The sequence below is a fragment of the Phascolarctos cinereus genome, unplaced genomic scaffold, assembly GCF_003287225.1.
Source record: "Phascolarctos cinereus isolate Bilbo 61053 unplaced genomic scaffold, phaCin_HiC Scaffold_2;HRSCAF=192, whole genome shotgun sequence".
In the NCBI taxonomy this organism is placed as follows: domain Eukaryota; kingdom Metazoa; phylum Chordata; class Mammalia; order Diprotodontia; family Phascolarctidae; genus Phascolarctos; species Phascolarctos cinereus.
Genome location: NW_027555625.1, coordinates 402,404,826 through 402,908,747, shown reverse-complemented (window position 1 = coordinate 402,908,747; position 503,922 = coordinate 402,404,826). Strand labels below are relative to the sequence as shown.

The window sequence follows — 503,922 nt, the reverse complement described above, 5'->3', positions numbered from 1 at the left end:
TCTATATTTTGCTTGTATATGGGGAAGGAACCAAGCATTTATTAAGCATCAGCTATGTTCCAGGCACTGTGTAAGCACTTTATCTCATCAGATCTTCACCACCCTGGGAGGTAGATGCTATTATTTCCACTTCAGAATTGAAACAACTGAGGCAGACAGAGGTTAAGTGACTTGCACACAACTGGTCACACAACTAGTAAGTCTTTGAGACCAGATTTGAACTCGGGGTTTTTCTCATTTCAGACTCAGTACTCTATCTGCTACCTAGCTGCCTCAGGTATCTGTAAATATATAAACTATGCTTGTGACATGGTTGTATGTTGTCTCTCTCCCATTGGAACATGAGATCTTTGAGAGCAGGGACTGTCTTTTGCTTTTCTTGTTATCCCCAATGATAGCACGTGTCTAGTGCGTAGGTGCTTACCAAATGCATATTGATTTGACCAAGGATTCTAAGAGGTGGAGACAAGGATAGAGTGTATTCTGGCCATGAGGGGACAGATAAAAGGGATGGGAGGTAGAGTGGTGTTGTATGTGAGTGACAGCAAGAAGTTCAGTTTGGTTTGACATTAGAGTGAGTGAGATGGAGTAGTGTAAAATGTACCCAGAAAGGTAGGTTATACAGGGGTAGTTCTAATGCGATAGCCAAATGTTAACCTTCCTTTAGGTGCTCATGCCATTTGTTTCAAAGATGTCTACTTCTGAATCATGGGATGGAGGTGGGAGGGAGAAACAGAGGAGCAAGAATTGACTCATTATCACTCTTCTCCCTATTTCCCCTGGTACCATTCCTTAGCTCCCCACCTCCCTCACTACAAAGCAGTCCTGTGTTATCAAAAGCAAGGAACAGCATGAGGTAATGAAACAGATGACTGGCTGGCTGCTGCCCTGTGAACCCACAAGATGGCTGTGTGAATCATCGCTAGGTATTCCGTGAACCTGCACACCACTGTTACAGGCATATATGAAAGAGATCAAAGGTAAAACTGGCCAGCCCACATGGTATGCAGCATTGGACATCATTCCACAGGTGATTGAGCTGAAGGAATCTGGACAGGAGCAGAGACCTGGTGGCCCCTCCCCTCCTTCCTCCTCGGCATGTTAGGTCCACCTGCCTTCCCTCTGAGTTGGTGGAGAAATTGAACAAGTCAGCATTTGAAATAAGCAACAGTCCTGCCCTTTGCCTTTTGTTCACAGGGTAATTAATAAAGAAAGGTGGATGTCTTGAATCAATTGGCCACTATACAGCAATAATAATACCAATCTCTGGCAATGATGGAATACTTATCATTATGAAATACTTCACATAAGACTAGCTCATTTGCTTTTAACAAAATCCGCTGAGGTAGTGTAAGTTTTCAGGAACCCATTTCACAGATGAGGAAACTGAACATCAAAGGAGGGAAATGACTTATCCAAGGACTGCACAAATGGTATAAGACTGACATGGAACTCAGGCCTAAGTGCAGTGGAAAGAGTTGTTGAATTTGTACCAAGAAGCTCTGAGCTCAAATCTTGTCTTCTCTGTCTTTTTTAACCTATATGACCTTGGGAAACACACATAAGCTCTCTGGGTCTCACTTTCCTTATCTGTAAAACAAAGAGGTTGGACTAAAGCAGACTGTAAGGTCCTTTCTCAGTCCAGCACACTATCCACTACACTGCCCTCTATGTCCAAGGTTCTTTCTACACTGTCTCCACCTACAGTCTGGCACCTTTAAAAGGTATTCCTGTTTAAGTCTGTACTTGAAATCTGGTCTTCAGTAGAGAAGAGGCCATGTCACATTTAAACATTTCATCAGGATCCTGGGGGGGGATAGCACATTTTGTGGAGAAAGAGAAGAGAAGAGAGAAAGCTTAAATAATGGAATATATCTGTCAATATTTCCTGTTAATATCTGCATTCCTCAAGAAAGCAGAAGCTGAAGTAATCTCTGCTAGGGAGTTTTCTCCTCTCCCCTCCTACTCAGTGTCTGTTCCTCCCTGGCTCATAATGTCTCTTGTGCATTTCCAATAACACCCATATAGTTAGCTTCCCATGTTTGAACCAATAAGTTGCTTTTTCCTTTCCACTAATCATGTATGACTAGAGGCTGAGCTGCTTCCTGATTCTTTTATGAAGAGAAAATATGCAAGTCATAAAGAGAAACCTTATGGACCATATAGTCCAATCTCTTCAGGGACAATAAATGACTTTTCTAAGATGACGTAACTAGTTAGTGACAGAACTGGCATGAGAACCCAGGCTATTTGACCAACAGTCCTGTGAGCTATTATTCTTTGCATTTTTCAGATGACAGAACTGATTGGTGTGGTTAATGAAGGTTCACAAGTAGATTCACCCAGCTAATAAGTCTGAGGTAGGATTTGAACCCAGTTCTTTCTGATTCCAATTCCAGGAATCAGGATCTGACAAAAGATCATAGATCATCTAGTCTTATCCTTTCATCTTACAGAGGAGAAAATCACACCCCAGAGAAGTGAAATAACTTATCCAAGGTCACATAGTTATTAATCAGCACAGGCCATATTTGAATCCTATATTTTGACTAGATGTCCAGTGTTCTTTCCATTGCACCATACAACAGAACTCTAATTTGCTTCTGTACGTGATTATAGGTGTTCTTGGTTTATGCAATAGATGTGTTCTTGTGCAAATACATGTAAATAGATTTGGGGAGGAAATATAACGATCTTGTAAATGCACTAGGGGTGCTTACTATTTATGGGAGATCCAGTGGTTTCTTCTGGAAAGTGAAAAAAGTCTTTATCATCTCATTTTTTCTGTTAGATAGTAAACACAATGAGGGCTTCTGTCTCTCTGAGACTAATCTCCCTTCCTTCTTCGTTTTTCAATAATAGGTACTTAAATTACTCTAATCAAATTTTATCTATGTTACCCTTGAACAGCTAGGTAATACAATGGATGCAGCCAGGCCTGGAGTTAGGAAGACTTATCTTCTGAGTTCAAATGTGGCCTCAGACACTTACTAGCTGTGTGACCCTGGGCAAGTCACTCAACCCTGTTTACCTCAGTTTCCTCCTCTATAAAATGAGCTGGAGAAGGAAATGGCAAACCACTCCAGCATCTTTGCCAAGAAAACCCCAAATGGGGTCCTGAAGAGTCAGACACAACCACTGAATGTTACCCGCAGGTCATTTCTTGGTGCCAGCTGAAGAAAGGCTACCTTTAGGTGCATAGAGAAGGCTATTAAGTTCACTTCTTTACTCACTTGAGGTCCTTGCTTCCAACTGCCTTCAGTTGGGTACCCTACCTTCCTCCAAAATACGCAATCCTGGAAAATCTCCCTCATTTGTCATGCACCAAGGACGTGCTTCCACCAGTCAATACTCCTCTCTCCTTCAAGAGCCTCCAGATTCCCTCCTTAGACTCTGGCTCATATATGCTGATTATAGCTGGAGCTTGGAATTTCTGTTCTTTTGAGGGAGGATGATGCTGGCTTCTTCTGCACTCTTGTCTGTGCTCCAAGTCACCTCTGCCCTTCTGTTCATTTACACCTGCAGGAATGATGCTGATCTCAGTAGAAACAGGACCAAGTGCATTCTTCACACGTCGGGCAAATAGGAAGTTACTTGCAACTTCCCCTCAGCAAGCTCAGAGCCCATCACAGCTGGGCTTTTGCTTTCTTGGTCAGGGGGAGAGGCAGAGTATTGTGAGTGGAAGGAGGGAGATAGAGGAAGTTTGGGGAGGGTATCTGCCTTTTGCTAGGATGAAAGGACCTTTGAATCCCTCTTAAGGTACTCAGTAGGTTAGAGCAGGGCCCAGCTTTATTCTTCATGATCTCCTACTCATCTCCTTTCCATTAAGGCAGTATGATATAGTGGCTAGGGTGCTAAACTGAGAATCAAGTAGATCTGGGTTTGAATCCTGCATCTGAGGCTCACTAGTTGTGGAATCCTTTGCCTTTTATTGTTCAGCTGTTTTTCAGTCATGTCCCACTCTTTATGACCCCATTAGGGGTTTTCTTGGCAAAGATACAAGAATGGTTTGCCATTATCTTCTCCAGCTCATTTTACAGATGAGAAACTGAAGCCAGCAGGGTTAAGTAACTTGCTCAGGGTCACATAGCTAGTAAGTGTCTGACTCTTCCTGACTCCAGGCCTAGCACTCTATCCACTTAAAGACCTAGCTGCCCTTGACTTTTGCCAGCCTCATTTATAAAGCAGATGTAGTGGACTGAGCAACCCTGAGAGAAGGGTTGGGAGGCTTGGTTTCCCCACATTTGCCTGTCATATTTGCTGGATAAGTAAGTCATGCTATATTTTCTGGATAAGACTCATCCTGCTTTGGGATCAAAGAAAGTGGCATTTGAGGTCCAGTCCCGACCTATGGTGTCCTATTTGGCCAGGATGGGGGGTTTAATCTTGCCTTTCATCAGCTATGGTTAGTTAAGTTGGGGGTGGGGTGGAAGGTTTGGAAAAAGAAAGAAAAAAAAGAAAAGGGGGAAGTTTTTGCAAAACAGCTCTTTCTGCTCTAGTCTCCTCCATCCTGCACAAGCCAAGATTTGATGGAAGAAGGGGGTGGGGTAGTTAGCAAAGTAACCAGCAGACCAGCTGTAATGAAGCCATCTCTCTGGTATTTATAGAGTTCTCATTGCCATGGTACCCAAGTGCTTAAATTAAGCTCCAGCATAGAGATGTATCAGCATGGACAGTCTTTACCTGGCCCCTCACAACTGCTAAAGTCCCCTCATTCAACAGTTGGGGAAGCTGAGGAAGCCCTGAGAGATGAAATGATTGGCTTAAGGCTACCCAGCAGTCCATGCAAAGGTGAGACTGGAACTCCAGCTTCCTGAATCCTGGCCTCTTCCCTCTAGCCAAGGCTGAAAAACTAGCCTAATGTTGTCTCTGGCAAAGACTATTAAGCAAAGAGAGTGACTCAGAAGCGTGTCTAAAGTATACTGATCTTGAACTCATATATACACAGTCACTTGAACAGAGCCCTCCCTAGAGGCTTTGTGGTGGTGCAAAGGAAGTACATCAATATGATTATATTATATATTATATTATGGATAGAACCCTGGGCCTGGAGTCAGGAAGATTCTGAATTCAAACCTGGTCTCAGATGCTTACTAGCTATGTGACCCTGGGTAAGTCACTTAACCTCTGCTTGCCACAGTTTCTTTCCTGGTAAAATGGGGGGGTCATAATAGCACCTATCTTCTGGGTTGTTGTGAGATAATATTTGTAAAGTGCTTAAAACAGTACCTGGTATGTTGTAGGTACTTAATAAATGCTTGTTTCCTTCCATCACCCCAACCTGGGTCAATACAAAGAGATTTGAATTAAGCTCCTTGAGAGCCAAAGACTGGTTTTACTTTGGTCTCTGTATCCCAAGCACCTAGTACAGTGCATGGCACACAGTAGGCGCTTAATAAATGCTTATCAAAGGGAATCGACTCTCTACTGTCCAGCAGGGTAGGTACTGAAAGTCACCCTGAATTGGTAAAGTATCACAATACAAAGATGAACCTCTCATCTTTCTTCTCTTTTTTTCTTCCACTTAATAGTATTTTTTTCCAATTACATGTAAAGATAGTTCTCAACATTTACTTTTATAAGATTTTGAGTTCCAAATTTTTTTCTCCCTCCCTCCCATTTCCCCTCCCCAAGACAGCATGCAGTCTGATATAGGCTATACATGTAGTCATATTAAACATATGTCCACATTAGTCATGTTGTGAAAGAACAAAAGGGAAAAACACAAGAAAGGAAGAAAAAAAGAGAAAATAGTATGCTTCGATCTGCATTCAGACTCCATAGTTCTTTCTCTGAATGTCGATAGCATTTTTCATCATGAGTCTTTTGGAATTGTCTTAAATTACTGTATTGCTGAGAAGAGCTAAGTCTATCAAAGTTAGTCATCACACAATGTTGCTGTTACTATATACAATGTTCTCTTGGTTCTGCTCACTTCACTCAGCATCAGTTCATGTCTTTCCAGGTTTTTCTGAAATCTGCCTGCTCATCATTTCTTTTTTAAAAAATTTTATTAATTTATTTTGATTTATCAACAATCACTTCCATATGCTTTTGAGTTGAAAATTCTTCTCCCCCTTCCTCTCCCCCCAAGACAGTGCACAATCTGATGTAGGCTTTACGTTTACATACCCATTAAACATATTTTCACCTTAGCGAAGTTGTAAGTAAAAATTAAAACCAATAGGAGGAACCATCAGAAAGATGAAACAAAACTCAACAGAAGGTAAAGATAAGTGATAGCGATTCGACTTCTATAGTTCTTTCTTTGGATGTGGACAGCATTTTCCATCCCGAGGCCTCTGGAGATGTCTTAGATCCTTGTAATGCTGAGAAGGGTTCAGTTTAACAATATTAGTCATCGCATAATGTAGCTGTTATTGTGTACAAAGTCCTCTTGGTTCTGCTCACTTCACTCAGCATCAGACCATATAAGTCTTTCCAGGTTTTTCTGAAGTCCGCCTGCTCACCACTTCTTATAGCACAATAGTATTCCATTACATTCATGTACCACAACTTGTTCAGCCATTCCCCAATTGAGTGGGCATCCTCTCAATTTCCAATTCTTTGCCACCACAAAAAGAGTTGCTATGAATATTTTTTGTACATATGAGTCCTTTTCCATTTTTATGATCTCTTTGGGATACAGACCTAGTTGTAGTATTCCTAGATAAAAGAGTAGGCACAATTTTATAGCTCTTTGGGCATAATTCCAAATTGTTCTCCAGATTGGTTGGATCAGTTCACAACTCCACCAAAAATGCATTAATGTTCCAATTTTCCCACATCTTCTCCAACATTTATTATTTTCCTTTTTTGTCATATTAGCCAATCTGATAGGTGTGAGGTGGTACCTCAGAGTTGTTTTAATTTGAATTTCTCATCTTTATTTTCAACATCACCACCCCCTTCAGCACCCCCCTTCCTAATTCTTTTCCTTCTCCAATCCATGCTACAATTCTGCCAGGGTCAGGGAATCAGGTTGAAACCCAGCCAGAGCACTGAATTCAGAGTAAAATGACCCAAGTTTAAATCCTGTCTCTGCCACTTACTGTGACCTTGGCCAAATCACTTAATTTCTCTTGGCCTCAGTTTCCTCATCTGTAAAATGAAAGGGTTGGACTAGATGCTATCTGAGGTCCCTTCCAACTCCAGAGCCATGATTCTATGGTCCCCTGCTCAAAAGTCTTGAATGGCTCCCCAGTACTATCAAAGAATTAAGCCAGAACCTTTTAGCTGGCATTTAAGGCTTTTTATAACCAGGTCCCAATTTACCTCATCTCTTACAATTTCTCAGTATGAACCTTCCTTGATTCTGGCTTGGCTGTTCCTGGCATATTCCTGACTGAGTATAGGGGGTGGCTAGAGGAGATTGCCTGACTGCCTTTGCAAAACTAGAGTTGTATCTGGAAATGGCCACCCTGGACAGAAAAGTCAACTTTATTTCTCCCAGCACCCCATTTCAGAGGTTTAACCCCCTTCCTTGCTCCCTACAATGATGTCCCACGCATACAAAGGCTGGGTGACCTCAAAATATGTTTCTTTGAGCCATAAAAGAAGCAAACAGCATTCTTTGAAAATTTTTCATTTTATTCTGAACTTAATGAAATAAGCATTTCTATAATAGAATAGAAAAAATATGATTGCACATGAAACTGCAAATCTATTGTGTACACCGTGCTATTCCTTTTGAACATATAATAAAGTTATCAAGTGACTTTCTTTTTTTCCTTTTTTCCTCCCCCCCTTCCCCATTCTCACCTGCATAAAGGTCACTTCTCCCATGGGTCTCCCCGTTTAGCCCTAGATACTTTCACATTAACCCACCTAGGATAGGGAGTGTAAAGGATTCCATCACCTAAGGACTCCAGGCCCTATGTATCCCCACCCAACCACCCCCTGGAGACAGAAGAGAGCCTGAACTATCATTAGAACTGTAATTAACAAATTAACAAGTAACACGAGGCCCCTGAGGTACAAGGTTCAACAAAATCCTATCAATGAATGCTGAGAAAAGGCTGAGGGATGCTTGGGTGAGATGGGAGTAGGGGGTGGGCAAACTTTCCTTACACTCAGAATGAACCTGCACAGACTTTCCATTCCCTGGAGTTTGAACTGAAAAAGTCCTCGTGCTGGTAGCACAGCCTGGGAACTCCCACCGGTCCTCCCTCCAGGTGGTGTGGAAGCTCCTCCATCTGTGCTGCATCCTCTGGTGAATAATGGAGGAGGCATGACCAATTTAACAATCTGTGCTTCAGAGCTCTCTGGGAGAGAAGCAAAATGAGAGCAGACTAGAGGCCATCTCTTGTGCATGCATGCCTGGAATGCACTGCCTCGGAATCGTCATCTCTTAGGATCCCTGGCTTCCTTCAAGGCTCAGCTCAGACACCAGCTCCTAAGTGAGGCGTTTTCTTATCCCCCATTCCCCTGTAAATCACCACATTTTTACTTTGTATATATTTTATATCATTTTTGCATATTCATACATGTTTCCCCTAATAGAATGTAAGTTCCCTGAAGGCAAGGAATGCTTTGGGTATGCCTTTGTATCCTCAGAGTCTAGCACGGTGTCTGTCCCGTAGTTAAGTGCTTAATAAAAGCTTATTGATTGAAGTAAGCCTCTGTTGCATCCTTGACTGAATGGTCCCGGCACAAACATTTCTAAGAATTAGTGTGCCCACGGGATCCATTCCTTCTGCCTGGGGCACAAAGGACAGTCTAACTGTGGGTGAAGTTATATCGGTGGAGGAAATGGCCAGTATTCCAGAGATGCTGACCCACAAGGGTTGTAGAGAGGACCAGACTACAGGAGAGGAGTGCCATAGTGATAGGACCATGGAAGCCTGGGGTCGGTTTTGTGCGGCTTGGTTAGTGGAGGACTGGGAAGAAAGGTGTAGGGATTGGAGCAGGGAGTAGTATCCCTTCCTTCCCCCCCTCCCCATATATTGGTGCTGTGGGACAAAGCTCTATTGGCCTTGGCCTAATTATGGCTCTGGGCCCAGGCAATGAACTCCTCACTTCAGGATTATATGACTTCCTTTCCAAGGCTCCTGACCATGATGTTCAAGTAGGATATGGAGACTAGCAGAAGCATGGAGACTGGATTGAAAAGTCAGAAGGCATAAACATCCCACAGAATCCAAGGGCCAAGTTCTATTGCTCAGAATGGAGACAAGAAGTAGACTCAGGCTCCCTGGGTTTGACTCTCCTGTTCTCCAATCCCAATGTCACGTTAGAGAAGGAGCAAGAATCGCTTCTTGCCATGTGGTTGGCCTTGAAGGCCTCCTGCCTTAGACGCCATCCCTGCCCAGAGGCTAGAATGCTGGGTCAGTGTATATGTGCGATAATGCTCTGTGCCCATCAGGTGTGAGTGTGTGTGCCTACATCAACAGAGCAGGTGGCTGCTGCCCCAGAGTGCTTAGTGTTGCCAAATTCAACAAGCAGGTGACGTTCCTTTGTCTGGTTCTCCTTGCCATGTCCTTCAAGGGGAGAACCAACGTGGGAAATAAATCCACAAGCTGTTCGTTGTGCTTCCCTACATCCCCACTGTGTGATATAGCTCTCTTCTTTGCGTGCACACACACGCGCACACACACACCCCAAAAAGCCACTGATTGTTATACTTTCCTCTAATATACCGCATTACCTCCCCACAAATTCTGCTGTGCATTATACTTTTCTCTTTCCACATATTCACACACATGTTATACACATACAAACACACACACAATTAACCACATTTTTCACTCAGACACACACAGTGTTAAATCTCCTCCCAACACACTGCATTTTATAAACTCTCTCTCTGTCCCCCCCAACCCGCCCCGCCCTGCCCTGGCCTCCCCTTTTATCTTTACAAACACATACACACTCAGAGTGCTTACCTCCACATACACAAATATACATTATGTTATGCCTCCAGGGACACACATAGTATACTGAATCCCCTGTAGTCATACATAATGCCTATGTCATACCTGGCTGTCCCTCCAACCCTCTCTATGCTCCTCACATTTTATGCATTTGATATATACACACACATTATGGGAATTCTCTCCCCATAAACATACATAATATCTTCCCCCTATACATTGTAATATCTACCCTTCCACATTCCTTCAGTTCTACCACTATAACCCTTCCCCTGCGCATGCATGCACACGCGCGCACACACACGCACACGCGCGCACATACACACACACACACGCGCGCACACACACACACACACGCGCGCGCACACACACACACGCACACACACACACACACACACACACACACACCACACACACACACACACACACAGTGTTTTCCCACCCCAGAGCCCGATCTGTCAGCGGATATGCCTCCTTGACTACATGAGGGGACGCAGGCACAGTTTCCTCTTCTCAATCACTCATTTACCAACAAGAAGCCCTTTGACCAGTGGGGCTGCTGTGCCTGGTCTCAGATGCTGTGTACCACCTGTGGCCCATTTACAAAATGCTTGGAAGGTGAGCAGGGCCAAGAAGCACACGCAGCTGTGGGGCCGACCAAGGAAGCCAAAGGTAAGGTAGAACTTTGTGGGGGCCATGAGGTCAGAAAAATGGTAACCTGCTTGTGGGAGCCAGGACCTTTTCTTCCCAGGGTTGCTTTAGAAGACAGTGAAAGCAAGTAGTTTGCCACAGTGGGGCTTCCTCTCCAGAGCCCTGAAGGCCCTCTGTGGAGTCATTGATCTATGGCAGATGTTTTGTCACGAGTGAAAAGCTTGGGCGAACCTTTCTGCTGCCTCAGCACCACGAACAATGGGGAGCTGAACCTTTGGCCTTCCACCTTGCCTGCCCCTGGAGATTTAATGGAGGGGCTGAAGGAAGATCTTGGGAGGAAGAAGGTGCAGAAAAGGTACACTTATGCTGATTTAACTGTATTCCTTATGTCTCCATCCCTCCCCCTAAAATGGGTCTCTTTCCCAGTAGAAAATAAGCTTCTTGAGGGCAGGGATTGTTGACTCTTTGTCCTTGTATCTCTAGTACCTAGCACTATGGCTGGTATATAGTAGGCACTTAATAAATACATGTTCATCCATTAAATACCTTAATGGAAACAAAGTGGGGGTGGGGGAAAGGGAGACGCTCCTTGGATGAAGGCTGGCATGGGTCTGATAGATGAACTGGCAAAACTACCCATGAAAGGACACAGCCAAAGGGAAAGTGGCATTAGCTGCACTGAGAGCCATGGGGAGCTTGGCAAGCACTCTGGAATAGCCTCTGGGGTTGAGTAGTCTGTATGATAGACAGAAATTAATTGGCAGCCATATGCCTAAGGTTCTAACTAATGAATGGGACCAGGCACTCCTATGACCAGGAGGTCATAACTCGTCCTTTGGCATTACATATGGAAATGTGAAGGGCAAACAATGAGATTTGATTCCATGGAAGGACTCTCTCTTCCATCACAAGAAGACTTAGGAACCTCACCAGGAGGTGCAAATAAATTAATGTGTGACCTAGGTGTGCCTTTAGGTGTGCCAAGTATGCCCAGGCACACTTGATTTGCCACCAGCCTCTGTGGCTTGCTTCTCTTGGGACAGGAAGCCCATTTTGGGGTAGGGGTGACTTTCCTGGGCTCAGAAGACCCCTGGCTATTGTAGTAGCCCTACTTCTTTCCTCTGTTCCCCACTCATTCACTTTTCCAGTCTTTCTTCGAGGCTCTGGTATGAGAGGAAGAATGAGATAAATCTAGTGCCAAGTCTGGAATCTCTCTACGACCACCTTCCATGGTCTCGCCACAGCGTCTTGTGCTGCTTCTGCTTCAAGTAGCCGAGCTACCAATTGGGGTAGGCAGCCTGTCTCCTTCCCCCCACCCCCCATCCCCTCCTGACTTATGGCTGGGGACTAGCTGACTGCAGCTGGGTCAAGGAAAAATCGGCTGGGCATTTCCTCCCCCTTCACTCCTCTGGCTACTTTGTTTTCTGTGACTCAGACAGTTGTTTGCAGCCCTGGGACTCTGGTTAGTAAGGCAGAAAAGACAAAAAGGTTAAAATTTCAAAAGTTAAAGGAATGTGTCAGTCCTTGGACTCCTGGCCCTTCAAGACAAAGTATGGGGCTAGGGGAGCAGGAGCCAATTGGAAAGATGTCGTTTGGAGTCAAAAAGATAAGGTTCAAAAGTTGATTCTGTATTTGAGGGTAAAAGTTGGATTATTAGGAATCCTTTGCAAAGTTTGTATTTCAAAGTAAAGTTTGGTGAATTGAAAAAGTTAGTTAAGTTTTAGTTTCTTCAGGATTAATAAGCATTCAATAGGTTTGGGGGAGTCTATTTTCAACAGACTTTTGGAATGTCTTCAACAGATGCTTGTCATTAAAAAAATGTGATTTCCTGGGGGTACCTCCTAATGAAACAGTAAATGCCTCCATAAAGTGTCTAGTGACATGGATTCCTGACAATCGCTCTCATATTCTTTGTCAGAGGACTTTGTTTCAGAGCCTGCCTAGCCCAGAAAACGTCTTGTAGCACAAGTAATCATCATAATATTGTCTTGCAGATGGTAAAATGATCCCCCATGACAGGGGTATAGGAAGGTATTTGTATCCCATTGACTAGCACGGCGTCTGGCGCGTAACTGGCACTTTAGAAATAATTGTTGATTGATCGTAGAGGGGATAAGCCCTTGAACCTCTCTGACCACTACCCTACGGATGGCATATGAGAGGATCCCACCGCACCACTCATCTTTTTCGTTTAGAAATTGCTTTGACACTCATCCATTTAGCCCACTTAAGAGACCGATCTCCGATTCAGAGCCCATAGGTATCCCTCTCTGCAGGTGACTCCTCAGTGTCACCCTTTCCCTTGGAGCTTCCCTGGCTTATGCTGGGATGGAGGAGGAAGAGGAATGCTATTTTTTTTTCCACAAAATTATGTGGTAGGGGGAAAGGAGTGTGGTGTGGACAGGTGGGAAAAAGGGTTCTTCCTAGCAAACCAGGATGATGGCTCTCCGCTCCAGAGCCTTTGCAGGCAGGAGAGAGCCCTGGGAGGTAGGGATCAAGGCTTAAACTGAGGGGTGATAAGGTTTTATCTATTTGGAATGATGAATGGGACCATTGATTTAGATCTGGAAGAGACCTAGTACAACCCCTTCATGTTATAGAAGGGACTGAGGGTCAGAGAAAGGTGAAGTGGCTGGCTTAGTTAGGGTCCTCATCCTCATCACTTGCTTCAGAGGCAGAATTTGAATCCCCACATGTCTCCTCCTGTCTCCCCCTCCCCCTCCTTCCCTCCCCTCAGCTCTGTACTTTTGTAATGACCATCTCCCATGGCTGAAATGCCCTCCCTCCTTAGTAGTTCTCTTCCTGCAAGATGCAGCTCAGGTGTCATCTTTTTTGTGAAGCCTTTCCTGATCTCTCTAGATTCTATCGCTCCCTCCCCACCCCACCCCCACCTTGCCCGACTACTTTGTATTTAACTACTTGGTACATATTTGTATTTATTATCTTCATATTTATGTTGTGTATGTTCTTATACGTACTTGATGTCTTCCCATTAGAGCAGGGATCATTTCAATCATTATACTTCTATTCCCCAGTGTCTAGAACATCATTTGGTAATAGTAGGCTTGCCACCAAATGCTTGTGGAATGATTGGAACACCCAACAGGTAGCCCCAGACTTGAGAATATCAGCCAGAAGTGCAAGATGGCACAAAGGGGTATGAGTGTGAAGGGAAGTAGGAGCTTCGAGTGGGGGGGGGAGTGTGTTGGCATCTGTAGTGACAGAAGTCTGTGGCTTTTCCAAGGCAGAGTGGAATCCATTTTATTTGTTTTATTTTTGGGGTTTTTTTTGGAATCCATTTTAACAAACCCTCAGATGGGTTGCCATAGGTTGGGCAGGAACTCTTTACACATAACAAGGCTTATTCCTGGGAGACAGGTTCTGTTCTGGATCCCTAAAGGGTATGGCTGGCCTTGGGGAACAAATTGCATATAATTTGGCTCACTGGTTTTCCATAATGGTTGTTGTTCTAAAATAAAGCCTGCATGTTGTCAGCAAGGAAGATAGAAGGACAAGAGGAAAGATGTGCACATCAAAAGCCCAGGTGGAGAAGTTATAGGGTAATAAATTGGAGGAAGAAGGAGGGCGTGTGAGAAATGTTTCCTTAACACTGATTTCCCAAGTCATCTTCATTTCCTGGATTTAGGTGATTCAAATAGGAGAAGGGAATTTAGGCTTGAGAAAATGGGCTATATTTAAACCAGGAAGCACATGGGAGAATTTACTTTTTTTTTTTTCCTGACAGTTTTTGTTTAGTAAGAGGAGCAGGATTGGATTGTGGGGTACATGTTGGAAGACCTATCCCTGGGAAGGATGGGGAATGTCAATATATCTGTGGAAGGCAGCTTGACACTATTGGAATCACCCCCACCCCAAAATTCCAAAGGTCAGAGGTGAGGTCTAATATTTTTCTCATTCATGTACATACATGAACCCTGACTCTTACGCTGATAGAATTAGAGCAAGAGCTGCCATTTATAAAGCCCACTAAGATTTACATGAAGCTTTATAGAGATTCTCATTTGAGATTCAAAGCTACCCTGTGAGATAGATGTTATTATCTTCCTTTTACAGCTAGGGAAATTGAGGCACAGACAAGGTGTGCCTCACTTATGGCCCTTGTCAGAGATCAGGATGCTGATCCTGCCTCCAGGCCTATGACTCTTTACTGTGTCACACTACCTCTTAATAGCAAAGTCTCACTTACACTATCTCCCCAGCTTAGCCATGATCTCTACTTTCTGATTTGGGCTTCCTAAGGAAGGCAAGGTATCTGCTGCTGAGCCCTCTCTGAGACTCCTTTCTCTGGGCGAGTCCATGAATCTGCTCCTCTCTGCCCCACGAGTACAGGGCCGCAGGTTCTGTAGCAGGCTCATACCATTCGTAGGAGACCAGGGCACTGCTGATGGTGTCTCAGGTCACTGAGTTTCCTTCCCAGCTCCTTAGAAAGGAAACAATGATCAGATTGAGGCTGGATTCTGCAATTCCCCTGCTCTTCGCTCACCATCTTTTAGGGTCTCCGAAACATGTCTGAATGTCCTCTGGGAGTGTACCTGCTTCCTTCTTTATTAGAGGAGAGAATAAAAAGTTCTCAGAACCCCCTTTTCTCCTATTCTGGTCCATTCTTCAGGGCACGGCAGTTCTGTTAGAGCTCTTAAGTGTTCCATCTGAGGTCATCCATGTCAGGTGGTATAGGAGAGAGGGGAGAGAATGCAGAACCTAGAACATGGGTGGGGAATCTGTGGCCTTGAGGCCATATGTGGTCCTCTAGGTCCTCAATTGTGGCCCTTTGACTGAATCCAAACTTCATAGTTGCTTGTGTCAGGTGTCTCATTTCTGCAGTGTCCCACTTTCTAGAACATCCCTTAAGTTGGTATTTCTTTTTGTAGTACTTGAATGAATGAATGCAGGAGGTGCTTAATAAATGCTTGTTGATTAAATGGGAAATACCTTCCCAGCAAACTGGGCTGGGGAACTGGGCATTGGAGAAGATTTCCTGGTGAAGGCTGCCACCGTGTGGTTGGAGAGCAAATTCAAGTTTTCCCTGGGAGGAGGTGGCCTCCCAGGCAGGAGGCAGGTTTCAGGGCTGGTGGAGTTGCTTCAAGGTGGTTTGGGACAGGTGTCTTTCCATATGCCTATAGAAGCCCAGTCCACTGGTGCAGAGGGTCTCTGGTAGGAAAGGTTGTTCAGATTATATCAGGGAAGCCCTTGAGATTTGGGATCCTCTCAAGAGGGTATGTAGAAGAGAAGGTTCAAGAGGTATGTTGGTGAGATGGGAGGATGGAAGGCAGGGAGTGGGGTCAGGGCGGGGGCTGACCCTGCCAGGCTTCCTCTGAGCAGAGGCCTCCATAAGATATTCGGCAAGAATCTGCCCATTTGGGCCTCCCAGCCCAAATCAGATGGATTTCTTGTCATGCCCACCAGAAAGATACTTTGCAACCAAAGCAACAGAGTAGACTCAGTGGGACCTTGACTTTCCCCATCTTCAACCATTCCCACTGTGTCTGACACTCCCTCAACTCCCTACACATTATCCCCAACCTGAGAAGCCCTTTTAGTCATAACATGGTAGTCATAACTGAGATTTGCCTACCCATAGTCTTAGGTGCCCCCAGGGCATGAGGGGGAGAGCAGAGAGGCAAAGCTGGCAGAACTGATAGAAATGATCTGCCAGTATCCGAGATTTGAAGGATGCTGAGAAGTTTTCATTGACTTTCCCATATGGCTAGATACTATCTGTGGGATACTGAGCAAATCACTTACCCTCTGTTTGCCTCAATTCCCTCAACTGTAAAATGGAAGTAATAATAGCACCTACTTCAAAGGGTTTATTTTGAGCATCGAATGAGATATTTGTAGAAAGCACTTAGCATAGTACCTGGTGCTATATAAATGCTTATTTCATCCCCTCCCTTCATAATTTTTTTTGGGGGGAGGTAAGGATTTCCCTCTTTCAATTCACTTGCCAATAACATCTTAATGTGACTTACTTTTTGTTGGGTTGCTTTCTTCTAGGCAGATGAACTGAGGAGGGAAGCAGAGGAAAAAGGGAGCTGTAAAAAGGCAGGTTCCCTTCAACTCTGCCCTTCTTGCCATCACCAAGTATGGAGTAATAATTCTCTCTGCCAAATGCAAATGTCCAGGCTCAAAACCATGGTTTACATTCAAGAAAAACTCTGTTGATTTTACAACTTTGTCTAGGATTGACCCTGAAAGGAAGGAGAAGGAGAGCTTTAATTCACCTTCCCAGTTTAGATGAGGGCTGTCTCCTTCCTTGATACTCTTAGAACTATTGACTGTAAAAGCATCTTTGGAATTTGGGAGGGGAGGTCATGAAGTGTTCCCTTCGCCCTCATTCTTCTGCTTTGCTGTTGATAGAGATGTCAGGGAGGACCCTCTTCCCTCCTTCCCTTCATTTCCCCCCTGCCAAAAAAAAAAAAAAAGGACATGGATTTCAGATTCTGTAGAAAGTATAGTCAGTTGGCGGCTTTCTGTGAGTCCTCTCTGTAGTTCCATCCACGGTGACCTTTATTTGTGGCTTTCTGAGAGCCTGTTCCATTTATCCTCTGTGAGGCGTGCCCAGCACAGCAGCCATCCATCTTGTGGGGTAGTTGGCATGAGGCTACTACTATCCAGAAACATTGGCTCCAGTTTCCCAAGAGAGTGTCAACTGCTTGATTTTACATTTGACTTTGGCTCCCCAGGGCCCGGCACAAAAATGGCGCTCAATAAATGCTTGTTGGTTTGGTTGAATTTGGCTTTAGCGAGGTCTGGAGGCCTCTTGCTGAGGCCTTTCTACTCTATTAAGCATTTGCTCTGTGCCAGGCCCCGTGCTACGTTCTGGGGACACAGAGAAAGGCTGAACATGGTCCCTCATGTTCAAATGGGGGAGACAGCATGTGAATCAATATGTATATACAAAGTAGAGACAGTCTTGATGGAAGGTAATTTCAGAAGGAAGGCTCTAGTGAGAGGGAAGGGGAAGGGGAAAGGGGCCAGGAAAAGCCTCCTGCAGAAGATGAGATATGAACTGAGTGTTGCAGGAAGCCAAAAGATGCAGCTTTCTCTACTGATGCGCTATCAGGCTGAGTCTGTATGATGGGTAAATAGTTCCAAAGTGAATTTGAATTACTTGCTGAGTGAAGCCTTTCCTTTTTCATAACAACTTGTGTCCAGTGTGGTCCCCCTCATTCCGTGTGTGTGTGTGTGTGTGTGTGTGTGTGTGTGTGTGTGTGTGTGTGTTCCAATTGCTGAATAATATCTAACTGCTCTAGCCATCTAGGGCAGACTGACCAATTACGTCACTAGGTCACTGTGGATACAGTTGCTTTTCCCTGTATATTAAAAAAACCCCAACACAACGCACATAACCTAGTTTTACTGGTGCTTATCTTTCCCCTCATCATTAACTTTCACTTATTCCTTCTCACCTCTTAAGAAAACCCCAACTTCCTTATAAAATAAGCAGGCTTAACCCAGGTGTTCTCTCTTGTCTCTTTTCCCTCTCCTTTTGAAAAACAGCCTCCCCAATACACGATTGCTCCTACAAGTCTGAAAGGGAATTAATTGCTCCACAGTTACTGTTGGATTTACTAAAAACTGTTACCCTAGCTGTACAGACCACGGCCAGACTAGGGCCTGGATGGAGCTTTCAAAGCGCGCCTGGGGACCTGTTACGTTAAGGCAGAAAAGAGTCGCGCCCTCTGGATCTGGCAGCTCTTCGCTGGGCTGGACGACGAGTCGGTTGCTGTGGTACAGAGCATGGGAGAGTCTGAGGGGTCCTGATGGGCGGTTCCCCCAGAAAAGATAACATGCTGACCCCAGACGAGGCCCAGCTGAAAACGTATCCAAACTATAACCCTCTCTTCCTCCCCTCAGAAATCATTACTTCAAATACAACTACCCCTGGTGGTCTCGAGGCAGTTTAGCAGAGTGAGGAGAGTGATGGGCCCTGGGGTCAAGACCTTCTCTGACATTTACTAGCTCTCTGTCTTGGGCAAGTCAGTTCCTCTCTCTCTGCCTCAGTTTTGCTAAATGGTGATGATGATATTGGTAGAACCTACCTCCTGGGGTTGTGAGATTCAAATGAGAGGCAGTGTGTGGGCTTAGAACAGGAGGACCCGTTTTCCCATCCTGGCTGTGCCATTTTGCTGTGTAAGCACAGGCAAGTCCTTTGGCCCGCCTAGGCCCCTGTTTCCTCATCTGTGAAACGAGGGGGTTGAACTAGGGGGCCTCTAAGGTCCCTCTTAGCTCTCACACTATGATCTTATGATAAAGAACTACGGAAATGTCAATGATTGTTATCAGGCAACTTAACTCATTCCAGAAGAACACACACCAATAAAGGATCCTGTCTAACGATGGCGATAGCATCCCTTGAAACCTACCAGTGTTAGAAGGAACTAGAGACCGAAATGAAGAGACCCATCTGAGGAGCCGGTATGGTGGGAATTAGCAGAAGCACAGTACTGGCTGGAGGGCTCACGACCCTACAACTTTCTCTCTCTCCTTTCTTGTATTTCCCAGCAAGCTCTGCAGAGAACGGAGCACCTAACAGCCTCTGGCAAAAGCACCCCAGGTACAGCTGATCTTTCCCCATAATCCCCTCCCTTTATGTTTTGGTCGTATGGAGTAGTGTGCGTGTCATCTGCCCTGTTAGACAGTAGGCTCTTTGATGGCAGTGGCTGTTTTTGCCTTTCGCTCTATGAATCCTTAGTGCTTAGCACAATCCCTGGCACACACTAGGTGCTTAATGAATATTTATTGATTGGCCGTGAATATCTGTGAAATCCCAGTTCATTCTCTTGGAAGGGTCCTTCTCTTTCTGTCCTGTGCTCCTGTCAAAATACTTCCACAGAAGACCAGTATCCACAGGAGTTTTAGAGACTTTATTTATGTATAAACAATTTAAACACTTTGCCATAAATTATCTTTACCTGTCTCTAGTCTTTGCTTAGCAGCAAATTAAAATTAATATAAAAACTCAATGAACAATTCATACATGTATATTACAAAAAAAGTTCTTGTACCAAAGTTCTTATTAGACTTATTTTTTTTTCTTTCCTTGTGGTGACTTGTCATGTGATTGTCTCAGTTTCTGGACCAAACAAACACACTAATAATTTTAAATCTGAAACAGTGATTGTGCCTTGCGGCTCATGTATGTACAGGGTGATCTGAAGTGGTGCCCATTAGCAAAAGAGTGATACAATGCCCACACTGCTACTGGAACTGATACCCACAAACTACAGCATCTAAACGGACTACACCCTGTCACTGTGCATTACTGTCCACAATGAAATCTTCAAAGACAAACAGAGTATGAAATTTATCTGTAGTGATTATAGCCACCATTTTGAATTGAACTTTACACTCTGCCCTCCTCGAATAAATCGACTCAGGTTGGACTTAGGTAGGATCTAAGTACAAGTGCAGGACGTTATTACTTCTCTCTTTGATTCTTGATGTTAATTTCTTTTTTTTTCTTTTTTTTTCTTAAAGAGTAATTCCAGTGCTCACTCTTTCACCTCTTTTTGTCCCCCCACCCCAGTTGCTACACACAAATCACCCCAAAAGTCATGTTTTAAATGCACCTGTATTTTGCTTAAACGAAAACTTCTGGAGTTTGTTTGCTTTTATCAAACAGTCTGAATTGTTTTCCTCAGCTGGTCTGGTGAAGCTGGCCCTCATGGATGTTTCAAAGTTGCTCACGTGTGAATGGAGTGAGGTAATAGAGTATGAGGCCTTCTCTTATTCATTTGTTTTTTTTTTTTGTTTGTTTTTTATTTTGTTTTTGTTTTCCTTGTGAAATTTGTGTTTCTTTTCTTTAGACCCAGAACAAGTGGGTAATATCTTAGGGGAACTTGGAACGTTTTTCTTCCCGGTGAGTTTTCAGTTAGGCTTTTAGTCCACTCGAGGATGTGGAACATCTCACTTGGACAGTAGCATCTGAACTCAAAAAATGAGCCTTTTTTTTCCCTTGTTGCCACTTATTATCCCAAAGCAGCTCAGCCTCGTGCCCCTGGTTAGGTCTTCATCTCCTTAGGAGAGGAGATAACAGTTACGCCTACTGAGCCATCCAGACAAGGAATGGCAGCAAGCAGATCATTTTGTTACCTCTTTCCCATCTCATTCTGTCTTAAAAACTGGATGTTGCTGCTACTGTCCGCAAGCTCTGGGTACTGCTCCACGGGAAGGACGTAGTATCCCTCGTAACCCTGCACCCTTCCTGTGCTCAGGAGCTGCTGCTTCTCACCATCAGTCCACAATCGGCTGCCCTCCCTCCCTTCCCGGGCTTTCTGCTGCTCCTTGGCCCACGCCGCCCCCAGGGCCCTCTGCCTCGCCTGGTCCAGGACTCGGGCTTTCTCCTCGTCAAGCGTGTCGGGGGTGAGGCCGTAGCGGATGTTGAGCAGGAGCGTTCGGTACTGGAACTCAATGTTTGTGAACCTTCGAGTCCTCCCGTTGACCAGCAAGGTAGGCTGCGACATGGTCACATTCACCCCACTGTCCAGCACCTTCCGCCCACTCGTCATGGCAAGGGTGACCAGGTCACTGTCAGAGGAGCCAATTTTCACGAAGTAGTGCGTATCCTTCCCTTCTATGCTGTAGTGCATCTTGTCCAGGTAATAGGCATTGTTCAGCACGGAGGCCACCTTCCGACTGTCTTCGCTGGCGATGCTGGACACTCCCGTCACCACGCGCCCTTCTTTGATGGCAAACATGATCCCTTTCCCAATGATGGGTGTGGTAGTGGCAAACCAGTGGCCAGCTTTCTCTCGGATGCTGGCGTGGAGCCGTTTGGAGATGACCTGCCCCTCCAGGGCCATGAATGCCTGATTATGCCTCTCTGTCGTCTGCTGGACTCCCGTAATGAGCTGGAGGCAAAAGAAAACCCAGAAGGATGAGAAGGTTGGCCTTAGCTCATTAAAAGACAACAAAAGGTATGCATTTGCTCCTCTCAATGCTACCCTTCCCCTTCCCTGCTGACAGAGGACTAGCATAACACTGCGAGGCGAACATCTCCAAAAGTGAGGCTGGGCCACCGAGGGGCTTGCTGTGCGTTCAAGGTCATGGACTCGATGCTGGCGAGGCAGGTAGTCCAGATTACTATGTGACTAATTAAGAAGCAAAGCGAGGAAGGTGTGCCACCTTTTGAAAGCTCTGCACATCAGCAGATGACCCTAAGACTCTTCTCCGAGGCTGGGGAAAGGATAGCTATTCATTAGTGGTTTCTTTGGCAGTTGTCTTGCACAGCTTAGACAAAAAGCATCCTGACCTGAGGGGTGGGTTTATCTGGATTCAGTGGTTCCGGCTGTGGGCCCTATTGACTTCCAAGCAGGTGAACTAGGGCCGGTCCCTGGACAATGTCCAAAACTGCACCATTTTTTAATAAATTATGATGTACTGAAGAAGAAATTAATGCTCACTTTGCTCATGTGGGCCATGAGGCTAAGGAGAAAGAGCTCTTAGCTGGGAGTTAGGAGATGAGTTCTACTCCTCATCTTTTTTTTTTTTTTTTTGGCTAGGCAATGGGGTTAAGTGACTTGCCCAGGGTCACACAGTTGGTAAGTGTCAAGTGTCTGAGGTCAGATTTGAACTCAGGTCCTCCTAACTCCAGGGCTGGTGCTCTATCCACTGCGCCACCTAGCTGCCCCGAGTCCTCATCTTTACCATTGAGTTTTACGTGGCATGTTATCTTTCATACTTCAGTTTCCCTATCTGCAAAATATAGTCTACCTAAGTTGCTGTGACACAGACTAGGATAATGGGAAATGAATAAGTTTTGAAACACACAGTGCTTATACAAATGCAAAAAAGTCTTATTAATTCAAAGAATGGTTCCTCACATGGTGAGAATCATCACGGGGATGTCTTGTCCTGGGTGACCAGGAGACTCTAGGTTATCTCTTTGCAGTGACCTCGATTTGAATGATTTATTGAAGCAGCTATAACATTTCATATTTTTGTATGCTGAGTTGTTTTTGCTGAATCGTTTCAGTCATGTCTGACTCTTTGTGACCCCATTTGGGGTTTTCTTGGCAAAGATACTGAGTGGTTTGCCATTTCCTTCTCTAGCTCATGTTTCAGATGAGAAAACTAAGGCAAACAGGGTTAAGTGACTTGCCCAGGGTCACACAGCTAGTAAGTATTGGAGGCTGGATTTGAACCCAGGAAGATGAGTCTTTCTGACTCCAGGCCTGGTGCTCTATCCATGGCACCACCAAATGTCTCATAATGTTAAGTACTGATTGTCAGATCAGTAGAGAGGAGGGAACTTGACGCAAGGAAGAGTTTCCTAGTAATTAGAACCAAGTGAAATGTGTTGTCTTGGAAGGTATTAGGTTCCCCCTATATTGGAGTTCTTTGGGTAGAGTAGTAGATGGCCACTTGTCAGATTTAGGACCACAGCTCTAGGGCTGGAAGAGATCTTGGAGGTTATCTAGTGTAACCCGCTCATTTTACAGAAGAGAAAACTGAGGCTTAGAGAGGTAGTAACTTTTTCCAAGATCATGTAGGTGAATATCAGAACCAGGATTTGAACTCCGGTCCTCTAATTCCAGTCGGTAGGTTTTTCCTTAAGACAATTCATGTTCAGATATAGGTTAAAGTGGCTGTTCTTTGAGGTCCCTTCCAATTCTAAGATTCTCTGTGCACTACCCTTGTGAATAGTGATAGAGTCCCACCCACTTCAGTGAACTCCAGGCCACTTAACTTCCAAATCAAAACTGACAACTCTCTGGCCCTCACTGCATGAACCAACCACAAATGATCTTAAAAAACTCAATCTGTATAAAATTTTAATCATAAAACATTGAGGTTTTATGTGGGGCATAAAAATGTTCCTTTAATGGGACAGAAACTGCAAACCACGGTTTTATTACTCCCCATAAAAGCCAAAAGGGTTATGATCTTATAGGAAGAACAGATGGTAAGTTACCTCCAGATTTCCCTGTGCCACTGTTAATCAAGTAACAACTCAAGGGTACAGACAGAACAGGTAACGCTACCGCAGTTAAGGTAATAATTGAGGTTGGGAAGAAAGGTGGTTTGTACCCAACAGGTGACGATGTTGACATTTGTTTCCCTGGGAATCCAGCGCTGTTTAGCGGCCCATTTCTATCCCGCTATGATGTTACACTCCTCCGTGGATGTGCACTCATCCCCTCGTAATTCTGTTTACGATACAGAATGCCAGTAATGATTCGGATGCTTAGCTGGGATGTCAGCTTACCTGTCCAGTTTCACTAGCTTGACTTTCTGACAGTTCATAAGGTGGAGGCACAAAGTACATCTTAGCTCTTGGGAAACCAGGAATGATGTTGCTGAGCTGAAACCCAAACATCACAAGCCAGCTTTTCACATCTGCAATGAAAAATAAAGGAGGGCTAAGAAAATAGGTCACTTGGGCACTAGCAGCAGAGCTTGGCGAGACACCACTCGTGATATGACAGGGAGGCTATACCACAGGTCCGAAGTGGAAACAATGCTGGCACACGTCAAGTTCTATCAACCCAAGGCATTTTTTTACACAGGTGCTGAGACGTAATATGTTTGTATCTTTGACAAATGTGTCAGGAGGTATACACATTATTAGTAGGGTCTCATCTTTCTGACAGCTTAAGAAAAATCTGATTGCCTTTGAAACTTTCTGTCTAAAGAGATCTCTTCCTCCCTGTTTCTCTTTCTCTTAAAGCCATAACTAGGAAGTTTTGAATCTGGGGCAAAGCATCATCGTCAAGCAACCAGCTAACATTTATTAACTGCCCACCATGTTCCAGGCACTGTGCCAGGCGATGGCCATACATAGCACAAAAATATTAGACAGTCCTGCCCTCAAGGGGCTTCCATTCTATTACAGGGCAAAGAGCATAAAGTGCAGTGTCATTGGTAGTGATGGCAGAGGAGAGTGCGTAACACTATCTCCCTCTCTCTCTCTCTCTCTTTTTTTTTGTAGGCTGTACCACTATGCCTTGAGGGGTATACAGAATCCAAGATACTGGCACTGCGCCACTTTGTGGTTACAGGATAGAGGATAGCGGTGGAGGTGCAGCATGGTGGGCAGAGAATGAGCTCACTGAACCTTGTCTGCTATCTAGCAGTCTCCCATTTCTACCAATTATCCATCTTAACTAGGTGTTAAGCTCTGATGTTTCTATGCTCCTTACCTGTAGTCGACACCCTCTAAATTCATGCCTAGAGCAAAGCCCTGATCACTCCATCCTAGTTACAGCCACCCCTCCCCCACTCTCCTTCACCCTCCCACCTGAAATTGACTTGTTAATAATGCTAAATGTGATTTCCCTTCTGAAGAGAGGGCGGTTCAGTGGCTGCTAACTCTGCCGGTGACAGCTCATGTCATTGACCTTATTTTTCCTAAGCAGTCAGTGTGGTTGGGTTTTGAGTATTTCCAGATCACAGATATTTATTGGAGTCGCCATCTCCTTGTCCGTTTTGCAGAAGGCGCCTCTTCAGCAGTGCACTGACAACATGGCTCCTTTCCTCATTTTGAATGTAATTGGTGTTACACTGTAACAGTCTCCCTAAACAATCTGTCCAGGAGGGAGTCATTTAGGTCTGAGCAAGCGAGTGCAGCTCATTCTAATAGTTCATTATATTCCCCTTTTCTAATGTTCTTCACAGCATGTGATCACGCAGCTCGAGAAGTTAGCTTTCCCTCAGAAAATGCTGTCAACAAAGCATCCTCAGGTGTTAAGTGTAAATATGAGAAGGAGATAATGTGAGAAGAAGGTTATGCCTTTCTTCTCACTTATGAAAATTAAACTCTACAAAATCGAACTCTGCTCCCCTCCCCCCCCCTTAAATGGAAGCATTCTTGGGATTTGTAAGCTTGAAGAACCACCATGAGGCCACTGAGAGGGAGATGCCATGAGTCCCAGGTACTGGGGACTCATTACTGCTTTCAACTACTTTCAAGTGGGTCTCATGAGCAGTTTCGTTAACTAGGGTTTCATTTGTGAATTGGCATTTGCAAAAATAGCATCATTTAGCCCGACACAATACAATCTATTAGGCTGAGGTATTACCCAGTAAGCATCAGAAACCTGGAATAGGGTCTGGGGACACCCATGAATTCTAAAATCAGTGGCTTCCCCAAGGCTCAGGACCCCCAGTCATATTCACTTTCATCTTCCTTCCCTCAACTGGCAGCTGCCTCCTGGTGGGCCTAGAGGGAGAGGGCGGAGCCAGCTTGTAGTGCCTTCTTTAGAGAAACAAGCCCTTTCCTCACTTAGGACCTGCCACTCAAGAAGACAGCTCTGTTCTTAAATTGTAAGGGTTCCTTTAATTATGGGAGATAGTGGGTTCTGTTATTAGAGTTTCTCCTGACTGCATCTTAATTACCTCTTCTTTGTAAATTGTTAGCAACAAGTTCAACTACTTTGCTACCCTCCTAAGTGGTAAATTAGCACTAATTGATATGAGGGTAAAAGTTTTACCAAAACACAATACGTACACATTGATTTAGTGTTCTCTCCCCTCCTTTTCTGCAGGTGTTCTCCTCATTCTAACGTGATTTTGGACATTAAACATTTTTTATGCTACTGGTTCGGGCATCAGGTCCCTCTTCCCTCGCTCAACAAACAACAGGCTTCTTCCTGAATAATATTCTTTAGAAGCTAATGATTATGGAATGTGGTTGAATCTGGTTCGGTATACTCGCTTTCCCCTTGACTGAGGTGCTTGCTGTAAGAGCAGTGGAATGAGGTGCTAACATGTTGTTTTCAGAAAAGTTCATGTTTATGACACTTCCAAGAGCCAGCAAGAAAACAGAGGGCCCGGTCAGGTTTACTGCACTGGCTGCATGGGTTTATTTGGGACTTGGCATCAGCAGGTGTCTATTCACTTTCATCCGGCACAGACTATGGAAACACTCTTTGTCTAGCTTTGGCTCATTCATTCCCAAGTATCCAGAGCCAAACCTGATTCTGTGGTTCTGAGAACCCACTGGTGGCCAATGATAAGCACTGTCTGTTTTCTATTTCATTTTCTGTGAAAACTTGGAGCCCTTCCACCCTGAAGTGCCTTTTCCTCTATTGTCTTACTTGTCAATGGGAAATACACCAAAACTGATGTCAACAGTGCTATCCGTGTTCTTCCTGGCATATATGGAAAGGGATATTATTTAGAAAGGTCTCCTTATGATGGGAAACCTCACTCAAACTCTCCTAGGACAACAGTTCCCTGATTAAGGCAGAGGGGCTCTCACCTGTCACATAGTTTTTCAAGTCCAGCTCGTTGCTGAGAGGGTTGTTGCTTTTGAACATATACAGGTTGAAGGGGGCTGGCTCCTTGCCAATGTTTCTCCACATGGTGTAATCAGGGGAGGTCCAACGTCCTGCCAGTACATCATAGTCTCTCTGAGTGAAGTGGACCAACTTGGTTAGGGGATCATAGAGTCCCCCGTGGAAGCCAATGACTAACTGAAAGTCAGGGTTAGAGTCATAGTAAATCTCCCCATATGCTGTATACTGCAGCTGTTTGACCATAAGACCATTTATGCTGAAAACTGCCAGGGGGGTTCCAGTGTTGTCTGACGCTACATAGTACTCCTCTCCACTGCTGCTCTCCATGGCAAAGAGATGGCCCTGGAGGTCATAGTAAAGGGAAGTGATCTCCGAGTTGGAATGGTTGTAGACATGAGTCATCCGGGTTGGGTTGTGGAGGTCAGAATAGAAATATTGCAAATGGTGCCCAAGGTTGGTCTTGCAGGAGGCTCGCCGCCCCACTCCGTCATACCTGTACTGAACACTCCACCCGCTGGCCTTGTTGTAGGCTCTTGTCAGGAGACCCTTAGAGTTGTACTCGAAGATATCCGAACCTCTCTGGCAGAGGTAGCCATCGTCATCTATCTTATATTGTATGTCACCTAGACGTGTGATCCTATCCCGGAGGTCAAAGCGTAAGGGTATGATCCGGACACTGTTGCCGGGATTCAACAGGTGAAGATTTCCATTGAGGTCATAGCTGTAGCGCCAGGTCGGTCTGTCGTTGACTGCCACACTCTGGAGCTGCCCGTCCCCATCGTAGTCATAGGTATATTTGGTAGTATTGGCATAAGGCCCCAGTTTCAGTTCCCTCTTGGTCACTCTTCCCATGCTGTCGTATTGGACTGTCATCCAGTACATGAGGGACCTGAACATTTCATACTGGACTTCCTTAATCCTCCCATGGGTATCAAAATGTTTGCTCAGCGTCATGACTGCGGTTGTGATGATTTGATTGATGTCATAGTAGATGACTCCGAATTTGCCAAAGTGTTCTACTTTGCCAGAGATCTCATCATAGCGGTAGAGGTCCACTGGGAGAGGAGTCTCACTTATGACGGGCTTGATGCTTGCGATCCGAAAACTGTTGTCGTGGTAGGTGTAGTCAAACCTTGCATTGACCATGCCTTCCTCTGAGAACCTGTAAATCTGTTTGTCAACAAGGGGGCCGATTTTCCGGTATCGAATAGTGCAGGAGAACCCACCACTCTGGAGGTTCACCATCTTCAAAACACCGGTTGTCTCATCGTAACCAAAAGTGACCGCTGTGCTGTCATAGACTATTTCGGACAGCTTGGAGAGCTTCCCGTATTTGTAGAACACTTGTCGCCCAGTCCCCAGAAAGGATGTCTTTAGAATGCGGCCATCATCACTGTAATCAAAGATGACTGAAGCATTGCTCTCTGGAGGATTATAAATGTTCCTGATGTAGCCAATGGAGGTGTGAGTGGACATGCTGTGCCGGGCAACACTGGGCATGGTGACAGCATGGAGACGGTCAGAGGCATCGTATTCAAATATGTACTGCCTCTGGCTCTGCAGCAGGAGCACCATGGACTGGAGGAAAAGCAAGGGAGGGAAAAGAAGGAGGCACTGGAGTCAGACAGGAAAGTGGAAAGGAAACAATGTAGAATTTTTAGCAAAACTCATGGAAAATACAGACACTCCCCAATGGACAATCTCCTTCTCCCTGCCTCAGGGATAAGTACAGAGCCTTAGTCACCTACATTCCAAATCAATGGGACAATGAAAAGAGCACCAGGTTTGGGATCAAAGGACCTGGGTTCAAATCTAAACTGTTACCACTTGGACCTTAGACAAGTCACTTAATTTCCCTGGGCTCCAATTTTCTCACGTATAAGATGAAAGGGTTGGACTAGATCAGTGGTGCCAAACTCCAGCTGGGCTGCAAAACTCCTGAATGAAGCCGAAATGAACATATAATTGGGAAAGGTTTAACAAAACAAATAAAAATACGACACAACATAGATAATGTTAATTTATAGTTCTCGTTCTCTCTCTCTCTCTCTCGCTCTTTTTTTTTAGGCAATTGGGGTTAAGTGACTTGCCCAGGGTCACACAGCTAGTAAGTGTCAAGTGTTTGGTCTGAGGCTGGATTTGAACTTAGGTCCTGTTGACTTCAGGGCTGGTGCTCTATCCACTGCGCCACCTAGCTGCCCCTAATTTATAGTTTTCTACGTCAACATGCAGCCCACGGGGATATCCATTTCTATTTGAATTCGACACCACTAGACCTCTAAGTACTCTCGCAGCTTTAAAACAATGAGTCCTACGTCACAGATGGATTTTCAGCAGAGAGGAATCCTTCTAAAAATATTCCACTCACAAAGGCCCACAAATTCCCACTGAGGAATAGCAAAGCTTAAATGTAACACTACTGGCTAGCATTTATATAGCATATCCAAGTTTACAAATAGTTTTTTGTTATCTTATTTAATCCTCATAACCCCCTTGTGAGGCAGGTACTGTTATTATCCCCCATTTTCACACTGCAGGAAACTGAGTCTGAGAAAGGTTAAGTGACTTGCCCAGGGTCACATAGCCAGTATCTGAGACAGGATTTGAATTTAGATCTTCCTGACTCCAAGCCCAACGCTCTAGCCACTGTACTGCTGCAGCTGCCTCTACAGTTTCTGTTGTACTCTTCACTAATAGCAGTTTGATCCTCAGCTCTCTCCTCTTTGACCCCTCACAGGATGCTGTTTGAAGCTATTAACCACTCATCAGGTAATGTGGTGGTTGGTGCATTTATTGCATGCCTCTCCTAGACTGTAAGCTCCATGAGGGCAGACACCTTGTCTTATCTAAACCGCATGTCCCCAAGTGCCAAGTGCTGAGCATGGCACACAGCAGAAATATAATGAATATCTGTTGAACCAAATTGGGAAGTCTAGGTATTTCAGGCCCACAGATTCTGGAAAGGACTTTCACAAGTAATAAAGGAAAATTCTTTTCCTTAAGATATTTTCTAGGGCCTTTCTAGGGTCTAAGACTCCAGTTTCCCTTAGTCTCGATTTCATTGTAGCATTATCTCTATCACCATTCGTGGAGGCCATAGCTCTAGGACTGTATCAGTGATGGCATCTCCTTCTCCTGCAGAGTAGGAGCTTCAGCAACTTTTAAGACAGAAAGAGAGAGAGAGAGAGAGAGAGAGAGAGAGAGAGAGAGAGAGAGAGAGAGACAGACAGAGACAGAGAGACAGACAGAGACAGAGAGAGAGAGAGACAGAGAGAGACAGAGAGAGAGAGACAGAGAGAGAGAGACAGAGAGAGAGACAGAGATCAAGGGAAGAACAGCCAAAGGCGGGAAGGGAAGGAATCGATGTGATGCTGTAACTTGGACTATAGGTCAATGGAAATCCGAAAACAACTAACATAGTCTTCAACAGCCTCAATATGTGATCTAAGGTGGGTATCCTCTCCCCACTGTTCTGAAGTGAACTTCTCCCCTAGTGAGAGAAGTGTCTCACTCTACTTAAACCAGGAAAGTTGGACACTTGCATGGAGAGAGCCCAGAGGCAGCTAAAGACAGCAACCAAAGAGGAAATGTGCAGCAGCTGGGGCTTGAGTTTTAGACAAACTTTTCTATTCTGATAGCTTAATTTAGGACCAGGCAGACATGAATCACTGCATATCCATTCATAAGTAATGATTAGATGAGAGCTCTCTTGCCAGTGGGGTGATTCGGCCCGATTTTTGCAGCACATTTTTTTAGAATAAAATCAGACGATCCGTCCTTCCTGCCATCACTGAGACGCCTAATGCTTTTTTTATGGAAATAGTGCCGAGCCACGAATAACACATTCCTTTAAATTTGCTGCCCGAGGGGAGGGTGGAGAACCTTCATCTATTTGGTGCAAAGAGTTTTGAGTGTCTGAAGGCAAAAGTTTTTTTTTCTTCCCAGAAAGCCCAGAATGAATATCTAATGCCACTATTTCACCAAGCCCCCCATCATCTCATAGACAGGCAGAGAAAGTTCACCTACTTTGTCAAGGTAGGAGTAGCTCCACACTTTGCCATCAGAAAACATTCGAGAGATGATCCGGCCCTGTTTGTCTATGTCTGTCCTTTCACTCATGGCCCCACGCTGGAGGCCTGCCAGCCTACCGTTGAAGAAGTAGGAGACGTTGACTGCAGCTAGCCCACTGCTGGGCAGCCAGAGAAAGGGGCGTCCCACTTGGTCATAAATGATCCTCAGGGTAAACTTTCGATGATCATCATAGATCTTCTCTGTTCGGATGTTCCTGTCATAGTCAATAGACAGGAGGTTTCTCCCATGGACCTATAAAAACACAAGAGACCTGTTTAGCATGCCAGGAAGAAAAAAATACCCAGTTATGTTAACGTGAGGCTATGCCAAGTATATGGCTGGTGTGGCCATGGGAGACAGAGTAATTGTGTGCTGACTTCAAATCTAATGCTCTTTGCATTTCACAGGTGATACTAGGTCGCTTATAAAGCAACAATGAAAGACTCACTGGAAGAGGTATGACTTGGGCAAGGCCTTAAATAATGAGTAGAATGTGGATAGGCATTGAGGAGGGCAAGGATAGTGGGCCAAATGTGTATAAAAGAAATAAGCATGGTACGTTCTCAGTTTGGCTGAAGTTCAGTATCTGTACTGGAGAGTGTGCAATTAAGAAGGTCCCAACTGATAAAAGTTGTTGTTTTTCAGTCGTTTCAGTCATGTCTGACTCTTCATGATCCTGTTTGGGGTTTTCTTGGTAGAGATAGTGGAGTGGTTTCTCATTTTCTTCTTCAGCTCATTTTACAGATGAAGAAATTGAGGCAAAAACAGGGTTAAGTGACTTGCCCAGAGTCGCACAGCTAGTAAGTGTCTGAGGCTAGACTTGAACTCAGGAAGATGAGATTTCCTGACTCCAGGCCTGTCCTCTATCAACTGATAAAGTAACAGGTATAAAAGATGGGTGAGCAAAGGACTTTAGAGGGGTTTGTCTTATAGTTAATTTTAGGGGTTTCTGAGGATTTTGGAATCCAATAACATAAATAAGGCAATTTATATACATACATGTATCCAAATTGAGACTACCATTTCCAGAGCTGATAACAAGTTGGGGTTATTAGAAAGGCTATTTCTTCTTAAAAGTGTAACTTGGTGAGAACTGTTTCTCTTTTGTTCTAAAAGAGTATGGAAAGTTTAGGAAGACCCTTCAATATGCTGGCTCATTTGTTCCAGTATTCTGGGTTATGACCACTTGGGTGTCCAGCAGGGATTTCATGAATGTTGCCAAAGGCAGATGACAATTGGTGTTGTCACCTAGCAGCCACTGAGCACTGAACTGCCCTATCACCTTTTCTTTCCTTCTCCAATTCTCCTTCCCCCTTCTTGTATCTTCTCCAGGAAAATTAGGGGCCCAGCTAGATAATCCTCAAAGTCCCTTCTACTTTCAATATTCTATGAGTCTACTCTTCATTCTTTTCTTTCTCCCTCTCTTACTTTTCTTTCTCTCCCAGCCCCTCCAGTGGCATCCACAGAAAGTGTTTCTAACCCTACTGAGGTCATATGAGGCTGAAAAGACCCCTTGACCCCACATGTACTCACACCAGAGAATGAGTATGAACAGTTACAGCTAGTGAATTTTAGATTTATGATTTTCAAAACCAAAATTGGTCATCAGGAATGGCATTTCCTTTGAGCCGTGGTACTTTCTAATTTGGTTTTTAATTGTGAATTTTCAGTGAAGAATGCCCAGTGCTTCTGATAATAATGGAATAAGATAAATTCAGTGGTAGATGAGCCAAGGAGTCTGGGCCAGGGCTGTAATCTAATAAAGCCTCTTAAGTAATTTAATTGTGAGTGTGCCATTAATAAAGTGGAAGTCTTTAAGTTAGATAGCCTTTGATGGCAGTGACGACCAAAAGGAGTGTTCAGCAGTTCCTGGGAATGTGTTCTTCAAACTTATAGTTTGCAGGAGCTTTGATTTAGCAACATTTTCTCTTATCTCGATTTAAATTGCCCATCAAACAATATTTAAATTAACCTTGAGGCTTCCTGGAGAACATAAAAGTTATTTTGAATTATTCTCACTGCCATGATCAGCACAATTCCCACCCTATCTTGCTCCATAGGAATCCAGTGGTAGAGAAACCAATTTTTAAATTAATACAATTTTGTGTTTGTAAGGAAGTCATTATTTTTAATTATCGGGTATTTTCCTCATCCTGGCTTCCCCAGTTAATAAAACTCAGCTGTTTAGCACTGTTTTTATTTCTGCAGTGGGCTAACTTTGGGAAACAGCTCCCCCTGTGGAATTTCCCCCAGAACGTTTTTCTCTAGCAGAGGTTGTTGCTGGTGCCTGAAGTGCTCATAAAGAACCTAAGGAAAGGAAACGTGGCACTTTGGAATGGTCCTCTTGGGCTCATAGCTGGTGGCTCTGATTCTGCTCTGAGGGGTAATGACTAGGGCTGATGAGTTGAGGCAGCTCAAAAGAAAAAAAATGAACAACGTATTTTTATAAAGAATGGGGAAAGAGGAGAGAATTAGAGTAGCAGCAGGAGAGAATTCAGTTAGACTCGAAGAGGAAATCCCTTGGCTATCAGGCTGATTAAAAGCAGGAACATTTTACAACAGTGAGGTTAGACTCAATGATCCTCACAAATAAGAAAATCATTTGTGTTTCTTTCTTAGTCTAAACATTCACTTTACATGAGAAATAAAATGGACAACATGGACTTTTCTGTTTCCTTCTGGCTCCAGGATTCTTTTTAAAAAATGGCTATCCCACTAGCACCTACCCAACATGGTTAAAAATCACGTTGTGACCAGCATTTGTTCAAACAAAACTCACTACAGAATTTATATCTAGCTTAGAATAGACCTCCAAGGGTCAGTTTGTTTATCCCCTTGTCACTAGGCAAGAGAACGTCTATTCCAGAGCAGACAGGTGGGCATCCATACTCTTTTCTGAGTCGTCCTGCTATTTATAAACTATTAGAGCCAGGAAGGACTTTGTCTTGTGCAAACCCTGAACCCAGTGTGGCAGGTAAGGATTTGAGAAGTTTTACACATTCCCTGTGTATGACAAAAAGCTGGCTTAGTCCGACAGCTCCACAGGAGATCAAATGTGTTTGTATGTACGTGAGTACACCTACCACACACACACAAAACTCAGACTAGGAAATGTCCTGTCTGGTTCCTATGATCCTGTGATTTGCAAAGTAAGTAAAAGTAACACTCCAGAGTATAATTGCAGTGTCATATTAATTATATGGAAACCAAAACAAAATTACTAACTCCCACTTCTCCTTGGAATACTAATAACACTAATACCAATATCATGACGGAAGATTATCTTGGAAGCAATTTTTCTTTTGTTCTGCTACCTACACATGTATCTGTTTCTTACCTCTGCAGTCTTTATGTAAATTACAATCAGGAAGACAGCTCCAGGAGGCTGGTTATCTGCTTTCTTTCAGAGAAAATCAGACTTCTCACAACACATTTTTTTTTTCAGAAAAAAGGCAGATGTTTTAAACTTCAGTAGAAAGGGTCTGTGTTAATTCCTGCTTCCAAAACATTTGAAAAAAGCCCTTCTGACCAAAAATCCTTGACCAGGCCCTCAGAACAGGTGCATAGCATAGTGGTTATACACTCAAAGGATGGTTAGCTTAAGTTTCATGACAATGTGTCTTTGAAACCAAACTGGCTAGTATTTCTCAAGTACCACTGACCAAAAAATCCACAGTGCTTGGACAACAGCCTCATGATGTACAGATGTAGATTTAGCTTCTGCAATGCTGTGTGTGTGTGTGTGTGTGTGTGTGTGTGTGTGTGTGTGTGTGTGTTGAAAAGCTAGGGGGTGGTGATGAAGGCGGGTGATAGGAGGTAGGAAAAGAGGTGGAGAATAATTTTTCCAAATGAAATTATTTGAGAAATTTTCAGGAAGTGAAATGTAATTACACACATTGGGAATGGGTGGGGATGTTGAAACTAACATCCTAATTTTAAAAAAAACCGAATCATTGAATATTGAATTATCTGTCAGGGTCATGGCCCTTTCATCTAACATATCTGTTAGCCATCCTAAGTGGCCAATACCTTTCTCAGTTAAAAGGATGTGGCTGAGGGGAATGAATGAAAAATCGCTTATCAAGCACCTGCTATGTTCCGGGTGCTGTGTTCAGTGCAGAGAATTGTTTAGTTGTGTCTGATTTTTCATGACCCCTTTGAGGGTTTTCTTGGCAAAGATCCTGGAGTGATTTGCCATTTCCTTCTCCAGCTCATTTTACAGATGAGGAAACTGAGCCGACTAGGGTGAAGTGACTTGCCCAGGGTCACCCAGCTAGTAAGTGTCTGAGGCCAGATTTGAACTCGGGTCTTCCTCTCTCCAGGATCAGGACTCTAACCACTGAGCTACCTAGCTGCCACCTAGGGAAGAGCAGAATCTGTCAGTTTGCTTGATTCTCATCTAGTGAAAACTACTATTACTTTGTCTTCTCTTGCATGGGCCTGATCAAAAGCTTAATATTCCTTTTTGACCTGTTGGAGCTGTCAAGAGTTCAAGGGTCTTGAGGAAGGTGGGAAGGTCAGGCAAGATAGTTGGATGCGTCTTTTACAGTTACTGCTAGGTTGGTATAGTAGAAAGATGCCTGGTTTTAGAATCAGGAGACCTCTTACAAGTCCCAGTTTTTATAATAACTTTGTGGCCCTGAACAAGCTATTTAACTTTGTCTGCGTGACAATTTCCTCATATGTAAAAATGGGAACGATGAAACTTGCTATATCTCCTTCACTCACTGCTGAAAATACTTTATAAACTCGAAGTAATATAGAAATGAATTTTGTTATTACTACTGGCAAGAGGCATCGGTTAGGGGCCAGAAGCCCTGATCCAACAGATAGTACTCTCATTTGTTATCACTGTTTTTCTTCAGCTTTCCTGCTATCCTCCAGGGTATCCGGAGGAGGAATTTATTAATTGCTGATTACCTGGTTCCATTTTTCTCTTTTTCTCTTTTTATCCCCCTGCCCTAAGAAGAAAGTTGATAATGTACTAAATCTCTTTACGTGTCTCAAGAAACCTTCAGCTAGAAGTGCTTCTTGGTACCATCTCCCCCACACACATACCAGGTATGGGCACAAAGACAAGTGCGCACACACTTGGACCCAAGCGCATCCTCAGCATGTTTTCCTACCAGATTAGGAGCAAGACAGACAAGAATGATACAGGCTAATTTTTACATTGGTCACCTAGAACCTAGTCTTTTCGGCTGGAATTTCTGCACCCCTCAGTTGGAGCATAAGAAGTGATTGTGTGGGGAGGGGAGGTGATGAGGAATGGCCAAGAACCAAAGTTCCAGTTGAGACCCCAACCGCCCTGGACGTCAGACTTGTTTCCTCTAGGTGAATCTGGACGCCTGTGACGCTGTTCCTCCTCAGACTTCTGATTTCATTGGTGTAGGGAATGGTCAGTGTAGAAACCCCCTTCAGTGGTGAAGAGTGGCAACTAATTTGTAACTTACAGTCAAAAGGAGCTGCCTGAAGCAATGAGAAGTTAAGTAACTCGTTCGCAATCTGCTAGTCAGAATCCATCAGAGGTAGATCCTGAACACAAGTCTTCCTGACTGACCCTCTATCCCCTGTGCCAACTGCCTGCCTCTGTGACACACAATCAGCATATTCTCTCCAACTCAGGAGCTGCAAGCCATTGCATCGTGTCCTCTTGAAGTTCTGGAAAGAAAAAGGCTCCCAGTCCCATCATCGATGTTACACTCTCCATCCTTGGTCCCCTCCCAACCTCTTTTTTTTTTGTTGCTCCCTAGCAGTTTCTAGGAGTTGCTTTTATTCCATTCACTAAAGAGTTTACAAAGCTGAATTAAAATAAATGAGATGCAAATAAATTCCATGCTTTCTCCCTCATTTTCAAATTACATTTTCAGTCCACTCAACCTGTTATAATCTCATAGTGATTTTCATTTAAGAGAGCTAAATGGATATGTGATTATTGTTACAGGAACTAACACCAGACAATTAAATGTTGAGGTGTTGATAGATAAAGCTGTGTTTTGATTTGCATAAACATGATGCCAGCAAATCTAACCCTGGCAGGAATTCAGTTATAAGACTTGTGCGTCTAACTTCAGCTAATTACCACAAGTACCACTATTAAGTTTCTAATATTCAGAATTGGGATTATAGCCATTTTATTTTAGGGCCACATTTATCTTTATTTTGAAAACTCAGTCAAAATGCATAGCTGATTTATCAGAGAAAAGAAGTGATTACTCCTTATAATCAACTTCTACAGTGCAGCGTATCAAAAATCAATTACACAGCCCTGAAATCCAGTCATTAAGGATTTAGCTGCTAATCTCATTCCATTTTTGTCTTTCGTGAGATACGGCAGCTTGCAACTCTGCAGATACCAGTGGAGGAAGGAAAACATGGGAGTCTGCTGATAACCTAATGTTGAGAATTAGACATCCACTAGACAAAAGGAGAATCTTAATATGGAGCAGCCTGACTCCTCTCGTGGTCACGATAGCTAGGAAATGTTATTCCAAATGAAATGGCAAGAGGGAAAATCTGTTTGTGGTGACATTGCTGTAATGCTGCTACTTGCAAGGATCTCAAAGCACCCAGGTAAGACCTGCTACGGGTTACCCCAGAATAAAGCAGCTGCTACTTGCATGGTCCCTTTTGGAGGAAGATAACCTAGCTTCCTGACATTTAGTTCAGGCACGATCTCCCTGTTTCAGCCAAACTGGCCTGCTTTCTGCTCTCCATATGAGGCAGCTGTGTAGTCCCCCATGCCTAGAAAGCACTTGCTCGTTTTGGCCTCTTGGAATCAGTGGTTCCATTCGAGGCTCAGCTCAAAGGTCAACTCTTATGAAAACCTTTCCGAATCAGCTTGGTCGTCAGCGCTTTCCATCTCTGCCCCCAGATCACTTCATATTATTTAGTACATATCATGTACTTTCTCATCTATATACCTTTCCTCCTGTAGAAAGTAAGCTTATTAAAGGCAGGAACTGTTCCCTTTTTGTATCTTTGTATTCCCAGTGCTGAGCATAATGCCCGGTATATAGCAGGCATATAATAAATATATATTGAGTTGAATTGGACAAATATATATTCAGGTGATACAGAAGGCTGAGCCCCAACCTGGGGAAGTCTAGGTTAGCAAAATACTATCATCCCACCTGGGATTGGCCAGACAAATATGGGGCTTGGGGTGAAAAGATAAGATGTTAAATGTGAAAAGGGGCCTGGGATTTGGGGATCCAGCACAGACGTGTTATCCTACGTCAGCCCAAGGCTAGGCGTTTCCACGTCACATGCTTCCTCATGAACAGAAAAGACACTTTTATAGTCTGGGAGAGCTGAGAATTTTCTCTGAAGGATGGGATTCCTACAATGATAACAACAGTATTTAGAAAAGCATTTTACGTTTGCAAAGCTTTTTACAGACATGAGCCCTTTTGAGCCTCACAACAACCCAGGAAGGTAGGCATGACAAACATCGTGCTGTCCACTTACAGACGAGGAAACTGAAACCCACAAAGGCACCGGACTTGCCTCTGGTCCCACAGAGATGGAATCTGAACTTTCTGTGGCCCAACTTCCAGTCTAGCCATGATGTACCATACTGTCTCATAAAGCTGTGTGGTCTGAGGCCTGTGGAGTCCCGAGCTTGTGGAGTGCTGTGTGGTGTCATTTTGGGCTGGACGTTCCCCTGGCTGGCTACAGGAGAAGGGTGTCCCTATCTCCTCCTAGAAATCCAGGGATTGTGGACTCTATAGTGCAATGTTATGGTTAAGAACCACTTACCCGAAGTTTCCTCCCAAAGACAGTAACTTTGCCTTTAATCTGCTCTTTTCTTAGGCGCCACTCAATGGAGTTTAAGCCATTCTCCATGGGCAGCGAAATGTTGCAACGCCCAATTGTGGGTGTGATGGTGCCAGCCAGGACATGGGGCTCGCTATGGAAGCTGACCGCCATTCCGTTGGCATACATCACTCTCAGGGTGCCATTGTTGCAGAGCTGGTAGCTGTTCCGAACTTGATCTGGAAAAATGCAATTGGGAATGAGGGGAATGAAGAGATAAATTATCTGCTCTATTAGTCATAAGGAGAACAAATCACCTATTTTTATAGGTTTCCATGGTACTTTGCAGCTGTCAGATGAAGACTGCCTGCAATTAGCACTCATACAGTGTTAAGGTGAACAGAAGAGATGCTACTGATCTGTGTAAAGAACAACACTATTAATGTGGTGCTCCCAAAATAATTATGCCATGATGTTTTCCTTTCACTGGTTGAAAGCTATTAATAGAAAATTTAAATATATAATGATATCTTTTACCCACACAATTTATGTCAATCAGACTCCTAATTTTAAAAAAAATTTAGCTAAAGAGGGAAAATGAAGGGAAACTACTTTCCCCTTTATCCTTTCATTACCCTTTCTTGTACTCTTCACCTGGGAAGCTGTTAGGTAGACCACAAAGCAAATACACTCTAGGCAGTGAGCCCTCAGGAATAGGGAGGATTCTCTTCTGAAAGATGACAGAAAGTAAGCTTCCCTCCTTTCCTTAAGCCTCTGCTTTCTAGTGAGTATTCTATGAAGGAGGCTTGAATTCTGAACCAAGAAGAAGGAAAGAGAAGATAGGTACCAGTGGGGGCTGGTAAGGCCTGATTCATTTTCCTGAATGGAATGTGTACTGGTCAATCAGATTTCTGACCTTTTCCTTGATGGATAGGTTACAAGACTAAAAGTCAGGTCAGAAACTCCTTTTACGGGTAAGGTGCTCTGTAATTATCCAAGAAAAAAGCCCAGCGAGGACAGCCAATGAGAAGTCAGTTTTCCAGGCACCCGGTAGCATGCAGCTTGTCACTCCTGCATCTATAGTCATCACGCAGAAGGACAGAATCTACACCATTAATCATTTGGGGGAGCAGAAATAAAGTCATTGGAACAGGATGTGTCGTGGGATAATAGTCTATAAATGTCACCATTTATCTATCGGGAGGACACTTTCATCCTCTGACAACGTGCTAGCCCACTGACATTATCTCTTAATTAAAAGAAAAATTAATCTGCACAATTCCTTTTCTCTGTAGCCCCTGCACTTGTCGTATGCTGTGTCTAACAACAACAATAACCACAATATGGTCTGTGGACAGTTAATAGGCTTGGTCTGTGGTGGGAGACTGCTATAGGTCTCAGATCCCAAGGCAATCATGCTAGCAAGGAATCACCCACAAAAGGACATCAGAAGAAGCTTGAAAGAAATTAGTCAGTGGGCCTAAAAGAACAAATAACCTTCATCTCCTTCCTTTCTGTGGTCATTGTGGGACACAATGTGGTGATGGAGAGGAGACAGGGTATGGGTACAGGTGAAAGCAAAAGGTTTCAGTTTATTATGCTGATATTTCCAAACATTCAGATATTGTGTATAATGCATGTAGAATATCCAAACAGTGGAATGATTTTTTTTTGTCTATCATTTAGGGGGCTGGCATTTAGTTGACAAAGACTCAATATGTGTCCTGTGGAGATTCAAAGAACAATAGAACACGCAGGGTATTCTAGATCTTGGGTACCTTTTCTATGTCTGATAGCTCCTCTCACTTCCTTATCTTCTGGGTCTTTCTAGAGAGGCTGAGCTGTAGGAGGTGAGCATCCTATGGGGCTCCTACCTTGAACCACAGTGTATGAGGCTTCCACAGAGGACAGGTTGGTGATGACGGTCACATCATCATCACGGTTGGAGTTCTCAATATCTATCGTGATTGATTTCTCCATTTCCCTGTGTAGGCTGGTCACTACTCCGGTTGGGCGTGTCACGTTGTCAGGCGGCCTTCATGGTCATAGCTGGTAGACAAAAGAAAAGCCACACTCATTGAAAGAAGTCACCAAGGGCTGAAAGCATCTGTCCTTTCAGCATTTTACAACACAATGAAACCAGGGACAACAGAGTGTTAAAAGTGGGAGACCAAGTAAGGGGAGAGACAGAGATGGGAAGGGCTCAGATGAAGGTCTTGGAAGATAGTTCTTGATTTCTAAACAGATTCAGTTCATATTCCTAAACTTGGTTGATCTTACTACAAACATCAACGAAGGATAATTGCTTTATGGGGCAAGAAGACCATGGCTCATAACCCTGATGAGAGCATCAGTCTCTCAATCTCTGAAGAAGCCTGTAGCTGGCTTATGAACACAACTAGCACATGCTTCTGGGCTGGTGTTCTCAAAATGGCCCTTATACTGCCTTACCTTGGCATTTCTGTAAGCTCCGTACTGTCCTATCACATACTTGCTTAAAACGCTGTCTTGCTTCACCTATATGTCGCCTTTCTACCACTAAATTATAAATTCCTAGAGAGAGGGAACTGTATGTACCTTTTGAAGCTTTCATATCCCTTTAACATGTATGTTATAATATATGTGCTAGAGGTAGAGATTTTTTTTAGTCACAACTCTGCCATTGACTCTGTAACCTTGCATAAACCACATCACCTGAGTCTGTTTCCTCATCTGTGAAGAGGGTGGGTTAGATTAAATGATCTTTGATGTTTCTTCTAGCTTGAAAATTTTATGGTCCTGTAGATTGATGCCTGATAGGTACTTCATACATATTTACTGAGTTAATGAATTATTATAGAACTAGATTAAAGCTGGGGCAAGAATAAAGCTGTTGGCGGCAAAGGTCAGGTCAGAGATCAGAGTTTCAAAAAGGATGGACAGATGTAGAATGAAGGATATCAGGGGGATTGGCCTGTGTTTTGGGGAGCCTCCTATGAACAGGAGGTTGAGAAGTAACTTGGGAAGGAAGCTAGTAGAGGCAGCTCTCCCAGGTAGTTTAAAAAAAAAAAAGGACCCGTATTTCATATAGATACAATTATGTATCAATGCATAGATAGCTTCCTTCCCCTATCACCACAGAAAGAGCATATAGGACAATTCATCCCTTTTTCAAGATGCTCCCCTCAAAATGCATGCTTTGTGATTTCTGCCCCCCCACCCCTTTCTAGACTGTCCTTGATGTTAATTTTTAACCTGATTTCAACTGCGTCTGTGTGTGTGTGTGTGTGTGTGTGTGTGTGTGTGTGTTGGAGGTGGGTAGGTAGGCTAGGGATTAAGGTAGAAGGAAGGGGAATAAGGGAGTTAGGGAAAGAGAACGTAGCTGACCCTAGGTCTTGAATCCCCTAGGATGGATGTGGTTGGAGAAAAGAACGGCTAGTTGACAAAGTGATCTCAAGCTTGCCTTTTTACTTCTTTCCAGTTCTCCTTCCCCCCCGACCCCCACCTCCCCACACCAATCTCAACCTCTCACATCGATGGAAGGAACTCTCTTGATGCTTGAAAGCTCAGGGCACGGCACTGAGGAATAAAGAACCTTCTTAGCCTGTAGGATCTCTGCCATCCAGCCTGGCTTCTCCAGGGTGCCATATGCTGCCCTACTGAGTTGGTTTGCTGGATATTAGGGAAGCTAGGAGTCTGATTTTCAGCCAGGTCAATTCACCGTGCCTTCTTCCATCTCCTCCTCCTCCCTCTCCCCGCCTTAAAGAGTTTAGTGGTCAGTAGTGAGGAACGCTTTAAATTCTTATGAAATACCTGGCTTAAAAAAAAAACTACCCCAAATGTGGACTGAGATGAGGACATTAGCTGGGGTCTGAAGCAAAATTTTGAAAAGGACTTCTTTTGCTTTTCATTTGTTGCTAATTGATAATAGCTGACATTCAAGTGGCACATCAAAGTGTGTAAAGTGCTTTCCATATATTATCTCATCTGATCCTCACAATAATCCCATGATGTAGGTGATGTTGTTGTGCCCATTTTACAGAGGAGAAAACTGAGTCTTAGAGAAGTTGAATGACATGCACAGGTACACACACAGCACTAATAGTAAGCATCTGAAGCCGTATTTGAACTTGGGTCTTGGTGGAAAAGGCTCTCTTTCTGGAGATCCCTTCTGAAATTCAGAAGCTGCCTGAATGGGAGTCATATTTCTGGAACTCAGGCAAAATATTCCATTCAAATGAAAATTTGTGAAGCAACTATTATGTGTGAGGTGCAGTGCAGATAAATCTCTTTATCAAAAGAGATAAGAGGCACATTCCCTGCCCTCCTTAATTACAGGACCAAAGATTTAGACCTGGAAGGAACCTTAGGACTCATGTGATCAAACTCCCTTATTTTTTAGGTCAGTAAAGCCTAGGGTGATAAAATGACTTGGCCAAGGTGACACATAAACAGTCAGAGCTCGAATTCAAAACCAGCGTCTTCAACTCAACTTATTACTCTTTCCGTTGTGCAATCTTATTGTGAAATAGGGATTTGGAGATAGATTCTCAGGCACTGCCGTGCTCCTGAGACCAGCAGAAGAAACAGGGGAAACAATCCCAGGGGAAAGGAAATGAAATGGTTTCAACTACCTGCAGCCCTCAGGACAGTTTTGTAGTACAAACGGAGGATTCTCAATATCCCCCTCCTTTTATTGTTTTCTTTCTGTCAAACAGGATTATATATATAAGTATACACAGGTCCGTGAAATGGAATCACACCATCAGATGAGAGGGACCAAGCAGGCAGTCTACTCCTCGAGAGTCCATTAGGTACAGACTTTGTCTTTGGTCCTTCACAGCCACATGTGACCTTTCCCCTCCTCAGGTGTGCTGCTCTTGGTGGCAGGGCTTCTAAAAAGCAACACCTGCCCTCGCCCAAGAAGGCAGATGTTTTTGCCTCATTCCTGTCTCTTCTTCCTCAGCATCCTGGCAACACAAACTGAATCTTTTGTTGTATCATCACCTAATTTCTTTTTCCCTGCTCTCTGTCCTGGGCCCCTTTCTCTCTAAATACACTCTTTTTCTTGGGGAGCTCATCCACTCCCATGGATACCAGTATCATCTCTCTCTCTCTTTTTTTTTTTTTTGGCTAGGCAATGGGGTTAAGTGACTTGCCCAGGGTCACACAGCTAAGTAAGTGTTATGTGTCTGAGGCTGGATTTGAACTCAGGTCCTTCTGAATCCAGGGCCAGTGCTCTATCCACTGTGCTACCTAGCTGCCCCATAGGATAGTTCAGCTTAAGGATTTTTTTTTCCAGGCAATTGGGGTTAAGTGACTTGCCCAGGGTCACACAGCTAGAAAGTGTCAAGTGTTTGGTCTGAGGCCGGATTTGAACTCAGGTCCTCCTGACTTCAGGGCCAGTGCTCTATCCACTGTACCACCCAACTGCCCCCAGTATCATCTCTACAGAGGTGATTCCTGAAGTGACCTAGTCTCTTTTCTTAAACTCCAATCCCACATTGTCAGATGTTCGATGAACCTCTGGCCATCTCACTTGCATCTCAAATTCAGCACATCCAAAATTTCTTCCCAATATGTAAACTCCTGGAAGGCAGATACTGTCTCACACTTGTATTTGTAGCCCCAGAACACAGCACAGCGCCTGAAGACAGCACTTGAAAAGTTCTTGTGAATTGACTGCTGAAGCCTTCACCTCCTCCCAACTTCCCAGTTTTTGTTGAGGGTACCACTATTGGCCAAATTGGGAAGCTAGGTGGTATAATGGATAATGGAGTCAGGAAGCCTGAGTTCAAATTTTGCCTCAAATACTTAATAGCTGTGTGACCCTGGGCAAGTCACTTAACCTCTGTTTTCCTCAGTTTCCCCAACTGTAAAAATGGAGATAATATTAGCCCCTACCTCACAGAGTTATTGTGAGGATCAAATGAGGTGATATCTGTGAAGTGCTTAGCACAGTGCCTGGCACACAGTGAGTGCTATATAAATGTCAGCTCTCGTCATCATCATCACGATAGGCATTACCATCATTGTTATTATACGAAGCAGTATTCATAAAGCTCTTTGCACAGGGCCTGGCAAATAGCAGGTGTTTAATAAATGCTTGTTTTCCTTCTTTCTTCCCAAGTTGCCCAAGTCCATAACCTTATAATCATCCTTAACTCTTCCATCCTCCTCACCTCCCACATCTAATCAGTTTCCACATTTTGTAGCATCTATCTCCATGACCTCTTGTGTTACTGTCTCCTTTCCATTCACCCAGCTACCAGCCTATTCACCCTAGTTTTGACCCTCATCCCCCCTATCCTAGTAAATAGCCTCTTAACTGATATCCCAGCTTCCAGTTTTTCCCTTCTCCAATCCATATTATTCTTAGTTGCCTGAATAAGACAGGTCTGATCACAGAATAAAATAGAAAAGTATTTATCAAATATTTACTACGTGCCAACCACCGTGCTGAACGCTGGGGATACAAACAGAAGAAAGCAAGACAGCTTCTGCTTTCAAAGAGCTCACATTCTATTTGGAGGAAATAACATACATAGCAGCAGAGTAGATGAAAATTCAAACACCTCACTTTAAAGATGAGGAACTACTGATCCAGAGGTTATTTGCCCAACGTCATATATCTAGTTACAAGCAGAGCCAAGACTAGAACCCAGGTTTTCTGACAATCTAGTCAGTGTCCATTCTACCACATCACCCTACCTCCTAAGCATGAGGAAGATTGAACTTTGTCCTGCCAAGTGTAGGTATAAAGTATAGTTTAACGGAATTGTTATTTTCATGACCACTTATATAACAACTAATCTAGCTCTTTGGAAGGCATAGAAAAATGTAAGTTTGGACTGTCCTTGACTTGGACTAGTTATGAAAAAAATTAGTTAAGTAATTGATAGTACAGACAAGTGCCTGGGTGCCTAAATTGTGCCTCTGGTGCATGGACCACCTGAGATTTTTATCCCAAAAATTGTTTTTTTTACCTAATTAGTATATATGTACCAGTAGGTCAGTAGGACTTACCTCCCTGGCCACCAGAACATGACTGCTTCCAGACATAGCAGGAGGTTTAGATCAATTAGGAACTATAGTTAGAAAAAAAATCAGGCGGTTTACATACCTACAGATTACCAATCATATGGTCCAAGAAAACTTGGACATCTCTGATATAGGAAGTCCATTTAACTTAAGAGACTTCATGAGACAGCATGGTATAATGGACAGATCTTTAGAACTGGAATCAGAAGAGATGAAATTGACTTCCTACTCTGCCAATGACCAGTTGTGTGACACTGGTTGTCTCTTTCTTTTGGTCTTAGTTTCTTCCTTTGTAAAATCAGGGGCTTTTAACCTGGGGTACAGGGACAAGTTGTCCATAGATGGATTTTAGGGGATCTGTGAACTGGGATGGGGGAACATTTATTTCAACATAGTTGGTTTCCCTGGTAAGCTATGTGTTTTACTTTATGCATTTTAAAACCTGATTCTGAGATGATTCTGAGAATGGTCTGTAGACTTCACCTTCAGACTATTAAATGGGTCTATTACACAAAAAATGTTAAGAACTACTCCAAGCTCCCTTCTAACTCTAACTTTCTATAAATAAACCATTTTCAAGTCTTCTAAAAGCACTAATTTTTCCATAAACAATAAATGCGCTAACTAGGAAGCATTATTATTCAGCAATCAAACAAGTCCCTCAGAAGATCCCTCCCTCACCCCTGGAAGCAACTTGGGTCATATTTTGTTAGCAAAATACATGTTTGCACATGTAATGAAAAGTAATAAAACTACAATTCCTTAAAAATAGTCTATGAGTCAGACTGTTAAAAAATTCAAGCCACCCTCCTCCAGAACCCAGGAGCTTTTAACTGCATCAGGTAGGTCTACTAATTCTCTGTGAAATTCATTGGCTTTAGGTAGAAGCTTCCAGGAAAGCATGGTGAGAGATGCTAGGAGAGGGGCTAAAATCGACATTCACAAATGGTGTCAGGACAAGGCATCTCAGTGACAGAGTCACAGGCATGGAAAGTGTGTTAGATTCACACTTCTCTGAAGGATGCCATGATGCTAATGATGCCGACATGCTGAGCTTTGCAGAGAGAATAGTGGGGCCTGTAAACCTGCCAAGTGAACGATGAGCTGGGGGGAACACATGTCTGCGAAACAGAAATCCACCGGCAGATGGTGCTAGCCTCCTTCTTCACATTCCAAGCCTTTCTGCGTAAAGTATCTTGCTAGGCAATGGAGCTATATCAGTAATGAGTGTTTCTAATGTTGGGTTCTTTTCATCATGTTTCCCTTTGCCTCTGTTTCCCTCTTTCTTCTAACTTAGTAAAATCTTGGAAACCTATACGGAAACTCTCCTATGCCTTTGTTGTTAATCTTAACACTCACCATCACAATAACGTATGATGCTGTGGGGCCAACTGCAGGACTGGGTAGTTTTAAATTTTACTCCAATTCTAGGAGGTCATTGGGAATCACACCATGAAAGATTTCAGCTATCCAGGACTGAACTAGTTAATACCTGTAGGATGCACTTCAATAGATAGCTCCAGGAGCTAAGGAAAGCAGCTCTTTGGCAAAACAAACAGTAAGACTATTAAGTATGAGATAATTGTTAGGGGAAATATGACTGACTCTCGCATCTTTTAATATACCTAGCACTTTATCTGTATTGATCTGCTTCTGCTAAAGAGGAAATTCAGAGTTTATCTACCTGCTTGTGCAATCAAGTGTGGTTCTGGACTATTGGCAAATTACAGGAGCCCCACTGGGGTCTTGCCTTTTAGGTTCTAATTTCCGCACCCATCACAAACATGCATAATCAGCTGAGTTAATCAACACTTTATCTCCCATGTGCAGTGTATGTCCAATATCCTGAATTTTGAACGGAAAGGCTTGCAATGGGAATTTCAGTAGAAAACTGTGATACTGAGATTCACTCCATACGAGAGACCCAGTTGGATAATTCAATAACTTTTTGCACAGCATCCAGGTTAGAGGAGGAAACTGCATCTTTTGAAGCTTCAAGTTGAAACTCTAATGTGAGGAAGATACACGATAGGGCAACTGGAACTTCCTAAGCTACTTGAAAGAATGAAGGATTTGATGTATCAGCGTCTTGAAACACGCTCTTACTTAGAAAGGGTGCTATGTAAGATATTTTGAAGACACTTACTCATAGAAGGTTGTCCACCCAGTTTCATCACTCTTGGTGGCTAGGAGGCCTGTGCTTCCATCATAGGTCATGAGTCCAAGCTCTAGGTTTTGGGTAGACACAACTTTCAGGCCACCATTGCTGCCCACAGTGAGAGTGATGATCTGATTGTCAGGCATCAGCAGGTGGCGGGCCATACCATTGCTGTCCCTGCGGATCTTCAAGGAGTTACCATTGTTGTCAACCAACTCAGTGACCTCGTTGTCAGCGCTGTAAGTGAAGTTGTATAAGTATTCTCCTGTCACCAGACTTTGGGTGTACTGGTGAATGCCATCTGCATTGAAGACATACAACTCTTGTTCTCCTGGGGATGCTGCCTCATACTGGTTGAAAGCATTTAGGACAGGCTTATTCTTGCTTACTGCCCTAATCCGAATGTTTCCTAGGTCAGCAATATAGATGGTTCCATCTGGGGCTACAGCTAGGGAAGATGGTGAATTCAATATGGCGTCAGTAGCATAGGCTTCATCCCCAGAATAGCAGTTGCAGTTGACATCATTTTTGCAATCACAGTCTGAGGCAGCACCAGCTAAGAGGCAGATTTCCCCATTGGTGGTCACCTGGCGCAGTCGGTTGATTTTTTTCTCGTCTGTCTCAGTGATATAGAGGATACCGGTATGGGAGATGGCGATGGCACTAGCCGATTCCAGGGCAGAGTGAATGGCCAGTTTGCTGAGGGAGTAATCGATGCCTGGGACCTGGCAGTGCATGGGGCGGCCGGCAATGATGCTCACTTGATGGTTCTCGGTGATCCGCAGGATGACATTGTTCTCCAGTACATAGAGGGAGTTGTCCATGGGATTGACAGCGAGATCAGTTGGCCATTCCAATCGAACCTGGAAAGTCGTATCAAACACTGGGTTTTAGAACGGCTTGTTGAATCGACTGACATTTCCCTACAGAAGATGCGCAAAGAAGTGTGTGTGTGTGTGTGTGTGTGTGTGAGTGTGTGTGTGTGTGTGTGAGTGTGTGTCTGCCTATGGGCTATAGGAAAGACAAGAATGAGTTAGTCAAAGGTATTACTCTAGAGCTCTGTGGTTTTATTATCTGCACAAACTAATGGTATATACAATGAGACGAAATCATTTCAGATTAATAGGGAAATGTTGATTGACATATCACACTTGCACTGCTATATTCTCAAACCTGCAGTGATGATGGAGAAGAGAGGGTAATTACACAGTACCTTTTCTATCCTATAATCTGTTAATGGTTACAATATGTCAGATGTGCTTCAGTGCAGAATTGGGTCTTGCTTTCTGCAACATTCCCTCTAGCCTGCCATTCTGCACTCAGTCATGCTACTTCTTCCCTCCTTGGCTTCATCTAGATTCCTTAGAAGGGTGAGGCAGGAACCCAAGGCCAAGAGCATTCTGCTGCATGGCTCCGGAAATGAGGAAGGAACCCTACCTGGGCCACGTCCATGCTGGAATCGCAGCTCAGAGGACGGACAGCAGTCAGATCATTGGAGCCCAACAGTGTGGAGATGATTCCATTTTGGTCCACCTTCCGGATCATGGTAGCATCCACAAAGTACATGAGGCCATTCTTGTCCACTGCAATACCTGGGCAGGAGGAGAATGATGTCATGCCATGTCTATTTCTGATAGAAGATTTATAGTACAAGATTTGGGAGCGGGAGAGTGCTCTATGAATGATTCTCTGATTGTCCAACAGCTCCAGTGGAGTGGACTAGGACGTCATTAAGTGAATAAACCTCTCACAAACTGTTCAACACACCTCCCTCCAGGATGAGTCCCACCTAACTTTGTTCAGTCCTTCATTCTACGTAGAGCCCTCACACAGGAAGCTAGGTGGCACGGGAGGCAGAATACTGGATTTTGAGTCAGGAAGACCATTCAAATCTTGCCTTAGACCATGACTGTGTAAGTGAGTCACTTAACCTCTCCCAGACTCAGTTTCTTGACTTATAAAATAGGGAAAATAATAGCCCTTGCCTGAGAGGGTTGTTGTGACAATCAAGAGAGATATGACATGTAAAGCAATTTCTAAATCTTAAAAGTGCTATATAAATGTTAGCTATGATTATTATATACAGTTGTTTGCACAATGTTAGTCAAGAGGCATAACATATTATGAACTGCTTTTTAAACCTTAAAATGCTACTATTATTACTACTAATTTGTATTTAGCGTTGTAAGTGGTGTGTGTGTGTGTGTGTGTGTGTGTGTGTGTGTGTGTGTGTGTGTGGTCTCTTTAGCTAGAATGTGGCCAGGGGCTGTGTCTTCTGTATCTTTTGCTCCCCCCACCATACGACTTAGGCCCAGTATTTGTTTGTTTGTTTGTTTGTTTGTTTGTTTTTGCTTTTTAGTGAGGCAACTGGGGTTAAGTGACTTGCCCAGGGTCATACAGCTAGTAAGTGTCACGTGTCTGAGGCTGGATTTGAACTCAGGTCCTCCTGACTCCAAGGCCAGAGCTCTATCCACTGCGCCACCTCGCTGCCCCATAGGCCCAGTATTTTGAATGCAGTGGCTGATGACTACCTAAGCAATACTTCAAAAACTGAAACAGAATTTCTCATGTCAGAATTTCTCTAGTACTTTTCGCTCAATGACCTCAGGGCTCTTCACAAGTACCAGTCTCATACCATTGTCACCATATCTTGTGGGCAGCTATGTGGTGCTGTGAACAGATTGCTGGGCTTGGAATCAGGAAGACCTAAGTTCAAATCCAGCCTCAGACACTTAAGAGCTATGTGACCCTGGGCAAGTCGCTTAACGCCTGTCTGCCTCAGTTTCCCCAACTGTAACATCGTAGTAATAACACCTAACTTCATAGGATTGTTATGAAGATCAAATGAGAATATTTGTAAAGTGCATAAATCAATACTTGGCACATAGCAGGTGCCATCTAAATGTTAGCACTGGGGGATAGAGGATCTCTTGGGTGACCAAGTCTATACCACAAACCCAGGATAGTATCATTTCTTCTGATTTTCTACCCTCCACAAAAGTGAAGAATATCCATCCAAAATAAGATTTTCTTTCCATTTGTACCACAAATGGATAAAGTTTATTTTAAATAGGTGGTTAAAAAAAACCTCATCCATTTATACACAAAGCAATTAATATAAGTTAAATTATACCAGGGAAAGCAGTGATTTGACTACTGGATTTAATTTTATTCAATCTAGATAATGAAGAAACTAAACTCATGTCTTGCATGACTTTTCTTGAAATCTCTTTTTCTTTCTCTTTCTTCCTTCCTTTCTTTCTCCCCCCCTTCTCTTTTTCTTTTCTTCTTTACCTCGAGGGCTCATCAGTGTCGCATCCACAGCCTTTCCCCCATCTCCACAGCGGGCCTCATCAAAGGGTAAGCACTGCTCTCCAGTCCCTGCTACGACTTCTGAGTTCCCAGCTAGGTCCTTGGCTCCCATCAGAGACTTGACGCGGTAAATCCTCCGACTGTTGGTATCTGACACATAGAGTGAGCCAGAAACAGGGTCCACTGCTAGGTAATACTTGTGGGCAGGGTTGTTGCTTTAATGGGATAAACACAAAGAGAAAGAAGAAGAGAACATGGAGCTGGCTAACCAGAAGGAAAACAAAGAAAAACACTCTATGGGTGGTTTTACCATCTAGTATCTTTCCACTTTAATGAACTGGAAAGAAACTAATGCAATAACTTAGTGTTTTAACATAGCACGGCTCTTCGTCATTTCCAGTCGGACTTGTACTCCTCAATTTATCTTAGAACTCATCATTTCCCACCGTGCTAATGTGCTGTTGCTTGATTTAATAGGCATGGAAAGTATCAATGAGATAAAAAAAAAAAGATTTGCTTATACAATAGTAACTCCACATCTATCAGCTACTCATTATCTGTCCTACATCAACCTTAGCATGACTTAAATTTCGATAAACATTTCAGTGTGACAATATTCTCTCTCTCTTTCTTTCCCCCACCCCCAACTCATGAATGTCAGTACCTACCTGCTCTACAACTTTATAGTGTTATGTTGCTCCTTGGCAGTACTGATAGCTTTAAGTGTCCTGCTCAGAGTTAAAAAGCCAGTCTGGGTCTGAGGTGCATCTCAACCAAAGTCTTCCTGGTTTGGAGGCCAATTTCTTATTCACTAAACCATGGCTGCTTCTCATGGCAGTGCTCACTAACATTGTAAAATGTATGATTCCTCAAAGCCTAGAGGTCAGCAGTGCTATTAGAAAAATGAGGCCAAGCTGCTACTCCCCGAACTGTAACGTGAAACACTTTACAATCATTCCCTTGACTTGTCCTCAGACTTTTCTGTGGTCTTAAAATGATGACCAATCCCTTGGTATGGATGGGAATAATACTGATATTCAGGGTGAGGAATGTGGATATAATGATGAGATTGTGCAGTTTTTGGTTCTTTGTTCTTGGAGGTAGAATGCAGGCCTCCTTCACTCATAGAAGGTATAGTCTAAACCTTTACAAAGCCAAACTGAATGAGTGACTGGAGAAAACATGAGTGTACTGGAGGCTGATTGTTAAATTTTCAATGTGACCATTTTTGCTATAATTCAGGGTTGGATTTATGTTGATTGATTGCTCCAGACATAAGAAAGTGTCAGTAATGTAAATTAAATTTAAATGTATTGTAGGTACACTCTCCTCCCCCCTCCCCAGGAGTGCAATGTTAACATTTACCAGTATGCCCCTAGATGTAGAGGCTCTCCCTTTACCACGACTCTGACGTGTCCAGGTAACCAAAATTGGAGCATGGTCACACTTGTCATTTGATGATCTAAGGAGTCCCTTCAGATGCTAATAATGCCTTTCCCTCTTGGATTATTTTCATCTCTTCTGTACATGTCTCACATATACCTTCTTATTTATACTTTGTCTCCCTCATTAGTACACAGGCTTCTTGAGATTGGGACTGTTTTTGCCTTTCTTTTTTATACCTAGAGCTTGGCACAATCCCTGGCACACAGCAGTTACTTAATAAATACTTATTAACTGACTATTCTATCACTAACTAGTTGATAAGCCCTGGGAAACTCAATGAGCTTCTTTGGGTCCTCTTTTCCTCGAATGGAAAGTGAAAGTATTGTATCTAAGGCTTCCTTAGCTCTAGAATGACACGATGTTACAATTTCCTGTACTATAAAAGATAAGAAAGTCTGCCTGATGTGGGTATTGTTCTCACTTTGGCTATTATAAGGACCCTTCCTCAGGATCCAATGAGCAAGTTCATTGTTATGAATTCTTCTGCCAATATTCTGGAATAAGTTTTGGTTTTGTGCAGATGAAAGCATCATAAAGATGAAATTGCTTCACATCATGTCAGATTCCTTCAATTACATAAGGTTTGGGATTTTTTTTTTTTGCAGGAGAGGAAGAACATTTTAGAGAAAGAAGAGAAAATGGAGGATCGTACCACTAGGGCTCCCTAGTCAGTAAGTTGGTAAAACTCCAATTAAAAACAACACTGTTTGGATCCTTTACTGATTTAAAAAACAACAACAACAACTCTAAAACAAATCTTGAAGACTATTTTAAGGAACAGTCTGTGAATTGAGAATGTCTTCAATCATAGCCTCTCCTCAGGTTGCTACTAAGACATATAATTGAACTGGAAACCAAGGTCTTTAGGAAACCCTTGCCTAGATAACTAGTTGGAAAGGCTAGGGGTACTTCTGTTCATTTTTTTTTTGTAAAGTCACTGGAGAATTTAAATGTGTAGAAAACAAATTAGGAAAGAAAACGGGGGAAAAAGTCCACGATATTTCTTAATTAGACTGTGCACTCTTGCTGAAGGAACAGTAACTAGAGTGATCAGCAGAAAGATCATGGCACAGATGCAGCTGCGCCTGTCTGGAAGGTGGATAATTGATTCTGGACTTTCTAAGGAGCCTAATTCTACAAAGTTGCAAAAAACCCCCCACCAAAACCAAACCAAACCCAAAAACCTCCTAATATGGAATGCAGGGAGGAGAGGACACAAATTTTATTCATGACCAGGGCAGTGTTCCTTCTTAGCTCAATAGCATTGGACTCCCAGCCTACCCTACCTCTCCAGCCCCCAAGAGTGTATTTCCTCCTCTATTCACTTAAGGTTCAGCTCAAGTATTCTGCACGAAGTCTCTTCAGGTCCTTCCAGCTGCTACTTTCCTCCCTCCCAAAATGACTGTGTACTTAATTTTGTGTATACTCAAAGAGATACTTCTTGTCTTCCCCTTATAACTGTAAGCTCTTTGAGGGCAGGGGCTATTTATTTTTGTCTTTGTAACCCCAAGACTTAGCACGATACCTGGCACATAAGAGGAGTTTAACAAGTACTTGCTAATAGATTGATATCCAATTATTTTAGGAAAGGTTGTTGGTGTTCAACCAATTCAATCGAATATCAGTCAATTATCCATTACTTGGAAATTAGATGCAAAAAAGAGGACTGGTCTCCTTAAAACATCTGTGTCCCTTATGTTCTTGTCCTTTGCCCTGCTGGCCCCAAATTCTTCACTGAGGTGAGCCAACAGCCCTATAGGAGATTTGTAAAGGTGGTGCCTTCGGGAGATGCATTAAGTTAGAAGGGATATAGTTGGGCCTAATGGTTTTATGTAGAACTTTTCCCTATTTTAAAAACCTCAGGATAGGATCAGGAAGGACTGTGGACATACCAGCCAAAGGAGAATGTTGGGTGGGGAGGGAGAATTTCTTATGAGTGTTATCTTTTGCTCTCTCAAACTCCAGACCTTTTCAGCTTCAGTTGCAGGAACTAATTTTGGGGCCTATCCGAGAAGGCCTTTCACATGTGTTTGATCTCCATTGTGTGTGATGGGTTTAAGTGGGATTTAATCTTCTTGATCCCCAGACATCACTGTCTCTGCCACTCCCACTCAAAGGAACAAATAGATTATTTCCTCAAATCCATTGTCATGCATTTCTACTTGAGGAAAAAGTTTACTTACAAGTACTGATGGAAGTTATTTTGGTCAATTTCTACCCACCTCCCAATTAAAAAAAGAAAAAGCCCGTTTCCTTTCCTTCCAGCAAGACGATGCTCTACATCAGTGTTGCCTATTGTATACCATATGCGCAGTTTTGAATCATGCCTTTAGATCTATATGCCATGACCTATTTAGGCAAAAGAGGTTAGGCTATCCTCACCTCTTGCTCAAAATGGATTCTGAGATCTATGTACATTACTAGTCCATCCAGCAGTTGGATCCATTCTGACTAGCAGATTGACAATTAACTTAGTTTAAAAAAAGATCATAAAGACAGAAAAGAATTAGTAATGAGTTGAAAATGAGTTTTTGACCCATTTCCAGTTCATTAAAGCTTTTGTGAACCCTGTCCAGCATTTACGAAAGACAGAAGTTTGCCTCAACTGTTTAGCCCAATTACGGGCCGCATCCAGCAGCGCCCACATAGGAGTTCACTGAGGGTTCATTACCTTATTATTATTATTATTATTAATTACTGTCAGCTTATTTGGCTGCTTTTCATAATTGCTAAAGCTTATCATATCCACAACACACAATTAGCACATAAAGAGAACTGTATTTTATACATAAAAATATACATTCCACAGAGAAGCACAACACAAAAAGCAAACACAATGAAGCAAACAAACCAGATTAAATTAAATATGGGAAAGAGTTCTTGGTCTTACCTATGTTTAAACTCTTTATTTCTTTATAGAAAGAAAACAGAAGGAAAAAAGAACAAACAGTTAGCTGAGGAATTGATGGTAAAGCAAATATAACATTTTAGTTTCTTTTACAAAGGGGCCCAAAAGAAGCGTCATTCCCTCCCCCGCCCAACTGCAGCTCCAGTTTTAATTTGGGGAGTTGTTTCATCTGATACTGAACTCTTCGGGAAGCTTGGACAGCTGCTTTGCAAAACTCCTCAGGGTCTTAGCCAGAATACCCTGGCTGCTGTAGAACACAGGCAGCATCAGATGAAAATGTTATTTTGGCTTTGAGGTAGGGTCACCACCATTTTTTAAGGAAAATTTTTTTTTGGTGAGGCAATCGGGGTTAAGTGACTTGCCCAGGGTCACACAGCTAGTAAGTGTCAACACACCGGGTCACTATCATTTTATAGAAGACTTCTGCTCACACACCAACTCAGAGATAACAAATATTCTATAGAACACTGTGGGAATAGCCCTATTTTTCCTCTTGTTCCCTCTGACCCTATACCTGTCCATATTCTTTCTCTCTTTCTCTCTCGAGCACGCGTGCTCACTCTCCTTCTCCCTCCTTCTCTCCTCTCTAATGGTAACCTCTCAATAGTTTGTTCTAATAAGGAGTTGAGAAAGCATGGAAAAATTTTAGGACTCTCTCAGTGAATGGTAAATTTTAAATAGTCCTCTCTGTCACAACCAAATGGCTTCACCCTTCTCTCTCAACAAATCTCTTTGCATAATTACTAGAAAAGTAGCAAAGGCATCTGCTTTTCTCCTCTCTCTGTCCAAGTCAGTATTTTGGCAGATTTAGGGCTGAAAGGCAGGCAGGTGAAGAAGCGTGGGGCCTCTACATCCCAGATGGGGTCTTCAAGCCCCTAGGTGACAGAATAGGCTATGTCTGAGATACCTCCTTTATAGGAAAGAGGTAGCAAGAATCTCTTCCCCACTGTTTCCTTCTCCTGGGAGAGTAAAGAGAACTCTTGGGGGCAGGGTTGCTGTGATTCCTGCCTGGGGTGCTATTCAGGCCCCAGCCTAGGGCCGTCATTAATGGTAGGTTTGCACAGGGATTACATTTTTACTGTTTTATTCCAAAGTGTTAGTTTTTTAAAAAAGTTAATTAAATGATGCCAGTAACTCCTGAGCTCTGACTGACATAGCACAATTTAAGATTCATTCTGCAAACCGTGCTGTGTCACAGTGGCAGCTGGGAATTCTCATGTCTATTTTATATTGCTTAATGAAAGTGAAATGTTATCTGCCACCAGTGCAGTAATATTTGGCTCTTAATTATTGCAATATCAATTCTACTCTTTAGTCAAGATTTTGTGCAAGACTTGAAGGGATTTGGGTTTGCAGTCTTGACCTACTTCTTTCCCGAGAATGTTGGCTCCAAGTTGATTAATATAATTTCTATGATGGGGGAAGAAAGAGTTTCTGATGGGGTCAAGGGCAGATTAAGGGAGAGGGCTTATGCTAGCCACACCCAGGGAAGAAATACTCCTCCCCTTAAATCATCAGGCAGAAGTGGTTATTTTTTAGAATTGCTCATCTCAGACGGGAGGAAAACAAGATTTAAGTGGAAAGAAAGAATAATAGACATTAAAAATTCCTCTTATCCTTGTCTTCTGCCAGAACACCTCTGTAGATTTTCTAGACTTTAAAAGTAACTAGCTGTATGATCATGGGTGATTTTCTTCTCTCTGAACATCAGTTTCTTCATCTATAAAAAGGTGGACAATACTAATTGCATTACCTCCTTCCCAGAGTTACATCAAGGAAGGTGCTTTGTCATCCTTAACATCCTATCTAAATGTGAGCTATTGGTATCTGTTTTTGAGGTAGTATATATAATAGAAACAATGCTAAGAGGTGAGTTTGAATTCTGGCCCTTCTTTTTTGTACTCTCTACCCTTGCAACTTTGGGCAGTAATAGCTAACATTACAAAGTACTTTCCATACATTATTTCAATTAATCTCTGAAATAGTTCTCAGAAGCAGGAGCTATTTATTCTTCCCATATTGCAGATGAGGAATGTGAATTGCCCAGGGTCACACAGTCAGTAAGTGTCTGAGTTGGGATTTGAAGTCAAATCTTTCTTCCCAAATCTAAGGTTTTGTTTCTTTTTTTTTTTTAGGCAACTGGGGTTAAGTGACTTGCCTAGGGTCACACAGCTAGTAAGTGTCAAGTGTTTAGTCTGAGGCTGGATTTGAACTCAGGTCCTCTATCCACTGCATTACTTAGTTGCCCCCCAAATCTAAGTTTTGCACTCTCTGCACTAACACTTGCTGTTGTTCCAGGGTGCTCCCCCCATGGGGCCCAAGCTCTTCATTTGTAAAATGAAGGGAGAGGCTTAGATGACCTTAAAGGTGCCTTCCAGGTCTCAACTCTATGGTCCTATGAAGCCATGAAGATTCAAACATACTGTGTCAGCAATGGGTCTTCTGCTGGGTTAAGTTATGGTAAAATTGTGAAAGTGGCAAATTTTGGATTTGCTGCCTGTATTTTCCCTGGAACCTTTTTCTTTCTCTACTTCTATTACTTTCTTCCTACCTGACACTCAGTGCTCTCAAGCCGACTCATCCTCCTGTCACTCATAGAAGAGAGTGATAAATTTTTCCACACTTCAGCTGACTTTACCTTTTCCAGTAGCATTTGCATTGTAAAAGAAGAGGCCTAGGTCAGTGAATTATCTCCAAAGAATGAATTGCCAATGGTTGAATATCAAGAAGCAGAGAAAGACATATTTTGGTCAGAAGGTCCGAGAACCATACATTTAGAGTTGGAAGGGCCTTAGTAGTCATCAAGTCCAACTTTCTCATTTTCTACATGAGGAAACTGAGGACCAAAGAGGTTAAGTGACTTGTAGATTACAGGATCCAGAGACCTTGAGCTGGAAGGGACCTTAGAGGTCATTGAGTCCAACACCCTCATTTACAGATGAGGAGACTGAGGTCTGAGGAGGTGAAATGATTTGCCCAAGGCAATACAGGTGGTTTGTAGCAGCACCAGCATTCAACTTCACACTCCATGATTCTTTTTTGTATCTCCAGAGCTTAGTACCTGACACATAGTAGGTGCTTAATAAATGGTGATTAGATGATTGATTTCCTCTGTACCATGACCCAAAGTCACACGCATAGTAAATAGCAGAGGTGAGATTCACACTCGGGTCTTTTGACTCTAAAACCAACATTCTTTCTCCTTTGCTACACTACTTCTTTGCTTCCTGGTGGCTCTCAAATCACACCACCAGGCCTATTCTACCCCTCCCTTTATCTGATGTTCCATATTAGTATATAGGATAACCGAGGCCCTCAATCATCTCTCTGTGCTGCCCTTTCCAGAGTCCTAAATTTCAGCCTCTGCCAGCACCAGCAGCAACCCTGTAGCCAGGAGAGGCACATCTCCCATTTTACTTCATTATTGCCACCTTCATTTACAATAATGATTACAGCGATAATAATGCTTAGCATTTACACAGCAGTTTCTATTTTCAGAGCCTCTTAAAACCATTCCAAGACTCTCATCAGTCAGGAAGCTTAGATCGAGTACCTCTCCTGTCCCATCATCCCAGGCTGACCCAAACCTACTCTTATTCCCAATTCCCACCTTGCAGAGAAGAATAAAGCTCTAGGTACCTTTTTAGGATATAAGCTCCCTTGAGAGGAGTGCTGAGGTCAGTTCTATTTCTGTGCAGTGCCACGCACACAGTGGGAGCTTAATGAATATTAAAACTAAAGCAAGCACAGTCAGGAGGCTATATTGGCTAGGTGAGTATTGCCGACCCCAGAGGAAAAGGTACTGAAATCTCTTTCTTACGGCCTTAGCAATCCACATCACTCACACAAACCTTCCAGCCCCCTCCCCTACTCCACTGAGAAAAAAAAAAGTAGAGTTTCTTTTAGTCTAAATGACCTAGATGGATAAGCTATTTCACTGGCTAACTGCCAATACTGTTTTACTTTGTGCTGTGTAGACCAGGCATAGGGCCCAAACATTCCCTATGTGTCCTGCTCACAATCACATGGCTGACTTAGCTCAGCTTCTCAAAATCTGAGCCAGTGAGCTCTCGGATAGCATCCTGGGTCATCCCTCCATCTATCTTTCTACTTCTCCCTCTCCTTCCCTCCCTCCCCATCCATTCCCAAAGCACTTGTATCCTTGTACTGAAGGAATTTACTCGTCCTTAGTTTTCACTTTGGCATCAGGCAGAGCCAATCCTATTTAAAGTTGTGAAAGAGAAGTTTGTCTTTGCTATCCCTTTTTCCTCATCCTTTCCCCTCTACTTTAAGAGGTCCTCATGCTCCCTTTCTCTTATTTCTTCATCCTCCAACCACCCATTACTCTTAGGCTGGTCCCTGGCCTCTGAATTTGGCAAATTAATTCACTCTACAGTGTTAGTGACTTAATATGCAATCCTTCCCCAGAGAAAACCGTGCTCTGCTTCAAAGAAAGTCTTCAGGAGAGGACAATGAAGGACAAAAAGGCATTTCAGGTACTAGGGATGTATACAGGTGATTTTTTTTTCTCCCTCCTACAGGACTACTTCCTGTTTTCCCTCCATACTATATAAACTGATCTATATGTTAGGTCATCCCTGGTAGCAGGAGGTATTTGATCTGTGATAATTCTTACCCTGTCTTTGCCTGTGTATATGTGGAGGGGCAGGGAGAAAGGACAGGAAGTATCATTTAAATACAACCCCAAACCAGGGCCTAGCTCATTCAATTCTGGGATGGGCAAGGGGGGTGGGGAGAGAAGCTAACTCTCTCTGGAAATTCTTCAGCTGCCAACTTACAACCCAGCAAAGAAATCAGCAAGCCATGCGTCTCCCTCCCTCCCTCCCTCCTTCACTGTTTTCTGTTTTTAAAGAGATGGGATTGACAGCCCTTTGTTTCCAGGCATGTAGTGGGAAGAAAAGAAGAATCAAACCGCTGTTCTTATACAAGCTTAACTCCTAATCGGCTCCGGGTACCTGGCTGCTGAAAACAGGAACAAACCCAAGGACTGTTTAAAAAAAATGATACAGCTGTCGAAAGAAATCAGGACTCAAGCCCCCTTTCCCCCACCCTCATCACGCAGCGCTCGGCGTGTTCAAGAGAGGCGTCTCACTCTAAATCCGGAGAGCCCTGTCAGCTGTGGAGGTGGTGGCTGACATCATTCCTCAAAATCTGGGCACTCGAATCTCTTGGGCTTTGAAAATGATTGGCAGGAGTGAGTCTTGAGGGGACCAGGAAAGGAAGGAGTCTTTCTAGGGCAGTTCAGTTCATCTGTGGGACACTGGCAAGAACACTGGCTCTGAAGTCAGAGGACCTGGGTTCAAATCTCCCATCTGTTGCTTACTACCTGTGCGACTAACCTTGGGAAAGTCACTGGCCTTCGGCTTCCTCATTTGAAAAAGGGAAGGATTGCATGAGAGGGCCTCTGAGGTGCCTTTCCAGATTTCGGTCTGTGACTGCATGATCGATGCACCATCTGAGCTACAGTAAATGTCTTATACGTGGGGAAAGAAGGGGTGGCCTTCGCAGGATTAAAAAAAAAAAAAGCAGCAAAACTCCCAACACTAACAACCCAATGAAGAGGCTGAGATGGTAAAGGAAAAGATTTATAGAGGATGTTGAAGAGTTAACTCTTAAAGTCTCAAGGCTTAAGTTTCCAGTTTCAGGAAAATTCAAGACTCTTCTTTGTCCTTTCCTTTTCCTTCACTGTCAACTGTAAGCCCCTTGAGGTCAGGAGTTATGGGATTCTCTTCCATCATCCTTTTCCTTCTCACACAGTGTGCCTAGTACAGAACTGCACTCGGGAGGCACTCATATACTGTCAGACTATTAGATCATTGGTGAAGAAAAGCAACACTTCCCCCCAGCTGTCTGCCTGACTGTAAACAGCTTGGGTACAAGCTTCGGTGAAGGAGCAGGGGGAAGCTATGAAGGAGAGTAACACTTTCCCATTCTCTGTGGTTTCCTTTTATCCATGCTGTCAATATCTGTAACTGAGACCTGGTAGACCCAGAGCTTCTTCATGGCTCTATCTATTGTTGTTCCAGAGATAAACCTCTTTGGATGGGAGACAGACACCACAGACCTCACCTCCAGGGCTGGAGAGCCTGATCACCTGCCTTGGGAAACTCAATTTTATAAGCGCATGAGTTTGAGCCGACCATGTGTCGGTCACCGTCTGCCCAGAGTGACTTGGGATGCAAGTGGAAGGGCCAGCAACGTGCAGATGAAATGCTACTGTGGAGTGCCTGCCACAGGCTGGGGCCTGGGGACTTACCCTTAAAGGTCAGGCTTGTGCAGCCAGGCTAATCCACTTTCCAAAGAAATCTGGAAAGATCCAGAGAGTTTTGGAGAGCTTCTGCTCAGAGATTCAATAGATCAATTACTTGTCTCCACTTTGCTTTTATGGCAAGAGTTCTTGGCATGGGGTTACAGCCTTAGTCCTTCTCTTAAATACTGTTGCTCTCTTCAATAGACTACTCTGGTGAGCCCCAAAAGCTAGCAGCTGCTTGTGGTACCACTTCTCTTGTTGGACATGAAAGACTCAAGCTCTCTACAAGCCAAGTTCCCCTGCTGGGACCCAACACTAACCTTTTCCCAACCTGTTTCTCGTCTATGTGAGGGGCTCCCCAGGGGAGGAGGAGGTGGAGACAGAGGATAGATCTTCCAGAAGGGAGAGATGAAGCAAGAGGAGCTGGCTGCATGAGGATGCTTACCGTAATTCGAGGATGCTGGTCACGTTCCGAGAAGGGAAAATGCGCCGGATGTAATTAAAATCCCCGACATAAAGACTCCCATCGATCCCCACAGCCAGAGCCACAGGAGCCAGAAGCTTGTTCCCTTCGGCGAGACCATTGCAGCTGGGACAGGAGATGCTCCTCCTCCGCCCATTTCCCATGATGCTGGTGATGATGGCAGGCTGCTGGGTCAGGAACTGGTTCTCCCCAGTACCCTTATGGAGGATTCCTAGGGAAGAAGAAGTGGGAACGATGAACAGAAATCCACAGAGAAGAGTTTCTGTTGGCCCCATGGTGAATGGATCAGGGATGATGGGTGGGCGAGAAGAAGGGAAAAGAGAAAAATCAGGTAACGATCACCTTGAGGGAAGCAGGAGTGCATTTTATCTCCCCAAAACTGCTTGGGAATAAACAGTATGGCCCATGTGTATTACAGACCAATGGCTGTACCTGTGATTTCATGGGTATAGGGAGCTCCCAGATGAAGAGACCCCCTTTACCAATACAGGTTGGCACTTTCTTTGCAACTCACAATCTTAAGGAGCTGCCTAAAGTACTGAAAGGTTGGTTGACTTGTTCAGGGCCACACAGCCAGTATGTATCAGAGTTGGAACTTGAACCTGGGTCTTCCTGGCTTTGAAGCCAGCTTTTTATCTAATTCTGCTGCTCATATAATAAACCTTCATTAACTGGGACTCTTCTTAAATTGTCATGGTACTCCAGTGTTAGGAGAAAAAAGAGCCTCTAATAATTAGCATTTACATAGTGCTTTAAATTTTGCAAATCACTTTACATATGTTTTCTCATTTGGTAACAACTCTGAGGTAGGTGCTATTGTTATCCCCATTTTTCAGATGAGGAAACTGAGGCTTATTGAGATCAAGTGAGTTGTCCTTGGTCACATGACTGGTAAGTTTCTGAGTCAAAATTTGATGCCAAGTCTAGCGCTCTATCCCTTGTGCCATAGTCAATATGATGGATTTATTTAAGGATAGGAGTTTCCAGGTTCCATCCTGAGGTCAGTACCACAGCTAGTTCAACTTCAGTACTTTCTATGTCTTTGGTCATCCATGGAGGTGTGAGAGGCAAGGGCTAGGTAAGTATTTTTGTCTCCAATCTGGAAGCCTCTGCCATATTCTGTCACCCCTGCGGGCTGTGCGGAGGGGGCTGGGCTCAAACATCTACAACTACCCCATGAGTGTTCCAGTCATAACCCTAGAGAGGGGCTTGAACTAGATCCTCTGTATCTGTGTGTGACATGGGTGTATGAAAGCAAAGTTATTATGCCTGTTTTACTCCCCACCCTGCGTGTCCACTCTGTTCATCTTATTCCCTGTATCTCCAATCTATGCTCTCATTCTGCCTCCTAACTTTAAGGCTTCCTGTATCTCTATTATTCGTGTCAGCCACTTCCAGGTATAAACCTGTCATCTGTGATAAACCCCACCTCTACCTGAACCCTGGGCAGTTAAATGGTATAGTGGATAGAGTGCCTGCGTGGAGTCAGGAAGACTCATCTTACTGAGTTCAGATCTAGCCTCAGACACTTACTACCTATGTGACCCTGGGCAAGTCACTTGACCCTATTTACTTCAGTTTCCTCACTTATAAAATGAGCTTGAAACCACTCCAGTATCTTTGCCAAGAAAATGCCAAATGGGGTCATGAGTCAGACATGACTGAAACAACTCAACAGCTACCTGAGCCACATGCACCCATTCCCCTTCTCTTTCCTGGTTTTCTTTTGTAGAGTCCCTTTCTTTCTTTTTTTATTTTTTTTATTATTAATTTATGTATAGTCCCTTTCTGCTGTGCATTGGGGAACCCCTAATTCAAGTGTGAGTAATCTTTCTTTCATTCTAGATTATTTTCTTGCCTTTTTCCTACCATTGCTCAAGAGAATGTCAAGCAACTTCTCTATTGATATGACTTCCCAGACCACAACACCCTTCTCTGGTTACTAACTGCTATATTTATTATCTCTCCTTATTAGAATTTAAGCACCTTGGGGCAGCTAGGTGGCTCAGTGGATAGAGCACTGGCCCTGGATTCAGGAGGACCCGAGTTCAAATCTGGCCTCAGACACATAACACTTACTAGCTGTATGACCCTGGGCAAGTCACTTAACCCCATTGCCTAGCCAAAAACAAAACCAAAAAAACCACAAGAATTTAAGCACCTTGGGGGGGGGTGGACTACTTCACTTTTATATTTGTATCCCCCAAACAGCACAGAGCCTGATACATTATAAATTCTTAATAAATACTTTTTCTTCCATTCATTCATTCATTTGTGGAAACTTGGCTCTTGCTTGAAGATATCACATTACCCACAGTCCTCTCCCATTACCACTGCCATCTACTACCTTCAGGACCCATCTTTAGCTCCCTAAATAACTCCTACCCTTGGTTCAGATTCTTCCTTTGAACACTGACCACTATCATTGGCCTAATGATGAGACTAACAGTGACATGGCCAAGCTATGTTTGAAAATTTCTACCTCTATTCCTAGGAGTAACAAAACTCAGGTATACCAGAGAGAGACTAGTATCATCAAGGTCAAATTCTGCCTAAATAGCCCCACCTCTACTATATGAGAAAAGTATACTTTCTCTCCCCTCATTCTCTTCTTACCCCTTACAATCTGGCTTCCAACTTTCTCATTCCACTGAAACTGTTCTCTCCAAAGTTACCAATGATCTCTTAGCTGCCAAATCCAATGGCCTTTTTCCAATCCCCATTCTCCTTGACCACTCTCTGCTGCTGATCACCTCCTCCTTGATGCTTATGGAGGTTTTCAGTAAACTCTTCTCTTCTGGTTCTTCTCATACCTCTACCTGCTCCTTCTCACCCCAGGTCTCCCTCTGAGTGCTGGGCCCTTTTTTCTTCTCCCTCTCCACTACTTCACTCAGTGATCTCAGCAATTCCCATGGATTTCATTGCCATCTCTATGTGCTCATGATTCTCAAATCTAGCTATTTTGCCCCAACGCCTCTGTTGACCTCTAACCTTGAAGTAGATGTCCACTAGACATCTTAAACTCAACATGTCCAAAACTGATCTCATTATCTTCCCCCCCCCCCCGTATCCTCCCTTCCCTATTATACTAGAGGGTAACACCATCCTCTCAGTCCCTCAGGCTCACAACCTAGGAGTCATCCTAGACTCCTCATATCCAATCTGTCGTGGAGGCCTCTTGATTTCACCTTTGCAACATCTCTTGAATATGCCCCCTTTGACATTGCCACTGTTTACCTCCTGGCTGGACTACTGCCATAGCCAGCTGGTGGGTCTGCCTGGCTCCAGCCTCTTCCCACTCCAACCCATCCAGCTACCAAAGTGATTTCCCTAAAGTAAAGGTCCGATTATGTCAGCCCCCTCAAGCCCTCCCCCATTTCCTACTCAATAAACTCCAGTGGCTCCTTATTGCTTCCAGGACGAAATACAAAAGCCTCTGTTTGGCATTCATAACCTAGCCCCCTCCTGTCCTTCCAGTCCGACACCTTACTCTCTACCTCCTACTCTCTGATCCAGTGACACTCTTTGCTGACTCATGAACAAGACACTCCATCTCCTGGCTCTTGGGCATTTTCTCTGACTGTCCCCCATGCCTGGAATGCTCTCCCTGTAAAATTCCCTGGCTTCCTTTAAACCCCAACTAAAATCTCATCTTTAGAGGAAGCCTTTCCCAACCCCTCTGAATTCTAGTGCCTTCCCTCGGTTAATTATTTCCAGTATCTATTTCTCCTGTATATAACCTGCTTGTACATATTATTTGCATGTTGTCTTTTCCATTAGATTATAATCTCCTTGAGGGAAAGGACTGTCCTTTGCCTCTGTTTGTATCCTCAGTGCTTAGCACACTGCTTGGCACAAAGTAGGTACTTAATACATATTTACTGATGGATTGCCTCAGATACAACAGAGAACTGTTGATGGCTAAGTTAGGCCCTGGAAGCAGCATGTATTTCCATGACTCATCTGTATTTGAAAATCCCCATCTTTCTCTTTCTTGGTGCCTTGAAGTAGGAGCACCAAACTCTAGATCCAGCGAGGCATTATTCACAGTCTCTGCTCCTGAGGGGAACATACCTCAGGCATGCCAGAGGACGAGATTAGTGGTGGCAAGGCCATGACCTCTGTGGAAAATCTTTTCTCTCCTTTGAGATAAATGAGCACTATGGAACCAGACTATTGATTCACACCAATGTGTGTGCCACTACTTCTCCATTAGAGTGTTCTCTCCTTTGGGGCAGTTATTTTTGTATCTCTAGCACATACAGTGCTTGGTACATAGAAGGCATCAAATTGAATCCCTGACTGGAAGTGCCCTACAAAAATGTGAATGATTAATCCTCTACTATGGTCACTGGTCTGTGTAATGGTGATTCAACATTATTCTTCACAGAATCACAGACTCCGAATGAGATGGTACCTCAAGGGCAACTTAGGTCATACAGGTCCCATACCTGAAGGGGAATCTGCTTATACTATCCCAGGAAAGTAGGCATCTAGTCTCTACTTGAATTCTTCCACTGAGGGGAGACCCACGATCTTTTAATCATCAAAGAAATATCTCTAAGTTTACTACAGCATTCTGCACTTCCTTCTTGCTTCAACACTTCAAAAGATCCATGATTAGACTGTAAGTACATTTACTAAGGCAGAGAAACACAACAATTTTTTTAGAAAAAGAAATATAGCAGCAATGCTCAAAACAACAAAAAGCAATTTCTGCTTAACTCTTAATTAAATTGACACACTTGAAGCATTCCTCTAGCACACCAGTGAATCAAATTTTTTGCTTTGCAGAGAGTGTCCCAAAAGTATTAGTGCCCATTTAAGTTATTAAGGCTTATATTTAAAAAAATATTTTATATGTATAAGCTGTATTAAGGGAAGGGGAAGGAAAGGAAAAGCTCAACACAAGTTACACATGTCAATCCTGTGGAAGCCTTTCCTCATGACTTTTTATACTAGGATCTGGCCCTCAGTAGAATTTTGGGGTTGAATCCAACATTTGGGGGAATAGACTAACCTGATATAAAATATTCCCTTTATTATTATTATTATTAGCTATATTTGAACCTGAGGCCTCTGGACTCCATAGCTAGTACTCTTTCCACTCTACTATCACAGAACGAATGAACATACCACTTTTGACATTGAGTATGTGATGCTTGTCCAGAGACCAACCCCCCAGATTGGAAGGGTCCAGCTCAAATCCTTGAAGCAACGCCGTCCTTTTCTCCCACAGAATCAGGCTAGGGCAGGTCTCATATTCAAACCCAACTGAGACTGAAAAAGAGAAGAAGAAAAAAGAGACAGAACACATCTTGATTACTCCTTAACTGTCTGACAAGAATGAGTGGACTGCATTCTCTGTCATAAAGACTCGGCCCCAAAAACTCGCTCAAGGAGGGGGGCTGATTGCCCTTTTCTTTGATTCCGCAATGTTAAATTCAGATTTCCAGGCTGGACTCAACCTGGTAACTTTACACAGCAGTGCTCTGTGGGGACGTGAAGACCTTTCACGTGAACACCTGGTTTCACAAAATGACCCCACTGACGTGGAGGGAGTAGACGAATCATTTAAAAACCTAGTAACACTCCTCTTTACGGTAGGACAGAAGACCGCGTCCCTCACCCTGCTGTTCCCTGCATGTGTTTATTATATTTTGTGTTACTTATTCTCACTCACCAGGAGAAAAGCCCTTGGAAACATAGCAGCTCATTTACAAGGAGATTGTGGGGGCAACAGCTTATGTTAGTTAATACACTTTATCCATTCACTCAGGATCCCACAGAGTGGCAAGAGAGGCAGGCATTGGGGCACAGGCCTTCAAATCAGTGAAAATTCAGGGAAGAACAAAAGGGGATTTAAAAAAGAATGGGGTTGAGGGGCAGCTAGGTGGCGCAGTGGATAGAGCACTGGCCCTGAAGTCAGGAGGACCTGAGTTCAAATCTGGCCTCAGACCAAACACTTGACACTTACTAGCTGTGTGATCCTGGGTAAGTCACTTAACCCCCAGCTGCCTAAAACAACAAACAAAAACAAAGAAAAAAAGTGTGGGGCTGGTTTGGGGAAACCCCAATTTGCAAGAGTAGGACACCTCCTAAGACTTGTGTAACATAGCAATGAAGTAGAGGACACGCCCAGCTCCATAGGAGGTGCTCCAGGGTAAGCAAATCAGGACTGACTCCTTTATCTGTATAGATTAGTGAAAGAACCATGGACTGGGAGAAAGAAGAACTGAGTACTAGTCCTGGGTATGTTACTGGCTTATTATTGTTTCTGGACCACATTTTCTCTACTTATTTTTGTATTTCTTTGAGGCAATCAAGGTCGAGTGACTTACCTGGGGTCACACACTAGTAAGTATCTGAGGTCACATTTGAACTCAGGTCCCCCTGAGTCCAGGGCCAGTGGTCTATCCACTGTGCCACCTATCTGCCCCTTTCTCTATTCATAAAAGGGGAGAATAAGCTCCTCCCTACCTTTATGGAATGAGGAGAGAATGAATCATATAAATAATGTTAAAGATTTAAAAATTCTTAATTAGAAACGTACCGTAGAGCTACAAGGCACTGTTATTATCACAAGGCAATGTGGTCCAGTAGAGAGAATGCTAGATTTAGAGTCAGGAGACCTGGTTGAAATCCCAGCTCTGACACTTATTAGATGTGTAATCAGGAAGAAGTCACTGAAACTCTACGGGCCCGTTTCTTCATCCATAAAAATGGGGATAATAATGTTTGCTGTATTTACATCAAAAGGTTGCTGGGAGGAAATGTGCTTTGTAAGATTTATGATGCTATTGAAATGGGAGTTATTTTTTAATATTGCAAAAAGCTCAATTATATCTAGATGAATTAGCCTCTTTGAAGATTATCTGAATAATATCCTTAATCCTAAAACAACTTTTGCTCGTCCATCAGCATTTCTCTCCTCGTCTTCATTTGGAGAATGTTTGGCCAATAAAAGGCCATTTTACTACTGAGCTAGGATAGCGGCCATACTTGAGACTTCACTGATGTAAAGTATTGCCAGGTGAGGAATTAACTCTACCAATGTGCACTGGCATCTTCTCTATAATTTATAATATTGGAGAATTGTCTAGAGCATTTAAGATGTTAAGCAACTTGTCCAGGGTCATAGCCAGTAGGTATCACAGAAGGGACTTGAACCTCGAACTTTCTGGTTTCTATGCCGACTCTCTACCCTACGCTGATATACTGACTTGAACAAAACAGATCACTGCTGCTTTAAAAATTGTGTGATCTAGCTGTGTGACCCTGGGTAAGTCACTTAACCCCAACTGCCTCACCAAAATGCAAAAATTTAAAAAAAAATTGTGATAGCCTTTAAAACTAAACATAATTTTTTCTGGAGGTATTGTGTATTATTTGGACTATGGCACACCTTCACGGAGAATGGAACAAGTCTTACTCGTTGTGATAAAAAATTTTCAACATTCTCAGAGATATCAAGGCTTTTGATGAAGTTATGATAGTTTTCTGGAGTCTGCCTGATCCTAATGGAGCTTTCAGAAGGAGGAAAATAAATCAGACAAGCTTATTTGAATCCTCATGGTACCTTCCCTAAAGTCCAGTTATTATAAGGTACTCCATCTAATGCTTAGGGGATGTGAGTGAAGAGGAAGGGCCAGCAAATTATTTCAAAGTCATAGAAAGCCTAACTGGGCTCACTCCCTTGGGGGACTACAATGTGGCCTTGAGGTTCACACTATACTGTCCTCCTTGGGTTCATCCTCATACCCCCTTGTGTTTTTGAAAGTGTTACCCTGGGAAAGGAAGAACATACCCACAGCATCTGAAAGCCCATACACCCTTTGTCCATAAGCATCCGTCTTATCCCAGATAAATGTATAGGCCAAATTGGGGGAAGCCTGGAATGATTTCTGAAATAGATGCCCTTCTACTGCTACCATCAGGTGAACTTTAATTAGATTCAGAGGCACGGTGGACTGAGTCATGGTGATCTTCAGCAGGGATTTATACCCAGCGGTCCTCGAGCTCAGATAGCACAGCCTCACAGTGGAGCCGGGGATCTCGATTTCTTCATGGAGGACCTGGTGGGGAACATAGTGCAGACATTCTTTATCAAAGGTGCCTGGCTGGTAAGCTTTTCTCACTGTGTTCATCCTGATCACTAGCTCATTCAGATGACAGACCTTGTATTGTTGGTATTACAACTTTCTGTGGCTGGAAAAGAAAAAATAATTCTATATCCCACGCTGCTGAGTGATGGGGCTGAGGTTACAATTTTTGAATTAATAATGATTCTTGGTCACTGTTGTGTTTCTTTTTAAAAAATCACACTGTTGGCAAAAGATGTAAATATGAATAGCAGGCTTTATTGCTAGCTGTATGCAAGGAGGCCGCAAGAGACTGTAATTATATGAACCTGTAACTTCCATTGACAATCGGTATAAAGCAACAGGGATGTAATCATGTAATATACCCTCGACAGTATTACCCAGGTAGATCATTAAGGAGCCTCTTACCATGTATCTCTGTGACTAGCAGGAATAAAAAGCAATTTGCAGGTGAGCTGCATACATGTATGATATTTTTAGTCTATTAAAAAGCACAGAAACCGCCAATGACTCAAAGGGTATCTGGGGACTCCAAAAGGGGACAGGAATCAAGGCTCGGTCTCCAGCAGATAGACACTCATCCCAACTCCTGGGTTTGAGCCTCCTCAGTGGGCTGTGTCTCCTAGTCCCTTCGCCCTGGCAATTTGGCAATCATTGCTAGGAAGGAGGAGAGATGTAGTAAAGGGGCATCAGCTTTGGCCTGGAACATGGTTGGTAGGAGGGCTGTGAAGGACGAGCTGGTTATTTGCTGTCCCTACCTGCGTCTCAGGCACGATGGGGTTCCGCCCAGGGGTAGCACTGAAGAATGTGGACAAAGGGGAGGAAATGATGATGGGATCAGGCCGGACAAAGCCACTGAGGTCACAACTAGGGATGGAGTTCTCTTCTGTTTTCATCACAAGTGTATCCATAGCATAGAAGCTGTTCCACGGAAGCCAGACAGTCCTCTCCTGGCTTATAAAAGGAGCTCGCTCAAAATGCAGGGTCAGGGATGCACCTCCATTGGCAATAAGGTCGAACCTAGGGAGAGGCAGAATTCACTCAGGAAGGATCAGCACTTCTTTGCAGATTGAAATTCATCATCACCTTTACATAGGGTTATCCGTTCTGCCTACAGTAGGCTAAATTTTCATGAGACCAGGTTAAAGGGTGGCAGTCATTGTCACTTTCTTCTAATTATTCCTTAGTCTCTTTCCAATTTAAGCCAATTAAAATCAATTCAGCAAACATTTATTTAGCTCCTACTATATGCAAGGCACATTCACCCTTTGGGTACCTAGGAGACAGGGTTACGAAACTATTAAGAAGGTCAGTACTATGTTTAGGCTAGGGGACCGCTGGCAGGGACTGGGACAGGATAGCATAGGAGAAAACCCTAATTCTGAGTCCAGTAGACCTCAGACATGTACACAAATGCCCTCTTGTGTGGTTCTACATATGCAGGCTTCTTATAGTACCCAACCCAAAGATGCTGGCCCTTCAGGGATTTTAGGCCTTAGGCATTATCAATTATTTTAGATTTTTTGTTTTTGAAAAGTTTTAGTGATTTTGTTTTACATTATATTAATTTCTGATTATAGTCCTCCCACCATACCATTAGGCCTCCACTAGTAACAAAGATTTAAAAAGAAAACAGAAAACATAGTTCAGCAAAACCAACCAAGACATTAACTGAGATTCAATAGTATATACGATATTCCACACCCTGGGTTCCCCATTTCTGCACTGAAGGAAGGGAGACATTGTTTCTCAACTCTTTTCTGGGGGGGTAGGCCTGGTAATTTTAATTACATGGAATTGTCCAATCCACAATCCACATGGCTCGCAAAGTAACATTCCTAAAGCACAGGTCTGACTCAATAAATTCCAGTATTCCCTACTATCTCTGGCTTTTAAAACTCTCAATATCTTACTTTCCAGACCTACATTTTCCCTCTTCCCATAATCTGCAGTTAAACCAAACTAGCCTATTGTTCACACGTGGCACTCCTCCCATCTTTGCGCCTTTGCATAGGCCATCCCTCATGTCAGCAATGCCCTCCCTTCTCACCTTTCCCTCTCAGAATCTCTAGTACAATTCAAGTGCCATCTTCTACATGAGGCTTTTCCTGATCCTTCTAGCTGCCAATGCTTTCCCCTAAATACATTATTTTGTTTTTATTTTGTATATCATGTTTGTATATTGTATATGTATAATGTGCGTGTGTATACACACACACACACACACACACACACACACACACTCTCACACACTCTCACACACGTTATTTTCCCCTAATATAATGCAAGGTTCTTGATGGCAGGCACCTAGTATGACACTAGCACACAGCTGGCCCTTCATAAACACCTGCTGATTGATTGAACTCTATGTTACAATTCTTTCCATTTATATTATTTAGCTAATTGTTCTGCCAACTTAATTTTGTATCAGTTCATATACAGCTTCTGACATTTCTCTGAATTCTTCCAATTCGTAACTTCTTGTGACTCTACCATATTCTATTACATTCATATTTCATCATTTGTTTAGATATTCGTAGGCTTAGAGCTGGAAGTGAAGTCAGTGGCTAGTCCTGGAAAACAGTACGCTCTCCTATGTATCTTCATAAGTGCTCTATGTAATGCAACCCCTTTATTTTACAGATGAGAAAAATGAGATCCATTCTCCAAACGATGTGTACCTGTTTTGTTTCCGGGTCTTTGTTACCATAAGAAAGCACTGCAATGAATATTTTAGACCTTTCTTTCTGTCTTTGACCTTCTTGGGGCATATGCCTAGCAGTGCGATCCGAGGTCAAAAGGTAACTCTCAGACATTATTAGTGAAAAGCTAGAGTACTTATGAAAATGACAATCTAAACCCATGATTGCTTTGCCTGAAGAAAGATTGAGCTTGGCCTCAAAAAGTCAGATTTATAGGTTATAATAAAGTGAGAACTTGAATGAAAACTGAGAATTTCAAGCAGATCTACACAATTCTCCTTTTTGCCATCAGATGTAGGAAACTCTGAGCACCGGTTGGTGAAAGAAAGGCTTCTGGGGGTTGGTAGTTTTTGAAATTACTTGCAAGATTTGCCAAGTGTTGGCAAGAATCTTCTTTCTAAAGCCAATGAAAAGTCTGAAACAAGTACACCTAGATCTCACGATAGGTTGATTTCTTAGGCTCCGCTCTCATGGGAATGATGACGTGCCTGGTCTTTGACATCCCTCTCCTCATCACGACTATCATGCTTGCCCCTTGAGCAATCTCAATTGAATCTGGCAGCACATCTTTGTCCAAGGCTGAATAACTTTTTACATTTCCTTTTTCAAGGATATTTTATTACGGCTCCGTGTCCAATGGATTAAAGAAACCACAGTACTCTCATTTTGGTCTGGGCTGAACTGGTAAGCATTCCAAATCAGACGATAATAGGGAAAGGTTCCTTTCTTCACTCAGCAGGAAGGCTTCTAAGTGTATTTAATTAGACACCTCTGATTACATTCTACCCCCCAAAGAAATAGGAGAGATAGCACATCATCAAAAGCCTCAGATGGAGGGAGAGAAGCTCTCAACAGGATGCACGCTATCATGTGGATTCATTCATTCCTTACCTTGCCACCCCATGCTGCCTTTCATTTTAAGACATGGGTGGAGTTGGTTTCCAAGGGACTATATCACAGTTTCTCTCCTTTCCCCTCCCATGCCCCACTCTCATGGGATGCTTTTGACATGACACGGGGGAGAAAGGGGTGGCAGCTTTCTGCAGCCTTGCCAAAGGTTGGCCTTTTTTTTTTCTTTGTGCTCTTAGCACTCAACATGTGAAGCAAAAAATAGCTTTTTTGGAGCCTCACTGGTGGCTTGGCCCGGCTGGGCCTCCAGTCCGTGTGGGGGTACCACATGGTTCCAGTAGATAGTACCATCTGTTCCCCGGCACGGGCATCCCATCCTAAGCAGGCCTCGAGCTCCGCAGAGCCACTTACGTGCCATCCTGGCGGGTGATGGTGTAGCCGTACTTTGGATATTTGACAAACGACACGTTGACACCGACAAGGGGAGTTCCATCTGTAGTCACCACTTGGCCTCGGATGAGAGATACCAGGCTGGGAGAAAGGAACACAAGGAAGCTTTAGCTACATGTGGGATCCCAAAGCAGTGCTGTTTGTCCTGGTGTGTGCCTACCTATTGTCCCCAACCCTGAGTACCTTCGGGTCACAGGGTGAGAATTTCAACACTGATTTCCCACCTCAAACCAAACTGCCAGCATGAGGATGCAAGCACAGGGAGAGGGAGATTTTGCTGCTTTCCCTGACTAGAAGAACAGTCGGGGGTTTTTTGGCTTTTATGACCAGGATCTCCTGGGTTTCAGCATCTCTGCACCATTCAGCCTAGAAGTGAGACCCCGTTTCTCTTTGCCCTTGACACTCTGTCTGGGCATGACTTGACTTTTGCTTGGCCTGTGTTTCAGTCTTCTTGCACTCACTCACACCCCTGCTGCAGCCAGGCACAGGGAGAGCAGCAAGGCAGCATTATACATGGGTGAGAGCCTCCCCATCTGGTTTCTCATTTGTTTTCCATATTTGTGTTTTTGGCTCCAGAAGAAGGTAGCATTGGGAGCAACAGTTATTCTTATCCTTGAGGCTGAAGTGAGAGGAGGGGTTTGGGAAAAGCACATGGACTTTTTTGATGGGGTAGAGCATGTGTGTGCATGTGATTTCTCTCTGCCTCCTCCAAGGTTTTTCTACTGGCATGGAAATGGAATGGTTTCTGGGTTACCTCTGGTTATGTATCTCCTTTCAAGGTCTTTCCCTTTCTCTTTTTCCTTTAAATCACCTGACTACTATACAAAACACAGAGAGAGAGAGCCTTGGAAATCCCACCCAGATTTTTTTCCCCAAGGTCAGGGGAAAGAATCCCTAAGAGACAGTCTCTAAGTAAATGGAATGTCTGGACTGTCATCCATTGTCATTAGCCTCCAACTTAGTGACGGCAATACTACAAAATCCCATGAACCTGGGGAGAGGCTTCAATGTCCCTCTCAAAGTCTACAGTGGGGAAAGGTAGCTTTCTTCTCCCACATAAGTTTTTTTGACTTCATAGAGAAGTAGGATAATAAAGAACCCTCCTTTCTGAACTGACCCTAGAATATTAGACAGGTCTGCAGCTGTCTCCTTGGCTTTCATAGGCGCTGGGCAATTTGGCAAAGGCAGAGAGATTCTTGACCCTCAAGGTTCCTGGATGGGATCCCAATTTCTGGACTGGGGAATCGAGCCGACTCATTCTTTGCCAAAACTATGTCAAAGTCTGCATGAATTTTGGAATCTGTTCATTCCTGCAATTCCCGGTGCCCCAGAAAGCTGAAGGGATGCTGTCTGGGAGCCCCTCTCTCTGTATTAGCAACACCCCCACTGTTGTTTTACAGACCCTTTTAGTAGCTCAGGAATGTTTCGAATGCTTCCATTGACAGTTCTAAATTGTCTGCTACTGGCTGAATAACAAATGAATTCCCATTTTTAGCTTGTTCCAACTGCATTGGTAGAGTCTCCTGGTAGTAGAAAACTAATTTGTGAAAATAATCCTGTTGTGCAATCTAGCTTTCTTGTCTTTGGTAGATCAAGATTCCTTCTAGGTCTGACCAGATACTATTTTAAAAATCAGCAATGTGTGCTAATGACCCTATGATAAATAGTAGGCACAGTGGGATACCAAAATCCATAGGCATTCACATTTCATATGTATCTTCTTTTTTAATAGGTCTTCTCCAAATAGGTTTTGGTACCATACACTTTCATAAAAGCCACAGAAATAAAACAGGCTGAGTTTCATGTGATTTCTAAGCCATGTTTTTCTAACTCTTCATTATTTCTGGCTTTCTCTCTTTTTTCTGAGCAGCCAATTTACAGAATAAGATTCAGCAAGACATCCCAACAGTTCATGTCTATTTATGATTATTGATGTGTAACAATTATCACATTATCTAGATAGTGAGATCTGCTATATAAATTATAGGGCTATATTCAAGGCATTTTAGTTATTTTTATACTGCATTATCTAGGGGAACGCCTTCTTAGAATTCTTGAAATAATTCCTTTTTTACTCCTGGCATTGTCCTTCATTACTCGTCAGATAATAATGCACTGAAATTCACAGTTGTCCTGAACTTCAACCTATGTCTAGAAGCAGCAGAACTAAAACATACCAAGGATACTACGGAAGGGCATTACATTTCAAGTCGGAGTGGGACTAAGTAACCTCTAAGGTCTCTTTTGACTCTACGATTGTGTGATTTTGTATTGCTGCCCAAACGCTGCCTACCCCGCCCCAAAGCATCATTGCAATTTTGGCAGTTCTATGTATTGCTATTTCCGTTCTAGACACAGTCATCTATTTCTCGAAAGCAACATTAGTTTGTTCTGGGGATGAGGGACCCCTGGTAGCCCAGTCAAGACTTTGGGGGTGCCTTTTCTGCCACCTGAAGCATCCTCCTAGCTCACTATGCCTTTTTCATGAGCTGCTGAAGATAAAAGCTTATCTCAATCATAAATGTTAAGAAAAAAATTGAAATGAAGGTGAAGCCAAAGGGGAGGGAATAATGAAAGTTGTTTAGGATAGCTAGGTGGTGCAGTAGATAGAGCGCCAGGTCTGAAGTCAGGAAGACTCATCTTCCTCAGTTCAAATCTGGCCTCAGACACTTACTAGCTGTGTGACCCTGGGCAAGTTACTTAACCTTGTTTGCCTCAGTTTCTTCATCTGTAAAAAATGAGCTGGAGAAGGAAATGGCAAACCACTCCAGTATCTTTGCCAAGAAAACCCAAAACGGGATCATAAAGAATCCAATTTGACTGAACAAAAACAACAAATGAAAGTTGCCTAAGAAGTGATTCATTGTTGCCAGAACTATCTCTAAGTACGGACTAGATGGGTGCATACATATTATAGGCACACTGTATGCAAGTCACATGGAAAGTCATGTGGCTCAGGAAAGGTCCCAGTGATCCTCACCCTTACAATCTACCTCCAATTATCCTTCCTCACTGGTTAGGAATAGTTGCTGAATCCCTTTCCCAAGATTAGGATTTAACAAAGAAAAGAAACAATTATTTGACTAAGGCATTTATCCTCATAGGTCTGAGGTTTCAAATGCAAACTTCTTGGTGTGGTGACCATTGTAGAAACACAACTGAAAAAAATATTGAAATTCTTACTACGACGATTTTTAGGACATCAAATGCTTTTGGAAAACAAGAGTCTGATGATTATATCTACATGTAGATCCAAAACCATATGGACCTTACTTCAGTCCGAAAAGGTAAATATCAGAATAAGGCAAATACCAGGGAGAAAATATATTTCATAATGTTTTGACCTCAGAGGGCTTGGACTTCACTTTAATTTGTTCAAACTTAAACAATAAGAATGGATTTGGAGTTGAGAGCTTGGGATCCTATGCCAGCTCAAAGTATTTGACTTGCTCAGCATCACAGAGGTGGATGGAAATGGAATTTAAAGCAAGGACCTCTCAGACCAAATCCATCACCGTTTGCACCACACCATGCTACCATCCAAAGTCAAATGACACTGAAAGAAACAAAGTAGAAACTTACTGGATGAGTAGAAGGAATGGATTTAGAGAACAGACAAGGAAGAAGTTTGTTTTGTTTTTTGGAAGGAGCTCAATACCATGGAGTAAATAAAAACTGAACAAATCCTATTGATAACTTACATTTTGATATCTTTCTTCTGAATAACCTTAAGATTTCAAAAAATGAGATAACATATGCAAAGTTCTTAGCAAACCTTAAAGTAGACAGACCACTGGACTTGGAGTCATAAAGATCTGAGTTCAAATCTATTCTCAGAGACTTGTTAGCTATGTGACCCTGCACAAGTCGCTTAACCTCTGCCTCAGTTTACTCATCTGAAAAATGGGGATGATAATGGCACCTACCTTTCAGGGCTGCTGGAAGGATAAAATGAGATAATGTTTGTAAAGAGCTTTGCTAACTGTAAATTATTATATACATGATATTATTATTATTGTTAATTGATTATCTCATTTATATTAAAAACCTCTACGTAAGAAAGGAAGAAGGAAGAATTCTCCCCATTTTACAGATAGGGTTGAGGTGACTTGTCCAAGATTATACTGCTAGTCAGTGATACAGATAAGACAAGAATCCTGAGTCCTGAGTTCTAGCTCAGCAGTTTCATTACTGGGCTTGTGGAATCTTGAAATTAATCCTGAATCTGCTTTTATAATATTCATAAATTTTAAATTAGCAAAAGAGAATAAGCTAGAGAGGAAAAAAAGAACCTGACTTTACAGCATTATGTCAGAAGTGAAATGGAGTAGAACAATGAATAAATAAGAAAATAAAATTCCAAACAATGATGGTGACAATAGCTCCCATGCTTCCAAGACAAATAGGTAAATAAAAAGCAGCTGACCATTTTGAAAGGTTAAGTGTCTGATTTCTTGTAGCTTTCTTGAAAATGACCAGGAAACCTACGTGCGGGCTAGTTTCCCCAGTTTCCACTGCTTCTCATTCCAGACATCTGCCCTTCTTGAGTTGAAGGCCAAATGGTTATGTAGAGAGCAGGGCTCCACCCTGGGGATAATCTGCCCTGCCTAAATACAAGTAATGAAGACAGTCTTAATGGGCCACGACAGGGGGTCCTCAGTGGGGCTGCCTCTGTGCCAAGAGAGAGTATGGAGTAATTGAAAACAATGTTTCCTGTTTAAAGATGAATGGAATCATAATGACAAGTGTCCAACCTTGCTGTCATGACAGGCTCAAGGGCAGGGGGCGGGGAACAAAGCAGTGATGCTATATATCGGGAGGCTACCTGCTGTTGAAGGGGTTGTCTCCGGGAATGATGTGGGTGCTGTCCTTCCCCACTAACAGTTTGATACGGTCATAGAAAGACTTCACGGCTGGCAAGCCCGTCTGACCCTGCTGAATGATGTCGAGAGGGTCTCGGGATCCTCGGCAGAGCAAGCTGTTGTGACAGGTCGCCTGGAGGCAGCAGTCAGGGTCCAAGCAGTCCACCAGGCCATCTGGAATGACAGAGGTGAAACCACAGCCAGTTAATTTCACTACCCAAGGCCACTCGATGACCTTGTCATTAAAGAGACTTCATTCAGCCTTCATTATTGTTGTGACACTGCCTGAAAACAAACCAAAAACCCCAACAAACTACCTATGCAGTGGTCTCAAACGCAAATAATGGAACTCCACAGGATTCCTCAAACTTCACAGTAACTAAGTGCTTCCCCATTTCCCTCCAAGCACTTATCAAGTTGCTAATAAGTTGTAAAATTGAGTGATATGTGTGAACGGCAAACCCATTCTACAGGCAAAATCCTGGGGAGTGGTGAAATCCTGGGACTGGGCAGTTAGCTGGCAGACTCTCTGAATTATCAAGATGTGGTTATTCTACCCCTCACGTACCTCCAATGGGTGTGGTTCTTTTAACAATGACATTAAATTTTAACTTTTGTTGCTAACCATTTGGATTTTATATTACTTTCCTGTTTTCGCCTTTTTGGGGGTCTTTCTTTGTATCCTTAGCATGGTGTTTGGCACATAGCAAGCACTTAATAAATGCTTGTTGATTGGCTATTTGAAATATATCCCTCATCTCTTAGAGAGCCATTCCTTATGACAAAGAATAAAAAAAGAAAGAGGTGAACAAAAATAGGTTCAGTGAGACTAACCAACATAGCAGATGAGTCTGACTGGAGATGCGATACTTCATATCTATAGTACCTCACTTCTGCACGGAAGGGAAGGAGATGTATTTTCTTATTTCTTTTTTTGGGGGGTTTCCTAAGGATGCATTCCCCCTCACCCCTTTAAGATCTAATGGCTCTGTTAAGGGCGTTGGGAAGTGGAGTAGCCCAGGTTGGGGTTGTTCCTAGAGCTCTTCCTTTAAAATTGCCTCATTACACACTAAGAGAGGATTGGTCAAATACAGCTTTGCTGAGCCGCTGGGCTCAGACAGCAAGCCACTTGTTATCTAGCAAATTTAATACTAAGGCATTTTTGGCCTAATTAGCATTGTAGGAACTTGCACTAGAACCTTGAGTAGCAGTGAATTGACAAACATGTGCATTAGTCTGTTGAATCACAGACCAGGCTTTGCGTTTGAAATGGATTCTAACATAATTCTTTGGCACTACCCTTTTCATTTGGGTTCACTAATGAAATTGAAATATGTAATTCCACTGAAGTTCCACTGTAATTTAGCAATTAATGTACAATTATTTTAAAACATTACCTTCTTTTTAGCAAACAAACAAATTAGGAGGTTGCATGTTTTGACTAGTTTTAAATGATTAAAACTAGCCCCTCATTTTCCACATGGCCAAATGTTTTTTACGTGTCTTGGAACACATTTAGATTTGTAAAATTTCCGAGGTGGGAGGAGGGAAGGAGGAAGAGCAGCACGCATGATCGCATCAGCTTAGAGACTTTTCAAATCAAATATCTGAACATCTCAGCCAGGAGCATGGGTGGAACCTGCCAAATCTCTGGAGCCCAGCAGCATCCGAACACAGGAGATAACAATGGAGAGCTGTTGCCTTACAGCTGATAACACAGAGATACTTTATTTCTGATCCCTGGTTAGATAGATAAATAGATTGATAGTGCTTGGAGGAGAGAGAAGCAGAAGAGGAGAAGGAAGTAAAGTAAGAAGAAGAGGAGGAGGAAGAAAAGAAAGCAGAGAAAGAGATAGAGGGGACAGAGATGGAGGTGGAATAAGGAGAAGAGGAAGAAAAGGAAGAGGAGAAGGAGGCAGAGGAGATAGAGATGGAAGATGAATAAGGGGAAGGAGGAGGAATAAGGAAAGAAGGAGAGAAGAGTATGAAGAATGATAGAGGAGGATGAGGAAGAAAAAATAGAAAGAAAACCTATAGAATTTTGCATCTAACATTAGCTCCTGGGGATTGTCCTTAGCTAGACAGAAGGAACCTACAATTGAAATGACTGCTTCTGATTTAAAAATAACCTGCTGAGATATGTTGGCACTGTTTCATTCAGCATCCACAGAAACTTCTCAAGTTAGAAGAACTCTACTGTTGTTAAGAGTTATAGATTTCTTTCAGGTCAGCGGCCTATTCCCATTAGGAACTCCATCCATCTTAGATGCCCTTTCCATCCTGAAGCTGGGAATTTTTTTTCCTCTAGTCCGTTTACCACCCATTCCATATAATCAACGCAAGGACATCACCGAGCTCAGATAATAACTCAAGACAGTTTTCCTATTAAGCTCTGAACCCTCCCCCTACCCACGGTGTCCTCCTCTTTCTGGGTGTGTGACACCTTCAAAACTGTGAACTCCAAATTGCCCCACCGCTTAGTTTGTTCAATGCTTTTATTCAGGGGACTGTCAGTCAAGAGAAGTCCTATCAACATAGCAGAAGCAAAAAACAGGATATAAATTACTCCCTTCTACAGATTTACATTTACCTGCTCAAGATAGTGAACATTTTTGGCTACGTCTGTTATTATGTGTGAGCATATGTTATGTCTGTAATGACCTCATCATGCAGCATGATTATGGGCTGCTGTCACCGAACACTTTCTGACGACACTGTGAACTTTAAATTGGCACACCAATCTCCCAGTGGCCTGTCAGTCATGAGAATCGCATCTTTATGCCAGCAAGCCCCCTTGGATGCAGTCTGACATCGCAATCTTCAGTAAATTACCCTGTCACTGCCAATCTTGCAGTTATCTCGCAAACAATCAAGAAGGCAATCAAGCTGTTCTGAATTGCCAGTTCAGGACCTGAGAGGCTGGAAACGTCTCCATTCAAGAGCAGCAAGAAAGCTGCACGGCGCTCCTTTGACATTGGATGATTTATTTATTTTTTTTTCTTTCTTTTTCTTTGGTACGCATGCGTGTAATGGCGTTTGGGGGAGGGGCTGTTTACATTCCCAAGTTCCCACAAAGGACAAAACTTCAAGTTCACAGAAGGAATCCTCTACCACCCATCTTTCTATCCACCTAAGGTAATCATACAGAGACTTATGATCTTCCTTTTTACTTCATCCTACAAAAAGCTGTGAGAAGAAATATCAAGGTACTTTTTATGAGAACAGGAGCTAAATCACAGGGCTGGCTGGGATATGTCTGGTAAACAGCATGTGCTAATTGTAATGGCAATTTCAGAGAAATATGGAGTGGAAAAACTTACTAGGGATTAATTGAGAACATTCCTTTTTATTACATTTCAGAGAAAAATGAGAATATTTTAAAAACCGGTTTTTAGGGACTCAGAACTGAAATACAAAGATCAAACTGAATCACATGGAAACTCCAGTTCAGCACCTAGGACAGTGCTCTGCATGTGGCAGATGGCTAACCAATGTTTGTTGATGGATTCCTGGGTGACATGCTTCTTGTGTTTAGGCTACTTATTTCCACTCATGTCATATTCTTTTCCATTTCATAAAGCTGGAACAGCCTTCAGAAGTCATTTATCCTCTTCCCTTCCTTCCCCTTCCCTTTCTTTCTCTCTCCCTTTCTCCCTTCCCTTCCTGATGGATATCTGCCTTACCTTCAGATATCCCGTAACCTCTCTCATGCACTACATGGACTATAGTGCCGGATGCAATCAGCAAGCCACCTTGGGATATTTTTTCGATTAGGTCTATTATCCTGAACTCAGTTCTAGATATCTCATAGCTCCACCTTTCTACCTTAAATATTTACTTTAAGAGGTTTTTTTTTTTGTTTTCTTTTCAGTTTTGTGAGGTAAGATGGACAACTCTGTAGTAAAGACCTGGCCCTGCCATGTAACATACCACTCTACCTTACCCCAAGTTGTTGTTGTTGTTTTACTATGAGCTTATCAATCACACTGTCCAGGTTGAATGCCTCCAGAATGCTAGTCATAAACCTAGGGTCAAGCTTCTATGGAGAACAACGGAAGGAAGTTTCTTCTTGCCCTATCAGGACTGTACCTGCACAGTAGGAGAAGAGGGAACAAAAGGGGTATAGCCCCTCTGGAAACTCTACTGAGATGTATTACATCCTGAGGATTCACCTAGCCTGCTTTAAATCAGCTTTGCATCAGAAGCAAGAGCAATGCAACAGCCAATCTTGACTCCTGAGGGTGAATAAGGAAACCTACCTCTTTCTTTTCAGTAGAAGGGTGGCACACTATGGGTATGGAATGAGGCATGAGCTGTCACACATGTTTAATGTGTTTGCTTAGTTATACTTTGTTCCAAGGAGGGATTCTTATGGGGGGGGTGTGAAGGAGTGATGGGAGATGAGAGCAATATTAAAAAGGATTATAAAGAGAAGAGGAATCGGGGATCAGAACTATTATTCAGAACGATAATTTTTACTCCCACCTCCAGTTAGTAGTTGAAAAAACTAAAAAAATGTGTAGCAGTATGTTTGCCAAACCACTAGTCAACCAAACGATTACCAGGTACAGAGAATGGGAAAGGACATTTATTAATGGCCCTGTAGTAATAAATATGTGCTGACTTGATTTTTTTTGCTCTGATTTTGAAGAGGCAGGAAGCTAGGAGGGAGAGAGCAAGTTGGAAAATCATAGGATCACAGCTCCAGAGCTGGACTAAACCTCAGAAATCATCTAGTCCATTCCCCCCCATTTTACAGGTGAAGAAATAGAAGCTGAGAGAGGTTAAGTGACTTGCTTAAGGTCTCAGATGGTGTCAGAAGCAAGATCTGAGCTCAAGTGCTCTGTTTGCAAATCCACTACTTTTTCCATTGTTAACACATAATGATTATGACAAGTAGCTCCTCACATTTCCATACACTTTTAGAACTAGGTTCTGGGTTTCCTGAATATTAAAGATTATCTTTTCACGTTTATAAGTACCAAAATGCAAAACAGCACAAATTGGCAAAAACCAATTCATTTCAGGTGGAATGGGAAGCTCTGCTGGTATTTGCTTCCAAACACTGATATTTCGGGGGCAGTTGGCCATACACTCAAGGAACAGTTTTACAATCAGCCCTTGGCTGCAAGAACATGCTTCCGAGTTGGGAACTACCCAGATGCAAGGATGCTTCCCCCTATATGGCAGAATCACACTTTTTACATTTGACTTAACCTTCCATGCCTTCCGCCTTCCTTCTTTCAGCCTCTTCTGGATATTCTCCAGAAGTTGTTTTTTTTTTTTCCCCAGCTGGCCTGGGAACAAGATGAGAGCTTTCATATTTGTTGCTGTTGACTCAAATTAATGGAAGCATCTGCAAAAGTGGAATCCCAAACACCCAGAGGATAAATTTGTTGTTCTTGTGAAAATTTTCAAGTCCAGTTAACAAGGAGAACAGGCAGGATCAGAGACAGGAGGATGGAGGAGGAAGGGATGAGGAATAAGGACAGGAGGGATATGAACACAGCACTGGCTGTCATTTGTGGGATAAGGATGAAAAAGAACAAGGGACCAGAGAACCAATCTGGTCAAAGTACAAAAATGTAGTCTATAGGAGGAAGCCTGAGTAAGAATGTCCAAAGGTAATTTCTGAAATTCAATTAGTGACCTTGATAGGTTCCTGGGTGAAAGGAAAACTAGAAACCATTGCAGACAGATGGCACTAATGTTCACAGTGGAAGGATCTAGTTTTAAGGAAGAGATCTATGCCCAAGTAGCAAAATTATAAGCAAGGCCATCGTACCCAGGGATATTCATGATACCCAAGGCTTTCTTACAACTTAGACGTTAGGCCAGGATAATTGAAAGTATTCTGACTTGATGTAACCAAGAAGTGAAAGGAACAGGCAATTCTGACTTGATTTAACCTGGCAATATGAGATTAGCTCTTCATTGCTTCTGTGGGTCTCCTGTAGTGCCAGCCCTTCAAAGCAATAGATTAGCTGACAAGGTGCTCATTTTGAAGGTTTCACCCAATATACCAGCTACCTGATAGGTTCTTACTTGTCCCTCTTTCTCTCTCCCTCTTGTCTTGCCTCTCTCTCCCTCCTTCCTTTTCCTCCCTCTGTCCTTCCCTCCCCCTTCCCTTTTCCCTGCTGCCTACCTCTGCTCCCCCTTCCCAAGGGATCAACATTATTTTTACTTTTAAATATTACAGAAAGTGTACTTGCATTTGTGTGACTCCTGGAATGCTTTTTAGAAGTTATTATCTTCTATTTTTCTAATTCTTTTGTCAGTCTCTGAATTTCAGAGCCAGAGTTCCTAGCTCCATACCCCCTGCAGACTTTCTCATGACCTAGCCGAGAGAGAGCTCATTCAAGTCCAACAAGAGGTTCGATAGATATTGGCCCCACTAAAAAGCTTCTCTGTTGGTCTTCCTGTTACCCCACATTGTGCTTGGGGAAGAAAGCAAGGAATGACTAGAAAAAAATTCTTTCTGGACAAGGGACAGTCCCTGAATAGAAAGATCATTCAGGTAAGATCTCCATTTGTCACACGTAAGAAGAAAAGGAGAGAAAGTCACTTGACATCCTGAAATACCAATACAGAAATTGGAGGGGTATTTTTTAAAAAATCTTTATATGACATAGTTTGATTTTGGCTTTGCCTTGCCTCCTGAAGGTTAAAATGTTTGGAATTTTTTTTACTCAATGGAAGTTGATAGATTGGAGCTCCTTAGTATAAAAGAAGTAAAATAGTTTGTCACCTAATATACTGTGCTTTTGGTTTCATTATTACATTTGTTGTTTGCTGGACATGACTTTAGAAGAACGTTGAAGGTGAATACAAAATTTTTTGCCCCTAGCATGTGATTTTCATGAACTACTTTTCACTTACTTTGTGAGTTTCAGAATAAAAAATTCAATTAGGAATGTAATTTGTTTTAATATTTTATTTTGAAGACCAAAGACATTATCAGAAATTATTGAGTTATTATTGTATTCTGCATATGTGTCTATATGTGTGTGTGTGTGTGTGTGTGTGTGTGTGTGTGTGTGTGTCTCATTATCCCCTCCTTTAGAAAGGAAGCTTCTTATACAGCAGGGTGATTTCATTCACTGTTTTGTACCCTCAGGGCCTCGCACGATGTCTAGCAAATAGGTACTTAATAAAAGCTTGTTTATTGATAGGTTGAGATTCTCTTGTAAATCTGTCATGGCTCAGATTTTCAAATACTGAACCTTTTAAAAATTCTTTCTTAAAAAAATCTCTTAATCTACTGAAAACGTCTCTTGACTGTGTTACGGTATGCATGATTGTGAGTTAGCTCACAGTATTAACTGGTTAGGGGAAGAGGAGAAGGAGACAAACATTTGTGCCTACTATGTGCCCAAACTGTGTTAAATGCCTTAAAATATTACCTCATTTGAGACACTAATAAGGCAAAGGCTGGCGATCCGGTTCTGAGAGGGGACAGGTTGCTTTAGACTGTTCCAAGACCAGATTTCACCCCTGACTTTGGGCACCTTTCTGACAAAAACCATGTGTTGCCCAGGCTTACCAAACACTCATTCCTAAGCCTGAGAAATTAACTCAAAGTAGATGTTCTTTTGATAAGATATTTATGGCATTGTCTACATTCACAAAGAACAGTATGGAGAGGGGCCCTGGGTTTGCTGACTTTGAAGATCCTCACAGAGGGTGAGAATGAGAATAAGGAGTGAATGAGTAGAAGACAAGCAACCAGAAGGTTATTCTCGGTGCTATGGAATAACTGCATTATCTAAGCTTTCCATGGCCTCCACCCAGAGCGCCACCCACAGGGTGTTTAGGCTAAGAGCCCGCCTGCTATTAAAGTGCAATAATGATGAGAGGCTGCTGTGACCGAGTGGGTAGGCTAAGGTTCGGGGGTTTTTAGCCCTTTTTATCTCATGGACCTCTCTGGCTGTCTGGCTAAGTCCATGAACCCCTACTCAGAATAATGTTTTTAACTGTACAAAGTACATAGCATCACAAAGGAAATCAATTGTATGTAAACCTAATTATCAACATATTAAAAGTTCCAGTTTCATAGACCTCCTTTCTCTGAAATCTATGGGCCACAGTTGAAGACACCCTAAGATAGCAGTGACCTTGGAGCTCAAAGACTTGGATTCTATTCCTGCTTCTAACCCACACTATCTGTGAGATCCCTGGACAAGTCATCCTAATCTCTCAGTGCCCTTGTTATATAATACCAAAATGAATGCTAAATACTTAATTAATTAATAATTAATACTAAAAGTTGCAGAATAGGTGTCAATGTATATGTGTGGAGGGAGTTTCCTCACAGGGAGTTCTCTATAGGAACAAAATCATGGATCTGGAACAAGAATAAATGTTGATAATAGTAATAATTGCAAAAGCAAATAATTTTTTAGAAAATTAAGATGTAATTTTCAGCAGAGTGAGGCCAACAAATTACATCTCCTCCTTAGAATTAGATCCTTGGCTCCTAACTTAACAAGCACACCTACTTCTTAGGAAGGAAGGCAGCATCATATCCATCGTGTTTAGACCTCAAACAGACCTCAGAGGCCATCTGCTCTTAGATTTAGGCCTGGAAGGGACTTTAAAGGCCATCTAATCCAACCCCTTAATTTTTGGCAAATGGAGAACAAAGACCTTTAGAGGTTCAAAGACTTGCCCAAGAACACACACTAAGTTGCAGGATCGAGATTCAAACTCAGGTCCTTTTACTCCAAATTCAACTCTTTTTCCAGCCTCCCATGTTAATTATAGTTAACCATATATAGAATCACCAGGGACATGTATTCATGCCAGTCTCTTTATCTCCCTTTCAGCAGAACTATTTTTACTTTCAAACATTTTTGTTTGTTTGTTTCTACTCTATTTCTTCCTTCCCATCCCAGGCAGGGACCTTGGGAATAACTTCATCTGACATGCAATCTCTCTACTCCAAGAAGGGCCCTGGCGGCTGTCTCTGGTTCATCTCCCCCATGTTATCCCTGGGGTGTACTGTTCCTTAGCCACTGCTACAGGCTGGTGATTTCTATCCTGGTGTTGCTGTCACACCATTTCCTGCTAGGACCACTGCCCCAGTAGCCAGAGCAAATGGAAGTTTCTATTTCAGAGCATTGCCTGCCTTCTTACTGATTATATATATTTAAAAAAAGACAACAAGCAGAAGCCTCTGTCCTGTGTGAGCACATTGTGTAATTGATGGCACAGCAGCGAGCTATGACAGTGACCCATTCAACAACTTGGAAAAAGAATTGAGAGCTCACATAGAAACTATCACTGCTAATTGTGGTAGGGACACCTGAAAGCAACAGGCCAGAACGGCCTCTTTACGCTCTAGGGAAAGGCCATAGCTACCAAGAAGGGGGTGGGGTAGGAAGACTAGCCTTGTAAGAGAGAAAAGAGGTTCATTACATTTTCTAACTAGAATGGAGACTCAAAGAGAGAAGGGTAGGTTCTTTCTACGACCACTGAACAAAGTCTGAGGCAGACACAGAAACCAGTTAGTGGAGAAAAGGATGAATTCAGTTTTAGCCTTGGCTTTCTGCTGACACTTAGGTGCTTACCAGGACTGGGTGGCATTATCTCTGATAGCTCTCAAACATTTATTAAGCTCCTACTATGTTCCAGGCACTGTCCTAAGTGCTGGAGGTGCAAAGGAAGACAGAAACAGTCTCTGATCTCAAAGTGCTCACATTCCAGTTGGGGGGTTGGGGATATTGTGTCAGCCCCTTGTCACACACACAGTGTGATCTATAGGAAGGAAAAGCCTGAAATTTCAGGTATCATGGAAGAGCTGGGCAGGTTCTTCTGGAGGGATGTTTCTGGAAGGAAATTTCCCAGAGCTGCTCAGATCATATCATCTGGTTATGGTTTTGGGTACTATTGAAGGATGAGACTAGGGGAAAACCAGTGTTCTATTTGTCCTTTTAAATGGAACTTTTTCACTTTTACTGATAACCTTTGTTTTTCATCATCTGTATTTCTGATTGTATCATTCACTTCCCTCTCTGTGAATCACCCTTTGCAATCCGAAAGAAAAATCAGTTCAGAAGAACTAACCAATACCTCAAATGAGGTGACATACAATGTTCCATACTTGTCATCTCCCATCTCTGCAAAGAAGGGAGGGAGTTCATTTTTATTTGGGGCCAAGCTTGGTCAAAATAATTACACAGAAATATGTTTCATTTTTTTTGTTCTTTTCATTTATATTGTTAAAGTTGTTGTATACATTGTTTTAGTAGTTCCGTTACTTTACTTTGGCTAGGTTAATATGGAATTAATTATGTAATGTATAATTAACCTTTCCAGGTTTCTCTGAATTCTTCATATCCATCACTAGAGTAATATTTCATCATATCTGTAAACCATCATTGTTTATCCATTCCCCAGCCACTGGGCATCTGCTTTGTTCCCAGTTCTTTGCTATCACAAAGAAAGTGCTACTATGAATATATTGTTATACTTATTGTCTTTGACTTCCTTGGCAATGTGATCTCTGGGCCAAATGGTACGATAGTTTAGTCATTTTTTAAGCATAATTTTATACTGAAGTAGCACTTTAAAAAAAGGATCTAGTCCTACTGGGCACATATCTAAGGAGGTCAATTACAGAAAGGCCCCATATAATCTCCATACCATGCCATCTGTTTGCTCTCCAGCCATAATCTTTATCACCCTCCAAGCAGAATCTTGGACTTCAATGCTCAGTCCCCTGACTCTGATAAGTAAGCTTTTGTATCTTATTCTTTGAGTCACTTTCCAGCCATCTCCATGTTATACTGCTCAGGTATATCTCTCCTTTGTTCTACCTTTCCATCATCCCTTTATGTGCTATCTTTTTCCTTTAGAATATAAGCTTCCTGAAGGCAGAAACTGTCTTATTTGTTTATATTTGTATCTCTAGCACTTAGCATAATGTCTGGCACATAGTATAATGTCTGCACATAGTAAGTGCAGAATAAATGCTCGCTCCATCCATCCATCCATCCATCCATCCATCCATGTGTTCATCCATCTTGTCTATCTACCAAATTATTCATTGCACTGTTTGGAAGAGTAAACATTGGAAACAAAGCGGGTGCCCATTTTTTGGGAAACAACTATCAAGGTGTGGTAATGTAAATGAATATGCTATGCCATAAAAAACAACAAAAATGAGGAATCTGGAGAAACTTAGGAAGACTTACTTGTTTGAACTGCTGCAGAGTAAAGTAAGCAGAACCAAGAGAACAATATAGATAGGGATTCTAATGATGTCATATAAAGAATTAAAGCACTAAATGAACACCAAATTCTGAGTAACTGCAATGACCAGCCTCAGCCCCAGAAAACATCGCATATTTTAGATAATATACCTCCCTCCTTTCCTTACAGAGGTATAAAACTATTCTGTCTAACTATTCTACATATGCATGCTGCATACGTTCTCAGATGTGGTCACTGTGTTACCAGTTTTGCTTAACTGTGGTTTTTGTTTTTTTTTGGTTACACAGCAAGGCTCAGTACAGGGAGTTAGGGTGGGTTATATGGAAATAATTGTGATGTACAAACAAAAGGCCTCAATAAAATCTATTTTTTTTCTCTATAAAAGAGAACACCATGGTGAATCTGCTATCTACCAAAGTTGAAGGGGGCTTGGCATATCACTTATTCTCTCAACATATACATATTATTTACTCTGAGCCCCTTACAGGGAGCCCAAGTCATCAGAATCTTAAAACTCACAGGCCAAGACTCTGTGGCAAAGAGATTTCCCAAGACACAGAGATATCCCTGACAAGTCGTACCAATCAAACCACAACTGCTTCTTGATCTGCTTGTCACCTCTGGAAGGCAGAGCGTCTTTCCTTGTCTCTGGCCATCAGGCAGCGGGGTATTGTCACTCTTTTTCTACATCTGTCAGGCTCAAAGACATAAAGGCCTGGTTCTCTGGAGTCCTCTCTAGTCAAGTTCTCTATTTAGACCAAGTCCCTGATTAATAATAATAACAACTAACATTTATATAGCTATTATAGACTCATTATATATTTTATGTAATATAAAGTATTGTATATTACAATAGATCTATCATATAACTATAGAATACATAGTGCTTATCATATGACAGGCACTGTGCCGAGTGGTAAAGTAATAATTGTTCAATTGGTTCAGTCGTGTCTGACTCTTAGTGACCCCATTTGGGGTTTTCTTGGCAAAGATACTAGAATGGTTTGCCATTTTCTTCTCCAGCTCATTTTATAGATGAGGAAACTGAGGCAAACAGAGTTAAGTGACTTGCCCAGGGTGACACGGCTAGGAAGTGTCTGAGGCTTGATTTGAACTCATGAGGATGAGTCTTCTTGACTTCAGATCCAGCATTCTATCCACTGCACCACCTAGCTGCCCCCAATAATAATGATAGCTACTTTACATAGTACTTGCTACATGCTGAACATTGTGCTAAGCACTTTAACATTGTTATCTTATTTGATGCTCACAACTACCCTTGAAGGTAGGGGCTATTATCATCCTCATTTTCCAGATAAGGAATCTGAGGCAAACAGATAGTAAGTGATGTGCTCAGAATCATACAGCTTGAAAGTATCGGATACTGAATTTGAACTCAGCTCCTCCTCACTCCAGGCTGGTATTCTATATACCGGACCACCTAGCTGCCCCTATTTATACATGATTGTTAGCAGCCACTGATACCATGGCAGTGGGGCCTGACTTCTGTAACTATAATAGCTCACATTTATATAGCACTTTAAGGCTTGCAAAGTGCTTTACAAATAATATGTCAGTGAATCCCCAAAACAACTCTGTGAAGTAGGGTCTATTTTTTAATCCCCATTTTACAGATAAGGAAACCAGGGCGGAGAAAAGTGAAATGACTTGCTCAGTCACACAATTAGTAAGTGTTGGGGCTACATTTGAACTCAGGTCTTCCTAACACCAAGTTTAGTACTCTCTTCCAGACCACCTAGCTGTCTTTATGAACCCTTGATCACTGGAGGAGGTTCAAGGGAGCCACGGGACTGTAAATAACCAGGAGGCTTCCTTTCTGGCAGATGATTGTTCTGAAGTAGTTCCCCTGCCCCAGCCACTCCCCAGTCTGATTAGTTTTAGTATTGCTAAGGTACCCTATAGTGCACTGCATGGTGCTGAGTGTGGGTTACTGTGTGCAGTGTTCCATTCCCCCCACCCTCCCTGCCATGTTCACCTTCCCATCAGTGCAACAGAAAAGAGCCGAGGGCTTCTTTGCTGAATACTTAGATCGCATGAGTAGTACCTAGAGCAGCAGACCACAGAGAAATTTTTCATTTGTTGGCGAGTCTGTGACACAATTTATGTTTCTGGTTTGCCTTTCCCTGGGGGGGATTATGAAGTAGCCGTAGAAGATCCTCCTCTCCTCCCACCTCCCTTCCCAAAACCCAACAGCTTGGTACAGGGCTCAGCATCCTGGAGATCTTCTTGAGGTTACTTGGGAAAGGGTGTCCCAACTAAATGGTACTTGTGTCAAAATAACTAGCTTGGGGTCTCTAGGGTTTACTTTGTATTTATTTGTGTATGTATGTATATGGGGAGGCAGCTAGGTGGTACAATGGGTATAGCGCTGGGCCTGGAGTCAGGAAGACCTCAGTTCAAACCCAGCTCAGACATTTATTAGCTGTGTGACCCTGGGCAAGTCACTTTGCCCATTTTGCCTCAGTTTCCTCATCTATAGAATGAACTGGAGAAGGAAATGGCAAACCACTCCAGTATCTTTGCCAAGAAAATCTCAAATGACGTTATGAAGTTAGACAAGACGGAAACAACCAAACAGCATGTATATGCATGCACATATCGCCCCCACACACATACACACATATATATGTATATATAAAAAGGGTTTATGGGGTGCTGAGGAGCCTCTGGTATGAAGGCTTGCTGAGCCCTTTTCAGGGCTGCTCATCCACCTTTGATGTCCACCTACCAGCCAACTCTCACCCGTGGCTCCAAGAAGCTGTAGCATGCACGGCAGCCACACACCAACAAACCGTCTTGTCAGACAGGAGAACTCAGGTTAGGGTAACCAATAGGCCTCAAAGTGTGGGTGAGTCAGGGGGACGTCCATCCCAATCGCGTGAAGACTTCCTCCAGTACAATGGGCGGATGAGAACAATTTGTTCCAACAGCATGAAGGCAGCTGAAGCAGGTGCTGTGGAGTGCTTAGAGCTTGGTCAGACATTGAAGACGCCACGGTCAACCACTGCTTCCTGGGCTATCACCAGTTGTCCTAACTTTTGACCTTCCATTGGACTTCAATGACTCAGGAAGAAAGAGTATGGCTAATGACTTTGTGCAACTCTGCCTCTCTTAAATCCAACCCTGTGATGTCACCGGACCCCTTTGATAAAAGGACGGACAACAGTACACACATACATACATATACGTATATGTGGGAAGGGAATAAGCATTTGCTGAGTCCCTACTATGTGCCAGGCTCACACAGCTAGAAAGCATCAGGTCTTCCTGACTCCACCTAGCATGCGTGTATATGCGTGTATATATATGTCTATGTCTATCCCTCTGCTCATCTATCTATCTTCCTTGATAGAACGTGAGGTCCTCAACAGCAGGGACGGTTTCTTTTTTGCCTGTGTATCCCCAATACTTAGTACGATACCTGGCATATGGTCTGTACTTAATAAATACTTGTTGATCAATTAATTGGTAGCTAGATGCACTGCTCAAACAAAATGGGGCCTGAAAGCATAACGGTGTTAAGTGAAGACTGAGAGGAAGCACAGATAATTAAAGCTTCAGCCCTGCAGACTACTCTGACCTTCCCTTTACTTAGACCTTGGCACATGGACTCCTACTGGTACATCCTCAGTCGCATCCCTGGGGGCTCTTGGTTTTATAAACTGAAAGGCAAGGAAATATAGTACTACTCATGCCATGCTATGGTGAATACTGGGTTATTTAAAGTCTAGTTTCTTTAGATAAGCTCCCCTGCACTGAATGACCCATAAACACCTTCTGGTACAAATGTACTTGAAATCCCAAAGTGGAGTTCTCCCTGCCCTGCATCTTCTCCCTCCCATGCTATTCTGTAAGACAAAACACCTCTAGCTTGTAGCGGATGGAAAGCAGGGTTGCTGTATGATCTTGTGAGCATGGCCTCCATAAACTAACCTGTTATGTATTCAGAATAACGTCTGATCATCTTACCCACCCCCAACTCCAATAAATTTCTGTGGCTCCCTATTAGAATTAAATTTAATTTTCTCTGTTAAGCATCTGAAGCTCTTCACAACCGACCTCCCTCTTATGTTTCCAATTTTCTTACCATGTCCTCCTCTCCACATACTATTCAGTCTAACCTGAAGTTCTCCTTCTTACCTGCAGTTCTCCACACATGAAGCTCCATCTACAGGCCTTTGCACTATCTCTCTCTCTCATGCCCAGAATGCTCTCCATCCTAACCCCTGCCTCTTAGAATCCCTGGCTGGTTTTCAGATTCAATTCCAGTGCTATTTCCTGCAGAAGGCCTTTCCCATCCCCCTCTACTGCTCATGCCCTCTCTTAGAAGGTTGTTGTCTATCATCTACTGTGTATGTTTTGTAGGTACTGATTTATTCTTCTACATTAAAATGTTAGCTCCTTGAGGTCAGGGATAAAATTTTTTTTTTTATATCCCAGCCCTTAGGACAATGCCTGGAACATTGTAAATAAGTTCTTAAATGTTGATTGATCATGCTAATGATAATAGCTAACCTTTACCTAGCCTGTTTACAATTGCAAAGCTCTTTACATGCATTATCTCATTGGAAGTAAGGACATGCAGAGCATAGTGGAAATATTTAGATTTTGGTCACACAGGGCAGGTGGAAACACACATGGGCTTTCCATGTTGCTGGCACTAGATGGTGATTTCAACCTGTAGTATACGCTATCTTGATGAAACTGGCATAGTGTTAAATGAATCCACCTGGCCACATGAATTGGCCCAGGATCAGACACATGTAGGACTGGAACTCTTAGAGGTCTTTTGGTCCATCTCCATCCCTCTGGGTGGATTTCAATGGAACCCATGCCATATTGGTGCCTACCTGGTTTTTAAAGACAGTTGGCTTCTCAGTGGATATTGTCTACTGGATTCCTAGGATACATAGAGACATGTCCCTGGGAGACACAGAAGCTGAACTGAGGGAAGTTATTTGAATGGGCTCAGAAGGCAGCTGGCAATAATAATGGTCATATCTAGCATTTAGACAGCACTTTAAGGTTTGTAAAACACTCGGCATGTTATCTCACTTGATTCCCACAACAGCCCGTGAGGGAGGTACTATTATTATCTTTATCTTATAGATGAGGAAACCGGGGCAACTTGATGAGAATCCCATCTCTAGCAAGTGTGTGACGTGGGATTTGACAGGTCTTCCTATCCCCAAGTCCAGCATTCTATCCCCTGTGCTACGTAGCACAATCCATGGACTCTCTTATGAGATTGAATTCAAGAATTAACCCCATCTTGCTTTCGGGTTAGAAACCTTGGAAAGGCATCATGCTGCTCTCTGGGCAAAGATACTGGCCAAGCCATGTAACAAAAGGAGTGGAAATTAATTTTTAAAATGTTACCTTTCTGCCACCTGTCAAATCTGTGTTTCTAATCCTTTAATTCCCTAAAATAAGTCCACAGTGATTTAAATTATTATACAATTCCTTTTTTGGGATTATACATTTTAATCACAATTATATGATGAATATTTGATTTCTCACCTAATCAGGAAAAAAAATAATTCCCCAAGAGATGCTTAATAACCATTTAAACTACTAAGGGCCTGACTAGAAAAGGGGATAAGACTGAAGGTGCTACACTGAGTAAACTTGGACTCCAAGCACCTTTTAACAAGTAAGTTCAATGGTAGAGAAATGAGCTACAGAGGATTTTCTGTAGAAGAATCTTCTCATTTAGGGAGGCTTTTCTAGGCTTCTTTCTCGGAAACAGCTTTGAAACAACACTGATCCTGTGTTCTTTTTTATCTTCTTCATAAACTTTCCCCAAATCCTGCCATGTCTTAGAAAGGAGCTAAATACAGCTGCTTCCTAGAGGGGAATCTGCTCATAGATATGCATAACCATTGGATGAAAAGTTCCAGAAAGGGTGTCCCTCTTCTCTGAATACTTTATTTTATAATTAACCAAGAGCAAGGGGGCCCTTTAAGGCATTTGTCCCTGAGGGAGTAAGATGAAGAATTTTGCTGTGTGCCATTTATTATGTTTCTCTCCATCCTTCATATTTTAAGATGATAGTACTGAAGACATGTGTGAGGGATGCTGCAGAGAAATGATGAGATTTAGCAAATGACTGCATATTTGAGCAGAGGGAGAGTGAAGGGTGAGGACGGCATTGGAATTGGGAACCTGGGTGATCAGAAGAAGAGTGGTGCTCTCAACACTCATATGGAGATCCAGGAGAAGTGGGACTTAGGTGGGAAAGATAATGAGTTCTGTTTTGGATGTGTTGCATTTGACATGTCTACAGGAATCCACTTTGGAAGTCTAACAATTAGTTGGTAATGTGGGATCGGAGTTCAGGGGAGAGAAGAGGGCTGGATAGATATATCTGGGAGTCATTGCCATTGAGATGATAATTGAACCTGTTGGTGCTGTTGAGATCACCAAGTGAGAGTACAGGGAGAAGTGAAAAGGCATACCTTTAAATGATACTCACAATTACAGTCAACAAACATTTATTAAACGCCTTTTCTGTGCCAAGCACTGCACTTAGCACTGGGTATACAAAAAAAAGAAAAACAAAATAAAAAGACAAGCCTTCAAGGAACTCACAGTCTAATGGGGGATGCAAAAAGCAAACAAATATATATATATATATATATATATAAACTCTCTCTCTCTCTCTCTCTCTCTCTCTCTCTCTCTCTCTATATATATATATATATATATATATATAAACTCTATATTTATATATATATGTATATATGTATGTGTATATATTATATATGTACATGTGTATAGGTATGTATATATACATACACACATATTTATATATACATATAATATATAATACTCACATATACATTTATGTACATAATATATACAATATAATATATACATATATTTTATACACACACACACACACACACACATATATATATATATCAGATAAATATAAAATAATTAATCAAGAGAAGACATTAGAATTCAGAGAGGTTGGGAAAGGCTTCCTGTAGAAGATGGGATTTTAGTTGGGACTTAAAGTGTTAAACTATTATTTTCCCCATTCATGAGAGTTATAAGGAAGATGGGCCTGTGATTTAGGAAAATCGCTTTAGTGGCTGAATGGGGGATGGACTGGAATAGAGAGACACTTGAGGAAGGCAGAACCACCACCAGGCTATTGCAATAATCCCAGGGTAGGGTGATAAGGGCCTGTACTGGGGTGGTGGCAGGGTCAGAGGAGAGAAGAGGATGCTTTTGAGAAATCTTGCAAAGGCAAAATCCATAGGCTTCAGCAGTAGACTGGGAGTATATATGTGTGTGGGGGGGGAGTGAGAGATAGTGGAGTTGAGGTTGTGAGCCTGAGGCACTGTCACTGGGAGTGTCACAGATGAAGATAAAATAAAAAAGACTAAGAAGAAGTGGTCAGATAGGTAGAAGGAAAATCAAGAGTAAGCAGTCATGAAAACCAAGAGAATAAGGAGTATCCAGGGAGAGAATGTGGTCAATAATATCAAATATATCCATTAAGTCAAATCGTTCATTTGTTTTCCAGTAATGTCTGACTCTTTGTGACACCATTTGGGGCTATCTTGGCAAAGATACTGGAGTGGTTTGCCATTTCCTTCAGCTCATGCTACAGATGAGGAAACTGAGGCAAACAGGGTTAAGTGACTTGCCCAGGGTCACATAACTAGGAAGTGTCCATTTTGAACTCAGGAAGATGAGTCTTCCTGACTTCAAGCCTGGCACCCTATCCACTGTACCACCTTGCTGCTCTATTAAGTTATCTCAAAAAAGAACAATCCAGATACTTGTAACCATGTTGTTCCCATGGGATTTCAGCTTTGAAGATATTCTTCCAAAGACCAGAGAATTAACATATACCACAGCCTAGTGGTAGACTCATGGTATATTTTTCTTATTAAATCTCAAATATGTTATTTTTCTCTATGAAATTTAAATTCTGCTCCTACCTCCAACTAGAGTTGCCACAATGCCTTTCACCTGAACAGAAAAACCTAGTCCAATTCAATTCATATAGCTACACTGCATTTTGTAGGAATTTCCTCCCTCTGCCCTAGAAATCAACCTTTTTTTTCAAACATTAATCAAGAATGTTTCACAACTGATTCACTAAGCCAGTAGGGTTTTCTCCCTCTATTTTATTGCATAAAGAAACTAAGTTATATATAATTTGAACAGCTTTCCAGTGGTCAGGTAACTCTAGAAACATGGCTCTCTCATGGGCCCCTGAAGCCTCTGCTTTCTCATTAGCCAAAGAAAGTTATTAATTAACAAGTGTGAAAAATGCCAGAATAGCATCCCTGGATCACGTCAAACCAATTTGGACAGTTTGAAGACGGGAAAGTGGAGAGGAGAAGATCAGTAGGGGGACAATTATATCTAGGCCAAGTCCCTTGGACTTACTCCAATATTACTTCCCCTCACTTAGACCTAGCTTGACTGTCTCAGATAGGGTACTGAGAGCCCAGACAAAGACTCTCATCATCCCTGACCTACGGGAGTCTCTTACTAAACTGATCATCAGAACTGAAGGGATGAAAACATAAAGGTGAATGGTAAACACTGGGGCAAGGGACTGCTCTGACACCTACTAAGTTTTGAAAGATCGTACAGCATCACAGGCATTAGCTTGTGGGAGGACAAATGAAGAAAATGATCAACACTATACTAGTTAGGGGGCAGCCAGGTGTATGGATAGAGTGCCTGGCCTGGAATCAGGAAGACTCATCTTTTGGAGTTCAAATTTGGCCTCGGACACTTCCTAGTTGTGCGACCCTGGGCAAGTCACTTAACCTTGTTGGCCTCAGTTTCCTCATCTGTGAAATGAGCTGGAGAAGGAAATGGGAAACCACTACAGTATTTTTGCCCACAAAACCTCAAGCTGGTCATGAAGAGTCAGTCATGACTGAAATAACCGAACAACTGCGCTCTTCTGGCAGATAAAGGTTCTGCTGGGTGACGGGCACATCATTACCTTTCAAACAACAAACAGGGTCTTTCTGGGGGTCTCACGTTAGTCCTTGCTTCGTGCTTATCTTACAGCAACAGTGGACATTATGATCATTGGGTACTATTGCAGCCCCAAAACAAAAAAATGATTAATAATGTCAAATGTATCCATGAAATTAAAAATCTTATCTCAAAAAGGGCAATCCAGATACTTATAACCGTGTTGTTCCCATGGGATTTCACCATTGGGGATATTCTGCATTCCTTCCAAAGACAAGAGAACTAACAGATACCATGGCCTGGTGGTAGACTCATGGCATACTTTTCTTGTTAAGCATCAGATACATTATTTTTCCTGCTGGGACTTAATTTTAGCTTCTACATCCAACTAAAGTTGCCACAAGGTCTTTGAACTGAATAGAAAAACCTAGTCCAATTCAATTAATATAGCTCTACTGAATTTTGTGGGAATTTTTCTGGGGCCCTGAAGCCGCCTCTGCTCCAGGCTGCCAGGTTGGGCAATGGAGAGCCAGGGTGAAGCATTTGCAGTCGTCCTAACGGGAAGTCTGGGCACTGTTGCCTTTGTAGAACATGACTAAGCTATCTATCTACTTAGAACTTACAGATGCAAAAATGAAAATTATTTTCCCATGACTAATTTCATATGCAAAGAGAGCCCCTTGGCATCTTTTCATAGCTGTTATTATTTATATTTGAAAAAAAATCTAAATACAAAACAATAGAGGAATGGATAAATACTGTGTTAAGCATAGTGGATAGAGTGTTAGATTTAGAATCAAGAAGACCTGAGTTCCAATCCTGCCCAACACTTTCCAGCTGTGTAACCTGGGGCAAATCACCTTATTTTTCTCAGCCCCCATTTTTGTCATCTGTAAAATGGGTATAATAATAGTAATGACCTTTTAGGGTTGTTGTGAGGATCAAATGAAATAACATATTTAAAGTGCTTATACCACTTTAAGGTTATACTAATGCCATTGAAATGTGATCAGAAATTATAAAACAATTAAGATGGACAAGTATATGAATTACAAAGTAATCTGGAAAACAGCTTTTTGGCATCATAAAAAGCCCTCAAAAAGCAAAAACAAAAGAATGGAGTACACAATAATTAGAGTCATATAAGGAAAAATGAGTAAGAATGAATAGACTGATGTGGCCCTAGATAGACTGACAAAGTGGGAGATGGCACAGTAACATTTATAGCTCTTTTATCAGGCTGGGCTGGCCAAATCTGATGGAAACTGACCATTTCTAATTTTAAAAAAAAGTCCTTGGGCTTCAACTCAATGCTGTTATATCTAGAGAAATATTTATTTAGAATGCTGGGAAGTGAAAGAAAGAGGAAGAGGAGAAGTGGGAAAAATGAGAGGCCTTCATAACAGGGAGCAAAGTCCTAAGACTTTTAAGTCCTAAGCCTGGGAGATGTTTGTAAAGGAAACAGGGAAGAAAAATGTCTTCTATTAGCTCTCCTCCTTATTCAGGCAATGTAAGACATGATTTAATGACTATTAGTAGTTATTTTTTTCTAGAACTGCACTTTCCCTGGCATAGGCAATTTCCATTGTGGAATTTTCTCCACTGATGCATATCAAACACTCATCTGCAATATATCAACAAACCAATCAACTAATTAATCAATCAATAAGCATTTATTAAGAGCCTAATATGTGCCAGGCACAATGCTAGGCACTAGGATTATGAACACAAAGAATGTAACAATCCCTACTAGGAACTTTACATCCTAAATCTGATAGCCTTATAATATCAGAGCTGTTTTTCTGTTTCTCGTATAAGACATATCATCTCCCTTCTCTATTGTCTTTCCGCTGGCTGTCCCCTGTGCCTGGAATACACTCCTTCCTCACTTCAACCTCAGAGAGTCTCTTTCTTTTAAGTGATCTGCCCATGGTCAGTAATATATGTAAAAGACAAGACTTGAACACAGATTTTCCTGACACCAAGGTCAACAACCCTAGATCTATTATACCATGCTGTGTCCAATAATAATTCATTAACAGAGTCAATTTGGAGAAAAGGTTCCCACCAATGCTCCCTCAAATCACAGGTTATCCTAAGATACAATGGTTACTTTAACAATGTCACATTGGCCCTAAGGATGGATGGATGGATTATGTGTGTGTGTGTGTGTGTGTGTGTGTGTGTGTGTGTGTGTATCTCAGATAAGGTCTCCTGACAGACAGAAGGCCACTACCTTGGAAAGCCTGGAAACAGAGTGTTACAAGAGCAAAGAATACAGAAAGATTCTGGAGGAGTGGTATTTAAAGGCCAGATGGTCTATCCACATTTATTACACCTTCCAGTCGCCACTTTTAGAAGGAATGTGCACCCCTTTTCTTCCCCCCTTCCCCCAGCTGTGATGAACTACAACTCGCGCCTCTGACTTGGTGGTGATAATTAAATATTATCTGCCTGTCACTTGGCACACATGTTGTGTGTGTTCTCAGACTTTAATGAGCTGGTATTTGTCTCCTGTAAGCAAAAATATTTCTTTGAGCCTCTTGTTTTTCAAATTGGGGTGAGCAGTTCAAGTGAAGATTTCATGCTATTTTTTTTTAAAGTCTGTTTGCTAGCAAGTCTTGTCTAAAGAAAACTGGCTTCTATTAAGGGTCCATGGAGAGCAAAGAGATTTTCATGAAGACCAGTTCCATAGGTTCACAGATTTAGAGCCCGAAGCACCTTAGATGTTATCTTGTCCAAATTTCTCATTTTCTAGATGAAGGCACTGTTGTCCTGGAGAGGTTGAATCGCTTCATCAAAATCAGACAACTAGCAGAATTAGGATTTGAACCTGGGTCTTCTGGCTTCAAATGCAGCCCTCTTTCTCCTGCACCCCTTTTCAGATATTATGGTCAGCATTCAGAGCCCAGTACCATTTATGTAAATGGTAGGTGCTTAATATATGCCTGTCAAATGAATGTGGAACGAAAGGCATTTCTTTCATGTTTATTGTTGAGATTCAAAGGATTGAGAGCAGTGGGGCAAAAGCAGTGGAAGGGACTAAAACAACGACAGAGGGCAGTATTTTTCTGTTGTTCAGACGATTGTAAAGGTCTCCTTTCTCTCCCTTTCCCTACTTAAAAAATTAAACTTTTACACAGAGAACTAGTTAAAAATATCGATACTACAAAGCAATGTTAGATAGAAAAGCAGTTTGCCTTTTTTTACTCTCTTCTTGAAGTGTACTCTGTAATTTTCCCCATTCATGAGATTTATAACTAATGCATTCTTTGCAGCTGTTCCTGGAGCTGCATTCAGGTTCGGCATGGGCACTCTCAGTCACACAGCCAGGTTTATACACCAATACAGTTTTTCATGAATAGCTCCTAAATCAGAATTGGGGCTACTGCAGAGTTTCCCAAAAAAGATATAATTAGGGTGCAACAGGACTGGGTCCAGACTGGACGACAAGCAGTTTTAATATTTATCAATAAATGGCAAAGTGCTTAGCACCCCACCTAAGGATGTAATTAACCACAGAACAGAGAATCTGAGCCCTGGATTTGCCTTATAAAGAAGGCACTCAGTTTAATTGAGGATTGCTTATGTCAGGTGAGAGAGAGTCTGTGTCTACCTCTCTCACCTGACATAACAATTAACTGGGGGTTTTCTTTTTATAAACATTGTGTGGCTCCTTTTTCTACGTGGTTAATTACTTCCTTGGGAGGTTTCCTTTAATACTTCCCATAACAAGGCCATTATTGTCTTTAGCATAATCACTGGCTCATTTGCTTTGGTGCCCTTCCTTTGCCTTGCTCTCATTTTGACTCAGCCTCTGGAAACCAAGACCAGCTGCCCTATGTAGTCTTTCCTTCCACCTTCCCTTCCCCCCCACACTGCTAGTGCTTAGGGCTGGAGACCGGTGCCATCCAGCTTAGAGAGGCTTCCCACCTTCCCTCCCTTCCTCTCCTTCCTTCCATGAAACATGGAGGACAAGAGATGTGTTAGTCATGTAGGTTACATATTAGTATGGAACAGTGGACAGAGTATTGGACTAAGACTCAGGAAGACCTGGGTTTAAGTATCACCGTGGACACCATTTACAATGCGTGACCTTGAGCTGGGTAAGCCACTTTACCTCGTTGGTTCTCAGTTCTTCCATCTGTAAAATGGATTTAAATTTGATGGCTTCAAAGATTCCTTCTAGTTCTAAATCTAGAATCTTTTTCTGTGTTTTTTTTTCTTTTTAAGGCAATTAGGGTTAAGTGACTTGCCCAGGGTCACACATCTAGGAAGTGTCAAGTGTTTGGTCTGAGGCCGGATTTGAACGCATGACTTCAGGGCCGGTGCTCTATCCACTGTGCCACCAGCTGCCCCCCCTAAACCTAGACTCTTAAGAAACTGACAGTTTTAGAGTCTCCACTGTGAAACATAACATTCTGTTCTTCTCCTCTCTCACCTACCCTACTCCTTTCCTCACCCCCGACCCTCCCCCTCCGCCCCAAGGTCTTCCAATGCTACTGTAGATGCCCAGGGTGGGGAAGGGAACCCACCCAACACCTACAATGTTGTCAGTAAGCAATTGTTGTAGTTTGTGAAACAAACAGGGGCGAGAAAATAAATAAAACACACACACACACACACACACACACACACACACAGAGCCATGACTCCTGAGTAGGAAAATGCCAGGATTTTGACTCTACTTCAGTAAAGAGAAAATACTGCAACACTGTGAGTGTGAGTACTGACCATGGCACTTTGGAATCCTGTGAAAACCCAAAGCAAAAATAAAAAAAAATAAAAGATTGCCATTAGTGGGGCCTGGACACAATTCAATTCGTGATTAATGGACATTACATAGAACTAGAAGATTAGGAGAATTCACTTACATTAAACAACACCCCAGTCTTCTCTGGGTAGCAGGAAGAAAAACTTTGAGCAAACTCCATAGTGCCCTAATACCCTGCTGAGGATCAGATTATCTGGGCCAGATAACCTTCTTTTTGGTAGCTGTGAATATTCCTGCCTTCCCTTTGACTCTGTCAACATGGGATTGGGGGGGGTTGGCAAGTTCAGGACTAAGACCAATCCTGACCTCTCATCTGAAATGCCCAGCACCAGAAGGCCTGTCAGAATCAGCCATTCTGTAGACAACGTCAGGGACTCTTTTGTGACAGTGGGTGCTTGAATACCTGAAGGCAGCACGAAGCCCTCTGTCACCCCAAGCTGTCTTCGACGAGAGCCCACGTCGGTACAAGGATGCCATATTCCCCATCTCATTTGTTTCAAAAGAAATGTTACAACAACGTCTGACAATAGTATGGGAGAGGTCTTTCAGTAGTAAAATGACTCATGACTAAAGTACATACAACCCTCTGTTCTTGAGGGACTGGGAATTGGAAGACTTTTTGCTCACCTCCCTCATTATCCTTGTTATCAGCACAGGAGGTTTCCATGGCAACGTTGCATCCGGGCCCTCTCCAGCCGGTCTGGCAGACACACTGCCAGCTGTTCTGACCGAGTGTGCATCTCCCATTGCCACTGCACAAATCGGGGCAGCCATCTGGTTGAAGAAATGAAGAAGATAAGTACGAGGGACACAGATCCACGCCACAGATTTGAGGGCCATGCAAAGGGAGGACGAAGTCACTGTACATTCACAGGGCCATCCTTGGAGGTAGAGGGTGGGGAGGAGATAATGGCCATCTTAGAAACAGAGTTTGGGGAAGCGGGTTACACATGCAGTAGGGAGTACATGAAAGAAAGGGGGATACGCACCATTGAGATGTGCTGCCACTGCCCTATAGGATTGGTTCTGTCTGAACTTTCCGAACAGATGGAGTTCGGCAGTTCATCTCAGAAAACAGAAATCAGTTTTGAGTTGATCGTTTACCTAGTTGAGGATTTATTTAGGACCAGTGTCTTGGTTTGGACACGGTCTTGATTTCTTTTTTTGTTTTGCTTTATTAGAAGTGCCCTCTGCAGAAGGAGAAAAAATATTCCTTTCAACTAAGGATGGCAAAGTGCCTTCTCCATCTTTCAGAATTCTAAAGATATATTTACATATAATTATCACAGGCTTCTCATGACTGAGAACCGGATTAGTCTGCTGAGCTATTTTCACATTCTGTCTCTTTTAATATTAAGTTTTAATGGGTACTTTAAAAAGTTGGCTACTTATTACTCAACCTATTTATGGCAGGGTTTAAAATACTGAATTACATGAAAGCTGAGGCCTGAGAAATTTTCCAAGTGCATAAATGTTGAATGAATGAGGTGAATGGTTTTTTTTTTGTTTTGTTTTGTTTTGTTTCTGGGTTTTTTTGGGAAGGTTTGTTTGTTTGTTTTTGGCAGGGTTAGATCAACATTCTGCCTCCTTTCCCTCATACACTTGCAAAATGTGCATCGAATGTCACTGAAATGACTGAACCTGTCCCTCTACTGAGCTGAGATACAGCCTGGGTCCCAGGGTGGAGACAAAGTGAGGGATGGCCCCAGGCACTGAAGCGGAGTGGAAGAGTTCTCATGGGCAAAGGGGTAATCCCCTTCTGACCCAGAGAGATAAGCAGGAGAGTTGGTATCACAGATTCATACCCAAAACATCCTGATTGCTAACAAGAAGTTCTTCATGTGTTCCTCCTCAGCGTGACTGTATACTAATGGTCATTGACTGGGCTGTCATTGAAAAAGCAAATTCCCTTGAAATGATTTTATATAACACCAAAGAGAAGAATGAATTGGGCAATGGAGAAGAAATGGAGAGTTTTGCATAGAGGATTGAGTCAAGATGGCTCACCTGAAACAGGCCTACATCAATTGCTCTTGCTGTTATAACTTTCCTCACCAGCGCTAAGGATGGGTTTGCTGAGCAGCTCTCCTCTCCTGTCTTAGGTGCCAGAGAAGCAACAGAATCAATACACAACTCTACAGCCCAGATTCAAAGGGCTCTTTCCAAATGGCCTGGGACTCCAGCGTCCTTTTTCTTCCTATTTAATTCTTGCTCTGTACAAAGACTCTCCTGGCTCTATGCAGCTGGTGGTAGGGGTGAGAATACTCAGCGGTAGCCACTCCCAATAGAGTATATGACAAACAACAGATGAGGGAAAAGTTCACTGGGTGTGGCAGAGGGAGGGCACTTGGGGAGGCCCGAGGAAGGAAAGAGAGGCACTACAGGCACAGCTAAGAATGCACAGGCATGCACTGACACTCCCTAAAGAGTCTTCCTCCTTCCTAGGTTCCCAAGCCATTATGACTTTTCCTACTAATGGTGAAACTAAGGCAGAGAGAAGCTAAGCAACTTCTTTGGATTATATATGATGAAAGAAATGGGGGACAGCAGCTTCAGAAAAAAGAATTGCAGATATTTCTGCAGGTGTAAGAAGGATCTCATTAAGTGAAAATAAAGGATTTTCACTATTCTAAGATGGAGGAAAAAAAAGGCATCTAACCAAGGCATATAATTTATCTCCGGGTTCAAAAGGTATGGTTACTAGTACACAAAAAACACCCTAACTTGAATGGTCTTCCAACATGTTGAACACCTTGGTAACTACTGTGGATGTGAATTATTTTGCCCCTTTGAGGTGTCATGTTTTCTGAATTAAAACAGGAATAAAAGTGTCAGAGAAGGGCTCATTGTAGAGGAAGCCCAAGTTTGTAATGTAAAATTTAAATTCACAATCAATGCTAGCCTGTCTGCCAGAGATATGCACTCAAAATGTGTGTATGCCTGGGTTGGGTAGCTTTCCCCCTCCTTTTCCATTTTTTTTCCCTTTGACCAACCAAAGTGAGATAAACAGATCACAGTAGCAGGTTTTCTCCACATCATATGAGCAAGATGAAAACATGAACAGTGGGAAGCTGGCAAATCTCTGAAAAGTATCAGGGCAGCTGGGAATTAATGGACATGACTTTGCTTTTAGCTTGAAGACTGAAGAAAGCAGCCCCAGTAGGTGCGTGGAGTTGCTAGGCAACCCCACGCTACCTCTGGCACAAGTTCATTCTGTTGGTGGCCTTCAGAAGAGACGATGTGTTGTGTTTGTAAAATGCAAAGCCAGCTTCCTCTTAAGGAAAAACAAAATGTAAGAAGTAATTAGTCTACAGGGCAAGTGGGCAACTGGGCTGTTATTCCCTCTGGAGAGGATTTGAAAGTCAGAATTGGACTCGGGTTTCTAGGATGTGAACTTAGAGGGTCAGAACCATTGGCTGGGTAAACTAGCAAGCCTACAGGGTGGAGTCCTCTGGGACAGGGTTGTTGACCACATAGACCACAGAGTATTTTTCAAAGTCAATCCCGTGTTTGATGCCAGCTCTGTGTCTAAAGCACATGGAGCCTTCTGGGAGGCTCCAAACACTGGTTCAGACATGGAGCAGGTGGCATGGGACTGATGACACATAGCTACTCTGCCTGGCCTCTGCTTAGACTAGAAAGAAGATAGTGGGACCTCCCCATAGAGTCCATCCCCCTACAGCAATGATGCTGGGGGTAAAGCCAACTCCACATTCTCTGACAGCCTACCAATCCATAGGGGATTCAATACTAGGCTATGGTGACCAAGGAAGTAAGAGGTTGTATGTCAAACACCTTCTACCTTCTGTATCCTTGTTAACAGTAAAAAGCAATCCCAATCCCCTGCTCCTCTCCCCCTCCCCCTGATCCACCCCTGGTAACACAGCAGGGCTAGATGAATCACTACCAAATTCTAGTCACTTAAAAAACCCTGTTTGTCAACAATTTTCAAGTAGGAAGGCTTTTTGCTTTAAAAAAAAAAGTCAGGCTAAAACAAAATAACGTCTATGGTGACGTGAAAGGGGAGCACACATGCACTTGAAGAAAGCTATAATTACCATAAAAGGTTCTTCTAAAAAGGAATGTTCTACCATGTTCAGCAATTTAGAGGTAGAAATAAATGGCTAATATTGCATAAGGGATGTGAAGAGAGAAAGGGTTTTAACATTCAGAATCAAATGCAACTGGGAAAAGCTTGGGAGATAATACCTACTTCAAACAGAAAAAGCAAGGAAGTAGATGAAGGGGAAAAATACAAAACAAACTGAAAATAAACACAAACAGACTGAATGAACAAGCTGTTGGAGTAATGAGAAATACCTACTTGGTGCTAGAGGCCATCATAAAAATCTAATATAATACCCCAGATCAATGCTTTGAATAAGAGGCTGTTCTGAGTTAGGAGAAACCAACTTGCCTTGACATTTTATCAATTCTTTCTGGTCTATAGCATGGCCTTGTTCAAGGGCTATTCCAACCAGTTCAGGTGTATCTCTGCCCTCCCTTCAGCTAGAGCAGGCAAGAAGGAAAGTCCTAGCTTGTTTGGAACCCCCAAATCTGGATACAGAGATCTCCCCAGCATTTGGACAGCAGGGAATCTCACGAAAACTTCTCCCCTTCTCCCTTTAGCCTCTTTAGTCTACCACCCAGGAAGGTCCCAGCACCAATGCTGATTGTTCACTCTTCCTAATGAGAGTCTGCTAAGCATTTCCTAATACAATTAGAAGACCATCCACCAACGCAGGAAATGTAGAGAAAGCATAAGAAAAATGCTGTTATGGGATCATGGGAAAGGTATCACCCTTCCTCAAAGGCCTAGTCTTTTTAATCTTATGTTAAAGAGGGGTCACTGTTCCCCTTCTATTCCTCTCTTCTAAATGTCACTTTCTAAAAAAAAAATTTTGAAGCTATGGCAGTTGCAACATTGCCAGACATTACTAGAATTAGGAGGTGTAATCATTAGTAACACTTAGGAGACAGCCTTTGCTTTCCAGAAATGTTTATGGTTAAAAATAGCTGAGACACTGGGGAGAGATGCTCACTGAGGGTCTGGAGGCCATTTAAACTAAACAGCAGTGGCAAAGGTCCAGAAAATTAATCTGATGTTTTGAGATACTCTGGGGAAAACCTTCAACTAATTTTAAATGACTGCCAAAGAAGCATTTCTGTCTCTGGGAGACCAGGGGCCTACTCCTCTCACTCATCCATGTGTACAAGAAGGAAGCATTCAGGAGCTAAGTTTTTGGGCAGTAAAGTGGCACTGGCAGCCAGCTATGGGCACACACTATGTATACCCACACCTGAACAGCTGCCCCGACCCTTAGCTGCAGTTCCTGCTAACATGAGCAAGAAAGAAGGTACAAAAGTTAGAATCAGAGATTTCTCTTTTTCAATAACTTATTTTTTCAAAAAATATTTTATTTTTTCCCCAATTAATGTGAAAACCATTTTCAACTTTTTTTTTTAAGGTTCTGAGTTCCAAATTCTATCCCTTCCTCCCTCCGTCACTCCCCTTCCCCTCCCTGAGATGGCCAACAAGCCAGTATAGATTATACATGTGCAGTCACGCAAAATGTTTCCGGTGCTCTGGAGATTAGTAAGGACAGCTTTGGAAAACTTAGCCTGCCTCCTGTGAGTGATCATGATATTCCAGAGACAGAAATGATCTTTCAGCAGTCAGTGCTATCTTAAACTGCAGATGCGAGAAGGGCGAGAGGAAAGGACTAGGGAAGTCGGGAAGGAGAATGGTCTTTCTATGGTCCCACTGCCCAACTTTTGCTAACAAGGTAAAAATCACTTTTGACAGCAGCAGGACTGCTGTGAAGTGACACCATGCAGATCCAGCTGTCTATGCTGCAAGTTTTCTGCCTGCACCTGGATTCTTACTGATCAGCATCATTTTAAATCCTAATACACAGTGTGGGAAAAGGAAGATAGTAATACCAGCCTCAAAGAACACTGAAAGGTTTGTTATGCCTGACTCTTAAAAGAGAAGGACCCTCCCTGAATTCTAATAAAAAAAGAGAATTTGTCTGCCTTTTCTGTCTTTCATGTTCCAAGTTTTCACTAATAAGTGTTTTTTATTGTCCGTATGATTATGAGATGAGGACAAGAGCTTTGGGAATAGTAGGAGGAGACAGTTCTGTGGGGAAGGAGACCTATGAGATGAGAAAAGCCTGCTGAGTTTTGTTTCCTCCAAACTTAGCCACGCTCACAATTCTACTCCTCTTCCATCCAGACTAAGACTGTAGGGTACCTTCTACATTTTTTAAACTAGCATATTTTGCTCAGACAGGGACGTAAACAGGGAGAAGACGAGAGAAAGGAGGCAAAGTTGTCACCCTAAGGGTGGCATGGGGGTAGGAGGGGTTTAAGTGAAACCAATTTTATTGCCCCGGGATCTGGCCCCTTTCTGCCACTTTCCCCACTGGATAAGGTAGTGGCATCAGCATGTGTATTTAACATCACTAAAATACGATACAGACAATTATGCTCCTGTTCAGAGTCATTGCTCATTGTTTAGAGCCATCCCAGAAGGCAAAAGCTACTAGAAAGGCAGCATGGGCTAACCGGCAGGGTGCTAGAATGAGACTCAGGAAAACACCTCCAACACTCAGTAGCTGTGTGACCATGGGCAAAATGCTTAGTCCTCTCTGAAACTCTATTTCCTCATCTGTAAACTGGGGGTGACAGAGTAGTACCGACCCCAGAGGGTTTTCACGAGGCTCAAATGCTCTGCAAACCTTAAAACACTTTATCAGTCATCATTTCTCTTAGACATAGAGGCAGCTGGTGGCGTGTGTAGAGTGCTGGATCTGGAGTCGGGTAGACCTGAATTCAAATCCACCCTCAGACTACCACCTGTGTGACCCTGGCCAAGTCACTTAGCCTCTTTGTGCCTCAGTTTCCTCGACTGTAAAATGGGGACAATAATAACCTTTGCAGGTGAAGATTGAATAAGATATGTAAAAATGCTTGGCGCAGTACATAGTAGGTGTAGGTGCATAGTATATAGTAGGGGCTGCATAAATGCTTATTCTCTACTTTCCTGTAGACATTCAGATGAGTCCCTAGACCGATGGAACTTCATTGAGCAAAAGAGGCATTTGATACAACATTGGAAATTTAAAAAAAAATGGCGAGCAGAAACTAGGACTGCATGTGTATGTGGGTGTGTGTGTGGTGTGTGTGTGTGTGTGTGTGTGTGTGTGTGTGTACTGGGCAGTGTCATTCTGTATTTAGGGAAGCTGAGACCTACCGGATAAAAGAGACAACAGATATCTCAAAGAGAAAGAATAGAAGGTGTGTCTGTAGATTAAGAGAGTGATAAGAGTTACGCAAAGGCAGGCATGACAATAATAAGAAAGCCCAGTGGTTTAATTTGGTTCTTGGAGGACAATTAAGTTTTTGTACCTTGCATTGCTTATTCCCACGGCTGTCCAGCAAATAATGAATGAGGTGCCTGTGAGTATGGAAATAAGGACAAAGGCTTGACTTTGATTTCTTATTTGTTATTTTTAACCATCCAATTTCTACACCCACTGAGCATCGTTAGAGCCACAGGAGGGTCATAAAAATACAAATGACACCTACGAGGCCTGTGGGCACGGACTCGTTACTTACCGTAGGGCTGACGTTTCTCTTTTAACTAGAGTAAAATCAGGCCAACGATAAATTGCCATCTTATTTCTTTCCCCCCAGCACAACTTTAGAAAATGTAAGGAAATCACTAAATATTCCTCTCTCACGGATGTTAAAGTGAATGGGGGTAGATGGAAGTGTACGTAGGCTGAACTCTTGCAGGCAGGCATGCTTTTATTGGGAGAAAAAAGCACTGGTTGGGCTTTTTATTTCTCCCCCCAGTAGCTCTCATATAGGCAGAAGGTAGGGGTAGAGGCAACGGCTCACAAGGGGGGAAGGAGGAGACCCCAAAAAGCCAAGACACAGACTCTTCTCTATCAGAGTTAATGAGTCCAGCTGGGCTTTAGCCAGGGCAAGGAATGGGACTCACCCAGAGGCCAGAGTGGTCAAATAACTCATTTATTATCTTAAACTTATCCTCTAAGGACAGAACAAAAAGAAATAGATTTAGATTGTAGCAAAAGAGGTTCTATTTAGATAGGTGAAAAGAATTTCCTGACATTCAGGACTGATCAGCCCTATTGCTAACTAGTAGCTAAGGTTGTCATTTTCAGGAACTCTTAAAACAGGATAGATAGATAATCTTTAGTCTGAGCTGGATTAGACAAAAAGACAGAAAGAATAGCCACAATGATTTTGGAAGGGACTGGCAGGCCATGAGACTATGATCTTCTATAATTGTGAAGATTTCCTAATGTAGTCTTCGTGAGAAATACTTTTTTTCTAGAAACAAAGAAATCAAGAAGGACTTAAAAAAGAAAATCAAACCCAAACCGGACATTTTATTGTTGCAAGAAAAAAAAATTAAATCCCTCAGATGAGAAGCAGGTAACAAATAAGGTTTAGCAAATGAGATTTGGTTTTTGATCCGCACTCATCTTTAAGCTGCTTTTCCATATTAGGTACATAAAGTGGTGAAAAGATATGGCATCCTAAAAGAGTATAAATTGTATAAAATACAAGAATTAGAGATAGAAAAAAATATTAGGTCAGTGAGTCCTTTTCTGTGGCATGGGTTTATTTTCTATAGGGCATTCCCAGATATATTTAAATGTGAAGAATTTCCAGCAATAGGACTCCCATGACTTCCCCACAGGGATGACTCCATCCTGATGGAATACTTTTTCTTTGGTCAATTTTCTTGGGTCTGCTTTGTCCTATTATTCCTGGTTAGACTTTCTTGCTAGGCCACTCAGAAGAATTCTATGATATCAGTGGTTATGGTTTCTAATCCCCTTGCATGGTCTCCAATTTTTTATTCTTATAACATGGCAAGAAAGTAACACTGTTGATATCTATTGAACTTCCTCTCCAACCACATACCTACTGCCCAAGAGATACAGTCTAGAAACACTGCTCGCCAGCTAACCTCAACAATTGGCGACCATTTTATTCACTTTGGTTCTGTTATCTTTGTCTTGCAGAAACAATAAAATCCTCTCTTCTCACCGCCTCCACTCATGCATGTAATTTAACAACTAGTGCTTTGTACAGAACTCGGCACACAGTAGGCACTTAATAAATGCTTTTTGGTTGCCTTATCTGTTATTTATTTATTAACCTATCTGCATCCATGGGACTCAGGTAAATTCAGTGAATTCATGAATTAAGCTTTGCAAGTTCATTTGCATATGGTATGTGTATGCTTCTCTTGATATGCATTTTCTGGTCTATGAAGCATTTAGAGATAGCTTCCCCAAATGTGCACTGGCTAAGCAGAGAGGCTGCATTTTTTGAAGACCAGCTGAAGATAGGATATGGTTGTACACTAGTCATTCAGAATCTTAATCTACACGCTTACTGGGGACTAGATTAAGGATGAATTGACATGTAGAACAATACAAAGCCTGAAAAGATTTGTTTTTTGAAAGTCTGCAGAATGGCTATCAAAATTCCAACAATCTGCATGACGCCAATGTCAGGAGTTATGCTCCAGTTGTGCATAATAATCATGCCCTTAGGAAGAAGTGAGCCGCTTCTTCTAAATCTTCCTATATATAGGGAAACAAAATTCCTCCTTTACAGCACATTCCACAGATGCAAAACACCAGGTTGTTTCTGCTAAGTCACATCTTGGCTAAATGGGTAATTGAATAGTGAATGGGAATGTCTATTCAGCTACTAACCTGCGAATTCAGAAAAAAAAAAGGAATCACAGCATAGCAATCCCCAGGAGGCAGAAAACATGACCGATTTTTCCAATAAGACTGAAAAAATCAATAATCCTTATAGACAGAGCTCTCACATCTTTAGCAGTCACGAAGCCTTTCATGTCTGTGTTCCCCCTTCCAAAAGAAGGTTTCTGTCTTTAGCTTGGCATATGCTACCACTTCCATAATCACCATCCAGAAAGATTTAGCCTGACTTCCATTCTTGTTCTGCTGAGCGCACCTTTTAGAAGGGACCCACAATGAGTCTTGACTCCGAGCTGCTTGCTTTCTGTGTAGCTCTGTGAAATGCTACTTTGCTGTTGTGTGGTGCTAATAAGTCACGATGCATTGCCATGCATGCCTGCATGATGAATGGGATATGCGGGGGAGTTGGGAGCTTTCAGAGGTTATCCACTATACATTGAATAATAAAACTCATATTTAAAATAGCCTTGGATGGGATTCTTGGCACCACCACAATTCAAAGAGAATAGCCTACCTTACTAGATATTCTTAGTGGTAGAGAGACTTGGTTCTACTCCCATTTCATGCTTCTAAGAAAAACTATCTTCCCAAAACTGACATCTTCAAGGTAATGGGGCTTAGATTTTTTTTTCTTGGCTGCTATTTCCGTAAAGGGCCACAGGACCCAGCATAAATAAGAGTCCCAAGAAAAGATGAATACTATTAGATCAATCTCGGATAGGACGTCTAAGTCAAGGACAAGCAGACTAAAGGGGTGTGTGTGTGTGTGTGTGTGTGTGTGTGTGTGTGTGTGTGTGTGTATGTGTGTACACTTTTGGTTTCACTGATTTAGGAAACTTCCAATGAAAAACAGCTATTCTTCAATTTATAGTTTAAGAGAGCTGCTTGGGAAGGGAAAAAGAAGGGAATAAGTATTTACATGTCAGCACTGTGCTAAGCACTTGACGAATATTATTTCATTTGATCCTCACAATAACTCTGTGAGGTAAATGCCAATATTGTCCTTTAACAGCTGAGGAAACTGAGGCAGAGGTTAAGTGATTTGCCCGGAGGCACACAGCTAGTGAGCATCTGAAGTTGGGTCTTGAACTCAGGTTCTGCTAGGGTCTGAGGGCAGCTTTCTAGCCACTATGCCACAGCTGTCTCTTATACATGGCTAGACTACAGTGAAAAGCAAATAAAAGTCTAAGCAAAATATGCTGTATGATGTTAGGGTTGAGAATTTAAATGTATAAAAGTCAAGAGATTCAAAAGGGTGGTTCCCACAGCAACCATAACTCAGTTCGCTGGTGAATACAAAATTAACTTTATTTCAAAACATGCCATTTAATTTACGCCTTAATATAGTCATGGCAGAGTTACGGTTGCTGGGAGAACGCTAACTCTGAATTGTTTTGAATAATTAATTGAAAGAAAAGTTGGTAAAAATGTGAACTCTAATAAAAAGTCAACTCAAATTTGGGAAAGTTCACCAATCAACCTTTATGTCAGGGGCTGCCCCCCAATGTATTGGTCACGTTCTGGTATGGAAATCATAATGCTAGGGGCATAGTTTTCCACATCTGAATATATTGCTCCTGGTGGTTTGAGGCAACCCAACTATACTGTTTGCATTCCTGCACTGCAGTGGCTTATCCTGGGAGTGGCTATATGACCTTAAAATGATTGATTCAGGTAGTTGTCAAACAACCAATTGAATGGTTAGAAACAACTCCACCTCCCTATTATTAAAACAGCGGTTTCCATTAAATGATTGTTTCAGTCAGAGTAACTCTGTGAGGTAACCAGCAGGGAGTCAGAAGAAAAGGATGGAAAAAAGAGGTGAAGGAATATGTTCCTGAAAAGCAGATGATATATCCAAGTGTCCCATCTCTGTTACTAAGATCATGAGGAAAGCAGAGCTATCTTCTTTAACTCCTAATTCAATACACTACTACTACTACTATTACTACTACTACTACTACTACTGCTACTACTGCTACTACTACTACTACTACTACTACTGCTACTACTGCTACTACTGCTACTACTACTACTACTGCTACTACTACTACTACTGCTACTACTGCTACTACTACTACTACTGCTACTACTGCTACTACTGCTACTACTCCTACTACTATTCCTCCTCCTCCTACTACAGAGATCAGGTTTTCCTCAGGGGCTGACACCTGAAGAAAGCTAAGGATTCTTTTTTAAAAAAAATTTATTTATTTTTGGTTTTCAACAATCACTTCCATAAGCTTTTGGTTTTAAAATTTCTCCCCTTCCCCTCCCACCTCCCACCCCAAGGAGGCACGCAATCTGATATAGGCTCTACATATACATTCCTATTAAACATGTTTTCACATTACTCATGTTGTAAAGAAGAATTAGAACCAACAGGAGGAACCACAAGAAAGAAGAAACAAAACAGAAGAAAAAAAGAGCAAATAGTATGCTTCAATCTGCATTCAAACTGCATAGTTCCTTCTCATTCTAAAAGGCAGAAGTGGAGAGTGAAGGCATGCTAAGCCTGAAGGGTCAGGAGATGGAGTGCCACGTTTGGGGAATAGTTAGTTGGCCAATTTGGCTGAAATGCACAGTGTAAAGGAGAGTAACCTAGAAAGGCAGGCTGGACCCAGAGTGTGAAAGGCTTTAAACTCCACGGTGAAGAGTTTGCATTTGATCCTTGAGGTGATAGGGAGCCACTGAAGTTCCTTGAGCAAGGGAGTAAATGAATCACCTTTGTCTTTTAGAAAGATAATTGTGGCAGTTGTGTAGGGGATGGATTGGAGAAAGTAGAGACTAGAAGCTGGAAGTTCAATTAGAAATCGACTGCAGTAGTCCAGGTGGGAGATGATGACGGCCTGAATAAGAGTGGTATGTATCTAAGGGAGTAAAGAGAAGGGGATTGATGTGAGAAATGTTGCTGGGGTAGAATCAACAAGACTCAGCATCTGCTTAGATGTGGGAGGTGGGAAGGAGAGAGCTGAGTTGAGGATGGCTCTGGGTGACTTGTGGCACTCTTGGTAGACACAGAGAAGTTTAGTGGGGAAAATAATGAGCTCTGATTTGCACCTGGTCAGTTTGAGATGCCCATGGGACACCCAGTGGAGTCTACAGCTCTCACCTTATCTTTAAGCAAAACTCCCTATATTAATATATGAGGAAGCAAGGTGGCAAAGTGTATTGGGCTTAGAATAAGGCAGACCTGTGTTTGTATTCTGCCTCAGACATTTATTAGTTGTGTGACTGTGGACATCATCCTGCCCTCAGTTTCTTTATCTGTAAAATAGAGACAACAACAGTACCTCCCTCACAGGGTTGCTGCATGAATCAAATGAGATAATAATTGTAAAGAGCTGAGCATGTTTTCAGTCATGTCCAACTCTTCCTGACCTCATTTGGGCTTTGCTTCGCAAAGATGCCAGAGTGGTTTGCCATTCCCTTCTCCAGCTCACTTTACAGATGAGGAAACCGAGGCAGAGGTAAGTGACTTGCTCAGGGTCACACAGCCAATGAGTCTGAGACGAGATTTGAACTCCAGTAGAAGAGTCTTCCTGACTCCAGGGCACACTCTCCACTCTCTCCACCTAACTGTTCCATATAAACGTTAGCTATTATTATTATCAAATGAGATAACATATATAAAGCATTTTGAAAGCATTAAAGCTCTACCCAAATGCCAGATGTTATCATGTTACTATATGGTTCTCTTTGCTGTCACTTTACTGATTCCTAGCCATGCAACAATTCACAATAATCTGTCTGGTGGGTTGTCCTTCATCACCGCCTCTTCAAGCCCCCTCCTTACTCTGACTACTCCTATTCTGAACCACAGTGTGGATTTTCCTTCCTTTCCCTTTAAATGACTTCTGCAGCCCTACATCAGCAGGTAACAGTCTTTCAATGACTCAGGAGCCCTTTTATCAGAAGACTTAGGCTCTTTCTGTCTGGGATGGCTTCGGGCAGCTTTTCTTGCTGGATGTCAGCAGATGACAATTCAAAGGGAACTGGCAAAAAAAAAATGCTCGCCTGCCCTATAGGCCATCTTCCTGGATGATGTTTCTCAGGGAAGCAGAGTGCCACTCCTCAAATGGAAAGGCAGAACCTGAGAGGGAACGGGAAGTGAGGAGGCAAGTCTTTAACCTGCATTTTTTCCCCTATGGCTGAAGCCAGTGGAAGCTCAGTTTTCATGATGCTCCTTAAGCATATCTCTTCCATTTGCTAGACTTCTGTCTCATTTGTGAACAAGTCTTAGGCCGGTGCCTTTTTCTTCTTTGCTATCAGTATTAGTAGCATTTTCATGCCTCCTAAAAGAGACAATTTTATAACTCTGCAATCACTTGATTTTACTGCTCAGAAGATATTTTAAAGGCATATCACTAAGTATCACTTGATCTTGCTGGCGGGATAGGTGGAGATTTAGATGTCTGGCTAAAATAGGTGCGGCACTCAGATCAGATAAATAGACAGACATTCAGTGGCAGTTTGGTACCGGTAGATCTTACCTAAACCTAAAACTTTACAGCTAAAACTTATTTGGGGCTAGACTCGTTGTATTTCAGCTTTCATTATCTCCCCATAAGCACATTTTGGCCTGGTTTCTATATTTCACTCATTCATTCACTCAACAAAAATTGAGCACTTACCATGGGCAAGATCTTGGGCTAAGCGATCTAAAGAATAAGATTTGGCCTCATCCTTTAATGTGCTTATCATCCAGAGGGCAGATATGACACATATATAAATAACTACAATGTAGAACTTGATAAAAGGTACAAAATGTTGTGAGCCTTCAGAAGAGGAGATAATTAAAGAAGTCAGAGAGCGCTTCATGGAACTGGGCCTTGAACAAGAAAGATAATTTGAATAGGCAGATGGGGGAGAGGGAGAGGAAGACATTGCAGGCCCGTAAAATAGAACAAAATTCAGGTTGCAAGGGGCTGAGGAAGTGTAGTTAGTGAGTACAGAGCACTGGGGTAAAATGGCTTCCACTTGTAGGGGTAGAGTCATATTGCCGAAGGGAGGTCTTTATTGTTTGAAATAAGGATGGCCATAGGTTATCTTAAGGCATCAACAGAGAGGAAGAAATCGAAGATGAAAGTAGAGAGGCAGTGACTAGAAGAATAAAGTCCAAGAGGAGAAAGGAGGGATTATTGTTGGACCTTTTTTTTTTTTGGTTAGGCAATGGGGTTAAGTGACTTGCCCAGGGTCACACAGATAGTAAGTGTCAACTGTTTGGTCTGAGGACATATTTGAACTCAGGTCCTCCTGACTCCAGGGCTGGTGCTTTATCCACTGCACCACCTAGCTGCCCCTCTTATTGGAAATAAAGATGAACAACTCTTTCTTTGAGACAAAAGAGAAGGTGGAGCCATTGTGGATGACCACACAGGGAAAAGGTTCACAGAATGCAACTGGATAATCTCCACAGTCAAGGTGTCAAGGTGATTTGTAGAGTGAAGGGGTGCGTACTTGAGTGTGGAAAGGATTTGGAACAGTCATTGTGGGAAATAGGATTTGAAGTGCATAAGAAATTAAAGAGAAGGATGGCCAAGCACCAGTGCTTGGGTATGTATTTGTAGTGGAGATCTACTCAATTTAGGTCAGTGACCTTTTACAGCAATACCTAGCAGGGCAGGAGAGGGAAGAGACAATGGCGGAGGTCACCCCCTATGAAAAAAGGGCAAAGTCCAGGACATAAGGTGGTATAGTGTACTATTGAGAAGCCTTGCTAAAATGACTAAACATGGGTCTCAGCAAAGGGAAACTGTCTCCGGAAAAGAAATTAAAGTGGGCTGTAGCCCTGGAAGAACAGAGAGAGGGTGACAGGAGGCCCCAATGAGGCTAAAGCATAAGGTTAGTCCAATGGAAGAACTGGGATAAGAGCAAAGGTAGGAGTGTGTGGGAACAAGGAAGAATTTCAATGTTGAAGATATTGGAGGTTAAGCTGCCAGTGATGATGAGTTCCAAGATGTGACTATGCAGGTAGAGTGAATGAGTCTTGCTGAGTCTGAATGACTTGTATGAAGAGTTAAATTAGTCTTGAGGCTGATGAGACATGTTTTACCCCAAAGACATATATAACACAAAGCTCTACCCACTAACTGGTATAGCTTTGAGATTTATATACCAGAAATGTAATCATGTTCATTTATAACTTTTAAGTTTGGTTACATTAAATGTCTTAGAACTAGAAATATAGAAGAGGTAAGAAGGAAGGATCATGAGGTCTCTTTTTCTCATGGTAACCTAATTAATGCATCAGGTAGCCAGCTGATGAAGGGGGTAGAAATCTGGACATGGAGCCATGAGGACCTGAGTTCAAATCTGGACTCAAACATTTATGAGCTAGGTGACTATGTGCAAGTCATTTAACATCGGTTTGCCTCAGTTTCCTTATCTTTAAAATAAAGCTACCTCCAAGGGATAGGGAGAGGACAAAGTGAAACGATATTTGTAAAGTACTTTGCAAACCTTAAAGTGCAAAAGATATATACATATATATATATATATATATATATATATATATATATTATATATATATATATAATATATATATATATAGTCATCCAGTCATTTCAGTCATGTCTGATTCTTTATGACCCCATTTGGGGTTTTCTTGGCAGAAATATTGGAATGGTTTGCCATTCCTTCTCCAGCTCATTTTACAGATGAGGAAACCGAGGCAGACAGGTTTAAGTGACTTGCTCAGGGTCACACAGCTAGTAAGTGTCTGAATCTAGATTTGAATTCAGGTCTTTGTGACTTCAGGCCTGGTACTCTATCCACTGTGCCACATAGCTGCCACAATATTAAATGCTGGCTATTATTATCATTATTTCATGTCAGAAATGGCTATTCTTGTAGCCCTTCAGGTATTTCTGAAGTTTTAGAATGCTACTCACAGGATTCTGTAACAAGGACTCCCCTTGTCACCCCCAACCATTCCCCTTCTGCGCCAATGCCTAATATGCTCACAGATGTGTGATAAAAATACAAATTGTAATTGATCTATGAAATGCTATTTCAGAAGCAACTGATAAGGCACTATGTAGGAAAGATAGAGAAGATTGTGGGCTGACCTTTTTGAATACAAAAGACTTCTAAACTGAACATCCAGATGATAAGCAAAAGCTGATTTCTCCAAGATAGCAAAAGAACACCTCTTCTTGATATAAAACAAAACAAAACAAAACAAAACAAAACAAAACAAAACACACCAACCCTACAATATTGATTTCCATCTGCTGGGGAGAGCTAAAACAGCATGCTTAATATTAAATGGTTAGTCAATTCCTGGTTCTAACTAGAACAAGGAGGGATTTTCAAAGCTTTTCTGCTAGATCTTTAAAGTGCTTGCCACCAGAAGATACATAACTTCCCTTGACTCCAAAGAACAGGCTTCCTGATTTGCTGGATCAAATGCTAAGCCAGTGGATAGATCAGCCTTTGTGTTTCCATCCACAGTGTTTCTACTCATCTTCCCTGCCACAGTCACTGAAAATGGCCAGGTGTTTACCATTGGGGATTACTTTATAGTTTTGCATCTGCACTTGGAAGAATTTTTACAGCATGCTAGCATGCGTAGGATGTGAGTAATTATAATAGGATGGCACGCTGGGAACTGTTCCCAGGAATCAGTGGCACAATCTGGAGACTATTTGGAGGGGATAGCAAAGCCATCTAGAAAACACTGGCTATTTCTGCTGCGATAGGTGCATGATCAACAGGTTCCAAAGGTCACTTGTTCCAGGGTAGTAACTGATGCTTTCTTCTAGGTTACTTCTACCAAGTCTCAAAACCGGAGCTTCCTAATTAATTTGACAAAGAATGGAAATGAATAGAAGTTGAAACTGAGTGAATGTGCTCAAGAGACAGAGGGGGAAAGAATGCTAAGGAGACCATAGAGGAAAGTCAGAAAATACAGATCTAAATAGGAATAAATGGTACCCATGAAATAGTTTCATTATCACAGATCAGTCTTTCCTTTTGAATTCTGGGGCAGAAATGTGCAGAAAGACCCTCAATACCCCACTCTATCCCCTCCGCATTTAGGCTTCTGGGCATGAGTATTCCTAAGGATCTACACTAGTTTGCTTGACACAGGGCATACTTATATGGCAGCTCCATTACCATATCCTTTCTCCTCAACTATAAGTCTAATGGCTTAAGGAAACAACATTACTACAAATGTGCAGAAAGAGCAAGAACCATGATTAGGTAGTGTTGGTAAAATACTCTGGGAAACCAGGGGTCCTGAAACCTAACTCCTACTACTTTGATATCCAGGTCTTGCAAATTGGCAAAAACAGACCCTGTGTTCTAGGACATGGCATTAAACCAGTGGCCAACCCATTAAGGTACTGTTAACAAGTGAGAATGCACAATGCTGTGTCTGCTAGTAAGTCAGATAGGGGTACACACACATACAAGCACACACACACACACACACACACACACACACACACATATAGACATGCCCACACCCACACCCACACACCCACAACAGGACTTTATGTCTTATTTCATTCTGGTGTAAAGTTTAGTGGTCTGCTGTCAGCCACAATGTCAGCTAGAACAGCTAGAAGGGAAATAAGAGACAAAAAGGGGATGTTAAGTGAAGCTGGAGTCTGTATTGCCAATCACGCTTCAGAGTTTTATTTAGACCAATGAATCAGAGATGAATGAACTGTCTCATATTAAAAAGTTGTGTTTTTTTTTTTGCTGGTGTTTAATGAAAACATCTACCTGTCTACCTCAGAGGATTATCATGAGGATAACTGAGGTAACACAAAGTCCTTTGAGCTCCTTGGAGAAAAGACACTATGTAAGTGCACAGTATCACCATTGCACTGCTGGTAATGAGTGTGGCTAAACAGGGAGCCTCCCAGTCACCAAAGTAGACTGAAGCATTAGGAACAAGAGGAAGCCAAACTTCTCCCCATCCCAGGCCAGGCCAATGCTGTTTTCTGATGCGTCACTTAGACTTTCTCTTAGAGCTAAGAGGCAAAGTCCCTCCTTTCCTTCTTCCCTTTACCACATTCCCCTGCTCAGGCAGAGCCTGGGTTCAGAGTGGCCCTCAGTCACCAACCTCGAATCAGTTTCTCCTGTACTAGGAGCGCCTGACCAACTCAACTTGGGGAAGAATGAGAAGAGAATGTGCTTTCCCACGCCACCCCTCCCCTTCCCCCAACCCGCCTGCTGCCAGTAAAGCCTCTTTAAAAGCTTCAGTTTTTCCTGCTTAGAGATGTCCAAGCAGTAATCCATCTAAATTAGATTATAAGCATCTGAAGGTTTTCATAATAAATAAAATATAGATACAACTAAGAAAGATGAGCTTTAATTAGTGAATGTTAGTTAAGGGAATGTGTTGTGAGAATATGGAGGATTAAGAAATGAGAAATGATAGGGGGAGGAGAAGATCAAGTTTTAATGAGCTGCCATTTTCATTTGATTTAACTAAATTTCCTCTGTTGTGGAAAATATTAACAATTACGAGGGAGTCATTTGAGTGAATCCACACAGTTTGGTACCTGGCTGCTTATCTTTAATGTGATTAAATTGTGCTGTAAATGGATATAAACTAGTGCGTGAAGTAAGAGGCTTCAGCTCTATCACTGATCTCCTTGGGAAAAAAAAGTTAGCAAGGGACATTGATGGAAAAACAACAGAAAAGGGCTCTGGAACTCAGAAATGAGCACCCGGTTTGGAAGGGAACATTGCTCCAAGGACAGTGCCTCAGCAGAGCCTGTGCTACTTACAGAGAAGGGTCCTCACTAAGTTGGATTTACTAACAGCTTGAAAAAGAGTGATCCATAAGTATTGGGAATGGGTCTGTTTTCAAATTCACATTTCTGGGGGATATTGGGAGAATTTTGAAATTTTTACTTATTACATTTAGATATTCCAACTTTGCTCACTCAAAACAGGCTCCCCTTCAATCATCACAAGCTAAAATGCTACATAGCAGGGCCTTTGATCAGGCAAATATCTTCCTAAAGTGTAGGTCTCAACATGACACCCTCCTACTCAACAAATTCCAAAGGCTCCCTATTACTTCCAGGATCAATCAATCAAAAGACAGTTATTGAGGGTCTGCAATGTTCCAGGTACCATGCCGAGCACTGGAGATACAAAAATAAGCAAAAGACAGTCCCTGTCCTCAAGGAGCTTACAATCTAAAGGGGGACACAACATGCAAATAGATATATACAAATAGATACGGGATAAATAGGAAAGAAATTAACAAAGGGAAGTTACTAGAATTAAGAGAAGTTGGGGAAGGCTTCCTGTAGAAGGTGGGATTTTAGCTGGGGCTTAAAGAAACCAGAAAGGTCAGTCTACTTTGGAAATTAAGGCTTTTTTTTTTGGTCACATTTGAATTCAGGTCCTCCTGAATCCAGGGCTGGTGCTCTATCCACTGCACCACCTAACTGCCCCCAATGAGGAGACATACAGTGCCCTAAGGGTTAAGAGAATATTAACGTTGCTTTTCTAGTATTTTGTGAAACCCCAGCTTATTCTGTAACCTGAAAGGCATCCTAAAGTCCTTTCGCCCTTATCTTGAACCTGTACCAAAAGAATTGCTTTTGCGTCCCTTATCCTATGTTCCTTTGTCCTTTAATTTTTAACTGGTGCCCTCATGCCCTGTCCTTAAATCCTTAAACCATAAAGAATTCCCTTGTCTTCTTCATCCTATGTCATAAAATCCTCCCTTGACCTATCTCTAATCTTTAACCCCCATAAAAACTTCTAAAACCACCTTGTAAGCAACCGTCTTCCTCATCCTGACCTTATAAAACAAGCCTCAGTCCGTCTTTAAGTTGCTAGTCCTCTTTCCAGGGCTGGTCCGCTGTTTGTGCGTCAGTAAAGCTCCCAATGGTTACAGAGAAGGTCCAAGTGAATTCTTTCCCACTCTCCCAACTCTAAACCTCAACAATTACCTTCAATCTATTCTGTATGTGTGTATTTATTTTTATAATTAATTAATTTATTTTTAGTTTTCAAAGTTCACTTCCATAAGACTTTGAGTTTTAAATTTTCACCCAGTCCCACTTCCTCCCCTTCCCCAAGATGTCCTACAATTTGATAAAGGCTCTACAACTACATTCACGTTAAACATATTTTCCCATTAGTTACGTTGGTAAAGAACAATTAGAACTAAGGAGAGGAGTCACGAGAATGAAGCAATAAAACAAAACAACAAAGGAAACATTGTGTGTATATCTTGAATGTTATCCTGTTAGTCTCATGTTGTCTCTGTCATTAGAATGAGAATTCCTTTGTCTTTTTTTTGTATCCCTAGTACTTAGCACACAGTAGGTGCTTAAACAAATGCTATCATTTGGCTTCAGGGGTGGGGAACCTGTAGCCTTGAGGCCACATGTGGCCTTCTAGGTCCTCAAGTGTGGCCCTTTGACTGAATCCAAACTTCACAAAATGAATCCCCTTCATAAAAGGATTTCTTCTGTAAAACTTGGACTCCGTTAAAAAGCCACACCAAAGGGCCACATGTGGCCTTGAGGCCACAGGCTCCCCACCCCAGACTTAGGCTATTCTGTATGGTCATTTTTAAAAAAAATTTATTTATTTTTTTAATATAAATTTATTTATTTTTAGTTTTCAACATTCACTTCCACAAGTTTGAGTTCCAAATTTTCGCCCCATCTCACCCCTCCCTCCACCCCAAGATGGCATGCATTCTGAATATCCCTTCACCTAGTCTGTCCTCTCTTCTGTCTCTCCCCCCTTCTCTTATCCCCTTCCCCTTCTATTTTCCTGTAGGGCAGGATAGACTTCTATACCCCATTTCCTGTATTTCTTATTTCCTAGCAGCATGTGAAAACATTTTTTTAAACATATGTTTTTAAAACTTTAGGTTTCAAATTTTGTCTCTTCCTCCCTCCCCATCCACCCTCATTGAAAAGGCAAACAACTCAATATAGGTTATACATGTGCAGTTATGCAAAACACTTCCATAGTAGACATGTTGCGAAAAACAAACTCTATTTCCCTTCATCCTATCCTGCCCTCCCATTTATTCTATTCTTTCTTTTGACCCTGTCCCTCCTCAGAAGTATTTCCTTCTGATTACCCCCTTTCCCAATCTGTCAACTGTATGGTTATTTTTGCAGTGTATGGGAAACAGCCTTCTATTAGAAATAATCAAAGTGGGAGGACAAGAACAATCCCCCCCCCCCAAAAAAAAACCCCTTCCCTTTATCTGTTTAGACCACTAGCACTTCTTCCTGAGTTTCCAAAACCCTTAAATTTGTGATTTTGAGTAGTTTACTACATCTAGCCATTTAATTGTTCATTATCTGATACTTCAGAAACTATGGAAAATATCAGTTAATGCAGTGACTAAGAAGCCAGCTCTTCCCCACTCCCCTTAGAATGAATGACACCAACAATAATTCAAAACTATTAACAGAATGTGTTAATAGTACATACAGCACTGAGGTATGTAATCTAGAAGTCACAGGCAGGTGACCTTGGGGGATGCTAGAAGTTGGGGGTGGGGTAGGTGAGGATGTATGAGTTTCCAAACTATTTAATTCTGGGCACGGTGTTTTCTGTGCTAGGGCTCTAGATGATATAATAATAATTCCCGTATTAGACCCCCAGGGAACAGGTTGGTGAGCGAATGGATACCGGTCTTACTTGGCCCCATTAAATGGAAATAAAAAAGTTAAATCAGTTCATATTCAAAACATGGAGAGAAGTTGATAGCAACTTGATTAAGGGACACAACTCCACTTTCTTTTATTCCCCTGCTTAATACAAAAAGCTGGTTCCTCTCACCTACCCCATCATCTCTCTATTTTTAAGGGAATTGCAGTCATCGGTGACATTTAGGCTTCGAACATTTCTGCATACTGACTGTACAGAAATAGCTGCACTCCCAGCCAGATAGGGCTCTCTCTGAGAAGCAGAAACTGTCCCTTCTGACTCTGGAGTCACTGGAGATGGTGGAGCTTTGATTCCACAGCACGATTTGGGAGAATCAACCTCACTAGCATGTCAGAACAAAATTAAATACAAATGTTACTTCTGGGCTGGTAAAAGAGTTATTTCATAATCAGCAGGGCTTATCCCCCCGGCATTGTTTCTAGACAACCAGACAAGACTGCCTAACAATATCTGTTGGGGCTAAAGGATATTTAAAAAAAAAATTAAACACAAGTCACACTTTTTCAGAGCCCATCAGCATTCTTAGAAAGAAGACTGATCTGGGGCAAAAGTCGACCATTTGCCTATCTGACCTAATGCCACAGCTGCTGCAGTCGGGGCTCAGCCTCTTAGGATTCTGTCATTGCCTGGCTCAAGTCTTTCATTCTTCCCTGATGCTTATTTTGTAGAACTTGAGAGCCGGGAGACAGATTTTACCACAGAATGTTTATTAGTCTTCTCCCTTTTCCTGGGCTTGGCTGGAATATAGCATTTTGCACGCATGGTGTGTTTTGAACTGGCCACATAAGGCTTGGTACTATACCAGCATCAGCCTGATCTGAAGGAGACAACGGTCTTAAAGATTAATGAAATGAAGATATCTTGGAAAGAATGTGGCTTTCTGGCATTGGTGTGGGATGGATAGGGAATAATGCTGAGGAGGGGAAGATCTGTTTTCTCATCTCCCATAGCTCCCTAGGTTAGTTATTGCAAAGACAGAACTATTCTCCCAAATAGGAGGTCAGAATTTTTCATTTTACTCTTGGCTGAGATGTGTCCTGAAATGGAACTGCCCCTGGACTTAGAGAAAAAGAGGGAGGATGCTAAAGAGGGAGAAAGAGAAATCTGACAAAGGGGCTGTTAATCAGGGATGGTATTAAACAGAGATGGTTTTTGCCCAGTGGGCTCTTTTTCGGTCTCTTGGGTGTTATTTTTTTTTCTTTCTGTCTCCCAATGTCAATTATTCCCTCTTTTCATCCTTCTTCCAGTTATCTGGAAGGGCAAATTAGACCAGAAATGACTTTCCTTCCTTGGTGTCATGTGACAGCCAAAATACCCACCCAGGATGTTAATGAATTAGGCCTTGCAGCACAACAATAAACCACAGGAGGAGGCTGACAAACACTTAAAGGAAAGCAAGATCTAGATATCTGGGATATAGAATAACTTTAAAGATGTACTGTTTCCCTAGTGCCCAGAATGCACTCTCAAAATCCTTGCCCTTTTAAATCCTTTGTTTTCTCCAAAACTCTGCCAAAGCTCCATAAGCACCATATTCTACAGGAAGCCATCCCTGCCTCTTCATCCTCCCCAACTACGAGACCTCTTCCCATTTACCTTGCATTTATTTTGTATATGTTACTTATACTTATTTACATATATATGTTGTTGCCCCAGGGAGACCGGAAAGCCCCTGAGGGCAGGGATATTTTTGTTTTTGTCTTTCTATCTATCTCTAGAGCCTAGCACAATTCTTGGCACATAGTAAGAGCTTAATAAATGCTTGTTAATCGATTGAGTGATCGATGGGGCTGGGCCTTAATAAAGTTACACTGGCAGGTAACCTTTATCTGGGATACGATATGCCAGTCTCTGAGAATCAAAAAGTAGGGATATCTATATGGATAGAACAGTACTTTCCTTTAATGATTATTTTTTAAAATATATATGTATTTTAAAAACATATACTTTACTTAAAACTAGAGATGGCTTTTTAATATATAAAAAGATTAGTGAAATACATAATTTTCTGTAATTCAATCCAGTCTAATCATCCTGAGAATGCTTATGAAGAAGGCCTTAAATCTCTCCTAGTAGCTCTTTTGCATGGTATCTTACTTCACTGTATATAAAAATTGAGATTTGGATGACTGCTGATGAAGCGGCCTGACAATGGACTGGAAAAGACTGTGCATAGAAACTGAGGTTACAACGGCATGAGGAGGCAAGTAATAAGCTCCTGATATTGACTGGCAGTTTTTCAAAATGATGGTTCTGAATTTACAGAAGGCAGTAAACTCGGAGCCTTTTAATATGTACTGTGTAATGGAATACAATAAGGGAAGCGGATTTGTGCAGGATTTAGACACATTAGGCAGAAAACATTGCTGAAAAAATGCAGAATCTGTCTCTTATTGGAACATCTGGGATGCACTGCGTGGCTCCAGATACTCCACAAGACAGAGGCAAAGAATCCCCAGATGTTAAACATAGGTCATGCTCCATAGAACCAACTGTCTAGAGTGTAGTAGAAATAAAAGTAATTTTAGAGTTTATTGGGCTGACTTGGGGCAGAGTCAGTAATAACCCAAATCTTGTATTATATATATGATCTTCTCCATCAATCCTGAGTTGGGATTTTTCTTGGATCACCCCTTGAACATGAAGTACCCAGTGGGGATGTGGGCTGGCAACCTATGGAGCCATAAGTAATAATAAAGAAGATGACAAAAGGGAAATAGCCTTTTGGTAGCCACCGCCACCAAGCATGCTGAGATAGATTCTGGCTAAAGCCCCAAACTTCTACATTACTATGCCCACAACATAATTAACATCTATTAGCTTATCCTAATAGTTGCTTCTACCTGGGCTAATACAGTAAGAATACAACTTCAGCTGTGAGAGAGATGGCAACCTATGTTTCTGTGTCAGAACCAGGTTCATAAATATAATTAGGAAGCAAAAAGCCAGCCAGGTTTGAGGCGGCTAAACATAGTAAAGAAGGTCTGGTTCTCAGAAATGGAAAACTGTTAGGCTATCTGTAAGCACTGAGCTTCTAGCAGTATGACAGAAGGGAGGCAGTTAGTTATATGCAGAAAACAAGTCAAAAAAATTAAACAAACAAACAAAAAACCAATAAGTCAGGTCAGAAACATTTCCATGTGATTCAGCTTAGATACCACCTACATGAAGTCTTTCCTCATCCTCCAGCTCCTGGTTTCTTTATCTTACCTCCAAATTACCCTGCATTTAATCAGTCAAAAAGCATTTATTAAGCATCTACTACATGCCAGGCACTGTGTTAAGTGTTGGGGATACAAAGAAAGACAAAATACAGTCTCTGCTTTCAGGGAGCTCACAGCCTAATGGGTGAGACAATATGAAAACAACTCTGTACAAGCAAGACATATACAAAATGAATTGGAGATAATTGACAGAGAGAAGGCATTAGCCTTTTCCCTAGTAGAGCTGGAGCTAAAGGAAGCCAGGAGGCAAAGGTAAGGAGGGAGAGCGTTCCAGGCGTGAGGAGATGGATTATCTTGTGCAAGGAATACAGCAAGCAGCCCAAAGTCACTGAGTGGCTGGCGAGGAAGGCACACGAAGACAGGAAAGGTTAGGAGAGGGCCAGCTTGTGAAGGGCTTTGAATGACAAACACAGGACTTTACATTTGATCCTAGAGGAAGTGATTTTTAAAAACAATTTATTTTGTATATATGTATATGCTGTGTCTTGTTCCCAATAGGGTCCTAACTGCTAAAATAGTACCTGGTATGTAGTCAGTGCTTAAATCCTTGATTGACTGAGTGACAGCTTCTAATTCAAGCAAGGATCTCCTGTCATCTCAGCCTATATTTTCTGTATTGACTATTTAACACAATTTAGATCTGTAGGAAAGGAGGTGAAAAGGGGTATGCTCTAATTTAAGAAAACCTACAAAAGAGAACTTCAAACTTGGTTCTAACTTGGTTCAGAAATGGTTATTCACCCTGCAAAATAATTCTTCATGTAACAAAAGGGCTTGCTGGGGCAACCTTTAAATAAATAAGAACTTCTCTCTTCTACTTAAATGTCTGTTTACAATTCAGTAACTACTTGAGGAAGACACTGCTGTGGCAAGTAATTTTTTTGTTTTGGCTTTTTGGTGAGACAATAGGGGTTAAATGACTTGCCCAGGGTCACACAGCTAGTAAGTGTCAAGTGTCTGAGGCCAGATTTGAACTCAGGTCCTCCTGATTCCAAGGCCAGTGCTCCCTCCACTGCACCATCTAGTTGCCCCTGGCCAATGATTCTTAAAGGTAAAGCAGCAAGATTTGCACCCACAGAGCATCTTTGAAATTATAAAGTCAAGTCTGTGGGGAAATAAGATCTGATTAGCAAAAAATGATTTTAAATGCAACTTCTCAGACGCGCATAGCTAGCATGTAAAATCAATTACGCTTCTTCCGAATATTCTCTCTGAGTGCTTAAGAAGCCAGGTAATTCCAAGATTTGAAGATTCTACCATCCTCACCTCACTACACACCTAGGATGTCTTACTCGATGTAGTTGCCGGACATCTAACTGTTCTTGAGGCTTTGCTATTGAGAAATCATTAACAGAAGTCCAGCTTTTCACTTGTTCCAACATAGTCCTAACAGCAATGCAGTGGTTTGAGGCTCTAAGAGCCTCTTAATTGGCTGGGATGGTGTTGGGAACACCCCAATCACAGCTCACCTTATTCTGGTCCCCTAAGTCTCAGATCTGCGGCTCTACAGTCAACCCAATCAAGGTATGTGTTCTGCCTCTTTCCTCACCCTTTCTTGGTGAGGGCTTGTGATGTGTCCAGAAATCAATATATAACTCAGACATCCCATGGACAGGAAAAGTCATGTTCAAATCATCGAATCACTAAATCTTAGACCTGAAGGAGCCTTTGGAGGAAAGCCAATTCAACCCCTCATCATGAGAACCCCCTTCCCAGGATCCCAGTGAGGTGGCTAGGTGACCAGCTGACAAACCCTTCTATTCAAAGGGGGCTCACGAATCACAAAGCTAGCAGCCTTTATTCTCCTCTAGTCTTGGGCAGCTTTGATTGTTAGAGAGTTTATTATCCTTCTACAAATTGCCTTCTTTGTAACTTCTACTCATTGGGTCTTAGTTTTCAGATTGGATTAGGAAATTTTGCAGAGCTAGACCAGCTGTGGTCCACAGCTTAGGGGAACATTCTGCACAGGTATGGAACAAGTTTTGGCTGTATGTTACAAACAAAAAAAAAGTCTAATGGGAGGAAAAACACCTTGGCACACTGCCAACACTCTTCTTTCTACTCTCTCTCCCATCTTCATACCTTCTCCCCCCATGTCTGGAGGGCATTGCCTCCTCACTTCCACCTCTTAAAAGCTCTGGTTTCTTTCAAAGCTTGGCCCAAACACCACCTCCTACATGAAGCCTTCCATTCCTGGTCCGCCGCCCCCCCAGCTGAGTACAAAATCATACAAAAATGATTTTATGCTTGTTTTGTTCATACTTAAATGAGTAAGGCTGTCTCCTCTGACAGACTATCACCTTCTTAAAGGCAGGGACTATTTTATTTAATTGTTTCTTTGGATCCTCAGCATTTACTGCTGTGCCCTGCACATAAGAGATCCTTAATAAATAATTGCTCACTTGATTAATTAAATCAAGACCATAATCTCAAAAAAAAGTCATTTTAAAAGGGTCTCATTCGAAAGAGTAGAAGGCCTCTATGATAAAAGGGCATAAAGTTTTTGCTTTAAAATTAAAAAAATGTATCCTATTCATTTGATGGCTTAAAGTTTCAGTTGCTGCTGAGTCCCATTAGGGCAGGTCTGGAAGAAGCAGATACATCATAATTGTTAAACTGGAGATTTTGCTTCTTTCTCTGGCTTTTGATACTAGAGACAACTCTACCCATGATATCTGCCCAACTTGCTCTATTTGGCAAGGTCATCAAGGCCTGAATATTCAAAGACAGCAGCTACGGTGGGGAAAAAAAGCCTCTAACATTCAGAAATGGAACTGGCATGAGATGAAATAACAGCTGTACTCAGCCTGTGGTTAGTTAATTTTTACAGTAGCTTTTTCTGAACCAGTTCCCCGAAGCCCCCAAGACTTCTCCCTCTTGGACTGTGACACTGTCTACTCCTGATTACAATCACTTAATCAGCTCATCAGATTGTCGCACGGCTGGTTTTACCTTGGGTAAAAGATTAATTTTCCTTATTAACAGCATAGGAATCTATTTCCCTCCCTAACCAATTAAAGGTGAAAAACTGAAGGGCTCCAGTGTGGTGGAGAGAAAACTGTTATGATGCATAGCATATGAGCTGGTCACTCAGCCCTACCCTTTCTCAGCAATAAAATCTGTATGGCCCTGCCTGCAGTTGGGACCTCACAGCTGAGGCAGAGGTTGGGAAAATGATCACATAAATTAAGAACTATTCAGACAGCTAACAGTTTATTCAGTGCAAAAGTATCTTGTCTTGTACATGTCTGAGTGTGTGTGTGTGAGAGTGAGTGTGTGTGAGTGAGTGAGTGTGTGTGTGTGTGTGTGTGTGTGTGTGTGTGTATGTTTGCTAGGATGAATTTTCAAGAGCAACTGTCTGAATGAATGGTCCCACAATCTCTGGATAATTGCAATACTCTTCACATCACATTTTAGCTTCAGTGAGCACATGCAGTCAAGGTGAAAGTTGGTTCATACCTTTTGTTTTGCTCTACTACTCTCTCTTGAAAACAGTGTTGAATGCTAAACTCTGGCACTTATTATAGCTGCTTCACTGTAATAAACCGCACAGTTGTCTTAGAGTTTAATATGGTTCACAGTGATTGTGACTTAATAAAAAAAAATCAACCATATTCTTCCTTTCACTACCTGGTGTGTTACAGCCCTTGGTTTTGCTTTTCAGGTTAAACTAATCCCTACAAAGGGGAGAATTATGAGAGACAATCTACCTCTGAGATTCACTGTGAAGAATAAAATACTCTTCTGTTTCAGTAAAAAACAAATAGTATCCTAAAGGTATTTGGGGATCCCATTTGATTTGGATTCCAGGAATATTTTGTGGAAATGTGATGCTGGTAATCTTGAATGTGTTTTCAATTTTTTTTTTTGTTAAAAAGAAGTAATGGAAGAAACAAAACTTTGTATGAATTTAGGAGTATAAATTAGCTGTCATAACCTCCACGTAACTGTTACAGTGAATGTTTAATGTACACAAGAACCTCTACTAACCATGGAGCAATATATTAATTTGGTATAAAATTATAGGACTACATGAACACACACTTCAAATAACTAAAAGTAAGAGAACTCGAAATTCAAACAATTCTGAAGTTTTACTCCCACGTGCAATTTAAGAATGATGAAAAAAAGGTGGGAATGATCAGTTTTGGAAGGGCTATGAGAAGACAGACACGCTAAGAGAGTGTTGATGGAGCCATGGAGTGGTCCAGTCATTCTGGATTTCAACTTGGAATTATGTATGGGAAAAGACTAAACCTGTTATAGCCTTTGATCCAGCAATCTGACTAATGGGCATACAACCCAAGGAAGTCAAAGATAGCAACAAATATCCTAGATACATATAATATTCATAGTAGAACTCTTTGAGCTTCCAAACAAGAGTATGCAGGAAAGAATTAAAGACAAAGTAGTTGCCCACTGATTGGGAGAACAGCTGAAAAAAACAACTATGGCATATGAATATGAAATATTACTATGCATTAAGAAATGACAAGTATGAGGAATTCAGAAAAACATGGGAGGATTTTATGAACTGATACAGAGCAAAATAAGTAGGATTAAGAGAATACCATGCACAATTACTACAGCAATGTAAATGAAGAGACTGAAAGGAAGAACTGTGAGTAATGGAAAAAACAATGAAGGTTCTGGAGAAACAATAACAATATACCTCCTCCCTCACAGCAGAAAGGTGAAAGACCATTAGGGTAGAATATTGTATACATTGTTATATAAGATTTCTGTATGAAACATTTTTACTTAATTCTTTTTCTTTGTTAACAGGGATGGTTCAAACTAGAATTAGATGGGTGAGAAATGATGATTATAACAGTTATAATAGAACAGAAAGTATCAATAAAATATTTTTTAAAATGAAAATTATAGGACTTACATATTGACCAAATGTACAAATAAGTTGCTTCATCTACCTGCCCCAATATTGTGAGCCTAGCCCTTTTTAGGACAGAGATGTCATTTTGTGACCTTAAAACCTGACTATTTTTTTATTTCATATTTTTTATTTCTGATACACACTTGTAAAATAGAGGCAAGTCACATGTGTTGCTGTCCACTGTATAGATGTCTACCTGCAATTCCCTGAAGAGGGATAGAACTCTACAAATCTCTGCGGAAAAAAACCAAACAAACAACCACCTTTCACAAGACAAACTCAAATACCAGACAATAACCCACCTACTTTTTTGCCCTATCTCCAATCCTCAAATGAATTTGTTATATGGTAAATGACATTTTGGTTCTATTTGTTTTCAATGTTCAAAATATAGTATTTGGACTGTGATATAGCAAAGGACTCAACACCCACCCTCCCCTTTATAACCTGGTGTCTCAGAGGGGGAAGTCTGGCTCTGTGCCTATAAATTGTGGCCTTTATTTAAAATGAATTTACAGGACTTCATCCTTAAGCAAAACAGTTCCAGGGCTAAAGGTTTCAGATTAAAAAGCAATTATGCTGGTATGAACTTCACTTCTGCTCTAAAATGGTAAATCTCACTAGCCAGTGTCTTATGTTTTGCTCTTTAGACAGTCCCTCATGGACTACCCAGATACATGTTCGCAGAAGATATTCATCTCATAAAAGAGCAGAATCCAAATTCCTTAGTATTCATTGCCTCGTTGAGAAAGATCTTGGTAGCTCACACTGAATATATTCACAGATCCCTGAGAAATCACAGTTTTGAACCAAAGACCTTCTTGGGAGGGGTTGGTGCCCTCTTTGTTCTGGGGCCTGACCTAACTGGTAATTCTCTGCATTTTCCTTATGTCTCTCTAAGCATCGTTAGAGATGCTGGTGCATGGAAAAGTGAAATCCAAAGCTAACACCTAGCCTATAAGGAACCCCTCAATCATCTTCTGCAGAATGAATGCACCTTTTCCCTGTGGTGACACAGAATCACAGAATGGAAGACACCTCGGAAACCACCTATGTAGGCTAACTCACACCTGAACAGGAACACCTTCAACACCATACATGACAAATGATCCCGTAATCTCTCTTGGAAGATCTTTGGGGACAGAGAACCTATTATCTCCCAAGGCAGTCCATTATACTTCTGGACAACTTTGTCTGTTAGGAAACCTTTTCTTTCATGAAGCCTAAATTTTAAAAATCTCTCCTTCCTTGCCTGTTCACTTTCACTACAAACTACCTTAAAAGTTTCCATCTTCTCATTTTGCCCTTAAAGGGCCCCCTCCCCCCACACCCAAATACACATACTCCGCCATTCCTTGTCCTACTACACATCACCCTTCCTCTTTCTCCTGGCCTCCAAGCCAGACTTTATTCTTTTTTCCTACATATTATCTTAAAGCAAGCATACAACATGCCAAACTGGGTTCCTTTCCAACTCTCTAACAAGAAACTTTTGAGACACAGCTCTTTGGGGCCTGCCTGGTCCTCATATTCACATAGGCTGCTTTTCTGTGCAATATTTCCAGAAGTTCTTCCCTACCCAAACATGTTATAATTTGAGGCATGGTGGTATAGCAGACAGCACTCTGAACTTTGAAACTGGAAAGCTCAAATCCTGCCTCTTCCCCTTCCTAGCTGTGTGATCCTGAGAAACCTCAGATTGCTCACCTACAAAAGGTGGATAAGAATGGCACCTATTTCAGAATTATTGTGAGAAGCAAATGACAGAATGTAGATAAAGAGCTTTGTGATTCTTGAAGCGCTATATAAATGTGTAAGTTATTATTATAACTACTCATACTATTACTATCTCATTCTTCTGATCTTTTCTGATGGTGTTCAGATAGAAGCAGTCTTGTGACAAGGAATTTTCCTGCTATTAGTCTTTTACGTTTAATGTTCTGTGGACTATTATTACAAAGGTGGATAACTGCTTTGTGTAATTGAATCTAAGTACTGGGTTATAAGCTCATCTTCTGTCAGATCATTGAAAGCATTCTCAGAACAACTCTAGTAGCAGATAGGATGATGGAGATCATCATCATTATTATTATTGTTATTGTTATTAATATTATTAGACATGGCGTGATTTTCCATAGGGAGCCTAGCCCATTGAAAGCAAGAATGAGGTAAAGGGGGAATTAGATTCTGTGAGTTAAGGAAAAACAGGTTTTTCTCTCTGCATTTAGCTAGAAAAGACTTTTAGGGGCAAGGTTTTGATTTAAATCATGTAGTGGGAGGAAAATGAGGCACAAAAACTTCAAAGGGAAATGCCCCTGAGGATTTGAAGCTATTTTTAAGAACTGATTTTAAAAAAAAAGAATATTAAGCACTTGTTGGTAATTGAGCTGTGCATAATCCCTTGAAAGGCTCATGAATCCCCAAGACTTGACAGGGAGCTGAACATTAAAGCAATTCCAAGGGCAGCAAGATCTTAAGTGTCATTGAGAAATGGAAAGAACCATTCACTGCCAACAGACTGTCCCATTAGGGTCCCAAATGCCACAGCCATGACCCCGATTTGCATGCTGCCTCTCTGTTGGCCAATCCGATTGTGTCACTTTGGGTGAATGTAATGAGCAGTCTTCATTTCTGGCCACCCTGTCAAATGAACAGCATGGGAAACTGAGCCTCACTTTCTGAGTTCCCTCCCCCATCTTTTCTTTCGGTCTCTCTCTCTCTCTCTCTCTCTCTCTCTCTCTCTCTCTCTCTCTCTCTCTCTCTTGGATAATTATTGGGCCTCGAGTGAGTAGAGCACCTTCCTCACAGTTACAGGTTTAACGTCAACACGATCACACAAGTCAGTGACCTACATGCAATTTCCCCAGTTTTCCATTCTGTGGACAGCTAAAAGATGGAGGAAAGGGGTGGTTTTATAAAAGGAATAAATTTAAAAAACAGAAGATAAAAATTCTCTTTTGGCTTAAGTTTTTCTGGATTTAAACTTGGCCATGGAGGTTCTCCTAATCAATAAGCATTTTCTCCTATCTCCACAATACGTAGAATAGTTATTAACTGTAAGAAAAACAAAAGTGAAAATGAAAACCATTCAAGCAAACAAACTTGAAAAATGAGTTTTCTCTTTTAAAAAAAAGAACGAAAGAAAGCAAGCTTTTAAAAAGCATCCCAGGCTAGTAACATTCCAGAGAGAGGCTGCTTGAGTCAGTGGGGACCATGTGAGGAAATACAGGGGGGTGGCATATTAATCTGCTGTGCCGGTGGTCAGACCCCCCCCTGTGACTGATGAGACACACAAATGCTACAAGCCAAGGGCTGTTCAGGGAGCTATTTCAATAGCCCCAGGAGCCCCGCTCTCATCTAATCTGACCTCAAGTGTGTTAGTGGGTGGATAGTGATGCACGGTGTCAGGCAAGCAGTAAGCCATCCATCCAGGAATTTTATCTTTTTTTTTTTTTTAGCTATAACAAAAAAGGTGTCACCTGAATACCAATGTGCCTTGACGAGCATGGAACCCCTCAGCTCGGACCATTTCCCATGCATGTGCATTTCTCTCTTCCTGTGCATAGGACCACTGATTAGCTCTCTTATTTAGGTCCATTTCCCGCCAACACTGTACAACCTGGATTTTAGTGAAGAAAGGGAAATTGTTGCAAACTGGGGACGCTGTGACTCCCCACCCTCCCCCTTTGGAGATTTGGAGAGGCAGCGCAGATGTCTGGGAGCACTTGTGTCCCTGAAGGAACAGCCCATCGCAGTGCACAACAGTCACTACATTTCTACAATTTATGAAAATAAAGCAATATGTGCCTGTTTCGGTGCCTGCCGTTTGCCTACCAATGGTGCAGTGTTCCCCATTCCAGCCCTCTCGGCATTCACATTTCCCATCTTTACAGGTCCCATGCTCAGTGCAGCGAGGGTGGCACACGCGTTGGTCACAAGCCACCCCTGTCCATCCCTCTTCACAGCGACACGTTCCCCCGATGCAGACGCCGTGAGTGCCACAGTCTACTGAGCACACTTCTGGAAGAAAAACAATGATTACAGCTCAACACTATGGCTGGGGAAACCCTCTACTGGTGGCTGTACCAAAAAAGTGGCCAGGACCACAAGAGCAGCTCCCGATGAGGAGCTGGAAACCATGCAGGCTTCTGAAACTGGTCTCCCTGCTCAATGGGCCTTTTTCTTTTTCTCCTTTCTTTCTTTCTTTCTTTCTTTCTTTCTTTCTTTCTTTCTTTCTTTCTTTCTTTCTTTCTTTCTTTCTTTCTTTCTTTCTCTCTCTCTCTCTCTCCTCTCTCTCTCTCTCTCTCTCTCTCTCTCTCTCTCTCTCTCTCTCTCTCTTTTTCTTTCTTTCTTCCTTTCACTCATTCACAGCTGGCTGAGACGGCTAGTTGCTCCCCATCTGCCAGAGGCGGAAGCTAGTTAATGCTGGGATGGAGGCACCCAGTAGAGAGGGCACAGTGTGGCTTCCCTTTATTGCTGGAAACTGGGACTATCCCCACTCAAGTTCTTGGATTTGGCCAATCTGACCACAGATCTCACAGGTAGATCTGTCACACCGATAGCATGTCTCCACGGTTACACCAAGAATGCCAGCCACCCTGCTCTGCACCATCAGTGGTATTAACAATCATACGCTGCATTTACATAGCATCTTTCTCAGAGGAGCTCAAAGGCTTTTGTGGTTGAAAAGGAGACAGACAGACAGATATTCACTCCGTACCTTTCCAGACCTCTCACTCTAGGACAAGCACTTTTCCAAACATTCATCCTTACAGCAGCCCAGTGAGGGAGGCAGGGATCATGATTCCTATGGAGGGAAGCCCTAGACCAGAAAAGTTAAGTGACTGGATTGAAGTCACACAGCGAGGCGGTGGCAGAGTAGGGACCAGGGCCCAGGTTACCTGCCTCCCAGACCAATGCTTTCTCCACTAGACTTGAAAAGCTTCAGAGCTGAAACTCAAGTGAAGTGGGATTGAGAAGACACCCGGAGACAGCACATTTTAAATTGGCTTTTTTTTTCCCCCTCTTGGAATGAAATATTCATTTCTTTCCAGTTCTAGGCAAAGCTTCACAAACATTCCTATCATGATTGCCATGGCAATCTGACAGCTATCTCACCACCCAGATACAGGGGGCGGAGCGATGCTCACTTGCCTGGATAGTCACTGTCAGTGTGAACATAACCATTCTTGGGATGGTTGGAACTGGTTTGAACTGTTGAACTACAAACATACTTTTAATTTTAGGAAAATAAAGTGTATTGTGCAACTTCATTATTTTCCTGTCACTGCAGTACTGCAGAGCTTCATAACATGTACATACGGCCCCCTCAGGGAGCCTCTTTCTGTTTTAGAGGATGCTCTGTTCAGTTTGTCTGGGGCAGAATTGCTCTACTTTCTTTCTGAGTCCCTTTAGGGAGTGTACATAAGAAACCCTATAATGCACATGGCGGTACACTTCAGGGCATCATATCAATTTGCAGTTATGGAATGAACAAAGCACAAAAACAGAGAATTCCTGTGGAAAACACAAAGCCTGTTCCCCAAGCAACAGCAGCAAGGACATCACTGCGTACTTCATAAAAGTTCCCTTGACTTCCAAGCTGAAGGCGAGTTTAGCTTATCAGCCACCTGGGCTTATGGAAGGAAGACAAGGTGGGGATATTAGGGGGAAAATAAGAGAAAACCTCTTGGCTTACCAACAGAACAGTCGGGACCCATCCAGTTGGGATCACAGCTGCAAAGTCCAGTGTCACTGAGGTATGTGCCATGCCCACTGCACTGATCTGGGCACTGGGCTCTTGGAAGCTCACAGTTTATCCCTCCCCAGCCAGGGCCACAGATGCATGCTCCATTCACGCAGACTCCATGGGTGGAGCAGGTTGGATCTAAGCAATCAACTAAAAAAAAAAAAAAGACGGAAGAAAAATGCATTATATATCCAAGTGATGTACAGCGTTGTGCCTGCTTTACAACAAATGGACCAGCGTTCCTCAAAGTCCCACACAGTTGCGAGAAAGCCTAGTAGACCAGGAAGTACTTGTAGTATCTTAGAACACTTGTGAGGAGTAAAGTACATTCAGTCTGCCAAGACTTTTTAAAAATATCAACCTTAGAGATGACAAGAGAGAAACTGGGAAGGTCAGGAATGATGTTACACAAAAGCTTATCAGGAAATCTTTGGGACTCAGTGATTACAAACATTAGGAACCCAAATAAGGTACATCAGAGCCCTCCAGGGAACACAAATAATATTGGCAATGTCTGTACTGACTGGATCAACCAAAACACAGTTTGCTCTCGATAATCTTTACTAATGGAAAGGAACGTTGGAGGATATAGTTCTAAAGTCATTAGTATTTGCCTCCAGAATACAAAACACAATTAAAAAAATTCTACACATATAATTTTCACCTTCCTAAGTAAGCCCTTCTTAGAGTGATATTAAAATGAGTTTTCATTCTCTGAACATACCCTGATAGTAGCTACTAAAGGGGATATATGGCAATGAAGGCGTCAGTCTGAGAAAAAACATTTTTGGGGTATAGTCTCAAGTGCATAATCTACATACAGATAGCCTAGCTGACCATTTGACTAATTATGTTTTTATTTATTTTGGCCAAAGTAGTTCCTTCAAAGGAATCAATAATCAATTATAGGATTTAGAGCCAAGACCCCAAAGGTAGCACGCAGCAGAGCCAAGATTCAGATCCCAGTTCACAGCTTTCAACTACAGGGCTCCTTCCCCTTTACCATTCAGATTCAATAATCAAAGTGACTAGAGGAACAAGACCAATTGTTTTGTGTTCTGGTTATTACAGTTTTTCTAAGAACCAAACGGGAAACACGGTTCGGTCACTGTTCCAGCAAACCCAGTCCTAGACAAGTAAATGGAAGAAGAGAATGCAACTTCTTGACTCCATAAAGTATGATTTCTGTGCAGGGGGGATGATCTCAAAGCTTGGATATTTCATTTAATTCTCTGGAAAATATTCTCTTTAGAGGGAAAACAGCCCTACTCTGTAATACTGGTAATAAAAATGTGGCACATTGGAGAGGAGAATTCTAAAAGCGACAAGATTTGAATATAGAATAACCCTCCAGAGATGTCAGATTTCACTTTGTGGACCAAAGGGGTGTAGTTTCCACAATTACTCAAATTCCCTAGCTCACGAAACATTTGGCACTGGGGAACTTCTGACCTGAAGAATTTAGACTAACTAGAAATCGCTCTTCCATGGGGCTTAGAGATTGAGCCCACAAAGGACTCTCTCCTCTGTGTCTGAAAGAAGCTCTTTCTAGGTTATAATGTTTCTCAGGGACTTGGAGGAGACTCTCTACCCCCAACTCTTCATTTTCTTCTTATTACTGGCATTCCTCTTAGCATCATCCAAAAGGCCTAACATGTAAAAATCAGGTCCTGAGTTGAAAACCTAAGGAGCAATGTAGGAATTGTTGGCACCGTCTATGACTCACCAAAATCTAGGAATTAATTCTTGAAGGTCAGTTTTCTTATGTGAATAAGTTCTCGTTAGATGGATGAGAACGATTATACTCACTGATTTGGTTAGAACCCCATTGATATTCACTTAATTATTTGGGCAATATGATTGCAATTACTATTGGGGAAGTGAATCCTTTCCAGTACCTGAAGACTAAATTTCATCTTAACATCCTCAAGCTCAAATTAGACATCGACTGATTTTGAGGTGAGACTGAAAGGCTCAGGTACTTTCTCATCTTTTTTTCATTTGGGCAATTTTTACCGGGCACATGAGCTGTTTTCTATGTCTGCCACCTCTTCGTAAGCATTCAATACATACTTGCTGAAAGACTGATGTGAAGCTATTCAAATTGAAAATTGAATTTAAAAATCTCAGAGGTGGAAAGATTTCTTTGATAAAACAAAGAATGGATAAAATTCAAGACTTGTAAGATATCAGTTGGTTCGTCCAGACTTAATACAGGGGGCCTACTGGAAAAAAATACTGGATTTAGAGCATGGAAGACTTGAATTCAAATTTTGCCTCAGACACTTATGAGTTGTGTGACCCTGGGCAAATCACTTAACTTCTCTCAGACACAGCTTCCTCATCTATAAAATGGGGGATGATAGCAGCACATAAACCACAGGGCTGTTGTGAGGATCATATGAGATAACACACATAAAGTGCTTTTCAGACCTCCAAGTGCTATATAAATGCTAGCTATTGTCATTATTGGGTAAGCTAGGTGGTACAATGGATAGAGTGTCAGGCCTGAAGTCAGAAAGACTCATCTTCTTGAGTTCAAATCTGGCCTCAGACACTTCCTATCTGTGTGACCCTGGCCAAGTCACCTAACCTCAGTTCCTCATCTATAAAATGAGCTGGAGAAGGAAATGACAAATCACTTCAGTATCTTTGCCAAGAACACCCCAAATGGGGTCATGAAGAGTTGGACACAACTGAAAGACAAATGTTGTCGTTGTTAATGATTAGGTTCATATTCTTCTAATAAAGAGAAACTTAGAGAGGTATGTCTGTTTCCTATCATCAGTCTCTTTCCTTGCCTCAGACGTTAAAAATCATTGGGCCATAGATTTAGAGCAGGAAGAGACCTCAGAGGCCATCATATTAAACCTCCCTATTTTACAGAGGAATAAAATGGGGCACAAAGAACTCAAGGGTTCCAGGGTCACACAGCTAGTAAGTGTCTGAGGTGGAATTGGAACCGAGCCCTATTTACCTTGCCAAGCTATGGCACAGTGCTGAATCCAGAAGCTCCCGGGAACATATGATAATCTTTTCTTTTCTTTTTTTTTTCAGGAACCAGTAATAAAAGTAATATACAAAAAATAAAAAAGCATCTCTCTTCCAGATAAATTAACTATCTCTACCCTGTTAAGAATTATGGTAGCCAGGCAGGAGAGAATCCAGAAAGATTTATTACCCCACAACTAGAATGTCATCGAATAAACCACTTACTCTACCGAGAAATATGAGCTAAGTGTTCCTGGCCATTGTTACAGGGAAATACTACCTTAGTGCTCTTTAATTAGAGCGGGTAACTGAAAAACAAAATTCAGATTTGAGGAAGAACACTTTCAGTAATTTTTATTTCAAATTTTTCGTTTGGTTCCAGCCTCCTGTGATACTGGTGGGGCTGCCACTGAGTCTTTAGCAGGGAGGAGCAAACATGGTATTTTACGAAGCTTTATAAATGGAAACAGCGCTGTGCTTAAAAAGGGGACAATGGCCTTTACCTACTAAGTACCGGGTGCCTAGGAACTCCAACCCCCTGGCAGCTGAAATCATCAGAACTCATTTAGTCTCAGGTCCTCTGCAGATTTGACAAAAAAGGGTAGTGAATGCATTTTAGATCCCTAAGGATGGAAAAGGAGGTCAAGGAGTTTCACAAACAATATGTACTAGAAACCCCTGAAGAACCATGAATTACACTTATGAAGTTAAATGTCATTGAAAAATGACTCAACCATGAAACTGACATGAAAAACATGGCTGACTTAAACTAATTTGTCAAGCCCTCTTGCATCACTTTTCCACTCCCCCAAACATCATGGAGTGAAACCTGACAAATACGTTGTTTAGTTTTCATGTGCAAATTCGTTAATAGAGCAGCAATGTTTATGCAGCAAAAATTGCGGATCACAATTATCGATTTTCATGCCATTGCCATTTCAGGTAAATTGTTTGAACGATATGACTATGATGAATATCAGATATAAAAAGCTAACTGGAAGAAAAAAAATGCTGACCCAGACTTTCTAATTCCATTTCCTATTTTGAAAACAGCATATGAATCACTCTAGCCCATTCTTTTGGGGCAGCACAAATCAATAGAGGAGATTTCATCCTTTAATAAAGCTCCACGTGGTTTCCTTGTTTTGTTGGGGAGGTTAATTTATTCCAAAAATTTAAATAAGACTGGTTGGGTTCGCAAAAGAGTTGAGAAACCCCTCGAAATTAATTCTCCTCATTTCTTGGGATTTAATACTTGTGTGAACAATATTTACTGAAGGGAGAGATGTTTAAAACAGTAATGTCATTGCTCTGGCACTATCCTTTTGCCAAATGATGTATGCAAAAGGTCGTTTTAACCTTCCTTGTCATAGTATTGGCCTCTTCCATGTTTTCAGTGAATGCAGCTTTGCCTTCTGAAATCCATTTATCTTTAAGAACCTTAACCTTTCAAGCACTGTTATTAAATCAGTACTTCCTCCATCTAAACTCACAATTTGGTTTTATGATGCAGACCTGGGGGCTACCCTTTATTACAGCAAAGACTTATGGAGTTGAATGAGGACACATTGGGGGGAGGATGGCCAGGGAGTCTGGGTTTCACTAAAGACATTATTACTGATATACTTCAGTATATCAGTAGTAGACTTCATGAAAATGATTTATTGTTATCTAAATGTTCCTTTGTTTTTATCACCTGTGAAATGGGTGTCAGGATTCTAACCATTTTTATAAAGAAAATGTTTTGTAGTCTTTGGGTAGAAGAGAAACCATAGGATTATGGACTTAGAGCTGGAAGGCCATCAGGTCCAAACCCTCTCATTTTACAACGGTTAAAACTGAGGCCCAGTGAAGTTAAGTGACTTGTTCAAGGTCACACAGGTAGTAAGTAGAAGGGGGATTGGAAACCAGGTCCGATGATTCCAACTCTTGTCCTCTTTCCACAGTATCACATTGGGTTTGTGTACATGTATATGTGTGTATATGCCTTCAGCATCATTAAATTTAATTTCAATGAAAGGGATATTGCAAGTTGTACAGAATGCCTAGAGAGATGGGAAATAGTACAACTTGATGAGATGGAAAATGGTGTCTGCTTCCTCTTAAGAATGTCTTCCCAATACCCTCTACATTCAGAATACTCACTTTAATTTTTCATCACATTTCATCGGTAAAAACAAAGAACATTCCCAACCCAGTACGTCAGCATCTCCTACTTTTATAAATTGAATGGCTGGTGCTCTCTTCTTCTCCGTCCCTCCATTTCTTCTCTCACCGCCCCCCCGCTTTTCCCCCCTTCTCTCTTTCTCTCCCTTCCTCCCTTCTCCTCCCCCCATTTCTCTTTTCCTCCCTTCCCCCCTTCTCTCTCTCCTGAGCAAGAACTCTGACCATATTTAGTAGGGTTTGATTCAGTTTGTTAAATTCCCTAATTTCTACCCACACATGCCTGAGGCTACTTAAATGTGTGATACAATGAGCTTTTTAGTATTCATCAAATCACTTTTCTCTTGCTGTACATCCACTTTCCTCTAATTCTATGTGATTGTATGTAACCAGAATAATTTGCCCTACATGATGTCTCTAAATGACATGGATACCTGTAGTCTTTCAAGCCTGACTGCTCTGTATTGATATTAATTTTTTGATGAAATATTTGCACAAACTTACATGGGTTTCAGATTATGGGGAAGGATAACAATGCCACTGGGGAGGGGGCAGTCTTGTTTTTGCTTTCTGAATATATTTTTAAAATCCTCCATTTGGAGAATTTGAAAGAAAGGAAGGGGCAAAGAAGGAAAGAGAGACGAAGTGAGAGACAGAAAAATGGAAGTGGAGAGAGGGAAAAGGACACAAGGAGAGGAAAAGAGACACAAAGACGAATTAAAAAGCAGATACTAGAAGGGAAATAAAGGATAAAAGGAGAATGATCCACTCTCAATGATGAATGAGAATGATGACTATGATAATGATAAAGCGCACACACACACACACACACACACACACACACACACACACACACACACACACCCCTGAAATATCCCTAGTAGCTTTCTTTCCATTCTCCTACTTGTGAGTAACACTCTTGAGTATCATGGATAATCTACCCAATAGGACACAACTATGGAACCCTGGGTCTAGAATTAGCAATGGACAGTTATGTTGTAGCCTCAAGCCTTCCCCCCACCTTCTGAAGTTTCCAAAGAGAGGGTAAGACCACAGGCAGAGAGCACATGCCAGTATTTACCTTCCTCACAGTTCCCTCCTTTGTAGCCAACAGAGCAAACACAGTTCCCTTCAATGCAAGAGCCGTGACCTCCACATGAAGGATCGATACACTGACTCAGGGGTACATCACATTCCGCGCCTTTCCAGCCGCTGTAGCACTGGCACGTTCCTTTTGAATACTGTCCATTTCCGCTACACAGGACAGGGCAGGCAGCTATGAAAAGAAGGATGACAGAGTAATAGGTCACACAGTGAGCAAGCACTAGAGAGTCCGTGTCAGAAATCAAGGGGGAAAAGCCATTTTCTGCACTGAACTTGGCAGTCCAAAGACCTGGATTCTGACTTTGATGCTTAATGGCTGTGTGATTAGAGACATGCTACCTAACCTTCTTTAGTCTCAGTTGTATTATCTGTAAAATGGAGATAATAATACTATTTCCACCTATCACACAATTTTGCCACTAAGAAAGAGCTTTATGATCATAAAGTGTTAGCCTAAATAAGCTATTGCTATGGTCATTAAACATATACACATTAAGTCTGCTTGAGGCAGCTGGTGGTGCAATAGAGTGCTGGAACTCCAGTCAGGAAGACTTGAGTTCAAATGTGGTCTCAGGCACTTAAGGGCTATATAACCCTAAGCAAGTCACTTCTGCTTGCCTCAGTTTCCCCAACTAATGGGACTAATAGTAATACCTACCTCGAAGGGTTGTTGTAAAGATCAAATAAAATAACATTTGGAAAAAAAGCCCTTAGCACAGTGCCTGGCACCTAGTGGACACAATGTAAATGCTCACTCTCTGCTCTTCCCCATTCATCATAGCATCTTCAGGATTTTTTGATAGCAGTAGAAGAATACAGTTAGGTAGGAATACTAGTGCAGTGGAGGTGACATGTATATGTGATCATCTCTATCTTCTTGATTTACATATGTCCATGAGAGGAAGAGAAAGGGAAGGATAAGGTCATGACCCTGTTTCTAACGGTTTAGTTTATTATTTGGGAAGGGCTCTTGTAAATATTAATGGGATGGATGTTGAAGTTAATGGTGACCCTAGAACTGGGAATTGTCTCTGGCTTCCATACATCCATGCTCTGCTCTTCCATTCCTCCCTCTCGCCCCTCCCCCAACTCTTCTTTTCTCCTTTCAGAAATCACTGAATTGTAGTTTAGTTGAAACCACCAGCAGACTTAAATGACAACATGATACCTTTTAGCACCAACCATTTAAAGCCATCTCAAAATTATTTTGGTGCTTGAAACTTGGGTAAGACTGGGTAGTGCCTCTAACATTCAAAGATCTTAAGGAGTAATTAAGGTAGATTCATTATCTATCCCCAGTAGCAACAGTTTGTATTATTTTTTTATTTTGGAATACAGGGTAGGCACACATGATTGTGTTTTGTAGTGTCATATATATTTTATTGATGTGGACATATATATGCACATATATGTATCTACACAATACAACTCTGTAATATCTGCATTTTTTTAAAAAAAAGCTTAGCCCTGGGTAATCTCTCCCTCCTTACCCTCTTTATTGCCTGTATACCTCATCCAGCATATATTGCTTTGGGACACCTCTTGTTTTCTTGCTCTATATGGTTATCTAATCCCAGTATTAATGGGATTAGATGTGAATACAATAGTCATCTCTAGAAAAGCATGGAAAGGATCACAGATTTCGAGCTGAAAAGCGGCCTGAGAGATCATTTACAGAAAAGGAAGCTGAAGCACAGAGAGAGGAAGGGACTGTAGTAAGCAGCAGAGGCAGTCTTCAAACCTACGTATGTTGTCTAACTCCACAGCTGATGCTTGTTGCATTACCCTAGGTTGTCTGCTTAATTTGTATAATAGCTGGTCAAATAAGCTGGGACCAGCCCTTGAAAAATGTTGAAGATGGAAGCCTATTTTCAAATGGTATCTGGTCAGCTATTTGCAAAAACAATTTGGGCAAAATGCCCAATAAATTCCATAGCCTCATCTTGCCATCAGAGGAGAAGGGTGAGCTAAGAATAGAGAATATCCTATGCCATATACTGACATTACAGGGTAAGCTCTCCAAAGCCAGGATACTTGGCTTTCTGTTTCTTGGGTCTTCTAATACTGGGATCTATTCACAGTGGGTACAACTACTGGCTGACAAGACAGTTGCTTCACACCCAAGGTAACCTTGTGAACACTTAGGTAAAGAGAGAAGAGGAAGGCATTAAACAATTTGCTGGGAAAAACTGTTTGGTCAACTTTTTTGTTTTTGTTTTTCTGAGAGAGAATTGATTTACTGTCATGTTCTTGGAGCTGGGGAAGGGTTTGAAAATTTCCTCATAAAACTCAGGCTAAAAAACTGGGTAAAAATAGAGATGCCTCTTGGTTAAGACAATAACAATGATAATTTTTTTCTGCTGAATATGGATACTCTACCCATGAATACTGAAGTATCAAGAACACAGTAAAGAACTTTAACTGGCCAACACATTGGTAAAATGTTTCCAAGTTATAGACTTTAATTTTGAATCTGACAGCTTGGTGTAAGAACTTTGAAACTGATGACCTGGGAACGTGACATGGGAGAGGACTCCCTGGCACAGGACCGCCCAAGCAGAGCGTGGCCACATCAGAGAAGGTGCTGTGCTCTATGAACAAGGCAGAACTGAAGTAGCTCAAAAGAAACGAGAGCTGCACAGATTTAGAGAATTCACCCCAAATGTTCCCACGGACTATTTGTGCCCGACCTGTGGCAGAGCATTCCGAGCTCACGTTGGCCTGATCAGCCACAGTCGGACACACTGTCACTAGACTCTAGAGTGATGTCATTTGGGTCCTCTTTGAGAACAAAGGGCAGCAGCCAACCAACCAAGGTGACCTACAGATGGCGGGCAAAGTTTGACTTGCAGGAACATAATAGAACTGGGCTCCTGTTCTAAAAAACGTCAGCATCTCCGTGAACCAAAGTGGACACAAAATGGGTACTTTCATTAACAGCAAAAGAGTTTAAAATGGTTTCTCTTTGTTCATAATACAATCTTTCTGCCTTCCTTTCTTCTTTTTTCTTCCAGAAGTTTGAAATCACAGGTGGGAGTAGAAGTGGGGCCAGGGCTGGGGGGACAGGAGTTGAAATTCCCTAATTGGTTAAGAATGGCTTTAATTTCAAATTCAATGTCTGGAAAATCAAATTAATAATGCAGTTTACCTAAGTTATCCTAGAAAAATTGAAATTAGGACAGATATTTCTTCTGTTTTGCCCCTTTGGGTTGCCAGCAACACATGGGATGATGGAGAAGGATGCCTGCTGGTCAAGACAGAAATCTTTGCAGCATTGACTCGTTGACCTGCAAGTGTTCCAATGGTGGATTGACTGGGGCCAGATTTGATTGACGAGCTGGTCCCTTCACATACTAAAGGAGGAAGTAAGCCACAGAAGAGGAAAGTATATGCTGGGGGATAAGTATACCAGCCCGACAGCAGGGAAGTAGGTAGTCAGTGGAGGGGTCACTGCCATGACTGGCAGCTGTGCTGGGAACTAAAAGGTGGGGCACTCCAGGCAAACACGGAAGGATGTCAGCCAGGAGGTCCTCAGCACTAGACTACTCGGACAAGATCTATGTGATCAAACTGTGCATGAGGGACACAGAGCAGACGCTGGGTTCGCAGGAGCTGTTCAGACAGCTGAGATCAGAGTTGGGGAAGCCTCCTTCGTCTCTTCTCCATTTCCCCTTCTTTTCCCTTTCCTGGGAGACATGTGTGCCTATTCTCTGAACCTCTATTTCTTAAGAATCTGTTTTCCATTTCCTTTTGTCTTTTATGTCAGCGAGTCAATGAACAAGCATTTATTTAGTATTTATTAAATGCTAGGCAATGTATTAAGTGCTAGAGAAAGACATGATCACTGCCCTTAAGAGACTCACACTCTGACGGCAAATAATATGCAAATAATTACGCACATGTGAAACATGAACAAAAAGGAAGGTGATTTTGAAGGAAAGGGACTAGCAGAGAGTGTGTGTGTATGTGTATGTGGGGGAGACCAGGAAAGGCTTTCTGTAGAAGGTGAGATTTGAGCTGAATCTTGAAGAAAAGAGTCAGAAGTAAAGAGGAAGAGCATTCTAGACATAAGAATCAACCAGTGCAAATGAAAAATCAGAGTATCTGATGCCGCCTGTGAGGAACAGCAATCTGGTGTAGCTGGACTGAAAAGTTCATGGATGGAAGTGAAGTATAAGAAGATCCCAAGAAGACAGTACGGGGCCAGGTTCTTCATGGTTCTAAATGCCAAACAACTTAACATTTGGTTAAACGGAGGTAACGGGGAGCCCCTGGAGTTTAATGATAGCAAGGAGGGGGAGGAATGGGGTAAGACCTTCATGTTGGGAATCACTTTGTCACCAGGAGGATGGACTGAATTCGAGAGACCTGAGGCAATTAGAAAGCTACTGAAATAGTTCAGAGAAGAGGTGACAAGAGCTTTTTAAGTAGAGAAAAAAGGGAAGTATATGAGAAATGTTGTTACGGTAGAAGACAAGATCTGACAACAGACTGGATACATGGGGTAAGTGTGATTGAGGGGTGCAGAATGACACCATGGTTGTAAGCCTGAGTGGCTGGTAGGATGGTGTGCCCTCAACAACAACAGGAAAGTTGGGAAGATAAGTTCTGTTTCAGATAGGTCAGGCTGGAGGTGCTTACCAGACATCCAATATGAGATGTCCAAGAGGCAGCTGGTAACGTGGGGCTGGAACCAAGAGGAGAACTTAGAGATGGATACATAGCTTTGAGAATAATATACATGGAAATAAAAACTGAACACTGGGCAGCTGATGAGATCACCAAGCAATATTGAATAGCAGGCCCAGGGTAAAAGCCTCCCATTTTAGTACTAGCCCATGTGTGTCCTTGCCTTAGTATGAGACAGAGAGAAAGAGACAATAGTGGAGGCCTAGGAACACTTAGCAGGACAAAGAAATAGATTTTTACAACTGTTAAAACAGTGGCATATTTTACCAAAATACTTCCTGCCTTGGGGACTCAGGGCAAACAAAAGAAAATGATCAATTTTTATTTTTATAACTTCTCAGGGTGGAGAGAGAAAATTGGACTTGGATCTTTCTGGACAAACAATTCAGCAGCTTTGGCTGGCAGAGACTGTGATAAATTGGCACTAGATGGAAAGGTGTGGCACTGCCCATTTATTTTCCCTTTCAATTGTTTTCTCAGGACTGAACTCCTCTGGATTTGACTACCATGCACCAGGAAACTCATTATCCTGTAAAATCACTTCAGTCTTCAAACTCACACCTTATCAGTACCCCTTGCCCCAGGAACCCTTCCTTTGGATTCAAGAGGGAGTTGGAGAGCTTTTCCCAGAGCTGCCATTTAAGGAGAAGGTCCAGGCTAGCCATCTTTTCATTTCCCACCTCGATGCAATCTTCTAGACCTTTGTGTCATCCCCTTTTCTGCTTCCTTCTGTGTATTATCTTCCCCCATTAGATTGTAAGCACCTTGAGGGCAGGGACTCGTTTCCTTTTTCCTTTGGTGTTCCCAGTGCTTAGCAATATACCTGGTATATAGTAAGCACTTAATAAATGTTTATTGATTTATCTTTTAGTTTTCGAAAAGAAAATCACTTTGCCAGGGGGATGGAACAGAGGGAAGAAGCTGGAAAAAAAAATGTCATCCTCAAGAAGGGCCAAGAGAGCGAGAGAAAAGGAAGGAGTCCTCCTGCCCCTACGACGGTGAGGCCAATTAAGACAGAGTGATAACCTTGCTCACCCAGCACCGCTCAAAGCCACACCACCAAGCTCCTGCTAAATGTCCAATGCGAAATATCTATTCTGCCTAAGTCTCTGCCTAAGAAGCAACTACAAACTCAACCCGAGTGCAGTCAAAAATGCATAACTTCTTTATGCTTTTTGGCTATCAGGACACTGCCTGGGCTCTGCTGGTGGTACTTAAAAACGCACAAGGATAGGCTGATTAGAAGAGTGAAGTTCTCTAGTAATCCATTTGCTACGAGGGCAAACTGAGGGCAGATAAATGCCAAGTGAACTCCTCACCAATGCTCCTAGGGCTGCCCTACACCTGAGAACAGCTTCTCGAGGGGATAATTGATTCAGTCTCTGACATAACTCAAACCAGAGCATTGCAGCAGCTGAGTCCATGGTTTTCCTGCGGGGAAAATGCTACATACAAGCCAGATGACTAGGATAGTTAAAATCTTTATTACATCATATTTTTATAATTATTAAAATGTGGCTATCCCTTATTTTCTGTATTAAATATTTTATGAAAAATAACACTGGGCATCAAATATCTGCTTTTTTTCAATAGATACTGAATTGAAGCCAGCAGACTTGTTTCTCATGCAGGTGTTTCAAGATCAACTTGGAAACAACAATTCTATGGAGTTAAAATAAAGGAAAATCTATTACATACCAGAGGAAAACATCATTAAGAGATATTCATCAGAACGTTGGTCCCTTTCTCTTTTCTATGTTTTGTCCAGTGAAAGGCAGATAACAAGGCAGAGAGAAGTCCAGACCTACATGAGTTACCTGTATGGAAGCACATTAACCCTCCCCCACTTTAGAAATATTTTAATATTTTCTCAGAGTTTTGGCCTAAAGTCCTTGATCTCATCTACATAGAAAAGTTACTTGTACTTAATCAACGTGAGGAGACAGTGTCCTAGCACAAAGTTCTCTAGCATCATTCTTGTCAAAGTCCTAACCGCTTTCAAAAGGGAGAAGCCTCATCAGCCTCACCTGAAAACTGATTAATCAAAACTGAGAGCACTTTGATTAATTCAATTAAGACAAGTAGCACTTGAGTTCACCTTCAACCAGGGAAAAAAGGAAAATCCTTAGGGGGAGGGGTTAAAAAGGGATTGAATTATTTTAGGAAAAGATTCTCCGGGGGTGTGGAAAGTTAAGTGGCTCAACTTTCTACTTGATGAATCAAAACTGTTTATCTGAACTTCGTAACTATGTTGTACCTTAATGTGGAATTTCTACTTTTCTTTTGATGTGGGTCAGAGGGACTTTCAAAGGCAAGATGGATGTTTTTCTCTTTGGATTTTTTCTTTCCCTAAGAAAGGATGCTTAGAATTATTTAATTAACAACTTTGTCTCTGGCAGATTTGTGCCTAAAACAGAGAATACAGTTTTTCTTCAACAAACACAAAAGCATTTCTTGTTCCTACTCTTTTTTATTTTCTTTCTGTCATCTAGGGGAATACGACAGTATGTATGTGGGTTTCTATTAAAAATCAATTAAAACATTGGTAAAAAGTTATCATCTGTGTTTTACTACATCCTATAAATAGCAGTTCTTAAGAGTTATGCAGAAGAAAAGTCAGTGTTGCCAGTAACACCTGACAAGTTAACAGGCCGATGCCAAAAAAAGAGACAGGATTTAGACTAACCTAAAGAGTCTGATGCTTATCTTAATGATCGAGATGGAAGGCTTTTTGTTTTCTAAAATTCCTTTCTCACTAACGGGGACTTTTCTGTGATGAGATGAATGAATCATCATTGTTATTTGCACCATGGGAGGCAAGAGAAGAAATCACCTGTATTCTCAGTCTTAACGAAAATGAGCTCTCCACTTGAAGCACGAAGCAGATGGGGCATCTTAAAAGGGGTCTAAAGTTTCTAAAGTTGGTTAGCACTAAAGAGCATCGTTAAAAAGCCCAGCACTCTGCAGTTCCTGCATAGATGTCCTCATGTATAGATAGAAATCACAAATAAAGATGTTTTCAAATGAAAGTGGTAGCATCTGTACTAGCTTCCCTTTGGAAAACAGACTCTTCCACACTGCTGAAATCCAGCGTTCCAAAGGCAATGTAAAGGCAGCAGGGGACCGTTTGGTTTCCTTCAATCACTAAGGGGGATATCTAAACACATATAAAAGAACAGATTCTTCAAACAGGGAAAAACAGACAATGAACATATAGGAGAAATGCAGCGTGACACTTTGTCAAGGTGCTGTTAGAAGAGACAGAGATAGACTTTAGGGCTCTGTTGCTCACAAGAAGCCACTTGATTTCCCAGCATCTCAGTTTTCACATCCAGTCAATGGGCAGAGCACCGACTGCTGACCTTGTAGGCTAAAGCTCGGTCAAGGATCAATTACAAAGTACAAATACAAAGTGCCAGGGAGATTTCGACTAAGGCTAACAGAGCTCTATCTGAAGCAAAGGCTATTACTTCCTTCCCTGATAGTGCAGCTGGTCTCTGTGCAGCAAGAGCCAGACTGGACTCAACCAGTAGAGGGAGCAAGGGGACTCTACCTGACAGCCAGGGTCAGAGTCACTGCCTCAGAGGGCCAAAGGGCAGATCCACCCAATTCCTCATTCGGATTCTGTCAAATAGCACATTAATAAGCAAGAAAGGGATTCAGGGAAGAATTTCCAGAAGGACAAAAAACTCATCAGGTGTGTCAAATCTCTGACATTCAGAAACCATGTGGGGAAAGCAGCACACGCTGACTTAAGCACTAAAGTATGGATGCTTTAATTAATCCGGGGTGAATTTAATTGCTTTAGTTAAGTGGAAATCGGGTTAAAAATGATGCAGAGCATGCTGGGGTGTGTTAAAAACATGACATATGAGTTGGATGAATCGATAAATTAAAAGTGCACAGATGTTTTAATTAAACCCAGGGAAGTTAACGAAGATCGCTAGAGACTTTTAAGCCTATGATTAATTCAATTCATTTAAAATACCTGTAGAGATATGGGGATGCTTCCATTTTGAGAGTTATAAAAGTTCTCAATCGATAAGTACTTAAGCTGTTCTTCAAAAAAAAAAGTGTAAGTTGTGTTTTTTTAAATGACTGAGCAGCATTAATTACATAATGAATATTTAAATTCTTTCAAGTACTCAGCAAGCTTTTTTTCTTAGCTCCAGCCCAAACTGAGAAGGCTGTGGATTTTTCATTATTACTGGTTATGTGACCCAAGGTATCAGCATGGGCTTCTGTTCACCTTCCTGCCTGCTGCCATCTGTTGCCCCATTATCTTATAGCTCCTACCTCTGGTGACTTTGTTAAGAGATCCTGCCCTGTAGAGCACCCCCTGCCCACTGGCCCTGACCTACCTGCTCTCAAAAGATTGGTTTATTTCCTAATAAAGAGAGGTTTTGCTAAGCACAGCACTTCACAAAACCTGTACAGATCAAATTTATAACATATCAAGTTTCTCTGGGGTTGGGCAGTCTGCCTTCCAAGACTGCTGTGCGACTCTGCTGGTGGGCTTAAAACAAGGGTTTTCGGCTTCAGTATCAATTTAATCTTGGGAGCTGGCTCCTTTAAGCCCTTAAAAAGTTATTTATATTTTGTAATATACCATAAAAGCATCCTTGGTTGCCAAGTTTTCAGGGCTCAGGGCATAGACTATCACTTCATCACCAAGCAATAAATTAAGTTAATATGTACTATGCCTCTGAAACCAGGGAGGCAGGGCTTTCTCCACCTCTGTAGTGGGATTCTGGGAGACAGACTGAATGGAGGCTGGAAGTGCCACCCCTGAGTTCTGCTTCCTTTTGTATTTCTCATCAGAGGCAAGAGGGGCAGTACTGCATGCACCTGCTGTGAACGTGCCATCCAAGACTTCGTATTAGCCAGAGGAATCTCTCTGAGTTGTACTGAGGCCAGCCATGTGCGTGTTGGGGGTTGGGGGTGGGCTAAATTCAGATGTCATGTTGAAATAAGGAGATGAAATGATGCTGTAGGCAGACACCCAAGGCCTTTTGGTTGGAGACAACTTCATCTTAATTAGCAGGGAGTAGGGGGCTAGTTGCAAAAGAGGCAATAGGATAGAAAGAGAGGAATAGGGAGAGGAATAGGATAGAAAGAGGGAAGGTTAAGAGTAAAAATGTGGATGTCTCCATGAATGTTCCAGTCCACATGGTCACTGGGGGAGGAGGAGGGGAAGGGAGGAACAGATGGGATTTCAGCCTTTTTCTTTGGAGAGCAGAGAGGCCAGCTGTTAAACATAAAACCTGCTTCCCTGCCAAGTGAGCCTAGGATGCTTCAAACTTCCAGAAGGAGCCTGTCATCAAGAGGTACTCCTGGAGCGGTGAGGTAGGAGCCCACCCCACATAAAACTCACCCCACCGTTCTGGAGGGAGGCATCTGACAAGCTCTTATCTAGATCAAATGGAAGGAATTGCTATGCATGATCATCTGTCCCAAGGAGCAGAGCAGAAAAAACACAGAGAAGGCTCCGAAGGCATTTTGGCAGCATGGAAACCCTGACTAATGAAGAGTAGATCAAATGACTGATCTCCTAGTAGAGTGGCCGGGAAGCCTCAGACAGTCCCAACTGCCTATGTTGCTGCTGAAGTGTCTAGCTACGCATTGTAGTGCTGTCCATCTTGCTAGTATTTCATGTCAAAGAGGCAGTGGCAGCTCAGTGGGTAGAAGTGCTGGGCCTGGAATCAGGAAGACCTGAGTTTGAATCTAGAGTAGACTGAGGCTAAGTGACTTGTCCAGGATCATATAACTAGTATGATCCTGGGCAAGTCACTTAGCCTCTGTTTGTCTATTTTTCCTCAACTGCAAAACATAATAGCACCTACCTCCCAGGGTTGTTAAGGATTAAATGAAATAGAATTTATTTAAAAACAAAACAAAACACTCAGCACAGTTCCTGGCACATAGTAGGTGCTATATAAATGCTTATTCCCTTCCTTCAAAGATCAGGCTCACGAGATCTTCCCAGAAAAGGCTGGGAGTCAAGGAGCAACTCTCTTCTTTTGGAAACACTGCATTTTTAATTTTCCAAATTAAATTAAATTCAACAAACAGTGATTAAGTTCCCATTACAGGTAGAACACTGTGCCAGGTTTTGGGAGAGAGAGACAAAAATCTTAATTCAGACATAGTCCTTGCCCCCAAGGAGCTTCCACTGAGGTAGCAACTCATTTCCCCATCACTTATTTTAGCACCAACTCTATCTACATGTATGTGTATATTTTATATATATGTGTGTGTGTCTACATATGTGTGTATATATGTGATTTGGTATTACGCATAGTGTCATACATACATATATATATATATATATAAAACATTATTTTGTATTTATTGTTTATCTGTTCCATGTATAGTAGTTTTATCTTCCCAATAGAACTATGAACTCCTTGAGCACTCAGGACCATATCTTACACTTCTTTTGTATTCCTTACAGAGTATATACAGTACGGTGCAAGTTCATAACAGTTGCTGATAAATACTTGTTGAACTGAATAGACTGGATTGTAGCCTAGCATGTAATCTGGAAACATCAGGCATTAATTAATATCTTCTATTTTTTCCCAGGTATAAAGCTTGCCACCAAGAACAGGATGTAGAACTGCAAACAGTTACTTGCTCATGAATTCATCACATGGGGCTCTGGAAATAGATGGAAACCTTCATTTTCATGGTGCAAGAAAAAGAGCGAAGCTGACTTCTGACCAAAAAATAAAGGAACCTGCTTATTTAGAGCAATTTTAGTGACTGAGCATCTTTATCATTCTGAGACTGTAACTAGAGAGTAAAGAAATTCTGAGTTCTTATGTTCCTTCTGATAGCGAAGGATCTCAGAATGCCTCCCATGGAAGTATTAATTTGGGAGACAGAAACAAATGGAGGTTGGAAGTGCCACCCTTGAGCTCTGCTTTTTTTTGTAATTCTCATCAGGAACAAGAATGGCAATACTATGTGGACCTGCTGTGAATGTGCCATCCAAGACCTTCACGGCAGAGGAATCTCTCTAAATTGTAGCTAGGTGAGCAACATGGGTGGGTGGGGGTAGGCTAAATTCAGATGTCATCTTGAATTAAGGAGATGTATATATATCACACTGCATATATGCAAAAGCCTGAGATAGAAGGAGTTTCTGTGACTTGTCCAGTAAGACAGAAATGGACCTCAGATCTCTACTACGGGTCTTGGCTCCTTGTCGTTGCACTCTTAGCAATGAAGGGCAAAGAGACGGCCACTGTATATGGCAGGAGAGGGTACCATCTTTATTGCACTATTTAAAGCAGGAATTCTTTACCTTTTTGTGTAACGTGGACTGCTTTGGCAGTCTTGTGGACCCCTTTTCAGAAGAATGTTTTTCACATGCATAAGATTAGGATTATAATAGATAACAAAGGAAGCTGAAAACTGGTGAAGATAGAGGTGTGATTTTTTTCCCTATTCAAGAACACAAAACCTTCCCTGAGACCTCTCCATGGACCTTTCAACAAGGGACTCCTGATTTGATGAGAGGAAGGGCCTGGAAAGGATGAGGATAGGAAGGATGTCAACGATTCAGAAGCCTGAAACTTCTCTTTGTTGTTTGTAATTTGTGGGAAGTCCCTCTCCCAACCCTCAGCTTTGATTTCAATGAAAGTCTACACCCCACCAGGGATGAAGAATAATAAATGTGCCATGTAATGGTAGGACAGCAATGTGCAAAGAGGAAGATCCCTGCTGATTTTCCCTGTTTTTAGACAAGCTTGCTAAGAAGCTGAAACCAACTTCTCAAGATGATATTTTATGTTCTGTAGCAATGGCACTTGTGGTTCTCCAGTGACAGCTGTAGAGCAGCAGGAGTTGTCATTTCCAATACTTACTAACTACTTATTACCCAATGACATAGGTTCGGGTTTGTTAAGTTTGTACTGCAGGGTCGGGGCACAAACAAGACAAAAAAAATAAGCAAACACAACAGCCAGTATCAAAACGGACAATCAGAAACCCTGGGCAGATGCAGCGCTTCTGTTTTATAATGCAAGCAGGATGTGTATTTCAAATGTTTGGAGAAGTCTATTAAATATACAAAGGGACTCAAAATGAAAAAAAAAAGAATAAAGAAAAAACTTTGCCCTCAAGCTTAGACTTGCGCAAAGGGTGATGGTGATATACTTTGTCAAGACACCAAAAGCAGAGAGAAGGAATGTAAAGTAATGAAAAAGCCACACAAGAGGAATAGACAAACTTAGAATAAACAGCAATTTGAATAATGAGTGCAATTATGGCCGGACAGGAGAAGCATCTGATAGAATATGAAACCCATCACTAAAGAAAAAAAGGCCATCTTTACTTAAGGTATGAATCTGAACAGACTGCACATTGTACCATGTGGCCAATTCAATGTATGTACATAAAACGTAGATACAACTGTCCTCAGTTCTTTGCATGCTTCCTCTTAGTTTTTCTTCTCATTCCCATACCTGGTCTTCAGCTCTCTGCAGGAGATAGACCATAGCTTTTCCCATATATCTTTACCATCTTATTATCCTTCTATCTGAGTGACTACAACATTTATAATGTGCTTGTTTTTTGGGAGGAGGGAAGGGAGGGAAGTCTTGATGCGTGCTGTTATACTTCCTCATTAGGTTGCTGTGAGGAAAAGAACTCTGTAAATCCTAGAATACTGTGTATGTGAGTTGTTAGAGGTAGCACAGTGGGTACAACACCAGATCTGGAGTCAGGAAGACCAGAGTTCAAATATTACTTCAACACCTATTGGTTATGTGACCTGGGCAAGTCACTTGACTTCTGCTTGCCTCAGTTTCTTCAGGTGTAAAATGATCAAATGCATCAAATAGGTCTGAGAGGCCTAGGGTCAAATCCCTGTATTTTTCGGAGGCTGGATTTGAACCCCAATGCCAAGGTTGGCTCTGTCTACTATACCATGCTGCCTATTTACTCACAGAGGTTTAAGAAAGGCAGGGTGGTATGATAGCCAAGACAGCCTTACAGTCAGCAAAGTCTTTAATTAAGTCCCACTTCTGACACACTATGGCTGTGTGACCCTGGATAAGTCACACACACATGTGTGTGTATATGTATGTGTGTGTGTATATGTATATATATTATATGTGTGTATACACACATACACACACACACACACACACACACACACACACACACACATATATATATATATATCTCATCTTTGGCTGTCATTGGTTCAGATGTTTCAGATCTGTTTCCCTACCTGTGCTAAGCCGATGAGCCTTTTTGAATCAGGTACTGTGATATCTCATGTGGCTCATCACTCACGCCTCTCCAATGTCCTGTTTCACTTGTGGTTATCTGTGTTTGTATCATAGCTCCCTATTTGACTGTAAGAGCCACAGAAATAAGTACCACACTTATCTAAATTTTATCTCTCCCAACCCCCAGCACAGTGCTCTGCATACAGTAGGTACTTAACAAATGTTTAGTTTATTTTCTTCACATTTCATTATCTCAGACACTACTGAGAAGAGGCTGGAACATGTAGGAGGATCATCATTAGAGCTGGGAAGAATGGACCTCAAAACTCATCTTGTCCAACCCCATCATCTTAAAGATGTGAAAATGACTCACTGGGTTTATTGGACTCACTCTGGGTCACAGAGGTAATTAGTAGTAGATCTGGGGCTTGAACCCAGGTCCTCTGATTCCAAATATCATGCTCTTTCCATTGTACCATACTGCCTCACAATAAATACTTAAAAACTCAATAGCTTTCAGCATTCACTGCAAGAATGCCTTTGGAAGCTCCATCCAGGCAGGCATTTTTATAACAGGAGAAGAGGCAGTGATAAAGCCTCAGATGTATCTGAGGAGATGGGAGCCTCAGCAAGGGGTCAAGAAAGCAAACATGTACTTCTGTCATTTGGAAACATGTTCAGTTGCTTTGCCAAAATGGGATCTCTATCATAAACATGGCCAAGTCTCTACCTGGCAAGGAGAACCAAGGCTGCCTGCTGCCTGCCATGCAGAAAGCTGGCAGATCCAGAAGCATCCTGGGTGCAGGCTTCAACAAAGGCATAAAGGTGAGTCTGAATCTGTCACTGGGGAGATCAGGGGCTTGGTGCCTCCTGAGGGTTTTCATCATTAAAAGAAGGCCAGTCAGAACAGAGGGCAGGGTGGAGATTCAATGTCTTGTTGTAGGCTGCAGGAAACCTGGAAGCAGCTGTCTCTTCTTTCCTTCTTGCTGACCCTATTACTCCATCCACTCACAGGTTACTTACTGGTAACACTTCGGGAGATGCTTCGGTGCATGTGTTGTTTCAACAGTGTGGTTTGCTTTAATACTACTAGCTATCCTGACAAAATAACGTAAAACTGCAGAGAGACACCCTCCCAGCTCACTTGACTTATGCTCCCTCTGAATGAAAAGCTCTGTTCTTTCTGGCTTAAAATCTCAGGAAAGAGCTTTACATATGATAAGTGAAATCAGCAGTTGCCCATCCGAGCCGCATACTCCAGGCTAGAACAGAGTCACATCAGCCTGCCAATTGCCGCCTGACTCACCTCATTATTTAGTTCCCAAGTGTTGCTGGGGTTCAGGTATCTTCAGGGTCAGACACACTTGAGATGCAGTTTTGAACCCTTGAGTCGTTCTCAGAACATGGGGCTCTCTGGAAAGTGGTCTTAGCCTAATATGAAGATCCCTAACTTAGAACCACTAGGAGGATACTACTTATCTAAAGTTCTTTGAACAGTCATCACCAGGATGGGGGCATCCACATGGCTTCAGCAGCAGCATCCTTTGAAGTGGACGTTCTCATTGATCACACAGTGGCTCAATGGATCAATCAACAAACATTTATTATTAGATGCTTATGGTAAGCCCCACTGTGTGTTAGGCACACAAAGACTAACTGAGGCAGTCTGTGCCTTCGAGGGGTTTACAATTCATTTGGGGAAAACAATACATAAATATAGAGGTAGATACAAAAGGTATAGGAAATAGAAACAAGGTGTTTTGGGGGAAAAAGCACTAGCGGCTGCAGGGGTTGGAGGGGAGGAGACCAGGGGAGGTCTCATGGAAAGGGTGGCACTGGATCTAGTCTTGGTCTTGAAGTAAATGAGGGATTTAGAGAGTACATCCACATAAAAAGGATGTGCATTCTGGGCACAGAAGACAGCCAATGAAAAGGCACAGAAATGTGAAGTGGGCTTTTGTACTTGGAGGAACAGGAGGAAGGCCAGTTTGACTAGATTGTAGAGCTAGTGAAGGGGACTGATGCATAATAAGGGTGTAAAGATAGTCTGGGGACATGTTGTGAAGTGTTTTAAATGCCAAATGGAGGAGTTCATATTTGCTCCTAAAGGTAAGAGTGAGCCACAATATTTTATTGAATAGAAGAGTAACACGGTCAGACCTTGTTTTCTTGTCTGAGCTCAGGGCTTTGGAGTTTAACAAGATGTAACCATAGGGCCCGCTTATTTACAGATTTGAAGAGATATTACCTTGCTTCTGAGGTACTTATTTAAATTTTACTTATAGTAGACTTAACATTGCATGTGGGAAGGAGGGGGGAATTTTTTTTTTCTTTTAAATACCCCCCAAAGGCTTGATTCTCTGTAAGGATTAACAATTCAATAAAAATACACAAAGCCATTATTAGAGTTTAGTAATAGCTCTTAGGGATGTGGAGTAACTTCTTTAACAACTACTCAATCATCTGGGCCACAAGGATCAATTATAAATCACTGCTAAAACACATTCATTGTATACCCAATCCCACCACAGTGCATGCTAAGAATGCATAACACCACACAAAAAGATACTTTTAAATATCCCAGTGCACATCACATTACGGATCCATAACACAGAAGGCATGCTAGTGCAAAAATCAATTTAAAATAAAAAGTTATTTAAGTGGCCAGAGTACTTAGGTTTAAAAGTCTAAGAGCTAGGCATGCAGTCATGAAAGATATGGTTTTAAAGATTAATAATATGTAGACGTTTTCCAGTGCTAAAATACATTTATAACTTACATGCTATTATTCAGTCAGTCATTCTTTCAACAAACATTTATTAAGCACCTACTGTGTGCAGAGCACCTACTGTGTGCAGTACTAGGCGCTGGGAAAAATACAAAGTTTAGATAAGACATGGCCCCTGCCCTCATGGAACTTGATAACTTGTGTGGGGGGGGGTAATACAAATAAATAACTATGATACAAGTTATTACATCATTAAAAGCATTAGAGGACTAAGTGTATTCAAGATCTGAGATGGAAAGGCTTCAAGAGATCAGGGAAGAAGTGACAGTAGATTGGTTTTTGATACAAATATGAATTCATCAGGTAAACTGGGGGAGGAAGGATATAACTGGCCTAAGAAAATAGAATGAGCCAAGGCACGGAGGCTAGAGAGCCTAGGGAGTGTTCGTGTGGTCTGGGCTTAATCTGACTGAATTGTAGAGTTCCCAGAGGGAGAAGTATAAGATAAAAAACGAAAAGAATGGTGGTTTCAGATTGCACTGGGCCTTGAATGCTAGGCAAAGGAGAGGAGGAGGAGGAGGAGGAGGAGTAGCAGCAGTAGCAGTAGCGGCAGCAGCTAGCTTTAAGGTTGGCAAAGCACTTTACAAGTTTTATTTCATTTTATCCTCATAAGAACTCTGGGAGGTAGGAGCTATTATTATCCCCATTTTACAGAGGAGGAAACTGAGGCAGACAGATTTTAAGTGATGTGCTCAGGGTCACATGGCTAAGAAATGTTTGAGGCTGAATTTAAACATGGGTCTTCTGAACTCTGGGCCCAACACTCAATTCATATCAATCATAAAAGCTCCTTGATCATCAATAGGTTCAACATTCCATTAGCTGAGGGATGATGTAACTTGTAGGTAAGAAAGGTTATTCTGATATGAGGGCTAGATTTGGAGGTGAAGAGACAGTCCAAACCATTTCTTACATTGTAAAAATGGGAAATTTTGTCCTTTTTTAAAAAATTCTCTCATTTCAGTAAAATTAGATAACAAAATAAAATCCTCTAGCTAACAGTACGAGTTCTGCTTTGAAGCCTCCAGTGCCCATGGCCTTCAGAATGGACATGCCGTCTGACAACCACCATACTGACCAGGGAAACGTAGGGATCTCAGTCACATCACAGCTTTTGTAACATTTTTTGCCTTCCTCTTTTTTTTTTTTTTTTGCATATGTGCACCAGCTTTTGGACAGGATATAGGTTCAGTGGTGATGTAATATGTAAGAGAATGATGCCTTCTTTCCCTGTTTTCAGTATCTCTGAATTTTGTGAATTTCCTTAAGCTCTTCCTAGATTGTTACCTGTAGGAAGTATACTTAGGCCATATTATTTCTAAATCAGTGACCTCTATTTGTATCAAACGTGGGCAATAAAGTACAAAGCATCCCCTGTATCTTATTTGTATTTGTAATTTGTCAATAATTTTCTCAGCTCTGTTAGTAATACTTAAAAAAAAACCCCCAACAACTTGGCCTGGTATTATCTAGTATTCACAGAGTAGTTCCTATTATTTAGTGACTCCTTCTTAGAGCATCCAGGAGGATGTGCTGAATGAATGGATAGTAGGATCATGAGAGTTCAGACCCAGAGAAGGGATCTAAGCTCAGGTACTTTGGTGCTAAAGCCAGTGATTTTTCCATTGAATCCTCCCCCTACAGAAGAGCGGAAGAACCTAGAACATGGACATGTTGGGTGATTTGCAAAAGTTCCACAGAAGAACTTGGAGAATGGTTCTTAAATGCCTTGATCCTATTCTTGTCACAACTACTAGCCTATGCTTCTTCCAAAGATTCAAGGGCCCAAGTCATTCTTGGGTATGGGGAGGGTGCAGGTGAATTAATAATAACACAATTGAGGAGTAATCCTACTAAGGTAAATCATATTTCCTAGATTAAGAACATGGACAGGTAGAATGAATGAAATTTACTAACACAGAGATGCTTAATCTTCCATTACATGGAAGTTAATGATTATTACAAAGGAGCGATGGTAATTCACTCCCTGCTTTTACAGGAAACATAGCCATCTCGTTTTTTCTTTTTAAGCAAATTCTTCTTCTCTATACACCTTGGTATCAAGGATAATGGCCCTGCTTCTGTGGGTTACACTGGCCAATTCTAATATATTAAACCAGACTTTTAGCCAAAAGGAAAAGATCCTCAAATTCACACAATATATCAGGAGCCATAGAATCTTGGAGCTGGAAGCTGCCTTGGAGATCATTTAGTCAAAGGATCCTTGATTAGAAATTTAGAGCTAAAAGGAACCTGAGATGTCATCTTTTATAGAAGAGGCATCTGAGATACAGAGAGGTTAAGTGATTTGCCCAGAATCACACAGCTAGTAAGCAGGATTTGAACCAAGGTCCTCTTGACTCTATCCACTGCTCTATGAAGTCTCTCAATATATACCTAAGCAGCGATCTTATCTACAACCTCCCTGACAAGCAGTCCCTGTGTTACCTGCTGATAGACTTTCAGCAATAGGAACTCATTTCCTAAACCAGTCCACTACAATTTTGGATACTTTTTTGTTTGCTCAGAACTTTTTCCTTTTAAAAGGCATTCATCTGACTCTCTACCCCCTCTACCCCCTACTCCTCATTCTGCTAAGTGAGGGCCAAGAAAAAGAAGTCTAATCCTTCTTCTGTGACCCTTCTATCCCCTCAGACCTCTCCACTAGGACATAAAGAACCCACTAGACAGCTTGGAATCCTGCTTTTAAGCCTCGTGACAAATACCTTTAGCGCAGTCTGCTCCATGGAATCCGGGGAAACAATGACACACTCCAGACACACACTCGCCATTGCCATGACAATTACGTGGACAATCCTGCACCGAATCTGAAAGGAAGAAAACTTCGATGATTTCCTTCTCCTGTGGGACTTGGATGAAATCTGATGGTCACCAGTGGGATCTCAGTGGGATCACTCACCTTTTTTTTTTTAAAAGATCTGTTGGAGATATCAGTGCCAAATCCCAATGTCATTAGTTTTGGTTTGCTGGCAGTTAAGGTTTTAAGAAATGCCAGGATTTGAAACTCCAAACCTAGCTCAGGCCCTGGCACTGAGCTGAAGTTTAATAAGTACTTGTTCAGTGACTACCCAATTCAATTAAGCAAATATTTATTAATTGCTTATTAGGTCCAAGTCACCAATAAGAGAATGGCAATACAAAGATAATAGCTAGCATTTAAATAGAGTTTAATTTGTAAAATGCTTTACAAATATCATTTCGTTTTATCCTCACAGTAATCTGGGAAAGTAGGTGCTAGTATTATCCCAACTTTATAGACAAGGAAACTGAGGCAGGCAGAGGCGAAATGACTTGTCCAGATCACACAACTAATAAATGTCTGAGATGAGATCTGAACTCAGATTTTCCTGACAGTGCTCTAAACACAGCCCTGACTTTGTAAAAGAATAAGAGATCACTTTGCTGTCTACATAAATACGTATGAGTATCTAGGAGGCACAGTGAATAGAGCACCGGCCCTGAAGTTATGAGGTCCTGAGTTCAAATCCAGCCTCAGGGACAGCTACGTGGTGCAGTGGATAGAGCACCGGCCCTGAAGTCAGGAGGAACTCAGTTCAAATCCGGCCTCAGACCAAACACTTGACACTTACTAGCTGTGTGACCCTGGGCAAGTCACTTAACCCCAATTGCCTAAAACAAAACAAAACAAAATTTTGCCTCAGACACTAGCTGTGTCACTTAACCCTGTTTGCCTCAGGTTCCTCATCCATAAAATGGGCTGGGGAAGGAATGGCAAAGCACTCCAGTATCTCTGCCCAAGAAAACCCCAAATGGGGTCCCAGTCAGACACTATTGAAACAATTTAGCAGCAACAACAATAAATACATATAAGCCATGGCATAAAGGGAGAAGATCAAAGGAATAATCCAAAGTTCTATGAGAAATTCGAAAAAGCAAAGAACATTTCCAACTATGGGGATCGTGAATGGCTTTCTAAAGGAGATAATGTCCGAGTTAGATGGAAATACCAATGGGACGGGATTGGGTGGGTTCACTTCATTTATACAGGACAGTGAGGGCAAGAAAAGCAGGAGGTTCGTAAGTACAATCTGACTGGAACCCAGGCTAGGAACTTAAAACATTTTTGGTAGGCAATGGCAAGGCACTATGGATATTGAAGTAGAACAGTGGTTTATTTTGGCATTGTCTTAGTTGGTAGCTATATGACAGCCTAGGGAAGGAAAAGGTTAGATTCTGAAACACTGGTTAGTCAAAATAGTTTCAAGGAGGTGCGCAAGAGTATAGAGTCTGAACCAGAATGATGACAGGATAGATACTGCAGGGGTGCTGTTGACAGCGCATTGCAATTAACTGGATATGGGGGTGACAATATGAAGGAGCAGTCAGTGATGGCATCAAGGTTTCAAGTTGGGGTGACTAGGAAGTTGGTGCTAATGCCAAGAGAGATAGAGAAGTTAGAAAAAGGGGGAAATTTTTGGGAGTAAAGATACTAAGTTTGGTTTTTGATGTACTGAGTACTGGGATACGTATGATGCCCAGCAGGCAGTTGGAAATACAGGATCGAATCTTGGGAAAGGCAGCGTCTAGAGATAGAAATTTGGGAATCACCTGTCAAGAGGAGAAAATTGAAGCCACAGGAGTAGATGAAGTCACCAAGAAAAATAACTCACACTTGAAGGATAACAAAATGTTTTCTTCACCACAGTCCTCAGAGGCATTGCAAACAACATTTACAGATAAGGAAAATAAGGTTCAGAGAGGTAAGTGACTTTCCCACAGTCATATGGCTAGTCTATATCCAAGTCAAAATTTAAACCAGGTCTTATGACTCTAAGTTCAGCACTTTTCCTATTAAAACACACTACTTCTCAAAGAAGAAGGTGCAGAAAAGAAATAAAATCAAATGACAAGGATTTATCACTGACCCAGTATGTGCTTGATGAGGCAACTAGGTGTCACAATGGATAGGGTGTCAGAAAGACTCATTTTCCTTAATTCAAATATGATCTCAGACACTTACTATTTGTATGACCCTGGGCAAGTCACTTAACCCTGTTTGCCTCAATTTTCTCATCTGTAAAATGAGCTTAAGAAGGAAATGGCAAACCGTTCTAGTATCTTTGCCACAAAAACCCCAATAGGGTCATGACGAGTCAGACAGACTGAAACGACTGGACAATAATAACAAAAACCCTCAAGGAGTTTACATTCTATCGGGAAAAGACGAGAAGTGCACATAGAAGGATGCGTAATATCCACAAAATAATGCAGCGTAATTTTAGAGAGGCAGCGTGATGAAGTCGATAAAAATCTAGGTGTTTTGTTTAGGAAGTTCCGGGTTCAAGTTCTATCTCAAACTCATACCGTATTGACTACATGACCCTGGCAAGGCACTTAACCTTTCACTGTTCCAGGCAACCCTCTAAGACCATACGTTGCAAAGAAAGTGACGATCTTCTTTGCTATAGGGAGCTGTGTCCTTGTTGGGAGCTTCTCATATCAATAAAATCATAGGTCTAGCCCCAAAAGCAACAACTGGGGGAGGTGTGGGGTTCAGGGTTCAGGAAAAGGCAAAAGAGGGCCAAGCTCAGAACTTCTCAAGGAATGCTTCCATGCAGAGTGCTCAGGAGGGATGAAAAGCCGGCGATGGAGACAGCGGAGGAAGAATAAGAGAGGCAGAAAGAGAACCAGGAGCTATAGAGTCACTGAAGCCCGGGGAAAAGAGCACGTCAAGAAGGAAGGGGCTAGTCATTTGTCAAATGCTACAAAGAGGTCAAGGAGGATGAGTAATTACTTAAAAATAAAAGCTTCACTTATGGGTTCTTTTTATAACAAGTTGCATATATTAATCTTCCATCTCTGGAATCTCTGATTTCACTGATATAATAGAAGTTATAATGGTCACAATAAAAAGTCATAATAGAGGGCTGAGATTGTTTCTGCCTTTTCTTTGCTTAGCACAGTGCCTGGCACATAGGAAGTGCTTAATAAATGTGTGTTGTTTGACTGATCGCTATGGACACTCCCCCCAACAGTAGAAACTGCAACAATTCGTGCTTTTTCATTCCAATGACTCATGCCCACATTCTCCCATAAATCCTCTCTAAGGGACCTACCCATTGCATTGGCTAGGTGGCACAGTGGATAGACAGCTTGGGCTGGGGTCAGGAAGACCTGAATTAGAATCCAGCCTTAGATGTTTACTGGCTGTAAGGCCTTGGGCAAGTCACTTAACTACTGATTGCCTCAGTTTCCTCATCTGTAAAATGAGGATAATAATAGCACCTACCTCATACAGTTGCTGTAAAGCTCAAATGAGATCATATTTGAAAACATTTAGCAGAGTATCTAACACAGAGTAGGCACTATATAAATATTAGTCGTGATTATTGCTATTTTATCATTCCATGGGTACCAATGTGGCCCTCAGGCTGTCCATCTGCTATCCCTTACACAACTGATGTTCCTTCTTTCTGGAAGACATATTTTATATCATTTGTTTTATCTAGATCATCACTGTTAAAATACTACAACCTGCTTAGGCCCACTACACATCTCTTCATTGAATTCTGAGCACAGATACAGAGTTGGGAATCACCTGCAGAGAGATAGCTGATTCTCTGAAGAGTGTGCTGTTCTACGACCTGCAACCAAATAGCATCACGGGGAAATTAACTGGTGTTAAAGTGATTTTGTGTGTGAGTGTGTGTGTATGTGTGTGTGTGTGTATCTTAGGGAAAAGCTTAGGATCAAAGAAAGCTCATAATTTCCTAAGTGCCACCCAGTTTGCTCTTTTTTTTTCATATTCAAGCATGGGGCTAAGTACACTGTTCATCTGCAGGTTCTATCCAAGACCTGCACTGATGAGCTCATTCACCAGGCTGCTTAGCTTAGCCAACTGCAGACCATGGTCTGAACAGTATGTATTCTTCATCTATTCTATTTTTACTATGTGGATTGTTGGGTCTACCACTTTTGAAGTGATGATGGAGTTCCCCAAGAGGCCTCAGGATGACCCAAGGTGTTTTTCACTATCTTGGAGGAATTTAGATGGAAGAGAGACTCCCTGGCTATATATCCTCCGTTTGTCGATGACAAGGTGCTGACTGCACCAAGCCCTAGAAATTACAGGGCTTCTTCAGTAAGGCCCACAGTTCCTTTAAATTATGATTCAATTTATACAGAGTTTCTTAAGAATATGTCAATTATAGGGAGCAACGCTTACCTACCTCAGACTATAATTTAGAGGCAGCTGGTAATGTAGTAGATAGAGCACTGAGCCTGGAGTCAGGAAGTCCTGAATTCAAATCCTGCCCCAAATAATGACTGCATACCCCTGTGAAAGTCACTTAATCTCTGTCTGCCTCAGTTTCCTCAACTGTAAAATGGGGATAGTAATAGCACCTACTTCCCAGTGTTGTTGTGAGGATCAAACATAATGATAATATTTTTGTAAAATGCACTTAGGATAGCGCCTGGTACATGGTAGGCACTATTTAAATGCTTACTCCTTTTTTACGAAAACTTCACCTAGGATCCAGTCTGTATGGCTATTTTATTTTAACACACTTTCCAACTCTGACAAAATCTCAAAAATTAACAGAATGGCATTTTTTTTCATATCATTTTAAATCTGTAGGAGACTAGGAATTTTACTTTAAAGCCTCTCTCTTTTTGCCTGGAGTTAGGATGCAGGCTACCAGTTTTCAATCCTTAAGTTAAAAAAAGTGTGGATTTTTAGGTTTCATATTACAAAGAAAATGAAAAGAAACTACTAGCTGCCATGTCTTCGATGTGACATTAGCTGCCTCCTAGGGAGTCAGGTACATTGGCTTTGCTATGTTGTATGAAAAACTATAAAGTCTAATTTATCCTAACGGAGTCACCTGAGAGTATTAAAAGAGATTTTTCTTTTAAACCTAATTTCCCATTTACTCCTACCTTGGACTGTAAAACCAAAGCAAGCAATATCACTCTTTTCATACGGCACCTCGCTTGTGAATTCTCCTCCAACTGCACAAGGTTATAGTTTGTTGCTGGCACCTTAATGATCACCTGATGAATAGATTTATTCTTTTAAAAATTAGGCACACAATTCGAGGATTTGTAAAACCAGCCTTCCTCCAGGTAAATTTCACACAGAAATTCCTTGGTGGCAGCTCTGGCAGGCAGCTTACTGGTGACGTGTTTCCTGTTTCCCTTCCAGAGTTAAGCACCATGTCTGGTTTACAGTAGGTGCTTAATACATGCATGCTCACTTGTTGATTTTCCTAACACCATCTGAAAGCTTAGAGAGGGTGACAGAGGAGCTACATGCCTGAAGCCCAAGCTGTCCCCAGCCTCTCTGGGGTCAGCGATAAAGCAAGGAGGACCCTATGCTTTGTGCCCTAGTTCTGCCTAAAGAAACTGGTGGCAGCAACATGCCTTACGTGGAAATGTATTTTGCATGGCTCTACATGTATAACCTATATCAAACTGCTTGCCTTCTCAGTAGGGGAAAAGGGAAGAAGAGAATTCGGAACTCAAAATCTGAAAAAAGAAAGTTAAAATTGTTTTTACATGTACTTGGGGAAAAAAATAAAATATTTTTTAAATCTTTAAAAGAAACTGGTGGTAGAGAGGCAGGGTACCTCCCCAAACCTAAATACTTCGACAGTATGTTTGGAATGTGATTCCCTTTAACCTTTTGAAGAAAGATATTTTTAAAAGACATTTCTGAGGTCATTGCAGTTCATAAATGAAAGGCCAATCCTAGTGAATTCTAATTACTTGGTAAGATTAAAAGGAACTTTCTCCACTCTGCTTATATCTTGTTTCCATCCTCCCTTCCCCATTTACACAGGACAATTCTGTCTGGAGAGTTTAGCCATACTTCACATAATGCCCCTTCTGGACCAGAGATCATGCTCTGTCACACTTAACCATTTCAACTCTGTAATTCCCACTCTGGAGGCTGTGCTGTCCTGATGGTCAGCATGCATCATCACATGGTCCATAATATCAAGCAAGAAGGAACTGCACTTTCTATTCTACCCTGGCCACCTTCTTACCCTCTACCCTGATGCCATCCATGTATAAAACCTCATGTGTTCCCATCTTTTCTTCAGTTTTGGAATGTTGATCAAACCAGCACTCCCACTGCTACTACACAGGGCATGTCAATTTACTTCCTTGTGGCTCCCATCATTCCTGTGACTTTTCAAATCAAAATCCCTCTACTCCCTGGCTGTGATTCCCTTCTATGTGTTATCTCTATACACTGAATGGAAGCTCTTTTTCATTTTCAAATTTGCATCTCTAGGGCTTATCACTGGGCTTGGCACTCAGTAAGAGTTTAATAAATGCTTTTCATTAATTCATTTGTGAAAACATGTGCCCACTTATCCAGAATAGTTTTCTATGTTGTCTACTATGGTCAAGTCTTTAGAAAGAGGAGCATCATATGAACAGGAGCTGAGATGAGTGCAATGTCAGGCAAATCTAGCCAACTCTGCAATGACAGAACCAAATATGGTGGAACCCATGAAGATCACGGCTAGTTTCTTATCTCATGACAATGAGTAGCTTTGTGGCACTGGGCAAGTCACCACATTAGTCTGAGTCTCAGTTTTCTCATCGGTAAAATGGGGATAGTAATAGTACCTGCCTCACTGGGCTTCCCTTTGTATTCATAGGATCACTGACTTAGAGCACCTCTGAGGTCAACTTGTACAACCTCCTTTTATGTCCCCTCTTGATTTTACATGTGAGGAAAGTGAGGCTCAGAAAGGTGAAAAGCCTTGCCCAAGGCCACACAGGTAATAAATAAGTAGTAGGTCAAGGATGTGAATCTTTAGGGGTCCCAAGATAATGTCAAGGGCGTCCCCAAAGTCTCAGTGCAATTTTAAGCTATTAGAGCTTAGAGCTGCACTTAAGCTAAAACCACACTAAATCTTAACAGCTGAAAACAGTGCTAAGATTTTTGGGACACCCGAGACATAAAATGCTTTGTCAAGTTTAAAGCCCATAGAAATAGAAATTAACAGTATTGAGATGGACACCGTGGCATTGTAGAGAGGAAGTCTTGAGTTAGCAAGACAAGGATCAGGTCTCACCTCTGACACACACTGACTGGGTGACCCTGGCAAACCACTTAACCTCTCCTGGCCTCAGGCATCTCTCTACCATTCTAATGCACAGAGCGGGCACAGATCTGCACTGGTTGAGCAGGTCTCCTCAAGAGTGACCTTTCTCAAAAGAAGCTAAGTCACAGGATGATCTAAAATATAAAATGAAAAAAATACTCCATTTCTCTGAAGATGCAGTCTGTCTTTGGAATGAGTCTATTCCTCTTTGGAGCACATACAGGAAATAAAATTCCATGAATTCAAAGGCATATTTAACGTGATTAGTAGTTAACACTCATCTAACATCATTTCCTCTGTTTCATATCACACCTTCAGTTCCCTGTTCCCTCTTGATGGAGAAAGTTCTAATAATAATACTTGTGAGAGAGAACCTTGGAATGGAATTAACCACCATTCTTTCCTCCTTATTTTTGCCAATTACTATCATTTCTCTATCTACCCAACTATTAGACCTGTTACCTTGGACTTTCCTTATAAGATAGCACAGACATGGGAAATTCTCCTGGGATCTTGTAAAGATAACGGACTAAGGAAGGAAGGAAGGAAAATATTTATTAAGCATCTACTATGTGCCAAGCATTGAGTGAAGTGCTTTACAAATGTTACCTCCTTGGATCCTCACTCACAATGCTGTGAGGTTGATGCTATTATTATCTCTATTTTAGAATTGAGGAAGCTGAGGCAAACAGAAGTTGAATGACTTGCCCAGGGTCACACGACTAATAGGTGTTTGAGGGCAAATTTGAACTCAAGTCTTTCTGAATGCAGGCCCAGCACTCTTTCCACTGTGCCACTTTTACTAAGGGAAGAAAAATACAACATGTGCCCATAAGAGCAAAACGAATGAGGAGATGAAAGAATGACTGAGATAATTGAGGTCCTAATCAATCTTCTATTAAGGTGATTAAAAAACCCCCACAATCCAGATAGAATTATAACTGTCCAAATTCACCAGAAAAAGTGCTAGGACTCTTACACTTGCAAACCCAAGTATAAGAAGATCACTGTGTTTGAAACAAACGAGCCCATGGAGAGGCTTCCTCTTCAGAGGACAACAGAGTGACATTGACGAGCATGTACCATCCTTGTTTCTGCTGCTAAGGAGTTTGTTGACCATGGGCTTACTTACTAATAACTTGTCTAGATTTGTTTCAAATCCTACTCATCAGCACTGGTGTGTACGCTATATGCTTTCTTGGTATAAACCCTGGATTACCAAAGGGAAATCATTTTACATCACACTCTTTGCATATATAAGGACCCTTAACCCAAAGCAAATTTGTTTTATTTCAGGTGTTTCTATCAGTTTTTAGTTTTAAATTGGTCCTATATCAATTCCTTTGGTGGAGTTCTTATCTCTTTACATGTAATGCGACCTTGCAAGTTTTCCCTTTCTGTGGAATATTTTTTTGTCAGTCACTTAACGGAAGAAATTGAAGTTCCTAACTGGTTTGAAAAATTCCAGAAAGGAGGGGAAACATTTCTACCACCTAGGTACTGGGGATTTTCCTCTAATAGAAGAGACAGGGGCTGACTTCAAGGCTCAGTCACATATGCAATATTAAATGTGTCTGGTTGTGAAACATTCTGAGATTGTGGCCATTAGCAAGAAATGCTTCCTGAATTCGGAGTCATCTTATGTTGTTCAGGAAGCAGATGGTGCTTCGGGAGCCCTGGGAGCGGAAGACCAGGTCTTAACCATGGAATGAATTACAAAGCATTTGTGAGAAATGGCTGAAAAGGCTTCTCGTCTGAGTTTGGACATCTGCAGATGGTAAAAGTCCTGAAAAAGGAGGTATTTCTTGGTTCAATGAAAGGAGGATAAAACAAAGAACATGAAATTTACAAAATTCATATACGTTAAAGGATTACATTAAAATGCTTGGGATTGGTGCTAACACAGAACCCTAAGAAATCTGTTTGGTCTCTTGCCCCTATTTCATGCATTCAATAAAGGGCTCTTAAAATAAGGTGTTATTCCTCTACTCTCTCTTCCTTCCTTGAGAGAATGTCAGTCAGTCAGTCAGTCAATACGCATTTATTAAGCATCTACTATATGCCAGGCACTGTGCTAAACACTGGGGATATAAAGGCAAAAGATAGTCTCTGACCTCAAGGATCTTCTAATCTAATGAGGGAGACAGCAAGCAAACAAAAGTGTATCAGCGAGGCACCTACAGGATAAATAGGAGGGACTGGGAAGGGCTTCCTGTAGAAGATGGGATTTTAGATGGGATTTGAATAAAAGGCAGGAGGGAAGGCATAAGGAAGGAAAGAATTCCAGGCATGGGGGACAGCCAGGGAAAATGCCCAGAGCCAAGAGATGGAGTATCTTGTTTGTGGAGCGGTAAGGAGGCCAGTGTCACTAGATTGAAAAGTACTTGGGGAGGGGGGAATGGTAAGGTATAAGAGGAATGGAAAGGTACATGTGTGTGGGTGGGGATGGGGTAGGTTATGAAGGGCCTTGGATACCAATAAGAACATTTTGTATTAGGTCTTGGAGGTCACAGGTAACCGATGGAGTTTATTGAGTGTGTACATGCACGCATCAGTGTGTGTGTGTGTGTGTATAAGACATGGTGAGACCAGTATTTTAGGAAAAAAAAACACTTTGGAAGTTGAATGGAATTCTCAGAATAATTATTTTGAGGTTTTACCCCCAAGTATTTTAAGGCTAACGACAGCTCATTAGTTAACTAATCATTTATACTTTGACTTAGATGTGGTTTATAGATTTCAGCTTCTTGTAATATGCAAAATAGTAACTATTTTGGGAATATATTTTGTGTCAAGTGGATGGGGACATTAACACCAGTACCCAAGGAGTAAGATTACCAAATCAACTCTTACACGTACCTAAGACAACTGTGTTGAAGGAAACCATTTCTTTGTCTTTGCCATCATTGTAAAAGGCCAGATGCCATAGACCTACATCCAAATATTGTACAAACACAGCTTCATTCTGGACCAGTGTCTGGATGCTCCGGCGTTCCCGGGGAGACTCTACCACGCTCCATTTCTCTTTGCCATCCAGGCGCTCCATGAAGTCATACTGTTAGAAGAGAAGGAAATTGCATGTGAAATAGACAGATCCCACACAATCAATGCCTCTTTCTTCCCCCGTCTCTGACAATCAATCAAATACATTTGAATACCTACTATATATCCAACACTGTGGAGCTACCAAAGAGATTTGATGTTACTGATGATGCTAATACTACCTGACATTTGTATAGAATTTTAAGGTTTGCAAAGTACTTACATTTGAACAGAGTACTATCCTCAAGGAGGAATTTACAACCTCGTAGAAGATACAAAATGCTTAACTATGTGTTACTAACAACAAAGTCCAATAGTTTAGTGCATGGAGAGATCTACATAGGTTGGAACAGCAGGAGAAAGCTTAATGAGGAACTAGGATTTGACTTAAGCTTTGAAAATTGGATAGATTTATGATGGATGGAGGGAGGGAATAAGAGCATTCCAAATGGGATGAAGACTATTCCAAGCGGAAGAAAGAATGTGAGCAAAGGTAGGAATGGAGAAATAAGTTTGGTATGTACAGGAAACACATAGGAGGCCACAGCAAGGAGAGGACATTGCATGCTGGGGAGCAGCTGGACTTGCTGTGGAAGTCAACGGGGAGTCACTGGGGATTCTTGACCAGCTGAATGAGATGATGAAAGGAGTGTTTTAGGAAGATGATTTTGATAATGCCAGGTAGAATAGATTAGTGAGAAAGAAGATCGTTCAGAAAAATCACTGCGGTAGCTAGGGCACGACTGGAGAAAGACGCAGCGGACACTCTCCTCTGTCTGAGACAAATTTCATCACAGGCAATCAGCTACTTTTCAGGCAGGACAAAATGGCAACTCTTAAAGAAAAACTGATTGTGCCAGTTGCAGAAGAGGGGGCAGCAGCCCCAAACAATAAGATCACTGTCGTGGGCATTGGACAAGTTGGTATGGCCTGTGCTATCCGCATACTTGCAAAGAGGCTTGCTGATGAACTTGCCCCTGTTGATGTTTTCGAAGACAAACTCAAAGGAGATATGATGAATCTGCAGCATAGGAGCTTATTTCTTCAAACTCCTAAGATTGTGGCTGATAAAGATTATTCCGTCACTGCTGGTTCCAAGACTGTTGTAGTCACTGCAGGAGTCCACCAGCAAGAGGGAGAGAGTCGCCTCAATCTGGTACAGAGGCATGTGAATGTCTTCAAATTCATTATTCCCCAGATTGTAAAGTACAGCCCAGACTGTATCATAACTGTGGTTTCCAACCCAGTGGATATCTTGACCTATGTCACCTGGAAACTGAGTGGCCTGCCAAAGCACTGGGTGATTGGTAGTGGATGCAATTTGGATTCTGCCAGATGCCGCTATCTTATGTCTGAAAAACTTGGCATCCATCCAAGCAGCTGCCATGGCTGGATCCTTGGAGAACATGGGGACTCAAGTGTGGCTGTGTGGAGTGGAGTGAACGTGGCAGGTGTTTCTCTCCAAGAGCTGAATCCAGAAATGGGAACTGACAATGACAGTGAGAACTGGAAGGAAGTTCATAAGCTGGTGATCGAAAGTGCCTATGAAGTGATCAAACTTAAAGGATAAGCCAACTAGGCTATTGGATTAAGTGTTGCCGATCTAATTGAGACCATGTTAAAAAAATCTATCCAGGATTCATCCTGTGTCCACTACGTGTTGCCGATCTAATTGAGACCATGTTAAAAAATCTATCTAGGATTCATCCTGTGTCCACTATGGTAAAGGGGATGTATGGTATTGAGAATGAAGTATTCCTCAGCCTTCCATGCATTCTGAATGTCCGAGGACTGACCGGCGTTATCAACCAGAAGCTGAAAGATGAGGAGGTAGCTCAACTCAAGAAGAGTGCCGATACCTTGTGGGACATCGAAAAAGACCTGAAAGACCTGTAACATTCACAATAAGATTCTGTAGAACCCAATCAACATGATATAAATCTCTTTGCCCACTTAGTAATTAGCCATCTTGGTGGATAGAATTTTTCTCTTGAACTCAACTCTGGCTATAGAATTAAAGCATATGATTAAAAGGCTTGCTATATGAACCTATGAACCAATAAATAAACTACTGAAGTGTGCTTTCTTCCCCAAGATGCATTCTTTTAATATTTCCAGTTATATAAATAGCTTTTTTCTTTTTAATGTAATAGTATGATTAAAAAAAAATACAGCTTTAAAAAAAAAAAGAAAAATCATTGCAGTGATAGAGAGGTGAAATGATGAGGGTTTGAAGTAGGCAACAACATTGGGAATATAGATGGAGGACATAAAAATTTGAGAGAAATTTACTAGGGAAAGAAGCCGTAGGACTTGTGACACATTTTATAAATGGGATTCAGGAGAAGGAGGATCAAAGATACTGGTTTCTAGCTGGGGAGATAGGAAATAAGTGCCACAGGCTGTACTAGGGCAGTCTCCTGACCACCATGTTCTATCATTTTACATCAAAGACACGTTGGAGCATTTAAGGGAACATTTTAAGAATTCCAATTTTTGATTTTTTTAATTAATGCAAATTCCCACTATGGGATTAATTAACTTCCTTCCCTACTCCCTTTGTTCCCAAAAGTGAGTATTAGTCCAGGGGTGTTCATGGAGTTCATCTTTTTGGAAACTTCGTAGACAAGGTAAATAAAGTAAGAATGAGGTTGGCTCTCTCGTTGCAGTGAGCCCAACTAGTAACAGCTGTGCCGCAGGAAGGGACGTTTTATCTACAAAGAGTGAAAGTTATATATGTATTTAATTTCTTTCTACCTAATTTATTGTTAGTCATGACTGAAAGTGGGAGGCTGGACTTTAAAGACTGAGATAAGTGACTTAATAATAATGGTAATAACAATGTTAATGATGATGATGATGGCATTTATATGGCACCTACTGTGTGCCACATACTGTGCCATGCACTTTACAAATATCTCACTTGATCCTTACAACAGCCCTGGAAGGTTGGTGCTACTTTTATCCCCATTTCACAGATGAATATTCTGCTGCTTTCTCAGACTAGAAAGACATTCATTTTCTAAATCAACTTCTTAAGACTCTAACCAAAGAAATTACATTTTCATGAATTACTTTTAGCTAGAAGAATGAACACCACTTCATTGCTGCCAAAGTAGGAAAGGACTTCTTCATTTTTTGGGGGGGGTCTCATATCACCCCCATGAGGGAAACTGTCGAGAATGAGATTACTTGCCTGTTGCACTAGGAGTGAGCTGACCAGCCAAGGACCATGAAAATGACTTTAGAATTAGGGGATACCTAGTCCTTGACTAATCAAGTCATCACTTTGGTGGGAAAAAAACCTCAAGACATTTTGCTAAGGACGTTGGAAATACACACGCACACACACACCTACATATATATGTATACACATATATAATAGATAGATATAGATACAGATATTCCATTTGGCTTCTCAATGTCCTTCCCTTTGTTGAGTAAGAAGAAACAGTTTCAGATTACCTGAAAGATTTTTTTCTGAAGCAAACATGATTCCCTCACTGTCATTTCACAGTGGGATTACTAACAAAAGTATATCTGCTTCATATGACTCAACTCAGGGGATCCTTTAATCTTGTCCTTTTTCACGTCTCCCCAGAATTCATACTCTTATGGTTTGTTTTTCTTTCTAGAGCACATACCTATAACATGATGCCTTCTCAGAATGTTTTACAACATCAACAGTTGTTTTTCACTAAGGACATGGATATACACATTTCCCCCCTCAAATTCCAATTTATCCCAGAGGTGATTGTGGAAAGTCCACAGTGCAATGAGGCACAGCACAAATAATCTCACTTAGGTTTTAGGGAAGGGATGGGAACTCCTGAAGATCGAATGAGTCAACCCAGAGAGCCATCAAGTTTGCATTCCAGGACTGGAAGCAGTCGGTTTGTTTGGGAACCATCTGGTTCAAGAGATGCTGTGCACTCTAGAATTGTTAAGTCTCAGCCTGACCATCTGGCTTAGCAGACTGGCTAACTTTAGAAGGAGGCCACATTCCAGTGACCCGTTCTTTGCTAGTGTTGCTTCTTTATGTAATGGTATCATAAAGGGACAGTTCATAGATGGAAAACAAAAAGTTAGCTGTGCTGCTCCTGGACCCAACTTAAGGAAACTCAGGGTATAGAACAAAGGCAAGGGAAACTATGCTGTACTTGGCTTAATAAGTTTACTCTACTTTATCTCCATACTGTCTAATAACAAAAGCAGCTTATAACCTATACAGTCCCTTTCCTAAAGAGGAGAGGGTATATTATGGCTGGCTTCACAGCTGCGTGGGGCAGCCTGCAATTCTCTTTGCTTCAATACACAGAATAAGTAGGGAAAGTGGTAATAACATGAAATAAACAACTAAAAAAGCCCCCACCCTTTTCCCTTTGGTTTCTTCACTCTTTGAAAAACAACAACGTTAGCATGTTATGTGAGGTCCAGGCCTCAGAATCATCAGTCATTCACAAAGTGGCATTAAATGCAACTTTTACAGGAGCTCAAGAGGCAAAGAAACAAACCACAGAAAATATTTGCCTGATCCAATTATAAATCCCTCTTCCTCTTGGCAGAGACCATGAAGGAGTTGTAATGACGAAAACTTAGTGGTTTGGGGAATAAGTTAAACTATAGCAGACACACAATGTCACTCATTTTTTTTCCTGGAAGGTAAGTTGTCAGTCGTTTTTAGCATATCGTATTCTTGCATCAGGGATGCTTTCTGGAACCTACACAAACACACACCTGCCAAGGAGGGCAGGGTTAAAGACAGACTCATTACCCTTTGGGAAGATGTTGTTATTGGGTCCAAGACCCTTAGAGAAAGGGGGAAAATAACTTTATTGCTGCTTGGAACGTCTGTTCACCAAGGGTTGACATGGAAAAGGAAAGCAATAAAAGCTGACATTTCTCTCTGACGGCATGCTGTTCTCCTCTCCTGGTGCTGGCAGCCTCCTCTGCCTCCTCTATGTCTGATGTTGCTTCTACCTCAGATGGCAGGGCAAACTCAGCAGTTGGTAGGATTGAAGGGAAACAGCATGCACAAGTGAGGGTTGCTTGAAGCCACATTAGCCACAGGGTCTCTGGTCTCATCCAGTGATCGTGGGAGTGACTTAGCAAGAGCAGGTCACTCAAAGGGGCCTGTACATATCTTTCTGCTTCCAGCAATGCCCATGGCAAAGTGCACCAGGAATCCTCCTCATTAAAGCTAAGCACAATTTCTTTTCTCTCTTTCAAAGAGAGGAAGTACTAGTCCAAGGTACAGGAAAGGCAACCTCTTCAGTACCACGGCCAGCTCCTCAGCAGGCATTCTGCCCTTCTATCACTGTGGCCTCCTATGACAGTTGCAAGACTTCACATCCTGACCAGTCTTCAATCTCCATATTTCCCTGCGAGATGCCAATTGGGCACAGCTGCACAGGATTGTTCTGGGTACTCGCCCTCCAGGTTCGAGAGGGAGATCATAAACTTGTGTCAAGGAGAATCCACCTTTATGTTTCTTAGTCATAACAACTCACTTGTCACTCATTGTGCCAGTCCCATAGAGGAACACAAAACAGACTAAAGAAAGACAGGAACAGAAACCGACACCTTTTCAAAAAAGCACTGGCTTGTACTCCAACATTTGCACCATTTCTCCCCCTCTTTGGGTGTGACTACACTGGCAGAATTCTTTGCTGTATTCTTTCATTATGTCCCCTTTTGTAGGAGCAAAGAGCAATATCCTCAGCCTTGCAGAGAACAGCTGCCAATTTACCTGTGTGGTTGGCCTGATTTAGTTCTAAAATCCATTGAAAATGCCACTTTCTAGAAAGGAGACAAAAAGCCACTAGGCACATGTTCAAAATGAGAGCAGCTCAAAACATCTCGATGCTTGGCTACATTTCCTTTCCATTTAATAATGTGCCTTTGTGTCGGGTTTGCAGACAAGGTCATGAAAGTGGGACAAATGAACACAGGATTGTGTATACCAGCACTTCCAGAGGCCTTCACCTAAAACCATCTGGCATTACTCAGTCCTTGCCTGAATAAGTCAATCCTAAGAGATAGAGCTTTGCCCTCGATTTTAAGCAACAGCCAAAGACAGGCATAGCTTTAAGTTAGAGCACGGCAGCTCTATGACAGAATTACAGTGCCTCAGAGTCAGGAAGGCGACATAGACATCACAAAGTAGACATGTGCCATGCTTAACAGTAGGGAATTCTCTTATTCACATTTCAGTCCTCCCCACAAGGTCACTAGGTAATTGTGTTGTCCATCTGAATAAACCCAGAGAAATGCTGGAAGAGATTTCTCTGAAGACCAGATAAGTCACCTGACTATGGCATACCCGGTGTGGGTCAGTGAAGCTAATAACAGTCTCAAGGCCATCCCAAAATGTAGATCTGTTCTACCGCAAGGCCAGCTAAATCAATACTTTACCTCTTGTTGCTTTGCCTATGTGATTCTTTATTTACTGCACGTTCTCATCTAATTGTCTTTATCCAATGGTTTATCAAAAATGTCACATCTGGCTCCATGCCATTCCAGAATCAATAGGAGTGTCTCGTGTGGGCTAGATGTAAAAATAAATCAAATGCATCCCTGAGAATAGGGGAACAAACCGTGAAGGCTTCCAGCCACAGAATGGATGCCTGGGTGCACAGAAGAATAGAACTATTGCGGGTAGTGACTCTGCTCGCAGAGTGTGACCTGGACTTTCTCCCTGCATTTGAAAAGTTTCAATAGTTTCTCAAGTTCTGTCTGTCTTTTGTTTTTATGCTCTGGTTTCCTGCGCATAACCATTTTAGGAACTTTGCACCTTCATAGATCTTAATAGATTGAAATTCCAGCATGGATTCACTCAGAGAAATGCTAATGACTCTTGTATAGCTTGGCAGTTTAGTCAAGAAAATATAAATCAGATTTACCATTCTACACTGACCTTACACATACAGAGCTCTTCCATATTTTCCAGCTTGCTATCACTTAAGATTCAAAGGACAAGAACGTCTACCTTCTAGAGATTTGATTCAAGTTTCCTCCTTAAGAGGCAGTGTGGTGCATTGAGAAGCTGGAATCACTGGATTGTAGACCAAGAGCTGGAGGGGACCTCAAAGGCCATAGAACCCAGCCTCCTCATTTTACTGTCAGAGAAACTGAGTCATAGGGAGGATAAGCATCATGCCGGTAGTGTGAGTCACAGGAGGTAGATTCCAGTCCCTGCTCTACTCTTACTACCAACGCGACCTTGTTTGACTTCTCTAGGCCTCATTTTCCTCCTCTGGACCATGAAGGGGTTCGATTACAAAAGCTCACTTTTCGTTGTTCTTCTAGGATCCCTTGCTCTCCTCCTCAATAAACCTGAGCATGGTTCTTTTAAGAGAAAACACGAGAAGTACCCTTCTGCCTATCTTCCATCTTGCTGCTGGATAACTAGACGTGTGGGCACACGCTAATTTGCACAGGCTGTTGTGGGGTGCCCTTAGACACCAGCACCAGATTCAAAGGGCCTTTGGACGGATGTCTGCTTTTCATGGTACCTTATATCTACTTCTGTGGAAATTGAGGCTTTTACAGATTTCACCAAATCTCCTTAGCCTAACCGATGTTAGGTCCCAGAGTGTCAATAAAGACTTGAGATTGTGTTTGTAAAACTATCCTCCTTAAAAAATGAGATTAAATATCTCATTAGTGAATTCTGTGAATTAGTATTTGATGTGATATGCAAACTGACAGCAGAACAGACACATGTATTTCCTCCCCATTTCATCTTGCTAAGGACCAAACTGAAGGGTAAGGAGGTTGGGGAGGGCAGGGAAAGGAGAGAGAGAACATAGCTTCTGACTTAATCATTACCCAAGTCAGACTCCAGGAAGGCAGGGACAGCAGCAGTAGCAGCAGCAGCCCAGCACTAAGGTATCAGGGATATTCAAGAATCAAATGAGCATCCAGGTTGCTGGGTAATTCAAATTATTTCCACTTAGAATTGAAAACATGAGCAGATTGACTTACTCAGGCAAAGAAGGGAAAGAAGGAGGGAGGAAAGGAGGGATGAAGAAAGGAAGGAAGGAGAAAGAGACACACCACTTTCAAATAAAGCCTTGAATTGGAAAGAGATAAATCAGAGTCAGCAAAAGCCAACATTACTAATGGCGGTCTATACTTTTAACAAATGTCAGGAAAAATTCACTGATGGGCACCGATCAAAATGTATGCTCAATTCACTGTATCTTTATTCTATACATTCTTTGTGCCATGTTTTTTACTTATCCATTATGAATATGATAAAATTGGTGGTCCCTTAATATTTTCCTTTTTAGTTTTAAAAGCCTGCTTTTAACAGATTGAACTATTCTGCTACACAGCCTAGAAGCACATCTTGGCTTAAAAGCACTCAGGAATGGTGGTTTCTTTTCCTTGTTCACCTACTATTCAAATTTACATTGCTGTCTCAGCGCTCCCAGTTTTGAGATGCACGCCCACTAAAAAGACTGCAAGGTTACCTCTGGAAGGTATAGGACTCAACCGATACATCAGACTGAGTGACTAAACTAGGCATTTTTTAATATTTGCTAAACAGTCATCCTGAGAAGGTGAAGTCCCAGCAGGGTTCCCAGGCGATAGCTGCCTCTTGTTGTCTCCGGTTAATCATGTACCTAATTTGCTGATTATTGACTTGTTCTCACAAAGGATTTTACCCAGCCTGACATATCAGTAGTGATCAGTGATGAACTGTCAAGTGAATTCACTCATTGTTTTAACCACCTAAGTTCTTAACTTACAGTAACAGCTTATGGGTTTTCTATCGAGGTCCAGCATAGTAGCCAGGTCATACTGTTTCTCCTAATATGAACTGTTCTGTTACTTGAGCCTGGGCTGAGAATCTTTGAGAGCTCTGTCTGTAATTCACTTAGAAACATGAAGCACTAGGCAGCTCCCATTCAGGAGTTAAGGGGTTGGTTAGGCAGGTACTACTTTAGGTCTGGAGACAGGGAACATGGGTTTGAATCTTAGCTCTGTAACTTACAACTTAGGTTGTAATTCACTTAACCTCTCTTGGCCTCAATTTCCTCATTTGTAAAATAAAGGAATTAGACCTCTGAGGTTCTTTCTAGATCTAAATATGTGATTCTATGATCCTATCCATTCCTCAAGTATTTGCCCAAATGCTGCCTCCTCCATGAAACTTTCCCCAATTACCCCCAAGTTGGAAATGAATTTTCCTTCCTAGATTTTATATTACACCTCTCACATGCTCTTAGACACTTTTCTTTCAGCATTATAGTTCATAGATTGTTATGGTATAACGTACATCTTATACCAGATAACAGAGTACAAACTGCATGAGGGTAGGGGATTATATCTTCATTACCCTCCCAGGCCCTTATTCAGGTCCTTCAGGTTGTTCGATGAATGATTAGCTCATATCAGGTGTCTTAAGAAGGTTCATCTTTTGAGAGTGATGATTTTTATCTAAATGTAATTGAGAAAATACTATGTCAATTTATATTATCTTCTAAGTGCCTGGCTACATACAACATGTGGTAAGGAAAGCCAGTAGTTCAAAGGCCCTGATGAGATGCACATTAATGAAAACATGGTTCCTAAATTTTGGGGTTAGAACTACAGACCATTTGAAGCAGGGAAGTATGTCAGAGACTTCCTAGTCCAGAGCCCTCCTATAACAGAGGAGAAAACTAAGGCTTAGAAAGAGTGACTTGTTCAACATCACAAAGTGAGGCAGAGACACAGTCACAATTTATAACCCGTCTCCAAATTCAGTCATAGGCACGTATGTATACAGTATATACCAGATGTGACCCAGCACAGCCTAACATTCCAGGAGCCCTCTGACAGTGGGAAAGGATCCCAGGATCTGGAACATGTTGGGATAAGGGCCAGCTTTTCCACTTTCTGGGGACCCCCAGTTGCCAGAGCTATCAGTTATCACTGCTCTGCTTTCTTTTTCCACTTCCCACTCAATCTTCATCATCTACTTCTACACGTCTCTGGTGCTGGAAAAAGGAGATGAGTAGAGTGATTTGGTCTCCGAAGTAGTCCAGGGTCCTGCTATGCCCCTCTTCTGGACTCTCTCCATTGGTGCTGGCTTCTCTGCCGCAGGGCAGCTTCTTCTTGGCAGATCCCAGTTTCTATCATGGTCTGTGGCTTTTTGTCTTCCTTCTTATCGCCCCCGGAACCTCTCTTCTGTCAGGACTGAAGCTGTCCACAATTCAGTAAAGGAAAAATCAACTTGATTTTCCCCTCCTTTCACACCTCTGGTCACTTCATTTTCTGTGGTTCAGGCATCGGTACATTACTTCGCTTAATTCAGGCAGGAAAGAAAAACAGTTAAATGTAAAAATTTTTGACCACTATTCTGACCACCAGTTTTCATTGCCTTAGCTTTACAGTACAGCGGAATGCTAAGGAAGTAAGGACCAGCTGGGAAGATCCTTTTTTAGCTAAGAATATAAAGGTTGTCTAGTTTAGGGTAAAAGAGAAAGGTTTGATTAAAAAAGAGCCAGTGCTTTGCAAGGTTATGTGTTTTTAAAATAAAGTTTATTAATTAGAAAAAAACCAAGCGTACCTAAGTTAACAGTTTTTTTTACTTTGCTTGATGAACAAAAATAATGTCCTTTATGAACTGAGTATTCAATAAACATTCACCTGAAAGTGAAACAATGCCCCTCCCCCTGAATATTCCATGGATGCAGGTCCTAATGACATGTGAGCCACATGCTTAGGTTGCTAGGCCTTTGTTTTTCCCATTATCCCACTATTCATATCCTATACCAGAGAATCTGAAGGTTGAGAGATTTAAGGTAAGAAAAGAAACTCTTCACTACTGAGAATCCTTGTTTAAGGATATTTAATAGTATAAACAAAGCAATTCACACCACCTAGCCACAAGAAGTCTCCCCCCCACCTCCTTCCCCATCTTTCCCTCTCTCCTTCCCTCCATGTCCTTCTCTTTGTCTCTCTCCGTCTCTCTTTCTCTCTGTCTCTGTCTCTCCCTCTCTTCTTCTCTCCCTCTCTCTGTCTTTCCCTCCCTCCCTGTCCTTCTCTTTCTCTCTCTCCATCTCTCTTTCTCTGTGTCTCTGTCTCTTCCTCTCCTCTTCTCTCCCTCTCTCTGTCTTTCCCTCCCTCCCTGTCCTTCCCTCTCTTCCTCTCTCTCTTTTTCTCTGTGTCTGTCTGTGTCTCTCACACACACATACAAAGGGCTACTTTAAATGAGTCACCTTGGATAGAATGCTAATCTTAAAGTGTTTACAGACTCTGACAGAATATGCCAATCACAATGAGAAATCCTATAATGCACTGCTCCAGACATGAATGACTTACCTATCCCTGCAAAGGACTACTTACTGTAGGATATGCAACACCTACCTCGAAAGCTTGTTATGAGGATCCACTGGGAGAGTCATTGTAATGCACTTACCATAGTGCCTGGCACACAGTAGGTGCTATATTAACGTTAGTCATAACCACCATCATCATCATTATCATTAGGAGGAGTAGTAGTAGGTCAATGAACGAATGTTGGAGGACTTTTATTTATTTACTTGTAATTCTTTTATTTGTTCATTCTTTCATGGTCCTTTGTTTATTTTTACAAAACTATCCCTTGTGCTTAACATCTTAAATGTTTTTGAGCATCACAGTCCAATGCTTGGCTGATTTCAACCAATCAAAAGTCAATTTATTATTCTGCATGCCTTTATGAAGCATCCACAATATAAGGCACTGTGCTCGAACCCATATTATCAGTTAATCACTTTAGATACTCTATCCCAAACTGGCAGCCACACCTAAACCCACCCCAGTGTTAGTATTCACTGAACAATGCTTACTGAGTATACTCTTACGTAGAAGGTGGTGTGGAAGGCACCGTACATATCCAGCTTCACTATATGCAGCTATTTCTACTTAAAACATGTTTGAAGCTGTCCCTAGAAGAGAGTTATTTGAGAAAGATCCCTGGAATAATGTTCTCCAAGGCATCCTGTATTTCTCTTATATACATCCTGTAAATACTTAAAAATGGTTATGTTATCTCCTCTGATAGAATGTCAGCTGTTTGAAGGCAAGGGCTGGTGCGTTTTTTGTCTCTGTTTCGCCAGCACCTTCAAGAGTGCCTATTGGTATATAATAAATGCTTAAGTATTGACCGACTGATTGATAGCAAGAAAATGAAAAAAGACTGGCACTGACTCTAGATAGTGAGGATCAAGACTGCTCAGAAACTGGGTAGGCCACAACTCCATATATTTCTAAGTATGCCAGACTTCCAGTGGGTGCATGTAGACAAGAAGGAAACAAGCATTTATTAAGCACCAACTATTTTCCAGGTACTGTGCTAAGAGCTTCACAAATATCATCTCATTTTATCCACAAAACAACAGCGGGAGGTAGGTGCTATTTTACAGTTTTACATTTTACAGTTGAGGAAAGTGAGGAAGATAGCAGTTAAGTGCCTTGCCAAGACCCACACAGTTCATGGTATCTATGGCAAGATTCAAACTCAGATCCTCAACCCCAGGCCCAGCACTTTTATCTACTGAGGCACTTGAGATCAGCTTTTCAGCACCAAGCAGTAGTCAAGATTCTTCAAAAGAGCCCAGAGAAGCATCACAGGGAATGCTGGCTAGGGGAACACCCTGTGGCTATAACAGCCTGGGGGAAGAAATCGCTTCTCCACCCAAACTCCTTTCATCCACTAGGCTTGAAGGAACAAAGGACTCAAGTCTCAGTGCTGGCCTTCCTTTAGCCTTCCACAAGGCCCCAGAGGCAGATCTACACCTCCATGACTAGCACAACAAGAGTATTTCACTAGTGAAAAACTCCAGTGTGTTTCTGGGAACTAATTGGAACCCAAAAGTGTAAGAAACATCCCCCCAACGGAATGGCTTTGCAGAGAGCCCTTTCCAAACAAACAAACAAACAAACAAACAAAACCCCTCCAAACCCTTCCATTCCTAAGCAGTGACTGCATTTACTTAATGCTCTCAAGTTTACAAAATGCTTTCCTCACAACAATCCCACGAAGTACCCATGCCTAAGGGATATCTCACAGATGTGCCTCTCTCCTTAGCCTCTCTCTCCATAGGGCAGATGAGATTGTGCGGAATGAGTTAGACTCAGTGATTCCACCTTATTTATCTCTGCCTACAGCAAATGCTGTTCAAGGTAATATAAAATCTATGCATTCCCATCTGTTCGAAAATAAAATGTAGTCCTTGCATTGATCATTCCAGCCTCCAAAACTCTGAATTCCTTTAATGTGGTTTACTAAATGTACACTTTTCTGGCAGGTTTTGAAATCTTCTTTTGACTTGATCACAATGGGTTGATAAGATGGATTTTTTCCCCTTTCTAAATGTATGTGTTTTCTAAATCCTCTTTATTTTGTGCCCACTGGCTTCGAGAGTTAGCGTGGAAAGGAAACACCATATGTTTTTTTCTTAGATTCAGTACATTTCTTCTCGTAAGCATAGTTCAGTAGGTGCTAATATGCCTCCAAGATAAAGCCACTGGAAGATGTTCCTTCCCCTCCTCCACCCACATGGAATTAAAGGAAAAATGAAAGACACATACAAACCCAACCCAATCCCTAACACTTCATCCCTAATACTCTGGATGGAGTCCATCTCCAACAGAAATGATCTCAAAAAACAATACAAGAGGGAGGAAAAAGCAAGTAGAAGAGAAGCACCCAGAAATGCAAGGGCTACATTTTGCCTGATGTCATCCCGACAATTTAATCTGCAACAGACTATATGTGACATTTGAAAGATGGAACCTGATAGCCCAAGGGATAACCCACAGGCCTAGAAGAGCTGACTCTGTTAACAAGGACGTTAACGTTTTTTATCCCTTTCGAGCATTTCCATACCTGGGCATGAGATGGTGGAAGTCCTCTTCTTATATACACGCCAAAAAGAGCATCCTTCCCGAGGGAAATGTTGAACTTTAAGAACTGAGGCTGAGTGATGTGAATCTGAGATCTCCAGAACACCCCTGGAGGTACTTCCTGGGTGACCCGTCTTCCTACCTCAGCTTCCCCGCTATCTATGCTGCTGTTTTTTGGAGTCCAGGGCCCTGGAAAACCAGAAAAGGCATCAAGTGGGTGACATTTTAATACATAAGTTGGGTCTGAATTTCTGTTTAATTACATGTCAAAATTTTTTTCTTAATACTCAAGATTAAACTCACGGAAACTTTCCCCTTTAAATCAAAGCTTAAAATGGTTAGTTTTCTTTTTTTTTTTAAATAAAGCTATAAACTCATACTCTAGGGCATCTAGAATCTTGGCACACTGCTTTTTTTTTATTCTGTGATTGCTCTTTGCTGATCAAATATAATAAGAGCAGAGAGTCAGATAAGTACATGTAAAGCTGCTTGTGCGCCTTCCAGCCACCCTGAATGTGACTGGGATGTAAAAATTATCAGCAGGGAAGGGGTAATATTAATGTGGCATTGAATTTAATTCTTCTAGACTTTAATTATTCCTCTTACACACCAAAATCAAGTGCAATACACTCTCTGGCATTTCGCTAAATAAAATAACAACCCCACCAAACTAAAATATGTGCAAAAAGAAAACACCTCAGTGGATAACGCAATGCTTTCAATATATGGCTGGTCTCCTATTTCACCGATCTTTGAAAGAGGGCACAGAGACCTGGAAGGATTTACAAGTTCTCTCTCATTTGCACTGATATCTTTACCTGGCACGTAGTAAGTGCTATATCAATGTCAGTTGTTGTCATGTCGTCATCGTCATCATCATCATCATCATCATCATCGTCACCACAACATCATCAACATGACAGATGTTGGTGAGGACAATGCTGTAACACCACCCACCTGCCACCACTCAACAACCAGCAGGGGATTCCTTTTGTGTGATTTCCATTCCTTCCCAAAATGCTACCAATAGGAAGTTCAGAAGCAGAAAATCCTGGAGAGGATTTCTTAGTAGCCAGGAACAATCACATCCTTACCCCAAACTCACATAACCCATATGTTCTCAGTGACTGACATCCTTTGGAACTTGAACTCTGAGGGAAAAGTAGAGACCTGTAGGTAATTCCCAGCCTTAATTCAGGGATAAAAGTGTTACCTAAAATTCATGTATGATGCCTGCATTAGGAATTATGTGCTTGGAAAAGGTATCAATAAGCAATCCCTTCTATTACCTTCATTAGAGAACATGCTAAAACATCCTGAAAATATGAGAGAGCCATTTAGGTGGTGTGCTGGCTAGGAGTGCTGAGCCCAAGAAGTCAGGAAGACTCATCTTCTTGAGTTCAAATCTGGCCTCAGACACTTACCAGCTGTGTGACCCTGGGCAAGTCACTTAACCCTATTTGCCTCAGTTTCCTCATCTGTAAAATGAGCTGGAGAAGGAAATGGCAAACCACTCCAATATCTTTGCCAAAAAACCCCCAAATGGCGTCATGAAGAGTAAGATGCCTTAAAAAAAAGATTTTGCTTTTTTTAAAAAAAAGTCTGAGGCAGCTGCAGATTATCCTTGGAACTGATAACCTGGTTATCTTTATGATAAGGAAAAATACTCTAGTAGAATCAAGCTAGTAAGAAGTGTGTCCTCTATTACTGAGATAGTTGCATCCCTATCAGGGAATTATGTCCAGTTTGGGTCACCACTCACTCACGCCTCTGATTCAGGCCTTCCAGTCATTTGGATAGCAATCCAGTTCAGGCCATCATTACCTCTTGCCTAGATAATTGTGGTAGTTACCTAACTGGTCTCCCTACTTATGGTTTCTTTCCCCATTCCGATTCATCTTCCACACAATTGCCGAATAATTTTCTTAGAAGACAGAACAGGCCACTCACCTGCTCAAAAACCCTCAGTGAATCTCTACTGCCTCTAGGATTAAATGCAAACTGCTGAGCTTGACAGTACAAGCCTTGCACAACCTTGCACCAGTCTACCTCTCCAGGATTATGTCATGGATACTATCTTCCCGCCCCAATGTCCCTACTTGTTGCTTTCTAAATTTGATATTCCATCTTCCATTTTTGTGTCTTGCCTGGATTGCATTCCCTCCTTGTTTCTGCTGCTTAGATATGTAAGTTATTGTTATTATTACCATTAATAATAATAGCTAGCATTTATGTAGAGTTTTAAGGTTTGTAAAGTACTTTGCAAATATTACCTCATTTGAGCCTCACAGCAATGCTTTGAGGGAAAGTGCTATTATCTCCATTTTACAGATGGGGAAACTGAGGCACTACATGGTTAAAAGACTTGCTCAGAGTTACACAGCTGGTAAGTGTCAGAAGCCAGATTTGAATTCTTTCTTTGTGACTCAAGGTTCAGCACTCTATCTACTCTGCCGCCAAGCTGCCCCCTCCATGGTCATAGGATTGTGGACAATGAGCTGGAATGGACCTGAGAGGTCATCCATAGGTGAACCTTCTTATTTTACAGATGAGGATTCTTAGGTTCCTTCAAAGGTCAGCAGAGGTACAGCCTTCCATGGTGAGTCTTCCCTAATTCCAGGGGTTGTTAGTGTCCTTATCTGTTTATAAGTTACATCTCCAAGTAGAAGAGAAGCTTCTTGAAGGCAAGGATTGTTTTTCTTTTATGTTCTTTGAATCCTCAGGGACTAGATCACAATAGGCACTTGATAAATATCTACTGCATCAATCAGATACTATATAATCTTCAAAGAAAAGCAACACATTCAGTTAACACATGTGTTCTTAAGCCAGGGTCCACAGCAAATTTCAGGGAATTTGTGAACTTAGATAGGAAAAGATGACATCTCTATTTTCACCAACTTCTAAGTGAAATTTAGCATTTCCTTCAATCATAAATGTATACAACAGAGATTTTTTGGAGAAGAGGTTTAGGGCAGCTGACTGATTAAGAACCCCTAGATTAATGGGTCAGCCTTGGGTCTAAAGAAGGCAAAGAATGACATGATTACTTTGTTCAAGTATGCAAAGGGCATTTAGAAGGGAAATGGATCATTTTTTTACTCATAGCCCACAAAAAGGCCCAAATAAAGACAGAGGGAATTAAAATCAAGCAGAGGGACGATATCAGAATGTTTTTGAAGTGAGACTTGAGCCCAGGTTTTCCTGGATTTGAGGCCCCCATAGCACACTGTCTCTTCATGTGGAAAAAAAAAACTTTATTAAAATTATAGCTGTTGTGCTTGGCCCTTCTTATTCCCAGAGAATATAAGCCCTTTGAGAGGAGTGCCCTTTTTGTCTTGGTATCTAGCACTGTGCCTGGCACATAGCATGGGCTTCGTGAATACTTATGGATTGAAAAGTGTTTCGTCTTCACATTTCATAAAAATGGGCCTTCCCCTCATTTCTGATGGGCTTTCAGGTGTTTCTAGGTTAATGCCAGGATGTTAAAAAAAAAAAAAGGGGAGAGAGAGAGAGAAGCAAGAAAATGAGATCAAACAAGTCGAGCTACAAGAGAAATATACTGGATTATGATAATGTCAAGCCAAATGCCGGTGCTGTGGGCTGTGAGAGAAAGAGCCAACCTCCCTAGGAGCTGCTGCTTAGGCAAAAAATCAGATGAATCCCCAGTGTCAAAACATTGCTTACTGTTTAGACAGTAATGTTATCCCATCCTATTTTAATTTACTTCAACTTTGGAAAAGTAGCCCCAGGAAACAATCTGCCATTACCAGGGTGTAAATCTTTACCTTTTCAATAACCACATCTGCTTCACAGAGACTCACAGATTTTCCCTATGATCAGGCTCTTTTCTACCTAATACAGCTATTTCTTACTTGGTTTCTCTGTGATATTATATATGTATGCGTTGATCAAGATCTAGAGAGAAAGATATAATCATCACATTACCTAGAAACATCTGTGTGACCCTGGCTAGGTCACTGAAATTCTCAGGGCCCCAAGCAACCCGAACACTAGAATTTATTGCCTAAAAAGTAAGCAGTATTTCACTTACTCCAACAATCAACATTTATTAAGCACCTGCTACGTGCCAGGTACTGTGTTAAGTACTGGGGATACAAAAACAGGCAAAAGTTAGTCCCTGCCCTCAAGGAGCTTCCAATCGAAAGGTCTGACATTATCATAGTCCTATATATTTCTCTTTTACTTCCATTTGTTGTTGGTGCAGAGAATTCCTCTAGAGAAAACTCCTTTTTCCAAAGCAGATGAGCTGCCTGGGGCACTGAGAGGTTAAGTAATAATAATAATAATAATAAATCACTAACCTGTATATAATGCTTACTATGTGATAGGCACTATACTAAGAGATTTGCAATTATTATCTCATTTAATCCTTACAATAACTCAGCAAGATAGGTACTAGTATTTATCTTCATTTTAGAGATGAGGAAACTGAAGTGAACAAGGTCAAGTGACTTGCCTAGGGTCACACAGCTAGCAAGTGTCTAAGGCTGGATTTGAACTCAAGTCTTCCTGGTGACGTGACTTGGCCAGGGTCACACCATGTATACGTGTCAGGTGATAGAATCTGAATCCAGGTCTTCTTGATTCTAAGGCCTGCTTCCTATCCACAACACCACTCTACCTCTTTAAATAATAATTAATAATAATAATGATAATGTCATTTCTATAGCACTTTAAAATTTTCAAAGCACTTTATATACATAATCACATCAATTCTCATGACAAATTTGAGAGTTAGATACTATAGGATTTAAATTCATTTTACTAGATGAATAAGCTGACATTCAGGATAGTTATGATAGTTGTCCTGATGGTCACATGGTCTATAAACATCTGAGGAAGAATTTGAAACTAGGTCTTTCTGATGCCACGTCCAGAACTGTTACTACTATGGTATGCTCCCTCTCTGTGACAGGACTTCCTAGGTTACAGGGACGCCTGGTTTTTTAGTTTCCCTAGTTAATCAGTTAATCAAAAGGGATTTATTAAGTACCCACGATGTGCCAGGCAGTGCGTTAAACAAGGGGGATGCAAACGTACACAAAGACAGGCAAAACCCAGTTCTGGCCAGCTTCACATTCCAATGGCAAAGGCGAGTGTACAAAACACGCAAGATATGTACAGAGTCACTGGAAAGTAATTTTAGAGGGGAAAGCTTGGAGAACTGGGGGCGGGAAGTGGAAGGGCCTTCTGCGGGTGGTGGTTTTGAAGCTGAGGTTTGAAGAAGGTCATGTAGATGAAGAGGGGGAGGTGAAAGAAAAGAATGGTTACGGGCATAGGGGATAGTCAGTTTAAAAGTAAGGAGACAGCAGACAGAACACAATGTTAATGATAACGATAATAATACTAACAAAGCACTTCACAAATATTATCTCATCTTATCCTCTGGGATAAAACTCTGTAACGTAGGCAATATTATTATTCCCATTTTACAGCTGACGAAACTGAGGCATAGAATTTAAGTCACTTTCCCACAATTACAAAGCTAGTGAGTGCCTGATGCTGGATATGAACCAGATCTTCCTGACTGCAGGTTTAGTGCTTTATCTATTTCACCATATAATGGCAAACAGACCTATAGAAGGGATATTGTGAAGAATGATGCGGTTGAAAGATCTGCGGACATTTAAGTTGGAGAAGAGAAGGCTAAGGGAGGCTGTCTTCAAGGACTTTTCATAGAGAAGAGGGATTATACTTGTTCTGTGTGGCCCCAACGGGCTAAATGAGAATAAGTGGGTTGAAGTTACAAGGAGGCAAATTTAACCTCGAATCCTAACAATCAGAGCTGTCCCAGAGAAGAACAGGCTGCCTTAGAGGACTATGGTCTCCTCCTGAATGAAGATCTCCGAGCAAAGGCTACAGAACCGCCTTTGTACATTGGAGCTTCCATCCCCTTCTTGAATTCCAGTTCCACATCACCAGTTGTCTTACTGGACACATCAAACTGGATGACCCAGAAACCTTCAATTCAATATGTCAAAAGCAGAACTCATTGTCATTTGCACAAAACTCACCTTTCTTCCAAATTTTCCTATTTCTTTTGAAGGTACCGTTCTTCCTCTAGTCTCCCTGATCAGTAAGCTCAGAGTCATCCACGATGCCTCACTCTCTCTCCTGCCACATATCTGTAAGTAACTGTCAAATCTCACCATTTGTATCTCTGCAAAATGCCTTATATCCAACCCCTTCTCTCAACTCACAGAGCTAGAACCTCAGCATGCAGGTGCTCATCACCTGTCTGGTGGGGCTGATCAGCCATAGCTGGATACATTGTAACCTGACTCTAGCGCAATGACGTCATTTGGTCCTCTGGGAGACAAAGGACAATGACCAATCACCACCTGTTGCCTACACAATTGCAGGAGCCTTCTGACTGGTCTCCCTGCCTCAAGTCTGTCCTCTACCTAGATGACAAAGTTGTTTTCCTTAAGTTCAGCTATGACTATGGCTTTCTCTTACTCGATAAATAAACACTCAATAAATAAGTAGTCACCTATTGCTGCTAAGAGAAATACAAACTACTCGGGCTTTTAAAGTCCTTCACAGCCTCTCCCCAACTTACCTTTCTAGCTTCATTATATCTCTCCCCTTACCGTCCAGCTCAGATGGCCTTCTCTCTGTTGCTTACACGTGGCATTCAGCCTCCTCACTTCGTGCCTCAGTTCATACTTGGAATGCACTGCCTCCTCACTTCTACCTCACAAAATCTCTCATTTCCTTTAAGATACAACTCAAGTATTACATTTTACATTAATCTTTTCCTGCTCCCCCTGCTTCTAGGGCTCTTCCTCCCTTACCACCTTATGTTTGTTTTGTACTTTAATATGCACATGTTACTTTCCCCAATAACACATACGCTTCTTGAGCATAGGAATTATTTTATTTTACTGTATCTGTATCCCCAAGGTCTACTCAGTACATAGCACAGTGCCCGGCACATAGTAAGTGCTTAATAAATGCTTATTGATAATTGACTGTCACAGTGCCTGGTTCATAGTAGGTACTTAATAAATAAATCCTTGCTGCTTGATTTAGAAAGGGAATTTTTTTTAACTGAATAAAGGTTTGATTAGAAGGTCTGCTGAAGTCAATCAATCAACAATTTATTAAGCACTTATTTCATGTCAGGTACTGTGCTAGGCATTAGTGATGTGAAGACAAAAAGGAAGCTTCTTGACTTTCAGCTCCCAGATTACGTGATTGGATTCTTGCTTCTGCCGTAACTAGCTATGTGAAACAAACAACACTTCTGGACCTGTTTCATCATCAGTAAAATGAGGAGGTTAAACCAAATGTTTCAGGGCCTGTGACGCTCCTAAATCACTGGCTAACCTAGATGGGTTAGTAAGCATCATCTTTGAGCATGTGTGTATCAGTATGTGCATGAGTATGAATGAAATAATTAGGAAAAGTCATGCTTTTTCCTTTTTAGTGACAGATCAAAGTATATTACTATGAAATAAATTCATTCTATATCAGAATTTGCTTTTGCTCAGTTGTGTCTGACCCTTCATGACCCTGTTTGGGGTTTACTTGGCAAAGATAATGGAGTGATTTGCCTTTTGCTTCTCCAGCTCATTGTACAGATGAGGAACTGAGGCAAACAGGCTTAAGTGACTTGTCCAGGGTCACATAGCTAGTAAGTGTAAGAGAGCAGGACGAACTCAAGAAGATGAGTCTTCCTGACTTCAGGTCAGGCACTCTATCTACTGTGTCCCCTAGCTGCCCCATATTAGAGTTAGCGTAGTCAAAAACAGATGTGGCAATTTTTGGACTGAAGTGACTATTTAACTGACTTTGATAACAGGATAGTGTACTAGTCAGCAGGATTGAACTTTACTCATAATCTCTAGATCTCATCTTCTAGGACTCTGGACACTACACAATCCACTCTTCTCTGTCTTGTTATTATAACTAGAAGTAGTTCAGAGAACATTTGGAAGACAACAATCACTTCACCCTTAGAAGATGCTTAAGGAATGATGGTCCTGGCTGGTTCATCATTGGCTTGAAGATTAGATGTGCAGGTTTTTTAAAGGCAACACTAATGATCAATTTTCCAGAGCAGTCCAACTCTATAACTCCACGGAAGATTGCTCATGTAAATTTGGAGATATTGCCTATTTCAGAAACATGTACCTAAAACTTCAACCAGTTAAGTAAGACTGATGATGAGCAAAATGACAGCCTTCCATATCCACATTAGGAACTAATCATTTCAGAAAATGTTGCCATAATTCATTTACAGAAACAGTGAAAATATCTCCTAAACAAGTGATAAGGAAAGGGAGCCATATTCATGACATGAAAATGAAGCCTTATATTAATACTTTTTAAACTTAACAGAACTCAGAGGGCTCTTCAGTATAAATCTGCTACACAGATTATTCCACCTCACATATTTTTATCTACTGCAAATAAAGTTGAATTCAGAATATTGCTTCAGTCATTATACCTCGTTTCCATTTATTTGGAAATCAGGACAGTCATCTGTGAGTTCAGTTTAACCAGGAGATGACTGTAGAGAACCTCTAGAGGCCCAGTGCTTCACTGCCCAGGGACCCAGCTCATAGAAAGACAGCCAAAACAACATGGAATCCAGGTTTCCTAAAGACTCATGGCTCAATTGGTCACCAGGAGCTTTATGAATAGACTTCATTATCCCTGTGATCATTATTATTCTTGTGTGTTGGCATTCAGGTCATGTATGAAGGGTGATCTGATCTTGCCAGCTTTCTGATTTTCAAATTAGTGATTGAATTTAGTCTCCGATCCCTTTTTAAAAATCCCACTTTGTACCCTTGGGCAAAAATGGTAAACTCTTCTGCTTATGAATTATGAACAAACATTTACACTTCTCATGGTCCAGGGAGTACTGGTTTTATTCATTCAGAGGATCCAAGTTGAATCAGAGATGAGACGTGGTGTAGTCAGGATCTTCACACATGCCATCTAGCCTCCACTGGGAGGAAAAGAGAAGGAGGAGGGCAAAATCACCCTGGGGCGTAGCCAAGTATTATAGAAAAATAGAACTAATAACACTGATAACACCAACATCAGAGACAGGCAGCATGGCACAATAGATAGAGACCTGGCTTCAGAATCAGGAAGGCAGGGGCTCAAATTCTGCTGCTGACCAATATTGTCTGTGACACTGGCCAAGTCACTAAACTCAGTGGGCCTGGGAAACTCTCTAAGATTACAAACTGCACAGCAAATGCCATTCTGCATTAAAAGAGGGAGTTTCTCACCTGTGAAGCCACAGGTCCAGTCCCAAAAAATTAAGCAACCACCGTCACAACAAAGTGCAGGGACGTTCACTGCTTAGGAGACCTTTCAAACTCCAAAAAATGGTCCCTAAGGGGGCAATATGAAACCCGAGATTCACCACAGCATCTCTCTAATGGCAATCTCCTTGACTATGAATGGTAAGACAACAAAATTCCAATGAAATTGAGGAGGTGGAAAAGAGTTTGTCTTGACTCTGTAGACCAGTAAGCTACCGACCTCAAAGAGGTCACAGTGTGTGTTGTATGACAGCGGTCTTAGGGGCAGAGACCCCTGACTCTTTCTGGAATGCTGGCTATATTAGAACATGGTGGGGGGTGGGGTATGACGGTTCTGAGTGCCTGCCCTGTGTTCATCTGGAGGCAACTAGGAAGGATCCAGAGGAGCCATGACAAACCACCCTGCTAGTCTGGCTCCTAATACTGTACACTATGCCAAACTAGTAAAAATCATTATGAAGTTTTTGCTGAAAGGGCAAGTGTAGAAAAACATGTTTCTAAACAGAATAACAGTCTTTGCCATTTTTTCCTTCCAACTTGCATACCATCTGGAAATTCTGATTTTTTTTCAAAGGGTAGGAAAGAAATGTGCTCCAGGCACAAATAAATGTTTACAGCTGAGGTATAAACCGAGAAAGTAGGGGGCTTAAAACAGACAAGCTGGCATTGAGGGAGCCCAAGCTAGAGCAGGATAAAGAATGGGGTGGGGGACACTCAAGTTTGTTCAGCAACACAAGACCTTTGGAAGTGGACATCCCAACTTCCTGCTGACCTCCTCAAATAAATGCTTGGGAGAAGCCTTTGTATCTGCTTATTTTAGTCTTCATGAAGCAAAAAAAAAGAAAGACTAAGGCATAATTATCACTGTCTAACTCCAAAGGTAGTTTTTGGAAAACATTTCAAATTTTTAAAAGTAATTTTTCATGAGAATATTTAAGTGACTTTTGCCATAATTAAAAAAGACCACATCACAAAAATCTTTCCATGATAAATTGTGGAAGATATTTTATTGCTAATTCAGTCACTCGGGGGAACTGAGGCAAAGGGAAGGTGTTGTTCTTTCTAACATTATGTTTATTGTGATTCTGGGACTCAAAAAAAGCATCTATTTAGGTGAAAGAGGGCAAGGTGAATTTTAAAAGAGTTATAGATCTTGAGATATATCTATCTTAAGCCCAAGGAATTCTAATTTACAACGCCATTTTGCTTTATACTTTGTTTACTTCAAACCTTCTCTAAGTCTTCTACAATTTGCGTCTCTCTTTTCTCTTCACAGGCCTTCTCTCTGCAATCTCTCCATCCTCTTCCCTTATAAAAAACTGTACCTTCCTGTGTTACCCCGCCAGCCCAGGAAGCCCTCCTGGACACTGCATCTGAAGGCTCCCATAGTCTTGGATCCTTTGCAATAAAGATGTATGAATTCATTTCATTTTATCCAGAAAGAGTCATAATGGCCAGCAATTCTAATAGCATGTGCTTTTCCTTCTGAGATTCAACACAACAACTAACCATGTTAAGAGTTAACTGGAGAGGGAAAACACGCAAAACAATAACGACAAAACAAAACAAAAAGGAAAAGGGAATGAAGAGAGGAGAGAAAAAGAAAGCCCAAAGAACATCTTCCCTTTCAAGTAATTAATCAAGTGCTTTGTTTCCACTAACACATCAGGGTGTGTGGGTTGCTCTGTCTATTAGATTCGTTTCCAAACCTGAAGAGTGTAAACATTCCTAAAGACCAGGTAATGAAATCTCTATCGATGTGCCATCTTACATGGGGCTCACATGGCAGTATTTTGCTTACATTTTAATTTGCTTCTGCAGGATACTTATTCAGTAATTGCTTAATAAGATTAACCTCTCTGGCAATACTGGTGTAGCTTGATTAAAACATTATGGGAGTGAAGGATTATTGTATATCACATAAAATGGAGGGGGGAGTTAGTTAATTAACTTATTGCCAATATATCTTGATTGCCTCTTTGAAACACTAGATAAGTAATCAATAGGAATTGATTCAGGTTATCTAAACATATAGAATTGGGAGGGGTCAGCAGGTAAACCAATTCACCTAGAGTCTTTTCTTGAAGGCTTAGTGGAAATGCCAAAGCTATTCCAGGGACTTTAGATTTTAAACTTTGATACTTAAAAAAGGGTCCTGCACCACTTAGTCTCTGGCATGATTCTATTTGCAGATTCAGAATGAAGTTTTTATTATGTTGGACTAGGATGTGTTCAATTTATTTTAATTTAATTTAATGTGTTTAAATGCCAACCTATTTTCTTTTTGAAGTCAGTTAAGGTTAAGTGACTTGCTCAAGGTCACACAGATAGGAAGTGTCTGAGAGCAGATTTGAACTCAGGAAGATGAGTCTTGCTGACTCCAGACCTGGTGCTCTAACCATTGTGCCCCCTAGCTGCCCCAGGCCAAGCTACTGTCCTTGCCATCATATGAATGCCCTTGTTGTCAAGGTTATATGGATAAGGTTGGGAAGAACTGGGGGAGGAAACTTCCTCTCTCAATGGAAACTGACATCTTCTCTGAATCTAATAATTTTATTTTTTATTTTTATATTTTGTTTTTACAAGGCAATTAGGGTTAAGTGACTTGCTTAGGGTCACACAGCTAGTAAGTGTCAAGTGTCTGGTTTGAGGCTAGATTTGAACTCAGGTCCTCCTGACCCCAGGGCCTGTGCTCTATCCACTGCACCACCTAGCTGCCCCCGTTTAATAATTTTAAATAGTCATCTAGAGCAGAAGTGTCAAACTTGGGACCTGCAGCCAGCAAAACTCCTGCTAGATTAAATTGCAATTAGGAAATGTTTTACAAAATCAACAAAAGTACAATACGACACAGATAATGGTAATTTGTGGTTTTCTAAGTCAACATGTGGCCTTCCTGAGTTTGACCCAACTGGAAAGCACTATGAGGTTAAGTGACTTGTCCAGGGGCACACATGAGCATATCTCAAAGGAAAGGTTTGACCTCAGCTCTTCCTAGCTTTGAGACTAGCTCTCTATATACCACAAGCTGCTTTGGGTATGTAGGTAAGTAAAAAATGTATAAATCTTACTTTTCATCTTGAAAACATTAATTCTAGCAATGTATTGGGCTTACTTAACATTTCCTTAAGCATGCCATATTCCTATATGAAAACAAACACACAAATGAGGCTTTTCCAATAGAAAGAGTCCCTTTGTTAACACAAACATCTGACAGGCCCTTTTGGTGGAGATGTGATTTCAGAAGAGGTTTTGACTACCTTCTGCCTCGGTGGAAACAGGACCTATGGGAGGTAGACGATGATGGGAGTAGTATGAAATCCTCACGTGCTAAAAGCAAAGCCTTTCAGGGAGTCCATATTTTTAGCGGCCACTATTTTAAGGTATATTCTTTGCATTATTTAAAGGAATGCCGGGCAATCCCTCCTTGTTTCCATATCCTGACTTCCTTTGAATTCTATTAAAACCTCACCTCCTACAGGAAACCTTTCCTGTTCCTCCTTAATTCTAGTGCCTTCCCTCTCTTGGTCTTTTCCCATTTACTCTGTATATAACTTGTTTGTGCACAGCTGTTCTCTTTTTCTCTCCTCCATTAGATTGTGAGCTCCTTGAGATCAGGGACCATTTTTTGCCCTTATTTGTATCCTTGATACTTAGCACAATGCCTGGCACGTGCTGACTTGACTATATAAGTTTATGCACACCTTCAAATACTTAAAAAGACACAAACTCATCAACACCATATTTCCTCCAAAACTACACACTGCAACTCATATGTACACACATGTAACACATAAGATATATGACTTATATTCCCACAAACTTTCCAAAGAATTTGAAGTGGCTTAAAACACAGCATTAGAAAAAGTATTTAAGGAAACCAGCTGAAAAAATCAGAAGTAGTAAATAACTTTAATTACTCAAGTTAAACAGAATTTAGATCAAATTTTTTAAGCAGCTCATGAAAAATGGATTGGGGTATATTGTTTTATCACTGCCAATAGAAAACATAAATGTAGCTGCCAGTACACATTTTTAAAGGTATGATAATGGGTTTTATGAGAGAGGCAGTCAGACAGAGAAGTTCTTGGAGAATCAATGAAAAGGTCTACATCTGTGCTAATTTTATAACTTTTGAACATATTTCCCCCCCATCTTTTTCATTTTTCCTTATAGTTTTTCATATGGTCCAGTGCTTAGTGAAATGTTCAGTCCTTTTAGTTGTGTCTGACTCTTTGTAATCCCATTTGGGCTTTTCTTGGCAAAGATACTGGAATGGCTTGCCATTTCCTTCCCCATCTCATTTTACAGATGAGGAAGCTGAGGCAAACGGTTACATGACATGCCCCGGGTGACACAGCTAGTAAATGTCTGAGGCCAGATTTGAACTCAGGGAGATGAGTCTTTCTGACTTCAGGCTTAGCACTCTATCCACTGTGCCACCGAGCTGCCCACTTAGCACACACTAGGCACTTAATAAATATTTGTTAATGGACTAACTTATTTTTAATCTTCCAAAATGAAAGAAGTGTACGTTTTTCAGTTTTTCCTTATATTGCAGATTTACATTTGAATGCACAGAAGTGTTTAGTGTCATCTGAAAACTTAAAGATTTCATGCTGTAATTTACTTTCCAAGTCATTTATGAAAATGTTAAATAAAACTGGCAGTGGAGGATACCTATTGTTAACTCTAAGATTAAAAGGAAAAAAAAGGAATGAAAATACACAAAAAGGCTTCTTTTCTTTACCAAAAGTCTTAGCATTTTTACAACAATGAGAAGAGAAATTTAAGCAATATTAGCTAGTAAGTCTTGGAAGACCAACGGAAAACTCTATGGTAGAAAACCATGAAATCATTTTTGAGCACCTTTTAAACTATTTGTCTTACCTGGCCTAAAGTAATGGGAGTAAAGCATATGACACGTTCCAGTCTTAGGATTCTAATAAAACAGCTGGAATATATTAACACACACACACACACACACACATATACACACATATACATACACATATATGCATATATGTGTGTATACACATACACACACACACATATATACATACATACACAGACACACAGACGCACATACTCCAAAATGTCATCCAAAGACCAACGGATAAAGTAATATTATTTTCTTATGAATAATATGGGCTTAAAAGAAAATTTTTCTATATTCATTCTTTAGGCAACAGCTATCTTTAAGTCCTACTTATAGTGAATGACAGAAGGTATGTGGTTAATTAGATTAATTAATTTCCATGATGCCATGGAAAGAACATCTAACTTGAGTAAGGCAGAGATCTGGGTTTAAATCCCAGCTCTGATACTTATTATGTGAACCTGGGCAAATTTCTGAAGACCTCTGAGGCCCCAGTTTCCTCACCTGTAAAATAGAGATAACAATACCTATAGCGTCTACCTCCCGAGGCTGATGAAAATCAAATGGGCTAAAGTATTTGCAAATCTTAAAATGCTATGTAAACATGGTTTGGGGCATGAGTGCGTGCGTGTGTGTGTGTGTGTGTGTGTGTGTGTGTGTGTGTGTGTGTGTGTATACATGTGAGTTTGTACATGGCATGTATACATATATCACAGAATTACAGAACTCAAAGAGACCTCCGATGTTAGCTAGTCTAATGTACAGCTGAAAAGAATTCCTACTATAAGAGAGCTGACAAGTCTCTGAAGACCTCCAGTGGGGAGAAACTTATCACCTTATCACCTTTCAAAACAGTCCATTGCAATTTTGGACAGCTCTAATTGTTAGAAGTTCTGCAAGCGCTCCCCCCCCCCCCTTCACTGCATGTCCCCAGACTCATCAAATCTAAATTTAGTTCTTTCCAACTTCCACCCAGTGTTCCTGAGTCTGCCCTCTGGGGCCTAGAACAACTCTTTCCCCAACTTCTTCCAAGTGACATCCTTTCAAATACTTCAAGATAGCCACCATACGCTCTGCTGAATTTTCTTTCCTCTAGGCTGAATATCCATATATTGTAATCAATTCTCACATGACATGGACTCAAAATCCTTTACTACCCTGGTTGCTACCCACTTGCACACTTGCTAGCTTGTCAAATGCTCTTCCTAGACTCTGGCTCCTAAAACTTAACACAATACTCCAGATGTTATGCGTCTCATCAGCCTGACATCACACTAGTTTCTCGGGCTGCCACATCACACTGATGCCTCCTATTGAGCCTGCGTTCCACTGACCCCACCCAGGTTTCTCTTCCTGGCCAACTTCTGTCAAATCATGCCTCCCCTCCATTCTGTACTTATGAAATTGATTTTTTGGACCCAAATGTAAGACTTTACATTTATGCTCACTTAAGTTCATCTTATTGAAGTCTAGCCAACCTCTCTCTGGATCCCAAATCTGTAGTCCACTGAGCCAGTCATCCCTTTCTCTTTTGTCTCATCTGCAAATGTGATAAGCATTTCAGCTTCCTCTTTACAAAGAACTGATGAAAATGTGAACCAGCATGGGGTCCAGCATGGATCCTAGGGGTGCTATATTAGAGATCTCCTGTTAAAATGACATTGAGCGATTAATAAGTACAATTTGCACCCAGCCCTTTAAAGCAGCCCAGAGTCTAATTACATTATCCTCTAATTCCATCACTTCATCCTTCCCACAGGACAAGTATGTGATACTTTTATCAAATGCTTTGCTAAACTGTAGGCAAAATGTATATAGAATTCCTTTGGTCTACTTGACTGGTATTTATATCAAAAAAGGAAATACAGTAGGTTTGATACACTTGTTCTCAATAAAGCCACAATGACTCTTTTGTGTGTGTGTGTGTATACATACATATATGTATGTGTGTATATACATATATACACATATATGTATATGTGTATATATGTATGTATAGATACACGTATGCATACACATACACACATATATATTTATATTTTGTCTGACTCTGAGATTTCATAAGTATGGGGAGCTCCAGGAAGGAGACTTTCCCTGCAAATGCAGATCAGAAGTTCTTCCATAATTTATAATCTTAGACAGCTGCCTGGGACATTGATAGGGTAGGTGACTTGTCCAGGGTCACAAAGCCAGAATGTGCCTGAGGTAGGATTTAAACCCATGGTCTCGTGAACTCTAAGGCCAGTTCTCTATTCACTGCTGCCTCATATCAATTATTATATAAGTAGCTATTATTAGTATTATCTGTTTATGCCAAGGGGCAGAGTGTAAATTTTGTAGCTAGAGAAACTCCTAACAGCAACATTACATATTTATTATTTTGATCCTGAATTAAATGTGCAATGTGCCAGCTGGTTAAATGTGGCATTTTCTGTTGTTTTCTTTTAATTATTTCATGTCTCCATTCCTTACAATCTTCCCTCTTCACTACCACCCCCCTTCTCTTTTTGCTTTTCTTCTCCCCTTTTAGCACCTTGTTAGCACCTCTTTTCTCTCTAGAAGAATATGGTGCCTGATTGCTTCAATAAACATTTCTTTTGTCCCCTTGCTGTTATAATAAGGGAAGCTTTGTTAGCTAGTTGTCAAAACTCCTTGCTATTTTCTCTGAAGACTGAACAGCTACTACTTTTCCTCCTTTGTGCCAAGCCAGGCTTTGCCTTGTCCCCAGAGATACTGAATCTCTCCTAGTGGGAGAGGTCTCTACCACAACAACATGCAAGTGTTTGCTGCTCTCTCCTCCGATAAGAGTGTCCTTTCCCTGCTAGCACTACTGCTGCTGCTGCTGCTGCTCAGGCCTCTGCTGCTGTTGCTGTTGCTGCGGTTGCTGCTACTTCGTCCTTTTGATTCCTTCAAGTAGCTGAAGGGCTGTGCCAATCAATGTAGATAGTGGAGGTGTGCACATTGCTGTATGTGGGCAAAGAGCCAGCACAGACTTAATGCAGCCAAACATAGCAAACAAACAGGAACAGCAAACAGCATTTAATGTGGGCACTTACAAAAAACCATAAAATGCGTTTTTTTGCATACCTTCCAAAATTTGGATTAAAAACTGAATGGCTGGCAAGAGCTCGGAATTCCTGTGACCTTAAGAGGGCAAGCAGCAGCTGTAACCTCACCTTTGCCTCCAGATGGCAATGTTACCACATCATCGTTTCCTGGTAATCCGGTCCTTATCCCATTGTTAAAGGTGTGTCCATCTGCCGGCTGTAGTTGCCAATTGAGTCCGAGCAGATGCATTGCTGCAGGAGAGACAAAGTAATGAAAAATAAATATATAATTCAGAACTAGAAATGTCACGAGGGGAGCGCCAGGAGCCTTTCTCAGGTACATCCATTGCAGGGATCAGACAGCCAAAGCAGCGTGCCACAGAGACGAGCAGAGTGCAGCTTCTTTTAGCTAGCTGCTTCACATCTTCCTACACAACCACTTGCCGTCTCAAAGTGAAAGGCCTAAAAGAGATACCTGGGAGAAAAAAGACAAGGAGCCCAAGATTTCCTAAATAATTCCAGAGAAGGAAGATCAAAGATGCTTCATGGGGCAGGCTACTCCTGTTTGTTCCCACAGGGAATATGGTGCAAAAAAAAAAAAAGGATGCCATTGTCTTAAAGTTAATTTGTAAGGCTTTCTCCCAAAGTTAGGGCAAAGGGCCCTGCTCAGATTCTACAGTGCCAGATCTCTACAGAGGGCCCTATTTCTTCTTTGACATCAGCCCTGGAAGCTTGATTGTCCCACACTGGAAATGTCAATACACTCACATCCTCTGTGGGGGAGAGACAGGAACGGGAAAGCAAAGCCACAGTTGCACCAGTGGTTTCATCAGCCCATTTCAAACTCTGTCTTCCTGCTGATTTCCATCTGCTGACATTTTAAATGTCCACCACTGTCCCCTCCCCTCCTTTATCTCCTTTTCCTTTTTTATTAAATGTACCGCCTTTCAGCAGACTGTGAATAAGCCTTTTCTTTCAATATTTCTGCTCTTTTCAAAGTGCCAAGTGCCTTCAGCCTCCTTGAAACTACCACCTCTACAGCATGCATAGGCGTGCATGTACGTGTGCTCAGGCGTGCGTGCACACGCACACACACTTTTTCTTACCTCACTAAAGGATAAAGCCAGAGAACAGAACCGTCTCACCGGCTCTCCTTTGCTAAGGAAACAAGACGGCCTTGAGAGCACTGGCTTTTCTTCACTCTATGAGTATTAACCTTCTAGGCTTGACACAGGGGCCTACCTGATCCTCCTGGTTACTCTGTAGGAACTCTCCAATTATTTTAACAAGAACATATCTATCTGAAGTGATTGTTAGTTGGTTGCTGTTGTTAAATTTATCCTTTTGACAAGGTTGAAGATAATACCCCTCCCTGCCCCCCTATAACACCCCCCCAAAATCCTTTTCTCTCAAATTCCTTGCCTCACAGATTTCTGATCCAACTCCCTCCTTCCTTTTTTAAAGGGATTTTACAACTGTACCGAATATTTCCTATCAAACAATAGCCACACTAAAACTGTATTACATTTTATCTGGACACAGGTTAACACCATTGCTACATTCCCAGCCCTGTCATGGAGAAAGGTCTGTTGACAGAGACAGGTTCTGATTTTGATGCAGGGACTGGGAGAAACAATTAACCGCAGGAGATGCAATTAACAATGCTTAGGAAATTGCTCTCATAGCAATTAATTCTGCATGCCTACTACCATGTAAAGTCATACTGCATTCTATTAAGGTTAAAAATCTATCTTCAAACAATATAGCTTCAAGTTTCATGGAGGGATTTAAACCAGCTGAGTTTTTATGGTTAAATACCTGTCTTTTATCTCAGACACTTTCCAATCTATACATTACTCTGAAGTGCTGGGCTCAAGTGTTAAAAATGATAAATACTAATAAGAATAAGTGACATTTACAGTACATTTTCTGTCAAGGTAACACCTAATTTTCTCGTGCAGTTTATACCTTATATATAGGTCACTTACTTGAAGCGACCAAATTCTAAGGCTTCAGATAATGACATATTTTCACAGCACAGAGGTCAGGAAATGAAAACTAAGAGGGGCTGCTTCGAGATAACGATAGCTTCTGATTTGTAATTACCAGGTGAAGGTAGGCAAGGAATTAGCTATTTTTAAATGATTTTTTAAAAATGATATTACTGTGTTATCAGGTTTTACCCGGAGCCATCTGCTTAACCCACGAGGGATGCAATACAGTTGTTTTGGTGAACATTTCTCTCTGTCCTGAGTTAGACCCAGGTGTGCCAGGTATAGTTAAAGCTCTAGTCCAACAGCCTTGATTTTTCATATCTAGTTTCAAGGAGGAAGTTGGGGATCCATGTGGCAAAGTGGAAGGATGCCAAGCCTCCTAATGTTCTATCGATAGTAATATTATTAATAATGTTGCTAACATCTATGCACCTAATTATTTACATATTGTCTCCCCATTAGAATGTGAGCTTCTCAAGGGCAGGAACTGTGGATTTGGGTGGTTTTTTTTTTTCTTTTTGCACGTCTTTGTATCTTCAGCACTCAGCACAGTGCTTAACAAATGCTGTTGGCTGAGTTATACAGTGTGTTAAGTATTGCAAGGGGTAGCTAGGTGTTGAAGTGGACAGATCCAGGGCCTGGAGTCAGATGACTCATTTTCCTGAATTCAAATCTGGCTTCAGATACTTCCTAGCTATGTGACCCTGGGCAAGTCACTTAATCCTGGTTGCCTCAGTTTCTTCATCTGTAAAATGAGCTGCACAAGGAAATGCTAAACCTACTCCAGTATCTTTGCCAAGAAAACCCCAAATAGGGTCACAAAGAGTCAGACACAACTGAAAATGACTGAACAAAATTAAGTATTACAAAGCCCTTTCCAAAGATTATTTCATTTGATCCTCACAATAACCCTATGAGAAAGGTATTGTTTTTTATTAGTGAGGAAACTGAGCTGAAAGAGGTCAAATGATTTGCCCAGGGTTACATAGAGAGTATCTGTGGTAAGATTTGAACATGAGTCTTCTTCTAGGTAAGTCATTGTGCCCTAATCAGATTCTGTCTTCAATCTGAATGCTCTAGTGAAGGACTGTGTGGGGGGGGGGAGGAAGAGTGGAAGACAATTCTGAAGGATTTAAGATGAAAAACGCTATCCACCTCCAGAGAAAGAAATAATGGAATCTGAATGTAGATTGAAGCATACTTCTTTTTACTTTCTTTATTTTGTCTTTTTTTGGGGGGGAGGGGCGATCTGTTTTTTCTTTCAAAACATGGCTAATATAGAAATATGTTTTACGTAACTGCATGTGTATAATCTATATCAAATTGCTTGCCTTCTCAAGGAGAAAGGAGGAAAGAGAGGGAGAAAGAGAATTTAGAACTCAAAATTTTTAAAAAATGAATGCTAAAAATTATTTTTATATGTAATTAAAAAAATATAAAAATTTAATTTAAAAAAAAGAAAGGGGTGGGGTGGGTGGAGAACCTTCCTCTTACAGAGTTTTACCTCATCATTTAAAGACATGCCGACTTTGGGGAAGGGGAGAGAAGCAAGCCAATTCTTCAATCTTTCATGACCAAACTAATGAAAGCATTTATGAACCACAGAGTTTTGCTTGGCTTGAGATGTTGCATTTTCCACTACTCCCAGACCTTTTCCACCAGTTGTCCTGGGTTCTCTTGCAGAATCCCTTTGCAAAAAAAAAAAAAGTCTACTGAAAACAAGAGAACTGTAGCTGAGGTGAGAAGGGCTGGGGTCACAGCATGTCGGCAACTTCTCTGACAGCTCTCAGAAGTGTTAAGAAAAACAAGAAAATGAGAGGGAGATGGGGAAGAAGGGAAAGAGTCAACTCCGCCACGCACAAGATCTGTCCTCCCTGTGGAAGCAATACAACAGAAAGGAAACTCAAGTTTGGGCATATTTCTGTTGTTGAATTGGACAATAAGTAAATAAGAGAGAATTATTTCAGGGTATGGACCTTCATGTGTGTGTGTGTGTGTGTGTGTGTGTGTATGTTTAATGTCAGAAAAAGGCTTTTGTTTGCCCTTTTTTCTTGATCTTTTATTCCTTCTCTTGTTCACGAAAGAAAATGCCAGCTGCATGAAGCTTGTGGAAATGGAGAGAACTGTCCTCAGGATTGAGATACAAAGTGGTCTGGAGAGAAGGACCTACTTCTGACTCTCTGGCTCCAAGTTCTCATTACACTGCTGAATGGATATGTACCTGAGAGCAAAAATCATTCTTTTCCTAGATTTTTCAGTTTTCTTCCCTGAATAATGGGGATAGTTCTAGTTGGGGCTATACTTCAGGCCTGGAGGCAGAATGGAGAGGGATGGGTTAAAATGACAATGGCAAAAACCTAAAAGTGTGAGGAGAGGGCTTGGAGACTTGGTCCAGACTCCTTTTTCAGGTGGTCTTAACACTCAAGGTCTACGTTGGCCCCACCCCATACTTGTCACCCTCTTGTTTATAGTTCAAAGAATTGGGAATGAGATAGTCATAATAGTGTTCTGCTTTCCTGAGGTGGGAGGCATAGTGATTCTCACTCAAACACGTCTCTATGGAAACTCTAGATAGCCTGATGTATTATGGGAGCCAAAAAGCTCCTTTCATAGGGGAGGGATCTCAGGGCAGTTTACAGAGCAACATCCTTCCTGGACTCCAATCAGCATGAAATCATACACCTATTCAAATGTCAGCAAATACATCTGACTTGAGTCACAGCATTACCATGCCTCCAGTTGTTACTGGCTGGGAGGGTAGGAAGTATGAATGCAGGCATGCATGTGTGCATGAGTGAATAAATGAATCAATGAATGAAAAAAGCACTCTTAATCACTACGTACAAAGTATTGTGACTGGAAGTCTTGTTATAAATGTTTATTCTTGATCACTTCATAATTTAAGGTGAAGATTAGCCTCACTGAACTCACATTTCTGAGAAGAATACCTTTGGGGGAGTTAGGATGTCTTGAGGCTTAATATTCTAAAAGCTCGTCCATGGATGTCCAAGTTCAGACCATCTTTGGGTCACAAAGGAATGAGTTTAGGAGACCTACTCTAATGGTTACTTACCCCCACCTAAAACCAAAACGTACAATTTATCATGACTTGACAGACTGCTCTATAGGGACTCAGGGCTGGAAAAGCAGGGCCCTTCAGGTCAGTAAGGACAGGATGGAGAAAGGACCATGGGACAGAAGCTTGTTAATTCCAGGCAGTAGCTTCGGAAATTGGCCTTTTGAAACACAGTAAGTGGCCAAACGCTCGACCTGCTCTTCAAGTAACTGCATAGTACTTTTAGGGAGCCTTGAAAAAGCCCTGTTGCCAGGCAGACAGACCACACACAAGCCCAGGATTTCAGCCAGAGGAGCACAGGAACTCCATAAGGGAAAAAAACTGGAGTCAGGGTAATATTTTCTTATAGGATCCACTGTGTTATCAGGCCAGGCGGGCTCTGAAATAGACACTAACAAACTCCAAACCAAGAAGAAAATAGAGTTATATCAGTTATAGTTAAATGGGGCATCTCCTCCCAAATCATAAGGCCTGGGAGCCTACATGTCCTAGCAAATTATCAGCTAGAGAGGGGGATTGTCTGAAATAGAAAGTAGGGTTCATGGGAGCACTGCTGGGTGCCACTTCAAACTATCTGTGCTCATTGGCTGACGGAGGATCAACCTGACAAGAAGCCAATCAATATGTCAGAAACTCTTCTGAGAGAATTGTTCATCCCCTGTCAGAGAATGTGAGCATGGGGGCCAAGGCTCCTTTGTGTTTGTAGAGACGGCACCTAAGAGCAGAGGGTATCTTGAAAGATCAGGCTTGTCAATACATGACCGGAGGAAGAGATCTAGCTTTCCTTTGAAAATGGAAGACTACATGCAGCCCAGTAAGTGGCAGGGGAGGATGAAGGAGGATAGGGGGAGAATACAATGCCAAGCCACAGAACTCAATATGTGGTTGGGGTCATAAAGGTTCTAGAGCTGACCATGGAGAAGCCCATTCAGGCAACAGCAACATGGAAGAGGATTAGGATTAGGATCAAGACTGCGTCGCTTTCCCCTCCCCCACCAACTTCAGTCAATAATGCTGATGTCCCCAGAATGGAACTTAGCTTGTGCCAAATTCCAGATCTGACATGGCACCGGGAGAGAAATGCAGCTAACTGCCCTTGTGCATGCAAAATGAGGGGACAAGGTTGAGCCAAGACCAATCTGCATGGGTAACCAACCCTGACACTTGCAGGGATCACATAACAAATGAGCACTGATATTAAACAACCACGATGACAACAACAACCTGGAGCTATCTTACTACACCTTCCACTGTTTCTCAGCACATACTATAGACTTGTAGTGTGAGATTCTTAAATCTACTACCATTTAATGGAGAATTAACAAGGCAGTCAAACTAAATAATTACTTATTAAATGTTGTTAAGGTTTATCAACTAATAGATACCTCCTTTCTCCTACCCCTCTTTAACTAGTCATTAGTCCCCAATAAATGTCCTTTACTGGTAAGCTCTTTAACTTAGAGGAATCACCTTAGTAAAGAACAAATTTGTGTGTGTTTGAAGCAATGCCAGGTACATTTAACATACTTATCAGACTTGTTCTCTTGGTAGTTTGTGTATTACTATTTAGGGGAACACAATGGGTATTGTGTTTCTTCTTTAAAAAAAAAAAGAGCTCTTTAGAAATGCATTAATTGTTGTTGCTTCTTAGAGATTTACCAGTATCCACAGGATTAAGAAGAAGGAATACAAAGGTCCAAATATGGCAAGAGAAACAGTAAAAAAAAAATTATTTAAGTCTTAAAGCAGTTCTTAAAAATTCCCTTTCAAACTGCCTCAGTGACGCAATTTCTCTTCCTCTCTTGGACTGTATTGCAATAAACTGAATGGAATGCATTTTCAAAGCACTGTATGGAAGATACGCCCACAAATCCCATTACTAGTAATGGGATTTGTGTACCTATCTCCATGGATGTGCTGCAAACTTACTCCTCTCTGTCCACCCTCACTCTGGCTACCTTGAAAATGCATGCAAAGCGGACACAGCCCAGTTATTATGCTGAAGCGGGGGGGGGGGGGGGGGGGGGGGGGGGGATGAGGTATAGCCCTGGCTCTAGGACCCCTAAAGAACACTGCTGCTTTATAATCACTATAGGCTTTCTCTGTACTATCCCTCCAATCACCGAGATGTTCCATCAGCAGGAATTTTGTCACTTGCTGTCTTTCTGGCCCCCTCACAAAGGCAGCGCCACTTCTTCCTTTAGCATACCTGTCACAAGAGTAAGGGGCTAACTCTGGCCATAGGTATGTTTGGGATTTGAGAAAACGCTTTGGGGGTTTGACAAGAGTCGGCAGCACCATGGAGTCCAGCATTAATCCATTCTCATGACAGCTTCAGTATTGGGTGGGGAGTGGGAAACGGTATAAGATCAATCAATTCTGTGTTTGGAAAAAGTGGACTCGCTTGTAGTGCAGAATTTAGATACACCGCGGCAACCTTCTCTAGCCTCCCACTCCTGCTGAGTGAGGTGAAATTTAGAGAGCGAGTAATATTTTTGTGGGTGCATGTCACATTAGGTATGTAAAAAGTTACAAAGCCTGTGGCAGGGGGCACTGTGTTTCTAATACTGCCAGAATGAACAAAACAAAGGTCACATTCTCAGATACTTTTGTTTCCTTGAACCTGGATCCTAGGAAGGAATATGGCTGATGATCAGGGATGGCCAGCCCACTGTTTACTGAACAGAGTCCTCCACATGCAGATAAATACAGCAGTGGAGCTCTTAGCTTCACAGGGTATCATTTCCAACCTCAGAATATCCCATCCTCACTATTATTTTTTCCTGTGAAAGAAAAAAAAATAAAAGCTTTTCTTTATATAAGAAAGGACCCATGTGACCAAGACCTCTTTAGAGAATGATAATATCAGTAGGTTTTATTCACCAACAATCATGGATGGGGATTTTAAGAGCTGTTGTGATACCAGAACAAGACAAAACCAAACCCCTCCAACAGCCCAGACCCTAAGCATTTCTTTTTCTTGAACTTGCTTAGCGTTGACAACCCAAACAACATTTACCCTTAAAAATACACCCCCCCCAAAATGAAACAACCAAAACAGCCACACCCACTACTGAAGAAGGAAGGACTGACCACCAAGGCCAGCAACGACAATGGAAAAGCTGAGGATTGCATTCAGCATTCCGCTACTTGAATCCTAGGAAGGCAGACATTATGAATGTTTTAGGTGAGTAGATGGTACATTGATGGGCAACGTGAAAAGTGACCCTCTAGAGGAGAGAGCGGTAATTGCATCAGGTGGGTGGTAATTATTATGTGTCTACCATATCCTTCTACCCAATTTCTAAGGCAAAACATTTCCATTCGGCTACAGAAATGATGTGTTTGTCTTGTTGCATAAAAGGTAGTCTTGGATCTATTTCATGCCACCATGATGTGCTAGCTCATGGCTTATATAACAAGTCTGAAAAAATCTGTGGGGAAATGCCTCAGGGGAGTTGATACAGTTGGGGGAAGGATAGATATCTTGGTGCTGGTTCTTGTGTGTCATGGTTCATCACAATAGTACAATAACATACAAACACAACTCCCCAAACAAGATAACATCTAGGTGACATACAGTACAGTGTGCATTGAGATAAGATTCCTTCTTGAACGTGCTTCCACTGTATTCCGATGGTGCAATAAAATACTCTACCTTGAGAGCTGGAAGGAAGCTCAGAGATCAGTCTGTATCTGTCATTTCACAGACAAAGTAACTGAAGACCAGGAAGAAGAAATTACTTTCCCGGGTACACATAGCTAGTGATGGGGAGCGGGCCAAGTCTCCAAGTCTCCTGGTTCCTAACTGAATTCTTCTATTCTATTACCTTGCCTTCCTCGCAAACCATACTGAATCAGGGTGTTGGAGCCTATGGCTATGGATGCGACCAAGAAATACATTTCTGTGAGAGAAATGTAACCCTGGTTTGTAGGAGAGAGCGAAAGGCATCTCTGCTCTTTCCTTGGTCAAGCATGCTTTTTTTTTTAGACCAGACAAAAATAAATTCACAGGATCATCAGCATTTCTGTCCATTACTAACAAAAATTAAGAGGAAATGACAGAGAAATTCGAGGAAAGTTACTACAAAATAATAAGATATCAGTTAATTTACCAAAACATAATTATATAAATATGTCTGTAAAGGGGCATTGGGCTTGCGATCAGGGAGCCCTGGGTTCAAATCCTGCACCTGATATTTACTAGCTCTGTGACACTGTCAAGTCTGCCTCAGTTTCCTCACCTTTAAATGAGAGAGTCAGACTTAATAGACTCTAAGGGTCCTTTCAGCTTTAAATCTAAGATCCTATTATCCTATGAAATAATGGGAAGACCTAAATAATTGGAGTGAGATTTGATATTCAATGGGCCATGCCAATACAATAAAAAGATTGTAACCCCTATAGATTAATTTGCATACTGCAATCAAGTTACCAAGCTACCATCCCTATACAAACAATAACTAAATTCATGTGAAGGAACATTCCACGAGAAATGATGAAAAAATTAGAATGAATAGGGCTTCATGTTACCAGATCCAAGAATAAAATTATTATAGCAGTAGTCATTAAAACCTTTTGGCACTGGCTAAAAAGTATTAAAAAAAATGCACTACTGGAACAGATCATATAAGCAAGATTTGGAAGCAAATTATATATGTATATTTATGTAGGTATACACAAATACATAGCAACTCAGTCTTTTATAAACCCAAGAATATAATCTACTAGAAGTAGGATTACTTATTTGAGGACTGCTAGCAAGAATAGAAACCAGAGTTCAGCAGAAAATAGGTTTATAATAGTAACTTACACCACATACCAAAATAAGCTCCGATTGGATAAGTGATTTAAAAATATAAGGTTACACTATTAAAAAAATTAGAGGAGAAATAAAGTCTGTAGCTTTGAAGTTATGACTCATGAGAGAATTCATAACCAGATGAGATATAGGAGATTACAAAAGAAAAAACAGACAATTTTAATTATACATTTTTTAAGCTTTTGTACAAAGTCAATACCACTAAAATATGAGAAGCTATGGACTGGGGGGAAAATCTACGTACCAGCACACCTCTGACATTAAAAATCTATAAGGAATTGGCTCACATCTATAGGATGAAAAGTCATTTTCCAATAAGTAAGTACTTGAAGGAGATGAATAATCAGAAGAACCAAACTAGCAATAATAATAATCTAAATTATTAATAATGCAAGGAATATAAATTATAGAAACTCTGAGTTATCACTCATACCCATCATGTTGGATAAAGATGGCAATAGGTATAAATAATCAATACTGGATAAGCTATGAGTCCTAGGATGCCAAGATAAACACACTAATACATCAGCTACGAACTGGTCCAATGTTCTGGATAACAAATTATAATCACATAAAAAATAGTTACCAAACTTAATACCCTTTTGACCCAGCAATCCTCTAGACTGGGCCTCAAGGAGGTGAGTAGCAGAATAAAAGGTCTAGTTTATAGCAAAATCTTCATAGCAGCACTTTTAAACATAAAAATCTGGAAACAAAGTGTATGTCTGGTGATTAAGGAATGGACAAGTCATGGTTTATGAAGAATGTTATAGAGAATGATGAACACGAAGAATTCAGAGGGAACAAAGAACTGTACGTATATATGATATCCACAGGAAGAAAACAGTACAAATGAAGGCATTAAGAAAACTGGATTCTTCTCCTCTGATGCAACAAACAACGTCTGTTCCAGGTAACTGAGGTCGGCATCTGCTTCCTCTCTTTTGAGAGATAGCGGATCACGGCTATAGGATGTTATGTGGCATGTTAATCAGTTTCAACCGCCGTATCAGATGGTTTTGTTCAATCATCTTATTTCAAATCTGGCCTCGGACATTTACTAGCTTGAGACCCTGGGCAAGGTACTGGCTTTTTCCATGCCTCACTTTTCCTCATGTGTAAAAATGGAATAATAATAAAACCTACTTAAGAATAGTAATTGGCATTTATGTGGTGCTTGAAGGCTTGCAATGTGCTTTATGAATATCATTTTATCCTCACAACCAAGGCAGGTGGTGGCTTAATGGCTAGAACACTGGGCCTAGTGTCATGAAGACCTGAGTTCAAATCCAGCCTCAGATGCTTCCTAGCTGTGTAAACTTGGGAAAGTCACTTAACTCCTGCCTAAAACTGGAGAAGGAAATGTCAAATTACTCTAGTGTCTTTGCCAAGAAAACCCCATGAGCAGTAGGGTCCACTGGGTCACAGAGAGTCAGACTCAACTGAACAACAGCAGTGATCTTCACAGTCACCTTGAGAGGTGGGTGTTACTGTTACTGTCATTTTTCAAATAACAAAATGGAGACAGAAAGAGGTTAGGTGACCTGCCCAGGGTTAATACAACTAGTGTCTGTGGTAGGATCTGAACCCAGGTCTTATTGACTCCAAGTCCAGCACTCTATCCACTGTGCCACCTAGCTGCCTCTCAGGGTTGTTGTGAGAACAAAATGAGATGACATTTCTAAAGAGATTTGCAAATCCTGAAGGGCCATATTAATGTGAGGCATTTTATTATTATTGTTATTATTATTTTTGTAAAGAAAGACACTAAAGGTATGGTTATTAGCAACTGGTAACTGTATAAAACATAACATTGATGAAAAAATAAAATTACAAATTGACAATATGCATATACTTATGAATTTCCACTAAAGGGATCCCACCCACAATTACATGATTAGAAATAATACATTTCTTTTAGACTTCAGGTTGATTAAATTGAGTTACTATAAACTATAACAGAGGCAACACATCGCAGAATGCAGAAAACTGGACTAGCTATCAGAGAATCTGGGTTCTAATCCTGATTCTTCTACTTACTACCCAGGCAACCTTAGGCAAGGCAGCTAGCCTCTCTCAGGGTCAGTGTCTTCATCTGTAAAACAGAGGTATTAACATCTTCCCTGCCTAAGCCATAGAATTTTTGTGACAATCAAATTGCATACAAATAAGAAAGTCCTCTGAAACCATTAAAGTGTTATATGAATGAGTCATTATTTTTGTTGTTCAATTGTGTTTGACTCTTTGTGACCCCATTTGAGATTTTCTTGGCAAAGATACTGGAGTGGCTTGCCATTTCCTTCTCTAGCTCATTTTACAGATGGGGAAACTGAGACAAACAGAGTTAACTGACTTGCCCAGGGTCACAAAGATATTACGTGTCTGAAGTCAGAATCTGAACTCAGAAGATGTGTCTTCCTGACTCCAGGCCAGGGGCTCTATCTACTGAACCATGGTCATCACATCCCTGAAACAGGCACAAAATAAAAACAACTTGTCCCACTTTTCAATTTATACTCTGGCTCATAACATTTCAGAGTTGATGTATAAATTCCATGCTGCACATGTGCTCGGCATAGATATAATTTTTTCAGTAGTAAGCAATGAGTTAAAGAAATAAGGATATTAAACAAATCCTGAAAATAATTCCCTTCTCAATTTTGCCATTTGTTCAGCAGAGCCAAAATTAGGCGCATTGGGAGGTTGACAGTGTCCTCTTAAATTTTTAATTTTTGACATAGTTAGCAGGAGGATTCTTAACACTAAAATGCAAATTCTTTATCAGGGACTTCAGCTTGATCTTTGTCTTACATGGTTTTTGGCAAAGTGGATTTCACAGGGCAAACCTGAAACGTTTTAAATTTAATTCTGGTGGAAAACCTAAGTGCTAAAGAAATTAGTTTTCTCACCTGGGGCAAGACCATTTAACAGAATGAAAAACCAGGAAGTGTGGTAGTTGCCCTCAACAAAGCCTACATCAGGATGGCTTAGGGGCAGTGGAAAACACATACAATCCTATTTGGAAGCAGAAGAGGAGGTTTGAATTCTGGCTCTGTTCTCTGCCGCCTGTGTGTCCTTGCTCCTGTCACAACCTCTCTGGGCCTCTATTTTCTCATCTATAAAATGAAGGGGTTAGAAATGGATGACCTCTTAGGCCTCTTTCAGCTCCAAATCCTATGATCTTCTGGTCAACTTCTCAGTTAAAAAGAGTTAGGGTGGGGAGATAGGAAGATGGGATTGGAGAAGGTTAACCTTTTTTAATTAACAGTCTGCCCATCCCTATAAAGAGATATTATTGGTGTGTTTTCATCTGCAATTAGATAAATGATAGAATTAAGCCTTTATGTTGATTGTGTGACAATTTACTTGATAAAGGTAATTTCAGGGTTTTTAATGTAGTATTCAAGTCATGATTATTTCTCCATGGCCAAAACACCCTTAAGTTTTCTTCAAAAGGTACCTGCCTGAATTACAGACTGCATAAACTATAATAAGGCTTCTAGTTTATAAAATGTGTGGAAATACAACAAATCCTCATTATAATACAAGTAAAATGATATCTCCTGAAATGGAATGCCCACATGACATCAACCCTTGATATGACACAATTAGGTGTTCTGCCCTGCAACAGTGGCCTTGCGTGACCAAAGTGGAATGAATATTGTGTAACAAATCTCTACCTTGTTCTCTCATTTACTTAGCAATTTAAGGGCTAATTTTCTATATTTGATCTCTACAAAGACTGATTAAAAATAAACTTCCTTTTTTTTCCTCTTATAATTTTTTTCTTTATAGTTCCAAATTCTCTCCCTACCTCCACATCTCCCCTACTAATTGAGAAGGCAAGAAATATGATACCCATTATACAAATAAAATTATGCAAAACATATTTCTACATGAGTCATATTGTGGGGGGTGGGGAGGAAGAAAAATAAAGAAAAGTGGGGGAAAAAATTCTCCAATCTACTCAGAGTGCATCAGTTCTCTCTCTAGAGGTGGATAGCATCTTTCATCAAGAGTCCTTAATAAGAAAATTCTTAAAGAATTTTAATTAGAATTGTAGGATGCAAGAGCTGGAAGGGCTCTTTCAGATTCACCCCATTCAAGGCTCATTTTACAGATGAGGCCCAGAGAGGTTGGGTAATTTGTCCTTGGTCAAGCATCTAGTTAACGGCTAACCCATGATTAGAACCCAAAGTCCCCTGACACCTAGCTTGTATTCTTTCCACTTTGTCAACTAGATCTCAATGCATTTGTTTTTGAATTGTTTCCCACAGCGCCTGGTACATATTATTATTTTTGTCTTAACACTGCAACATGGCAAAGACTCTTCATTTTCTCTTTTACTTAAATATGCATTCATTGAGGAAGGAGATACGTAGTGGAGAAAAATGGACACTACTTTTTGGTTGCCGTGTGAGACACACTTGTGTCCTCATTTTTCTGTGAGGGTGACGAAGTAACGATAACAGCCAGCATTGAAGTGCTTTACAAACCTCTTTTCTCCTCACAAAAACGCTAGGTTCAGTTTTTCAGTCATGTCTGACTCTTTGTGATTTCATTTGGGGATTTCTTGGCAGAGATAAATGGAGTGGTTTGCCTTTTCTTTCTCCAAGCCCATGTTACAGATGAGGAAATTAAAGCAAACAGGATTAGGTGACTCACCCAGGTCATACAGCTAGTAAGTGTCTGAGGTCAGATTTGAACTCAGGAAGATGAGTCTTCTTGACTCTAGGCCTGGTGCTCTATCTACTGCACCACCTATAATTATTCCTATTTAACAGATAAAGAAACTTAGGTTGGCGGTGGTGAAGTGACTTGTCCGGGGTCATAACCATAGTAAGTACCTAAGGCTACATCTGAACTTAAGTGTTCTTGATTCCTGGTTGTGTGCTCTATCTGCTTTGCCACTTAGCTTAACTATTATCTTGCTAAATGGAACATCACAGAGAGACAAATAGGAATCTGTGTGAATGACAAAGGCAATTATAAACTCTAATTTTCTATTTCTAGGTACACAGAAGGAAGGAGATAATCCAAAAACCTCTCTAGTATTCTACCGGTTGGGTACTGCTAGGCATGAAGTCTGTTCTTGATTGGATAAAAGAATGACTAGGAAGCCAGAAGAAGCCCAATGGTTGCAACTGGAAAAAAAGCGAAATTCATCTGAGAATGAAAAGATGACAGGACTGTTACCGTTAGGGCCAGCCCAAGGCAAACTTTTCTTTTTTTTCCAGTATTCCACCCTATCACATACTCTGTGCTTACCCATCCTCTCTTCTCACTATCTTCTAAACTTCCTGCAATTTGGCTTCCAATCTCATCGTTCAACTGAAACTGTTCTCTCCAAAGTTACTAATGATCTCTTAATTGCTAAATCTAATGGCTTTTTCTCCAACCGCATCCTTCACCTCTCTGAAGCATATGACACAGTCAGTCACCTTCCCACACTAAACACTCTCTTCTCTCTGGGTTTTTAGGACACTGCTTTCCCCTGGTTCTCCTCCTGTTTATCTGGCTTCTCCTCAGGATGGCTTGCTCCATCTTCATCCTTACCACCAGTGAATGAATCCCAAAGCTTTGTCTTGAACCAGCTTCTCTTTTCTCTTTATATTGCCTCCCTTAGTAAACTCATCAGCTGTCAAGGGTTCAATTGTTATCTCTATGCAGATGATCCCAGACATATAATTAATCTCCCGTCTCTTTTCTGGACTCTGATGCTGTATCTCCAACTGCCTACTAGATATTCCATTGTCACCTTAAACTCAACATGTCCAAAATAGGACTTACTAACATTTCCCCTAAATCCTCCCCTCTTCTAAGCTTCCTTTTTTAAAAGTTTTATTTTTAAAAATAAATGTTATTTGTTTAATTAACAGAAACTATTTTCTCTCCCTTCTATTTCACACTCCATTGGAGAAAAAAGCCTTACAACAAATATGAATAATTTAGCAAAAACATTTCCTAATTTGCCCTGTCATATGTATGTATATATGTGTATGTGTGCTCCTAATATGTGTATGTATGTCTCATTCTACATCTGAAGTCCATCACCTATCTGTCAAGAGGTAGATAGCATGCTTTATCATCAGTCTTCCATACTGTACTGTATTGATCAGAATTTTTTTACAGCTTTTAAAGGTATTTTTACAGTGTTGCTATTGTATAAAGTATTTTCTTCCTCATTTCACTCTTCATCAATTTATGCATCAATCAATCAACATTTACTAAGTACCTACGATGAGGCACCATGTTAAGTGCTGGGAATACAAAAAGAGGCCAAACAGCCTTTGGCCTCAGAGCTTACAATCTAATGGGGAGGACAACAAACAAACATATACGAACAAGCCATAGATGGGATATAATTAGCAGAGGGAAGGCACTAGAATTAAGAGGGGTTGGGAAGGGCTTCCTGTAAAAGAAAGGATTTTAGTTGAGATTTAAAGAAATCCAGAGTCTTCAAACTTGTTCATTTTTTATCATACTTATGTTTCAGTACAAATTATTCTTCTGGTTCACTTCACTTCACTCTGTATCAATTCATAAAGTATTTCCATACCTCTTTTCCACAACTCTCTTTCCTCATTTCTGATAGTACAACAATATTCTATTACATTCACATATCACAAATTGTTCAGCCATTCTCCAACTGATGTACGTCCCCTTAGTTTCCAGTTTTGTTTTGATTTTTCTTTTAGTAGAAAAAGAGTTGCTCTAAATATATTTGTATATATGGGACCTTTTCCTCTTTCTCTGATCTTTTCACTGCCTAGGCCTAGGAGTCACAACCTTAACATTCTCCTTGACTTCTTAGTTCTATTTACCACTGATATTCAATCTGTTGCCAATTCTTCCTGTTTCTAGCTTTACAACATTTCTCATGTATGTCTCTTTTTCTCCGCATATGTGGGCACCATTTTAGTTCAGGCTCTCATCATCTTTAACATAGACTATTACATTGGCCTTCTCTTTGGTCTCCCCGACTCAAGTCTCCCACTTCAAATCATCCTCTACACAGCTCCCAAAATGATTTTCCTAAACTCTAGGTTTGACTATGTAAGCCCCCTAACTCAAGAGACTCCAGTGACTCCTGACTACCTCCAACTCAAATGTAAATTCTTCTGGTTGGTTTTTAAGACATTACACAATTTGGACTCTTCCTACCTTTCCAGTCTTATCACCTTTACTACCTTCTACACAGTCTATGTGGTAATAATAAATGGCCCACTTGCTGTTCCTTACCCACAATACTCCATCTACTTTCTCTGTGTCTTTGTACTGGCCATCCCTCATGCCTAGAATGCTCTCCCTGCCTGCTTTTGCCTCTCCACACATCCCTGGCTTTTTCACTGTTGTGGTGTTGTTATTCAGTCATTTTCAATTGTGTCTGCCTCTTTGTGACCACATTTGGGGTTTTCTTGGCAAAGATACCGGAGTGGTTTGTCATTTCCTTCTCCAGCTCAGTTTACAGATGAGGAAACTGAGGTAAACCGGGTTAAATGACTTGGCTAGGATCACAAAGCTAGTAAGTGTCTGAGACCAGATTCGACCTCATGGAGATCAATCTTCCTGATTCCAGGCCTGGCGTTCTATCCAGTTACTCTTAGCTGTCCTTGCTTTTTCACTACTCAGCCCAAATGTCACCTTCCTTAAGAGACCTTCCTGGTCTCTCAGTCATTTGAGATTTCTCCTCTAACATTAACTTTTTTTTCTACTGTGTGTATATATTGTATATGTGTCTATTTATTTATGTTTTGTCTCCTCCATTGATAACGTAAGCTCTCTGAGGACAAGTACTGTTTTTGTAGTTTTAAGTTTCCTTATTTCCGTAGCACTTAACATGTAATAAGTGCTTAATAAATGATTACCAATCCCTTTTGCTGCCTTTATCCCACCAGGTATCCTATGTTCTCATGCTGACCCCTACTAGCATAGGTCCCTTCCCCAATTCAGGTCTCATCCAGGCCTACCCTGTATGGGTAGTAAGTATACCATGTGTTGGTCCCTCCTCCTCCTAACAAGATGGATTTCTACCAAAATTGGTTTCCTTAGGGCCATGCTTTCCCAAATTTAAGCTACCAATCTGAAAAACTAATCTGCATTAATTGTCTAAATGGTTCCAAACAGTATCCTTCCAAAGTAAATATCTCGTGTTTACACTTTGAAAAGGACTTTAAAGAGACAATACCTCCAGCCTCAAATACCTAGCAGATACTTAAAAAAGGTTTCCTAACGGAATTATTAGTAATAATTGATATGATTACATAGCACCTTAAAGTTTACAAAATATTTTTCATACGTGGTCACACTAGATTCATATGTGTTGCCCTCCCTATTAGAATGTGAGTTCCTTCGGGAGCAAAGACTCTCTTACTCTTCTATTTATAACCCCAGCACTTAGTATAGTGCTTTGCACAAAATAAGCACTTAAATGTTTCATTCATTCATTCATTCATTCATTCATTCATTCATTCATTCATTCATTCATCACAACTCCATGAAGTAGGTACCAAAAATATATTATCCCCATTTTATAGTTGAGGAATTATAGGCTCAAGAAGTGGAGTTGCCTATAATCATACAGTGTCAGTGATTAGGTCTCCCCAGACTCCAGGTTCAGCTACCCTTTCCACTATAGCATGCAGTCTCAGTACTAAATGAAGACAGAACTAAACTAAGCCCGTTAGGATTAGATCCCTAGGGTGTACTTACTGCCAGCATAAGGAGGAGCTGGAGAGTAGAGCTGGAAGGGAGGCTTCACTTATGTGATATCTCAGAGCTCCAGGACCAGGCCTGAGGACTTGAGGGAAACACCTCTCTCCCTTCCCATATTGTACTTCTGAGGAACTTAATCTTCTAGCTTGCTTTCTTTTGGTTATGATTGTCTTACCACCCCAAAATTCTATTCTGATGCCCCAATCTGGCATAAAGGTGACTGTCTTTTCTGGAAGGCTGGGCCAGCAGGTTCTGGAAAAACTTTGGAGATGGACCTAGCATAATATGCATCTTCTACATGGGGAGTAGTCTAACAAAAGTGTGGGCAAGCTCATGGTCAGTAGGCTGGCTCCCAGATGATCCATTCTTTGGCCTGGCAACTTGTGAAAGAGCTACACGTTTTCTTAAATGGCCCCCTGTCCTTTCCAGCTCCCCTCTGCTTCTGCAACGACACTGACGGTGTGGTGGGGAGAGGAGAAGGACATAATGAGACACCCCATTTTAGACCTGAACATTAAACATTAAACCTAAACACGCTGGTACTCGACTGAAGTAAGTGAACCATGTCAGTAAGGAATTCTTACTATGAATAAGACCAGGAGACATAAAGAAGTTAACAGCTAAGGGGAAAGAACAGCTAACACGTTGTTCTCAATGAGATGAATGCTGGCTTCACCATATTCTGGAAGGCTACACACAAGAAACATCGTTTCATGGGACACTTGGTCATTTCTCCTTGCAGTGCCATGATGAGTGAAAGTAAATTGACTCAAACGGTAAACCCAGCTGCTAATGTACCAACATCTGTTCTAAAGAATAAAGTAGAGAAGTTCTTCTCTGTGAAGGCAAGAGCCTCCAAGTCAAGTCAACCTGACAATCAAGATGCTTGACAATTGAAATGTAAAGGTGAGCATATGGGAAGGTCTGGACATGAAAGAAGTCAAAGACTAGATGACTGCACAATAGTCTCACACTTATATACTCTGAATAGTTTCTTCAAGAAAGAGCTGGAGGGTACCAAATGAAGTGAGCCCCAAACCATCATGGAAAAACAAAAGTTAAATTGATTATATCTTAAACAGAGAGGCAGCTGGAGTATCTCTATCTCCTGATAGAGAATTTCCCTTCCAGATAGGAAGGTCTGGGTTCAAGTCCTGCTTCCAACACGTCACTGCTCTAGGCAACACTCTAAGACTATGTGATACAGAGAAGGTGCTGACCTGTATTGGTAGATAGAGTTACCTCATTAGGAAGATCCCTATTTCAATAAAATCACAAGCTCGATCCCTATCCCTATTTTAACGGACAGGAAATGATTGATCACTGATGCAGAAGCCATTTCAGAACTGGTTGTCTGTGTACAATCAGATAATTGAGAAATTAGAGAAAATACAAAAAACACCAAATAAGAAGAAATTAGAATACAGATGAGATGTTTCAATAACCAGCATAAAGTAGCTGTCACAACAAAAAGGCCCAAAGAGGCCAGAAACATCACACTCAGCAAAAGTCTGATCTACATGCCAGCAGGAAAGATGTCAAGGGCAACATGATTTTACAGCACAAACTCCCTTTCAAAACAATAAGGACGGGGCAGTTAGATGGCCTAGTGGATAGAGCACCAGCCCTGGAAGCAGGAGGACCTGAATTCAAATCTGGCCTCAGACACTTACTAGCTGTGTGACCCTAGGCAAGTAAGTCACTTAACCCCAACTGCCCAAAAGAAAAAAAAAAAGGGAAATCAAAACACTATGGAGGAGGAGAAGGAGGCTATCGTTGAAAGAAGTATAAGAAATAAGAAATAGGTTTTAGTAGATAGCTTTATACAGTAGACATTGGTAGTCACCAAACTGAATGAGAAGCATAAAGAATATAAGATTTCACTTTGTCTTTACCTCTTTGATTACTCCCTGCCCCTTACAAAAAAAAAAGATTTGATTTGGTGGATTAAAGTAGCTTTAGAAGCTCTCCTATAAGAAGGTGTGTTTCATGCATACACTGAAATCATGCAAGGTTCCTTGATAGCTTTTTTTAAAAAAAGATATTTTACATATCAATAATTAGTGAGGCATAAAAGAAGAGTTATGATTCTAAAGATGTTTGCCTTTCATGACAGATATCTGACTGTTTCCAAATAGAGCAGGGGCTGAAGATAGTTAAGTTCTCCAGACATGGATGTTATTGTGCTGATTGCATTAAGCCCCAGCATACTACAGTGACCCCCTCAATGGGCTCTACAGCTACTTAAAGGAGATCACCTTAGCAATCTGCACAAGAAAAATGAAATAGAGGAAGGTCTTCCTGATATCATGACATATAGTTGGATGAGCAGCTCACTGAATTAACATCTCTGTACAAATGGACAGGAAGTACAGACAGACTGAATGAGACTCAGAAATAAATAGAAGAGTGAGCATGATTGCAATTGAGGAATTTTGCAATGCCTTTAACAACTACATTAATGAAACAGAACTCATCTTTTTTTTTTTTTTAGGCAATTGGGGTTAAGTGACTTGCCCAGGGTCACACAGCTAGTAAGTGTCAAGTGTTTGGTCTGCAGCTGAATTTGAACTCAGGTCCTCCTGACTTCAGGGCTGTTGCTCTAAGCACTGTGCCACCCAGCTGTCCCTAGAACTCAACTTTTCAACACTCATAATACTATATGGCTGACAGTTACAAAATACCACTACCTCTGAAGAATCAGAATTGCAGGTAACCCACATGACAAAGGAGAGATACAGGTTGGATATAATTAGGCTACATCATGTTATATGTACTAATAACTTATATTCATATGTCTTTAAGGTTCACAAAGTGCTTATATGAAGTATCATTTGAGTCTCACATCTATTTTCTCAGGCAATTACCAGAGTTATTATTACTCTCATTTTACAGATGAGAAAACTGAGGCTGAGAATGATTAAATGGCTTACCCATCAGTTGCACAGCTGGTGTGGCAGGATTTGAATCCAGTTCTTTTTCATTCCAAGTTCAGCATCCTATTTACTACTGCCTGAATTATTCCCACAAGATCTTGATCTATCTAATTTGTCAAATTATTACAGTTAACTCTATAAAGATTTAAGGAATTAGTGGGGGTGGGGGTGAGAATTGAGTTTTTGTAAGAGGCTTTAAGATTTAAGTGTCCTCAAAATCCAAACTTTATTGAGAAGATATTTTGGCACAGAGCGATTTCCTAAGGACCTTGAAGTCACAATTATCTTTTTAACTGGTACCATTTCAGCTCAACGATGCCAATGCATGGTGAGCTAGCAGGCAACACAGTTGTGATGCCTAAAAAAAAAAAAAGGTCACCTCTTCACAGTATCAAGAACTGGAAGGAACCATGGATCATTTGATACAACCTCTTTTGCAGACGAGGCAAACGGAGACCAAGAAAAGTTAAGCGATTTGCTTAAGGTTCCACACGCAGCAGAGCGGGGATCTGAACCTAGATTCCACGACCCTAATTCCAGTATTCTCTCCTGACTTTCTCCAAACCCCTTCTTCAAAAGGCCATGAAAACCTGACAACCCAGGCTTCCTCCTTCCATTTGCGTTTCAGTTTGATGATTTTAAATAGGGGAAATCTAGTGTTCTGTCATATCTTATGATCTGTTCATCATGACCTCTTCAAGTAGAGGGCTCACTGTGCAACCTTTAAAAATAATCTTCAAGAAAAACTGCATTGCATTTGTAACAGAAAAGACAATATGAAACTGATTTTCCCTGTTTATTTATTTATTTCCCTGTAATTATTTTCTGAACTTTTAAAGGATTCTTCTCTTTTAAACAAGCCAGGCCAGTAAAATGGGTGCTGTATAAGGCAGAAACAGATCTTATATCTATTTGGCTTTTTCAAATCATTTCAGAAACTTGATTGTATCAAAGATTTTGCCTTGTATGCAGAACAGAAATTCTCAATACACATTTTTTTTTGAAGAATATGTGGTTTTATATTTGAAAGCAAGTGATAAATTGACAGTTAGTATGCAGGATTAACTCATTTCCAAGACTGCACTGAGTTTCAAAAGCCCAAACTTTCACAAGGCGGAGGTCACGAGAGTCCAACCACAAGCGGACTTTTTCAGGGCAGTGGGACACTGGAGCACAACACAGAGAAGACAGCCATCAAGCTTGTTTCTACCAGTGATGTTTGGTTAAGTTCAAAGACGAGAACGCACTTTCTTGTGGCTATGAAGTGGCGTGGCTTCTCCTGCAACTCAAACGTGCATCTAAAAACGTCTTCCAAATTGCTCTTTCCCAGTCTGGCGAGTGGGATCCAGCAGCGTCACTTATTCACTGTCAGTGAACAATATTAAGGCTTGAGAGAGCCATGCATGATCACACTTACTGTAGCATCAACTATTTTTTTCTTAATTGTCCTGAGAGCCTAGAAAGGAAACAAGCGTCTGTGCTGACAGAGGAGCTCAGCATGGACTCTCATTTTTCACATGGAGCTAATTAAAAACTGAAATTAGTTAAATATGGAAATGACACTTGCAAGCACTTTAGTAGAATTCTGGCAAAATCCCACTAGAGTGCTCTGACATTACCTGCTGCTTCGAAACTCCCCAACTGAATTTCACAGTTAAAAGGCTGAGCAAAGGGAAAGTTATTATTGAGATTTCCGATTCAAAATGTGTCTGTAAAACTCCAAATTAAATTTCATGGCTGGTCCTTGTGTTATTGGGGCTACGACACGCAGACCAATGGAATGGGAATCCGACAATGTCCCAGTACACGCTCATATTCCCTGAATTTTAGGTATGATGAAGCAGGATGTCTCGTGTTTGATGGCTGGAAGGTTAACAGCTTCCTTCTCCAGAGATCAGGCAGTGTGACGACCGGGCATGCGCAGACACACATGCACACACATACAAAGAGATTCATCTGGAGAAACAGCATGAGAATAGGAGGGGGGCACCCAATTGAGGAAGCTGTCTAAGTTACAGCCAGTCCTCTTTTAGTACTTGCTTTATGTGTATGTATGTGCACGTGTATATGTGTGTGTATGTATAGATGTGTGTATGCATACATACATACATACATACAATTTTAAACTGGTGTGTGGGTACACACACACACACCAGTTTAAAATTGTAATTAGGATGCACTTGTCATGCCTGATGCCTGTCCAGCTGAGAGGCCAAAGTATTTTGGCCAAGTGGCAGAAGCAGTGTTGAACAGTCTTCTCTTGAACCCACTGGTAGAATTGTTTTTACCAAGTGGACAGTGACGGATGGTACTTTGCTAGGTATGGCATTGAATGAGTGCCATCTGGGATCACACGTTCTGCTTTACGGGCAAAAGCAGGAGTGTTTGCTCAAGGGCAAATTATGATGTTTGTCTGCATCTGCATACAATTTAATTAAACCCGCCTACATATCTGATAGCTCTGGATCTGTGTCAATGCATTCTGGAGGGCCAGCCACTTTCCAAACAACTGGAGTGTTGTGATTTTATTGTTTTTTCGACACCTCATCCATTTGCCCTTGAGGCAATCCCTTCCCCCGGACTCTGGCCATAATTGCAGCTCGCACCAAGTCTCCGCCTAGGCGGGCCAGAAAGTGTAGCCACTTAGTGCCAAAGCCAGCCTCGCTCTGTAAGTCAGCTTGGCAGGGTTGATTCAGCAGGCTTGGTTGCCAGAAAGACTTCTCTGGCAGCTATCGCTATAATCTTCACATCACACCCTGGCTTTGCTAATCCAGGGCCTTGAAATCATCTCGGCTTACCCAGCTGGATGGGTGGAATGCTGCAGCTGTACCATCAGGCTGGCTTATTTTATTGAATTCTGAATATCCAATTTCAAAGCAATTCAAATGAATTTGCCCAAGGCCTCGGATCCGTGTGACTCCCAACACTCTCCTCAATAGGGTTTCGAAGTTCATATTTCTAAACAAAGGCAAGATTACAGGAGCTTTCCTTGTCAAGACCAGCACCTCTAAAGAGCCCACTCTACTAACTCTATTAAGCCATAGGCTGACAGCGACTAAAGATGCTGTGTTAATCCACAGCCCATACCACCAGAGCTGTGGTGGGTAGAGGAAACTGGGAAAGTTGGGGGATTCAAAGGCGAAAGTGATGGCTGGCAGGCTAGTAAGGATGTGACATTCACAGATACCTGTCAAATGCAGGGCAAGAATCCTGCGCCAGGTGTTTATTTAAAAAAGCAGGTAACCAAAACTAAATGTAAGGCTTTGGAAGAAGATGAGTTGAGGGATACTAGCCTTTTTTAATTCGATTCAGGCCCAAGGCACTGTGGTAGGGTCTAGGTCTAGGGACACAAAGACCAAAAAACCACCTATCAAACATTTATTAAGTGTCCACTATAGTCAAGTACCTGTGGCTACAAAGAGAAAACAGTATCTGCCCTTGAGTTTACATGTTATTGGGCGTTCTAAAATTACCGGACAAGAGAGAAGACATCTTGCTGTCAGAAGTGGCAAGGTAATCAACACACAGGAGGTTCTCCTTTGTTTTATTAGGCTTTTGGAGTAATTCACTGCATGCATATCATCAAAAAAAAATCATCTAAGTCCTTCAGAGTTAAAACCAACTTGATAAGTCCTTGATACTCAAATTCTTGCAGAGGGCTCTTTGCATGAGTCAGGAAAGCTCAAGGCAAACAAAGACCTCTGGATCACCCTTCCATTTTATTGCATCTGGGAAACTTTCCTCTAAGAGGTCCATTCACCCTTTGATTTTTTTTATTATTACTGTTCTCTTTGTAGTGCCCACCCATAGGCTGACTGACTCTGAAAGTGGAAAAAAAATTCTAAGCAGGTAGGAAGCTCTTTGAAGTTGGAAAAAATCTATAGTTTCCCCCAAGTAAGTACATCACAAGACCACAATGCTTACAACCTGGGTGCCTGACTTAAGTGTCTCACGCATACATCATTATATGCCAGTGCCCAAATTCCCCTCTATAGGAGATTTCTATAGTTCCAGAGATGTCACACAGACAGAAAGACAGTGACAAAGAACTCCAGAGTCAGGAGTGAAAAGGGGCTGCCTGTTCTATGGGTCAGATGGCTGGAGCAGCCTTGGCGAATTCAATGGGCAGGGGCCAGACAAGAGTCTCTCTAACCTACCACCCATATTCAGACCACAGAGTTGGTTTGTTAAGCCAGAGGCAAGTACGAATGTCCAAGGTTTGCCCCGTTTATTTTGAAGCAAAACCAATTTTAAATTGTCTCCCCCCCTCCTTTTATACGCAGTGCTCCTGGTTAGGTAGCTAGTAGTTGTTTTTAATTATAAGCCAAAGAGTCTTTTTGTAGCCCTGAAACCGGCACTCTCATTGCAAAGATGCCTTTTTAATATTTATACATCTAAAGAGGGTTTGCCCTTCCAGACATAGAAAATCATTAGAAAGCCTTCTCAAGAGGATATAACTGTGGTCAAGGTCATACACAAATCTAAACTCCAAATTTAGCCGTGACTTACCAGTAGGTGCCACTTTTGTACCATAAACAATTTGTAGACCTCTGCAATCTTTATTTCTAGGTTATCAATTTTTAAATAGAGGGGAAAATGCTTGTGAGACAATTCTGAGCACATAAAAGTTGTAGAAACTTTCCTTTTTTGCTTCTTACTTGGCACATTTATTTACTAGGGCTTTTTGATTTTATTTTTTTCCCCTAGTATATAGTAGATGAATGAAACAACACTAAAGAAACTGCACTCCAGGAAATGTTTTGTAACAATTCTAGCTTCCGTTTGGCATATAACCTACCTAACTACATTTGTAAGAGGAAATATTCCGAATTGCTATGATAGTGGGGGAAAAATGGTCTGGAGAACCTCCAAAGATACCCGGTATCTTAGCAACGACCAAGGCTCTTAAAATCCAACATCTCAGTTTGTATAGCTGACTGGAGTTAGTTCTACTATGCCCATCCACACACAGATCTTAAATCACACCCCAACTTGGCTGAGAGACGCATTTCTATGAATCTTGCACCTAAGTCATATGAAAACAGGTCGCTGTCAAAGAGCTGGCAACTCTTTCCCAGAAAAACATATGCACAAGTGAGAATGAGTTGGGGGTCAAATGTTTGCAGCTGCCTACCATGGCTGAAAATGCTCTTGCTATCAAATACCGTAAGCCAGGAAGGAAGGGAAAAGAAGAGGAAAATGGGAAATGCAGCACCTTTGTGACACTGCCCTGAGGAGGAGGGCTAGGGGAACTTTGGTGAAAGAGCTGAGGTTACTTCCCCGCATGACTTCAGGGATTTGGGTGAACTCAAGAGGGATCCCAGGTGTCAGTGACTCCAAAGACTGGCCAATCAGGTCAGTGGGATGAATCCTTAGGCTTCTCTCTGCTCATGCATCTAGGTTTGGCACATGGAATAGCCTGTCCTCTGATTTTTCTTTTAGAAGTCTGAATTCTCTAGCTAAAAACATTATTTCTGGGTAGGGAGTAAAGGAATTTTATTGGCCTTTCTAACATCTGTTTTCCTTAATCTATCATTGAGTGACACAAAACTCTTGCTTTTCAATTAAAAGATGAAATCTTATTAGCATATTTTACTTTATTGCCTCCAGTTTTATATCTTCACTAAATATGTTCAGATAACTTAGAAAGGCCAATCTATGTCAAACATCTGGACAATAAACTCCTTGACATTGCCCCTTCCCGTCCACCTGACATTAAGTGAGATGATAGCTGGCCACAGTCTAACAGCAAACCTTAAGACTCGGGAATGAATCAGTGGCCAACAGAAATTACCCTCACTCCATTATTTCTAGGGGCCAGCCTAGGGCTCACTTCCTCCATAGACTGTTATGGTAAGGTAGGAGCGATATGAGTTTATTCCAGCACACACAGAACTGTCGACAAAAGCCAAAATCAAAACCAAATCAACAAAAAACATTCTCGGGATTACTCCAGAGGAAAAACCGAGTCTTAAGACCCTCCCTGGAAAAACAAACAGACAAACAAACCAAGAACTTCCTCACACTGGGGTTCCCAAGACTCTCACTAAAGAAAGCCTTGGGTTTTAAAATAGGAGATTTAATTTTCTTGCAAATTGCCTCAACCCCTGAACTGCAGGGGGGACCAGCACTGCCAGAAGAAGCCCCAAAGGGGCTGATAGAAGTTTTTCCTCCCTTTATATACCTTTTGGATATTCTTAGGGGGAGCAAATGAGAATCTGTCTAGCCTCCTCCCCACCCCAAACTCTGGGGGATTCAGTCAGTATATAGCCTGGGTAATCTAGTCAAGAATGCTTAATAAAATGGGCTCTAGACCAGGAGTGCTCCAGTCTTATCTTTTCCTAGAATCCATGTCCTTCTAAACTCTTATTTCCCTATGGGGTGGCGGAAATAAGAATATGTTAAAGCAATTGCTTAGAAAATATTTTTGAAACATTTGGAAATAATTTCTATTCACAAATTATCCCCATTCACAAAGTGAAAAGGCAAATTACACGAGCTGAGATAAATTCAGAAGGAAAAGAAATCAGAATTAATGTTAAGAGGAAAGAAAGAAAAATGGGAAACAGGGAGAGAGGGAGAAGGGGAAATAATTACTCCCCTTTTAACAAAAGAGGAAACTAAGGCACAAACTGGTTCCCTGACTTGCCTAAGGTCACCCTTCTAGTTCAGGGGAGAGTTCAGACTAGAACCCAGTTCTCCTGCCTCCAAAATTGTGTATCTTTCTGATAGACAGAGAGGGAAATGCCGCAAAGGAAACAATGGAGGAAAAAAAAGAACAAAGATTAGGAAGGAGAAAGATAAGGTATAATGAAAGAGACTGGCAGGAGGAGAGGGCTTGCAGATTCTGTAAATGTAAATAAGATGCAGCAAAGAACTTTCAACCCTCCCTCTGTTCTGTATTCTTACATACGACACGCCTGTCACAAACATTGTCAAAAACTGTAATTGAAAAGATATCGGAACAATTATCAGGCAGACAGAGCCCTTTATTCTCAGTGGAATGATGGCACTGAGACACCACGGCGCGCTGGGATGGAGTGGAATGAAACAGGCTTCTCAGCACCAGGATTAAACATATCACTCTCTTAGTAATTTTCCTTTCTCACTTCAATGAAAATTAAATATCGGAGATTGTTATTAAAGAGCAATTTGCTATGCTGGCACAGTAAAACAACCCTCACCACAACCACACAGATATGGATAATAAACAGGGCTAAAATGGGACGATCAAAGCACATTCAGAGAATTCAGAGCACCCCCAAACAGACGTGAAGATGAGCATAGTGTTTCATGCATGGCACCCACTGGAAATCAAGGAGTGGATTGAAAAGTTTAGCATGCTTTGCCGCTCCTTCTTATTCCCTCTCTAATGCGATGAGAGTCCCTGTTAAAGAGTTCTAGGTTCATCTTCTACAGTCAAGAAGGAATTGCCTGCTTTGTTACTAGATGCAGCTGAATCTCTGGGTGATAGGGGAGGAGGCTGCTGGCAAGGGAGAACAAGAAAGGCAGGAATTAAGAAACTCAAGCAGGAAGGAAGTCTCTTGACAGAAGCGGAAGGTCCCTGTTAGTTCAGTTGATATCCTTAGATCTGGGTTGTTTGGGGGAGATCCTAAAGCTGGAGAGGCATAAGCCTTCACTGGGTCTGTTGCTAGTCTGGAATACTTCAGGGAGAGCACTCCCCTCCACATTCTTCCCTGCCCCCATTTTAAAAGATCCTATTCAACATAAAAAGCACAAATCAGTAGAGGAAGTGGCTCCCTCTATACTTTGGGAGAGAGAGGGAGAGAACAGAAAGGGAAAGACAGGGGGAGAGGAAGAGGGTAAGGAAGAAAGGAGGAGACAAAGGAGGAGAGGAAGGAAGAAGAAAAAAGAGAGGGAGGGAGAGAGAGAAGAAAGAGAAGAGAGACAAGGTGACCTGGCAGATTCTGCCCTTGAAAAGTAAGATCACTCTTTGTAAGGCTGTAGCCATCAATAAAGTCATTTGCCAGTTTGGGAGCTGAATGAATTTGTCAATATGTCTTCTAAGGAACAATGGTGGAGACAAAGGGAAGGACACTTTCCCTTCAGGACAATTCCCTGACTCTGACAGGTGGGGAAATACCAAGCAGGGCAAAGAGGGAACAAAATCGGTGAATTAAAGAAAAATTGCTCAGAGGAAGAACTTAAAGGAAGCCTTCTCTCCCTGCCCCCCCCCCCCGCAACTGTACAGCTACTCCTTGGAGGTAAAGCTTCCTGAATAACTACCTTACACCATTTACACTGATGTGTTACCTTTTCTGTTGCTCCATGCACCAAGCTGCCAAGTCAGAATCACAGACTTTAAGAGTAGGAGGGGACCAAAGACATTTTCTATTCCAGTGATTCTCAGACTGTGGTCTGAGGACCCCTAGTGGTCATTGAGACTTTCAGGGGGGGTTTTGAGGCCAAAACTATTTTCATAATAATATTGACGTTTTAATTCCTAATATGGCCAATAACGAGAGATATAACCCACATAAACAAAAGTTCTGTGGGGTGTTCAATAACTTTCAAGAGTGTAAAAAGACCAAAAATTTTGAGAATTACTAGTCTAGTGCATACCACAAAAAGATAATAGAATCAAAGATTGAAAGCTGGATGGGAGTTCTGGACCACTTATTTGAGCTCCTCCCCCCCATTTTACAGATGAGGAATCTGAGGCTCAGGGGGCTTAAGTGACTTGCCCAACGTCACCCAAAATAGTCATCAGGGGTAGTATTTGAATATAGGCTTTTTGACCACAGAATCTTCCCTCTGACTGCTCTTTCCACTGTAAAATGCTGTCACCCGAATATCCTCCATAGCATTCACATCAACTGGGCATCCAGCCTCTGAATGAAAAACTCAAGTAAGAGAGGAGTCCTCTACATGCCCATTCTATTTTTGAGCAGCTCTCACTAGTAGGAATTTGTTACTTAGACTGATCTGAAATATGTCTCTTTGCAATATCTCTTCCAGTTTTGCATCTTGGGGCCAAACAGAGTAAATGTAATGTCTCTTCCACATTACAGCCCTTCACATACTTGAAAACAGGGACCACACAAACCTCTTGAACTACTGGCTAAATACTTCCAATTCCTTAAATCAACCCTCATATGGTATAGTCTCCTGCCACCTTATGTGCCCTCGATTTACATTCCAATTTAGAGAGGAGGAAGGGGGAAAAAAATTTATCAAGTGCCTATTATGTACCAACCAGTAAGTGCTTTATAAATATTATCTCATTTGATCAATGTCCTTCCCAAAATGAGACCATCAGAATTGAACAAAACAGTCCAGATGTGTTCTGATCAAAGCAGAGAAGATTAGGACTATTATCTTTCAAACACTATTAATGCAATCTAAGACTAAGCTATTTTTAAAGTTGATGGCTTCCATGTTACACTGCTGATTCATACTGAGTTTGTAGTCATTTAAATCAGATCTTTTTCATGTGAACTTTTATCTAGCTATGCCTTCCCAATCTTGTGCTAATGCAGTTTTGTTTTGTTTTTGGTCTCAAGTATAGGACTTCATAGCATGATAGGGATGTTTTCACATGCTTTTGCTCTCTTTTTCTAGGTCTCTATATTTTGAGAACTTTTCATTCCACATAATTTGCATAAGTATTCATTATGGTGACATCTATTAAATACTTTGTTGAAATATTTCTAGAATAGTAACTCTTTTATCCAACGTATTAGCTATTCTACCCAGATTCATGTTACCTACAAATTTCACAAGCATGCATTCTATGCCTTCATCAATAATAGTGTTGAACAGTATGGACCCAAGACTAGGGCCCTGGGGCACTCCAATAGAGACCTCCCTCCAGGCTGACAGCAATCATTTGACCAGTTCCAAATCCTTTTTTTTTTTGTTTGTTTGTTTTTTGGCTAGGCAATGGGGTTAAGTGACTTGCCCAGGGTCACATAGCTAGTAAGTGTTATGTGTCTGAGGCCGGATTTGAACTCAGGTCCTCCTGAATCCAGGGCCAGTGCTCTATCCACTGTGCCACCTAGCTGCCCCCAAATCCTTCTTGCTATAATATGGTCTATTTTGCGTCTCTCCATCTTGTGCACAAGAATAGCATTAGAGGTTTTGACAAGACAACTACTATAAATCTGAGGCATGTAGTGATTTGCTTATCATTGTAATTTACTGAGTTACCTATCCAGCTAGACCCTCAACTAGGAGAAGGAAAGACATTAAGGCAAGGACTCTTATGAAAGACGGAATTCCCATACAAATCTCTACCACTCCTTTATCCCAATGATGTAAACTTTCTTTTCTCCTTCTGAATTTCACTCAGAACATGGGTAATGCAGAACATTAGGTAACTTGTAAAAGATCCAGCAGGCTGTTCCAGAGTGGAAGAGCTGAGTTCCAGGAGCTATTTAGCTAAAGCAGCTGCTACAAGGCAGGTACCACTCATAGAACAGACATAATGTTGTCAGAGCTCCAGAGGGCTTCTAATAAGCACTTAAAGTACAGAATTTAAGTTTAACTTCAGCCAGGTTTAAGCTAACTCACCTTCTAATTTCTCAAGTTTATCTTATTCCTCAGGTGAAATTTTTTTCCCCTTGAGCTTGTCAGAAGTACATGGGAATGGGAAGACTTGTATGGAGTGATGCAGAGTAATGAAAGCAGAATCAACAGAACAATATAAATTGATAAGAAAGCGAAAAACAGTTGAACCCTGGTGATTTCTTTGTAATGAAATCTCAGTCTTGGAGAATTGATAGTGAAACATACCTCCTTTCTCCCACTAGAGATATGGGCACTGCAATTGAATGGCTAAGTATGATTGATGGGTAAGTTGGCCTTGTTTTAATGTGCTGGCTTTGTTTTTGATGTGTCCTTTGTTAGAAGGAGGTGTGTGTGTGTGTGTGTGTGTGTGTGTGTGTGTGTGTGTGTGTGTGTGTAGGGTGCATTTAAAGGGGAAATAATGTGGTATTCAAAAACAAAAGGCAACAATAAAGCAAAAAAAAAATAGATGAAAAACAGGTCCCCAAAGTGACTCACAAGGCTCTTGGAGCTGGGGAAGTAGAGTCTAGATTGAGAGTTTTGTTCAAAGGACCCCTGAATTATGGGGGAATTATTTCTCTCGATTTGTCTTTATCTACTATGACATATTCCCTAGTTGTGTACCTACATGATTAATTGGCTTTAATGTTTTAATCATTCCACTAAAATCCAAATGTACTTTTCAGTGAACTTCAAACTAAGTTAAAATGAAATGTTTTTTGTTTTTTATTTGCTGGTGGCTATGTGTCTGAATAACCACACAAGCAAAAGTCACAATTGATACTAGTGTGGAATGAAGTGCTTTATTTGTGTTTCTAAGTCAGCAAATCACTTAGAATATAATTACTATTTATCTAATAATTGTTGTCACCTCACCCATGCTCAACTAGTTTATCGAGCATTCACCAAGAATACTTAGAAGCAATATTATAAGTGATCTAGACATGCAGCCAAAGCAGATTAAAAAAAAAAAAAGCTTTCTCCAGAGTATTTCAAGGGAGCCTACTAAGGATGCAGAGATATCCTTATAGGCAAGGATCTCAGATTTATGAGTTGTTTTTTAATTCTGCTTAATAAAATAAAGGCATGACTCTCAGGTACAAAGTCCTTTTGCTCCTCTCCACCTAAATAATCTGAAGACTCAGGACACTAAACTGCAGGAGGAAAACTTCATTGTTCAGCTATGAAATCTCCTTCATGTTGCTTCCACCATCCTTCTATTCAGTTGCTACTCACTCTCATCCGCTGATATCTACATTTACACTGAGCAGAGTGTACTGAAGATTCTGTCCACGTCAAGACATGATTCAAGTTTCCACTGATGGAAATATCAAGATATAATAATCAAGATCTTTGGAAAACTGAGGTCATTTCCTGTCCTTTTTGGAACGTGTCAGCTTTTCCTTGGAAGCTCTCACATAGAAGATTTTTGATGTTCTGGAAAGGGAAAAATGTAACAGAATCTTTCCCCAAAGTTATTCCAACATTATTTAAATATGTTGTAGAAAAAAAAAGAGTCAAGTATGGTCTTCTGAAACAAGATGGGGTGATATCTGGAACAAGGATACTTTCATTATACCTCGTTAACGGAATCTTTTAAAAAATTATTGCGTTTTCAAAGATGATTAGGTATAACCATATGAGTTATATTGTCACATTTAGTCTTAGTGGGGCTGACAGCACTAAAAACACAAAAAAAGTAGCAGTACGTATGATAGATGCAGAGCTGAAGGGCACGTGAGACTGTGCTTTTTTCACTGAGCTAGGCTCTTCTGCTGATCTGTTCTCTCTGCTAGGCTACTCTCCGCTGGTACCTCAGCAGGGCTGTTTTCTGCTGCTCTCTACTGGGTTACAGCAAGCCAGCACGAGGGGTTTCAGTTCCTCCAGCTCATAGTCTGGGCTGGGGGCAGGGGCTATTACAGTTCTCTTGTGATTTCACACTTTAGCCAACCAGCTAGCTGGAGAGATCCTTAGACATTTAAATCTGTGCTCTGAACATCCTTTCCTCTACTTCCATTGCTCTGAGGTTTGAACTCTTATTTGAGTTATGGTCAGAAAAGGATCTTCAGGCCTTATCTCGTTTTTCTGCACTGAAATGCAGTGCCTCACCATGATATGTAGATGATCCTAGTTTCTCGGGGCTTATGCCAGTGGAATACAGGCTCTAACAGGCCCTACTGAGCTGGGAAGTGTTGGAGTATGGACTTGATTAAAACTATATGCTTGTCATATCTTAGGACAATCTGGCTGAGTTCATGGAAGCTCATCATGAGGTCTGCTACAGGGTGATGAATTCTTTGGTCATGGCAGCTCTCAAAGCCTAAATACTAAGCTTTAGAGGGACTGCAGTTGGAAGTGGTGGAGGGTATATGCTCACCAATGACATTATGGATTCCTGAAGGATTAAAGTGGTTGAAATATATGAAGTATAATGGTCTACTAACTAGAACGGGGAAAAAACCCCCAAGACATTCTGCTCAGAGGACAAAAAAGAAGAAATAATAAAAATAAATTTGAAGTGTATTACACTAGTGAGTTACAAACCACTAGTATATAAGATTGAAACAGAAAGGAATGGCTAGGGAGGGTTCTGGTATTCGGCGTAGAATCTGCCTTATCCCTAGGTAGTTAGAGTCATGATTACAAAGTAAGGTAGAGAATAACAGACGAGACAAAGAATTTTCTCATTCAACCTTAGGCCTTTATCACTTCATTAATGAACAGAATATAAGACCACCAGTTCTTACTCCACCTGGACTACAGAATGCTGAGTGATAACAATTTTGGCCAATTTTACCAATCTGTACCAAGGGGCTCTTTAAATCAAGTCAGCTTAATGGGCAAAATCTTTGATATACTGTAAAAAGACCTAGAGGGTTGTAATCCATTCCTCTTACACAATGCTATATTTATAGCCAAAAAAAAAAGAGGACACTAGGAGACAGCTTATGAAAAGGAAATGGGAACCCAGAAGAAAGACTCTTTTCCTATTTTCTAATAATCTCCCCCACCAACTCAATATTGAAAGACTTATTCAAATTACATGGAATATATTTTCTATGAAGCTTTACTTATTTGGTTTATATCTCTCTATCAATTATCTGTCTGTCTACTACCTGTCGATCTACCTATTCATCTATCTGTCATCTATAAACTCTATCAACTCACTCTCTCTCTCTCTCTCCATCTATCATCTACCCTCTGTCCCTGCCTTATATTTCTTCTCCCTCCCCTCCCCCAGTACCTAGCAGAGCTCATGGCACAGAGCAATTACTTAACAATTATTTATTACATGAATTAATTTTGCAGACTAGCTTGTGAACTAACAATGTTTGTATACACAATTATTATTCAACATAACTGGGGTCCCTCTCACATTGTGTGAAAACTACCCCACGTTTGAAGCATATTATGGGTCAGGCTTCACTCAGAACCATAGCTCATGAGCTACCATGGACATGTTTCTTTTATAAGCCAACCATGAGACATGTTAATTTAGAGCAGATGTCATTTGTGTGAATAGCATAGCAAAAAAAAAAAAGTGATGCAAAAGATTTCTGCGCCCCCTCCCCCCATGACTGGAGGCATATTCTTCCACAAGTTACTGTACCAGTGGAATAGGGGGCACATACAGGAAACACGTATGGCCAGGGAATGCATTTGGAGAAAATGAGTCACTGGGGAAATTCACTCTCCTAAAGCTTATCCCCACTGGAATGCCTTTCTGTCTCTAATGCTGCTGCTGCTCCCTTGCAGAGTTGCTGATCATAGTCCTGTAAGATTTCTGTCCTGTGGGACTGTAGTCTTTAGGCTACCAACTGCTTTTTTCACCGAGCTAGGCTCTTCTGCTGATCTGTTCTCTCTGCTAGGCTACTCTCCGCTGGTACCTCAGCAGGGCTGTTTTCTGCTGCTCTCTACTGGGTTACAGCAAGCCAGCATGAGGGGTGTCAGTTCCTCCAGCTCATAGTCTGGGCTGGGGGTGGGGACCATTACAGCTCTCTTGTGCCAACCAGCTAGCTGGAGAGATCCTTAGACATTTAAATCTGTGCTTTGAACTTTTCTTCTGCTTCCACTTGGGCTGAGGTTTGAACTCTTATGTTGAGTTATGGTCAGAAAGTTTCTTTTCACTCCTTTCACATCACTGGTCTCTAATGTAAACCTCTGAAAATCATTCCAGTAGCTCCAGTGAGTAAAACTTCCCCAGAATTCGGTGGTGGTGGTGTTCAGCTGTTTCAGCTGAATCTGACTCTTTGTGACCCTATTTGGGATTTTCTTGTCAAAGACACTGGAATGGTTTGCCATTTCCTTGTCCAGCTCATTTTACAGATGAGAAAACTGAGGCCAACCAGGTTAAGCGACTTGCCCAGGGTCACATAGCTAGGAAGTGTCTGAGGCCAGATTGGTACTCTAGAAGATGAATCTTCCTGGCACCAGGCATTCTGTGCACTACGGCACCAGCTAGCTGGGTAGAGCTATGGTAAGGAGACTTCTTTAGAGACCTCCAACATGGTAAACCTTGCAAGTAAGACTGGAAGGGGTTAGTGGTGCTGAGAGGGCTAGTCACCTCTCTGTTACTTATCCCCAGCAACCAGTCTGCTGTACTTACTCCCTGAAAAATTATTTAGTGAGTACCTATGTTTAAGGCACTGTGCTATAGATGTTATGGAGGATACAGAAAAGACATATGCTGAAATTAGACTCTGACTTGCTATAAAACTGATCCACAGGCATCCCACTAACATTTGTGATAAGTTCCATAGTTAATTCCATTCTGTTAAATTCCATTCAATAAGCATTTGAGCCCCTACTATTGTCAAGAACTGTGCAGAAGCTGGTTACACAAAGACAAACACGCAAGTCCCTGTTCTCATGGAGCTCACGTTCTATTGAGGAATCATATCGTTATGATCCCTAACTTTTTATTATACTAGACTGCAGAAATTTTGTGTCACCTTCAGTGTGGTAACCTGCACTGCAGGTTGAGTGGATCTTAAATGCCGCCTTAGAAATGTTAGCTTAATCTCCTAAATGTAGCCACTACACATGAACTTGCACAATTCATCTTCACATTTACTTGTTCAGGCTTAGCTAGAACAAGAACTACCTGACAGGTCACAGATGGGCTGTGATCTGTGTTGGTAGAAGGAGTCTCCAAACCAGGAGTTTTCCACATGGGTGAAATCATCGTTCTTTCACGTAATTGTTAATTGTTCTCAATGTCTTTCATTGCATTCTTTCCTCCACCCTCACCCCAGGAACTCATTCCTACCACATCACTTTTTACCTTTAAAAAAAAAAGCAAATAAAAAGCTTGTTATAAGTGGGAACCAGGTTTTAAGGCTCCACTTGAAGCTGTCCCATGGTCCTCTTGGGGAGTTCTGTCCCAGATCGTGCAACACTGAACCAGGCCACACTATGGAATTCACCACGAAGCAATAACGTATTCAAAGCTACAGAGGCTCTATGCCTGAAAAAATATTCATCTGCACCATTTCATTACCCACTTGAGAAATGACAAGCTGGCTCATAAGAACAGTGTTAAGCTGTTCTGTTACAATTTTACCCATGGTAAGAGTCTGCTCGCTATCTTCCAAACTCCACTTGAAACTTCTCTTGGACGTCATACAACTCTCATCATATCTTGGACTCCCTAGAACAGGCTCCTGAAGGAGGGATATTTATACTTCAACGAGGTTTTCAGCGTGTTGTCAGATATGGAAAAGTTATTCTAAGATGACACCGTAGCGATCCAGTGATTCTTCTGAGTGGACTAATCATATGACTGAATGTACATGTCATTAAAATAGTAAGAGCTGCACAACTGATGGCTGGGCTATGGATGTATCTGTAACAAACACTACAATCATCACATAAGACTGATGACCCAACCCCAGAAATCTGACCTCCTATGCTGGGGGGCTCAGTCGGATACGACACTGAACTCTCCCTATCACTGTGGTGCAGAGACCAGAGTGAAATGGTCAGATTACATAGGACGGGAAAGAAGCCCGCTGCTGTTCAGTCCTGTCTGACTCTTCCTGACTCTATCTGGGGTCTTCTTGGCAAAGGTACTGGAGTAGTTTACCATTTCCTTCTCTAGCTCATTTTACAGATAAGGAAACTGAGGCAAACAGGGTTAAGTGACTTGCCCAGGGTCACAAAGCTAGTGTCTGTCACATTTGAACTCATGTCTTCCTTGATAGTAAGCCCAGCACTCTATCTACTCTGCCCCTTTGCTGCCCTAAATAAGTCTGTAGTCTTTACCAAATCCTAATCTGTAAGTATTAATAGATACCAACCACATCAGTGAGTACAAAATTACTAAATGACCAGATCCCTCACAGGTAAGCATCACAACACAAACAGAATTAAGCTAGAAACTCTATGGATTTGTAGCTCATCTTTTTGTACCCCTAAGGATACCTGGCCATACAGCTGGGAGGTAGCTGGTGAAGTTTAGGGGATGGGCAGAGAGAAATTGTAGGCCTGCAGTTATCCACTGATTCAAGGATCATTTGAATAGTCAATCCAGATCATTCAGAAAGAAGGTGGATTTGGGGCCTGCATTAATTTTAATGTTACTATTTTAACTTTCACAGTAACTGGAATATAGGACTTGGACTCAGAAAGATTTGTTTGTGTTCAAAGTCTGATTTGTTGTCCAGTCATTTCAGTTGTGTCTGACTCCTCAGGACCCCCTTTGGGGGTTTTCCTGACAAAGATACTGGAGTCATTTGCTATTTGGAAATTGAGGCAAACAGGGTTAAGTGACTTGCTCAGGGTCACACAGTAAGTGTCTGAGGTGGGTTTCGAACTCAGGAAGATGAGTCTTCCTGACTCCAGATCCACTGCTCTATCCAGTGCAATGACACCTATCTGCCAATAAAGTCTGACCAGCTGTGAGATCTGAGGCAGATCACTTTATCTCACTGATTCCTCATCTGAAATCAGGGAAAATTATACCATCTTACCTTTTTGTAAAGCTCAAATAACATAATGTACATAAAATACTTTGCAAGCTTTGAAGCACTATAAAAAAAAAAACTGACAGGGGCTAAACTTGGGATTTCATGGTATGAGGAATTCCCAGGTGAGAAAACTCCTACCAATGCAGGTTTGCGCCTTTCCTACAAATCATACTCTTTAGAATGCTGCTTAGAATGTTGAGAGTTGAAGTGACTTGCTCAGGATCACACATGTTAGAAGTGGGACTCGAAACCAGGTCCTCCTGGATTCAAGGCTGACACTATCCACTGTGCTTCACTATCTCTCCTGTAAATTCAGAGTGTCTCAAAAGTCTTAATGCAATTTTCAGTTGCCATAGCTTAAAACTGCACCAAGACTTTTTAGGGAACCTTGTATAATGCTACATAGATTCAGCTATTAGTGTCCACTTGACCCAGTAGGGCATTTTATTTACAGAGGTAATGCTGGGAGGGGCAATGCTTAACAGAAACTCCCCTGTGGTACACAAAGGTGGAGAAACAGAGAGGAGAGAGCGCTCACGCACGGATGTCTAGCCCTCTCTGCCCCAATCTAGAATTGGAAACCAACTCCATCCATCTTAGCCTTCAACCCAGTTACGATGGTTCAGCCTCACCCTCCAATACACCAGTTGATGCATTAGAGTTTAAATCTGCTCATACAGTGAATATGTAGCAGATTTATCATAATTTCAAACCTGCCTCCAACCATCTGATCAAAAAAGCAAGTTTCTCCTTTTACGATTTTCATTTGCAAGCCTCACTGACCAAAATCTAAAAGGGAAGCATTACAAACTCTTAGGAACCACATTCTGCATTTGTAAGCGAGTGCCATCAAGGCATGGAACTTGTTTTTATATTCAGAAACAACAGTGATAGGCTTTCGATCACACACGCAGCCCCATGACTTCTTTGGTTCACAGACTTCATGCTGCAACTAACAGCATCTTTAAGTGTCATGCGTGAAGCATGATTGCCTAGAGAAATTCAGTTTTACTTTAATTTTCATCTTCTCTTGACTGTCCAGATTGTCAGGAAATGAATATTTCAGAAGGACGTAATGGATTTAATTGGAGTCACGGTCCTAACCATATTAAAACTTTCCACAGAATTTTGTGAGAAGACAGAACATCTCCAATTGTTACCCAGCTCTGGTAAAGTTACACATCAACGGGAAACATGGTCAAATGTGTGTTTATAGACATAGCTATTGCCAAATGACCAGACACATCTGTAATTTCCCAATTTGTCCATTTCTGTGAGTGGTACCAACAATTTTCCAATCCTTCAGGTTAGCCATTTTGGCTCCCTTTTGACAACTCTTCCTTTTTTAGCTTAAGTTATCAACAATTGGTCACCTAATTCTGTCCTTTCCACTTCCTTTGTTATACTTCAGGCCCTCATTATCTCTTAGATTACTACAAATTCCCTAGCATATTTTTCACCTTTAATTGGTCATTTGGTGTCTTTAATGTACCCACAGAGGCAATGTAATATAGTCAAAAGAACATAGTATCACAAGACCCGGGCTAGAGCCCTGGCTTCACTATCCATGTGGTTATGGACTTAGCTAGGTGGCATAGTGGACAAATCATTGGGTCTGGAGTCTGGAAGACCTAGGTTTAAACCCAGCCTCAAACACTTAGCAACCTTGAGCAAGTCACTTAACCTCTGTCTTCCTCAGTTTCCTCATCTGTAACATGTGGTTCATAATAGTACCTACCCTCCAGGGCTGTTGTGAGTTTCAAATAAGATAATAATTACAAAGTGCTTAGTACTCTGTGCCTGGCACATAGTAAAGGCTTTATAAATCACTATTGTTATTATTAGTAGATACTGGGTGCCACGGCTGGCCTCTCATGTGTGATGGACTTAGAAAACCTTAGTTCAAATCAGGCTATACTAGCTATGTGAGCTGGGGCACATTTCCTCAGTTTTGTCATCTAGGAAATGGGGAGAATAGCACCTACCTCATAGATTTTTGTGAGACTCAATTGAGATAACAGTCACAAAGATCTTTGCAAATATTAAAGTGAAATATAAATACTGGCTATTCTTATTAATAGTAGTAATAGTAGTAAAAGGATGGGTTTGGACTAGTTAATTTCTCATCTTCCTTCCAATTTGCAAAATCCTATGATTGGTACTACATCAAGTTCACTTTCCAGTTTAAAAATGTACAATATCTTATCACCAACTATATTAAGTCTCCTCTACCTGTCTTGCAAAGTTTCCTGTAATCTCCTATTGCCATGCTCTCCCTCCTTATGTGAATTTCTTGGAATCCTCAGATTCCTTCAAGACTCAAGCATCACCATCTTCAGGGGGGCCTCTGGCGGTCCTTTCAGCTGGTAATACCTTCCATCCATACCTACTGTCTGCTTTGTTTCTGTCTTGTATCTACTAACATAAGGACGTGCTTTCCCCCCTGACAGAATAGGGTCGGCATTATTTCATTTCTTTTTTTTTATCTCTAGCACCAAGCACAGTGCTGGACACATAGAAGGGACTTAATAAATGTTTGTTGATTAAGAGGCACCATCCTTCTTATTCAATTTTATTCTTCAATATTCCCTGACATAAATCTGGCAGAACTCTAACTCCTGACAATGGTCTCCTTATTATCACCAGAACAAACCATGTTCATTCTTACATCTAAGCTTTGTACATGTTGCTTTCTCTACCCAAAATGCTTTCTGGGTATCATCAGAGACCATGAGAAAGTCAAATGGGGCACCAAATAGCATAGAAGCGTCAGTAGGAGCTCTAGCTACTTCTCTGAATGTTGACTTGCACGTTTATACTGTTCATTTTTTTTCCCCCATGGCCTAAGAAGGAAGGGAGATTGGTGTTGGGTGTTTCGGAAATAGAGTTACTACTGTATTTGGAACCATGTGAGGGGGATGTTGAGTGAGTGAGTCCTTTTGAAAGCGAATATTCTGTATTAACCTTTGTACGGGTACCCATGCATGGGTCTATGAACTAATGCACAGATGCAGGTTTTAAAACGAAAAACAGGCTCGGCATGAAATTTTTCCACCACTGGCTTCTTCACAGATTTAGGCAGGCATTCAGGCAGAACACGCATCAAATTGTAGCTCATTAGATCCAGTCAAATAGAAGTATAAGGTGAGGCAAGTAGTAAACAATGGTAATCCTGACTTAAGCAGGGGAAAGCAACCTTTCTTTTCCCCCTAAAACAAACAGCTGTCTCTGGGCCCACATCATTGTTTTACTATTACTGGTTAATACAACTGCAGGCAGAAGATACAGCTGTGGTCCTGAGAACAGGCTCCGATGTAAGGCTGAACATAATCCCTCATGTAATGAAAAACCTATTTCTATTTCTGCAGCCTCACTACTCTTCATATTGAAGAGCCTTGTGCCTGTCACACATTTATTGAAGCTTATTACTCATCGAGTCAGCTGGGCCCCCTTAGTATTTGGAATTATATTTTAAATCACAATTTTTCTATTATTTATTTTAGGATTCCTAGGCTACAGAAAAAGCATGTCAATGTTGCTGTTTGATGAGTTGCCAAAGGTATTAAAGCACCTGGTTCCAATTCCTGTCAAGGAGAAAAGGCCTTTATGCAAATCTGCAATACCTCTAGTTAAGTCAAGCCTTGTGTCCAGAACCAGGAAAAATAAAAGCAAAAAAAAAAAAATAAAACGAAACAAAATTGAAAAGACCAAACCCCCAAACCTGTGGTCAGATGATCAGAATTAAGTACTGAGAATCCCTGTTTGGTATTAGAGTAATCTCTCCAAGTGCATTAGGATTTTCCCCCTCTTCTCAGATCATGTTTCTTCTTTTAGGTTACAAAGATAAATAGACTGGATTTCTCAGGAGGATGGGGCTGGGCTTGTGAACTGATGGGGTAAATGAACAGACATCTGCCAGGGGGGAGAAAACAAAAGCAAAGCAATTGGGGGTTTAAACTAAGCCCGTGGATTTCCTTCACTAACCATCTAATCTGGGCTCACATTTAGGTACTTGTCTGCAGGTGAGGGTCAGGGAGGCACCAAGACAACCAGCATTTATTAAGGACTCACTGTGTTCCAGGCACTGTGTTAAGCTCAAGGGAGACAAATCCGAGCAAAAAGAAGGAGACATAGTCCGTGCTTCCAGGAGACTTCCAATCGAATGGAGGAAGAAGGTGAAAAGTAAGGGAGGGGGACAAGCACGGGCTCAAGGGCTGCACAACAATTATGATCATTCTCTTCAGTTACCCCCTAAGTCTCCCTCCTACTTTTCTGTCCCTCTGGAAACATACATTTAGCCACTTGAATGAATACATCTGCATATTTTTCCTTTAATTCAGTAGCTCTCAAAGAGTGGTCTCCTTGAGTCCCTTAGATAACTTCAGAGGAGTCTTTGAGGGCAGAATTGTTTTCATAATACTACTAACATGTTTTAATTTCTAATACAGTAAATATCAATAGATATAACTCACAGAAACAAAAGCTCTTTGGTGGGGAGGGGCTTAATAGTTTTTAAGAGTGTAAAAAATTTGTAAGAATATTAAAAAAAGTTTGAGTATAAAAAAAGACCAAAAAGTGTGAGAATCATTGCTTGAATCTATGCATATATTTTATCTCATCGATAAAAAAAATCTCCTCACTCCTCCAATTTTCCCTCATAAAACACATTTCATTTGCCCCTGCTCCCTATTTGGACAACCTCTCAGGTAATCAACAGTAAGGACTGTGAAGCAAAAATACTAAATAAAGAATCTAACACTTTCCCCTCCATTAGAGCAGACATTTTAAATACAAGCACACACATATATATGCACATCTATATATGTATAGACAGATATACATACATGCACACCCCTGTACCTACATGTATGTATACACATGTAGTTGTGCATCCAGGCGGATTTTCTCTCTCCATTTCCTGAAAGAGATTTTACACAGAATCTCGGAGAGGGGAAGTGTCCCCAGGGGCCATCCAGTCCAGCCTTTACATACCAAAAACACATCCGGACAAACCATTGACTATCCTGGGAAGGTAGATCTTTGTCAAGGGGGGGGAGCCCGTTCTATGTTTGGACCGTTCTGCTGTTTTCATTCAGTTGTTTTCAATTGGGTCTAACCTTTTGTGACCCCATTTGAGGTTTTCTTGGCAAAGTGACTACAATGGTTTGCCATTTCCTTCTCCAGACCATTTTACAGATGAGGAAACTGAGGCAAACTGGATTAAGCAACTTGCCTCGGGTCACATAGATATTAAGTGTCTGAAGCCAGATTTGAACTCATGAAGATGAGTCTTCCTAACTCCAGGGCCAACACTCTATCTATCCACTGTGCCATCTAGCTACTTGCTAGTAAAATTTTCTGGTTAAGCCCATATCTGTACTTCTGCCAAGTTATTCATTTCTCTTCGTTCTTTCCTTTGTGGCAAAGCAGAACAAGTCTATTTTACATGCTATCCCTTCAGTTATCTAAAGTGAGTTATCACATCCCCCATAAGCCTTCTCTCCTAGGCCAATCACGCTCCTATTTTCCTCAACTGATAAAAGCACAGTATGCTCTCCCATTCCCTCCATACCCTGTTGACCTAACAATTCCCTTAACCACTCAGTTTCCACATCTGTAAAATAAGGGGGTTGAACTTGATAACCTTGGAAGTCTCTTCTATCTCTAAATCTACGATCCTGTGTCCTACCTTGTTAATGTCTTTTCTAAAATATGGCACCTAGAACTGAACACTGTCACCCAAACAGGATATGACTAGGATAGAACACAGCGAGACCATTACTTCTCTAATTCTCATTTGCGATTGTGTTATCTCTCTTAGTCACCACGTTGCATTAATGTTTCATGCTGGTTCCATGAAAACCATCAGATCTTTTTCATATAATCTACTATCTAGTCCACTGTGGACTTTTTGCAGTAAGTTCCTTGAACCAAAGAGTTGGGCTTTACATGTATCCCTATGAAACACTATTTAATTCTGTCAGGCTATCGACCTATCCTTTGGAGATCCTTTCAACAGAAGGCTTAAGGAATAAGTGGCAAGATCCTTTATCACTCTGTTTGTGTAGGGGAAGAGAAAGGAAAGGGGGAAAAAAACCACATTTATACAGCACCTACAAAGTACCAGGCACTGTGTTCTAAGCATTTTCCAACTATTATCTCATCTGATCTTCACCACAACTCTGGGAGATGAGTGTTGTTATTATCCTGTTTTACAGGGAGGAAACTGAGGCAAACAGAAGTTAAATGGCTTTCCCAGGGTCACACAGCCAGTAAATATCGGAGGCTGGATTTAAACTCAACTAAGTCTTCCATCGAGCCACCAAGCTGCCTCTACAGCAGTATGATTAGGCAGTTTGTTATTTTCCTTGTATTGAAGAAGGCAACAATCACAGCAATGCTTTTGGTTAGGGGTCAGCCCAGGATGGGCTGTGATAAAGAATAGGGAAGGGTGTGGATTAAATAAGGGCATTGAGACACACAATTTACCCAATTTCAAGGTTGACTCAAGCATAATCTGATTTTTTTTTCTATCTTGTCAATATTCTGCTTGGGTGGGGTGCACAGGCTAGTATGATAATCCCCTTAGTCATACAACCATTACAGACAATCTTTTTTCCTCCTCTTTTCAAGATAAATTTAGCAACAAGCTTTTCAGCTAGGCCCATTCTCCCACTTACCTCTGACATTAAAGCAACCCATTAGTACTTCGGTACTATGTATGTATATGTACGGGGGTCAACTGACTTTTCAAGAAGTCTTGTCTAATTCGTGTCAGTTTTGAAAATAACAAGCAATCAGGCTCTACATTCCCACCAAGTAAATGGAAATGGAGCATCTTATCCTTCACTACTACAGTCCTCAGGCAGCCGTTTCATCCCAGTGACTTTCCTCAGAAAGAACCCAAGGAAAAAAAATAGTTGGAAGAAAGCAGCTGATCAATGAACCAGTAAATTAAAAAAAGCCTAAAATTAAATTAACTGCAGTACTGTTATGCATTATGCATATTACTTTTAAAAAATTAAACCTGACAGAACAGGATAAATCTGGACATCCCTGAGGATGTTTAAAGGTGGGGGGAGGGCGGAAAGAAGGGGAAGAAGGGAGAGTAGAAAAGAAGAAAATAATACTTTTCAACTCATGTTTCCACAAAGGTAAATGGATACTCTGAGAAAGAATCAAATTTTGGATGGAAGTACGAGTGTTGGTTTTTCCACTGTACAACCAAATCCACCTGTCAAGATTTCATAAACATGCAGGAATATTGAAGTGATTTTTCTGGCTGAAATATTTTTCAGACTCAGTGCTACCACCTCTCTTGCTCTGAGTCGTATGTTGTGCTCAGCCATGTCTGACTCTTCGTGACTCCATTTTGGGGCTTTCTTGGCAAAGATGCTGGAATGGCAAACCATTCCCTTCTCCAATTCATTTTACAGATGAGGAAACTGAGATAAACAGAGTGAAGTGACTTGCCCAAGGTCACATAGCTAGTAAATATCTGAGGCTGGATTTGAACTCAGGTCTTCCTGATTCCAAGCCTTGGAGTGGGCTCTATACACCATGCCACCTAACTGCAAACTTGCTCTGTACCTGTATTATTAATTGACAGGACTCAGGTTAGGAGTAAGGTTCATGGAGGGGAGGGGTGCCCCTGCCCCATGGTGTCCTGCTGAATCATTATTAAAATCTCCTAAAATCTGCTTCTTTGAATTTGCCTAACAATAACTTTAAACAGTGCTTTCCACACAAGAGTCTCATAAGGCTGATGTTGGGATCATCTCCATTTTCAACTGAACCTTGGTGTGGTTTAGACATGCCAATCGTCAAACAGTTGGTAAGCACTGGGTTAGAAATCAAACTCAAGTTTCACGTCTGGTCCTCTCCATTACATCATCTTGCCTCTCTAGAATCTAACTCTTAGGAGAGAACTTCTTAACTTGGGATCTCTGAGCTTGTTTGTTTTTTAAAAATATATTTTGCTAAGTGCATTTTCAAATGCTTGGTTTACTTTGTAACTTTATTTTATACACTTAAAAGCATCCTTCTGAGAAGGGGTCCATGGGCTTCACCAAAATGTCAAAGGAATTCATGACACCAAATGGTTGAGAATCTCTGTCTCAGGACACAAGGACCACGACATTTGTTGCCAGATATCCTCCTTTAGCTTCATTCTACACTTTACAGATTAGCACAATGTGATGGGGAAAGTTTTGGGAAGAACATAAGTCACTTACTTCCTCTATACACAACCTTGGAGAAATCTAGGATTAAGTTAACTCCTTTACTTGTTCAAGTATCTTGTAAAGGAAGAAAAAAAATTCTCACAATTTGCTTTCAGACACCATGGATCTATTGAAAGAACATATAATTTAAGTCAAGGGTGGATTTTCTTTCTCCCAAAAACCCAGTGCTCACAGGGGAATAGTATCTATATGTAGTATTTCAAGCTCTGGTAAACCTAATGTAGTGAAGGCAAATTGATGAATCTTGATGCCAACTATGATTTCACAGGACATAAAATACCTTTGGTGCTGACTAGTTTTGAGGGAGGAATAATATTTATAGAGTGCCAATATACTGTAGTGGATAGAGAGATGGCCTTGGAGTCAAGAAGGCTTGGGTTCAAGTTCTGCCTAAGATGCATACTGGCTATGTGACCTTAGGCAATCTGCTTAATCTCCCAGTGCCCCTAGGCAACCCTCTAAGATATAAGGTGCAAAGAAAGTGCACAGGTTGGGGAAGGGTTACCATAAACTTTAAAATCTACCCAAATGTTAGTTGAAGGCGCTCCCTCACTGGGTGTTCCCTATGAAATCACAGGTATTTTATCCTCTACATGCCACCACCACGATCCCCCCTCAAGTAGTTTTTATATTTATCATACTTTCTATTCACTGGACGGATCAATGGTAACTATTAGCTACTTCATCACCATTTATTAGGAAATAATTCCCCATACCAATAAATTCCATTCCCTATATTATGATAACTAAGTTTTATTTGCACAAATGTCGGGCTGTCCTCTGTTGTTTATCTAAGTGGTTCAGGAGAGAACCAGAAATCTAATGATGCAAGAGATAGTGGTAAAGCAACCTCCAAGTAATTCTCAACTATTGCTTTTCATCTCATTACACTTTGGTTGGACTTTATTGGTTCAAGAAATTGTGCAGAATATGATATGTAATTTGCTATGCTGGGCATCACTTTTCTTTCTATACTTGTCTCCTCTAATTGTCCCATGTTTTCCACTGCTTGATGTATAGCATCTCATAATTTCTGTTGCTAGTTAACATTTCCAATTATTCTCTTCACAGCCTGTTACGGCTTTTGCTTACTTCTTGCCTGCTTTTATTCTTGCTCCTTTCAGTATTTATTTCTCTCATGTTGGCTCTCTTTAGCCTTCACTGTTGCAGTACCTTAAAACTTAGTGGATGTCACAGGCTGGGGAAGGGTTACCATAAACTTTAAAATCTACCCAAATGTTAAAAAAAAAACTTTCAGCAAATGCAGGAAGGGAGTAATGGCTTCTCTTGAGAATCACAGAATAGGTAGAATGATAAATATTTCCCCTTAACTTTTCTTTACTGCACAACACCTCAACTACCTCACCCATATTCAAGACATGAGAAATGGAGAAACATTGAGGGCTATAGAACACTCATTCTTCCTAGCAAGTTAACAAAGTATTCTTTATCACAGAACTCCCTATTTGGTGACGTGTTAGGAAAGTGCAGAGTTGAGTGGTCCTTGAACTGGTACCATCCCCTACGTGTACTGGATTAATGTCACTGCACCAGGCATTCAAGCAAAACATAACTTGGAAAATATTAAAAGCTCACTAAATGTCCTTATTAACTTTCTGACTCCCTAGGAATCTTTACTGGGTCCCACCCTTCGGAAAACTTCAAATTAAAAATATCCTTAGATTCTGAGAAAAGACAACTGATCTTGGTATCCGTTGTGGCAATCTGACCCACTGGGATTGTTCCCAACCTACCTTTAACTCTGAGTTAAAAACTCAAGTAGAAAGAGCTAGATTTGGAGTCAGACAGAGGACCTGAGATCAGATCTTGGCCCTACCACTTTCAATGGATGACTTTTAGCAAATCACTTATCCTTTCTGGCTCTTATTTAAACACTTTTAAAATAAGAAATTTAGACTAGATGGTGTATATGGTAGACCAAGAAACTGACTTAAACATGACATGGCAAGAGGTAATAAGGAAGTGATGGGTAGCCATCTGAAGAGAAGGGGCCTTTCTGATAGGGGCTATTCCCACCATATCATGAATGCTCTACTGACCTGGCACAAGAAATATGATCTACCTTTTTACAAGCCTACTCTACCCTAGATCAATGAGCATGCTTAAGCAGACAATGGAAGGACATGGGAAGCCACACTCATTATGTAACTTTGTGCAGTTACTTAATTAAATCAACTGTCTGGTCATATACTTGGGACACAAAGTACCTTATTGTACCAGAATAGAACAGAGTTTTACTCTGATCTGAGACCTCTTCTCATATACTTTCAAACTCTAGATCTATGACTCAGTGATTAATGTTACCCCTAATTCCTGGCTGACTTGATATGTGCAACAATGTATTTATTAAAAGAAAACTCAAATGTATAGACTCCCAAATTCAACTAATGTAATTCTCCATTATCCTCAAATTGGGGGGTTTTGAGGAAGAAGATAGTCAAGCTTTGTTTGCAAAGAGGAAATGTTTTGAAGGCACATCAAAGTTCTTTAAAAGCAGCAAAAAATGTCATCAGTGTTTATTATGGCCCGAAGAACAGAATGCGTTTGGCACCCAACTATTTACCTTTCCCTGTGGAATATAACCAAGTCTAATCTAAGTTTCATTAACATGACTCTAAAAAGCTCATGGTGTAACAGAAGTAAGCAAACTGATAGAATTGCATCATGATGGCTATGGCAAAGGCAGGGTAATGTGCCCTTCTTTTATAAAGATCAGTCTCCCTAGGGAAGCTGCAGAGTCTGTTTGCACAAATCTTCCCACAAATGACCTACCTCCACTGAGGAAGCATCCCAGGGGAAGGACTTTCACTTACAGCTATGGAAGAAGCCATGATGAAAGAAATGCAAAGACTGGAAGCAAAGTTTGTTTGCTTATCAAATATATTTCTTTGGCTTTTAGGAAGTAGTTCTGAAAGATGCCTGCAGTAGAGGGGGGCGGGGAAGAGAGAGCTTCCTGTTTTATCTTAACCAAGTTCTTGTCATACTAATACACAATTTATGGCTGTTATGTTTACAAACATGTTATAACCATTTTTGGTCTAATTCTCCCTCCTCCTCCCCAAAAAGGTAGAAATCTTGTTAATTCAGCCTTAAATAATATGTAAACAATCACACAATGCCTGGCTCAGTACAAATATTGAAATATTAAATAATGGTGTATTCCTAATGCAGAGGCCCATGTTGCAAGACATGTCATTTAATACATTTTTTATTTAAGGGCAAACAGGCTCAAGGAAAAAATTCTCTGCTTTTTTTTTTTTTGGTTATTGTTTTTAAGGGCCCAATAGTGTTACATGGAGTTTGCAAAAAACAAAAAGTTTCCATTGCAGAACGGAAGTAAGTCTAGTCCTTGTGGCCTCAGGAGAAAAAAAGGAGTGCTTTTGAAGTTCATGGTCAGGTCAAGTCTGCATTGCACAAGCTTACACAGCCAAACTAGACAATCCTGGCTACAAAGCACACAAACAAAAAAAACCAAATGGTACGGTTTGTGTGCAAAGTCCTAGCAGCATTTGCATTTATTTCTTAGCTCTTCCTCATTTACAGAGAAACAGCAACAGACTTTTAGCTCTACAACCTTATTTGCTTCTTCACCTTGAACTTCGACTAAATTCAGCTACACTTTTGTAATGGGAGTGCCAAATGACGGCAGTCTGCCAAACAGAAACACTTACCAGTTTCACTCAGCTAGTTATCTCCATTTCAGGGAATCACAAATTCCTGCTAGAGGGCTTCAATGTGGTGCTTACATAGTCCCCCTAACTGCTCCTTTGCCTAAATGCTTTCTAACTCAGAAATGCAATTTGGGAACAGAGGCAATTACAACATCAGGGAACTAGAAACTCCCCTTTATATGGAAAAAGAGAGAAACTAGGAACTGCTGAGCTGGGGATTATGAATCTTTTTACCTTTCTACTAAAAGGCCCACCTAACCCTAATGCCGACTGACCAGCTTCAAGCCTCGTTTACTTTACGTTCCTGAGTAGCGTCTAGGCTCAGGGGATGGTGGTGATCAGCAAAGTGTAGATCAGTTATAAATATCTGTCTAACTTTGGTTTGATTCTTGAACAGGCTTTGCTCTTCTGATACATTACAAATAGCACGCAGGCCCTCTTAAGCAATAAGCTAAGCCAATACACAGATTAAAAACAACCTGAAAAACAGCGACTGCAAAACTATCACTCGGGGATCATACAGGCAACCGACGATCTATACCTAGCAGACGGATGCATCGTACGTGTTTAACACGGTGCCTGGCACACAGGCATTTACTAAATGTCTCTAGATTGATCAACTGATTGAAACTGGGCTGATTGATATAAGCGGTACGTAATCAGGTAGGCTAGACAAGAGCCAAGGTCTCCACAGCGGTAACTGCTGAACAGACAGCTGCAAGGGAAAAGCCCGTGAGAAGGCTGTCAATCTTAACACTGGTGAACAACAGGTGGGGAACATTCCATATTGATAGAGTTATACTCTGGGTTCCCTCAAATGTCAGGGGATCGCTCCTTGTATTGGTTTTCATTCTAGTTCAGTGCGAATATGAACTGCTTCATTCTGTTGTAAGTAGCTTAAAATGTGAAGCAAGAATACCTTCCTCTCACTCTGGGGTTTGTGATCTGGGGTCTGAACACTTAAAAAACAATTTGTGAACTGTTTTTCATGGTTTCCTTTGTAATCCTCTGTCTTTTATTTTACGCATTCTTCTGAGATGGGGTCCATAAGGTTCATTATGCTGTCAAGAGGGTCCAGGATACAGAAAAGGTTAAAAACCTCTGCTATAGTTAATCTTCTGCCCTTGCACCCTGGTGAAAAGAGTGTATTATTGACTTGCCTACTTGAGTTAGGAGGGGTTTGCTGGTAGTTCTCCATTAACGTCTGACTCTAATGCTTCATTATGATGTAGAGGGGAACCTGGGTTCCCAATGACTCAGCTGGTGGAATAGCAGATCCAGCAGGGCAGCTATTAAGTTGAAAAGAGTTCACGTATGAGCCTGGCACCATGGTGGCCCCTCTGCTGCCCTAGGACCAACCTAGCTACGTTTGGGTAAGTTAATCATCAGCTTGGCTAAGGGGTGATAAATCATTCTATCAGAGCAGTCTTTGGAGACAGAGCTAATACACTCACCAACATTATTATGGATCCATAAAGGAGTACTTGGTAGGAAAGTGCCAAGATGAAAAGGTTTCCAGTAAGGGCACAGTGATGGACCTATATGTCTGCATCCAAGAACCTAAAGTAATAATCCTAAAGCATAGGATCTATCTATGTCACTTCCCTCCTAACTAAACTCTAAAAGCTTCCTATCACCACTAAGATTAAATACAAACTTCTGCTTGAGATGGAAAGTCCTTTACAACCTGGCTCTGGTGTACCTTTCTTATCTTATTACTCCCATTCTCCCACTCTGTAGTTCAGCCAAACTGGCCTATTTACCATTCCTTATATACAATATCTTGTCTCCCAACTCTGGGCCTTCGTCCAGGCCTCGCCTTCACCTCTTAGAAGACTGGATCTCCTTCAAAGTTCAGCTCAAAAATAAAAAATCGCCTCCTACATGAGCCCTATCCTCATACCCCAAGCTGCTCTTGTGTACCCACCACTCCCCCTCAGCCGATGCTTTAGCCTTATATAGTGTAGATTTATATGTGTATGTTGTATCCTTCACTTGAACATAAGCTCCTTGAGGGCAGCAACGGTTTCTTTTTGGTTTTTGTAATCTCTAGGGTGTAGGACGGAGTCTGACACTTAAGCAATACCTAATTAAAAAGTCTGTTGAATGATTGATTGAAAAAACTCATTATCTGGAAGGTCTTCCTGACTCCAGTCTCAACACTCTATCTATAGAGCTACCCAGCTATTTTACCTAAGAGAACCCAAAACCAACAAGATTCTTTCAATCTTGTTTTTAATGGGCCTTTTTCTATTTTGGGAAGAGAAAACTTTCTGTTATTTGAAACTTCTTCAGAGGGACAAATCCTCAAATTGACTGTCACGCACCCAACTAAAGCTTAATTAGTGCTTTACTCCTCTACTTATGACAAATTAGTGGGTCCTTTAAAACTGGATGTGAAAGATAAATGACAGTCTTTCTCTCTCTTTCCCTCTCTCCCCTCCCCTTTTTAACTTCTTTTCTTCCTCCCCCCTCTCACACACACAAGACTGTGGCAGCAGTGACAGGAATAGATTATCAGGTTAAGAATTCATTAGCATTTCTGTTAGATAAAAAGTATTCTACTAAATACTATCTACAACAGGAGCAAAGGACATGAAAGTGTTCCCTAACTCATCTGTGGCCACCACTCCCCCCCCCCAATGTTAACAAGCTTGAATAAATTTTAGAGGAGTGGGAGTGATGGTGGAAATTTTATTTGCTAGACTATTCAGGTCTAATAATCTAAAGCTCTGCCCTTTAGATAACAGGATTCTCCTCACATTGAGGTAACTACATTGTCAGGAATGTATACAGTAGGATGAAGTTTACCTTAAATCTCATCTGTCTATGTAGTCAAATAGCATTGGAGGCTAAATGAGAGCTAATATTTTTCCTAGGCTGCATACACATAAAAGATGCCAGGTAAGTGTACTGTGCTCATCATTTTCTGTCATTTTCTTTTTATTTTCCCTATTCCTGCTCTGTTCTGTGTGATGGGAGTACACAAAATAGCAGCCAGGCTCTTAGGATTCATCAGGATGAGTCTCAACATATCAATTTCCAAGTGTAGTAACTTTAAACACATTGTAGGCTTTTAGTTTCCATAGAAAATAATCTCCTATTATTTTCAAAGGAAACTGAAAGCCCCCCAAATTACCACACTTTTAACATACTGACATGTTGATGGCCTGATGTTCTTTGGAGATCAAAGTCAGATTGGCAGAAGACAGAGCAGTTTAGCAGCTTACTTAAAACACAGTATTTTATATTTGGCAGGAATAACTGCAGTGAAAAAAGACAAGGTGACTTTCTGATATCATGTGTAGGTGGAGGGTTTTTTTTTTGTTTATTCTGTTTTCCTTTTTTGCTGTTGTTGTTGACTTTGGCAGAAATTTGAAGAGCAAAGAACTAATTTAGTATGACAGAGATGCTTTTCTTCATCTTCTTCCTCTTACTCCACCAAAGAAATGAAGGGTTTGGACAGGAAGTCCATGGTATATTCACCACTGATTTCACAGATGTGTTACACTAGAGAACATCTTGCCAATCACCCTGGAATCTCCAGGATGATCCTGATTTTGAACAAGAAGCCCACATCTCTGGGGTATCTTCCTCCTCTGATGAGTGGGACCAGCAATAACTCTCCAAGTTTTTCAGAAGAACATGACATTCAAATGTTACCTGAAAGTGTGAAGGTAATGAGGCCCTGCTGGAGTAGAGAGCCGGTGATATCCTGCTGAAGCAGCACGGAGACAACCTGTTGGAAATTCTCAGAAAGGCAGCAAAGCAAAGGGTAATTAAGGGAGTGCATCGGGCCCTGAACCAAAAAAGATGGCCAAATGGAGGAGAACTTTGAATAGGAATTCGGAGAAGATGAAGATTGAGGAGAAGTGGGTGCCCAAGCAGCTGTGCCAGACCGAGCCTCCTGGCAAAAATGCTGAAGTGTTGTTTTCCAGCAGCCCTGTGAAAAGCTAAATTGTTAAGATGAAGATTTCTATTTCTCAGAGTCACAACCAAATAAACGGGAAGGCTGCTTTGTTCGCTTGTGGCTGAGCATAGGAAAGAAGATTTAATTCTTCATAAAATGGCTTTGAGAGGACACAGAAACTGGAGAACTTCAATTTCCTGCTTCACCAGCACTGGGACTGGACCTTTAACTGATATTTGTGGACTCAGATTGGGGGATCAACACATTTTTCCCCTAAAGAGACACAATAAAACCAGGTGGTCCAGAAAAGTTATAATATAAGGTTTGAGGAGGAAAAGATACATGGAACAGTTAAGAGAAGTATGGGCACTTCATCTACAGAAAAAAGAGACAGAAGGGAGAGATGATATCTGAGTACCAATATGTGAAAAGATGCCATGAGAAGAAAAGGGACCAATTATGCTCATTTGTTAATGAGGACCGAACAGAAAGTAATGAGTTTAAACTATGGGAGAGATCATTTAAATTGCATGAAGTATCTGGCAAATCAGGCTAACCTGAATCTCCAGAGGAAACAGCAGAATCACCATGCTAGAGAACCCAGGAAACAGACCTTGTGTTTGGAGCCAGAAAACTTGGCTTCTAACCTCAGCTTTGTCACAGACTAGCTGTGTTCATATAGGCAAGTCACAACCTCTGAGCCTCTTATGAGTATTACCACACAGGATTGTTGGGAGGATCAAATAAAATAATTATGTGAAAGTGCTTTGGAATTTTTTTTTTTAATTAATACTCTCCAGAAGTATAAAGTGCCATTACTTGGTTTCCTGGATAGACCACTGAACTTGGAATCAGGCTAAGTTAAAATCCTGCCTCAGACTCTTACTAGTTCTGCGACTTTGGGTAAGTCACTTAACCTCTCCCAACCTCAGTTTCCTCTTCTATAAAATGAGGATAATAATAGCATCTATCTCATAGGGTAGTTGTAAAGATCAAATGAAGTAGTGTGTATATAACACTGGGCAAACCTTAAAGGGCTATGTGAAGGTTAGATATTATTACCTACGCTCACTAAAGGAATCTGCTTGGCTACAGTGGAGGGAAGTATCAACATTTCTTATACCGTTCAGCTGAATCTATGACACTGACCTTGTGAAACCAATTCTGTCCAACGACGTGATACATCTGGGAGCTGAGGAAGCTTTTGTTCACACAGACTCCGCCCAGACATCAGCTAGTCAACGGAACAACAATTGGTTATGAAGTCCTTATTATGTGCCTGCCACTGGGCTAGGCCATGGCGGTACAAACAAAAGGCAAAAACAAATCCTGCCCTCAAGAAGTTTTTATCTTAAAGGGGAGACAATCTACACGTCAACAGAAACATACTAGACATATAGTGAGTGGAAGAAAGACAACCTTACAGGAGAATGAACAATTTCCAAAGAAAGATGAAGGTGAGGGGTGGCCAGGGTTGGGACTCTCTTGAGAACCAGAGTCAAAATGTCCTAAGTTACTCCTAGGGGTGGGGACCATTTAGTGTAAGAACAGAATAATTTACTATGAGTTCCCCTAGTAAAGTGAATGAGTTCACGCGGCTTCCCAACACGTTTAATGTACTTCTAGGGAGTCGTTTATATATGCACTGAGAGAATTATGCTCTGGGAGGTCCTGACCTACGAGTCACAAAAAATCCTTCAGCCTCAGCAATACTGGCAGGGCTTCTGGGGAGCCAGCTCCCCTGGACACGATAAGGGCTGCGGCCTTCTAGTCTGCCGAACTGCTGGTAGAGCTCTGCTATTACACCCACCTACATGCCTGAATCTGTGAAAGAACTCGTCATGCAGCCAAACGCTGTAGCACTGCTCATTTCAGGACAGCCTCCTCTTGACGGGTTTGAACATGTATAGAAAATGATTTAACTTATTGCCACTGTAACTGGTAGACCTTTACCTAAAGCCTCTCTGAAAACAAACCAAAACATGACAACATGGGATGGGTCTTATGATTTTAGGATTTGTCTCCTATTAGAGGAAATGGTATGCAGCCGGACAAGGGTATGGCTTGGGTCTTCAAACGTTCTTTACTATGGGGTCATAAGCATGAAGTCGCCCTACTCTGTAGTTGTTTTCCAGGCAGGCAGGAACTCACTGCTCTTCACCCTGCCTTGTGCTATGCCTATACTATAGTGTTTATGGCCCTATAGCACTGCATAATTAATCATATCGATTTTCATTTTCAAAATGATTTTCATACTCTACTGAGTCCTCAATACACTTCAGTTTTCCCATGAAAATAATCATCAGTGTCTCCAATTTTAGAGTTAAGAAATGGAGACTCAAGAGGCAAACTATTATCCCAAGGCTAAGGAGAGCATGAATGTTGGAAAAGAGACAGGGATCACAAGTTCCTGATTCTTTATCCTGTGTTTGACTTTCCCTCCAATTCAGGACAGGGACTATGTGACTACATGGCTATGTCAGTGATTTTCAGGATGTCTTTGTTTCTTTTTTTTCCTTTTTTTTTTTTTGGCTAGGCAATGGGGTTAAGTGACTTGCCCAGGGTCACACAGCTAGTAAGTGTTATGTGTCTGAGGCTAAATTTGAACTCAGCTCCTCCTGAATCCAGGGCTGGTGCCCTATCCACTGCGACCCCTAGCTGCCCCCAAGATGTCTTTATTTCTTTAAAAATTACTGAGGACCTTACCCCCCCCCCACCAATAGCTTTTGTTTATGTGGGTTATATCTATCACTATTAACCATATTAGAAATTAAAATGTCTTTTATTTACTCTAATATAAATTGGGATGTCATTATTATGAAAACAGTTTTGACCTCATGGATCATCTGATTGGGTCTCAGGGACCTCCAAGGGGTTGCTGGGTCATACTTTGAGAACCACTGGGTTATGTGATCACCACCATTAACTACCCTGAAAATTGGCCAATTACATCATTCATTTTGAGTTATAAATTGTTTTTCAATGCTCCAGGGTTAAAGCATAATCTTACCTAGAGCATATATAATCAGAAATGATGGGTTATAAACTAATAAACCATCCTATGATGCTTAGCATCAGCTTCCAATGGCCTGAAGACTGTAGATAAAAATGTTACACAATCCATCATTTACAAGCTACGTACTCAATTAAAACATTAAGAATTCTCACTTTACGATTTCCTATTTATATGATTCCCCCTTACAGAAAGCTATTATATTTTACTTGTCAAGCTCAATAAATCAGGAAGTATTCATCTATCTCTCTACAACAAGTCGAAGCTCACTGGGGGACCCTATTTGGCAGGAGTAGCCACTCCCTTTAATTCTATGGATGTGTTCTCCATGGTGCTGACCTACCCAGTAGAATACCAGCCTGAGAATTGAGCACATGGGACCTCTTTGCAGTTTCCAACAGAAAGTCAACTTGTAAAGTGATTCCAAAAGAAAACAGAGCTTGATTCTTTAGAGTCTCTTAGAGATTTCATCCTGAGTAGCCATAGGAAACTTGCTAAAAATACAATCAATTGCATTCCAGAGCTTGACAAGAAGTGATAACACATACCCCTCCACAGATAGTTATGTATTTGGTGGGGCTTTATACACCAGGCTTTATTTTCTGCCTAGAATGTCCAGCCCCTTCCTCCACTCCTCTCTCCCCTCCACCCCCAAGAAAAGGACACCCAGAAACAGCAGGAAAGCCGAGGTTAATGTTTAAGTCACAGGTGTCAAGCTTGTCAGTCTTCCATTTCTTCTGGAATTGGGGCTAACGGTACAATCTCCTTTATGACTGTTACCTCTGGCTGTGACTGTCTTTCTCTTGCCATTTCATTCAGGGAGCTAAAGGCGTAACCTCACAGTGACAACTGATACTCAGGGTCTCCTTCCCTTGGAGTAATAACCTTCTTCTTGGCTACCTGTCATTGACTAGTGTTTTCCTGGCTTTGCTGCTTTCACTAACCACCTTCGGCAAGAAGACTTTCCCAGTCCTCTTTAGTGCCTGAGATCTTTTCCATGTTATACGGCATGTATCTTGTTTGTATCATTGTATGCATATTCTCTCCCCCATTTGACATTTTTGGGGGTTATTTTTGCCTTTCTTCGTATGCCCAGCACCTGGCATATAGTAGGTACTTAATCAATGTTTGTTGACTTGATTGTGCATATGGTCTAACCCTAGGGGCTAAGTTCTCTATACTTCCAGCAGAGGAATGCCTGCCTTCCACACACTCACTGGACCCAGGAAGGAACTTCTATATCTTGTGCCCCAGTCCATATGGGAGGAAGGCAGAGCAGCTGCTCCCTAGTCACACGTCAGTGGGTTTGTTTCCTTATAGAAGAAGTGTACATAAACACAGCCTGGCAAGCTACTTGTGTTTGCATCAGGGGATCTTTCCTCACCATATTCTCTGCCCAGCTATGTACTAAGTACTTTAATCAGGCAGGTCAGGCTCTCTCAGAAGCATCCATCTAAGGTACCAACTTGGCTTCCTGTGGATGGCAGAAATGATAGAACCCATGCCGACAACTCTCCTTTCATGTGCCAGGTAGTTACAATAGGTGTTGAGTGAGGAATGGGACAATGGTGTTCCTGGGTCCAAGACTAAGATAAGTGTTCAGAATGTAAGCTAATGGTTAGCAAGTGTCATATTTCTTTCTCTTGGCTAGGTTAATAGCAGGCAGCTGCATGTGCAGCGGATAAAATTGAGAAAAGAGGGAAATTAACAAAAGGGCTAGAAGTTTCTGTGACCTAGAATGATGACTTGACAGCAGGAAGACTTTCCAATTTGCAGGAACAAATTTTTTGGGAAGAGGGAAGAACTTTTGTAACTGACCAAAGAAATCCTGAAAAAGCACATGCTTATATCAAAACCTGAGGCAAATGCCACTACTGACTGTGCCTATGTCCCCCCAGACTCCTGCCACAGGTCCAGCAGGATAAACACAGAGCAGAACTTCGGTGATTCCTGCTCAGAATCTGGGGCTTCAGCAGGGATGATGATATGCATACAGATTTCAACCTCTAGAGCAGAAGGCGAGGATGGTCTAGCGAAGAGCACTGAGTATGGAGTGAGATGACCTCTATTCAAATCCAAGTTCTACTTGGAGCTACTTTAGGCAAATCACTCAGTTTCTTCATCTGTAAAATGAGGAAGTTGGGTTCTTGCCTCTAAAAGCTATTAGAATTATCAATCTATGCTGTCACGAGAAGCTCACGAACATATTGCATTGTTACATAACCTGAAAACAAGTTCTGTTTTTTGGTGGGTGGATGTGGGTATCACTGGTATTGGAGAACAGCATAGTTATCCAGCATGTTAATCTGAGTCTTATGCTGGGTTGCTATAGAGTACAGAAGACATAAGAGTGCTACTGTGATTTGAGTTTGGTTGGAAAGGGTAGGTGACATGAGGATGGAGAAAAGGAAAAAAATAAATGGAGGTGGGGAACCAATCACTTGGATTAATTTCATTTCTTAGGAGACCTCTTGGGATGCTATGGCCTCACTACCTTGTCATATTTTTTCCTTAGAGGCACTCAAAGTAAATTGGCCAAGTCTGGCCTGGCCTTTAATGAAACCAGATCATCCAAAAGGCTGTTCTTGTTCTTGGGTTGTTGACTGATATCTGATCACAGCTGTATTCATTTAACACAACAATCCCATCTCTGAATCCAATAAAAGAGAGGCTAGGAGGCAACTCTGAGAATAAGGGTTGGGTTTGCCAATAATAAGCATCCTAAGTTATAGCCAGGAAAATGTGAAGTCAGAATTTTTTAATCTTTGTTTGGCTAAAGGTCATTTGGGATCTTGAAGAGAAGCTCATCAGCTTTAATTAGTTTTAAGGGGAGAAAAATCACTTTCATCCATCATTCACTATTCTGTCTTGCAGGAGATGATAAATGACCTGAATCAACTACCAGGGATCTATAAATTCACTCTCAACACAGCAGCCCCTTCTGCCCCCATCGGATATGCCACACTGGATCCTCTTTAAAAGGAAAGTGCCTTCTGATCAACAGGAATGAGACAGACTGAAGTTTCAACTTACCTATGAAATAAGCCAATAGGATAGCAAGAAGCACGGCTGCTGCGATAGCAGACAGAGCAGCACATTTCCAGCTGCAGTACTTGGATGGCTTCTTCAGCTTGAAAGCATTCCTGGAGAAAGTGTTCCTGGGCAGGAGTCTGGGGGGTGGAGTATAAACGGTTCCTGAGGTCAGAGGGTATCCAGGAGAAGAGCTGCTGAACAGAGGGGTAGTTCCAGAAGATGTCTTGAATAGGAAATGCCTGCCAGGGGAAAAAAAAGAGAGAGAAAAGGACACATTGACCAAATGCAGCTATAAAAGGGGAATTATGGCTATATTTCCTTATTACTCTAAACCAGAAGAGGGGTTGTTGTTTTTTTGGTGGGGACAGGGGAAGCAAAGACTTATGAGTTAATATGGACAGGGAAGTCCTGGTGTGGACACTTTCTCCTCCAATGCAGATCAATAAACAGTGTGCATTTTATAGTCTTAGAAAACTCATTCAGACATTGAGGGTTTCAAAGACTTGTCCACACTCCCAAAGCTTATATGTCTGTTTTAGAGGCAAGTCTCCAAGGATAGTCCGCTATCCGGTCTGCCACGCTGCCTCTCTTGGATTAGACAGCCACAGCAAATTACAACACCACCCTCTAGAGCAGGGTGGACCAAGGTTACAGTATGATGGTAACACTAATCAAAATTCTCCACCAAAGTTTTACTTTGATGTCTCATTTGACATGAAAGAGATTCAGGGTTATATACTATGCCGAAAGAACACAAGTTCTGAAAGGTCCTAACAGGTTGGCAAGAACCTGTTTTTGCCCATATGCATATAAGATCAAAAATACGTATTACTTTAAACTGCTGTTCAGTCATTTCAGTTGTGTCTGACTCTTTGTGACCCCATCTGGGGTTTTCTTGGAAGAGATACTGGAGTGGTTTGCTATTTCCTTCTCCAGATGAGGAAAGTGAGGCAAACAGGGTTAAGTAACTTGCCCAGGGTCATAAAGGAAGTATCTGAGGCCACATTTGAACTTACAAAGATGTCTTTCTCACTCCAGGCCCAGCACTCAAACCACAGTATCACCCAGCTGCCCCATTACCTTGAATACTTTAAACATACAGGTTTTTTGGGTGGAGGGGTTCCCTCCTCAGAGAATGTTGAGGATCACAGTAGGTATGAGCGAGGCTCAGAGACAGGACTCAAGTGACTTGTGAGGTTTCTCCCCAGGCCCATAATTCACCCGTAAATCTAGAATTTCAAAGTCATATGGAGAGGACTTTCCTTGCTGTTGCTTCTTTTTGTCCTGATGCCTGCCTAGGACAGTCAATCTGGCAATATATTCTACAATGTACAATTCCTACATGTTTGTTCATTTAAATAAAACTCCATCTTTGATAGTAAACATCCTTCTGTTGCTGACTAGCTCAAGCAGCCTTCCCAGAGGGATCTAGCCATGGGGTCTATACCAGGCAAACATCTGGGTCCTCTGTCACACTGGTTTCCAACACAACCTGGAAATGGATGCTTATTGACAGGGCCTGAAAAGCATTTTAAGTGTAAGCATTTTAAAGACTCCCAGATCGAGTGATATGTTAGCATGATTGACAGCCATGTCAGAAGTTAAGCTTATGGCTAATTAATTATTTAACAAGGCCATCATTAGAATAAATGGCTAAAACTGAAATCTTCTTGGAGATATACATACATACATACATACATACATACATATATATATATATATATATATATATATATATATATATATATATATATATATATTATATATATATATATAATGTGAATATTAGACCAAGATCCTTCCTAACAACTTTTTTCTGCTTGATCTTGATTGAAATGATGATTTTGAAAAAAAGTGTATTTTCTGGCTATGCTTATTCCATGCTATATATTGTGGGCCCATAATGCAAGATTTTGTTTAAATTTTGACAAGTGACAAACACAGACAAGGACAATTTTGAAAAAGTCTTTTAAAATCATGAAATAATAACCCACTGACCTATGATTAAACCAAAACACAAGCAAAGCAAAAAGCCTGGGCGATATCCGTTAAAGTATTTATTGAAATACTTAAAATGTATTTTTGGAGCGTGGGTGGTGATAACGGAACATTAAGGAAAAACAAAACAAGGACATGTCTTTCTTAAATGAAAAAAGCTATCTAATAAGTAATTAAAGATTTAAATACTAATAAGACATTAGAAGTTACCTTATCTCTTCTCCCTTTCAGAGTCAAACTCCTAGCAAAAAGCTATCTATACCAGTATCCATTTTTTCTACTTAAAACTCACCTCTCAACCCCTGGCAACCTAGTTTCCAGTGTCATCACTCAAATGTAACCACCTTCCTCAGCATTAGCAATTATCCATCAATTGCCAAATTCTATTGTGTTTTTCTCAGTACTTATTCTTCTTGACCTACGTAGCATATGGCACTGTTGACCACCCTCTCCTCCTCGATATGGTCACCTCCCTGGGTTGCATGGTACTGCTTTTCTGGTTCTCTTTACACCTGTCCAGCCAGCTATTCCTTCTTGGTCTCACCTGCAGGATTATTGTCCTTGTCCACAAGCATTTATATATTGCTTTAAGGTTTTTCCAAGTGCTTCACAAATATCATGTTATTTGATCCTCACAACAACTGTTTAAGATGGATGCTAGCCCTCACAGAAAGAAGCTGCGGCCGAGTGTTTAAGTAACTTGTGCAGAGCCACACAGTGAGTAAGTCTGTCTGAGACTGGATGTGAACTTGAGTTTTCCTAACTCCAAAGTCATCACTTTATTCACTGTGCCATCTAGCTGCCCTCTCTCCACTTCCACTGAGGATGAGTACCCCTAGTCTCTCCTCTCTATATACATGCTTTTTGGGATGATCTCATTAGTTCTAGTAAAGTCAACTATTACTTCTATGCAGATGACTCAGAGATCTATATATCCAGCCCCAGGCACTCTCTTAGAACTCCTGTCCCACATCATCAATTACCTATTGGACATCTACTGGATGTCCTGTAGACATCTCAAATTCAACATGTCCAAAAGAGATCTTATTAGCCTTCTTCTCAAGCATGCCCCTCTGTTCATTTCAGGAAGATCACCAAGATCCTTCCAGTCACTCTGGTTCACAAGTTTGGTGTCATGCTCCACTCTACCCTCTCTCTCTCTCACCTCTCACATCCAGTCTAGTTTCCGAGCCTTGTCAAATTTACTTCTATAATGTATCCCACTCCTTTCTACTCACAGAGCCACCACTACCACCACAAGTTCTCACCACTTTTCATAAGGACTATTGCAATAGCCTCTTAGTTGGTATCCCAGCCTCCAGTCCCGTCTTTCTCCAATTCATTCTCCACATACTTGCCAAATTGATTTTCCTAAAGTCCAGGTGTGACCAGGTCATTTCTCTGCTTAAGAAGATCCAGTGACTCCTTTCTTTCCCCAAAATAACATACAACCTCCTTTTTTTTGGCTTTTAAAATCCTTCATAATTTGGCTGCAGTTTACTTTTTTAGCCTTTCTATATATTACCTTACTGCATACACTTTGAATAATAGTCCAACTGACCTTTTTGCTGCTCCCCATATACAATATATCATCTCCTGTCTCCATGCCTAGAATGCACTTTCTTCTCATCACTTCATAGAACCCTAGTTTCCATTCAAGTTCAGCTTAAATTCTCCCTCATATAGGAATCCCACACTGATCTTCCAGTTGCTAGGTAGCTCCCATAAAGCTGCAAATTATTCAAGAAATGGGCTGGCACCAGAGAACACCCCAACTAAGCAGAGCGACACTTATCTTCAGAAGGCTGGCCCCAGGTAGGGAACTGTTATTTGGCCAACAACTCAGGAGAAACCACATACTGGAATATCAAGTACTTGCCAGCTACGTCAGTGAAGAGATTGCCCTGACCAATGAAATCTTATCATTCTAATTATCTGATAACTCAGGCCACACGTATAAAACTCTTGTGTTAAAATGGAGAAATATGAAAATGAAATTGTTGTATCTCAAGGTTATGGGGTAGTCTCACCAGTCATAGAATCATAGAATCTCAGAGTAACAGAGGACCTCAGAAGTGGTCATGTAATCCATGATCCAACCATTCTGGGGACTAACATATGACTGCAAATTTCTAAGAAGCAATGGTCACATATAATTATGAAAATGAAGGTTCATCGAAGGAAGTCAAATTTGCCCCTTTCTAGCTATATGCATATATACACATAGCTATATTCCTCTGTACCATCACATCTCATCTTTGAGAAGGGAGCTGGTCCCGTTTGGATTGGGCGTTAAGCCCTATAGGTTAAGAGAAGCCCAATGGCTTCTCCTAGAATCCCAGGCTGCTGATAGAATCTCTTGTAATTATTTGGCTTGAAAAACTCCCATAAAGATATAGTCCCTCCCCTAGAAATTTCTACATCAGAGACATTGCAAGTGATATAGCAGATAGGTTGGAACAATCTCTTTGATGTCAGAAATAAGACTGATTGTTATTGAAAAAGTTAATTAGATAACTGATCTGATTAAACAGTCTCAGGTAATAGGGAGCCAGGTCTCTATTCCATCACTCAGTGTAGCCATGAGGAACTAACTTAGTGTTTCCATATAGTTAGAGCTAAAAGGAACTCTTTCCTTTTTATGATTAGAACACTAAATGTGTTCTCTTCGGGCTTGTGTTTATAATCGTTCACTGCACAACAGTAATAACCGTTCACATTGGTATTGTACTTCACCATTTGCAAAGTGCCTTCACAGTAGATAATATTTCATTGGATTAGGTTGAAATGAATTAACAAACTGAATCTCAACATAATATCAAATGTAATAGGTAGCATGGTACAGTGAAAAGAGATCTGGTTTTGGAGTCAGAAGACTTTACTGCTTACTATTTGTGTGATCTTGGACAAGTCACTTATACTCTCTAGTTAAGTGTAAAGTGTGGGGCTTGGTCTAGACCAGAAGTGTCAAATACATAGCCTGTGGGCTGCAGATGGCACACAACAATCCCCAGTGCAGCCCCAACCAGATTAAAATGTAACTGGGAAATACTTAACAAAATAAGTAAAAATACAATAAAACATAGAGAATGTTAATATATGGTTTTCTAAGTCAATGTGTGGTCCACAGGGATCCCTCTCTATAGTTTAATGGACTTCATTTCTATTTGAGTTTGATACCACTAGTTTAGATATCCTTAGAGGTCCCTTACAGTTCTAAATCTGTGATCCTAATACTGTGGAAACATGATTATCTTAGGGCCTAAGGTATTCCCTGGATATATAGTAGGATCTTTGCTTAAGATATAACTTAGTACAATACCATCCTAGGGATCTTAGAGGGCTTGTGATCTTCCAGAGGGTGACTTAGCGATGGTCCATGTCTTATTGGCCATTTCATGCTAACTTTGGGTCTACTAAGAATTGCAATTGGTATGTTACAGGAAAAATTTAGTCAAGACCTAAGGTGAAGGTCTGGTCAATTGACTCCACAGAGGCACAGAAAGGGTCCCAAGGATGGCTCTTCATTTTTTTTTCTGTACTGGATATTCAGGCAGTATTTTTCTCCCTTATGGGTGCACTTGGTGTGTTTCAATGATTCATTTGTGATACCCCTGGTGAACCTCATCCCAGCAGTCGGCCATGGAAGTAGTTCAGCTCAGGACTCCAGGCATCAGCAAAAATGTGTCGTTTCCAAATGCTCTTGACATTTTTCAAGCACAACTCAATTGCACTCAGAATTGGCCACTTGTGCCTTGGAAATGAAAGGCAAATGAGGGGCCCCCAACGTGCTGGGAGCTTGCTCATACACCAACAGAGGCTTCCCAGAGAGCATTTGTCCTTGGTTTCTTTACCAACTAAATCTTCCTTTATTCATTCTCTTTCTCTCTCTCTCTGTCTCTCTGTCTCTCTCTCTCTCTCTCTCTCTCTCTCTCTCTCTCTCTCTCTCTCTCTCCCTCTCTCCCTCCCCCGCCTCTCTCCCTCTCTCCCTCCCTCTCTCTCTCTCTGTCTCTCTGTCTCTCTCTCTCTCTCTCTCTCCTTCTCTTCCTCCCCCCTCTCCCTCTCTTCCTTCCCCCCTCTCCCTTTTCCCCCCCCTGTCTCTCTCTCCCTCCCTCTCTGTCTCTCTGTCTCTCTTTGTCTCTGTCTCTCTCTCTCTGTCTCTCTCTGCTTCCTTTCTCCATTGTTCAAACACTGCCTTCCTTGCTTTCCTATCATTACTGCAGCACCAAGGAAAGCACTAATGTTACGTCCTCTCTGTTTTTGTGAAAAAGGAGGCATGAACTTCATGTTCTGAACAGAATTAACTTGGGGACACAATGGAGAGCCTGCTCTAACCAATCAGTCTTTTGTTTTATTGTTTCTAAACATCAGCCTTCTTCTTGTGAAAGTGTGGCCATTTAATAAAACCTCAAAGTGCACCTAACAGGTTTCTCCCCCCAGAGTTTCTGCAACAGAATAGAAACATGGTTCTTAGAAGCTTCGCAAGCTGATTTTTTTCTTCAAAGTGACTTCTTATAAATTAAGGATAAGTAATCTATTGGGGTTTTAAAAAGCTTCTAGGGTTATTAAAACTTAAATTTTGAGGTATTCAATTCATTCTTATGATTCACTGGCCAGGGTACCTTGCTTCCTTCAGAGATTTCCCTTCCTTTCTTCTGAATGGCAAGTCAATCTTGTATAAGCCGTCATTAACTTCACCCATGCCCTCCACTAAAAAAAATTAAAACTATTAGCATCACATACCATTTCTGGTGTCAAGCCACTGGGACCGTAATAGGTAGTTCCCCTATTTTCTGTTTGCTTAGATTCATCCCCAGGAACAAATCTCAGCAGAGCTGAGAAACTGAAGTGTGTGTCCTGCACAAATAATCGTGTTGCCTCCCTCTAAAAGGTCAAGAAAAATATTTTAACCTAGGTTTCCTGTCTCTCAACATTTGGTGAACAGGGCTAAAGACTAATAATGCAGAGGGACCCTCTGCTCATGAGCTCTGATGCAGTGCCCGTCTACTTGGAGAAGATTGAAAGCCTGGAATGGTTTCAGCGAAGTGCAGTGTGTACTAAATGCAGGTTTGGTTATCAGCAAAGCCAGACTTCTGCTCTTGTTCTATGGAGAAAATTGACCTTACTCTAAGAGGTTCCCCAGTAAATAGATTTACAGGTACAGAACGTGACAAAAAAATAATGATACACAGCCCATTAATCCCTAATAGATTTTTAATACCATACATGCTGCGGTAAAATCTGATAAAAGCCAGGAAAAGTATGGAGGCTGGAATACACATGGACTGGCACAATTACCATCCATGAAGGCGTGATCAGTGAGGGAAATGTAGGTAAGTGAAGAGAGCATGCTGGAAATCTGAGGATTTCATCATATCTTACTGGTCTTTGCATATGCCCTTTGAAGCATCAGGTTTATTGTCTCTAAAGCACTAAGTTTAATAAAGTAGCAGCCCATAAAGGGTACTGTAGCATGTAAAGCTACAGTAATTAGGTTTTCAAAAGTTATAATAAAACATTTAGCTACAGACAGGTTAAATAACCAGCACACTTTTGAGCATAATTAGTGTGTTCCACTCTAAGCCAAAGGAATGAGAGTGGAATAGGCTTTAGATGCTCTGTCTCCAATCCAGCACTTGGGGAGATTTGGAGGTTTTACAAAAGCAGAGAACGTGTATTAGTCAAAAACTAATTTTATGTAGACAACTAGTTTCTTTTAAAGTTTGCATTTCCCACTGAAAGTAAAGGCAAAGTTTAATTAGCATTGAGCTCTTTTCCTTAAGCTAGACACTGATGGTCATTCCCTGAAACAAACTCGCATTTCTCTACGTTTAGTATTTGTTTCAGATTTCAGTGGGAAAGGTAAAAATTTGGAGAAGCTGTATTGACCAAACTGTAATTCAGTTAGTCAACTAGTATTTATTAAATACCTACTCTGTGCCAGGCACTGTGCTAAGTGCTGGGAATACAAAGAAAGGCAAAAGACAATCCCTGCTTTCAAGGAGCTCACAATATAACAGGGGAGGCAACACGCAAACACACACACAAGACCGGGAAATGTTTTTGAAGGTGAGACTTCAGCTGTGATTTGAAAGAAGCCAGGGAAATGAAGAGGAGGCTGAGATGAAGTCCTAGGCATGGGGTCAGTTAGTGAAAACAGTTTGAGTTGGGAAATGGAGTGACTGGAGAGAGGAACAAGGAGGTCAGTGTTACTGGATCACAGTTTTGCTAGCTCAACTGGTACTATTAAAGGAACACTTTCCTACAAATGTAGTCTAGATGTATCCCAAGTCTTGGCCTTAAGTTTGACAATGAATCCCTCATTGCCACAACTGGCATTTTTGCCAGAATTCAGTGGGTGTACAAAACGCCACTTTAAATGAGAGTAAAACTGGTCCCTCTCCTTACTCTGTTCCCTATTAATTCATAGAAGCAATGAGAACAATTTTGATAACCATTCCATTCTCCTGATCCCCTAGGAGTCAGTAGGTGTGAACAATCACTAAGTTTTGTCTCCCATATAAGAATCTGAGATAGACTTTTTAATTAGACCCAAAGGAAAGGGTCACCTAGGCAGAAAGAAGAAAAAGGGATTCCAAGGAAAAATATAGCTGAGGGAGAATAACATAACTTACTACCTGACTTCCCGGTGGGAAGATGTTCTTAGAGGGAAAGCCGATTTTGCTTATTTTTAAATGGAAAAAGTTATGCAAAAAGTTTTAGAAATAAAGCTTCCTTTCATTTTGGGGTAGGGAAGCATAAGCAATGATTAAATTAAAATAATTAATGTTCTGGTGAATACTTTACATTTTGCTTTCACTGTCTGCAAAGCTCAAACTCAAATCATTTTTGATTCAGTGAAAAGGCTTTTAAGGTTTCCCAGTCTTAACCTTTCAGATCATGGAGGGATGTTACAACATTTGCATATGTTATAAACAACAGGAAAATCCTCGATTTTGCCCTCTTCAAAATTTGCAGTCATACCCAAAATACTCACAGCTGGAATAATTAGCAACTCAATTTATTGCCTTCCGTTTTCTAAATAGAAGCCTCAACTCTTGATATTTAAATAGTGTCACACTGTGATATCACATAACAACATTTTTCATGGTAAAACATTTTTTCCTTCCAAAATGATATACTACTCAGTACGACTCCTAAGGCTTGCCTACCCCTCTGTCTCTCTCCCTTCCATCTCTTCTCTCTCCATCCCTTCTCTTCCCTACTCCTTCCTTCTTTTTCCCTCCTTCTCCTCTTGTCCCAATTTCTTCTCTCTCTCTCTCTCTCTCTCTCTCTCTCTCTCTCTCACATACACACACACACACACACACACACTATATATATATATATGTATATACACACACCACACACACACACACACACACACACACAAACACTTAGTATCCTTGGAAAGAGATGAGAATTTCCTCATTTCCTACAATTTCCCTCCCCTCCCCCAAAGGTTATTACCTTGTTGATTTTCTTCAATTAACTGTAAATAACCTTCATATAAGGAAAGTTCTACTTTGAAGTCTCATTGTGGTAAAGATGTAGCCTTGAATTCTTAAGGCCCACAGCTACAGAGTACCAAGTTCTGGCAGACTTTCCTCAGCTGGAAGGCTTCAAGTCTGGGCCACAGGCCCTATTTGTTTTTTCAAGGAGCAGCCTAGTTAACTATGGAAAGGTTCGTCACCTGCAAGCTGGTTGGCCACTAGGAGATGAATTCTTTGGCCATGACAACCCATGAAACAAAGAAAAATACAAAACAGCCTTCAAGTCTGCGCAGCCTCTTCTGCTTCTGCATGAATGCAGAAGCGCTGCAGAGAAGGATGCAAACGGTGGTACGAAGCACATGGTTTTTAGATCATCTATTCAGGAATTTTAACCACGGGGGGGGGTCTACGAATCTTTTTTATGCTTTAGTAACTATTTCAATATACTTTGTTTCCTTTGTAATCTTATGAATTTTATGCTATGCCTTCAAAAACATTATTCTGAGAATGGTTCCTTAAGCTTTTCACAGCTTGACAAAGGGGTCCGTGACACATGAAGGGTTAAGATATAAACACTTAACTCTTGTGTGAGATCCCTGCATGGAGATCAACAAGTTGACATACTGGTGAAGGAATCAAATTACATAAACATTGATATTTTCACCAAAAATCAAGCCAGAAGACACAAGAAAACTGTAGCTAAATCAGAGGGTGTCAAAGGCTCTCCTTGGAGACACAAATAAAGGGGATGGTACAGTTGCTTTTTATTATGCCTGCAAAGGCGACCAAAACCACAATTTTGTATTGCAATGCTCACATAAAGTATTTGCAAAAAGAACGCCACGAAGACATTTTCAGTTCACGTTCTAACACCTTTTGCAGACATCAAGGTAGAGAGATTCTATGAAGTAATCAGTAAGACTCTCCAAGTAAAACCAACATAAATTTGATATTTGGTGACTTCAAGGTAAAGCTGGGTCTAGGGAAGGATGCCATTTCCCTCCCCCAATATAGTGCAAGATACAAAGCACGGTTTAAAAAAAAGAGGACAGAGGCTCAAGGAATACAGAAGTATCATGCCTATATATCATGCGTGTATATTAATGTGTACATATATATGAAAGGAAAACATATGTATCTCTACATACATATATACATATATACATATATATATAATAGAGTTGGGAGGCACTATACATAGAGAGCAATGAATAACTTTACAGAAATGCAGTTGTCTGCATCTTAACAGACAGCACACAACTGGCTGCTCATGAGAGTCATTTCAATCAGCTGTCTGTGTAAAGACCATCAGTTTCTCGGAGCAAAGCTAAAAAAAATTAATACCAAATTAGAACAAAAATGAGAAGATACAACATGATATTAAAACATCTTTAACCTGATCTATTTAAACAAGTTATTGGAAATAACTTTCATATGAGAAAAGTCCTATTCCAATGTCTTATCATAGTGTGAAGATGAACCTGGTTTCTCAAAGGCTAACACTAAATGACGGGAAAAAGATAACAAAACAGACATCATTGACTATCACTGTTTCTCGAAGAAGATTAACCCATGCAAATTAATTGCCACAACACGGAAGTTAAAGGAGCCTAGAAACCACCTCAGTTAGCAAACACTTCATCTCAATGACAAATAGACAATATGGCAGCCAAGGGCAATAATATTATTGTATACAAAATTATTTTTAAAATTCTACAGAGGATGATGATGGAAGATTATGAACAAGATCCCTGTATAAAACAGAGAGAAGCAGCAGTAAGAAAACCAAACTTATAGAAACCTTGTGACAAACTGTATTAAGCTAGATCTCCTGGAGAACATTTCTTTGTGAGACTAGAAGAATAAACACATAAAAATTGAAAAGATCTGTAAGATTTCTGTAACAAGCTATTTTCACCAGGAGAGACAGTAGAGTCACCACATTTGGACTTTAACGATACAGTTTCTGGGGGACTGCAGGAGGAAGTAGAAATAGTAGTAGAGGAAACAAAGCTGGAAAGTGTAGCTGTATCAGATCAAGTAAAGAGAGAAGAGGACCAATCTGGATGTGACAATTTTGAAGGCATGAAAGCATGGATGTTTGAGGTATCTGAAAGTGAGTAGGGTATTAAACACCTAGAAAAAAAATAGCAAAATCTAATACTATCAAAAATGTGATTGAGAAAATAGCTGTAATCTTCACCTATTCAATTAATCAAATTAAACATTTATGAATATATTACTATGTATAAGGCAGTGCCCTAGACCATAGGGGCAGAAAACCAAAAATTTGACTCTCTGACCATAAGGAACTTACATAAGTTTACTTTCATATACATATATATGTGTTATATATACATATATATGTATACACACACACATGTATAATGAGAATAATCTACATACATTTAGAGCATCCCTGCTAGAATTATGATAAGTGTACAGACAGGCTTTCCTAAATGACATTCTATAGCCATCCACTTCCTTACCATTGTACAACTGACTGAAAAGTTGCAGAGAATGCGAAATTTCCACTATGCTTATTCTTTGTTGACTATTGCAAAATTTTATGTGGTGGAGCAAAATGCTCCCTTATACCATCTCCTTTAACAAAGTTACTCTCATGTGTATGTAAAAATTCTTCAAGATTCCTTGAAAGATACTATCATGGAGACGGCTTTCTTCAAAAGCCTCCTGATTATTAACATTAAATGAGGGATAAAAGAGGAGACGTGATTGCCATGCTGGATGCTATTATCAAGGTGGATGTCCAGTATAGAATTCAAAGGGACTAGGGATTCCTTATAGATGGTGAGTTCTTCCAGATGATCCTATTTATGAGTGACATTGTGCTCATTTCTTTAAGCCCCGGAACATTGCAGAGCCTCTCAAATACAACCCATAAGTACTAAAAAGAGTTTAACTATCCAAATATGGAAAAAAACCCAAGTGGATGAAGGATGCCTACTGCCCAGACTATGATATGCAACTAAAGAGACACCTGAGTGAGTTAGTCCATCAGTACATGTATCTTGGACAGACAATGCCAAGGCTTAGACCTGAACTTTTGGAAGGGAATGATCTGAATTGTATTTGGGAAATTGCACTGTCTTTTTTTAAAATATAAATTTATTTATTTTTAGTTTTCAACATTACCTTCCACAAGTTTTTGAATTCCAAATTTTTGCCCCATCTCCCCCCTCCCCCCACCCCAAGATGGCATGCATTTTGAATACCCCTTCCCCTAGTCTACCTCCTCTTCTATCTCTCCCCCCCCTTCTCTTATCCCCTTCCCCTTCTATTTTCCTGTAGAGCAGGACAGACTTCTGTACCCCATTTCCTGTATTTCCTATTTCCCAGTCGCATGTGAAAACATTTTTTTTAAAACATGAGTTTTTAAAACTTTGAGTTCCAAATTTTCTCCCTTCCTTCCTCCCCACCCACCCTCATTGAAAAGGCAAGCAACTCAATATAGGTTGTACATGTGCAGTTATGCAAAACACTTCCATAGTAGACATGTTGTGAAAAACTAACTCTGTTTCCCTTAATCCTTTCCTGCCCTCCCATTTATTCTATTCTTTCTTTTGACCCTGTCCCTCCTCAGAAGTATTTACTTCTGATTACCCTCTTTCCCAATCTGTCCTCTCTATCATCCCCCTGCTCTCTTGTCCCCTTCTTCCCCTATTTTCCTGTAGGGTAAGACAGATTTCCATATCCAATTGAATGTGTATGTTATTCTCCTTAAGCCAAATCCTGAGAATAAGATTCCCTCATTCCCTCTCACCTTCCCCTGTTTCCCCTCCACTGTGAGAGACTTTTCTTTTCTGTTTTTTTTGTGAGATAATTTACCCCATTCTACCTCTCCCTTTCTTCTTCTCCAAGTATCATCCTCTCTCATCCCTTAATTTTATTCTCCAGATATGACCCCTTAATCTTCAACTCACCCTGTGCCCTCTATCTATCTATCTATCATCTATCTATCTATCTATCTATCTATCTATCTATCTATCTATCTATCTATCTATCATACATATACATACATATAATTTTTTTCCTCAACTACCCTAATACTGACAAAGTTCTCATGAGTTACAAATATCATCTTTCCATGCAGGAATGTAAACAGTTCAATCTTAATAAGTCTCTTATGATTTCTCTTTCCTGTTTACCTCTTCATGTTCCACTGGAGTCCTGTATTTGAAAGTCAAATTTTCTTTCAGCTCTGGTCTTTTCATCAGGAATGCTTGAAAGTCCTCTATTTCACTGAATGACCATTTTTTCCCCTGAAGGATTATACTCAGTTTTGCTGGGTAGGTGATTCTTGGTTGTAATCCTATCTCCTTTGCCCTCTGGAATATTATATTCCATGCCCTGGTCCTTTAATGTAGAAGCTGCTAAATCTTGTGTTATCCTGATTGTGTTTCCACAGTACTTGAATTGTTTCCTTCTGGCAGCTTGTAATATTTTCTCCTTGACCTGGGAACTCTGGAATTTGGCTACAATATTCCTAGGAGTTTTCCTTTGGGGATCTCTTTCAGGAGGAGATCTGTGGATTCTTTCAATTTCTATTTTGCCCTCTGGTTCTAATATATCAGGGCAGTTTTCCTTGATAATTTCTTGAAAGATGATGTCTAGGCTCTTTTTTTGATCATGGCTTTCAGATAGTCCAATAATTTTTAAATTCTCTCTCCTGGATCTATTTTCCAGGTCAGTTGTTTTTCCAATGAGATATTTCACATTGTTTTCTAATTTTTCATTCTTTTGGATTTGTTTTACAGTGTTTGATTTCTCATAAAGTCACTAGCTTCCAATTGCTCTATTCTAATTTTTAAGGAAGTATTTTCTTCAGTAAGCTTTTGGACTTCCTTTTCCATTTGGCCAATTTTGCTTTTTAGGGCATTTTTCTCCTCATTGGCTTTTTGGACCTCTTTTGCCATTTGGGTTAGGCTATTTTTTAAGGTGTTATTTTCTTCAGTATTTTTTTGGGTCTCCTTTAGCAAGCTGTTGACTTGTTTTTCATGATTTTCTTGCATCACTCTCATTTCTCTTCCCAGTTTTTCCTCTACTTCCCTTACTTGCTTCTCAAAATCCCTTTTGAGCTCTTCCAAGGCCTGGGACTGATTCATATTTTTCTTGGAGGCTTTGGATGTAGGAGCTTTGACTTTGTTGTCTTCTTCTGGTTGTATATTTTGATCTTTTTTTCACCAAAGTAAGATAATATAGTCTGACTCTTTTTGCACTGCTTGCTCATGATCCTGGCCAATTACTTGAGTTTTAAACTCTTTGTTAAGGTATGAATCTGCTTCCAACGTGGAGAATGTACTGTCCCAAGCTTTGGGGGGCTTGTGTAGCTGTTTTCAGAGATACTTGTAGGGCCCTGTAAATTTTCAGTTCTTCCAGGGTGGTATGATAAGGGGCGAGGTGTTTACTCCTTTCCTGGCCTGAGACTACAAGTACTCCTTTCTGTCTTGTAACAGTGAGGAGGGGCTCCTCTCCACAATCACTCCAAGCTCCACCGCTCCAGCACTCCTCCTCACCCCAGCACTGCCGCCCAGAACTGTGACCCAGATCCAAACACAGGCAAAACAAGAGATTCCTGCCTCAGCACTGGCAAAGGGATCCCTGCCATCCCTCTCTGATCAGCCACTGGATTCCCCCTCAGTCCGTGGGCGGGAAGCTCGGGAAGCAGCTGCCCCCCCACCCAGGGCCACACTATTGGGGAATGGAGCTGAAACCCCACCCTCCTGTTTCAGCACCGACAGAAACAGACTTTTCCCACTGACCTTCTAAGTTGTCTTTGGCATTTGTGGATTGAGGAGTCTGGAAACCTCCACAGCTACCCGCAATTCAGTCCTCTGAGGCCTGCTTCAGGTTCACTGAGGCCTGTGCGCCCACGCCGCGCTGCACTGCGCTCCCAGCCCGGTGCGATACACCTTTCTGATCAATCATCCACCTTGTCTTGGACTGGAAATTTGTTTCATTCTGTCTTTCTGTGGGTTCTGATGCTTCAGAATTTGTTTAGAGCCATTTTTTATGAGTATTTGGAGGGGTTTGGGGGAGAGCTTAAGCAAGTCACTGCTTTCACTCTGCCATCTTGGCTCCGCCCCCCTTCACTGGGTCTTTAATGACCATAAGCTTTTTTCTAAAACAAAATTACCCTTTTAAATATCAATATTTTCCTGCTAATGCAACATGGCTACACATAATAGAACCTCTACAAAATCCAAAGAATCAAGGTTACAGATCAATCAGATGATAATGAAAAATTGCATGGTGGGTATAAATTGCTTATAGCATGTTGCCAATTAGAAACTACAATTTAGAAGTGTAACAACAGATAGCAACAAAGAGATGTATGCTTGGAAAAACACATGGGCTGTTTATGTAGGAAAAATTAGGGAAAACAAATAGACAGTCCGTGGGCTATGCTAGTGCCCATATAATGTCAAGAGACTAAGAGAAAGGTCTCCCCAAACTGAGCTCCTGTGGCACAGTTAAGGGATAATACGGACAAGGGCTGCATATGACAAGAAGGTATGAGTTGAAATCTTCACCACTGCACACTAAAGGGATTGCAGATATATATGTGTGTGTGTATATGTGTGTGTGTGTGTATGTGTGTGTGTATCAAAATTGGAAACAATAACAGTGAAAAAAGGGATGCTACCAATTTCCAAATCAGTCTTAAATTCAACATCTATGGTATAGCTATAGTCATCTCATTCATAAATGACTTCGTCTCTGTTATCAATCAGAATCTCGTCTTTCTAGTCAATTTCATAGGTTATACAGTGATGGAGAATTTTATTGGTTTTTTTTTTGGCGGGGGCTACAAAAACATGTTGGACTGTTGTATTTAGGAGCCAATCCAGGGTAACTCCCATGTTCTTTTGATAGCTTTCAATTCTTAGCTCTGAGTCATTTATACTATAAAATATCCTTGGTATTATTTTTTACTTAACCTTGAGGGGGCCGTCTCCAGTCTTCCTGATCACTGTCTGGCCACTGGACCCAGATGGCTCTGGAGGAGAAAGTGAGGCTGGTGACTTTGCACAGCACTCCCTCACTCAAATCAAATTCAATGGCAAGTCATGCCATCATCTCCCTGATGTCATGGTCCTCTTCAAGAACGAAGGACAAACCACACACACACACACACACACACACACACACACACACACACAAAACCACAACTTAACCTTGAACTTGGTTATCTTTGAAAATCATCTGCTATTTTTCTGCCCACTTGCACAACCTTGTAAGATCTGCCTGCAGTTTACCTCCATTGGCTTGAAGTTTAGCACTCTTGAAAAGTTTAGGTCATTCGCAAATTTGAGATTTTTGCCATGCATTCCTTTATCCATATCATTTATAAAAACATAAAACAAAATTGGACCTCCTATTGATCTGTGAGGAATTCTACTATTTACACTTCTCCATCTAAAGAGATGCTTATTCATCCCTATTCTTTGTTCCCTGACTCTTAGCCAATTTCCTATTCATGACAAACAATGTCCCCAATCCTACGGTTATTCTTTTAAAAAAAATTTAATAGCCATTAGAATGGAACTCTGTCAAAGACTTTTTGAAAGTTTAAATGGATTATGTTCACCCATTTTATGATCACAAGTCACAATGGAACTGGAAATCTGCCAGTTTTTAACATTCTATACATTTACTGATACTGGCAATGAAAATCTCCTTAATGTATTCCTTGTTAAAGATGGAAGCACAGAATTCATACAGGAGGTTTGCTTTCCCCGTTTCATCCATGAGAACACATTTTACACTTTCATTATGTTGTAGTCCCATTGGTTTCCTAGCTGGCTTCTTACTTCTGATCTTCGAAAAGAACTCCTTATTAGCTTTGGAGTCCCTGGCAAGGTATTTCTCAAGTTTCTTTCTGGCTGCTTAATTTCCTTCTTTCTTTTCTTGGTATCTTTGGTTTTTCTATCTCCTTCATTTTTGAATATATCCCTCTTCTGTTCCTTACTTAGTGAGATTAAAAAAAATAGTAAAGAAGGCAGGCCAGCCAAGCCAAGCAACACACCAAGCGTATATGGCAGCACTATTTCACCCTCGCAGTCCTCCATCTCTGCAAAGAGAAGAAGGTTAATTTTTTTCAGCTCTCCTCTGGGGTTTGGTTATTATAATTTCATGGAATTCACTGTCAGCTCTTGTTCATAGTTACCATATAAATTGTCCTTCTTCTATTTCACTCTGCATCAATGCATATTGTCTTCCCTTGCTTCTCTTACTTTTTTCATATCTATCATATCTTATGGAGCAGGAATATTCCATCACATTTCTGGATCATAATTTATTTCACCATTGCCCAACTGAAGTGCATCTATTTTGCCTTCAGGTGTGTACCACAGTGCTGCTATGAATCTTTTGGTGCAGATGGGGCCAGCTTTTGACTTCCTTGGACTACAGTTGGCTGCTTAATTTCTAAATGGTACCCAAGCTTGTTTGTGATTCCTTTAAAGGCTTACAACTTCTCAGAACATCACAACTGCTCCAACTGTAACAACAACAACATTTAAAAAAATGTGTTGTCACGTTGCCGTTTCTAAGGAGTTCTCACATACAAAAGTCAGCAGGAGTTTATTCAAGGGAACATTTAACTTCTGACAACATCACTGAGTCTATTTCACGATTTTTGACTTCTGAGTAGGGCCACACAAAAAATTTTAAAAGGGATATTACATTGTTCACATTTATCCTTACCAAAGAATGAAAAGCAGCACTTTTTTCTGGGGGCCCTAGGTACAGCAGCCTTTGGAGATTTTCATTAGACTCAAGCATCAACAGCTTTCAACCCAAACATATCAGGCAAAGAGAGAAATGAACTCATAAAATGAAACGAAGACCCTTTTCACTAGCAAGAGGGAAAAAAAGAAGATCTTGTGGGTTTCCATATTCTGTTATTAAATCAGTGACAGATAACTCCTAACTCTCTTGTTATTACATCAGTTAAAGGGGCCTTTCCCTAGAATAAATAGAATAAGAACTAGTTAGAGATCCTGGCTAGGACTGAATGGAGGGAAATATAGGTCACAGCATAACATAATTTCAGCTCCGGGAGGAACATGATGGGCCATCTAGTTCAATCCGTAGAGGAAAGAGAACTCTATAATATACCCAAATAGTGGTCCAGGCACTTTGTTATGTGTTGGGGAAACAGAAGTAAAATAGTCCCTGCTCTCAAGAAGCTCATATCCCATGGAGGGGGAGAGGAGAAACACATATGCATGTATTATATTTTATTTACAAAATACACACAAGATAAATATATGGTAATTCAGGGGAAGGTAATCTGAGGGGAGATCAAGAAAGGTTTTCTATCACAATTGGGATAAAGCATGAAGGAAACTAGGGATCTTAAGTAAGTCTTCAAGCAAGAGGGGCAACCAGTGGAAAGGCACATACATAGAAGATGGAATCCCTGGCATGAGGAACAGTAACAAAGCTAGCTTGGCTGGACTGTTAAAAATATAGAGGAGAGTAATGTGAAAGAAGGCTGGAAATGTAGGATGAAGCCAGGTTGTTAAAGACTTTCATAGCTAAACAGAGGGGATTAAAATATCTCAGGGACAACAGGGAGCCACTGGACTTTACTGAGTAGAGGAATGACATGATCAGTTACTTATATTTTAGGAAAATCTCTTTGGCGGCTGCGTGGAGGATAGATTTGAGAAAGGAGAGACTTATGCCAGGGAAGCCAAGTAGGAGGCTATTGCAATATAGTCTAGACAAGAGGCGATGAGGTTCTGAATTAGGATGGTGGCTCCTATTGGTGAATAGGGAGGGAGGACTGATGCTAGAGTTACTGTGGAGGAAGAGTTGACAAGATGTGCCAACTACTGGGATATATGAGGTGAGTGGGAGTGAGGAGTCAAGAATAACACTGAAGTTATGAGCCTTGGTAAGTGAAAAGATGGAGGTGCTCTTGATAGAAAGAGAGGTTTTAAGCAGTGAGGAGCACTTTGTGGTGAAAAAAAAATGAATTCTGTTTTGGATGGGTTAAGTCTGATATATCTATGGGGATCTAATTTCAAATGCCCAATGGATAGGTGGTAATGTGATACTACAACTTGAGAGCCTTGAGATGGGAATCATTTGCACAGAGATGATAATTAATCCCCTAGGAATTAATAAAGTCACAAAGTGAGAGTGTAGAAAGAGAAGAGGGTCCAAGACAGAATACTGAGGTTTACGTAGAGCTGGGTTATATCATATGGATGGTGAGCTACAAAAAATGCTAAGCTGCTGTCTGAAAGACAGGAGGAGAACTAAGAGAAGACAGCATCCAAGAGGCGAGGCTAGTCAAAGACTTCAAAGGCCTGAGAACAGGCTGATGGATTTGAGAAATTAAGAGACCACCGGTAAGAGCCGCTGCAGCCGAGCGATCAGGTCAGAATCCATAATGCAAAGTGACGAAAAGGGAGTGGCGAGAGAAGAAGTGAATGCAAGCATAGAAAGCCTTTTCTGTGACTTTGAATGCAAAGGGGAGTAACAGGATGATAGCTTGAGATGGCAGGATCTAATTAGGCGTTTTTTTAAGATGGAGAAGACTTTGAAATGCTTCTAGACAGTGGGAAAGGGATCTTTCCATTGAAGATTAGAGAGAGAGGAGATAATTGGAGGGGCAATCTGTAAAAGATCCAGGAGGGATTAGATAAAGGTTACATGTTGAAGGGCTGACCAAGGCAAAGAAAAGGGCCAACTCTTCTTTTAAAAAAATAAAAGGAGTCCTTCAGGTAAAACAGACTGTGAAACAAACCTTGCCATCTGCCCTGACCCTGCTTTCTAAGGACTACTTAACTTTACCATTTGCCCTACTTGTATGCCCTATAGTATACCTGATCTTTGGGCCATGCAATCTGCCCCCATGCATTCTTCTGACTTTTAGGACTTAGAACTTTTAAAACACTTTTCATTTACCCAACAATTGAACTCTCTAATATGCTGTCTCCTCCTCATCCCCACCCCCACCCAAGTGTGGACTCGGCCATAAACTGTCTTTCCGTAGTTGTCATCCATCCCCAGTACTGAGCACAGCACTTGAAACTTAGTAGAAATAGGAATTCAATAAATGTTTTTTTCGTTAAAAAATAAAAATAAAAGGCATGAAGGAGGAGAAAATAGGGGATGATGCCAGTGAGTTATGAGAAGTAAAGTTGGGCAAAGAGGTAGATAAGAGTCAATGACTTCTATTTTCTCAGTAAACTAGAAGACCTCAGTGGAGGGGCTAAGAGAACAGCTGCTATGGTGAGCAGGATACAGATTCAATTAAGGACAAATAAAAGGACTGCCCTGCTTCAGAGAGGGCCCAGTTGAGATCAGATAACATACATCTGTAGCAGTTCCCACAGAGTGGACATCTGATTTCCAAATGCTCAGTTCAGCAGTACAGAGTAGGAGCATAGGAAGCAGATGACTGGACTAATCCAGGGTTGGGTTGGATAGGACACAGGGGCATGGGATTCAAGAGAAGATAATACCTAAGTATTAAAACTGGTGAACTAGAAGGTCAGTATTGGGAAGGGAGGCAGATAAGAGAAAGCAAAGGTGATGGTTCATTATACCACTTGGTGGGACAATTGAATGTCACAGTGAAGACAAGAATAGGTTAAGGATGAATAAGGTATAGGGCAAAAGTGAATAATGGGAGGTTATGATCAGATCAAGAATCCAGCTTATCAATGGTCTTCCTAAAAAATGGTGCTCAGAGCCGAACACAATACTCCAGATGTGGTCTGCCCAGGATAGTGCATAGCAGGATTACTAATGACTTGCTTAATTATGATTACTACACACCCAACTCATGCCTGAAGTCTTACAATTCTAACAGAACTAATCAAACACCAAATTTAAGGCCTCATGGAGAGATAAACACATCCTCCATGGTGAAGACCAAAGCCCTTGGTGGCTTACCGAATGAAGCTCACATTGTTTGATGCATTGAAGGCCTTTTTATAATCTGGCCCCAAACCATTTTTCTACCTTTATCTCATATTACTGTCCTTTATGGACACCACCTTCCAGTCAAATTAGAGTATTATCCATGTCCTCAAACACATTCCAGTCTTCCCATCTCTTTATTCTTACACCTGCTGCTCCTAATGCCTGATATTTCTTTTAGATACCATCTCCATCCACAAAATCCTGTTTTCTTTCAAGACTTGGCTCAAAATGCTACCAGCTCCATGAAGTCTTCCCTGATTCCCATAGCTTGAAATTATTTTCCCCTTTCCTCTGAATTCTCACAACATTCTGTACCTCTCTTATGCCCGATTTATCATGATGAACTGGATGCTCTTCTGGGGCGGAAGCTATTTCTTATTCAGTTATCAAGCAGTGAGCCAACAATAGTCAACAATTACTTTTTTAGCGCTAGGTACCATGCCATGTTTTTCATTTCTGTTTCCTCCCAAGTGAAGATACACATACACACACACATCCATATATATATATATATATATATGTATCTGTATATATGCATATATATGTATATATATGTATATATATCTATATATGTGTATATGTATATATATGTATATATATCTATATATGTGTATATGTATATATATGTATATATGTATATATGTGTGTGTATATACATACATATATACATATATATATATATATATAAAATATATATACAGATAGATAGATAGATAGATTCACTTAGTAGGTCTCCAATACCTACTAAATTTTTTTTGATGAATGAATTTTGTGAGCCTAATGGACCTATCATGTAATGCCATCTATTATAACTCTCTGTGTTGGTGTCTACTGGTCAGCAAGCTCCTTGAGGGCAGGACCCAGGTCAGATCTAAACTTTGGCTTTTTCTCCGTTCCTAGTACAGTTCTCTGCACTTAGTATACGCTTATCAAATGTTTGCTATGTTGTATTTGGTTGTTGAATATTGAATGAATGATAAAGATAAATTCTATTTTTGTATAAGCCATATTTTTAATAGATTTTGTATTTGTTCCTTTCTCATAGAAGAGTTTAAGAGCTTTCCGAGCATTTAAGTTTGGGGGCGTTGTTGCTTTTATTTTACCCCGCAAAAGTGATGGTTATCTTTAATACAATTTATTTTCACATTTGAATTTAAATGAGATCCTTTGAGGCATTTGAGCAAATAAGGAGACCTATCAGCATATTTACCCACCCATCTTTACCCAGAGAATATCCATAGGTACAATATTTTCTTCTTATTTAGTACTCTTCATTAGATGATCTAAGAGCTCTTCAGGGATATCAATTAAGCTTTATAGCAACCTCTCTGACACATCCGCTTGCACACATAGATCTGTTGGACATACAGATATTAATGTTTTGCAAAAGTGTGCCATTTAAGTGTGTTTGTAGGCCATCCACACACCCTACTGACTAGGCACAGGACAGTTCCATACATTCCTGTCTTCAGAAAATGCCATTAAGCAAGGCAACCGTCATTTAGCATCAACACATAAATATTGCCATGACACTTAATACACACTCAAGCAGACTCTGAAGCCTCTTCGTAGCAAAACAAGTTCCGAATGAAGCACCATCTAAAGGCAGTGCATCATTCCCTTGAAAGGCTCATGGTTTCTTAAATGCTGGGTTTCCTAGGGCCCCAGGCAAAGCTTTTTAAAAATGCAAGTGTTAAGGCAAACTGTCATGCACGTTGCCTTAAGTACCAGAATAGCTTGTCACTGCCATCTTGGAAGTCTTGACGAAGATGCAGTTGGACATGCAGAAGCACAGTAATTGAGAGCTGCCTGACAGGAAGGTAGCACGTTAGACTAAAAGGCAGGTGCCAGCCTGTAGGCATCGTGTTCTGTCATGGCATTAAACAAAACTTAAAGGAAAAGCTGTGTGGGAGGCAGCAGTTGAAAGGAACCTCAAGCAAGCAGAGAAACGAAGGCATTCGACTTCAATAACTGCATTTACTTGATATTAAGTGTGTGGTATCACTGTGCAGAGAGTAATTGGGTATCTTACTGAAAAGCAACATCTCTATTTGTGTGTGAGAGGAGGTGGGGGAAGAAGGTGAAGATGGGAGATGTAGAGGAGGATAGAAGAGCTGTCGAGGGCATTGCCACCCTGTTAACTGAAATGTTTATAAGAAGAAAAATACAAATAGTTCACATTCGTGTAGCAGCTTATGCCTTACAAAGTACTACTATTACAATCGTCCAATGGGTGGGTGGTAATAACGGGGACAATTCATGTTTCTATAGCGTTCTAAGGCACGCAAAACACTCTCCTCAGCTAAGGGGCACAATGGATTGAGAGCTGGGCCTGGAGTCCGGAAGGCCTCAGACACTGCTGCAAATTACTTAACCTCTGTCTGCCTCAGTTTCCTCAATTACAAAACGAAGATGATAATATTGTCTGTCTCCCAGGGTTGTTATGGGAATCAAATGAGATAAAGCACTTAGCACAGTGCCTGGCTCACAGTAAGTTCTTAATAAATGCTCGTGCCATGTATAAACTATACTGGATTGCTTACTGTCTCAGGGAAGAGAGGGAAGGATGGAATTTGGAACTCAAAACTTAAAAAAAACATTTAAAAATTGTTTCAATGTGTAATTGGGGAAAATAAAATGTTATATGATAAAAAAAAACACAATAAAAAACCACAATTGCTCATGCCCTTTCTTCATGCCTTACAACAACTATTCATATTAGCGTCTTCTCGTTGGCAAGCTCCTTGAAGGTAGGGACCAGATCAGATCTAAACTTTGGAATTCACCCAGTCGCTAGCACAGTGTTTTGTACTGAGTAGATAATTTATTCGAGGTTTGCTATATCACATTTGGTTGTTGAATGCTGAATAAAGGTTAAAGAGAACCACATTTTCATAGATAACTATATGTTTTAAAATAGATTTTACATTTATTCCTTTTCTATAGAGGAGCTTAAGAGCTTCCTGGCATTTGAGTTTGGGGATATTGCTGCTTTCATTTTACCCTATGAAAATGATGATTATCTGAAATATTATTGTTCCCCCTTTTATAGATGAGGAAATGGAGATTCAAATTAATGACTTAAGCAGGGTCGAATGGCTAGTGAATGACAGAACAGAACTTGTACCTAATTATACTGACAACAAGACCCCCACCACACAGACAGCAGCACCTCGTCATTCAGAGAGATGAAACTATTAAGGCTACTCTATGGAAAACATTGTAAATTATAAAGCATTATGTTCAAGGCGATATCACCATTATTATGCCACAGGATGGCCATTTTTCATGGGACACACTCTAAAAGGGAATCACCACACTATGGTAGACAGGAAAGAAATGAAGCTTAGAATACAGAAGCTCTAGGTTCAAATTCTACCTCTGCCACTTACTAGTTGTTTAATCATTGGCAAATCTCTTAACCTCTTAGAGCATCAGTTTCCTCAGCTATAAAATGGGTATAATACCTGTAGTTCCTGCCTCACAGAGCTGCTGTGGGGTCCAGGTGATAAAATGTAAAGAAAATGCTATACATATATTCAAATGTCTTTTAGCACCCTGCAGGGTGCTTTTGACTCTCAGTTTTTGAACAATGTCTACTAAAGCCCATGGACATGGCTGATCAGGGGATTGGAGAGCAAAATACAAAAAAAAAAATAATAAACTTTGAGTACAAAAGCATCAGAAAAAGTAATTAAGCCTTGGTTTGTCTGAAGGTTTTAGGTATAATCCTTGAGTTCTCCATGAAAGGGAATTCACTTCTCAATGGGTTTTCAAGTCATTGCTTACAATGTTCTCTGGTGACAGCTGTACCGGTAGGACCAAGGCACTTGCCATTTTTCTTGGGGACTCAGGGCCCTTTACTAAATTACCACAGAGATCCTCATAATATTGTTGTTAGGAAGATAGAGACAGAGGTAGGTGGGTAGTGATAAGTCATTTCCCAGATGGAAAAAAAAAATAAACAGAAGCAGTAAGAGACTGGATGACTTGAATGACTCAAGACATTCCCAGCATAATTGAGAATAAAAAAGAAAGACGAATGTTGTATCTATTAGAAAATACTGAGTCAGTTTTTCCCTGGTAACTAAGTCACTCTCATATTAAGTCAGGCATGTAGGCATGATATTAATGCTTCTGGGATATCAGGGTACCACTTGGTATATTAGTCTGCACTGAAAACACACACACATACACACAATCCCCCTCTTAATAATGCCTCTGAGTGGCTAAAATCAGGGACTGAAACAAAAATGAGAGCTCTTGGCTAAAGCCTATTAAAGATATCAGGCCAATGAAAGAGGTCAGCCAGAGAGAACACAGCATTTTAAGTAAATTGCCCAGCTATTCCTGTGATGTGTAATCTAATGCTTGGCTTTCAAATCTCTCCCTTTTCTAGGCTTAAGCAAGTAGAGACAGATTTTTTTTTTTTTTGCTAGAGGAGTAAGAGATAAAACCAAAGGCATTTTGACAATGACCAAAACCAAGCTCCCATTGCCCTACTGGGCATCTTTTATTTTAACCAAACTCGATGATGTTCGCACAGACTTTATATTCAATGTCTCTTCTAATGCACTAGTCAAAACTGAGGGTCAAATCCAGAAGAGGACTATAAGGTTATTTTTATCCCTGAATTTCTCTTCGTCATTTAATCTAAATTCTGTTTAACTCTTCTCAGATAGAGACAGAAAATATGTGTGGAACATTTTGAAAAGAATAAGCACAGGCAAAGAGAAAGGCAGTGTGGTAGCGTGGATAGAGAGCCTGCCTTAGAGTCAGGAAGAACTGGGTGCAAGGCTCACCACTGATACATAGGAGCTGTGTGAGCATAGGCTATACTTTTAACTTTCTGAGCATTAGGCAATCCTGTAAGACCCTCAGAATACAACGTAATACTGTGAAAGGAGTGATAAATTTGGAATCAGAGGGCCTGGGTTTGAAATCCAGCTCTGCCACTTTACAATATGTGTGACTTTGGGCAAGTCACTTAACTTTTCTGGGCTTCAAATTACTCACTAAAAAAGAGGAGGGCTTATTTTAAATAGCTTCTAACGTCACTTCTGGTTCACAATCTATGATCTTATAAGTTGTAGTGGAACTGACAATCTGCATGAGTGAAGGAAATTTCTATAATGAGGAGTTTTCTATAGTGGACAAAAACCAAGCCAAAAGAAACACACAAAAGGGTGTCACACATAGACAGACTCATCTACAATAAACACCTTATAATATTATAATAATAACATCTAGATTAACATTCTGGTTAAGTACAAATTTATGTGTATTATTTTCACTACTGGATTGAGCATGATGCCAACCAACTGAGCCACGTAAAACAGCACAGGACCCCAACTCTGACATCGGGGTACTGCAGAATTTCAGCTACCTCTCCTTTCTAACTGGATCTATTTCTACCCTTGTATAACCCTCATTTATGGTCCATTATGCTGTTGGATGGTAACTGAAACAAGGTTTCCATAACAAAGATGACAAATGCATCCCAGAGAGTGATATTAATATGCATTGTAAGTTCATGGTTTGCCCAGCATGGTCTTATTTTTTAAAATTATCAAAAGAGTTTCAACCTTTTAAAGGCAAAATGGCTTCTCCAGCCACATCCAGATGATCTCACATCTAAATGATCTGAGTTAGCTTTCCCATCATGGGCCCTCATAAAGAGCACTGGTTAGTACGACAATAAGTGAACGTGTTTTAATTAGAAAATGTGGATTCCCAGCACTTTTGCAAGAAGGAGATGATGGTTTCAGACAGACATCAGGAGACTAATAAAAGTTAAGATGCATTAAGCAGCAACAGTGAACCCAAAGGTAAATTAGCGGGACGTTTGGAGAAGCAAACGAGAGACTGAGCATCAGCCAGCAATGTTAGCTGCTGATGTTCAAGGAGCCTTCTTCTCCCCTTCATGCTGGGAGGGCATCAGTTGTACACTGGCCCTGGGACTCCGATGGGTTTCAGTCACCCTGTCCCCTGCAATTCTTCCCTCTGGTGAGGACTGTGCATGCATGACTAGAAGAAGAAATTGCTGCAACCAGGCAACAGTCTGTTTGCTGGCTCTTCAGAGAGAAGGGGAAAGATTTGTCGGCCTAGCTGCATTTTCCTGCCTTCTCTCAAGTTCTCCCTAAGCTCAGCAGTTAAGTAAGATCAGGCTCCTTGCTGTGCCTCGGGAAGGCTCCCTATAGCTACTGCTCTAAGTTAAGTCATAGAGGAACCTTAAGCTAAATAAAGTATATGGAGGGAAGGGAGATATCCCCATGCTCACATAAGGACAGCTCCTCATGTACCCTTACTGTATGGTCCAATGCAGGATGGAAAGGTGTGGGCTTGATAAAAACTCGAAAAATATTCCCAATACTCACGGACTTTAGATTTATGTAGACTACTTATGGAGTATGTCTTTGAGAGAAAGTAAGCTTCCTGAGGTAAAGGATTATTCCATTTGTCTCTGCATTCCCAATGCCTCCGTCAGTGCTTAGCACAAAGGCACTTAATATTTATTGAATTGGATTTGGTTTTCTTATCAGTAAAATGAGGGGATTATATTAGATAACCTATGAAGCCCCTACTAGTTCGAAATCTATGTCCTTGTGTTCTTATTCAAAAAAAATTTGTCATCATAGTATCATTGTGTTGTAAAATGTGACTGCCACATATTCTGTTATATACTTGGCAACTTAAACAGGACAATAGAAAATGTAATTAAGTGTTCCTTTAAAGAAATAAGGACCACAAAGTTCAAATGTTCGTGGGAGAACATGGTGGGATTTATTATTTCCCAAAAGAGTTATTCTGAGTAATGACTGATACTATAAAATAATGATAATCATGGAAAGAATTCTTCTAACATACAATTTTGAGGGTGTGATCGTTTTCCTTCAGAACTGTCCTGACCTTTAAAAATTATTATTCTGAATAATATTCCCAATTCTCTGCCCTCCCCTCTCACGAACCCCTAAGAAGTAGTTTCTCAAAAACTCTGAACACTAACAATGCTTTAGGAGTCAGACTACTGGGTTTCAAAACCAGTGCATCTTTGAGTATTCGAGATCCTTGATCACAAGGGCACGGGACACAGAGACTAATAAATCAAAGGAGTTTTCAAAGCAACTACATACCCTACTTACCCTGCCTGGGAGAACTATGAACACCTTATCTAGTTCCAGTTAAAAAAAAAAAAGAAAAGAAAAGGATCTTCGAAGCCAGAATTAGAAAGAAAAAGGAAAAGAAAAAGCCTACCAACTCATCAAGTCTACCCCCGTCTGAGCCAGATAAAATATCCGCAGGGATGACTTAAGAGAATGCCCCAAAGGCAGAAACCTTGATATTAGCAGAAAGGGCAAAAGGACCAGCCATAGACTGAAATTTTCAGCTCATTTCAACTGTGAATTTCACCTGTCTTTATATTTGCATAAGCTTGGGCGCAGAAGTACATATATGCAACTAAAGACCACTAGGTGGCCACCACTGGTAATTCTGTCTCTCTAGTGAGGGCTGAGAAGAGCCACAGTACGTCATTTCAAAGACATCCCTCTAGCCAGAGGCTTTCTTGCAGTACCTTGCAAGAAAGAAGCCCAGGTCCCCAAAGCCTTGATAAAATTGCTTGGTTTTTTAATTTTACATAGGGAACCAGCTGTTAAAAAGTAGATGATTCTCCTGCAGTTCCTCCATGTGGACCTTCCATTCAAGTGAAAACTAGAATAATCTAAACAAGTCAAACTACTTGTTTTGCTGCAGTGCATCTCATAATTCACTCATGTACTCATAATTTACTTTCTCATTAAGGGATCTGAGTGTATTTAACACTTACAGCCTACAAGCTGCGATGCAGAAGTATAGCACTGAACCAGTCCCCTGCATTCTTGACAACTGAAAAAAATATACTAATATTCTGCATGTCAAAGAGGACTTGAAACCCTCAGCTTTTCTTCCCCCCTGCACTGCCCCTCCCTCCTGTCAGCCTCCTGTCCCCAACCTCAGCTCGCCACAGACCCTTCTATTGCCTCAACAAAGAGGAAAGACAGAGACCCTTGTGTTTTCAATGGCCAGTATGCCTGTGGAGCAGCTTCGATATTGAGATTAATAAGCTGCCAACTTTCAAGGAAGACTAAGAAAACTGCAAAATTAAAGTGCATTGCGACGTGAAACACTGGTGGCCAGGCGGGATCACAGTGTCAGCAAAGCAAGGTAATGCTATAAAATAAGGCTGAGCTTGAAAGGCCAAACAAAAGGTCTCATTAATTTCCATGTTGCCCCTGACCAGGATTTAGAGGTGGCATAATGTTCTGAAAAATGAAGGGGGAGGGCAAATCCAGCCTGTGAATTTGAAAAGTTATCCAATGGGTTTGGTCCTATTGGCATAAAATCTACTTAAGCTTCACTGGAAATCAACAAATGAAAAAAAAATAAAGTAAATAATATAAACCAAACTGGTTACCTTGGTTTAATATTCTCAAGATCAAGCTTGTCATTGATTCTGTCAGAAAATTAACCCTTAGGTAGAAAAATCAATTGGCGAACATGTTTGGAATATTCTTAGAGCACAGCACAGTGAGGATGTTCTCCACAGTCATGTGGCCTTGCCGTGAAAACGTTATTTACTGAATGTATTGCCCCTCAACTACTACTGCTTAATGGGTATTCTCTACTGAAGAACTTGGAGAATGAACTGACCTACCCCCTTCATTTCAATGGTGCAGAAGTATGTGTTCTGAAATTCTGTAGCCAAACACAGATGTATCTGGATAGATCTACAATAACAGAGGGGATTGGATTGGATGACCTCTGAGATCCCTTTGAGTGCTAGATCTACGCTCTAATTTTTTTAAAAACCAGCTTTTCATTGTTGCCTTATTGGTGTGTGAAATGCACCATACATGAGAGCCAAGTTATTTGGCTCTATTGTATAGAACATATTTATATAATATTATCTGTGATATAAGTGTAATATAATAATATATAGCATGACATAACATTATTATTTTGCATATATTACATATATCTGCAATTGCCTAGTTATTTATCGGCCTATTTTCCACACAAATGTTTGCTGTGCAAATGAAAGAAGACTAACTAGTCATTAGATTAAGAATAAAAGTCCATGTGGCACAGTGGATACAACATTGGACTTTGAAGTCAGAAAGATTTAAGTTCAAATTACTGGCCACTGGACTCTTGTCAAGCCACTTAACTTGTCTCTGCCTCAGTTTCCGAATTGATAAAATGGGGGCTAATAAGAACCGTAGCTCTTACCTGAGGGTTATTGTGAGGATTAAGTGAGATAATAAAGGTTAAAAAGTGCTTTAAAAACCTTAAAGCACTATAAGAATGTCGGTTATTGTAATTATTAGTAGCAACACAGCAACAGGCTATCCCAATCTCCATTTTTATATCAATTGGCTTCGACTTTTGACTAATCAAACACCCGCTGAAATGAAAGGATGTCTACAAATCATGCAGATGAAAAGAATACCTCTCAGTTCTACGAGGACCATTTGTTCTTATAACTCAAACACCTTCTGTACAATATTATGTAGGGCATTAAAATTCTATTTAAAAGAACCAACACGTATTCCACCATACCTCCCTGCTTCAGCAGGGAAATTGCAATATTTACCAGTCCTGAGCAGCGCCGTGGATGACAACTACTAAAGATTTCCTTTATAAACAACCACACTCATGGTTTTGACAAAGGCTGCATCAAGCCTCTACCCAATGTAAGCCTGGAAACACCTCCCTGCCCCAGATATCACTGACGGTGCCATGACATCACCCTTTTTGAACGCTTGCCAATTTCTGATATCTGCTTTCACCACTGAGATAGACTTTTCTATCAGTATCTGATTCTCATTAGATTTACCACAGTTTGGACAGTGCTATTTTAAAACATAGGACTGTAGAGTTCTTTAGTGAATGCTGTAGCATAATTGTCTTGCTTATGATAATTATTAAAGGGTCATCTTTGTAAATCACCTCTGTGTTGGTTTCATACCAAACTAACTTTAGACTTGAAAAAAATGGAAGGATCATTACAAGCTGCTCACGTATACGGAGAACTAAAACGAAAGTGTGTGGGGGTGGGGAGGGACGAGGGTGGGGACGGCAAACTGAGCTTGGCCTCAAGGTGCCGACATTTAGAGGTGTCGACAACACTCGCAGTCCCCTTCAGGAGTCAGAAACGACCTATCTTAATGCCTAGTTTGGGAGAATAATCAATTAAAGTTAGAAGCTACAAGTTGGCACAAAAGCTTCCTCCACATAGCACTTATATCCCAGGTGGGCTCTTCACTGTATCTCCCTAATCCCTCCTGTAGCAGCTGTCTTCATAGCAACAACCTTGAGGCAAAAGCCAATATCCCAAGAACTTCACTGACTGATATTTTGGGGCTACTCCGCCATATTGTAGAAGAGATGACTCCTTACCCTACGGCCTTTTTCTGTCCCTCTGCAGGCCCCTCTCTAGCAACTGAATTTGTTTTTAAAAAATCAACTGGGGGCTCCTTTCATGACATATGGTAGTCATGTTTTATGGTGCCTGGCCTGTGCATCATACACGTTATGCTTCTCTCTGTATAAAATGTGGCAGCTAGGTGGCACAGTGGATAGAGTGATGGGCCTGGAGTCAGGAAGACTCATCTCCCTGAGTTCAAATCTTGCCTCAGATACTTCTTAGCTGTGTGACCCTGGGCAAGTCACACTGTTTGCCTCAGTTTCCTCATCTGCAAGATGAGCTGGAGAAGGAACTGGCAAACCACTCCACTATCTCACCCAAGAAAACCCCAAATGGGGTCACAAAGAGTCTGACACAACTGAAAAACAACTGAACAGCAATAATATAAAGTAGTAGCTGTTGTTCCTGAAGAGGAAGAGACAAAATAGGAGAAAGCCTCACAAAAGAATATTGACTCTAGGGAAAAGATGAGCCTTTCTTAACCCAAATACTAATTTCACAGAAAAGTTCAGAGAGAGAGGGGATCACTTTGGCAAGAAAAGAATCAATAGAGCAGAGAAAGAAAATTGTTGGATTTGGAATCAAAGGACCTGGGTTCAAATCACGAGGCTCTTACTCTACGCATGACTTTGGACTAGTCGTTTCTATCTGGGACTCAATTTCCTTGTATGTAAAATGAAGATGTTGAAGTATATGTCTTCTGAGAGACCTCCCAACTACACGTCTCTGCCCCTAAGAAATATGGAAGTGATGCTTTTTTTTGTAAGAAAGAGAAGTTTTGCTGCAAGATAGAGGCTATCCCAGATTACTTCTAAAAAGGAAAGCCAATTTCTAAAGTCTCCCTAAAACGAAGGTCAACAACAGCATTCCTGATCCTCAATAGAGTAGTGAATGGGCAATGGGATAAAGGGCAATATGAAAGTAGTACTACTAGTGGATTTTACTTTTTGTTGTTGTTGTTTTTTTCAAATGGGAATATTTGTGAAGGGGTAAAGGCAGCCAGAAAATGTTAAATTAGAAAACAGAGCACAATGTTTAAACTTAAATTCTATTTTCGTTCCCTTTGTCTTCGTTTTACATTAATTTGTTATTTGGTTGTCTACCTTTTGTGAAAATAAGTGAGCTCGGTGGGCTACAAAACATTACAAACAAGGGATTAGGAAGCAGATCAGGAACAAAGGTATGAAGGAAACAAGGGATAATTGATAAATAGCCCAGCTATTCTCATGCTGCCAAAAAAAAAAAAAAGAAAGGAAGGAAGCTCCCAGCGTGTGGTGAGGATCCCACCTGTAGCAGCAAAGTAATGTCAAGACATGGGCGAGAGTCGCACACAAGGGCAGGCATAGGATGGGAGGTTCTCTGTATGGGTGAAAGGAAAGCCCACATCAGTGAGCCCCCAGAGCCACTGGAACATATTTGAAAACTGTACAAATAACAATGGATGGTACCGATTTTCTCAGTGCCCAGTCCAATCGGTACTGCTTTGCTCTATCTGCTACCCTAACCAGCAGCATAGACTTACTACGGTTTGAAGCTGATGGGAAAGGAGGCTAAATTCTAGAGAAAACTCAGCAAGCTCCTTGAAAATTGTTCCAATCCACAAATATCTCAAGCAAGCAAGCAAATGACAAGTATCTATAAAATGACTACTGTGCGCTAGGCTCGGAAACAAGGGCAAAAGTGAAGCCGTCTTTTTCTTCAAGGAGTTTATATTCTAATGGGAGAGGCAACATGCACACAAGGACAAATGGTGGAAGGGAGGGCACTAAGAGGTCAGGGAAGAAGGAAAGGCCTTATGGAGAAGGTGGCATTGGAGCTGAATCTCAAAGGAAAAGTCAGATTCCAAGAGGTGAAAGGGAGGTAAAAGAGCATATAAGGCATGGGTGATAGCCAATGAGAAGGCACACAGACCACAGGTGGGATGCCATGTCTGAGAAACATGAAGGAAGGCAGTACAGCAGGGCCAGAGAGCTTGTGAATGGAGGTACCTTGCAAGAAAGATGGAAAGAGGTAGCAGGGGGCCAGGTAAAGCTTTAAGAGCTCTAAGTACCCAACAGCGGGTTTAGATTTGATCCTAGAGGTAATTAGAGGCTGGCCAGAAATTTAGAAAAATGACCTTGGCAGCTGTGTGGAGGGTGGACAGGAGTGGGGAGTGACCTGAGGAGAGCAGACCAACAGAAGGCATATCCAGGAGTCAAGGAGAGAAGTGATAAGGGGTTTGAACTAGAGTGCTGGTTATGTCAGTGGAGGAGGGGTCGATCTGAGAGCTATCGAGGGGACAGAAGTGGCAAGACATTGGCAATTGCTTGGCTATCGTGGGTGAGTGACCAGAATCAAAGGACAGCATCAGGTTGTGGACATTGGTTACCAGAATGATGGTAGTACTCTTGACAGAAACAAGTAAGGTAGAAAGAGGAATGAATTTTGGGGGAAAGATACTGAGCTCTGTTTCAGACATTTTGAATTTGAGATACTTAGGGCATCGACTAGCTCAAACTATCTAGTGGGTAGCTGGTAATAAGGGATTAGATCTCAGAAGAGAGAGCCGCTGAATAAAGAGATCTGGAAGTCATCAAAGTCATTAAACCCACGGGAACTGCTAAGGAAACTGAGTGATTGAACATAGAAAGAAAGAACAGGAGGGTGCAGGACAGAGCCTTGGGAGTATACCCAAACTTATGAAGCAGGTAAGAGCAGAACTAGGAAAGAATAGTATCAGGTCAAACAAGAAAGGAAAAACTATGCAGGGGTAGAGGTGGTCCAACCATGTCAAGGCTTCAAAAAGGTCAAGAAAGATCAGGACTGAGAAAAGACCCTACAGTGATGGAAGCCTTATAAGGTAAATGGAGGGAAAAAGATATCTTCCATTAGCCTAAACGAAAACATGTTAGCCTTGGCTTAGAGTTTCTAGAAATAGTATATAGTTTGTTCATCATCCCAGCTGGATCTAAGATTTTCTATCATGCTGAAATACCCATGCTAATTTTTGGTGGTAAGGATTCTTATAAATTTCTGTTGAACCTTCAAAACCAGTAGTGAAATGGTTACAATCATCAGTCTCTAAGATCACCTATCTAAGCTCAGGATGGTCTTATTTGGCATGACAAGTAATAGTGACAAGTCCATTAATAATGAACAATCACCCAATACAATGATCAGCTCTGGTCATTATACCATCTTTCTTTGTCTCTGCCTGTCTGTTTCTCTCTGCCCACTTACTAGGAAGGTTACAGACAAAAAAAAAAAAAGAGAGAGGAAGATCCTACTGCTCATTTTTCAGGATCAACTTACACAAAAGACGGAAAAATGCTGCCTTAGTGTGGGGTATCTGCCCTACGGGAAGGGATACTATGAATACTAGTTTATCTGAGGGTCTAGGCTGTGTGTATAACATTCCGGACAATAAAGGTGAGGGGAGGGGAAGAAATTGAAGATTATTCATTTAACATGTATTCTTTGTTCATGAACCAACTGAATCAGAGTGAAATGGTTGAAATGGGGTATAGTAGAAAGAACAGAGGTTTGGAAATCATAAGACCTGGGTTCAAATCCTGCCTCTGTCCATTATGTCTATGAGACCTTAGGCAAATCACATAAACTCTCTGGTCTTTAATTTATTCATTTGTAAAATGTGATGGATGGACACTGTCTCTAAGGTCCCTTCTAGCTCTATATTCCTATGCCTATAATTCTACATCCAATAACTTCTGCATTATAAGGTTGTCAAGTTCATGCGTTCCATTCCCCTACATAGTTTTCCCCATCTTCAGTAATTATTTTTTTCATCTCCAGTAATTCCTCTCTAAATAACAGACTCTCATCCCAAGCCTCATCCTTAAAAACACAATATCCTTTGGCCAGCCACCTATGCCAACCCATAAGAATACACAGTGAAAAGGAAATATCTTAAAATCAGGATCTAAAACCATTACCAACCAGAAAACCCCAAAGATTTCACAAACAAGCCTGCGGACCAAACTACAACGGGAACAGTGTTCTAGTTTCCAACCACACGGTTAACAGTCCCTGGTTAAAGAGGAGATTACTAGAAAAGTGGGTTACTTTGCAATGTAAGGGTATGTGGAGGGGGAGAAGACAATGCAAAATAACACGTATATGTACACACACAACTTTGAGAAAGTTCTTTTGTACTTCGACAACTCAGATTGTAGGTATTATAGAAATTTTCTGTTCCTGACAGTTAAAAATACATCTTTTAACGTCCAGGACATCTACTTTGCACAAACTACACTACATATTATCCATATTGTGCACAATACTTTGCAGAAAGGTACTTAATAAATGTTTACTGAAATGAGTTGGCTTTTTACTTCAGATTCTGAGACAAATAACATACCTAAGAAGGAAAGGTATGCCAAACAGCTAGTAGAATGAAAGCTCATGTCAGTGATGAGAACAGAAAGCATAAAACCCATTGACACGATACCCACACAATACATTATTGAAATTTTCAAGCAAAGTTTTAAAGTTTTAAATCGTCCAAAGGTTTGATGAGGACTCTGTATGCGTCTTGCCTCCTGCTCCCTCAGGACAAATAAACCCTGGGAGGAGGGCCAGCAAACCCTTCTCAAACCTAAGAGGATCTGGGGAGGAGGAGCTAAGATGTTTCAACATCTGTGCCACCAACCGATGGACCGCATCTCGGACCATTCGGCGTCCTCACTTGAAGTGGAGGCTGAAAGTGAACAAGCAGTGAAAGCGTCCAAACAACCCATGAAGCACATCTTGGAAACTCTTCCCTCTCACCTAAGTGCTGCACCTTTTCTGCCTGTTTTTTTTATACATTATTGTTTGCCCCATAGGCATCAAGCTGTTCATGTGTACAGGAGGGATTAAAGCGAAACTGCATGTTGGATGAAATAGAAATTAAAATTATTCTTCTGTCAGTCTCAAATCAGGGATTGTTTCTCAAGGTCTCCCCAAACACTTAATTTCAAATGAGTCTTCATTTATTACTTCACAAAAGGCCAAATGCATAATTTATCAGTAGCTCTCAGTCAATATACCCTTATAAGCAAGTTTCCCATGAGCCTTTGAGTAAAAATATGTTATGCTAATTCTATTAGTTGGGTACACAAGAGCTGTGCAGAAGAGTAAACAGGCATTAAAAGCAGACACATGTGAACAAAGAAATGTCTATCCACCCATCATCCAGGGTCAAATTAGGAAGGGAAAAGTTAGTGTCAGGAGACAAGCTTGGTAGCACATCTTCATTGGAAGATTACACGTTATCCTCCTTAGCTCTTTGCATATGTATAGCAGCGTGAGGGGGCCGGGTGTGATGAACACATAGGACAGCTGTATTAACTAGAAGGGGATAACGGTCACATACCTGGTTTCCAGCGGCACGTTGCTATTGAGCACCCAGCTGTCCTGAAGCTGGACGGATTCAGGAGTGGTGGCCAAGTCGTTTGGAGCAGGAGCTGGGGCGTGAATCTGGCTCCGTCGATTGGTCAGTGAGTTCCTATTGAGGGAGTTGGCAGAAGAGTGGTGATGGGACAGGGTGTGGTTGTGGGGAGGTGGAAGAGGTGGCCTCAGAGTCGACTGGCTGTGGTGGTTTGGTGGGCCTGTGGAAAGAAGAATGGGACAAAAAACCTTCAATACTGGTGGAATACAGATTCACTCTTCCACGCTTCATTTTTCTTTTCTGGCAAAATGAGATAACTGACTTTAAGTCTGTACTTTGACAATGGCTGAGTACAGTAAAGCAGGACTGAGATTACAGAAAACATAGTGAATAAATTAAGAATAAACAATATACTTTAATCTACATTAATCTGCAGGCTCTGAGTGAAGACCAATTAGAGGCAGCATTAGGAAAACTGTGCTGATACGGACTTCTCAGTGGAATCACCTAAACCCTTTTCCAACAACAAGAAAATGTATGGCACACGACAGCGAAAGGAGATAGCAGAGTAGAATTCACCATTTAGAGCTTGATGGAGTTGTATCCGTAAAGAAGAGAAAAAGAATGAATTAAGTGAATTAAGTACCACATGGATGTTCTGTAAGATATTTAATTCTTCCAACAGTAGAAATGTCCACAAGTGGCTTGCATCTTACACTCAACAGGAGCTCTCTTATCAATAAAAATCACAGGTCCAGGAAACACACAAAACAAACAAAACTAACAGAAAGAATCTGGTATTCTCTAGTCAGCCACCATTAAAGCAATCTTCTGGAGAAACTCTCGATTGGTTAGAACAGTGCTCACTCAGTACACAGTAAGAGCTTAATAAATGCCTATTGATTGACTCATTCAATTTAATTTAAACGATTACCAACACTACTTCTGTCTTCTAAAGGAAAAGGAGAAGAAAGACAAAAGCTCTCAACTCTATCTCTATACCTGTGGAGACAACACAATGATGACATTCCCCATTTCCCAAAATCAAAGTCTGCCAAGAGGAAATGTCTCTTTGTAGCACGAGAAACATTCACACGGCTCACAGCAGTTTACAAAGCCCCTTCCTAAATACGGGCCTGATGCAAGCACAAGACATACCATCTATTAACAGACATTATACCCCCAAGTGCTAACGAACAAACAGAAACTCAAAGAGGATGGGGGACTAGTTCAAGGTCACATGAGCTCCTCATACTCAGTAAGGAGCAGAACTGTGATTCCAACCTGGTTACTCTCATTCCATTTCTCATTTGCTATTCCACACTGCCTAATCTTACAACTGTAAGAATGAACCTACAAGTCTGTAAGATGCAATATTTTAAAATTAATGGAAGTGAAAGTAGTTGGGTATGCAACTTAAAGCCTATAATTTTGTTTTAATGGGCACTGAAACACGACTTTAATTTGTGTCCTTTGAGAAAGTTTATTTTTTGAAGCTTTAAGTCAGAGCTGGCAGCTCACCAGGTGTCTGCCTGTGCCTTGTCATTTTGCCCCTGCCAACTTTTAAAATCCTCAGCCCCTGCTGTCTTGGCTTTAAGGAGATGGCTGAAGTCATTTAAACAAGCAATTTGACACAAATTTCAACTACTTGTCTCCTTATGTGGCCAGACTATCTCCAAAAGGTGTAATCTACATTCTATGGTTCCTTGTCCACAGAAACATGCTTAGGAAAACAAGATGTATCAAGGATATACTGGCTTTGGAAAAGAGAATGAGTAACAATAATAACCACACTGAAAGGAATTAAAACCTGGGAGAATTGCTTTATCCAAGTGCGCATTTCTAAACGGAAATTACCTTCTGGATTTTTCTTTCCTTCCCAGAAAACAAAGAGAAAAATAGCCATGGTCATCTTTATAGATTTCAAGTGCGCCTTCAAGTGCAGTCAGGTGATGTGATAATGTCCAAAGAACATGGGGCTTGGAGGTCAACACTGTGGGTTTGAGTCCTGGCCCCCCGATTTACTATCTGGGTGACCTGGGTAAGTCAACATAGACACTTCTCTCTAAGTATCTCTCCAAGGTCCCCTTCAGCTCTCACGTTCTACTTTATGTGACTCTTTGCTATATTTTATTTTGCTGCTGTATTCTCCTGAGCAAAAATGCTATTAACCAGTTACCATTCATCTGCCTGATATTAGTAGGAAAAAAATGTGGAGGTGGGCAGAGAACTATGTAATAACAGCCGACTTCCTAGATGCCGTTCAAGCCCTTCGACACAATAAGTTCATTCTCATGCCTCTTTCCCCTTTCCCCGACCATGTAGGATCATTATCCCCACTGGTTAGGTAGTTATGAGACTTGCTTTAGGGCAAATGAGCTGAGTCAGTTACTAGACTGAGAATTCCTTCTTCTCTTCCAAGCAGTAATTTTCTATCTATGCCTTAATCTTTAGACCACACACTCACCTAGTATACAAAGGGACAGTGTAAGAGATTTTATTTATTCTATAGTTATTGGAGTCCTAAGATCTGTGTTTCCACTTTACCTAGTGTGGATATTTCATTGCCTGCTCCACATTTTTAACTGTCCCTCTCTTTCTTGCTGAAAGGCTTCCTCATAGTGACGAGAGTTCTATGATGGTGTACATAGTATGAAATGGGAATATGGCCCTTGGTACTATGTGGTAGAGACAGAGTTGAAGTCAGATTCCTTCCATGAATCATGTGTTTGTCAATGTTTGTCAATGATAAAATAAAAAAGGTTTTCAAAGTGTTTGGCAGGCCAACGGCATAACGGGGGAGGTGAAGAAAGAAAAAGAGTAGGAGGAGATGAAAGAATACTTATTTCTACTCATTATGTTCTCCTGTAAGCAACATGCCATTTCCTCTATACACACCCTTCCTCACCCATTCTACTCTGACAAAGGGAGAGATGGAGGTGGAAAGTGGAAGGGACAGTGATGAGAGGGAGAAGGAAAAGAATAGGAGAGAAAGGAGAGAAAGACAATTGTTAAGCAAGAAGACTTCTTTGGTGAGGAATGGACATGGGATGTCACTGGAGTAGGGAATTTTATTGGGGCAGCCAGGTGGTGCAGTGGCTACAGCACTGGACTGGAGTCAGATTTAAATATGGCTTCAGACACTTAACCAGCTGTGCGAACTTAGGCAAATTACTTCCTCATCTCCCTCACCATCAGTTTTCTCATCTATAAAGTCGGGATAATTTTAAAAAAGACTACCTCCCAGGATTGTTGAGAAGACAAAATGAGGTCATTGTAAAGCACTTTGCAAATCTTTTGAAGCACTAAGTAAAAGCTAGCTATTATTGTTATTATTATCCCAATTAGGAAAACCTATCTACCATTGTGGATCTGTACCTGCTCTAAAACTGAACACTGAAAGATTACATCACTCGTCCAGAGTCATAGAATGGGTGTTTATAAGAGGCAGGCCTTGAGTTCAGGTCTTCCTGACTCCAAGCTTGGTTCCTAGCCCAGTGAGGTAGCTACCAGCCTCCAGTTAAGTACAGGTGCTTCACTATCTTATCTTTCCAATCTCGACTCCTTCGGGGTCTCCAGAATGGAAGAGTTTTGTTGCCTGGCACTCTTTAGGAGATGGAAGGATTTCTTTCGACCCTGTGAAGAACAAACTGCTATGATGTTAATTAGAACTCTGTAAACAATATGTGTGGGGCAGAAGGGTCTCATCTCAAGGAAATCTGGTTTAAAAAACAGCCAGCTTTTGATCAGTAACTTCAGCAGTTTGGAGAAGTCCTCATGTGGCAGCTTCTCCCACTTTTGCAGATCCACAGCTTCAGGGAAACCCACTGGGGCACTGAGAGGTTTAAGTCACTTGCTCACCATCACACAGCCAGCACGTCAAGGGTACAACTTGAATTTTGGCTGTGAGATTGGCCCTTTATTACTGCTTTTTTTCTCTCTATATAAAAATATTAGCTTCAAAACAAAAATTCAGGACAGAATTAATCATGTTACCTAAGGATTTACATTACTTTACATAAGGATTTGGGACAGCAAGGTAGCACAGTGTGGGTCTGAAGTCAGGAAGACTCATCTTTCTCAATTAAAATCTGGTCTCAGACACTCAGGAGTTACATGAACCTGAGTAAGTCAGTTAAGCATTTTTGCCTCAGTTTCCTTATCTGTAAAATGGGCTGGAAAAGGAAATGGCAAACCACTCCAGTATCTGCCAAGAGGACCCCATACAGGGTCACGAAGAGTCAGACACGGCTGAAATGAATGAACATAAGGATTCAGAACAGTTACTTTAGTACTTAGTGATCTCCTTTGAGACGTTCATTTTATAGATCACTGACTAACTGGTAGAGAAATTTAGAAGAAAGACTAGGAGGGAGTTAACCAAAAAGAGAAATCACCCTAGCTACCACTTAAAAATGAGAAGACCAGAGGGTTGATCAGCCAGGTTTTGTCCCGGGTGCTGCTATCGATGGTCTTGAACCTTCTGTCCATGCCTCAGACATCCTCCACTGACCTGTGCTCTTGCATGTATCGGGGATGGGGGGAGACAGAGAGTGGGGAGGAGGAACACAGGGAGATAGCAAAAGAACCACTGTCGGATGGCTCTGGTAATCTTCATGCTAAGCCAGTCTGCTCTATCCTAGGCCTCCAACCTGGAATGCTGGCTCTTGCCCTGGATACCGGGACTGTTGATTAGTGAGAGCTCTCCATATCTAGCCTGACCCAGAATGCAGTTCTCCGGCCATCACCATGCTCAAATGAAGATGCTTCAACACCTTCCCTACCCTTCCCCTTTTAGCACTAGGATCAATAATCATATTCACACTGTCATTCTGGGAAAGAACATGCTAATCAAATATGCTCCGACTCTACTCACCATAACTATGGCATTTCACACCCAAACTCTCCTTTCTAAACACCTCTTCCCATATATGTTTTGTTTTCTCCCATTTCTCCCATAAGCTTCTTGAGGGCAAGGACTCTCTTGATTTTTGGTATTTGAATCTTTAATGAGTAGCACATACGATAAAGATTCTTCCTTTGATTCTCTCAGTTCGAGGTAGCTAAGTAGGGGATTGGGGTAAGCTAACTACTCTCTTCCAATAACCGGACCTTTCATCTGACCATCTTTCCTGCAGTCCACTTGCCTTCCATCACTTCTGAATACCCTTTCCCCTGATACTTTCCCGTACCCTTTCATTCCTATTCAACTCAACCACCATAGTTACTATTCTCCTCTGCCCTCTTTTTCCACTCTCACCTGGAATTCTCTTCAGGGTTAACAAATTCCTCTTCATCCTAGACTTCTTTGTCTCCCATTCTTTCCACCTTCTGGTGCTCACTGAAACCTATCTTTCCTCTGAAGACATCATATCTCTTGGTACCTGCCCTAGGGCTTGCTATTTTTACCCTCTCACACCCCTTGAGACACAAGAGGAGGAGGAGAAGTTGGCACGACTTTGCTTCTCATTGACCCTTTCAGATCCTACCTCAACCAGTATCATTCAACAACGTCAATGTCTCCTTTAGAGTTCGCTCCATTCTGTCCGGAACTTTGGGACTTTCCTCTATGGAGCTCCAGGTGATTCCCCACCATTAAGTCAGACCTTGCTCCCAGTCCTCTCCACCCCAGTCCCTTCAAACACCTTGTTCTCCAAGTGCTTCCTCCTCTCAGTGATTTCTATCTCCAATCTGCCTCAACTAAGCACACAGGTGGCAAAACCTTAGACTTGCTCCACCACCTCCCCACTCCTCCTCAGCTGCATTTGCCTCAGGTATCACAATTCCTCTTTATGGCTCCAGTGGAAACAATTCTTGGATTGGGAGTCAGAAAAGCTCAGTTCTAGTGTTGGCTCTGTTAATATCTCATTGTTTGACCCTGGGCAAGCCACAACCTCTCTAGTCTTTTCTGTAAAGGGGAGATGATGATACTTGTCATCACCTCATACAGTCATGAACAATCTAATGAGAGAATGCTCATAAAGCTGCTTCTAAAAGTATAGAGTGCTGCACAGATACAAGTTTCTTAAGAAACTGAAGTATATGGACCACCCTGCCTTGTAGGTAAGTGATGCCTGAACTCTATAGCAAATTAGAAGGCAAATGGCTCTGCTTGATTAAGAGGGATAATCTTTCCCCTTTAAGTTCCACAAATTTACTGAATTTAATTAATGTACTTGTAATTAATGTTTCTTATTTTACATAAATATGAAATCACCTAATAATGCAGTTTAACTACGAACAACTATGTAACAAATGGTTACACGGTGTCGAGCCTCAATAATTATGCTATTAGAGGCAACTGTCATTAAACGCTCGCACTGACCTATTTTAGTGTACCTGATTTACCAGTGTGCTGAGAAACAGCATTTTAATTTTAATTTGTGTATATATAGTACCGAGAGGCTAGGAGGAATGGCTTGTTTCAAACTCTCCACTAAAAATTAGGGAGGCCCGGTTGCTGCTATCACGAAATGGAAGTGTGTTCAAGAAAGGTATATTTTCTGTATTTCTCTACGTTTAAAGATCAAGAGCCAGAAGAATGGTTACTTTTCATTTTATTATAGAAAATGGGAAATTCTCTGCTTTGGTATTGCTTAACACATGGCAGCTTCAACAGGCCAGAAGATGAGACAGTGAGTACCAGAAATTTTGTTTTGAATAGGTATGCTGGCAATGCAGAGAAGCAAATGTGACTGATTAGTTAATGGCTGGTTGTGTCCCACAAACATGAACTTACCCTTCTCTGCCTTTGGTCAGGATACATTTTAGGTCTGGAATGTCCACCCTCCCTTGCCCTTCTTCACATTTTGGATTCCTACCCATATTCTGAAGCCCTCATTTCAAAGCTACCTTTTCTAGTAACTTTTCCTTGATATCCTCAGTCGCTAACAAGCTTCCCTCTCAGATTCGATATAAACTTCTTCTTGACAATTGTCAGCAACAAGATATGAGCATGATTAATGGCCATGGCGCACGAGGACCTCAGCTGAAGCCAAACACTGGAGGTGAGCATCAGGAACTCATACCTGGATCCAGCTGGAGTCTCATCTATTTCTGTACTACTTTCAGCGCTGGGGCACCCTGGTTATGCTGGCTAAACTCTTCTGCGGGTTTCATTTCGCATGGGAGAGTGAGGACATGAACGACAAGCAAGGTTTCAGGAAGTGCACAGTAGTTCACTTCCGGGATTTTTCTCTACTTTCCTTCCTCGCACTTTGTGTGACTCAGGCTACTGTATTTCTGGGAGCATAGCCATTCAGGAGTTTGTGTATCATATATTTCACTGGAGGCCTTGTGCGATTTTCTGTTCCTGTGGGAGTTAGGACATAAGAGTGCACGGGGGGAATAAGAATAGGGGTTGAATAATATTGACATATATAGAAGATTCAGCCTCCAAGTCACATTTTTGACCCTTCATCTTTGGAGTTCAATCTCCTATCACTGGGCGATACTGCCCAGTTTCATGGTAAATTGTGATAGTTAACTCATTAATTAATTTTTCACGTATTTGTTGTGTAGGTGTCTTAATCTCCTACTAGACTGTAAACTCAAGGAGAGAAGGAGCCATGCCATCTAAACTCTGCCTTTCTTCCAGCCCTAGCACAGTGTTCTGTAGAGTGCAAGCTCTTAATAAAACGATTGTTATATTTAATTGATCATTTTAAAAAACATACGCTAACTACTCTCTGTTCATTGGGTAATAAATAATGCCTGCTCTGAACAAGCCTCAATACCAATGGTCTTGGAAAAGTCCAATTTGGAGCATTGTTTATTTGGGAGATTATCATCTGTGTTGATTATACTGAAGAAGTTTAAACATGAAGAGAAAACATCAAATGCCTAAGTCTTAAATAGCTTATGAAGGAAGAATTTTTCTTAGGGCTAAGGAAATGGGTAACTAATGAATCACCATTATTGTTGACTCGTCCCTAAACAAGCAAGTAGTGTAGAGATTTTAGTTTGGGCCAACTTTTGCCAAGGCTTAAAGGCCTAATTGCATTGTTTTATTCTCAACCATTTTCCCCATTGATTAATAACTCTGATAAAAACGTACATAAGTAAAAAATAGTCCGGACACGTCTTCCTGCCTGGTACAACAGGTACTGTTATGTACTGCCTGGTATCTCCTCTTGGAGATGGATCCAGTTACTTTTGTGCTTGTTAACAATCAAAATCCTTCCAAATCCAGTAAATTAACCACAACCTCTCTGCCTTCTCCTGCAGGACCACCCCCAAGGAAGCAAGCTGTCTCTTGAGGATATTGTTGGTGAATGTTAAAAACTGCATCGGGACGCCCACCTGCAATCTCACCATGCAACGTAAACCAAGGATGTCAGAGGGAGAGCTGGGAAGGGGAAGAAAGTGGTGTGTCCAGCAAGGCACAGAACACACAGTACTGAGGCGAAGCAAGAAAATTTCAGTTCTGATACCCTGGTTCTGATACCCTGAGATAATCATTTACCCTTTCTGAAGCTCATTTCCTCATCCATAAAATATGGGAATGATAATACTTGCACCACTTACCTCATATGATTTGTTGTAAGAAAATCATTTTGTAAACCATAAACTGCTATAAAAATGTGAGCCATTATTCCTGCAGAGCAGCAAAGGTGGGGGTGGGGAAGATGCACAGTGCAGAGGAGCTCCAGAGTAATAGATGTGATTACAGCATGGTACAGTGGGAGCAATAATTCTCAGTGGATAGCTTTGGTCCCTATTGCCCAACATAAGCTATCCAGAAATTCTCCAGGAAATCAGGGCCTCCCCAGAAGGGCTTTCCACCCTGCTGAAGTCCACTTTCTTCCGCCCAGACACGATGACCTCCAGACGTGCACCTTCAGTGACCATGCCTCCCCACCCTGTAGGACTGAATCCACTTGATTTTACCAATCTTGCCTGCATCTGAACTATACCGATTGGTGAGGGAGTGAGTCATCATTGTAATTCATTCTATCCAGCTGACTCCAGACCATGCTTCATATATAGCCACCCACCAGGACACCAGGAGGGCATAAACCCAGAGTCTGCTTCTTTTCTTCTCCCCCTCCCCCTCCCACCTCTTGCTCTTATTCTGGAAACAGTCATCAGATCAGTGCCACAATTGCTAGGAAAAGGGTGTGACAAGGAACTGTCCTGTGACTCTGCTTATGACTCCTATAACTGCTCATGACAAATCAGCCTTCCTTGGTCCCCATTCCCCGATAAGTGCTCTATTCCCCTTATTCTAATGTAAGCTCCTTGGGGGTAGGGACTCATTCACATTGGCCTTTATATTCTCAGTGGGTAACACAGTGCCTAGAACATAGTCTCAGCTAAATCTTACCTTCTACAAGAAGCTTTGCTCAATACCCCTTAATGCTGGTGCATTCCCTCTGTTGATTATCTCCAATTTATTCTACATATATCTTGTTTTCACACAGTTGTTTGTATGTTGCCTCCCCCATTACACTATATGCTTGTCAAGAGCAAAGCCCGACTTATATGTGTATTTGTCTGCCCAGAGTCTGGCACAGAGCCTAGCACACAGCAGGCACTTAATAAATGCTTGATGACTCACTGTTTTTTAAAAAATATTTTCCTTGACCCTTCCAGCAAAGCGCTGTGCTAGGTGCTATGGGAAAGATAGTTATTGTTTTATCTCTTCCTTCCCCTTCATCATCAAATTTATCAGAAAAAAAGTATCTTTCTTTGGTGTTTCCATTTCTGTTTCATCCAAGGTCTCTTCAACCCACTGAAATCTAGCTTTAGTCTCCACCACTGTTGAAACTGCTCCTTCAAAAGTCACTAATAATTTAATCACCAGATTCAGTGGGTAGTCTGCAGCAATCTCATATTCTCTAATTTCTCCTACTCCTCTAAGTACTATTTCTCTGTATCCTGTGGAAACTCCTCATCTTCTACCCTCAAAGGTGGGTATTCTCTAAAAGTCTGTCCTTGGTCCTCATCTTTCTTCTTTCTGCATCCTCTCCTTTGTCAATCTCATTGAGGGATAATGCTTTGAGTAATAGTTACTAAATTTCCAATTCCATCTTGAAGCTCTCTTATGAGTTTTAGACCTTCATTTTGAACTATCTATGAGACATCTCCACCGGTATCCCACTAGGTCCTCAAACTCAACCTGCTTAAGGATATCTGTTCCTTCTTCTGTTGTTAACATTTCATTAGTGATACAACCGCTCGGTCTTCCACATCCGAAACCATGGTTTTATTTCTTTGACTTTTTTGTCCCCCTTACTTCTTAGTCAGTTAATCGATCCTTAGACACCTCAGTAATGCCTATTGTATCCATTTTTCCTTCTTTGTGATCCCTGCCAAACACTAAGATAGACCCTCCTTACCATCTGGCTGGAATACAGCTAGGTCTCAACGACGAACGCAAATAATGAATCTCCTAAAGTGGTCACGTGTATTCGAGAGAGTGCCAGCACTGAAGTCTGGAAGACCCGAGTTCAAATTTGGCGTTAGACACTTACTAGCTTCACCCTAGACAAATCATTTAATGTCTGTTTACCTCAGTTTCTTTATCTGTAACATGGGATAATAACAACACCTATTTCCCAGGGTGGTTGTGAGGATCAAATGAGATATAATTATAAAGTGCTTAGCACAGCACCTGACGCATGGTAAGTGCTATATTAATGTTAGCTATTATTATTATTATTATTAATTATTATTAAATGTGGTAATTGGTTCCAACCCAATGGAAATATGTAGCACAAATTTGAATAATACTAGCAGTCAGGGGATCATACTAATCTAGATTTAGCAGCACTGTAATAACTTCCTGTCACATCTTACCACCTCCACTCTTCTCCTTTCTAATCCATGTTTCATACTGTGGCAAAATAGTCATCTTTATGCATACATCACTGCCTATCTGTTCTCTTCTCAAAATTGTTACATGGCCCCTACTGTCTACCGAGTAAAGTCCAAACTCCTTTGCCTGGCATTTAACCCCACAGTATGTCACCGACTTATCCTTCCAATAATCTAGCACCACCCGAGTTTCCCAGGCCTATCTCCTACGACTTCCCAATATCTATTCTGCTCTGCAGCCAAAATCTTTGTCTTTCAAACCTCCCTCAGGCGTTCCCACTTCTGTATCTTTCCCCGGGCTCTTTCCATTTTCCGTTTCCAACACTTTCTCCCCTCTTTTTGTCATTGTTGTTGTAGTTGAATTTCTACCCTTCATTTAAAGTTCAACTCATATGTCGCTTCTACCATGAAGTTTTCTATTTCTCTTCCTCCCCTCCCCCAAGGCCAGTGATGCCCCATTAACTCGCAGACCTTATAGGATACTTTTTGTTTTGCACATCTGATGTTATCATTTATTTTTCTATTTGACTATTCTAAATGTTTTAAATCTCCTGACTACTCAGTTAAGGTTCTTGGCTTTGGAAAAGGCTTCTCGAGATGTGATTGGATAGAAAGAGGCCTCACAACAAAAGAGGTATAATCAACTAGGAAAGAACAGTGTTTCTCTCTAAAGGGTAAACACTTTCCTTTGATCTTTCTCCATGATAAGTTGTAAGTTCTGTGAGGACCAAAATCTATGTTTTATCTGAACTCTGTATCTCCCCCCAATGGTTAGTACAGTGAGCTACCCAGAGTGGGACTTACTAAATACTCAATGACTTGAATCAAGATGGTTATTCTCTCATAGAAAGGGAATGGTAAATATAAAAACGGATCAATTGTCTTAACAGTTGTAGATAAACCTTGTTATTCTCCGTTTGAAATCTTGCTGCAATAACTGGACTTGAGTTTCAAATTCATTTACAATGAATAAGGGGAAAGAAAGGAGAGCAAAAGAATAGCAGGAAGTAGTCAGATAAATTCACTTAGGTGCAGATGGAATAAATAACTTCACATCTGCACTCTCACGAACAAAGGCAGGCAAACACCATCAAAATTTAGTTCTGTACATTTCAAGTCAGCAATTCAACAGATATTAGTTATGGACCTATTATATGTAAGGCACTGTCCTGGGTACTGTGGGAAGAGCAAGACAGGTAGTTCAATAAATTAATCATACCCAAGTGTTTATTAGGTACAAATATCTAGATGGCTAGGTGGCATTAAGTGCAGGACCTGGAGACAGGAAGACCCGAGTTCAAATCTAGCATCCGACATTTACAAACTGTGTCCTCCACTACACAATGAGGATAATAAAGTACCTGCCTTGACTGTTGTAAGGATTTAAGGAGCCAACATTTGTAAAGTGCCTAGTAGGCACTACTTAAATGCCTTTTCCCCCATATACAAGGGAATAGGACTAATAGGAAGGCACCATACTAGGGAAGACAGTTTTTGTTGTCAAGCAGTTTGCAACATAGTAGGGGAATAAGATTCTGCTCCCAAGGAGCTTACAATCTAAGGGAATAAGAACAGTGAAAGGAAGAACAGGATACTTAACATTAGAGAAGGTAAAGCCATGCACTATGGAGACTCAGATGAAGGAGAAACCACATCTTGCAGGGAGGAAACAGGAAAGGGTCCGTGAAGGAGAAGGTCTTTGAAACAGACCCTGACACACAAGTAGGGTTTTGATGGATGGGCAGGGGAAACGATACAAAAAAGAGGGAACAGCAGCAGTGAAGCAGGTTGATCTAGGACTTGAGCTGCCTTCTCTCAGCACCCTCTAATGCCCCCTCTCCCACTGAGGGAACCTCCACTTCGAGGAAGGGCCTCAACCAGCCATCCTGCGTTGCCTGGACTTCGCCACCATTCCACCATGTGAGTGTCTCCTACACTCTGGACCACTACCTATGTCTTCACTTTTCAGCACTGTTTCATGTACTATCTTCTTCCATTAGAATCTAAGCTCCTTTGAGGGAAGGGATTGTCTTTGTGTTGGCTTGCATTTGTATGCCTGGTAGTTAGTAAAGGGCCTGGCACACAGTAAACGTTTAATAAATGTTGTTGACTTATTGATCTGGAATGTAGGGAATATATTAGGCTGTGAATATATTTGGGGGACATATTATGGTATTAAATATGGTATGACTACCCTGCAGCTAGGTGTTACAGTGGACAGAGTGCCAGGCCTGGAGTCATAAAGACTCATCTTTCTGAAGATGGCCTCAGACACTGACTAGCTGTGTGACCCTGGGCAAGTCACTTGCCCTGTTTGCTTCAGTTTCCTCTTCTGTAAAATGAACTGGAGAATGAAATAACAAACCACTCCAGTATCTCTTCCAAGAACATCCCCATTGGGGTCATGAAAAGTTGGATGTGACTGAAAAAAACGACTGAACAACAACAACAACTGATATTAAATGACAGGCTGAGGACATTGGACTTTTTATTCGGTAGCCCTTGGGGAATTAGCAAAAGTATTTTGAGCGAAGGAGTCCAGATGTGCTCTTTGCTTTAGGAAGGTCAACCTGACGGGGATGTATAGAATGGATTAGAAGGGGAAGAAATTGGAAAAAACCAGTTAAAGAGACTATAGGCTGGTCAAATGGAACCTCATTATGACAACAGAAATAGAAAGAATATGAAATACTCAAGTCATATTTTAGAGATGGGAGCAACATAATTTAATATTGTTTGGATATCAGAGTAAGAATAATGGGGTCATAAGTTTAGAGCTAGATATCACCTAGTCTAACCCCCTTATTTCACTAATAAGATTACAGAACCCCACAGAGTTAAGTGACTTGTCCAGAGGGTAGTGCTATGATATAGTAGAGAAAAAAAAATACTCAGCCTTAGATTTATATGAAACCTGGATTAAAATTCTGCCTCTGTGGGCCAGGTACAAGTTGCTTACCCTCTTTCAGCCTCAATTTCCCTTTAATTAAATGATATGGTACATATAGCATTGACATCACACATAAGTTATTATGAGAATTCAATGAAATAATGATTAAAAGTGCTTTACCAACCTTAAAGAATTATACAATGTCAGCGATTATGTTTGCCCGAGGTTACTGGTAAGAGAAAGAAAGAGGAATAAAATATGATTTCAAGGTTTAGAGCCTAGTTGAGTAGGAGAAGCTAGAGGTGGAGGTATGTGTGCAGGTTACTATTAACAGAAATAGGGAAGTGAGGAGGAGCAGCAGGTATGTCTGTATGTGTCAGGGGAGGGAGGAAGAAGAAGATGATGAGTCTGATTGTGGACATTTGAGCAAACGGCAGAACCAAACCATGTGAGGAATAGGAGGTAATCTCCCACCTCACAGCTTCATGCTTTATGATGCCATTCGAATTAGGAGAAATAGGCCAGAACAAAGTAATATTGCAGAGCAATATCTTTTCTGGGTCAAAGTGACTTCCCAAAAGACCCTCAAATTTTTTTTAAACCCTTCTTTTGTGCGTTATCTTTGGCTCACATAACTAGCCCTGTAAAAGACAAGAAACAATTAGATCTAACAGATGCAGAAACATGGCCCAACCTAGTTCTCAGAGTATTCCAGTACTCCCCTGGCTACAAAAGTATTTCACCTGGTAGGATAAGAGTCAGGGCCCTGGTCCCTCCCCTTGGAAGTTGTATGCTCAGAAATGGATTCATTGATTTCTCCCTAATTCCCTCCTGACCTTTTCCACTTAAGAGTCTGGCTCCTTCCTCTTCTTGCTCTGACTTAAAACTTAGTAAAAGACTTTGACCCAGGGAAGAGGCATACACACTCAAGTGAACACAGAACATCCTAAAGCACCCTGGGTTTTGGAGCAATCACGATCACAGTTTTCCTGAATTGCCAATGCAATGAACTTGTTTGGAATATTTTGGTTTAGCTAAGATTGTAGCAAGGTGCAGCAACAAACAGAGGGAATGACTGAAAGTGCCTTATTTTACAGAAGTGGAAACTGGCGCCCAGAAAATAATAAATGACTTTTTTGAGATTACACAATTGGTTAGTATAAGAATCAAGACTAAAACTCAGTTCTTTCTGACCTCCAGCCAACTGAATTCAAAGACACTTATTAAGCACCCACTGCATGCCACATACTGTAGTATATTCTGGGAGAGAGAGAAAGTTTTAGAAAAGATATGATCCCTGTCATTATATACATCTCAGCCTAATTTGAGGATGAGGATTGGAAAGAAAGTCAATACACAAAAAAGCTGCAATAACAAATAGAAGACCAGGGCTTTTGAGGAAGGAGCATGAACTGTCCAATTCTTCTGGTACTCTTTCTACCATGTATTGTGGTCAGAAATGATCTGACTGGAAGTCAGGGAATTTGATTCAGTTCAATTCAATAACTTTCACTAAGCATCTATTATGTGCACAGAAAGCATTGTTCTCGATGCTGAGAGAGAGGGACAAAGACAAAGACAATCAAAGCCAGCCCCAGCCTTCATGAAGCTTACAACTTCATAGGAGGATATGCCATATAAACAACCACCTCCAATAACTATTTGGATGGTGTTAAGTACATCAAAAGAGTGCAAGGTGCTAGCTGAAGTCGCAAGAGGGAAAGAAAATTTCTGATTGGGGGAGGTAGGGTTAATGGGGAGGACAAGGAGGAAATATGGACGTTTTCATTAGGAAAGTGGCATTTAGATCTCTCTGCCAAGCAATAGAGAGCAATTAAGAAGGTTTTTTTAAAGGTAGGTATGTAACTTGTGAAAGGCTGAGGCTGTGATGAAAAGTCTGGGAGGGTTATTTTCTACTTAAGCTCTGAAAACCATCTTACCCATGAAGAAACAGTCCCTACCATTCATCTAGCCGCTTAAGGAAAAGGAAGCCTCAGTCTCCATAATGGGAAGGAAAAACACAATCCCAGGGGAGGTCGGTGAATCGAAACTCTCGCACAGAATTCTACTATCTAGGACTATCGGACAATATCATGATTTGTAAGTGGTGCTATGACTGACCACTAGGACCTAAGCACAGGGAAAGAAGAAAATGGCGATCATTTCAGTGCAGCTGCACGTAATACATTGGAGTTCTCCACCTTCCTTTCATTTCTCTGGGGATTTTTAAAAGCTATTTGCATGGTAAGGTATTTTGAAAAAAGTCATGAGGGTGGGAGTTGGGGCAAGATAAGTCTGTCAGTACCTGCAGGCTAGAGTTGATCAGACTCCAAATACAGGGATTAGTGGGTGATGTCACCTACATAATATTATAAAGCTCCGGGAAATCTACCTCCTCCAGGAAGAATTTTCTAACTAATTAGAGGGCAAACAGCTTCACTGACCCTGAGCCTGCTTGTCCTTCCCCTCCCCTCACACACATACCCTATCAGATCACCTTACTCCAAAACAGCTCCTAGGCTCCCTTTCACACATCCACAAAATGCCCCTGTCCTTTTGCTTGTATGTAATGTAAATCCTTTTATTTGCATGGATGCCCTTCTATGATATGCCTAGATGTGTCAGTGCTGTGAGACTATATACATAAGTTTCCAGAGGACAGGAATGCCTATTGAATGTGTTTTTTACAACACTACTATCTGTAGTTACACAGGCTGCCTGACACTTCATAAATCCTTCAGATGGTTATGATTTGAATGACTCAAAATTCTGTAATAATGACCCTGTTGCCGTTTGTATACATTCTCCTTTCACCCGAACTGATTCTATTTAGGTGACACCGTGCTTTCTACCTCCAAGTTTTATTTTAATACCTCATTATGGTGTGGCACCAACCTATAGTCTCAGAAGATCATATATTTAGACCTTAAAGGGACCTCAGATGCCTTTTAATCTTACTCCCTCATTTTACACATGAAAAAAATGAGGATCAAGGAAACTGATGTGACTTGCCCAAGGTCACACAGATAGTAAGTGGCAGAGCTGGAATTTAAACTCAGGACTCTCGTGCTTCCAAAGTCATCAATCTTTTTACTGCACAGCCCTAAAAGACTTCAGGTTCATGGCCAACAATAGAATATGTCTGACATGTGAGGATTAGCCTTACTAATTGTGGAAAAGCTTCATCAAAGTTGTGGCCACCAGCTGATTTTTCTTTTTGAAAAAGCAATTTACAAAGGCAAAGACCTGATGGCAATCTATGTTGGTAATAGATAGATAGATGGAACAACCATTTATTTAAAAATTACTATGTGTTAGACACTGTGCTAATTGCTGGGAATATAAATTTAAACAAACAGACAAAACACCTCCCTGCCTTCAAGGAGTTTACATTCTAAAGAAGGAAGACAATATGTAAAAAGGGGAACTGGAAAGAGGGACAAGGAAGTACCTGCATGGGAGCAAGGTGGAAAAGTCCTGTGAGTGAGGAGAGCAGCTGGGAGAGAAGAAAACCCACAATGATGAAATCGTAGATGCCTCCAAGCATTGCAGTAAGAAGTGGGCTGTTAAAGAGGAAGGGCCTCTGAGGACCCACCTGTCCTATTAGGTTTGGAGAGTCTTAGAGAAGAGAGACTACAGCAGAATTCAACTCCTGTTCATCGAGGAATAAACTACCCAGTTGGAGCTACTTGATTGAGTTCCCCCTTCTCTTTTGTTCAGCAGTGTTCTGGGGACGGATTTGGAGGGCTCTTTAGCACAGAGGCAGCCACAGTAGGTGAGGAGGCAACTTTTGGAATCCTACTTATCCTGTAACCAAAAAAGCCACTTGTATAGCAGAGCCCCGCTCCAGCTGATGGAAGTTAGGTCCCGAAAGGGGCACACTTCATGCTACTTAAAAGTAATATCTTCCCATGGCAACCTGAAGCAGCTCCTCCACAGGAACATTTTGGCGGGGACTCTGGGCCTGTTGACATTTTTCAGACGGGAGATCGTTAGCTGGGCACAGCTTGAGAAGCCCATTGTGCTCTCGAGTGTCCGTGGGGGAGCCTGAAAATTGTTCCAGTGATGTAAGAGTGACCGTTAACAGGAGCTGAGAGTTATTCCAGCTCATTCTCAAAACCAGTCAGGCATAGGGAGGAAATCTGGGAGTGGGAAGGAGGGGGGGAAGGAACTCTACATCAGAAGTAGAATCTGGAGTTCCCTGCCAGCTACAATCTCAATGTCGATTTAGTGTCTCCTACAACTTACCCATGGCAGATAGAGTGCCAGGCCTGGAGTCAGGATGACTCATCTTCAAGAGGCCAAATCTGGCTCCAGACACTTACTAGCTGTGTGACCCTGGACAAGTCACTGAACCCTGTTTGCCTCAGTTTCCTCTCATGTAAAATGAGCTGAAAAAGAAAGTGGCAAACCACTCCAGTATCTCGACCAAGAAAACCCCAAATGGGATTATGAAGACTCCACTGAAATGGCTGAAAAACAAACAAACGAAAAAACCAAAACAACCTACCCAACTGGAACAAGTAGTCATGGATAGGGAAAAAAAAAACGTGAGCCACAAGGGCCTTTAAGTGCTCCATCATTTGACTGCAGAGGAGTTTCACAAAATTCATTATCTGATGCCCCAGATCATCTGGACATTATCACTTTATACCAATCTCAACCCTATTAGCTACTTTCTCAGAGACAAAGTCTTTCAAACACAGACCACTTGAAATCTTTAAAAAGTAACCCTGCCAGAGAGGAGATTTTATTGCAAAGTTAGATCTGAGCAGTGCCTATCTAAGCATTTCAATAAATCTACATTACCCAAGATATTTCAGTATCCTCTGGGAAAGGAAAGTCTATCAGTAGAAAGTAATGATTTTTGGTTTTTCAATTGCCCTAAGGATCTTTACAATGCTATTAAGACCCATGCTCTCCCTGTTGAGAAGTTTAGGAGTGAAATTATTAATATACCTAGATGATATGTTGATTGTTGCTCTGCAATAGAAAATACTTTCTCTGTTATTTGAGCTGCATTATCACTTTCCCCAAGCAGAGGATTGCATCAAAAATTTAAACTCCCCTTATTCTGGCTCATCATATTGCTTTCCGAGGTCCTATTGTGAAATATACTGAGCAGAATTTGGATATTTCACTACCAATGAAAGGAAATGTGTTTTTCAAAGATCAGACTACTTTACAGAAAAAAAAAATCACAGTGGAATTTTCTTCCATCAGGATTCCTCTTTCTCTAGCTCTTTAACCAGATTTTCCTTGGGCTGTATTTCTTTTTCTCTGAGAGGTTCACAATACGATCCCCTGAATGCAGGGAGAGGATCAAAACAAAGATAAGACATGGTTTTGCTTTCAGATTGAGCCTCCCAAGAATCAAATGATGGGTACATCTCTGATCTACACCATTTATTAATACCAAGAATGACTGACTGGAGCACACCAGTTAAATGGCAAGGACAGAAGAAAGGTTCTGGGAGCATTTCCACTTCAAAGCTCAGCAGAAACCAGAATTATTTACTATCTGGGTGACCTTTTCCCAAAATCTCTCATGGTAGAGGCCTTATAGGGCAAGGGAACAAAAGTTTCTCCATACTGAATAAACAAAAGTCAGCTGAATGTCAGGCCTAGAACTGCATCTGGTTTCATGTCAAGTGACACCTGATGTAATGGGATGTATATGTCATATTGGTGAAGACATTTCAAGGATACCCTTTCTGTTAAAACAAAACAAAAACATTGTCAGGAGCACCTAATTACCCATGAGAAATAAATGTTTGATGGCATCCCTGAAGAAACAGCCAACACAGGGGATCGTACGCTTGGTATAACTTCTGTTCAAAGAAGGTTTTGATTTTGTTTGGAATTGTTCATTGGTTTCCATTGCTTGGAGTCGTTTTTATTTGCCAATTAAAGTGGATCAGACTGTCACAGTGCTTACTGGCCCTTCTCCTCAGTGTAACATGGATTGTGACCAGAAGTATCCGAGCTACTGATTAGGGAGAGGCAAGAAAATCTCCCCAAAGTCTCCAGGAAACAAACAAGGTGAGGAAGGAAAGACTACAAATTCTCACTCTGTGGCCTCCACACTCCAGGCAGTTTCTCAGGATGTTCCCCATGCCTGGCTTCCTTTAAGCCCCTACTAAAATCCTACCTTTGTTTGTTTGTTTGTTTGTTTCTTTAGGCAATGGGGTTAAGTGACTTGCCTAGGATCACACAGCTAGTAAGTGTTCTGTGTCTGAGGCATCTGAACTCAGGTCCTCCTGAATCCAGGGCTGGTGCTCTATCCACTGTGCCACCCAGCTGCCCCTAAAATCCTATCTTTTATCAGAAGCTTTTCCCACCCTTTCTTAGTTCTAGTGCCTTCCCTCTGTTGATTATTTCCTATTTATCCTGTACATAGTTTGCTTTCTATATATGTTTTTGCGCGTCATCTCCCCCATTCTGCTGTGAGAGCTGTGAGGGCAGACACTGTCTTTTGCCTCGTCTTGTATCCCCAAAGCTTAGAACAATGTCCGGCACAGAGTAGAAGGGTGTATTTATTGCTTGGTGTTTTTGTGAGATAGGAACAGAGACTACTACCTAAATAACACCTGTCTATACTGACCACAAGGTCAGAAAGAAGAGGCACATTTGTCATTGTTCTAGTAGGGTCTCAGCTGCAATAGTTCGTGAAGCTGCAATTCTAGTGCTTTGCCAATTCTAAAGCACCATGTAAACGTTAGCTATTGTTGTTGCCTGCAGCCGCCCGCTGCCCCTGCGGGGAAATGCTGAGGGTCCTTGAGCCCAAAGGCCATCATTGCTGGCCTCGCTTTTGACCTGGCTGGAGTGAGCCACCTGCCTTACTACCAACAGAATTTTGCAGACAAGCTCAATCCTGCTTTATCTGAAGCTCTTAACAGAAACATGGGAAATAAATATGGCAGCCAAAGGAAGTGGCTCTGAAACTGACCAGTAGCCTGACATTCAAGAGAGAAGACATAGAAACAATACACAGCAAAGCCTACCGAATTCATAGTTGAAGGGTCCAGGTTCAAATCTTGTTTCTGTGAGTTTCGGCAAGTCACCTAATCAAACCGGACTTTAGTTTCCTCATCTGTGGCTGGACAAAAGGATGTCAAATGTCCCTTCTGTCTCTAAATCTATGAACCAGCTCTGAATCTAAGTTATCAACTGGGGGGGGGCAGGTGGGGTTAATCTCAAGGGCAGTAGAAAGTCCTGGGGTGAGTGGTGGTGGGTGGGTTCAAGCTTTGAAAAGAAACAGTTGAAACTACCTTTCAAAGTTGTTTCGGTGTGCACCATAGGTGACATTCATCTGTACAAATCAGTTTGTCTTAAAATATAAGATCCTTTAGGATATAGAAAGAATGATGCAATCCTCCTTGCACAGTGCCTAACATATGCCATATGGAAACAGTGATTTCTACAGGAAAGGGGGTGACAATTGCATGCTCTGTCCATCCCTGGGCCTTCCCAGACCAAAACCCCCTTCCCAAGCTATCATTTCTCTCCTATATATGTTGGCTCCCTCTATTAAAATCTAAGCTACTTGAGGGCAGGGATTTTCTTCATTTTATATTTATTTCTCCATTGCTTATTGTTGTTTATTGTCATTTCAGTTGTGTCTGACTCTTGAGGATCCCATATGGGGTTTTCTCGGCAAAGATACAGGAGTGGTCTGCCATTTCCTTCTCCAGCTCATTTTACAGATGAGGAAACTGAGGCTAAGTTAAGGGTTAAGTGACTTGCCCAAGGTCATACGGGCTAGTGTCTGAGGTTGGATTTAAACTCAGGAAGATGAGTCTTCCTGACTCCAGGCCAGGGACTCTATTCACTTCACCACCTAGCTGCCCATTCTCAGTGCTTAGCACTTAATAAATCCTTTTTTTCACTTACTCAGTTTACTTCAGAAGTAACTGAGACTCAGAGGCCGGAATGTCAGAGCAAGTTTAAAAACCAGTTTTCCTGATTGGCAGTTAATGCCCATTGTGCTACCTGCCACTTTTCATCAGGAGGGGTTTCCTACTAGTCCAAGCACTCATTGACCTTCTGAGCATGCTCTGGACTTACAGAGGACACTATATTCAACTTCTCAGTTGAGGTTTCTAGGGCCTTGAAGAAACTCAGGGTCAAAGGGGTTAGCTGACTTGCCCAAAGTCATACTCAAGTAGTAAGTGAAAGAGGGATGATGATATTTTTGCATCTCACATACAAGGATGGCACTGGGGGCTCTGAGACATAAAATATCAAGAAATACTCATGTTTGAATTTGATTAATCCCAAATACGTCTTCTCCCATCTTCAGTCTCACTTCTACATGCCGACTCATAATTTTTTCAGGTACGGGTATGGTCATTTCCCTGTTGCAAAGTTTGTTATTAACCTACCATTTAAACTACACTTCATAGCACAATGAAAAATTACAAGAATGTTAATTATTACCCACTGAGAGACACGATACAGTTTTGATTCATTTCTGTTTTCAAATGATTGAGATATTTACCAATGGTATTTTGTGTGTAATTGGAAAAAATAATGTATTGTGCATTACAAGTCCTTAACGGTACAAATGGTAGGCTGTATTCAACATTTCCTATTCCACTTTCCTTCGGAGGTCCAGATTCAATTCATTTCTCATGCTCTAGACATCTGAGTAGAGCCCACATTAATGTAAGCATCAGAGTAAACATTACTTTCAGTGTACTATCTACAAACATAAAAAGGAGTAAAACATCTGGATAAGTAAAATGAGAATGGACCCAGGGGACATTAAAGAAAGCAAACTATCCCCATTTTGCCCAGATTGTACAATCCTTGCCTATTTGTGCAGCTATGCATGTAGCTAACATCATAAAGCCATTTCTATGAATAATATCAATATCCACTATTTAGACATTTCTCTAATTAAAACACAAGTAGTTCAACACAACAACAAAACCCCACTTAAATTGCACTGAAGAAAGTAAGGGAGTACCTTACGTCTTTTTAGAGAGACATCTTTGGTAGATTACAAGAGAAAAAAAAGGACCATATTTCTTTTAGAACTCAGAAGCTGAGTGCCATAGTACATCGGCTTCTGGGCTTCTAATCCAGATGAGCTGGGTTGAAATCCTGGAACCTGAACAAATCACTAAACCTTAATATTTAATCACAAGTTTTGCACTGATGGGAGGTAGTTCCCACACCAGGCCAACCTCCATGACATAAGAAAACTAAGTTCTTCTTGTATTTGTGTATTTCACTAGAAAAGAAAGCCATTCCCCCCAAAATTTTACTGTACCAAACTTACTAGAAGCAGATGACGAATCATTTCACAATCTCCCAGCAGGGCCTGGTTTGGTAGAGAAGTCCAGGGCTCTGGAGCTGGAATTTGAAGAGGAGAGCTAAAATTTCCAGCTATCCCACTTACCCTTTTGACCTGGGTAACCTTGAGAGAGTCACTTAACTTCAATGGACCTTAATGTCATCATGTGTAAAAAGAAGGTTAGCCTGGATGACTTCTAAGGTCTCTTTCAGCTCTGAATCTATGATATGAATGGTGGAAGTTCTTGGCTAGTCTATGAAAAAAAGTTCTCCCTTTGACAGCCAATCCTCCCTTCCCCTTCACCCCATAGGAAATACAAAATTGGTTCTAGGAATTGGCCAGAATTATTGTTGGGGGGATGAAAATCAAATCAGTGCAGATAGATGCTCAGATACAGAAGTCAAAGCTATTCTCTAAGAAATACAAGAACAAATCTACTTCACAACCTGAAAGTCTGTTCCAAACATATTTACCACATTGTAAAAACAAAACAAAATGAAACAAACCAACAAACCAGCGGCCTGGAATAACAGTCAGAATAAACATCTGCATAAGATTCCTATAGGCATTCAGCTAATAGTTTCTGTATTTCAATTTGTTTAAATATTCTTTGCTAAAAAAGCTCAGGGATATAGAGCAAGCTGTTCAAAAATCTTTACAATTCCATGGAAACAGAATGGTGTAGCTGCTAAAAAAGTTGCTGGTTTCCCCACTGAGACTCAGCACAATTCATAACCTTTGTGAAACATTAACAGTATTACATTATTCATCAGTAATAAGTCTATGGCTGTGATGAGGAACAAATTACATGGACATTATGATCTACTGTTCTTCCTAAGTGCACATGAGGCAGTTTTTCATGAATGGAAATTGTTTCAGAGGAAGGCATCCAGGATTCCACAGATCCAGGAATTTCAGAGTTGTATGATCTTACTGCTAGTGGGGATATGTGGGAACAAAGGGGTGAGGGAAGAATTATGAAGATCAAAGAACAGAGAAAGGTAATTTAGGCCACCAGTAAACAAAGAATTATAACAAATAGTGATTTAACATCACCGAGGAAAAGAACTGTCTCTTAGCATCCTAGCCTCTTGTCTGTGCTATATTCCCAGTCCCTTGGTAAAGTATTCAAGGCTTTATAGAGTAGCAGCCCTAGTGAGAACTAGAAAATAGTTTGGTTTTCCAATATATCCCCAAACAGGTGGTACAATCAGAAGATCACAGGACCATATATTTAGAGCTGGAAGAGGGCTCAGAGGTCAGGCCTGGAGGCCACAGGTTCCCCACCCCCGATTCTAGTCTGATGCCTTCGTTTTAGGGAAGAATAAACTGAGGCCCAGAGGGATTAATTGACTCAGTAAGTGTTAAAGGTGGGATCTGAACCCCAGTCCTTTGACTCTAGAACCAGTACCAAGTCTACCAGAAGAAGCAGGTGCACATTAATTAGCACACTTGGCAAAGCTCTAGTCTCTATGACATAAACCCATTCTGTTCATCTGTCCCTAATCATTCCTAAGTGACAGAGCTTTTTAAGGGACCAGGAAGAGAGGGAGGAAAGTAAAGTAAAAGAATCTCTGGGCTCAACACAAGGATTATAACTGACAAGGAGCAGAGGAGAGAGGGAGGAGGAGAAAAGTATGAGAGGATGGAGACTGGCCAATGACTACAGCATTCCACGTGACACAGACCCAGCACACACCTTTCCTCTGGCAAGAATAAGTCATCTTTGCAAGCATTTATGAAGCACCAGCCAACCACAGATGCTATGGCGAGTGCAGGGGGTACAAAAATAAGAATGAAAACTATCTCTGCCTTCAAGGACCTTCTATTATTCTTGGAGAAAACAACATAGACCCAAATAATTACAGGCAAAGTAATTTTCAGAGGGAATGGCTAACAATCGGACTGACAAAAGGCCTTATGTAGAACATGGTCAGGTGAACTATGAATAATGGTAAAAATGCCATGATTTTTGGATGTGAGAAGAAATAAAAATCATGATACAAATGCTTTTCCCATTGCCTTCAAAAGTGCATCATCTCTCCCAGTACATCAACCATCAAAGAAATCACAATTTATTAGCCTTCTGGACACCAGCAGAAGAGCAAATTTGATCCACTTCCCCCCCCCCCCAAACAGCAACAAAATCAGGTTGCTGTATACCCAATCCTACTTTACTACTGTTGACTGCCTCTTCCTCCTGGCCCACCTCTTCCTGGTTTAGAGGATAAAAAACAGCTTTTGATTTCCTATTGTCCTTTGCAACCTTCCCTCCATCTTTGTTTGCTGTCCATCCCCATACGTCTCTCCGTGTCACTGGTTTCATGGTTTTATAGGCGTTTTGACATAGTTATCCAAGTGACTGAATTCAAGATATACATCTGCCTGTCTGTCTGTCTGTCTTTGTCTGTGAGTACGTCTGCTTCTCTGCCTAGGTTGGCCAATCAGAGAAAAAGCAACACTCTGCTTACCTGGCTTTTTCGGGGCCAGCACTAGCCGCAGAAATGCAATACTGTAAAGATACTAAGTTAAGCGTATCCTCTTGTAATGGCCCCTGCTTGCCAACCACTCTGCTGAAGACAGAAATAGCCTATCCTGGGATGGTGCTACCAGCAATATCACTTAGAGCTAAAGTTCTTACCCAGTGAACACCCGTGTTCTAAATGCTTGAGAAATATCAGAGATAAAATAAAGGCACAAGCTATGTTGGCAAGCATTGAGATAGAAAGACAGATGCTATCTTAGTCTTTCCTCCCAGGAATTTTACTGTCAGTTTAGTTAAAACCCAAGGGACTTGGCATTTCTCATTGTTCTGCCCAACCTCTTTCCCCCTCTTCTCTTCTCTATGGGATTTCTTTCTTTGTGTTACACCAGTGGGACAGACTCATGACAATTACAGGTCCTCCAGTGGGAAATGATGCTTTTTTTAAGGGCCTTCTTTCAGAGGAAGATATTGAGCAAGACTCTTCTATATGCCTCCTAGATCATATCTGGGTTATAATAAGAACTTTGGTCTGAAAACAAAGCAATAGAAAGGAAACTCTGAGGGCAGGAAAGTCTCATGTCTGCCACTTGGAGAATATGTGATTCTGGGTTGGTAAAATAAGCTCCTGGCACTCCACAATAAGACTATAAATGTGATAAGATGTCATAACACTAAAAAGGTTAGGAATCCCTGGTGCTAAGGTCTGTAGATCTCTTTATTTTAAATGGACTAGATCCCTTTTAACTCATACCAGAAGAAAAACCTACCTATTTCTATTAAAAAAAAAAGATAACAGCATATCATTATTGGGTAAATTACATCCAATTTAATCTCTAGTACTATAACTGTACTAGGACACAGCTTCCATGATACAGTAGAAAAAAAAAAGGTCCTGAATTTGCAATCAGAGGACCTGGGTTCAAATGGCAGCTGTGCCAAAATGAACAATTCATTTTGCTTCTCTGTAAAATGAAGGTGGTGAACTAGACAACAATCCCAACTCCAGCTCTGTGTTCCTTTCTTTCTCCTTCTCCCTAAGCTCCTCCTCAGCTGTTCCACATCACACTGACTTCTCCCTGTCCTGAACTGCTATCACACTTATTAACTCTTTTACTCATTTTGCCTAAACCATCAGGGAATAAAGCCTTCCAAATAAGTGAATCTTCCAGATCACCAATTCTTATCCATCTGGGTGCCAACTTTAAGACTTTTTCATTAGGAAAAGCTTAAATAAAATGTATTTTCTACTTCCTTGTCTTTTGAAATGGAGCAATGTGATATTGAGCTATGTTACATCATGAACATCTATGATTATACCCAGTTTCCCATCCTTGATGTCGGGCTGTCTTTAATAGAATTTTGCCAGCCTCCCCAACCTCCAATGCTTGCCCCTTCCTTCTAGTTTACTGCTACTGATGCTATTTCTAATCTGCTAATGGATAGGAGCCTAGAACTCAGCTTGCTGTGAATTATATTATATCAAATTTTTAAAATCAATAAGGCAGGCTCTGAATTAAAATCTAGGGAGAAAGATAAGAGTTTAACTATCTTTTTGCATACTAGCTATTCAAAGACAGGATAGTACAGTGAAGAGAGTGAGGGACCTGGGGTCAGGAAGGATTTAAGTTTGAATTCCATTTCTGAAACTCAGTAGCTATGTGACTATGGGTAAGTCACTGATGTTCTCTGAGCCTCAATTTTCTCATCTCTAAAATGGGGATAATGACTAGAGTACTATGTCAAAGGGTTATTGTGAAGATTTATATTCAATAATCAGTGTATTTTATAAATCTTGAAGTGTTATATAAACATCAGGTATCATTTTAGGCAGCACAGTATGGTGCAGAGAGAACTTGCCTGAAGGCCAGGAACACCCCAGGTCACAGCCTGTCCCTAATACATTTTACCGGTATGACCCTGGGCAAGTCACTTGACCACTCAGTACTTCCAGCAACTCTTAAGACTCTAAGTTACAAAGCAGGTACAAATTTATGTTGGTCAAGCAAGCTCCTGGCTAGAAGCTCACCATCCTAATGAATCCCCAATTTAAAAAATTTATCACTATACTGCTGAAGGTTAAGACTGCCAGAAGTTCGACTTCTGGTAACTGAGGTGTTATTGCCTTGCACTTACTTAACTAGTCTAATGTTCATGTTATCTACCCGTCTCCAGTCAGATCGTGCACTCTAAGAACATGTGGATCAATAGCTTCTTCAATGTCTGTATCACAATGTGTGCCTAGCTGTTGCTTATACTGGCTAAACAAATAAAAGACATACATCTGCACATCTGATGGAGCTGGCCAGAGCTTACAGTTCTGATTCTTCCTTTCATTGTGAGGATACCTTACACCAATATGGTGGGAAAAAATATAGATGAAATCAACAATAGTCATACTTCACTTTCTGGGATGAACAACTGAGGGAAAAAATAAGGAAACACAACCACCTCTCCATCGTCAGGTTCTACGTTCCATCCACTCATAATCACTCCGCGCAAAACTTCCAGAGACATTCAAATATAGAATTATGGTGGCTGACACACTGCTAAGGACCTAATAAATTACACAACCTAGAGCTGAACGCCCCCTCCCATTTACTGCAGTAACACTGCCTCCACACTTACAAACGTTCACCTAGGCAGCTCGATATGAACGATGGCAAAATCAGCAAACATGATTTTTTTCTTCTCGTGTTCCATATCTTGCCTACGATTTGGGCTTCATTGAAATAGAAATGTCACCCTGCTATCTTTAGAACACTTGTAGAGTTTGAGCTAAAAACACTTCAGCTGATGCCCTAGACAGAATGGGAGGAAAACCGGCTTCTTGCTACCAAGCAGCAGAGTCAGGCACAAAGACAAAGCACCGATCAGCCCTCAATGCAGCCAAACGCCTCGGATGCCCTTCCCTGCCACTCCACAGGTAGTGTTGAATCATCCCATAATTACTAAAGCAATTAGCAACATAAAGTATTCCCCCTGCACTCACCAAAAGTGTCATTTTTGGGGGAAAAAAGTACTCTTGACATGTTTCATCACAAAATTAATTTCTCTTCAAGACAGAAAGCTCACTCTATACCCTAAGACTGTCTGATACCTCACCTGCTGGCTCCCAGAGATCTTCCATGTTATCTTTAAAAAGGGAGTTGACAGGACTGAGGTTCCCTCTCAAGTGGCATTAGATGCACACAAGCCCTCACAGCTGAGACAAGGAATTTTAAACTCATCCTTCTACATCCATGCCCATAATGGGAACTGGGCTGTGAACAAAGCAAGTCATTATAACACCCAGGAAGCTTATCTGCGGCAAGGAATTAGGCTTTATAAATGTGATCAGATGATCATTATTAGGAATATGTGTGTATTCTCACTTAAGTTCAATCTCTGACATCATAATAAAATACAGTAGCTACATTTCAGATGAGAAAAGGCAGATATGGTGAGATACACTTTAATTCAGTTACCCAGCAAGGATAGGACCTGAATTTATTCTATTTTTAAAATACATTTTTACTATTGTTTTTTATTTGCTTTTATATCACCTAGATTTCTCCTTTTATCCCTTTCCCTCTCAAAGAGCCATCCCTTATGCAAAATTTTTTCAAGAGAAAAAAAGAAAGAGGAGAAAAAAATCAGCAAAATCAATCAATATATTGACAAAATTTGACATTATATACAATGTTCCATTCCTGTGGAGCTTCCCAGCTCTTCTAAGGAGTGGGGGTAGATGGGAGGTGTCTTTTCATATCTCTCCTATGAGGCCAAGGTTGTTCTTTATAATTTCGTAATACTGTAACTCTGAATTTTTTTTTTAAAGATGTTTAGTGGATAACATTTTCATCACAGGCAGGTAACTTACAAGTTTCTGCTACCGTCTGAGCATTTATAGGCTATATATGGGATATGTAATACTTTCAAAGATACAAAAAGTGTACTCATATACTATGTAGTCACATACAAGTATGTTGTATATAAACATGTTCTTGCCAATGGAGTTTTATTTAGCCAGTTTTATTTTTTTATTAGAGGAATAGCAATTCTTTCAAGGTTATTTGAGGTTCCATTCCACATATTTCCAGATTTGTAGAAGTACATAGTACTTCATACTCTCTTCCCACAGAGCCCCATTGACCCCCAGGTAAAACCTACTCCCTGTTAGGATATGGCTAATCAGAGAGCAAAAAAAGCTGATATTTTAAGTAAAGCTCAGTTAATCCATAACAGACCTCTGTAGGTTTGGCTGCAGTTTATGGGAAATAAAACTAATTCAATTATGTGAATAGACCTAAAAATTCAGAGTGAAAAGTCATGATGAATGAACTCTGCAGTGAACATAGAGCTGATGTAAGAAATAAAATAAAATAATAAAATAAAATAAAATAAAATAAAATAAATTCCAGACAGGAACCACCCCATAAATAACTTCCTCACCAGAAAAAAACACCACTATTCCCATTTGCTACAATGGTAAATTGAATTTTCTGTAAAGTGCTTAAATGTATATACACCCTTATAAAAGATAACTATAGGAAATCTGTGCTTTTTAAAAAGTTCCCAGGTCACGTTAACCCTGTCATCAAAGTTATCTTTTATAAAGCCTGCTATTTCTGAGGAAGGCCAAGCCAAATGGATCCTTTTATATTCTTCATAGTTTTCTTTGGAAGAAAATAAAACGGCTATTTCCTGAGGGCCTAGCCAAGAGATCCAAGCATGCCTCTTCTTTACGCCACAACCATTAATATGGGTTCTGCTTATACCTGACATCTGTACTGCTTTGGGCTGTATTTCCTGGTGAGATAACAACGTTGTCTTGAGAATCTGTGCATGAAGAGGACAGAAAGGCAGGGAGGCAGAGCTGAACTGTTCACTCATGCCTGTTCTAAGGGACAACACTCTTATCTTGCTACAAAACATAGCCCTGAGCAATGAAGAAAAGTTTCAAAAATCTCTTCCCACCCATTTTGTCAGTTCTTATTCTTGTCTGTGGCTGACCTTGACTAGAATCAGATTTTGCCATGCAAAAAAATCCAAATAACCTGAATCAGGAGGACTAAAGAACATTTTCAAGTTCTCTCTTAACATCCCTTTGGGCCCACCCAAAGGATACTTTTTTTTTTCTAAATATGACTTTATATTCACAAGAACTCAGGAAAAGTCATGCTTTTAGTGGAAACAAAAATTCATTTAACTTTCAGACAGACACTCAAGATTTTCTATAAATGGAACCATTTCATGTACAAGAGTGGCCATCTGGACCATCCCTATAAGAGATGTTTTCTCTAGAGTTTTTTGTCATGTTAAATACCTTCTAGTCCAATACACCCAAAACCTTGGGAAACATGGCATTAAGTGTATTGCTTGGTGGTATGCCTCCCACCTCACCGATCAGCCACCAGCTAGGCTTAGGTGGTATGGGAAATAAGGAGCTCCAAGGCAACTGAGCCTTACCACTTGAGAGGCGACATAGGGATGAAGAGAGCTGAGCTCTAATTCCAGCTTTGTGGTAACCAGCTGCATGCCATTAGGCACACTATCCTATTTTACCATAGATTCTACACATGTAAAATGGAGAAAACTCACAACGCGTTCTCATAAGGACATTTTGTGAGTTTTTGATCATTCAGGAAGTCTCTATAGAGCCTAACTAAAGAAGGACATTCATCAATCTCAAAGTGTCATTGCTACAGTATTTGTAATTGAAAGTATTATGATTTGAGTGGCTATTATGTGAAGCATGAACCCACTATGTTTATTACAAAGCATCGGTAATTCAAAAGATTATATAAAATCATATTTGTAAAGCTTAGCACAGTGCCTGGCACATAGTAGGCACTTAATAAACATTTATTCCCTTCGCTCTTCCCTCAAAGTCCTGTTACATTAGTAGCACAAGAGACATACACTATGTAGCAAAATCATTTTCAAAGTCCTATTAACCACCCTGGGCATAGGGCAATCAAGGGACACACACAGATTGCATATGGAAACCTACCAGACAAGTCAAGGCAAGCTGGTACAAATGCTCATCCCTTGTTTACCTGATTTGCTATAAAATTCTCTAACCTCTTGTTTTCTTTGCAGAAGCTTCTTCGTCTGAGATAAGCCCGTGTAGGGGTGGAATTCTCAAAGGGTTAAAAAATTAAGTCTGTTTGAAAATCTCATCAATCACTTACTTTCCTCAGACATAGACTATTTCCTAACAGAGGAATGCTAGCCTTAGAATGTCTGCTACAGACAAGGAAGCTACTACCCAGTATAGATTAGTATAAACTGAAAATTGATTCATGCACTCCAGGTCCCCAGGGGAGTGACTCAAATCTACATGGTGTCCCAGCGTCCTGGAGATTGCATTAGCACCACTGCATTAGCTGGAAGGTGTGTAAAATCACATGCAGCTGACACATCTTCCCACAGACCCTGCTTCAGGGCTGTTTCATGGGGCACTGTTTATGCCGTGCTGTGTGAGGAATAACTGAATGCTCAACAAATATATTCCCAAAGCGGTACAGCAAATGTGACGCTCTGGAAATGGAAAACTGGAGAGGTGATGCTGAGACCCTCCTTCTTAGCGTAGTAGTTCTTCAGCTCTGCTGTGTCAGGGACAGGGTGGCAAAGTCTAGGGACCCCTTCTCAGAAGGATGCTTTTAAATGCAGAAAATGAAGTACATAGGGTTACAAAGGAAACAAAATATGTGGAAATGCAGTTAGCATTTTAAAAAAGAAGCTTATGGATCCTGGGTTAAGAACCCCACCTCAGAGTGAACACAGATCCACAGGGAGAGGGAGAGAAGGAGGATTTTCAAGCACAAGTACACAAATCCACTTATAAATTAAAACACAACAGCTCGCTGGGGTAGGCAGAGCTCAGCTAACAGGCTGCAAGTATTCCTTCAGTTATCTCAAGTGCTATATTGTTCAGGGGGATAGAGATGTACACACACGAAGTAAGGGCAAGGCTTACTGTTACTGTGCTTTATGGTCTGGACTCATAATTTCAGGATATGTTTCTGATCAATGATGTCTAGGTACATTTGGATTTAGTAGGAAGGAGCATCAGGTCTTTATATAAAACATAAGATTTCACTAAAAGGATATTTTACTAACGGGCTTTTCTTTGGTCATGACAAAGCGAGTGTGTGCATCGTGTGTACAATGTGCAAATCACAGCAGATAGGTCAGGCGCGACTGGCTGGCCATTCTGCCCTACTCGGGATGCTGTTGTCTTGAAAAATGGTGTTTGGCAGGTTGATGGACATCACATTGACTCTAACGTCTGGTCCTTGGCCAGATCCCATTGACAGAAACAGAGCAGAGACAGTTCACTTGACATTGACATTTATGTCAGCAAGAGCAGCTCCCCTGCCCCGGTGTCCTGATCCAGGCTGGGAGTCAAATGAACTCTTACTCCCTGCCTTAGCTGCGTCCAATTCTACCTACTTTAGGGAAGAGTTACAAAGAAGGACAAATACATAATGGATATTTTTCTTTCTGAAGATGTTAAATCAGATTTCTGTTTTTAAAACAAAATGTTCTCTCCCTGAATTCCACATATAGAAATACACAAACACGCACAAGGTGTGACTATAAAGTAATGAAACCAATTTTCATGTATGGCTTATGGAATCAGTCTTATTTCATCATACTCACATCTTGTGTATGTAGAGACAAACAGAGTGAGATAAAGAAGACAGGGAAAGTGAGAGACTAATTCACTGATGGTTTTCTCTGACACCGCCCCAATGAAAACAATTCTGGTTTGAAGTCACCCAAACTTTCCCCTTACCTACCAAGCAGAGGCTTCTGACTTCTAACAGTTTAAAAGTTAATCATATCCCACTTCAGATGAAAAGCAAACAAAGTTGCAAGGCAAAAAACACATGTGGCCTGGTAAAAATCCAAGTGGAAAAGAAAGACCTTTAAATTAAAGAGGGAGTGTCATTCATGTACAGATAGCCCTGGTTAGATCCTAAGAAATAGGGATGTTTTAGGCATAATTAAAAGAAAAGTAAATGCAACAGCAGTTTTAAATAGCTGGGAATAGAAGCTTCTTTATTTTGGTATATATATCATCTACCTAGCACCTTCTTTGGACTCTGTCTGGGTACCTTTCTGGAAATGTATAAATCTCAGGAGAAAATCAGAGTGTATATTCTCACTGTCTCTCCGTCTCTCCTCCCTCCCTCTCATTCCCCTCCCTCCTTCTCCCTTTTTTTCCCTCTCTATTATACATTAAACACAGTTATGAGACAGTTTTCATGTCTACGGTACGTAGTCTGCCCCTAACAAGTCTGGGAATAGAGCAAGACTGATTTTGTATCAAATCTTGACCTCATTATAAAACACACTATTTGTTTCAGCCAGAAAGGACGAAACTCTCCATTTTACAAAGAGCTGCTTAATTGTGGCTATGTAGAGTACATTTAGTACGTTCCTCTGTATGTTTGACTTAAATGTACATAGAGTTTGGTGAAATATGGAATATGGTCTTTTGGGGCTCCAAAATACCTGAAAACAACGTTTGGGCATTAAAAAATAAATTCTATTCTACACACAGCCAGCGAAATCCTTGCTCATCCAAATGTAATAAATATATTTTTCAATGTCCGTTTCATAATTTATCACACAATTGCTCTCTGCGGTTACTATGGCTTATCATCAGATAATATTAAAAATTACCAACAGTGTCTTCATCTTAAGTGCAATCGTGTATTTTCCTAGATGATTGGATTGATACAAAGGCTGAGTTCATAAATCTCACAGCAGCTATACTTGCTAGTTATTTAGCATTCAATCTATGAAATATCTATAGATCGTCACTACCTAAGAAATGATTAAGAACAACTTGGAAGATGAGCATGGATGATAGCGGTTAATAACCTAATTCCAAATGTATTTAGACACAGATCATCCTTGGAACTACCAGGAGAAGTCGAATATTTTTATATTGTGAATCGTTGGTCTCTAAGCAGCTCCCCCTCAATGTGTGTGGTGCTGGGACTCTTCTCCAGAATATTTTCTTGTAGAGGAAGATGCTTTAATGTTGATGCCATTTTATGGTTGGTGCTATATGCAATAGGAAACTGTTATTCTTGTTGGGATAGTCAATCTACCCCAAACAGGCCACTTTTCTAGGTCCAGGATTACCTCTCCATTATCAGATGACCCTTCTCTTTTCTTTCCTACCTTCCTGCTTTTGTTTCCGCACCCCATGAATTTCCCCCCATCTAGTTATTTTCTGATTGTACACTTTATACCTGTCCCGCTTTTGTCTTGGTGTGTTTTGTCTATGATGTCTAAGAGAGCTGGGTTGCAATATCACAATCTTCTAGTAGGTGCTGTTATTTAAAATGATCCAGTATAGCCTGATAATTTCTAGAGTTTGAAATTTCAGATTACATAAAGGTGACGAGTCTCCTTTTTGTTGGCATGTTGCATTTTAAGAACATAAAATAGGATATTCTCATAGCACTCTTGAGACTCTAAAATTTATAGAGAGGATAACCCCATTTTAGGGAAATCACATAAGGAATCCACGTGAGGTAGAAAAGAGATAAAGATAGAAGTCCTTCTCGTCTGACATCCTCTCTTCCTTTTCCTCCTTTCTTCTGCTCTCCACGCCCACCCCCACATTGGCTTCTATTTCACACACACACACACACACACACACACACACACACACACACACACACATCACATTAAAGCCTACTTCTGTATTCTTATCTATGCCATGCCCTCCTAACCTGGAATGCTTTTCTCTCCACTCATCTAAATCCAGTCCATCCTTCAAGGCTCAGTTTAAAGCCATGCCTCCTTCACGAAGCTTTCTTCTCTCCCAAAGTGATCCCTCCTTTCTCTGTATTCCTATGATATGATACTCAGTTTTATATGATTTTCATTTAATTGTTCTCTGTTTCACATACATCAGTTTTGTCTATCCAAGTAGACTATAAGCTGGTTGTGTGCAGCAACTGAGTGCTAGACCGGTGTTTGTTTGTTTTTTAACCCCACCCCCAACATTGACTGATTACCACGTTAAAAGTCATGGCCAAGGGGCAGGGGTAGGTGACTCAGTGAATAGAACACTGGTCCTGGAGTCAGGAGGACCTGAGTTCAAATCTGGCCTCAGACACTTAATAGCTGTGCGACCCTGGGAAAATCATGTAACCCCAAACGCCTCAAAAAGAAAAAAAAAGCACCATAGGGTAGAACATAATATAAGGACTAGAGAGAGGGAATGGACCTGTGTTTTCACTGATATAGAGAACTCCTTAATTCCATTAGCTCCTTTTCTACCAATCACAGTCTTAGAGACTCTTAGACACTGGAATGTATTTTTTCCTAAATGCTGCATTTTGATTTGCCTATTAATTTTTTTTAATTACTTAAAGATCACTCAAAATTGTTCAATCTCTATCTACCCTTTCTCGCCAAACTGGTATACTTCACAGAGCCATTTGGTGACCTCAGATAACACGTAAATACCGAAATCCTAAATTCATTCATAGTTTGCAAAAGGATAAATCTCCAAGCCCACCTTCATATTCTAGCAGTGTCTTGAGGTGAAAACACTCATACAACAGAGAATGTATCATCCAAAAAAAAGTCCTAATTTATTCCATTTCAAGTGATCATGACCTTGTGGGACTTTAAAAATTGTGAATAAGCTGAAGATGGGAATGATACTGATTCTGTTTCTCTTTACCTCAAATTTTGGACCTTTCAATGAAAGAATATATATTTATTGAGCACCTACTTTGTACAATGCACAAGGCTAGTTGTGATAACCTTGATCCCCAACACTCCATCTTTTATGAATTCAACATAATTGACCATGCTTTTATCCTTTGTGCTGTAGGATTTCAGAAAGCAGAATCTAGAAATTTCTTTTCAAACAGAAAGACAACTCCTTGTAGCCCCAGACCAGCTCATCCTTCAAATACTGCTTTAGTTTTTCAATAAGACCTGGGTATTCTTCCACCCCCACCCAAAGAAAGAAAAACTTGAGCTACTGTCCCCCGCTTAGAATAAAAGCCAAGGAATAATGTGTCCTTAAACTGTAATTTGCTTGCATTCGATGGCTTCCTATCCACTGCCACAATAGTCCCCTATGTAAATCAGATTTATTTATTCATAGGCACTAGCATTCCATTACTTTCGTCAAAAACCAGCCACGCTGCATTTCGTCCTCTCTGCATTCTTATAAGCCAACTGGAAAAGCAATTAACATTCACCAGCATTTTAGACAGTGGGGAGAGGGCGAGGGACAGACCCTACCACACTCCTGATAACACCACCTCTGTAGGCGGATGGTAGTGCAAAATGACTGCATCTCTGTGTCGGGGGAGATAAGAGAAGTGACATAGATTAAAACAAATTGTTGATCCATACCAGAGAGAAGCTAGGGAAACAATAGAAGTAAAAGCATAAATGTCAATTTGGGATGATAAAGGATACAATCTAAATGTAATATGAGAGGCCCCCAGACAAAAGCAAGAAATAGAGATTGCACATTACTGAAGTACCAGAGTACCAGGACATTATCATACACATACCCACACGCACAGTCATATGCTTAAAGCGTAGGAAAAGAGGAGCAACACATTGTGGATTGCTTAGCAAACCCAATTATAAATTAACCCAGTACTGCTGAAAATTTCCAGAATTATGCTCATTTCAAGCTGCTCCGAGGAACATTTTGTCCCCTTGGTAACTTTGTGATTTCCCAGATTGGCTTGATTCTTTGGTTTTCCTTCTTTTGCATTAAGTGTAGCGCTCTTGGTGCCCACAGGCTAGAGAAGCTATCTGCTACTGCTGCCTTGCCCTGACAGGAGGTCCCTGCCAAATGTTGCTGGTCTTGCTGATAGAAAGATTAAGATCAAGGTCATGCAGCAAGGTCACTCATTTCATCCTCGGTAATAGTACCATATAGTTCCCCTTTCGCTCCATGGCAGTGTGCTTCATAGGTTAAGATCTGGGAATTTATTCCTAATTACTCCAGTGTCTTGCTTTTGTACTGACAAAAATCAAATGCAGGCTCAGCTGCAGCATGAGCGAATATAATGGCTTCAGCTCGCTAATGTGGTGGAAAGGGCTTCGAGGGAGCACGCAGGTGGTCAAATGTCTTCACAATCCTCGCAGGCCAATAGGGGCATTCCATCTGCAACCCAATATGAGGGTGCCGATGAGTTACCTGCCTGGATCCTAGAGGAGGCTGGCTTTGTTCTCAGAACCCCATTCAGTACACGACACATTGCCTTACTTATACTGCTGTTGGGTTTTATATACCGACAAGAACTGTATTACCTTGGCCTTTAATGGCAAAAGAGAGAGTTCACTGGTGCGCAACAGATGGGATGCTAAAAAGTTGCATAAATAAATGTTTTGCAAGACAAATCTAGTATATTTAAATATATTAGAGGTCATCCTATTAAGGGAAATTAGCAGCAAATCATTTTTATAAACTACCAGAAGCATTTATTAAGAGCCTTCTATGCATCAATTGCTGAGATTATTAGGGACACTCAGATGGAAACAACATAGTTCTGACTTTGAGGAACTTATATTCCATCGCAGGGAGGAGCCAGTTCTGAATAAGAAACATTTATAAAGTCAATTCAAAATAATTGGTGGGGGGGAGAGAGCTCTATTAGCTGAGGCATTTAGGAAAGAGCACTTGAGCTGAGCCTTGAAGGCTCAGCTAGAGATTCCAAGAGGCAAAGGCAAAGAAGAACATCCAGGCAAAGACTGGAGGCCAGGAGCTACTTGTAAACCACTTGCCCCCCACCCCCATCACCACCCCCAACTTGGTTTTTGTTTTAAAGTTCAGATTTTTTTTTTTGTAAATTGACATTCTTAATGTTGGATGCTTCCATAAGTGGTAGACTCCTCATCCTCAATCTTCTTCTAGTCACTTACTGAGGTTTAAAAACAAAAACGAACACCAATCTTAGATAAACCAATCATATTCATTTGAAAGGACTTGCTTTAAAATTCCATGAGAATTTTGGAGCTGGGTCAGGAACTGGGATTTTGGGGAGTATTTTTCTGGCTAGCAAACTGGGAATTCCACAGGTATGACTTGTTCGCAAAGATGCTCTGTTACTGACAATCAGAACACTTCTTCCTAAGACCCCTACTCCTTAAGTTCCATTGTAATGGAATAAAAGACCCCTCTTTTGTCCTTAAGTCATGTCCCTAAACTTAGGGCATGCTTTTCTTGTCTTCTCTGTCTTAGCCAACTCAGCCATCCCAATGGGTTCCATATTTAGTTTGGAGGCAGAACAGGTGGTAATCTGAAATCAACGTTTCACATAAGTGAGAAATCAGAATTTAACTCTTGGCAGGACTGGGGGTCCTAAATTAATGTAGTCCATTATGCTTTTAGGCACAGTAAGTGTCTTTTCTTCTCTCACCTCCCAACTCCACTGCTGACATCTAAGTCATTAGGGTTGTGATGTAGAACTTCGAACAGGGACCTGGAATTTCAGTCACCTTATTCTGTGGGTATGTTATTTTACCTCAGTTGACTTTTCATGCTCAGGGAGTGGGGAGAAAGAGTTGTATGCAGAAAGGATAAATAGGAGTAGAGGGAAGAGGACTGAAGAAAGTGGACAAAAGAGTTTGTCTGTCAGAATTACACATTTGATAGACTTCCTTGGTGTGTTTGGCCATTAAGGTAGAATATCAAGGATTTTATCCTTCACATTTAAGTGCAGGGCATGATTTAGAACCTATCAGGAAGAGATGGCTGATAAGCATTTTTTTCCTGTCATCCAGTTTTCCTCCTCTACTTCCCTCTTTTGTCTTTCTGCCTCCGCTTTTCACATATAACTTCACTCTGAGTGTGAGGCATAATCTAGTTCCTTGTTTGAACTGAAAAATTAGAAACAAACCAATACCTAACTCTGCAAAGCTGAAATGATAAGCAGTTGTGTGACTGTAGATGGGGAAATCCCAGGATGGTGATTTTGTTAATATCGTAGAAGCTTTACTGCAGATTCGAGGGCAGGGTCCCATTGTGTATAAGCAAGGCCTCCTGTGGATTATTTTTTCCCCCAGGGCCTTTACTGTCTTCAGGAAATGCTTCCTTGTGCACAGGCAGTACACATACAAACTTTGGCATTTCATGGTGAACCTCTCCACTCCTGGAGATGTGCTCCTCAGCAAAGGCTGAGGGAGAAGGGAAAAAAAAAAACAGATCAAAGCCAGCTTTGAAGTGAGTATAATTTTTGGAACGCTGCTAAGAGTATAACACACAGTTCAGCAGGAAATTGTCTCTGGGTCTAGCTTTGTAGTTGCTCCCCAGGATTGATGATTTCCCTGACCCAGTGTCAAAGGTGTTGTGTGGAACAGTGGGTATAGATGAAGATTACTGACTCTCATCGATCGGATTTAAATTTTTTACCAGGTCCTTTGGCTCCAGCTCTCCAAACAAAAATAGAGTAAAGGCAAAACCCCCAAGAGAAACCCGAGCTATTTCCACTTATCCCAGGCTGGTTCCTAGATCAAGCAAAAAGGACAGTAATGGTCTATAGTTCCTCCTTGCAGGACTCAATACTCTCAACAATGAGTTTTCTTGGAACACTAAGACTTACAAGGAGAATCAACCCCAAAAACTAATTCTAGAAACACAATGCAACACCAAATTCAGGAAACTGTTTTCTTTGAGGGGATAAAAAAAATCTATAAATTTGTTGTGGGAAGAGAAATAAGAAGCCAACAACTTTCCGTGCAGAGCACAAAGCTTGGCTCCCCCCCTTTTCACCTCCCCCCCTTCCCTTCCTCCCTCCCTCCCTGTTTCTGTCTCTGTCTCACACACACAGTGAAGTTTCCAAATATTCTGTTCCCTTAATCTATATTTACAAAATCAGAGTAGGGGGAAAGAGGTTGGAGAAGCTGGAAGGTGGAGTTAGGATGGATAATGAGTGACTCCAGGAAGAGATAAGGAGGCTCAATGATAAAACTAAAGACCCCAAGAACTGCAGGGGTCTGTTGGAGAAGCAGCTGAGATCAGTGCCAGCAGAGATGAGTTGGTGGTTAGTAGAAGCATTTAAGAGAAAGAATCAATAACAACAAAATTATATAAAGTAAGGGGAGGGGAGGAATCTACGTTTCCAAGAACCAATTAAGATATCTTGATGAGAACTTTTTAAGGAAGAGATATGACCAATATGCTGTCAAACTACCTCTCCCACCTCTATGACACTAATCTATATTTACTGAAATAACATTCTAGGGTTTACAAAACAATTTCCTCACAAGAACCCTATGAGGTAAGTAGTGTTTCAGCCCCGTTTTAGAGATGGTGACACTGAGGCACAGACAAGTTAAATGACTTGTGCAGAGTTAACAGAGTTAGAACTCAAACTCAGATCTTCTGTCTCTAAGAACAGCATTCTTTCCACTCTACCAGCAGTTCTCAATTTTTGGGGTCTCAAGACCCCTTTATATTTAAAAATTATTGAAGATGACCACCACCCAAGAGCTTTTGTTTGTGTGGGTTATATCTATTGATATCACCATTATTAGAGATTTAAAATTGGTATTATTAAATAGTTTTGACTTCCCAGATTTCCAGAAAGAGTCTCTGGTTTCCAGACCTCACTTTGAGACCTAACCTCACTATACAATACTATCTTTCTATGGACTACAATTCAATTCTATTTAATTCATACAAGCATTTGCCAAGTGCCAACTATATTTCAGGCACTGCTCTAGGAACCAGAGATACAAAAAAAAAGAATGAAAAATAGTTCTTCCTCCCAAGGAGCTTCTCAATGAGTGAACGAAACATTTAAATATCTATATATCTATATCTATATCTATCTATATATCTATATATCTATACACACACACACACACAATAAAATTTCAGGTGGCAAGAGAGAACTAAAAATACAAAAGAACAGGGAAAAGTTTCCTATAGGAGGTGACATTTGAATTAAGCCTTGAAGATAGTTAAGGATTCAGAGAGGCTGAGGTAAGGAACAAGTGATGTGTGTGAGAGTATAGAAAAGGGAATGGGTTCAAGAGATGTTTTGGGAGTAGAACTGAAAACTCTTGGCAATTAATTCAATATGGAAAAGGGCAAGGAGGTGGGGGAAAGAGTAAAGAAATGAAGAGAACTCCAAGGTTGAACCTAGGTGACCAGAAGGATGACAGAAGAGTGGAGTCTGAAGAAGGCACAGGGTTTTTGGAGAAAAGATGGGTTCCATTTTGACTTTACTTTTTATATTTTGTTTCACACCCTGTATGATGCATACTTTCCTTTGTATATGGTGAGATGGAGGACCACTAGGTCTTACTCTCTATCTTGCCAGTGCATCCTAAGGTCTTCCAGGCTTTACCCTCGGCCTTGGCTTTATGCCCTTCAGACCCTGGCAATGCCATCTGACCTAACAACACAAGCTAAGGACCCACAGCTTTGCTATTTGTCCTGCAAGTGTACTGTTAGGACTTCCCTACCAATCTGATCTGAGTTCCTTGAGATCAAGGATTACCTAGCTTTTACTATTTTTATCCCTATCACTTTGCCTAATGTTTGGTAAGTACTTAATAAATTATTTTTTTTCATTTGTTTACTATATCTATGACTAATTTAAAACAAACAAACAACCCAATTCTACTCTCTGGAGCCAGGTGCTAGTTACAGATCATTCCCCTATTCTTACAATTTATAGTTCAGGAATGAGGCTGACTTAATTTGTGCAAAACAATCATGAATCTGTATGAATGGGATTCAGGATGGGATCGAGGACTAGTCTTAAGTAAAGTTAGGGAACAGGCAAATTTATCTCTGGCATCCTTCTCTTCTTTTGGTCCCTTTAACTCACACCACAGAGATGTCTCCTTAGACTACTTAGGGGTAGCTCTGACCATGGTGCTGACTGAAGAAGTCATTGGCAGCCAGCCATGCCTATATGCAGGAATTTACCACTACTTCTAAAGCTATAGCAACAGTCATAGAATACACTGAGTCACTGTCAAATGGCACAAGGTCAGTCAGCCCCTGTATAATAACCAATTTCAAAACATCAGTAGTTGGTCTGATGCTTATTAGTTTTACACATAAGGCCAAATAAATATTTTATGGAACGTGAAACAATGAGACTTGTTATCTTCCAGCACTCCCAAACCTTGTGGCCCCTCCATTCTTCCCTATTTCTGTTGCAGGTACTACTATTTTCCCACTCACCTAGATCTGAAAAACCAGCTAGTCAGTGCCTGGTGACTCAAAGACACTAGACAAATCCACTTCATCTCCACTGATTTAACACAATGAGAAGGTACCAGTAGCAGTCTAGTGATATAATCTGTCTGTTGCTGTGGACATCACCCATTCCTCAAGCTGCAGCTTAGCATCCTCCTTTGCCACCTTATAAGCAACTAGTGAAGAGGAGAGAAAGAGGGAACTTTCTTAAGATATTTCTTGTCTTATGGTAATGAGGATCTCTGGAGGCATTATGGGATGGGTAGTCAGGTTGGAGGAAAGAGGAAAAATCTCTCTATTCTTTCTAGTTGCAAAAAGCTAGCCAAGGGAATACATCTCTTATGTTATTGTCTATGTCAGCTCACAGGCAGAGGCTTTGTTTTAATTTCTCAGTCACAAACTCATAATAGATCAAAAATGAAGATACTCAGAACCTTGAGGAGAGTCTCTATTCAAAGTTGGCAATAAGGGGATTGAGGAATGGGAAAATGTTTTTACCATTTCAAATGTGGTGCCAATATCCTGCAGGGAAAAAAGATAAAAGAGAGCTGCTGCATAAATAAATATGCTTTGTAACACCACTTAAACTTATTCTTCCTGCCTGATAAGAAAATACAGTGGGTGACAGCATGTAGAACTTTCTTCTTCCGCCATTCTGTCAAAGTTTATAAAACCAACTGATCTTTGGCAGGGAATCAACACACCAAAATGACATGCAAAAGAGTAGGACTCAGCTCATTAGAACTTAGTCAAATGCTCCAGGGATTTCTAGGGTATCTCGATGCCAGGTTGCACTAAGAAGAAGGGAAAGAAGACTGAGGGCAATGGAGTCAGGCAGCCCAGAAAGTCTGCAATAAATTTGGAGCACATGTAATGCACATAACATAAAGTAGATGTACACTCTTCTAGGTGAAGCTACAAAGCATTAGAGCAGAGCTGGGATGCTGAAGAAAACAAGGTCTTCAAGGGTTCCAATGGTTACTCCTACCTATTCAATTTCATATCTACTGGTGTCCCAGGTAGGCTCTTTTTTTTTTCTGTTTTATCAACTCCTCTGAGCATTCTTTCCTTTCCCATCATTTTCTCAGTATCTCACCCATGTTGAGTCCATAAGAAACAACCTGCCTTCTGCTACATTCTCCTAGGGCAAACTAGTATAGTCAATCAATTTTGCCACTCAGCATGAAATGATAACTAAGGTTATCTTTTCCTTTGGAGGGAGATTGCTGACTCCTAGTCTTGAAAAAAAAATTTCTTTTAGTCTTGAATTTTTGTCCACCAAACGCTGGATTCACAGCTCAACCAACCATGTTATTTAAGACAATGTGGTATAGTGCAATGGACTTGGGAGACAGGAAGCCCTCAGTTTAAAATCCTTCCTCAGATACCTACCAGCTAGCTACGTGACCTAGGGCAAGTCATTTAGCCTCAATGAGATTTCCTTCCTCATGGCAAAATAAGCAAGTTGGACTCAATGACCCTTACAATCCTTTTCAGCTTTAATGATATAATCCTTTAAGTGTCCCACCATGCTTAATCATAGGGATTAGGGATAAAGACTGGATCTGTGAGTTCAGGAGTATAAGGAACTCCCAGATGAGAAAACTCCCTGCACTAATGCAGGGTACAAGATTGTGTATTCATAACCTTCTGATCTTCTCTGTAAATTATAGTCTCACATGTTATAGTAGATAGATTGCCAGTCTTTAAGATAAGAAAAACCTGGATTCAAGTCCTGCCTCTGGCCATGTGACCCTGGGCTAGTCTCTCAACCTCTCAGAGTTGTAGGCACTTAATGATACCTACCACTAGTGACAGTTAACATTTATATAATGCTTTATATATGTCATATCAAGTTTATGAGGTAAGGGCTATTATCCCCATTTTTCATATGTGAAACCGAGGTTGAGACGGGTTAAAGAATTTCCCAAGGTCATATAGCATCTGAGGCAAGATTTAGACTGTAGTCTTCTCGAGTCCAGGTTCAGTTCTTGATCCACTACACTAATGGTTTCTCCTCATTTTTAGTCACATGTGTGGCATTGTTTGGCTAATTTTTAAAAATTCCATATGTAGATTACAGCATTTACAAGCCCACCTGTTGGCTACCAATAATGCTGCTTCTAGCACAATGTCTTTTATGTAGCAGGAACTCAATAAATGTTTGTGCATTTGACTTGAGCTCAATACCTTCTTCATCAGCCATATTTTGTTTCTGTTTATCAGAACTCCAATGATGGCACAAGGATACAATAAGGAAAGTGGTGGATTGTGTCCAGAGGAGGGCTGAATCTCAGCTCTGCCATTTATTTACCTATGCGATTTTGGGTAAGTCACTTCACCTCAGGGTCCTCACCAATAAAATAAGAGGGTTCCACTAAATGACTTCTCTAAAGTCGTTCCCAGATCAGTTTTAAGGAAACCTTTTATAATTATTAAAAGTATAGGCAGAACCACTTTTATCAGGTACAACACAACAGGAATAGGAATTAAAGCTATGTTCACACAAATGAAGGCAAAATCTACTTCTTAATTCTACAGTTTCTGGTAGTCAGGAGGAAAAATTCAAGTTTTTAATAAGAAGTTTATATTTTGAGCTTTTAATAACAGGTTTTAGATGCATTAACACGTGCTTTTCTAGGGTTTGCTTTAACAGAAAAAAAAGAATATGTATTCATAAATTGCATGGTCCTCAAGGCATTTAGCAAAGATCCAAAGAGAATCCCAGGGTAATGATAGGTTCCTGTTCTTATGAATTTTACTACGCTGCCATACACTTACTCATTTCACTGTAACCCATTATAAATTATTCCTTAAAGTATATAATTCTTCACGATTAAAAGAATCTCTCTTTCTGTGGATGAACACAATCAGTATCAGTACACAAGACAAGGAAGAGTTAGCATTCTGAATAACTGACACATCAAGAAAGAACTTAAACGTAGCCCAACAGTGACGTGTGGGTATTCCATTCATTTATTCATCTATCTATTCATTTATTTATTTTTAGATGGACTGAAAAAACTGGGGTATCAACTGATGGATCTCAATAATAGTTCTTTCAGGGGGAGATTATTCTGTCATTGTGGTCACAAAGGTACCCTAAAGTCCTTTGCATGAACTCTACAGATTTTGACCCTACTTTGTATCCTACCTGGTTGTTTACTTGGAGTTGGAGAAGGGAATATTAAACTTACATTACCAACAGACAAGTGTGATAGGTTTTAGTATCATAATAGCTTCTAGGAACTATAACATACGGCATTTAGATTATTAGGTACCTATCTTGTATTCGGCCCTTCTTTAAGCCTACCACATTTCAAAAGTTGGAAGGGACCTTGGGGGTATCAATAATTCTCTGAGCATGATCCTCTTCTCTAACATTCTCCAACAGAGACTCCTCTGCTTAGAGACTCCTAGAAGTAGCCTGTTCTATTTTGGGGTTCCTTCAGAGTTAGGAAGTTGTTTCTTCTGTTAAGTCGACATCTCTACAATTACCATTTATTGCTCCTATTTCTGTCCACTAAGGTCAAACAGCAAATCTAATTCCACTTTCACAAGAAAGGCCTTTAAATAACAAAACATCATTTCCCCTAAGTCTCTTAGAAAGACAGAATGGGTCTTACAGGTAATCTAGCTCAACCTATGCCTTTAAATACCAAAAGATCATTTCCCCTAAGTCTCTTAGAAAGACAGAATGGGTCTTACAGGTAATCTAGCTCAACCTATGCTTTAACAGAAGAGGAAACTGAGGCCCAATGAGGTGACTTGCCCAAGGTCACACATATAATAAGTGACAGAAGCAGAATTCAAACTGAAGTCCCCTGGCTCCAAATACAGCAATCTTTCCCTTCCTTTAGTCCAAGCATAAAAATAATGGCATACAGACATAATGTTGTTGGAGCTGTGAATTAGCACAACCATTCTGGAAAGCAGTTTGGAAGTAAGCAAATAAACTGGTTAAAGTAAATGTCTGTCCCCACTGACCCAGAGTTTTCACTTTTAGACACAGACATAGACAAGGAGGTCATTGACAAAAAAGAAAGGCTCCACATGTATGAAAGAATTTATAGCAGAACTTTTTGTGGTGGCAAAGAACTAGAGACAAAGTAGATGTCCATTGATTGGGGAAGGACTAAAAAAATCTTGTACTCTTAGAAACAATGAACATAATGATGTAAGCAGAGCCAAGAAAACAATATGTACACGACTAAAACAACCCAAATGGAAAAAGCAATAACCACAACATAATCAAAAATGAATGTTGCAAAATTACGAAGAAGGAGCATGACCCTAAAGAAGAGATATGAGATACTTTCTTATCAGGGGTGTGTGTGTGTGTGCATGCGCACACGCGCACATGTGTATACGCATGCATAATTTGGAAGAGTGGGAAACCACAGGGATAAAATACTGCATGTGAGATTTTTAAAATGTAATGATAAATTTTGCTAATTTTTTTTTCTCCTCTTCTGTTTTAAAAAAATCTTTGTTATACAATATGACTCTCTGTGGCAGGGGGAAAGAACGATAGAGGAAAAATCTACGGAAAAACAAAAGCTATCAATAAAATCTATTCTTTAAAAATAATATCACACATTTCCATAGTGCTTTCAGTTTATAAAGTACTTCATTGCAACCGTATGAGATGGGTAGTATAGTTACTATCCCCTGCCCCTCCTACTTTACAGATGAGGAAACTGAAGCTCAGAGAGGTTTCTGATTTCCCACAGGACACATAGCTAAAAAGCCAGTCTATGAACTCATCACATCCTCTGACTCTAAGTACAGTCCTCTTCCCCCCCTCCCCCATGACATTGCCTTTATATTTCCAACAACTTCCACTGATCCCAGCATGTCTTCATCAACACTTCTCTGATCATCGTGGTTTCATTCTTCTGTTAATGTTCTGTTAGTGTTAACACACTCCAGATTGTTAATGTTCTTCCTAAAATGTAATGCCCAGAATTGCATATGATGCTGCAGATGTTGTCTGACCAGGAAAGAATAGGAAGGATCATCACTCCTCTTGTTACTCTATTAATGCAGGTTGATATTACATTAGCTTCACTGAAAGCTGTCAAACTAAGCCCATACTCAGCTCGGGGTCCACTAAAAGCTCATATCTTTTTCAAATGAACTGTTGTCTAGTAATGCTACTTTATCCTGCACTTGTACAGGTTTGTGAATTTTTTTTTTAAACTTGACATAGGTATTAATCCAGAGGATTGAAACATGGGCCAGTTTTATACCTAGAAGCAGTAAGGTACAAATCCAAGAAGCCCCATATTCAAGGTAAGTCTCCATCAGAACTTCTATGTGTTATGGAGCAGAGAGGGAAGGGTCACACACGTGATAGTAATCCCAAATCCAACAGTTCCACTCAAATTTAAAGCAATTAACACCAGTAGCAAGTCTGTCTATTTAGAGTTTTGCCTCCTAATTAATTTTTTTAAAGAGGCAATTGGGGTTAAGTGACTTGCCCAGGGTCACACAGCTAGTAAATGTCTGAGGCCACATTTTAACTCCAGACTCCAGGACTGGTACTCTATCCACTGTGCCACGTAGCTGCCCCTCTTTTTTCTTTTCTTTTTTTTTTTTTTGAGGCAATTGGGGTTAAGTGAATTGCCTAGGGTCACACAGCTAGTAAGTGCGTCAGGTGTCACTCCAAAGATGAGATGTTGGTACATCTGTTCAGTGGCAGAGCCTAGTGTCAACACTAAGGATTCTGGGTTTTTTTTTAAACTGCCCAATTCCATATTCTAGCTCTTGAATTCTTCCTGACTTTAAGTCATGTGCTATTCTAAAATTTCATTTTCTCAAAAAATAAAACAAAGGTAATTCCTCACCTTCCCATCCCCAGTCTAATATGTTTTTAGTCTTCAGTTAAACTATAAAATTCCAGGCATTTCAACCATTCAGTAAACATTTGTTAAGCACACTTATGTGCCTTGTGCTAGAAATACAAAGACATAAACGAAACAGTCCCTACCCTGTAGGAGCTTATATTTTACAGGGAGAGACAACATGCAAATATAAAGTATATGCAAAGTATACCAAGAACAGCTAGGTGATGCAGTGGATAGAGGCTGGGCCTGGAGTCAGGAAGACTCATCTTCCTGAGTTCAAATCTGCCCTCAGACACTTACTGGCTGTGTGACCCTGGGCAAGTCACTTAACCCTGTTTGCCTCAGTTTCCTCATCATAAAATGAGCTGGAGAAGGAAATGGCAAACCACTCCAGGATCCAAATGGGGTTACGAGAGTCAGACACAACTGAAAACAACTGAACAATAACATGCAAAATATTCACAGGTCAAATACAGAGTAATTTGGGGGAGGCACTAATATCTGGGGGAATGAGGATAAGCCTTATTTGGTATGTGGTACTCTAACAGAGCTTTGAAGGAAATTAGGGATTCTAAGAGATGAGGGTAAAGAAGGAGTGCATTCCAGGTAAGGGAAACAGGCCATGGAGAGACAGAAGATGCAATGCTGTTTTGGAGGAACAGCACAAAGACTGGAAAGGTAGGTTCGGTGAGGTTGTGAGGAGTTTTAAATGCCAGACACTTCGGAACATTTTAATCTTTGGGATAAAATGCCAACTACTGATGGCTCTTCTCTTTAACCTTTTTTAAGTAGATTTTTCACTCTTTGAAAATTTCGATTCGATGTCCTGATTTGTGACACTGATCACTGAAAGATAGTGTACTATCATGGCTCTGGGAGTACTTTTAACTCAACAAAGTATAGACAAATAGGAATTAAAAATCATACAATTATTAATGAAATACAGTAGCCGATTACTGACACTACAGAACTGTCTAATGGGAAATTCTGCTGTGACATTGTAACAATACTTTTGATAACCATTAGATTCCTTACTGAGGGAAAATTAAACACAAGTGATTACATTATGCAGAATGAAGAGAATGTAGTTAATATTTTGAAAGGGAGAATTCGATCTGATGTTCAGCCTGCTCACCCTTTCAGAAGGCCAACCCTAGCATTTTCACACTGAATAATGCAAAAAAAAAAAAAAAGAAGAAACTCTTGTTCCGTTTCTATTCTTTAAATTGGCATGGGTTTTTCAGTTGGTATTCTTCTCCAGAAAAGAATGCTCTTGCCCTTGGAATAAAAATGAAATGGGTTCAATTTTGGCTAAAAAAAAAAACAAATGAAAACCAAGATAAAAAAAAAAACTCAGCCGAAATGTCACACTCAGGAATCATAATAAGCACTAAACATTACTTAAATCATGCAGAACCACTAAAATATATGGCCCCTTTCCATAAACTGAAAGGCCCAGTATTCAGCAGATTATTGGTCTCGCCTGCTGAACTCAGGGAAGCCCCAAAGCAGCCCAGGACTTAGTAGTCCTGAAGATTAGTTCTGGTCTGTGTACCTTCCTCTCCAAGCAAGCGATGGAATTTATGTAGAAATATAAATGGGAGAAATATATGTGGTGGCAGCATTGAATAATGGAGACACTGCTTGACTTGGATTCAAATCCAGGCTCTGCCACTGACTATTATCCATGTTAGTTTGGGCAAGTCACATTGCCAGTCTGGGCCTCGGGTTCCTCCTACATGGACTTGGTGATCTCAGAGGTCCCTTCCAACTCTAGATCTATGATTCTATGAACTTCCAAGGCCTGGTTTTGTCTTCAACCAATCCAGCCGTTATTGAGCCAATTCTTCTTTTTATGGAGTTGTTTCAGTCGTATCCCAGCTCTCATGACCCCATTTGGGGTTTTTCTTAGCAAAGATAGTGCAGTGTTTGTCATTTCCTTCTCCAGCTCATTTTACAGAGGAGGAAACTGAGGCAAACAGAGTTAAGTGACTTGCCCAGGGTCACACAGCTAGTAAATATCTGAAACCAGATTTGAAATCATGAAGACGAGTCTTCCTGAGTCCAGGCCCTGCACTCTATCCACTGCATTACCAAGCTAAAGACACAAGTTAATTTAGGGGGCAGTTGTAGCTGGAAGAATCTGATATTAATAATATACAAATGCATGTGATAGAATCATGATTACTAACTGAACTGTTAGATAATGCCAGAAAACTCAATTATAAGTGAATCACAATACCTCAGCATTTCAAGTTCTTTCCAGCCAGTAGTTTTTCTATAGATGAAATCTGGCTAAATTAAGATTAAGGGCAGTTTTGGTTTTGTTTATTTTGTTTTGTTTTAAATCCAATATTTTTAAAAGGGCAGTCAAAGAAAAAAAGGAAAAAGGAAGGGGGAAAGTTGCCACAAAAGGGTGAATGTGGGTGCCTCGGGTCTTTTTCCCAAGAGATGACTACTATTTTCTTCTCTTTGTCAGTGTGGTACATTAGAAAGAATATGGGCTTTGGAGGCAGAGGACCTGGGTTCAAAATCTGATTTTATTACTTACTACCTATGTGACCCGCAGCAAGTCACGAAAACTCCCCCAGGCCTGGTTTCCTCAGCTGTAGGATCCTTTTTCTCTATTAAACAGTGTCCATGAAGTCACTCGCATGGTTTTCCTGCTTTCCCTCTACCCCCAAAAGACCAAGAACCTTGCCTCAATGTTCCATAACATAGGGCTCTACTGACGGGATTCCACTAAAGTGAAAGCCGTAACTGTGCGGCATGCATTAGACAAATCAGAGGCCTGTACAGAAAATGTATAGAGCTAAGAAGACATGATGGCATTCATTAAAGCACACATTCTCACAGAAATCTTTTCCCCGTGTTTTTTCCCTATTCCACCTTAGCATTGGGGAGGAGGTGGTACTTATCCGCCTCCTCCCCAAAACAACCCTTTACTGAATATCCCCCAGAGTTTAAAGCTGACATATAACAATTCATAGAAGCAGGTAAGGATGAACTAGGATGTGGAAGCTGTCAGACCAGCCTATCATAAAAGCACTTGAAATACTTCACCTCATGCATTAGTGGAGAGTGCTGGACCTGGAATAAGGCAGACCTGAATTCAAATCCTAATCGATAATCCTAATCACAGATTTACCAACTCGGACCCTGGACAAGTTATTTAACCTTCACGAGCCGCAGTCACTTCATCCAAAAAGTGGGGATAATAATAGCAGTGTTGTTTTGAGGAGCCAATGAGATCATTTATGTAAAGCAACCTTAAAGAAATGTCAGCTACTTTTATTCTTTTTTCCCTTTCCTTTCCTTTTTCAATTAATAAGCATTTATTTCCACTCCCTCTCAATCATCCCCAGGTTCAAAGGAAAATAAAACAACTCTTGAAATATGTGTAATCAAGAAAAAAACCCAAATTCCTGCATTGTCCACGTCCAGAAGACTGACAGAGACCTCCAAGGAGCTCCTGACAAAGGTGACGCATTCAAGATGCAGCTGCTGTCATTGTTACCGTCCATTTGTTGATATGAAGTGCTTTCCCAGGACTGTATTCTCTCATTTGACCCTCATCACAATTCTCTCAAACAGGCAGAGCAGGTGCTCTTCCCAACTTTCCACAGGACCTCATTCACTGGGTAGGACAAAGGGTTTGTTTTGGCTTGAAACTACAGATGGTCTCAACAGCACCTCTCCCCACCTCCCCCAACCCCCTACATGCACCAGCTATATAGGAAATCACTTATTGAATCAACTATAGAAACCTTGGAACATAAGGCAAGATAGAAGAGGCACTTATCTTCTGAATAAGGTGATATGTGGAGAGTTGAGAGCCTTGCTCTTAAGCCTTATTATAGACAGGCTGAGTCCAAAATGAGCAGGAGGTGGAGATGACTGTTCAGAAATGGTGACCTCGAGTACTTTTGTTAAAAAAAAAATGAAATAAAAATAAAAATGGAGAGGTTTGCTATTGGTCACTGAGCGCATGGCTGCTGGGTAGCAAAGACTTTCTCTGAAAATCAGCAGCCCTGCTCGGCCAGACAGGTGCACCCGCTAATTGCCAAGATACCCAGCAGAGTCTGCTAATCACTGGGGAGGAGGGCTGAGCCTTAGGAGCCCTTGGAAACGTTCACTGATTTGATTGTTTAGAACCACCCACAAGAGACTTCTATTTGCATTCCCGGAGCACTGGCTTTCTGTGGAAATTACTTAAAACACAGCTTAAGTGTTAAGTCTGAAACTGCATAATGTGCAGCTGAGGGTTTTATTATTATTATTTTAAAATAACCTCACCCAAGGCTGCCTCCTTGCAGGAAGCTCTGACAGGTTCTGTGGGGAATCTTGGGACAGAAGCGCATTCAAAGTTATCTCCTGCAGGGTTGGCAGGTGTGGGCTATGTCAAATAAATTTATTACAGTCTGTGCTAATAATGAAAATTATAGAAAAGCTAGATGAAAGTGCTCTACAGCCAGCTAATTTGAAGCTACCTTACGAGACAATAACAATCTCCTAACAGTTTTTCCTTTTTTTAAAAAAAAACACTAATTATGCTTAATGTTCCCTGTCGCATTAGCTTTCATGGTAATTATATTTCAAAACTTTTGCAATTAGGGTGCAGTTAATATTGTGGAATATTGCAATTATTTTTCATTGTGACACTTCTATTGAAAACTGGTGGCGTAATGATCACATTGTTCAACTAAATCAGAACTGTAGAAATATGGCAAATGAACCAATTACACATTATTATTTCTAATTACAGATAATGTCATTTTCTCTGCTTTTGTCCAAAAGAATTTCTCAAACACAGATATCCAGAATTCTCCTTTTTCTAAAGACTTCTTACCCCATCCTCACCTCCCGAATGCATGCACCGGTATATTTTTACATTAGTACCTTAGTTGCTAAATTTAAAGATCTCTCACAAGGAGGCCCCGAAATTTCATTTTCATTCTAAAGTTTTTACACTCCCTGCTCCCATTGAAAGATCTCAGATAAGAACTGGGCCCCAGTGCAGGCAGCACATCTGTGCTATGAACTAATACTGATTCGACTTCAGATAATCATCAGCTCCAGTGACTAATTTTTATTCATCCAATGGGTCTAACCTTTCAGTTGAATGAAGATTCATTAACTGCAACTGGCTGTCTCCTGGATACTCTCAAAGCAACAGGCTTTTCCCTTTTTCATCATAAAATGGATAAAAAGAAATTGTAGCATCCTGGTGTATTTGTAAAGGCACTCCACATTTGTCCACTTGATAAATAAGATGGATTGAGGAGTTCAAGAAAGTTGCCCTATGTAAATGCCTATGTAAGGTATTTTTGAATTAAAAAAAGCAACATGTAGCATTCATGGTTGTTATGCCTGAAGTGCAGTCACCTGTGAATTCAGCAGCATCAACCAACATGTTTCTTACAGACACTTTTTCTTCCCCACTTTCATTCTAAAATTTCAGAGTAGATGCTGCAAGGAGAGAGGTCAAACAGACATCTGGAAGGAGGAGAGAAATCCCCAGGCAAGCGGATGATTATTTCAGACCTGTTACAGGACACTGTGCCTTGCACAGAGTAGGAAGTCAAGAGATATTTGTTCAATGACTACAACCTGGGGACCAGCTTCCAGTTTCATCAAGTGTCAAAATGCCAGAGCCTAAGAATCTAATGGAATACTGGCCTCCGACTGTTGGAAAGGTTAGTGATTCTGACCCAACAGGATCACAGATTTAGAGCTGGAAAGTAACTCAGCTGCTTTTGAATCCAGAACTAAAGCTAAGAAAAATTATGTCATTTGTCCAGGAAGAGACTGCTAGGAAACCAGGATTTGAACCCAGTTCTTCCTGACTCAAAGTGCAGTGTCTAACCTACCATACCACACAGCCTCTGGACAAGAGCAGAGGTCAGGGATCCAGCAGTTGGAGCACTCCAGGTCCATTATGACCATGGGATCAGAGGACCTGAAATCTAGAGCTAGAAGGCACCACTGAGTCCAACTCCTTCAGGTCACAGATAGGGAAACCGAGGCAAAGAAAGGTTAAATGACTTTCCCAAGGGCACAGAGCTAATAAAAGTCTGAGGCAAGAGTTGATGTCAGGGCTTCCTCATTCTACTGTTTCTTAGGTGGGCTTTGGTTAAATCCATGGGGGTAGGAAGGGAAACTTCCCCCTTGACAGGTAGTAGACTTCATTTATCTGGAATGCAACATTCATGTAAATTGGTCCAGGCGGAACTGCATTTCTCCTAGGCTGGCAAGCCTGTTTCCCCCCCACGTGTAAAGAAGAATATGTTAAAAATGCCAGATTTGTTTTCCTGTTCAGAACAAATGTGACCAGCCTAAGTGCCCTGCTCCCTTCAGCGTGGGGGCACAAAGCAAACTGTCACATACTATCACTTTCCAGGGAGAACCTGAGCATTACAATATGAAAACAGGTTTTCCTTCCCAAGATGCAGAAATCCACCAAACACTTAGGTGACATCGGGTGTCATTTCGGATGAGTCGGCAGCAATGACACTTTATTTATACGGCTGTTTCCGTTCCCCAAAGGAATTTTCGTCTCATCAGTTTTCCCCCCTGTGAGGTAGCTAAGTAGCCTGGATTATTCCATTCATTCTGGGGCATCCCCAGGAGGTGAATTATATTGTTCCCCTGTCACAGAGGCAGGAACTGGGGCCAAGACCACTGAGATAGCCTTGGAAACTAGCCACAGGAAGGCCGGTGGAACAGAGTGCCAGGACTGCATGGTGTCGGTGATAAGAGGGCTTTAGCAAGCCAGCATTTGTTTCAGCTCACACTCTCTTTCCTAGAGGATTTCCTAACTTGCCTTCTCAAAACCATGCCTTTAATTCCCTAGATTTCCTTGGACTCTGCTCCTCTGGCCTAAGTAACCATCTAAATTGTCCTTAGGAACCACATGAATTAGGCTTGAGACCTTGGTGGGTGTTGGATTGGGGAAAGTGAATACCTGGGCAACAATCTACCATTCCCGCTTTCACTCTTCCCCATACAAGGATGTAACTGCTGAGGTATTCAAGCATAACTTGAAGAAGGCTTAGCTTCTGGTGCCTCTTTAGGCCTGTGGATATGGGCTCAATCCTGGTGACTGCAATCTTCAAGGATTGAGGATTCTGTCAGATAAAAAAAAAAAAAAGCCCAGGACCTCTCCCCAAGACTCCTTTCATCCTCCTCAGATCCTGGGTCCCATGTCAGGCTGGAGCCACCGGGCCAACTGTTCAAACATGGTCATTAAAGCAAGTGAGGTGTTTTGTGTCTTGGTGCTCAACCTATTATTTCTAGCCTTCCCCCTTTATCTCTAAAACTTAGTTTTCCTGCTTCCCCAAATGGTTAAATTTCTACTCTACTACAGCCCCTGAGAGTATACATCCTCATTCTGATTCGATGTAAACTACTGGGAATTAGTGGAAGTGAAGGTCACAGCTAAGTTTGTCTAAGGGTGCTATCATTACTCCTTTACATTGCACTTGGAAACATTTTTTTAAATTATGAAGAGTATATACCTTCTCATTCCAATCAGATAGACCCCTCTAGACCCTATTCATTTCTTAAGTGAGAGAAAAAAGATGTCAGAGAGAAGTATCTAATAGGAAGGGCAGTGAGGTTTACTGCAACTGGAATAAAAATAAACAAATTTTCAAAAATAGATAATAATGGCTAGTATTTGCATAGTGCTTTAAGGTTTATGAAATGTTTGACAAAGATTATCTCAGTGTTTTCTCACAACTAGCTGGGGAGGTAGGTGCTATTATTATCCCCATTTTGCAGATGAGTAAACTGCAGTAGACAGAAATTAAATTGCTTGGCCAACATCACAAAGTAAATTAATATCTGAAGTTGGATTTGAATTTAAGGTCTTCTTGAGTTCCAGGTCCAGCACTCCATCCACCGTGCCTTAAAAACACAACCACCACCACCACCACCCTAGGTTCAAATCCTGGTTCACCACATGGCTAGTAAGTAGTGAAGTCATTTAATCTTTCTGACCCCTAATGCCTCATCTGCAAATCGGAGTTAGTGACGTTTGGACCACCTGCCTTGTGGGCACGTCAGGAGGAAAGTGCTTTGTAAACTACAAAGCTCTATATGAGTACAAGCTAATATTAATAATACAACTAGGACCAGAAAGTATGAAGGGAACCTTTAAAAAAAATTAGCCTGCTTGGATGCAATCTAAACGTGCATACTTTAATCTTCTCACTTCAGCATTTTACTGTGCAAATAAATATGCCCTGTTCTTGATATTGAACAGCAAAAATGTCCTTAATAGCATGATTTTCCTTTTTCCATTGACATAGTTACTCATGTTGTCAGCTCCACTCCCCCTCCCCCTCCCACTTTAGTCTCTGAACTTCATAACCATCCTATCAAGACAGAACATGGTCAGGACTACTGAAGGCATGTCCTGATTTTTAGGCAATCTGTCTTTGTTGCAATCACAGCTAGGCAGTCATTAAGAAACCCAGTTATTAAAAGACAATTAAAGAGTTTTAAAACAAGTCCAGTCCTTTCACTTGGAAAAAAAATAGTGTCAGCCGGCACATCAAAGTTCATTTTCAATTAATTCCACAGAAAATCATCACTTGCAAGCACAGTGCCTTTCACATAGTAGGCACTTATCACATAGTAGGGGCCTTGTACAAACTAAGCTTTTCACAGAGTAGTAGCTTAGTACTTACAAGATGTTAGTGAACCGAAAGGAATTTTTTTAAAAATTCTTTGATAACCTATACTCTCTATTATTTGATCATCCATGTACCTATGACTCAAACTTACTTTCTAGCCAGGTAGCTGGGCTATTCTAGCAGACCAAATACAGAATTTGAAATTCTCATTCCAGGTCTGCCTGCATGAAGAATGGACTGGAGTGGGAAGAGATCGGAGGTAGGGAGGCCATGGCAGTAGTCTGTGCCACAGGGGATGAGGGGGCCTCAGCCCGGGTTGTAGCTGAATGGAGAAAAGGTGCTAGCTGCGAGAGATGTGGAGGTAGAAATGACAAGGTGTGGCAGCTGACTGGACAGCTGGGATGAGTGAGAGTGAGTGGAGGATGGTATAAAGGTTATGAGCTATATGACTCACCTCTGCCTCTTAGGATTTCTAGCACCCTTTAAAGCTCAGCTCGATTTCTTCCTTTCTTCTGAGGCCCTCATAATGGACAAAATGTAAGTGTTGCTTTGCTGTGATGTTCCCAAGACTAAAGCAGTTCTCTCTCTCCCTCTCTCTGTCTCTCTGTCTCTGTCTCTGTCTCTCTCTCTCTCTCTCTCTCTCTCTCTCTTCTCTCTCTCTCTCTCTCTCCCTCCCTCCCTCCCTCCCTCCCTCCCTCTCTCTCTCTCTCTTTTTAGAGGGATGGCAGCAAAGATTAAAAGATGCCATTTAAAAATTGTATGAGGTATAACCATTTCAGGTGTGAAATGAACTTTGGCTGGCATTGTCTTGCATGTAACAGGCAGCACAATATCTAACTACGCTTGGAGAGGGGCAGTGAGAGAGGAATAAAAAGCCTTAATTGTGAATGCCTTTGTGTGAGTGGATTTAAACAAGATCTTTCAAATTAATTTAACACACTCTCTTTATTTAATTCTCTTTGTTCAAATGTCAACTTTTTGTCAGACTCTGCAGGAGTGCTTTCGCTCCATCTTGATAGGAGAGTTCATTTGCCGAGAGACAGTCTCTTGGTAAATGGAACCCCTCCCCTGGAGAACGGAAGAGAATTAGGCTGGCCTGAAACAAGAGTTATTTCTAGCCTCCTGTAGAACTGAAACTTCTGGCCCTCTCGCTGGTAAACTGCAGGCTGTCTAAATAGATACCCCTGCTGATCAGACTAGCTTTGCTTTTAAACACTTAAAATATATATTTTAGGGTGTTTTGATTAACAGAGAATAGGGCAGAGACCGATCATGACTCATTCACTGGAGAGACTGCACAACCACTGTAATCCAGGAGAGAAAGTCTCTTAATACTATCCTTCAGAAGAGGTAGCCTACTATACAGAGAGAGCGCTAGCCTTGCACTCAGGATGGAAGGCAATCTATTGCAGTAGAAAGAGCATCTGGAGTCACACGACCTGGGTTCACATGTTACCTCAGAAGCTTGCTTACTATCTGTGTGTCCTTGGGAATGTGGCTTACCATACCTGGGTCTCAGTTTCCTTACAATAAAATGAGGGAGTCAGATTTGATGGTGTCTGAGATACTACAGCTTTACATCTGAGATCCTTCTAAGTCTACATCTATGCTCCTGTAACAGCTGGGTTCAAGTACTATCGCTGACACACACTTGCTGTGTGGCTCTGGGTAAGTCCCTTAACCTCTCGGTGCCCCTAATGAACTCTCTAAGGCCAAGTTGCAGAGAAAACTGTTTTAATACCATAACCTGCATGGATGGAGGAAGTTTATTACCACGGATTCTTTACTCTGATGTAATCAAAGATCTGATTTAGAAAAGCGCTAAGAAAACATTTCAGAAAAATATACCTTACCCTTATTTAATTGGGGAAAAAAAGCTGTTCTCCAGCCAAGAGAATTTATGTTGAATTCTTCCTTATTCGTTGCTAAGGAAAATTTTTCTTTTCCATTTTTTTTCCTACATGGAGGAATTAAGAGAAGGCTTTTCTCTGCTCCTCACACGTGGCACTCCTTCTCCTGATTCCTCGTCTTTGCACTGGCAGTCCCTTATGCCAGGAGTGCACTCCTTTCTCATTTCCTCTTCACAGAACTTCCCTCTTCCTTTGAGATACATCTCGAACATCACCTTCTACATGAAGTCTTTCATGATCCTCCCAACTAGGCTTGCTAGTGCCCTTCCTCTTTAGCTACTTAGTATTATTTTGTATTTTTTTATACTTACAAATTTTTATGTTGTCTCCCCCAATGGAATATTAGCTCCTTAAAAGAAGAGACATTTCTTTTTTTCCCCCTCTTTTTGCATCCCAGTGCCTAGCATATAGTAGGCACTTCATAAATGCTGATTGATTGACTGACAGGCTGAGAGGCACAGGCGACTTTTTGTATCCTCTCTATTGAGATATATATTAGCCTAGCTAAGTTTGTGACTGGCCCTCTGGATTTTCCCTCAATGGCATAAACTCAGTCATTTTTCAACCATCCTCTTCCTCTTTGTTCTTTCCTTATTTTTTGAGTCTTAGTAGAGTCTAAAGAAAGGATTCTCGGGACAAAGCTGAATCATCTTTCACAAATGTTGCTGTTAATGGAAACAGTAACAAAGCATTAAGAGCAGTGGTACGGCCAGAATACCCATTACTGGAAAGGAGGTGGCTTCTCCTTTTTCATTTCATTTAGGTTTAAGGTGTAATTGTTACATGGCAGGCAGATAAATCTGTACTCACCATCTCCTGCCAGGGATCACTGTAAATAGCATTTCTGCCTGAATTCTAGGGGTTTATATCAAGAATGGGAAATGACTGGTGTCATCTGGGAGGGATTTTAGAAAATCTTTATAAAGGCTCGATTATCTCACAGCTTGCTCATCATATACATTACAATTAAGTCATTAGCTAATATTGCTTTTGCTCCCAAATCAAAGTTTACCAGAGCTGTCTTTATTATGAGCATTTTGTAATGACCAGAGAGGGACAGTCACTAAATTCAGAGCAGAGAGTATGAAGAGCCATATTAGTTCACCTAACAACATAAATGAAACCTAAGAACATAATGGGGAAAAAAGGGACAGGAATAGATATTCAGAACTGAAAGGGACCTCCCTCATCTTGTACTTGGAAGAAGTATGACATAGCAACTCTGACTCTGGACACAGATTCTGTTTTCAAATCCTGCCTCTGACACTACCTGTGAGACCTTGAGCAAACTGTTCAATCTCCCTGGGCTTCATTGAGTTTTCTCATCTGTCAAAGGAGAGTTGGACTGGATGTGGCTTCCAAAGCCCCTTCCGGCTCAGGCTCTGGGAGTGAGGAAATTGAAGTTGAGTTACCTAATGTGTGCTAAGTTTGGGATGGAGGAGAGGGGAAAACCTACCAAGCTAAACTTAAGTGGCCCATAATTTTGGTTCCCATGGATAGACTGAATATGTAAGTTAATCAAAGGCCTTCCCTCTCACTCTTTGAAGCACAAGGAAATGCAAAGCCAACATTGCAGGCTTTTCCACATTTACAGAGTTATGCTTATTTAGAATTGTTTTTAAAATCCTGCAGTTCTATGTTTGATGTATATCAGTTTACAAAATTGTATAATACATACATGTATATATGTATCTATATCTCTATTTAGTGGTTTACACAGGCACACTTTAATCAGGCTGGGTAAATGTGCATGCTTCCTCTTTTCTGTAGGTTTGCTCAGGAAGAGTAGAAGGCAAAGAAGAGGGACAAATTTCTAAAGGAAACTTCCATCTGGTGGGACAGGAGCTCTTCGGTTTCCCAGTTTCCACTCACATTTTCAGATCTCTACTATTTCCAGGGTCCCCTTTGATGACAGGAAAGAGGACCATGCCTGAGAATGATTTCTGGATGTGCAGCTAGGGTAGATAATAATGACTTTGCATGTACTAATGTAGGTCCATGAGTGGTGGTACTGTGTAAACCACCCATCTCCCCCAATAAGAAATCCACCCCTGAAAGCCTCTGACTTCTTTAGGGTCTGGTTTAAGTTTATCAACAAACACTGACTTTGCACCAGGTACTAAGAGCCACAGTAAACAAAGATAAAAATGAAACAGTCCCTGCCCTCAAGGAGCTTACATTCTAACAGGGCAGACAACATATACTTATAAATGTATGGCATGTAATACACACACACAACACACACATGCATACATATCTGTTATGTGTTCTGGTGTGTGTATATATATACACATATATGTACATACATACATACATATATATGCCCATACATACATGTGATGGTATGCACACACACACACACACATACCAGTCTACCAAAATCATATACGCTAGTTCGGGGAAGGACAGCCGTAGCAGATGAAGGAGATGCCGCCTAAGCAAACAATGACTTTGGCTCCCTGGAGCGCTCACACTGGCTTGCTCAGGAATCTTAGCCTCATGTACACAGCAGTTCTTTCTGGGATAATACTAATTTCTCCTTCTGTACTGGAAAGTCTCCTCTGACTTTGGATTCTCTAAAAGGTCCCTCATTCCAAGAGGAGATTACAGCTTGATTCAGTTATGTGGCCAAGAGCTGATATGAGTAAGCAGATCAACATTCCCCAGCTCTGTGCTACGGCCCCCTTCACCAAACCAAACACAGTTCTGATTCAGCTCTTAACCCAGGTCTCCCAATTACAGAATTCTGCTAATTAGAGCCAAGAGATTTCTCGCATTCTCTCATCTCCAGATGAAACAAATAAACCTCACCAAGAAAAGTAAATTTAATCTCAGAAGCTTAATAGCTCAAATTGTGGACCTGCTGGCAAAGAACAGCTAGGAAAAAGTGAGATTATTCTAAACATTTTCAACAGCTGGTCCACAGACAAACAAGGATCTTTTTCTGACAGCGCTGTTTTCACCTCTGAATTCGGCTGCGGCTTGTCTGGTTTTTAGTCAGGGGCAGGGAAGGAGAATAACGTGAAGATATACTGAATCACTGTCAAATATAAACAATAATTTATTAATTAAATATTTTACTGAACAAGCCATTTCTTGTCTGCGAAATAGAGGTTAAAGACTTGTCCCTGAGGCCCTTTCCCAGACTGCTGAGGCACAGAAAGCTTTCAAAAGGCTTACAAAACAAAAACAACAGCAAAAAAAGAATTTATTAAGGGTCTACTATGTGGTAGATGCTGGGCATACACAGACAGAAAGGAAACAATCCCTGTCCTCAGCTGCTTACATTCTACCAGAGGAGACAGCATTTACAGTAAATGAGCAGAAACAACAGAAACACCAACAAAATCAATATTCTGTGTATACTTCTATGGGTACGTGTTGCCTTCCTGAAAATCTCCATGGGATTATGAAATTTTTGTCTTTGCACAAGGACTGGCATGTAGCAGGCTTACTCACTGGGTCACTGCTTTACCTATCTTTCTACGCAAATACAAAAGGAGAGTAATAGGGCTGGTGGGGAACCTGGGGTCCCGAGGCCCCAGGTTCCCCATCTCTGGCTAAGCCATTGGAGAGAAGGGAAGTTACAGAGTCACCATCTTGAACTTCTGGCCTCCCTTGCCATCCTCCTCAGTTGAGAATGACATATTCCATCCTCCCAAAGAACCAGGTAACTTGGAGCCAACAGCTCTGCCACACTGAAATGCATGAAGATGCATAAACATAAGCGTCGGCATTTTTATACAATGCAGTGAATTAACAGGTCCTCAGTAAATATTGGGTGAGCTGAACTTCACTGCATTGAAAGAAGCCATACCAAACATAAATCAATTCTGTCCCTTGCAAGGGATGTGTGTTTGCCCAGGAGTTGATCTATGACTGAAATCATAGTTGATGCTATGTGGTTTTAAAAGCCCATGGAAATCAACACCTCTGTTGCATTGATTCACATTTACATATTTTAGAAACATTTTCCAGTGATAAAGGGGGACAAAAAGGAAAACACTAGCAACACAGCATATGTTTAAGTAATTTAAGACCTGTGGTATACCAGACACTCACAAGGTAAAAGCCGTTGCTCTTTTTTTTTTTTTAAAGATGTCTAATTGTACCCTGAGCAGATAGGTGGCACAGTGGGTAGGGTGCTGGGCCTGGAATCAGGAACACTTATCTTTGTGAGTTCACATCTGGCCTCGGGCTTCCTAGCTATTTGACCCTAGTCATTTAACCCTGTTTGCCTCAGTTTCCTCATCTATAAAATGGGCCGGAGAGGGAAATGGCAAAGCACTTCAGTATCTTTGCCAATAAAACCCCAAATGGGGTCATGAAGAGTCTCACACGACTGAAAAATGAGTCAACAACAGCAAAATGTACCTCCAGAGGGCCTCAATCAGTGTGCCTTGCTAGTTTGCGGGGGGCACTATCCGGCAGATTTCTGCAAGTGCAAGTTTGTGTCCAACAGCTTTGAAATGGATGGGCTCTCTTCTTTTCCTTCTCCTTTGATACATCATTGCCAAACAATGTCTACACTGAGGACCCCAGTACAGGGTACCAAGGTAATTTAAATACAAGAATAATCCCCACACTTTCTTGGTGGCAGTAACGTCAACCTTCTTTCCCACAGAACTTTAACCGAAGCTACCACCAAGTAAGTGAACAAACTGGTTTCTGTTAAACAAGGGCTTGTTCTTTTAGGGGGAGGTGGAGATAAGGAGTAGAAAGGTAACAAGAGAAAAAAAGATCAGAGAAGAGTAGATCTCACTAACTCTATGCTCTTGGGGACTCCTTGAATAATCAAGCACTGGCCATACTTGCATCACAGGGAGAGTGCCAGGGTTAATAAGCCAATTTGGGCAAAGTCTTTGAGCTCCACACGTGAAAGTGCTAGATACCGCTGTTCACAGAGGCTATTATTACAATTAATAAACAATAATAACACATTTTGCACAGATAGTACCTCTCCTTGAGCTTGAAGCATTAGTTCACACATTATCTCAGAGTATAATTATCCCCATGTTACAGATGGTGAAACTGAGACACAAAAAGGTTAATTAAAGAACTTGCCCAAAGTCACAACTGCCCAGAAGCAGAAAATAGAATACAACTTAGGTCTGTAGGCATATAAAGCTCAGCTCTTGAGGGCTGTACGGGTTTTAAAAAATACACTGAATCTTTCTTCTTAAATCTGTTAAGGGAGTACTTCCCAATCCCCTTGTCTAGGCCTGGACTCTGAAATTGTAATAGATCTTAAAAATAGAAGCGCTATGGATCAGAGATACCTGCCATCCTGTCTGGTTTCAGTCTGTTCTATCCACGCCACCCTTGCTTTTGCTGTGCACATTAATAACAGGGAATATTATACTCTTGGCTCCTCACTTGAGAAAGGGGAAGAAAAAATAAAGCCCACTTCTTCTATCCAGAGGTCCTATAAAGGTTTCGTTGCAAGACAAGAATTCAAGAATTGTTCTTATGGGAGAATCTCAGGCCCAGCGTGGTCATAACTTGGTGCATGACAGACACATGCCTAAGGGAAATACAACTCCAGGAATAAGCCATGGCGTGCCAGTGAGATGCCTCTCTTTGTAGGACATTTCACTCCAATGTGCTTCAAACACTTCCCCTATTAGGATGGAATTAAGGCAGAAAGGGGTGGAATTTTTGTGAAAAGGAGAAAGATAGGATGTTAAGAGCCTCAACGTTGTTTCAAGGGTTGATTTGCACAAAGCTTTTCTTAAGGTTCAAAAAGACCTCTGACACACTCTAGTGCAAGGCCTTGGAAGGTTAAGGAAACCCAAGGTTATACTGGTGGTAAGTAGCAGAGGCAACATATAAACCTAAATTTAAAAAAACTTCTTTTTAAATTTTATTTTTTCAATTACACATGAACAAAAGTTTTTAACATTAGTTTTTTTTTAAATTTTGAGTTCCAAATTCTTTATGTCCCTGTTTCCCCTCCCTTCTCCTTGACCCACAGCCTTTGACTCCAGAGCCAATGTGTCCTTTCCCCTGCACCAGTGAAACCTCCTTTTATACTGGTGTAAGGAACTGGGAAAGCATAAAGTAGGGAATTTTGTCATTATAGCTTACTTGTTTCAGTTGTATCCAACTCTTCATGTCTCCATTTGTGGTTTTCTTTTTTTTTTTTTTAATTTTTTGGCAATTGGGGTTAAGTGACTTGCCCAGGGTCACACAGCTAATAAGTGTCCAGTGTTTTGGTCCGAGGCTGGATTTGGACTCAGGTCCTCCTGACTTCAGGGCTGGTGCTCCATCCATTGTGCCACCTAGCTGCCTCTATTTGTGGTTTCCTTGAGAAAGGTACCGGAGTGGTTTCCCATTTTCTTTTCCAGCACATTTTACAGATGAGGAAACTGAGCAAACAGGATAAAGTGACTTGCCCAGGGTCACATAGTTAGGAAGTGTCTGAGGCCAGATTTGAACTCAGGAATGGGAGTCTTCCTGACTCCAGGCCTAGTGCTCTATCTTCTATGCCACCTTAAGAGTTGAGAATTAGTGCTGGAATGACTGCATTTCTAGACTGAAATGCCTTCTTCAGAAGGCCACACCTTCCTAACTCTTAATACTTGGGCATCTCTTGGACATTCGATAAATACCTGATGACTGACTGACTGACCCAAGGTCTCTGAGAGACCCGTTCTCCAAAAGAGGTGAGCATTATATTCTCTTGCCAAAAAAACCCCAACAAAACCCTGAAGTCACGTCCTCTTGTCAGCAACTACATCACTGACCTTGGCAGAAGGGCAAGAAAACAAGCCACGGTGATCCGCAATTAAAGCCTCTTGAAAGACACCTAACCTCTCCATGACCCACCGAAGGTTTCATTTCTTCTAATCAAATTAACTTCTGCATAAATACATACAGTAAGTTAGAAACGGAGGGGTCACTGTACAAATGAACCCGTCACAGGAAGACTTATTTATAGATTTTTAGCACCTACTGTTTGTGTTACATATTTCAGCGCCTGATTAAACACCGTGTTGCATTCTTCTTTAATTGTTTTGTGACTAGAAGTCTCGTCTCAATATTCAGAGTATGAATCCTATTCCCCAAACAATGGGATCCTGTTTTCTACAACATTTAAAAAATTTGTTGGTAATTCCTCTCTGTAAGAAATCCGGTAGCCTCATTGAGGAGCTAAATGAAGAAGCCCTGGGGACATTCAAAAACCCCAGTCAGGGAAGCTGAGTCATCCTATCAGCATAACACCAGCAGGAAAAGCCGCATGTCCCTTTTCCCTAAGGAGTCCAGTTAGAATATCAACTGCTCTCCAATTCCCCAGGAATCTTTGTTCTCCTCCTTTGTATGTCTAGGCACCAATTCCCCTGGTCCAGGCTCCCTGTTCCCTTTCTCCTAATGCCTAGTCCTGCTACACCCAGATAAAAGCCCTACAAAAACTCCCCAGACCTTCCTGGTTTGGGAAAGGGTGCCCCATTCCTTCCAGGGACTCAATGCAGTGCCCAATTCCACCTAAGGTCAAAACACATCTGTTTCCATCGTTCTCCTTGACTGCCCTTCATTTTGTAGATTCCCTCAATAGAGCTGGCTTGCTTTACTGTCCTGTTGAGAGCTCCATGTTTTCTTGTATCGGACTTCTGGTAGTCAGGGAACTTCCCTGAGTCTGTATCAAAATACACTCCCCGGAGGGCGGAGTGAAAGCAGGGACTTGCTTGAGCTCTCCCCCAAACCCCTCCAAATACCCGTAAAAAATGGCTCTAAACAAATTCTAAAGCAGCAGAATCCACAAAAAGACAGAGGGAAACAAATTTGCAGCCCAAGACAACCTGGATGGTTGATCGGAAAAGCGTATCTCGGCAGGGAGAGGAAAGCAGTTCAGCATGGGCACGCAGGCCCCAGCGAACCTGGAGCAGGCCTCAGAGGAATGAATCACACGCCGCTGTGGCGGCTTCCAGACTCCACAATCCATGAACGCCAATGACAATTTAGACGGTCAGTGGGAAAAGTCTGTTTTTTCGGTGAGAGAAGAGCTAGGTCAGAGCCGGTTCCAGAGCGCAGAGCGTGGGCGGTGGCTGTGTCCTGAGCTTCCGGCCCACAGACTGAAGGGGAATCAAGTGGCTGATCAGAGGGGGACTGCAGCGATGTCTTTGCTGGTGCAGAGGCCGTAATCTCTTGCTTTGCCTGTGCTTGGATCTGAGTCACAGCTCTGGGTGGCAGTCCTGGGGTGAGGAGGAGAGCTGGCACGGTAGAGCTTGTAGTGGCAGTGGAGAGAAAACCCTCCTCACGATTCCAAGAGAGAAAAGATTGCTTGTGGCCAGTCACTCAAAGACCAGAGCTCAGGCCAGGAAAAGAGTAAACACCTCACCCCTTATCATACCACCTTGGAATAACTGAAAATGTACAGGTCCCTACAAGTATCTCTGAAAACAGCTGTACAAACCCCTGAAGCTTGGGACAGTACATTCTCCACATTGGAAGCAGACTTTACCTTAACAAAGGGTTTAAAACTCAAAGTATTGGCTGGGATCATGAGCCAAGCAGTGCAAAAAGAGTCAGACTGTATTATCTTACTTTGGTGACAAAGAAGATCAAAACATACACCAGAAGAAGACAACAAAGTCAAAGCTCCCACATCCAAAGCCTCCAAGAAAAATATGAATCTGTTCCAGGCCTTGGAAGAGCTCGAAAGGGATTTTGAGAAGCAAGTAAGAGAAGCAGAGGAAAAACTGGGAAGAGAAATGAAAGTGATGCAAGAAAAGCATGGAAAAACAAGTCAACAGCTTGCTAAAGGAGACCCAAAAAAATACTGAAGAAAATAACACCTTAAAAAATAGCCTAACCCAAATGGCAAAAGAGGTCCAAAAAGCCAATGAGGACAAGAGTGCCCTAAAAAGCAAAATTGGCCAAATGGAAAAGGAAATCCAAAAGCTTACTGAAGAAAATACTTCCTTAAAAATTAGGATAGAGCAATTGGAAGATAGTGACTTTATGAGAAATCAGACACAGTAGAACAAATCCAAAAGAATGAAAAATTAGAAAACAATGTGAAATATCTCATTGGAAAAACAACTGACCTGGAAAATAGATCCAGGAGAGAGAATTTAAAAATTATTGGACTATCTGAAAGCCATGATCAAAAAAAGAGCCTAGACATCATCTTTCAAGAAATTATCAAGGAAAACTGCCCTGATATTTTAGAACCAGAGGGCAAAATAGAAATTGAAAGAATCCACCAATCTCCCCCTGAAAGAGATATTGTAGCCAAATTCCAGAGTGCCCAGGTCAAGGAGAAAATATTGCAAGCAGCCAGAAAGAACAATTCAAGTACTGTGGAAACACAATCAGGATAACACAAGATTTAGCAGCTTCTACATTAAGGGACCACAGGGCATGGAATATAATATTCCAGAGGGCAAAGGAGATAGGATTACAACCAAGAATCACCTACCCAGCAAAACTGAGTATAATCCTTCAGGGGAAAAATGGTCATTCAGTGAAATAGAGGACTTTCAAGCATTCTTGATGAAAAGACCAGAGCTGAATAGAAAATTTGACTTTCAATACAAGACTCAAGTGGAACATGAAGAGGTAAACAGGAAAGAGAAATCATAAGAGACTTATTAAGGTTGAACTGTTTACATTCCTGCATGGAAAGATGATATTTATAACTCATGAGACCTTTGTCAGTATTAGGGTAGTGGGAGGGGAAAAATTATATGTATATATAGATAGATAGATATAGATAGATAGATAGATAGATAGATAGATAGATAGATAGATAGATAGATAGATAGATAGATAGAGGGCACAGGGTGAGTTGAAGATGAAGGGTGATATCTGGAGAATAAAATTAAGGGGTGAGAGAGGATTATACTAGGAGAAGGAGAAAGGGAGAGGTAGAATGGGGTACATTATCTTGCACAAAACAGACAAGAAAAGGTTCTTACAGTGGAGGGGAAACAGGGGAAGGTGAGAGGAATGAGGAATCTTATTCTCATAGGATTTGGCTTAAGGAGGGAATAACATACACACTCAATTGGGTATGGAAATCTGTCTTACCCTACAGGAAAATAGGGGAGGAAGGGGACAAGAGAGCAGGGGATGATAGAGAGAAGGGCAGATTGGGAAAGGGGTAATCAGAAGGAAGTACTTCTGAGGAGGGACAGGGTCAAAAGAAAGAATAGAATAAATGGGGAGGGCAGGATAGGATTAAGGGAAGTTTTTCACAACATGTCTACTATGGAAGTGTTTTGCATAACTGCACATGTATGGCCTGTATTGACTTGCTTGCCTTTTCAGTGAGGGTGGGTGGGGTGGGAGGAAGGGAGAAAATTTGGAACCCAAAGTTTTAAAAACACATGTTTAAAAATATATGTTTCCACATGCAACTGGGAAATAAGAAATACAGGAAATGAGGTACAGAAATCTATCCTGCCCTACAGGAAAACAGAAGGGGAAGGGGATAAGAGAAGGGGGGGAAGAGATAGAAGGGAGGGCAGACTGGGGAAGGGGTATTCAGAATGCATGCCATCTTGGGGTGGGAGGAGGGGCGAGATGGGGTAAAAATTTGGAATTCAAAATGTTGTGGAAGTAAATGTTGAAAACTAAAAATAAATAAATTTATGTTAAAATAAAATAAAATAAAATACACTCCCCGCCCCAGGGCCTAGCATAGTGCAACGCACACACTAGGCACTCAATAAATGTTTGTTGATAGGATTCACGCTTCCTTACCAATAAACATATTCTTTAATGGATAGCTATTGCACCTTAGTAGTCGCTCCTGGTATATAAAGCAAGTCATTTATATGATTAGTGGTCACTCACACCAATTTAAATTCTGGGGATGATCCGTTCTGCTCTTCTAACCTCTCTGCCCCCTGGTCCCCATATTGTCTTTTAGTTAAAAATCCTAGTTATCTTTCAAAATCTAGCTCAAATGCTACCTTCTACCCATTGCCTTCCATGCTGTCCCAGATGGAAATAACCTCTCTCTGAATCCCCAACTGACCAAGTGACAAACATTTATTAAGCATCTACTAGGTGTTAGATACCATACGAGGCACTTCAGAAACAGGTTAAAAACGGACAACATTTGCCTTAAGACATGTATATTTTTCAACACGTTTTCAGAAAGTAAGTACAAGAAAAGGAATTTAATACACGGAGATGAGCTAGGTACTAACCACTGTGAGAATAAGGAAAGACCCATGAAAGGAGATGGTACTTGGGACCCTGAAGCAACCTGGGCATTCCAAGAGGTATAACTCAGCAGGGAGAGCGTTCCAGGTATGGAGGACGTGGAGGCAAGAGACGGAATGTTGGGTTCTGTGAATTGCAAACACGCCAGTTGGACTGAAGCATGGAAGGTGTGAAGGTGAATAATTTATAATAAGCCTGGAAAGGTAGGTTGGAAGTCAGGTCACGAAAGGCTTTGAATGCCAAACAAATGGGCTTGTATTTAATCCTAGAGCTAAGGCACTGGCTTTTTTTTTTTTCAGCAAGTGAGTGAGAAAATTGAGGCTAAAGAGATGAGATGATTTGCTCCCAAGTCCCAACTGGTGGGGAGGGGAAAGTTGCAGGGCTGGGATCAGAATCCAGTGCTACTGATTCCAAGTATAATTTGAGGGGTTTCTATGCTATGGAATTGTATCTGTGCAGACATTGGGTCAAGGGTGAAGTAAAGGTCTGCTATCCAGTTTTTTCTTTTTTTTCAGAGACTTGGAGGATGGTAGGAGGGGACTATAAAGATCATTTATCAATCAATCATCAACAGCATTTATTAAGCACCTCTTCCACATCAGGTAATGGGCTAGGCACTGGGGATACAGATACAATGAATGAAACAGTCTCTGCTCTCAGGGAACTCATGTTCTATCCAGGGAGACAACACGCATAGGCACAGGTACAATACAAAATAAATACAAGGTCGTTAGGGAGGATAGGCACTAGTAGTGACAAGGGGACAACCAGAAAAGATCATTTGTAAAAGGGAGATATTTCTATTAACTATGTAATAGGATCATTGTAAAGAAAGTGCATCAGAAGCCTTAAAGAACTTTAAAAACATGAGACAGAGACAGGGACAGGGTGTGACCCTGCAGTTTCACTGGTGCAGGTATCTCCCAGATGAGGAAATTCCTCTACCAATGTAGATTAGCACTGATGCTGTAATCTAGAGTCTTAAATTTGCAGTGGTTCTTAACCAAGGAGGAATTTTAAGGGGTTCATGAACTTGGATGGGGAAACATTTTAATTATGTCTTTTTTCAACATACTTGGTTTTTCTTGTAATTTTATGTATTTTACTGATTACATTTAAACGCTTATTCTGGGAAGGTGTTCATAGAATTTACCAGTTTGCCAAAGTAGTCAACAACACAGAAAAGGGTAGGAATCTCGACCTTACAAAGTTGTCTAGAGTCAAGACTTCAGATGTGTGACCTGTAAACCATATATGGCCCACAACACTGCTTAGCAGATTAAAATGCAATTGGGAAAATGTTTAACAAAATAAATAGAAATACAATAAAACATAGATAATATTAATATGTGGTTTTCTAAGTAAATACATGGTGGCTGGCCCACAGGATGATTTAGTAGTCCCTCTTTCTATTTGAGTTTGACACTATGGTCTAGAACCATGAAAGGTTAAGTGACTTGCCTAGGGTCATGCAGCCAATATGTTTCAGAGTCAGGATGTGAATGTGAGTCTTCTTAGCTCCAAAGCCAACTCCATATCTCTATGCAATGCTATTTCTCAGAAACCCAGGCATTATTATTTTTATTATCATCATCATTCTCACTGTTATTATACCTATCCCCCTCATTTTGCAGTAAGAAAACTAGAGTGCTGGGGAAGTCAGGAAGTCCTGAGCTCAAATCCCACAACAGACACAGACTAGCTGTGTGACCCTGGGCAAGTCATTTAGCTACTTTTTGCCTCAGTTTCCCCATATATAAAATAGGGATAGCAACAGAACCTATTTCCTGGTTTGCTGTCAGGATCAAATGAGATAATTGTAAAATGCTTTAGTACACTGCCTCGCACATAGTAAGCACTATATAAATGTTAGCTATTATCATTTTTATTTTTATCCTCATCCTTCGTATTATTATTATTATCAGAATATCTCTCCTCCTCATTTTACAGATGAGGCAACTAGGTGGTACCATGTTTAGATCACTGGTCCTAGACTCAGGAAGACCTGACTTCAAATTCAGCCTCAAAAACTTTCTAGCTGTATGACGCTGGACAAGTCACTTAACCGCTGTTTTCCTCAGTTTCCCCATCTGTAAAATGGAGATGATAATAATAACACCTAACTTCCAGGGTTGTTGCGATGATCAAATGAGACTATAATTTGCAAAGTGCTGAGCCCAGTGCCTGGCACGTAGTAAGCACTGTATAAATGTTAGTTTTCATTGTTGTTGTTATTATTATCGAAGATCACATAGCTAGTTAGGGCCTGAATGGGACTAGAACCTATATCTTCTAATTCCCAGCTAGGTGCTCTTTCCATAGTTTTCAAACCTTAGAAGTGCTGTATAAATGCTACTGACTATGGCCAGCTACAGCTTTCCATCATGCCACAGTGTTCTTCCTCTAAATAAAGCCGTTAGCAATTCTGGACCAACAAAGAGAGGCAGAAAGGTCCAGGTCTGTCTGCAATAATGAAACTTTTCCTTCTCTGTGAATTACTTTCATGATTGACTGTTTCTTGTATTCTAACTAGTTTTCAAGCACTGGAAACTGGAGCATAGGTTAGCAAAGGAAATCATAAAAAAAACCTCTCTCCTAATACTTTAAATAGGTTGTGTCCCATCCTGTCTCTTCCTATTTCTTTAAACTCCATTCTTAGACCTGACCTGAGAAGAATATGAAAAGACCAGGCAAAAATTAAGGGGACCATAAGCCAGTAAAGATCACTGTTCTTTTACCGCTCCTCTGCTTTATACAAATGCACCCACAAAACAAGAGTGACTACAGCAGACAGCAACATGTTAAGCAATATCCGAAGCATGGTGAAGGGAGAAGGGGGCGGGCGGACTGAATGGCGAAGCGCCCCAGGAAGATGAAAAAGGTCATTGAAATGAAAATAACCTAGGGAACTGGGGACGAGTGTACCATTACCACAGACTGGAAGAAAACACAGAATCCAATCAAATGGAACAGATTGAAATGTGATTTCAGTCAAGTGTGAATGCCACCGAATGCATTGTGGAAATATTTGGGGAGCTGGCAGAAAGGAATATGATTCTCACCCCCTTGAAACCCCCCACCCCCAGTTGGACATCAACACAATTCAAAAGCAGGTGTTTGCTGGAGACAATAATTCATCACTTACACAAATGCCTCCTCCACTCTCCTAAGTGAGGGTTAGTGAGTGGGAGAATATGATGAGGACAAATTAGGGGTCTCTTTGTAACAGAAGCATTGACTGTTTTGCTGAGGTATTAAAAAGAAAGCTACCCTGTCGGCTTAGTTTTAAAAGCAAAGGGATTCAAAGCCTGGCTCTGGAGCGTACCAGAAAAGAGGAAGGGATTGATCATCGCCTTTTATTGTGAGCTTCCCATGGCTGAATGTTCACTGATAGAATTGGTCCAACTCCAAGATGCCGTCTTAGAAACAATAATTGTTTTCAACTAAAATACAACTCTAGCAGAAAACACTCATTTAAGTGATAACCACCTAAATGCTTCAGGATCAAGAATGCATCTGGCCCCCTCATCTCTGGCTTTTTGAGCACCAGAAATAACGTTGGAATGATCCTGAGCAACAACCACAGTAAAACAAAAGGTTTGGCTGAGAATTGCCAAAGCTAACCCCAGTTCAGGACCAAAGGAATGATTTCAGGTGAGGAGCTTTACACCAGGAAGATCTAGATGGAAAATGGGGTGGCTCCCCCAATATATTACAGTGACAAGTCACTTCCAAAACCCTTCGCTTTCTTCAGACCTCATCCAGTTCCACGAGGACACCAAGAGAATTAGGATTTTGGTAATGGCCTCATTTATACTACAATAAACCATCACCACAAGATAGAGGTGACATCATTGTTCTACATTTCCTGTTACATGTCATCTAGCATGAAGATGGCAGTGGGGCTCCACGGCGCTTTCCATTCCTTTCCCACACCTTTCCTAGGAAAGTTATGAATACCACTACTAATATTCTCTTACCCCTTCTCAGCCTCTTCCAACCCTCTCCAATACAGCTGAACCACATTTGTTTTTAACTGGGTATTCAAACTGCATTCCTACTGGCCATTTTTAACTAGCTGAAGACATAACAGCCACAGGTAACTGTCTGATTACTATGTGTGAGCCCTCCACTAAAATTCCCTGGTTTCAAAGTTTTTGATAACTATGTCAACAGAATTAAAGCTTGGGAAGACTGCCAGCCTAGAAAGGTTTCACACATAGGTCTGATGATTGATTTCATTGTGTGTCTTCTGAAGACCAGAACATTGGAACAGACTTGTCACCAGAAGGCTGGATATCAGAGAGTGCTAAGCGAGCCCTTTCCAATCCATCTTCTTTTTAGCCAATAAATTGGCACTATTAAAGAACCAGTCTGATATGGTACTCTCCTTCTCAATAAGCTTCGACGGTGCCCTGTTGCTCAGAGTATAACACAAACTCTTTTGTTTGATATTTAAATCTCTTCCACTCCAATCTGTTTTCCTAAACATCCTCCTTCATTCCTGTCAACCATATGTTCCCCATATGTAATGTTCTCTCTCCCACCTTCATGGTTTTGAATAAGGAATTCACTATGCCTAGATAAATCAACAACCTGAGTCAGCCAATCAATAAATACGATTTGGGGGCTATCGACTGTTTTTGGGGTAGCTTGGCGGTACAGTGAGTAGAGCATTAGACCTCGTGTCAAGAAGACCTGGACACTTATTAGCTGTATCACCCTGGGTAAATCATTTAACCTCTTGCTTCAGTTTCCTTATTTTTATATAATAATATAATATAGTATTTATATATATGTGTGTGTGTGTACATATATATACATATATACATATATACATATATATGTATATATATGTGTGTATATATATGTATATATATGTGTGTGTGTATATATATATATATATATATGTGTATATATATATGTGTGTGTGTGTGTGTATACATATATATATAATACATAATGGGATAATAATAGCACCTGCCTTAGATGGTTGCTGTGAGGGCCAAATGAGATAATATTTGTAAAATGCTTAGTAAACCTTAAAGTGCTATACAAATACTAGTTTTTATTGTTGTTGCTATTATTTTTATTTTACTACTAAAGTTTTGTTTAGAGAGAACAATGTATATGGGGAACATACGGTTGGCAGAGATGAAGGAGGAATAAGTTTTTAAAAAGTTTAGAGAAGAAGGGCTTTAAATACCAAAAAAAAAAATTGTGTTTTACTCTAGCAATGGGGAACCATTGAAGTTTATTGAGCAGGAGAGTAACATTAGACTGGTTCTCTAACAGTGCCAGTATAGTAGCTAAAAAAATTTAGCAATAAATTTTATATGTGTTAACAGTTATTATTATTTTGAAATCAAGGCATTTCATGATTCACAGCAATATTGGGTTACTAGGAAAATATTAATATTAAAAATGTGTTCGTGTGTGTTTGTGTAGGGGGTGGGGTGGGGAACCATGTGAAATGTAAGATGTTGCATGGTTTTCCAAAAGCAATTCAGCTTACTTTATTCCTTCTGCACAATTTTTGGCCCAGGCTATTCAAGGAATGCATACTGATTAACTATCTCAATAGATTTACTGGAAGTATTTTATTGGAAAAGGAAGTGAGCTACTGATGTAACAAAAGCAAGGGATAACAGACAGCCTGAATGGTGAAGTAGTTCCCATCATCCAACATTTTAACCAACATTTATTAAATATCTAATGCTGGAAGTTAGATGGCCTTCCTTGGGACTATGAGCCGTGGTACAGTTAGGGCTGTCTAATGACTCAGAGTCCTTTCCCCATGGAAAAGGTCAGCCTCCCTAGGAAGAAAGGGGACTGATTTCTCGGCAACTGGACATGGGGCAGTACTATAGTACCACACAGGACCTTTTGGGAAGAGGAAGGCAGGATTCTGGACTGCTTATGAGCTAGGGCATAACTCGTGTGTATGGGGCGCGCGTGTGTGTGTGTCTGTGTGTGTGTGTGTGTGTGTGTGTTTTCTTTTTCCATTGTGTAAATAAAACCTTTTTTATGTTTCAAGTCTTGATGGAAGCAATGCATACAGGGAAGCCTGAGGGCCCCTTTGAGCAGAACACCATAAACTATATACTCATGTTCCCAGTGGTAGATGGATTGGAAACAGCTAGGTTAGCACTATCTGATATCTAACCTCTTGGTGACAAAATTGTTTATTTTATTATTATTGATTATTATTGTTATTAGACTGGGAAGGAAGTAGTGTTTGTTTGTTGGTGACCTTGATTGCCAGGTTAAGGAGTTTGAACTTAATTTGCTAGGCAAAAGATAGCTCTTTAAGGGTTTCCAGCAGAGGAGTGATGTGATCACATCTGTGCAAGAAGAATATGACTTTTATACTACAAAAGATGGATCAGAGAAGAAAGAAGATGGAGGTGGGGAGTGCAGTTGTAAGACAGTAGCAATAGTCTTAAATAGTAATGGGGAAGGCCTTTTCAAGGCAAGTGGAAACAGGAATAGAGAGGAGAGGATGGAGGCGAGAGATATTCTGAAGGGAGAGTCAACAGGATTTGACAACAACCACAACACAGAAGGCCTGACATCTCAACGTGGTTATTCTGTGGGTGCAAATCACGATCTATTTAGGTCTCGATATCCCGTGTGAGATTGTTATTTATATCCCTGCATAAAACCTCTACAGCGGATCTGCCCAAAGACCCCTTTACATGTGTAATTTGACATTCTGTGTAAACTATGCATCAGTCGGGTTTTAGGGCTTGACATAACGATTCCAAGTATAATTTTAGGGAATCTCTCACAAAATGTTTCTGGTTTGTTTCCCAGGCCTAGGAAACCCTAAAAGTGTCAGAATCTAGCTCTAGTCTCATAAGATTTCTTTGGTTTATACCCCCCCACCCACACAAACACTGGAAACATCAGTATATAGTTTGTGCTGCTCTGTTGAAAGAGGCCCTCAAGCTCCCCTGTATGTACTGAGTCCATCAAGACTTTAAATATGAAAAAGGTTTTATTTACACAATGGAAAAAGGAAACACAGACACCCCCCCCCCGTGTTGCACCCAAGCTCAAAGGCAGTTAAGACCCTGCATTCCCCTTTTCAAAGAGACCTATACAGTCCCTTCTACTTATAGTACTGCTCCATATAGTTGAGAGTTGCTGAGAATTCAATCAATCTCTCTTCTTCTTAGTGAGGTCCACCTTACCTATGGAGAAAGAACTCTGGGTCATCAGACAGCCAATACTCACCCCTGAACCTGTACCATGGCTCACAGTCCCAAGGAAGGGCATCTAACTTCCAGCTTCAGGTACTTAATAAATGTTGGTTAAACTGTTGGATGGTAGGAACTAATTCACTATTCAGACTCTATGTTATCCCTTATTTTTGTTACATCACTAGCTTTTTCCAATAAAATATTTCCAATAAATCTATTGAGATAGTTCATTAGTATGCATTCCTTGAACAGCCACCATAGGTGATAATGAGTTGGGCCCAAAATTGTGCAGAAGGGATACGGTTGACTGAATTGCTTTTGGGAAACCATGAAGCATTTTACATGATTCTGAGATGGATCCCCCCGTCCCTGCACACACACACACACACACACACACACACACACACACACACACATACACACACATACTTAACACCAATATTTTCCCAGTAATCCCTTATGGCTGTGAATCATGAGATACCTTAATTTCTAAAAAAAATAATAACTGCTAAACTTATATAGTACTTTACAAAGCATTTTGCATATATTATCTCATTTAAACCTCAAAGCAGATACTGTGAGGCAGATACTATTATTATGCCCATTTTACAGATGAAGAAACCAAAGATGAGAACTTGCTTAGGGTCGGCTAACCAGTAAGAATCTTAGGAGGGATTTGAATTCAGGTCTTTCTGACTTAAAGTCTTCCACACTCTCCCTTCTGCTTCCTTACAGAATCAAAAAGCAACAATGAGGAACCAAGACAAGCATAGTAGGTGTAAATATGCTGAAGCATATCCCCAATAGTGACTTACACATACGTAATATGATTATAGCACTTCTTAAACTGTGGGTCACAACCCCATATGGGGTCATGAAAAGTCTGGTAACAGTCAAAGGTTTCTGCAAATCAATTGCATGATGAATCCAAGTTGTTTCTGGAAGTTCTTGCCCATATTTCACAGCACAACTTCATTGTGGCCTTGGTTCTGAACACAAAGCGTGTGCACTTTGCACTGTTTGTGCCCTCAGGCCACACAGCGCCAACAAATGCTGCTGAAATGGAAAAGGGGTCTCAAGTGGGAAAAGTTTAAGAAGCCTTGATATAGAATGCATCACTCAGAAAATGTAATTTGGTAAAGACTATTCCCCCACACTGGAACTGTACTCTCTTTTCATCTCCACTGCTTAGAACTCCTACTTTCCTTCAAAGTTCAGCTCAATTACTACCTTCTACACACGGCCTTCCCTGATCACCCCAAGGTGTTAATGCCACCCTCTCTAAATTATATTGTATTTATTTTTTAAAATATATTTTACAGGCATATAATTGGTGGTTCTATTAAAGTATCAGAAATCATTTTTCATAATCAATACTGTCCTCAAAGTCTCCTTGGGATTGAAGAGATCCACTTAAGGCATTAGTTTCTTATTATAGTATGCAATGATAAAAAACAAATTTTGGGACTCAAGCAGCAGGGCCTCTCTTAAATGGGAAAATGAGATTGTAGGCAAGAAGTGAATTCCAGCTCAATGCAGTATTCAGGACTCTGAAGGACAGATACCCTAAGTATCATCTGGCTAAGAATAGTAGGGCAGGAAACTGTTAAGCCTTCTATGATACCCCTGAACATCTTCTCACATCTAGGACACCCTTTTTCTATTTCCTAGAGAGAAACGAAGGTAGCAGAGAGAAGGTACACATCGTGTATCAATCATGGAATTTTTGCCAATAGCAAGATTTTTCCTGAGAAGAAGCTATTCGGCGACATCCACAGCTTCCACACTGAATGCAGCTAAAGAAATGCCTGGTCTCTCCTGACTTTGTGTTCCTTTTCACTTTGGGGAAATAAAGTGGTCCTGGGGACAGACAGTTGGACAAGAGAAAATGTGTGTTTGTGTGCGGGGTGGGGGGGTGTCATTTAGTAGAAGATAGAAATGAAAAGTTTTAATCCCTGCTTGTTACACTGACAAACATCGGTGGCAGCAGCTATGAGCAGTTTGCTGGTGGAGTCACACTTGCCAGGGTACAGAACCATGAATCAGGAGGAGACTACGAGGTCATGTAGGCCAGGATGTCTGCAGACCGTGAACTTGTTTTCTTTCTTTCCTTCTTTCCTTCCTTCCTTCCTTCCTTCCTTCCTTCCTTCCTTCCTTCCTTCCTTCCTTCCTTCCTTCCTTCCTTCCTTCTTTCTTTCTTTCTTTCTTTCTTCAATTGAGGTTAAGTGACTTGCTCAGGGTCACACAGCTAGTAAGTGTCAAGTGTTTAGTCGGATGCCGGATTTGCACTCAGGTCCTCCCGACTTCAGGGCTGGTGCTCTATCCACTGTGCCACCTAGCTGCCCCTGAACTTGTTTTCTTAAATATTTTTATAACAGTTGTATTTCAGTATAACTGGTTTCCTTTGCAATCCTATGTACTGTGTTTTCATGCATTTAAAATATTAATCTGAGAAGGGGTTCATAGGCTTCATCAAACTGCCAAAGGGATCCATGACATAAAAAATGATTTAGACAAACTCCTTTATATTTACAGATGATCAAAGGATCACAGATCTAGGGCTGGAAGAGACCTCAGAGGTTATTAGTCCAACCCCTTCATTTTACAGATGAAGAAACTGAGCCCCAGAAGTAAAGTGACTTGGCCAAGGTCACTCTCCTCCTGGGAGTCACTACCAGCATTCAAACTAAGATTCTTTATGGTTCCATGTTTAACAGGAAAGTTCAAGCTTCTTCCCACTGTGCCATATTATAGAAAATGAGGGCTGAGCTGGAACTCTAAGCAAGGACTTCTAAGGCCAAGTTCATGCTTTATACCAGGCTGCCTCTCTTAATCCCCAAAATGACAGGCGTTGCTTCCAAATTTTCAGGGACCTGGGTGGCTACTCCCTGACAAGCCGCAGTCAGACTTAGGAAAGAAAGTTATCTACCATCACAGCACTTGCTCTACTCTCTATCTTAAAGTGGCTAGGTGGCACAATGGATAGAATGCTGGGTCTAGAGTCAGGAAGACCTGAGTTCAAATCCAGCCTCAGACACTTGGTAACTGTGACCCTGAACAAGTCACTTAACCTTTGTCAGTCTCACTTCCCTCCTCTGTAAAATGGGAATAATGATAGTATTTAACTTACAGGATTGTTGTGAGAATCAGATAAGATGATAGATACAAATTACTTTGCAAACCTTAAATTGCTATATAAATGTTAGCTATCGCCATCATCAACATTATTATGATTATATAGCCTAAGGGTGCCAATCCCGAAACTATGCGAATGTCATTTAACACACAAGTTCACAAGTTTGACAAGGGGTGACTCCATAAAGGCTTGCCATGTACATCTATATGTCTCTAAATCGTCCTAGAAGCTGGTGTGAGACTGGAAAAATGTGAGAATGAGAGTCTGGCCGGCTCCCCTCATCTAATGAGGCTGCAGAGTACAACGAAAAACAGGACTTACAGCTTGAAGGGACCTTAGAGATCACTTGGTCCTACTCCCTCGTTTTACACATTGGGACACCAAGCTCAGAAGAGGAAAAGCGCGACTTGAAATTTTAACATTCTGTATTCGTGGGAAGTCTGAATCGCCAAGCTGCCTCCTCCCCTCACCTGGAAGGTAGGGCCTGCTGTCAGCCAGCACCGAGATGACAGAAGCCTGGTGAGTCATAGCCATCTCACCAACATTCTAGCAGGAATTTTAGCTGAGCTAGTTCTGTGTTTTCTTGCCATCACTGTAATTCCCCTCATTCTTATTATGCCTCTCCAACCTGCTTTTACCCCATTAGCTTCCTTCATCTCTGTTACCTACAATTGTTACTGTGAGGGTGGAAACTCTTTCCCCCCCTTCCCCTCCCACTCCAACTTATCAATGAATCGATCTATAGAAGTGATGTTTTAAATGTGTAAACAAGATGTTCTAAACCCTGTGACTTCTTTGATTGTGTCAAGAAAGAAAGCTATATGATTGAGGAAGAGACCTCAACGGTCATTAGTTCAACTCTTTCCCTTTACAGATGAAGAACCTGAGCTCCCGAAGCTAAGTGACTTGACCAAGGTCAACTAGCTCGTAAAGGGCAATACCAGTAGTCAAACCTCATGGTTCCAAGTTTAACAAGAAAGTCCAGGCCTCTTCCCATTGTACAACACTGGAACTCTAGGGGCCTGATGGACTTATGTATTACATGGCAGCCAATCCATCAGGTGAGCTCAGTCTGGAGGATTCCAGTTGGATCCAAGCTCCTAAAGGGGAACTACTTCTGGGGGAGGAGATTCTTCTGATATCTCTTCCTCCCTACTCCTCCTGCCCTCTCCCCTCCACCTTCAGGAGCTTGGCTCCAACTGGAATCCTCAACTCTAGAACCTGGGGCCTCCTCACTCTAGAACATCAGTCCACCCTGTGTCATTCTCACCCTCTCCCATTGGTAAGCTCCTCAATTTGTGGAAGGGCCCAGGCCAGCAGCCTGTATTCCCCTTTCTATTGTTCATAACTTTCCAGACTTTTCTACCATGTCCTTAAGTGGATACTTCTTTCTCTGCCACTTCTCCCACTTTTGAACTCTTACCGTCTTCCCCATTACAATGTAAGCTCCTTGAGGACAGTGCCTGTCACTCTTTTTGCTAGTATTTGTAACACTAGGGATTAGCACAATGTTGGGCACATAGCATTTAATTAATGCTTCTTTCCTTGTCCTGCCTTACCCAAGAGGCTAGATGACCCATGTTCACATATCTAGCACATGTTAGACACAAAGCTTGAATCTTGATTGCAGTCTGGCTCTCTATTCATTATTCGATGTGGCATCATGACTTACATAAAATGCGATTCAGATGGCAAACTATTATTGCCACTACCACCCTCATCATCCTCATTCTTGACCTTATCATGAATGTCCCTTCTACTCTCCGGCCATAGTGAGCTCTAGCTTTCCTTCCATTTATACAAACATATTAGACAGCATATGCCTTACTCCTCACTCCACCACTATCACCTGACTGCGTCCCCTCCTTTGAAGCCCATATACCATCTTATGAAGAGTGTCCCAAAAGGCTTATTGCAGTTTTAAAGCTTAAGGGCCTTTGGGACATCCTGTATATTAGACTCTCACCGTCTTTGTGACTCTTATCTACTAGAATCCAAAATACTTTCTCACATTTCTTGATGACTTCTTTATCTGGCCCTTGCCAGCATCCTTAGTATCTCCAATATACAAAATATCGGTTCTGTTCTTTGGGCAACTCAATCCCAGGGACTTTCCCCTGCTATCTTTCCACTTCACCTACACACCAGCAAGGCCATGCCTTTGATCATATCAACACTAAATACAGTTCTACTGCTGAAATCCCCTCACATTTCTGATTACAACCTTGAGATCTTTTCCTTTTACCCCAACCCCTCCCTAGCTTCCCACAAACTAGCTTTTCATCCTCCTCAAGAACTCTAATTGTTTGATTGGTTTTCTCATTTTTCTTTTTGGTCAAATGAGAAGGTTAGATTATATGATCTCAATGATCTTTCCTAGATCTAGAGTCTAGAATCCTATGTACAGGATTTATTTAAAAATATATTTTCACAAAACTTATACGTGCATATATATATATACACACATATGTATGTGTGTATATGTGTGTGTGTGTATATATGCATATATATATATATATATATATATATATATATATATATATATATATATATATACACACACACACATATGCGTGTGGCATATGGCATAGTACATATAAAGCTGACACGACAGCTATAAAATCCTGGGTTCCTCTGTTCAAATGCCACCAGTGACACATACTGGCTATGTGACCCTGACCAACCCAATTAACTTCTCGGTGGCCCAGGCAACTCACTCTAAGAACATAAGGCCCAGAGAATGTAAGGCCAATCTGCATTTGTAAAAGAAGTTCTTTGTTTGACAGTACGTCATACCACTGGAATCACAGGTTCACTAAAAACAGATAGCAAAATGCTCAAATTATCTGGAAAATCTGCTTACATGGAAAGCTTCTTTCCATGAAGACACTAGAATACAAGTGAAATGTTAACTAAACACACCATTCTGTATAACCAAGCACCAGCAGGTTTTCATTTGTTACGTGGATTTTGAGTTGATTACCTGACTGAATTCTTTTTTTTCCCCTAGAAGGCCAAAGGACCCATACTGCCTTTGAATGAGGGAGGTCCGTGGCTCTTCTGGCACTTGAGCAGTACCCATGGACCTAGCCATGGATCACTGGTTATGATTCTCATCTCTAGCTTAAAGTGACATCCCCCTGGCAAACTGAAGAAGGAACTACCTAGCGAGTGATAAAAAAAAAAAAACACCTTTATTTAGACTCCTAAATAACTAAAACTCAGTGCTTTATTTAAGGAAGAAATAAGGTAAGCCAGTGCTTCTGGACTGCAACATAAATGCTACCATATTTTCTCCCCTAGTAAGCCTAGGAGGTGGCAGAATTCTTCATTATGTTGCCAAAGGGAAGTTCCAGGTGATTTTTCCAGATGAGTTATTATATAAGGATTCAAACTATATTATTGAATATAAGAAATGCTGGTTGGTTAATGTGGTTCTCTAGAAGGTCACAAAAATAATCCACTGACTTAGAGTGATGGTAGTGTGAAAGGAAGTGGCTGTAAGGGGAGGAGATTAAGGGAAAATATAATACTTTATTTCCAGTACTGCATTGCTCCACTATAGCATTTGATAGTTTTCTACAAGATCAAAGTAAACTAAGATTTAGAATAATATGTTGCTACAAGATTTTAGTACTTGAATTCAAAGAATGAGCCCTAGACATGGGAAATAATCAGAGATGGAATTACAGCTGAAAAGGACCTTGGAAGTCACTTAACCCAACCCCCTCAATTTAAAGACATGGAAACTGAGGTCAAAGACTGTAGGTGACTCACTATGGGTCACTTAACTAGAGCCAGGATTCAAATCCAGGCCCTCTGATTCTTCTGTGTCACATTACTTCTCATGACAGCCAAGTCATAACAATAAGGTTCTGCTTTTACTTTGAGGGAGTTTTCAAGTCTCCTAGTGAATATGGTTTATGGCTGATGTGTCTTTTTTAGACCAAGAACACCATCATAAGTTGCAACATGTAAGGGGAGATGTACAGTACCTCTCCAAAAGGAGTATTTAACTGATGTCAAGGAATAACAGAGAATTGGGAACAATTTTAGATTATCATATGGGCTGAATAACACAAGGTAATAATTCTATTTCACCTTTGTGAGAGAGAAAGATGATAAGATTAATCACATAAACCATAGTTTCTCAGAAAGCAAGGTCACTGACAGGTAAATAACCTCTAAAAGTCAATATTCTTAATTAGCTGAACAGGAGGCCATATTAGTTATTGTGTGATAATGATACCCAGAGCTTCTTACACTTTTTCCACTCATGGCCCCTTCTGCATTTCTTAAATTGTAGGTCGCAACCCCATGGTCGTGACCCACAGTTTAAGAAGCACTGAAGGTCATAAATTACTGGAATCTAGGTGTCACAGTGGATAGTATGGTGGAGCTGGGAGTCATGAAGACACAAGTTGGAATCTTGCCTCTGACCATGGGCTAGTCACTTAACCTGTTAGTCTCACTTTCCTTCTCTGCTAACAGAGAATAATTATAGCGCTGACCTATGTAGGTTGCTGTTAGGATCAAACGAGACGATATATGGGAAGTGATCTGCAAACCTTAAGGTGTTATATAAATGTCAGCTATTGTTATTACTACTAATATTAAAATCAGAGCTAGATGGAAGCTTGGACATAATCTGATTCAAAATACTCACTTCAGAAACGAGTTCAACCTAGACCAAGACAGGTGAAATGATTTGCCATTAAACCCAGGCTGCCTAACTCCCAGTTTGTTGCTTAGACCAGTAGGCCACAAGTGGTTCTACAGAAAAATAAGGAACCTTCATTTCAAATATGATTTAAAATACTCTATCCCCAAAATATCCACTTTGAATCAGCCTATCAAATTAAATTATATTAGTTCATAGGATCAGAGATTTAGAATTAAAGGGAACTCACATGTCATTTAAGCTAACCTTATTTTTTTTTCAGTTAAAGAAAGTGAGGGGCCCAAAGAGATTAAGAGATTTGCTCACATAGATAGCAAATTACAGAGCTGGAATTTGAACCCAGGTCCTTTGACTTCACATAAAACACTCTGTTACATTATGCGTTTCTTCAGAAACAGATAACCCAAAAGAGCCGGTCACAGAAATCATTCCCAAAGTTAAGATACTCCTGAGCTAGGGTTAGTATGCATCTTTCTTATGAAGGTTTCATTTTATTTTACTTTATTTTACTTTTTGTTTTCAATGGGGCAAGGGGAGAAAAAATAAATGTGTGTTAATTGAAAAAAATAAAATTTAATTTTAAAAAAATAAAAAGAAAAGAATAAATTGAACATCTTGACAGAATCTCCAGCTTATCCTAACCCAAAAATATTGTGTAGAGAACAGAAAAAAAATAAACAATTGCATTTGCTCTCACATTAGCTAAACCAGAGCCAAGTACTCTGAACAGTGTCCCTTTTGGCTGGTTCATGAAAAAGCCCTCAGCAAAGTGCCCACCAAAACTAAGTGTGTTGAACAATAGGGTCTGGAGAAGATATTGCATCCACACAACTGTTGTTTGGAATGATTATGGATCTCCAAACTTAATATATTTTTCTCCATTATCAAAGCTCAAATAAATAGAAACCTTAAATCAGCTTAGCAGATTGGTTTCAAAAATTAAGACAACATATATCTGACTCTGATAACTCAGATTCAATAAATATTCAGTGTGGTCAGTTTCTAGTTGTCACCATCAAAATGATGCTTTGATTAGGCATAACGTCAACAAAAATACCCCCCAACAAGCTCCAATTGTATACACACCCTAAGGAAATAAATTGCTCACAATGCTATCTATAAGAACAGTCTAGATGGTGCAGAGAGATGAACTGACCTCTCTTATGGAAATCATCTTTCTCTGGTATCTTTATATGCATAAAAGGATATAGCTTTGAAAAAGTCTCATTTTCTCTGTAATAATTGTCTGTTTTTAAAAAGCTATCAGCAGGTGCACCTCATTTCAACAGCCTCTCGTCCTTCATAATACAATATGCATCCCGATTACACAGTACAGAATAAAAAGCAGAAAAACATCAGTGAGGGTAGTTCAATTAAATGCAACATAATCTCTGCAGCACAAAAATGATTCTGCAACTGAAATCAAGTTCTAATGAGAGAAAAAAAAGGAATATATTTCCACATATTTTTAATTATATAGAATTTCCTCAAACATGATTTTTCATAATATATTCCATTAAGTTAACATCATATTTGAAGAAAGAGCATTTTCCGATTCCATTTTAAGCCTGATTTTGAGCAATTACAGTGTCATTGTTCTGTGGTAGAAAGGTTGAATTCATTTACTGTGTGGTTATGTTAGTTATGATTGATGTCTCTTCTCCAAATGATAAACCAATCACCCCAATGATGTAATGTCATTTTAAGAGTGCTATAATCACATTTCTCTCCAACTAGAAGCTCTGATGAGTTCTAATAAAGATTTATGGTAGATTAAAGGCCTTCATAATATCAACAATGGATTGCTCATTTGATGAAAGATTTGATTAGGTAATTTAAAAAAAAGAATACGAGTTTACTAAATATATCAGGACTGGCTATTGGGAAGGGCATGGCTATCATGAGTGGCTGTCTGTCACTTCATGCCCAGAAGGAGTCCTCTTAAATTCATTTGGGTGGCCTCTTCTAATTGTAGATGTTGAGGCCAACAGTGACATATGTTCATGCATGAAGCCAAAGCACTCCTTTTCATGACAAGTGTAATCTCATTAAGCCACGCTCTCGGCAGAACCTTCTGTTTCCTACTGCCCAGTAACACTTTGAAGGTAAAGGTGAGAGATGAATTTCGTGAGTGACCAATTCAGAAGTTATAGAAAAAACTGAGGTCCCCATCACCAATGCAGGAAAAAAAAAAAGACATCATTTCCACGAGACTCTCCCAAGGTGTGGCTCAAAACAATTCCATCCAAGTACTAGATATAGGGGGCTAAGATACAGAAGTATCCCTAAGGCATCGGTGGACCAGATTTCTATAAGACTAATGAGGTGCTGCTGGCCTCAGGCAGGTTATGGAAGGTGCATAAAGGAGGCTTGTTTCATGATCAGAACTGTAGGAGACAGGCTTCAGCTCTTGTTGTCTCCTGGAAGCTATAGGATCTTCATACGTGAGGATTTGTCCACGAACTGAGATAGTTCAGATGATTTTCAGCGGTCATTCTGGTTTCAGAGATCTCAGGCCAAAAGATACAATGGCACCAAGGGGGCACCAACATCATATTTCATCTGGCCAGATGTTTCTAGTCAGCAGAATAGGAGAGGTCAGTTCATCTCTCTCCACCATCCAGACTATCTTCTTATAGATAGCAGTGTGAACAATTTATGTTCTTAGGATGTGTATACAATTGGAGCTTGTTGAGGGGTATTTTTGTTGGCTTTATGCCTAATCAAGGCACCATTTTGATGTCAACAGCTAGAAACTGACCACACTGAATATTTATTGAATCTGAGTTATCAGAGTCAGATATGCTTAGTCTTAATTTTCGACACCAATCTGTTAAGCTGATTTAAGGTCTCTACTGATTTGCGCATTGGTAATGGGGAAAGATATATTAAGTCTGGAGGTCCACATTCATTCCAAATAACAGTTTAAAGTTTAACATTTTAAGCTTTTTTTTTTTTTACTCTATCACAGTGACAGAATTAGATCGGTTCTTGGAGGTCATTTAATCCAACCTGCTTATTTCACAGATAAGGAATCTGAGGCACAGAGAGGTTAAATGATTTGCCTAAGGTCTCACAGGTTGTATCAGAGGCAGAATCTGAACCCAGATCCTCTGGCACCTGAGCCAGTGTTCTTTCCACTATTCCACATACAGCCTGTTACCTGAAAATGACAGGCCTAACTGTGAATATGAGGGCAATGTTTACCACCATGCCACACGATCAGTGTATTAGATACAATCAAAGTCACATAAATATGAATCAGTGGAAAGATCCCTTTCAACTTGGCATGGGAACTCAGGGACCATAGCAAGTAGATTCACTTTGAGAGTAAAATCCCCAAAACAATGAGGCAGCAAAAGTCAGATGTCACACATCATAAAACAAAGGCACCTTACGTCCACATATACTGCAGGGGCACTGGTATTCCCTCGAGTGGGACTGTAACAGAAACGATACCAAACTCAACTTTCAAATTTAACAGCCTGCTTCAGTGCTCCACCTTTGAGATAGCCCTGCTTCCATGTGGAGGCCTAGGGAAAGTCCTCCCATCCAAAGAGGCCACCAACCCTCCTTAAGATTAATAAAGCCTCCTCAACAATGCAGATATACTGGTAGTTTTTGTATTCTTTATGTCTTTACTGACATGAGGACTGTAGACAAGAAATTCTCAAAAATTGTTCAGGAGGTATCACAGATAGACAGACCCCTTTGGCAGTTTAGTGAAGCTGATAGATCCCTTCTCAGATTAATGTTTTTAAACACACATGCACACACACACACACACACACACACACACACACACAAAACAGAACACATAAGATTACAAAGGAAACCAATTATATATAAAGATGTATTTTTTTTCCTTATCCACAATCATGGACCCTTTGAGGATCTGTAGACCCCAGGTTAAGAACTCTTTATCTAGAGTGAAATGGAGGGGGAAAAACAAACGTCATTTGCCTTGAAATGAAATGCCTCATCACCAGAAATGTCTTTCCCCTTTATTCCCTGCCACATTTCCCCTCCCCACCCCTTTGTTTCAGAAACCTCTGAGCAACAAAATGGTCATATGACAGACACACACAAATAATCACACATCCAAACGTGATGTGTTTGCTGTTTCCTTACCACTGCTGGAGGCTTGCTGGGGCCCCGAGCATGCTCTGAGCAGATATGAATTAGGGGAGAATTCCTCATCGGGGTTGGTGTCCATGATTTGATGGGAGGTGTTGCTGTCTAGCAATGGCATCTGGCAGCTAACTGGTGGAGGATTATGGGAGCTAGGCAGCTGAGCAGATGGAAGAAGGCTAGACGAGGATGTAGGTGGAATGGGACGACCTGGGAGAGAGGACAGAGGGATCAAAGGTCAGCAATGAATGTAATGATATAATAGTCAGAAAGTTATACGGAAATTGGCTGGAAAGAAAAAGGTTTTTAAAAAAATCGTGCCCCGCTGAAACACTGCACGTGTTATTAGAAGTAGTCTAATGTGTAAACTCCCATCAGAGGAGGCGTTGTTTGTTATTTCAGAAACAACGTGACATGCTGCATGACATCCATCTGAAAGGGTTAGGTAAGGTAAGATCAGTGAAAAAGGGTTAGGAAGAGGAATCGCCCCTGATGCCCACCCTAGAGTATTGGCGACACTTAATTTCCCATGGTTTCCATGGAGACGTTCCTTAGTAGGTCGTCAGTCACTCAGTTGACAAACATTTATTAAGCATTTACTATGTTCCAGGCACTGTGCTAAGCCCTGGGGAGAAAACAAAAGAAAGATGAAGATATTGTCCCTGTCCTCAAAGAGCTCACAATCTAATGAAGGAATGCAAAAAATTGCCAAGCGAAACAAGAAAGACGGAGGATCCAGGAAACAGGATGCTCCCGAGAGATCTCAGACGATGGTTACTCTTTTCTCCCTCTGGGCACATCCCCAGCCTTTCCTTTCATGTGGTTTGTAACACCTGGCAGCCAAATTATGGGGGGTGGGGGGGAGGGGGGGGAAGAAAATCACAAGGTACGGTTTCACCTGCTTGACACGTACATCTATGTACCCTCTCTGTCGCCCAAACTTTTCTTTTTGTTTTTTAGTTCTGCAACTGTGAAAATGGGTCAGCCACAGCAAAGTAAAGAACCATGGCTCCAAAAGCTAAGAGAGTTAAGGCAAATGGTGGTGAGAAGGAAGACCACGGGGAAGGAAGACAGTAGAGGGAAAGCCTGAAAGGGGACTTTGTCTCCAGGCCTAGAGTGTCCTCTTTCCTCACCTCTGCCCCAAGGCTTCTGACAAAACTTAGCTTGGGTACCAACTTCAGATGCCAACCATTTCTAGTACCCTCCTCTTCTCCTCCTCCAAAATTACTCTGTACTTAGCTATATTTATGTAGTTTCCTCCAACAGAATGAAAGTTCCTTTAAACCAAGAGCTGTGTTTTTATCTTTGTACTTACACTGCCTAGTGCAGTGTCTGATACATTACAAGTCTGTATAAATGTGTGCTTTATGAATGAATGAATGAATGAATGAATATCAAAATTATAAAGCTACCTGGCCCTCAAGGAATCATCTTCTTAAAGGAAATTCCATATATACAACACAAAACTTATAAATGAGATTAATTTGACGAAAGGGTAGTTGCTCCTTACAGAGGTTCTCCTGCAATAGTTTATTTTAAATGATGAGCTTTTCTAGTACATTTCAATGTTTGCTTACATATGATTGGCATTTTATGCTATTTTTCCCCTTGCCTTTTATGTCCTCCGCTCCTCTGAAAGCAGAGACAGTCTTCTTTTTCCATCTGTATCCCTAACGCTTAGCATAGTGCTTGGCACATGGCAAATTCTTAATAAATGCTTTTTCATTCATTCATTTGCAAGATGACAGAGACATAGGAGAGCAAAAAATATTTAAAGTTAAAAAGATTAAAAGCCTCTGTCCAGTGAAGGACAACCATAAATGAAGATAAAGTATCGCTGAAATCATGTCAATTAAGAGTGAATAGGATTTGATTTACTAAAATTTAGTGTGCATATAACTATTGAAGATCATAGCCCCGTTAGGATGAAAACACTCAGACCACCTAAAAGTACCATGTAGATTTGGCCTGCTTATTGCTGCTCTTAATAATAAGTACACCTGTAATGCCAAATTTCCAGGCCTACTTTGAATGTGAGTTATTACGTCATCCCACTGGTCCAAGCTCACTGATAGCACTGAATGAACTGCTTCCTCCACACATCTCTCTTCTTTAAGGGATAATATAAATAAATTGTTGGCTTTTAAGTAATTAGGAATGGGGGGATGAGGGGAAGGAATAGTAATGATCTTCATTATAGAAATTTAAAGAAAGGAAAAGTGATGGGGAGTAGAACTATAGGGAGACTTCACAGAGAACCTGACATAGCAGGCACTGAATAAGTAATTGTTAAAATGAATGGAATTTAATTGAATTGAGGGATGTGAAGAATTTGGTGGAGACAAAATGACATTCCAGGCAGGGTAAGTTTTCACAGGGACATTTTCCTGAGACTCAAAAACAAACAAAAATTTAGAACTCCTTTTATCTAAGCTACAACCTCCCCCCTCCACAGCCCTCTCCCACAATGCAGTTGGGTTATGATGTCAGAAGCATCCACTTGGGAGAAGCGCCATTTACCTCGTCAAAGCCATTGAACACAACCTGGGTATTCCAAAGTCAGAGCCACTGGAGGAGAACTTAAGTAGTGTTCATGCCTACTTAACAGCACGGTTCTAGCCAGGAACAACTTTTAACTTAGACGACTGATAGGCTTCAAAGTTTGTATTATAGTGGACATATCTGAGACTAAGTGTTGTACGACAGGGATGGCCGGAAGCCAATTTTAAAATTCCTTTGAGCAACTGAGATGGAATTAAATTCAACTTTTCTAAGAGCCTGAGATGATAGTTGCTGTGAAATCATTCTTTACATGAACTCTTTTTGAAATTTTGTTAAGCCTGAATTCATTTCATAGAGTACAAGACAGAACTGCTTTTTAATTTGTACAGATACAGACAATGGAAGAAGAGTGGAAGCACTGGCGTTACTAGAGTGCACTGAGACTGTGTATGGCAAGCTAGTTTGATTCCCGTAATTCCCCTGCCCCTCCGCTTCCAGAAAAGAGCATGCCTTTGTTACTCCCTAAATTCTGCACCCTGGGACCCACTGTGAACGATGATACTGCTCAATCCACAGATCTGTCCCAATCAACTGCTATCCTGTACTGTATTCGCTATGTAATTTTCTAATTTTGTCCAATTATGCTAACATTTTTTCCCCCTGTGACTGTTCCAACTGACAGAGACCATCTGTACAGATACAGACAGGTTCCAAAGTATAGCAGCAGAAGCTGAAAGTTAACATGTCTCTCTTTGCTTTCTATTTCCTGCAAAACCACTTAAGGTGGCATGGCCCTCGGGTGTATTTCAAAGGTTACAGGGTGCACAGCAGATGGGGCAGCTTTAATAGATTTGTTTAACACACATATATGCAAATACACTAAAATCTCATTACAGTGACATTCTTCTTGGTTTTTATTTTTTATTTTTTATTTTTGAATATGCACATAAGCAGCTATCCAGATGATTGGATTGATTCCCTGATGCCCTTCCAATAAAAATAGGGAATGATCCAAAAATGGCTAATTTAAGGTCTATTTTTTTCTGGTCCCAAATTAATGATGGTTTACTATTTTTTTCAACTCCTACAATTTGTACTAGAGACAAGACTCCTCATGGCTGGCCCATAGGTCTACCTGGTAACTTTACCTACTCCTGATATGGGTCAATGATGGCAGGGTAGAGATAACGGGATATATGGACAGCAGTAAGGTTTGCATTCTTTAGAGTGATGTCTCTCTTAAAGCATCATTTTGCTTCTTAAACTGATTCCAATTTGCATGAAATATCTGTACCACCCCAAGTCCAATCTATTGCATTTCCCTCTCTCCTTCACTTCCTAAATCCCTGCTACTCTGAATAGGGATTTGAAAACAGTTGTTGGCTTAGAGTAGTGTGAAACTTTCTGGATCCATTTCCAAATGTACTTAAAAGTAACTGGATCATTTTTTTCATTCATGGAGATACTAAAATGTGTAAGTAATGCTCATATTTTTCACATGTTGTCAAGGATTAGGATTACATGAGGGAAAAAGAGACAAGAAATGGGGAGGGTGGGGCAACGCACACTCTAAATCCTGTATTAAATCTGATGAAGTTCAATTATCTCATGAAATTCTAGTTGTTCACTACTAAAGAGGGACATACCAAAAGAGCAAAGGATTTAAGTCTAGGATTTAAGTCTAGGAGGGATCTTAGAAAGGTAGAGTATAGGTATTTCTTTGTCCTATGGCACTATTCTAGAAAAACTGGAGAAGTACATCTAGAAAAGGAAATGTCCAGAACACAGGTCTGGAACTATCCAGAGAGACTGTTCCTTTTTTTAAAAAGATGATTTCTTGGGGAAAAAAAAGGAAAGAAATGATTGATGTGAGAAATGAAAAAAAAAAATCTACTTTCTGCCTGCTGAGATGAAGATATTGTTCATGAATAACTTCATCCATGTGAAAATATGACCTCTGTCAAGGTCAAATTTATCTCCAGAGACGGCATCACGCAGCCACTGGTGTTTCACAAAGTCTATGTTGACACAAGGCCAAACATCTGGTTGAAAAGTGAAAAATTCAGTCAATGAGCCAGATGTTTCTACAATACTTGGCATTGTGTGAATGAAACATCCAGATGAATTTTCACTTTCCCTACAGATGTTTTAATGTTGCATAGACAGAGCCAAAATCTCTGGAGGTAGTTCAGGGGAAACATAGGAGAGAATAGATATATTTTCAGTATCTGAGACATTTCTTAGCCTCATTTTATGCATTCCCTGTTTCTTTGAAAATACAATCCTCCTTGCCCCTTAAATTACACTTTTAAATCAGCAGGAAAGTTCTTCAGAAAAGACACCAAATTCTAGGACGACTGTCTGGTTTTGATTACAGGAGAGCAACGATGCTTCTTATCTGACTTGCATAAAAATTCAAGGCAGTGTGAGGTCCCCATCATCAAAGTAGACTGTGGCCCAGAGAGGTTCTGCCAGAGGTACTATCATAAATGCATATGGTGTTATTTATTATACAGTGAGAAGCCACAGGAGAGTGGCCTCCCAGCTAGATTCCCTGGCTCAGGTTTCTTTCCTACTTCTTAGTCAATTTTGTACACCCTAAACAAATTCATCTCCTTAAAACATTTCATTCATGAGGGGACTTCACGGCTCAAAGATGCACATTCAGCCCATTCTGCTTCCCATGGGGTTGGAGTTAGAAGAGACCGCAGGGGCTATCCCCCAACCCCCTTGTTTTACAGATAAAGAAACTGAGGCCCATGGAGGTTAAATGACTTGTCCAGGACCACACAAGTTCTAAGTGTCAGAGGTGGGATTCAAACAGATCCTTTGACCTCAGATTCTGCACACTTTCACTATATCACACTGCCTTTCAGAGAGCGAAGCCTAACTTTAAGGTGACCCTTCAAGTAGATGCATCTAACCTATCCAGCCTTACTCCTGCTGTTAAAATCAGGCCAGTCTCCTCATTGTCTCCACTTCACCCCTATCCTAGCCTCTATCCTCATGTCTCTCAGAGGAAGAGAGATGACAGAGAGACAAGACAGAAAGAGACAAGAAAGGAGGAGGGGGTGCTCACAAGCATACTGGCCTGTCATTTCTTTTCTCCACCCCAGTCTCCCCACCCGCCCCCAGGCTGGGATTTTGGGAGGGGTCCAACATATCAACTCTCAACTCCAGCATTGGCCTCAGTGGTTTCCAGCAGCACATAGTGAAGTGGAGATATTCAATTTCTTGTCCTACTTCTTCAACTAAAGAAAAAACAACAACATAGCCTGAAGCAAGTGAGCTTCTAGCTCCAATCACAAATGCACAAGCGAAGGGACCCTAACGAATCCAGCAAACAAGGCTTTTAAAGTGCAGAATGCCTTCTTTGCTCCCTGCTGCTCAGGTGTGGTGCCGAACTTGGGCTGTGACGGGCAAAGACTTCACAGACATATGTTTTTATTTAGGTCATGTTGTCACATCTTTGAGTAGCTCTAGTGTTTCCAATGGAAAATTCTACGGCAATTATTAGGAGGACACAGAAGCAGTTTGGTGTAGTAGAGATAGTGAATGGGCTGGGAATGAGGAAGACCTGGGTTCAAATACCTTCCCTGAAGTTTTTCAACTATGAAACCCTGAGCTAGTGATTCAGATAATTCCACAGGATTCATTTGCTATTGTTAGAGGGAGTTACCACACTGGGAGCTCCTCCACCCTGATGAAGCCACGGTTCCTTTCTAGTCCAGTAACCAGAACTAAATTCAGTAGGATGTCAGGCTGCATTACAATAGGACAACATTTTCAATGATCTCAAGCTATTTGCTATTGCAAAAGCTCATCTCTTTAATGTCAATATTTCCCCAAGGGATGTTATATGACTTGCCTTTGTAAAATTGCTAAGCTCCTTTCATGACTCCAAACTTCTCCTTGAAACAAAAGTTTGTCTTTTTAATACTCATGTTCTATAGTGGTGTTGCATGGCTGCAAATCTTGGGATATGAAAGATTTTGAAAAATTAAAAATGAATATCCACCAGGTGACAATAGAGGGGTTTGGGATAGATATAAGCAGGCTGCCCCACCATTAGTTAAAAAAAAACTATAAAGAAGAGCTAGAATAAAAAAAAATCATCCAAAAAACAGGTGATTGAAAAAGTAGATGGAACTGAGTATGTGGTGAGAGGCTGTGATAAGTAAGTGATGCATGGATTGGCTGTGTGCTGCACAGTGGATAGAGCATTGGACCTGGACTCAGGAAGAACCAAGTTCAAATTCAGCCTTAGATACTTCCTAGTGGTGCGACTCTGAGCTAGTCACCTAACCTCTGCCTCAGTTTACTCCCCTGTAAGATGGGGATAATAATAGCACCTACCTCCCAGGGTTGTTGTGGGGATCAAGTAAGATATTTGTAAGGTGCTCAACAGAGTGCTTGGGACATAATACTCGCTACATAAATGCAAGATATCATTATTGTTTATTGTTCATCATTATAATAGTTTCAAGAGGAATCAAGTAATTCCCCTAGTTAGCAATTTTGGTGTCCCCCCTTGAGGTGAACTTATGTAAGGTCAAGGATAAAAAAGTCTCATGAGATGGGCACATACGGATGGGTTGCTTACTACCTATGTAACTGGAGAATTCACACATTTCAATGAGACCATGGATCTATTTGGGCATTACTATTTGATTAATGCTATATAGCTGCTAATCCTGGGGAACCACAGTATGTCCTGCCCACTTGCAGTGACAGATGTGTTCTGACTTGAGTAATTTCTTATAGTGTACATCCTAGCTGCTTCCAGTGAGACATATATTGGCCTTTTGATAAGGGGCATGCAAAACCAGAAGCTTCTTATTGATGTCTTTGTGATACCCCTCATGATGAAACTCATAGGGGTTTCATCAAAGAGGATTGGCCACTGGACAATAAAATATGCCTGATAGGGTATGGGCCCAAGACAAGATTTTTGCCAGTTAGCCCAAAAAGAATTTGGGTCCCATTTGTCTAAGGGATTCTCCTGGAATTCTCCCACTTGATCAAGAAGGTCTCTGGTGTTCCTCTGAGGCTACAGCCCCATCAACTGGCCTTTTGTTATCGCTGATACCCAATCTCCCAATTCTGTTACCCTTAACCTAGCCTAGCCCTCCACTGTCTTACCTCCCTATGGCCCCTGGCTACTTCCCACCCTTGACTCTACCTAGACCCCATTCTTGACCTCCCAGTCACCCCCATCAAGATCCTTCCTAGATCCCTCCCACAGTCTTTCTGTATGTAAAGTCTATCTTGTCTCCATTAAGATGCTCAGTTCTTACAATCTAGCCACTGCTCAGATTCCTTAAAAGCCATTTGTGAGCCAATAGCTCACAAATGTTCAGATTCCTTAAGAGTATGGCCAATATGGTGGATCCTTAATAAACCTTGTCTGTGGCTAAAAGAAGGCTTGGATCAAATTCTTTTGAACAGAACCGAGTGTCATGATCTCAGGGACCCCGTACCCCTAAACCTCTAGACCTCATAATGCCCACTCGGTAAACCTTAAAGTAAGATACAACTTCTTCTCGGTTTCTTCAAGCATAAAATGGGGAAAGTAATAGCACCCACCTCACAGGGTTGTTGTGGGGATTAAATGAGATAATATTTATAAAGTACTTAGTACAGTTCCTGGCACATAATAAGATATAGATATAGATATATAGATACATATATGTATGTATGTATGTATATATATAGAGAGAGAGAGACAGAGACAGAGACAGAGAGAGTATATAATTACATAAATGCTTATTCTCCTTTCTTCTCTCTTCTTCCTTTTCAGAATTCATGGTTAGGACTTTGCAGAGCTTCCTTAAACTTCCCAAAAAGAGAGGAAGGAGATTTCTCTCTCCTTCTCCCTGGGGAGACATGTTTACCTTGAACAAATTGTAGTTAGTTCACAGGGCTGTCCAGGTGATCATGAGATTGGACCTCAAGCTCCAGCTGCCTCTTCTGCCTTTTTAGGGGTGCAGATGACTGAAGAGTGATCCTGAGGTCAGTATGGTTTTTTAATTTTGTTTTTTGGGTTTTTTTCAGGGGGTATAATCTTGTAAATTCAAGAGTTTGTAATCTCCTATTCTATAGTACTATATATGTTTCATATTTTAATGTTTTAAGCATTAATCTCCTGGGAGAATATAATGACAGAAATGGGTTACTATTTTATGTCAAGATGTGGTTTTTTTGGGTCTTTCTTGTTTTAGGCACTTGGGGGTAGAACAAATGAGATAAAAGTAAGCTTTGTTTATGTATTTGTCCCTATATATAATATATATATATATATATATATATATATATATATATATATATATGTATGTGTGTGTGTGTGTATATATGTATATATATGTGTGTATATATGTGTGTGTGTGTGTGTGTGTGTGTGTATATATATATGTATATATGTGTGTATATATATATATATGTGTGTGTGTGTGTGTGTGTGTGTGTGTGTGTGTGTGTGTGTATGTATGTATAGTCAAGATCTATCTCCATTGAACCCAGTCCCAGAGAGCCCAGAGCTAGGCCCTTTTAGTAGGTCAGCAGGTTTGCTACACATGGAATACCATAATCTCAGGGTAATCAAAATTACAGTGATTCAAAAAGCCACGGAAAGATTTTTGGTGGGTTTAAAAAGTGAATAGCAAGTTACCAACAATAAGAAGTGGTAGGTCATTTCAGAACTGGAAAAGCCTTGGCAATCATTGAGAGCCTCCCCTCATTACAGAAATGGGGAAATATCGGCCGAGTAAAGGATACTTACTATTGTTCAAGGCTGTACGGGCTATGTGTGGACTAGAACAGGTCAGGTATGATTGTCAAAGAATGGCATAGAAGACTGGAAAAGAAGGTTGCCACATCAGGTTGCAAAAATGAAAAACATCAGGGGGGGCATCTAGGTGGTGCAGTGGATAGAGCAACAGCCCTGGAGTCAGGAGGACCTGAGTTCAAATGTGACCTCAGACACATAACGCTCACTTAGCTGTGTGACTCTGGGCAAGTCATTTAACTCCAATTGCCTCACAAAAAACAAACAAAAAGGCCAAAAAGAATGAGAAACGACAGGTGGACAATCCGAGTGATATAAAGGCATGCCCAGAACATTAAAAGAACCAGAGAACTACTGCAAGTATGTTGGGACAAGAATCAAACTGCATGAAAAAGTGGGAAGGAATTGAGTTATACTGGTGAAGGCAGGACCCACAATAGCTAGCATTTATATAGTGCTTTCAGGTTTGCAAAGTGCTTTATAAATTCTATTTCACTTTATACTCACAACAACACTGGTAGAAAAGGTATTATTATTATCCCCATTTTACATATGAAGACTTGAGGTAGAGGTTAAGTGACTTGCACAGGGACATGCAGCTAGTAAGTGTTTAGGGCTGCTTTTGAATGCAGACCTTCCCATCCATCACTCTATGGATTATACCACCTCATTGCCACTGGGATACACGTGATTTTATATTCTTTCTTTATTTCTTTTTCTATATATGTATAAGTATGATGTATATACACATATGTATACAAATATACTTACATGTACATACACGCAGAAATTAAAACTTAAAACTGCACTAAAACTTTTCGGACTCCCTATATAGTGACATATAGATAGACCTATGCATATACATATTATACACATGTAAACAAACCTATATAATCATACATACAAATATACAATATACACATATGCCTCATTGATATTTCAGGATTATCTGGCCAGAGTTAATTGTTTTTTTCTTTCACAGCCCCTTAAAGGCTGCCGGAGGCAATCCAATCAACCAGATACGCTACACTCTAGGGAAAGCCCTGTTTTTAAAAAACAACTTAATTTGTTCTACCCCCAAGTAACCTTATTTTTAATTTTTGCAACAAGAAACCTAATTGCCCACTTCACTTCTACTCAGGAAAATCCCCAAAAGCCAGTTAAGCATTTTCTTGAAAAACAAATCTTTACAAACTAGCCATTGGAAAAGGAGAAGAAGAAGAAGAAGAAGAAGAAGAAGAAGAAGAAGAAGAAGAAGAAGAAGAAGAAGAAGAAGAAGAAGAAGAAGAAGAAGAAGAAGAAGAAGAAGAAGAAGAAGAAGAAGAAGAAGAAGAAAGTTTTGCCTAAGGTGTTAAAACTAATTTATTGAAAAGCTTTGTGTTGGGTCTGCCCCCAATTTAAAGACTCTTTTTTTTTTTTTGAGTCCAAGAACCGTGGGTCCCCACAGGTTTTCCCTGGACAGATTCCTGCATCGTTAGCATATTACACCAAGGCTTTGCATGTTTATACATCACATCTTCTCTGCAGCATGGTACTTTGGAAGATACCAAAAATAGATCAGGATCTAGATGGAGAGCAAAGTTTATTTTAAAATAATATGATTTCAATAGTTTTATAATGGTGGCAATCTTCATATTCATGAGACTGAAAAGAAGTTAATTTGCGCTATTTTCACATCTGTAGGCTATAGATTGCCAGAAATCTCCACCTTATCTGCAATGACATAAATGTTTATCAAAAGCAATAGATTTTCAAATAACCTCCTATCCAGGGATGTCAAGGTGCCCCATGAACATTAATTAAATCTTCTAACTCTTCTAAGATGAGATAGTGTTATATATTTCCAAACTTTTTAAAATAGGATGATGCTATTAACATCTGGAATGGATACACTGGAAAACTAAGATATAATGAAATAGGGCTGCTTACCTGATAATCGGCCAACACATTTGCCGAATGCTTAGTCTTTTGATAAGTGCTATGAAGTATATGGCAGCATACAACATGTTCCTTGACCTCAAGAACCTTATATTTTACTTGGAGAAATAATATAAACCAACAGGAAATTAGGGTCAACAATATAAGCCAATACAAGAGAGTGTATAGTTTTGTTTTGAGCCACTTAGCTGAAGTCAGAAAGACCCGGATCTGGCCTCAGACACTTACTGGCTGGGTGACCCAGGGCAAGTCACTTATCCTGTTAACCTCAGTTTCCTCATCTGTAAAATAGGCTAGAGAAGGGAAATAGCAAACCACTCTAGTATCTTTGCCAAGAAAACCCCAAATGGGGTCATAAAGATTCAGACATGACTGAAAAGACTCAATAACAACAAAAATAATTTTATAATGGACAAGACACCATCAGACAGTTATTGAATGATCAGCCACTTATGGTATGTTATTAGCTATTGAATAATCAACAAATGATCATAGCATGACAGATGCAACATCACAGAGCAAGGGCTAAGCTAAGCAGACAGTCAGTATCGGGATAGTTAGCATTGACTATCCACCCAGCTTAGTTCTTGCCATGTGGTATGATGAAGAAGGCATTAGATCTGAAGTCAGAAGATCTGGGCTTTAATCTTGACTTTACCTTTTACTCTCAGTATGACCCTGGTTAAGTCATTCTTATCACTCTAGGACACTACTGCCACACCCTTAAAAAAAAGTGGTTGGACTAGACAATCTCTGAAGTCTCACCTAGCTCTTGAGTCCATGAAATCTGTAAAATGAAGGCAACAGACTAAATCATCTCAAAATTCCCTTACCATTCTAAAATCCTAGTATCAATCATCTTTAATGACATAAAGTGATGGGGAGGGAAGTGTGAAAGGTTTGAGGAAGCCAGACATCCCCAAACCTTTCCCTTCTGTTCTAGTACTTTTCCTGAAAAGTGAAAGGGATTATGCCAGAAATTAGGCGTTATTTGGTGAATTTTATGTTTCATTTGCCAGCCATTACAATATTATTTTCTTGAAGCCTGCTATGTAAGGTTGGATCTACACAAGGCAGATGCTTCCAAATTTATATATATAATACTGAATATATATACACACACATACATATATATATACTTAAACACATATACATATCTATCTATATATCAGAATATACAAGAGGCAACATGAAATAACGGATAAAAAGTTGGTCTTGGAGCCAGGAAGACTTAGACTCAAGTCTCATGTCTAATACACTTTAGCTGTGAAACCCTGGACAAATCCTTCAACCTTTCTATGCCTCTAGTGAATGCTAAGAGAGATGCTCTAAGACTATAATTTGTGCAGCAGTTGCAGGCATGCTCTGATAGAAGGAACTTCTCCATTGGGAGCTTCTTACACCAATGAAATCATAGGTCCAGTTAAAACAAAGAGACATGTGTCTACTGCAGAATATCCAACTATATACTTGTCATGGCCATCCAACATTTTGAACTTTCCTTTCCCCACAGACAGGCCCATACAGAATGATTCTTTCTAGGGAGGTAGAAAACATGGTAGAGATATGGTAGAATAGGGGGCATTCTAGAAAGATGGTGGATGGAGTAGGTCACACATTTCCAGGCTCTTCTCCAGATAGACAGAAAATTGTCATGAAATGGACTTTGAATAACAGAAGTACATGGGTAAAGCAGTTCTTCTCTTAAGATAACTTGAGAGGACCTCAGAAAAGACAGGGCCTCCAGGTTTGGCCTGAGTGAAGTTAGATACTACAGGCCAATTCCAGAATAGACAAGCAGTAGTCCCTGAGGGCAGCTCCAAAAGGAAGAGGCCCAGGCCTCAAGAAATTTCACCTCAACTTTCACCTCACAAATTGCTGTATATTTGGAGGGATGGCAAGTTGTACATGGAAGATTTGCAGTTTCGTGTGCAATCATCTTTTTCATTGTATTGTGTTATGAAAATGCTTGTTTTGTTCCGTGAATTGAAAATAAATTTTTTTTAAAAGGAGTAAATCTGCGCACACCACAGAATACTAGAATTCCATTTTATATTTTAATTGGAAAAAAATAAACAACATTTGCATTTATTTAAAAAAAATGGCAGAACAGGTACCAGATCTACTGACAGCATGTAGTCTAGAACGATCCCTCTAAACTTTATATTTCTTTATCTCTATACATATTTAATCTCCCAGTAGAATGTAAACTGCTTGAGGGCAGGGACTAGTACCTCCCTCCCCCGTTTCCCCAAGGCCTTAGATATGGTAGATCCTTATTAAATGTTTATTAGGTTGATTTTTTTTAAGGAGAAAAAAATAGAAAACCCCCTTGAAGCTGATAGACATAAGTATTTTCAAAGTTATAAACTGCTGCAAAAGGTCTTGTATCCAGTTCTCATATGGAAAAATAACCACATACTTCAATGAGTTCTTTCCAAGATTATTGGTTTTCAATCACAGTCTTACATCTAAAAGACCGTTACAAAATCGTATGATACTGTGAGTGGAAAGAAGACTTAAGGCGAGGACTCGGGGAAAGGAGCTCTGTTTATGACTCTGTTGCCAATGAGCTGTGTCACCTCAGATTACACACAGTACCTCTCTGGACTTTAGTAACCTGGGATTTCATTTCTTCCCTTACAAAATGAACACATTTTACTATTGTCCTTTCCAGATCTAATACTGTACAATTCCCATATATTTTATAGGCAGGTTGTCTGACAATCCAGGATATATGTATCTGACTGGAGGTCACCCGGCCTCACTACAGCCCAGCAAAAAATCTCCCTTAGCTTCAAGATCATAGCTTTAGACTTGGAAGGGACCTTTTTGGTCATCTAATGCAAACCCATTATTTGACAACTGAGGAAAAAAGAGCAGTCAAGCATCATGTCCAAGGTCCAATGTATGATAACTGTCTGAAGTGGGTCTTGAACTTTCCTCTGGACCACGCAGCCCCCCAGGGCTCTGAGAGCTTGGAACACAATAGCCTTACTAAGCCTGGCCTTTTTTCAGTGTCATCAGGCTGTAGATTACAGAAAGGCATGGGCCCAGTTTTCTTCAAGGTAGGAAGAACGAACCAATCTCATCTCTCTTTCTTAGAAATGAGCGTGGAAGGAGATAGTTCTAAAATGGTGTTCTCTAGAACATTGTACCTGAAAAAAAAAAAAACAGTGATCCTAGGACTCATTAAGGGCAGCTAGGCACAGTGGGTAGAATGTTGGCCCTGGAGCCAGCAAGACTCATCTTTCTGAGTTCAAATCTGGTCTCAGATACTTTCTAGCAGGATGACCCTGGGCAAGTCACTTAATCCTGTTTGCCTCAGTTTCCTCATCTATAAAATCAGCTGGAGAAGGAAATGGCAAGCTACTCCAATATCTTTGCCAAGAAAACCCCAAATGGGGTCAGGAAGAGTTGGACACAACTGAAATGACTGAACGACAAAAAGGACTCATTAAGGCAGAAATGAGAATTCATTTTACAATAAATAGTAAGTGAAGAGAGAACCATGCCAATCTATGTGTACTCACAACACAGTTAACCTATATCTAGTGTTTGGTGTTAACGGCAAATTTGTGTCTACAACAGCAATGGACCAGGTTGTAGTTAAATGGATCTTTTACATTGAATACGCTTGACAGAGTGGCACTAGAGGCTTACCAAAGCCCACCCGTTGAACATCTACAGAGGCCCATAGCCTGCCCTTGGAAATAAAGTGACTATGTGAAGTTTTCCTTTCATAAGATTTTTTTTAATTGACTTGAGTCAGCAAAATTAAGAGACATCAGCAGGGCAATGTTGGCCAAGTCCCTATTTTCACAAATAATACCTTCCTTGCCTTTGACAAGCCTGTCTGAGGACCTGCCGTGCATCCTGGCTACAATTCAAAGTCTGTCTAATGAAAGCACCTCCACTGTCAGCAATGTTAATGTCACTTTAAAGAGTGTGAAATGTTGCTAAATGTGTCAGGAAACAATTAGATAACATAAGAGGCATGTTTTCTCAGCACACAGCAAAATATATTATGCAGGCAGAAGATAAACTCAAAAGTTTTCTGAGGTATAGCACATTCAGCATACTCTCTCTCTCTCTCTCTCTCTCTCTCTCTCTCTCTCTCTCTCTCTCTCTCTCTCTTCTCTCTCTCTTTCTTTTTAAATCCAACAGAGAAATTGTTTGGCAAGAGTAAGCCCTGTTTCAAATACTTGGAAAAGGCATAAAGGCCTGATCTGCCTGTGACTGGGCAGTTTGAGCCTTGGACTATGAGGCTCCAAGGAGATACAAACAGTCCTCAACCCAAATTAAACGTGTGCCCTCCTAATTAGCATTATAAATATAGGTTTGCCTGAGCCAGAGTCGACAAAATTACAGTGTTGGGCTAGAAAAGAATCATCTGCTCTCCCATACGGATACAATAGCCACGGGTTTTGCATGTTTGAAACAAGGTGCTCCGAGTCTTCAACCAACCTCTGGGAGCTAAGGTAAACATCAGCAAAGCAGCCTAGAGCGCGAACAACCAGGGCATAGACCCAATTTGTTCTGTAAATGCCAAAACGTAGGGAGTTTTATCCCTGAATTCTGAGGAGAAAGGCTCTCAACAGCAAAAATATGATGATAAAGATTGGTTTGAATTCCATCTGTAGGGATTCACGAGTGTGCCTCATTACAGGTCTGGCCTTCCTGGATTCTATGGTACACAGTCAGAAGAAAATGTCATGTAATAGATATCTCCAGCACTTTAGAGTACCAAGATGGTCCTTACCCAGTTCCCTCATTTTACAGACCAGGGATTCTTAACCTTTTTCAATGTCCTGACCCTTTTGGCAGTTTAGTAAATCCTTTCGAGCCCTTCCAAGAATGAGGTTTTTAAATGCATAAAATAAAATGCATTAGACTAAAAAGGAAACTGATTATATTGAAATATGTTCATAAAATATGAACAAAATTCATAGATTTCATATTAAGAACCTTAAAACTGAGGCCCAGTAAGGTCCCATGGCTTGCCCTGCATCACACAGCCTATTAATGTACACATCCAGGAATCATAACTTACAGCTTGTATCTCTCCATGTTCTCTATGACAACTCAACTAATTCTTATCTACAAAAGAGGAAAGACCTGACTTAGTATCAGTTCATGTGAACATTTAATCTCGAGGTTATAATTTGAAAAACATTTATGAAATAGCTACTGTGTGTAAGGTACTATATGACAGGCATTTCTTGCTGTTACTCAGTCCCACTCTTTGTGACACCGTGGACCATATTGTCCACAAAAAAACATTTTTTTTTTTGGAAAAGATACTGGAGTAGTTTGCCATTTCCTTCTCTAGTGGATTAAGGCAAATAGAGGCCAAGTGACTTGCCTAAGGTCATACAGATAATAAGTGTCTCAGGTCAGGTTTGAACTCAGCTCTTCCTGACTCCAGGCTCAACACTCTACCCACTGAGTCATCTAACTGCTTCTTAGGCATAGACAATGCAAAAAAGTTCAAGCTTTATAGTAATTTTTTAAAAAGGTCTGGTTTAGGCCACATTAATAGAAATGCATAATGTGACTATAAATATGAAATGTATTCAGAGGAAGGTAACCAGTATGTTGAGCGATGGTTAGTGGTACTAGGGACAAAAAGCAGGGTCACGAACCTGTGTGTTCAAATACGTGAAGGGCTAGCATACAAAAGACAGAATAAATGTGTGCCATGTTGCTCTGAGGGCAAACTAGGACCTACACAGATAGATTCTACAAGAGGGCAAATTTCAGGTTAACACAAGAAGGGATGTTCTAATAAAGAATGCTGTCCAACAGGATGGTATTCTTGGTAAAGAAACTCCTCATATTTAAGCAGAGATCAGAGGATTAGCTGTCAAAAACACCACAAAAGGTGGTAGGCTAAACTTGTTCATATTAAATTATAAGATTTTTATGATTTTTTTTTAGCTACTGTTCTCCAAGACAGGAGAGGCCAAGAAAGGTCAGAGGCCTAGGCAGGTACTACCATTCTCCTACTTTGAGAATCAGTGATATATTTGCTCTAATCCCTTCCATCTTGTTGAAAAATGTCTAGCTCCCAGCTGAAAATTGAGACCCATATAGACTCATCCATCCTTAGAGGACTTAACTTTATTTAAAAGAAACATGTCACTGTGTTGAAATTTAAGCTCAAATTAATTATAGGAAATGTAATATTTAGGCAACCTCAGTTTCAGGATTCAGCATTTCAGCTTGAAGCAGTTTCCAGTATTAAATGAGAGATTATAACTGGTCTCAACATAATAACCCTTTCTGCTTTTATGGCTGCTTTCATCTGAGGATCTCAAAGCACCCTGCAAACAATAATTAATTTTCACCTGGGAGGTAAAGAAGCCTTCCTCTGGCTCATTTGTTAGAGCAGGGCGTGACATGTCAATGATTAGGCAGAAAACAGAAGGGGGATGGTTTGTTACTCTCACCCGCTTGCCCTACAATCAGACTAAGGAGCTGCACTGCCTCCTTCTAGCACAGATCTGGCAAATATTGACCTAGTTTTAAAGGGATCCTGCCCCCTATTTAAGAAGAGCTAAATTCAGGCACAATAGGATTTCATCGGAGGTGGAGTTTCTTTCCTAATAGACCTTCATAGCTGCATGAAAAGAAACAGGTGATCCATGGAGAACGCATCTGGTTAATCCCAGGTGAGGATGCGTTGCTCTTTCAAGATTTCTGTTAAATCTTACCATTGGCTTGCCCCCGCCCCACTCCCCCTTTCATCCCCACCCCCAAATCACTGTTTCTGTAGATACAGAGTAGCTCAACCACTTCAGGTACATCTGGTACAGCATATTCCCTACTTATTCGGCAGCCCACCAAAATGGGGGGGCACTGAGAGAGGCCTAGGATGAGCTCACTTTTGTGGTGATCCTGGAGATGCTATAGGCTTCCACAATTCTCCTTAAGTAAACAGACCCTGGGAGGATAGCGTGTGACCTTTTCTCTTCTTCATATGCTAATGAGGGTGGCCCTCCCCCTACCCCTCAAGCGGCAGAGCACTAAAGCTTCTCCCCATCCTCTACTTTACTTAGCACACTTGCCTCCGTGTCCTTATCTTCTCTCTCCTACTGAATTTTGTAGTATTCGGTCACACCAAACTTGTCATGCTGTAACATGTAGATACGTGATGTGTCAACAATGTAACTGTTGAGCTCTAGTAAAAGTGGGATTGGGGACTAATCAGGAAGTACCAACCTCATGTGACCCTCAAGAGCAAAACTGTAGAAATGGTGTAGAAGTTCTTACTCAACAGCGCCTACTGCTGGCTCATAGATTTTCTTTGCATGATATCATGCTTTTCATTAAAAACTCTTTTCTCTGCTCCTCCCCACCCTCCACCCCCACTACCCCATTAAGGCTTAATGGTCTATCATCTTAAAGAAACAAAAAAAAAATTCTGTGCTAACTGAATCTGATCTAATCCTAATAGTGATCATACCGCCTGAGCAGTCACATAACCTAGGTTGAAAGACATAACAGAAGAAATGAAAAGATATCAAAAATCACTGATTTTTAGAACTGGAAGGGACCCTTAGATGTCATCTCATCCAATCTTCTCATCTGCAAGTTGAGGAAATGAAGGGGCAGAGAAATAAAGATACTTTCCCCTAAGGTCACACAACAAATTAGTGCCAGAGCCTTGCAGCATTCTCCCATTCCACATGATTCAAAATAATGATGACCTTTGCCTTGAAACTCCTCCAAGTTAGTTCAACATTTATGGCTCTAGAGAGTAATAATGCTTGGTAAAATATCAAAAGAATACTTCCTTCAGAGTCAAGGAAAAAAACCTGATCTTTTCATCACTGGAAAACACAAACAAGAAACAGAGCCATTGTTGGGGTCTAACTGCAGGTGATTTAGGGGAAAACATGGCTAAGGAAGTTCAACATGGTAGCTGGACCAAGGCAGGACAAAGCAGGCCATGTTTCAGAATTAAAATCTGGACAGACACAAATGTATTGATATTTGCTGCCACAGAAAAAGAAAACAAACCACCAAATTCCCTTGCAAACCCATTTTCACATGCATATCTGTCACAATGGGAAGAGAAAGGAATAGTACAGTGTAGTAAATTAATTTTAGTCATGTTGCCTGATTTTTCCTTTAGCTTGACCTGATTTTCTTTTAAGCCTTAGGCACGGTTAATTTGTAAGGGGGGGGAGTGTGTGTGTGTGTGTGTGTGTGTGTGTGTGTGTGACTTGCAAGATGAAAATCTTTTCCTGAATATAAATATATCCTTTTTCTATACTTAAAAAAATAAAATCACATCTTCAGGACTATGAAAATGAAGGGGATAGGAGATATATGGAAAGAACTTTGTTTTTATAGTTTTTGCACATTGGATGAGATATACATAATAGAAATAAGAGAACAAACATCATCTAAGGTAGATTATTTTAAAAAAACACACCTGGAAACACAGAATTACTACATTACAAGCTCCACGGTTCTCATTATTGGTAGGAGTGTGGTTATTTGTGGGGAACTCAATAAAAATAAGAAATATTTCTCATTTGAATTTTGCTGAAGTCAAAGCTACTTTATCAGAGGGACTGAAGATTAATTTATATCTGCAAAGCTTAAGACCTTAAGCTCAGGACTGAAATAGAAAGCCTCAAATCTGCAATTTCAGTTTACACAGAATAGGTAAAATGAAAGTTGAGATACTATCCATGGAAATAAACAGTTGCTTAATTGGGTCTGTGTGACCTCCCATTAGGGACAGAAACAGTCGACAGCAGGGAAAGCTACTTAAGACCTTTCTTGACACACTCAACAAGTACCTCCACCATGGAAAAGGGCAGCGATTTCCTAACACACTATGCAAGGAAATGGAACTTTAAAAAAAAGCACATGGCCTGGATCTGCGAATGAATGTGAAATCACTTCTCAACTACATTTCATTTGAGATGAGTGCCTCATCTTTGAAATGTCCATTGGGTTACAAAATGTTCTCCAAAATGCTTGGATGTTCCCTGATAATTCAGACCTATGAGGTAATACTACAACTCATCAGAACCATTTTATTCTCAAATTGCACCAAATATCCAAACAAAAAGCACAGTTTACATTCTTCAAAACTTGGAAACTGCAATACTTTTTGAAACACTGACATACACCAGAAAATCAAAATATCTAGTACTTAAGCAAAAAATCTCCCATCTGTAACTCATCCATATTGCTTTTATATTTAGAAAATCGAGTTTAGAATCAGAATTTGATTTGCTTTTGTCCAGGCACACTCCTTTTTACCTAATGTTGCAATTTCTTATCTGTAACAAAGAGCACATGTAACAAAATTCGACACCTACTTGTGGGGCCTAAAACAAGACAGAAAACAGCCAATATTGCAGGTTCATTTTCTCCAAAAATCACAGGAAACTTATACAGTGCAGGCATACAAGCCAAAAACATGGATTACTACTAAAAGTGGGTCCAAAGAGATCAATGCATGGGATAATAATTACTTGCTGTCAAATGTTAAAACCACTAAATTTTTGTCTTGTTAAATCATCTGATGGCCCTTTCTTTTTTAGTTAAATGGGGATAAATAATAAAAAACAATTTACAACTAAAAGATACTAGGATTTTGCAGCTGCTGAATGTCTTCTGGGGAGATTAGATTCTATAATGAGGAGATATAACCATCATTTTATAAAAGCTGTTGCTGTCTTGGGAAAAACACCACTGAATACGATTAGAAAATGCCTTTCTTTCCATGAACCTATTACAGTTGAGAGCTGATTGCTTGGCATATGCTTAATGATATCTTCATAGGTGGAAAACAATCATTTGTTACAGTGGGTTTTGACAATGTATTAAGCTCAACTTCGTTCTTTGGATTCTGTAATTTAAATGGTTAGAAAAACACACAAAGACCTAACACTTGCAAAAATTTAGGGGAAACACCCTAGCAGTCTCAGAATCCACATATTCCTTAACAAGAATTCTTTCCTTGGTAATTTAAATATCAGCCTCTTAATAAAACATATAAACACAATGCAATAAAGAGGCATTTTTGAATATAGAAGCAACACTTTTTTTTTTAATAACATAGACACAAGTGAAAATGGCTAATGGGCCTATATTCTCTGTACCCTTTACCAAGTAGCAGAATAATGTAGGTTTAATCAGGGTACATGTACTGGGCATCAGTCTGAAGCTTAAAGTCCTAAGCTTTACAAATATAAATTAATCTTCAGTCTTGTGATAAAGTGCTTTGACTTCAGCTAAATTCAAATAAGAAAGACTTTGGAGCACAGACCTATTTGGGGGGGCCCTGCTGCTCTTGAAGACTCATATCACCCCCTTACTTCCATTACTTGAGGCAGGTATTTTCAACCTTTTATTTTGGTTGCATGGACCCTTTTAGTAGTCAGTCTGGTGAAGCCTATCACTTTCACAGAACAAGGTTTTTAAATGCATAAAATAAAATACATAAGGTCATGAAGGAAATCAATTACCTAGAAATAGTTCTATCTATCTATCTATCTATCTATCTATCTATCTATCTATCTATCTATCTATCTACCTACTTAATCATGGACCCTCAGGTTAACAATCCCTGGCATCATAGGAAGAGGAGAGGACAGAATAGACATTTTTTAAATTGTTCTGTATGAGCTGCTTGCCCTAGTCCACTGGCAAAGGGGAAATGCATTTTTGCTGCCACCATGGTGGTACAAGTGAATCTGGAACCATAGGATGTTCACAGATAAAAGCAAGAAAGACCTACACTTTGGGATTTTTTTTTTTACCCATTTGCTATCAAAATTCTGCCTTCAAGTTCTCATATCCACTTAGACCTAAAGATAGACTGTGGAGCTTCTCAAGGCAATGTCTTATTTCTGGAATCCACTGTCACAAAATAGATAAAGCCATTAAATAAAAGAGACCACATTTTGAATCAACTTTCACCATTCATTCGTTCATTCAACAAATATTTATCAAGTTCTTGCTATAAAAAGATACCTGATTGTCCCATGGAAGAGCTGTTATTAAAAACTATTTTCATAAACTTCTAGCAAAGAAAATAAAGCTGGAGCGGAGACATGCAACATTTGTTCCTTGAAATCTTGTAAGAAAAAAAAATCAATGACTATGCACGCTTGTATTAACACAGTGGCTTATCTTTCAAAATACATACCGCATAGTAGGAATCAGAATTAGGTAGTGAGCAGATATGCTGAAATCAAATTGGCTCTAGGAATTCTCTCCTGCCCCAAACAAGAAGACAACCAATTTGATAAACAACCTCTGGTAAAGCTTTGACTTACTCCAATCAACATAATTTCCAAGTTGAGAAATGAAAACTTCCAAAGGGGACTGACACATTTTACCATAAATGGGTTTCCAGCTTTTGCTCCTTATTTCAGGTAGTGTAGAAACTATCTCCTGAGATTAGTGCAACAATTAGTGATTCATGCACCCTGAGTTGCAAGTAGGTGGGAAAGATCACACCTTCGTGAAGGAACATGAGAAAATTCAGAGTTGAAATAATTTAGCTTTTTTTTTTTTGTGCCAAACCACATCAACGTCACGTATATCACACAAGTCCCTTAATCCGGCGCACCAGAATTATTATTAACTCTTCGCAATCTAACCGAAAACAGCAACGCTTTGAGACAGATTCCCTGCAATCTGCTAAGAGAATCGGGTTTCATTTCTGTAGTTAGGAATGGAAGGAGCCAGGCAGGACTTAGGATCCTGGCTTTTGCATAGAGCATGCCCCAGGTGCTTCTCGCCTGAGCACTTCCAAGCCAGTCTCAAAGTCTTACCCTCATCGCCGGTGTATTCAGGATCAGTCCCCCTGGAGCTGCCTAACTGTTCGTCAGTTTCACATTTTGCACTCCACCAGAGCTGGGAAGCTGATGCAGTTGGCTCCCTTGGTTAAACTTCAGTAGGAGGGGAGGAAGAGCTTTTCCGACTATATACCAAGTCCTAAATAGTGGGAGGGGCTCCAATCTTTGGAAGCTCTGCCTCCACCCTGCCTGGGGCTAAAACACTGCACCCAATATCTAGTTTCTTACCTAAGCACAAGGAAAGTTACTTGCTTAAATTAGTTTTGTTTTTAAATGGCACCCACTCCAAATGAATGGGCCACCTTTGTACAATGCCATCCTCCGCTGTATTCGGCCCTTCCTCCGTAGATCAAAGAATTATAGAAAAACGTGCAGGTTGAATACTAGAAGTTCTCTGAGGCTTCATATTTCTAAATCCTATGATCCCGACTTTGGATAAATAGAAGATTTAGAAATGGAAAGGATCTTAGCCTACTTGTCTAGCTCCTTTATTTTACAGATAAGAAAACTGAGGTCCAGAGAGGAAAAAGGACTTGCCATCAAGATAACTAAAAGGTAGATAAGGGGAAATGCTGAAATCAAGGTGTACTTAGATTTCAGCAAATCATTTGACATGAGTTTTTTCAATGATCTGTGGAGCACAGTACCTGGTATACAGTAGTAGCTTCTTAACAAAGGCTTGTTGGTTGATTCAACAAGATGGCTAAATTATGAGTAAAGTTAAGTGGACTTGAAACAGGCTAAATGATCAGGCCCAAACAGCAGTAACGAATAGTTTCATAACAACTTTCAAGAAGCAATCTAGTGGAGCTCCTTAGGAATGTGTCCTTGGTCCTGTGTGCTTTAACAATTTTATCAGTGACTCGGATGAAGAGCTAGATGGCATGCTTATTAAATTTTACAGATAATGTGATCAGAAATAGCTAACAAACTGGATAACAGGATTTAAAGAAATATCTCAGCAGGTTAGAAAAATAGGATGGAGCTAATAAGATGGAATTTAATAGAGATAAATTCAGAGTTATAAAGAAGATAGGAATGAAGAAGATGAAGATGCGAGGAAGCAGGTGAATAAGATAAAGGACACAAGAAAACAGTGCTGGAGGAAAAGCAATTTTGAAAGCATGAAGGGATAAAATTTCAAGTTATTTGGAAGAGGGGAAGATGCCAAATGATTTTTAAAATCATGGAAAATATGACCAGAAAAAGGCAATTAAAAGGACATCAATAACTACTGACCCACAGGCCTACTTTTCTAACCCTGGAAAAGTTTTATGAGTATATTCGACTAACATATCAAAGGCATCCTTGATGAAAATATGAGAAGGGAACAGGTAGGTTTTCACCATTTTGTATGCCCAATCACATCTTCCCAGTCATAGAATAACTGAAAGATGGAGAGACTCCAAGGAGCATCTGGTTCAATAGTGCTCTTCTGAGGGGAAAGTCCTCCTGATGCTTCCGCAGTGACATCAATGACCACTCAAAAGAGATTAGCCTCGTAAAATTTATAAAAAAGAACACATGAATAAAGAATGCACATTGTCCAGGCTGTGGCATGTAGCTGGATGGGCAGCCTAGCAGGTTAGTCCAGCCATGCGTATGTGCCTTCCACCAACATTACACATGGACAATGAGTTGAGTCCAGAATTAAGCCGAGGAAAATCAACTGGATTGAATTTGGAAATTACACAAAGCTTTTAATGATCCTGAGCTTCACCCTGATGTAATAACTCAACTTTTTCAACATTAACATTTTCCCATTGCTACTACATGACTAAAAATTGTAAACATGACAATCACTAAGGAATCAAAATAACAACTGACCCAAGGTCAGTTGAGAGATAAATAGTGGACATAAATAGGCCATAGCATATTACTAATGATGACTTTCTCATTCAATGGTGGAAAGAATATTAACCAGGAAACAAACATATTATTAGAAAAAGGATGTGGGACCTACATGGAATGAGAACAAGGAATAACTGATGGGTGTCCTAAATGCTGCTTTGGTCTCATGGAATGTCAAAAGACTTATGGATCCCTTCTGCGATCTGATGTAGCCAATGGATCTTTGCTCAGAATAATGTTTTTGAATGGACAAAATAAAAGACATGGGATTAAAAAACACAATTATATTGAAATACAGTCATCAAAATACCAAACAAATAAAAACAAGTTCACAGACACCAGATTAAGAGCCCTTGAGGAAGGCCTTCAACACACTGGATAGATTTTCTATGGACTGATTACTTTAGGACGTGGGCCAGAGCCACACTGGAGGAGAATCATGGATGAGATTTGCACTATCTGCACTATCAAAGGGAGAATCCACATTAATGCTATCATGGATCCCGATATGTACTAGAGTATAAATCTAAGGTGTAACATTTTGGTTAAAATTTCTTAAAAAAGGACTTCATCAATCAAAGCTAAGGGAAGCATAGCTAGACAACAGTCTGTCTGAAAAAAAAATAAGGAGGTTTTAGGGGACTGCAAGCTCAAAATGGGAAAAACCGTGACAGGGCAGACAAAAAAAGATAATGCAATACTATTTTTGTTTAGTTTTGTTCAGTCATTTCAGTTGTGTCCAACTCTTTATGACCCCATTTAGGATCTTCTTCACAAAGATACTGGAGTATTTTACCATTTCCCTCTCCAGTTCATTTTACAGATGAAATACTGAGGCAAAAAGGGTTAAATGATTTGCCCAGGGTCACATTGCCAGTAAGTGTCTAAGGTCAAATTTGAACTCAGGTCCTCCTGACTCCCAGGCCAGCACTGTATCCACTGTGCCACCTAGCAGCCCCTTAAAGAGAACCATAGCGTACAGAACTAGGGAATTAATGGTCCCACTGCTACTTGCCCTGGATTACATCTGTAGTGTGTTCCATTCTCAACCAGTGTAGTTCAGCCAGAATGTTGAAGGACCTGGAGGAACCACTGAAGGAACTGAGAATATTTCATATAAAAAAATTAAGAAGGCAGCTTGGAGGGAGCCTTCAAGAATCTGGTTGAGGAATCATGTTGAAGAGTTATCAGGCTTGGTCGGTTTGTCTCCATAGGACAGAATTCGGACAACGAGAAGTTATACAGAGGCTGCTTTTGCTTTAGCGTTAAAGCAAAACAAACCCCTAAACAAAAGCTTCCTGATAATTAGAGATGCCCTCCAAATGAATGAGTTGTCTCAGGTGATTGTGGGTTTGTCCACAATGAACATTTGAAAGTGGAGATTCAATGATCACTAGTCCAGGAGGTTGGAAGAGTCCCTAGATCAGGAGTGGCCAATGCTAACTGACCTGTGGGGTCCCTTCCAACTCCAGTAGTCTATGATGCTACAAACCAGAAGAGACACCATTCAAACCTCAGTCCTATGAGTCAGAGCTGCTGCTCTTGCCACTATACCGCTCACTATAAAAGTACTTGCTGTGATTTAAAAGTGGGGGCAATCGGGCTCCTTAAAACAATAATGTTAACAGGTCACAATAAGAAGGATAATTCAAAAATAAATCTTTAACATGTTTTCAATAACAAAATTCACTAATGGAATAAAAAAAAAACCTGGATGAGTTGACTGTCATGCTTTCAAGCGTCCCTAGAGGACAGGGCTCCAGATAGGAAGCAATTGAGAAGGGAATAGAACAGTTCTCTAGGTGGGGAGGTTTGATGCTTGAAGGAATAGGCCTTTCAGAGAACTGCAACGTGGTTTGGAGGGAAGGGTACGGAAGGGTACGTAATGTATAGCTATACCTCTTCCCACTCCTCCACTGCCTTCAACAAGGTAAAGAATTTCACCACAAAGTCCTGTGAGATTTCATGTTCCATTTGCTCTGCTCTGTAGAAGGAGGGGTGGGTGTGTACAGGAGGGGTGAGATCAACTGGAGCAGAAGATACCCCCAGGAGAGAACCAGAGGGACCTTCTTCACCTACAAAATGGTCCCTTATGAGTCCTGATTATGTGGTCTCACTGTGAATATGCCCATATAATCATTTGTCAATCAAACAGACTGGACATTTCTAAGCATCAAGAGATGTGTGTGAGTGTGGGGGTCATATATTTGGACATCCATTTTTTGATAGCAATTTTTTATGGCTTCATCTGTTTTCAGTCTTCTAAATGAATTCTTGGCATCATATAAACAACACCTGACCATTCTGAAAACAATCCTTATGTTCTGTAGACAGTCTATGGATGAAGGCTGCCTAACAGTCCACATGTTTCACTGACCACAGTTAAGAGGCTAGCTTTCCTGCTGACCTTTACTTTCCTATTTGAGCAAATTTATAAATCAAATTCCATGCTTCTCATGACTTGTATATGTATGTAAATGAAGGCAAGATTTAAATTATTGGTGCCTGAGCTAACAAGTCTGCAAGTTAATGGGGGGGGGGAGGTAGGGTAATGGGTAATAGCATTTCAAATGAGATTCTGTTTCAGGGTGGCATCTGGCTCCCTGAGGTCTAATTTCTAAAGTAAAGGTTTAGGCACTTTTCTCTGAAAGGCAAAGGCCCTCTTCACTAAAAACAAATAGCCCAAAGAGTAGTTTTTCTCTTACCTGAAGCAGAGTGGTGTAATGGAAAGAACACTTTCTATAGAATCAGAGACCTATGGTTCAAATCCTTCTTCTGTTACTCACTAACTAGGTGACCTTGGCTAGTTCACTTGATCTCCTTAAGCTTCACTTTTCTCATCTGTAAAATGGGGTATTGGACTCAAGGGCCACTGAGATCCCTTTCTGCGTTAGGTCCATGGTCCTTTCCCTGACAAGGCCAACCCATGGTGCAAGTCTGCCTGGGAAAACTCATCCAGTTTTGCAGCCTGCCTATATTTAACCCTATGTTTTACCCTCTAGACTGAAAAACAAAATAAACCAACCAACCAAACAAAAAAAGCACATGCTATTCTCCTTCAAAGATAGAAAGGCTAATGGAGACATATTCCTTCTTCCAGAACACCAGGGAAACAGCTGAACTTCCAGCTAGAGGAATGGGGCAAGGATGGCTCGTTTTCATTCATAGTGTCACTTGAAAATCTTGTGCACTTCTGTAGCTGTGGAAGCCCTTGGGCTGAAAAAGTGAAGCCATCTCTGGACCCAACACAGGACCACCTGCTACTGAGCATTGAGTTTGAGGCTGAGGAGAACTTTCAGTTGTTTCTGACTCTCTGTGACCCCATTTGGGGTTTTTGTGGCAAAGATACTGGAGTGGTTTGCCATTTCCTTCTCCAGCTCATTTTACAGATAAAGAAACTGAGGCAAACAGGGTTAACCTTTTGCCCAGGTCAGCCAGCTAGTAAGTATCTGAGGCCAGATTTAAACTCAGGTCTTCTTGACTCTACGCCTAGCACTCTATCCCTTGTGCCACCTAGCTGCCCATGGGAAGAACTTAGCTGTTGCTTTTCATCCCATCCTTGGACCAATTTGGTTCAAGTCAAAGGGACCAGAAGGAAAGGAGCCACTAGAATAGAACAATTTTAACCCCCCTACCCAATTCCCGATCAATGATGTCAGCTCCACCATCTCTTGAAATTGTATCTTTATCCGAATACATGTTGCTCCTACTCACCCCCCACCCCCAATAACTTCCACAGTAGACTAATCTTTTTGAAGAGCAAGTCAATTTCATTTGAGTCTTTGTGTGACCACCATGTAGGGCAGCCAGTGTCTGGTACATAATAGGTGCTTAATAAATGGTTATTCAATGAAGGAATGAGGGATATAGCTAGAAGAATATGAACCAGACATATTTGAGCTCAAACAAGTTAGTGAAATGCTGTATACTTCAGTTTTCTGTGTAAAGTGGGGATGATAACTATTTTACCCACCTCACAGGACAGCTAGGTGGCACAGTGGATAGAATGCTGGGCCTGGAGTCAGGAAGACCTAAGTTCAAATCTGGCCTCAGACACTTACTAGCTGGCTGACCCTGGATAAGTCACTTAACCCTGTTTGCCTCAGTTTCCTCACCTGTAAAATGAGTTGGAAAAGGAAATGGCAAACTACTCTGATATCTTTGCCAAGAAAACCCCAAATGGGGTCACAAAGAGTTGGACATAACTGAACAATAATAAAGGGTTAACATGATAGTAAAAGGAGATAATGCATGTGAAAACACTTCGATAAAGGTTAAAAGCACTATGTCATAGATTAGAGTGGAGCCATACATCATTCTGAGTGCAATGTTAATGAGGGTGATTAAAAAGGGCTCTATGAAGTTATAGTGTCTGCACAGGAGCTATTTTTCATACAGCCATGTTAAATGAAAAAGAAATACTACTCCTGGTCCATTCACAGAATGGACTAATGATCTGTAAAATTTCTCTTGAACAAAAAAAAGAAAAGAAAAGAAAAGAAAAAACAATGGGAACGTAGCTTTGAGGCTTTCTGCTTGAGAAAGATCAGCCTCAAAAATTGTCCAACTGCTCTTTTTATGCAGACCTTTAAATTAAAAATGGATTTTTACTTAATTTGAGAACAAGATGGAAAATGAGACCAAAAGTTTGCTTCTAGAAGGAGATACCTCAAATGAAGTCTCACTTGGCAGTCCATTCATTCTCGGGTCCAAACATAGGCTACTTGCAAAGAAAATCCTTGCAGGACAGTAGCTTACAGACCGTTAACTCTATACACAGTCTAGAGACGGGGGCAACAGCCAGGGTACTACAAGAGTTAACAAGAAAAAAAATTAATAAAAAAGACAGAACATGTTTCTTTGAAAGAAAAGATAAAGAAAAAAAGAATTCTATGAAGGGAAATGAGGTTTTTAGGTGTTTTCCTACCCAGTACTCCAGAACTGATTGAAAATGACATATGCACAAAAAAGACAAACCCAGGAACAAAAACCTGGGGTGAGCTAATGCAGGTAATGTTCCAATATGCCAGGATGGAGTAATGAAACGTGGGAGCAAGTGGCTCTCTTATGCACATGCTTTTGCTTGAAATCTATTGTTGAATATAGAATGGCTGCCAAATAATTTACTATATTTCAGTTTAAAATGCCAGCTTAAAGCAGGTGCAGAGTTTTCCCCCTTTCCAATCGGAAAGCCATTTACAAACACATCTCTGAGAGATTCAGACCCAAAATGACCAAACTGGGACTGCAATATGCCGCATAGGAATCTGAGCTTTGTTTACACAATTAGAAGCCACTCACATGTATATCCCCATAAATGACAAGGTTCCAGCAGCAAATTAACAGGAACAATTTTCCCATCTCAGGAGCTGTCAAGATGGGCCCTGTTGGCCAATTTATCTTACTCTAGCACATCTCTGGTGCTTGTCAATCAATATGGGAAACATTCGGTGCTGATTGCCATTTTTCTATCCACTTTCTTTTGCCTCTTGTACCAGGCAATTTACTGCAAGTCAATCAAGGTCGAAGCCGACCTTGTTTAAATAAAACACTGTGGAGTTCTTTTCACACCAACAATTTCAAAAGACAGGATGAGCTGTATCTTTTACATTTACATTTATACTACTTTTTCAGTTTCTCCCCAAATGCCAGGCTCAAGTTATAAGTCACAACTAAAGCCACCTGGAGACTTAGACAACTCAGACCAGCCAATTGGACAGGAATGAATATAGCTAATATGCATCTTTTCTGTCAAAAATTCAATCAGTCACCAGAGATGTCCAGCCTGGAAAGGGTGGCTCCAAGTAGGTGATTGCTCTTCCCATCATTCCTCAGCCCTAATTTGAAGCAGGGCAACACAAAACAGATAGTAGGTCCCAAACCATCTGAACTTGATAACCCAAGGAAATGGTTCAAAGGCTGGTTCTCTGCACCTCTGGGATTCAGTCCAAGAAGTGACATTCCATTTCAGGATAATACCGTGTTGCCTGTTGCTGTTAGGAGTCAAGTGCTCAAAGCTTTATCGTTTCTTTTTATTATGACGATTACACACAGAAATAAAGGGAAGCAGCTAAGCCACTTCAAGGTTTCTGAGAGGCAACACTCCCATTGGCTGCAGGGGAGAACAATCTAAAAGAATGGGGAAGGTGGAGAGGGGGATGGAGGAAGAGGAAAAAAGAGGAGAGGCACGGGCAAACTGAGAGATGGAGGAAGAGAGATAAAAGAGGCACAGAGAGAATTTCGCTAGGTGAGTCCCTTGCTGGTTATTTAGTGTTTAAGAACTACCCCAGTTAAAAGAGCTTAAGAAGACACAATGTACCATGTAGTCAGGAAGGCTGGGTTGGAGTCCAACCTTTGGCCCTTACTGGCTATCCACTTAACCCCTCTATACCTCTTTTTCCTTGTCCATAAAATGAGGGGGTCAAACTTGGTGGTCTCCAAGGTCTCTTCCAACTCTAAACCTATGATCCTTTGAGTCTAAAAAATAAAAGAACTCTCAGATTTTTGCTATACTTTCAAATTCATTCAACCAGCATTTGAGAGCCTGCCATGTACAAGGTCTCATCCTTAATGGTTTTAAAGTTGTGATTTTTCTGATGTTTCCTAGTGTAACAGTATTGGAGGAGAAACATTTTTAAAAGTTTCCAAATTTTCTGACTTCTGAATTCTCATTGCAAGAATAAGATGGGCATGTTGCCTTTCTTACAATTGCAGAATTTTAGCATGTTGGAGCTAGAAGGGACTTTAGAGATAATCTAACCCCATTACTGTGTGACCCTGAGCAAGTCATTCAACCTCTGCCTTAGTTTCCTCATCTGTAAAATGGGGATAAGAAGAGCACCTTCCTCCTAGGGTCATTGTCAGGATCAAACCAGATAAAAATTGTAAAGTGTATAGTATAATTGTAAAGTGTTTAGCACAATGCCTGGCACAGGTACTGTATATACATGTTAATTATTATTATCATTATTATTGACAAAGAAGCAAAGTGAGGCCTTCAGAGCTCAAGTGACTTTACCGAAGTCACACAGCTAGTTAGTAGGAAAGACAGGACTAGAATTCAGCTGTTCTGACTGCCAGGACTGCTCTTCCCACTATACCATGCTGCCTTCTCTGTGTCATATTATCACAGTCACATGTTTTTTGGGTTAGCCTCTGGCCATATTTTCAGACATCAGATGGGACCACTAGCTGACTCAGTAGGAGTGATCAGGCTCAGTCCAGTGCCTAATTTTTTATTAGAAATTCTCTGGTTTCATTTACACTATGGGCGGATCACCATTTTCCTTCAGGAGATGAAAGAGACATTTTCAGAGACTAGAAAGAATGGGAGCCTGAAACACAGTTACCACCTAAGGATCTTAGGGCTGCTGGAGGAGAAGCAGCCAAAAAGGTAGATACTTCTCTTGCTCCTGTTATCTATAAACCAAAAGCTAACTGTTTCTCAGTTTTACAGTGCGCTTCACTGGCTACATTGCCTTTGCTTTCTCAAGCAACTTAGGATTTTTCTGTAAGGAAAAGCGATGCACCAAGGCCTCTCAACATGAAGAGCCACTGGCATAATTACCAATCAAATGGAGAGTTGGGCGATCTTGACAGTTCCCTGGGCAGACGTGGTTTTCAACACAATCTGACATTCTGATAGACTGAACATCCTTCTCTGACATTAATTCATTTGTGATCTTTACTGTTAGACTTAGTACCTTATCTTGTGGTAGTCCTTAATGGCGCGTGGTATATTTTATTGACGTTCCTTTTATTCTAGCGTCTTTTCTTTCTCTTGATTATATCTGTTGTTTCCCTCTGTCTCCTTCAAAACGTTATTCTCTTGTGAGACTAGGCACTGTTGGGAAGCTTAATGAGGCTCCTGCATTGTTGGCTGATGTATGTGTTTCTCAGTTAATTTGGGGGAGGAGAATAAAGATGGGGAGTGCAAAGGTGCTCCAGGAACCACTTTGTTTACATTTAATCTATTTTCATTTCACAGGAATTTACTACAGAATGGCACCTAGTTATAGCTGCACAGTATGTGCGATGTTATTTCCATGACTAAATCACATTTTATTAATTGTTCCCTGAAAGTCCTCCCCTCTCTCTCTCTTAGACACACTCCAGTCTCAAAAAATAAATATCACCTCTGTGACACCCTATGTCACAGTGTACAGAGAAATGTCAAACACCTCTGGTACTTGGGTATAAAATTTAGGGCTCAACCCTCCCCTTTCCACCACTGTTCCTCCAGGCTGGACCTTTTTTTTCCCGCATCAGGCTTTCAGTTTCAAATAGTCTCCTATTGCTACTCCCGGTGCTTTCCTTTGGAAAAGTGGATATGCCAAGATTTGCCAGAGATAACAATGATGTGTTTATTAGCCAGATATCCATAATTCTTCCCTATGTCTAGAAAAATGCTCTCTTCATCTACAAAATATATATAATTCTCTCCTTCTGTAGAGAACTTTTAAAAAAGTCTTTTTGATACTAGGAAATCTGTTCTTTGGTATGAAGACATCAAAGACCAGAATGGTGAAGGACCTTGAGGATCATACCCAATGAGGATCAATTCCACGAATTGGCGATATTTAGTTTGAAGAGGAGAAGCCCTATAACATCTGTCTTCAAGCACATGGATAGTTATTTTTTGGAAGATGGAATGGATCTGTTCTGTTTGACCCCAGAGTATAGAACTAGGCATAACCAGTGGACATTCCAAACACATAAATCTGGCTTAATTGTCTTTTATTCTTTTTTTTAGGCAATTGGGGTTAATGACTTGCCCAGGGTCACACAGCTAGTAAGTGTCAAGTATTTTGGTCTGAGGCTGGATTTGAACTCAGGTCCTCCTGACTTCAGGGCCGGCACTCTATCTACTGAGCTACCTAGCTGCCCCTAAATCTGGCTTAATTGAAACAACAACAACATAACACCCTATCAAAATCCCTTCCTAACAATTACTTAAAAAGTAGAAAAGGAAGTTTTGGGAGGTGGAAAGTTCTTCCTTACTGAAGGTGTTCAAGTAAAGCCCAGTTAACCTCTTGCCAGATGTCTTTTTTTTTTTTGAAGATTTGCAGGGATTTGTAGGGATCCTTTGTAGGGATTCTTTGAGGAGACGTTGTACTAAATACCCACCCAAGTCCATTAAAATCTTGAAATCTGTGATTCTGTGATCCTCACTGTTAACAGGAATTAGATATATGTAGAAGAGAATAGAACCCAAATTCAATGAAAAATTTCAGTCTTTTTTCCTTTTTTTGTTTTTTTTTTAAGTACTATGAAACATTCCTAATTTTTTCCCCTTAAATCAGGATCTTGGGTTCTTTCTAAGCTCCTTATTTTTCTTTTCTAACAGCTACACTGCCTTAGTTTTCAAGGCTAACAAATGTTTTATGACAGGTTCACCGATTTACTGTTCTGCACCCTTTTTAATTATAGATGTAGGAAAAGAATTTCACAGAGGAAAACAATAAATCACCAGTGAAATTATTTGTTAGTTGAGTACTCTGAATAAACAGTTGGCTTGGGGCAAAGATTCATCTGACATCTTTTGGCTGTTCCCACAGATTCCCATTCAATTTCCACGTAGGACGAACAAGGCGTACTGTAGTTAATTCGGAATGCAGATGAGTTTGGGAAGATGGAGGAGACAGACAGAGGTGGCACAGCACATACCCTGAACACACACATGGCTGGTGTCCCAAAGAAGATTATCAAACTGTCTTATTCAAAATATCAGTCACAGATATCACAAGTTTTCTACTGTGTCAAAGGGTCCCAAATTCCTTCTTATTTGCTTTTCTGGTTCAAAACTATCTCCAAATTTTCCTTCAATCTGTCACTCCAGCTTCATATTTCTCTCTCCAAAGGCACAAAGAACAAGTGAAAAGATGATCAGGGCCCCGGTCTAAGTAAAGAAAGCTAGTTTGAAACACTTCGTACATAAACAGTCATCTGAGACAAAGGCCAGGGGGAAATAATGGGTCACCATCATTTCTTTTCATTTTTAAATGACAGTTCCCTGTAAACAGTAAACCCACCTGCTGGAGGGGGGGGGGAGATGGGAGGGAGAGAAATAATAGGTTAAGGTGGTTTTAATTTGAAAAGGTAAAAAGCCTGTCAGGAAAGAGAACTCCCAGTTGCTGTTTTTATAACAAATGCCTTGTTCGAAGTCACAACTCCAATGTTAAGCAGAAGTTTGTTCTGAAGAACTGAGAGAATCCCCACACTCAACATACTGGGGAAGTCAGTGAGAAACAGGAACCCGTTTAAAAGCATTTACATAAATAGTCCTCACATTTTTCTAGCCAGAAAACAATGGTTTAGTTTCCTACTTCTCCCTACCACAGAGTGACCTCCTCATAGCTAATCTCTTAAATATCCTGTCTGGTACATATGCCTAAAAAAATCTTAAATGGAGCGTGGTACTTCTGGTTTGAATACAGTTAGGATCTGACAGTCACCTGATTCAGAAACTCGGGTTTACAAAAACAGAGCATTTTTGTGGCTTCTGTTGTATCATTAAATCCCAGCTACCAGGTCAATATATTGATCAGCCACGGCTTTACATTGTGACACTAAAAACTGGTGGAGAGAGAATTGTTCATGATTTAGTATTTCAACCTCACGGCTGGAGCCTGCAACTATCTACTAGAGCATTTGCCGTTCATTTCAAAACTAATAAATGTGGAAGCAATTTTGAGACTTCATAGACATTCCCTAAAATGACAACTAACACACTGCTGTTGGGAAGAGAGCACAGCCAGTGGCCAGGATGGAGTACAGATGGTTCAAGGGCTGGAGTGAGGCCTCTCTGGCCCAAGTTCTTCATGATTCCAATGTACCCTACCAAGTGAGAGACCAGAAATTCCTCGTGGCCTACTACAAATGTGTAATCATGGGAAGGGAGAAGAAAAAACTGTGCTTCTAGGTCTCCCTGGAAGTAGCCAAATGGGAACAGGTTCCTTTTCACCCCCTAACCCTTCACTGGCATCTTTATGGCTCTTGATAGAGAGGCAAAGGCAGAAGAATTAAAAATCACAAATGCAATGTTCCATCCCTCTCTCCCCACGTTTCACTTAATAAGATGCATGAAATCCTATGGGAAACAGATTAGATAAAAACAAGTTCTTAGATTCTTTTCACTAATTTCAGCTGATTGTGGTATACTGAATAAGTGAAAAAACATGGTGACTGGGGGGGTGGTATTTGAAATTGTGTTCCTTTCTATTTCTGGTGAGATTGCATTGAAACAAAAATAGAGGCCCCAATAAGAAAAGTGAGGATGTGGTGATAGCCCCACTGCTAAATGGGTCTTTAAAGAGATATGATTTTAGTTCCATTAACAGAGTGACAAATTGAAAGTCCACAAAGTCCTTCCTGGGGGGAGCCTGGCTCCTTTGCGAAACTTGACATTTTCAAGGGTTCTCTGGTGATTAGCAACCTTGGTTTGGTAAGGGAGGGGGTTGGCCTTAAACACTTCAGTGAATAGGTCTGTTTGTTAACTCCAACAGACAATTATGAAGGGCAATTAAAAATTCAAATTATGTTAATAGGCCAGAGAAAAATGACTGTTTGCAGAAATCAGTGGCAATTACCAGACATAATGGTTCCCAATTAGGCTGGAGGGTATTTTCAGTCATTCATAATTCACTATCTTAAATGTATCATAAAAAAGTAATTGTCACTTGTTAATAAAACTTACTTAAAAACAATGTAGCTATCTTGTGGGAAAAAGTAACACTTTTTGACGTTTCCCTCTCTTTCTCTCTCCCCAAATATATACACATACATATTTCTCCAAGGAAATTCTAGTGCTGATACCTTTAGTAAATTAAAAGTGAAAACACACATACACATTCACATTATCTCACCGGTTCTTTCGCGTTTATTTTCTCCCTAGGTTTCCGGTCTTTTTTATTCTTTTCTCTTATGTAGCTTCCATTACCCCTAGGAATAGTCAGCATTCATGCATGTCCTTACAATTCTATTCTTAGGCAATGCAGTTTGGTGTAGAAATTGCACTTCACGTGTGATGTGAGGCAGGGACTCTGTCCAGTTTCAACCTTTATTTCTAGTGTTTTGGGGGTAACAAAAGGAGACAAAAGAAAGTGAGAGAAAAATAATACAAAATGAATAAGGGACCAAAGAAGCGGTCATATTTTTTTCACAAGAACTCATCTGACCCTGTTTCTTTTATTCCTGATAATGGAACAGAGATACAGAATTTTCTATTTTCCTGAAAAATCAGTGAAGAGGGAGGGTGACCCTTCTTCACGTCCACACCCATGGTCCTCAAAAGACGTCTCCAAAGGACTTAAGAAAAGATGAAAGTGTTTCTCAGTCCCAGAGCCACATAACGGCATAAGCTGTTAATAGCTCAGGTTTAGCTACATTTCCAGAACCTTTTGAATCGCACAAGGAGGCCATGTAGCTTCTTTACCCCACCTTTTATTCTCCCTTTTCTCTTCCTGAGGTACCCAAAATTGCGGACTTGCGGAAAGTCAGAGTTTGAAAATGGTATTTAGTTGATGTCAAAATTCTTTACACAGACAAATACTGGCAACTGCTCATGGCCTGCCACTTCAAATACATTTTAAAAGAGACTACAACTTAGGTATCGAGGGTTCCCTGTCTTCCTCATTATTAGTAAGGCATACAATAGCTACTACATGTTGATAATAGGCTGTGAAGAGAATTGAGTTACTTTGTCTAGAAATGATGACAACTGAAAATGATATAGGTTTTAAGGCTTGCAAAGCATTATAAACTATTTCATTTAAAGCTCACAGTTAATAGCAATAGATGCCATTTTAATGACAAAGTTTGCAGTGTTTGCTTTACACATACCTCATTTGATCTTCACAATACTCCTGTGACATAGATGCTAGTATTATGATGCTCATTTTACAAATCAGGGAAATGAGGTCATGTGACTGGCCCAGGAGTATACAGCTGGCAAGTGCCTGTGGCAAGATCTGAACTCAGGTCTTCCTGCTGCCAGGACTGGCTCTCTATCTATTATACCAAACCGCCTCTCAAGTAACATCACATTTTGGAAGAGTGAAGCTGGTCAAACAACTGATACCATATGAGGTGGGCTTTGAACCCAGGTGGTCTTTACCCTTAGTACAGGTTTCTGTCTACTACAAGGCTCTATGTAGTCATCTTTTACTAAGATTTACATGCGACAGAATTTGGCTCCAAAATCTTTCCTACACCAGGACCATTTTGGGGTGTACATATTTTGGGGAATGACAGCTCCCACCACTGGAAGAAAAACACAGATCTATTACTAGTTTATACACTTTTGGGATTTACAAGTACTCTGTTGTTCATTTAATTTGCCTTCTCTTCCAAAAGTATCATGCTATACCACTTTATAAATATAAGTGAAAACGGCAATTTGAAAATTTCATCTCAGCTCTTGACAAGACTAGAGAAAACACCACCACCACCACCACCAAACCTAGAGTCAGGGAGCCTAAGTCTGCATACTGGCTCTGTCATTTTGTGACCTATGTGATCTTGGGGAAGCCCTTTTACTTCCCTGGGCCTCAGTAGTCCTTATCAGACTAGATGACCTCTAATATTCCTTCCAGCCATTGTTACAAAAATCAGAGATGGGAATCACGGCACTACACAAGTTCATGTATGTATACATGCACATGTCATGCACATAGCATACACATGTCACATATATCCCACCCTCTACCCCCCCCACCACAAACTATGAAATGTAGCGTACCTACAGCAAAAGACAGTCATTCATCCCCCCAAGGCTACAGAAGCTCTTCAGCATCTTTATTGCCTTGACCTCATTAAAAGCATGTAAGCTATGCACTGATGTAAATCTATGTCTCTAAATACTTTCCTCTTTAATTTTTTAATAGCTCACATATGAAGGGAAAGGTTAAAGCCAATTAAAAGAGATACAAATACCATTATTATCACCCTGACAAACTGTTACTTATTGGATTTCGCTGTTTCACTTGAGAAAGCTATTATTTTTGTTCCTGAATGAATTAGTAATTACACTGTTTATTGACTTGTCTCTCTATGAGTGGCTAGATTTTTGTCCATTCTCCTTTTTAACTGAAATCATTCCTATATACATAAAAATTATAGAAAACTTGAAGTTCAAGTGAAAACAATTATTTTGCAGCTGTATATGGAAATCTACATATGGACAGAGCAGTCATTTTAACTGTGTTCCAGGAAAGAGAGAGCCTCTCAGTTCATTCTTATGCAGTAAATACTTGTTTTTTTTTTTCTATCCCATTAAGGCTATTATATGATACTGACAGATGCTTAAAAGCATTTAGCGCTGAAAGAACTGTTAGGAAAATTGCTTCAAAAGGATTGACAAATGATGATCTTTTAGTCCACAAGGTTCTTATTTCCTAGACTGAATGGATGCCCCTCCCCTCAAAAAAAAAAGTCATTACTGCAAGAATTAGCTATCATTTTTTGACATCAACTCATACTTTTCGGTACATTCTTCAAAAGTTGATTTATTATTTATTAAAAAACTAAATTAATGTAAAATACATTGTTGTATAATTGTTTTAACCACAAACATCTCTCCTCTTACCTTTATTTTCCATTCTCTAGTCTCTCTCCCATTTTTCTTTTCCCACCCATCCTGCCCCCAACTGTTTCTGTCTCTCTCCCTGCACATGACAGTCACAGTCACACCAGATCCCTAATTCTACTGTTTTGTTTATTTATACATCAGCAAACTGAGAGGTTGTACTTTAGTGGACACATGCTGTGAACTGAAGGATAATAACGGGTATTGGGGCTGCCTTTAGAAACTCATACCCACAAAAGTCTTATTCCTATGACTACAGCAACACAAATTCATATAACTGAACTGACTAGTGTGTCATCTCTCCCAGTACACAGTCTACATGTTAGCTCAAAGAGGTCAATGTCAGATGCTTTCAAAGAAAGCACATATATGAATTCTTAAGTGAAAAAAAAAAGGCATAGACTATTGCTATAGAGAAAGACAGAAAGATAGTTATACAGCAAGGGTAGTGAAAATGTAAACAGACAGACACAGGGAGAAAAAGAAAGCCTCACAATGGAAAATTGCATCAATTTCTAAATCCAGGTTTTAAAAATGTGGAAGGAACACATGGATTGTGTGTGTGTGTGTGTGCGTGTGTGTGTGTGTGTGTGTGTGTGTGTGTATGTATCTTAGCTTTTCTACAGACTATCTCCAGGAAGCTTAATGGTATAGTGCCAGTTATCACTAGGCATGCCCATCTGCAAAAAGTCAGAGAGACCTCCCTGAGAGAAGTGTCCAAAACCATGCAAATTATTAGCTCTGACCTGAAGGTGAACAAATCTTTTGCAAGTAAGAACTAGTCATTGCACTTCTTTTAAAATGATCAAAGTAAAGCTCTCAAAGACTGAAGGTTTCACAAGCATCCTTTAGTAAGGCTGACAGTAAGGGTAGAGTCAAAGATAATTTGACACAAGGCCTTGTTAATAGCTTTGTTGTATTTGTACAACATAGTAAGTTATATCATATTATGGTATGTGAAGTGTTATTTAACTTTGAATGGTGTCCCGTTATTCCAAATTTAGGTAGGGCCTACTGATCACTTGAAGTTAGCCTATTCCCAAACAGCTAGGTGGTGCAGTGGATAGAAAGTCAGGCCTGGAGTCAGGAAGACTTGAATTCAAATCCGATCTCAGATGCTTAGTAGCTGTGTGATGCTGGGCAAGTCACTTAACCTGGTTTGTCTCAGTTTCCTCAGCTGTAAAATGAGCTGGAGAAGGAAATGGCAAACCATTCCAGTACCTTTGCCAAGAAGACCTCAAATGGGGTCACGAAAAGTCAGACTAAACAAAAATTTTTTGCAAAAATAAGCATTGATTCTAGATGGAAATATACTGAGATATTAATATGTTTATACTTATTACAGTAACAACTGTACAAAATCTGATAATGAAATGGAATGAGTGTTTTGATAAATACCCTGTGAATAGGAGTGTATCAAAGGTGGAGGGTGACTAAAGGCCATTTCTAAGTGTCTTAGTATCATAGTGTTAGAAGGGATGTTAGAATTATGTGATACTTCCATTTTACAAATGAAGAAACTAAGGCCCAGGGAGAGGGAAGTGAATTGCCTGGCATCATACAATAGATGTGGCTGAGCTGACAACAGAAATTCTTCTGTTCTGTTTTTCTTGCTTTCCTAATCCAACCTCCCACCTAACCCTCACAACAGTAATCTACAGAACGGGATGAATATTGACTTATGATGATGATATTTTGTTCATACTTGGGCATGTCTGATTATCTGGCTCTTGTCTAACAGGATTTCCAGGATTTTTTTCAGGCCATTTTGCTATGTAAGTTAGCTGTTTTATCTGCTTCCAACCTTCCATTAGTGGAATGTGCTTCCTACTTTGGAATTGCATGAATGTTGGCAAAGGCTCAATATGTCCTGCTGCTGTTTTCTGGCCTTTTATCTCAGCTCCCCATCTCCCTTCATCAACCACTACCATCCCTGCAGGGAAAAGATCATAAAAGATCATGGCTGACAGGCCATCTAGCAAAGGAAACTGCATCCCGGAGATGTTAAGTTATTTGCCAAAGGTTACGGTGGTTATAAATAGCAGAGCCAGGATTCAAACTCAAGTCCTGTGATTTGAGTTCAGATCTCCTTCCACTACATCGTATTGCCTCAAGGATCCAAGATATCCCTTGTAGTCCATTGGATTTCCATGTGTCTAGACTGAACCAAGTCCCAATCAATCCAGCTATTTAAAGCTGTAGTGTCCTGCGATCCTTCTTCTCACCACACGCTTGGCAGAATGAGTAAGGATTTCTTCAAAACCTGGATAGCGATGACTGCTTTCCCTGAGGCCACTCCCAAATTCTAGACCATGTTCTTTCACGTCTTTTTGTATAATCAGAATTTATAGTTGGCATTTCAAACACATGCCAGCAAGAGGATAATGAATAACAAATGGAAAAACCCCAACACGTTTACTGAGTCTTAACAATATGCCAAGCACTGTGTAAACCGAGTTAATTTTGATATTACTCCCAAAATACAGAAAAATAATATAGCTCCAAAAAGGTAGTCACGTCAACGTAAAATGTGGTCTACAGCCTAAGAAAGCAATTGGAAATAAACATTTCATTTCTGGCAGAAACTTCAGACTACTTCCAGTGCAGTTAAATGTACAGTACACTGAAGACACAAGGTAGCATGATGTGTTCAGAAGAGAAGAGACCAGGGCGCTTGCTTTGGCTTATCTTCCTGCATCAAGTCCCTCCCCTTTCCAATTTATCTTCTACATTACAGAGGGAGGCTAGGTGTTACAGTGGACAGAGCCCTGGGTCTGGAGTCAAGAAGACCTGAATTCAAATCTTGCCTTAGACATTTACTAACTGTGTGACCCTGGGTGAGTCACTTAACCCTATCTGCCTCAGTTCCCTCATCTGTAAGAGGATCTAGAGAAGGAAATGGCAAACCACTCTAATATCTTTGCCAAGAAAACCCCAGATGGGGTCATGAAGAGTCGGACATGACTGCGATGACTGAACGAAACAGTGACAACACCCTACTGTCTGAGGCAGCTTCCTGAGCATCACTGTGAACACACACCTTCTGCACATTTCGGTATGTATCCCCAGTACTTAGCTCGATCTTTTATACAAAGTAACCACATAATAAATGACTATTTTATTCATTCATTCAAAGTCGCCTTGCATATAAAGCATCAACTCCTCCTTAGTATACAGAGCCTTCAAAACATCAGGTTCCAGTTTCTTGTCCAGCCTGATGTGTTGACACACTTCTCTCTCCCCTTTTGTACGTATTTGGTTCTAATCATTCTAGATGACAGTGTCGTCCACCCATCTTCTGTCCGCTCTTGCTCACGTGCCTGGGATTATGTCCCCCTTCCTCCATCTGCTTCTGTTTGAGACTGCTTCTTCTTTCACATTCCAACGCAGATGTTAGCGCCTTCATGAAGCTAAGTGGGGCGATGACTAGACTGCTGGGCCTCTATTTGGGAAGACTCAGGTTCGAATCTAGCCATACTTACTAGCTATGCAACCCTGAGCAAGTCCCTGCAACTGTCTGTCTTAGTTTCCTTTGGGAAAAAAAATGGGGATAATAATAACACGTACTTCTAAGGGTTGTTGTGAAGACCAAATGAAATTATATCTGTAAAACACTTAGCACAGTGCTTAATGAATACTTACTCCTTTCCCCTTCCCTTTTCTACCGACTTCACCCTTTGGGAGTAAAAGGAATCTCTTCCTCCTCGAATTTATCCTGCCATTTTAACTGGACACGTCCTCTGCACTTACCTCACTCTTCTCTGCATCATAATTATTTGTATACCTGCGTTCCCCGTTAAGTTGTAAGCTTTTTTTTTTTTTGAGGAAAAGCGCTATCTCATAGCTGTCTCTGTATTCCCCCATGCCCATCACTTTGGCACAAAAATGGCTCCTCATAAATGCTACTAAATTAAGCTAGCTGTGTGACCTTAGGCAAGTCATTGTGTCTCTGGTTTTCGATTTTCTCTGTGAAAAAGAAAAGGTTTGGAATAGATGATCTCTAAGGTCCCTTCAACCCTAAAATACTATGATTCCGAGAAGTTAGAGATGGAATTATGCAGTAGGGGGGCAGGCTTCTTTAACGAAGAGATTTTAAATAAAAAGTCCCCTTTTTTCATTCATGCTCATTAAATTGTGTTTTTCCCTCCATCTAGATCTCTGCAATAATAAATATAATTATATCTCTCTTTAATAACTTTGGTACCTTGAGCTGCAGGTGCTAGTATACTGTATTTATTACCATATTTTAAGCCCTTTAAAAAGACTGCATTAATTCCTATGATAATTTGGAATCCATAATACATTTTCAGTTCTGAATAGAAGTTAATCATCCTAGAATGACTGATTTGCCTGCGTACTAGCAAAGCCACACTGGAACTAGTAGCTACTAACTTTTAAATTTAATATTGTCAATGAAACTGTTGATTAAAATTTAGTTATAATCATCATCTCCCTCCCACTACAGTCTCACCTTGCCAACAGCAGTCTGAGGACTGAAATCAACAAGGAGTGACTAGATTATCTTACTTCAGAGACGATTAAGACAATCACAAATGTTTGTATTATCTATAACACTATGCCTTGAGAAAATCTGTGCTAATATAAGTTATTCTCGACTACTTATCATTTGTCAGCTCCATCTGCCTGATACACCAGCAAGGTCAAAGATCACTGAGCAGAGAACCATTCACTGCTATTAGCTACAGCATTCTGCTCACAGAAAGCCAGGAGGCAGAAGCTTTCCTCCCACTCAGAAGAAAGGGTGGGGGAACTGTACAGGGATAGACAGAGGCTAGCCCAGCTTGGCGGGACTGAAGGGGGTGGGATAAATGCTAAATAGGCAGTTTTCTTCAATATTAAACACTGGAGCACACGGCCCAGAGCAATAAGGGAAAGTGGAATTAGAAGGGAGGTGGGTAGAGGGCTAAACACAGTAATACAGAGACCTTGTTCTGACTTCCTGGTTTGTTATTAATTTAGGATAAGCAACTTAACCTTCTTGGGTCTCCTTTTCCTCACAAGATAAATAGTGTAGGTAGTGGCTGGGGTGATAATACAGTTACCCTTCCACATCACAACTTTCCCCATAGTGGTTTCGATATATCTTGGGTCAGAATAGGAAATCAAATGGGAATTTTTTGGAAGTTTTGTGGAAGCCGTAGACAACATGAAAGACTAGCAGACGACACAAGAAAAGTTTAGAAACTCAGACATGCATAAAACATATGCATAGTATTGAATAATATCAACTTATTTTGTATTTTAATACCAAAATAATTCAGACTTCTTCTCTAGTATGAAGGGAGAGCCAAAAAATTTTACTTGGATTTTCTAGATTGTGAGGGCATCACGCCCCTAACCCCTGTGATGTGGAAGAGATAACTGTACTTGGCTGTGATATCTATCATCAACAGTGGTTTTGGAGATAAATGAAATAACAGGGCACAGTCATTCAAAAAAATAGCAATTCAATTCCACAAGCATTAACTAAATACCTACTATGTGCTTGGTAAAATAGGACAGTGGATACAAAGACATTACACAGACATGAAAACAGGTATGGTCAAGGTCAGGGCTGGAGCCCTTTGACAAAAATATGTTCTGTGAAGTTTGGATTCAGTCACAGGGCTGCACTTGAGGACCTAGAGGGTCACATGTAGCCTTGAGGCCACAAATTCCCCACTGCTGGTCAGAGTCCTATCGGGCACTTCAGAAACTTGATGCTTTCTACTTTTCTCTGAGCCCAAATTTTGCACATTCAGTAGTCTATCCCTCTTCTACACTTGGTTTTAGTCTGCCTTGCTTTACCCAAAGAAACTGCTACCTAGAATCATAGAAAGTTAGAGCTAAATGGGACCTTAGAGATTACCTAGTCTAAACCTCTGATTTTATACTTATATACTGAGGCTCAGAGAGATTACTTTATTGTTACAGGTGGAAAAATTGAGCCACAGAGATGTTAGTCAAGTCAACATGAATTTACTGACCACCTACATTACTGACCACCGCTCCATGAGAGCAGGGCAAGCAGGACTCGATCCCAGGACCCCAAATACCAGCCTATTACTCAATCCACTAAACCACTCTGACAATTCAAGACTACAAAAGCCCCTCTGGCGAAGCTTTGCCTGTTTTTGATCTTCACAAGGAGATCTTTTGGGATTGATCTAGCCAAGGAGCTTTTATAAATAGACCACAACACAGAAGCCACAGTCATACCAATGTCTTGGTGCCAGAAAAGGGCCAAATGATTATAGATGAGTTTGAATGAATCACAAATTAAAAGACCAGGCTCCTTCCCCTCCCTGTTGCCTAGTAAGTGCAGTTATACACCCAACAGTTAGTTAACATTCCCTTGTTTGGAGCCTTTGAATGGAAATTGTGTAAGCCATAAGAAGATCATAGCTTATATGTGACCATTTCTGCCCCTGGCATCACTTTCAAGGTGAAACTACGGATGGAAAAAAAAAGAAAAGAAAAAGAGAGAGAGAAAGAGAGAGAAAGAGAGAGAGAGAGAGAGAGAGAGAGAGAGAGAGAGAGAGAGAGAGAGAGAGAGAGAGAGAGAGAGAGAGAGAGAGAGAGAGAGAGAGAGAGAGAGAGAGAGAGAGAGAGAGAGAATAGTATCTGCTTTGCTTGAAAAGCAAAATATTCCCATTAGCTAGACTGAGATAAACAGAACTGGACACGCCATTATTTACAACCTTTTCAATCTGTTCTTCTATTTTGTTTGCATTGAAATTTTAACCATATGAAGGTGTGCTGAGATGTCAACAACACCAGATTGTGTATAACTATAGATACACTGGTAATATATATGTATAATAGGTAGTATTTATATAGTGCTTTAAAGTTTGTAAAGTGTTTTAAAATATTATCTCAATTTATCTTCACAACAACACTAGGAAGTAGGTGCTATTATTATCCCCATTTTATAGATGAGGAAACTCAGGCACAGAGAGAGGTTTAGTGACTTGCTTAGGGTCACATAGCTAGCAAATGTCTGAAATGGAATTTGAACTAAAAAATTCCTGACTCTAAATGTACTCTAACTACTGAAGCACCTAACTCATAATAGATACACACACACACACACACACACACACACACACACACACACACTCCTTCAAGCTACTATGCCTCTGTGCTTCAGTTTCTACTTCCAACTTGGAACTGACATTTCTCCCCTGGGACAGTGGGCTTCTGGTTAGTCAGTATTCGTCACATCCATCCTAGACCAGGGACAGCTAGATGGTTATAGTGCCAGGCCTGGACTTAGGAAGACTCATATTCATGAATTCAAATCCAGCCTCAGACACTTATTCACTGTGTGACTCTGAGCAAGTCATTTAGCTCTGTTTGCCTCAGTTCCTCATCTGTAAAATGAGCTGGAGAAGAACACTCCAGTATCTCTGCCAAGAAAACCCCAAATGGTGTCACAGAGAGTCGGGCATGACTCAAACATCCGAACAACAGCAATTCTAGACCAAGAGTCACCATATTTCTTCTGAGCCATTTTCCTCTATTTTCTCTTCTCTCCTCTGAGAAGAGTCATCTCATTTTGAGCAAATTCAGTACTACCATTCCTGAAAAAGATGAGTCAGCCGATTGCCCTATGACTGATCACGATTCCTGCGATGTCCCTGTTCAAAATACTCCTTCCTGGTCACCATTTCTCTATAGGTTTTTTTCCCATATTAGACTTCCTTGAGGACAGAATCTGTCTTGATTACTTATATTTGTATTCTAGAATTTGGCAAACTTCCTGGTACATACATGTACCACATCGTCATCACTAACTAAAATGTTGGCATGTCAGAATCTGCAAAACACTTTATAATATTATCACATTTTATCTTTATAACTCCGGAAGATGGGTACTATTATTATCTCCGTTTTACAGATACAAAAACTGATGTAGAGAGCTTAAGTGACTTGCTTAGGGTTACATAGCTAGTCAGTATCTGAGGATGGATTTGAACTCAGATCTTCCTGATTCAAGTCAAAGAGAGTGCTTAATAAGTGCTTTTTCATTCATTCAAACATTCTTTCATAGGATGACCTTACAAACTCAGGCTTTTCCTGAAATAGAACCTTTAGGTATTTTAAACATTTCTTATTAACATAAAGTCAAGTTCAAAGTAATAAGAAAATGACAAGAGACTTCTTCGCATACTGTTCTATTACCTGGAGTAAACTGCCATGACAGAACCAACTCTTGTGGTAACCCATCTCTCTACCTCAGAGGGAGGAAGCAAAAGTCATACAGTCAGATGCCCATATCGGGGCAGATTTTGTAAACTTCTCTGTACTCAAGGAATAGTGTGACCTACACACACACAAATGCACATACCCATAATAAATACACAGGGCCATTCAGAGGTATGTTGTCTCCTGAATTTGTATGTGGAGCAGGCATGAAAATGAGCAGAATATGGTTTTCCATCTTAAAGGTGAGATAATGGGATGTAAGAGATGAAGGGACCTTTCGGTTAATCTATTATAAATGCCTTCTTTTAGAGATGGAGATCAAGTAACTTGGCCAAGGTCAAGTGAGTAGTAAGGCATGAGGTTTAAATAGAATAGAACCCAATAAAACTGGATCGTGGTTTTTGTTTGTTTGTTTGTTTTTTAAGATGGGCTTGATTCAACCCACAGTGGATAAGTAACAGGAAAGTCCACTGGAGAACCAAAGCTGCACATTTTTCTTCCTCTCTCTTGTGCTGACTAAGACATTTAGAAAGGCCAAGGCTATAAAGCCAGGGGAATTCTTGTCTCCATGGACGCATCCAGGTTTAGACCAATCCTACAGTCAACAGTTTTAATACCAAATTAGACAATTACTTGACTAAATGTAGCACTTGCAGTATATGCAACGGGGTTAAATACAAAGTGGTTTGTTTAACTACTTATTGTTTAGATCAATCGACTCTTCGCTCTGCCTCATGTTCCAGAGTTGCAGTAATGTTTCCCTCTGAAGTGTCCAGACTTAGTCATTGCAAGGAGCCGGGAACAAAACCATTTGGGCAAGGGGACTATTTCAATCTATAGTGCACAGAGACATGGAGTATAGACTAGAAAGACAGTAATAGCTCATCATTTGTGTTAGGATTTTGTGTAGCAAAGAGCTAGCCTCACAACCAGCATCACTGAGATAGCCTCATGACTAACATTACTGAGCTGGCCTCACAACAAGATGAGGAAAAAAGGTTGAAAGACTTACACAAAATAGCACATCTAGGAAGTGTCTGAAGTGGGAGTCAAACGCTGGTTTCCTGACAACATACCAATGCTTGCAACACTATACTTCTCAAATTTGCTTCCATTATGAAGCAAATATTGTGCCTATTCAATTACATTTTGATTTTTATAGTCAATTCACGGAAAGCTTATTCATATACATGGATGACATTTTCTGGAGTTTGCATCTGTATAGACTTTACATATATACATATATATATATATATATACACACACACACACACACATTATATATACATATATATATATATATATATATATGCAGTATATATCTATAGACATATGATGGTAATTGCTGTCTTTACACAGGCATAAATCCCCAATTTCCACTGAAAAGAATTGTAAGTATCAAATGAAAAGCTATCCACCATATCTGATGGAGAAGAGGATAGAGGGATGAGACTTAGCTGCATTTTAGCACTCTGACATATAAAAAGAAAAACATTTCCATTATGAGCCAAAGGCCATTCAGTACTTGTCAACTTCCAATAACATTTTCCAGATGGAGAAAAGATGTGGGTAAGTAATGCAAAATAGAGATTGGCGACTCCTGTGATCAACAGCTCTCTTTACAAAACCGGATCATTCACTTTATTACAAGAAGTTTCTGAGGACCTTTCCCCTGCCCTCTCGAGTTGAACAGTTTTTCTAAAACTTTTTCCTCCATTTAGATTTCAACATTTAACAAACGGCTCCAAAGTCTCCCCCCACAGCCTTGTGCTTATTTTGTCAGAAACACAAAAAAGTCGAGGCACGACTGCATTTGTGCTGATGCTAAATGTTAATAGATTTGCCTAAATGCCTGCTAATAGTCCCCCTAAAATTAGCTAGACTAGTAGTGCATGGCTAATGTGTTGTTTTTGTTGCTTTCTGTTTCTAGCTTCTTTTACCAGGGAAAAAAAAAAGAAAAAGGCTCGGTGTTTTTAGGTGACATTTCTGGTGTGATGTGTGAAGCTATCACAAGAGCACGGCATACATTCTGTGACGATTCCACAGTGCTGACATTCTGTCATTTAGGTGACAAACCCCAGCGTTCTAATGTTTCATTAAATTAAACATGAAATGTTTAATGTTTTGTTAAATTAAACATGAGGCCGTGACTTTGCACCCAAGAACCACAGCATTCGATCATTTCTTCAAAATTCTCCAGGCCACTTCTGAGGGGATCAAAACTTGTTCGGTGGAAGGATGGAATGCCCCTACATGGCCAAAATGCATTTTCCATATGAGTACACAGGCAGTCATACACATACATAAGTTCCCTGGGTATACACACCTATGTATGTATAGATACATCCAGATATGTGTATATACATCCTGTATATATGTATATACTTACATATGTTCATATACATCTATATCAACTTATGTGCCTGTAACCAGCTTAGGTCCTTAGACATTCTTAAGTGCAACCCTACAGAGAATAGCTTTTATAAACACATTCCTACAAGTAAACCCTACAGAGAATCTTGTTTATAACAGATTTACAGTCTCTCCCCACCCCCTTCCATGTGATCTGTTGTTACACATTCCATTCAATTGCTTACAAGTACAGGCTTACATTGCTCCAGTAACTAACATATACTCTCTCTACTTATTTGGTCTCAGTCTCACCAAAACTGTGCCTCCTCCCACCATATGGAGCTCTGGTTAGCCCAGTGTCACAGGCCAGTGGCCCTAATTCCCATACTTCCCATCACTGTCCGTAAGTGGGCAAAGGACAGCCAGAACTGACTCCACAGCCTAAAGAAAACTCATTGTCATCCCCCACCCATGCCCTCCGATCCCCAAAAGAACTTGCTGTACCCTCATTTTCCTTTGTGCCTAAGAAAAATGGAGTCACTTGGAAAAAGCCTGATGTGGAGAAATGTTTTATGTGAAGGGAGAAACAATGAGATCGCTCTTATGACTATTAAGTAAAAGTTTTGGCACAAACATTATGTTAAGTGTTTCTCATGTAGTCATTTTAAAGCAGCAGGTAAACAAATAACAAGAGATGTTAGGATAAAATGAAATGAGGCTCGGCTTCAATTAAGAGTGACTTGCAGGGCTGCTGATAACATATCAACAGGATCACTTGACCAAAAATTTCCACATAACTTTAGAGAAACAGACCTGAAGGCTACTTATCTTGGTTTATTTTCCTTTATTTTGGGGGGAAATATAAGATATTTTCAAATACAAGATATTTGGGGGGGAAATAGATATATTTTCACAGCTACAGACACATAGAATTTTAAAAGCAATACAATTCTGTGTGTTCTTGATTAATCTCCTCAAATGTCCAGCACCTTGCAGATAGCAGGTGCTTAATGCACCTTTGCTGAATTGAATTAAGTTGAAAATTGGTTCCATTTAGTTCAGAAAACAAATTGTACATGAAATCCCTTCCTGACCTCTACCCCAGCAGAAGCTGAGATTGTGGGCACCTTCACTTCAAGACTGGGCACTAACTGAAAAGAAACCACCTTTGAAAGAGAAGAAAACTACCTGAAGTCTTGTTTGCCTCCAGGAAAATGGGATTCTCCGTTTTCCTGCTATGATTTTTTTGCCTTTTGTTGATGGTCAGCACTTAAGAACAAGGCTGGCTTGGAAAGGCCTTTAAAGACCACCATCAAAACTCTGGAGCTGGAAAACATTTACCCTGAGCGAGTCACCAGAAGTGGCAGAAAAGATGCTGACACTTAACGTGAACTAGCTTCATGTCTGTGAGGCAAACTAAATAAATGAAACTGATTCTGCTTTAATCTTCTCTTCTAGACCAAAAAGGACCTTACGAAGTTTCATCAAAAGGAGAAAACAAATGTTCCCCCAGGTCCTTCTCTAAACCACCGAAGTGTAGGCAGAGGAATAACTCTCTCTCCTAAGGAATGCCTAGAGCCCAGTCTTTAACATCAACAACAACAAAATATTTTTAAATCCCTGCCTTCCCTCCACCCACCCTTTTCCTCCTCCCTAGAGATTTCCCTGGCAATGGCTCAGAGATTTGAAATGTAACCTAAGATCTCACAGATGCCACTCAAGTTTCAGTTGGATCACTAGCCCTGGAAGAGCTTCAGCAAGAAATCTTATGCAAAGGTGTATTTGACTCCTCCCTGACAACACATTGTGACACTCTGTGGCCCTTCTGGCTATTTCCGATACTCCTCTAAACAAGGTTGTGTTGCAAGACTTCATTTAGGGGTTTGCTGCCTGAGAAAGCTACTACTGCAAGAACTATTAAGGCAAGACTGTAGAAGACCAGTGAGATACTTTTATATTTGCATTAACATATATAATATACATGTATATGTACTATATGTACATATATTTATTTATTGAGGAGGCTAGCCACATCTTGTTAGTAACCTCTCCATACTTACCCAGACTTCTACGTCCTTGACAAAGCTGTCCTTTTCCTTGTGGAGTTAGGAAGGCCAGAAGACATTAACCCATCATTAGCCAGAGCCATCAAGCCTACACAAGATTCCTGATGCCTCCCTGCTCCGGCAACCCACTGGCTGATGCAGCAGACACCCTCCAAAGTTGCTCCTCTGTCAGACTCCTGGAGTATACAGAGCCTGCAAAGTACTGTGCTGTGATTTTAAAACTACCACTCAATAAAAGGATTTTAAAGGCCGTGCCGGGAGCCGGGAGCTTCAGATCCCAGTTTGGCTTTTTCTCCATCAGCATTCTTCTGCAAGCCCACACAATGAAAGGTAGGCTACATTATTTATACCAGCTCTAGGCTTTGGAAAACACACACTGGCATCCTGATTACTAAGCATCCTCATGGATGCAATTAAACTGTTCCCACATGGTTTTTTTCCCCTCTCCCGCTCTTCCCTGATTCAACCTTTTTTTTTAAAGAGGAAACAAAGGCACTTTGAGGTGTGTCCCAACTCATAAATTAGAGGCCAGGTGAGCACAGAAATGGCTACCATGTGAAACCAGACTACTAGAAAAGAACATTCTTCCCACAGTATGTGAATGCTTGAGGGAAAAGGTGAAATAGCTAACTCAGAAAAGGCTGAAGCTTTGGGTTATTTGGGTTGGGAGGTATCAATGAGGAAGCAGCAAATTCAAGGAGATTCAGGAAGTATTTAAGTGAATTCATGCAAGACATATACAAATGGGGCATTAAGGATTCTAGTACTGTCATTAACCTTCCGACATTAAAACCACAGAAGCCGACTAGACCCCTCCCCCAAACAAACATTCCTCCTTGCCCCCATTTCCGATGGAACGCCTGTCTGACTGACCATTTATTTGAGGCGGCCAGGGTATTTTTTTATACCTTCAGTCACATGAATGGTTTCCCAAGTTCCTACTTGCCATCTTCCTTCTTATAGAGAGATATTCAGAAGCACCATCACACAAAAGAGCAAGGTCAAAGATACATGGGACAGCTGTGGTAAGACATGAATGACAGGATCCTTTCTCTGTAGGAATAATGAAAAAAAATCTATGCATCTCAACTAGTAATGATCCAACCAGTCCCTAAAGAAAGAGCTTGTCAGGAACGGCGACTTCCTTTCGCAACTGCCCCAGGCATTGCTCACTGAAACAACCTTCACAGGGTACACTGAGGTAGTTTGCTTCATGTATACAAGTCACCTACTCAAAAACAAAAAAAAACCATAGTGGCTTATCTAAGACCTGGTACTAAAAAGAGTCCAAAAAGAAAAGGGAGCTATGCTTTTCAGTAAAGGATTACTTCAAACTTATACTCCTGAGTTGTGGTAGCTCTTTAAATAACTGTCACTTTCAAGAGCTTAGCTCATTCTAGCCCAGGATTCTACATAGGAAAGAGGCACATGAAATGGAGAGTCCTGGAAGAGACTTATCAAGATCCTCCAGGGAGGAGTAACATGGTACAGTGTGGGAGCGTAGGAGCTGACCGAGCAAGGCCCTGAGGGCAAGCTGACCACTTGATATAACCATTGGCAGAGGGACTGAAACATTGACTTCTCTGCATGGAGAATCAGAAATTTCCTTAGCACCCTTAAACCGGATGAAAGGGCATCTGGTTAGTCGATGCACCACGACACAATGAAACATTAGACAGAATCAGAGGACCTGGGTTCAAATTTTCTACCTGTGTCATTTTGGGCAAGCCACTTAACTTAATGGGCCTCAGTTTCCTCATCTGCAAAATGAAAGGGCGACTCTTTATAATTTGTGAAGTCTCTTCTAACTTTAAGTCTTTGATCCAGTGAGGCCCATTCAATTTATCAGCAAACTCTAGTTTAAAAATACCATATCTGCACACAAGGAAACCAATGAAACAGGAGGTAAGTGATAAGCACCTTACTCAATAGAATCAAAACACTAGAAAATTAAAAATTTTGCCCCTAAGTTCAATGTATAAAGTATTTCCATCAATCCAATTCAATCAAACACTTATCAAGCACATGCTATGTGCAAAGCAGTGTGTTAGGTCAGCTAATGGAGATACATAATTTATATAAGGCATAGTCTTTGCCTTCATGGTAATTATAGATTAATAGAGAGATGGGTTACATGCACACATAAGTGTAATACAAAATAATGCATGATTAGTCCATTAGAGAAATTCAAAGGGGGTGTAAGGTAATGTCTGGAAGAGGAAAAAGTTCATTACCACTGGGGAGGGGTGGAGAAGATGAGGGATGGCTTCCACGAGGAACTGGCACCTGGACTGGACTTCAGAGAAAGAACAAACATTCAACAGATAAAGAAGGAGAGGGGACACCTTCAGGTACAAGGAAGACATCCCAAAAGACATGGCAATGGGCAATCATTGTGTGGTTGTGGCCATTCAAGTGTCACAGGTAGAACTCAGATGGACCCGAGGGATTATCAATTCCAAAGTCCTTACTTTATAAAGAGAGGAACTAAGGCTCAGAGACGCTCTGAGACTTGCCCAGGGTCACAAAGAGCATATGAGCCAGAGCCAAAATTTGAGTATGGGTCTCTTGACAGTAAAGTCTAGCTTTCTTTCCATTGGGATAGAGCAGAATCTGGTTTGGTAGGAACAGTGAATAGATATCAAGAAATTGTATCAGAGCAGAAAATGAAGGTGGTGTGAGAATGTTAATAGCTTTAAGTGCCAGGTCAAAAAAAAAAGTCTGAATTTTATTCAGTAGGCCTGCAGAGGAGTAGTATGACAAGATCTATACTTAAATATGAGTCTGCCTGTAGAGGGAAGAATGGTTTGGAACGGGGGAGAATGAAAGCAAGAAGACCCATTAGAAAGCTACCGTAATACACCAGGTGGATGGTAATGAGGGCCTATATTAGACTGGTGGCAGTGGTACAAATCTGAATGATATTTTTGAGCTAAATTAACACAACTCGGTACTCTGTTAGATCCTATCCACTTTGAAATACAAAGAGGGAATTGGCTACATATGGTTAAGCACACTATTCTATGCTAGAAGCAGATCTTGTCTCTCAAGGAGGGACACCATCCCACTAACATCTGCTCTTGACAAGGCCATTGACTCATTAGTTGAAGTGATCTGAAGAGAGACAACTCCTCAGAAAGATGGATGATTGAAGGACTGTGTTGATGCCTTTAGTTTTTAGGCAAATTAAATTTTTAACCAAATTAAAACTGTCTCTTTTATGTAATTAAGATGACATGCTCCTAAGACTTTATAAGGGTCATCTAAACAATTCCCTTCTTTCCCTTCCTCCCTCTCCCCTGTACCTGGATACCCATCTTCCAATCATTAATGCATCTAGACTAGCTTAGAAATGAGTCCTCACAAGCTATCTGCATGTAAAACAGCTTTATCTCCTGGGCTGGGAGTCAGGAGATTTGGGCTCAGGTCCCAAATCTTTCACTAAATGGCTGTGCTCCAGAAAGCAAGGGCTTCACCACTCTGGTTATCAGTCACTTCATTCGAAAATGAGGAGGTTGGGTTAGATGATTTCTGGATTCCTTTCTGTCTTGATAATAGCCCTGGGTCCTCTCTTTTTTTTGCTATTAAATAGCTTCCCATCACAAGCAAACATCTCTTCAGTACCACCTATATAGAAAGTATTACACATCAAATTCTCTCTTTCCCACTCCACCCAACAAGACAGAATCATCCACAAAAGATGAACATAGGATCAGATCTGGAAAGAACCTTCAAGGGCACCTATTTCAACCTCCTCATTTTACAAATGAGGAAACTGAGGTCCAGAGAGATTAAGGGATTTGCCCAGGGTCACAAAGCTAGGATTCACACTCAGGACCTGTGACCTGAGTTCACCATTCTTTCCACAGGTGAAAGGCAAATCATGATTTTTTTTAAGTTGAAAGAGCTTTAAAAGAGCCCTCTCATTTTACAAAGGAGAGAACTGAGGTCTTGAGAGAAAAGGTGATTGGGTAAGCTACCTGCCTAGTTAGTGAGTGGTACAGCCAGAACCGGCCCCTAGGTTTCCTGACTTCCAGTTTCATATGCTTTTTGCTATACCAGCCTATTGAAGGTGAAAGCTACAGAGATCATTGCTAAATTTTAATTTGGTCTAAATTAAGTGATTTCTATGAGACCCACTCTGATTTTTTTTTTAATCATCTAAAGCATTGGAACCAAGATTTTTCTTTATGATGGTTTAAATTACTGAAGACAAATTGCTTTTTATTTTATTGGCATAATGGAAAGACCCCTAGACTTGGAGTCAAGCGAACTGGGTTCACATTCCAACTCTAATATTTATTAGTTACAAGACCACTGAGAATCCTCATCTCTGAAATGAAGATGATAATATTGGCATTCCTTCCTCTAAGTGTGAGTTATGACATTTTTAAAGATATTCACAAATAAAGCTTCTCCTGCCTTCCTCATGTATTTCTTTTACTACCCAATAGTCTTCCACATAGGCACTCTAATTTCCTGAATAACAAAAGCAAGGCTTAAAACTCTACCTCTTTTTTGAAGCTTTCTACTTTCTGGGCAAGAGAGCAAGATAATAAGGCACTAATTCCATGGGAAAATGGTTCTCCAGATAGCATTATATTTTCAATGAAATAATATATGTAATAGAAAATTGTGGCCACCCTTAACATAAAGCATTCCAATGGTCAGTGTTATGCTAACCCTTGCAGTACTACAATCACACTTTTGCGTCTTTCATCAAACACAGACAGTAGGGTGATTCTAGAGTAATGCTTTTTAAATAGAAAATGATTCTGGATCTTTCTTCCTTCTTTTTTTTTTCCTGTGAATATCTGGGTCCCATTGCAGTCAGTGGGGTTTTTTTCTTCTTTTTTTTCTGAACTAAAGTGGAAAGCAGCTATAGGGCTTTTGCTTCTTGTTAAACCACCTGAACCAAAATCAGGTATGTTGCATCATTCACTGGAGTTATTTTTCTAGTTGAAACATGAATTATGAGTCCTTCTGAAATACATCAGCCAATTCAAGTTGTAACATAGTCCTGCTTTATTCACTGCACAGATCACAGTTAATCGCTTTCTAATACTAGATGCTATTTTGCTTCATTAAGTTAACATTTTCTCTTATTTTTCCCTCCATGGTACAGACCAAATTAGCCAACATTAAGCCCACTCTTTCTTCTCTTACACATGTTATACTTCACTTGAAGGCAATTTCATCTTTTCAGGGCAATTTGGGATATTAAAATTCTTATTGTTAGAGGATTGGGTTTCCAATATAGTCAGCCATGATCCAAGAAATAAAATGGAGACATTCTAGGCAGTATCAAGTGGTCTTTCCACATGGGAGTCTGAATGCAACACATATCTCTGTATATCCCATAAAAGCTACTGCTAAGGGGTGAGGTACACTGACTTCTCAGGAAAATGACAAAATACAGATATATCTTTGGCAGCAGCTCTGGGCAAACAACCATCACTGCTTTCATGATAACACCATGAAGTGTCATGTACACCTACTTCTCATGTCCAATTATGGCCAGAACAACTGTTTTCTAGGACATGTATTTTACCAGTCCAGGATGATTATGCTTAAATTTGTGGCTTTGAAATCCCAAACTGTCAGCTGAAGAAACAGAAATACAACCATTATGTAGCCAGAAAAATCCTAATAGCCCATTCATGAGTGACTGTCTTACTTTATGCTGATGCCAGTCAGATGATTTCCTAAAGCAAAAATTGGAGTCTTTAAGGAGACAGTCTGTGTCTCTCTCTGGGGAGACAGAGTCGTTCAGTGACCTGGCAGAGCTATATCATTGGTAGGTGGGACAGAGGCAGGGGGAAGGAATCATGCTGGAGTTTAAACTAAAGGTGTCTCTATACAATTCCATCCCACTGAATGCACTGGAATTGGATGCCCTCTTCCATCAAACACCCCCTTTCTCCAGTGAAACAGGAAACAGCAACATATATACCGTGATGGCACACATTGAATCATCCGAGAACGTGTGGTTTCCCCAATGACCAACATCCTCCTTCACAAGACTCCTGCCTCAATCCCTTCTCTAATGTGAGGACCTTCACTTGCAAGGCAAAGACCAAGTGAATGCCCTTCTTTTGTATATAGAGGAGAACTTGGAGTCATAGGATTATGAATTCAGAGCCAGAAGGGATTTCAAAAGTCCTCTAGTCCAACCTCATCCTTTTGCAGGACCCAAAAAATTAAATGCTTGTCCAAAGTCACACAGGTAGTAGAAACAAGTCCTCTGACTCCAGATCTAGCTTTCTTTCCATTACACTGTGTTGGTGCAAGAGAGGCCATAAGAATTGGCCTTAATGATAATTTTGTACAATTTAGTCATTTACAGATGAAGAAACTCATTTATAGGTGAGGCCTCGAGATGTGTGAATTACCCAAGGTCACGCAACTAGTGAGTGGAAGAGAAAGGACTAAAACCCACGTCTCTTAATTGAGTGCAAGGCTCTTTTCACTGCGCCTCACTGCAACAGAGAATGAATGAGTAAATAATGGGAAGGATGTTCATGGCAAGCACTCCCCACTGGGGAAGGACAAAGCAGGTACCATTCTTCCTTTTCACCTGTAGTGGGATTTTCCCATACAATGTTTTATTCTTTCTTTCTTTTTTAATAAACAAGTCAATTTTGTACTACTCCCCCCTCGAGAGGAGAAAGCTTGTGAGGAAAATGTCACGGGGAAAAGGAATGCTCTAAAAATTAAGTTTTCATTATGTCCCATAACCCAAATGGAAAACACATAGAAAAGTCCACATGCTACTTTTAATCCTGGGGACTGATGCTCAAATGTGTTAAATTGCTATTTATTTTCCTACAGGCTAGCTTGGTTTGGCATCATGTAAACCCAAAGTGTTTGTAGAGATGCCCCTGGGGACAAGGGAAAAATCATCTGTATAGATCAAATGTGTATTAGGTGCATTAATGATCGGTCCCTGTAGACTGATAAAGACCTTTTTAGACAGATTTCACTGCATAGCTTTTTAAAAGCCTTTACTGAGTTAGCCTTGGGTGTCATGAGTTCGGGGCTTTCTTCATGTCCAAAGTATCATAACAGAAGTGTGGAAAATGAGAAGCTGTGATAAGAACTGCAGCCATCATATTATGCGAACCTCAATATTAAGAATTCACTCCCTTTCCCCATCAATATTTCATGTTCCCAGAGTCATAAGAAAACACATCTGTTGCTTTCCTGCATTGTAATTTGTGGAGTTGTTGAAAGAAATTATTACAGCAGAGGTTCAGGAATTTAAAAATTCATCACCTTCTCAATTTAGAAACCCTCTGTCTGATATGGGCTTTGGAAAAAAAAAACCCCACAGGATTTGGGAGCAGGAGGGGCTGAAGCTGGAAGCCATGGGAGCTGGTTGGCTCCTCTGCCTCTAAGGCTTTAGATGGTGCTCACCCGGTACTTTTGGAAGAGAGAGAGAACACAAGCCAAGGGAGGTACTAAGAAGCAAGGTTTGCTGCTACTCAGGACGATCACGCAGCATTTAACTTCCATGTAGTCAGGGTGGGATAGAATGCTAGGTCAGCAGGTCCAGAGCCAGAAGACTGGTGATGAAAAATCTTATTCTATCACTGACTACCTGTGTGACCTCAGGTAAGGTCCTCTACTTCTCTAGCCCCCATATCCTCATCTGTAAAATAAGGGTGTTTGCCTAGATGACTTCTAGAGTCCCCTTTCTCCATTTGTTTCCCCCCCCCATATCAGCTACACTTTAATCTTACAATTAGAAAATGTTAGGGCTAAAAGAAAAGCTGGAGATCATCTAATCCAAAGTCTTTATTTTACAGGTGAGGAACTTGGGGTGTCTCACTCCAGATAATATAGCTAGCTAGGTACAACAGGTGCAAGGATATGGCTGATAAGTCTCAGACCAGTATTATTTCTGTAAAACCATGTGGCCTCGCTATACTTGCCTCTGTTCTATGGGGTATCAGGGAAGATAGATGTGCTCTTCAACAAAGTGAGCTACTTCCAAAGGCAGGGGAAGGTCTCTTCTTGTGTTTCCCATCCCCCTGTCTTTGCTGGCTGTGCCCCATGTCTAGAATGAGCTATATTCTGTCCTCCATCTTTGTGAGTTCATTGTTCTTTTCAATCTTCTACATGAAGCCTTTCCTGATTCCCTGAGCCTCTAAAGTCCGCTCTCCCAAAACCACACTGTATTCATTTTGCATACATTCTCTGTGTGTGTGTGTGTGTGTGTGTGTATTTGGGAAGACCTCATTAGAATATAAGCTTCTTGAGGGCAAGAACTATCCCACCTTAAGAAAAAAAATTCACCCCAGCCCTTAGTACAGCGGAAGGACCATAGTAGCTGCTTAATAAATGCTTGCTGATTGGTTGAAAGCTTGACTCTGGGTCGATGGCCCTCCCTTTGTTTACCAGACGTGCTGAGAATAGTGATGCCATCTTCCAAATAAAAGCCAACTTTCCCTGACCACAAAGACCCATGAAGACCACCCAGGTGTACAGATGGCTACCCAAGGCTAGGAACTCGGAGGGGAGGGCTAACAAAAGAGCAAGTATATGGGGCTAGCAGGTATCCCAGAGGCCCCCAGAGCAAAAGCAAAGTTACTGCCTGATGTCCTGAAGAGAGGGTAGCAACTCGAAATCTCTCCTGTGCAAACAGGTGCTATGCCTGCCAAAGCACTAGGGGTAACCTCAACTTGGAGTGAAGCAGTTAGGTACATGATGCTTTAAGAAATAACGGCAAATGTCTTGCTGGAGGACATATGACCTCACCACAGTCCTGGCCCCTCCCCAGCCTTCTCCTTCAGCTGCAGACTGCCTTACCCAGTACAGTAGCTCCCAATGGAACAGATTTCAGTGAGGACGTCAGCAATTCTCTTACAGTCTGAGCACCATCCTGGAAACTGCTGTTGGGTCTTTTTTGGGTACATATCACCCTCACTAGCTGTCACTTTACATTATTCCTTCTTTTTTATTTGCCTGTTTCCCTCTGTCATGTCACTAGCCTGTCACAGGGAGGTATAGCACAAGAAAAATCACCAGATTCTCCTTGACCTAAAAATACTGAAAACTCTAATGTCCTGAGACACCGGCCTAGCGGAGCATTCAACTGGAGCGAATGCCTGCTCCAGCCAAATGCCGACCAAGTGCTTATTCTCCGTATACACACACAGCATGCAGGCTGCTGTTCTGGGAAGGAGGACTTACTCGATAAGTACCTCCCAAGAAACGAGGAAATCAGGGTCAGAACAAAAGCTTCAACTTAATTTTTGTTTTAGTGTGCAGCACTCACCAATGAATACTAATATAAATTATTAGTTTTTCCAGACACATTAAAGAGAGAGATAGAGCAGCAAAAGTATTACAAAGGAGGTCAGACTTGAGTTCTGGCCTTGGATATATCAGTAACTAACTGGTTGAACCTGGGCAACTCACTTCATCTCTTCCGGGCCTCAGTCTCCCTATCCGTAAAAATGAAAGAATTGTACCAATCTTTAAAATCCCTTCCAGCTCTAAAATTCTATGTTTCTTAAGGAGTTTTCAAGTCACCTTTTCCAGAGGAGTACTCCCAGAAGTCAGCAGGGCATTAGCACTGGTGAGTGTATTATGTCAAGGATAAAGAGATATTAAAAACCACAGCCTAGGAGTTTCTGGAATTTTTTGCATTGTGGTCCCAAAATGATGATATTCTGGGTGCTTGGTGGGGAAAGGGACGTGCCAGCCCATCCTGCATCCATGGGAGGCAGCACGCTGTGCCGTGATGCTGTTAGCTACTGCTGGCTCGTTACTGCTAGTATCACCACTGCTGAGTGGAGACCAGTACTGGGAGTCACACTCCTCATCAGGAGCAAAAGCAGGGATACAATTCTGGCCTCCTGTTTCCATTACTCTAATCACACTATTTGCCATAACGCCACTCCTTAATTTGATTTGAGAAGGGCTTTAATAGTAGGAGAAAGGCGAGGGATGAGGACAGTTCCACAAGAAGACACTGACTTTAAAAGCAATCTGTTTTGCTGTCTGTTGTTCCAAGAGCAGCTACTGACTCCAGGCCAATTGTTGCTCTCAGGCACAGTGCGACTCTCCCTGAAGTTGCCCGTGTGGTTGAGGGCAGAAGTCAGCCCTTCCTGATTTAATTAGAGTTTTTTCTCTCTCCACCTCTCTTGACCTTCTGCTTGATTATGTAGTGAAGTATTCCTGGAGTGCAATAATCCTGTAAGCCTGACATCCACCCTCGCAGCTATGGAAATGACAAAGCTGTCAAAATTTCAGCCTTACAACTTCAATACAGGGTCAACAAAGAAAAGTACCAGCAGAGAGAATGAAGGCCTGGGAGCCATTAGGAAAAAATGGAAGGTGGGGTAGGAAGAGGAGGAGGAGGGGAAAGAGAAGAGCAAAACAATGAAAATTAAAAGATCTCAAGTTGTATTGGAAAGTTTTACCTTTTTTTTTTTAAGAAGGCCTTCTTTTAATGCAATGATTTAGTATTTACTGAGGGAGCTGCCATCCTGTTGGAATACCATTAGTGTCAGAGCCAGGGAAAAATGGGCAAGCCTTTTTTTCTCCTGGAGTATGCAAACAGAAGCTTAGAAACATGTTTGCATTTGGATTGGATGATCTAAGCCAACAAAGTTCAACCTTTTCACTTGGAGCGGTGAGCTGTTTGACAAGTCCTACTTTTTATCAGGGAGGTTCAAAGTCTACACACTGCAGTGCCTGCCTTAATAGGAGGGACTAATAAGATTATTTCCTTAAAGATCTGACCTTGGCACCCATTTCCCTACGCAAAAGGCAGCACATATTCATTCTCCAAATTGCTTACCTTCAAAAAGAAATGCTGTCAACTTATTTGGGACCACAGCATGACTCACCATGAAGCTATTAGAAGAATTCTTGCAGAGATTTAAAATAGCTATTATTTTGGCCTCCTAAAATGTTTTTTCCCCTTTTGTCATAAAAAATAAAATAAAACATAAAAACTAAATATCAATATCACATTTCAGTGTGACATACCATAGTCAATGATGTATCTTTCCCTTTATCATGGTGATCTATATTTATCAGTCACCTGGTCAAAAATTTCCAGGACCTTAGCATCTCTTGCATTATTAGTCCCCTTCTATGCAACCTAGTTCAGCTCTGCACCATCTCTTATGTGAATTATTATAAAAGACTCCTAAATGGTTTCTTTGCCTCCAGTCTCCTGCCTAGCCATTTCTTCTAAGACATACCTGTGAAAATAGGATTCCTAATGCATGAGTCTGAATATTCGAACAGAAAATAAACTCCTTGACGGAAGGGATTGTTTCATTTTTATCTATATACCCACCAAGACCTAACACAGTGCCCCATTCCACCTCTCCCTTCTCCCAGTGCATCCTTCTTTCTCATCCCTTCATTCCATTTTTTAGAGATCATCCCAACATAATCAACTTAGACCTGTGAACTCTGTCTATGCAGACTCTTTCTAACTGCCCTAATAATAATGAGTTTCATGTATTCTTTTGCCAGATAGGAACATAAATAGTTTAACTCCACTGAATCCCTTATGATAACTCTTTTATGTTTCCTTTTTATGCTTCTCTTGAGTCTTGTGTCTGAATGTCAAATATTCTATTCAGTTTTGGTCTGTTCTTTCAGAATTCTTGGAAGTCCTTTATATCCATAAATATTAATTTTTACCCCTGAAGGATTACATTCAGTTTTGCTGGGGGAGTGAGTTTTGATTATAATCCCTTTGCCCTATGGAATATCATATTCCAAGCCTTCCACTCCTTTAAGGTGCAAGCTGCTAAATCTTGTATGATCCTGACCGTCTGTCCATGATATTTGAATGGTTTCTTCCTGACTGCTTACAATATTTTCTCCTTGACCTGGAAGCTCTGGAATTTTACTATAACATTCCTGGGAGTTTTCATCTTGGGATCTCTTTCAGGAGGTGATCAGTGGATTCTTTCAATTTCTATTTTACCTTCTGGATCTAAGATACCAGTGTAGTTTTCCTTAATGGTTTCTTGAAACCATATCTAGGCTCTTTTTTTGATCATGGCTTTCACGCAGTCCAATCATTTCTAAATGGTTTCTCTTTGATGATTTTTCAAGGTTAGTTGTTTTCACAATGAGGTATTTCACAATTTCTTCATTCTTTTCACTTTATTTTGTTGTTCCTTGAAGTCTTATGGAGTTATTAGCTTCCACTTGCCCAATTCTAATTTTTAAAGAATTATTTTATTTAGTGAACTTGTCTACCTTTCCAATTGGCCAATTCTGTTTTTTCTTTAGTGACTTTTTTGTACCTCCTTTTTTATCTGCCTGTTCTGTTTTTAAAAGAGTTCTTTTCTTCAGTGATTTTTTTGTGCATCTTTTACTATTAGGCTGATTTTGTTTTTTAAGGTAATATTTTCTCCAGGTTTTTTTCTTTCTTTGCCCAAGTTGTTAATTCTCTTTTCATAATTTTATTGCATCACTCTCATTTCTTTTCCCAATTTTTCCTCTACTATTTTTATTCTTTCTTTAATTCTTCCAGGAATTCTTGCTATCCTTGGGTCTAATTAGCATTTTTCTTGAGGTTTTGCTTTTAGCTGTTTTCATGTTGTTATTTCCTTCTAAGTTGATGTCTTGGTCTTCCCTGCCATTGAAGTAGCTTTTAATGGTCAAATTCTTTTGTGGTTGTTGTTGTTTGCTCATTTTCCCAAACTATTTCTTGACCTTTTGACTTTATGGTAAAGTTGGGCTCTGCTCATCTGAGGATAAGGAGGCACTGTTCCAAGCTTCAGGTTTTTTGGGTTTTTTTTTTTTTGTGCTGCTATTTTCAGAGCTAGTTCTGAAGGTCTGAAAGTTTTTGGTGCTTCCCAGAGTGGTTTTCCTTTTGGAAGTGTGGACATAGCTCTCCTGGTCTTGCTCTGTTCTTTACTCAGGAAGGCTTACTGCTCCCCCATAGCCACAAGCAGCAGTGCTCTTCTTGGCCCTGGAACTGTGATCAGGTCCCTTGCTCTCCTGCAGTCTCAAGTGCTAGTTCTCCTCTAGACCTATGGCCCCTGTTCCCTTGTGAATGATCATAAACACTCCCCTTCTTCTTAGAACTAAAACCCAGAACTACTTATCAGTAACAGCATTGCCAATCAACACCAACTGCACCCCAGTGCCTGCAAACAGTCCCTTCTAATCTCTTTCTGACCAGTTGTATAACCCCTTTATCATCTCTGGGCTGAGACATCCCGAAGCTGGTGCTCCTGCAGGTCTTTGGGCCTGCCCCCACCCCAATGGTAAAGACCTCTCCTATGAACCTCCTAAGTTGTTTTAGGCTGCAAAAATGTCTCCTTCTGACCTGTGGTTGGCTCTGCTGTTTCAAAATTTGATTTGAGGCATTATCTTGAAGTTGTTTGGAGGAAACGCTGGGAGAGTTCAGTTAGATTCAGTTAGGTAGTCAACTCTACCATGTTGATTCAACCTACTGGCTTCCATAATAGTACCCTCTGTTTTGCAATTATTTCAACACCTGATTCACTATTCTCATTCTCTCTTCATCCCATGACATTCTTGGTGACTTCAACTTATACTATGAGAATAATGATTATTAACAATGATAACAGTAGTTCATGTAAAACTTGTAGCTTTACAAAGTGCTTTACAAAGTGCTTTACAAGTATTATTTCACTTTATTCTCATAACACTGAGAGACAGGTGCTCTTATTTTTCCTATTTAACAGGTGAGGAGACTGAGACAGTATCTACCCAGGCTCACACAGCTAGTAAATGTTGGAGGCCAGATCTGAACTGAGTCCTCCTAACTCCAGGTTTAACACTCTATGTTCTGAACTACCTAGCTGCTTCTACTAATTACTAATTAATAAATATTTAGAATAAGAATAGGGGCCAGACTTGTGATGTGACCCATATAGTGAACTTGCTAGTGAGAAATCACCCTCTCTCAATGTACTTTCTATGAAACCTACAGTCTTAGACAATTCCTTGGGTTCATTGATAAGTTAAGTGACTTGCCCAGAGAAACCCTGCTGGTATGTGTTCGAAGTGGGACTTCATTCCAGGTCATCCTGGTTCTAAGGCTGGTTCTCTATACATCAGTCTAGCTGCTGCTAAATAAATATTTACCGAATTAAATTCCAACACTCTAGTCATACTTGGTGTTTTTTTTTTTAATTCCTCACTGGCTTTTGCCTCTACTCAACTCAAGTATCTAGCAGCAAGGCCACACCTTGAATCTGGCCATCTTACCAATGTCCAATCCCAGCAGGGATTATTCTGCCTGGCAGATCAAGAAACAGATCTTAGGGAAGCCAAGTGACTTGCCCAAGGTCATAGGAGCTAGTTAGTGGAAGGGCCAAGTCTCTGCTACATTGTGCTCCCTTTAAACATGCTGGTACAGTAGGAAAAACGCTGGGTTGGGGGACAGAGAACCTGAATCCAATTCCTGGTTCTGCCATTTACTACTAAGCCTCTGGAAATTATAAAACAGAGAGGTGTAGACTTGATGGCTTTTCAAATCTATAATTCTAAATGTTGTATACAGAATCACAAAATTTTAGAGGTGAAAAAGACCTCAGTGGCCATCTAGTAAAAATTATCCCAGAAAAGTAATCCTCAGTGTCACATATCCCCCAAGAGCGGTCATCCAGCCTCTGCCTGAGAACTTGAAATAAAAAGATACTTACATTACGTTATTAATGTAATTTAATGTACATTTATTAAATTATGATGTACATTTATTAAATTATGTTGTCATGTATAACAACAGCAGGCAACTAGGTGGTGTAGTGGATAGAATACCAGGCATGGAGTCAGAAAGACTCATCTTCCTGAGTTTAAGTTTGGCCTCAGACACTTACCAGTTGTGTGACCCTGGATAGGTCACTTAACCCTGTTTGCCTCAGTTTCCTCATCTGCAAAATGAGCTGGAGAAGGAAATGGCAAACCACTCCAGTATCTTTACCAAGAAAACCCCAAATGGGGTCACCAAGAGTCAGACAAGACTGAACAACAATAACAAAAATATAACAAAAGCAGCCAGTCTGTTCTATCTGTTCTCTTCTTCTTCTTTTTTTAATCTTTTTGCTAGGCATCAGGGTTAAGTGACTTGTCTAGGGTCACACAGCTAGGAAGTGTCGTGTGTTCTGTGTATGAGACCGGATTTGAACTCAAGTCCTCCTGACTCCAAGGTCAGAGCTCTATCCACTGTGCCACCTAGCTACCCCCTCTATGTATTCTCTTCTCATGCATGCATGTAAGTATACTGTCATCACCGCCATGGCTATTCTGAGAAAGTTGCAAGAATGCAAGGTTTTTTTTAAACAGGTATCAGCTGACGTTCCCTATATCTGTTTACTTCAAAAATACAGCATAAAATTCAAATTTTAGAACAATGTTATTAACAATAAAGCCAATTAAAACACACCAAATTTCCTTTCATCTTTCAACTCCTAAGACAAATGTATACAACAATCTAAAAAAAAATTCAAATAATATATACCCTGCCCTAAATGTGAAAAATCCACACTAACCATCAGATGATAAAATGCAAAAAGAAATGAAGATGAAGTTGAGGCCATCTGATCAGTGGTTGCTTTTCATCTAAAAAGAAGACTGTGAACAGTAACAATGAATAATAAATCACAAAATTAAAGTTCTCCCACTGCTCTTAGAACATGTAGTTAGTGGAGGCCTAAGAGAGAATGTAGAGAGGAACTAGTTGTGAATGCTGGCTCCTTTCGGCCTGGGGTAATTTCCTCACAGGACACAGAGAAGACCATCTGTATTCATCAGTGAGAGTTCAGTGTTCTTTCAACCACAACCATGGTGTGTGGCCCTTGTGGAAAAGGTATTTGGAGAGGAAGGATTTGGCAGTGCTTAAACAGACTGGGTGTGCTTTCATGTTGTACTAGGAATTTAGATAAAGACACATCAGCACCATTAGGGAGTGGACAGCTATGTCAATACACAGAACCTTGAAAAAAGCCCCTATTGTGACTCTTTTTTTTCCCCTTGAGCTCAATAAGCTCAGAATTAAACAAAATCTATCAACTTTGCCATTTTCCCAGCCACCACGCAATCTTTGTGGAAGTGAGTTTCTTCATATCATTATTATGGCCTCTGATGAAAGGACTGCCCCTGCCATCCACCGCCACGCCACAGACTCCTCATGCTGTCACGATGATGCCTGGCATTCTTCTGCTTCCCAGACCGTACCTGTTACTCCTAACTCGACAGTCTCAGATGCATTTGGATGGCATGCTTAGGATCATCTCTGATAAAATATGCATATGTCCTGAAACCCATGGTGTTTTCTCTGAATGTAATAAGTGGAAAGTTTTTTTACAGGAAATGAAAATCTAAGATTAAAACTCTCCAATGCCATCTATGCCCCTGAGGACCATTATTCGCCAGGCCTTAGCAAAATAAACTCACAAAATAGAGAAATTGGCTTTCATTTCAAATTCCTGGGATGTGGACACTGTGTGTGAGCCCTGAGCTCTTTGCAGACTCAGCTTCTGGATGAATACATTCCAGCATACTCAAACCATCCAACACTTCTCAGCCAACTCCTTGCCTTCTTACTGGCCATCCTCCTCACCACCCTCCTACAGGAACCTTGAACTCTGCCTCTGGGATGCTAGACTGACCCGGGAGCTTTGTCGAACCTTGTCTACCGGTCCTCCAAACCATTTCTTGCCACTTTCATACTACGCACCATGTAAATTTTCACTTCCCCCTCCCAGCTCCCTTTTATGTGCTATCTTCCCCCATCAGAATGTAAGCTCCTTGAGGGCAGGGTATGTCTTGCTTGCTTGTATTTGCATTTCCAGTGCTTAGTTTGGTGACTGGAGACTAGAAAATGTTTAATAAACACTTGCTCAGGCAAGTCACATTTTGACTCCCCTCTCAATTTAACATAATTGTTTTTCCTGGGTACACCTGACCTTGTATCTCCTCCCCTATAATCCATTCTACTCAAAATGAAGATCTTTGCTAGTTCTTGACTTACAGAGCAGAGGAGGCATATCAGATCTGTGTTGTCTGGACTGAAATGGGCACAGGGTTAGATCCTGAGATGTCCCAGATATAAAGAAACTCTTTAAAGCAATATTTGAGAATCTACTGAATGTTGCACGAGGTGTCATAGAAGGGCTGTTTCTATTCGTTGGTTGTGTTTTAAAGTGAATATCTTTAACTTAAAGGGCATCATTCAGAATTTTCTGCAATGGGGTATTTTAGTTTGACCAACCTATCAGTGGGGGCGGGGGAAGGGGGGGGAGGAATACTGAATTCAGAGCCAGAAGAGTTGGGTTTAAATCTTAGTGCCAACATTATGGTGCCCAAGTCAGCCTCTCTAAATCTGTCTTCTCCTGTAGTAGTAGTAGTAGTAGTAGTAGTAGAAGAAGAAGAAATAATAATACTAGTTAAGCATTTATATAGTACTATGAGGTTTACAAAATACTTTACATATATTATCTCATTTAATCCTTACAACAACCTTGAGAGGCAAATGCCATTATCATCCTCATTTTTCAGATGAGGCTGAAAGCAGTTAAATGACTTGACCAAGGACATACAGATTTTATCTTCACCTTTGCTTTTTGGAATCCCAAGTTTCATTCATGGCTCAACTCTTTCATGAGATTTTTTTCCTGATCCTGTCAGTTGGTAGTGCCTCCCCCTGGAAAAATTGTCTTTACTTTGATAGTATTATTTGCCTTCTTCCATATATATGTGTTGCCTTTCTGGATAGAAAGCTCCTTGAGGGCAGACTATTTTGGTTTTGTCTCTGTATCCCTAGCACTGAGCACTGTGCCTTCATCCAGTGGGTGTTTGATTGATAGATGCTTGTTGATCGATTTAAGTTGGGAATGGGGAGGCTAAAGATCAGAGATGTTAAGTGATTCCTGGGGGTCATCCTGCTAGTAACTATTAGAGACAGGATCGTAACCTAGGTTCTCCAAGCCCTTGGCCTGTGCTCTTCACTATTCCATATTATCTCCCATGAACTTCTAGCACGCATAAAAGACTGGACTAGGTGCTATAAGGAGAGAGGAAAGAAGGTCATGGTTCCTGCTCCCAAAGAGATTACAAAGTAGTTGTAAAGACAGCAAATAAAAAGATAACACAAGACAATATGTGTTAAGTACCAAATGAGTGGAACAGGCATTATACAATAGAACAGCATTGGAGTTCACAGCAAGAAGAAAACACTGTGAATTGAGGTGATGAGAGAAACCTTCACAAAAAGGGGCAAACTGGAGCTGGGCTTTGAACTGAACTAATGAATGGTGCTGATTCCTTAGGAGAATATGATCAATCCAAATTATTTAGGCAAAAGTGATTCCCTTCCCCTCCCCTTAATTAACTTGGTTTAACTCCATGAATTAGTCCAAATTCACTGAATAATTGCTTTGTCCTCCACTGAGTTCTAGCTATAGAACATAGCTTTTCAGGTTACCTACAATGGCTCTCTATTGCTTATTTGCGACATCAATAATATAATAATTGTTTATATAGTGTTTCATGGTTCACAAGGAGATAAGCTTGTATTAAGTGCTTACTATATGCCAGGCACTGTGCTAAGTACTGAGGATACAAATACAAGTAAAAAGAAAGAAGTTCCCAGTCCTCAAGGAGCATACATTCCAATGGGGGTAGATGGAACACAAAAATAGAGCTGAAAATTTGAGGGGAGGTGATTAGGGATGATTGAAAGAACCCAGAACTTGAATCTAGGCTTTGTGACTTGAAGTGCAATGCTTTTTTCCACTATATAACCTTTTCAGATCAAGGCCCTCTGACTGGCTTCCTATACCCTCTATATGAGGGGTTTTTACTCTCTTGTGTCATTGGCAGAACACCCAAGCCTATTACGGACTCCGTCTCTGAATAATGTCTGTTGCTTACATTTATAACTGAAATAAATGTTAAATTTCAATTGGAAGCTACTGAAAATAAAGGTGAAATTTTTTCTCATTCAAGTTCGCAAACTCCTTGAAATCTATCCAAGGACCCCAGGTTAAGTACACTTGCTCTAGAACCAGGAGAATGTTACACATAGTAAGCAACATTGTGTGATATCAACTATGATTGACTTAGCTCTTCTCAGCAATACAATGATCCAAGACAATTCCAAAAGACTCATGATGGAAAATGCCATCCCTATCCAGAGAAAGAACTATGGAGTCTGAATGCAGATCAAAGCATACCATTTTCACTTTTTGTGTGTGTGTGTGTGTGTGTGTGTGTGTGTGTGTGTTTCTTTTGTTCTGTTTCTTCTTTTACAACATGACTAATGTGGAAATAGGTTTTAGATGATTGCACATGTATAACCTGTATCAGATTGCTTGCTATCTTGGGGAGGTGGTAAGGGAGGGAGAAAAATTTGGAACTCAAAATTTTATAAAAAATGAATCTAGAAAATTGTCTTTACATGTAATTGGAAAAAAATATATTATTTACATAAAAATTTTTAATGTAAAACAGTTGCTCTAAATTCGTTTAAAATTTTTGTCTAATTGAAGTGAATATCATCCTACCTAGTTAGCATTACTTCCTACTACCATGCTCCAGTCTGTCATATCTCCTTCCCTCAGTAAAGTCCAAAAGAAGTCCCCTCCCTCCTCAATGTCTTTGCTTATGTTGTTTCTCTCACCTTAATTGTCCTGCCTCCATCCTTCTGCTACTCAACCTTTAAGACCTACCCCAAGTCCTTCTTACTCCATGGAGCCTGCGTAAATGCCTCTAGCCCACAGTGACTCTTCCTTCTCCATGGCCCTACTAAATGTACAGTTAAGTACTGCTGGTATTTATTAGGTAGGCTAGTTACTAGATATAGCTAAACAATTAAACTGATAGCTAGGGCAATATGACCAACCCAGGAATCTAACATAATCAGCTCAGACATCTCAAATCATGAGGTGGGGGACATGCAGATATTCATGACATCTGGAACCTTCAGGAGGTAGGACTGTACGATGGAAACAGCACTGGCTGTGGAGTCAGAAGACCTGCATACAAATCCCATCCCTGAGGATTATGTGTGACTTTGTGTGATTATGCATGACCCTGTATGACCTCAAGAAAATCACATCACCTCCTCTTCATCTGTAAAATGTGGGACTGGGGACTTCTTTGGCTTCAGCTCTATGAACCTATATATCTCCCTGAACCTCAGTTTCCTCACCTATGAAATGAAAAGGTTGCAGTAGGTGACCTATGAAATTCCTTCGGTCTCTAAATCTCAGATTCTACGAACTTCAGCACACGATAGGGGTTCAATTAATATATAGCCATTTGATGTCAGAAGGCTATGAAAATAATTTCTTGGAAAAATAGATTTTGCTGCCTCTGAATCACTAGAGAGTGATGACCTAGTCAGTGTTTATCCTTCCACACAGATTAAGTAAATGCACGTCCAAGCACTACTAAGGAACTGTAGTGCAATTCATTCTTGGGTAGAAAGTCATGCAAGGTGAGGTAAGAAATGCTTGTCTGAACGCCACTCCTAATTACTCTCTGTTCTAAGAGAAAAGACAAGAAAGAGGGCTTAGAGTCATGGGCTGTCACAGAGCAACTGAGTCAGCCATTCTGTTTGGGTTACCATGACCATCGCCTAAAATTTTTACTGAGGCAAGATGAACAATTTCCTCTGTGTGTGTGTGTGTGTGTGTGTGTGTGTGTGTGTGTGTGTGTAAGTCTAATGCTTGTTCATCTTTCTAACTAAATCCAACTTTTTCCTCCTTTTTCCCCCCTAAGAAATGATACACAGGCCTGAAAAAGAAGATAAGTCAGTCATGTAATGAGAACGGGAGATAACAGAAGGACAGTCCATGTGTTGGAATGGGCTGTGTAAAAAGTTAGAGAAAAGAACAAAGCCTCCAGTGTACTGAGCAGATTTTCTATGGGATATTTCTAGAACAACAGGGTGAAAATTTATACAGGATGAGAATCTGGGTTTGAATCCTATCTCTGGTATTTATTAGGCAAATGAGAAACATCACTGAACTTCCCTGGGCCTAAATTCTCTCATCTGGAAAATGAGAGTGTTTGGTCCCTCGATGGCCTCTGAGATCTGTTCTATGATTGAAAAATACTGAAGTACTGAACTGTATGGGATGATCCACATTCCCTCTGACAAATAGGGTCCCATATTTCTTGACTGGTTAGGAAAGAAGAGAGATAAAAGTTTTCTGGAAACTGTAATACTGGCTCCATAAATATTATGGGACCAGATCCTATGTAACATGATGGGAACTTCAGACTTCCACAGGAACCAACAGATTTTCGTAGTTTCGAATTCATGACTCAGGGATTCTCAAGAAGGCACAGAAGACATTTTTTAGCAAAATTACAATAGGTACATGACATGACATTTTTCTTTGGCCTATTTCACTTCCCCTTGTGAGGAACTTCACTAGTCCCTATGTTTCCTTAGTCTCTCCCTTATCAAAATCTGCCCTGTGTTAGAAAGAACCCCAGGAACTAATTCACAATATAACATAAATGTCCAGTTATTACTTAGTACAGTTTTTCTCCTCCCAGCAGCATTTACATTTTAACAGGTAAAAATCTCTTAAAACAAAACAAGTAAAGCTCAAATGTTGGTGTTAGAGGAATCAGTGGAGAACCTGAGAGAGAAGTCTGGCTCGGGGAGGGGGTTAAAGACTCCTGCTGACATTCCCCATACTCCGGACCATGGATGGACCCATGAGTTTGTTCCTGGCAAAGAGATTTAATATTCCCAGCTAGAAGCTAAATGATGGGACATTTCCTTAGAGGAGAAGGGCATAAGTGATCACTTATCATAACATTTACTCTTTACACCAGAGTCACGTCACTATGACATCAATACAGGATTAACTTGCGGCTCTGCCTGAGCTCTCGTCCCCGTCATTATGCTGCACGGGTGTTCTTCACTTGGCTACAGTCATCACATTTTCTTTGCACCTCCAGGGTTAACATTCCACCATTTCCAGGACTCAAGCAAGTTAAAATTTGGTATTCTGGGAAATAACTGTCAGTCTCATCACTAGAGAATGAAGGTTGACAGGTGTGAACCCTGTTCAGACATCATTAGTTGCAGTACAATGCACTTACACTTATTCAAACTAACATGGATGCTTTTTCATTCTGATAGAGAATCAAGTAGAGTGTGTTCAACTGCTCAGAAGATACAGCACGAAAACTTCCCATTAGATACTTCCAAAAGGCAGAGGTTTCCAATTCAAACGTGGGGTGTGATTATCTCAGGATTTTTAGCAGTACATATCATAGAATACTAGAGCTGCTGGAGTCAGCAGGTCCATTTTTTTTTTTATTTTCCAGTTGAGGAATGTAGAGCGCAAAGAATGGAAATGACTTGCCAAGATCACACAGCTAACTAATGGCAGAACCAGAATTAGAACACAGGTCTTATGACTCCCAGTCACAAGCTTATTGCACTACACCACACTGATTGTCCTCCAGAAGGGAGGCCCCACTAATGCCCCTAAATGCTACATCTATTAATAGAATTTAATGGCCAGCAAAGTCAGAATCTATAGGAGGGCTTACAATTCATTGCACATTTATTTGTCCTTCTTTTCTTTTGTCTTCATTTATAATTACAAAAAAAAATCATTAATTAACTTCTTATTTGTATCTAACACAGAGCTAGGAACTATAGACACCAAATTAGATGGTTGTGCCAAATAGAGGCCTATAATCTACAAGAATGAAAATACAGGGAATGTATGAATAGCGGGGTGTTTTGGACTAAAATGCTGAAATGGTACACAAATCATAATAGCTCACATTTAAAGGAAGTTTTAAAGTTTAAACCTAAAAGGAGGGGAGTTCAAGGACTGATAACTCCCTTTTAAAGATAACAAAACTATGCTATGTTAAGTGACTCGAAAATAGTCAACAGAGCTAGTAAATGGCAGGCATGAACTCAGCCATTCTGATTCCATTTTCAAAGACCTTTTCACTGCAATACACCACCACTCAATTAAAACATATAGGGCTAAAAATTTACATTCTATACAAGGAAAGGATAAATGCATTTTGAAGACAGAATGGAAGGGGCAGAGTTGTAGGAATTTTCAGCTTGCACAGAATGGGCTTTGGAAAAATTGCCATCTCCCTAGCTACTCTTTTTTATTCTCTTGTCAAAAAATTCTGAAATGCCCAAGAGGAGAATACACCTTTCTTATATGCCAAGGCCTTATTTTGGGGCTCAGTTTATCATTATCTAGGAAGAACATAAATTCTAGGGTACTTCTAAGTTCTAATTTTCATCAAAAGTCATAAGCATATGTTTCATACGCCATTACAACAAATGATAAAGAACTTTAGTAAAAGGAATTATTTTTGGGGAAAATATTAAAACAAAGGACTTTTGGCAAGATGTCTCAATGAAAGGTCTTATCTAAGCCCAACTCCCATTTTTCATGTCAAAAATAGCAGGAAATGTACCAAATACAGTAAAAGAAGAGCAACTAACGAGAGGGGGCAAAGAAGACCATCACTTCAGGGAAGGGAAGAAAATAAACATTTTTAAAGTGCCTACTATGTGCCAGGCAGTATGCAGCTTCACAAATCTCTCATTTGTTCAGGAAAGGAAATAATAAGGAAAAGAAAAGTTTCACAGAAATAATGGCAAAGAAATTGTCAAAAATAATCCTCTAATTGTTTTTCAGTCCTTTAAGTTAGGTCTGACTCTTCGTGATACCATTGGGTCTTCTTGGCAAAGATACTGGAGTGGTTTGCCATTTCCTTCTCCAGCTCATTTGACAAATGAGGAAACTAGGGCAAAAAAGACTGAGTGACATGCCCAGAATCATTCAGCTAGGAAGTGTCTGAGGCGAGATCTGAACTCATGGAGACGAGTGTTCCTGATTCCAGGCCTGGCACTCTATCCACTGCACCATCTAGCTGCCCCCTAATCTTCTAAATAATCTAAACTCTAAAGTTTAAAAGAGTGATGCAAAAATCCCTAAAGAGAGGGAAGATATAGTAACAACAATAAGAACTCAGAAATGACAGTGGAAAAACTGTAAGAACTTCCAATAAAAACTTAAAGGAAGATATGAGGAGGGAAATTTGGGTTGAAATTGGATGTACCAAGAAATCTGAAAAGACTAACAAGACAGTAGATAATTTAGAACAAATGATGGAGACTCTCTCTTGAACAGTGGGTTTTCTGGGGAAAAAAAATAAGAAGATAGGCAGATTTGCAACTCTAAGCTGTAGAAATGGAAGAAGGAATACTGAAACAAAATAAAAGGCAATAAACTGGGACAATACCCGAAATTTCTATAAGCCAAAGCAACTACCTTGAAGACAGGGACAACAATCTAAGAATTACTGGTCTCTTAGAAAAAAATTATGAAATAAAAATTCTGAATATCTTACTTCCAACGAATAAATCAACAAGCATTTTATTCACTTATTATGTTTCTGGCACTTTGCTGACTGTTGGGCATATCAAGGAAAAAAACCTGTCCCTGGCCTCAAGAAGCTTACATTCTAATGGGGGAGGCAACATATTTAAATTAGTATATACAAGATAAATAGAAAGCAGATGAAAGGTAGTCTTAGCAGAAAGGGCACTAGCTGTGCGGACTGGGAAAGGTCCACTGGAAGAGATGGTGCTGGAGCTGAATCTCCAAGTGCATCAGAGTAACGAAGAGGTTGAGTTGAGGAGGAAGATTATTCCAGGCATAAGGGGATAGTCTTTGAAAAGGCCTGGAGGTGGGAGATATAGAAGCCCTATATAAGGAAGAATAAGTAAATAAGTCAGTATTGCTTCACTGTAAAGTGCATGGGGTGTGTGTGTGTGTGTGTGTGTGTGTGTGTGTTAAAGAAACAGAAATGTAGGAAGAGGCCACATTGTGAAGAGCTTAAGTGCAAAACAGGTGTTTATAGTTGATCCCAGAAGTAAGAGGGAGCCACTGGAATTAATTGAATAGAGAGAAGATATTGTTAGACCTGCACTTTAGGAAAATCCTATGTGAAGGATAGATTGGAAAGGGGAAGGACTTGAGGCAAAGATTCCAGATAGATTACTACTACAATACTCCAGTTGAGAGAACAGAGTTAGGGGAGGCAATAAAAAATTGATTCATGGATTTGGAGACAGAATGACCTTGGAAATTGTCTGATACAACCACTTCACTATTCAAATAGCAAGTTTGGGTTCCGGAGTGGCAGATGGGTAGGTTGTGAGTGGTCTTCTAACTCCAAACCCAGTACTCCTTCCACCACACCATGTTCCTTTTTTCATGAGTTAATATTTCTACGAATGAATTTCCACAAAAATGAAGGAACACCTGAATAACTGAGGAGATATTTATCATTCCTGTTTATAAGGAACCAAGATAACAAAGAAGATGATACCACCTCAAGCAGCATGCAGATTTAGCACCATACCAAACTGCCAAGGGGACACTTCATAGCATTAGATAAAATCATTAAAAATGAAGAGGTCTAGGTATTCCCAGATCTCACAGTATAGTATAAAGCGATAATTATTAAAAGTACTTGGCACTGGGTTAAAAAAAAAAAGAAAAGCAAATGAATATAGAGGCCATGTGTATCAAAATAAAAAATACAAACTATTAGAGGAGGGACTCTTATTCAACAAAAATGGCTGGGAAAATTGAAAAACAGTTGAGTAGAAAAGAGGTTCAGATCAACATCTTATACCATACATCACAGCAAATCTCAAATAAGTAGCCTATCTGAATATAGCAGGTCATATCATAAAAAAATAGGTCATGTCTTTCACAATCATGACTGGGGGAAATTCATAACTAGACAAGGGAAAGAAGAGATTATAAAACACTAAAAATATCATTTCAATTTTGCAAAATTAATAAAAGGATTTTGTACCCCCCAAAAAATCACAGTGGCTAGAATTAGAAGAAATTTACAGACTAGGAAAAATCTTTACATCAACTATGACAAAAAAAAAACCTGACATTCACAGTCTATAGGGAATTTATATACATTTATAAAATAAACCACAATTCCTCAATTGAAAAGTCACCAAAAGATATGAAAAAATCATTTTCAAAAGAAGAAATGCTAAAACTTCAACAGTCATGTGAAAAATGCTCCAAATAATGAATAACAGGAGAAATGCAAATAAAAGCCACACTTACGGAATCATCTCACATCCATCAAACTACCAAAGTTGGTAAAAGTTAGAAATAATAAATGGTGGAGGCATTGAGCAATTGCATTACAGCAATGGCATCAAACTTACATTGAAACAGATCTCTGCTTCATATTGACTTAGAAAACCATAAATTAACATTATCCACATTGTATCATGTTTATATTTATTTTGTCAAACATTTCCCAATTACATTTGAATCTGGTTTGCATAGCTGGCAGTGCGAGTTTGACACTTTTGCATTACAGGGTTGATACTCCAAGGAGATCAACGACAGAAAAGTCCTATATGTACCAAAATATTTATAGACACACTGTTTGTAGTAGCAAAAAGCTGTAACAAAGCGTGAGTCTGTTCACTGGGGAGTAGCTAAAAAAAAACTGTGGCATATGAAATTAATGGAATAGCTCTGTGTTGTAAGGACCGATGAATGTGATGAATTCACAGTAACCATGGAAAAATACGTATAAGATGATACAGAGGAAAGAGAGCAGAACCAAATGAACAATACTGTAATGTGAAGACAACATTAAAAGACAACAGAGCAGAGATTAAATTCAATAGCTGATATTGGTTCCAGACGACCAACACCAAAGCACCCCTCCTTTTTCTTAAGGGATGGTAAGCTATAAGAGCAAAAAGTTATTCATATTGTTAGTCATAATCATTCTATTGGACAATTTCCCTCAACTGATCTTCCCCCCAAAGTAAAGATACTACCTAGGAGCAGAGCTGGTTATTGGGAAGTGAGTATTGTGTCAAAACGAGATTTAACAATATTAAATCATTTAAATATTGTTAACATGTTTGCAAAAGCCAAAACATTTCTTACTTTGACCACAGGCACTACTTTCCTTGAGTAAAAAGTCTTTTCAAGTGTAACAAGTATACCTTGGGGCCCCTGCCACTTTCTGACTTGATTTGGAATTCAACACTGGAACCCAGCATTGTTCTTCTAGGTGGTGGCTTGAAGGTTGAAGAGTGAGGTATAACACAAAGGAAAATCTATTTAGATGGAGGTCACATACTTTGCAAAATAGGAAAAGGATAACAGCCTCTTGCCCATCAAACTGGGGGGCAATACTTAAAATATTCTTCACAAGCTCCTGTTAAAACAAAAGCTAAATCCTGAAGGACTTCATTTATTAGGGGCTTGTGATAAAAGAGCTACTGGCATTAAGGGGCTCTCATGTCAGAAAGAATGACTTGGGTTAGGAACAGGGCCTAACAGTCTGCAGCCTTACAGTAAGCACTAGCTACTCTGAAAGTCAAAAAGAAGAGCCCTCAGCAAGACCCACTGGGCTGCCACTGCTCTCTTACCAATGACAAACTGAACTGAAATCCATTTGAAATGAAGTACCAGTTTATGGGACTTTTAAGACCTGAGTGCTAACTTTCGGCTTAATGAGCACATTATGGCTGTAGGCTATGCTTGTTAACTGTTGAAAATATTTGAAAAAGGCTTTGGGTATGGCAGGGTAATGCTGGTTATGAAACATCTATTCTGAAAGGAAACTAACTCTGTATAAGCTGTCTCCAAGCAAGTCACCTGGATAATGTCAATGATTAGAGATGAATCATTCCATGTTCTGGACCACAGGAGCTCCCATTAAAAACCTGCTCGGATTTCCTAGAGACAGCAAGGTATTAGAGAAAGATTGGGCAGCTCCAGCTATTGTAAAACAGCCACTGAGGGTTTTACTCCACAGCTCAGACAAGACAAGATTGGCTGCTTCAAATCTCCTGCCTTCAGGCAGGTTAGGTATTATTATTATGATTTTACCTGTGAGACAGCTGAGGCTGATGACATGTCCAAGGTCCATGTGGAGGATGCTGGATTTGAAAAATGATTTTTCAAAATCATTTTTAGAAACAGTAGTAAGAAATGGGCTGCCCCACAGCGTACGTGCTAGAGGATCTAGTGCCTAAATTTCTGTACAAATATGATTCAATCATATCCTGACCATGATATCTCTACTTACCATTCCAATATCCCTCTTTTGGTTTAAGGCATTTTCTAACTGTTTAATGCCATTACCAAAATAAAGATATCTTGAGGATTGGGCAACACATTCACCCATGACAATGAAACCGATAAAAGATGAGTCAGCTGAAAGCAGAAAACAGAGTCCAGATGGAATGAGAGATTGGCCAGATACTTTTGTTAGGAGGAATGAACATGAGAGATATCTATAAAGGTCCTGATGACGGTTGCTGCCGACAGAAGCTTTGGACAGCTACAAACAGCATAAACAATATGGATGTTTAAAGGGATGGTGTAACTGGGGTAGGAACGGGCAAGGAGAAGTTAGACAATAATCTTTGACTCCAGGGCAGCGCGGGGCAGTGGAAGACCATTAATCTTTCAGAGACTTCAGTTTAAATTTAACACTTAAGTTTTAGGGAATTGTTCAAGATACTTAGAGGCTAAATGTCTTGCTCATTGTCCTTTACCTAGTGTATTTGTATCCTCGATGTCTACACTGTGCCCAGAATATATGGTAGTAGGTACTTAACAAAGTTTGCTGATTAAGTATCAAAAACATGAAACTTCATCTGCCTTACTCTAAGTAGGACATTCTAATTACACCTATCTGGTGTGGCGATGAGAAGGAATGGATAATGTTTTTACTAAATACCACTCAATGATGCTGTAAGGTAAGATCTTTACAATCTAAGAATCCCATATAAAAGTCAGCTATTACTTCACAATTTTGCTTAGGACTGATATTCCACTGAATAACTAAATCACAGAATCATAGACTCTTAAGAGATGGAAGGGACTTCAGTGGTCCTCTAGTTCAGTGGTCTCCAAAATGGGGACTGTGGCCTCCAAGGCACTCGTGGCATTATTCCAAAGGATATGTGATTAATCAAAGACCTGGAAGATGGATCACACCCCAGTCTGCCTACATGCCTCCAATACAGCCATACCTAATCTTCTCCTCTTGATCCCTAATACTCCTTTCCTTCCCCCTACTGTGCTAGATCTCTTCCTCCTTCTTTCTGAGCCAGGCATCTGCCCTTTAGAGAAATCAAGGACCAGGAAACCCACAGCAGCAGCTACTTGGGTATAATTAGACAAATCCCACACTCCCCCTCACCCTTTCATCCCCACCAGCAAATTAAATCCCAACCTTCCAGATCACTTCATGGCTCCAGCATATGTCCTTTGTAGGGTGGGCTCTTTGCTCACTGGCAGAGACCAGAGAGTAAGACTCTTATGTCACTCTTATTTTCATTTTGAGTGCAAAGCAGTGAATCATCTAGCATAAACAGAACAGGATAGATGGCAATCTGCAAAGCAGATCTCATTACATCACCTCTCCCCCCTCCCCCCCCACCCCACAACTTGCTCTCCTCCTCACTCCTCTGTTTCTGCTGAGGATGCCACCATCCTTCCAGTAATCCTGCTTCCACTATCTAGGTGTTACCCTGATTCCTCTTCCTCTCCCTCCTTGCCTCTCTCCTTTCCCACCTCCCCCCCCACCCAAGAAGCAGTCATAGGAACACCATTGCTGGCCCTTGTCTCCTCTCCACTCGTGCAGCCACCGCCCTAGTTCAGACCCTCAATAACTTTTGCCTAGACTATTGAAATGCCCTCCTAATTGTTCTACCAGACTGATGTTTCTCACCAACCACAAATCTGTCTTCTAGAAGGCTGACAAAGTAATTTTCCTAAGGCATACTTCAGACTATATCACATTCCTACTCACGAAACTACAATGACTCCCCAGGGACTCTAGCATCAAATATAAATTCCTCTGTTTCACATTTAAAGTCCTTCAAAACCTTGCCCCAAATCACCTCTCAGTCCTTTTAAGCATTACTCTCCCTCCCACACTCCCTTGTCCCAGTAAACTGGTCTTCTTTCTGTTACTCAGACTCGTACAGAAACACAACTAAAATACCCAGACATGACTAGGAAATGTCATTAAGCAGAACCACACAAAGAAAGAGGAATGGATTTATTGTGAAAACATTTGGCTGAGATGAACAAATCACAACGAACACACTTTTGCTTGTTTTTAGTCTACCTGATCAATCTAAAGAGAAACAGGACTTCTGAAATTTCGTGATATATTATAACCTAATATTTGATTGTTGTATTAGCTATCATTCAATTTCAAAAAAAAAAATCTAAAAAAAAAGAGAAATTCACCTGCTTGGCTAGCCACATTGATCCAATTAATGGAACAATTAATTGCTAGCAAACAAGTATTATTTACAAATTCATCTTATCTCATAGGACACCCAATGAATTTTGTTGAAAATAAGGAAGACTATTTAGTTACATTATTATCACTAAAATATTAATATTTTTATTGAGAAAGATATTGTGTATTGCTAATAAAAGAATATTGTAAAATATTTTAATTTCATTTCACATTTTTATTTTGTAATGTACATAAGATAGTAATACAGTAATACACATGGATGATTTATAAATAAATATCGTTTTACTAGGGATGCATGCTTAATTTTTTTTCTACTGAAAAAGATGTGCAATCAAACAAAGCTTGAACCTAAATAAGAATTCTTTTTACAACACACTTGCCAAGTAGACACTGACCCTTTCCCTGAAGGCCTTTAGTTAACAGATATCCACTACCTCCCTGACGACCCAAAACCCCTCGTACTTTTTGATACCTCTAGTCAGGGAGGTGCTGGCGCCAGCTCTAACCAGCCTTTGAGAGTTTACTATTCAATTTTCAGGGTAGGCCTTTACACCTCGGAAATCAACAATAGCTTACAAATCAGGCCTTGATTTTACTGTTGATGGTCTGGTCTTAAGAAAGTGTTAATAAAGCAGAGGAATCTTAAAAAATGTGTGTATGCATACATTTCCTTGCCTCCCTCACCCCCTCACCAGTCTGGCTGTTAATATTTACCAGCACATCCTTGTAGTGTTCTATGAACATTACTTGAGCTTGGTAGGAGTTCAGTAGAAAGCTCAGGGAATGAAATCATTGCTAGACTGGAGGTCTGGTGATTGGAGAGTAATTAATAATAATAATGATGATAAAAACAATAACTGACATTGATACAGTGCTGTCAGGTTTGCAAAGTGCCTTGCATCCATTATCTTATTGGAACCTCATGACAGTTGTTGAGAAACTTTCCTAGACGTTCTACTTAAATTTCCTCTTTGTGCCTTTTATACACTGCTCCTAGTTCTGCTCTCTGAAGCCAAGCACTCTTGACCACAGGACAACTCTTCAAATACTTGAACAAATCCATTGTGCCTCTCCCCATACATCATCCCTTCCCCAGGGTAAGCATTCTCACTTCCTGCCACTGATTACAAGGAGATCTTGGGGCCTTTCAGTAGCTTGGCTACCTTCCTCTGGATGTTCTTCCACCTTTAATTCTCCCTTATGTGGTATTCATAAAGGAACACATAGCCTTCATTTTATTCACAAGAAAATATGATGAGTTTGCCAAATGTTTTGCTAAGATCTAGGTAAATTATATAGTATTCCTTTGATCTTAAGTCCAGCAATCCCAGTGATAAAGAAAATGAGATTAGTCTAGAATGAACTGTTCTTGATAAATGTTCTTGATGAAGACCCAGTTTGTTTGTTTTTACCTTCCCTTCCTCCCCCTTTTTAGATGTTCACTAACCATTTTGTTAGTGATATGTTCTAGAATTCTGACAGAGATTGAGATCAAACTCACTGATTACTTTCTTACCTTTTTGGAAAATTTGGACGATGTTTTCTACTACTTAGCTCTAGAGCTTCTCCTCTTGTTTTCTGTGATCTTCTAAAGATCACTAAGAGTGGCTCAGGAGTCACAGCTGCCAATTCTTTATGTATCCAGAAATACGATTCATCTAGGCCTGCTGTTTTGAGCTCATCACAGGCACCTCAGTGCTCTCTTATAATCTCCCTGTTTATCTTGGATGTGAACTACCTTTTTATTCTGTCTTTACAGTCTAAAGATCATTCCCATTAGCAAAGAAAACCATATCCAACTAAAAGTTGAATAGCCTCATTTTTCTCTTCATCCATTCCATCTTCCCCCAAGTAGCTTTCCTCCCAAAGGAAATCACCAATGTCTATTCTTGGGATCAGAAATAGGGTTGGGTAGATTTGGAATGTGGAATTAGAAAAGCATTTCTCGTCTGGGTTTCAATGATAGTACTCTTTTCTATTTATAAAAAGCTTTGTAATTTTCAAAGTGCTTTTAGACATGATCTCATTTGATACACACAACCGCCCTGTGAAATAGACCAGGCAGATAATATTTTCATTTTCAAATGAGGAACCTGAGGTTTACAGAAATAAAGTGGTATGTCTCAGTTCAAGTTTTCAAAAAAGTTTTATTGCCATGTTTTGATTTTACATTATAACCACTTACGGATTACTCCAGGACAGTTCCCTTATAATAAAGAAATACTAAAAATTCAGTGACCTCATATGAAAGTACACGTAATATTCTACATCTGCAGCACCTCTAACCTCTCCATGTTGAAAAATTAACAGAAGCCTATTTTCTCTCCCTTCCAACCCCCTACTCTAGTGGGAAAAAAAGAAAAACAAATTCATTCTTCACAGTCAAGTAAAACCAATTTCCTCAACATCTGCATGCAAAAATGTATGTCTTTCTGCAGCCCATATCCATTGCCTCTCTTTAAAGGATAGACTAGTCCTCTGGATTCATGGCCATTGTACTAATGATAGTTCTTGGCAATTTATACAACTAGTAAGTTGCAGAGCTGGGACTAGAACTCAGGTCTTTTACTTTCCTTCCATACTGCCACAGAAGCTTCTATGAAGCTGCCTTTTTGAAGTTAAGATTGGGTATGGTTTAAGCATCTCAAGTTATTTTCTAATCATAAAGATAAAAGATATAATAGCTCCCTGAGCCATAGTGGAATTGTGTATGTCATTGACAAGCAGAATAATTAAGATCTAACATAACATGCAGATTCCAAGGACAGTAAAAGCTGAGTAAATGGGAATTTGTTCTGTTTTGGCTTGTCTTTTTCTTTATTTAGTTTTCCTTTAGATATTTTACTTTGAAGCAAGGTCAGCTCTAGACAAAAATATGAGGTGAGTTCTTTGTTTTCATTATCCTGCTCTGTCCCTTCAATTCAGTTCAACAAACATTAAGCACCTATTAGGTATAAAGCACTGTGCTAGGCACACTACTACACCGAGACTATGGAGTCAGCCTATGCCCTCAAGTAATGTATACTTCCAGAGGGAAGACAAGACAGACGTGCGCGCGCACACACACACACACACACACACACACACACACACACACACCCAACAATGATAAACCTGTAAAACAAATCTGTCACCATTCTTGAAGGTCCACTGCCCTCATGCAGACTCTTCACTAGTCAGTCTTCTACTTCTACTTGCTCTCCCTGGCATCGATGATCATAACTTTCCTAACTGATGTGTCACAGCTCCTTAGAGGCACTAGAATGGGAATGTCAGAGGTCTGGCTTCCTGTTACACACTCACTGGCTATGTCCCTTAAGACCCTATTTTTCTGTACTCTTTATCTTATTCCTTCAGGATTATTTTCCCACATTATTCTTCCCAGATATCCCCATGCCATGCTGCCTCCACTCTACTCATCTCTCCATCACCAGAATCTTGGACTATCCTCCTGGGGATGCTTGACTCTGAAGGGCAAGCCTTCAATTTATCTTACCTGAAATTAAGTCTCTATTACACCTCCCCTCCAGATCCCCTTTATGTTGTCTTCCCTATCAGAATGTACCCTCCCGGAGGGTAGGGTATTTTGACATTTGACACTCAGTACAATGCCTGACACCATAAGCCTTCATAAATGTTCCCTGCTTCCTTATCTGTCTCCCTAGCTATCTATCCATCTCAAGTTTAATATGATAAAATAACTCATGCCAAGATATTAATGGCTGACAATGCCTTCACTGCAATTTGAAAGGGACCAATCAGAAGTGACCAACAGTAAAAATTTCAATTACCAGCTAGAGCTGGTCGAGGAGACATTTTTTGCAGGGTCCAGGAGGTTGATCCACATGGCTGATTTTTGCTTGGGATAGCCAGGTGACACAGTGGCCAGAGTGTTGGAGGTGGTATCAGAAAGACCTCCCTCAGACACTTAATAGCTATATGACCTTGGGCAAGTGACTGCACCTCTCAGCCTCAGTTTCCTCATCTATAAAATTAGAATGATAACAGTACCTATCTCCCAGGGATATTGTGGAAATCAAATGAGATTACATACATAATGTGCTATATAAATGCTAGCTCTTTTTGATGTGAAAATAATAAGCAAAAACTATACTAATAGCTAACAACCTACTCTGTCAGTGACTAGACTACCCCAAATCATTCAAGTCTGAATGACCAAATGAAGGAATCTGCAACTTACTAAGCGTAATAAATAAGCTGCATATAATATACCCTCTTTCTTAAGCTAATTCAAAAGAATTTATCATTGCAGATGTCAGCTTGTAGCTATTTTCCTTCCCTCCTTCCTTCCTTCCCTTTCCCCTCACTCCCACCCTTCTCTGAAACTGCAGTCATCACTGACATATGGCATCACTCCACATTTTATAGACTGTGGCCAAAGGCAATAATCTCAAAGTCAGTACGAGAATTAATTATAACCTGCAAAGTGCACTCAACCTTCAGATGCAAAATGACAGGTAAACAGCACAATTTGAAATGAACGCATTCCATCTTAAAAAATGCTTACATATTAAGGGGTTTTTATTTACCAACTATTCAAATCTTTATAATAATACAACTACTAACAATAATGCTGTTATTAGCCCAACTGCTGCAGATGCTTGCAGGTGCTATAACAGTGAGAAATGAGAGTCTATCTTTCCAGCTTCAAATTAGTCCATAATGGATAATTTGATGCCCACATTATTTCTAAACAAGAAATTCCCTAAATGCTAATTGCTTCTAAGAGCTGCTGAGTTAAAGGGGACAAATATTTCCTCTCATAAAAAGGGAAAGATCCATTTAATACAGGGAGTTTTTAATCGGCATATGTTATGAGGAAAGGCAAGGCAATGTGTAAATAATTATTACATTCACTGAAAAGGAACTGTCGAAGTATGTTACTCTTATGTTCCTTATGTCCAATGAAGAGGGGGGAAAAAGATACCCTTGGCTTCCTAATCCACATTAGGTCCTTGTGGAAGAACAGAGAATAGAGAACTTTGGGGATGTCACTGGAACATATAATGAAGACTAATTGATATTACACAACTATGACAGATCTTCCCTAAACTGCTTTTTGGCCATGTATGTCACTCTACTCCTCCTCCTCATTACTTTCGGGACCTTGGAGAAGTCCCTTAACCTCTATAGCTCTCACATAGGACCAGAAGGGACCTTAGAAGTCATTTAGTCCAGGCCTCACTCCCATCCTCCCATTTTATAGAAGAGGAAACACAGGCCAGCAAGGTTAAGTGAATTGTTCAAGGTCACATTGGTAATAAAGAGAAGACCTAGAATTTAGACCATGGTCCTCTGACTCTGACTCCAGCCCTTTCCTACTATATCACACTATTTCTCTGCTTTCTCATCTGTAAATGAGAAGGCTGGATTAGTTGATCCTCAAGATCCCTCCTAGATCAAATCCTATGATCCTATTATCTTCCGGCTCAAAACTTTTCAGTGGCTGTCTACTAGCTCCAAGATAATGAATAAATTTCTTATTTTAGCTGTCAAGGTCCTCCATGATCTAACCCAAGGGTTCTTATCCACACATAGGAGAACATTTTAAAAAATATTTTGATAACTGTAGCTCAACATAATTGGTTTCCTTTGTAACCCTATGTATTTTATGCATTTGAAAGATATTATTCTGAGAATGGGTTTGTAGACTTCTCCAGAATGTCAAAGAAGTCTATGATACAAAAAATCTTTAGAACCCCTCATCCAGTTCTAACTTTCCATACTGATAATGTAGAATTTTATAAGACAGGGAAAAGTAATATGTAAATAATTATTTACATTTACATGTACCCATAACTCCAGGGAAGCTGGCCTATTCAAAATCCAATATACCTTTCATTTTCTCATCTCCTAGCCTTGACAAATGTAGGTTCCCTTCCTTCCTCTTCCTCTTAGTCCATATTTTCTACTAACTGAAATCTTTCTTATCTCTCCAGTTCCAGCTTAAATGCTATACTTTCTGTGAGGTTTTCTTAACTACTCTGATTCCTTCCCTCCTTTAAATCAATGTCTTATTGTCTGCATGTACCACTAGCTGGGAAACCAAAATTTCCTGATATTGTCAATTACCTTTTCAGGTATATCTGACATTATCCCCTTCAACTAGATACTAAGCTTCTTAAAGGAAAAGACCTGTTTTCTACAAAACAAAATAAAGTAAAATAAAATTTGCTCAACAGAGAACACAATGCCTTATATATAGTAAGTTATTCAATAAATATTTATTAACTGATTTTTTTTATCAAGACTGTTTAATGCATTTTTGGACATTTAAAAAACATTTTAACAAATGTTTTATAATCTTTATATCACAGTAGTTGCTCCTCATGCCCTCTCCCCTAGGCTGCACCTCTCCACGTGAGAAAAAAACACAACTAAGCAAAGACATTTGATATGGAAATCTTGTCTGACAATGCATACAAAATTCACTCATATTAGACTCCACCTCTGCAAATGCATTGTTTTATTTTTACAAATGAAACATACAGAATGCATTTCTACAAACATTGTCCTAGTGGGATGCCTGCTGATGACTGGATCATCCTAAAGACCACGAAATATTTTTTTTGCTTTTCTTTTCTTTTCTTTTTTTTTTATCTGCACTGACCAAACAAGTTTATTTCCCTTTGAAGTTTTTCTGCAGAGCCAACATTTTGGAATAAACATTTGTAATTTGTCATGCCCAAAGAAGATGTTTGTTTTCTCAAACAAGTGCTGTATTTGGCAAACATCTGCCACTTGTCCCATTTGTACAGCACTTGTTTGTTGAAGATACTTTAGATTTTATCTGTCTTCCAAGTGGACTGGATGGTGACATATCCCTAGCAATATATGTCTTTCCCCAAAAGGTTCAATTAAATAGGCGATAGCAATAGATTTTAAGTATTCTGGGATAATAATGCTGGGGAGAAGATGCCCTAAGCTATATTCCTCAATGGCTGACAGTTTTTCTACTCCTATTTCCAAACTTTAGGGCTTAACACCCACCTAATATTTTTTCTTCTGCAAGCAAGCAGGAAAGTGAAATGTAAAAATCTACGTGGAATACTAGCAAGTTATATTAAATACAGTATTATAAAATTGGGCTCAATTTTTTTAAAAATTCATAACAAGTCTTTGTTAGATTTCATAGATAGCTCATACTGTTATGATAAAAGTATCACTTAGTTATTAACAGTATAGGTGGCCAGATGGGAGAGAAGAGAAATTTTTTCGAAAAAGAGAAGAGAAGAAAGGAAGCACAGAGAGAAAGAAATCAAGAGGAGGAAGAATAATTCAGACAAAGGGTTGAGAAGTTTCAGCTTTGGCTGTGGAGGGATTTATTTTGTCCCCAGTCAAGTCCTAGTTGCCACTCTACGTGTGTTAATGGCCACAGAACTCCAAGAGTATGCACAGAGTGGGAAGTTTAATCCCCCTAGGAATCTTAGGGAAGTCCAATGTGGTAAAGTAGAAAGAACACTATGGCGTCAGAGAAGCTGGATTCAAATCCCAGCTCTGACATTTACTATCTGTGTGACTTTGTGCAAAGCGTTTAACCTCTCTGTGTCTCAGTTTCCTCACCTATAAAATAAAAGGGTTGTACTAGATAACTTCTAAGACCCTTTCTAGCACTAAATTTGTGATCCTATACTGAGGGCAGGATTAGACAGACAGACAAATCTATCAGATAAATCAGGTAAATCTATCAGGTAAATTTAAATTCAATAGCAGAAGCTATGATATGTAAGATGCTCGACTCCCTTCTCTTTGAGCCAATTAAAATAATTCTATCAATATCAACATATTAATATCAGCCTACCTCAAGTTAGAATCAGAGCAGTTCTTAAGTGTTAAAAAGGCTTTGGTTTTTAAAAAAAAAACCAGCAAAGACTACCTCAATATACATTTATATATCTGACTGTTAATGTTTCCAGGGAGATGTTTTCTACTGAGTGAAAAATTAGCTCAGGAGAAAAGTCCCTAAACTAAAGGATTTATACAACCACTCTTTGTAGTTCCCAAGACTCCATCACCGTCACTGAGGTAAACAAAACATGCTGCCTTCGTGTCTCAAGTAGCCCTCTGGAACCACATGGGTACCATTGCAACTCCTGACATATGCTTCTAGATGGGATATGTTCCAACAGCTGTTCTGTGCCTGCCCCTATGAAGGACCACAGTAAAACTGATGAAAGACAAAGGAAAGGCTTCTTAAAGCACACTCCACAATGTGGAGCTCATGGATTGTTCTCCTATTGGCTAGATGTCAATTAGTTCACATGTGGCGGTCATTCCAATGTTAGAGCACGAAGAATGATGTTTTGTATAAGCTTGTTATTTTTCCTCTGTCATAATGACTGTTATCTTCAAGAACATCACTATATCTGATCCTCCCAACAAAACTGTAGGGCAACTATAATTCTCCACTCACCCCCTTTCTGCAGATGAAGAAATAGAGGTCTCAGAGAGGTTACACAACTCGCTCAAGATCACACAGCAAAGCAGGGCTAGAGCTTCGATTAGAATCTAAGTGAAATGACTCTTACTTAGTCCAGTGATTTTCCCATTAAATCGCATTGCCATCACTACCATCATCAACCCTGCTGCCATCATAACTTTAAGCACGCATTCAATAAATGATTACTGAGTTCCTACTGTGTGCAAGGCACCATGCTAGGTACTATGAGGGATATGAATATTAGTAAGAAACGTTCCCTGCTCCCAGTCAAAAAATCCATCAGTCAACAAGCATTTTCAGAGCTCCTTCTTTGAATCAGACTCTATGTTTTATAGAAACACAAAAATACAGTGGTCTCTGCCCTTAAGGAGGCTACATTAATTAGGAAAGACAACATACATGAATAACTATGTAATACAAAAGAGATATAAAATAAATAGTTAATATTTTGGAAGAGGGCCCTAGTAGTCGGGGGTATCAAGAAAGGCCTCATGTGCCAGGTATCACTAGAAGTAGAGTTTTGAAGGAGACAAGGGCTTCCAGGAGACAGTGGTGAGATAGGAGTGCATTCTGGGCACGGAAATGAGAGACATATTCTGATGTATGGAAAACAGCAAGGAAGCCAGTCTGGCTGGATTGTAGGGTATCAGAAGAAAGGTAATGTATCATAGGGTTTGAAAGGTAGGTTAGAGCTACCTTTACTTTTAGTCTAGCAAAGGAAATGATACCAATACCAATAAATTCTAAGGCAAAGTAGGAATGTTATGGAAATGTTCTATTCACCAAAATTAAGTATAGCTCACCAAAGTGGAGAGCCACATGAATAATTGCGGAGAAACATGCCTATGAGGGAATCTTTTGAGCAATCTGGGAAAGTTTAAGGGTAGATTTGGAATTTCAGGAACTATTTCAATGATGCTCCTTTCCATCATGACCATTCAGTAGATAAGGAGTGAAATGTGTTCCAGGCATATGATGCTATTTTGAGAAAGTGTTGAAGTTAGATCTGGTAAAAACAGATAAGGAGGGTTTTAATGCGTTCTTATTATTAATCTTCTTTGTCCAGCACATATGCACTGACTATGGTCTCCTGGTAAGCCTGGCATGGGAGAGGTGGCTCAAGGAGGGGGAAGGGAAACGATGGGAAAGCTCATCTATAAAATTGTTCTCTCTTAAGATCTGATGGAATCTGCTTCTTGAGAGTTTACATGCCTAGCTTTTATCCAGACTCCCTGGGGATCCACGATTCCTTTATATATTTTGGCTTCTCTATTTTTAAGGATGATGTAGAGGCAGTTGGAGAAGATAAAGGTGTACCTGCTCTCAAGTGGGAATCACGCAGAGCTGAATATCACTTTAAACCACGAAAACTTTCCTTGCTCTCTTACACTGGGCATTTTCATTTTCCTTATCGGGATTTTCTTTTTTTTGGTGGTGGGGGGGGAGGGATATGGATTTACAGTCTCTTTTGCTAAACCAATGCTTTCCCATTCCATCTGCTGAGCACAGAGTGAGCACAGAGACCTTTGTGCCTTGATTTAGACAGTCTTAGAAGCAGACTAATTCTGCCATCAATCCACATAGACAAATCACACTGACATCAAATGGGAGCTCCACTAAGGAATCAAAGCCAGGGCATGGCCTCATCTTTCTATCCTTCCCTTCCCCTCAATCTCTAAAAAACACTCTGCTTTTTATTTTGCCTATCAATAACTGAAAATATACTCAAAGAGCTGTGGTATGGAATAGATAGGACACCAGGCAGTTGGGAGACCAAATTCCGTGACTCTTCAGCTCTGATTTCTGCCTCAGTTAACTTCTTTGCTTACTATCTTCTCAATTTGTAAAATAAGAAGTAGTTATTTTTCTTTTTATTTGTAAACTGCCTTATGAATCCTTAGGATAAAGCACTAATTGTTTCTATTTGCCCTGAAAATAAGTGAACGAGAGTGGGTAAAATACAATGAAAAACTGAGGCAGAGGCAATGCATTCAGGAAACCTGGGTGAGCTCTGAACAAAATTATCAACCAGCAAGGACTATTTCAATTCTATTACTGGAGTCATAAGAGTGAGAAAAGCAACATGGCATGGTGGGTAAGTGGCTGTTTTGGGGCATCTGTAAGCCTTTGGTTCCACTACTATCTCAGATACTTAGTAGCTGTGCCACTCTTGACAAGTCTCTTAGCATCTGTGAGCCTCAGTTTCCTTATCTGTAAAAATGGAGATAAGAACAACACCTACCTCACAGGGTTATTAAGAGGTTCAAATGAGACAATGTGTATGAAATGCTTTGCCAACTTCAAAGCTTTCTATAAATAAAGGGAATTGCCATTATAAGTATTATTAGAGAGTCCAATCAACTTCAATGGCTGAAAGACCTGGATCTACAAGCAGAAGGAAATTCTCTCGTCATCAACCCCCTGCTATAATAATGAGCCTTGAACTTCTGTTGCACAGGTGGCCAGCACTGAAGTCTACACCTATTGGGACTCAGCTTCTTGGTCAAATAATACATTCTTTTCTGATGGATGCTTTTTCTGATCTCACCCTGGCTTGGTATGCATTTCCTTTCCATTCTCTGCAATTATAGGAGGAGAAATAGGTGTGGTAGGCCTGAATAGCAAGGCTTGAGAGGTTTACTAAAAGTAAAGATTGCCCCTCCCTTGGGCCTTATTTCTGAAGCAAGACAGCTTTCCCAACAATGAGTAAGAAAACCCCCAGACTCTCCCCATCACTCAGGAACTCCTAGTCAGAGGCTATTTGGGTTACAATTTCATCAAAGGTTTAAAAAATTTATATTCTATTTCATGGCTTCCTCTTCTCTGTCTCACTTGGCTGTTCTGATGTTAAATTTTAATCTGTCCTCAAACATTTGCATAAGAATTTAAGACCTGCCATAATGTGTCAAATCCATTGTCTGTCCAGCCTAGCATTTTGTTTCTGATAGGGGCCCCAAGGATTTGTGGCAAGAGCAGAAGGCTGACAGCCTTGATGTCAACTTCAAAGGTTAGGGATATACCTCACAACATCCTGCTTTGTCATAGTAACCTATTATGTAGTACCATGTAGTAAAAAGGATATTGGCTTCAGAGTTGGGATACTTGGGTTCAGAACTCTGCTCTGTTCCTTACTATCTGTGTGACCTTAAAGCACGACCCTTTCCCTCTCCAGGCCTCAGTTTCCTCAACTATGAAATGAGGAGATTAAACTATAGGCAATGGTGGTACTACAGCTAAAAATTACTTAGAGTCAGGAAAACCTGGGTTTAAATCTTAACTCTGATGCTAGCTTTGGGACACTGGGCAGGTTGCTTACCTTCTTCATGACTCTACTTCCTCATCTATAGAATGGGGGGCCTGGACTGGATGACCTTTCCACTCTCATCTAGTACTAAGGCTGGGATGCTCTCAACTCAAGACATGGTGACCAATTTCATATATGCTATGACAGATTGGGGTTTTCAAGGAACAGAATGAGGCTTTGCACAAGATTGAATTATATAGCACATGTATGTCTACAGATACAGATATATGTGTACGGCTACCTCTTTCTCATCTCAAGTCTCTGTTTTGTTTTGGTTTTGATGAAATGAGGTCAAATTCATATGTAGTAGGAATTTAGGAAACCAGTTTGTTCCAGATAGCCAACTGGTTCTGTATGTCCTGGGTTGCAGGGCTTCATACAGAGGGAAATAAAAGGAAATGCACGTTTCTCACCAGACTGAGGAAAACACAGCCACCCAGAAGATTCCAATCATGAGCAGGTCAGTAAAGCTTACTACAGGGCTTGGGTAATATTCCTTGGGAACAAGAGCTCATGCCCATACGTCATCATTAGTCTCGCTAATGTTCTTCACCTGCATCTCTCCTCTTTCCTTCTAGGGAGAGTCTCATTTAGCTAGCCCGAATCAGCACTCTATCCTTATCCTTCATAACTGCATAGATTTTGACCATGTCCTTGTTCAGTCTTCAGATACTTCTTAGCTGTGTGACCCTTGACAAGCTGTTTCTCCTATTTGAGCTTTAGTTTCCTTATTTGTAAAATGGGGTGTGGGCTGTGGGTGTCCAGATTAGATGACAGTGAAGATTTCTTCTAGCTCCAAATTGCATAATATTATACAATAGATACATTCCTCAAAAGTTGGGTGCCAGCTAAATCATTATACATCAATTTCACAATTTAAATACAGGTGGGCCATTCGCTACTTAAAGGATCCTGGGGGTGAATCCTTCAGCGAAACAAAAAATGCTTTTGTAAGATGATTCATCATCTATAATTTGAGTATTTTCTTAGTGAGATTTTTGTCTCTTTGAGTGTCTGTAAGTAAGGAACACCTGTATTGGGATGAACAATAACACAAAAAGGAACAGCATGCCAGCCGGTTAACTTCAGCTGCTATGTGGTACAAGTGTAGCTACTGTCCTGGTGATTTTCTTATCGATAAGAGAATCATGCATAAATTCAACAACAGGATAATGCAGAAATCCCACTGGGACCATATCTCAGAGGTCAATGGATGTGAGTCTTCCGCAGCTTCCCATTTTCCATCAGGGGCTGGAAAATCAATCGTATGTCAGCTCCTTTCTGGCTCTAAATCCAGAGAGTCTAGGAATTGAAACGCATATTCTTGGATTAGATACAGTGCCTGGGGGAGGGGGAGAGAGAATAAACAACTCCTTCAAAGCAAATGCATTATTAATGTATGAGTGAGTTTCTCTTTCCATGGTTCTGAAGAACAGGAGAAGTAGAACAAGGAATAGATAAAGCTTAGCAGCCACAGTGAACGATGCCAAAGGACCACAAGGAATGAAAAAAAGAAGAGGGAAGGAGAGAAAAACTGTAGATGTAGAGAAGGTCCCTGTATACACATGCTTTGGCAGGCTGTGCTGGGAAAAAAAAATTTTTGTCTATTTTAAGAATTAGACATGTGAAAATCTTCCTGCTAGTTCAGATTGGCTTGAAATACCATACAGGGTTGCATTAATGAAGATTAAGTATATTTAGGGAGAATAATTCAAAAGACTTTATCAATTTGGCACCATTTCCTTCAAAATGGTAAAACCTTAATTTAACAGGATATAGATGAATCCCTAGATTTATTGAACTAGTTTGGAGTTGAATAAATTGAGCTGGAGCCACAAATCATTTGTGGCTGGTATTTCAGACATTCCACTTTGCATTTAACCCCCAATAAAACAGGCTGCCATATTTATCTAATGGTATTTGAGAAGCTACTGATGCCCATTTGATGTCATTTCTTTCTTCTGTTATGACATCCAACCTGACCTTTTTTTTTTCTATTTTGGGACAACGCAATTACAACGACAGATACAAATGCCATTTGCAATCATGTGTACACTGGCATGCTAAAAGGCAAATGTGTTTTTAGTTGTCTATGTGATCTAAAAGTCAGAAAAGTCCTCGATTTATAGGAGAGTAAAGGCTGCGTAGACTTGGAACTTTTTTTTCCCTTTACAATGCAGATTGCTTGAGGTCTTAGGGCTATGTCGTGGTACCTCCTTATAAGTCCTTAGATTGAGTGCACTGAGTTCTTTCTTCATCTCGATGAAGAAAACGAGCAAAAGAGAACTGAGATGGTTTTGCTAACTTGTTCAAGTCTCCATCCTTTCCACTTAAGCTCTTCTGGCTGTCAGCCTTTCTCTCAGTCCTGATTCGGTTCATCTATAACAATGTACCACACTGACTAATAGAGATGAGAGGAAAAGCTCAAATTCTGAGTTCAAATCCAGCTTCAGACACTTTTTTATCTGTATGACCCTGTACAAGTCATTTAACCTCTATCAGCCTCATTCATCTTTAAAAATGGGGATAATTATAATAGCACTGACTTCCCAGGGTTCTTGTGACAACAAGATGAGATACTATTTATAAAGTACTTTGCAAACTTTAAATGCTGGTTATTATTATTTTTGTTAGGAAAAGGAACAGGAAGAGTAAAGACGAATAAAAATGTCATCCAAGGATTAAACCCTCTCCAACCAAAAATAGTGGTCCCATCCCCACAAAGTAAGCACAGCAATAGTGTTATTTCTTTCCTTGATCTGGCTAGATAACTCCATTGTTGAGAACTTAGAAGTAATGAGTCCCACACTATCCCCACATAGGCCAGTTAGCATTCTTTTGTGTCATGGTTGCAGACTGAATCCCTGAACAACAGAAGCCATTTCACTAGTAAATGCCCAGCCATATAGATGGCTCGGGGGAACCTATCACTAATATTGTGGGGAAGGGGGACTCAAAGAAGAGATTTCACTAACAGCAGGTCACAAGAAGTCATCTTCAAACACAAAAGACAATTCGTGTACTGGTTTAGTATTTATGTAACTTTTAAGAGCATCACTGAGAATTGCAGTGGTAACCAAAATGCCCAAAGAGTGTAGCTAAGGTCAAAAACAAGTAAGAGACTGGACTAATGAATGAAGGATCCCTTTTTGCATCAGTGAAGCTAAAGCTCAGCTATATTTCCTCTCTGTCTTAAGCACAGACTGCCACGGCATCTAACTGCCTTAATGAGTTTCCTGGGGATCAGAACTAGTGCTGTGGAGGGCTTGTTAAACTGGGGTTCAGAAGCCCTTATTTCTAAAATGTTACAATCTATTTCCCAGTGGTAAAATCTGCTGTTAGTGCAGAGTGGGTGTGAACCTCAGTGACCAGTGGACATCAACAAACATGTCTCTCTTTCACCTCGCAGCTGCCCCAGGCCTGTCCCTCATAATCTTCGTTCCTACCATGACCCTCTCTCCTTAGTTATGCTGTATAGGCTTAATATAACTGGATGTTGGGAGTCCAGTTTGTGCTGATAAACAAAACTACCATGGAAGAAGGAGGGTAGAATGGGAAACTACAATACAACTGTCCATATTTTAAATTGGAGCACAGCAATGATTCATCCTCCATATAGAGGAAAATACATACTTTTATGTTCTCTTCTACCCAATTTCAAAAGGGCAGGGCTCTCCTAGTGTTCAGGAATAGGGGAAACACATTTTTAATGGTAGAAACAGCAAATCTGTTGGCTGATCTTTAAAAAAGGAAGCCAAGAAAGTATATGAATATGTGATGTATTTGGTGGCTGGGTATAAGAACGTTTTCATGTAAAGTTTGTTTTTTGGAGTTTTTTTTTTTTGTGGGCACAAGCCATGACATTGAGACAGACGTATGTTCATAGTTGTAATTGAAAATTTTTGTACATGGGTCAAGAGGCATGAGCGAGGGGTAGAGGGTATGCTGGAAGAAGTTCTACTGTGGGAAGGAAATGCATCCTATGGGAGTTCACTCCGGAAGGCCTATAAGTTCTGTCAGTGCCTTCTAAATTTCAGTGCCCTGGAGCAAAACACCATTCTCCTTACCCTAGTTGTGGCTCCAAGGAGACTGTCTCCTTTGAACATGACAGCTGCTTGACTAGCTCACCTATACGTGCTTTTAAATCCAAGGCAGTCTTTCTATAATGTACATTTCTTTTCCGCTAGCAGTACTTTAAGCTGAGGTGGGGAAAATTAAGAGCCACTAATTCCTTGGTGAAAAGATCAAAAAGGTACCCAAAAGGCAGCTAAGGGGGCTTTTTGTCTCTTTAATTGCTCTCATTTCAGTTTGACTGCTCCCTTGTACTTTCTGTTGTTGTTTTTACATCTTTAGCTTCAAGTACCAAAAAAACTCCTTCTCTGGCATTTATGTTGAACAGGATGAAGAACCGTGGGACTCAGGCAGCCAAACTTGAAAAAAGAATTAGATACATAGATTTGACTTAAATGACTTCTCTCCACAAGACAGAGTGTGGGTCAGTCAGTATTGCAAGAGGAGTGGTGACACTTCCTTGAGTTTCTGATCAAATAACATTTCAAATGCACAGTTGCCTCGCTTGACTTCAAGGGTCTTCTAGCCACAAGTAATGGCTTCAAAACCCTATCAAGTATCGTCCCTGAATGTAACATTCTGGTGGCCCTTGCAGTCTCTATTTCCCCTACAGAATTGCTTTAAAAAAAAGATACTGCACAGGCTTCTAGGAGAAATATCTATCATTTGAGTCCCATGACTGCAGGGTCTCGTGAGTCAAAGTTGGAGGGGCAAGGGATGCATTGTCCATCTCCTTTTACAGGCCAGACTCTCCTTGTTAGTATCATGTTGCTAAGGAGCTATTTCTCAAACAGGACTTTTAAAGACTAGTTCAAGACTTTTATGAATTGGAGAAGGAATACAAACATTCCTCCAGCTCACAGGTGGTACTGTTGCACTCCCCTCCTATTATCCAGCTGGAAGTTATCAACTCACAGAAGAGAGCCTGATAAAGGGGAAAGAGTCCTGGATGTAAAAATAGAAGCCATGGGTTCAAACCCCAGTTCATATACTTTCTATCGCTGTGACCGTACTTACGTTTTCTAACACTCCATCTCCTTATTTATAAAATGAGGGTAATATGTCCCTGAGGGAATTCATAGGACTGGTAAGTAGAGTGTGCTTTCTAAACTGTAAATCATTATATCAAGGGAAGTAATTATTATTTAATAGCTGCTTCCTTCATTTTCTCCTACACTCTAGTATTATAATTTCCTCAGATTCCCCTTCCTTTATTGTGTTGAATTGGGTTGTGCTGTCACAATCATTTCTATGCAACAAATATAACTCAAAAGAAAACTCAGAAAGTGCCTGATTGGTTAACCTTGTTCACCATGAACCAAAGATTGAGATGAATGAAAAGACTGATAAATGTGAAGAAAAGCACTGAAAAGTCTGGCCTTGGAAAAAGGAATTCTAATAGAGACTGAATTAATTTTAATGATATTTCCAAAATGGGAAGTAGAAGCCTGAGTAACCATAGCAAATAGATTGCCAGCTCTATTTTTGAAAAAAAGAATGGCGTAGGAAGCCTGTTTGGGGACTTCAATTCAGATTAGATGTCTCATTTTGGGATGATCATTTGTGATTCTTTTTTGGAACAGGGTATGTCATACTTTGATGATGTTGACAGAAATAATATTGTGTTTCTGCCTGGGGAGGAGGCCAGAGGCCCTTTCTTTGTGGAAATGTGGGGAGTAGTCCTTGTAAGTTTTAATGATCTAGTTGTCCTTTGTTTTTTCAGTTTCCATTGCTACCATCCTAATCTCAGCCTTTGTCACCTCCCATCTCACTTACTCTAATGGCCTCTAGCTGGTTTCTCCCATTCCAGTCTCTCCTACCTCCAGTGCATGCACATCGATACCACAAGACGTGTGCTCCTAATATTGTTTCCTCATTTGTAAAGTGAGGAGTTGAACTAACTATCTGATAAGGTCTGTTTCCATTCTAGGTCTATGACTCTATGATCCTATGTCCCCCCTTCACTCAAGAACCCACTACTGTTCCCTATTTCTCATTAGATCAAGTCAAGTTGAAACTTTGGTCCTCATATTTCAGGGCCCTCTATAATTTGGCCATACCCCTCCTGGATTACTATTCCTCTGACTCCCCCAAACCAATGCTCCCCTTCAGGATGGCTGGCAGCATCACTGCCTCCTGAGCATTCTACAAACATCCTCTCTTCCACGCGAGGGTTCCTGAGGTCTCTGCCACCTCCAACATGCTCCCTATTCCTTTGCACCTACCCTTTGTTCATCTTCTTGAATCGAACTTAATTTCTACCTCCTTCATGTTTCCCTGACTACGCCTATCCTTGGTAATATAATAGCCCTTATCCAAACTCCTGTAGAAATAATCCTGGAACGTATGATTTAACACTCTACAAAGATGTTTGCTAACTATGCCTTGCTCATAACACTTCTCTAAGTCTGATACACCGAAGCTTGTCTCACAGTAAGACTGAAAAAGAAAAAGAAATGGCAGAGATTGCTCCTACAATTCTATCAAATACCCCACTGCAGCTAGTCCAAGGGAGGGCACATCATCATAACAGGGTAAGGTTAGGGACTGGAACTGGCATTTCATTAATACAGAAACTCTACCAATACAGGTTGGCACATAATAGTCTTAGAAAGCTGCTTAGAGTACTGATGGTTAAGTGACTTGCTCAAGGTCACACAACCAGCAGGTAACACTGGAGTCCAGTATTCCTGGGCATTGTATTCCTAGTAGTCAGGGCAGCTCTTTATCCATGCTATTGGTCATACTGCTTCTCAAGTCATAGTAGACGCTTAATAAATACCTGATCAATGAATGTATTCATTTAGTTAGTGTAACTATATAAGGAGTTAGTCTCAAAGAACTCCAATTGCTCATCAACTTTTAAAAACAACACAGTAGAACAAGCATTAGGTGGCATAGTAGACAGTGTTGGACTCAGAGTCAGGAAGACCTGAGTTCCATTCCAGCCTCAGATACTTCCTACATGACACGGGGCAAGCCACTCTGTGCCTCAGTTTTCTCATTTGCAAAATGAGGATACTATAGTGGCATTTACCTCCCCAGGTGGTTACAAGGATAAAATGAGGGAATATTCTCAAAGTGATTTGCAAGTGCTTAGCCATTACTACTGTTGTTACTGTTCAATACAATCACCCAGAGTCTAATACAGAACTTGTGGAGAATACACTTAGAATCTGTAATCAAATCTAAGTCAGATCTGTCTTACCAGCACCAGATAAGATTCCTAAGTTGACCAACAACTCTTAAGAGATTCTTTAGTTTCAGTCAAAAATTCCCTAGAGGGAAAATCACTTTGGGCCATTATGACAAATCCTATTTATGATCTGCAAAGCACTTTGCTCATGGAAGCTCAGGGAGTATTATAATTATTATCTCCAATTTACAGAGACAAATTGAGGTTCAGAGAGGTTGTGATTCTGTTCTGGTCACTGGGACTAGCTTTCCCAAAGCCAAGCCTGGAGTTCTTTCCACTGGCCTCTGGTCACTCACCCTACCCACCATCATAGTTCCTCTCCCAAGAGCTAACCATGGATATCTTTCACACCATGCAAACTACCCTAGAAGGTGACATTCATCATTTCAACAGCTACCCTGGGGAGAAGAACCTCTCTTAGTTACAGACAGTCTGGGAATTGCTTCAAAAAGGATTTAGGTAAATTCACTGGTGATGGATCCATAATAGGTTTTACAAAAGCGTGGTTAGGGATTTTCAGGTTTCATAACTTACTCCAAAGAAGGATCTATAGGTTCTCAGTGAATGCTTGCTGATTGGTTGACGGAAAGGAAGCAACTGGCAAGCCATCTTTTGATCACAGAGGAAGACTACATTAAGACCACTTTTCGTTTCTTTTACGAGTGTCTTTTTCTTTGCTTGCACCATAAGCCACATAAAGAGCTATAGGAATAGGAGCCATTCCATTGCTATTCCTGCATTTTTCTCATTTTCAGACACTTATCTGTAGGTTGCAGGTTTTCATCAGTCTGTGGGTGTGTCAGCAGATATGTCTCCATCCCTTAATTAAACTGGAGACTTGGCATAGTGGTCAGATTTCCAAAAGTTGGGGAAAACGCTAACTCGTCCACTCACTCACTCAGCAGTACCAAGAATGAAATGCCAACCATTAAGTCATTTTCTACGCATGCGAAAGCAAGTTCTTGAATATTTTATATACTACACAAGAAACACTTTTCCAAGTGTCGCTGCCCTGAGGACGAAGGAATCCACCTAAAAACTTGGGTTCACTGTTAAGATGGCAAATACTTTTGATGAACAACCTGGCCAGTGCTCTCTTGCAGACACATGCGGTCACCTGCCTCCACTAAGAATGCCCCTTACCCGTTTAATTTGTTAGCTTGCTTGAATCACAGTTGAGGACCCTTCAGCTTTGCTTTGCAGCAATAAATTCAACTGACAGCTGAAATTTGGAACGCTCACTTAATATTGATTCTGAATGTAATAACAAGCGACATGACCTTTTGGAGGGTGTAAAATATGGCTGCCACAACATCTGTGCCACATTTCTTGCTGTTTAGTAATATGCTGTAACAGCATGGAGCTGGCATTAAACCTAAGCTTTATTATCAAGCAGATCACTCCATCTCTCTGGCTTCATTAAAAAAATGCTTTCAGCTTCTACTTCTGCTATAGTGTCTAATACACGTTGCTGTTTTTGAGACCTAATTTACCCTGCAGTGAAAAAAAGGAAAGATATTTGATGACCGAAAAGAAAGAAGAAAGGGGGTGAGGAGGGAAGGAGGGAAGGAGGGAAGCCATGAGACATTCAAAATTCCAACAGACCTGAAACTGATGCAATTCTTCTCCACGGTGGGAGGGAAACCAAGACTCCTCAATAGCATCCTGGGAAAACATCTAGGAAGTTGATACTGTTTAATGTTTCCCACTGCATGTGAAAATATTCATCTTTCTCCATTTCCCCCCCCCCCCCCGCCCCGGCCCCAGCCTATAAGAAAAAGATGATTACCGATGGTATTCACCCTGATGCCTAAGCACCATTCTAATTTAGCACTGCCCTAGGAAATCTTGAACTAATTTTGCTAGGATGGATACAGGGATGTTTGCATCTGATTTACTCTCAGTGTTTTTCTTTGAAGTGTTGGTATCTTTAAAACATTCTCCAAGTAGGCAGAACATCAATTTGGGCACTTTAAAAAATCCAATTTAAGCAGGTTAAAAATTGTCAAAATAGTCTAACCATATTTCTGCAGCTGAATTTCCAAGCATGGAACACACAAAACGTTAACCTTAAAAGCACCCTGCATATCATTTCTATACCTTCCATAGCTACAGTCTGCTATCACTGTTCATAGAAAGGATTGCAATCTCTTTATCACAGGGAATAGATCTCTGTTCTGAAACAGTATCACATTTTTGGGGGAGGGGGGTCAGGGTGGGAAAGTGGGTTGTGACATATCGAAACCACGTTTGAAAGGGCTGTTTCCATGGGATAGAACTTTAAAAAAAAAGTTTTAAATTGTACTCTCAGGAAAGAAAAAAAATTAATCCTGTTTAGGAAGTCTTTTTCCCGGTTAAATATACTTACTAAATAAAAGACTTGTCAGCAATTTAAAAGAGGTTAAACATATGGAAGAAGGAAAATAGCTCAATTCATTCCCCTTGTTAATAGGCCCCAGATTCTATTTAAAATGCAAGCCTTGCTATTGTGTATACCTGCACTGGCGTGGTTCTGTGGCAATCTCTATCAAGCGGATTATTAATAGCTCACTTTTATGTATTAAGAACTGCAGACAGTGGGTCTGATTCTCAGTAAGTGTTTTATTCAAAGAAAGTGCTAGACTCGGTGAGTAATTGAAAGATGTCAGACTTCAAAGACCCGCCACAAAACGAGAGAAGGAAGCCTAGGCTCTCTCTCCCCCGGGGAAACCAGGAGGGAACGCCCATTTGGGATAAGCTTCAAAGTCCAGCAGGTATCTGTGCTGCCTAATACAGCTAATCAATCAGTAAGTAAGCTGTCCTAATGGTGAGCCGAGGGTTTAGAAAAAAACAGAACTGGTATTTGGTTTGGGCCAGGTACACTCAGACGGACGGCCAAAGGTGACTGACAGGCTGAGCCATTTTCCAATGCGGCTCCAGTGAGATCCATGTAATAAGCTCTCTCTTTTTTATTTTTTTGGTGGAGGAGGTGGAGAGGTTGGGGTGGAAGAAGACGTTGGTTTTTTTTTTCAATCAGTATTAATCCCAGAGAAGAGCAAAGATTCTAAATACTGGAGGCTGCTAGTAGGATCCAAGACTCTCCATTGAAGAGAAATAGGCCCACAACTCTTGCCAAATAATAGGCACAGTGTCATCACATTGCTTTTTGATGCCCTTCTAAGACAGATGGCAAAAATGTCATTTTCATTTCAGGAAGAAAGAAATGCTGAGAAGAAAGGGAATCTCATTATCCGGCTTTTCAGTGAAGGACATGTCTTGCTCATCAATCTTTGTGACAGTATTTTTTTTTTATAAGCTTATATATGAACAATCAAGGATCATAGATTTGGAGCTAGAAGTCACCTCAGAGACACTCTTGTTCAGTGGTTCTTAACCTGTTGTCCATAGACTCCCAAGGGATTCATGGGTAGATTTTTTTTTAAAAAAAGTAGTCCATAGGCTTCACCAGATTCCTAAAGGAGTATATACAACATAATAGACACATGTCTAAGAATCCCTGGTTTAGTCCAATTCTCCTTTTTATAAGATGAGTAGCTGAAGTCCAGGGAGATTAAATGACTTGTGCAAACTCACACAGGTAGTGAGGAAGGATTTGAACCCAGGTCGAATTGCTCCAAAACCAGTGGTTTTTCTTCATCATCCACCTTGATGGAATGTAAACTCCTTGAGGATAAAAACTGCTTCATTTTTGTCTTAATTTCCTCAGGGTCTAGCAAAGGGCCTTGTACACTGTAGTTTCTTACTAAATATTTGTTAATTGATTGAATGAATATGACACATTTTACTGCCCAAAAGATTACTGTTAATGCGAGGAGGCCAGCATTCACGACCCAGAATTCACAGCCCCAAGGCAGCTAAGGGTGAATCGGATACAGCACCAGCCTTGCAGTCCAAGGACTTGAGTTCAAAGCCAGTCTCAGACACTTGACACTTACTAGCTGTGTGACCCTGGGCAAGTCATTTAACCCCATTGCCTAGCAAAAACAAACAAGCAGAATTCACAGCCCTAGAGAAAGGCACTACAAGTAATGCCTATGCAAAGATGATAGCAGCAGTTCATAATAAAAAAGAAAGAAAGAAAGAAAGAAAAAAAGAAAGAAAGAAAGAAAGAAAGAAAGAAAGAAAGAAAGAAAGAAAGAAAGAAAGAAAGAAAGAAAGAAAGAAAAGAAAGAAAGAAAGAAAAAAAGCAGATTTGAATCCAGGTGCGGCCTTCGGTTCTGGTGGGGACTCCAGATCTTGTCCAAATCACTTTTGGAACTTTTCAGTTATGAAAGCGATCATGTATTCCAGGAACATCGTCACTCATTCTTACAATGGCCACCCCCGCGAATGGAGATGTTAGAAAGTCCTGTCTGGTAGAATCAATTAAGCCATCAGACACAGCCATATGTTCAAAGCTCAGAGAGGATTTGTCACTGGGCAATTGTCTACGGATTGAGATTTTAACTGGCCAACCAGGTATTACTACGGCAAGTGGCATACCCTGAAAACAACAGGGGTGGTTTTAACTGTCACAGAGAGTCCTTGACAAAGCTTAAAACACACTCTTTTCTTGCTCCTATGACTCTGTGCTTGTGCCGTTCAGAAGGATGCTGAGATGAACTTATCGATAGTACTCTTTGATATCTTCAGAAAGGATATAATAATTGGGGTGTGGATAAGGTGGGAGGGGGTTGAGCACCACAAGGTAAACAGCTATGAATTGGATTACTCCTACATTCTCAGTTGAGGTAGGATTCAGAACTAATCTGATTATATGAATATTATGAGCCACTAAGTATCTTTCTGCAGCAATTACCAAGCTTTCACACATAAAAGAGGGCATTTTCTTTAGTGCCGGGCTAATCCATCAAGTGTTTAGCTTCAAAGGAAAAGTTTTTTAAAAGATAGAGGATGACTGAAGTGGGCTTATGAAACAGTGATATTTCTTATGTTAAAAAAAATTGAACTACAGAGGATTATTTTCAACCCTTAACCATATTGAAACAATTTTTGAATATAATACAATTTTGTTCTCTTTAAACTACTTCCTTGGACTTTAGAAATTGGTTGTAGGAGACTGTTGTGCTGTCCTTATTTCTGTGACAAACCCTAATTTGGAGACTGACATTTATCAGTCTGGGATTCTGCTAGACCGTCAGCTGGAAGGATGAAATGTCTATGAATTTATCTGTGCGTTCTTCAAAACACCTGGCCTTGGACACTGTTGCTAGGAGTTCACTTGTCTTTTATTTGAAGGTTACAAAAGTGAAAAAGAAACCCCAGCCCAATGGAAAGGCAATTTATAGGGCTCTATATGAAGGTCTGATGTGGCTAAAATGCTGTTTTTCAAAATATAATTCATAAAATGCTTTGGGCCCCGTGTTAAATGTACTCATCAGCAAAATAAAGTTCCAGAATGAAGTCTGCCCCACCACTTGATCTACACCTGGAATGGTGGAGGAGTCTCACCACCAGGCTGGCTTTAGATCACCTGTGTGGCTGTAATTTAATGCAGACAGCAAACTATTACCATTAATGTCATCAATTGCCCAAATTAAATGAGCAATGTGATGTCTTGGCCATAAAACCAAAGTCAGGTCTGTGCCTCAATCTGGTTCACAAAGGCAAATGTAATAAGCCTATGCAGAGGCAAGCACACTCAACATGGACTCAGAGAACGTGGGCTCTCATCCCATCTCTGCTAGTACCTGCATGACCGTGGCCACGTCAGTTCACCTCTCTAGATACCAGTTTCTTCACCTGCAAAATATGTTGGAAAAGGTTGGACAAGGTAATTTTGAAAGTACCTTCCAGCTCAAATCTCTTTCAAGTTAGAGGTTCATTCATCTCATTCCTTTTTTTTTTTTTACCTGATGAAGAAATGGAGAATAGGAGAAGTTAAGTGACTTGTTCAGGATCACATAGAAAACAAGGAGCAGAGAAAGGACTGAACACAGGTTCTCTGACTCCAAATCCACCGAATTCCTTCTAGTTTATTATGCTGCTTTAAGCCCCTGCTAAGTGCCAGGCATGGTAGTAAGTGTTGGGGATTAAAAAAAAAAAGTGCAAAAGACTGTCCCTGCCCTCAAGGGTCTGAAAATCTAATGACAATTTTCAGCAACTCCTTATCTTCTCATTCATAGCCATTTTTTTTGTTGTTGTTTTTACTTAAGTATTAGTACTTAAATAACAATACCCTAGAAAAATGCCTTATGGAAATTCTCTTTTGCTTTTAAACTATATATGATGCTTTCAAAACACTTGAAAATTTCCTAGGTTATCGAGTTCAACCCCTTCCTTTATTTTAAAATGGAAGAAAACTATAAACTGGATTAGTTGAGTGAGTTAAGTTAGGTAGTTAGTTAAGTGAGTTAAGACTTGATCAAAATCTACCAGGTAGTCAAAGCTGGGTTTGAACCCTCGTTCTGTTCACTGACGCCAAATCGAATGCCCTTGCCACTATACTACATGGCTTCCCCAAGTCAGTTCCTCTGGTTTACTTGCAGAGAACTCTTTCCACCAGACTAAGGCCTCAACTAAACTGTTTAGATTTTGAATTGCCCTTTTAAAGAGAATTTGTCTTTCTTGTATTTTGAAAACAAGGTTAAAATAGCAATACAGGTAGGATTATCTTAATAGAATGAAATAAAACATTGCCATTTCTAGAATTATTCATTCCACTTCACCAAACATCCATTACGTTTACTGAGTTGAATTAAATAAGCAGTATGGTAAGGTATGGAAATAATTTCTGTTGTCCAATTGCTTTTCAGTTGTATCTGACTCTTCATGACCCCAACTGGTGTTTTCTTGGTAGAGATACAGGTTAAGGGGAGCCATAGTAATGACATACTTCAAGTGAGTTTAATTTTTAAAAATACCAAAAAAGATTGGGAGAGTTATACATGAAAAAAACCATAAAAACAATTATGAATATGTATTTATAGTTATATAAGTTGCTTTACTTCTACCATATTGTACCTATAACTACCAGACTTAGGAAATCCCCAAATCAATGAAAATGTGATTAAAATAATGAAATAATATAACACCTCACATATGCATATGTACATACTTATGTCATATTATATATTTAAGGAT

General features: G+C 40.8%; 2 protein-coding genes across 2 annotated transcripts; one reads left to right on the top strand and one right to left on the bottom strand.

Moving 5' to 3' along the window:
• Nucleotides 1–19,396: 19,396 nt before the first annotated feature.
• On the bottom strand, nucleotides 19,397–395,572 carry TENM2 (teneurin transmembrane protein 2). Its single transcript, XM_020992339.2, is given in 28 exon segments — nucleotides 19,397–21,397; nucleotides 23,755–23,885; nucleotides 26,749–28,363; nucleotides 30,812–31,108; nucleotides 38,618–38,853; nucleotides 40,489–40,641; nucleotides 40,644–40,663; nucleotides 47,781–48,655; nucleotides 49,230–49,384; nucleotides 51,087–51,319; nucleotides 55,441–55,461; nucleotides 62,175–62,424; nucleotides 67,350–67,493; nucleotides 70,021–70,288; nucleotides 71,074–71,335; nucleotides 74,278–74,397; nucleotides 79,142–79,352; nucleotides 104,773–104,919; nucleotides 138,555–138,740; nucleotides 140,419–140,619; nucleotides 146,705–146,899; nucleotides 166,173–166,274; nucleotides 176,412–176,607; nucleotides 190,462–190,667; nucleotides 207,845–207,967; nucleotides 268,645–268,883; nucleotides 305,924–306,158; nucleotides 395,368–395,572. Coding segments are annotated over 28 exon segments (7,704 nt in total). The 5' UTR covers nucleotides 395,489–395,572; the 3' UTR covers nucleotides 19,397–20,635.
• LOC110212331 (L-lactate dehydrogenase B chain-like) lies at nucleotides 177,331–178,241 on the top strand. Its single transcript, XM_078150543.1, has one exon. The coding sequence runs from the start codon at nucleotides 177,421–177,423 to the stop codon at nucleotides 178,162–178,164; it is 744 nt and encodes a 247-aa protein (XP_078006669.1). The 5' UTR covers nucleotides 177,331–177,420; the 3' UTR covers nucleotides 178,165–178,241.
• Nucleotides 395,573–503,922: the final 108,350 nt, after the last annotated feature.

Excerpts from the sequence above, each read along its gene's own strand:
- LOC110212331 (XM_078150543.1), top strand. The coding sequence starts at position 177,421 with ATGGCAACTCTTAAAGAAAAACTGATTGTGCCAGTTGCAGAAGAGGGG.